The 572,669-nt window shown below is 48.1% G+C and overlaps 9 protein-coding genes, 5 long non-coding RNA genes and 2 pseudogenes across 41 annotated transcripts; 7 read left to right on the top strand and 9 right to left on the bottom strand.

Annotated features, from left to right (window-relative positions):
- Window positions 1-26,187: 26,187 nt before the first annotated feature.
- Window positions 26,188-30,303, top strand: Rpl39l1 (ribosomal protein L39 like 1). Its single transcript, NM_001195471.1, has 3 exons — window positions 26,188-26,235; window positions 26,343-26,425; window positions 29,927-30,303. Exon 3 carries the CDS (start codon window positions 29,956-29,958, stop codon window positions 30,109-30,111), a length of 156 nt encoding a protein of 51 aa, NP_001182400.1. The 5' UTR covers window positions 26,188-26,235; window positions 26,343-26,425; window positions 29,927-29,955; the 3' UTR covers window positions 30,112-30,303.
- An 8,940-nt stretch (window positions 30,304-39,243) lies between these two features.
- On the bottom strand, window positions 39,244-40,351 carry LOC134480748 (uncharacterized). Its single transcript, XR_010055511.1, has 2 exons — window positions 39,937-40,351; window positions 39,244-39,786 (listed from the first exon to the last, which is right to left on the bottom strand). It is a non-coding gene; the product is annotated as an uncharacterized LOC134480748 (long non-coding RNA).
- On the top strand, window positions 39,965-82,911 carry Atf7ip2 (activating transcription factor 7 interacting protein 2). Of its 6 annotated transcripts, XR_005489903.2 has the most exons (12): window positions 39,975-40,133; window positions 47,918-48,105; window positions 51,547-51,665; window positions 53,561-53,695; window positions 55,249-55,347; window positions 55,605-55,759; window positions 63,346-63,416; window positions 65,071-65,132; window positions 66,162-66,228; window positions 70,985-71,070; window positions 71,284-71,483; window positions 72,023-72,153. XR_005489903.2 is itself a non-coding variant. In XM_006245728.5 (11 exons), exons 2-11 carry the CDS (start codon window positions 47,928-47,930, stop codon window positions 72,431-72,433), a joined length of 1,383 nt encoding a protein of 460 aa, XP_006245790.1. In that variant the 5' UTR covers window positions 39,965-40,133; window positions 47,918-47,927; the 3' UTR covers window positions 72,434-73,551. The 6 variants fall into 6 exon arrangements, 5 of the variants coding, with proteins under 5 accessions (XP_006245790.1, XP_006245794.1, XP_008765718.1 ...); XM_006245728.5 differs by lacking the exon at window positions 71,284-71,483 and having other exon boundaries at window positions 39,965-40,133; window positions 72,023-73,551; XM_006245732.5 differs by lacking the exon at window positions 71,284-71,483 and having other exon boundaries at window positions 39,967-40,133; window positions 47,918-48,072; window positions 72,023-73,551.
- An 8,364-nt stretch (window positions 82,912-91,275) lies between these two features.
- Emp2 (epithelial membrane protein 2) lies at window positions 91,276-125,940 on the bottom strand. Its single transcript, NM_001007721.1, has 5 exons — window positions 125,854-125,940; window positions 103,333-103,484; window positions 98,221-98,326; window positions 95,344-95,490; window positions 91,276-93,913 (listed from the first exon to the last, which is right to left on the bottom strand). Exons 2-5 carry the CDS (start codon window positions 103,408-103,410, stop codon window positions 93,726-93,728), a joined length of 519 nt encoding a protein of 172 aa, NP_001007722.1. The 5' UTR covers window positions 103,411-103,484; window positions 125,854-125,940; the 3' UTR covers window positions 91,276-93,725.
- Window positions 125,941-169,397: 43,457 nt separating this feature from the next.
- Tekt5 (tektin 5) lies at window positions 169,398-206,153 on the bottom strand. The gene is made up of 7 exons (NM_001014224.3): window positions 205,550-206,153; window positions 197,806-197,889; window positions 196,577-196,647; window positions 193,343-193,486; window positions 189,101-189,323; window positions 172,324-172,478; window positions 169,398-169,884 (listed from the first exon to the last, which is right to left on the bottom strand). Exons 1-7 carry the CDS (start codon window positions 206,114-206,116, stop codon window positions 169,452-169,454), a joined length of 1,677 nt encoding a protein of 558 aa, NP_001014246.1. The 5' UTR covers window positions 206,117-206,153; the 3' UTR covers window positions 169,398-169,451.
- A 2,139-nt stretch (window positions 206,154-208,292) lies between these two features.
- Window positions 208,293-215,030, bottom strand: LOC102553451 (uncharacterized). Of its 3 annotated transcripts, XR_010055290.1 has the most exons (6): window positions 214,774-214,909; window positions 213,774-213,921; window positions 212,521-212,563; window positions 211,378-211,411; window positions 210,384-210,583; window positions 208,293-209,639 (listed from the first exon to the last, which is right to left on the bottom strand). It is a non-coding gene; the product is annotated as an uncharacterized LOC102553451 (long non-coding RNA). The 3 variants fall into 3 exon arrangements; XR_010055289.1 differs by having other exon boundaries at window positions 208,293-210,583; window positions 214,892-215,030; XR_010055288.1 differs by having other exon boundaries at window positions 208,293-210,583.
- A 130-nt stretch (window positions 215,031-215,160) lies between these two features.
- Window positions 215,161-226,652, top strand: Nubp1 (NUBP iron-sulfur cluster assembly factor 1). The gene is made up of 11 exons (NM_001009619.2): window positions 215,161-215,217; window positions 215,294-215,398; window positions 217,179-217,312; window positions 220,126-220,194; window positions 221,998-222,030; window positions 222,505-222,595; window positions 223,232-223,386; window positions 223,486-223,596; window positions 223,854-223,956; window positions 225,114-225,197; window positions 225,453-226,652. The coding sequence occupies exons 1-11, from the start codon at window positions 215,199-215,201 to the stop codon at window positions 225,509-225,511; spliced, it is 963 nt and encodes a 320-aa protein (NP_001009619.1). The 5' UTR covers window positions 215,161-215,198; the 3' UTR covers window positions 225,512-226,652.
- Window positions 222,807-258,709, bottom strand: Tvp23a (trans-golgi network vesicle protein 23 homolog A). 2 transcript variants are annotated; one of them, NM_001393687.1, is given in 8 exon segments: window positions 222,807-225,177; window positions 226,378-226,444; window positions 227,706-227,834; window positions 228,909-229,037; window positions 229,286-229,375; window positions 230,571-230,715; window positions 258,245-258,324; window positions 258,577-258,709. In NM_001393687.1, coding segments are annotated over 7 exon segments (642 nt in total). In that variant the 5' UTR covers window positions 258,586-258,709; the 3' UTR covers window positions 222,807-225,177; window positions 226,378-226,384.
- On the top strand, window positions 244,725-255,124 carry LOC134480647 (uncharacterized). Its single transcript, XR_010055291.1, has 3 exons — window positions 244,725-245,746; window positions 246,006-246,258; window positions 246,860-255,124. It is a non-coding gene; the product is annotated as an uncharacterized LOC134480647 (long non-coding RNA).
- An 11,008-nt stretch (window positions 258,710-269,717) lies between the features above and the next one.
- Window positions 269,718-270,393, top strand: Cnbp-ps2 (CCHC-type zinc finger, nucleic acid binding protein, pseudogene 2; annotated as a pseudogene).
- An 8,604-nt stretch (window positions 270,394-278,997) lies between these two features.
- Window positions 278,998-287,349, bottom strand: Ywhaz-ps1 (tyrosine 3-monooxygenase/tryptophan 5-monooxygenase activation protein, zeta, pseudogene 1; annotated as a pseudogene).
- An 11,066-nt stretch (window positions 287,350-298,415) lies between these two features.
- On the top strand, window positions 298,416-345,955 carry Ciita (class II, major histocompatibility complex, transactivator). Of its 5 annotated transcripts, none has more exons than XM_006245738.5 (19): window positions 298,416-298,831; window positions 318,970-319,116; window positions 319,327-319,422; window positions 321,448-321,510; window positions 321,644-321,724; window positions 324,009-324,053; window positions 324,509-324,643; window positions 326,228-326,392; window positions 327,004-327,072; window positions 328,348-329,989; window positions 330,781-330,939; window positions 332,019-332,090; window positions 335,662-335,742; window positions 336,436-336,528; window positions 339,088-339,174; window positions 341,941-342,024; window positions 342,136-342,219; window positions 343,383-343,479; window positions 343,951-345,955. In XM_006245738.5, the coding sequence occupies exons 1-18, from the start codon at window positions 298,549-298,551 to the stop codon at window positions 343,456-343,458; spliced, it is 3,462 nt and encodes a 1,153-aa protein (XP_006245800.1). In that variant the 5' UTR covers window positions 298,416-298,548; the 3' UTR covers window positions 343,459-343,479; window positions 343,951-345,955. The 5 variants fall into 5 exon arrangements, with proteins under 5 accessions (XP_006245800.1, NP_445981.2, NP_001257732.1 ...); NM_053529.2 differs by having other exon boundaries at window positions 298,467-298,831; window positions 343,995-345,724; NM_001270803.1 differs by lacking the exon at window positions 298,416-298,831 and adding an exon at window positions 305,739-305,884 and having other exon boundaries at window positions 343,995-345,724.
- A 1,200-nt stretch (window positions 345,956-347,155) lies between these two features.
- Window positions 347,156-360,409, bottom strand: Dexi (Dexi homolog). Of its 3 annotated transcripts, none has more exons than XM_063269584.1 (3): window positions 359,044-360,409; window positions 356,072-356,162; window positions 347,156-347,751 (listed from the first exon to the last, which is right to left on the bottom strand). In XM_063269584.1, exon 1 carries the CDS (start codon window positions 359,460-359,462, stop codon window positions 359,175-359,177), a length of 288 nt encoding a protein of 95 aa, XP_063125654.1. In that variant the 5' UTR covers window positions 359,463-360,409; the 3' UTR covers window positions 347,156-347,751; window positions 356,072-356,162; window positions 359,044-359,174.
- A 1,153-nt stretch (window positions 360,410-361,562) lies between these two features.
- On the top strand, window positions 361,563-558,084 carry Clec16a (C-type lectin domain containing 16A). 14 transcript variants are annotated; one of them, XM_063268512.1, is made up of 24 exons: window positions 361,563-362,437; window positions 375,933-376,061; window positions 379,722-379,855; window positions 384,615-384,763; window positions 389,288-389,393; window positions 391,132-391,255; window positions 394,639-394,813; window positions 395,987-396,040; window positions 398,994-399,107; window positions 414,173-414,404; window positions 428,462-428,594; window positions 431,454-431,554; window positions 443,557-443,679; window positions 447,378-447,487; window positions 447,984-448,028; window positions 449,978-450,028; window positions 453,096-453,224; window positions 458,735-458,855; window positions 504,461-504,612; window positions 507,402-507,606; window positions 509,796-509,960; window positions 544,290-544,448; window positions 550,619-550,742; window positions 554,945-555,081. In XM_063268512.1, the coding sequence occupies exons 1-23, from the start codon at window positions 362,358-362,360 to the stop codon at window positions 550,693-550,695; spliced, it is 2,868 nt and encodes a 955-aa protein (XP_063124582.1). In that variant the 5' UTR covers window positions 361,563-362,357; the 3' UTR covers window positions 550,696-550,742; window positions 554,945-555,081. The 14 variants fall into 14 exon arrangements, with proteins under 14 accessions (XP_063124582.1, XP_008765728.1, XP_063124585.1 ...); XM_008767506.4 differs by lacking the exon at window positions 550,619-550,742 and having other exon boundaries at window positions 554,945-558,084; XM_063268515.1 differs by lacking the exons at window positions 544,290-544,448; window positions 550,619-550,742; window positions 554,945-555,081 and adding exons at window positions 534,878-534,986; window positions 535,328-539,584 and having other exon boundaries at window positions 414,173-414,356.
- On the bottom strand, window positions 370,575-382,969 carry LOC134480747 (uncharacterized). Its single transcript, XR_010055510.1, has 2 exons — window positions 379,535-382,969; window positions 370,575-377,506 (listed from the first exon to the last, which is right to left on the bottom strand). It is a non-coding gene; the product is annotated as an uncharacterized LOC134480747 (long non-coding RNA).
- On the bottom strand, window positions 459,288-475,932 carry LOC120095021 (uncharacterized). The gene is made up of 3 exons (XR_005489995.2): window positions 475,676-475,932; window positions 475,125-475,284; window positions 459,288-459,593 (listed from the first exon to the last, which is right to left on the bottom strand). It is a non-coding gene; the product is annotated as an uncharacterized LOC120095021 (long non-coding RNA).
- Window positions 558,085-572,669: the final 14,585 nt, after the last annotated feature.

Below are 572,669 nucleotides of genomic sequence, written 5' to 3'. Positions count from 1 at the left end.
TGGTCATGAAGAGCACTCTCATGAGTTGTTGGATATCATCCCAGGTGGGCTGATGAGTAAATAAAACAATCTGAGATTAATCAGCCCCTTGGGGTTATCTGAAAAGGCGGGTGTTGGACAAGAAAGAAGGCCAATATTGCATGGCCTGATTGCTATCCTCATCTATGGGCCTGCAGGCTCAGAGGAGGAGGGACACTGTTACATCAGGTGAAGGCCCTTTTGCTACAGGTTCCCATGGGCAGTCCTGGTTCAGAGGGTTCCTCCCCACCCTCCCCCCTTGCTGAGGCTGGATGAGGGCTCAAGGAAGATCCTTGAGGAGGGGCCCATGGGAACCGGGGCCATGGTATGGGGGTCAGGGGGTGGAGGATCCATCAGTATCAGATCCACTGTGGAAGGGTCCTGAAGGACGTTGTTCTTTACAGATTCTTTGGTCTCTACAGGGTTTTTATCCTTCATGGCCAGAACCTGTGAGAGTCTTGGAGACAAAAAAGCGCCACTAGACCCTTCCACTAGGGCACTTGGTCTGGAGCCTGAGGGATTCTGACCTAAAGACTCTCTCCTTACTGCTTTGATCACTTGTAAATCAAGGGTTCCTACAGGTGGACACCATATTCTGAAGGTGGGCCATTCGGAGGAGCAGAGAGTAACTAACCTGCCCTACTTTATTACTACTGACAAGTTTTCTCCTCTTTCTCCAACTTCCCTCCAGTGGTTAACTAGGATGTTTAATGGGGTAGATTCAGTCTGTCCTGTGTCCAAAAATAACATCATTCCAAGCCCAAGTCCAAGGACACAGAGAAAGACAATCAACACAGTTTGCCCCTGCAGTGGGTGCAGAGCAAGACTTATCAGCTCCTGCCAATAACTGAAGTCCAAGAACACAAAGACAATGGACACACAGACAGTTTGCCCCTGCCACTGGCACAGAAACCAGGTAATCCAGCTCCCACTGGTATCAAGTCTAACAGGTTCCAAAAGGAGCAGAGTCCTCCCTCACAACTCCTTCCTGGGGCCTGAATTGTCCTCCAGACTCCCTGAGGTCATGATGTTAAGGCCAGAGGCTAAGCCTTACAGATGCTCGAAGCAAGGTGAAAGCAAGACAGACAACAAGATACAGACAACATGGATACGACAACTGTAGTACCTGACAGCAAGCCTGAGCTGTTCCTCCAACTACCATTCCTCATTACCTCATGGGGGGCGGGGTCTGGCTTCCCGGCCAATGCACCAGATATAAGACTTGAAGTAAGTGTTAGTCTTAATTACTGGACAATGTACCAAATAAATTTAAGACTCAAAGTGTGTCTTAACTACCAGGAGACCTCCCCAAGTCCAACAGTACCTGGTACTAGCTTCTGTCTTAGTTTGGGTTTTATTGCTGTAAAGAGACACCATGACCACTGCAACTCTTGTAAAAGAAAGCATGTGGGGCTGGAGAGATGGCTCAGCGGTTAAGAGCACCAGATTGCTCTTCCAGAGGTCCTGAGTTCAATTCCCAGCAACCACATGGTGGCTCACAACCATCTGTAAGGAGATCCGATGCCCTCTTCTGGTGTGTCTGAAGACAGCTACAGTGTACTTATATATAATAAATGAATAAATCTTAAAAAAAAAAAAAGAAAAAAGAAAACATGTAATTGGACCTGGCTTACAATTTCAGAGGTTTAGTCCATTATCATTGTTGTGGGAAGCGTGGCAGTGTCCATGCAGACATGGTGCTAGAGAAAGACTGAGAGTTCTACATCTTGATTCAAAGCCTGTGAACTGAAGGGAGCTGTGTACCACGTTGGATATAGCTTGAGAACATATAAGACCTCAAAGTCTGCCTCCACAGTGACACACTTCTTCCAACAAAGCCATACCTCCTTATAGTGCCATTCCCTCTGGGCCAAGCATTCAAATATCACATGAATCTGAGGTGACCACACCTAGTCAAACCAGCAGAGGTGGTATCTGTATTTCAGTGTGTTGTGGCCTCCCTATCTGAGGTGATTGGACATGTGTATTACATGTCTCCAGGAGAAGTTTTATCACCCAGTAGGCATTCCCTCCCTTGTGCACAGGCTCCATTCCAGGGCATCAAGACCAGAGCTATCATACTTTCTTTAAGGGTCTGTTACTTTAAGTGTTTATCTATACACTGAAATATTATTGGAGACAGTGTCTCCTGTGTTGGGAGCGATGCCCTTGAAGCCCTCCATTATTGATGTTATTATTATGGTTAGAATTTTTTAAATTTTTTTTAAGATTTATTTATTTTATTTACAGATGGCTGTGAGCCACCATGTGGTTGCTGGGAATTGAACTCAGGACCTCTGGAAGAGCAGTCAGTGCTCTTAACCACTGAGTCAACTTTCCAGCCCCCTTATGGAATTAAGTATGACTGGGTTCATGGAAAATCCCCAGTCAGCTGCAGAAGACTAATACAAATCTGGTGGTCAGGATGAATAATGATATGATAAAGTTGTGACCTTGCTGAGAAACACATCTGACATCAGGATGCCCAATGTGATGACCTGGAAACTTTCTGAGAAACCAACATCCTGTTGACATCAGCTGGCCACACGACTACTGTGTCCTTGGCCTGTGTAAATGTTTCTTACATCCCCCCTCCCTCTCTTACCCCTGTTATGGTATAAATTCAGCCTTGGGGAAAAATAAAATTGTTGCCTTGATCAGACTCTTGTCTTGGTGTCCTTCTTCGTGTCTCTTGTCCCCCTTTCTCTTCCAGGTACCCTCAGGCCCACCCCCACCCCCATCTTTGACACTCCTGCAGGCCAGTCTGGAATTGAACTCACTACGTAAGCAGAGAATACTTGCACCCTTAATCACAATCCAGAGTTGACAGTGTAAGGGTCCAAAAATCACTGAAGAAAGACCTCAGACTCAGATAATGTGCAAGAAAAAGAGCTTTTATTCTGCAGAAACAGCCAGCATGCAGGGATCAACCAATTTTTAAAAATGGCAACCCCAAACAAAGGCAGGCAGGCCTCCTCATAGGGGACCCAGGGGAACTCTCTAGAAGGATTAAGTAATCTAAAATTTCATTGGTGGGTGCTAGAGGGTCAAGGGTGGTCAGTGTTCTACATTCCCATGTCATGAGCTTTCAATCATGTGATCAGAGCAGATGGCCCAATCTGAGATAAGATATTTCCCCATTTTTGTGCTTATCCCCAGGCTGCTCTTGGGGGAGGGGGGTTATAAGCTTGTTTCTGGATTTTATGGTCTGTTCCTGGAGTTGGTGCCTTATGGCCTTCTTTTCTAAATCAAGCCTGATCCTTAAATGGAGGCAAACAGGGCTTATGTTGTTCTTTATTCTTTCAACAAAAATGAAGATATTCTAAAGAAACAATTGTGTATCTTAACCTGACTTTAAGACTATTGAAACTGTTACCATCTACTGGTTTTGATTAGGTTTATTTTCTCTGCCAGTTAAAGGATTAAAAGTCACCCAAACCCTGCACACAGGGACAGACAAAATCAGCAGTTGGAGAGAGGATGGATTGGTGTGAGTAAGCACACACAGAAAACTTGCCCCAGAGAGCAGAAGGGGAACCTGGGAGGCTGAAAATTCCAGTCTCTTCTGGAGAACTAAGGTTAAAGTTTCTGAAGAGTTTCTCTCCCTAATTTAGGGTAGGCCAGTTTGAGGAAAGATAGGATGGCTGATTGGCCCTAAACTGTTGAGTCAGTCACTTGTCCCCCAGGCAGTCCACCAGCAGGAGTCCTGGTGGCAGTAGAAAATAAAGTCTTTGAGGCCTTTGTTGTAAGCTGCCAGGCTTCTGTCTTAAGTCAGAAGAGTGAAGAAGAAACCAGCCATCTTGGAAGTTGACAGTGACCTTTATTATTTTTAGCCAAAGGACTACTCCTAGTCCTTCAAAATAAGGGATCCCAAGGAAATGGAAATTTCTCCAGGAATTTCATGTTGGGAGAGAGAAAAGGTCCCAGCCCAGGGGAACTTAATTCCTGCACACATTCTAAGACCACCTTTCAGGATGAGACTGAAGCCTGGAAACTCAAACCAGACCACATCTTGACTGGTTCTGCTTAGATGTGCGTATCCTTCATCCTCTGTCTGAACTTTAATCTCATGGAAGGCTCCGGAAGACAAAGGGGCTGTCCACGGGGTCTCACTTTTGCCAGTGTGGCCCACCTAATAAATCTGTTGGCTGCTCTCCACTTTAATTTGGCTCTTTTAATTGACTAATTGAGTACAAGAAATTGTGGTAACAGGGCCCCATACCTCAGTACAACTAAGGTATGTTGGAGGCACCATTCTGACCTTAAAGCCCAGCACATAGGTCCCATCACCTGCCAAAATCGGAACAAAGGCCTAATCCAACGAAAGACTTAGCTCATACTTCCGGGACCCAGGACAGTCCTTTGCTTTTTGGCTTCTGTAGTTTTGTTCCTTTCTTTCTTTCTTTCTTTCTTTCTTTCTTTCTTTCTTTCTTTCTTTCTTTTTAAGATTTATGTATTATATATAAGTACACTGTAACTGTCTTTAGACACACCAGAAGAGAACATCAGATTTCATTAGAGATGATTGTGAGCCACTATGCAGTTGCTGGGATTTGAACTCAGGACCTTTAGAAGAGCAATCAATGCTCTTAACCACTGAGCCATCTCTCCAGCCCCCCTGTAGTTTTGTTTCTTGATAACTGCTCTTGCTAACTAAACTGTGTCAATCAGGATGTGGTTTTTGTGTCTAATACACAGGACACACACATACACATACACACACACACCAACACCAACATACACACACACACACACACACACACACACACACACACACACACAATAGTAAAGCTGAGGGCTACATGTACAACTTTTCCTTTCAGCTGCCAGTCAGCAATACAGACTTTCTATTCTGCTTTAAGAGTGTATCTGGATATTCTCTGGTGGGCTTAGCTCATAACAATATTAAGTGTGAGCCCTTTTCTATCAAATACTATAAGACTTGTATTCCAGAATGTGGTGATCTGAATAGGAATGACCCCCATAGATTCATGTTTGAATGTTTTGAAAGACCCTCAGATGGAGGAGACTCTCGCTCCAATCCTGAGGATGACGCCACCCCACAAACACAAGACTCACGTCTCCTGATGCAAAAGCAAGAGGTTTATTTGGGATACCAGTGCACTGGGGCTCAACACAGTCCTCATGCAGGAGGGATGTGAAGAGCCTCGAACAGCAGAAATGTACAGTTTATATAGTCACACAGCTTCATTAGCTCAGCTATTCCGGTGCCAAGGATATCTGACTAGGCAGGTGTTTCCCATCCTGGAGTTCCCAGGGCAAGGTCACAGCTATGGCAACACAGCTATTCCAGTACCAAGGACATCTGACTTGACAAATTTTTCCGTCCTGCGGCACAATCTATAGTGGTCGGGCAGCTTCTTGGAGATGTTTCCTGCCTTGCAATTGCCCTGCAGTTCTGAGAACAATACGCTCTATACCATTTGTTCTTGTGGTTGGGCAGCTTCCTGGAGAGGGGGTAGGAATGTGCTTTCTGTACTTTCTGGTCTATTGTCTAACGTGTAGGGGCTAAGCAGAGGCCAACTTAAATCTTTTTACTCTTAAGAAATGGCTGCACTGATGTCAAACGGGGATCTTTCAGTTTGGCCATAGAGAGTGGCACTATTAGCAGGCCTGGCCTTTTTGAAGGAAGCATGTCACTGTGGAGCTGGGCTTTGAGGTCTCATACATGCTCAAGCTACACCCAGTGTGGTGCATAGTCTCTTTGTGCTACTGTGGGATCCAGATGTAGATCTCTCAGTTCCTCTGTCACCGTGCCTGCCTGCACTCTGCCATCTTTCCTCACCACGAGGATAATGAACTCAGAAACCTTAAGCCAGCCTCAATTAAATACTCCCTATAAGAGTTGCTGTGGTCGGGTTGGGGATTTAGCTCAGTGGTAGAGCGCTTGCCTAGGAAGCGCAAGGCCCTGGGTTCTGTCCCAAGCTCCGGAAAAAAAAAAAGAACCAAAGAGTTGCTGTGGTCATGATATCTCTTTACAGCAATGAAACCCTAAATAAGACAAGGATACAACAAAGACAAAAACAAATGTTTTTATCTCTCCCAAATTGTAAGACTTATATGCAAGGGTTTAAACCCCCGATACCTGACAAAACCTGCGTCTACACAAATACCCACTATGGCATTCCAGGGATTTGGCGCCCTGGTGCAGTGATCCCCTCCTCTTCACCCTTCACTTCCTGTGTGTCCATTCTTTTCAGACCAATCAATCCAATAAACCCCAGCTAGTGGGGAAAGGATAGTCACCCACTAGTTACAGTAGAAACTGAAAGGAGAAAGAGAAATAAAAAGGAAAGTCCATGACCATCCCTAGACATCGAAGAGGAGAAAGTTTACTGTAGATAAAAGGGAGAATGTAGCCAGAGGCAGACACAACTGGAAGAGCCCAGAGGGTCATGACCCTGAGCTTTATGAAGAGATGGGGGAGGGGAAAGGAGAGGGAAGAACCAGGTGCCGCAGTCAGGAGGGCAGAGGTACAAAAAAGAGCAGGTAACCAAAATAGCTGGATAATATAAGAGAAGAGCCTCTGGGGAAAGCACAGCCCAGCCCCTGGGCTAGGGAGTTGCCTTAGAGGGCAGGGTACACTATCTACACCCTGTAACCCGTAGGGACTGAGAAATGCTGGGGTGACCTGGCAGCCAGGTCTGCATCTACGTTAAATACTCAAGACTCAATACTTAAGACCACCTCAGTCTTTTGTCCCAAGATTTGAGACTTAACAGAAAGCAAGCACACATCTGTCCCTGTGTTTGCTCTTTCAAGCGCGGTCTTGATCCCAGTGCGTTTGCCCTGTACTGACTCTTCAACTGAAGTCACAGTCTCTTTCTCTGACACCCCAGGCTTACTTTTAACATTGAAAACAGGTGGCTAGACTTGGCTTGGGGCACAAGAAGTTGTGACCCCAAAGTTCAATAATTATAAGTCCTAGGATTACAAACTTTAAAGAGGTTAGAACAGCCCATTTATTTCTTAGCCTGTTTAGTCTGACTTCCTGTTGTGCAACCCTGACTACTGAATTTGGACACTGTATCCTGTTGTGTAGCCACAAACCTACTCTCTATCCTCTGGAACATGTAATCAGATAAGCCAAATATGCTTAAGACCCTTACAAGGAAATGCTTAACTCCATTTCTGGGAAAACCCCGTCCAGGCATGGGGGCTCTAAAGGCTAATCTCTAGCTTCTGTAACACCTCACACCCAACCCCTCACTCCCTCCTTCACCACCCACTTCAATTTCTCTCAGCTTAGGAACCAATTTCCAACTAAAACTGCATTATAAAACACTCTCTCTGATAAGAGTCTGTGCACAGCCCAGCTATCCTGGTGCCTGGCATGTGTCATTGATCAGCTAAAACTCAAGGAACTACACTTTGATAACTGTTGTGTGGGATGGATTGACCATTGCTCAGGACCTCTTGACCCTTAGCAAACTGCCACCATGCCTGGCCCCTATCATTGATGTTTGCCCCTAACTGTAAAGGTCCATGATTCATTGAAGAATGATACCCTGGACTCAAATAGTATGTAAAAACAAAGAGTGTTTTATTCTGTGGAAGTCCAGCATGCTGGGGTCTCCCATTCCAACATGGAGACAACCAAGTGAGCTCACAGACCTGATTTAAAGCATGTTAGGGGAATTCTGGGGTAGGTGACCTCTATCCTTAGCTCTATTTCTAGGGGCATTCCAGAACCATTTCTGGGTATGTCTGGAAATTGTTGCTGAGGAAGTCTGGAAACTGCTGTTGACCCATTGTCCTAGTCTTGGGCTAGATGTCAGGGTAACTTCTGAAGCATGGACTTGCCTGGACTACCCAGTTCTTGGAAAAGAGATTTAGGCTCAGTCTCCAGAACCTCTTGTAAGCCCTGGGGAATTTAGGCTATTGAACCTCCGCTAAGAAGGCCCAATCTACCAACCACAAGTGGCCTTTCTTGGTTACATACTAAAAGGTCAGAGGCAGTGTGAGAACCCTGTCAGAAATAGCAGGCCACCACCCTGCCTGGAAGAAGGACAGATAAGAAAATGGCCTAAACAGGGAACTGCCCTGCTTAGGGTGAGGACAGAGAAGGAAGTGACTCAGAGAAGACAAACCCAGGAAATACCACAAATTCCACAAGATGGGCAGGACAGGGCCAAATGTAGGAGACAACCTTCCCATTCAAGTTGACCAATAATTTTAAATGTTGCTCAGGGTAACCAATTGCAGTCCTCCAACTCAGGCGACTGCTGAATTCCCCGCCAAAATGTTTATAAAATGTGTGTGCTTTGTGAGCTCAGGATCTCCTCTTGCCTGTGTGCTGGGGAACTCCAACGTTGGAACAATAAACCTCTTGCAGATTGCAGCTATTCCGGTCTCTGTGGCCTTATTGAGTGGAGGTCTTCTGACAGACTCTTACAGCAGCTCTCTGATGACAGAGAGGAAACTGTCCTGTGCCTCCCAACACCCAAGACTCCCTGCCAGATAAGGGAATTCTTGGGGTCCACTGGATTCTGAATAATCTGAACACCAGGCTTTTGCAGAAATCATTAGCCAAGTCATTATATGAGGCCACCAAAGGGCCTCCTGGAACTTTGTCTGGGTGGAGGGACATCAGAAAGCCTTCCATGCCTTAAAACAGCCTTAATTTCTGCACCAGCTTTGGGGTTGCCAGATGTGACTAAATCCTTCCATCTCTTCATGAATGAGAGATCTGGGATAACAGAAGGGTATTGCCTCAGACTCTCATGCCCTGGGGCTAACCACTAGTCTACCTGTCAAAGAAATTAGACCCAGTTGCCAGAGGCTGCCCCGCCCGCACCATATTTATGTCAACGAGGGTGCTGAGGGAACCTGGAAGAGAATGGGGGACAAGAGACACGAAGAAGGATGCCAAGACAAGAGTCTGATCAAGGCAACAATTTTATTTTTTCCCCAGGCTGAATTTATACCATAATAGGGGTAACAGAGAGATGGGGGGAGTGGGAAACATTTACACAGGCCAAGGACACAGTATTCTTGTGGTCAGCTGATGTCAACAGGATGTTGGTTTCTCAGAAAGTTTCCAGGTCATCACATTGGCATCCTGATGTCAGATGTGTTTCTCAGCAAGGTCACAACTTTGTCATATCATTATGCATCCTGACCACCAGATTTGTATTAGTCTTCTGCAGCTGACTGGGGATTTTCCATGAACCCAGTCATACTTAATTCTAACCACAATAATAACATCAATAATGGAGGGCTTCAAGGGCATCGCTCCCAACACATTTACACATCATCACTGCCAGGAGCATCCTCATTTAAAAATGCTGACAAACTGTCACTCGGCCAAAGCCTCATGCTATTGAAGGGGTACTCAAACAGCATCCCACCCAGTCACCAACACCAGAATGGCTCATTACCAGTCCCTCCTCTTAAATCCTTCTAGGATAATCTTTTAGGTTCCAACCACCCTGAACCCCGCTACACTGATACTTGATCCAGAACTTGATCAGGATGGCAGCTTGGATGTTTTGGCCTACATCTATGGGATGAGACCAGACTATCCCTTGATGGATACTGAGGTGATGTAGTTCACCAATGGCAGCAGCTTCATACAAAAGGACACAGACACACAGGCAGCGGTGGTATCAGAGACTGAGACTATGTGGGCTAAACCCCTGCCACGGAGGACATCAGCATAGAAGGCTGAATTAACAGCCTTAACAAAGGCCCTAGAACTAGGAACATGCAGAGAGAGTCAATACCCATTTGCCATACCCCATGTCCATGGGGCTGTCTACAGAGAGAGGAGCCCCTTGACAGCTGAAGAAAGACCATCAAAAACAAAGAAGAGATTGTCACTCTTCTACAAGCATTAAAGGGCCTAAAAATTTGGCTAACATCCACTGCTCCTCCGAGATCAGAAAGGAAAAAATCCAATATGGAAAATAACAGTCCTGTATGAAAATAACAGGGTTGATCTGATATCTTGCATGCTAAAAAAGATTCATGGTTCCTCCCACATGGGTTTCCAAAGGATGCAAGACCCAATATCAGATTAGAGATGTCAACTTAAAGATAGCTGATATTGTCAAGAACTATATAACCTATGGGGTTGCTAATAAAAAGACCCCAGTAATTGGTTCTGGGACACAAAGCCCAAAGCCTGTTGGGAAACAGACTCCATAGAGGTGAGACTGCTGAAATTTGCATATAGGTATTTACTGGTGTTTATAGATACCTTTTCAGTATGGTTGAGGCCCTTCCTACCAAACATGAGACTGCTCACACAGTGTTGAAGAAACTGTTAAAAGAAATTCCTTCAAGGTATGGTTTCCCTCAACTTATAGGGTCAGATAAGAGACCCACCTTTGTGTCCCAGGTAAGTCATCATGTAGCGAATACTCTGAGGACTGATAAAATCTTTGCTGTGCATCTAGGCCCCAGAGCTCAGGACAGCTAGAGAAAATGAACAGAACCTTAAAAGAGACCTTAACTAAATTGACCCTAGAGGCTGACAGTGACTGGGTAACTCTCCTCCCCTTTGCTTTCTACCAGGTATGAGACTCCCCTTACCAGACGGGACTCTCTCCCTTTGAAATAATGCTCAGGATACCATTCTCCATTATTCTGAATATACAGGTGAGGCCATTGTTGATGAGCCAGCTCTGTCAGTCAAGAGGTTCTCCAGGGCAGGAGTGAGGATTAAAAAGAAAAAAACCCCCACAGGGCTGGAGAGATGGAGAAAAAAACAATTAGACAATGCTGTACCATGACCCCAGCCAGTTCTGAGGCTGGGTACGAGTTTAATTTTTTCCAGTCTGCTTTTATATCATTCTGGGTACATACAAAGAATTTGGTCAGCCTTAAGGCATAAACAAAGTGGTCAAGGAACAAACAAAGCATAAATCAAGGCAATAAACAGTTTCATGGTCACCATGTTTAGGGTATATCTGGATCCAGATATAAGGGATACAATGCATTCCTCCACTGTTTTCACCTCGAGCCTACTTCATTGTCCCAGCCTGAAACCAAATTCCTGCCAAATTCCTAGAAGCAGCCCCCAAAGCTCTCCACACATCACTGAGTCCGAGACTCGCCAATTGCTAGCTGATCTGGAATGTATACAATGGACTCATAAACATGTTTAGCCTAAGCTTAATACCACCTCTCTTATCCCCACTGCCAACTCAGCCTCAGGGCTCCTTCCTGTCTCCCACAGATTGGGCCCCCACCCAAGCCCCAGGGACACTACAGGGACTGGGTGATGACAACCCTGACCCCTCTGAAGTATGCTGGTCCAGTCCTTTCAGGTCACCAACACATCCAGGCCTGAATAAACTGAGTCATACAGGTAATATCATGAGATGATGCTTCCCTATCCTGACACACGGCCCTAATTGGGAACTTCACTGAGACTGAGGACCCCAATGAGTGCAGGTGGCAACAAGGAGGGGCCAGGCTAATCTTACAACCAATCAAAGGCCTGGGCGCTTGTGTAGGGACAGTCCCTGAGATCTATGGCCACCTCTGTAATCAAACTTAAGAGATAAGGCATTCTGTGTACTTGTTCAGCTGTTACCAGGATCATCTACCACCGAAGACCAAGACCTAGGCTTCCTGGATGGAACATCAAACTTGGCCCCCACTAGAATCAAGCGAGAAGGGAATCTCAGCCCTGACATTAGCTGTTCTCATGGGATTAGGTCTAGCAAACACTAGAACCAGGATGGCCTCCCTGTCCTGGTAAAACAAGCATTATGATGGTCTAAAACAGGCCACAGACACTGATACAGGAAGATCAGAAAAAGGAATCTCCCACCATCAAGATTCTTTAGGCTCCCTGGCAGAAGTGGTATTCCAAAGCAGGAGGGGCTGAGATTCTGCTGTTCATCCAACAAGGAGGACTATGTGCAGCCCTCAAAGAAGAATGCTGTTTCTATGTTGACCATTCAGGGTTAGTCAGAGAATCAATGGTCAAAGTTAGGCAAGGCCAGAGAAAGAGAACAGGCACAGGGTTGGTTTGCATCATGGTTCAATAGCTCTCCGTGACTGGCCAACCTGATATCCACGACTGGGCCCTCTGTCATTTTGCTTCTGCTCCTCACCCTTGGCCCCTGCATTCTAAACAGATTGGTCCAGTTCATAAAAGAAAGACTTGAGACTATTCAGTTTATGGTCATTAGGAGTCACTATCAGTTCCCCCAAAACCTAGACAACGAAGCCTACACGCTCCAGGAAGCCCCATCATTGGGACTTCTAGTTACTAGAGAAAGGCAGGAATGAGAGACCAGACAACTCCATCTTGGGTTCAGGCTCCATCTCAGAGAACCTGACCTAAGGCTGAACTCAAGTTAATCAACAAGCGGCACCTAGCACTGGTCTCCAGGTCGTTCCCTAACAACCGCCAACCAGATGGAAAGCAGGAGTTACAGTTGCATCTAAAAATATTTACTTACGAAAGTTTAGGGTTTGGCTCCCACCACCAGCCAATCATTTTAAAGGACAGCAAATTCCATAATAGGTCCCCTCCCCCACCAATCAGATGTGTGCCAAGCTGGAAACATGCCCTACATGTGTGCCCTTGCATGTTTGCTTGCCTCTACAAATGCTTGCTTGAAACTGGAATCAGGCGTCACCCTCCAGTCCTCCTGTGTCAAGCTCGAGCTTGAATAGACCCCTGTGTGATTGCATCAGAATCAGCTCGTTGGTCTTTTTGGACTCCTGAAATGGGCACAACATTCTCAGGAGAGATCATGGGGCTAGAACTGCTGCCCCATACATGTTCCCAGATCCAAGGACATGACTTTCATGCCCCTGGGGACAAGGAGGAGCTTAAGCGCTCTTACCTGGGGCTCCTTGCAGTGGAAGGGGAAGCTACCCTTGAGACAAACTAACAAGAAAGAGGAAAAGCAAGGAAAGGGGAAAGTGTTGGACTCAGGTATCTTGTCCTCGATGGGGGACTTCCATGGTTCATTAGGCCATGGCCATATGCCCACACGGTATCTCCAATAGAAGAAGGTCGTCAGGAGGATGCCAGTCCTTGGTTCTGTCTCCTGGGTGGTCAGTCTTTATGTGGAGATGCCAAGAAAACCAAAAGTAAGACAGAATGTCGCTCCCTATCCAGACAAGCCTTGCAAAGGAGTAAGAGGAAGGCCTCCATGCTTATCTCTCATGGGAACAAGGCACATAGAGCATAAAGAGGCCAATTTACCCCTATGGGGGCACTAACCTTCCTGTGGTGAGGATAAAAGGAATTTAAAGATAACGACTGCAATTAAAAATAAATAAATAAAACCAGACCAAATCAAGCTCAATGCCCATACCCGCATGGATAGAGAGCCCCATGCTGGCTACCAGGTGTTGCTTATGGCCCCAACCAACCTTGGGAGCTGGGGTAAGAAGGTCCAGAGTGAAGAACAGACTCTGGGAGTCAGGCAAGAGGCAAAAGCAGACTTGTTTATTGCAGGAACTGGGCAAACTTTTATAGTCCCCTCCCAGCATCTGCTTGGCTCCCAGTAGCCAGATGTGATGCTGTCTTTTCCTCAGTGGCCCACCCCACTGCCGGATCCAGCATCAGTGGTCCCTAGCTGTGCTGGCAGGCACCAGGTTGGCCCAGGGAGGAAGAATCAGCAGCGCATGTGCCAGCATTGCGGCTGGGCTGTTGGGCTAAGTTCCTCCTCCAGAACGTGGGCTTTGGAGTCTCTGTAAAGCAGTAGTGCTTTAAGTGGAGCTTAATGGGCTTAGTAGAAGCATGGAAGGCATGATCCAGTGTGTTTTGAACTGTGGGGGCCTACCTCAAGAGATTTCAGAGGAGAATTTTAGTTTGTGGCCTACAAACTATTTTTGTGATATTTTGAAGAAGAATATGGCTGCTTCTTGCCATTGTCCATAGAGTCTGCCTGAGGCTAAGGTAAAGAGATTTAGATTAATTGGTTTGACAAAGTATCAAAAGAACCTGATATAAATTTTGTTGTATGGTTACTTAAAGATGTATTTATTTTACGTATATGAGTACACTGTAACTGTCCTCAGTACAACTTCTAAAGTCCCCGTGGTCTATAGCAGTCTCAACAATCTTAAAAGTCCAAAGTGCGAATCAGTTGAGGCTGGAGCATCAGCGAAACCCCAAGAATACACAGTGAATAATATGCACAGAAGGGATCAAAGTCCTAGCCTTGGGTGTTGAAGCAACAACAAACTTTTGACATAATGGAGTACGACTGGCCGTTCTTTGAGGTAAAACCTTCCAGTGAAATCGCTTCATGGTGTTTTTTAAGTTACAGGCAGGCACACATGATGCAAACCTTTTACAATCATCAGGATGCAAAGGAATAGCACAAAAACAATCTTTTAAATCTGTAATAGTTTCATACGTATTTTTTGAAATGGCAGCTGGGGTGGGTAAGCCAGGTTGCAATGCTCCCATAAGTTCCATAGTTTCCTTAACCTTTCGTAAAACCTGCAATAATCTTTACTTGCCTGATTTTTTTCCTAATTACAAATATAGGCGAGTTTCAGGGAGAATTAAAATCTTGAGCTTGTGATTGAATTGTAGACTGCCAATGTTCCTTTGCAACATCAGAGCATAACCACAATTTTGGAAGGCAAAACCAATCTGTAACAGTACAAACAATCCACTCTCTCTAAAATCTATACCAAGTTCATTCCTTTCATGTTAAACAGATTGGCTGCCAGTTCTTACATGTGAACGCATGATGGTGCCGCTTTTTTTTTTTAAAGGTTTATTTATTATATATAAGTACACCGTAGCTGTCTTCAGACACACGAGAAGAGGGCATCAGATCTCATTACAGATGGTTGTGAGCCACCATGTGGTTGCTGAGAATTGAACTCAGGACCTTTGGAAGAGCAGTCAGTGCTCTTAACCACTGAGCCAGATCTCCAGCCCGATGGTGCTGCTTTTAATACCCCATTAAAGAGGCATCGTTTTAAATCCTGATTTATTATAAATCTGATTTCTAGGACAAGAATTACATAAACTATTATCCCAACTTTGAGGTATCTTTAGAGACCTGTTTCCCTGGGTTGGCTCATGCCACGTGTTGTTGTTTAGAATGACTCCAACCCTGAGTTACCAATCTTAAGCTAGCTTGCTATGACTAATGTTACAGGTTCTTAACCATACCCAATAACTTATAAGCCAATACTCTATAACGAAGACATTAGGGCATATTTATTCACTGAAAACCAGTCAGAAACAAAAATGAAGTGGCTGCACCACACATTTGCTCATTTAGACAAAATTTCTTACGATTTTCTAGTTGTAATTTCAAGGGAGGTGCACCTTGTCTCCCACTGAACTCAATAAACAGTCACAGAGGTTTTTCTAAGGAAAACGGCCATTGGCTTCCTATCCAGAGGCACCTGGAAGCTGTTGGCCCCTTTAAGAGCAGTTTGTACAAACCATCATTCTCCGGCTGGGCCTCTCCAGCTGTGCTAGACTCTCAGCTACAGATGCGGGGACTCTTTAGGGGTAAATGACCAGCGACAAAGGTTTTCGGGGTTTTCTTTTTGTTTGTTTGTTTTTTCATTTTTCCTTTTGAACATGAAACACAGAGCAACAATCAAGAAATGAAATGAAAACACAGACATAAACGGACAGACATGGACAGATTGGTATGCCAAGGACAAGCAATAGACAGAGAGGGAAGAGAACTAGATGTGCCACCAAAGGACCCAGATACCTACCTAAGGGACCCAGAACCAGAACTAAGCATTCCTCTACCTGGAGCCAGAGAGGAGGGAGGGTGTCTCCCGGCCTCCTCCTGTCCCTAGGAAAGTTCCATAACAGCTTACTTTATTTCCTTCTCTTTTGCCAAAGTATCCAGACAGGGGAGAGGACTGATTTTCTGAAACCCATTCTCTCTCTCTCAAGTCCAGGGTTTAAACTATCTCTAATCAAGATCCAAAGACTAAAAGCATCTATGAGAATTGTCATCAATCTTCTAGATTTTAGCGTAACTCTAAACACATACACAAAAAGCATTCGGCCATTACCTTGTCCCATTTATAGGGTTTACTCAGTGCTGGCCCAAATTTTACTTTGGTCGTGTATCCTTTCCTGTGGTATTCTTCACTGTATCCTTTTTACTTGAGCTCCAAGGTTAACTCACCATCTGACCAAGCCAGTTAGTCAGCTAAACAGGGTCTCAAGGGAGGGAGGGAAGATTGAAAAGAAAAAAAACAACTAGACAACATTACTACACAACTCTAGCCAGTGCTGAGGCTGAAGTGGATTTACTCATTCTATGTACATACAAATACTATGGTCAGTCCTAAGGCATAAACAACATAGTTAAGGAACGAAGAGTAAACAGAGTTCCCATGATTACTGTATTCAGGGTCTTACCAAGACCCAAGATACAAAGAATGCATCCCTCAGTGGTATTCATTTTGAACCTACTTCCTTGTCTTAGCCCACTGTTAAATTCTTGCCAAATTTCTAGAAGCAGCCACAAGAGCTCTCCACAGAGATCTACTTGCCTTTGCCTCCCAAGGGCTGGGATTAAAGGCATGGACCAGCACCACCTAGCTGGGCCTTATTCTTTAACTAGGAGTTAACAAAAACTGGAACATCTTAATTACAAATAGAGACCTTAACTTGTAAGACTTTACCTAGGACACACGGGAACTTATTCCTAACTGTCTTTACTGCAAACAGAACCCTTAAACTGCAAGGCATATGGTTCCTGTCTTGGTCTCACAAAATGATCAACATTGTTAGAAAAGTGGCAGAATACAAAAACAATTTATCAAAATAAAAAAGAAACAAACAAAAACTAGTTATTCTGTACCTCAACAACAAACAGTCTAAGAAATGCACACAGTCCTATTCACAACAGCCTCAAGAAAAAAGTATCAAGGATAGTGGTGGTTTGAATATGCTTGGCCCATGGCAAGTGGCACTATTAGGAGGTGTGGCCTTATTGGATGAAATGTGTCACTGTGGATGTGGGTTTTGAGGTCCTATGTTTAAGCTCTGCCCCGTGTGGAAAAGAAAGCTTCCTCCTGGCTGCCTGTGGAAGAGTCTCCTCCTGGAAGCCTTTGAATCAAGATCAGTTCTGTTTCCAGCACCATGTCTTCTGCAGGGTGCCATGATGATAATGGACTGAACCTCTGGAACTGTAAGCCAGCTCCAACGAAATGTTGTCTGTTATAAGAATTGCCTGGGTCATGGTGTCTCTTCACAGCAATGGAAAATCTAAGACAAGAATTAAACCTAATTAAGGAAATGGAAAACCTCTCCACTTAAAACTTCCAAGTTTCTAAAGAAAAAAGGGTTGGGAACAAGGCTGACAGAAAGATTTCTTGGTGGTCATGATGAAAGGACAAAGAGGACAATAATTCTGTGTCCTTGCCGGGGCAAACTTGCCAAGGTCCAGACTAGGCTGCAGCAAAGGTATTGAAGGAGTTAAGGTTTCTGGGAACCTGACCTTTGCCCCAGTGAGAGCTCTGTCTGTGATGCACTTGAGGTACCCTGTGTTTCTTTTGTGTGCCATTGTTTGCTTAGCTTCCTTCTATCCTCCTCTCAATCGTGTGATGGCTTTCTGATGACTCTGTCCCCCCCCCCCCCAGAACACTATACAAGTTACTATAGTTCTCAATAAACTTGCTTGCAAGAGCCACCAGTTTGTGCAAGATCTCCTGCTGCCAAGATTCCTGATCTTTTTTTCTTTTTGTATCCCCTGGGCCTTCCTCTAATGAACATGTCACTGAAAAAGAACCTACTGGTCCAGATCAAAGAGGCTGAGAAAGAAACCAGAAGACGGGAAGCTCTCCTGTGCTCACGGACTGTTAGAGTTAACAGTGTGAAAATGGACTGGTAGAGTTAACGGTGTGAAAATGGCCGTCCTATCAAAAGCTACATGCACATTTGTTGCAGTCACAGAAATAAAAAGAACATCCTACAATTCACTTGGAACTACAAAGAGCGTCCGATAACCAAATCAACCCTTGAGGAGAATTCCTGAATGCTAGAGGGATTGCCGTCACCATTGCAGAACTCGGGATGTATTATGGAACTAGGAAAGGTGGCACCCATCTTTAATCCCAGCACTTGCATTCAGGAGACAGCAGTGGAACTGTGTAAGTTTGAGGCCAGCCTGGTCTACATAGTATGTTCCCGGGCAGCCATGCTATATAGATACCCCGTCTCTCAAACATGAATTAATTAATAATTAAATCATCACAGATCCATGGTAATAAAAACAGTAGTACTGGCACAAAAGCAGACGTGTAGACCAATGAAACAGTGGAAGATGCAAATATGAACACACACAACCTTAGTGATTTAATATTTGAAAGATATGCTAAAAACATAACTCGAAGAAAAGAGAATGTTGTGGATCATTCATATGACACCTGTCTGACTGGGAACATATTTAACAAAAGAGGCCTTTTTGATGATACAGACAACCAGGACTTTCAGGGACTGGGGAATCCCAAATGCAATGCCCAGCCACATTAGCTAGGAGCATACTGTTATATTCTGTTTATGTGAAAGCATGCATCCTGCAAGCACAAGGTTACATCCTGTTTTGCAAAACAGATGTCTTGTAGGTGTCCTGGTTATCTCCAGTAAAACAAGCTTTTGTTTACAGAAGCAGAAACAGCAGTTAACCTCGTGACCTTTTATCTTGCATACACTAGAGTTGCATAAATAAGACCAGATGAGTACTAAAAATAAATAAATAAACATTTAGCAGCTGCTTTGCTGCTCTCTTAAGCACAGCACCTTTTAAACTTTTAAACATAAAATTGGTCATCAACTTAATGTTAGCCATCACAAAAGCACCTCCCAACAATGATTCTGGGGAAACTGGATATCCACATGTAGGAGAATTAAACTAGATCCAAATCTATCGCTTTGCATAAAAGCTAACTCCAGATGGACCAAAATCTACTGTGAAACCTGTTAACACTGAAACTGCTAGAATAGAAGATGAACTAAGTGTAGGAGAGGACTTTTTCAAATAATACTTTTTGACTTTTAATGATTTTTTCCATTTGCCCAGGAATTAAGGCAACAATTGACAAGTTGGGCCCCATAAACCTAAAAAGCTTTTGCAGTGCTAAGGAAGCACACAAGTAAAGAGGAAGCCCAGAGATAGGGAGGGAATCTTTGTCTGCTACACATCTGCTAGATGATTAATGACTAAAATACGCTTATATTTTAATAGAACTTCAAAGAACAAAGCGCCAAGAAAACAATCCATTCAAAAACTGGGCTGAGTTGGGATTTCTGTTGCTGCTTTAGAGACCCTGAGCAGAGCACCTTGTAGAAGAAAGAGCTTGTTGCATTTTTCATTTCCAAGTAAGTCTATCATCGAGGGGTAAGTCCAGACAGAAAGAGGTGAAGGCAGGAACCTGGAGGCTGGATCTGACACAGAGGCCACGGAAGGGTGCTGCTCACTGCCTTGCTCCTCATGGTTTGCTCTGTCTGCTTCTTATACAGCTTAGGATCCCCTGCCCCGAGGGTTGGGGTGGGGATGGGGGGGGACTAGGCTGGGCAACCTCACACCAATCACAACCAAGAAAATGCTCCACAGTCCTGCCTACAGGCCAGTCTGATGGAAACATCTCCCACTTCCTAGATAACTCTAGCTTGTATTATTGACAAAATATTAACCAGAAGAACATCTGAATAGTCATCAAAAGAAGAAATAAATCAGATCATATGGTTCATGCCTTTAATCCTAGCACTCAAGGCTAGTAGATATCTAGATTTTGAGACCAGCCTGATCTACCCAGTGAGTTCCAGGCCACCCAGAACCACATAGAGACACTGTCTCAACAACAAACAGGCTAAAAAATTTTCAAGAATGTACATTACCCTTAGCAATTATGGAAATGCAAATCAAAACAACTTTGGATTTCAACCAACCCTAGTTAGAATAACTAAGACCAACAAACCAACTGAAGACAAATCCTGGAGCTGGTGTGGGAGAGGGCTAAGCCTCAGGGACCATTAGTCAGCTTGTAAACTGGTGCAGCCACTCTGGAAATCAGTGTAGCAAATTCTCAAAAACCAAAAATCAACATGCCATATAAAACAACTATATCACTCCCCGACATAACACCCAAAGGACTCCATATCCTATTTCACAGACCTGACTCAGCCATGTTCACTGCTCCTCTACTCACAATAGCAAGGGAATAGAAACAACCTGTTGGGTGACAAATCTTTTCCTGGTGTGATGGTTTGCATATGCTTGGCCCTGGGAGTGGCACTACTAGAAGGTGTGGCCTTGTTGGAGGAAGTGTGTCACTGTGAGGGTGGGCTTGGAGACCCTCCTCCTAGCTGCCTGGGGATGCTCAGTCTATTCTTGTCTTCCTTTGGGTGAAAATGTAGAACTCAGCTCCTCCTGCACCAGGTCTGCCTGGATGCTGCCATGCTCCTGCCTTGATGATAATGGACTGAACCTCTGCACCTGTAAGCCAGCCCCAATTACATGTTGTCCTTTATAAAACTTACATTGGTCATGGTGTCTGTTCACAGCAGTAAGACCGTGACTAAGACACCTGGGAAGATCAACGCACGTCTACTCATCCCAGATAGGGAGCATTAGCACACAGGTGATCCCACTGGCCTGCCCTCAGAAACCTAGCAACTTACATCATCACCTGTGGCTGCCACCAGGTATATCAGGTATGTGCTGAGGATGAAAAGAATCGCCAGCCATCCCTGACCTCTCTGTTCCCTGCATGCCATCCCCTCTGCATGCTCTCCCTCTCTCCCCCCATGGCTCTCTGTCTGTTCCCTGTCTGTCTGTCTAGGGTGTGTTTGCCTTTATCCCTTCCACAGGTTCTCACTCCCCCCCCTCCCCCATAGGCCTCTTCTATACCAGATCTGTTGGATAGAGTGATTTCTCAGTATGCGTTGGCTCTGGCTGCCAAAGGTAGCTCCTCACCGCATTATATTTCATAACATTGGTGTCATGTCCTCTGAGGAACTCTCCTAAGTGTCTGGCCACAGTGTGTGCCCATCTGCCTGCTCTACCTACAACAGATCCGTTTTCTGGTCCACTAGGCAAACACAAACAATTGGTGAGTTCTCTCTCTAACTCAGCTTAAATGCTTCTCTGAACCTGACCATTTCCCTGGATAAGACTTCACTTCTCCAGCATGGTTTCTCTTGAAAATCCTGCTACGAGGTACTGTGTCGCCTGTGCTTTTAGTACCAGCCCCTGTCACGTGGACGCTGATTGACTGGACAGCGTGTGCCTTCTTGGTTCAGTCCATCTCTGGGATGCCTCAGACCCAGGCCTGGGACTGCTCTCCTCGTCCATGGGAACAGCATCCTCCCAGCTCTACTTCTAGCTTCTGTACTTATGGAACCTGGCTTCAAAGTACCGCCCAAGCGATCAGGGGACCATGAAAATATTCTTTCCTTATTTCTTTTACCTTGCTCCAAGCCTGGTTTCTTTCTGTCTTGTCTCCCTCCCCACACTGCATAAATGTTTTGCCTGCAAGTGTGCAAGGACTGGAAGTTGGAGTCAGATAAGAGCAGAAACTGCAGTGCACACCACACACACACACTGCCTGCACTACAGCATCTGCTCTCAAAACAGTTCTGGAGGTACGTGGGGATCATTCGTCTGTGAATTTGATTCCTAACTCTAGAGTCTGGTTCTTTAGCCCTCTGTGTTCTCCAAAGCCTGCCCATGTGGACCACATGCCCTTCCCGCCTCCTGGCGTTCTGCAGTCAGCCTGTGCTAAGCTAAGCGCATGAATATTCTCTCTCTCTCTCTCTCTCTCTCTCTCTCTCTCTCTCTCTCTCTCTCTCTCTCTCTTCCTTCACAGACCCAGATTTCATTACAACTTGGCTTTATTCAAGAGCCTGGATAACAAGTGAAACAACCACCTTTCCAGGATTTGGCTAGCACCCTAATTTCCTTAGGGTCTCTAAAGATGTTGACACCCCCAGACAGCAGGAAGTAGTCTAAAGATCACAAAGCCCTCATTCTTGCCTCACTACCCCTTCCTAGTTCCTCATTTTTAATTAAACAAAAAGGGAGGAATGTTAGTGTACAGGTAATTCCACTAGTCTGCTCCTAGGGACCTAGCAACTGCTTACATCATCATCTGCCGCTCTCACCCCCACTACCACCAGGACTGCAGGAGTGCTGCAGACAAACAGGACATCCCTCCTTTTTCCCTCTCTCTGTTCCACGCAACTATCTCCCCCACCCCACCCCAGCATGTGCCCTCTCTCTGCCCTCATAGATCTCTCACTGCTCCCCATATATCTGTCTGTCCACTTGTCTGCCTCTACCCCTTCCGCACTCCTCTCCCTGCCCCGGTAAACCTCTTTTACACCAGATCTGTTGCACAGTATAGTTTCTCAGGGGTACACCTTGCTTGAGCTGCCAACGACACCCCCTCACTGCTTTATATTTCATAACAGGGATCCCATGCCAAAACAAAGTACAGACACCATCAAAGTCCAACTTGGTGCATCCACAAGTTTCATTGGGGTTACTTGCAGGAATACGGATGAGGGGCTTGATTACCTACAGGAGCAGAAAAAACTCAAAGACAGCTGTATCACCAAGGCCTGGTGACAGCTGGCAAAATCTTGGGAATCTGGAGTACACTGCATAGCCTGCAGGCAGCGCAACAGGTTGGATAGTGTCCTTTCCAAGAGACTATCTCTAGTCTGAACCTTTTCCAGGTAGGTTGGCCAGTTTCTGTTTCTCCCAGGCTATCCTCAGAGGGGTCTTTGCACCTTGCTTTCCTTTGTCTGCTAGGGATTCTCCACTTATGTTACTGGGAGGGAGGAACAAGAAAATCTGATCAGTTTCAGGGACTTCCTGAAGCTATTTTGGTTTACCTCCTGGCTTAAAGAACATTCCCTGCATGATGGAATATTTCACTCTCGGAGGAAATTTTTTCACAACATCTACCTATCCTTCAGCTGATGAGAGGATGATGAAACTGTGGTGCATATACACTCAGCTGTAAAGGAAAATAATATCTGCAGTTACATGGAACTAGAAAATAGTACATTGAGTGAGGTGACTGTAGGGACCAGGGTCAAGGAAAAATACCCTGCCCCTGGTTTCCTCCCCTGTGACTCAGCTTTGTTGGCCAAAGTAGCCATGCTGTACTTTTCCACTAGCTCACTATTGATGAACCAAGAACCCTAAAAAGACTCTCTTTTGCCCAACCCTCTTGTTCAGAGGTGGCTGCACTGTTTCTCCCCAGTAAATCTCTGTGTGAGATTTGTTACATAGTGTGACTTTGTGGTATTCCTTGACTCCTGATTGCCAAGATACCCAGGTGTCCAAAAAACCCTTATAGTAACCCAGATGCAGAAAGACAAATGATAAATGTTCTCTCTTCCGTGGTTCCCAACTCAGATGTGAGTATAGAATGTAGAGTGATGCTGAAACCAGGAGGAGCAGAACACAGAGATATGAAGAGGAAAATGAAACAAATGTGGGCGGGGGGCTGTCATCGCTCTTGGGGTTGGGGAGGTCAATACAGAGAGAAGAAAAGGAGGACAGTAATATGAAGGATGCTTAAAAAAAAAACTTAAGGGATCATATTGTTTATATTTTCCAAACATTATGTATGGTGTGCGTGCGTGCCTGCGTGCCTGCGTGCCTGCGTGTGTGTGTGTGTGTGTGTGTGTGTGTGTGTGTGTGGACAGTTTGATACTATCAGGAAAAGACCCTTCAAACTAAACTTAAAAGAATTAAGAAAAACCAAACCTTTATTTTTGGCAGTGCTTCGGTAACTCTCCTTTCCAGTCTAAGAGCTGTTACAAAAGGGGAAGACAAGGACTGGAATATTTAAAGGTATGGACCACAGTGGTCTGGACTCTGCACTGTGAGGCATTATGTTTTGCTGTTTGTTTTTCTGAACAGCAGTGGTTAAATATCTACTCCTACCCGCTGTGATGCCTATGAAGCACAACAATAACCAGTATGGCCAGACATCTCTAAAATGCAATGGACTCCTGTCTTGGCAGCACTGGACACCTGAGTTTAGGACTGACCGGCCTTTCCTTTGAGAGAGGAGTGCAGTAAAACCACTGAACCAAACCACTCTGTGAGTAGAAAGAAAAGTTTATTTGTATAATCAAACTGCTGGGCTGCCTTTAGGAGACAAAGAACACCGGGCAGTGGGGAAAGTCTTGTTAGTTTCAAGGGGACAGTTAACACCAGGAGAAGAAGTACAAGGCCAGAAAAACCTTGGAGTTAATGCAGACTGAGTTAATCGTGAACTAGATGCCCTTGCCCAAGATAGTTGACCACTGGGGTGGATGTGGTGGTTTGAATAGGTTTGGCCCCCATGGGCTCATGTGTTTGAATGCTTAGCCCACAGGGAGTGATACTATTAGGTAAGCCTTGTTGGAGGAAGTGTGTTACTGTGGTGGTGGGCTTTTAGAGTCTTCTCCTTGTTCCCCTTGGAAGAAGATGTAGAACTTTAAGCTCCTCCCCCAGCCCCATGCAGGCTAAGGTAATAGGCTAGAAAGTACATTAGTACAAAAAGGAGCTGTGACAGGCGCCCTGAACTTTGTAGGTCACCATACATTAGCACAACTGACTCCATGATAGAAGTACCATTTAGGCTGTGAAACTGTGCAGGTAGACAGTACCACCCTCCGAAACAAAAATAAACGTCTAACCCATCAAAGTCCATAGTTATGGGAGAGTCTCTAAATGTATGAGCTTGCTTTGTGGATTCTGTCGTTCTGCTTCTGGCTAACTGTTCTTGCTAACTAAAGCATTTCTGTGCTAAACCCCGAGAAAGACTTGGGGTTACACTGGGATCCTGAACACCCAGCATAATCACCAGCTAGCTAATAAAGATTAATAAAAATTGGCTTAGATCGATCGGTCTGAGCAGTATAGTGGGAAAAGGCCAAAGGGGGGGGGGGGGAAATCACCCTGATACAAGGTACAAGGGCCAAGAAACAAAATCCTACTAATCCCCAAGCTTGCCAAAGAAACCCTCCAATCACTGAGCTGGACCCAAGCTCAGAACTTGAAATCCCACCAATTCTCACCCTGGAAATTACCTACCAAGAAACCCTGAGATCATGTGACAAAGAAACATGAGCATAATTCCAATTCACAGAAGCAGACTGTTCTCTAATAGACAAGCTGTCCAAGAGAATGAGGATTGTGCACTGAGGCACTGCTGGGTGAGGCTCTGTGGGCTTTGAAAGCAAAAATGACTATCAGGATGGCATCCAGTGGAAAACCTACTGGCTTTGTTCTACCCCAGTCTCAGATACGGAACACTTATGCTGAAATCTACCTTTGAGTCATGGTTTCAGACAGGAACTACCTGTGCTATCAGGTCCCGTTGAGTGTGGGAAGCTTCCATGTCAGATGGAGATATTTTTCCCTTTAATAGGGTCCAGTTTATCTTTAGACAACATGGTGTGAGTCAGAGACACTGGACACAGGAGCTATAACTTAGCACAAAGTGCCTATATTACATTACATAGAGCCCCCAAATCAACGGACTGAATCTACTGTAGAACCTATGATTCTTGGCAGAACGCCACTTTTTGTGGTTATTTGTAAGTATGGGTTTGAGGTCAGAAGCCTTTGCTGGACTCTTCACCAGCTTTGTCAATCTTCGTTCCCGGCCTTAGTTACGGGCATGGATCGTACACGTGGCTTTAACATGTGGTTTAGCTTTTTGAGGCAGGGTCTTATGTAGCCCAGGCTGACTCGGCATTTGCTATGTGTGGCCAAGAGTGACCTTGGACTTTTTTTCTCTTTTACCTCTCATATATCAGGATTATGAACAAGAGCCACTACGGCACATAACATGTTATTTTCTATCTCCTTTCATGCCTGCAGCCCTTTTATCCGCAGATAACCCACAACTAGTAAACATTTTGAGTCTTGGGGGTGGAGAGCAGTATTCCTGCTATACTAGTGAATTAGGCACTTCCGTCCTGCACAATAATATGTGGTAGTTTCAGGATCCCAAGCTCCTAAAGCATTAACAGTTCTAACGGTCATCCTGGGAAGGTTAACAAGCTCAAGGCACCAAGGCTCAGCCCCAGAAGTCTTCTTACCCGGAAGCTAGCCCTACAGACGTTACGTAATCTGCGCCTGCGTACTTACAACACCCACTTAGCCACGAGGCTTTACCGGATTTCCGGTGGCGGCCATTCTTTTAACTGCCAGGCCGTCCCGCTATCCTGGTGTGTGGTCCTGGGCTCCGGCTGTGCAGCGCTCACAGGTGGGTGAGCGGGCGGCATTTCGGCCTGGGCCAGGGCCACCACCTCAGCTTTGGGGCTCAAGGCCTGCGCCTCATTGCTAAGGAAACTCTTGTTTTTTTTCTTCTAGGGAACCTGGCAGAGTCAGGCACTCAACTCTGTCCTGCCTTTCCAAGCTATTCTAATCCACTGGCTTAGACTCACCGGGAGGAGGTAAGAGGAAACACTATATGGCAATTAGTTGTTTTTAAAAAGCCCAGTAATTTCGTTTTAGGTCTTTGTAGTGGTTTTTCTCCTGTGTTCAGGTTGTGGTCCCTTCCCACCTCTCTTCCTCAGCCCTTTTATTTACCTTACAAACAATTCCAGTGATGATTTTGCCCTCTTTCTTGATCCACTTCTACTTTGACTATGTAGAGGAGATTTCCTGTCCGCTACACAACTACCACCCCAACTACATCCTCAGCCATGCAGCCCCATTCGGATTGATTTTACAGAAGGAACTAACGATGGCCCCTTGTGTATTAGACAATCTCTGACAGTTTTAACACGTGGGACTTGGAATAGGATTTAGATATTTAGTTAGAACCGTCTACACAATTCAGGTTGCCATGTCTTCCTGTGATTTAGGTCCTGATCCTGTGACTAGTATTTAAAGAGTACTTCAGTTTCAGTCCTTGGTTTTTCCTTGGTTTTATACAAGGTTGATCACATGTCCAGTGTCCTCCGAAGTGTGTTAAAGCCTAACTAGTCGTCATCACCAGTTTTGAGAGATGTGATACAAGAAAAAGGAGTGATTACCATGCATTTGGGAATCAAGCAGGAGTCTGAACTGAAGTAAAACAGAAAATGAAGGCTGAGATGACAACTTTTCATACTTTTTGATACATAGTAGAATCACTCCAATGGCTGATAAACATGCAGTGAGTCATTGCAGTTGGTCAAGTAAAATATTAAGGAACACATTTGGAGAACTGCTGGAGGCTTACAGAATAAGCCACAGAGGCATGGGACTTTTTAGGTGAGATGGAGGGCCAGACCTGGTTGGTTAGTACACAGGGCAGGAAGGCCTTGTCTGATCTGATGACACATCAGTGGTCCTGTCACCATGGCAGGCTTTTTAGATGGGGTCCAGTTGAAGGTGCTAAGGCTTGCGTTTGTTGGTAAGTTCAGTAAGTGTGGGGCCTTTTGTTTTGAGACAGTTTTGTTATGCTTTGTGTCCATATAGTCTTCGTGTACTGCTGTCTTTTATAGTTTTATCACTTTGAGCCTTACAGTGGTTGGTATCTTTGTGTTCAAAGGAGCTGCCACACTAGGCAAGGGACAGGCTGAAAGTCACCATCTTATACACAAACGGAAACAGGAGGATCCATAGTTAAAGGCATCTTTCGTACTTAGAATTTGAGGTCATACCAGCTACATTAGACCCTCTCACAAGCAATTTTTTTTTTTGGTTCTTTTTTTCGGAGCTGGGGACCGAACCCAGGGCCTTGCGCTTCCTAGGCAAGCGCTCTACCACTGAGCTAAATCCCCAACCCCCTCTCACAAGCAATTTAAACAATAACAGTGCTACAGTGATAAATTTATGTTGGTTTCAAAATATACCCATAAGCCAGGTAGCATGTGTCTTTAATCCCACCTGTCAATCAGAAGGCAAGGGATAGGTAGACCTCTGGGATCAATGAAAGGTGAAATTTAATTCCATTCTTCCTTGTTTGAGTATGAGAAAAGAAAAACTCATATTGTACAGCTAGACTTACTGATCCTCTGGCCTCTACCTCCCAAGAGCTATATGATTACATATAGATATTAATATGCCAAACTAAGCTCTTAATTCCACTTAATTTAATCCTATTAGTTTTTCCCTATGCCAAGGCTTATATAGCTCATCCTGACCTGTGTCCCTGACCTTCCTGACTTTACAAATGTGAAGAGATCCCCAAACTAGTATAAAAATGGGGGCTTGCATATATTTTCAGAGACTTAGTTCATTATCGCCATGACCAGGAGCATGGTGGTATGTAGGAAGGTGCTAGAAGAGTAGCTAAGTAAGAGCTACAACTTAATCTGTCAGCAGAGACAGACACTGGGTCTGCTGTGGGCTTAGAACATTCAAAGCTCACCTACAGTGACACACTTCCTTCAATGAGGCCACCCCTCCTAATTGCTTTCAAAATAGTGCTACTCCCTGATGACTAAACATTCAAATATATGAGGCTGTGAGGGTGGGTGGGGTGAAGTCTTAGTGAAGCCACCGCAAATGGCACATTAGGGGAGCCCGTGCTTAGTCTATCAGTCATTTTTCTTTTCCATTGGAAAAGGCTAGGCAATGAATATAAAATCTCAGAAGAGAAAATAGATCTTGATTTCAGTGTGGGGAAAGTTACTTACTTGAAGGTACCTTTGTGGTAAAGGAGAATTTCAGCACTCTGTCTCCTTTAATTCTTGTTTTACATGTATTTTAATGTGTATGAGTGCTTGCATGTATGTATGTGCCCTGTGTGCCTGGTCCCACAGAGGTTAGAAGAAGTGTTAGATCACTTGGAACTGGAGTTACAGATGTTTGTCAGCTGCCATGTGGGTGCTGGGAACTGAACTGGGGTCTTCTGGAAGAACAAGTACTTTTTAACTCCAGCCTTCTCTGTCTCTATTTTTCCTCCCCCCCCCCCCCCCTTTTTTTAATTTGGAGCTGGGAACCGAACCCAGGGCCTTGTGCTTGCTAGGCAAGCATTCCACCACTGGGCCAAATCCTCAACCCCCTGTCTCTATTTTTCAACTATACACCATCAAATTATTATTTTGATAACAAAAGAAAAATGATCCTTTTTTTCCTCCCAAGACAGGCTCTAACTTTATAGCCGTCACTGGCAAGATGGCTGGAATCTTGCTATGTAGATAAATCAGGTTGGTCTTGAACTCAGTAGAGATCTTTACTGGCTTACTGAATACTGGTATTAATCATAGACTATCACGCCTGGCTCATCTTTTTGTTTTGTAGCACACTTGAATTACTCAAATAAAAATGAATCATTGCATTTATCAAAATTAGGTGGTTTGTTTGACAGTTTTAAAACTAAATTTGGTATAGTAAAGTTAAAAAAATAGTTGATCATTTTAGCACTCAAAGATTTTTTTAAAGATTTATTTATTTTATTTATTTATTTACTTAATATATATAAGCACACTGTAGCTGTCTTCAGACACACCCAACCCCATTACAGGTGGTTGTGAGCCACCATGTGGTTGCTGGGATTTGAACTCAGGACCTCTGGAAGAGCAGTCGGTGCTCTTAACCACTGAGCCATCTCTCCATTTATACATACACATGCAGGTTTAAAATTCTTTAACTTACAAAGCATAGGACAAATTTCCTAGGTCATTCTTAGATATACATTTCTGCAAATTCCTTAATTCATGAAGAAAATTAATTACTTAGTACAAACCTTTTTCTGATTATCAAAATCTTTGCCTGACTGAATTGACTAATTGAGAAACTTCTTTTCCTCCCTACTCCCTGTTTCTGGTTTTTTTTTTAGGCTGGGTCTCATATTGCACAGGACAACCTTGAGGACTGTGTGTTCATTATTGGATTCTTAGTGGAGTTTTTGGTGTGTGACCACCATTTCTGGATCAAGTGTTCTGGGTGCTTCACTTGTTCTTTTGATTGTCTCTTTCATTGTTTTAATGACTAAGTTCTTGCCCATCTCTTTTACACAGTGTGTGCCTGTCTGACTTTGTTCTTCGCCATGGCTTCTCACAAGACCTTCAGAATCAAGCGCTTCCTGGCTAAGAAACAAAAGCAAAATCGTCCGATTCCACAATGGATTCAGATGAAAACCGGCAATAAAATCATGTACAACTCCAAGCGGAGACACTGGAGACGAACCAAATTGGGTCTATAAGGAACCACACACCACACGTACTTACTAAGCTGTCTGAGGGTTATCATTAACATACTGTACCAGGATCACAGCATTACCATTGTCTGGACAGCTGAGTATGTTCATTAGGAATGTTTTCTTTCTTTCTGTGCTCTTGTGGGTTCATTCAGTAGTTGAATAATAAATATGGGAAACCTTTTGTTTAGAAGAAAATCACTTGTGTGTTACAACTTATTTGTTTTGTGGTTCAGGAACATGTGCATAATATTCAAGTATTCTACCAATGAGTTATATTATAGCCTGGATCTTGTTGGGGTAGTTTGGGGTTGAGATATGTCCAGATTGTCCAAACTCATGATCCTCCTTCCTCAGCCTTCAGAATGCTTGGAAGACTCCAAACCTGAGTGACAGAAGTAAAAAGAAACTGATTTGTCAAGACTCATTTTCTCTATCATTTCATGTGACTACTGAAATGAGATTATTCCTTTTTCAATCAATAATTGCTCTCTGGTCCTTGATCTGTGTCTTATTTAACAGATGCTAAAAAGTGGCTATTGCCTCAGGAGGCAGAGGCAGATGTATCTCAGTGACTTTAAGGATAGCCTGGCCTACAAACAGGGCTATAATGAAGACGGTCTCCAAAAGAAGTGACATCAAGTCTCATAGCACTTTTCTAACTTCTGCTGCTCTTTAATCCTTTTTTTTTTTTTTTTTTTTTTTTTTTTTTTTGTGAGAGCCAAGGCTCTGTTTTAAGTTTTAATTACTGTGCCTGAGGGATCCAAGTGGGGAGGTAGCCGTTAAGCATCAGGCTTAAGGAATAACCTTGAGGTCAGGGACACATTGTATAGAAATTTATAACTGGTGGTTGTGACCAGTGACCAGTTTAATCAAGATAACTTTAGCACTTAAAATGTTTTCTAAAGAATGCTTTGACAACATGACGGAACTATAGTTTAGAGACCTAGTACACTACAAAACCACAAGATCCCTCTTCTCCCATTGAGTGACTGCAGCTCTTCAGTTCTGATTAAAATTCTGCTTTTGGGGATGTTTGCTTTTATTTCCACGTTGCATCCATCAATCCTGATCTAACATGTATGATCAGTTAAGATGCATGCTCTGTTATAACAAAACTTTATTTGCCAAAGCTCTGTAGTGTTCCTTACCTTACATAGAAATCCTCACTAACTTTTTTTGCCTTCCTGTCAGTGCTTTCTAAAGTATGTCCTTTGGTGTAATGTGTTATGTGCTTTTTCTGAAGAGATGTAAACAAAAGTCTATTGATTCACTCCACTTATGGCACCAACAATGAAAACAAACACTTTCACCCAGCTGCCACTTGGTGAATAAATCAGTTCAATTGGAGTTACTTACAGAAGTATATGTGACTTTTGGGCATCTATATCACTAAAGAAAAACAACTCTCCTGGCAACTGTTAACTGTTAAAAGATCCTTAGAGTGGAGTAGAGCCTGGTAAGTTCTCCCTGCTCCCACTCCCACAACTGTTAAATTAACTGCCATTTCTCTTCAGAGAAGGGAGCAACCTCATGAATCCCTCTTCCCTAGCAACTGTTAACTGTACCTATGTGGAGGAGTATGACCTTAGGAACTTAACCCCACTAAATGATGTAATATTAGCAGGTCTGATCTTGTGCAGATTTTCTTCAGGGCCACAGCCGTGTCATTCCTGGAGGACATACAATATAGTATAGTAAAAAACAAATCATTACACTACATTCCAGTGATCCATTGTGGCAAGATAGTATAAAGCTTTATATTTCCAGATATCCTGCAAGGGTTCTGATCATTTCTATCCCTCTATCTCCAATAGTCATAAAATGACAGTTTTATTTACATTTAGAGTTTTAGAATTCTATCAGGATATTCCCCCAGAAAGTATTAGTGACATAGTTCAGTGAGTAACCGTACGCACTTCAAAAGCCTGGTAACCTGAATTTGATATGTAGAATTTATTCCACAAAATTCTCTGACTTCTGAACACGTATCATGACACATATACCCACCTTATCCTACCACCACACAAAAGTAAAATTCCCCACAGAAACAGAACCAATAGGACATTTATATACACTAGTATAGTAAATACATGTACATATAAAAGAGATTTACAAATATTAGCTCATGTAGCTGTGGGAGGACTGTCAAATTTAAAATGTTGAGAGAAATCTACAAATTGAAACAAATTGATGCTGTGAGCCAGGCAAAGGACTGTACATCTTTATTTCCAGTGCTTGGGAGGCAGAGAAAGACAGCCTAGCAACCTGGAAACTCAGCAAAATGTGGAGGTAGAAGTCCTGGTAATCTGGCAAATCTCTTTCTGTTATTAAGGCCTTGAGTTAATTAGTTGAGATTTACCCACATTAATGAGGATATCTCCTTGAATCAGAAGAGATGGATGACCAGAGATAGTCTACATAATACTGATTCATAGTAATACCTGGAACCATAATCTTGTTAAAATAACCATAATAATCATGCTTTATATTAATCATAATAATCATTTAATATATTATTCACACAGACCATTGTAAGCCAGTAACGGTGCTGGAACACAAAATCATAATCATACTTTATCTTCGGTATTGTTCTGTTCTGTAGGCTTATATTTTTAAAACCTTAGTTTAATAAGTGTACTTAAATGCTTTAACCTCCCTTTTAGCGTACCACCCACCAGAGTGGAAAGGGAAGGTTAATAGGGCAAAGAAGGATGTGGACCTGTTTAGAAATAGCAAATCCAATCTGTGGTGTCAGTAGTTCAGTTCATGAGATTTAGCAGCAGCAGCTTGATCCACTCACAAGAACCGTTTATGAATCGGCAACAGCAGTTTGATCAAGAAGAAACCCCAAGGTTCTACAGATTAGCCCGAGTCCATGGAAGCCACAAGAGGCTGCCAAAATATGAGAAGTTCTGCATACAACAAATGATGAGCAGCAGAGTAGAAAGGTGAACCAATACCACATAGCATCGTCCACTCTCTGCTGGGTGATATTTATACCCCTTCCAACTGTGTTCTCAAGTATCTGCTCTAGCAAAACCTCACATGCCCCTTTTCTAGGCTGCTTCCAGAAAAAAAGTCACCATGTGTCTGTTCTCAGTAAAACAACCTCTTATACATAAGATGGCTTCCAGATAAATATGACGTAACTGAGTCTCAAAAAAAATAACAAAAAAAACAAAACTCCATTTCATATTGCTGTGAAGAAGGAATTCTAGGCAGCCCAATCGCGGCAAACATGGCCCCAGCAGGTCTTGCCCTTCTCCCCCATTCCCTCTTCCTTGTTAAAATCCCTCAGATTGCACTTAGATTCCCTTATTTGGTCCATTCCTCCTCTCCCCCCTCCTAAGACTGATTACTCAGGTCTAGTTATCAAAGTACTGAAGTCCAGCAATTTTGCCCCCTTTGGGGTTGGGGGTTTAGCTCAGTGCTAGAGCACTTGCCTAGCAAGCATAAGGTCCTCGGCTCCACAAACAAAACAAAAAAGAGCAAAAGGCCCCTTTGGCTCACTTAAATAACATGCCCAATTAAAATTAAACACCTCATCCTAACATAGGGGTTCACCCTTTACCTTTATAAGCCACCATCTGCCTATGGGCCACATCTGTCTTCACTCTATCCAGAGGCAGTCCTGTGTTGCCTTTCCCAAACCCCTCACCAGGATAGATATCCCTTCCCCCTCTCCCTCATCCTCTATCTCCTGTCTTTGTCTCTTATACCCTTTCTTTTATCATCCTGGGGCAAATAAATCTCCTTTGTCTTGAAGTGTCTTGGGCTGATACCAATCCCTTCAGACACCATGACCAAGGCAACTCTTAGAAAAGGAAGCTTTTTTGGTTATGTTTCTCAAGACAAGGTTTCTCTGTGTAGTTGCCCTAGCTGCCCTGGGCTCACTTTGTAGACCAGGCTGGCCTCAAACTTGCAGAGATCTGCCTGCCTCTGCCTCCCAAGTGGCTGGGACTAAAGGTATGCATCACCACACCCAGCATGGAGCCATTTAACTGGGGCCTTGTTTAGAGTTTCAGAGAGTTAGTCTATGAGCACAATGTCAGAAAGAAGATAGGCATATTGCTAGGGCAGTAGCTGAGAGCTTTATAGGCAGACAGAGAACCTGGGTCTGGCATGGGTGTTTGAAACCCCAAAGTGTACCTCCAGTGATATGCTTCCTTCAACAAGGTCATACCTCCTGATCTTTTTAATGCTATCAAAGAGTTCCACTCCCTGGTGACTAAGCATTTAACTAAATGTGCCCACAAGGGTCATTCATACTTAAACCACCCCATTTTATTCGTGTTATGTCATTTAATGTTGAATTCATTATAGATTGTAAGCCAGTAACATATATTGAGAATTGAACTCAGGTCCTCTGGAAAAGCAATAGAACTTTTATTGGGAATCAGTTATGTTGGGGATATTAGAAACAGCTTTTTGAGTCTTCTTTAAAGGTCTGTTCAGCTAGTCTCAGAGGGACCCTCAACTTTTAATGCTTATTTTAGCAGGGAGGGGCCTAGTAAATCTAGTCAGTTTCAGGGACTTCCTGAAACTATTTTGATTTGCTTAACTTCTGTTTGATAAGCTTCTCAACATAACGGAATGTTTCAGTCTTGGAAAAAACTGTTACACAACTGCAGGGCAGCAGGCCATAAGGGCAGTCTTCCCCAAGAAGATATTATTAAGCATCAGGCTTCACTAAATCTGACTCAGTCTAGGAGCCTGTCTCCTGCAACTTTCTGACTTGCAGCCTTATGGCTTTCTCATATATTGGTTGAGAGTTTCTCCCAGTCAGTCAATTTCTTGCCTGCTCCACAGAACAAACTGAGCTAACACAGCTGCATCCCCATTATACCCTGAAGACTGACCTAGGGGAGTCTAGGGATCTCTTTGTCCCTCTTCCCACTGTGACCATATTGAATAAATATTTTCTTCTTTTCTAAATGTATTTGGCTCCCTTAGTTGGCTTCCTGAGGATGAGTAGCCAAATCTGGCATGTAGCACACACATACAGTGAACCTTGGTTCTAGATAACAAGACCATGTTTTTAAATTTTTTTTTATAAATGGGAGTGTCCTTTCATGAATTTATTTGTATCAAATGCATACAAGTTTCCTCAGAAGCCAGAGGGTTTTGGATCCCCTGGAATTGAAATTACAGGCAGTTGTGAACTGCCTGATGTGGAGTGCTGGAAACTGAATTCTCTGCATGAGGACAAGTGTTCTAAAACACTGAACCATCTCTTCTGCCCACAGGGCCACGTGGCATAGAAGACTTTAAGCAGCTGACACCCGAAAATTCAGTAATGAGGATTGTCTTAGTTAGGGTTTTACTTCTGTGAACAGACACAAAGATCAATGCAAGTCTTATAAAAGACAGCATTTAATTGGGGCTGGCTTACAGGTTCAGAGGTCCAGTCCATTATCCTCAAGGCAGGAGCATGGCAGCGTCCAGGCAGGCATGGTGCAGGAGGACCTGAGAGCTCTACATCTTCATCTGAAGATGCTAGAATACTGGCTTCCAGGCAGCTAGGAGGAGGGACTTAAAGCCCACACCCACAGTGACACACCTACTCCAACAGGGCCACACCTTCTACTAGTGTCACTCCCTCGGCTGACTATATATAAACCATCACATTCCACTCCCTGGCTCCCATATGCCTGTTCAAACATATGTGAGTTTATGGAGGTCATACCTAAACATAGCATAATGCAAAATACATTTAGTCCAACTTCAAAGGTCCCCACAGTCTATGGCAATCTCAACAATGTTAAAAGTGCAAAATTCAAAGTTCATCTGATCACTTAACTGTAATCCCCAAAGCAAGACAGGAACCAGCTGGGCAAAGTGCAAACTCTGCACCTCCACGTCTGATGTCAAGGAAGTCTTCATGTCTCCAGCTCCTGTCAAGGAAGTCTTCATGTCTCCAGCTCCTGTCAAGGAAGTCTTCATGTCTCCAGCTCCTTTCTCATCTTTGTTAACTGCAACAAACTTCTTTCCCCCAGGTTGGTTAGCAGCTTTCCTCAGCAGATGGCCTATAGCTCTGGCATCTTGAACATCTTGGGATCAATGTTATAGCTTCTTGTTTCAATGTCTGTGATCCACACATGATCTTCTGGGCTCCTCCAAAGGGCTGGTGTCCTTCTCCAGCTCTGCCCTCTGCAGCACTCTAAGCTCAGGTTGATCCACTCCACTGCTGCTGCTGCTCTTGGTGATCATCCTATGGTGCTGGCATCTCCAATACACTGGGGTCTTCAACTGCAACCAGGCTTCACCAATAGCCTCTCATAGACTCTCTTCATGGTGCCAAGCCTCAAATCCTTTGCATGCTCCTTCATGCTGTCAAGTACAACTGAGGCTGCACCTTCACCGATGGCCTTCCATGGCTTTTCACAGTGTCAGGTCTTAGGTGCCCTTCGTGCTTCAAAACCAGTACTATCTGGGTGACTCTTACACATTACCAAGTACAGCTGCAGCACAAGGTACAAGCTTGGCTCAACGGAACACAGCTTCTTTGTCTTCATAGAAGACACTTCCCAGAAGAGTTTGAAAGACCCTCAGATAGAGGAGACTCTCGCTCCAGTCCTGAGAACACCCACCACCCCACCAACACATGGGACCCAGTCTTGATGTAAAGACAAGAGGTGCCCCGTCCTGGGGCACAATCTATAGTGGTCAGTCAGCTTCCCGGAGATGTTTCCTGCCTTGTAATTGCCCTGCAGTAAATATGATCTATACCATCTGTTCTTATGGTCCGGCAGCTTCCTAGAGAGTGGGTGAGAATGTGCTTTCTGTACTTTCTGGTCTATTGTCTAATGTCTAGGGGATAAGCAAGGGCCAGCTTAAAGGATTCTTATTCTTAAGAAATAGCTATACTAACATCGAACGGGGATCTTTCACGTTCACCTCAGTGATGCTGGTCTCTTCTTAATCACCACTAATTTCTTTTTTTTTTTTTTGATTTATTCATTTATTATACATAAGTACACTGCAGCTGTCTTCAGATACACCAGAAGAGGGCATCGGATCTCTTTACAGATGGTTGTGAGCCACCATGTGGTTGCTGGGAATTGAACTCATGACCTCTGGAAGAGCAGTTGGGTGCTCTTAACCACTGAGCCATCTCTCCAGCCCTCACCACTAATTTCTTAACTCCAGTTAACCAGCATTAATTGTCCCAGTAGTCCCTTCTATTCTGAACTCTAAATCCAGAGCCATGTGGCCAAAGCTGCCAAGTTTTGCTGCTTGCTGGGGCTGGAACATGGTCCCCACCCCACTTCCTTATTCTATTACAGTATCACCAGCTTTCTGTTTTCTAACTCCTTCACTGCCTAAGCTTGGCTGTCCTGAACTTGCTCTGTGGACTGACTTTGAACTCAGAGATCTGCATGCCTGTCTCCTAAACACTGGGATTAAGGTGTGGTCCAACAAGCTGGACTTAAGCTTTTCTTTACCTAGAAAAGCTTAAGTTTCTTGACCCTAACCAAGCAGGGACCTGAATTTAGCTGGGTGGAATCTGCCCTAATGCTACCACTCCCTTATTTCAATTTAATATCTTTGAACACAGGATTCAGCTCCATTTCACTTCCTGGTGTCTTTTTAATACTCAAACCATACATTTTATATTTTTCCTTTCTAAGCTTGCTATGCTTATTCAAAATGTTCTTCATGAGACTTAACCAGAGAACAAAGTCTCTGCTAAGCCTTTTTTTTTTTTTTGAGACTTCCTTTGTCAGTGTAATTAGTATAAATCTCTTATCTTAGCCTCAGCTAGATTCTTCATACAAGGGCAAAAAGCAGACACATTCTTCACCAAAATTCCACATAAACAGTCTCTAGGCCACATACTGAAATTCTCAACTGAACCCTCTTGGGCCAGGTCTGCAAAGTTCAAATCAATCTCTGCAACAAAGTCTTCTATATTCCTACTAGGATAGACCATTAAGCCCCACTTAAAGCATTCCACTGCTTTCTAACTCCAAAATCCCCAAATCCACATTCTTCCAAACAAAAGCATGGTCAGGCTTATCACAGCAATACTGAAGTCCCTAGTACCAACTTCTGTCTTAAGAGTTTTACTGGTGTGAACAGACACCATGACCAAGGCAACTCTTATAAAGGACAACATTTAACTGGGGCTGGCTTACAGTTTCGGAGGTTCAGTCCATTATTCTCAAAGCAGGAGCATGGCAACATTCAGGCAGGCATGGTGCAGGCAGAGCTGGGAGAGTTCTACATCTTCATCTGAAGGCTGCTAGCAGAATACTGGCTTCCAGGCAGCTAGGAGGAGGAACTTAAAGCCTACACCCACAGTGACACTCCTACTCCAACAGGGCCACATCTAACAGTGCCACTCTATGCACTGAGCATATACAAACCATCACAAGGACATATGTCACTGCAATGTGTGTTGTAAAAATAATTTAAAAAAATTAAAATGCTGTGTTTTATCCCCCACTAGGTCGGACACTGTGGTGCCCCAAGATATCTGCTGGATATCTTAATTCTCAGTCAGCAAAGTGTCTCACCCACTTTGCTCCATCCCATATCACACTGCTGAAGGCCTCTCTCTCTCTCTCTCTCTCTCTCTCTCTCTCTCTCTCTCTCTCTCTCTCTCTCTCTCTACCTATCTAGTTCCCAAGGCAGGTTTCCATGCCAGAAACACACATCTCAACTCCGTGGTGATCCAGACCAGCCGCCCCACACTCCCTTACACTTAAATCTACACATGAAAGAACATACAACACAATAACCTTTGACCCAATTGATAAGATATAATTGCCCACCTAAACATACAAAGCCCAGTACACATCCATCCCTTTAAGAACATCAAATACACAGAGTAGAATCTTAACATCACCTTCCATGTTGTCTATGGGCTACTCTCCCTGTCCCTTCTGTCTCTCCCTCTTTCCCTTCCAGTCGCCTCCTCTTCCTTCAAACTTTTCTCCCGGCCATCGTCCATCCTTCCTTTTCATCCAATGACAGGCCTCCTCCAATCCTGTACCTGCCCTCACCTGTATTTTACAATTAAATGGGGAGAAGTTTCTGGTGAAGTCATGTGAGTCCTGAGTATGTGACTAGGCAAAAGTCCTTGAGGCAGTGGAATTAGCATCAAAATACAGATAACTCCAGAGCAAACCACAAGGGTAATGACATTTTTATTCATTTATTTTGAGATTTGTGGGCCTGGAGTTCACCTAGAGTGGCCTGCAACCTTCCCAGATCAGCCATTCCCTGCCTCCCACTTGCTGAGATTAAGGAAGTGGACCATCTAGGCATAGCATGTAAATAATGGACTTTCCCATATGTCCTGCGTTGGGTTGTGTGTGAAAGAATACTGTCACACCAGGTAAACTGATTCCTCCCGCACCTCAGCAATGCAGCTTAGCCAGTCAAGGACATTTTGCAAACAGCCCCAATTTGGCTATGAAACTTTCTGTCTCCACTGAACATCTGGCTCTGATGAGAAACAGTGTTCTTTATGGTTCCTTAGTTCCTTCTCTGAACTGAGCTATGGATATAAAGGCTCCACAGAATGTCAGTGAAGGCTCCCTGAAGCAGCAGTCTTGAGTCCCCTGTGGTACCTGGAATTCACAGGTCACTGGCCAATCGCCATCCCGGGGTTCCAAGCCAGCGGAATTGTCACAGTTGGAATCCACAACCCTTTTCCTCCGAGGCTTGTTTCTGTGGAAAAGGTTTCATTAGTAATAATTTCCCAAACACCATTGAAATCTTCGCGCCACGCTTCCCTCGCCCGCTTGCCTCACAGGCCCCGCTGAGTGCGCTGCCAGAAGCTCCGGTCAGGCGAAGGAGGCGCTCCTTCAGTCAGTTTACCTTTCCCTCAGCCGCGCTGCTCCCCGCCCAGCACCGCTGTGATTGGCTGGGCTCTCTTATATTCGCGCTGTCATTGGCTGGCAGGCGGCCCGAGGGCGGAGGGAGGGAGATTTAGTCTATCTCCGGCCCAACCGGGGGTCATTTTGTCTGGGGTCTCAGCTCTCGCTGAGGGCTTCTGAGGACCGGCGGCGCTCTAGGTACGTTGGGGGCGGCCGGCCCAGGATGGCTCAGAGGCAGTTGGCGTAGCGGCCGGCTTCTTGGCGGCGCTCGGCCCGCGGAGACCGGTTGAGGTGTGCACCCAGGTGCCCAGCCGGACCTGGAGGGTACTGGCCTTGTGGAGCGCAGAGGTAGCCGGGGGCGGGGAAGCCGGAAGCGTAGGCGGGCCTCATCCTGAGGCAGAGGATGCGGGTGGGGGTGGGGAACTGGCTAGTGCTTTTTGCGCGTGCTCTCCCAGGTACTACAGGTGAACTGATGAGGTGCAGCCCATTCCCTTTGTCTGTGTCAGGTGAGCAGGTACCGTGATGGGGTCGTTTTGCTCTGGGGGAAAAAAAATGCAGCTTACGGTCCTGAGTTGTGTTAGGCAGACAGACAGAGGGAGAGTAGAACGTTTGGACCAGTTTGCTAATAAAGACTGGCTCCCGGAGCTTGGTAGGTGGCCTTCTGGAGTACCTGATGAAAGACACGCCGCCCCCACCTCATCAAGTCTGAATTAGTCCCATTTTGTGGAACTTTTATTCACCACCCCTAGGACTACCCCAGGAAGAGGAGCGGAGGAGCAACCAGACCATCAGTTTGTTTTAAGGTTTTAAAGGCAAAAAGGAGCTCAGAAAGGCAGCTATGGGCGTTGGCAGGGAGCAAGCAAGCATCGTTTACAGAAGCGGACAGACAGCAGTCATGCTGTCAGGCAGTTCGCATAGCGTTATGGTCATAGACACATGGTATAGAAATTTATGGCTGGTCTACAGTGACCCCATCACTGTACCTGCCCACCTGACACAGACAATGGGAATGGGCTGCACCTCATCAGTTCACCTGTAGTTCCTGGGAGAGCATGCAGCAAACACCACTAACCAGTTTACCCAGTATATTTCTAGCAAAGTTTTTGTTTTTATTAGTACATTCACTAGGTGCTATAACTATAGTTCTGTAGCCCACTATAATGGGACATAGGGAATTGATGCTGAACTCCTTTCAGGTAGAGGTTGATTTTTAAGGTGTCTAAAAACAGGGGGGGAAAAAAGCAATTTCTTATTCGTCTTATCTTTTTCCAATTTTGGCAAACAAGTTAAAGAATGTGTCTCAACCAAGGAAACAACAAAAGTCTCTGCTTAAAAAACTGACTTCCATCAGACACAATTTAAAATCCCAGCACTTGGAAAGCAGAGGCAATCAATCAATCAAACGTGAAAAGCAATGAGCTGGAAGATTAATTGCATGCATTGAATTTAAGTCTTGTGACTGTTGCCTTTTATCTTTTTTCATCGCTCAATATTTTTTTAAAAAGATGAATCTAACCTTAAGTTTGTCTCCCGAACAGTACAGATCTAGATAGCTATATTCAAAGATTAACTCCTACCTCAGCAGAAATATGTAAGCAGTGCATTTTTAAAATATATTTAACAACTAATGCACTTTAGGTAACTCTTGGATATTTTGGCTTACTTTATTTACCCTGTACTTGATGTCAGTCTTCAATTCCATTATATTTCCTTGCGAATGTTTTAGATTTGGTAAAGTTAATAGCCCCTTCATCTCTGCATGCATCTATACTGTAGTTCTCTGATAATAACGAAAATACTGTGTTTGTGTGGGCATATATATGTCCCTCCTCATGTGTGGAGATCAGAGGGAGACTTTTGGGTTTGCTGCTTCTAAATTCTAGGGATCAGGCTTGCATGGCAAGGTCTTTTACTTTCTGAGAAATAAACCAGGACCTATCCTATAACACACATAAAAAAAAATTGGATCGTTTTTTCTCATCTTTATAAGTATAGTTAAGCCGTTCTGTACTTATGCAGTATCTAAAGAGAAAACCATGAGTTTTTAGGAGCTAAGGAGTTTTTATCCAGCCACTTCAGGGTAAACTGGTAGGATCATAATTGAAAGACCTACCTGAACACTACAGAGTTTGTTCAAGGTCAACTTGGGCATCATAGTGAGGACTTGTCTCAATAGAAAAAGCTGAGGACATAGCTTAGTGGTAGGGTAGAAGCCTAGCATAAATGAAACTGAATTCGATCCCCAATATACAAACACTCCCACCAAATTTGAGGGGGGAGGATGATTAGATACGATTTTAAGTTTTGACTGTGTGTAATTATAGGTGTGAGTAAGGTTTGTGGTTCTAAATCTAGTCACCAGCTGAATAGAGCACTCACTTCTAAATGTAGTATCCATTAATGTACCTCTGAGGCAGCACTGTCTTTAGTACTGTTGTGATAAATTGATACAGCCATGGTAAAAGTTGCTGTTCTAGTACTCCATTTCTTTTTGCTCTAATCATACAAAGGTAGAAAAAAATTTAATTGGGAGCCCTTTGTTGTTAATTCTAGCACTTGGGAGATACAGGCAGATCTCTTTGAGTTCCTAACAGGCCTAGTCTACATATCAAGTTCCAGGCCAGCTGGGGATACATAATGAGACCCTGTCTTAAAAAGAAAAGAAAACAACCAAACCCCAATGCCCCATAAGTGGTGATTCATGCTGTAAAACCAGGGCTTAATAGGGAGTTGTAGCAGGTCTGCTGCAAGTTCTAGGGTAGTCTGGCATACATGAAGTCTTGTCTCAAAAATAGAAGGTACAGGAACAAAACAAATTGAGTTCCTCCATGCTACTCAGAAGTAGCTACTCTCCTGCCTCTGTTTCCTGAGTAGTGTGATTGCAAATCAGCTTTTCTTTGGAGGTACAGTCTTATATATACCCCAAACTCTTTATTAGGAAAGATATGGATGTGAAACCTACAGGGCCAACTGGACGAAAAATGAAGAGATAGAGCTGAAATTGAAACTGAAAAATTGTGATGTGCTTTAAATTCCAGATTTATTGACCAGATGTAATAACATTTATCTTTAATCATAGCACCTAGGAAGTAGAGGATGTCAGATCTCTGAATTCAAGGCCATTCTGTATTGCAGGATTTTAGATCACGATGTGAACCCTGAGATTGTGTTATTTACTGGAAAAAAAAATATTTCTGGTTGTGCTGTGGCTCAGTCCTTAGCACACACCTTTACTCTCTCTGACTGAAGTACATACAAGTTTTTAGTATACACTCTTTTTTTTTTTTTTTTTTTTTTTGGTTCTTTTTTTTCGGAGCTGGGGACCGAACCCAGGGCCTTGCGCTTCCTAGGTAAGCACTCTAACCACTGAGCTAAATCCCCAGCCCCTAGTATACACTCTTAATCCCTAACAATAAAGGTAAACTTAGTTTGTAGAAGGAAGCAGCCGAGGTTTGAAAGTGATGTCTAATTGAGTGGCAGACATAGTGATGAGTCAGAGAAAGATTTGACAGAATGAGTCAGAGACAGAATATGGTCAACTCTGATAAGAAAAACCAAGAAAAAAAGAAAGAGAAAAGAGGTAATTTTACCAGGATAGTTTTACAGAAGCAGGTTGAAGAAAGAACAAGTTAGACATAGGTGAAGACAGAATGAGCCAGAGACTAAGAAGGAGCCAGAAGGTTAGAGCAGATTGTCAGTGTTACTCTATAAGGGCAATATAAACCTTGGGATTGGGTAGGCGTCTTGAGGGTGAGTGTACATCATTGGCTGGGACTGAAATGCTGGGAATGCTTCATTTGCATGAAGAGTAATTCTGGATGCTTGCTGGATGGTCATGTCCTTATAGGGAGAGAGAAAGTTTAACTTGTAATTTGGCAATTATGCTACAGGACTACCTCAAGGGTGGCAGAGGTGGGGTTGTAAGACTTACATGTGGTGGGATATGCAGGCCCAGAGCAAGGAGGAAACAGTCCTATTTCTGCCAATCTCAGGATTAGATTTTCAGGGTTTGGATGTCTTGACCTCACTCTTGCTCCCAACTGACTCCCCAAGTCACACAGCTTTCTGACCTTACAGTATACATATATATATATATATATATATATATATATATATATATATATACTCAGATACACACATAAAAATATTTAAATTGTAATATAAAATTTAAAATAGGTACAGAAATCTAGAATCTTGGCATTTTACTTTATTGATAGCTAGAAGTTCATGAATAGCACAGTTAAATAAATTAATTTCATTGGGCCATATATGTACATTTACCACATAATATATGTCAAAAGCTTTCCTGGGGAGACAAAACACTCAGGCCTACTCAACACAGGTAGGGAACCCATCACAGACCAAAATATGAATACCACCAAGGTCCAATTTGGTGAACCACTGAGTTTTATTGGGGTTACTTACAGGAATATGGGTTCAGGGTTACTTATAGAAATGACTCAAAGATGGCTAAATCATCAAAGGCCACTCCAACATGCCTTACAAATTGCGTTTAAATGGAGAGAGTTTAATTTGAATGCTGTTGAAGAGGCTCCATGCTTGAAAACAACCTACTGTGAAAGTATTTCCTCAGATTGTGACACCAAAGAATACGGAGGCCACTAAAGATTTGGCAAAACACTCATATATGTAAAAGTAAAAAAAAAATTTAAAAATATTCCAAAGAAATAGCTACAGTTGTATGCTGTGCTGTTATATGAAACAGAAAAATTCCCAAAGAGACAAAAATTATTAAAACTGACTGAAAAAAGAAAACTTGCATAGGGCTCTAACAATAGATAAGATTGAGTTAGGAAGGACCCAAGTCAAATTATTGCATTGTTCACTTTATCTTTTTCTTTTTTTTAAATAAGGGGAATGGTTGTATATGAGGTCAGTAGATTATGTAGACTTTAGGTCAGTTTGGTGTTTGATATTTATTTGCAAGGTGTCTCAGTTACATACACACTTCTCTCTGTTGAGCAGGTTCTACTCCTTTTGTGAAGCTTTCCTTGGCAGATAGCTCATGGCTTTAGCACCTTAATATCCTGGAGTCTCAGTGCAATTCAGAGTTTTCTTTCATAGCTGCAGGAAATGGCCCCTTAAGGCCTCCATGTAGGGACTCCTTTGCCAAATGTCTGACCTCAGTGATTCTCCTTAGCAGCAGAGGAAGATTCCCACCCTCTACCCCTATCTCCTGTTTCCTTCATGATTCTAAATACAGAATCCCATGGCCAGAACTACCAAGTTCAGCTGCCTGCTTGAGATGAATCATTGCTCCATTACTGTACATAATATTTGGTTTGTTGTTTCTTTTAGGAACAACGCCCCCCCCCACCCCCGAATCAGGACTGTTTCTTTTACAAGTTGCAGGATTAGCTGTATAGGGTCTTGTCCGGAAAGAGGGCACACTCCCCTTATTCCTTTCACAGCAGGTCTTAATCTCTTTCAGCATAAATCTTGGCTCCAAAATTGAATTCCCTGGCACTCTTTTTTTTTGTTTTGGTTCTTTTTTTTTTCGGAGCTGGGGACTGAACCCAGGGCCTTGCGCTTGCTAGGCAAGCGCTCTACCACTGAGCTAAATCCCCAACCCCACTCTTTTTGATTCATGGGGTACATTTTGTATTTCCTTTTTTATTCAAACAGTACACTTTTAAATTTCTTCTTGCCTGTCTTGTGCCTTTTCATTGTAAACCTGCCTAAGAATGATGACAAATAACCACTCAATAGTTGTTATTATTAGACTGTCTTGAAATTTCCTCTGCCAAGGAAACTAGTCCATAGCTTTTTAATTTGGCCTCAGGAAGATTCTTAGGATATGGACAAAAAGCAGCTACATTCTTTGCCAAAGTATCATAAGCATAGTTTCTGGCCCAGTTGCTAATTTGTTCCCCTCAGAAACCTCATATGAACCTCCAGTAGTCCACATTGCTCTCAGCACTACTATCTTCCAAGTTCCTACTAGAATAGTCTATTAAGCCCCTTGAGTTCTTTGTCCAAAGTCCTCCAAAGAACAGCATGATCAGGCCTGTGTCATCAATACCCCACTCCTGGTAACTTTTCTTAGTTTTCTATTGCTATGATAAGACACCATAATCAAGGCAATTTATAAAATATGTGTTTATTTGGAGCTATAGTTACAGAGGTTTGAGTTGATGATCACTGGAGAGCATGGGAGCATGCAAGCAGACATTACACTGGAAGAGGACTTGGAATGTCTTGGATTTTTGAAACCTCAAAGCCCACTTCCAGTGGTATTCCTCCTCCAATAAGGCTACTCAATCTATCCAAAACTTTCTGTCAACTGGGGACCAGGTATTCAAATGTGAGCCTATGGGAGCCATTCTTATTCAAACTACCATATCAGTATTTTTGCTGGTGGTTCATGTTTGTAACCCCAGTACTAGAGAAAGGAGATAGGAAGATCCCAAAATTCTTTCAGCCAGTGTAACCTGTTAGTTTCTCCTGTAGCTAAGATGCCTGTTAGTCTGTGTGTTTCCATGTCTCATTCTGCCGCTAGAGTGTGGAAACACCACTGGGCAGCTGAAATTGCAGAGACACTAGGCTACATTTACCCTGCGCAGCAGAGGTAGGGTGTTGGGCTTTAGAGAAGCGCTGATAGACCACTCGGAGAGGGAAAACACAGCCTAAGATGTGGGAGACCTAAGCTGAGGTTTCCTTACTCCAGGAAATCCAGTTGCCACTGAAAAATCACATAGAGGAGTCAGGAGGTGGGGGGGTGCCTGGGCCGGTGATGAGGAGCCTGGGCCAGGGGCTCCCAAACTCCTGGCCATCCAGACACAGCAAGGTCTAGGAGATCTGGAAATGGAATTAGGCCCTTAGACAAGGACAAGCTGGGCTAGGGGTATTGGGACTCTGGCTTAGCTCATTTGCAATTTCCCTTAGCTTAGCAGCAGTTGTCTACAAGTGCAGAGGGGCCTTCTGTGGGAGGCTTAGACAGCTTGGCTCTGTAGACCAAAGCCTTCTCCCTGCTGTCCATGGTAGTTCTTTATGAAAGAGACAGTCCTTAGTTCCAACCTGTTTATTGATTGTTCATTGTGGAAAATGGGTACATACCACCTCCTCAGAGTTATGGACCAGAGATTAAATACCTTTTACCGGAAGAATGTCCGGGAAGGGAAGCTTATTGGCTAAACCCTCAGGGCTTCTAGATATCTCATTAGCATAGAGAACTCTTATTAGAGTTCATAAAGAACATAGCCTATGTGGGAAGTTTGGCACTTGTTACAGGCCAAGAATTGGTAGGTAGCAAGAAGCTCTGCCTACTGTCTCAGGTAGGTGGCTGGGTGCTGGGGACTCTGAACCTGTTCAACATTACCAACTTTCCTGGCACAGTCCGCTGTCCCACAAGTCTGGTATCACCATGTCAACCTGTTCTTACCTACTGGGGAGCTAGGTTAGACAGGTACACTGTTTCCTACTTTCTTCTTTATCAGCTTACTCCATATACTTGATTTTTAGTGAATATATGGACACACTTTTTTTTTTAAAAAAAATTTATGTAGTGAATACACTGTCACTCTTCAGAGACACCAGAAGAGGGCATCAGATCCCATTACAGATGGTTGTGAACCACCATATGGTTGCTGGGAATTGAACTCAGGACCTCGGGAAGAACAGTCAGTGCTCGTAAAGTAGGTTTTTTCCCCTTAATAATATTACTCCTTTTGTCCTTTGTCCAGATGACACTTCTGAAACAAGTCAAATGATTGTATGTGAGGTTTTTTTTTTTCTGGTTTTGTTCCTGTCCTCTTGGTAACACTGTCTTCGTCATAGTATGACCTATTTAAAATCTTAGATCTAATTATTTTTGTCTAGACTATAACTTTCAAATAGAAATAAATATGGAGAGATAGTCTCAGTATTAATATTATAATTATTTCACTGGGAAAATGCATTTAAATCTTGTTTTGTGTTTTTGTTTTTGAGACAAAGTATATTATATATACCTTAAATTCTAGGATATGAAATATGGAAAGTCCAGACAGAAAAAGACGGAAGGTTTTAAAGGCCAAGAAGACAATGCCTACAAGTTGCCGGAAGCAGATGGAGATCCTGAACCAGTCAAAGAATGTTGAAGCTCCAAAAACAACAGTTGTGACTAATATTCCAAATGGTAACCAGAGTTTAGGTACTGGGTTTATAGCTAGTAAGTGTACTCCTTCTGAACATGTCGATTCCTCACTTTACTCTTTGATAATTCAATATTTTCACAGAAAAGTATAACATTTTCCCATAATTTAATTAAAACAGGAGAAGTTGTTTCAGAAACAATCAGGAAACACTGACGAACAGGTTGTGTGTCCTTACACAAAGCCAAGGACAACTATTGACTCCTCCAGCAAATACTCCACACAAGAGGCAGCAGAGTTGCAGAACACATCTGAAACTCATTTTATTTTTTTAAGATTTATTTATTTATTTATTTATTATATGTGAGTACAGTGTACCTGTCTTCAGACACACCAGAAGAGGGCATCAGATCTCATTACAGATAGTTGTGGGCCATCATGTGGTTGCTGAGATTTGAACTCAGGACCTCTGGAAGAGCAGTCAATGCTCTTAGCCTCTGAGCCTTATCTCCAGCCTCTGAAACTCATTTTAACCAGGAGTTGAATGTATCAAGATCTTTTTCTGGACATGAAGAGAAATAAAATTTTACACTAAAAAGTTGGTGACCATCTGTTAAATTGAGTACTGTAACTCAGAATACTTTGGATAACAAGAAAATCAACAAAATGGTTTCCAGTTTAGAAGTGAATGCTACTTCAGAATCTCATGATAAAAATAAAAGTTATGTTTTAAGTTCAGACTCTTGAGAAAGCACCTAACTTGAAGAATTCAGTCTGCTCTAGTAATTGTGCTGGTGCCAGTTTGAAAACTGAAGAGTATAGTGGAAGCTGTCACTGGTGTTTAAATTGTAAAATATGCATACTCAGTGGCAGTTATGACTTGGCCTTGATAGGAGCAACAGTAAGTGTGTGCCTCTGTGTCTTTTGGAGAAATTCAAATAGTCACTTTCCTTAAGGGGATTTTAAAGTCTCAAACATACAAAAAAAAAAGGGACTATAGATAGGACAAAAGCTAAATGATGGCTGTTTTCACACTGTTTTGCCTGTGAACTGTTCTTGATTCTGATATGAAAAGATATTGATGCTAAAGGAGAAAGTTATAGCTAGTCACTGTAATTATTAGCTTTATTCCCAATGCTAGAGTGGACAGCAGGCAGGACCAAATGCTGTTGAAAAGAGCTCTTCGGAGTCTGGGGTTGTGTGTAGCTCAGTTGATACGGTGCTTGCTTATTGGATATGAAACTCTGGATTCAGTCCCAGCACCACAAATTGAGCATTGCGGCACATGCCTGTAATCCAGAGCACTAAGGAGGTAGAGACAGAAGGATCAGAAGTTTAAGGTCATCCTCTGCTACATAGCAAATTCAAGGCCAGATAGGGCCACATGAAACGACAACAAACCTTCCTATCGTGTGGGCAGGTTAAAATTAAAGCCGAAGAAAAAGAAGTGGGAGAGATACAGAGGAGGGCAGCCTGGTCGGTCAGTGTGTCTCTGCTGTATAATCGTTCAGTCACCTCTGAGTTTTGAAACAGCTTATTTCCATGTAAGTAGGTTGCACAAGCTAGAGACCTGACTTCGTGATGAAAGCACGGCTGCTCTTGTGGAGGATGCAGGTGTGATTCGAGCACTCTGAGGATGGCTTACAACCATTTGTAACTCTAATGCCAGGGAGTCTAATGCCCGTTCAGGTGCTTTTCAGGCACACACATGATTCACTGATGATACATACAGTCAGCACCCTCTCTCCCCAAAAGTCAGTCATAGTCTGTTTACACATCAAGTTAAATTATGATTTAGGCAAACTTGATTCAGTTAAATAATATCCACTATATCTAAAGGAAAGTGAAATGTTACCCCTTCAAAAAAGGTTTAATCACTTTTTCCGTGAAAGTATAATCTCAAAAGGTAGTCTAGGGGTTGGGGATTTAGCTCAGTGGTAGAGCGCTTGCCTAGCAAGTGCAAGGCCCTGGGTTCAGTCCTCAACTTCAGGAAAAAAAAAAAAAAAAAGGTAGTCTATGTCAGGTGGTTCATTTTAACTGTGTTTCTTGTTATTTTAAGGCTTTGTTTATTAGATCATAGGTTTTTATTAAGTTATTGTGCATAACAGGTTTCACTATGACATTTTTATACATAAAGTATTTTGATCATATTTGCTCACAACCTTACTACCTTCTTTATTTCTCTTTTTGATGATTCCCTTCCTCTTCAGACTGAGAAGATAGTTTAATGGTAGATCTCTTATCTACCCTGACCTTGATTTCTAACACAGCAAAAGAGGAAGAGGATTGAAACTAAATAATCTCTTATACCTTCATAGGTGTCTGTTGTGATCTAATGAGCTTAATTACTGTTGCTTACAGTAGCATGGGTATATTACTAGTGGATATACTACTAAATCAAGTGTTTTCCCCTCTTTCTGCAAACATTAACTGCCAATAGCTTCTTGGGAGCTTTGTAAGTCCCCTAGAGAACAGGTACATTAAGTTGTTGATGAATCTGTTTCTTTCCATAGAATTGATTTACAGATCATATGCCGAATAAGAGATATTAGACACAGTTAATTCATATGTGTCTGTGTATGTGCCCAGCTACAAAGAGCTACCAGGAGAGAAACCAAGGAATTAAAAAGGAAGTTCTGGAGTTACAAAATACCAAAATAAATTTTATTAGAAGTAGAATACTTACGTTAATTGATTAAAATTCTGATTAGGGCCAGCAAGGTGGATAAGCAGATAAAAGTGCACATTCAAAGCCTTGTGACCTGAGTTGTGGGTTCCAGGAACTCACGAAAAGGTGGAAGGAGAGGTGACTTCACAAAGATGTGACCTTTGCACTTAATGTGATTGCATGTTCACAAACATGTATTATGTACGATGTACACATGCACACACTATATAGAGTGTTTTGTTTATGTTTAGAGTACAGAATAATTATTTTTAACAAGATAATTTAAATTTCCTGAATAACTTCATCAAAGTAATGGATTCCTTAAGTGCCCATATATAGACAGGTTTAAATTACACAGTTCCTTTAGGGTTTTGTTTTGGGGTTTTAATTTGGTTTTTAATATTTTGATTATGTATTTGGCAGGGTTCCTTTTTTTCTCATGTGTTTTGTTTGGTGAAACAAGGCTTCATATAGCTCAGTCTGGCCTTGATTCTTGATCCTCTTACTATCTCTCAAATGTAATTTGAACTGTGTGACCAGAATCCTATCAAAGATTTCTTTGTTAAAGAACATTTTTATGGAAAACTTTTTAAGCCGTTTTTTTTTTTTTTTTTTTTTTTTTTTTAAAGGTAGAGTCTCATTATGGTAGCACTGTCTGGCCATGAACCCACAGGGATCTACCTGCCTCTACCTCTTGAATGCTGGGATTGAAGTCATGTACCACAATGCCCGGCTAAAGTATAATTTTAAAAAATTTTAAGTACTGCTGTTGAAACATTTTAGTTTTTCCATTTGACTCCTCCTTCTTCGGAAGGAATATTTTTATCTATAATCTTTCTCTCTCTCCAAGGCCATAATCAGAAGATGTTTTCAGAAAACAAAGAAAATGTTAAGGTCATGAAAACTTCAGAGCAAATTAATGAAAATGCTTGTGAGGCTCTGGAAAGGCATACAGCACTGCTAGAACAGGTAATGTTTGACTTAAAATATTTGCCTTAGGAACATATGATTAGTAAAAAATGTTGAAAGGGCTGGAGAGATAGCAGAAGTTAGGAGAAGACCTGAGATCAGCTCATAACCTGTAACTCCAGCTCTAGAGGATCTGGTGCCTTTTCCTTCATGTGTACATACCTACACATATACACATATACATACTCACCCCCCCTCCCTCCCTTCCCCTCCCCCTCCCCCTCCCCCCCCCTCTCTCTCTCATGTAAAACAGTGTGTCTTAGGTGATTGGTTTGTGATAAAACGCCATGAACAAAAGCAGCATGAGGGGAAAGTATTTATTTTACTTACACTTCAGTATCACAGTAAGTCACTGGGAAAAGTGGTCAGAGCAGGGACCAGGAACTGATTTAGAGGCCATGGAGGAATGCTACTTACTGGCTTGCTTCTGATGGCTTGGTCAGCCTGCTCTCTTATAGAACCTAAAACCACTAGTCCAGGAATGGTACCACCCACAATGGACCAGGCCCTCCCCCATCAATCACCAATTAAGAAAATCCCACACTGGCTTCTACAGACCAATCTCATGGAGGCATTTTCTCAATTGTGGTTTCCTCCTCAGATGATTCTAGTTAGCTCTATCAAGTTGACATAAAACTAGCTAGGACATAATTCAGACAAAAGCATAAGAGTTAAATGATTTAGATTACCAATATATTCAGGAATGTTTCTAGACCAAGTAAGTATTCTACTGAATTACATGTCTGTAAAGGTCTTGTAAAAAGAGATGGAGTTTTTAATTAATAGGCTGCCAAATGTGTAAGTCAAACATGGGATAACTTTAAGCTTTACTTACAGCCCAGCGTTTCGTATTGGTCATGGGCTTTTGTGATCAGCAGCAATAGCTCTTTATTGCTTGCCTTACAGTTGTTCACTATTTCATAGATGCAGACAACCTAGTAGTCTCTGTTGGAGTCTTGATACATTGAAGTTACACACCTCCTCTTCCAAACTAACCCAGGCAAACTGCTTTTTAACACTGTTAAGTATACTTCTTATTTTCATTTTTGCCCAATGATGTGTTTCTATGTGGCCTATCTGATCAACTGTGAAATGAAATATAGTTTCAGACTATGCACAGTGGTACATTCCTTTAATCCTCAGCACTCAAGAGAGACAAAGGTAGGTAAGCTCTTGGAGTTTGAGGCCAGACATGTCTCTAAAGTGACTTCCAGGACAGCTAGGCTATACAGAGAAACCCTGCCTCAAAGAAATAAGACAAGACAAAAACAAGCAACAAAAGGCCGGGGTGGTATGATGGAATATAATGGAATAGCTGCATCTGGATATGTCTTGATGAGCCTGGGTGTTATTGGTGTTATTAATATATTATTGGAAACAGTAGTCAACTGGAACTATATGAAGTCAACATTGTGAAGATGAATTTAATTTTTTACGTGTTTATGTGCTAAACATTAGATGTGCTGTGTAAAATTTAATATCAATGTTTATAAAACTTACTGGTATAGTAGTTTTTCATTATAAAACATCAGGAAAGAGTAAGGCAGTTCTTAAGCAGTAGACAATAAGCTGTGGTGCAGGTGTCTTTGAGGCTGAGGCTAGTCTGGTCTACTACAGCCTGACTGGGTCTGTGTAGTGAAAAAGTCTTGTCTCAAAAAAGTAGGAGTGAACTGGAGAGGTGGCTCAGAAGTTAAAAACACTGGCTTTTCTTCTAGAAAGTTCCAGCACCCGCATGCCACTTTACAGTTCTGTTATTCCTACTCCAGGGGAATCTGATGCCCTCTTCTGGCCTCTGCAACCTTGCACATGCACACAAAACATAAAAATAAAAAGTAGGAAATGAAATTGTTTTAAAAATTTAAACTTGTGTGTTTTGGCTTTTATTTAAATTCTAGGTTAAACATTGGATTCGACAGGAAATCTGCACGATAAACTGTAATTTATTTGATAAAAAACTGAATGAATTGAATGAACGCATTGGGAAGACCCAGTGCAGAAGTAAGCATGAAGCAATAGCTGGTGAACTCTTTGTAAGTTTCTAATTTCATTTTCTCCCTTTTAATATGTGTAGAATGTGGTTATATGCTGTATATTGGGAGAGGGAGGCAATGAAACAGTAGTTCTCAATCTTCCTAATGCTGCCGCCCTTCAGTACAGTTCCTCATATTGTGGTGACCCCCATCCATAAAGTTACTTTTGTTGCTACTTCATAATTGTAACTTTTTTACTGTTATAATGTTGCAACCCACAGATTTGAGAACCACTGCAATAAAAGAAGACCAACCATTTTAATTTAAGGTTTGAGAAATAGTCTTAGTTCTACTAGGCATTCTGTATTCATTGAAGGTTATCTGTGATATGTAAGCATTTTCTTTCCATTTGATATGTGCCTTATTAGAACTTATGTAATTTGTTTTAAGATCTTTCAAACTCTGCCTTTTTAAAAAGATTTCTAGGATTACTGTCTGATATTTTTGACGAACATCAATTTTATTGCAGACAAATTGAGTTTCCACTTTTGTTTTATTGAGGTTTGATCTGTCTATATGTGGTCTAGGATGACTTTGAACCCTTATTTTTCTGCTTTAGTCCCCTTCATTCTGGAATTACAACCATGTACCCTTAGAACAAGCCCCTTCCGTTCTTAACTATCTTACGTAGCCGATTGTCACTTATCAGTTGTCTACATTTTGGATTCTGTGTCTATACTTACTAACTGCACACGTATTTTCCTTCTAGTGTGGTGGGGTATCATTACATAGCCCAGCTACCCCACTACCCTAGAATTCACTGTGTAGATTAGGCTGACATCTCAGTCACAGAGACCTGCCTGTCACTGCCTCCTTAGTGCAGAGAGTAAAGGCCTACCCCATTATAGACAGACGGGAAATACACAGGGAAAAAGTGTATTGAACAGAAACCGTCTTTTTGTCTGGTCAGTGCTCCCTGAGCAGTACAGTATAACAACTCTAGTAACATTCTGTTGTATTCAACACTGTAAGTAAAGGTAATTTAAAGTGCACAGGGGGATATGTGTATGGTCTTAACATCTGCAGATTTTTGTATCTGTAGGACCTGGAACTATCCCTGCATGGATAGCAAGTGATGACACTGGGGCTGCTGATAGAGCTAAATCGTAGTGCTTACAGCTAGTAGTAAGTCCGAGTTTGGTCCCCAACATACATAAACAGAGAATACTGATGTATAACTCTACTACCCAGAAATAGAGGCAGGAAAACTAGAATTCAAAGACATCTTTGGCTTCATAAGGACCACCCTATCAAGGCCACCATGAAATACATAAGACCATACCTACAAATAAGTAATAAATTAATAAATGCATTTAAAGAGTAAAGATGCTAGCTGAGAGGATGGAAGAATGGGGGGCATTCCCTGCTGGGGTGGGGCTGGAGGGTGGGGTCATCAGCTTCTAGAATCATGAAAAGTAATGAAGTAAAAGAAGACCTTTTCATTTATTTGTGTAGGTGCCTGCATTTTACAAGACGACTTGTTCAAGTAGTTTTCATTCCTTTGTAGTATTTGGTACACTGGTTTGGTATTCATTTAGTTTTCTTTCTTCTAGATAAAAATAAGAAGACTTCAAAAACGTATCAAAACCGTATTATCATCTCAAGGAAATTGTTTGGAACCAAACACATTACCCAGTAACACAGTTTGTAAGGTTCGTATAAACACATAGTCTGCTTGACTTGTTGGATTATAAGATGTGAATATATGTCCAACAAGGACAGAAAGCTTGGATACAATATTGGCTTCTTGTTTTTTAAACTTAAATGTGAAAAAAAATACAGAAGTGATACTTTATTGCCATCAGCCACTGAATTACATACCATTTAATATTTTAACATATATATTCAAGACTCTTCCATGTGAAATTTTACCTTCCACTCACCTGCTTTTTCCTCATCCATTTAACAGGTTACAGATTCTGTGAATTTGAGTGTGACCCAAAGGTCAGTTAAAAGTCAAAGTAAAAGAATGTCTTCTGTGAACCATACGCCTTTTAACTCTTCAGAAAAAGCAAGTAGAAAGATTAATTTGCCATCAGCTTGTGTTGAGTTTGTTTCTGAAAGGTAGGCATTTCTATAAAAATGCATAGTTATTTATCTAAATATATGTTTATAGTTACATTAATTAAATATAAAATAGTTTAAAACATCACATTCACATCAATATTCTGAAGGAATTCAGTTGATTCTCTGAGCTTCTGTTTTGTTTTAATCCCACTTGGGTCTTAAACTGGTTGGGTGATGGGTGAGATGTTTTATTGTGATTTTGGACTTCATGCCAGTCCACTATAATTACTAAGCACCTTCTGCTTAGCATAGGCAGTCAGGAAATAGAGGCAGGCAGAATTCTGTGAGCTTGAAGCCAGCCAGGGCTACATCTCTTTGTAGCCCTATCTCTAAAACCCAATACTGCTTATTTAGGGGTCAGTGAAATGGCCCAGTAAGTAAAAACAAACTTGCCTTAAAGCCTGATGCTTTGAGTTCAATTTTTGGAGCCCACATAAAGGTTTCCGAAGAAGAGCTCCATTTTACAGAGTTGGCCATCTGATCTTTATCTTTACGCCATGACGTGTGTCATATGTGAATACTCACATATACTTACATGATAAAGTTTAGGGCTAGAGATATGGTTCTACCAGTAAGAGCATTTACTGTTCTTTAGAGAATCTGAATTCAGTTTTCAGTTGCCTACATTGTATATTAGAACCATCTGCAACTCCAATTTCAGGGGATTCAGCGCCCTCTTCTGGCATTCAAAGTATCAGACATACACAGTATGTATACATATATGCAGGTAAAACACGCAGTGAGAGACACAGCCAGAATACAGCAAATACAGAGGCAAATGCCAGCAGAAAACCACTGAACTGAGAACGGGACCCCCGTTGAAGGAATCAGAGAAAGGACTGGAAGAGCTTGAAGGGGCTCGAGACCCCATATGTACAACAATGCCAAGCAACCAGAGCTTCCAGGGACTAAGCCACTACCTAAAGACTATACATGGACTGACCCTGGGCTCCAACCTCATAGGTAGCAATGAATAGCCTAGTAAGAGCACCAGTGGAAGGGGAAGCCCTTGGTCCTGCCAAGACTGAACCCCCAGTGAACGTGATTGTTGGGGGGAGGGTGGTAATGGGGGGAGGATAGGGAGGGGAACAACCTAGAGAAGGGGAGTGGGAGGGGTTAGGGGTATGTTGGCCCAGAAACCGGGAAGGGGAACAACATTTGAAATGTAAATAAGAAATACTCAAGTTAATAAAGAAAAAAAGAAAAAAAAATAAAGTAATAAAGCTTAAAAACCACTATTTTTAAATTCAGTTCTCTTTCTCTTCTATCCCTTTCCTTCTTCACATCTTGCTAGGGGTAGAACCAAGGGCCTAGCATATGCCAAAGTGCTCTACTGTTGAATTAAAAAATGGGTAGTGGGTTTGCTACCCATTTCAATAGTTTAGGTTCTGAATGAAAGGCTCACACTCAGCCTTTATATTTGAACATGCCTTTGGTGGCTCAGTAGCCGCTTTATTACTTACTAAGTCCATGTTTTAGCTTGGCTACTCTGGACCCAGGGGGCTGCCCAACTAGGCCATGCTCTGCTGGCTCCTTATATCTGAACTGTTAAACCTTGACTTTTTTTTAGCTATTTACTGTTTGAATAATACTGAAAATTCTTTATAGAATTAAATAAATCCTGGTGACAAGTTCCTATCATCTCAGCATCCTTGAGGATGAATCTTGTCAGATCTGCATCGTGTTTCATTCTGCAATATATGAATCTTACAACCAGTTTTTAGTTCTATAAAGATATTTGTATGGGATGTGCAAGGTGCACAGATAAGTTAAGGGGGGATTTTTTCTTGTTTGAACAGGTAAAAGACAGCTGTCTTGATGAGTCCGTTAGATCAATAACCAATTGTAATAAATCTTTCATGCCATGTGAAGAATGGCATGATCGATTTTAAGTATTTTGTAACCATCAAGATTTATTGGCAAATTTAGCTGTAGTTTTGGCTAGAGACATTCTTTTTTTTTCCCCATCTTTATTAACTTGAGTATTTTTTTTTTTTTTTTGGTTCTTTTTTTCGGAGCTGGGGACCGAACCCGGGGGCCTTGTGCTTCCTAGGTAAGCGTTCTACCGCTGAGCTAAATCCCCAGCCCCAACTTGAGTATTTCTTATTTACATTTCTATTGTTATTCCCCTTCCCAGTTTCCAGGCTAATATCCCCTAATCCCTCTCCCTCCCCTTCTATGTGGGTGTTCCCCTGGCTAGAGACATTCTTATGTCTCAGCCAATTTCAGGATTGTTCCCCTGTGGAAGGATCAGCAATTATGTTACCTGTCCTGTTTAGTCGTCCTGAATTTTTCTTTCCTGTCTGTAGGGAAGATCTTCAGGGGGTCTTCTCCTATCGAATCTGATACATATTACTTTAGAGTGGGCCAAGCCTTTTCTCCTTTCCTGTTAATACAATACAGAGTCTCTCTCCCAAAATAACATATCCTTGGTCCAGTAACCCAAAATTGTTTGGTTCACTTTTGTAGCCTCCCTTTTCTTAGGGCCTGCTCTGCTTTGACCTTTCTCCCAGAGGATTAGTAATGTCATTAATACCATGAAACTTATAACCACCTTCATTTTGATAATTAAAACAACTCAAAGTAATTAAAACAATTTTAAACAATTATCATTATCAGTTGAGATAGGGTTTTCCTCTATCTCTATACCTTTGTTTCCTACTTTGTGATCAAATGCCTGGCTTTGTTTTTCCAGGTATAAACAACTACCACTATTTCTCCCTTTTATCCTTAAGACAATAAAATTTTCCTTTATTCCTCCCTTCTAAGGAGATTAGTATCTGTAGATATATAATTATATCCCTTTTCTCTTATATAACTTTAACAATTAAGACAGTATAATTTTCCTTTATTTCTCCCTTCTATGGAGATTAATATTTGTTGAGATAGGGTTTCTCTCTATCTCCATGCATTTTTTTTCCCTACATTTAAAATCAAAGGCCTGAATTTCTTTATTTTAAAAACACTTAAAGCAATTACCACTATTTATCCCTTCCATTCTTAAAACAATGTCATTTTCCTTTACTTCTTCCTTCTAAAGAGATTAGTAGCTATGAGTATATAATTATATCCCCTTTCTCTTTAAATAACTTGGATTAACATCCATTCCTAAGTATTTGACTTCAATTAAATTCCCTTCTATTTTCTGTATGAACCTATTTTCAGGATAATTTATGAATGAATGCCACGCTAAGCTATCCCAGAATTCCCAAGAATTGCTTGTGAAACTTTGACTTAATTTTCCATCAACTTCTCCATTTCCATCTTGTTCAAGCTCTCTGCAGCCTGCCTTTCTCCCAGCAGGAGCCGTTAGTATCCCTGACTTAAGCTCTCACAGCAGCCCAGAACCTGGAAGAGTGTCCCATTGAATCACTAGCCTGCTGCCCATGTCCCTGGGTCAGCCTGGATGTGTCCTAGCTTTAAGCCACAAACCAAGAGTCATGCATTCCAAACTAGTATGAACTTCTTCCCTAGTTCCAAACCTGCCTGGCTTAAGGAGAAACTACATGGCTTGCCTTGGCTTGGCTGAGAAACCCAATTATTCCCCGCCTCTTAATTTTAAAGGGAAGGCATGCGTGTTCCATTTGGGAATTTCCAAAATTGTGTTCTTGCCAGACATGTTGGACACCATCTGTTGCATTAAATATTTTTTTAAAAAAATTCCCAGCAATAGGTTTATTCCCCGTAGTTTAAGTTCCCAAATGAAACACACATTCATCCTTTATATTTTAAGCACCTCAGTAGGTGGGCCACTGCCTAACCATGAGGTTACTCCCAAGTTACTCTGTGTTCTATCTTGGATGCTGTGGACCCAAGGGCTGCACAACTGGGCCATGCTCTCGTGGCTCCTTCACATGGTGGCCATGCCCCTCTGTCCTGCACTCTTCTCAGGCATGGTGTCTCTCCTCTCTTCCACATTCTCTTGGGTTTCCTTCCTGTCCCAAGCCCGAGAATCCTAAACCCCACCTATATCTCTTCTCTTCAGCTATTGGCTACTGGCTATTTACTAATCAGAATTAACTGGGGGCACTGTCCTTCAGTGCTTATGTGCAGACTCTCTCCTGCAAACAATTTTGGGGACCCAATTAACATTAAAATTCAAGCAGCATTAGGCCAAAAGCCCACTACACTCTACCACTTAGCTACATCTCCAACCCTATACAATTTATACGTTTTATAAACAGGGAAACAAAAGCACACTAATAATTAGCAAGTCAAAATCCAGAGATTTAGTCTCTGGAAGCAATGTTCTTATCTACCATATGATAACATTTCATGGAAAAATTATTAATTCTATATATATTATCATAATGGTAGGAAATATGACTGGAGAGATGGCTCAGAGGTTAAGAGCACTAGCCGCTCTTCCTGAAGTCCTGAGTTCAAGTCCCAGCAACCTCATGGTGACTCATAATCATCTATAATGAGGTCTGGAGCCCTCTTCTGGCATGTAGGCATTCATGCAGGCAGAGTGCTGTATATATAATGAATAGCTAAATCTTAAAAAAGAAAAGAAGGGCTGGAGAGATGTCTCAGTGGTTAAGAGCACTGACTGCTCTACCAGAGGTCCTGAGTTCAAATCCCAGCGACCACATGGTGGCTCACAACCATCTGTAATGAGATCTGATGTCCTCTTCTGGTGTGTCTGAAGACAGTGACAGTGTACTCACATATATAAATAAATAAATCTTTAAAAAAAAAAAAAAAGAAAAGAAAAGAAAAAAATCCATGAATGGTGGGAAATTTGGTGGCATGCAGGTAGACCTGGTGCTGGAGAAATAGCTGAGTGTTCTAAACCCGTATGGAAAGGCAGCATGCAGAGAGAGTAAGCCACTAGGCCTGGGCTTGAACTTCTAAAACCTCAAAAGGGGTGGCCCTTAGTGACATACTTCCTCCAACAAGGCCATACCCTCAATAATGCCATTCCTTACGAGTTTTGGGGGATCATTTTTATTCAATCCATGACAGTATGCATGCTCTCACATGTATGAAGCTAAGAGGACAGCTTTCAGGAGTTAGTTTTATCCTTTCTTCATGTGTGTCTCAGGATACATCAGCCCTGATGACAAGTGCCTTTTACCTTCAGATCATCTCATTGGCCCAAGGTACATATATCATTAATTGAATTCTAGCAAAATGTAACAAAAATATTGAATTTTCACAAAATAAACCATTGAGAAATACTAGGAGTTGCTGAGCATAGGACTACGTACACATCTGCAGTGCTGTGAGGAAATGGAGGGAGGAAAGGGCACAGCACCTCCAAGCCAGCAGGGCTACCTCGTCTGTCATAGACGGAAGCATCCGTGATGCCCTGCCTACTGTATGCCTCGTGTACCAATCACTAGTCTGACTATTGCCACCATTACTCTACCGCTGGTGGGATCCAGCACCATGGATTGGTTTTGCTTGTTTCTTGACTTTGTACACATGGGATCACAGTCATGAATAATGTATCTCTTGATTTCTTTTACTCAACATTGCGGTGTAAAATCCATGGATGCTGTTGCTTAACTGCAGTGGTTATCCCTGGTTGCTAAATTATTTCTTTATCAATAGACCATGATCAATCCACAGTAATGTGGGTCAGTTGCAGGTTGGAGAAAATGTTTGGATATATGAAGAATAATAAAGACTTCCAGAGTTAGACAAGTGTGGGTAAATATGAAGTACTTTTTGTTTGTGGAAACTTTTTTTTTAGACTCGGTTTCACTGTATAGCTGTTTGGGCTGGAACTTGTTATATAGACCATGCTGACCTCTGAAATTATCTGCTGCACCATCATGTCTGGCCTGAAAAAGCCTATTGGAATTGAAACATTGCTATTTGCTGTATTAGTAAACCAAAATATGTGTAAACCCTAATTAGACCACAAAGTATTGCCAAATTATAGGAGACCCAAATAAAGGATAGAATGTGTCACGCTCATGACTTAGCATGCTGACCGTTGTTACGATGTTGCTTGATACTAATTGTCATCTATGTTTAATGTAATATCAAGATCCATGCTATCAAACTGAGTAAAACTTAGGGAAATAAAAAGACCCGAATGATAAATAATGCCCAAAAACAGAAACAAGGTTGGTAGACTCCCTTCATTCAGGACCTACTAGAGCAGTAGTAATTAAGGCAGTGGTTGCATGGAGAAGCATGTAGATCAATGTGTACGTTAATGTGACCCATGGACTCCCTTAATTTGTAAGGAAGATGTCATGGTAATTTATAAAGAAAATATTTTCTTTTTTTAAAAAAAATATTCCTTGGGATAACTGGAAGGGAAAAGTGTCATTCTTAGCTACATAATGAGTGAGACCAGTTAGACTCTATAACATGCTGGCTCAAAAAAAAATTAATAATATTTATGAATAATACTTATAAACTTCAGCTCATTTTGGTTTTGGTTTATTTGTTTGTTGGTTGGTTTGGTTTGGTTTGGTTTGGTTTGGTTTGGTTTGGTTTGGTTTGAGACAAAGTTTCTCTACATAGCCCTGACTATCTTGGAACTCGCTCTGTAGACTATGCTAGCCTTGACCTCAGAGATCCACTTATCTCTGCCTCCTGTACCACCACACCTGGCCCTCAGCTCTTTATATATAAAATTTGAATCAAAGTGAATCCTGAATATAAATACTAAAAATGACATAAGATTTTTTTCGAGTTATGGAAAATTAATCTAGCATTTTAACAATGTAGTTACTATATTTTAACAAAATTCATAATAAAAATTCTTTGTCATAAAAGTATGGGTTGAAATGGTAGCAAGAATTTCAGGCTTAGAATTAGTGGTAAAGTAGTGGTAGCTATGGTCTTGTAATTTTTGTTTCTTCAGTCTAGCCTCCTGAGTGCTGGGACCACTGATAAATGGAATGCACAGCCTCAGTCATGTGTCCTTTAAGAGTCTGTGTCTTTATGGGTCTTAATATTTTTTTTGGTTGTAAATATTTTTATGAACAGAACTCTGCATTAAAGTGATATTTCATATACTTATGCATCTGGTATATTAATATATTGTAAGTACTGTGACTGTATTCCTACCAAGTTTTATGTATCTATTACTGAATTTTCTTGTACTTCAAAAGAACATATGGGTATGGGTCTGTGCTATGTCACTTGTGGGTGTCAGAGGACAAAGCACATTGGAGTTAGTTCATTCTTTCTACTCTAGGGGTTGCTGAGACTGAATTTATTCAGGCCATCAAGTTTGACATCAAGGGCCCTAACCTGTAGAGCCATCTTGCCAGCACTCCACGTGCTGCAGATCATATAAATGAATTGATAGTACATGAGCTTTGTTAAGTATTTAATTTTATGTCCTCACACAGTAGTTCAGGTAAATCAGGTAGGGCTGGTTCTACAACTCACTCAGCAAGTTAAGGTAATTATTGCCAAGGCTAATTAATCACCTGAAATCCACGTGATCTCCACAGAGAGAACTGATTCTTACATGTCGTCCTGAACTCAAAGATAAATTAATTAATAAATTTGGTAAATAGCATTATTAAATAAGAAATTAGAGGAGTTCTGACCATTAACTGCAGATTAAGCCTGATAATGCATGCTTTTTTTTTTTTTAATCTTTTTAGTAACGATGATGTTATGTTGATTTCTGTGGAAAATCCTAATTTGACAACTCCAATTGCATCAGATCCAACAGGTACGACCTATCAAATTAGAAAGCTTAAAAATGAAGAATGAACAATGGCTTTTTAAAAGATTTTTTTTATTATTATTTTTTTAAAATTTTTTTTGGAGCCGAGGACTGAACCCAGGACCTTGCGCTTTCTAGGCAAGCGCCCTACCACTGAGCTAAATCCCCAGGCCTTTTAAAAGATTTTTATTTTTATTTATGTGTATGTGTGTTTGTCTGAGTGTATACCTCATGTGTGTGGATGCCTGGGAGGCCAGAAAGGACAGTGACTCCTCTGGCTGGAGTTGTGGGCAGTTATGAGCCACCTTTTGTGGGTGCTAGGAACTGAACTCTGATCCTCTGGAAGAGCAGCAAGTGCCCTTAACCTCTAAGCCATCTCTCTAGACCCATTACCTTTTTTTTTTTTTTTTTTTTAAAGATTTATTTATTTATGTGAGTACACTGTAGCTGTCTTCAGACACACCAGAGGAGGGCATCAGATCCCATTATAGGTGGTTATGAGCCACCATGTGGTTGCTGGGAATTGAACTCAGTAGCTCTGGAAGAACAGTCAGTGCCCTTCTGAGCTATCGCTCCAGCCCAACCCCATTATCTTTTAATAAGGTATAAAATTGTCAACTCAAATCTTTTAGTTTATATCTGTGATTACAGATTTTAATACCTTATTAAAATCAGTGATTCATTAATAAAATTGACTTTTGTATTCTTGTATCTATCGGCTTCAAGCCTTTTGCTTGCTTCATTACTGTGTTGATCTAATGGTACATCTTCATCTAATGCTTATACAACTTGTATGCGTATCTGCTTTGTTTGCCTTTTATTGGTGGTGGTGTAATTTGTCTGTCGATCATTTAACAGCCTAGTTTAGATTGAAAGTTTATTCTTTAGTAACAATTTTGAACTTTTTTTAAAAATTTCTTTTGGTTTTAAAGATTGTCCTTTTGTTTAAAAATCTTTTTAAATGACATAGGTTACCTTTGTAGAACTCTGCTTAAAATGTATCTGCATGATGTATGTGTATGTAACATTTCATTCACAAGATATAAAAACTGTAGGTAAGGAAGCACTGAATTTCTGATCTTCCTGCTTCCACTTTCCAGGGGCTAGGGTTATAAGCATTTGCCAAAATACCTCGTTTTGTAGAAAAATTTCTAGCTTTCCTAACTTTAAAACAGCATATTGCTTGCCCACCATTTCTTATTCAGAATTTCCTATGTTCATGTCAGGTTTTGCTGTGTTGGAATGTTTATATCTTAATATCAGATGCTCCCCTACCCCACGTATAAAACTATTTATCTCAACAGTTTGTAAATTAAAGCGCTCTAGAGAAACGGGGAAGTGCACATTGTAGGAAGGTGCTCCTCAAGCGCTCAGAGCCCTCAGACACAGTTGCAGGTGCTAAGGTGAATACCGTCTAGAGAGAAGTGAGCCGCTAGACAGGTGGAAAGCTGCAGGCACAAGTGGGCTGCATTCCATCCACGTCAAAGTTTTAAACTTGTTTATCAGTTTTCGGGATAAATTTAGTTCTTTTATTATATAGTAAATCAGTATCCCTGTCGTTGTTTGTGTTTGGGTGTTTGTATTTGTATTGCAAAGTCCATATTTAATAGTTTAATACATTTAACTGGATGTATTCGTGTTTTCTATTCTTTTCTTCCAGAAATTAGAAAAAATACATCAAGAAATGTCAGCAGTTCTCCTAATGCCAGGAGTGAAGTTGTGGTGAGTGAGTGCTGCTCTCTGAATGTCCTCTGGGTGTTCATGCTGTGGGAACTGCAGTGTTGCAGCATGTTGTAGGGAGTGAGTTTTGTTATCCACCTTTAGTCTGGGTGAACTGTCCCTTCACTGCCCCATCCAGTGACACAAAGTAATGTAAGAGTAGTTTGTGAATCCAGATTCTAGGCCAACTTGTACACGGAAAAACAAGCAGCTACATAGATTTCAGAAAGACACACATCTACCAATCCATTGAGATTCTTTTTTTTTTCTTTTTTCTTTTTTTCGGAGCTGGGGACCAAACCCAGGGCCTTGCGCTTGCTAGGCAAGCGCTCTACCACTGAGCTAAATCCCCAACCCCCATTGAGATTCTTAACCATATTTTCAGACACTGGAGTATTTTATCAGTGTCTCTGTAGTAGGACTATCTTGGACCCACCAATGATATAATAACACAGAGGCTTTTTAATATTTTAAAGCTTAGGCATTTTACTGGACAATTCACAAGTACAATGCCTGATACTGGTACATGTCCCACCACATGGCCAGCTCTCTCTTTGTCCCATCAATTCACCTCTGTGTTCCTAAGGATTCCCTGGTAAATCTCCTGTGTCTGTTCCTTTTCCCACTGTCCCTCTCTCTACCTAGAAGTTCCACCGTCCACTTCTTGCCCTGGCTATTGGCTGTCAGATCATTATTACAGCCAATCAGATAAATTTCTAAGTTGCCTTAGGCAGGTGAGGAAGAATGAATATTTGCAAAGAGACTGGTATGGGCCATGGAATTAACAAGATTCCTATCAGTGTTTAGCAGTTGTTCATACAGAGCTGCACCACCATCACACAGTGAGCCCCAACAAGGGAGAGAACATTGGGGACCCACATCTGATCAGGTGGAGCTGGGGTTAATTTTGGAGTGACAAGCTTGAACAGGCCAAGGTTCAGTCCTTAGCACTGAAAAATAAAAATGTGTTTTCATATTTTAAAAAACGTTTTTCTGCTGTTAAACTTAATTCTTTTTACAAAATCTTTTCAGCCTGTAGAGAAGAAATTTGACTTTGTTATTGACCTGACAAGAGAAGGCCTGTCCAGCTACAGCATAGGTATGGGTGCCTTTACAGCCTTCTTTCTAAGAAAATGCATGTGAGTTTATGAGATTGCCAGAAATTACAGAATTGTCCTGCCACCAGTGCTCCCTCAGGCTACCTCCTTAAAGGCATACATACCATCTACCCCATGTCCTTAGTCCTGGCAACCATTGATCTGCTTTCTTTTTTATAATGAGATCATTTCAGCGTGATTATGCAACACCTCTCATGAGATTGGCTTTTTTCTCTGTGGTTCCTTGGCAGGTTATTTATGTTGTTCTGAATTAATAATAAGTTCCTTTTATGGTCAAGTAATAGCCCAGGTATAATCTTTTTATCTGTTCGCCCTTTAACGGATACCTAGGTTGTTAGAATATTGTAAGTCTCTTCTCCCCATGTCACACACTTTTCTTCATAATAACAGTGCCAGAGAGGATGTGCGTAGAATCAGGAATAGAGGAATGTTATTCATATATCATATGAAAATGAAGATTTGTGACAACACTCTTCTGTACCTCCAATTTGAATCAAAAGATACATTTTTCTAGGATTGGAAATCAATCATATAGTCTCATTCTGAGTGCTGAGAAGAATAATCCACACAGTCAAGAAATTCAGTCAACTTCAAGCAGAATCAAAACTGAGAATACCATATCAACACACATGCTCATTTTCTTAAAAACCAGCAAGAAAATTACATATGTTAGCATTGAACCAATACAAAGGTGATTAGCATGACCTCGGTACAAGGCTGGCGGACAAATAAATGCCTGATGCTTCCACACTGTGAAAAAAGAAAAAGATGCAATCGAAGTTGAAACAAAGGCCTCACAGATTTGTCAGCTAGAGCTGTGTAAGCCAAAAGAAAATTGAATGTATCATTAACAGGCAGGAGGGGGGTCACCCCCATCATGAATCTGCATCATCAGGAAGTTCACGACAACCATCTACATAGAGCAAGCAAATGTCTTTCACTCTAGAGAGGCACCAGCCTGAAAACAGAAGAGTAGCCAAAATGTCCACAGCCACACCAGATGGTATCTTTCTATTTGTTTTTATTCAGAACTCATTTTGGAGGCCACAAGACTATTGGCTTCAGTGTGATTTATGATTCTTTGGATTATGCAAAGAAAAACAAACCCAAATACAAATTTTAAAGACATGGCCTATGTGAGGGGGGAAAAGGCCTCAAAAACAAACAAACAAACAAACAGCAAAAGAGATACAAGATCTGAATGAAAGGGGGATGGAAAGGGCTGTGGCTACAAAGGCCAACACTGTTGCTGCCAAAAGCAAGACAGGCAAAGATGTTTCAGTGACTTGATCAGTCAAGGCTTAGGAGTTAAGGCCATCTGGGCAATGTGAGATCCTATCTCAAGGACAAAAATATAAGCAATATTAAGGCTTTTTCAGATAAGCAAAATTTGTTGCCAGCCGATCTTCACTGTCATAAATAAAGGTAGGGATGTGTGTGCATATGCACCTGTGAATACTGTGGAGGGCCAGACGTTTATGTCAGGAAGTTTGTAATATAGTCTCTCTGAGTCTGGAGCTCAGCGTTTTAGCTGGGCTTGTCCAGCAAGCCCTGTGGATCTTCTTCCTATCTTCACATCCCCAACACTGGGATTACGGATGGTTGTGCCCAGCTTTAATGTGAGTGCTAGGAACTCAGGTCCTCGTGTTTACATAGCAAACACCGTAGCCACTGAGCCATCTCCTGGGCTCTAAAGGAAGTTCATTAAAGGAAATAAGATAACCAAAAAGTGAACTCATATTAAAGAGTGCTAGCCAGATTGTGGTAAAGTAAGGATGGATATGGTAACACTTCAAGTAGAAGAAGAATAAACCTGTTATGGCAACTCCACAACAAAACAAAACAGAATCCAAAGCAGGAAAACAGTTACATTGATATAAATAAGGAAATAAGTGAGCAAACAAGATATCCTAAGTAGTGTTATCATAAGGGGAAGTAAAGCCATAATGAAATATAGGGCACATCCAACAGAACAGCCAGAATGAACGGAAGGTGTTATGTTGGTGCAGGCATGTAGCAACTTGGGGGTCTTTGTAACTAAGAATGGCTAAACAATTTAGTTTGGCAGTTTCTTAAAACATTATTTACAGTCTTGTATGACTAGCCTTGTCTGTCCATATATTTCTCCAAGAGAAAAGAAAACCTACATCTAAACAGACTTGATTTGACAGGGTCTCATTAAGTAGCTAATCTGGTCCTTAGAATTTTACCTCAATACAAATGCTGGGATTATAGCTATATATAATAAAAACATAAATTCTCATCACAGCTTTATTTATAATAGGTCAGGACTACAAACAGCTCTGTGCTACACCAACGGATGAATGTATGTGTGCGCGTGCGTGCGTGTGTGTGTGTGTGTGTGTGTGTGTGTGTGTGTGTGTATCTTATCTGTATAACTTAACAATCAAGAAATAATTCCTATATTTGAAATTCTTGAAAAGGCAAATCTTTTTTCAGTGCTAGATATTGATCTCTTGGCTATGCATGGTATTTCAGTGCTCTGTCACTGAGATACATCTAATCAATCCGTGTGTGTGTGTGTGTGTGTGTGTGTGTGTGTGTGTGTGTGTGTGTATCCTAGAACTTACTCCATAGACCAGGCTTGCCTCGAACCCACAGGCTGCCTCCCAAGAGCTGGGATTAAAGGCATGTGCCACCATACCCAGCTTATATATAACCTTTAGTGACAATAAACTAACTGATTTTTGTGGGGTCAGAAGTGAGATAGATTGAAAGGAATATCAAAGAACTTGTGTTGATAAACTGGACATAATATTACATGCCCATAATTCTAGTACTTAAGAAGCAGAACAACAGGATCAGGAGTTCAAGGCCAGCTTGAATTATATTAGACCTTGTCTCAAAAAACAAGCACAGACAAGAGAAAGAACTTTGAGGTGGATAGATAAAGTATTCTATACCTTGTTTTGGTGATGGTTTCAGGTTTCAAAAGTATATATATATCAAAATTTAGGAAGGGTGTATCTTGTTGGGTGTGAATTCCATCTCTGAGTAGATCATTTCAAAAATACAACATTAAAAGGTTAAGTTGAAACTAGAGGCCACAATTTTCACCTTAAAGTAACATGGTTCTGGGTGCTGTTACTTTGGGAACACAAAACAGTAATGCTGCTTTTGCTTATCTCATGTGTGTATGCGTGTGTGTGAGTGAGCTGAAAGTATTCTAAGACATTGTCATCATAATGACAACAAATGACACCACCACAAGTTTGAGCTTCTCTAGGCCTGTGTGGCTTTGTCCAGGGCTTGTTGATTATTACTTGGAAATAAGTAGTGTTACTCCTGTGAAATGTTTGTTAGGATTTTTTTTTTATTAAACTATTCACGGTTGTTTTATCATTTTGTATGATGATTTATTTGAAGACTTCGATCTTAGCAAACTCAGCATTGATTAATTAAAGCATCATTAAAAACTACACACATTCTCAAAATTAAGATTAAAAAGACAGGGGGTTGGGGATTTAGCTCAGTGGTAGAGCGCTTGCCTAGCAACCGCAAGGCCCTGGGTTCGGTCCCCAGCTCTAAAAAAAGAGAAAAGAAAAAAAAGATTAAAAAGACAGTTTCTTGCCCTGGGTTCGGTCCCCAGCTCCGAAAAAAAGAACCAAAAAAAAAAAAAAAAAAAAAAGACAGTTTCTTAATACCTGTAAAATAGTTGGCCATGGTTGCATGCATATTTAATCCCAATACTTAGAGGCGAAGGCAGGTGGATGGTAGATCGAAGAGTTCTAGGGCAGCCAGAGGTACATAGTGAGACTTTATCTCAAATACAGACATACACCTCCCTCTCTCTCTCTCTCTCTCTCTCTCCCTCTCTCTCTCTGTGTGTGTGTGTGTGTGTGTGTGTGTGTGTGTGTGTGTGTGTGTGTGTAAAAATAACTGACAAGTGTAAAATCTTAATAATCTTTATATATCAAAAGTAAAGTACAAACAAATCGTTGAGGGATTGTGGTGATGGGGCAGGGGTGGTCATCAAGCTAGACAAACCTCACGTGGTAATTACTGACCTAGCCCTTGTACTTTACAGTGTTGTCTAAGGATTTTAGTCCTCCCCGTAGGTTCTCCACCTACCTGTTTAAAACTGTCCACAAACCTTGCTACATCTTTCCCTCTGTTCCACCAAAGCTTCTCCATCCTCCCCACCTCTTCTTTTTCTTCCTTTCCTGTTATATCTGTTTTTCCTTTCCTCTTCCCTTTTCCACAATCAACTTCTTATATTTTATTCCCTCCATAAGAATACATGTCTCAGGAGAGAGTACCCTAGCTTGTGAGATTTTCATTTGGGGATTCTTGTTTGAATTCCTATGCTTGTGTATGTTACATATTCATATATGTTTGTAAATAGCTTTGTGTTGTAGACCTGATTGATCTAACAGAACATCCTACCTCTTTTGTCACTTACTGTAGATCCCTTTCCCACATGTAAACACCTATTTCCTAGTTGCATAATGAGGGATTTACCCTTAGAGGAAATTTTTATCATCTTATGGAAAATTTTGTGAATTTTCTATCCAAAGTATATATTCATATGAATTTTGTGCTTGTAATTATATCTACTGCCCAAGGTGTACAACTGTTTAAACACTGGAATTTGTTCCAGGTAAATCTTATTTATTTCCATTTTCTTGTAGTGCTGGGGCTTCCTCACTAGTGGTAGACAAGTGCTTGCTCACTGAGATACACCCCCAGCTCTAAATTATACTGTCTTCTTCACAGAAAGCCCATCCTTCACCCTGAAGTCAACTTCGAAAGCTGTTTTAAGATCAAAAGAAATAATCCCAGTGGCAGAAAATGGAAATGAGGTACTAACCTGAAATGCTGGGTAACGATGTTCACTCTAGCAGAGTGGGGTCTATCTGTTTACTCTGGAAACATCTGAGCCACATTTCAGCTTAGGATACACTGGAATGGCTTTTCATAAAGTGTTTTTGTGAATCTACTTATCTAATAAGAAGAATTCAGTTACAGCTTTCAGAAACTACAGAAATGAAAACACAGTTTTTCATTTATTTTAGGAGTAATAACCATTGTTGATGAGGCTGTTGGAGAATTACTGCAGTATTTGGAAGCAGAATGTTGAAATGAGATGGTTTGTTCTCCAGAATGCCTAAGACATCCTTCATTATGTTTTAGTAATATTCCACAATGTAGAAATCATTCTTGTAGCTGCTTGGAATGTGGCTCAGAGGTAGAACATTTACCCAGCATGTGCAAGGTACTGTGTCCAGTTCCTAGGATCATTCAAAGCAAAACAAATCTCAACCACAAAAGAACCTTCTGTTTTGAAAATATTTGGTCTAGAGGCCAGGAGGTGGCTCAGTCATTAAGGAAGACCGGAGTTTGATCCTACAACCCATGTTTAAAAACTAGAGAAGCCAAACTAGGTGGCGCTCGTTTGTAATCCCAGAGCTGGGAAGGCAGAAACAAGTGGATTGCGGGAATTTGCTTTCCAGTCAGAGTAGCTTAATGCAGGAGACCCAGGACCCAGCGAGAGTTCCTATCTCACAAAAGCCATATGGATGGTTCCTGAGGAGTAGATTATGTGAGGTTGTCCTCTCTGTAGTGTGAATACACTGACCAGCATGCACATACACACACATACCACAAAACATGAGTCTAGCCTCGTTGTTTGAAATTTTATTGCTTTGTTGAAGATTTGAAGAATTAGAAGTAGATTTGTAGGCCTAAGCTTGACCACTTTTGTCTGTACTCACCAAGTGATCTCAATGAACTTTCTTAAAAATGTGTTTGTAGGGTTTTGGTTCATTTGAACACCTTCCACCTCTCCCAGAGCCACCAGCACCACTCCCTGAGATGGCAGACAAAATCCAAGACACACTTCCTCCCCAAAAGCCTGAGCTGAAAGTGAAGCAAGTCCTGAGGCCCTCAAGCATTGCCCTGACATGGAACATTCCCAAGGTCAACCCCAAGTGCGCTCCTGTGGAGAGTTACCACCTCTTCCTGTACTATGAGGGCTCCAATCATTTGACTTGGAAGAAAGTTGCAGAAATTAAAGCTTTACCACTCCCAATGGCTTGCACTTTATCTCAAATGTTAGCTTCTACCAAATATTATTTTGCTGTCCAATCAAAAGACATTTTTGGACGATATGGACCATTTTGTAATATCAAGTGTATTCCTGGGTTTTCTGAAAACCTTACCTAAAAGTCCTCAGTGATTTTGTGTTGTCTACATACTATGTTTTCATATATGAATGTTTTGTTTGCAGTGCCTAACCCTGTGCATTGTAATATCTATCCTGTGTTGCAGTTGTGAACCCTTTGGGGACAGCCTTAAATGTGTTATAATCGTCTTGGAACTGTGTGTGTTTCTAGTGTGCATTCAGTATGTACTTCTGTGGTGTCCAGGTTGCCACTGTCTATTTCTATGGTGGTTATGGAATTGCTGCTGTGTCTGAAACCCTCAGGTACAAGCAGCCACTTTTCCCATCCTTGACAATCAGCTAAAAGCAAAACCAACCATTCGCAAAGGTAGGTGACCCTGGATGCATCCCTGCCGCATGTAGTATACAGAAATTCTTTCTGTTGGTGTCTAATGCAGCTATTGGTTTGTACCCTTCGTTTTTGTCTTTATTTGGCTGGCAGTCATTTGAGAGAAATAGCTTGGAGGTTTTGCCTAAACAGTACACTTTGTTAGATCAGGCAATGTGGGACAGCTTCTAATGTCAGCACTTGGAAGGCAAAGGCAGATAGATCTCTTGAGTTCAGGACCAGCTTGGTCTACAGAGAAAGTTCCAGTCCAGCCAGAGCTAAACTGTTTAAAAAAAAATCCCAATAAAGCTTCAATCCCAATAAAGCTAACAATGGTTTTGTTAGACTTTGTTCTAACTTTTTTATTAGAACATGGAAACGCACAGTGCTTCCTTTAAAAAAAAATCATTCAACCAGCTATTTCAGTCATAGAGTTCATTTAGATTTGAGGCTTTAATTTGCTGATTCTTAATTTCTCTAAATACCTCCCTTTGCCAATTTCCTGGTTTCTGTTAGAACTTGGAGAATATAACACTAAAGGCTCTAATAGAAGAGCCCTATTCACGCCTTGCACTGAAGCCGTTCAGGAGAGACCTGAGATGCTTACGTCACTACCCAAAAGAAACAGACTAGATCGCTAAAAACTGGGGTGTTAAAAGGCAACACTGTAGCATGGTTTTCAAGTGGGGTACTCATCTGGTATACAGTGGAGTTCTGAGATATGATCAGGAAACGGTTGCACTTAGTATTTGAGATGACTCCATCTTCACCAATAAACCTGTTACTTTTTAAGGTTTTCCTGTCTTTTATGAGGCATGTGTGAATCAGGTGTAGTGGCATATACAAATCTTAGTTCTTGGGAGGCTGATGCAGGGTTGTGAGTTAAAGGGCAGCCTGGTCTGTATAGCTTGTGAAAGAAGCAGGTTTGAGAATAACATGGTGGTGCATGCCTTCAATCCCAAAACTCAGGAGGCAGAAGCAGGTGGATTTTTATCAGTTTGAGGCTAGACTGGTTTACATAGCAGGTTCCAGGACAGCCAAGGCCACATATGAAGTACCTGTCTCAAAGAACTGAAGGAGAAAAGTATTTCCAGATGTGGTGACCTGCTCGTTGTCAGGCATTTTGTAGTGGATGGCGAGACTTGAGGTAATGATGTGTGTTATTCAGATATCAGCAGGTTACCTGGGAAGCTGACAGGATCACAGGACACCCCAGAGGAAGGCTGCCATCTGACCTTTTAACCATTGCGATTTTTTGTCCTTTGAAGGAACCCAGAGTGGAGGTCCCAACAGTTAACATTTCAGTGACACCAGAATAAAAGCAACTTAGGAATGGGAGCATTTCTGCCACACAGCACAGAAACCTCATAAAAGTTGCCTATAGGGCTGGAGAGATGGCTCAGTGGTTAAGAGCACTGATTGCTCTTTCAGAGGGCCCAGCAATCACATCATGGCTTTCAACCATCTGTAATGAGGTCTGATACCTCTTCTGGTGTGTCTGAAGATAGCTACAGTGTACTTATATATGATAAATCTTTTTTTTTTTTTAAGTTGCCTGTACTTGTAGTTTAGAAGAAAGTGCTTTTTCCTCCAATAAGCAGCAGCCAAACTTGCCAAAAAGCCAACAGTGAGACGGTTGAGTAATGACAGCTGGTGTTCAGAATCCCAGACCATGCCTGGACAACAGATAACAGAAGAAAATGGCATATTGCAACATCCTATATAGTTTTAGATGTGTGATGGTTTATAAGAATTATGTTTTGACACACCTTTTTTAGATGAGGAAATTATATCAGACTTCATAGAAGTCAGTCACTAACCCCACAAAAATCTGGAGCCACGATTCAAAGCCAAGGGCCTGGATTCTAGGTCCACAGTGTATATGCCATACTGGTATGAATGGATCACATCATCTTTGCTGCCTTAGAGTCCCATGTTAAAGCCCAGCTATAGATGGAATGCAAGTCTAGTCTGTGCTGGGTTCTGTCTTTCATGGGGGTTACCTAAGAGCATTGGAAGGCAAAATGAAGATGGTGGACACCACTGGCACCTGCTATGGAGCTCCAAGGAGTCAGAGACCCATGGAGTTGCTGAAGGAGTTCACAGCAGTGAAATGGGTCTACAGGGCCTGCAATAGCAGTGGAATAACTAAGCAGGGTGAGGCTAGTCTTATAGGAAGATGCTTTTTAAAAAGTGGGCTCACGAAGTCAGAAAGAAAGCTGCACATAGCAGAGAATGACAAATCTGTACCTTTCCTAATGTCTCAGGGCAGGGAGGTCTGTGGCAGCCATGAGCTTTCACTGAACCTGCCCCTGGATGCCTTGTCTAACTGCGATATCATCCTGACTCTGGGCAACAGCAAGAAGTCAGAGACAAGTCTCAGCAATGGTGTATTTACAGTGCTTCAGAAACCTTGAACCAGACCAACGACTTACAATGAATATTTGTATGTAAAGCTGTTTCATCAAAAAAACATACTGTGTGACATGCTGTAGTTTCCAATCCCACTATAACAGATGACTGTGCATTAGGTGGGAAGAAATTGAGAAACAGAGCACTAAGTGTACAATGAAGAGAGGCAGAACTAGAAATGTGACAGCAGTGACAGGTGTGAAAGAAGGCTGCAGTGGGGTGGGGCTGTCCTTGCTGAGTTTGGCCACCAGGTTGTTGGGCAGCAGCCTGTGTAGACTCAGCCCCTAAATACACTGTAGAGCCATACAATTGTCCTGGTTCTGAAAAACAACAGAATGTCCAAGAAGTGGTTCGTTTTCTGGATTGGATCTCCTGGAAGGACCTTCTTGGACTCCTGCCCCAAGAGGCCATGTTGGTATTCCAGGCCATCTCAAAACCCAAGGTTCATGTGGATGTCCTTGATCCTAATGTAGCTGGGGTCTGTGTTGATGTCTCTGGCCTGTGCCTGGTGCCTGAAGCCATGTTGAAGTCAGTGGTCTATGCTGTCACTAGGTGCCATGTTGATGTCCTTGGTTTCAGCTGCTGCCAAGAGCCATGATGGTGGTACCATGGGTACCATGTTGATGCCCTTGATTTGAGCTGATGCCAAGGCTGTTCATGGTCAGTGCTGCATCAGAAAGCCATGTCTGAGGTCTAACTGCCACCGGAGACCATGCCGCGGCATGGACTGACAACAGAGACCACATGGATGGATGCCTGTAATCCATGCTGTCACCGGAAACCATGTAGAAGTCCATGATCCATGTTCCTGCTGACTGTAAAGGACAAGGAAACTACTTGTGCATTGGTTTCAATGTCTGCAGACTCACAGTTGAGAAAGAGGAACATAGAAGGCTTCTGTGACAACCCCTAATCCCCCTCCCTGCAAAAAAATTAAAAGCCTAAACAGAAAGTCACCAAAGAGAACTCTTGAAAGTTGTGACATTGTGACAAGGATGCAGCAGTGCAGCTTTCCACAGTCGATCGCTTTGGTGGGTGTGGGGGGAGGATTTGGTCTTTTTAAGGAGCTGCCCACCATGCTCCAGTGAATATGTGGGCAACACACATTGGACTCTGACTCCGACTTCTTCCTCCTTTGTTTTCTTGTGCAAGGGTTGAGGAGTACCTGGGAGGACTGGGAAGTGAATGTGATCCGGTTTCATGATGTGAAATTCCCAAATAATAAAAATATTATGCGAAAAAAGACCATCAGAAAACATTTGCTTTATGATTCATAACAGTAGCAAGATTACAATTATGAAGTAGCAACAAAAATAATTTTATGGTAGAGGATCATCACATCATGAACTGTGTTAACGGATCACAGCATTAGTAAGGTTGAGAACCACACTGCTCTAGAAGAACTGGTTGAACGTGGGTGACAAAGTGATTTACTAGGTTGACTTACATGGGACAGACTAGCTAACACACGAGCCATGAAGAAGCTAGTGTAGTCTCCAGCAGCTCTATACAGATTGCCTTGTTCTAGTGACCCCGGTGGGTTCCCGTAATCTTAGTATTTGGGAGGCTGCAGGATTCTGTGTTCCTGGGTTATATAGACCAAATCTCAACCTATTTTTTAGCTCTGTAGCCTCAGTTCACTCCCTGCTGAGTGAGGGACTCTCAAGATGACTACTGTTATAAGGAGCTGACTGGGATGGCAGGGTACCAGACCACCCTTAGAAAGATTAAATCAATTAATTAAAGCCAGTCAAACACTTATCTCGGTGTTTGAACAACTTGATTCATCTTTCTGTGTCTCCTTTCTCTCTGTTAAACTAAAGGCATTGCTACTGGGTTTTGGGTTTTTTTGTTTTGTTTTGTTTTTTTTTTGTTTGTTTGGTTAGTTAGGTTTTGTTTTTGTTTTGGGGTATTTTGGTTTGGTTTGGTTTCTGTTTTGGTTTGTTTTAGTTTTGGCCTAGCTTTCTTTCCTTCTGTCTTGCTTTCTCCCTTTCTCTTTTCTTAAATTAATAGGTTCTACCAAATGAGACTTGGAACATTGACTGGATACACAGTTTCTGTAAGTTGTAACTTAATGCCCTCCCAGCATCCATTTTAAATGTGGTTTGAATTTCTCATACCAGAAACAGACTATAGTCACCCTTAAAGTCACCCTTAAAGCGGTTATGACTCCCCATTTACTCATAATGCCTCAGTATGATCTATATGACTGTCTCCTGTGACCTCTGTTCATACAAGATGACAAGATTCACCTGTACTGACAGGCCCTACACCTGTATGAACTGTGTAGGTGCTCATGGCAGTCAGTCTCCAGGTATGACCTGTAGAGTTTGAAAGCCACTTAACAGAACCCCTTCAGAGAACCTGCTAGGTAATGTCCTAGACACCACTGAAAGCTTTAGTCCCTCTGAATTTACATGCCTTGCCACCCACTGCCTGGGCACCCTGCTGTCTCCTGACTTCCCATCAAGTCCTATGATTACCCCTCTTCTCTCACAAACCTATGAATAAAAAACGTTTCTGTTTTGTGTGCTTTGCTGTGCCACTTCCTCTTGTGTCCACAGTTGAACCTAATTTGTTCTAATCAAAGCATGGCTCTCTTGGTAAGAAACTGGTTGTAGGGTTGGGGATTTAGCTCAGTGGTAGAGCGCTTGCCTAGCAAGCGCAAGGCCCTGGGTTCGATCCCCAGCTCCGTGGGGGAGGGGGACTGGTTGTAGTACAGAGCCACAAGAGTGTCTGGCCACCTGCACAAGCTTCCTGTTAAAGGGACATCTGGACACTGTTGTTCATCTTTCAGTTGCCATGACAAAACACCTTAATTAGCCTTAAAAAGAGATTGATTTGGATGTTTCAGTCTGTAGACCTTTGTATGGTTGCTTTTTGACCTGTAATCAAATGTGATGGAAGAGGAGGCCAGGGTCCCAGCATCCCTTTCAAGAGCGTGCCCCAGTAATTTCCCTTTTTTCTAACAGGCCCTCCTTCATCAAGATTACACCATCTCCGAATAGCACCATCAGCTGAGGACCAAGCCTTCAACACAGGGGCCTTTGGGGACCATTCCAATTCCAGAGTGCAACAGATAGGGACCAAGCCCTCCACCAGGAGAAAGAAGATTCCTGTGAAAGGTACAAGCATAAAGTTCTATGACTGTCACTCCTTGGCCCCTTCAGGCCAGGGCTGGAGTTTATAGCCTTTCCAGGGAAACTTCAAGAATGGATTAGAGGAGAGTGACAGTGGGGTGATCTGTTAAGGAAAAGCAAGCTCTGGCTAGTTAGAAGCAAAAGTGGGGTGCAGGAATTAAGGAGTAGGAATGCCATGTTTACTATTAACAGTGTTATGGGACAAGGAGGGCACAGGAGTTGGCCATCTGCGTAGAAAACTATTATTGTTGTTTGTTTTTTCAAGACCCAGTTTCTCTGTGTAGCTTTGACTGTCCTGGAACTTACTCTGTAGGCCAGAGCCTCTGTCTGCCTCCTGAGTGCTGGGATTAAAGGTGTGCAGCACTACACCTGGCTTAGAAAGCATTTTTTTAAACAAAAATAATGCATCATACATGAGCATTGTCCTAATGGGAACTGCAGACAAAGCCCTGGAAGTCTTTTAACACCCCCGCTCCATACTCAGTCTGTGGAAGTGGCATTGCTTTAGCAGTTTATGAGGTTCAGAACCTCATGGCACTTGTTCCTATAGAATGCCATACCTCTAGCTGAGCATGGCAAGTGTAGTCCCCAATACTGATCTCTTATTCCTGAGATGAGGCAAGATCTTAATTCTGATGAAACTTGAATCATCTCATAATTTTAATTGACATGTAATTGCATGTCTTTATGGAATGCAGTGTGATGGTTTGACATATGTATGCAGTGTACATAAGTAGTCAGCATCACCATCTCCTTAAACATTCATAAAAATATACAGTAAATTGTCACAGACTCCAGTCACCCTATTGTAATGCATACCACTAGAACAGATTGTTCTGTTGTTTTCCTACTTCTTAACTCAGCTCTCCCTATTTTTCCTGACCTCCAGTGACTGCCATCCTCTCTGCTTCTGTGAAATCTACGTGTTTACTCTTCTGGCTGGCCTTGAACTCAAAGATCCACTTACCTCTGCCTTCCAAGTGCTAGGATTAAAGGAATCTGTCACTACACCCAGATCCCTAGACTAATCTTAATGTGTACTGTTGAGAAAACAGGTATCTTAGAGGTAGGGAAGGGGTTTTTGACTTCAGGTATTCCTAGTAATTGGCTGATTGATTGATAAGTCGGCTGATTGTATTTGGCAGTATTGGTGTTTGAACCTAGAGCTTCACACATTCCAGACAAATACCTAACACTGATCTCTATTCTTGGCCCTTTGGTTTCATTCAAAATGCATCCTAGGATAAGTGACTTTACCTTTTAAATGTGTTTCCTCAGTAATGAGTATACTTCATCAGACCTCCAAAGTCTCTTAGTTCAGATCCCCAAAGTTCCAAAGCACCTGTGTCAGAAGAAGCTGAGCATTCTGGGATCTTCGAAGCATCTGAGCTGGCTGATACTGCTCTACGCCGATAGATTCCTCAAGTGCCATTCCTGGTGGCTGCTGATGTGTAGACACTCAACTGTAACATGTCACTTGGTATTTTCCCTGGGCGTTATTCTTTTTTGTTTGCTTCCTTATTTTTCTCCTCCCTTGTGGAATTCTGCTTGTCTGACAGTACTTTTTTTTCTTTGTTTGTTTATTTATTTTTAGTGACTTTCCTCAAATATCAAATTATATTTAACTTTAGTCGTGGAGTTACTAAAAATCAAAGGGAAAAAGATTAACATAATAAAATTCCTCATGTCTGATAAAAAACCAATGTGGCCTTAGGAAAGGAGAGAATCCATTCAAAAGGACTTCTGGATCCATGCCACCGATTGGCCTCTGGGCTGTAGGTCAGAGGACAACCCCCAGGTGTCAGTTTTCTTGAGGTTGGGCTCTGCCCATTAGTCTTGCATGTTTTCTGCTCGGCCATCTTGTTGACCTTGGAGGTCTTGTAGAGAGAGAATTAAATTATTGGGAGTAAAGATGAGTCTAGAAGGAAATTGTGTTGAAAAACATTTTAAGAGTAGAACCAGGGAGGTTCAAGAGTCAGGAATCATGTACATGCACATACCCTGGCCATGTGAACTATTGAACAGTGGCTTGGGGTGAGGGGTTTAAGTTTGGAGGTTTGGTATAGGGATATGTTTGGCAAGGCGAGAGACTTAACAATGAAGGATGTGGCTGCACGTACTCTGAGCCTTTTATCTCAGCATGAAGCCTGTCATCGTCCATGAAGCCATTGTATTAAAACTATAACTGCTGAGAACAAAGTGTACCTGGAATCCTAGCAGTTCATCACGTGCAGCCAAGTGTCAAGGCAGCTTACCTGAAACTGTCACTTTCCTTTCCTTGAAACTGGTAGGGTCTCCTCTGTCTTCTCTTTCCTTGCTTCTTACAATCCAATCCTTTGGGGAACACTTAGTCAGTCTGTTTGCAATTTCCAAGACCCACATACATTTCTTCTTCACTCTTGCAGCTTCTGAGCTGGAATAGTCAATGCCAGGCAAAGTTCAGTATTACAGCATCCCTTACTCGTTTAGACTCAGTATTACGACATCCCTTACTTGTTTAGATTCAGTAGTACGGCATTCCTTACTCGTTTAGATTCAGTATTACAGCATTCCCTTTCTCATTTAGACAGGTCTCAAGCTGATGAGGCAGCCCACTGGGTACAGTGCTCGCCTAGCATCCCAAGACCCAGGGTCTGCACACCAGCCCTGCAGGAAATGAGTGTGGAATTCCAGCACAGTGGGGGGTGGAAGCAGGAAGACCAGAAATCCAAGACCAGCCTAGTCTACGTGCCCATCCCCTCCCCTTCCCTCTCCCACAGATTCCAAATCATGCCCGCCTTATTTCTTCTAAATCCCAGGTAGCTCCCCAGGTCCTCTGCGAGCCACACAGTCACTGTTTTATGGAACTGTGACTTTATTTTATTCACAATATTGTTTCTAACAGTCTGGGAATTTTCTTTCATCATATTTCCAAATAAGAAAAGGCTCTTAATGTGTCTTAACCGCAACTCCTCTACCAGATACATGTCTTTTTTAATTGAGAGTTTTGTATCTATATTGTCCTTTAAAAAAAAAAAGGGAAAGCTAATTATTATTTTCTTGGTTACTGCTCTATTGCTGTGGAGAGTCCATGACCAAGGCAGCTCTTATTTTAAAAAGCATTTAACTGGGGGCTTGCTTACAGTTGTAAAAGGTTAGTCCCCAATCATCATGACAGAAAGAAGACAGACACGGCACTGGAACTGAGCGCTTTACATCCCGACCCACAGGCAGAAGGCAGAGAGGGAGAGGGACACTGGGCCTGGCATGGGCTTTTGTTAATGGACACATTTCTGTTAACAAAGGCTACACCTGCTCCAAGACTGCACTTCCTAATTGTTCTCATGCTCCACTCCCTGGTGACTAAGCATGCAAATATATTTGCCTGTGATGAACATGTTCAGTCAGACCAGCACAGGGATTTCCATATGTTTATGAGAACATTAATGACCGTGGCCCTGACTTCGGCTCCAATAGCCACAGATTACCTCGCACTAACAGGCTCTGGTCAGAAGACAGGAGTAGGGGAAGTTAGAGCAGTCGTAACAGATCTTAGGAGCTGTTTACTGAGATGTACTGACTTCCCCTTGGGGAGCACAGCACCTCTGCCTCCACCTCGTCTGTCTCCTGTATAGTAACTGAGAGCAGAGAGCAGTTGTTCTAAACAGTGGCTTTGAATTCCAGAAAAAGAAAATCTTCAGCAAGAGAACACCACTAGAAGAGGAGATGGAGGAGGCTACAGCAGGGTACAGAAGTCAGAGCTTACAGGAACCCGACCTCCAGGAATGAGTTCCTCCAGCAGTGACAACAGGAAAGGTTTCAACACCTCCTTTCTGAATCAGAACCGGACCTTACCTTGACCAAGGCTGCTTAACTACGTTATGTCCATGTCAAAGCCTTTAAAAGAAGAGCACTTAGTGATTAAACCTGCTCCAGTGACTCTAGGACAGTGAAGTCCTGTACAGCTATGACTGGAACTGGGTAGAGTTAATACTATACAGAAGCTGGAGAGGTAGCGGCATTCTTGTTGGGTGTGTGCAAAGCAGTCAGTGGGCGCTCTTTCTGTGATCACCGTTTGAGACAGTGCCTGGTGTGCTCAGGTTAGTCTTAACCCACTGTGGACTCAAGATAACCAGCACACGTTTTGATGTTTCTGGGGTCCGTGTAACCATTCTGATGGACCCCACCACCATCAGCCAGCCTGATAGCTCGGCTCGCTCTCCCCTGGCTGCCATCTGTCTGTTGGCATTGACTCATTGCGTGTCTCGTGGGTAGCTAAGGAACACTTGACATCAAGAACCAAATCTGGATAGCTTGTGCTGTTCCTTGCGCTTGGAGATTTGAACATTAACATGTCCTTGACAAATTATGTCTTCCCTTAACCTGAAACAAGAATGTAAATGGGTGGCTGGGAAGAAAATGAGGACAACTGGGAGAGCTAGCATAAAGCTGTCAATCAACCATTTTCTTCAAGTGTCAAATGCAGTGGAAAGAACTGTTTATCTGCAAGACTAGCCATGACAGTCTTAAGTCTTCGTCATCTGAAGTTTTGATCCTTGTTTTACAATTAAATTCATGAAAAATTGGCTTGAATGGCTATTTTTCAAACTAGCTCTTTAAATATCTGTTCTCCTGGTGTTTTATGAAAAACTTCCCGACTGTCATCTACTGACATTCTGTAGAAGTTCACCTCCTAACAAATGTAATCTGAACAGGATTTAACATTTTGTATCTTACATGTATGAATGTTTAGCCTCTGTGGTACGGGTAGTGGTGGGGGGTGTTGGCAGAAGGGTGACAGATCTTCTGGAACTCTAGTCACAGATGGCTGTTAGCCCCCACATATAGGCTAGGAATAGAAAGGTCCTCTGCAAGAATAGAAGAGGCACTGAACCGCCGAGCTATTTCCCAGCCTGGGAGCACTATTTTTAAGATGTTAAGACATCACTTACACAACAAACAAAATGAACTGTGAGAATGAGCCCCAGGGAAGCCAGGCCTAAGGACCATTCTTTTTGTATCAGTTACCTGCTTGAATCCTGTCCCTCCCAAAAAGGTTGATTAGCATCAATTCCTTGGCATCTGTCCTCTCCTCACCCACTTCCCTCCCCACATAGCAAAACGCAGCTAGGACCATCCAGACCAGATTACAAGACAGTTAACCAGGGGTCAGTCACAGGGAAGTACTAGTCAGAGTCAAGTGAATCCATGCTGGGTATGGTGCCACACACAGTGACTATATACACAGGAGGCTGGGAATCATGAGTTTGAGGACAGCCTAAACTACACTAAGACCCTGTCTCAAAGGTAGCAGCAGCAACAACAAGAAAAAATAAACGAAGTCGTCCGTGCTTCATTCAGAGCAAGGATGGCTCCGGGAGCACTTGTCTAATTGCACGCCCGTTGACCCCGGCTTCTTACTGTACTCTGTTCTAGGTGGGACTTCGGCTTTAGGTCTCAGCAGCTGGCTCTTTCACATGTATGCCTGTCACTGTCACCTGTCCAGTTCTCCTGTACTACTTTATCACTGGGCCAAAAAGCCTGCAGAGCCAGACAGGCCAGCACCTGAGTCCCCCTCAAAACCGATGATTTCTAACACAAGGGGAGAGTTGAAGGTGCTTTTGCTAAAAAGCATAGATTCTTGTATTTGGGTTCTAATTGCAGAATAAAGGCTTGCCACCGTGCCCTCACCCCCAAGCCCTCACGCTCCCATGCCCTCGTTCCCTCACCACTGTGCCCTCTTGCCCCCCATGCCCTCTTGCCCCCCATGCCCTCATGCCCCCATGCCCCCATGCCCTCTTGCCCCCCATGCCCTCATGCCCCCCATGCCCTCATGCCCTCATTCCCTCACACCTCCATGTGATCATGCCCCCATACCCTCAATCCCTCATGCCCCTGCCCTCACGCCCTCCATGCCCTCACGCCCTCCATGCCCTCATGCCCTCCATGCCCTCATGCCTCCATCTTGCTTCATAGTCATCTTGGATTCTGGGACGTAAAAAACATTGCAGAATGGACACCCCCTAGGTAAGTCACTTAGTGATGAAGGGAGACAGCACCCTGGAGAAGGAACAACATCCTCCACCCCAGGTACCCCATCCCTCCAAATACTCCCGACTTCTCCAGACTGTCTTGCAGGCTGGGAGCTGGAAGGGTGGGCAGAAAGGGCACACTTGACCCGGACAATTCTGCACATCTCTTACCCCTCTATTTGACCAAAGCTTATGTCAGTACGTAAAGGATAGCTTGCGGCTATGAGAGTATGCTATCTGTGCCTCTTCCCACTGTGGCCACATGGATTAACCTCCCCCTTGCTTTTCCCCATTAGTTTTAATTGGCATATTGGGATGGGTGGCGAGTCTAGCCTGTTGTAGTTACCAGTGCTGTGGCTTTTGCCGTAGAACTAGTCACACTGCCACTGTAGGAGGTACACATGGCAGTAATGATGTGGGATCATGGAACATTGTATTTCATAGTTGAGATTACATGGGCCATTGTAAACTTCCGGCCCAATGATTTCCCAACCATGTCTCCTGTCTTTAACCAGAAGCAGTTTTTTCAGGACATACATCCTGGGATGGCCCCACAGATGCCAGCTTCCCTCAACGCTGGCCACCTTCACATTCGAAAATGCTCTGACCACCAAAGCCTTCCTGGGTGATGATAGCCAGCTCACCTGTCTTAGAAGGGACATGCAAGAGACTTCTGTCCCCAGTCTCCCATGAGAGTCAGGCATTTAAAATCTCTGTGGAATACAGAGGGTTAAACGAGACCGAGTGAGCAAACCTGATCTGGGCAGTTTCTCTCCAGTGCTCAACCTTCCATTCTCAACCTTTCTGCTTTTCTTTGGAAGTCTACCCGGACCTCGGACCTTGATTTCCTGCTGCTTGGCACCTGTGTCCTCCTTTCAAATGTTTTGTTTTTCTGTAGTTTATTCATGTGATCTAAAAGAATTTAGAATCCCATTTGAACGGTAAGGGGGAAAGACTGGGGAGAGAGGTCTGTGTCTGATCACATCGCAGGACAAAGTAGACAAAAGGAGCCGGGCCATCTCTCTGAGAAGGCAGCATTTAGACAACTTCCTGACTAAATGTAGGTGTGAGTCAGAGAGAATGTGAGGGGTTGGAGTTGGGAAAGGAGTCTGAATGAAGCCCCTCAGGAGCTGAGAGAAAGACCCCAGCACAACAAACTTATGCTAGAAAGGCCGCAGACATGGAATGTTCCTCTTACACATAGATGTTTATACTCAAAGGGCAATGACCCAGCCTCAGGACGGATGCTTATGACTTTGGATAAAGGCTTCATTTCTTTCCCCAAAGAAAACTTTATAGTAAAGATCTTGCCTACCTTCCTGTGTCCTACACCGTATCAGGTGTTATCTCTCAGAATCCACCCAATGATCATAACTTCAAATTGCACAAGGATCCTAAACGACTGAGCTAAATAACATGAGCTGGCCAAGAACTGTGACAAATACCATTGGCCCCAGCATTCAGGAGGCAGAGGCAAGGAGGGCTTCTGTGAGTTCACTGTTAGCCAGCCATGGCTGCATAGAGAGATCTAGAAAGAAAAAAGAAAGAACCCTAGCTTTCTATTTTCATGTGCGTGGCAGTGGGGAGACTCCCAAGATGCTGTAGGTGGCGCTGTGGAGCCGGTTTCGGTTCCAGCCTACAGCAGGATCTGGGCTGAATCATAATATCATCCAGCACCCCAGCTTTGGACAATTCGTACTTACCTTACACATGAGGAAATAAAATGTACCATCAGCCAGGGACACTCACAGGTGTTGTTTGCAGCCTGGCATGTACTTGTGGCAAGCACAGAGGCATTTGTGGCAGTTAGCAGGACCAAGGGTCCAGTCTTCTGCCCTCTCTGAGTCTGACTTGGTAAATTTACTTCTCTGGGCAATGCGGAGTTCAGGCTTGGGTGAGTTGGATTATAGTCCCAGACAAAGGATAGATAATTAGCAGCTGAGATGAGAGAATTAGATTTTAAATGATTTTTACATTGATTGGTTGACTGATTTTATGTGCATATGTATGAGTGTTTGGGTGCCACTCAGAAGTCTGCAGACACATGCAGGACTCAGTTCCTTTCATGGTGTGAGTCCCAGGGATCAAACGCAGGTTGCCTGGCTTGTCAGTAGATACCTTCAGCCGGTGAGTCCTTTTGCCAGCCTTGCCTGAAAGAATTATGGCATGCTAAAGGACACACCCACGAGTGCAGGTGCGTGCTCACACACACACACACACACACACACACACACACACACACACACACACACACCTCCAGGCAACTTGATCTGTATTATCATCCATTTGTTAAATTTCCAGAGAGATATCTATGGATTCATTCATTAAAGGATTGTGGGATATCTTTTGCCAGATACTGCAGCAGGCCCTAATGTGGAGAAAAACACGGGGCAGAAATTCTTTATTTAAGGGAACAATTCTATCACATGACCACCAGGCGGCAGCAATCTCTCATTTCTACAGCTGAGATGAGAGCCTTTTTTTTCCTTCTGTACTAATTGCAGTAACTGTTAACCAATCCCATCACATGAGGAGCATGTCTGTCAGCTGAAGTCCCTATCCAGCCTTATTCTTCCCCAAAGCTCCACATAGATGTCTGTTGCTTTGTCCTTTGCACCCTGAATCTCGCCTAGAATGACCTTGTTGCCTGTCAGTAGACACCATGACCAAGGTAAGTCTTATAAAGGACAACATATATTTGGGGCCGGCTCACAGGTTCAGAGGTTCAGTCCATTATCATCAAGATGGGAACATGGCAGCATCTAGGTGGGCATGGTGCAGGCAGAGCTGAGAATTCTACATCTTCATCGGAAGCTGCTAGTGGAAGACTGACTTCCAGGCATTTAGGGTGAGGGTCTTAAGCCCACACTGGCACACTTAACTCCAACAAGGCCACACACTCTAATAGCGCCACTGCCTAGGCCAAGCATATACAAACCATCACACGGGGTTACTCTGCCAAGGTGATAAAGCAACATGGCTACTTTTTTTCCATGGTGAGTTCAGGTCCAAGATAAAATGAGCCCATCCCCAACCAGGGCATGAGTGCATGGAGATAGGAAATGGCAGATATGGTCTAGGCATGTGGGCAAAAAAACAGATGAAGGAGAAAGTGACCTTGGTGCCATTTTGTCCCACCCAAGAACGACATAGGCTGAGATCAGATGGATCTGGGAATATTGAATGGGGTCTGGGAGCCTCTGGGCCAGCCAGGGGAGTTGTCTCCCTTAACTTGGGGAATCTGTTTCATTAGAGTTTTTCCCCCTAAATTATCTCCCTCTCTGGAATAGAGATACCTGATGCCCAGGAATTGAAGAATATAGCATATAGAAAAGGAAGGAGGAAGCAGACCCTTCCCAGAGGCAGGACAATCTCGTCAGGAGGGAAGGACAGATGTGCACACTGTAGAGAACCAGGCCAGGAAGAACGACTGTGCCAAGAGACGTAAAAGGGGAGAATCAAAGGTGTTGGAGATAAAAGAACCAAGTGACTGAGGGTGCCAGGGCTCACACTCCCTCCATGAGCCCTGGGTAAGCATAAAGGTGGAGGGGAAGCCAATGGATTTCCTGGTAGATACTGACAACATTCAATCCTGAAACAACACATGGGACCCCGTCCAATAAAACATCATGGATCCAAGGAACTACTGGGATCGATCAATAATCATGGACTACCTGAAGAAAAGTAGACCTAGGAACAGGATGTGTAACTCACTCTTATGGTGACCCCAGGCTGCCCATATCCTCTCTTAGGCTGAGACCTCCTAACCAAAATGGAGGCACAGATCCATTTCGGCCCCGAGGGAGTACAGGTCCTAAACAAAAGTGATCCTATACGTGTCCTGACTGTGGCATTCGAAGAATATAAATTGTTGCCTATAATTATTAAAAAACAATCCACTTTATCTCTGGCTCCAGCCAAGGCAGTCTCGCCGCCCCATGGCTATCCCAAGCGCTGGTCTGCCCAATTTCCTGTGGTTTGCTTGCCACCCTAACTGCTCACATCCCCAGCCCTGCATCCCCTGGGGCTAGTCTGCCTAGACTGGCTCTAAATCCTGAGCCCCATATAAAGAAAACCCCAGAGGCTTGTAATTTATCAGTCAGACTTATAAATTCTCAATCTCTAAAATGCCCACACAAAGAGCTCAAATCTCAGTTGATATTGATACAAGCTGCCCACGTAGATTAGACAAATTTCCCTACACTTACTCTATTGCTCTTCTATGATATCCATAGCTACCTGTGGCTATTTCATGTCACATAGATCCAGTTCATCTTCCTCTCCTATAGGTCCCATCTTGTCCCCTAGTCTCCGTTTTCCTCTGTGTCTCTCTGGCTCTCCTCTCCCCTTTCTAAAACTCTAAGCCCACCTTCTTTTTTCACTGTCCAACCACAGGCTCAAGACTTATTTTTCACCTGCTCTCACCTTCATACAACAATCTACAATAAACTGTCATACCTCCTCCAGACATTAATGAGGACCCATATCTAGAGAGGTTATGGGAAGAAATCCCAGGGGTATGGGCTAAGAAAAATCCCATGGGGCTGGCCGGACATCGTTCCCTGATCCTGGTGCAGCTAAAGGACAATGCCAGCCTGGCCAGAGTCCACCAATATTTCATGTGAGGGAGGCAAGATTGGGAATAGTGCCACACATAACTTGATTATGAGAGCAGGGAATATTGGGTGTGTCCCTTGCCAATTGGCCTGGAACACACCTATTAGACAGTAAGAAAAACCCCACTCCAATGACTACCAGCCCGTGCAAGACTTAAGGGAAGCCAATGAAAGGGTGGAAGATATTCATCCCATGGTGCCCAACCCCTAACACTCTACTAAGCAGTCTGCCTCTCGAACAAGACATCCATACCGTGTTGTACCTTAAGGATGCCTTCTTGAGTTTGCCACTAGCCCCAGCTAGTCAGCCTTCATTCACTTTCAAATGGAGTGAACCAGGGAGCCAATAGGCAGCAAACATGGACCAGGGCGCCACAGGGATTCAAGAACTCTCCTACCATCCTTGATGAGGCATTGCAAGAAGACCTGGGTGAGTACAGGCAAGCCCACCCCCAAATAACTCTCTTGCCATGAATTGATGACTTCTTCATAGCTGCCCCAGATGAAGATACTTGCTGTTTCACAACTGATGCCTTGGTCAGAGAGCTAGACCGGATAGGATATTGAGTGTTTGCAAAGGAGGCACAGCTCTGCCAAAAAGAGGTAACACAAATATACACACCCTGTACCTTGGGTACAGACTCAAGGGAAACAAAGTAACTCAAGGGAACTGTCTGCTCTCCTAGGCTAGAAAAGAAACAATTCTCAACGTTCCCATCCCCAAGACCTGGCGTCAAATTCATGAGTTCCTGGGTTCAGCAGGATTATGCAGACTTTGGGTACCAGGATTTACGGACATTGCAAAACCTCTCTATGAGGCCACTAGGGGGCAGGAGAGGACCCTAAACTGGACTCCTGAGATGGACAAAGCTTTTCAAAGGCTCAAGGAAGCACTGCTTGAGGCCCCAGCACTTGCCCTGCCAGACAGCTATAAGCCTTTCCATTTGTATGCAGATGAAAACAAATGCATAGTCAAAGAGGTGCTGATTCAGACCCTGGGTCCTTGGAAGAGGCCAGTGGTCTCTAAGAATTTGGACCCTGTTGCATGACGGTGGCCAGCTTGCCTACATGGCAGCTGCTGCTTTGCTGGTCAAGAACACAGTTAAGGTCACCATGAGACAAGAATTGATCGTAGCTGTCCCTCATGTCATCAAGGGAGTACTCAACCACCCTCCATCCCCCATCCCCAGACCCGGCTGGTACATTACCAGTCCCTGATCCTGAACCCACCCCTCATTAAATACCACCCCCCTCCACCTTAAATCCGGCTACTCTGCTCCCGAACCCATACCTGTCCCCAAACAAGAGTCATTTAGCACTTGCCTGTCACCACTGCTTTTGGGAAGCAAAAGTCTGCCTTGCTATGTGGTAAATGACAATTTTGGAAATTTGGTGTCTTTGAAAAACACAGAAAAATTACGTTTCTGCTTTAATCCCAGGTGTGGGCTGTGGGGCCGCTTCAGACTGTCCACAGCAGCTTACTGTGATTTGCCTCATGCTCTAACAGTTTCCCTTGAGTCTGTACCCAAGGTACATTACCTCTTTTTGGCAGAGCCACGCCTCCTTTGCAAACACTCAATATCCCATCCGATCTAGCTCTCTGACCAAGGCGTCAGTTGTGAAATGGCAAGAATCTTCATCTGGGGCAGCTATGAGGAAGTCGTCAATTCACGGCGAGAGAGTTATTTGGGGGTGGGCTTGCCTATACTCAGCCAGGTCTGCTTGCAATGCCTCCTCGAGGATGGTAGGAGCTTCTAGTCTCTGTGACTGTGCAGTGTTCGGAGTTCTGGAGACTTTGCAGAGGGAATAGAAATGTCGGGGCCCTGAGAGGCAGCGTGAGTTGCTGTCAGTCACCGTTTGTTAAGCAAAGAAGAAGAAATTAGATATTCTTACAGGGAAGATTAAAGCTCCCCGCAAATAACTTGAAGGCCCTAATCAACAGGAAGTAGTCCAGTGATAGCATTCCTTTTTTCTCTCTTCTCTAGTGTTAGGGGGTTGAGAGGGTGGAAGAAAAGGGGTGGAGAAGGGTGGAAGAAAGAAGAACCCACAACATAGCCACCAAACACTGCCAGCCACCAATAACCCCACGTGGGTAGGTTTCCTGATGCAGCTCCTCAGAAGGTGGGTGGTTGTGTGTAGTGAGTCTATATTTGGGCATAGTAGGTCCACATTCAGACTATCCATATCCAGTTTTAGTTCCCAGGGAACACCCTAGAATGTCAGCCCATTTGCTTGGGTATGCCAGGCTCATAGCCCTTAGCAGAGGGTAGGAAGGGACAAGAAGAATCTTGCTTCCCCTGCATCCAGGACCACAAAGAAACAACACCAAACATTATCTGAATTCTTTAAACAGAGACCCAAAATAATTTTTATTCAAATGACAAACACGGGTTAGTCTGTCTCTGTCACATGCCCCACCCCCCTGAATTACAGTACTTTATAAAAATGTAAGATATGCAAACTAAAGTTCCTTTAAATACGGTGACAGGTTTGGTCCTAATACTTGCTTCTTGGATATCGCAGCTGACTGCCATGTTCTTTGATGACTAGTGATAAGCACCATTGAGAGCTGATCCTACCTAGGAGAAGGGTGGATCTCTTCTTCCTCACATCCTTACCTCTTCTTAGCATCCCAAATGCAGGGCATAGAGCAGGAGAGAAGCACTTCTCATGCCACCGGTGGCTGTAGGCACTGAGCTGGTCACAGCAGCAAGCAGAGACAACCCACAGGGCCATCCCCATTGCATTAGACAAGGGCACTTCTGTAGAAACCCTGGGGGTTTCTGAGGTGGGAATTTGTGCGGGCTCAGACTTTCGTGCCTCTGTTTCTGAGGTGGTCTGTTTCCATCATGATCATCAGAACAATTGTTAATCAGCTATTACAGAAAAGGCCACAAGGGGAAAGTAGAGAGGACTCCTTCCTTGGGACTCACAAGACATGAAGCCAACTCTACAATCAAGTCAACAGTAAGCGGTAGAAAGTACATTAAGACAACAGGTGATCATTTGTCCTGTCACTGCCCCATGTCACCTTGGCAGTCCCTCTAAGGAAGGAAGGAAAGGAAGATAGAAGAAAGGGAGGAAGGGAGGGAAGTCAGTCTTGTACTGAAGAAGTGGCCAATGATGACCCTAAAAGCCACTCAGATCCCAACATCCCCCAGCTCCACTGGGACTGAGCTATTGGCAAATATCCCCTCCCTTGAGCAACTCACATGCAAATGTGTCTAAACACAGATACACACCTGTCCCAGAGTCACCTCTCCAACTCATGCTCAAAAATGGAAAGGGTATCGGAGGGAGAAGGCTGCCATCATAGATTTCCTGAGTCTCGGGTGTGGCACATCCCTCCTCCAGCTCTACTGAAAACCTCCCCGTGGCCTCCGGTTTCAGAGCACACTCGGAAATGACTGGATTTTTCTTTGAGGACCATCTTAAGAGCCACAGCTTGGGGGAATCCTTTCCTGTCTCCCTGTGGGGAGTAAAGGATGCTCTGTAGAAGTATTCTCTGGTGGAACCCAGTGGGCACTACCCAATGAATGGCACTGGAACAAGGGAACCTCTGTTCAGAGCAATCAAGATCTCTCAAGGTACTTAAAAGCAGACACAGAAAGTGGCCCCCCTCACCCTGGAGGGTTCAAATCCCTGCTGTTTCATTATGGTTGGCAGTTTCTCCATTTGTCTTCTGGTGTGTGTTTTCACTAGACTGAGTCTCGTGAGGGATTGTTTTGAAAGGGTATCCCTTGCACTTAGACTCATTCATGTTGAATGATGGGTGGATGAATGAATGGAAGATGGCTCTTCTGAGGCTACAGAAATAGGGGCCAAATGGAAGCATCCACATTAGAAAGGGCAGGGAGAAAAAGAGAGACCCTCTAGTGTAGTCGGGGAGGAGACTGACCAGCCCGCCTTCCAAGTGTCCCAGATATAAGCAGCTGTGGAAGCCAAGATGTGGCTGGCAGTGGGGCCCCCTCGTTGTGATGAGAGTGGTGACGTTCTCAGGGTGGCTTTGCTCCCCCAGCTCTAGGGCTGACCCCTGGCTTTAGTGCATTTAGCATATTGCAGGGAGCTCATCAGAAATTCGGACACCCAGGCCCACCACCCCCTTGATAAAGGATTCTGAGGGTCTTGGAAGTAGACTTGTGAGCCTACATGTGATAGATGCCCTGAGGAACTACCTATGGACCTTCAGTGCCTAAACATGACAACTGGGTTAAGGGGTCACTATCCTTAAGGCAAACATGAGCAAACCTCAACAAATTTGTGTGATGACCTAATTCACGGCAGCGGGGTTGGGAAACTCTGGGTTCCTTACAGACAAACCAGGGCTAGTCTTTGCCCACTTCTTACATGAACTTAGGTTTAATATCTGAGCATAGATATCCCAAATTTGGACCTTATCATCCCACTGTGGCTGTCGGAATGGAGTGGGCAGGGGAAGAGGGCAGGGCAGACACCTACAAAGAGTCTGCTCCCAAAGACTGGCTTTCCCCACCGTTGGCCACACCCACAGCGCAGAGCCACCCGTGAGAGGCATCCTGTAGATTTCTACATTGCTGATCTTGCTGAGACTTTCGGTAGGCAAGCATTCTGAATGCCAGCCTCCATGGTCTGCTCTGTGATCCCAAGTATGCAGAAACTCCTCTTCTCTGCCTCTGTCTTCTCTTCTTCTTCTATAAAAGCTTTTAAAGGAAACAATGTTTGCTAGAAAAACCACAAAAAAAATGATTATATACAAAATGGTTATGTGACTGGACGCCATAGTGTGGGAGTGGCCGGGCTTCCGACACCTATTTGCGCTTCCTCAGGATCATGTACATGAGGCCGCTGATGAAAGTGAAGGCGAAAGCCACCCAGGCCAGGATGAAGGAGTAACCGTAGCTGCCTTCTTGCAGTAGGTAATAGAGCTGGCTGTTCTGATGGTGAAGGTCTTGCCGCCGGTCTGTATAGACGGAAGCCCCGATCATGACACACAGACCTGACAGGAACAAAGCCCGGGTACAGAAATATTGCAGACTGTGCTATAATCTGGACCTAGCCTAGCGTTGGTTAATGGCTTCCCACCAGCTTAGGATACGGACCTCAAGTCCCTTCCATGGCTTACGAGAGCCCATTTGGTCTAGTCCTCCTCAGTGCGGCTCTCACAGCTCTGGCTTCTTCATCCCAGCCTGGCATATTGTTTCTTCTACTCCACACCCAGACACCACCTGGTATGCTGCAGTTGCTATCCTCACAGACCCAAGCTCAGGCTTCAAGCTTTGGGGACACCTTCCCTTTCCCCCTAAATCCAAACCCCTCCATAATGAGTGTTCTCTGGCTTCTCCTTTCTGGGTGTTCCCCCACGTCCCCGTCCCAGTGATTTTGGTGGGGTACGATGCAGAGGCTCTGCGCAAGCTACAGGAGGAGAGCTTCATTTTGCCAGAAAGCGGCTGTGTGTGCACCTAATGGTCTGTTTGTTCTGAGTTAACCTTAAATTTACATGTCATCCAAAGTGGTGACTGAGAAGGAACACAAGGCCTTAGTTCGTGACCTTAGTGTGTGCAAGAGAGATGAGCAGGAATAGTGGATCTCAAGAGACTAGCACTACCTGGCCAGGCCTGAACTTGGAATTTATTGTTTGCCCTAGCTCTCCACTAGAGGGAGCCCAGGAAAAGGGTGAGGAAGGCAGGCTTTGATCGGGCAGACTATTGAATAGTGTATGCTCTAAAGAGTCACTTCCTGGCCTGTGTGGGGGCAGGGTGGGGTGGAGGGGGTGGTCTCATGTGTGTACAGGCTGTCTCATGTGTGTAGAGGCAGCACAGGCTGTCTCATGTGTGTACAGGCTGTCTCATGTGTGTACAGGCTGTCTCATGTGTGTACAGGCAGCACAGGCAGTCTCATGTGTGTACAGGCAGCACAGGCTGTCTCATGTGTGTACAGGCAGCACAGGCAGTCTCATGTGTGTACAGGCAGCACAGGCAGTCTCATGTGTGTACAGGCAGCACAGGCAGTCTCATGTGTGTACAGGCAGCACAAGATGTCTCATGTGTGTACAGGCAACATAGGCAGTCTCATGTGTGTACAGGCAGCACAGGCAGTCTCATGTGTGTACAGGCAGCACAGGCAGTCTCATGTGTGTACAGGCAGCACAGGCAGTCTCATGTGTGTACAGGCAGCACAGGCTGTCTCATTTGTGTACAGGCAGCACAAGATGTCTCGTGTGTGTACAGGCTGTCTCATGTGTGTAGAGGCAGCACAGGCTGTCTCATGTGTGTACAGGCAGCACAGGCAGTCTCATGTGTACAGGCAGCACAAGATGGCAGTCTCATGTGTGTACAGGCTGTCTCATGTGTGTACAGGCTGTCTCATGTGTGTACAGGCTGTTTCATGTGTGTACAGGCAGTACATGCCGTTTCCAGGTTCACTTACAGGACATGAGCTGGATGATGGCCGTCAGGACGAACCTCTCTCCCTGCTTGAGGCGGAAGAGCTGGAGCAGAAAGATGAGGAAGGAGATGCAGGAGAGGATGGTGGAGAGGATCATGGTGGCCTGCACCGCCTGCATCACAGAGTAACCTGTGGGCAGAAGATGAAGGCTTCAGACAGAGGGTCATAGGTCTGTCTGCAGCCAAGCGTGTCCATCCATACTGAGGCCTGCACAGCCAAGGTAAGCTCATGTCTTAAGTGACTCCACTGCATGGTGTTGGACCCCCATTCCTAGTCACTGTGCTCTGTGGGCCACAGACGGGATACACCTGAGCAGTGGGAATGCTGGTGCTGCCTGGCGGTGTTCCTGCCCACCTCCCTCTCCTCCATCTAGACAGTTGACCAGAGACCAACCTGAACAGAAGATGGTGCTAGAACTCTGGCTTCTCCCTGCTCTGGACTGCAGCTCCTACCCATTTGGCTCGGGAAAAGGAGACAACAGAAAAAGAGCAACAGCCGGGGCTCAACCTCTTAGTTTGCCTGAAACTGGCTGGAGGGAGCTTAGATTGCAAAGGCTCCACGAGGCATTGACAGCAACAGATCTTACTGTGATTCAGCTGCACGCCGTGGTCCCACAGAAAACACCTGGTCCTGCGTCCTATTTCCTTATGTCAGACACACACACTCTCCAGCACAAACACATCGCCTGCCCCTGCCCCTCAATGTCCAAGATCAGGGGGAAATAAGCTAGCAGGAAGAGGGAGTGTTCCCTGGGTAGGAATGGAGGGGAATGGGCCAAAGGAACTAACTTGTGTGGTGTTAGGAATGCCCTCTGCTTTGCTTTCAATGGTGGCCTGCTAGGATTATAAACAACTGTCAAAACCCATTGCACGAGGAGCCCTGAAGAAGCATTCATTTTCATGTTGGTAAATGATAGCTCTATTCTAAAAAAATATTACCAGATTTCCCTGAGACAAAATGAACCGGAACAGCAGGCACTGAGAACACTTCTAAAGTCTCCTAGGGAATTTCAAAGTGGGCCTGTGACCCCGTGACTTTGAACATTACTTATTAAATTTTCCAAGGAGCCATCTAGGATGGCTTATTTAAAATGCAGGTTCCTCGTTCAGCCGCCATTACTCTGGGGTGGGTGCCAAGAGGATACAGTTTTAGCAAGTAGCCCAGGTGATTCATATCCTGTGACGAAGCAAATTGTTTTGTGAGGAAAACTGGCTCTGTGCTTTTAGAAGAGAGTTCCTTGGTGATGAGCTGAGGAGTAGGACCCTGGTAGCCCATGATGTGGGTGAAGCCCAGCAAGGGCACCTAAAGCAGAAAGTCAGTCAGGAGGAGGGCTATGACCCTGCTGTGGTTTCATCGTCCCTGGAGGCCTCAGGAATGGTCTCCTTGCAGTGTTAGCGCCTCATAATCCCCGCTAAGATAGTCAGGCCTCCATAGCAGCAGCCTCTGTGTTCTTGGACTCAACAACCATTTTTGAGGGGTGTCAGTTGAAGGGAGAGCCCAGAAAGTTCCAGAAATCAAAATCTAAATTTGCCATGTATCGTACCGGATCCACACAGTGAAACACGGCGTGGAGATTGTATTTGGCGTCGTAAGTCATGTAGAAACTACAGTATGGAGGAGGCATGCGAGGTTCCAAGCGCATTTGCCCCATCCCACACATCCTTTTGGACCCTCGTGGGGTTTCAGGACTAGTCCATGCCCAGCTACAGGAACAGCAACTGCACTTGGGTTTTATTTAGAACAAAAGAGGGTAGGGAGAGGGTGGGCTGGAGAGAGCTCACTGGCTAAGGCGTCCGCCACCGCGCTGGACAACCTGAGTTGGAGCCACGGAGAACTGACTCCCACAGGCTTTCTCTGGTGGCCTCGTTAGTGCCATGGCCTCTAATGAAGAGAGACAGAGGGAGTCAGTTGGGCCAGACTTCACTGAGGGTCTCTGGTTTTTAGTTAGCATTTCCTCCTGTTTCCAGGGCTCATGACACCAGTTTACCACTGATGATACAGTACAGCTCAGATACATTCGTTTAACATAGGAAATACGTTTACATGTGGAAGAAGTCAGAGCTGGCACGATTAATTTTTTTCCACAAAAGAGCCAGGCTATAAATTGCTTCAGGCTTCTGGTCACATTACTCTTCCTCTTCCTCTTCCTCCTCCCCCTTCCTCCTCCTCCTCTTCCTTCTTCATTTTGGGGATTTTGTTCTTTTTATATCTCTTTTATTTTTTAAATTTTATTCTTGGATATTTCATGTATTTACATTTCAAATGTTATCCCGTTCCCCCAACTCACATACCCCCTTCCCCTCCCCCTTCATCTATGAGGATGCTCCCATTCCTACCCACCCACTCCAACCTCAATGCCCTGGCATTACCCTGGGGAAAGGAGCCTTCATGGGACCCAGGGCTTTTCCTCCTATTGATGCTGGACAATGCCATCCTCTGCTACATATGCGGCTGGAGCCATGGGTCCCTCCATGTGTACTCATTGGTTGGTGGTTTAGTCCCTGGGAGCTCTGGTGGGGTCTGGTTGGTTTACATCTCTTTTAAAATGTCAAAGCCATTCTTAGCCCATGGGCCACACCAAAGCAGGTCTTGGGCTGCATTTGGTCGTTCACTGACCCCTGATTTGAAAAGCAATAATACAGAAATTCCCACACGGAGGCACACCAAAAACAGAGGCTCTAAAACACAGCTTCTGGGCACAGTTTACAACCATAGCTGCTGTTGCTGGGGCTCAGCAGGCCTACAGGGACAGCAGCAAGTGGGTAGGCCAGATCTGCTGACTTGGGCCTGACTGGGTCTCCTCTAAGTCAGGTGGGGAGGGGAGATAGGGATGGTGAAGCCCCAGCCACCCACACTTACCTGAAAACTCCTCGGTACTGCTCAGGTCATTGATCTCTGTACAGTTTGTGCTGTTGGTGCACACTCTCCAGATGTCAGCTGAGAAGCCATCTCCTACCCACCAGGCCTGCAAAGCGAATGGAAGCTGCTGGTTAAGGAAACAGATCCCGAGTCCCGCTGGGCCAAGAAGTAAATGTGGGCCCACCTCAGGACTCACTGCTTCCCAAAGGGCAGAGCATGAGTGAGTCCCCTGGGGACTTTGTTCAAATGCACACTGGTGAGTCAAGAAGCCTCAGATCGGTTCTGGGTCTCTGCTGAGTCCCATGGGATGCCCAGCTGCAGGTCTTCACAGCTGCAGGTCTTCACAGCTGCAGGTCTTCACAGCTGCAGGTCTTCACAGCTGCAGGTCTTCACAGCTGCAGTCTTCAGAAGGATCTGAGGTGGCTCGTGTTCTCATGGCCCAGGGGAAAATACACCGAGGATAAATGGAGGCCAGTTCTACCAGAGTGGCCAGGAGAATGTGGAGAAGAAAGGGTAACATCAAGGGGCCAGGAGACGAACCAGCCTAGACGGCTGTCTGATGGGTAGATAAGAAAACATGGCATGTGTACACATAAGAAAAAATAAAATCATAATGTTTGGAGGAAAGTGGGTGAGCACAGCAGGCTCAGGGAGACAAACACTTGAGTTTCTCTTACATGAAGAACTGATTCAGGGCTCTGTGTGTGTGTGTGTGTGTGTGTGTGTGTGTGTGTGTGTGTGTGTGTGTGTACTCATGTGTGTGGTTATAGGCCATGGGACTAGGGCTGGATCAGAACCCAGAAGAGGTGGGAAATAGAATGTAACTGAATTCACATGATGAGCAGAAGTGGAGTGCTAACTGTGAAAGGAGAAGGACCCGCCTGGAGGGGAGGGGAGAAGGAAGGGCAGAGGGAGGGGAGAAGGAAGGGCAGAGGGAGGGGAGAAGGAAGGGCAGAGGGAGGGGAGAAGGAAGGGGAGAAGGAAGGGCAGAGGGAGGGAGAACCATGAGAACAAAGTCCAACATCACACAGGTATGAAGATGCCACGATTAAACCCACTACTCTGTAAACCTAAAAATTAATTCCAAAAATGTTTCCCTGGGCTGGTGAGGTGGCTGAGGAATGAAGAGAGGTCCTCCACGCTGAGCACAGTGACCTGAATTTGGTCCCAGGAGTCACATGGTGGAAGGAAAGAACCAACTTCAGAAAGTTTTCCCCTGGCCTCCACCCATGTGCCACAGCTCGTGCCCCCCTCAAGAGGGATGAAAAATATAAACAAATGCTTAAATGTTAAAGTATTCAAACAAAAAAGAATTAAAATGAGAACTAAAAGTGGAACATCCGGTGTCCAGCGGAGAGATTCTCTCTACCTTAGCCCAGCCCTCTCCTTTCCCTCCCTTAAAGGCTGGGCACTGGGTCCACAGGGTCCACAGGGCAAGCACAATTCCAAGACTGACGTCGGTCGGGCTGTCTCATGGCTGTCACACTTCCACCCGTCCTCTCAGTTAACATATGTCATGCTAAGATAAACACCTGGGTGTGGGAGCACATTCCTGCCCCAAGACCTGTCCAGCCCTTTCACTAAACCTGGGACCTTGCTGGAATCCCAAAGGACTTGATGCAGGAAACAAACAAAAACAAAAATTCTAGAACAAAAAATTCAGTACCATTTTTCCTACACTGTGGACCCTTTCCTTGGCAGCTCCAAGACAACACATCTACGTGACCACAGCATGGGCCAGTCAGCAGTTCGGAAAGACCTTCCAACAGACTCACTGTGTTCATATGCCCTGGCAGTGTCCCGAACCAGGAGTCTCTGGGATGGTTTGAGTCCTGGCTCTACCGCCTACTACAGTGTCACAAGGGCCAGGACCGACTGGGGGTTCTCTGGGAACCATCAGAGACAAGTCCCTACCTCCCAGACAACCCAGGATGATGCACTTAAGGGGGCTGAGTGCTGCCAAGGGTGTCATCGGATGGACAGGTGTAATGATTAATGTTGCCGCTGTTAGGATTACATGGGGTGGATATGTGGGCGGCACTGGGAGTCATATGCACAGTGCACTTTAACCCCTGGGATGTATAACTATGGCTGTCCACTTGGTTAAACAAAGAGATACTAGGAGAGTCTAAACACACTTCTATGTAGCTATGAAGGTTTTTCCAAAGAAGGCTGGCACGGGAGGGTAACACAAGAAAATAAGGCTTTCCCTGCATATGGGCAGAGCTATCCACCCAGTGAGCTGGTGGCCTAAATGGGAGGAAGCTGAAGGAAAGCAGTGTGTGTGTGTGTGTGTGTGTGTGTGTGTGTGTGTGTGTGTGTGTGTGTGTGTGTGAGAGAGAGAGTGTTTGTGTGTAAGTGTATAAGTGTGTATGAGTGTGTCCATGTGTATGGATGTATGTGAGTATGTGTTGTGAGTGTATTTGAGTGTGTGAGTGTATGTGAGTGTGTGTGAGTGAATGTGAGAATGAGAGTTTGTGTATAAGTATGTAAGTATGTGTGAGTATGTGCACGTGTAGGATGTGTGAATGTGTGTGAGTGTGTGAGAGTATGAGTGTGTGAGAGTGTGTGAGAGAGTGTGCGTGTGTGCATGTGTGTGAGAGAGTGTGCGTGTGTGCATGTGTGTGAGTGTGTGCATGTGTATGGATGTGTGTGTGTGTGAGTGTGTGTGTGCATGTGTATGGATGTGTGTTGTGTGAGTGTGTGCATGTGTATAGGTGCACACACATGTGCAAGCCCTTTTCTTCCTGAGTGCTGGTGTCTACCACTGCTACCACCCTTTGCTGACATGGGAATGCTGTGTGTGGCCATCCACCAGGGACTGAATACCAACAGCTCTCCAGGAGTCCTCTGAACTTCATTGTTAGACTGGGGCTGCTGAGGCATCCAGCCTTGTGGTCTGAGCAACTATGAGGCCCTTAACCTCTCCAGTGTAAGACAGCTGCTGTTGGCCCACTCAACTCATGTCAGCCAATCTAAATTTTACACACTCAACACTCACGCACACATGTACATACACTCACACACATGACACATACACATACCACACAAATACACATGCATATTTATCGTACATAAACACCACAAACACATACACACACACAAATATCAGATAATCACACACACACACACTCCTAGAGATCCCAACTGACTTGGCCTTCTGCAGTTTTCTTCCCTTAAACAGTCTGTGCTGTTTGAAATGGTGAGATGAAGCCCGACCTTCGGGACAGGACCAGGTCTGTGAGAAGCATCACTTCCTGCCAGGGGCCAAGAGGGTATCAAATACTCTCTTGCTATTATAATACAGCTGCCAGGCGGACTCTGAAGGAACAAGATACATGTGAGGGGCCTATGGGGAGTCTAGAAAGTTCCACTCATGAGATCTACTGGGGAGTCCGTAAGGACTGCCTGGGGGATGACCTGTGTAGGTCATACAGGCGGATTTTGCTCCCTGTAAGACAGCTATCAACATCTAGAGAAAGCCTTCCTTTAACTCTGAGTGGAAGGGAGACTGACACCCAGTGATAAAAGCCAGGGGTGTTGCTAGGCCTTCACATGAATACAACAGCAATAAGCACGGTGTGTGGGCATCTCCATGGTAGGGTCCAGGGCCTTTGGGAATTCACCCTCCTGGGTGTATAGCGTAGCTGGGCTCGTGGCAGTTCTATTTTTACCTTACTTAAAAAATAATCAAGACACACAGTATTAGGTTTCACTCGGCCACTTGTCAAAGTAAATCTGTCCTGATTGCTTCTGCTCCTCTCTTCCCTCCTCCTAACCTGCCCTTGACCGTCCCCTACACCGTACCTCCCCCTACATCCACCTCACATGTGTCCTAGCATCCTTCCTCCTTCCCCCACCCCTCCTCAAATCCTTAGGAGGTGTTGTTGTTTTCTATAACTTCTGTGACTACTTCATACATACATGATGCCCTCTCCTCCCTCTCAGCCCTCCTCCCTCCTCCCTACAGAACCCCTCCTCTTTCCATCAAACCATTTCTTCTTACTTTCAGGTCTTGCCTGGTGGTTGTGTGACTGATGGAGTTTAATTGGGCGAGTCTGCATAAGTGTGGGTGGGGTTATTCACTGGAACATGGGCAACTTACCAGTGGCTACACCACTGAACAGAACGTTGTCATTTGTTTTCCTGAGGAGAGAGAGACATTCTGACAAGGGTGAGGTAGAATCTCACAGTTGTTTTGATTTGCATTACCCTGATGGCTAAGGATGTTGAACACTTTAAAAAAGATTTATTTGCTACATGTATTTATTTTGAGAACTATCTGTTCAGTTTGTTGGTCCACTTATTATCTCTCTCTCTCTCTCTGTGAGTGTGTGTGTGTGTGTGTGTGTGTGTGTGTGTGTGTGTGTGTGTGTGCGTGTGCGTGTGTAGGCTGAGGACCACAGGAGAGCTGAATTTGCTGAATTCACCCTTGTGTGTAAGTGTATGTGTCTGTGTGGTGTGTACACCTGAGAGTGTGTGTGTGTGTGTGTGTGTGTAAGTTTTACAGTTCTGTATGTATTTTAGATATTAGCTCTTCATCTGAAGTATAACAGGCGAAGCTTTGAAGACCTTATTTTGTATTCTAATTTAAAAAGTAAAATAGGAGCTGGAGAGATGGTTCAGAGATGGTCCAGCCAAGAGCACTGGCTGCTCTTGTAGAGGACCCGAGTTCAATTTCCAGCATGGTGGCTCACAAGCACCTGTAACTTCATTTCCAGAGCCTCAAGAGCCTTTTTGGAGCTCTCTGAGCACCAAGCAAGCAGAGGTGGTGTACACAAAGTGCACAGGGAAAATGCCCATAAACATAAAATAAAATAAATAAATTTAAAGAATATATAAAACATTCAATAGAAAAACAGAAGAGTTAACGAAGTCCACATGACAATGGTATGGGGACTGAGAACTGCAGGAGAGCTGTGCCCACCCTCAGGGGCTTCTGGGAGCCAAGCATCTCATCAACTACGCCATCAGGATCTCATCCAGACCTGAGCACGGATGCCCAGGGCAAGATGCCTTGGCAGAGAAGACAGCCCAGATCCCAGTCACTCGCTCCCTGATATCCACCCTGATCTATGGACTCCTCAGTGGCAGGCGGGAACAGGAACTTACATTGTCAATGGTTGAAATGAACAAGAGTGCCGTAGACACGATGTGGAAGACGATGATGAAGGCAAGAATCACCAACATGTTCACAGGGCAGCGAAGGCAGCAGGAAGTTCAGAGAGGAATGAGGAGACAAAGATGGCGAGACAATTCCAAATCTGTCAACAAGACAAAACTCAAATCAACAACTGTTAACAGGAGCTTTTACGACAGCTCTTCCCACCTTCCCGCTTGGAGCCTCTGCAGTGCTGGATCCAGGTGGAGCCCAGGCCTGAAGGGCCATTCAAATCTCTAATTCAGAGATGAGACTGGTAGAGTTCTTGCTTTGCATGCAGGAGGCCCAGGATTTGATTCCCCACCACTGCACGAGCTTGAGGCGCATGCCTATAATCCCGGCATTTGGGAAGTGGGGGAGGGAGGGTTATATTTTCAAATCCTTACAATACAGTGAGTTTGTGGCCAAGAGGCCAGCCTAAGTTGCACAAGGCCCTATCTCAAAGGCAACAGAGGCCAGATGCATGGATCTACAAAAACTTGTCACATCAACAATGGAAACCTGACGACCTGAATTCAATCCTGAACCCTACTTCCAAGTGGGCAGAGAGAACCAACTCCACAAAGTTGTCCTCTGACCACCACATGTGTGCTATGGAACATGTACACACATACCACACACCATACATGCACATATATACATTTTGGGGGGACTTTTTGCTTCTTGTTCTTTGAGACAGGCCTTACTATGTAGTCCTGGCTGGTCTAGAACTCACCAAGTAGACCAGGCTATCCTGGAACTCACAAAGATCCACCTACGTGTCTTCCAAGTGTTGGAATTAAAGGTATGTGCCACTGAGTTCAGCTCACATATACATTTGAACAATGTTGGCTCCTGAAATCTACTTATAATGTATGGTATGATTTCATTTTCCTCTCTGATCCCATAGGAAAACGACACTTCCCAGAATCCCTTGCACTTAGGGCGGGCCAGTACAGGGAAGTGACATTCAAGCCACACACCTTGGACTGAGATTATGATTGACAAGACTAGATATTCAGCCCCTGAGATTTCAGGGTAATTTTTTTAAAACTCTGATAGGACAATCTGAATAATACAGAACAGGAAGCAACCGTGAAGTCAGGACCTATACCATGCTCAGGAAAGACGGTCCTGCTCAACGGCATGGAAGGCACTCAATGTGTGAGGAAAGAAGCAGAAAGGAATGGATGTCTGTGGTCAGCTCTTCTTTTTGTGCAGCGAAGAATCCATCTTAGGGAATGGTGCCACCCAGAGTGGATGTGTCTTCCCACCTCAAGTAACCTAGAGAAGATAATCTCCACAGGCACAGCCACAGATCTGTCTCCCCAGTGACTCTAGATCTCATTGAGTTGATAACTAAGGCTCACCACACCCATGCTTCAGTGCAGGCTGTTTCCTAAGCAGGAATGCTCCCTAAGGAATGTGGCTTCAGTACATCCCACCCGCAGTCAGAGTGTCCGCCTGTCACATGGTTGGTGGGGCCGGCTGGTCAGCTGGTGATGGTCTGCCTATTTACTTACGTTTCCTTTATAATCACAAAGCACTCTGGAGGCTGGATGGAGGTCTAGCTCAGTGGCAGAGGGCTGGCCTAGATGTGCCAGATCCTGGAGCCTGAGCCTAGAACTGTGTGTGTGTGTGTGTGTGTGTGTGTGTGTGTGTGTGTGTGTGTGTGTGTGTGAGAGAGAGAGAGAGAGAGAGAGAGACAGAGAGAGAGACAGAGACAGAGAGAAAGAGATATAGAGGAGCAGAAAGAAACTAGAGAGATAAGAAGAAAAGGGAACCATTCCCAGAGTCATCTGTAGGCCGGGAGCTGCATAGCAGGACAACCTGAGTCTAGATCCCCATGAAAAGTGACATGGTGTAGCTGTTAACTCTCACCCCGCTCCACACAGAAGAGAGGAGGTGGCCAGAGGCTGGGGTTCCTGGCCAGTCAGTCTAGCAAAAATGATGAACTCTAGGTTCATGAGAAATTCTGTCTTGAAAAATAAGGTGGAGACAGATGGGGAAAGACAACGGACACTGACCTCTGGCCATATACAAGTGCCCAAGGACCAGTGAGGGGGTCCACACACGGATACACACACACACACACACACACACACACACACACACACACCAGTGGGGGGGCCCACACATGGACGTGCACAGATGCAGTGAGGGAGTCCATACACACACACACACACACACACACACACACACACACCAGTGAGGGGGTCCACACATGGATACACACACACACACACACACACACACCAGTGAGGGCATCCACACACAGACATGCACACATGCATAACACACACAGGAAAAGATGTGTCATTAAATGCATAACATTTTCAGGGAAAGATGCTTTATTGTGGTAAAATATGAGTAAAATAAAATTCGCCCCTTGTGGTACTATGCTCAAATACTGTATTCTATTACCACTCCCCAGTTCTAGAACCTGTCACCCTAATACGAAACAAGTAACCACTATGCTGTCATTCCTCCCCGTCTAACTGAGTAGTCCAGAGATTGGTCTACTCAGGCACCCGACAATGGACTGAAACAGTTTGTGAACTTTTGTGTCTGGCTTCTCCACTCAGCTTCATACTTTCCACATTATAACACAGTCACGGGGACATTCCCAGGTAAAGACCCAGCTTGCATGAAGCTCCCACCTCAATAGTTTGAGTGCCCACAGGTATGAAACAGAATTGCCCAAGGCTGAACGTTTCTGGTACCAACCGTCCTGCCACCTCTGACGGACTCGCCCTGGACACAGACTCTACCCCTCTGCCAGATCCCTCTCCTAGATGTGCTTCCTGTCCCTCCATTTTTCCCTCTAGAACTGACTGAGGCTTGGGGGCTCACACAGGGACTAGTCTCTGAGGCTAGAAATCATCACACAACCCAGGAGATGTGAAGCTACAGAAGATATTCAGGGAGGTCCGGGCAGCCATTCCTGAAGCAGCTGGCTCACCAACTCAGAGATTCCTCCAATTCTCCACTAAGGGACAAGTTCCCCTTTGTTGATACTGCATTACGCCCAGTGCCACCACGCACTGCCTCCAAATAACTGGACTCCTGACCTTCCAGTAAAAGCTTGCCAGCCAGCCAGGCCGAATGCCACAGCACTGCCTAAAGGCCCAGTCACCAGGACAAACTCCAGAGCTGTAACGGTGTTCTTCAGAGTCCTGCTCACACAACACAAACACGCACACGTACAAGACTGCAAACCCCCAGAAGACGAATAGAAGCTTTAACCACTGTTCCAGAGGATGGTATTCAGACAAAACCGGGTTTCTTTATTATTTTGGATGTGTGTGTGTGTGTGAATTAGTGGGAAGGCCCACATACCACACAATGCGTTTAGAAATCAGATGTCAACCCTTGGGAGTTGGTTCTCTTCTTCAGCTGTGGGCTTAGCGGTCATCCCCAGGTCATTAGGCTTGGTAGCTTTTACTCAGTGAACTATCCTGCCAGCCCAAGGCCTGATTTTGGATGTGCACCAACATGGCGTTAGCTAACACTAATTCCTCACGGTGTGGAAGAGCACATTCTAACCCTTCTGAATACCCCATGGAAAATGACATAGCTGGCTGTCAACCTCGTCTCCATTGCTGTCTCCCTGTTCCCGCCTGCCCTACTTATATCTAGAATTTAATAGCATCTTAATACCACTTAATAGTGATACACAGCATCCTTTCAAACAAACCCATTCAAGTTTTAAAGCAATTAATTGGAGGAAATTACTGTTAAGCTTTGTGTTCAGGTAGATGTGAGAAGACCAGGAGCTCAAAACCAGCTTTGGTGGCATAGATAGTGAGTCTGGGGCCAGTCTGGACTACAGGAAGGCCTGTCCCCCAAAAAAGAAAAGGAGGACTGGGGAAGTAAAGAGACAAGAGAGGAAATGAGGGAGGGGGGTATAGAAGAGGATAGAGGGGCGGGGAGGGGAGAGGGAGGGAGGGGAGGAAGAGTGGGGGAGGAGAGGGGGGAGGGAAAGTGGGGGAGAGGAGGGAAGGGGAGGAGAGGGGAAGGAGAGAGGAGGGGAGGGGAGGGGAGGTAGATGTTGAATACTGTGATTACCGTTCCTGACTGCTTTTCACATGAATCCCAGGGATCTGAACTCTGGTCCTCTTGCTTGCAAGGCAAGCACTTTACCACTGAGCTGTCTCCTCAGTCCCTTATTAACTTCCTTTTAAAATGCTTACTACATTTATTTATGTTATGTGTGACCGTGGGCATGGGCACACCACTGCATGCTTGTGGCGATCAGAGGCTAGCTGCAGAGCTGGTTCTCTCTCTCTTTCCAGAAGTCCAACAAGGGCAGTCAGGCCAGAGGTAGTCACCTTTACCGGCTGAGCCGTCTTGGCCGCCTGTTAACTTCTTTGTTTATTTAGTGTGCTAGGGCGCACTGCGCTGAGGAGGACAACTTTCAGGAGTTTCTCTCCCTCACTAGGCTGAGGTAGCTCTGCTTCATTCCTGCACTCAAAGTTCCTCCTCTTACACAAAACGCCCTCCCTCCCTCCTGTTACCGGTGTAGCTAACCACCATCCCTGTCTGGTCATCAGGCAAACGTTTTGCCTTCTTTTCTCTCCTGCCGCCCCATCTCTCTTTGTTCCTTCTATCTCCACACTTCTTTGTGCTCTCCTGCCACCTTTCCTTTTTAATAACCCAAGCCGGTTGTAGAGCCCTAGATACAAGTCCGCCTCTCGCTGAGGGCATTCCCACTCTCCCTGTCCCTCTCCTTGCTCTGCCCTTCCCATGTGCAGCCTCAGCAGCTGCTGCTGCCCCAGGCTGAGCCATCTACACATGGCATTCCTCAGGGATGACCAGCAAATCCCACTGTGGGCAGCTAGAACGCCAAGCCCTGTAGGAGCTAGGATGGACCCAGGAGGTGGGTGCCAGAGGATCCCCCAGACTGGCCGTGTGAAGGGCAGAGTTGGGTTAATACAGCCTTAGTGTCAAGCCCCAAGAAGCTGAGCAAGGGCTCATTAGCCCCACTCCATACACGGCAAACTGAGGCTTCTGAAGGCTTCAGAGCAGGCCCTAACCCCTTGTCCTTCTCTCTCCTGCTCCTTCACAGATTCAGAGACTAAGGGAAGCACAGAAAGGCTGCTGACTCACTAGCTCTCCAATGAAACCACACTCTCCAGACACCACTCTCACCTTGCTAAGAATTGTGGGGCACTGTTAGCAGGGTGCTGTTGATGGAAAGGGCTCAGGACGGGCCTACAGGCAGTCCGGGGTCCCCTCCTGTCCTTCCTTCACATAATCTCCAAGGCAGGAGCCTGGGACCTCAACTTTTGCCAAGAGGAAGTAGCTTTGGCACAAGCCACATCTGCGTGTAGAGGAACCAAGCGTCTAGGGAGGATCTACTGTTTGGATGGCTGCTCTGTCCCTCCAGCTCCTTCCGCCACATCTCCTTATAACTGACCCGAGGCCTGAGCTAGAACAGTCCCAGAAGGACAGACACAAGGGCAGGCTGGGGTTGCGGGGCTTTCCAAGGCAGACTTAAGTTAGTTGGTGAGATCTGGGCAGTCTCTAGTCCAACCCCTCCGCCCACAGCCTTGTTCCCTGGGTACTGGCCTAGCACTGGGACGGGTGAGCCAGGGAAATGCTGGGCCATACTGACTGAGGAAATCTGGTACCCACCCTGGAGCTGGTGCCTCCACCCCAGGCGCCTAGAGTCCAGGCTTTCCCACTCCCTTAGCATTGCCAGCCAAACGTGGCTCTGGCCTCTGATTTCAGGAAGACAGAGGCCAATACAACCTGCTGGGCTGGTGTCTGGACACCAGCCAGATGGGAATATCGAGGCTTCTGGGAGGCTTGGGGACAGTGGAAGCCCACAGGCCCTGGACGGTCCAGCTTCATGCTCACTTCAGGCTTCACTCTGGGGCTCTGGGCTAAAGGCCAGCACTTGGCTCTGTCCGGAAATGGCCAAAGGCGGGACACGGAATTTGGCAGAGCCCTAGTGCAGAAGCCACAGAGAATGAATGACTTGTCTGCACCCCTGTAGGTCTTCCAACCCAGTGGCATAATAACCATGACATCAGCAATAAGGGCAGCGATGCGTATTGTGGGAGTATACCAGACTCTCCCAAATGAGCCATTATTCATGACATGAACACTGATTGAGCACCTGCTGTATACCAGGTACCCCGGTGACATGGGGATACCTGATGTCAGGTTGTATACACCCTAGGAGCTTTTGGGCTCGGGAAGTCCAAAGGTAAACAGAGGTGGCTTGCCAGTGTGTATAGTGGTACGGTAGGTCCTGGGTGAAGCAAATAATACCCAAGCTTGGTTTCCAGGGTGGGCGCCAGAGAGGATGATGCGAAGATGTGTCCATGCGAGGGGAGCACGTGCCCAACAGGAGCTGAACCTCCTGCTGTCAGAAGCTTGATAGACCTGAAGAGCTGTGGGGCAGCCATGGGGAAAAAGCTCCAGGCCCAGACAGACTCACTGGTTAATGCAGCCAAACATTTAAAGGGAATTCCAGAGAACCAAAGAGAGGTCAACAACCATCCCTACCACTGGTCAGTCTGCGAGGCCAACATGACTGGACAACATTACACGAATGGCCAGCCCTGAAAACACATATAAGTAAAACCACAGGGGCTGAACAGGTTATATTTAGGAATAAATATGTGTACGCATGCAGTAACAATCAGTGGGAAAAGAGGCCATGGAGAGCAAGGAGAGGTACGTGGGAGGCTCTAGAGGGAGAAAGGGAAGCGAAAAGATTGTAATTCAATTATAATCTCAAAAAAAAAAAAAAAAAAGAAAGAAAGAAAAGTGACAGACCAGAGTCCCTGATGTGCATGAAGGAAAAAGGTTAACAGTTTCAGCAAATTAGAGCTAGTAACATTGTTGAGGTAAGCTGTGGAGGGGAGGGGATAGGGGTGAGGGTGCAAGGATAACTTTTGAGAGTGAGTTCTCTCTTTAAAGCTGGTGTTTTTTTTGGTTCTTTTTTTTTTTTTTTTTTTTTTTTTCCGGAGCTGGGGACCGAACCCAGGGCCTTGCGCTTCCTAGGTAAGCGCTCTACCACTGAGCTAAATCCCCAGCCCCGAGTTCTCTCTTTAAATTGTGTGAGAGGCCTGAGGCTCAAACTCAGGTCATCGGACTTGGAGGGGTGGGCCTTTGAAGATAAGAGCCTGCCTCCCAGTCCATTAAACCTGAGGAGTCTGGGTCACACACTCCTACTGCCACACCCTCCCCATCCCCACAGGTTGAAATCCCTCTAACATCGTAAGCCACACAGACCTTTTTCCCCTTCAATTGTTTCTGTTAGGGATGTAAAAGCAACAGCGACTGAATCCCAGCTGACCTCACTACTTGTTTTATCTACAAAAGGTGGCAGAAAGGAAGCTGCCCAGATTCTGAATGACAGCTTCAGAGGTGCCCTCTGTCCTGAGGGCATGGACAAGGCCAGACTGGCTAGCCACATGGTTCACAGACAGGCTATTGTGGAAAAGACATCCCCACCCTAGCTGAACAGAGAGACTCAGACCTCACCCCTGACTTTTCTCTCCTTCTCAGAGCCCAACTGAACACAGCCCAAAGTGCCCACCTGGGGAGTCATAAACCAAAGACGTGTTTTCTGTTGAAGCTGTCACCTTCTAGGAAGACTTGTATATAGCGTGAGCGGACTAATACCCGGAGATAACACTGCTAAATCGTAGAGTTCTTCAAGGACAGAAACCACTGCACATCTCCCCCAGTGGCAAGGCTGCTCAGCAAATACTTGTTGAGCTCACGTGGAGTTTCTAGCTAGGAGCAGGGCTATTCTAAACCCTTGAGTGTGGAGGTCAGCCCTCCTCTAGCATAGAAAAATACCCTATCTAATGCTCATGGCACGGAGCATGAGGGGCCCTCAACAATCCAGAATGACAAGTATCACAGCCAGATGACCTCACACGCAACACTTGTTGAATGTTGAGTAATTACTGTTATTCCACCAGTGACTGCTTCCTGCCCAGACAATGACAGTGCTCACCCCTGGCTGTCATCATCCAAGGGGTTCCCTGTAATTAACACTATCCAGTACACCCAACAGGCATCCCAGAGAGGGTGCTTACAGCACAAGCGTGTGTGTGTGTGTGTGTGTGTGTGTGTGTGTGTGTGTGTGGTGGGAGCTGGTTTGGAAGGTGTTACTAGGGGTGAGGAGGGTTCCAGATTCAGGGTGCTCCCAGTCCACACACCCATTATCAACAGTCTCTTCATCCTAGAGCACTCTGTATTAGTGACTTGGAAGTAATCCCAGATGAAGTCCTTTTCATAGCCACTTCCTCTTTCCTAAGGGACAGAGCTGTCACTTCTAGAGATGGATTTTGCAGGCAGCTCCTCTAGGAAACCAGCTATCCATCTGATTAACTAGGAAGTCAACAGAGGAAGAAGCCATAAATCAGTCCAGGGGCAGGAAGTAATTCCTGCGAAAGGAGGCACAGACACACGCTGGGCTGGAGATGTGGCTGGGGTGGTAGAGTGCTTGCCTAGCACATGCAGAGCTCTGGGTTTGACCCCAAACACCACATAAGACTGAACACGGTGGCACATGTCCGAGAACCCAATACATGGAAAGTCGAGGTAGGAAGATCAATAATTCAATGTCATTCTTGGCTATATAACAAGATTGACACCAGCTGAGGTTTATGAAGATTTGTCTTAAGAAGAAGAAGGAGGAGGAGGAGGAGGAGGAGGAGGGGGAGGGGGAGGAGGAGGGGGAGGGGGGGGGAGGAGGAGGAGGAGGAGGAGGAGGAGGAGGAGGAGAAGGAGGAGGAAAGGGCAGCCACAGACTGGAGCCAGGTAGACTGGATGGGTCTATACTGTAACTGCTGTGCCTTGGTTTCTCCATCCAAAAAAAGTGTGGGTGACGTGTACCCACCTCTGGGGTTGCTGGGATAGTTAAATGAAAGTGCTTTTTACCAGACCTGGCACACGGCAGATGCTATGGGCCTGCGGTCATCGCCAGTCGGGAAGTAGACCCTTGTGAACAGAGGTACCCAAAACGAGGCCACGCCTATGGTGCACATCCTACCAGCCTGGCCAAGAGCACCTTGGTTGTAGAGAGTTGGAATGGGGCGAGTCCAGATTACCCTGCTTTATCTTAAGTCCTCCTAAGAGCAATTCACTGATGGTAGACCTGACATCTTGTGACCGTCACATGAATCCTTTTGCTACACTCAAGCTTACCAGAGCAGCAACCACGTAAGCGAGAATGTCAGCAGACAGCATCTGAGTCCTCTAGCAGAGATCGCCTCCAATACCTGCCTGCTGCCTTCACCAGTGTATCTGGGAAATGCCTTGATTTGTGACCTTCTGTTGTTCTGTGACTATGAAGAGCTCATGTAACCACTTCCCCTGGGACATTCAGGACTTAGGCCCCATGGGCCACCACTCTCACTCACTTTGGAACTAGAGTTGTGTTTTGCATAAACTCCTTGGAATCCCTTCCCCCATCTGTCTTTCCCCACTGCCAATTTTCTCTCCCCAACATCCTTGCAGGGCAGGCACCAAGAGACATAAACCACCTGGGCTGTCTTTCCAGGGACAACAGGGATGCTTAGGAATTACCACAGGGCATCTTGTCCCTAATGTCCGAGTACCCTGAAATGAGCAGGCAGTCATTTGCTCACATTTGAAGCCTGTAACTTTATAAGAGGGAGCATCCGCTCACTAAGGAAAGCCCTCAACGGTGCGCTGGGAGAGTCGCATGGAAGCAAGGTCACCTATGGGCATCCCAACCCCTCACGGCTGAAGGTCCAAGTGCCAGGCCAGCTAGTTCTCTGCTAAAACAGGATGCCACATGTGGATGGGACATTCTCAAATGTGTCAGCACAAAGCCAAGATTGCCTCTCGAAGGGTCAGAGGGGAATTAAAAACGGATTTTGCTTTATTTAATGCCATGTGTCTGGTCCCACTAAAGGACTGGGGGCAGGGAAGTGGTGAAATGGCTGGGCAGTAAAGACATTTGCTCCATCTCTGACCATTCTGGTTCAATCCTCAGAACCCATACAGGAGAAGGAAAAAACTGACTCTTACAAGTAGCCTCTGTCCTTTATACATGTGCTTTGGCAAACACCCTACCGCTGAGCCACACCCCCAGCTTCCCTGCCTTCTGCTTTAAAAAACAAGTGCTGAGATTGGGCCTTACGCAGCTACCCATGCTAGTCTTGAACAAAACTAGTGTTGCTCCCACTTCAGCCTCCTGAGTAGGAGAATGTCAGGCCAGACCTACCAGCTCCAGTGGGAGTTGTGTTATGGGTCAGTTTATCTGGTGTTGCTAGGAAGGTACTTGGGATAAGATCCACATTTGAACCCCTGGGCTTCAGAGCAAACAGATAGGCTTTCCAGATGTGGATGGGTCTTGTCTGATCCGCTGAAGGCCCGAGTAGCTCAAAAGGCTGATCTCCTCCAAAGAATCAGGACTCTGCAGGCAAAGATGGCAAACACACAGGCCTGGAGATGGAGTTTGATCCCTAGGACCCACGTGATGAAGGAGAAAACTGACCCCTGAAGACTGTCCTCTGACCATCCTTAAGAATGTTTCTTACGCTGTCTCCTCCAGCCAAGCAAGATGCCCAAAGGAAAGAAGGCCAAGGGGAAGAAGGTGATCCCGGACCCCGCCGTCGTCAAGAAACAGGAGGCCAAAAAGGTGGTCAATCCTTTGAGAGAAGACCCAAGAACTTCGGCACTGGGCAGGACATCCAGCCCAAAAGAGATCTCACACGCTTCGTCAAATGGCCCCGCTACATCAGGCTGCAGCGGCAAAGAGCCATCCTCTCTAAGCGGCTCAAAGTACCTCCTGCCATCAACCAGTTCACCCAGGCCCTGGACAGACAAACATCGACTCAGCTGCTTAAGCTTGCCCACAAGTATAGGCCAGAGACAAAGCAGGAGAAGAAGCAAAGGCTGCTGGCCTGTGCTGAGAAGAAAGCTGCTGGCAAAGGGGACGTCCCAACTAAGAGGCTACCTGTCCTCCAAGCAGGGGTGACCTTGGTGGAGAACCAGAAGGCTCAGCTAGTGGTGACTGCCCATGATGTAGACCCCATTGAGCTGGTGGTTTTCCTGCCTGCCCTGTGTCGAAAGATGGGGGTGCCCTACTGCATCATCAAGGGAAAGGCCAGGCTGGGCGCCTGGTCCACAGGAAGACGTGCACCACTGTTGCCTTCACACAGGTCAACTCGGAAGACAAGGGTGCTCTGGCTAAGCTGGTGGAAGCTATTAGGACCAATTACAATGACAGATATGACGAGATCCGCCGCCACTGGGGAGGCAACGTCCTGGGTCCTAAGTCTGTGGCTCGCATTGCCAAGCTGGAAAAGGCAAAGGCTAAAGAACTCGCCACTAAACTGGGTTAAATGTACACTAAGTTTTCTATACATAAATATAATGACAAAATTAAAAAAAGAATTTTATTATATCAATTAATGTGTGTGTGTGTGTGTTGTGTGTGTGTGTGTGTGTAAGCACCACACAGCACACATGTGGAGGTCAGAGGTCAACTGTATGGGGTCTGCTCACTCCTTCCACCTTTATGTGGGTTCCAGGGATTGGACTCAGTTCACCAGGTTTGCTCAGCAGGTGTCTTGACCCACTGGTCCTTAAGTAATAATATTTTACATTTTTTGACATTGTGACTTGGGGTTAATATTCATACCATCCACAAACAGTTTTTATTTTTATATACTATATATAAAAAGAAATCGAACCCCGCAGGCACAGTGTTCTTTTTGAGACTCAGGAAGGAATGCTGCCTTCTGGGAGATTTTTTTCATTGCAGTGGATAGAATTCCAGGCCTTCCTATGCCAGGCGGGTCCTTGCCTGCTGCCCCCATGCCGGGCCGGTCTTTGCCCACTGCCCTACATGCATCTGCAGCTTTATTCTTGCTGTCTTACTACATCATCCAGGCTGACCAGGAATTTTCTCTGTAGCCCAGACTGGCCTTGAACAGTGGGAATTACAAGTCTGTACCCCCAAGCTCGGCTTGGTTTATGTTTCTAATACCAAGAGCCCATTGGTGTACACCGGACCATTAACATTGTCAAGGAAGGCAAGCTCTTTCTCTCCAACAAACTCTCCAGGCATCCTGGGGCAGGCAAGCATCTGCTAAGCTAAGTGGGCCTGGACTCCTCAGCAGACTGAAGGACTGGAAGCAGACGGTATGTCTACATGTCCATCCCTGAGTGATGACAAAGACTGGGGGCAGCCTGTGAGATTCTTCTGGTAACAGGAAGTGAGGGAAGCAGGCTGGGCTTGCTGAAGACCTGCCTTTGCCAACTCTGCAGAGGGTTCCAGAAGGTAAGCAGTGCCACAGGTTTGCCCAACCCTGAGACCCAGTTCCCCGGCCCTGACTCCTCTGTCCAGCACCATGTGTGGAGGATAGACCTGGGACAGGAGGTGACAGCACAGCTTCCCAGAGGATGGATGGTGGGAAGACAGGTCCTCCTCAACCAGTGATGGACCTAGGGTAGACACTGTAAGTGTCAAACCTACCCCTATACCACTTACTGCTCAGATTTCCCTTTAAAACCGATTAAGTTTACAGGTGTTCTTTTTTTCCCTTCCCCGGGAGAATCCCACATAGCCCAGGCTAGCCTCGAACTGGCTATATATATTCAAAAATCCCTTGAACTGGCTTTCACTGGTGTACCCCTCTACTGTACCAGTCTCATGGCATTTAAGAAACATTCAAGAGGGGTTGGGGATTTAGCTCAGTGGTAGAGCGTTTGCCTAGCAAGCGCAAGGCCCTGGGTTCGGTCCCCAGCTCCGGAGAAGGAGGAGGAAGAGGAGGAGGAGGAGGAGGAGGAGGAGGAGGAGGAGGAGGAGGAGGAGGGGGAGAAGGAGAAGGAGGAGGAGGAGGAGAAGGAGAAGAAGAAGGAGGAGGAGGAGGAGGAGGAGGAGGAGGAGGAGGAGGAGGAAACATTCAAGAGTAAATATGACAGGCCACTTTTGTTTGTTTTCGAACATTTCTTATATACTACAGAAATCATCTCTAAGTGGCTTCAGGCACTTGGACCTCACCATTCTTTCCCCACGGTTAAGCCCCTGTAGGCCCTAGCTTGGCAGAGTGACAACATGTCTCCAGAATAAATAGGTATCACTTGGTCTGCTGTGATCTCAGCAGAGCCAAGTGTGTATATGAGGTGGGGGCGGTTAACAACCCTGATCCTAGCTGTCATCTTTGGTATCTTCCATGCCCTGTCCTGTTCCCCCTCCCCTCTCATCCCTGTCTCCCCCTCCCCTCTTACCAGTTCCCCCTCCACTCTCACCCCTGTCCCCCCCTCCACTCTTACCTCTGTTCCCTGCTCCCATCTCACCCCTATTCCCCACCCCCACCCCTCTCCCCTCAGACCCATCCCCCCATCCCCCCACCCCCTCTTCCACCCCCCCATTTCCCCCCATCTCACCCCTGTTCTCCCCTCCCCTTTCACCCCTGCAGCTTCCACCTCACCTTCACCTGGCTCACAGACCCTCCCTTCTAAGACTCCTCCCCAGGGGCCCTGGAAAGCTGAAGTACCTGTGGAATGCAACCATGAACTCTGTGGACACAGAAGCAAGGTCCCTGTGCCTGCCATCCCTAGCCACTGTTAACACAATGCCACTGAAGTGACCAGGAAGAAAATGTGCCTTAAGGAATGTGCTCCTGGGAAAGGAAGGAGCACACACTGCTCCCTGGGAAGGAAAGGAAAGCTAACAGCAGTGCAAACAGCTGTAAAGCGGGATTAAGAGTTGGCACCTGCTGCTGGTGCACACCTTTAGTCCTCAGGAGGCAGACAGGTGGATCCTTGAGGCCAGCCTGGTCTACAGCGTGAGTTCAGGACAGCAAGGATGACACAGTGAAACCCTGTCTCAAAAGAAAACAATACAAAAACAAAAAACAAACAGGTAAACAACTCCTAACAGAATGGGAGTTGGATTCTGCAGCGACCTGTAGGGCCTGGGGGTGTGGCTCAGTGGTAGACTGCTTGCCTGCTTAGCATATCCCAGTATGGTGGTTTATGCTTGTAATCTTACTGCTCCAGAGGTGGAGACAGAAAGATGACCAGTTCAAGGCCATATTCCCTCTACATTAGAATTGAGGTCAGTCTGCTCTCCAGCTGAGTTCCAGGATACCACAGGCTACATGACACCCTAAGAGGAGCCCATAATCTCAGCTTTGGAGGCTGAGGCAGGAGACCATCAGTTCAATGCCAGCCTGGGCAATTTAGATCCAGTGTCAATTTTTTTAAAAGAAGAAAGAGGGCTGGGATGTAGTTCAGCGACAGAGCTCTTGTGTAGGAGCACTGAGTTCAATCCACAGTACCACCAAAGAGTCAGAGGAACTAAGTAAAACACCATGAGCAGAGCAGAAGGGGGCCAAGGGCTGAATATCACCAGAAGCAGATGAGTTCAGGGAAGGAGGCAGTCTGTGCCCAGCAGTCTTGGGGGACCTGAAAAACCACCTGTGAATGGCCCCACCCTCCCAAGGGGCTGATGTCACTCCCACCAGTGGGGACTGGGAATTGCATTTTATCACAGCTCCCTGGGTGGTTTCTGATGGGCAGCCAGCCAAAGACCTTGGAGCCAGATCATGCAAAGTCTCAGTTCTTTGTGTGTGTGTGTGTGTGTGTGTGTGTGTGTGTGTTTGGGGTGGGGTGGGGTGGGGTGGGGAGTTTTACTTTAGGAGCAATCGAAACCACTGAAGCCTCTCAGGAGGGTGAGTGAGAGCCTCTTTCTGATCCTTCTGGGCGAGTATGAAAGGTGGATCTCAGGCCCAGGCCGGTTGAGGGGACAATCAGCTGTGCTTACTGTGAAGATAAGACAAAGAGGAGAAAGGATTCAAAAGTTTGGATAGTCTATCAATGAGAAAGACGATGGTGGTCTACGCCAAGATGGTGGCTCTGGTAAGTGAGAGGGGGAGGGGTCAGAAATAAATAGGCCTTGCCTGGAAAAGTGGGTGGGTCCCAGCAGCCGTAGCAAGTTGTTGATGTGTTTGTGGGTTCATTAAGGGACTAGGAAACTCATTCTCAGTCTCCTCTAGGCGCTTGGGCTCATGGTCATCCGGCTGGGCTTTGGGACACAGTCTATAATGTTAACAGGATTCCCTGCCACCTTTGGACTTAAAGAGTGTATCACTGAGTGACATCAACTGTACGCACCTGAAGCGGCTGGGTGGCCACTCAGCTGGTACAGCGGTTGTCTTGCGTGGGAAGACCTGAGCTCAAGCCCCAGGATTTTTGTTTTAAAGAAAGGTTTGAATGCTGGTGCCTGCTTATGATCCGAGTGTTGAGGATGGCCCCCTGGCCATCCAGTCAGGCTCCTTGTCAGGTTACAAACTAGTGAGAGACCCTGCCTCAAACACCAAGGTGGACAACACCTGAGGAGCAACAGCAGAGGTTGCCTTTTTGGCCTTGTGTGTTCACACACGCACACACACACACACACACACACACACACACATACACACATCAATATAAACACACACACACACCAATATAAACACACACACACACACACACACACACACACACCAATATAAACACACATTCTCATGCAGAGTATACTAAGGAACAAAGGAAAGAGGTGACCTGTCATCTTGTCATAGAGAGCCCAGGAGGATTGAGATCACCTGTATTGACATCCAGGATGCCCATTAGGACTTCTAGACCAAAACAACATTCTGGGCCCAAAAGACCAGATTCAAGAGGAGAAAGTATACATTTCGAGTTTTGACAGGAAGAATCACAGGGGGATTGGTGTGTCTGATGGCGCCCAGGAGCCCCAGCAGCAGATCCTAACTTGCAAGCTGTGAGATTGGAGCATGTTCCTTAACAGGTTCATTCATGAGAACAGAGATAATAACAGTTTCTACCTTTAAATGAGAGCAGGGAGGTTCCGCACGTGGCTGTAAAGGCAGCAGTGGTAATTACTGTCATTACTGCTGATAACACTGCTAAGTAGGGGCCATTTTCTCCTGCTCTAAATAATGCCAAGCTAATGCCTAGTGTGAGACTCAGGTCTTCACCCATCTGCTTGAGTTCTTGGCCCAGCCCTGGACACCCAGTCCCGATGCAGTCACTTGCTTGAATGACTGACGGCCACAAGCATATACTTGGTGTTTCTTCTCCAAACCATGGCTGGTCATTCACAGCAGCCAGAGCAGAACTAATCTTCTTCATTGGGCGTCCACTGTGTGCCATCCCACAGAGATGCCCACGGGGCTGGATGACGGCTCAACTCACCATCTCGTTCTTGGATGACCATGACCGCCTGTGGTCCAGCTAGAGGCCCCAGAGTCATGAAACCCTGTGTAGCCCCCCACATTCGCAACTGTGAGACCCCACTGCTCCCCCAGTGCAGGAAGGACCAACTCATTGTAACTAAGATTCAGACACAGATTCCCTGTTACAGATGAGACAGGAAGCCTTTCACTCATTCATGCTATACCAGTTCCTTGGCCTCCCCTTTCCTTAGTGGCTAATCTAGCTGATGTTGGCTTCTGGGCTTTATCCCTTAAATAAACACAATTCATATGAGGGCACAGAGCATGTGATGGGAGTTTTGGTTATCTTTATAGAAATAGTACATGTTGTGATATGTAGCTTTTTTGGTTATTGTTCTTCGTGTGTGTGTGTGTGTGTGTGTGTGTGTGTGTGTGTGTGTGTGTGTGTGGTGCGTGTGGGCACACATGTGCTGCAGCATATATGTGTGAACGTCAGAGGTCAACTTCCAGGGTTGGTTGTTTCTTTCCACCATGGATTCTGAGAGTCCAATTCAGGCTGTCAGGCTTCCACAGCAAGGACTGTTTACCCAGTCAGCCATTTTACTGCCCCTCACCTAATGTTTTCATCATTTGTATATGTGTATTCATGTATGTTCATGTGTGTGCACATGCAAGTGGCTCATGTATGTGTGAGGCCAGGGGACCTCAGCACCTTTTACTTCTTTCTTTTCCTTCCTTCCTTCCTTCCTTCCTTCCTTCCTTCCTTCCTTCCTTCCTTCCTTTCGGGGCACAGTCTCTCACTAGTCTGGACTCAGCAATAGGCTAGGTTGGCCAACCAGCAAGCCCTATGGATCCCCTATCTCTGCTGGCCAGTGCTAGGAAGGCAAAGCAAGGGCGTTCAGCCTTTTTGTTTGTTTGTTTGGTTGTTGTTGTTGTTGTTGTTGGTGTGAATCTTGGGAGTCAAACTCAAGCCTGCTTTGGTTCTGTTTTCTGGTGGAGCTATCACCACATTCCAATAATTTTATTTAAAAAAATCCAATAACGCACTGGGCAATGGTGATGCGTGCCTTTAGTCCCAGCACTCAGGAGGCACAGGCAGCGAATCTCTGTGAGTTCGAGGCCAGCCTGGTCTACAGAGTTCGTTTCAGGACAGTCAGGGCTACACAGAGAGATGCTGTCTCTGAAGATAAAACAAGGCCAGTGATGCAGCCTCAAGGTAGAGCACCTTCCCTGAGTCATCTTGCAGCCAGAACCTGTTCTTCTTAATGCTATAAAATATTCTGTAAAATGCCTGACAGATATTGCAGTTACTGTCCCCAGAAGCATGGCTATTAGAATGCTAACTATGTCCAGCCCCATAGGCTGACACACATCATATTATAAGCTCCTGGAATGGACAGGTACACCTTGACTCAGCACCCCCTGACTAGATCATAGTCACCTTGGAAGACAGGGGATTTCCCTGCCAGCTTGCTCATAGAAATCATCTGCTTAGTAATATCCACATGGTAGCAGGACAGTACCAACTCCAAAAGTTTTCCTCTGCTACATGTGCATGATGACCTGTATGTGACACACACACACACACACACACACACACACACATACACACACACAAACACACACACAGACACACACAGACACACACAGACACACACAGACACACACACATACACACACATACACACACATACACACACACAAACACACACACATACACACACACAGACACACACACAGACACACACACAGACACACACATACACACATACACACACATACACACACACTAATAATATATTAAAGCATGAATGATGATCAAAATACATTGTATGAATGTATGAAATTTTCATAAAATTATTTAAAATGTTATACTATGTGTGAGATGTGTCCATTCCAGTCCCCTTAGACCTTCTGAAAAAGCAGTCAACGGGCACTAAGGATCGGATACTATGGGTTTTGCGGAACTTGAAGATCACCTGTGCTTGCTAACTACTTTAATTTAAAAACCGTCTAGAGTTTTAGGAACCAACTTTCATCTGTGAAGCTATAGATTCATGCGCCTCTTACGATTGTTTTCAGATGCCAACCAAGGAGGATATATAAGTAGTCTTCCCTCTTTCTATGCCAGGCCATAGACCGTTTATTTTACAATTACCCTGGGCACCATCAGAAATACATCCACCTGGAGGAAAGTGGTCTCACGCCACATTCACCCAGTGAAATATTTAAAAATACTTTCCCTTCTAAAGAAAGATAGGGGGCTGGAGAGATGGCTCAGCGGTTAAGAGCACCTGACTGCTCTTCCAGAGGTCATGAGTTCAATTCCCAGCAACCACATGGTGGCTCACAACCATCTGTAAAGAGATCCGATGCCCTCTTCTGGTGTGTCTGAAGACAGCTACAGTGTACTTATATATAATAAATAAATAAATCTTAAAAAAAAAAAGAAAGAAAGATAGGGTGACAAGGTGGGTTGGTGACAGCACATCAGGAAGGAATGTCCAGGGCCAACGAGATGGCTCAGTGGGTAAAGGTGCTTGCCACCAAGCCACACCGAAAAACCTGAGTCCAATTCCCAGGGCCCACAGGGTGCGAGGAGAGAACCAACTTCTGCAAGCCGTCCTCTGGCCTCCACACATGTGTGCCATGAGATGTGTACATGCTGACACATACATATACATACAAGATAAGGGTAATAACGTTTTTAAAATAGAAGGAAAATCTTACACGAGGACTCGGTTACTGAGGAACCAGTCTTAGTGTGGGAGCGGTTGTAATGATGTCTAAGCGGCCCTTCTGTAGCCTACGTCATAACTGCTATTTTGCATCTCAGATTTCTGAGAGTGGTATTAATACCAAATACCACACTGATGACCTCTCACTCAGCTCTGGACCCTAAGTCCTAGGAAGCTTCTGGAAGCTGGTCCACTCAGTCCTGGCCAGAAAGGAGTAGCTCTCTGGAGGCTTCTGTCCCCATGGAAGCTTGGCTGCTAAGGTGCAGGCTCAGGAGCTCACTCCGAATCCGACAAGAACTTACTAAGCGAAGACAGTATCTCAGCTGGGAAGAGGAAGGACCATCTACTTGGTTTCTTTCCAGCCTCCCTCCTCCCTACATCCTGCCCCAAGACGAGCCAGTTTCTCCAGAGCCCAGCAGCTGAGGCTGAAAATCCCCAGATGCTCTAGGGAAAGTGACCCAGTCCTTGAGTGTTTTCTCTAACATTCCTCCACCGGAATACTAGACAAATGACTTCTGCCACAGAGGCCCTCACGGTGGGATGCTGTGATTCCACTGAGCCCTTCCTAGTCACTGAACTCCTCCCTCAGCTGGGGGTCTATGCCCGGAGAGAAGCCTAGGTCTGCCATCAACACATACCATGTGACTTGCTGTCAAAAATGGAGCGTTCTAAATTCCTGAAGTCCTGAAATTCTTCACTGTTTTGCCTGCACCAGGGAATGCAGAGATGCACCCCTTTTGCTGATATCTGTTCCCAGGTCAGCTAGCCTGGAGCGGTTCAAGTGTCTCTAGAATCCAGAGGTCCTATGTTGTCACCACTATCTGTCACAGCCACCAGCCTTACTTGGGGTGTCAGGTTACCAGGGAGCACTCTGGCTGGGTGGCAGCCCTGCCTCTGATATTTTTAGAACTCTCCTGGGCCTGGCCCTAACAAGAGTCAGATGTGTTCAATCCCTGATTCTGACAAAAGCTGTCTGCATCCCACCTAAATCATGGTCTTAGGATAACATCAAGGCAATGAGACAATACCTTGCTGGTGATGGGGTAAGGTAGGGCTATCTTCTCCTCCCATCCTCTCACAAGGTACCCCACCTTTCCCCAGGCTCAGACTCTGAGTCCTCGTAGCACCACGGAGCACACTCCGGCTCTGACCTCTCTCTGCTAACCTTTAATTTACTCTTCTAAGAGAGTTCTGCTCCCCAATTCCAGAACAGGGACCCAAGCCCACCTTTGGGCTTCAGTTGACCTACCAATGACTTTTTTTTTTCTTTTCTTTTTTTTCGGAGCTGGGGACCGAACCCAGGGCTCTACCACTGAGCTAAATCCCCAACCCCCTACCAATGGCTTTTGAAGGAGCTGCCCACCTCTGCTTTTGAAAGCTGTGTCAGAACCCCCACCTGACCACAGACATGGGACATCAGTCACACATTGCAACATGTTTGTATACAATTAGCTGCCCCCTAAGAGGTGGCTGGACTCCTGACTCCTGGCCAGCCTCAAGGTCCCAAGCCATTTCATACACCCTGGAAAAGTATTTATATAGTTCCTGTGGTGTCCCCTTGAGTAGGTTCACTGTGACAAAGAACGGCCTTTCATTGCACCTCACTGATGAGCAGGGAGGCTCTGGGAAGAGGGAAGGTAGCCACAGGCAGTAGAGTGTCAATATGTACCTGGGCATAAATAAGGAACACTGGCAAACTGGCCCTCCATGTGGTTAGTGCCTACAGTGGAGATAAGACAAAAGAAAGGGATCTAGATGTCACTATCTGTAAGGAGGGTGTGTGTGTGTGTGTGTGTGTGTGTGTGTGTGTGTGTGTGTGTGTCTGTGTGTTTGGGAACTGCTAAATAGATATGCTCTGTATTTACAATTAAATTCTCCCTTGGGGCAGAGTGAGCTTGAGAGGGGGCCTCCCTTGTTGGTGGGGCAGCACCTCCCTGCCCTGCCCTCCTCTCTCCCTCCCTACTGGCTCCCTCCCCAGCTTCCCACACAAACACCCTTGCCCAGATTGCAGGCCAATCTCGGCTTCTGCATTTGAGGGACAGAGAAGGCTCCAGGCTGTGTGACCGGCTCTCTCTGACTCTCCATTCTTGTGGGGGTGGAGGTGGTAAAGATCCAAAACCCCTTGGAGGAAAAACAGGTTCTGCACCTTCTGGCCACCCCTAGTGCCTCCCTAGGCTGTGGGCTGGGTATCTATCTCTGCCCAAAACCTTGTAGGGGACCCACACCCCTTAAAATGTCTCTCCTCATTTCCTGCAGCCCACTGAGGTATCTCCTGGTGGGAATAAGTGTTGGGGGGGGGCACGGGGAAGATGGGGAGAGGATGTGGTTCGAGAGCCTTGAGCAGCTAACTCTGCCAGGTCTCTAGGCCTGGTTTCTCTACCTTCAACAGGAGGGTGTGCTGTGCTGGGGACAGCCCAGAATAAGGCTCTCTGGGAGGAGGCGGGACAGGAGGCCAATGCATACACCCCCATTGTCCTTCCACATCCTCTTCCCTTGGGTCTCCCTGTAACCTGCATGGATCCGTCCTACAGAACATCTACCCTTATTTGAAAGTGACTTTCCAGGGGGAGGTGGGCAGCCTCCGTGCCTGGATTTTGGGGTTTCTTTGATTCAGAATGCCCAAGCAGGGGCAGCTAAGAGGTGTCTCTAGTGCCTCTCGTCGTGGTAAAATACACATAGCATTTATGATGTAAATCATTTGTAATTCTACAAGCACATGGCCAGGAATGAACCGGCAATGTTGAGTAACACCCACCACTATCTAAACTCAAAACTTCCCATCATCCCCAATCAAATCTGTACCTGTTAAATAATCCAAAATCCCAGCTATCTCCGTCAGCTGGCAAAGACCGCCTCCCACCAGATCGTCTTTGAACTTGCAGGTTCTAGGTGCCTCACAGTAGTGGGGCCCTCTTGAACCGAGCCTAGAAGCTTCAGTCCTTCTCCAAGTTTGGCATGCACTCTCAGTTATACCTCCTTTTCCCGTGGAATCATGGGTGCCATCCCGCCTTCCCTTTAAAGCCCACAGATCTGCCACTGTAGTCAAGAGCAGGTGGGAGGCCATTTTTGGAGCTTTTCCCCAGGCTTGGACACCGTTAAGACCCAAGGAAGCTGCCCCTTGCTGCTGTGCGCCACGGAGCACAGACCCGGAGGAGCTCTCAGGGAACCGCAGACCAGGTCCTATCTGATTGGTACTGCTTGGGAATCAGATGCCGAGTACCACAGGAGACAAGTGGGCTACTCTGGACTTCCAGAGCTTTGGGCCAGCGGTGGCGGAGAGGGGATCCGCCCTGACTCTTTCCCAAACTTTTCCCACCCGCTTGGGCGCAAAAGGCGGCGAATGCCACCCAGGGGTGGCACGGTGGCCTTGGGGGCACCAAAGGGGAGGCCTGCGTCCCAGAGGTCTGGAGAAGGAGCACAGGGCTGCTGCATGGACTGCACCCTAACCCCTCCCTGTCAGCCACGGATCCCCCGGCCTGTCCCGACTCCTAAAGAGGGCAGACCGCTCCCCTGTCATCCCCGAACCCCGCCATCACCGCAGTCCCTGGGCGCGCCCCCAACTCACCGAGCGCGGGCGTCTGGACACAGTGGCGGGCTGCGCGTGAGGCGAGGCGCCGGCTGTTTTGAAGCTCCGGGCTGGCACTGCGCGGCGTCCTCCGCCCTCCGGGCTGCCGAGCCTCCTCCCCGCCGCCCTCTCCCGAGCCCGCCTCCCTGCCCATGAGTCAAAAGCCGCTGATCCAGGGGGCGGGACCTCGGGAGGCCGCCGGGAACCCCCGCTTCCCCTGCCTGGCGGTCCAGTTCACTTCGCAAAGTTCAAGGGAGCTGAAAGTCTCCTGCTGGGAGCATCGCTGCCTTCTCATCTTTGTCACCCCTCTTCTCTTGACTGCAGGGTCAGGACCCCGAGATTTCCCCTTCTTTCCTAGTAGCCCTCTCCGCCTCTTACTAATTTAGTTGGTTGTTAATCTCTCCTGCCTCAGTTTCCTATGATAGACACGGAAGGCATGGTGGGACCTTGCCCTGAGACCTAAAGGCCACACTCACACGGTACCTGGCTACTGGAGAGGCTGAGTATATATATATGAGCCAAGCCATAACTGAAAAATCAGAGTTTCTTCCGAGGTAAGGCCATCATCAGGACCAGTCTTAAGATTCTTCCAAGCCTGGTCAGGCCTGTGATCGATCTTAACTATTGAGAAGTCTGAGGTAGAGGATCCAGGTCGTGGTCTCAATTGGGCATTGTATTCTTGCGTTCTCCTTTTCTCTTCTTTTCTGAAGCCTTTTTAAGCCCCCCTTTTCTCTCTCTCTCTCTCTCTCTCTCTCTCTCTCTCTCTCTCTCTCTCTCTCTCTCTCGTGTGTGTGTGTGTGTGTGTGTGTGTGTGTGTGTGTGCACTTTGCAGAGTTGATTTTCTCCTTTCTCCTTTGCGTTACTCCTGGGAATCACCAAGCTTGCACAGCAAGTGCCTTCTCCTGTGGAGCCATCTTGCTGCTTCAATTATTTCTGTTTTCAGTATTTTTATTACATTTGTTTATTTACTTATTCGTGTGTGTGTGTGTGTGTGTGTGTGTGTGTGTGTGTAGAGCACACAAGGTGATCAGAGAGAACCTTCTACGTGTAGATCCTGGGGACAGAACTCAGGTCCTCACATCTAGTGGCAAGTGTGTTTATCGTCCTCTGTTCCTGTTGCTGTGATCAACATCAGGCCCAAAAACAACGTAGAAAAGGATTATTTTCACCTTACATACATTTCAGGGAAGTTCATCACTGAGGAAAGCAGGAGCTCAGGTGGAAACCTAGGGGCAGGACCTGGTGCAGACTATGGAGGAAGGCTGATTACTGGATTGCTTCCCTTAGCTTGCTCAACTACCTTATATAGTCCAGGCCAACCTGGACCTGAGAAAGGACCCAGGAATGGCATTGCCCACAGTGGTGGTCGAGAAAATACACCGCCAACATCCCACAGACCAGTGTGAAGGAGGCAATTGTTCAATCTCTGTTTCCTTGTCCCAGGTGTCTCTGGGTTTGTGTCAAGTTGACAGCTGAGCTAACTATGGCAGCCATCTTGCCAGCCCTTGATTTGTTTTATTTATTTACTTATTATTTTTTGAGACAAGGTCTTTTATGTAACCCAGGCTGCCCTTAAACTCTCAACCCTCCAAGTGCTAGGGTAACAGGTACACACGGCAAATACCACTACCCCTATCACCCCAAGCCAGGTGCTGTGTCAGTGTTCACTTGCATCATTTTAAAATCCAGTTGCAGAGCTCTCTAGAGGGAAGCTCTCACTGGGTCTAAGTTAGAGATTCCTTGGGGGACATGGCACTCCCAAATCCAAAGGGTCGCTCCCCCAGGCCTCCAGTTGATGGAATTGGTCTAGGATCTCACTTGCATGGTGAAGGCAAATGAAGACTCATTCCGCAAGCACAGGGCACAGGAGACATTACTTGGAGCTAAGGCCTGTCTGTCTCATGGTCATCTGGAAAACAAAAAACCCAAAGGCTTTGCAAGAAGGGAGAGTTCAGTGGCTATGATTACTTACTAACCATTAGCCACAGTCTAACACCTGACCAGCCTTAGCTTGTTATTGTTGCTAATGAGACAAGGTTCCATATAGCCTAAGCTGGCCACCAGCTTCTTACTAAGTAAACAAGGATGACCTTGAACTTCTGATCCCTCTGCCTTTACCTCAAAGTGCACTAATGGCAGGCATGTACCCCATGCTGATTTTGTGGTGCTGGGGATGGAACCCAGGGCTTAGGGATACTAGTCAAGTTGCTTGCTTGACAAACGTTAGCTGTAATGTAACACAACAGCCCTGAAAAAGGCCGCATTTTATCAGAAAAGAAGCGGAGGTGTGAACCTATGAAAGGACCCTGCACAAAGGCCTGATAAGAATGGCATTGGGAATTTAAACCCAGACCGATTGCATCAACCCCTTTTTACTCATTCTCAACCAAATAACACACCCTGTTTATTTGAATATATTTATTTGAAAGGAAGCCCCGTGCTGCAAACAGGAAGCCAGTGCCATCCTCCAAAAATAGAAGACAAACTTACAAATATAAACACCACCAAAATAAAAGTGTTAGCAAGCTGAAGCCAGACGGGGTTGACTGAAGGGGCTACAAGTCCAAGGATTAAGGTCTATGGCAAGGGTCGACCGAAGCAGTGACCACAGGCGGGCCTAGCGAAGAGGGCTCTCAGAGCTCAGGCAGAATGGCTGCCAATGGACCAAGACCTCTCGCCGAGCGAGTTAGTGTTGCCTTCTCCTGTACCTTTCCTGGGGCCTCCTGCTTATGGGCGTGTCCTGAATTGGGCCGAACAGGACTGAAGAGTGGAGTGGGCAGATTGAGCCTCACCCTTTTCCAGACCCTCCGAAGAGCCTCACCTGCCTTGCTGGTTATTTTCCCTTATACCGCTCTCTCCGGGGGAAAGTGGTGGGGGAGGCCGAAGCCTGCCCTATATGTGCAATAAACTTACTCCTGGCACTCAGTAATGAACTTGAGACCCCAACATGGTGTGGGGGGGAAAGGGAAGGTGTGTTCCATGGAGTTCTCACTCCCAAAACTTTGATGAGGCACTAGGTGGGCGAGGCACATTCGCTCACAAGCTGGAGCTCGGGCTGGACCACGTGATTTACTTCAGCCAATGAGTAATTAACAAAAAGGCACTTTGGGCTCCCGTCACATTTTTGCCATTTGGAATCGGTAAAATAGCATCCTGGTACCCGAGTGAGCCCAGATAAATGAAAGCTGCTTGGATCAGAGCTACTCTAGGTAAGATGCAGGATTTCCCGCCCTGAGGCCCCAGAACTGCAGCCAGGTGGGTGAGATACACACGACCATTTCTGTATACCACTGTGGCTTCTTGGCCATTTGTAAAGAGCTAGTTAAGAGACAGGGCATCTGAAGCCATGGAAAGCCATGGAGAAAGACTATATGAGGCTTGGCTCAGGGTTGGGAAAGAGAGAGCCTATAAACATAGTTCAAAGGTTAAGGGCAGGGGTTGGGGATTTAGCTCAGTGGTAGAGCGCTTGCCTAGGAAGCGCAAGGCCCAGGGTCCGGTCCCCAGCTCCAAAAAAAAAAAAAAAAAAAAGGTTAAGGGCACTTCATCCACAATTATGAGGATTGGCGTTTAGGTGCCAGCACCCATGTTACAAACTGGGTATCCCTGGAAACACCTATAACTGCAGCTCAGGTGGGGACAGAGACAGGAGGGTTGCTGGGGAGTGCTCACTTCTAACCTAGCAAAAGCCCCAAGCTCAGGGAGAGACCTTGCCTCAAAGGAATAAGAAGAGTGATGGGGGGACAGGCATCTGATACCCTCTTCTGACTTCCATTATGTGTGCACATACATAGAATCACACACACACACACACACACACACACACACACACACACACACACCATATTTTCTTCTTAGAGAGAGAGACCAGTTGGGCTTGATGGTTCATGCCTTATATCCCAGCCTTTGAGAGACAGAGGTAGACAGATCTCCATGACTTTGAGTCCAGCCTGATTGACATAACACACTCCAGGCCGGGCAGGGATAGATGTAGTAAGATCCTATCTCAGTGGAAAGAAAGAGACAGAGCTGGAGAATGCAATTGTCCCTCGCTGGCCGAGGTCCAGCAGATGCGTGCAGATTCTGTTTCTTGTCAATGTTTCTGTTGATTCCTCTTTGTTCTCCAAAGAAATGCACAGTTAGCTAAGCCTGGGGCAAATCTGGTCACAGGGTTAAGCAGCCTGTGTTTGTTACTTATATGCGGCTGTGATAATACCTGACAAAACAACTTAAGGAAGGAAGGGGTTATTTTGATACCAGTGTGAGGGTAAATCCATCATGGAGGGGTAGTCATGGCAACTGGAGTGTGCAGCGGCTGGTCACACTGGGAGGTGCTGTCTACAGTCAAGTGTGAGTTTTCCCACCTCAGTTGATTCAGTCTGGAAAGCCCGTGCAGACATGCCCAGAGGCTTTCACCCTCCATGATTCTAGATGGGTAATCTATAGGAATCATCACACACACAGCCTAGCAGAGTGGATCTTGAAGACAGCATAGATTCCTGTCCAAATGGATGGAGATTTTAAAGCAATTGTGATTTAGGATCAGAGTGTCATTAGGGACTAATCAAAGTTGAGAGTGGTTCAAGCAGCATGGTTGGGAGTCCTCACAAACACCATGGGGTTCATTGATGTCCATTCCAGGACCGTTTCTTTGGAGAACAGTTGGGCATCTAGGCTGCTGTGCTGACCTCTAATGCCCGAGCTGCCTGGTATTCATCATCTGTCCTCCCCAACAGCAGACTGGATATTGTGACTTTACTTCTAGGGAGCATACTACATGTAATGCGTGTCACTTGGCTAAGTTGCAAAACACCGTAACCACCAGCCAACTCCCCCTGCTGCCTTCTAGGCTTGCACCTTTCTGTGCAGTGAGCCGGCTTATTAGTGCTCCCACTTGGTAAAGACGGGCTTCGGCCAACACCTAAGCAAGAAGTGAAAACTTCAACCTGCCCCACACCAGGCCCCTTTTGGGTTTGTTTTTCAAGACAGGATTTCTCTGTGTGGCCCTGGCTGTCCTAGAACTTGCTGTAGACCTGGCTGGCCTCAAACTCAGAGATCCTTCTGCCTCTCCCTCTGCCTCTGCCTAAGTGCTGGGTTTAAAAGTGTGTGGCACCGCCACCCAGCCTCTCATTGGCCATGGTCCAGCAGGTGCATTTCAGATTCCTGTCAGTTTCTTGTCAATGTTTCTGTTGGCTCTTCTTTGTTCTCAGAAGGAACTCATTGAGTTAGCTAAGCCTGGGACAAATCTGGCCACAGATCCCCAACATTCACATGAGCTTTGAAGTGAATCCTTCCCCAGCCGAAACTCCAGAGAAGGCCCCAGCTGTGGCCAACGTCTTGATGGAACCCTCATGAGGAACCGAGGATAGAGGGGTTAGCTAAGCCCTGCTCACACCCAAGATCCACTCAAACTGTGAAGTAATGAACACGTGCTGCTTGGAGCTGCTAAGTTGTGGGGCAGCTTGTCACACAGCAGTAGATCACACGAAGAATGGAGAAAACTTTGGACCACTCAGATCTGAAGGCTGAGTTCCAGTTGTTGCCGTTGCACCCATTAGCATCTCAGATCCCAATCCCAGTGGCTTACAAGTCTCCATACCTCTTACATGTGTCAGGAGTCCATCATGGATTGACTGACAGACATGGTCCCTGGCATCTGGACTCGGAAACAAAGGCTGGTTGTATCCATTACTTTCCAGTTTGCTGTAACAAGGCATCTGGCAGAGCAACTTAAGGGAGGAAGGGTTTATTTGGCTCGAAGCTTGAGGCCAGAGTCCACCATGGCTGGAACACGAGCTGGCTGCCCTGCCGGTCACCCTGACCCCACAGTCAGGACCAAGAGAAATGACGCTGGTGCTCAGTTCCCTTTCTCCTTTTTAATCACCCTTGGGACAGTGCCACCTACTTTCGGGTGACTCTTTCCACTTCAATTAACTCAATCCAGAAAGTTCCTCACAGACACCTCCAGAGATTTGTTGTAGATGATTCTAGAGGCTGTCAAGTTGACAACTGATATCAATTATCGCCTCCCTCTGAAAGCCACCCAGTCTCAGGGAAGAGCAGGACTGAGCTGGGGAGCCACCTTCTGCAGACTAGCATTTACTCAGCCACGCTGCACAAATCTCCCGCTAGCCGCGGCACCATGGCACCTTGCTTTATGTAACATTAGCTTTATGTCGGCTTACAGCTTTCTGTGCCTACAGGAGGAGAGCAATGGCCTTCCACGTTCCCTATGCAGTCCCACCTCTTGGCTACTCTCTCAGAGATGGAGAAGGATCCTCAGGTGAGGAGTTCACAGAAAAATCCGGAGTGGGATCGACACTTAGGTGGAGATAGGTGGATCAGAAACTCAAAGTTATCTTTGTCTATGTAATAAGTCTGAGGTTAGCCTGGGCTACATGAGACACTACTTCAAAACAGCATAAAACACCAAGGCCCAGTCTTGTCAGTGTGGTTCGTCTAGCTGCCCTTGGCACATGAAAGACTGTTAGGCAGGACCATAGGCTCCCCCAGGTCCTGATGTACAGAGACTTGAGACCTCTGCTACGTTGTCTTTATCACCCTCCACCGCCTATGAGGGGCAGGTTGCAGACAGACAGTGGCTTTCAGCAGACACAAGCCCTTCAAGGCCTTGGCTTCAAGCTGTGAGCTCTGAGTCTCGTGGATTCTGCCTGTGAGTTGCAAGATGTGATTTTTCTGTCTGTAATAGAATGGCAGAGATACCTGTACCCCATCTCCATGAACCTTCCTGCAGATAAGTGAACTAATTCAGCAGATGGGTGCCACCCTTCCACTCCGGCCCCATTCCACCTGCTCATTATAGAATTCTATGCCAGAAGATCCTAAAGAAAATGCCTTCCTCTGACCCCTTCAGAACACAGCACCCTTGGTCATCAGGACTTTGCTTTTTGTTTGCTTGGTTTTGTCGTTGGTATTGTTTGTTTTGTTTTGTTTGGGTAGGGACCCATGTAGCTCCGGCTGGCTTCTAGCTCCCTGAATAACTGAGGTCGATGCTAAGCTTCTGGTCATCGTGCCTCTACCCACTGAGTGCTGGAGATGCAGGCGTTCACCATTGTCCCCACTGTCTGTGGTGCTGGTTATGGAGCCAGTCTCGTCCATGCTAGGAAAGCACCGTACCAATCATCAGCACTTCAATAACCATGTTGGGATGGATTCTAGAGCTGTAATTGGGACGAGGGGGGGCGGTCAATGGTTATGCTGTGACTGTTCAGGTGCGGTTCTGACGGGCTGTCTTGTGATATTTTATCCCATAAAGTTCAGAAGTCAAACTAGAAAGATTAATCTTATGGTGTTGTCCACTTGCTTATGACAAAGAGGTCTGATAATTTTCAAAGATAATGACCTCAGAATTCCCCATCCCCTGGAGTCATAGCCTTAAAGCTTGCTGCCTTGGGCTGGCTTGTGTGTACTAAAGCTACAACAGTAACAAATCCAGGACCCACATCTAAAGTGAAATGCAAAAGGTGTATCCAGGGCTTTCCCCTGTCATTCCTTGTGCCCAAAATGGAGTTGCTCTGACTCCAGCTGCCATGTCTATCAGGATCTTTGGCACCATAGGACCAGAGCTTAGCTCTCTGACTTCGAGTTCTCTGAAGTAGAGAAGAGAAAAGCAGGGATGAAGGAGGGGCCTCTGGGATCCGATCCTCCACCACCAACCCCACCATGCCCCAAGTATCTGGAGACCAGGGTGGCTTAGAGAAGAGAGCCTGTGAAAGAGCAGGGTGCAGTGTGGTACTGAAAGGCCAAGAAAAAGAGAAGGGGAAAAAAGCCTATGGGGTGTGGATCATTAGCAGAGTCTTCGACAAGGACAAAACCGTGGTTTGAGCCCTGCATCCCATTAGCTGTGTGTGGTGGTGCATGCCTTAGGGCACAGAAATGGAGGCGGTAGGATCAGAAATCCATGAACGTTTTAAGTTACATAGTTAGCTTGAATCCAGTCTAGGATCTGGGATACATGAGACCCTGTCAGAGAGAGAGAGGGAGGGAGGGAGGGAGGGAGGGAGGGAGGGAGGGAGGGAGAGAGAGAGAGAGAGAGAGAGAGAGAGAGAGAGAGAGAGAGAGGAAAGAAAAATGAAAGAAAGAAGAAAGAAAGAAGAGAGAGAAAGAAAGAGAGAAGAAAGAAGAAAGAAAGAAAGAAAGAAAGAAAGAAAGAAAGAGAGAAAGAAAGAAAGAAAGAAAGGAGAGAAAAAGCCCTTGTTTGTCACTACTGTTCACTAATGTCTCAGGGGTGGGCAGTTCCATGTAGACATCTTTGGAACCATCATGAATGTACTTCCTACAGCCCGTGAAAGCATCCTTGTGTTCTCTAAATATTTCCAATTTTTCAAAACAAAATCCTTTCCTTCTGTCAAACAATGTCTCAAAGAAACAATATTTCCTCCCAGTCATTCACTAAACTTATCTTTGCTTTGACTCCTCCGTGTGCCCGACCGACACTGAGGCACTGAGGCTACAGCAGTGAACAAATGTGTCCTCACATCTCTTACAGGATTCAGTAACTGATGCCGGAGAGCTCCATTTGTTACCCTTTTTCTCGCCACACGTGTTTTCTTTCCAAGATCCCTGGAGAGCTTTGTGTGAACATTATCTCTCAGACTGCAAGACCATGGAAGCATCCATCAAATGACTGACCTCAGGACCCCACTGGACACATCTAACTGTGAGATCTGGGCTGGAGTCATGAATCCTCATGAAGCTCTAGGTATGGGCAGTGTCCTGGTGGGGTTTTCCTTGTCAACTTGACACAGACTAGAGTCATTTGGGAAGAGGGGACCTCAACTGAAGGATTGTCACAATCAGCTTGGCCCAGGGGCACATCTGTGAGAGATTGTCTTACTGGTGATTGCTGTGGGTGGGTCAGCCCATGCTGCTGCCCTAGGAAGGTGGGCCTGAGATTTATAAGACAGCTAACTGAGCATGAGCTGAGAGCTCGGTGAGCAGCCTGTCTCTATACTTCCTGCTCCTACCCTGAGTTCACACTCTAACTTCCCTTAACGATGGTCTGTGACCTGGAAGCGTAAACCGAAATAACCCTTCCCCATCAGCTGCTTGTATCACAGCATTCATACATCTAACTAAAACAGGCCAGAAGGGAAGCCCCTCCCTTTTAACAGGAGTCACTCTCCCAACCCAGTCAAGAGGTCAAAGGTCACAGCTTTTCGGGGGCTGGATGAGCCCGACACTGTCAGTGAAGCTGTTCCTATCCTCTAGGCAGACAGCTACTGAAACCTTATGGCAAACTAAACCCTCGATCTGCAAAGCCTTATGCCCAGGCAGCCTGGTACGCCATTCCTCGACTTCTGTTTATAGTCTGTGTCTCTTCCCCAGTCCCACCCAGAGGTTAGATAGCCAGGATTAGGTAGCCTTGGTCTCCAGACTCAGGCTTCTATCTCCAGCAGCCAGAACATGCAGTGTGCCCATTCTAAAGACTTCTTTCATAGCAAGTGTATCCCTTCACTTTTCACAACAGTAGCAAAATGCCTGAGGTTGGGCAACACACACACACACACACACACACACACACACACACACACACACATATATACATATATATGTATTTACGTATATATTGTATATATTATCACATATATTATATATAATATATATTATAGGTTTATTTTTCTTGATGTTCCATCAACAACATTTGCATTCATGACTTCATGACATATCTGAGGTTGGGTAATGTCTTAGTTTGGGTTTTACTGCTGCGAAGAGACACCATGACCACAGCAGCTCTTACATAGGAACAGTTAACTGGGGCTGGCTTACAGCTTCAGAGGTTTAGTCCATTACCATCATGGTGGAGAGCATGGCAGTGTGAAAGTGCTGGAGAAGGAGCTGAGAGCTCTGCATCTTGATTCAGGGCCAGCAGAAGGAGACTGTCTTAATGCTTGGGCATATACTATCCAAAGCCCACTACCACAATGGCACACTTCCTCCAACAAGGCCACACCTCCTAATAGTGCCACTCCCTGTGGGCCTATAGGGGATAATGACATTCAAATCACCACAGGTAACTTGGTAAAGAGGTGGTTTTTTTTAGCTCACAGTTCTGGAAGCTCATGTAGGTATCACCCAAGCTCTGGTGAAGTCTTCTAGGCTGATGGCATTACAATATGGGAGCCTGTGCAAGAGGGTGAGACATGTGAAAGGGAGTCTGGCAAGAGGGGAGGAGCCAGGAGAGGAGAGGAGCCAGGGAGAGGGGAGGAGCCAGGGAGAGGGGAGGAGCCAGGGAGAGGGGAGGAGCCAGGTATATTCCCAGTCAGAGTTCCCAGGAGAAAAAAACCAATTTCTGCTAAAGGCAGAGCCCCAAAGACATTTTCTAAGCCCTGCCTCTTAAAGGTCCCAACAACTTCTCACAATGCCACACTGGGGTTAGAACATATAATGTTTTTTTCCCTTGAGGGGACATCTGAACCTGAGGGGACAGATTTGCATCTGAACCTATAATCATGGCAATACTGTTCACGACCTGTAATTATGTATATGATCTTTTACAGACATATACACATACACACACATACTCACACACACACTAACTCACACAACACTCACACATACTCATACACATACATATATACACACATAAACATACTCATACACTCACACACACACTCACTTATACACATACACACAGACATGCATACATTCAGTCACACACATATACAAACACACTCACACGCACACACACACACACACACACACACTCACTTTCGTGTGTATCATCTTCACTCCCAACAGGAATACACTTCTTGAGAGCAGAGGCCTTCCTTATCTCTCACCCCTTAGTCACCTATTGATGCAGAGTACTAATCAAGGTCCCATTCTGCTTTGGGTAGAAGGATGATGGATGGATAGACAGACAGTCAGATACATTGAGAATCAATATTAACTGTCAATCTCCAGCCCCACAAGATATCAGCGAGGGGCTTCCTCAAGGATGTTGGGTCAGAAGTTAGGTCTGACATCTGAATGGTAAGTGGGAGTTAGCTCAGTAGACTCTGTGGGTGCAAAGGCCCATGGGAAGGGGTGTGGTCGAGGTCAGAGAGGGCAAAGCCAAAATGGTGCCAGAGAGATGATCAAGAGAAAGGAAGGTGGGCAGCTTGTGCCGAGGAGGCGGGGAGGAGTCACATCCGGTTCCCTGGACACTTCCACACACACCTGCCATCCAATGAAGGGTCCAGCTATGGAGGCAGGAGAGGGACCCCTGTCTGAGTCCCAGGCCTGCCTTGGTATCAGAAGGTAGGTGCCCAGTAAGCAGTCCTCCAGAGAACCAGAGTGGCCTGCGTCACCTCCTGTGATTCAGTCCCGGAGAGCCCTATGGTCACAACCATCATATTCTATTGGTGGCGCGGATGCCAACTGATGGCATGTCTCTCAAAAGGCCGAGTGTCGGGGAACGAGGCAAGGGAGCCTGGGCTCAGATGGGACCACGCGAGCGCATGAGCAACCCAAGCCAGATTAAGCAGTTCATTCATAGGTTACTCAGCTTACTTTAGGTTTGGCTTGGCTAGGCTTGGTCTGGCTCGTTTTGTTTAAGGTTGACTGGTTTCCTTTGGTTAGGTTAGGTTTAAGTCAGAGTATCATCATGTATTCCAGGCTGGCCTCACTAAGTAGCTGACGACAACATTGAACTTCCGATCTTGCTGTCTCTATCCAGTTGCTGGGGTTATAGAAAACACCACCACGCCAGGTTTATGTGGTACTAGGGATTGAACCCAGGGCCTCCTGCATAGAAAGTAAACACTGTAGCAGCTGAGATAGGCCGCTAGCCTCCATTCACACTTGGGCATGATTCTGGGTCTGGGAAATGAATAACACAAAGAGACTCACAGTTTCCAATGATGGGAGGTCTAGAGAAAAATCATACTATTTACAGGGGCAGACGCAATGGACACTTCTCTGGGACCAAATGTGAAGGCCTGGCCCTCCACTGGGCATGTCTGATAGGGTGGGATGCTTCCTGGATGCATGTCTGGATCCTGGCTGAGGCTGTACGGATAGATCCTCTGGACTTTCATAGTGGGTTAGACGGCAAGAGTATCCAGGGTGCAGGGTGTATCCCTTCACACCTGATCATGTGAGAAGCTCATGTATTCACTCCTCCAACCTATATCCCAAAGGGAAGCTTAAGGCAGCTTGTGCTCCAAATCACTGATACAATAGGGTGGACACAAAGAGAACACACCCTGAACAGAAGGAACCGGAGGGAAGGACAGAAGCCATCTACACCCACAAATGCTCCTGAGTCATTGGCCATGCGAATTCTCCACGCCGTTTCCAGGGACGCGGGCGGAACTTCCAAGAGTCTGGGCAGAGCTCTGGAGTCTGCATCTCTAACAGCTGTGCAGAGAGACTGTGATGTTGTGATGGACGGAATGTGTGTGTGTGTGTGGCCGTGGGTGAACAAGTGTGCATGTGAAGGCCAGGCGTAAAGATCTGGTGTCTCCCTCGGTCACTCTCCACCCTACGTTTTGAAACAGGGTCTCTTGCTTAACCTGCGCTCACTGATTGAGCTGGACTGGCTAGAAAGCAACCCAGGGACCCTCCTGTCTCTCTGTACCAGCACCTGGATTGCAGCTACATGACACCTCCCGGCTTTTTCTGGGGTGCTGGCTCATGCACTCACTCCTCCTACATGGACTTCAAAGGGAAGCTTAAGGCAGATCCAAACGCCAGTTCTTACGCTTCCAAACCAAGCATTTTACCCACCGAGCCATCTTCCCAACCCCTCGGAACCACATTTGGAGAAATCTTGGCTTTAGTCCTTCAATCAAATATGGGCACGGTGACTGAGCATCCAAGGGGACATGAAGGGGTTACTGCTGGAGCTAGAATTCTGTGCAGAAGGGGTTTCTTGGGGGAAGAGGAGCATCATTTGCTCAATCCAGCTAACTTTGACTTCAGTTGGATTTCATAGCTGCTGTATGTATATGGCAGGGGGAGAGGGAGGGAGGAAGAAAAAAAGGACGAAGGGAGAGAAGGCAGCAGGGTGGACGGGAGGAAGAGACAGAGAGATAGACAGACAGAGACAGAGAGACAGACGGGGGTACTGTATAAAGCAGCTGCTGGACTGTGCACAGTGAACCTGGCACAGGAATAACGATGAACTGCTAACTGAGAGAAACGCAGACTTTCCAGCCCTGAGAACAGCTCATTCTCCTCCAGGAGAGGTTCTGAATGCACACAGTGGGACCATCTGAACACACACAGTGGGACCATCTTTCGTCAACTCCTGGAACCAGACAAACTGGGGCATGCGGGACCAGGACAGCTCTGGAAGGTTTTTGGGCTTTGTGTGCTGCAGCCTTGGTTGCCACTTGGCTAACTCCACTGGGGTTTCAGTAGCCCACCCCTCACTTCTGGAAATCCCAAACCTTCTCCTGAGCTATGAGAAGGGAGAAAGGAGGTGGTGAGATGGAGAGCCAGCTAAGAGAAACTTCACGCAGGTCACTGCCACATGTCCTGCCTCCGCAGGACTCACAGTGGGAGCAGCAGCAGTGTTCCCAGCCCCGTTATGTTCAATTAGAACCTGCATCTTACTAAGATCTTCTGGTGACTAGTGTGCACGCAAAGGCTTGAGACGCGCTGCAAGCATTCCAGCAGAGATTCTAACCCTCTGAGAAGGCCCATCCTAGGGACCTGCTCCCAGCGGGCCCCACAGTCTGGAAACCAATCACGAGCCTGTGGGGGATACTCCATACTCAAACAATAATACAGGGCACCTGCCACAGAGGGGATCAACCCCATCTCCACTTACTTCAAATTCCCCTGCCCCGAGTGTCAAGGCATCGGGTAGAGGTGAGGCTCCTCCTCCTCTGAGAGGAGGCGGTGAGGCTGGAGGAGTGACGGAGAGATTCATCTGGGTAAGGTCTAGAACAGGAGTGGTCAACAGTTCACCCCTCACACAATCGCTAAAGTCAGGCACCACTACTTGCCATGTTTTACAACCAGCGCGTGGAGCCCCTGGGGACCCTGGGACCAAGTGAACTGGATAAATATTAAGGTGGAGGGATGAAGCCCAAGGAGAGACAGAGCTTTACTTGCCCAAGGTTGCAGGGCAGGGGTGGCTGAGAGGCAAGCGCTCCCGGCATGCCCTGGCCACGTTGTGGGGTTTTCTCTGAGGACCCACCAGCCTCGGCTGTGAAGCTGGCTGGCTAGCAGCCTCCGTTCAGAATCGCAGCTCATTGTTTAGCTCTGGCTGTATTTACTTTTCCCATTTCCTCCCATTCAGGCTGGACTTGTATTGGAACCGTGAGGAAGGGTTCCCATTGGGCTGGCAAGACTCAGCACCTTCTCTAAAGAACAGAAAACAGTTCACTTTAGAGTAAAGTGGGTTTTATTTTTTCTTTGTTTTTTGCTTTTGGTTTTTTGGTTGTTGTTGTTGTTGTTGTTTTTCATTAAAAACATAACCTGGGCTGGAGAGAGGGCTCTGTGGTTAGGAGCCCTTGCTGCTCTTCTATCTGTGGGCACTGCACACGATACAAGTGCGTAAGATAAAAGTACACACACACACACACACACACACACACTCACACACACACACACTCACACACACACAAACACACACACATACACACCCACACACACACACAAACACACACACATACACACACCCCCACACACAGACACACACACACAAACACACACACATACACACACTCACACACACACAAACACACACAGAAACACACACAGAAACACACACAGAAACACACACACATACACACACTCACAAACACACACACAAACACACACACACACACAACTAAAAACAAAATACTTTTAAAATTATATAAATTCTACCTCAGGGAAAGGGCTGCTTTGCTTTGGTTCTCCTTGGTTCAGGGTGATATTCTGAGAGTTCATCTTATGTAGTCCAGGCTGGCCCTGAAGTTGTGTCTCAGGATGACCTTGACTCCTGATTATTCTGCCTCCACCTCCCTACCTACCTTGTTTTGTTTTGAGACAAGGGCTGGCTATGTAGTCCAGGCTGTCTTTGAACTCTCAGCCTCCTGAGTTTGGGGATTACAGAGGTAGCTTTGTTTTGTTGATGAAGTGAAAACAAGAATCAGCTTTTTTTTTTTTTTTCCTGTAAAGGGCCAGAGAGCTAAACCCTTGCTTGGAGGAAGGATGTGCAGCTGCAACCACAGCAAGCCATGCAGGAGCGGGTGTTTGTGGTCTAGCAAAGCTACAGGGCCTCAGGAGAGTTCATTTGGCGGAGAGTCGCAGGTTCAATCCTCAGCCCTGTGTAAAGCACGTCTGACAGCGCCATGTCTTAGTCGTTTCCCTATTGCTGGGACACCATCACAAGGCAATTTATAAAAGAAAGAATTCAATTGTGGTCATAGTCCCAGAGGTTTAGAATCCATGATGGTTGAGTGAAATCCTGGCAGCAGGAAGAACTGAGAACTCACATCTTGATCTATGAGCAGGAGGCAGAGAGCACACTGGGAATGGTTCAAATCTTTTGAAACCTGCCTGACCCCAGATCAGAGCCCAAAGCAGGCAACCAGAGAGAGAGAAAGGTCTCCCACGTCCCAAGCAGCTGGTAGTTCAGCCAGTCAGAGAGACCTAGGTTCAGCTGAAAGCTCATCTCAATATACAGGATAGAAAGTGGTCAGGTCTAGCCTCCGGACATATGAGTGCACACATGTACATGCACCTGCACACACACACATATGGGCTCACACACATGCACATGAGCCCTCCACACAGATGCATAGACAGTGACCTTGAAGATGATTCCAAAATGGGCATATTCAATGGTCTTTAGAAAAGTAAGACCCAAGGCGAAAACCACAAAGGAATGAGTAGGGAACCATGGGACCTCTTCCCATGCAGAGCCTCTCTTGACCCTGTTCTTCTGCAGAAGTCAAGGAGGTGGGGAGTCTAAGGATCTCCAAGGGATGTTAGGGCTTTAATTCCCACCTCCCCTCTTTCAGGGTGTGTCTCATAGTGGTCCATCTAATATAACCAAGGCTGAGTGGAATGGTCATTGGGAGACATAGGGGAGTCAGGAGACCCCCAAAGCTCAAACTTCCTTCCCATACTGTACCCCTTTCCCCTTTTACACTTTACAAAGAATGTTCCTTTGGCTTCTCAGGCTGTTGACTGTTCTGTTAGCTGTTAGGCAGCCATTAATACCTTAGAAACATTCTTACAACTTGACTTACTTATTTTGAAACAGGACCTCACTATGTAGCCCTGGCTGGCCTGGAACACACTATGTAGATGAGGCTGGCCTTAAGCTCACAGGTGGCCTCTGCTTCCCAGGTGCAGGTTTGGAAGCTCGGGCCATCACACTTGGCCTACTAAGGTCATTCATTCTCAATCAGGTTTTAAAGTAACAAACCATTGGTCTAGAGACCAGCCCAGCTGCGATTTCCCCTTTAGTCTTTTTCTTTTCTTCTCTTATTTTACTGGATTTGCTTATGAGGGAGGTCAGAGAACAACTTGAAGAACTAGGTTCAGTCCTCCACCACCCTGTGGGGTCCTGGGAATTGAACTCAGGTCTTCAGGCTTGTTGGCAAATGCTTTTATCCGCTGAGGCATCTTGCCGCTCCACCATTTTGTGGATTTTCTAGGAAAGTGAAACTTGACAAGCACACGAGGAAGCGAGGCAGTCCTCACACTGCCCCTAAGCTCTTTCCCCTCATGAAGAAATTCTGAACACCTACTAGATACTAAGTACCTACAGGCCCAGGTTCTTGCATCCTCATAATAGCACTAGGAAGTAGATCACCATGATCTAAGGGGACCAGACCTCTTACAGGCTAATCAAATGGACAGGAAGAGCCAGGGCAAAGACAGTGATCCCCACTCTCCTAAGGACCATACCCAGCTCTCATCGCCTGCTGAGGATGGTCTCCTCATCAGCTCCAGGCCCATTTCTCTTGACCAAGCTACCCAGAGCACAACATTGTTGGGATATCATCAAGGAGTGACCCTGTTCCTGGCACCTCCTGGGGGCTTGGAAGGATGCCGGGGTTCTGTGGGGGCCCGGGAGTGGATGATCCCAATCCCAGAGTCAGCACTGACAAGAACAGAGACAGGGCAGGAGGCAGTGTCAGCACTGAGCCCCACCCCCACTCCCCCACCCCAGTGTGCAGAGTGTGAGTGTCACAGATCACTGGCTTCTACTCTCACTGGCCACACCCTACACTCACCCAACCAGTCAAGCCACACCACCCACATGTCAGCCTGATCCATTTAGAGGAGCACAAGGCATGACCCAGCTTGTCGGATACCTGGGCTGGTTGCCACTCCCTGCCCTCCTCCTCCCAGGGCCTCCAGATTCAGAACTGCAATGAAGGGCTCATTTGCCCACTCATGAGGATCCACTCACGCAAGTTCCACTCACGGGGTTGCTCTGTGAAGCTCAGAAAGACAAGCACAGGCTCCATTCTGAAAGCACTGGGCTGGACAAAGTGTGGCTTGATCAGGGGTTTCCCTGGCTCAGAACTGAGGGAAGTCACCCCAGAGCCCAAGCACACTTGGGGCATCAGTGAAGAGTCCCAGAAAGAAGGCAGATTGCCAGGCCGGTCTCTCCACTACAGAGTAGGACAGTGAGCTCCCTTGCTGTCACTATGACAAACTCTATTGAAAGATTCTCTACACACTCCACAGTCCCTTCATTCACTCACTAATACAAATGCCCTGCCCCTATCAGCCAAATGCCAGGAACTCCGCCCAGCCCTAGGGGGCAACAGAAGGCAAGACTCTCACAGAAGGACTCTCAGGGGTCTGTGTCCGTGCTGGACAACTTTATGTCAACTTGACGAAGCTGTCATCTGAGAAGAGGGAGCGTCAGCTGAGGAAGTGCCTATGTGATGGAACTGTAGGAGCTTGTAGGGCATTTTCTTTATTAGTGACTGAAGGGCAGAGCCCAGCCCACTGTGGGTGGGGCCATCCCTGGGTTGGTGGTCCTGGGTTCTGTATGAGAGCAGGCTGAGCCAGGCAGAGCAAGCCAGTGAGCAGCTCTCCACGGCTTCTGCCTCGGCTCCTGCTTCCGGGTTCCTGTCCTGCTTAATTTGAGTTCTTGTCCTGACTTCCTTGTTGATGAACAGTGATACAGGCCAAATAAAGCCTTTCTTCCCCAGGTTACTTCGGTCATGGAGTTTCACCACAGCAACAGTAACCCTAACTAGGACAATGTCAAACAAGAGGGGTCAGTGGGTAAAGGTTCTTGTCACCAAGCCTGACACCCCGAATTTGATCCCCCCAGGACCCACATGGTGGAAAGAGAGAACTGAGTCCTATAAATTGTCCTCTGACCTTCACCTAGGCCATTACGTACACATCTACAACATACAGGAGACAGGATCTCACTGTGTAGACTAGACTGGCTTAGTGCTCACAGAAATCCTCCTGCCTCTATCCCCTGTGTGTGCTACCACACCCAGCCCGGCAGCAAAGTTTGAAATCAGTCAACAACATAAGCTAAGCTGACTTAAATGAGATGCAGCCAAGGCTGTGGTTGTCCTGATTACAGGGGCATTCTAGGTCACCTTCAATCTGCAAGGTCAAAAAGCAACCACAGCACAGGACTTCTGCCTGCTCCCACTGGTCAGAGCAGCATGTGCACATGTCCTGGGGTAAGAAATGTTCTACCTTGTACAGAACAAAACCGGAGAATGGCAGAAAAGGTTAGTAATGGGGAGGAAGGAGAAACAGCCCAGAAGGAACACCCTCCATAGTCAGTCACACAGCACAGTGAGCTCCCAGCTGTGCCAGCTACAGTGCCTTGCAGGCCTCGGGTGAGGTGAGGGTGGGGAGCAGGGGGTGGGGGTGGGGGTGGGGGTGGCAGAGGTCAAGATACGTTCTTCCCTCTCTGTTAGTAGCTTGGGACTGTTTGGAGACCCCCATCTGTTTTGGAGAGAAGTTGAGAGATAACAGAGCCCACTGGATGGACTCCCAGATCTTCAAAGGGTAGTAGTGCCCAAATGAAACTGGGCCCCAGAGAAAGAAGGGCTGGACAGGAGGACGGCAAGTCCACAGACGGTTTCGATGCACCACGGTCTCCTGGGTCCAGTCTCCATTCGAACTCCATCCTGATGTCAGAGCCCACTCTCGGCCATTGCCCCTCCTCCACACCACAAACTTCTGGGACATTTGTTAATGCTACTCATTGTCCCTCGGAAGAATCACAACCCATTCCTATTACACTAGGACATGGGGAAACTGAAATGGGTTAGGAACCTACAATTCCTGAGGGATACTTTGTCTCTCCCCAGCCTCACTGGCTCATATGGGTGTGGCCACACTTAACGAAACATCCTTCATTTTCTCTTCCCACTAAACTAAACAGTGAGCCTAAGACCCCCATGGACAGCTGTGGATGGAATGTGCGCCCTCGCACCAGTGGTTTAACCTCTCTGTGCCTTCATTTGCTCACCTGTAAAATGGGAATGCTCCTAACTAGCTCACCATTAGGTCCACAGCCATGAAGCATTAGAATAGAATAGAAGCATTTAGAAGAAACTAGAATTGTCAAATAGCATGTTCAGAACAGTGACACATAATTTCAGAAACCCTGCAGTTCATGCATTTCTGTTGTTAAAGTGATCTGTCCGTTTCATTTGTTCATTCGTTCATTCAATCATTCATTCATTTAACAAATGCTACTAAGCTTAGCCAGATTCAGATGAGGAAAGACTGGGGTACCCAGGGAGCATGTAGGCAAGATAACCCAGTAACCTAAGTGGCAGAGCACTGCTCACCGGCCAGCAGTAGCTCAGGAGCTCCTCAAAACGCTATGGTTCTGGGAAGATAACTGCAGCCCAAGCTGCCCCACCCGGAACTCCAGGCCAAGACCATCAGGGTTCTGCCAGCCCTGCCAGAGCCCTGCCTCAACCCCACGGGCGGATCCCCACCCCACCTCCGGGGAGGACCGAGGACAGAAATCCGGCCCTGCCCACCTGGCTGTGACCTGATAACCTCTGTGAAGGGGAAGCTGTTTGGAAGGAAGCTGTGCAGAGTGAGCGCAGCTAAGCGTCAAATGGGCTGTGCTGGGGGCACAATGCCCGGCCCTGGCCTGAGATGCTAAGGAACTTTCAGGGTCCACACAGGTCTGCTTTCTGCCCCAGACACTCAGGTGCTGGATGCTTCCCTCCTGGGTCCCGCAGAGCTTCGGGTGGGTGTGGGCACAGATACTCAGTGCGCCAGACCGCACGAGGAGGAAAGCATGGGCATGTAAACCTGTAACCTCAGGAGTGTCGGGGCGATGGTGGTGGTGGAAGTGAAGGAAACCCATCAACAGCAGGCAGGTCCCCAGAGCTGGAGAGACAGCCGGTCTCAGCCGGTCTCGCTAAAATGTCCAGATCTCAAACAAGTAAGATGAAGTAATCCAGGAGGCACCCAAATGTCAATCTCTGGCCGCTACTCCTACATATACAGGTAAGGGCACCTTCACACTTGTGTGGCCGTGTGTGCGTGTGATTACACACACACACACACACACACACACACACACACACACACACACACACATCTCATGTAGCTCAGACTGGCCTTGAACTCACTCTATAACAAGGATTATCTTGAATTAATAATCCTCCTGCCTCCTTCTCTCAAGTGGTCAGATTACAGGTGTGGGTAACTACCCTCCTCCTCCCCCTCCCTCCCCTCCCCTTCCCCTTCCTCTTTCTTCTTCTTCTTCTTCTTCTTCTTCTTCTTCTTCTTCTTCTTCTTCTTCTTCTTCTTCTTCTTCTTCTTCTTCCTCCTCCTCCTCCTCCTCCTCCTCCTCCTCCTCCTCCTCCTCCCCCTCCTCTTCTTCCCCCTCTTCTTCCTCCTCTTCCTCCTCCTCCTCTTTCTCCTCTTCCTCCTCTTCCTCCTCCTCTTCCCCTCTTCTTCCTCCTCCTCTTCCCCCTCTTTCCCCTCTTCTTCCTCCTCTTCCTCCTCTTCCTCCTCTTCTTCCTCCTCCTCCTTTTTTCTTTTTTTTTCACCATGTATGGTAGCCCAGATCCACAGGAATTCTTATGCCTTCCATGTGGTAGAATTACAAACATGCATCAACATGCCTGGCTTCCTCCTGGCACTTTCTTGTCCCCAATGTACAAGTGTTGGGAATGTTAACTTTCTGGCTGCACACTGCTAGCACTTGGGTTGGGAGATGTTGAAAAAAAAAATGCATCTGCTGAAGTGTCACCTCTGGCCATTCCATCAGGCCCTGGGGAGAAGAACTGGGTCAGGACCTTAGAGATGATCTCCCCTGATGGTCTTAATGGCTGCTGCGGTCTCGCCTAGGCCAAGAAGTTTCCAGATTCAAAGGTGTCCGACACCTGAATGGCTCTGTGGTAGACCCTGCCCAGGCCCCACCCTACAGTACTGCAGCCGGGGCTTCTAAGGCTCCATTTTCCTGAAGCCTCCCAGGTGATTCCTACAGGTGACCACAGTAGAGAAGCTCCCAATACTCCAATCTCCTAGGTGCGCAAATAGGGAAACTGAGACCCAGAATAAAGGAGGGTAATTTTGTCTAGGGTCTTGAGGCCAGTGACTGGAGGTGCAGAGTTCAAAGTTATGATCTTAGATTCCCAGGCTAGCTCATCCCTGATGGGGAGGTGTCAGACAGGGCACACCCACTGACACTCTGTATTATCCCTGGAGTGGGTGGAGCTTGCAGGTAGGGTGAAGGTGCGACCCTAGCAGAAGGCAGAGAGCAGGAACCAGAGGTGGTTAGAGGGGAGGATGTTTGGGGATCTGTTGGTCATGAGTACATGTAGATAGGAAAAGTAAGGTTGAGAGGCCTGGGAATGGGCCTCAGTTGGTAAAGTGCTGGCCTAGCATGTACAAAATCCTGGAATCCATCCCCAGCACTGCAGAAACTGCATGGGGCACACATTTGTGAACCCCGCACTGTGGAGGTAGAGGCAGGAGAATCAGAAGTTCAAGGCCAGCCTTGGTTAGCACATCCATATCGAGCCCAAGGGCAGCCTGGGCTATATCAGCCACTGTCTTAAAAACAAGTCTGAGAGCAGTGGCACAGAAGAGCGACCAGTTAGTGCAAACGCATGGTTCACCCTCTCCACTCTTCCTTAGTGCTGAGATTGAGCCTAGGGCTTAGCATACTGCCAGAGCTCTTCTCACCCTCACCTGGGGGCGGGGGGGAGTGGGCCTTGATTTTTCCAAAGTTACTTTAATGAGGGTTCTTTTTTTTTTTTTTTTTTCTTTTTTTCGGAGCTGGGGACTGAACCCAGGGCCTTGCGCTTGCTAGGCAAGCGCTCTACCACTGAGCTAAATCCCCAACCTTAATGAGGGTTCTTAAATGCTTCGACTCCCTTCTTGTCCGCCACCCACCGGAGGCAGTAGAAAAGAAAGGTTAATAGGAAACGTGGTTTGTGGACCTGTTTAGAAATAGTTCTTTGGGGCCGTTCACTACACAGTCACTCCTCACGAATCGGCAACAGCAATTCAGTCCAAAAGAAACCACAAGTCTCTGACAAGCGGCCCGAATCCTCGGGAGCAGCAAGAAGCCGCTGGAGTATAACGTTCTTCGGTGAGTTACAGCAAAGGTCAGCGAGGCAGAGCAAGGCGAACCAACGCCAGAGCCTCCCCCACTGTCTGTGGGTCATAGTTATATCCTTCCTAAACACGAGTCCTCTCGAGTGTCTGCTTCAGTAAGACATGCTCTCTCTGTCTGTCCCAACAAAGCATGCAACATAACTGAGTTTCCAAAGAAGTCAGAGTTCCCCACTTCATTCCTTCTGTAGTCCAGGCGAGCACAGACCTTCCGATCTTTTTGTCTCAGGCCTGAAACACAGCCCTGCTTCAGTAGAGTCCTGTCATGTGCTGAGGTAGTAAAGGTAACCATTTCCACAAAAGCCAGTGACTGCGAAGTTCACAGCTAGATTTTGCTATTCTAATATATACATGCAATTCAAAATAAAGGATAAAATGTGAACTATTTTCCGTATCCATTGAATCAATGCATTTGGGACTAGGGGAAGGTAATGTCTTCTCTGGCTGGAGCACAGGGAATGGTTAGGCATGGTGGCTGTGTAATGCTGAGGTATTGTACAATATTACTGAGACTGAGGTAAGAGAACTGAGAGCTGGAGGCTAGCCTGGGCTACATATGAACATATACGTAGAGAGGAAGGAAGGGAGAAGGGGAGAGAGGAAGAAAGGTATGGAGGGAGAGAGAAAAGGAGGGAAAGAGAATATGCGAATGGAGGACTCTATGAAGATGGCAGGTTCGCAAGAGAAGGAATTCTAGAACGTTCCAGGAGCAGAGAGTGGCTCCCACTGAGAGCGAGTGAATGGGGAATCTTCCCTCAGCTGTCCCACGTCTTAGTAGTTCATCTCTGTGAGTCTCTAGCAGCTCAACTGGGCTCATTGCTATCTTTAACCATTCAGTGACTCTTTTTAAAACGTTTTGATTTGATTTCTTTTTCTTTTTAAAGACAGGGTCTTGTGTAGTCCATGATGACCTCAAACACAGTTTAAATGGAAGGATAGCATTGAACTTATGCTCTTTTTGCCTCCACTTCCTGGCTACTGGGATTACAGATGTGTGCTACTACATCCAGTCTGTGCACCACTAGGGATGGAGCCCAGAGCGTCATCACACTAGGCGAGCACTTTACCAGTGAGTCATAGCCCGAGCCCTGCAGTGACACTCTCACCTGCAGGGACTCCTGTCTCTGCTTCCATTCAATACTCTCCACCACTGTGGAAAGACACAGATCTGTCTGTCTGCAGTGTGGAGCACTCTGGGTAGGGTCACTGGAAAAGAGACACTCAGTTCTCTACTGGGACATCCCCTCTACGTTCCAGTCCAGGATCCTTGGCTTCACTGAAGCATGCTTGGGATTCCCGGGACTTCAAAAGGGACACACCCACACCATGACCCTAGGGGAAGCTCTGGTTAAGTCCCCAGTGCTTGTCAAGGTCGTCAGGGAGACAAAAAGAGGCAAGGCCGGTGGCCGGGTCTGCTCCATACAGCTCTGGAAACGGCTTCCTACTGTAACGTTCTGCCGTGCAGTTTGTTAGACAATTTGAAGGGGAGGGCTAGAGATCATCTGTCTGGGTTTAATTTCACATCTTCACGAAGTAGTACTTCCCTACTAGGTAACAGCAATCACGGCTCCTGCACCGTCAGTTCAACAGCCAATCCCAACGAAGGATTTTACTACAACAGCCAATCCCAACGAAGGATTTTACTACAACAGCCAATCCCAACGAAGGTGCCCCACTACCACAGCCAACCACAAGGAGAGAGATTCTCTCTCCCTCCCTCCCTCCCTCCCTCCCTCCCTCCCTCCCTCCCTCCCTCCCTCCCTCCCTCCCTCCCTCCCTCCCTCCCTCCCTCCCTCCCTCCCTCCCTCCCTCCCTCCCTCCCTCGCTCTCCTTTTCCTTTCTTTTGAGCCAGAATTTTACGCTGGCCTGGAACTCACAATCCCTCTGCCTCCACCTCCTAAATGCTGGGAAGACAGCTCCCATGAAGGTTCTGAAGTGGTGCTCTCTGGGTCTACTTGGCTGTCGGTGAAGAACGAGGAGATAGACAAAGTCACAGATGGGTACATGAGTGTTGGCTGCTACAAGACTCAGCTGCCGGCCCACAGGCCACCTGTTGGAGTAGAGATCGCAGGGGGCACCAAGGCAAAGGCTGCCCCTCGATAGTAAAGTGCCAAGGCCTGGAATCAGGAACGGAAGGGCCCTTGAACCACAAAGCCACTGAGGGAGGCAGGCCCTGTTCCTGGGCCCTGGGCCTCCTCTTGCTCAGAATCACCTCACTGGGGAGGGGAAATTTGCTTGACTCAAGGCCACTCCTGTCACCGCCATGCCACTTTGGCCTACTCTTCTCTGGAGATGTTTGTCTTCTTCATGGTGCAAATTCCAGACAGAGAGGAATGTACTCTTAAGAGCAAGGGGCAGCGTCAAGGGCCCCAAGTCCGTGGACCCAGCCTGGGGACAGCTGGCCTCAGAAGGCCAGGCATGAAGTGATGACAGGGGTGGGGTGGTGATACTGTCCCAGCCCAGCATTCAAGAGATAGCAGCTCAGGTTGCTTGGCCCTACCCCTCCCAGGTCCCAAGGAGCCCAAAAGGAAGGGAGGGGAGAGGTCGGGGTGGGGATGGGGGTGGGGAGGGTAAAAGCACCTCCACTTCTTAAAGAGTGGGCCCACCTAGTGCCACAGGGCTTTGAAGCTAGATTCAGGAATGCCTCAGCTCCAAGTCTTGCACACAGTAGGGTGTCCCACACACAGTAGGCACTGAAAATATTTGCTGAGGACCTGTACAGTCTCCAGCAGGTTTTGGCTAGACTTCCGATGCTGCCCACTCCCCAGCCTCATCTCTGGCTTACATTGTTACCATTCCTCCAGGTTTGGAATGCGTCTGTTTGCTGTCAAAGTCAGCTGGTTCTGAGAACAGCCAGACCCAGAGCTCGGCTGGGGTCTCATGAAGAACAGGGCATAGCCAGGGAGCAGATTACACATAGACCTGCTAGGCCCTTCTGCGTCTGCCAGGAGAGAACCCCCAATCCAGGCCTGTTTTATTCTGAACCCTGGAACCCCATAATTAGATGCACAGAAGAGTGCTAGGGCCTGCAACCCTTTTGCCTGATTTTGCAGCCCCTGCCTTCCCCTTCGAGGGCCCCTGCCTTCTTCCTGTGTCTACTTAGGCAGATCCTGCTCAGCAACATCTCGGCTTTGCGTGAAGGTGATGTGTTTAGTCTTTCCTCTGTTTCAGGCTGTGCTGCATTTGCTGGAGTCACTAAACTTCTCTGTGCTTTTGTTTCCTCATGCATAGATTGGAAAGTCAGGAGCATGTCCCGTACTATAGCCACTCACTTTGGAAGCATCTTTCTGTCTCTGAGGTTTTCCCAAGGGGACTGTCATGTGCTCTTGTACTTGCCAATATAGAAGAATTCAGAACTCAGCATCTCAGACGACAGCTCATGCTGTCTTGTCCTTTGGCATACATGGTACCAGAGGCAGCTTGTTGGGAATAGTGACAGCTGAGCTCACTTATCTGCAGGGACAGTAGCTTGTATTCTATCCCCTAAGAATAGCCAGTGTCATTTCGAGCTATCTCCCATGTGTGTCCTTGTCTCTACACCTCAAATTCAGTGGTGTGTGTGTGTGTGTGTGTGTGTGTGTGTGTGTGTACGCGCTTATGTGTGTGTTTATGTGTAGGTGTGTGTGTGTGTGTATAGTTGTGGGTGTGTGTGGAGGTGTGTGTGTGTATAGTTGTGGGGGGTGTGGTTGTATGTGGGTGTATAGTTGTGGGGGGTGTGGTTTTGCGTGTGTGTATGTGTGTGTGTGTGTGTGTGTGTGTGTGTGTGTGTAGTTGTGGGTGTGCATCCGAATGCAGAACAACAGCCACCTGGGGAGATAGCTCAGTGGGTAGTACTCTCTGTGTAAACATGAGGGCCTGAGTTTGAATCCAGGTAAGAGGTGGTATATGGTGATACACAACTGTAGTCTCAGCACTGAGAGGGGAGGGGACAGGAGCCTCTGGGTTCCAAGCCAGTCAGTGGAGTGGAACTGTTTGGGAAGGACTAGAAGGTGTGGCCTCATTGGAGGAGTTCTGTCACTGAAGGAGGGCTTTAAGGTTTCAAAAGTCCATACCACCCTCCCTCTCCCTCCCCCCCCTCTCTGTGCCTCTGCCCACTGCCTACAAATCAAGAAGAAGCTTCTCCAATACCCTGCCTGCCTGCCACCATGCTTCCAGCCATCATGATAACCCTGTGAAGCTGTCAACAAGCCCCAATTAAATGTTTTCTTCTATAAGTTGCCTTGGTTATAGTTTCTCTTCACAGCAATAGACCAGTGACTAGGACAACATGCATACACACAGACACTCACACACATAAATTCTTTTATAAACATAAAATCTAAGAGAGGAAGACACACAGGGTCCTCTTCTTGCCTTCATAGATGCATGTCTGAGCAAACATCCACATATTAACATGTGTGCACATGCATACACCACGCACACACATCTAGTATATAGATACTCCTACGTGCATCTGTGTATATGTATGGGTTTGTGGATATATCAGACAGCAGTGAGATCAATCATGGCCCCGGGGAGTCGGAGGGGCTGGCTGGGAGGGAGTAAGGAAAACCGCAGCTGCACCTTGGCAGCTGTCTGCCGGAGGTCAAAGTGCCCCTCTGTGGCTAAACACCCTTGAGGCTGCAAACTAGTCGTCCCCACCATGTCAGAAACTAAGGTGCCAGGACATTGGCTCACACTCATGCTCTAGTGAACGGTCTGTATCCTCACAGGCCCAGCTTCGTCACCGTGTCGTTTGCTTGGAGGTTTTGACCCTCCTAGCTAGCTTTCCTAGAGGATCATGGGAAGAAAGACTCTGAGGGTGATCCAGTCCACCGTGATTTGGGAAGGAAAGAGTCACTTTCCCTCATGAATATGCCACCCACCCAATAAATATTCATAAAAATCTTTCTAATGCACAGACTCACAGCACAGAACCCACCCTGCTGCCCACTCTAGCGGCACAGCCCACTCCAGTCTCTCTAAAGAAACGCCTTAAACTTTGCCTCTGGGCTGAATTCTTTCTTGTGAAGCGACAAGAACTGAGAATTTTCTACGAGGCCAGGACTGAGTTGGTTGGCAGTCACTCAGAAGCTTCTCACAGTGGCTGAGTCCCTGTTTTCTTGTGTCACACACACTAGGCAAGCACTCTAGCACTGGCCCAAAGCCCCAGCCCTGTTCCCTGCTCATTAAGTGATGGCCAAAGACAACGTCGGTGTTGTCCCTCTAACCTGGACTCTGTGTGCCAAGGAAGATGAGTCACCTGTCCCTCACTCCCATGCTGTATGTCACTTTGAGGCAATCGGGGTTATAGTTAGGAAATTTTCCATACAGAGCTCCAGGGCCACAGCACAAAGGAACAACTAAGATGTCCCCATGACATCACAAATGTCAATTTATATTTTCTCATAGTCACAGTAAATAAGCAAATGGGTAAGCTGTCTTCAATCCCTGCACTTGGGAGCCTAAGGCTGGAGGATTGAGGGTTCAGGGCCAGCCTGAGCTATACAGAAAGTTCAAGGTCAACCTGGGCTATATACCAAGATTCAAAATTAATTTTAGTGTGTTTTCTGTAGCTCATATCCCACGTGTTATCATTATAGCAAGTAAAGTACAGAAATGTTTTCCTTTTTATCTGAAGAATAACACTTGAAAACCTGGTGTTTATTTAACACTCAGAGTCATGGCTTCCAAATGCATACCTGTGTGTGCTGAGTGTCCCATATTGGATAACCAAGCCTTCTTCCTTAGGGCCAAAAGCTTTCCAAATGAATTGGGACACACCCAGTTGTTTGACCAAGGTTAGGTGTCAAGAAAACCAGGATCCTCTGAAGCAAAGCTCTCTAGGACATAAAAGAGTCTGCATTAAAAACCTAGCTGCCTCCCTTAGGTACCCTGTCTCCTCATCCTTGAGATGGGGGTGGTTCCAATACCCTCCCCCCACCCAAGGCGGGTTTTTTGTTTGTTTGTTTTTGAGATCATGTGAACCCTAAATGTTAGAAGTCCTAAATGTAGGCTCAGAAAGGAGCTGACACAAACATAGCCTTCAGAATAATCACTGTTAGGAGAGAGAGCCTCACAGCCCAAGGGAGGGGGAAGAGGATCAGGAGGGGGAGCCCAGTGACGCATCATGTTCAGGTGGCATGATGGGGTTGGAAGGGAAAATGAACCTTCCCTTCAATAAGATGCTGCGTTGAGAGAGACGGCTGCCATGCACAGCAAGACAGGGATGGAGCAGGTAAAGGAAAGGCTCTCTGACATGTTTTCAGGAGACAGGGAAAAGTTCCACAGCCTGCGACTCGGCCTGACTTAGCCATGTGCCAAGGGCTGAGGCAGGGACCGGGAAGGACCATAACTGTGCAGCTGCAAGGGAGAAGAGCCAGACTCGCTTTTCCCTGGAGCCTGAATACTCTAGCCTGTGCCTGTCCTTTTGTTGTTCTAAGGACACACTGCAGAGGGCGGTGGCCTGATTTTTCCCAGGCTGTCACTGCGGTCCCTTAGTGGCAGGTTCCCTGCTCTTAGTGTGAGGAAGCGGGGCTGGAGAGACGGGATCTTCACTTCTACCTAGGCATGGTGGCTCAGAACTGCAATCGTGTCACTCAGGAGGGTTTCCAGTCTGAGGCTAGCCTAGGCTACATAGCAAGATATTGTCTCAAAAACAATGAGCCTTTAAGTTCTCTTCTGTACTTAGGGGCCAAATCCTGTGCCCAGATGCCAGCTCCTCCTCCGGCAGCTTTATCTGTGAGCCATGGTGATGATCACAGGAAAATAATATAAAACAATACCAAGGGTGTGGCCCTGTGAGTCCTGCTCCACCGCTCTCAGAGTTTGAGATTGGATCTCCAGCTCACACACCCAATGATTCCCCTGCTATTCCGTGTATTTTGTGCAGTGACAGACAAGCTAATTCCTTTCCTTTGCTGCCTATGAATTCACGAAGCCACAGAAAGACCTTGAACATCTCTACAAAGCTTCACAAAGTAACCGTTTGTGTTGTGTGGGAGTTCTGGAGTGCTGGGGTAAGCTGTGGCCTGCTGGGTTTTCAGGAAGAATGAATGTTAATTTCTCCTCTCTGATACCAAGCCCAGCCCAAGCCATTCATTCAACTTTTTGTGACACCAGGGAGGGAGACCGGTTTCAGTCAGGCCTGGCACTTTCAGCTGCGGGGAGAGGCTGGATCCTCCCTTAAAGTTGCTAGGACAGAAGCCCAGATGTTTGAGCCTTGGCTGAACCCTCCAGAGAGAGAGACAGAATCTCGCTGTGCAGCTTAGGCTAGCCTGGAGCTCATGGACAATCTTCTGCCTCAGCTTCCCGAATGCCAGGAATTCAGGTATGAACCACCGGGCCCAGCTGCAAGATTCTGAAATTAGGTGTATTTGGTCAGATTTGGCTGTGGTCAGTAGGAATCGTGGACATGACCTGGGCATTGAATTTCAGATTAGCATCACCTGCGAGGGTACCATTCTTATTCTGAGTGTCCAAGGACAAACATAACTTTTCCCAAAGCGTGGTTCAGGAGGTGACTAACCGCATGGCACAGATCATTTGCTTCTAGGGAAAGAATCCCAGAAAACAGGGACTACCTTGGAACATTGGGACACAGATTCCTGGCCCTCAGGGACGATCCCTCTGGACCCTCTGAAGAAAGGGCCTAAGAGGCTACACATTAGCTAGCTCCCAAGTGACAGTCAGACACAATGACACATATAGATTTTCTGTAAGTAATTTACTATGTGACCATGGGTGGATCCTTTCTGGGAATTAGTGTCCACATAAGTTTAAAAGAATCTGTTAAAATCCATTTCTACAGGGCTTTCTAATCACATTCTCCCCTTCTTTTCTTCTTTAACATTCATTCATTCAGTCAGTCAGTCAGCCAGTCAGTTAGTCAGTGTGTGTGCATGTGCTATGGCACACTGTGGAGGTCAGAGTACAGCCTGTGGGGTTGGTTCCCTCCTTCCACCGTGTAAGCCACAACGATCAAACTCAAGTAGGTCATCAGGCTCGTTACCCACCGGGCAGATCAGCAGCCTAGCTAACCCTGTTCCATTGTCTGTGTCTATGGAACAAGTATTCTCCGTGAGTGTGACCCAGGGGTGTGTATCCAGCAGGATGTGGCTGCGACAGCCAGTAGTGAGACATCTGCCGCTTCCCTGGACAGGCGCTGCCTTAGGGAGACCCAAGACGTGTGTGTTCAATATATTTGAATTTGCAGGTGTGTGTCTGTGCACGTGAGTTTAGCTGACCAGAGAGGCCAGAAGAAGCATCAGATCCCCAGGAGCCACAGTTATAAATGGTTGTGAGCTGCCGGAAGTGGGTGCTGGAAACAAAACTGGAAGAATGCCACGCACCCTAAACACCACTCCAGCCTCACCTCTCCAACTCTTATGGTGTTATCATCTCAAATCTGACAGAAGTACCATCTCTAGGCTACGGGGAGATGTCCTTTGCCTGAGTTCAGACTACCAGCACCACCTTTAAAAAGCATACATGATTACATATATCTATAATCCCGGCACTGGTGGGTGGAGACAGGTAGATTCCTGGGGCTCTTTAGCTGGCCAGCCTAGCTGAACCAACGAGTTCAGAGAGAGACCCTGTCTCACAAAGACCAAGTGAAGAGGGACTGAAGAAGACACCTAACATTGACCTCTGACCTCTACATGCCTGTGCATACCCATACGCAATCATGCAAGTGCTCTATACAAATTAAAAGCTCACAGAGTACCTGGTGAATGTTAACCCAGTCTTAGTTGCTGTCATTTGCCCGGGCAGCTTAAAGGGGAATGTTCCCTGTCACAGGAGATCTTCAGTGTGGTTCCTTTGGAGTCTCCTGGAGCACCTTTCTGTGTAGCTGGGTCCATCCTCCCTCTGCAGGCTCAGCCAGGAGAAACTTTAGTCTTTGCTCAGCCCTCCAGCAAATGGGTTCATCCAGGTTTCACCCTTCACTGCTCAGCCAGATCCTCAGCCCTGCTGCCCTCGGTGTGGTCAGGATGCAGCCTTCCTGATACTATGCTGCAAACCATGTGAGCTCCAGACAATTGCCCCAGCCATTGTTCAAAGCTAAGACTTGGGAGGACAAAGGGTTCAGGGTCTCTCTGAACAATAGGTGGGGGGAGGGGCAGGCTTCCCAGAGGAAGAGGAAGAATGGGTCTGTGGGCGAGTTGGAAGTGTGGCAGAGACTGAGAGCAAACTGGCTGGACATGGCCTTTCAGTGGTCTGCCCTCCCATATGTCAGCTCTCCTTCCAGTAAAATCCTAGGGCTCTTTTTGTCTGAGCTCCCCTCACTTACTTGGGTGAAAGAAAGACACCCTGACCTTCCTGAGTGCCCAGGAACCAAACCGCCCAAACCGCCCCTTTCCCAAGCTTCAGCTTCTCAGTACCTGGACCTGCCTTCTGGAGAAACATCCTCTTCTTATAGCTGTCTAGCCTGTACCCCTTATTCCCTCTGCATGGGACCCTCTTGCTCATCTTGGGGCTGTGGCGATCCCTCAGTTGGAGAAGTGCTTGTCAAATATAAGGACTTTGGTCAGATTCCCCTGCCCTGTGCTCCAGAGCATCTCCTCCTCAAAGACCAGCTAGTGTGTGTATCTGAAAAGGCAGCTCAGCAGATCTGAGGGGCCGCCCTGCTTCTAGGTTCTCGGGACCCTTGCCCAGGTTGTTTCATTCTGCCAAAGAGGGCAGAATCCAAGAGGATGGGATGAAGGAAGCCTGCCAGCAGTGAGGGGACACTGTTTATAGACAGAGGTGGTTCCCTTGGACCAGTGTTGTCTTGTGGTGCTCCCGCCAGGAGGGTGCTCTGTCTAGACTCCTGTCAAAGGTCCAAGGCCAAGCTCTGGGCCAAAGGAACATGTAACAATGCAGAGTGTCCAATATACAGGCCAACTGCAGTCCACAGAAAGCTGGCCTTGGAGAGCAGCCCGGGAAGCCCTGCCCTTGGCGTGCCAAACCACTAGGTGGGCATTGTGAGTCTCCCTCCCACGCCCTGAGCCCTCCTGGGGAGTGGAGAATGAATCAAGGAGGAGCCAGTGGATAAGTTCAAAACCCCAACACCGTTTCGTGGTGCACCTCATCTTTATCTGCCAACATGAAGCACCCCACCATCACCACACATGCACACATACACAACACACACATACACAACGCACACATACACATCACACACATATGCAATATACACATAACACATACGTAGCAAATAAAAGCACCAAATATAATGGGACTAAGTCAGGCGTGGTGGCCCATACATGTAATCCCAGTGCTTAGGAGGCTGAGGACCTCTATGAATTCAAAGCCAGACTGGGCTATACATTTGAGGCCCTGTCTCAAAGTACTAAAAACGAAGGGCTGGGAATGTAACTTGGTTGGTAGAGTGCTTGCCTAGCATGTACCACAAAGCTCTGATCTTATCTGCAGAACACTTAAACCAGAATGATTGTTCACACCTGTAACCCATCATGGTGGGGCACACCTGTAACCCATCATGGTGGGGCACACCTGTAATCTCAGCACTCAGATGGTGCAGGCAGGAAAATCAGAAGTTCAAGGCTGGGCCAGTGAGAAAGATCAGCTGTGAAAGCTGAATTTGATCCCTGGAACATGCACAGGGGAAGAGAACAAGGGTCTCCTATGAGTTGTCCTCAGACCTCCATGTGTGACACACACACATACCACACACACAGAGAGAGAGAGAGAGAGAGAGAGAGAGAGAGAGAGAGAGAGAGAGAGAGAGAGACAGAGAGAGAGAGAGAGAGAGAGAGACAAGAAAGAAATATATGTAAAACATAGAAGAGTTCATTGGCACAGGAGAGATGGCTCAGTAATTAAGAGCCTTTTTACTATGTTTTTAAACATGTGAAGGTTTTAACTGCATGCATGTCTATATGCCGCACGTGTGCAGTGCACACAGAGGCCAGAAGAGGGCATTCTCCTGGACTGGAGTCCCACATTGTTGCGAGATGCAATGTGGGTTCTGGGAATTGAACCTGGGTGCCCTGGAAGATCGATCGGTGTTCCAATCACTTAGTCATCTCTCCAGCCCCACATCCATTGTTCTTGCAGAAGACACGGGTTCAGTTCACAGCACCTGCATGGTGGCTCACAACCACCTGTGACTCCAGTTCCAGGGTATCTGACACCCTTTTCTGACCGCCTCAGGCACCAGGCACACGCACGGCACACACACATAATGTAGGCCAAACCCTCATGTACATAAAATAAACTTTAATAAAAGATTAGAAATCCAAGGTCTAATACAGAGTTTGAGGCCGTCCCAGGAACCCTGAGACTTGCTCAGTTTCCAGGCTCACCCGAGGCCCTCAAGTCTGGCACATCACCCTGTACAACGTGGCTGAGAGCAGTTCCAGCTCTCAGAACCCTGAACACTGTGGAAGTGAATGGTTGCAATGAGCAGACACTATTGGTAACAGTGCGGTGCTCTCCTCTGGCAGCACCAGGCTGAGAGACAAGCTCAGCAGCATGGGAGAGCCGCACCTGCTAAGTGTGGCCCGACACCTGCTTTCCATTGGTCTTGGAGTACGTTTTCCAGAATTTCGGTAGAGCAGAATGGACTAAGAATTTCTGCACTCAGACCTGCTCTGGGGAACCGGCAAGGATATTTTTGGACCTCCCATATTCCTTTCCCCTCCCCCACTGCCACCTCAAATCACCCACTTGGCCAGCACCCTGCTTCCAGGGGATGGGGTTGGTGGAGCCTCAGCCTTCTCTGCCTCCAAGGCACTCTGTTTACCAGGTCTGGTAACGTCCAGAGGTTGTAGGTCACACTGGTTTCCCACTGTGCCCTAAATGTCACTACCCAGGGATCCTTGCCCTTTGGGGCATGCTCACAGTGGCCACGGGGATGTGAGGGAAGGTTCCTGGCATAGGCATTTGTGCAAGGGAGTAGCCTCAGGATGCTCAGCGGGCAGGCCTGCGGGTGTCAGGCAAACAACCCTTCAGTGTCCAGCACAGCCCACCCAGCCCTTCTGCCCCATGTGGGTGGAGCCTAACAGTAACTCTGGGGTAATAGGGGCAAGGGTTTCATGGCCATCACCCCCTCCTCCCACTTTGGCCCTCTTTTGTAAACCCACCCCCACACACCGTAGGATGAGGAACCGTGGTGGCTCCACATGCCTGAGTGTAGGCTGGGTGGCTTTCGACAGAAGGCAAAGACACTATCCACTCAGTCAGTCAAGGCACCGGGGAAACCCTTGGTCCTTCCCTCCCTCTCTGTCCATTCCTGACCCCTGCATAGTAAACTTCAGGCAAGCAGGCAGGCAGGCAGGCAGGCGTGCAGCCAAGTTCAAGATCCAAGGAGTCAAGCAGCACTCTCGTGGGTGCCAAGCCTGGGGTGTGGGGTGTCAAGGGCGAGGAAGCCTTCGTTCCCTCTGTTGCCCCTCCCCTTGCTCGTGCCGGCTATAGCAGAGGAGCCTCTGTTGTCCACCCCTGTCCTCTGGGGTGTTTGCAATGTTTGCAGAAGTCTAGTTTTCGGGAAGGGCCGCTGTGGAGAGGTGAGCTGTTTGAAACAGGCTGGTAGGAGCGCCGCAGCACATACATGGGGCAGCTGTGGGAGGGGAGGGTACAGGTGGGAGGCTGTGCAGGAAGGAAGTGCTCAGGGCTACTGTTTGCTGCACTGTGTGTTCAGGGCTTCAGGGGGCACCTAGCCTGACAGGATGCTGAAAGTGTCCATCACTGTGGTCACTATGGAGATGAGAGAGGCTCACTCTACTCTCTGTGAACTGAGTTCCCCGGAGTGTAAGTAGTTCCTCAGCCTCCACAGGATTGGAGGGCGTATGCCTTTCCAGAGGAGGCGGCCCATTTGGCTCCAATACCACCTCAGGAGAGCCACCAGCCAGCCTCCCCTTCAGCTCGAGCCTTAGCTTGGATTTTATTCATGTCCTGGTTCCTCTCCCAGCTCCAATTCCCAGAGACTCCCCCTCTCCACCCTACATTCTCTTGGGATGCTTGTCTCAGGTGGGCAAAGTAATAAATCTGCCTAGAACTGCTGTAAAATTACCTAGTCCATGCTGCCACTCACACTGGGACATCTATTCATCTAATGAGAATGTCCTGGGGCACACGGCTGTAAGGCCAGCATATGGAACTTGGGGCAGGCAGATTGCTACAAGTTCAAGGCCATCCCGAGCTATATAGTGGGTTCAAGTGTTGCCTGAGTTACGGAATGAGTCCAGGACAGCCTGGACCAGTTTGGGCACAGATGCGTCTCATTTTCCCGCCTCCAGATCCTCACCCTATACCAGAAGTTGGTACTGGAAATAAGATTGCAAAGTGAAAGAAAAAGATGTCCCAGTCTCCAGGCACCCAGGGCAGATTAACCACACCTAGGCTCTGTCCTGGAGTTCCTGACTGTACAGATGGGGAAGACTCAGGAAATTTGCTGGGAACTAAGCAGGCAGCTGCAGACAGGACCAGTGCTGCTGGTGGAGAGAAGAGCTCGCACAGAGGTGTCATGACCAAGTAAAGCCCAGAGGGACTGGAGCTGGAGGAGCAAGCCAAAATTAAAGGCCTGTGAGTCCTCCCCAAGAGGCTGCTATGATTGCTTTGTGAAAGGTCTTACACTAAGCAGACACAAGCTTTGAGTCTCAGGCTCCTTGCCAGGTTTGGGCCTCTCTCCCAACTTCTGCTCTGGGCCCAGGCAGTTGGGAGGGGAATTTGGAGAAAGGCTTGAGTCTGCCCAGCTTCAACAACCAGGCGGCTCCATCATGCCTAGGACCCCCTACCTGCTAGGCAGCGTGTGACTTCCCTTCACTCCTAGAGGTCAGTGAGAACCTGTTATCGGTGCCAGGCCGAGATGCCAGTGCCTTCTTGCCCCTAGAAGGCAGGATCAGAACCTTACCCACCCTCTGCCCACCTCCTCCTCCTCTGGTGTTATCTACCAAGATGCTGACAGAGAAAGACATCAGGCCCTCTACCCACCTGCAGCCAGGATCCCCACCACCTCACACATCCTTCAGCTCCCCTCCTCCTGGAGGAATCCATGGCCGTGCCAGTGGGGCTGGGTTTGGTTGGCACGGAGCTGGCAAGTGCTTACTTCTACTCAAGGACATGTGAGGGGGCGCTGCAGGGCCAGCGGGAGAGGGTTAGTGTGTGCTTCACTTGATACAGTGAGGAGGGCTAGAGGCCTAGCTACTGATGTCATTCTTTGCTGATTAAGGAGGTGTGTGTGTGTGTGTGTGTGTGTGTGTGTGTGTGTGTGTGTGTGTGTATGCACGTGCACGTGTGCATGCATCCATGTGCGTGTGTCTCAGAAAGAACCATTTTGATGGTCAGAGGATTTTGGGGTGGATGTTCTTATTCCAGGGGTTTGAATTTACTTCACCAGATTTGTTCATCAAGCACCTTTATCAGCTGAGCCATTTCACTGGCCCAAACTGAACCATTTCAAAGTGTGCCACTGGGTCATGTGAGCCTCACCTCTAGTTAGCAGCAAACCATACTCATCGCCCAAATAAGGCCCCACGCCTGTGCCTGTTGGGCAGCTGCTGCAGATCCTTAGGAACCAAATGATGGTTGGCCCAGCCAGCCAAAGTGTTTGTTACACAAGCCCAAGTCTATGAGTTCAATTCCCAGAGCCCATGTAAAGGAAGAGGAGCCAACTCTTCAGATTTGGCCTCTGGTGTTCACAAAGAAGCCACGGCCTAGTGCCCCCCCATTAGTAAATAAATATAAACACTAAAAAGCGAACTGGGTGAGTCTGACCCTGAGGGCAGCAGGGTATATTGTGTGAACAAGATATCTGATCTCCCTACTTGATTGTGCCAGGTATGTCCCTCCATGGTTTGTAAGGACAACCCCAAATGTGGGAGAGAGACAACCACCACCCATATCCTCAGCTAATGGGTCTCCTTCATTGGACATCACCAAACCTGAGCCCAGCACGACAGCTGGGACACCCCTGTCAGGACACACATGCTGTGAGGCTCTGAAGAGATGGGGCCAGCAGTCCCTCACATGCCCATCTCAGTTGTCCTGGGCTCTGTCTGCATGGGTGCCCACACCCAAGCTTGCCCTCGGTGGAGTGCCAAGAATGCTAAGTAGTATTACTGGGCGGGGAGGAGGGAGAGCTGCCCGTATCTCGGGGACACAGAGAATTCCATCCATGGGCACGTCTGAGGTCACATGATACCAAAGAAGGTGCAACCAGAGCCTGGAAGCCCAGCCCCCACCCCATATCAGAGCAGGAATGTTCTGTATGTCTTCAGGGGAGAAACGGACAGACGAATCTGCAGCAGCCCTTAGGAATTTCAATTGTCTTCTGACCCCTCCACCCGGCCTGCATGAGGGGGGCACTTGTCTAGAGCACAGGAGTGAACAGCTGAGACTTTGTGTGATGGTGACGCACTGACATTTCAGGGCCGGGCTAAACGACGTGGGCACTTTACTCTCTAAGCCTGTACCCTCAGGAGCTGTGAAGGGGGGAGGATGTTTGGAGTACCCAAGGGGAGCTGGGACCAGTTCATCCTTACTGTGTTGCAGTGGGCAAGCGTCCTCACCTCTCTGTGCCTCTGTTTTCTCAACTGTAAACTGAGGTGGGCTATGCCCATTTCATGGGGTGAGTGTGGGGTTACCTGACTAGTGTAGCCCTTGGCATCCTCCTCACTGTCTGGCTGTTATCACCAGAGGTTGGAGAAACACCAACAGCCAGCGGATAGGGCTATGGTGTCCTGCTCCCTCACACAGCCTGTGGGGCTCACGTTTGTCAGTGTCCTTGCAAACAATAGCTTTCTTTTATTTGGGAAGCTGAGTCCAGCCATTCTGGACTTGAGTATCTGAGTTGAAATCTTATCTCTCTCACTTATTTACTGCCAGAATCGGTGCGTTCCTGCTGTACTTAAATCTGTGTAGTTTTGTTTCTTAGTCACATTTATCGGTCTATGTGTGTGTACCAGAGTAGACGTGTGTGGTGGTCAGAGCACAACTGCAACCATGTGGGTCCAGGTCTTGGACTTGGGTCATCAGACCTGGCAGCAGGCACCTCCACCACCTTAACCAGCTTGCTGGCCTTCATTTCTTTCTGCTTTACCAAGTCTAACCAGTGTTCACTGATTGTTTATCAATGCCCATGGCTACTGAGAGCTCAGCTCTTCCTCAAGAATGCATGACTTTGGGGTTGGGGATTTAGCTCAGTGGTAGAGCGCTTGCCTAGGAAGTGCAGGGTCCTGGGTTCGGTCCCCAGCTCCAGAAAAAAAAAAAAAGAAAAAAAAAAAAAAGAATGCATGACTTTAAGGACACAGGCTCCTTCTGTCTGTGAAAGCCTCGCCCACTGGCTTTCCCTCTTAACAGTTCAAGAGTGGTAAGAACTTGTTATTTTTTAGACTTCAGGTTCTTCAGCTGGCTGTTATGAAGTACTGAAGTTCTGCCCTACTAATCTGTCCTTGGCCGTTGTCTTCGTCAGTCTTGCATGTGGCATCTCAGACGACACCTGTCATGCACACAGGTCCACATAGGTACACCTTGTAAGTGTGCTGGAGGCCATTCACACTTGGCTTGCCCTTCCCTTCACACCCATTGACCCAAATGAGAGAGGAGAGGCATTTGTGTTCACGGGCGATAGGAGAGGGCTACAGTGGTCGAATTCAGGAGAGACGAGAAGAGTGACCTAGTGGGACTTCTCATCCTGTGCAGGGTGTGAGACAGAACCACAGACAGAGTAACTAGGCTGTGGTAAGCTATTAGTCACTGCTGTGATAGTTTAAGTCTGAAGTGTCCCCTCCAGACACATGTTTTGAATGGTTGGTTCCCCGGTTGGTTACCGTGTCTTGGGAGGCTCTAGAACCGTGGGAGGTGGCAGCTGGTTGGCAGAAGTACATTATTAGCATGAGTCCTTCTCCTAATTTGGCTGGTTCTCCATTCCCGGCCCACCGTGCTGTGAACAGCAGCTCGCTGTGCTCACACTGCCGCAGACAGGCACTTTGCCATCTCTCCCTTGACGTGACAGACATTTTCTGCCTTGAGTCATCTGCAGGGATTTTAGCTACAAAAGGTGTAGAAGTAACCGATGCCCAGTACACAGGAGGGGCCTTTGGCTCAGTGATCAGACGTGAAGGCAGCTGCCTGGGTTTACATCGGGTCTGGTGAAGCCTCCCAGAAACAGAGCAGACTGATGCACAGCATGGTGGAGTTTCACATCTGAGGTCTCTCCTCTACTCAGCCATTGGTAGCAGAAAATTCACATCACTGGGAGGTGTGTGTGTGTGTGTGTGTGTGTGTGTGTGTGTAGAACCCCAAGGCTTCATGAGCCTCCACCACACACACACACACACACACACACACACACACACACACACACGCACAGAGGGGAGAGAGAGAGAGAGAGAGAGAGAGAGAGAGAGAGAGAGAGAGAGAAATTAAAAATGTTTTTGTCAAAGAGCCACTGGACTCCTCAGCTAGGCAAAGCTGCTTTCTTGGGGTGCCCAGGAGGGAAGGCCTACAAGAGCACAGCCACCCCGTTTGGAGTCTTGAACAGATGTACACTGATTGTGAACAGGTCACACAGGAAAGCTGACCAAGTCTGTTCTCCATTCCCAATCTTGAGGGTGCCATGCAAGTCTTTAAAAATAAAAAGGGTTATTTTACATATCTGAGTGTTTTCCCTGCATGCACATATGTACAGGACAGGAGTGCCTGGTGCTCATGTGCTCAGAACAGGGCATCAGTTCCCTTAGAACTGGAGATATAAATGGTTGTCAATTACCATGTGGGTGCTGGGAATCAAGCCCAGGTCCCTTGGGGAAAAAGTGCTCTTAACTGCCATGCTCTCCAGCCCATTAAAGTGCCTTCCAGTCTCCACCCTGGGGCTTTGACTTTCCAGAGGGACCAGGTTATTTCTATATCTTCTCCATGCTGGCTCTTTGAGACAGAATCTCATATAAACTAGGCTGGTGTCAGCTTCAAGGGTAGCTGATGACTCTGAACTCCTGATCAGTCTGCTCTTACCTCCAGAGTGCTGGGAGTAAAGACACACTCCATCACACCAGGCCACTTGTGGGGTGTGTGTGTGTGTGTGTGTGTGTGTGTGTGTGTGTGTGTGTGTATTTGTGCTTGTGTGGATTCATGTGCACCATATGCCCTCAGAGGCAGAAGAGGAGGACACTGACTCCCTTGGAACTGGAGTTCACAGACGCTTGAGCCTTGATGTGGGTTCAGGGAGCCAAACCCCTGTACTCTGCACGAGCAGTATGCTCTTTTAACTGCCAAGCCATCTCTTCAGATCCACCACACCCAGTTTTATGCAGTGCTGAAGGTTGGAACCCAGGGCTTCATGCATGCTAGACAAGGTCACCAAGTCCCCCGTATCCCCAGACTTAAGGAGTTCAGAGTTCTTACCAAATCCTAGCAAGAAGGGCTTATGTGATATCAGTGGTGACATCTTTGAGGCAGGACAAGTGGGAATCAGTAAGACGTGGGGAAGACTCTGTCAAACTCTGTATCAGCCACACCAAAGGACATAGATGGAAGGTAACGTATAAGCTTTTTTTCTCCCCCCCCCCCGGCCCCGAGGTAAGGTTGTATAGCCCTGGAAAGCCAGAAATTTGCTATATAAACCAAGCCTACTTCAAAAACTTGCCTGCCTCTGCCTCTTGAATACTGGGCTGAAAAGCATGGGCCACCACAAACAATTCCATAAAAAAAGCCAAATGCATATATATATATATATATATATATATATATATATATGCAGCCTTCATTATTTAAATGCCAGCTATGGATGTTATGGGTTATAAAAATCCTCTAGAGATCAGGGTCAGCCTCCTCAATCCCCACACCATGAACTTCACTTTTCTCTCTCGCCAAAATCTCCTAGAGTTCTAGCACCAGCTCTGGTCTTCAGGAAAATGCTCACACACAGACACACACACACACACACACACACACACACACACTCCTTAAAGACTGTTGTTTCTTGGAGCCAGCTAACTGGACAGCATCCCTCCTGAGCCAACTTGGAAAATAGGTCATCTGGGGATTCCTCTGTAACCTCTTGGCCGGTTCTTGGGCCTGAATTGGGGCCAGCCTTGGGGCTGTCTCTGAGATTTCCTGCCTTGGGCCCGGTCTGCTGCAGAGACCCTACCCTGTCTAACTGTGGTTAGCAGCACACTGACTTCTGAGAATCGTGTGTGTGTGTGTGTGTGTGTGTGTGTGTGTGTGTGTGTGCGCGCGCGCGCGCGCTGGGGTGGTCCACCATCATCTGATGTATTTGGAGGCGTGTCTGGGGCTCACTCTTCCTGCCCTCAATATAACCACATCTGTCACCCTCAGGTGTTAGCTGCCTACCAAATGCAGGACTGAGTCAATCCTATACATCTGTATACGCTGATGCAGGCTCTCGCTCTTAGTATACTGAGTGAAGTGTCTCTGACACACCACTGTACAGGGGCTGAGATCCAGATGTGACTGAAGTCTCAGGTACCCTGATTTCTTCTTCTTTTTTTTTTCAAGTTTATCCAAAACCTCCTAAACATAGGTTTCTCAAAATCGTCACACAGGGGCATGCATGCTGCTGTTTCCACTCCACAAAGCAGTGGTTCTCAACCTTTCTAATGCTCCAACCCTCTAATACAGTTCCTCATGCTGCGGTTGCATCCAGCCATAACATTTTGTTGCTACTTTATAACTGTATTTTTGCTACTGTTATGAGTCATAATGTAAATTTATTTTGGAGATAAAGGTTTGCCAAAAGGGTCTTGATCCACGGATTGAGAACCACTGCACTAAAGGACTCTTTAGAGCAATAGTCTGTAGGACACAGCATCAGACTGGAACTCAAGGCATAAGCTAAACCCATGTCCATAACGCTATGCTAAATTTCTGAAAGAATTCATTAGGGGAGCTGAAAGGAGGAAGTTCTCCTCCAGATGGACTGTAAGTATATGCAGAAACTGGAGCTAGCCAGATGGCCCAAAGGGTAAAGCACTTGCCAGGCAAGTCTGGTGACCTGAGTTCTATCTCCAGGGCCTACAAAGTCACCCTCTATTCTACACACACACACACACACCCCAACACTCAGAGTCTAGTAAGGTCCAGATATCAAGACCCCTCTCAAAGAAGAAAACAAACAAAAAGATGAGAGTTTATTCTAACTAATGGAATGTGGATTCTGGACTGGAATGAGCAAGTGGATGGAAAAAAAATGGCGGGATCTAATGAACTGTGGGGTTTAGTTGACAGAAATGTGTGGATATTAACCTCTTAGTTTTGGTAAATTCTCTATAACATGTACGATGCCAGTACTCTGAGAGCAGACTGTGGTGGTACAGCCTGTAGACTCCACACCTGGGAGGCAGAGGCAAGAGAATCTGTGAGTTCAAGATTAGCCCAGGCTACACAATGAGATTCTGTCTCAAGAAAAAGAAAGAAAATTCAGGTACACTGGGAGAACAGCAGCATGAGGATTTATGGAGAGTTGTGACATAACATGTGGATGTTGGGAATCAAACTTGAGTCCTCTAAATGAACAATAAGTGTTCTTAGCTGCTGAACACTTCTCCAGTCCTGAGAGTCTTATCGTTGCCCAGAACAGCTTCCTCCAGGCTAACTGCCCTGTGAACTTCACTGGCAATCCTGTTTCTGGCTCTCTTCTAGCTGCTGGAGGGCTGGTTATAGAGATCTGCACCACCTCATGTAGCATTTTAATACAGGTCCTGCCTATGACGCTCACGGAGTCAGCAAAGCCTTATCAGCTGCCTAACTCTGTTACTTTTGCGCTAGTCTGTAAATCTGAAACTATTGGGAAATTAACCCAGTATCTTTTAAGCATCCTAGACAAGTAAGTCACCACCGAGACAGAACTCTAGCTCACATATTGAATTCTTAAATAGTGAGGAGAGGAAAGGTAAGGAAACAGGAGAGAAGAGAGAGGAGAAAGGAACCCTACTGTGTACCTGAGGTGTCCTTGTGGAATCCTGTCCTATCTCCCAGGACCTCCCACCGAGCTATCCATCCCTGGAACTAACTCAGAGAGCTCTGATTTACTTCCGTTCTGTATCTTTACACTTTCCTGAAAACAGAAAGGGGAGAAAACGACTCTTTTATTTTCTTTTCAGCCTTTTCCAGCATTATGCCATTTAACACACCGGTGCAAAGCAGGAACCAGGGCAGGAACCAGACACAGGGTGGGAACAGAGCGCAGAGCCGCCACAAGGGGCAGAACCCCCGCAAGAGGCCCCGCCTCCGCAAGCGACTCCGCCTCCGCAAGAGAGTCCACCTCCACAAGAGGCCCCGCCCCCGCAAGAGCTGACACGAGGGACTTGGTTGGTATAAGGGCCTGAGCCTATGCCAGAGCAGGTGTAGCCAGTCAGGCGGGGCGTGCTGGGGAAGGATTTGCGCATGCGCATGCACTTCTCCTTGTCAATACACAAGGTGTTGGCTTTGATGGCCAGCTCGTGCTCCAACCGAGACTTGGTCATCACCAGCAGCTGCAACGCATCTTGCGTCTCCCGAAGCCTCAGTTTGAGCGTCTGTAGAGTGTCGTCTATGGTGAAGACCTCATTCACGAGCCTGGGGCAGGGCAGAGAGAAACCTCCGTGACTCTCCTTTCAGCACAGCTAGCCCCTGTATGGCTGGTAAAATGCCTGGGGGTGGCCACTGCGGTATAGTCTTCAGCCCTAGAGGGGAGCACAGGTGGACGAGCACCTCTGAGAGGGTCACCGAGGCTGATAAAACATGACGGAGGAGACGGATGGTACAGAGAGCAGAATCTGCATGCCCCCAGGGGGTATGAGATCAGGTTATGGTGACTTTTGCTCAGGTCTCTCCCATCAGGAACATGAATCCAGGCATGCTGGGTAAGCCCCTCTTGGCTCATAGGTTCACTCCTCAGAGAATTATGGCTCCCCACCAATGGGAGCCACCTGGCTTGGAAGAGCGCTCCTCCCAGCAACCCACAGCCATTGGCCAACTGCCTAGAGGTACTGAAGACTGCAGCACAGTGGAAGGACCCCTGGGGAAGGCAAGTCTGAGACCAGTCCCCATATTTCCCCACCTTACCTGCCTCTGCAGAGTTTCCCAAAACCCTGGAAAGTCTCTGAGGGGGAACTTTGGTGTAGAGAAAACCAGATGAGGATAAGAGGGCCATGTGGGGACCAAGGAGGAGAAGCTGTACAGAAGCAGTGCCAAGAGGGACTCTGGATGCTGTCTGCAAGTGACAAACCTGGGAGCTACATGAGGCTGAAGAGCTCGTGAAATGTGGCCTCTTGATTCAGAAACTGAATATATATATTTAAAAAAGATTTATTTATCTATTATGTATACAGTGTTCAGCCTGTGTCTATGCCTGCGGGCCAGAAGAGGGCATCAGATCCCACTATAGATGGTTGTGAGCCACGATGTGGTTGCTGGGAATTGAGCTCAGGACCTCTGGAAGAGCACTGACTGCTCTTAACCACGGAGCCATCTCTCCAGCCCTGATATATATATTTTTAAAAAGCCCCTGTTCGGGGTTGGGGATTTAGCTCAACGGTAGAGCGCTTGCCTAGAGAGCGCAAGGCCCTGGGTTTGGTCCCCAGTTCCGAAAAAAAGGAAAAAAAAAGCCCCCTGTTCATTCAATTTATAGTCTACCTTTTTAATTAATTTTTAAATACTTTTAAAAGACAAAGTCTCCTGTAGCCAAGGATGGCCCTGAACTCCCCTCCCCTCCCTTCCTCTATCTGCTGTGTGCTTCTGTGCAGTTTCTGTGCTTCTGCACAGTTTCTGTGGTGCTGGGAACCAACTCAGTTCCTCGCTCATGCTAGGCTAGCACTTTACCAATAGAGCTGCCTCTCCGGCACCACTTAATTTAAGTTATATTTAAGAGGATGAGCATGTGGGTCAGTTGGCAGTGTTTGCCTCCAATGTGTGGGGCCCTGTGTTCGATCCTCAGTTCTACATGAAAAGAAAAGCCAAGAATAGAATTACGGTCAACGAGGTGGTGGGCTCCAGGGTTGTGGCAGCCATTAGATGCCAGAGAAAAGCCCTCTCCCTGTCTGAACCCCCTTTTTTGGAGCTGCATAAGCTTTCTATCCACTCTCTTGTCATCAACAGAAGCAAGTACACCTAGCCAGCAGGGTAGGCAGGATCTAGCCAGCCAGGAATGACTTGGGCTCCTTGCAAGGAGAGAGGTAGGAGATGAACAGGGATGTAAGCAGGCTCCTCTTCTTCCATCAGATCCTGTGGCAAAAGATGCTAAAGAAATGGAGGGGCCAGGACTGTGGTCTATCCCTACCGCTAAGGTCTCCTTGGCCTTCTGGAGGAAGCAGGAGGGTTTCCTGAGCAGAGATGTGGTCTTGAGGGATGGGGAAGCTTTAGAGAGAGACAGGGTGGAACCCAGAGCTCTAGACTTCCAATCCAGCTCACAGCTGAGCTTTGAGCCCGGGTGTCCTGAATTATGGTTCTCAGACAGTGTTCCTGCTGCAGCCATCCAGGCAGGACTGGAAATATTCTGAAGAGACACCATGCCCCTCATGTTGGCTACCACATGATTGAAACTATAGTTCCCAAGAAACTGAAGTTCTCTCTCATCCCTGCCCACAGGGGTCTCATGATGAAAAGGAATGGTCTGGAGACAGGGTCTCACCAAGTTCTAATGATCAGAGCACCTTGCAGGAAAGACAGGAGCCTAGGAAATGATGGCTGAGACTACACTGTGAGACCAGGGCTGCTGTGTAGTCCTTTGTCCTCTGTTTAAACTTCATGTGAGGACCTGAAGATGCACTGGGGGAGTGTTGGAGCTGGGCCTCTGTATGTGTTCCTTTCCCCAGTGTGGCCACACTGCATAAATTTCCTGCCCATGCCTTCAGATGCTCATCTAATTGGCCTTGTTAAGGGTGAGTAGACAAACCTACCTTGTTAGAACTGCCAGGAAGAGCCCAGGCTCCGAAACCTACAACTCCAGTAACAGTGGAGCTTCTGAGGCCCACCTTTCTCTTCCTAACCCCAGTAGTTCACTCTACCCCAACTCACCTGAACTGTGACACATCCCTGCAGAGCTCCACGTTGGGCCGTCGGGTCCTGCATGCTAGCCTGGTCTGAGCCACCTTCAGTGGGCATTCCTTGGCCACAATGGCCCTCTCCAGCAACATGATGGTATTCTCTGCCTGGAAGATCTCCTGCAGTATCTGTGGGAACGAGAAGACTGTCACAGCCTGGCAGAATTCTCTCACTTCCTCCTCTTGGGGGAGGCAGGGAACTGAAGTCACCTCAGGAGCCACTGCTGCCACTCCTGCTTGTCACCATGACACTGACTGCTGTGGCTGGGCCAGCATCAAGACTAATTCTGGGTTTTGAAACTCAGCTGAAGGAAGCCAATCATTGTTCAATGGAAAGAGCAGAAGGAAGAAAAGGAGGGATGGAGGGGAAAGAGAAAGGAAAAAGAAAAGGAAGAAAGGAGAGAAGAGGGAAGGGAGAAAAGGTGTGTGTGTTTTGTGTGTATGTCTATGTGTGGTGAGTGTGTGTGTGCATGAGTGTGTCTCTGTGTGTAAGTGTATCTCTGTGGTTGTGATGAGTGTGTGTTTGGTGTGTGTGTGTGTCTGTGTGAGTTTGTGTGCACGTGTGTGGTGTGTGTATGTACATGTGTGAATGTGTGTATGAATGTGTGTGTGTGTGTGTCCATGTGGTTGTGTGAGTATGTGTGTGTGGGGGGGTGTTTGTGCATTATCTAACATCTATTCATATAAACAATGTTCCCCATATAATGCTGCCTGCTGTTGTTCCACTCCATGGAAATGTGAGTCCCAGCAGAGGCAGGAGCGAGCCTGCTAGGATGAGAAGTGGTCCATGTCTCCATGTGGGAAGAGGTTGCAGAGGTGTGAGGCTGGGAAAATCTCGTTCATTGGGCTGTATGCACTTTTTATTATCAGACTGGTACATGTTTATATATCAGTAGAAAAGCAGATGAAAGACTGGGTGGTAGAGTGCTTGCCCCCCATGCACGAAAAAGTGAGAAAAAGGTCAAATGGGAACAGATCAGTGAGGAGTTGACATTTGTCCTGGGGACATGGAAGTCACTATGTGTCTTTCTATACTTTTATGTGTTTGAAATTTTCCATAATAAGAAAATGGAGAACATGAATGGAAATGTATGTGCAGAGCCCTGGCTTCCATCCCCAGTAAGCACACTCCTGTACTCCTACTCGGGAGATGGAGGCAAGGGGGTCAGAAGCTCAAAGACATCCTTAACTATGAAGTAAATCTGAGACTAGCCTAGGCTGCATGAGACCTTGTCTCAAAAATTAATACACAAATGAAAATGCTATAACAAGGGCGACAGTAAAATAATAGCCACACTGGGCTGATCTGTTGTTATTAAAGGGGCCAGGCCTTGCCCCTGGCCATCCCTGGCCTTGCCTAAGGTTGGGCAGATGGTAGTACCTGGAATCTCCACACAGAGCAATAACAGCTCTCCACCCCCAGGCATGCAGCAGCCTGGCTTTGAGAGCTGTTCTCTCCTGTGAGAAGGCTCTTTGTAGATGGTTGTGCTGATACCTGCTCCAGCCCTGGAATTACCCAGTACCAAAGATGCACGTTTTATTCCTGCCAAGCCTAAAACTAATGCTCTCCACGATCACTTTATTGCCAGAATCTTCTGCAATTATCCATCACCACATAGAGTTCGATTTCGTATAGCCCAAGAGTCAATAATGCTTGAAGAAAAAAAATGCACCACTAAGCTCAACCACGACATTGTTTGACCCTGCTTGATCCAGTTTTACTGTAAATAGATGTTGGTTTTGTGTGCCGCCATCATGCTGAAATTAGACCCAACTCGTAACAGGGCTGTTTATTATTCCTCCTCTGCCAGTCGAATGGGTGTGGAGCTTAAAAACCAGAGAAATCGCTAGTACAGTACTGCTGGGAATGTCTCATCACCCAGACTGGGGATTAGGGGACAGAGGGAGCCAAGAGTAGGAGCCAACTTTGTCAGAAGAGTGGTCAGCTAAATCCCAGGACACCTGGTCACATCTGAAATCCAGAGTCACCAAGTGCTACCACTCTCCAGTGTGTGCGTGTATGCGTGCGTGGGTGTGTGTGTGTATGGGAATCCTCACTCAGTATGCTGGCTGCCGAAGGTGGGACATTTGGGAATTGAATAGGTCATGACATGGGACCTTTCCTTCATGCAAGAAACAACAAGAAATCAACTGTTTTCTAATCGGGGGTCTTTCTGATACTGGAAACTTCCATTCTCCCAAACTTGACTTTCATTGTTTGGGTGTGATTTTGTTTGTCTGTTTTTTGAAAGTGTCTTAGTGTGTACCCTGAGCTAGCCTGGAGACATAGCCCTCCGGTTTTAGCCTCCAAAAGCCTAGGAATACAAGCACGTGCCACTACACCTAAGTAAAATCCACTGTTTGTAAAGTATCCAGTCCACACTTTATAACAGCTCAAACACTCCAAGACAGGCTGGACACAGGCATACGCACACCACTACAGAGGTCTTTCTCACTTTTTTTTTTTTTTTTACCCAGGCTTCCCTCAAACTCAAGACAATCCTCCTGTTCCAGCCTTCAGAGAGCTGCGATAACAAGGCATGTGCTAGTTCACCTGATCCATAAGCTGTCACTTTTAAATAAATAATTAAAGATTGAGGTGACTCTTTTTAAACTGAGGTGCACGGCACTTGACTGGGCAGATGGTTATGGTAAAGTGGCCAGGGCAAACAGGTCTGAGACTCCTTTTCATGTGTACATAAACAAGGCAGGGATGGAGCCTTGCATCAGTGGTGACATAGGGACACGCGGGTGAGGACAGGAGAATATGTGGGGTCACTTTCTTCCTTCCCCAGGCTCCAGGCTGGAGCCCTCGGTTGCTTCTTATCTCACACCCCTTTGCCCCTCCTTGCTGTACATCTTGATCAGACCTGTCTGTGGGTTTTCCAGAACACTGGGGTTTTCCAGAACCTTCTGCTATGGCCCACTGATGATTCACACCCAGGGCACATCTGCCCAGGCCCAGGTGTGTGTTCCTGTTGCCAAAAGAATGTCCCCACAGCCTCTTATCTAGCCTGTCACTGTGAGCCAGGGTTGCCTCCATCCGAAACATTCCATCAGTTTCATCTCAGCTCTGGAAGCCCGGGAAGCCCTGGAAGCACGTGGTGCGCATGCGCGCGCCTCTCCAGGCTCCCCAGTGGGAGATCCAGCCTCTGAAAGATTGGACTGTGGTCCCGATAGGCTGCAGGACAAGCAACAGTTTGAGCTGGCCAGGGCCTGGGCCTCCCTGAGCCATCAGGGCCATCACCCTGAGCAGGAGAGCATCCTAGATTGTCACAACACAGAGAAAAGTAACAAAGGACAACAGCCCAATCCCCTGTGAGAACGCTATTTACCGAAGCATGTAGATATCACGTATGTTTGTAATGGCACATGAAATGAAGAGCCACATAGCAGCAATCAAAGTGGGTGTCCAGGGATGCAGAGCGCGCTGCTAGCAGTACCACAGAGCCCCTAAAGACTGGAGCCAGGGACGTCACATGAGCAATGTGTGCCAAGAGCTCACCCAAAGGACAAACTCATCCCCTTCGTCAGGACCAAAAGAGAAAGCAGAAAGCTCCCAGTCCCAAGAGTTTCTTTCAGTTGGGTGTTGTGGCTTGTTCCCGTCATCCCAGCCTTCGGGAGATGGACGTAGGGGAATAGTTCACGGTTCTCCTCAGTGAGGCCAACCTGGGCTACACAAGACCCCGACTCAAAATTAATATTAAGTGACTTTGAGGTAAAAGTGCTTGCCACTGTGCCTGATGATTGGCTTCAGTTCTAGTCTTTAGACTAGACAGAACTCGCTGTCTCTTCTGATCTCTACACATGGGCCATGCCATGCGCGCGCGCGCACGCATTCCCTCGCCCCCACCCCACTAAAGTACATGTAAATGAAAGTTTCCCTTTAAAAAGAGTCTACAGTTCAAGGGGGAAATTACCGTCTAAACAGTAAAGTTTCCTGGCTTTCCTAGCTGAACACTGTAGTGTTCCAGAGACTTCAGAATGGCTGTTCGGCTCTGCCCCACTGAGGTTCTGACTCTGTGGGTGGGAGGCTTCTCGGAATCCTTGGAGACTTGGTCACAGAAACCCGTTTCACTTAGAAGTGTAGAACCACGAGAAGGGAGAAGGCGAGGGGTGGCAACAGGGAGGTAGGTAAACTGATAGGGTCCTCAGCAGGAAGGGGCTGGGTTAATTACTTTGCTGCAAGTGGGGATGTGGAGCTAAGCCCAGGCTGTCTATGCCAGCAAGGAGGTGCAAGCAGGGCAGGGTTAGGATCTGTGCATGGGGGACCCACAGGCGCTTCCCACAGAGGAACTGGCAGAGGGAGCTGGCTCCATCCCGAGCTTCTGGGAGAAATGTACAATTTTGAAACTGGACCCAGTGCTGTGCTCTTTCTCCTGTGGCCCAGACTCTCCAGAAACCCCAGGCAGGAAGCAGGGAACCCCGGAGGCCTCTAGAGGAGAGAGCCTGGGCAAGCCTGCACATGCTCCTGAGTGCAGCGCCTCAAGTTCCAAGTTCTTACTAAAGGTAGGTAACGTGTACCCGGGCCCACAAACACTCTGCCTCCTTTGAAGCCCCCCCGACCTGTCCCCAGAGCTGTGACAGTCCCACATTTATATCAGGTGCAGCAGGTCTGCAACCTCAGCCCTCCAGGGGACCACAAGTCCAGGTCCTGACTGGACTTAGCTCTGAAAGCTGTTCTCAACGAGAACAAAGAAGAAAACTCAAGCAGGGTCTCTCTCTCTCTCTCTCTCTCTCTCTCTCTCTCTCTCTCTCTCTCTCACACACACACACACACACACACACACACACACACACACACACACACACACACGGCCTTCACGGGAGCTGTCCCCTCTGTTTAAGGGACTCCTTCTCAGATACAGGGAGGCTCCCTTCAGCCACCTCCTCAGGCTGTGGCTAATATGCTTAAGGCGGCTTCGGTTTAACCCATTAAAACAACGCTTCAAAACTTCAGCCGATGTGTGTGTCCCTTCTTTGAGACACAGATGTGGCAAAGCCCAGTCAAGTTTGCAGCCACTCAGAGCAGAGGTGGATGCCCTCTGGAGAGAGCCATTCCCTCTCCAGGCTTAAGCTCTGCCTTGCCTTGTTATACTACATACTCAAGCAAGGGCACACACACACACACACACACACACACACACACACACACACACACACACACACACGGCTGCCTGGCATCTTGGCCCAGGCTCTGAGGGGTTCCCCTGGAATGTTCATCTTTCTGTTCCCACAAAGCTAGGGAAATAGGCTGGAGGGCACAGCTTGGCTCATCCCAGAGGCTGGGCGGGACCTCTGGGGATTGGGCCCAGGGGGTCACCCCATGGGAGGAGTCTGGATACACTAGATCAGGCAGCTGCTAGGCTTTCCCTGCCCTGGCTGGGAGTGGCAGTTCAGTTGGGAAAGGGTGGCATGAAAGAGAATTCCTTCTTCACTCCTCTGCATCCCCATGAGGCAGGGCGCCTGCCACTCAAAATAAGGAGTCCCGGAAGGGTGTGTCTGAAGCCTCCGGTGCTGCACATCAGAGGACAGATCACTCCGTCTCCCTAAAACCACAGTGTTGGGAGTCACACACGCTTCATGGCTCAGCTACTGTCCTTATTTGCTGTGTGACCTTGTGAGTTTTCCAGCCTGTCTGAGCCTAATACCTGTACTCCACATCTGCAGAGCCCTCCCTGGCTGCCAGCTGTGCTTTCGTTCTTTTGCTGGACTGGCAGAATTATAACAACCCATTAAGGTGTGGCTGTAAGGACTGAATGAGATGGTTAAGTCTTACATTGGTGGGTCTGAACTGAGGGTTCAGAGAGCCGGTGAAGACATTACAGGATATGTCTGTGAATCTCAGAAGAGCTCCATCGGGATTGCTGGTCCCAGTGGGCATGCCCAGTGTGAGTGACCCTCATCTCATCCATCAAAACCCAGATTGCATCAAAGTACAGGGAAAGGGTGGGTTCTTTTCCCCTCCTGAGCTATGATGCACACGCCTGCCTTCCCCACAGCTCCTTGCTCTGAGATTCAAGTGGGGATTTTCACTGGTGGCACAAGCCTAGTACTTGCTTGTGGGGAATAAGATATGGTTGACTCTGAACTAAATGTTAAGTGACCATGGGCTGGGAACTGTGAGTTTAAGTGGCACTGTGAGTTCACAGTCAGTCACAGGATAAAACAGCCACAAGTGCTTTACCTATGCCAAACTCACTGCTGAGAGTGCCAGGTTGGCAGGTCAGAGCAGGGTGGGAAACCTCCCTGTAGGTTGCAGCCTGAGGACCACTGTAGCCACAGGGCCAGTAGAAGCTAGAGGGTTGCTTTGCTGGACCATTCCAAAGGTTCTACCTGCCGGCTGCAGGGATGTTACATCAGACAAAAGGGGATTAATGATAGTCCAAGATAATTTGTCCCTGGGTCTGCGGCTTTACAAAGTTCTCATCAGCCATCAGCCTGGAGGAATCCCAACGCCGTGCTCCGGGACTCCAGGTCAAGTGTCTTCATCCTGGGGCTAAGCTAACCAGCAGTGTTCTTGGTGTTTTCTCTTTTCTTCTTCTTCTTTCCTTTTAAATGTTATTTACAGGGACTGGGGCGGCACGGGTGAGAACCATGGCACAAATCCACAGGGAGGTCAGAAGACAACTTCAGGGAACCGGTTCTCTCCTTCTATCATGAGATCCTGGAATTGACCTCAGCCTGTTGGGCTTACCCAGCAGTGTTTTACCCACCGAGTCATCTCTCCAGCCTTTCTTTTTTGAGACAGCATTTCAACTCTGTAGCCTAGGCTGGCCTAGAGCTCAGGGTGATCCTCCTGACTCAGCCTTCCAAGTACAGATGCATACTGTATGCATCAGCAGATCTGCTGTACTTTGCAAGTCTTCAAGTTGACCTCTTCCAGGTGACTCAACTTGGTGTTTGTACTATGAGGGCTGCCAGACCACGTGGAGATGGGTGTGGCTGTGTTTTAATAAAACTTTACTTATACAACCAGGTTTAGCCCTAGGCCTGTTAGTTTGTAACTCACTACAAACCATCATAACCGAGTCATGACCCCTCAATGCTGCAAAGCCGTTGCTCCTCAGGCTTCTGGGACTCAGAACTGTATAGAGCCTCGGGTTCTCAACCTAATGACAAGACCCTTTAATACAGTCCTTCACATGCTGGGATGACCCCATCCATACAATCATTTTGGTTGCTACTTCATAACTGTAATTTTGCTACTGTTATGAATCATAATGTAAATATTTTTGGAGATAGAGATTTGCAAAGGGGTCATGACCCAGAGGTTGCAAACCATTGCTGAAGCACTGGGGACACTGACTGGCACTGTACCGTGTAGAAGACAGTAATTCTGGCAGCCTCAGACAAAAGGACTTTACTGGGTAGAAAAGTGGGCTGCTCTTCCCAGCTGGAACACAGACTGGGGCAACGACTTGGAGGGGGAGGGGGTACATGTGGCAGAGCTGTTTGCCTCATAAAGCTCTCTGCCTGCATCTTGTCTTATGACAGCCGAACAAGCCTCCAAGGCCAGAAGGTTTACTGTGGAGAGAGGAGTGGCTGCAGCTCCAGCTGGCGATCACCCCCTCCAGCTTTGTGCAACCTTGCAAATTTATTGTTTTCTGATTTGCACAAACCCGGGGGTTTCCAAGGAGATGCCTGGCTCTCCAGCTTCAGAAAGGGGCAAGAAGTCTGGAGTACTGGGGCAGGGGTGGGGGCGGGGGTCAAATAGTGGGATATTTTTCAACTTCACCCAAGCCCAAGAGCAAAAAGTAGAGAGAGAAGGGCTTAGGAACCCTGCCAGGCACTCAGGACATGGAAGGTCCTATACCAGGGTCCTCCTATTGAGCCCTTAAATGTGGGCATTGAGGTGTAAGGGAGGGAGGTGGCTCAGTGGTTGAGAGCACTTGATGCAAATGAAAAAGGACCTGAGCTCAAATCCTCAAGGCCCACAGGAAAAGCTGGGTGTGGCCCTGGGACCCTGGGACCCTGGGACCCTGGGACCCTGAGACCCTGGGACCCTGGGACCCTGTGCCGAGAGGAGCAGAGACAGGGGGATGTCTGGGACTTGTTGGCTGTCATCCCAGGACTATAGTCAGAGAGAGACCCTGTCTCAGGGGAAAACAGTAAGGATGATAAGGCAGGACACCCTCAGCAGTTGTGACAAGACAAAATGTCTCCAAACTTTGACAGACATGTCACAAATAGATTTGGGTTATAAATGATTGCTCTAATGCTGATGCCAAGCAATCCCTGAGCACAGCGATGGCAGAGGAGCGTAAATGTCAGTGGTTAACAGTCTCTAGCAGGGGTCCTGAAATCCCTGCTAGGCTTTGGGAGTGATTTGGGGTGGGGACCTACAGGATGATTTAGCCGGTAAAGGTGCTTGCAGCCAAGCCTGAGGACCAACCGGCATCGTGGAAGGAGAGAACGGACTCCCATAGGTTTTTCTCTGACTTTCACAAATAACTACGGTGCCTCCTCCAACAAATAAATGTAAAAAAACAAAGCCAAAATGGAGTAGGGGATTTTATAGTGCTCTGGAGTAAATGCTTGGAAACCCACTATCTGAAGGCTTCAAGGGGATTTTCTCAACACATTTTTCTTTTCTTACATCTCCCTCCTTCCTCTCTCCTCTCTCTCTCCTCTCTCTCCTCTCTCTCCTCTCTCTCCTCTCCCCCTCTCCCCTCTCTCCAGGGTCAAGATGGTCTCAAACTCATTAAACATAGCAGAGGATAACTTTAAATTTCTGATCCTCCCAAGTGCTAGGATTACAGGTATGGAACACACACACACACACACACGCACACACACACACACACACACACACACACACACACACACACACACACTTTGCCTAAGGTTTCTCTAGCACTGGGGATCAAACCCAAGGCTTCTTGCACCCCAGGCACGCACTGTACCAACTGAGTTGCATCCCTGGAAATGTTTGAAAGGCTTATAGCAGGCCATAGCTGTCCAACTGTGGTAGCTTGAAGAAGAGTGGCCTCCATAGGCTTGTATTTGAAGGTTTGGTTTCCAGTTGGTAGGTTATTTAGGAAGGAGAAGCTGTGGCCTTGTTGGAGGAGGCGTACCACTAGGAGTGGGCTTTGAGTTTCCAAAAGCCCTCCCTTGCCAGACCCATTCTCTCTCCTCTCTCTCTCTCTCTCTCTCTCTCTGCCTCCATCTTGTGGATCAGGATGTAAGCTCCTGCTTCAGAGCCACACCTGCCTCCATGCTCCCCAACCCTCTGAAGCTATAAGTGAGCCCTTAGTTAAGTGTTTTCTTTCATACATGGCCTTGATTATGATGTCTCCTCAGAGCAATAGGAAAGTAAACAGTACAGCAACTCAGAGAGAACCCTGGAGGTGGAGCTGACCGGCATTATCCTCCAACACAAAGCTAAGAGGACACAGGCCCCTGCCACCTACCTACTGAGTCCTCTCTTGCTGAATCTCCTCTTCCACATAGCTGTTAAGATTATTCACTCCTTCTCATCGTCATGGCCTCCTCCTCCTCCTCTTTGGTATGTCTATGTGCATGTGGTGTGTGCTAACACGTGTGAGTGCTCATTCACACATGTGTGAGGCATGTGGGTGTGGGGATGCATGTGGCAGCCTGAAGTGGATGCTAGATGTCTTCCTTGACGGCTCTCCATGTTTTTATTAAGGCGGCGTCCGTCACAGAAGCCAGAGTTCTCCAGCTCTAGCTAGTCTGTAGCCATTTTAGTTGGGAGATCCTGTCTCTGCTTCCCAGGTGCTGGGATTACAGGCGGGCCACATGCCTTCACCACTGTGCGGTGCTGAAGATCGAATCCTGATCTTCAAGCCTGCACAGTGTTTACCCACACAGCCATCTCCTTGACCCTTTTCTTATGGACCACGATCCTGCAGTTCACAGGAACGAATCTCCAAACCCCCTCGGCCAGATTCAAGCTCAGTCACTCTGCTTGTCCACACACGGGTTTGCCTTTCCACATTTTTATGTTTTTTAAAAACTTTGTGTGTATGGGTGTTTTGCCTGAATGTATGCCTCATATATATGCAGTGTCTAAAGGGGCCAGAAGACCAGAGTCACAAGTGTTTGTGAACTACCAATGTGGGTGCTGGGACTTGAACCCAAGTTCTCTGGAAGAGCAGCTCATGCTCTAAACCACTGAGCCATCTCTCCACCCATTTCTACGGTGTTTAGAGCTAAGGATCTTTCGTCTCACACTGAGTGTGGTGTGCAGGGCCAGGCAGGGCTGGGCCAGCAGTACTGCATCCCAGGACTTGGCCAGATTAGAAGCCAGCCGTCAGCAGCTTGGTCCTTCACCCCAGTACTGGAAGGGCTCTGGCTGCTTGGAAAGCACGAAGGCATTTCCCATCCACGGAAACCTCACATCAAACAGAGGCCAGCAGCCAGAGCCAGGACCTTGGCTCCTCACTGACTGTCAACCCTCAGACTCTTCACTTTCCTGCCCAGTTCCCAAGCGAAGAGGTAGTTTTGCTGATTCTAACGGCCAGAAAGTCAAAATGCTGAGGACTTCAGCAGAAAAGAAAGCCTTGTAGGCTTTAAGACTCACAGCCTTCTGTGGTCTTGTTAAACTCTTTCCATGACAAGTAACTTTCTTTCTCCATCCATTCTTCCCTTCCTGCATTCCTGCCTCTGGTCTTCCCTCTTCTCCTTCCTCCCTTCCTCCTCCTTTTCTTTTTTCTTTTTTTTTTTTTTTTTTTTTTTTTTTTTTTGATAAGGTTTCATGTGTCCCAGGCTGGCCTCAAAGCCACTATACAGCTGAGGAGGAATCTCCTGAGTGCTAGAAGTGCAGGCAGGTACCCCTGTGCCCAGTCTACACAGCACTGGTGAGTAAACCCAGAATGTCGTGCATGGTGGGCAGGCATTCTGCCAACTGAGCCTTCCCCAGCCCTCCTTCAGGTTTCTGAAGAATGTAACGCAGCTCAACACGTTCTCTCTGCTGTACGGTTACCTACTCAAGGCGTCGAGGCCCTCCAAACTAGTGGCAATTAACCAGTGACACTAGGGTTTGAAATAACAAAGGGCATGATCTCAGGAGGTGTGAGGCCTAGCAGCAAGCCAGGCAAAACAGGCAGGTGAGCACTTGTTGAGGCCCCAGGAAACCCTTGTAATCACCTTGAAGTTAGAGCCACTACATTGAGATGGGGAAGACTCTCGGTGGAATAAGCAAGAGGGTGAAACCTTAGAGAAGGGGGTTCAGCCTGTTAAGAGGAGGCCTCTTAGAAATCCAAGTCTAGGCCTGAAGTGACTCAATGGGTAAAGTGCTTGTCCGCAAGCATGAAGACCTGAGTTCAGATCCCCAGCAACCAAGGAATGGCTGTAATTCTAGTTTTGGGAAATGAGAGGCAAGCCCTGGAGCTTGCTGGGTACCTAGTCTAGCTGAACAGGGGAGCTCCAGGTTTGATGACAGACCCTGCCTCAAAAACGTAGGGCAGAGAGAGTAACAGAGGAAGATACCTGATGATGACCTCTGTCTTACACACACATCTGTGTATGCCCATCTGTTTGTGTGCACGTACACACACTCACTTCACACACACACATGCACGCACATCACACACACACACACACACACACACACACACACAAACACGCACATAGGAAAAAAGACATCCAAGCACAGGTGTGGGTGCGCAGCTGGGTGTGGGACCAGAGCGAGGCCTGGCTGGAGCAGGTATGACTCAGCAATCAGGGCTATGGAAAACAATTGCCTGGGGGTGGAGGTGGGGAGAGAATGATGGAAATATAGAACTTATATTGACATTCTCAAAAATAATAAAGGAAAAGAGAAAAGAATCACACAAGCCCACCTGTGGTACATGCCCCAAAAGTCTAGCATTTGGGAAACTAAGGCAGTAAGATGATAGTTTGAGGCTAGCCTGGGCTATATTGAAAGTTCTAGGCAGCCTAGGTTACACTATGTATCTCAAAGAGGAAGAAAATCATTTGTCATTTCCCTGGCCATCACACACAGCCCCCTCAGTGATGGTCACACCTATCTGTCTCGTGTCTGCTCCGTGTCCCCTGACTACAGGCAGTCCACAGCCTCGTTGCCTTTGAGAGCCAGCAGAGAAACAGCTTGTTTCTCTGCTTCTGGCTTCTGGCTTGTCTGGTTCACCTTGATGCCAGTCTCCTGATGCCACACCCCTGACCACAGCAAGAAGGAAGTGATATTTGGATCCACACACTGCAACACTTTACCTGGCAGTCACAAGGGCATTTCACATCTCTGCACAAATCTGGTTAGGTCTACATAACAGGAAAGCCTGGCTTTGTCCCTCAAGGAAAAGAAAGAGGAAAGTGAAGCAAGGGAAGGACGCAGCTGCTTGCCCAGATGTTCATCCAGGCCAACACACACTGCTTTTGATCTTCCCAGCGAGATCCATGGCATCAGCAGCCGTGGGCTACAGCGCAGGAGCTCATCCGGACGCAGATTCCCAGGCCCCGCCCACTGGCTCAGTCGGACCTGCATAGGGAATACACAGTGCGCAAGTGTCTACTGCGGCCACAGGTCCGCACGGCCAGGTTCTTACTTCTTCCACCTCGTTTACTGCACACTTCTGCCTTACTGTGTACAAGTTATAGCAGGGTTAGCTTGATCTTTCTTTAAATCCAGTCACTTTGTTTTATATGTCATTACTGTTGGGCTTTGGGGGGTGGAGGGTGGGGGCTCTTACTATATTTTTAATTGCATTTACTTGTGGTACGCGTGAGGGTGGGGGGTAACAAATACCCGTGCCGCAGTCCGCTCCTGTGGAGCTCAGAAGGCAGCTTCTAGGGTCAGTTCTCTTTTTTTCCACCACGTGGGCCCTGGAGATAGAACTCCAGTCAGCAGGCTAGTTGACTGTTACCCACTGGCCATCTCCTTACCCTAAGTGTTTTGTGTTTGCGGCTTAATGCTGTTGTTTTGAAAAAGGGTCTCCCACTCTGTACACCAAGAACTAGCAGCAAGCCTCGTGTGCACTGCAGTTACAGGTGTGAGTCTCCACACACGGCTCAATCAATTTAGAAGCAAAAAGAGCGTTTAATGGAAGCTTCCTGTCGCTACCATTGGTCTAGATCAAACCACAATGCTGTGTGGGGAAAGAGCATGAGCAACGCATAAACTAAGAAAGGCAAGTGTGTGCGTTGGGACTAGCCAGGCTCTGAGGCGCCTGCACCTGGAGAAGGCGGATCATGGACGGAAGGGGCTATGATCTTACTATCCAGTTCAGGGGTACTAATGGTCCTGTAGCAGAACACATCAAATGTCCCCTTGCCTGCCAGGATCTGCCTCCATCAACCTTAGAATAAACACTTTTTTGCGCTTTCCACAGCTTGCCCCCAAACGTCCTTCTCCTTGGCACATCAGTGGGTCCTGTTCCCCTGTCCGGCACTGAGTTTCACCCTAACACACTCCAGTGGATAACTGGATGTTGGAGAGGGAACACAGGATCCCAGGCTTTTGGCTGACAGAGAACTCAGACCACCTACGAACTATCCTCTCCTGCTCTGGGGCCAGCAACTGCTTCCCTCCAGAGTGGTCCAGAAGATGGCTTAAAGCCCCAGTGTTTTCTCAGACCCCAGGGCAGGTTACAGATTTGGGACAAGGCAGCTTATCAAATAGAGGCACTGTTACAAAAGCCGCAAAAGGTGATGTGAGCTCAATCCTCAGCTCCTACAGTGGAGACCGTCCCCAAACGCATGTGTGCAAACAAGCACACCTATGCACACATGCACACAAACACACACAAAGAGGAGAGGGAGATACACGAAATAATTTTTTTTAAAAAAGAAGGAATATAGCCCAAGGTTATAAGAAATTTGTACCCAACCAGTCAGGGTCAGAGCTCACACACTGCACAGCACAGCTAGAAGCAATGGGTGGCAGCCTCTATTGCATCTTGCTTTGTAATTGTGTTTTATCATAATTGATAAATCAAGTCACTTGGCTTCCGTGACTTTAGGGCAAATTAAAAAACCCTAAATTCCTGGGTTCAGTCCCCAGCTCCGAAAAAAAAGAACCAAAAAAAAAAAAAAACCCTAAATTCTGATGTCAAATTAAAAAGAATTCCAGAATTCTGTAGCAACTCAAAGACAAGTGGCTCTAAGAGGTCAGGAAGGAGGAACTGCTGACTGAACTCAATTCCAGGGCACAAACTTGGTCCACTGTCTAACCTTGTAAACAAAGTAGGTTGGTTGGTTGGTGGTTGGTTGGCTGGCTGGTTGATTGGTTGGTTGGCTGGTTGGCTGGTTGGCTGGTTGGTTGGTTGGTTGGTTGGTTGGTTGGTTAGTTGGTTGGTTGGTTGGTTGGCTGTTGGTTAGTTGGTTGGCTGGTTGGTTAGTTGGTTGGCTGGTTGGTTAGTTGGTTGGTTGGTTGGCTGGTTAGTTGGTTGGCTGGTTGGTTAGTTGGTTGGTTGGTTGGTTGGCTGGTTGGTTGGTTGGCTGGTTGGTTAGTTGGTTGGCTGGTTGGTTGGTTGGCTGGTTGGTTAGTTGGTTGGCTGGTTGGTTAGTTGGCTGGCTGGTTGATTGGTTGGTTGGCTGGTTGGCTGGTTGGCTGGTTGGTTAGTTGGTTGGTTGGTTGGCTGGTTGGTTGATTAGCTGGCTGGATTTTCAAGACAGGGTTTCTCTGTGTCACCCTGACTGTCCTAGAACTCACTCTGTAAACCAGGCTGGTCTCACACGCAGAGTTTCACCTGCCTCTGCCTCCCGAGTGCTGGCATTGAAGGTGTGCAGCACACCCAGCACAAGTACAGTCTTATTAGACATAGCCATGTTCATTTGTGTACAAGTTCTCCACAGCTGCCTTCTTACACACCCTCAGGGTGGAGTAGCTGTGACAGCAGCCACATGGCCCACAGAGCTAAAGCTAGTCAGTATTTGGCTCCTTACAGGAAAACTCTGTGACTGCGTCGGAAGACTCCTAGGGAGATGTCCTGTGAGACTGGAGGGTGGCTGTGCTGGCTCTCTCTCTCTCTCTCTCTCTCTCTCTCTCTCTCTCTCTCTCTCTCTCTTTCTGTGTGTATGTGGGTGTGTGTGTGTATGGTGTATTTGCACATGTGTGCAGGCAAGTGTGGAGGCCACGGAAGGTCACTGGGTACCCTGATCTCACTCTCCATTCCCCGAGACAGTCTCCCACTAAACCTGGCCCTGGGGGAGGGGGTGACAGAAGACCCTCCTGTGTCTGCCCCCTCAGCACAGGGCTACAGCAGAGATCTGTATGACAGGGATATTCAGAGTAGGTTTTGATGATAAGTGATATTTGAAGCAAGAGTTAAAAGACATTTCAAGAGGTTGGTCACAAGGACACCTGGGGAAGAGTGCTCCTGGCAGAGGAGAGAACATGCAAAGGTCCTGGGGCAGGCAGTAAGCAGGTGTCTGGGGAAGAATGGGGGCATGAAAGGGGCTGCAGCAGACATGGGAAGAGCTGTAGTAGTAACAGCAGGGAAACAACAGGCAGAGAGATAATGGGAGCCAGATGGCAGGCCTTGGGGGACAGCGCACAAGCGAGCACACACACACACACGCACACACGCACACACACATGCGCGCACGCGCACACACACACACACACACACACACACACACACACACACACACACCCTTCTTCCCATTGACACAGGGAGCCAATAGCAGTGGAGGGCCTAGATTATTCCTGAGAGAGTACAAAACCCTACAGGAATGTGCCCTTTTTGCAACATTCTGATGAATTCAGCCACATGTAAAGGCCAGAGTTTGATGACAGGTGCCCTCCTCAATCACTCCCTACCCTAACTTTTGAGGCAGGGTTTTCCACTGAATCCAGAACTCAGCAATTCGGCCATTTGAACTGGCCTGTGACCCAGCAGATCCTCCTGTCTCTGCTTCCCTAGTGTTGGGACTGCAGGCTCACACTGTAGAGTCTGACTCTTTCCATGGGCGCTGGAGACTGAATTCAGGCCTTCACTTGGAGGGTAAGTGCTTTGCCAATTGAGCCACCCCTTCGCCCCTTCCCTCGCCCCTCCCCTCCCCCTCGCCCCTCGCCCCTCCCCTCCCCCTCGCCCCTCCCCTCCCCCTCGCCCCTCCGGCTGGCTTGTCTGTAAATACCCCTGTCTGTCTCTCTGTTGCACCCATGGAAGCCCCCTTCTGACTCACTCCCCACTGCTCCCCTCATTACAGTCTTGCAATTATTTTCTAGAAACTCATCTTGTCTGCACACCTGGGCAGATGCCAGTTCAGACGCGAGTGGGCGTAAATTGCTCCAGCAACTTTCCATCAAGGTCTGCCTGTCTGTCTGTGGCCCTCTACACCATGGACAGAGAGGTATACAGCAAAAGGGCTGCTTTCACACAGGTTTGGGGCTAGTCCCTCCAACTTCAGCAAGACCCTGCAGCAAGACCAACACCCCGAAGTCACTGTGTAAATTTCACACCTACCACTGCTCTCAAACCGACTGTTAGCTGCCTATAGACAGGCATCCTGTTTGGGACGCTCCTCCCTTCCTTTATTCCTAGTGCCCAGCATAGCTTCCGGTAGCCAGAATGCAGTCTACGTTTGTGATGAGCAGGGGAAATCAAGTCTATGCAGGAAGGATACCCCAGAGGTGTGAACTGACATGTTGTACCCCAGTTACAGAGTAAATAGAGGATACCAAGAGCCACAGCAGTGCCCTGGGTGCCATAGCCCCAAACTCCAGTCTCCATCATCAATGATCAGGGATGCCCTGCTCACCTGGGGAGCTCACAGCCCTCTCTTAGACTGGACCGATTCAGCACCTGAGTGTCCCGCCGGCTCACCTTAGCCAGCTGTGTCTGCAGCTTGTTCTTCACATCTGTCTCCTCAGAGATGCGAGCGTTGAAGGCCAGGTTGGTGTTGGTGAACTGTCTCCACAGCTGGTCCGACAAGGTCTCAAACAGGTGCTCCGCCTCCTCCCGCAGCCGGATGGAGTTGGCCCGCATGTTCTGAGTGTGTCTGATGTTGTCATTGCTGAACTTGGCCCAGGTTTCGGGAATAGAGACTCTGCAAACAATGGAGGGCAAGCAGGAGTCAGGTGGGGAGCTGGGGGAGCTGCTGAAAGTCTCGGGGACCTCCGTATTCAGGCGATCCTCAACCTTGGCGTGTGGTTTTTTTGATTTTCCTGCGCACCCAAGGGTAAACCCGACCTCCCCACTTTCCAGGAGCTCCCAGCACAGCCTTGATGACCACAAACGGCCCTGCTGAGGGCAACTGCCCTAATCCATCCCTCTTTTTACAGGGTACGAATGCAGTCAGAAGGGCTTGGTGATTGTTGATAAGGCACTCGGGAGTGGATGGGACAGGTGGTGGTCCTTCAAGGAGCTCTGCCCTCCCACCTCCAAATTCACAACCAAGCTAAGAAGCCCAGAGTGGCTCAAGTGCCCAACTCAGTGACGAGCCTGAGGCTGCACCTGACTAACCTGTTTGCTCAACAAGTAAGGCTTCAGCTGGTGGGTGTTGTGGTTTGTTTGTTTGTTTGTTTGCTTGTTTTTGCAGTACCAGAACAGAGCCCAGAGTATCACACAGGCTATGCAAGTGCAGTGCTCTGAGACACACACACACACACACACACACACACACACACACACACGCCATGTCCTAATCGTTATGTTTTGAAGGTCCACCACAGCCAAGCTTTACTCTAAGCTCCAGCAGCAGAGCTGTGAGTAAGAATGATGGCACCCAGGTCCCTGGGGCAACTCACATCCAGAGGAGGAGAGGCCTAGTAAATAGAGAATGCGGCTGCTCTCATACTCCCATGTGCCTGGAAGGAGTTTGAAAGCAGGTGATGGGGACGCTGAGTCAGGCCTGCATTTTGGCTGAGGAATGAAAACAACACATGGAGACTTCCAGAAATAAAACCATTTATATGTTTTTAAATTTTTTAAGACTTATTTATTGTATATGAGTACACTGTAGCTGTCTTCAGACACACCAGAGGAGGGCATCAGATCCCATTACAGATGGTTGTGAGCCACCATGTGGTTGCTGAGATTTGAACTCAGGACCTCTGGAAGAGCAGTCAGTGCTCTTAACCACTGAGCCATCTCTCCAGCCCAATTTATACATTTTCTTTTATCTACGTCAGCATTTTATAATGACATTACATTTATGTTGTGTGCATGTGCAGCCAGAGGACAGCCTGCAGACACTAAGTCCCTCCTTCCACAGGGTGGCTCCGGGGGATTAAACTCAGGTCATCAGGCCTGCTAGCAGGAGGCTAGCCCCTTATGCCGTCTCGCTGGCCCACTTCAAAAGCTTTAAATATTTTCCACTATGATATGTTGCTGTGATCATTGTGTCTATCAGGGTGATGGTTAACCTTTGTCTGAGCCAATCCTTGTCATAAGTTTATATAAATGTATTGAAGAGAAAGAACAGATGTTGTAGTGGAACACATCTGGAATCCTAGGAGACTGAGGTGGGAGAACCATGCATTGTCTCGAAAAGACCAAAATCAAAAACTGAGCAGGAACCTATAATATTACAGTGTTTGGTCTTCCTACGTTTCCAGTCACAGGAAGAGTATGCGTGAAAATATAACCTATGAATCTTCAAGGGCTGACCCGGGAGACCCTGTGTCAAAAAAATAAAAGACAACCCCCCCAAAAAAAACCATTACGCTAAGACAATGTGCTCCCACAATGAGACACCGTTGTCAGTAGATACCATGCCATACCCCTGCCTGCCCCTGGAGCAGGCAGCTTCGAGATCCCCAGAGACAATTTCCTGCTCCCTGGGGAAAGTCACCAAAGGTAGCTTGTCTCCTCATACATGGTACACCTCAGTGGCAAGACTGCACTTCCCGGAGCCCAAGTCTTCTAAAGACAGAAGGGAGTGCAGGCTTCGACATAGAGGCAAGGAGTCAGCGCCGGCAAAACCCAGACATGGTGTCCCATGTGGACTTAAAGCTCAGTTCTGCCAGCTGCTGCCAGTTTAGGTCAGCCATTTCATCTCTCTGTGACCTGGTTTCACCAAATGGGGATAATGACAGTGCCTATGCCCTGGACGAAATTCCGATTATAGAACCAGATGCACGGTAAGCGCTTGTCACTTAGTTATTAATTCATTCCATGCTGTGTGTCAAGCTCTCAACACAGCCAATGTCACCATCACCGCCACCGTCTGTCAGCACTAGTGGCCCTGTGGTTATCACCACCTTCATAGTCATCATCACGACCATTGCCAACATCGTGACTCCTCCCAGGCTGCTGAGAACTGCGCTGGTTAGAGGCACTGCAATCCAGTCAGTCACCCGACCTCCTCAACCTGCCTCAAACCTGCAGAGTCCCGAGCTAGCACATCCGGTCCAGGGAGCAATTAGTGGCCACAAAGGCAACTCTGAGAGTCCAGTTGCTTGAGGGCCAAAGCAGTCTCCTAGCTGAGATGGCTTGGTGCTAGGTTTAGGGGAAGGCATGCACAGGTAGAGGGGCCATTGGTCTCCCTGTGCAGATGGGCGGTTGTGGCAACAGGAGCTTCAAGCTCTGCCTTACGATTCCAGGACCTCGACTTTGTTGGAAAGAACTCACACAGCAGGAAGCGACACCAACCAGAAATCAAAGAAAGGCACCTTACTACTTGGCTAAAATCCAGACGATAACTCTGGACTTGGTCCAGAGAGCCTAGCCAGGGACTTCTTCCCTTCCTCTCTTTCTTCTCTCTTCCTTCCCTCCCTCCCTTCCGTCCATTCCTTTATTCTTTCACTCTATAAATGCCTACTGTGTATCTAACTAATCCCCAGTACAATTCTATCTGCTAGACTTAAAAAGTAGTGCGTGATAGACCGCACCCTCTTGCCTATACCCAGAGCACCTCTCTCCAGCCCTCTTCTCCTCAGACTGCGCCTGTGGATAGAAAAGCCTGTCTTATTCTTCTTCATGACCCTCCATGCTATGGTGACATGCCCTCAATAATGTGCTATGCATTCAAGAGGCACTTATGTCACTCAGAGTCACAAGGTGGGTACAGAGCAGGGCTGCAGGGCGAGTGCAGAGACCCCCAGGACACAGATCAGTAGCTCCCACTGCTTGAGGGAAAGAGTTATGCTGCACACCCAGCATCCAGCCAGTGTCCGATGTTCTATCAAACACTGAGCTTTGTGCTCCCCACATCCTGTATTCACCTGTTGTCCTCACAGCGACCCAGGGAAGTAGGCACTCTTTTGCCCCCGTGGTGTTGATACATAAATATAGCCCAAGTGTTTAATTTGCTTTAACTTATCCACAGTGTGCACATGGAGACCTGAACACAGTAAACCATGTCAGCCTGGCTGCAGAATTGGTATGTGTGTGGTTTCTCTGTGTACACACGCACGCACGCATGCACGCACGCACTAAGCAAGCACTGAGCCGCCTTATTCCTAGTTCCTAAAAATCTACTCTCTCCCCCACAAATCACAGTGCTGGTGGACACTACTGACTGGAATTTCTGCTTCTATTGGTGACAGCCCTTATGTTTTATGCTGTGGTGTAACTGGCAATGGGGTTATTCCCAGCACACCCTGACGCAGTGGCTAAGCCAGTCACATAATTTGGATCTTGGAGAGGGTGAGCAAGAATGGAAGGATGGGGGTTGGGGATTTAGCTCAGTGGTAGAGCGCTTGCCTAGGAAGCGCAAGGCCCTGGGTTTGGTCCCCAGCTCCGAAAAAAAGAAAAAAAAAAAAAAGAATGGAAGGATGGTACTGTGAACATGTTCCTAGTGCCTCCCACCCGAGGTCACAATGTGGGTACAGAGCAGGGCTGCAGGGCGAGTGCAGAGACCCCCAGGACACAGATCAGTAGCTCCCACTGCTTGACTCCAGACGGCTTCCAGAACCTTCCCCGCAGCCTTCTGCTTGGTTCTGATGCTCCCCTCCAGACTTCTGGTGAACTTTCATTTTAACCTGTTGGTCAAACTGAAACCCTGCCCCTTGCAACAGAAGATCCCATTCAAAGGCTATTTGATTGGCACACACTACTCTACACCTCTCGCCTTTACTCCCACTGGACCTGGCCAGAGACGAGGAGACAGAGCTTGGTACTTACGTTCCGTCAAACTTCTCCATGCCGTGGAAGAAGCTAATGGAGTCGGATGTGTTTCTCAGGTTAAAACAACTCTCATCAATATACTGTGAGGAGCTCTTGTCCTCGATGTCCCGCTCTAGGGCATGTTGAGCGTCCCGATTATCTCTGCAGGGAGAAGCAACGTGTGGTCACCCTGCGTCCTCCACCAATGGTCATCACCATGCAACAGGCGGAGGCCAAGCCCAGGCTGCAAGCCCAGGCCTCAGTCTCCAGGGAAAGTGCTCTATGGCACACCCAGAGGCTTCTCAGCTCTATTCCCACCTGGTGTCAACACCTCACGGCCATAGCCACTAGGGCTAGCTCCAGGACAAACTCATCCGTTATCAGGAAAACAGAAGTGAACCAGGCCAACAACATGATTCAGGACATAAAAGAGCTTGCTACTCATGCTTGATGACTTGAATAAGGAGAGAACTGACTCCTGACCGTTATCCTCTGGTCTCTGAATGACATGGGAGTGTGTGCCAGCACACACACACACACACACACACAATGCAAGTTGGAAAAAAAGAGGATGGGCCAGCATTTGCTATAAAAAGCCAAGTAGTCAATATCTCAGGCTCTAAGTAACACAGCATCTCAGTAGCATTCACCCAACCAGTCACCCCCACATGGTAGCTCACAACCATCTGTGACCTCAGGTCCACAGGATCTGGCCTCTCCAGATACCAGGTACACATCTAGTACACATATGTGCTTGTAGGCAAACACTCATACAAACAAAGTAAAAATAAGGCTCTTTTTAAATCCCTGTATTTCCGGGCAGTGGAGGCACACACCTTTAATCCCAGTACCTGGGAGGCAGAAGCAGGTGGATCTCTGAGTTCAAGGCCAACCTGGTCTAGAGTGAGTTTCAGGACAGCCAGGGCTCCACAGAGAAACCTGGCCTCAAAAACAAATAAACAACAACAAAAACCTGTATTTATAAGAACAGAAGGCAGGCAAGATTTAGACAGTCCCAAGCATTTCTAGACGAAAGTCTGGAGTCATGTCCATCACAAACAAGTCACTGTGAAGTGAGGCTATTTGACCAGAAGAGTTAAAGTGTAGTTAAAACCCACTCACTGCCTTCAGGTCGCTCAGATTTATATAAACAAATACAGCAAAAGTAAATATAATGACCATGGTAAAGGGAAACATGGGGGCCTTAAAAAGACAGGATGTAATACAGTGGAGGGAACCGTTAAAGCGGCCAGAGAGTTAACGTGGAGGACTTCCCGGGGTTGAGCCCGTGTCTGAGCTGGGTGCTCATGTCAAGTAGGAATAAGCATTCTGGACAAAGCTGCACAGGAGACAGAATTCCAAGCTAACACAGAAGCAGAAAAGCTGGAAGTGGCCAGCTTTCTGGGGACCAGGAAGCAGCTCAGAGTCAGGAAGTGGATGGAGTAAGGGTCTGGGTGGAGTCGGAGGCAGGGCCTGGATAGAGGCAGGGACTGAACAGGGTCAGGGAGTGGTGCCCGGAGTCAGAGACTGAGTGGGGTTGGAGATGGGTCAGGTGAAGAGGAAAGGAGGGGTGGGGGCAGGGAGATTCCTGGGATCAGAGCTAAGAAGCTTGGCCCAGGCAAACCATCTTTGCGATCCTCGCCAGATACCAAGTACCTGCTTCTTCTTCATTTCCGGTGTTTCAAATGACATCTAACACCAGAATGAATGAATTCCGAAAGAAGGATTCAGAGTCTGGTCTTAAAAGGAAAACAGTAACTCTTGGCTATTAATAGAAGGTCATTTTAGACCTAAATGTAATTCCTAGCTAGGATCTAGCAACTCTAGGAGCCTGAACCCCTTTCTGTTTATTTCTGTTGGTTGAAGGTGAGTTCTTGTTAATAATGGCAGGGTCTTGAAGTAGGAAGGCGATGGCAAGGCATTAACAAGGGTTCGGCCAGGCACCAGCCTCTCCTCCCTCCCCCTGTGTCTCCCTCCTCTCAATCTCTGGCTCCTCCCGTGTCTCCATCGAAAACCCTTCTGTGTCCTCCTTTCTCCTTTGTCTCCCCCCTTCTTCTCCTCTCCCCTCTCCTGTGGATATGGTTGCTATTGAAAAGTGCCTAATCACTCAGATGAACGTCCCCATGGTGATGCTACCGTGTGACACCTCGGAAATCCTGTCAGGACACCTCGCCAGGACCCACCCAGGGTCACGTTAAGTCAGGATAGAGAACTCAGACTGTGTCTTGGCTCATGAACATGGGCTTTAATGAAAGCCAGAAGAGAGCTGGGAGCGCAGCAGGCATCACTGCTGCGTGCTGGTGAGGCCAGGAGGAGGAGAGACCTCTGAGTCCTCTTTTCCGGCATACTCTCACCCTGCTGTCAGTCTACCAGGAAGGGCCCAAGCTTGGCCCTTCCCCAGACAGGAGGAATCTTTTCTGTCCTTTGTGGATGAGTGTACCCATTAGAATGCCCCGCTTCCTGGATGTAAGTCTCAGTCCTGGCCCAAAAACCCTTGAGCCAAGAGTCCTCACCCATGACCACCTGGGCAAGTCGGCCTCCCAGCAAACTAGGTCTGAGCATTCATTCCCACACTACAGACCACCCTGCTGGCCGCATCAGGAAGGGCAGCCTGGGCCGTGCCCTCTGCGACAAGAGCCAGCAAACGAGAAAAGCCAGCAGAGCAGCGTGTCTAGGAAAGGTAAACACCAAACTCCGGTGCCACTGGGAGAAGCCGTCTCCTGAGAGCCGAGAGGCCCAGGGGCTTAGCTAGGGGCCCCAAGCCCAGCAAAGCACGGGCCTCCCTTTAATTATGCTAGGGGGCCCCGGCTTGGCATGATACCAGTTTACATCATGGTCTAAGAACAGAAGCTGGTGCCTTTTGAAGACTCCCTGCTGAAGCGTCTGCCAGCACCCTTCTGGAGATGTCCCAGGTCGCTGGCTTATTGCCTAATGTCACTGGGTGCCGCCCTTCCCAACGTCAGACCTGGCCTGGGGAAGCCATAGCTAAGGTGGGTCTAGGGAGGCTGGTGCCTTCTGTCAGTGACAATGGCACCTGGGATGGGCTAGCTCTGGAGAGCAGACAACATCCCTCAGTGGTCCCATCCATTGAGAGGAGCATTGGCAAATCAAGACACACTACCACCCTTCCCACCCCCACAGAGCTAGTGTTAAACATCTAACAGCACATCATGAATCTCAAGAGTTGCCCAGAGACAAGTTTCCCAGAAAGCTGGAAACCCACAAACAACCCTGAAGGAGAAGGCTCCTTACCTAATCTGGAAATCAATTCTTTTAGCTAATTTTCTCATCTGATCCTGGCAACATTTTAGTAAATCTACTTCCTGAAATGAAAAAAGAAAGTCAGAAAGAGCTGATGCAGGTGGACATTCACAGGTCAGAGCCCTCTTGCAGGAACCCCATGTAGGGAAACACCAGAGTGGGGATCCCAGGACCATGGAAGCTGAGAGTGGATGGTAGAGGCCTGGAACTCAGCACAGCATCCTCCTGCCTCAAACTCTCTAGTGCTGGAATTGTAGGCGTGTGCTGCCACACCTAGGTTTCTTTTTTCCTTCTCTTCCTCTTTTCTCCTTTCTTTCTTCCCCCTCTCTTCCCTCCTTCCCTTCCTTGTTTCTTCCTCCTGCTTCTCTCCTCCCTCTCCTCCCCTCTCTCCTTTCCTCTCTCTCCTCTCTCTCTCTCTCTTCTCTCTCTCTCTCTCTCTGAATTGAACTTGAACTCAGGGCAGGCAATTCTACCACTCAGCTATCCCCTACCCCTCTTTTTATTTTGAAATAGGAGCTCACTGCTTTGCCCAGACTAGCCTTGAACTCATTTTATAGCCCATACAGGCCTTGGCTTAGTGATGCTCTGGCCTCAGCCCCCTGTGTAGCTAGTATTACAGGCATGGGGCACTATATTTGGCTTCTTTTATGTATTTAAAAATTAAAACTTAACAACCACCTATGTGCAGAGTGATCACTGATTATCACTAAATAAAACCATGCACATGAAGCGGTTTACAGTGTGTAGTACACACTTAATAAACACTATGCTTAGCATCAGGCATAGTGCTTGCCTAGCATACATGAAGCCTTTGCTTGGGTTCCCAGCACTGTATAAACCGGATGTCATAGTGTATATCTGTAATCCTAGTGCTCAGAAGGATCAAGAGTTCAAGGTCATCCTCAACTACACAGTAAATTTGAGGATAGCCTGGGCTACACAGGACCCTGCATAAATGAACAAAAATAAATACATGAGCTTATACTATTATCATGGCGCCATTCTTATGGCCATTTTTAAAATAACATAAGGAGATAAAATAATCCTGTTCTATTTTGGTTTCTCCCCATTTCTACTTGGGGCTCTACTCATGTTCTCTCAGCCCTAACTCCACAGGGCATCCTGTCTGCTCCAGACATGCTCCTGTCTGCTCCAGACACTTCACTCAGAACCTTTGATCAGCCAGCTGTTCTCTCTCCCACTCCCAGGGGGTGCCTTACCCGAATAAGGTTTTTCTCCACGTTGTCATGGACCAGGTCAATCCCAATCCTTTTCTCACGATTGTACAGACACTCCAGGGCCACCTATTGGAAAAAATGGGAAAGAGGGTATCCTGTGTAGGCCTAGGTAGACCCTAAGTGTAGGTGACATACAGCCTTTGCCTCATGGACTCTGTTTTGTGAGAAACTTGGTGTTCCATGGGCCTTGTCACTATGCTTTTGTGCCAGGGGCACTGACAAGCCCTGTATTCAAGGCAGGACAAGGACATGTCCCAAGAAGCAGAATAATTGGGAGGGAGCCCATGATGGTTCACCTTGAAATCACCTTGATAGGGCTTAGAAACACCTAGAAACCAGACAGAGTGTCACATGCCTTTGGTCCCAATACTCAGAAGACAGGAGCAGGTAGATTTCTGTGAGTTCCTGGTGAGCCACAGTGTGTTCCAGAACAGTCAGGGCTATACAGTGAGCCTTGTCTCCAAAGAAAAGAGAAAGAAACAAAGAAAGATGGACAGATGGAGAGATGACAGATAGATAGATAGATAGATAGATAGATAGATAGATAGATAGGAAGATGGATGGATGGATAGATAGATGATAGATAGATGATAGATGAAGATAGATAAATGGATGGATAGATAGATAGATAGATAGATAGATAGATAGATAGATAGATAGATAGATAGATGATAGATCCATCAAAGAGATCACCAAAGCACACCTCTGGATGTGTCCATGAGGATGATTCCAGGATAATCTATTGATGATTTCGGACCTCATCAATAGATTAAGGTCAGAGGTTAAGTCTAGGGGAAAGTAGGTCACAGGAGTATATCTCACAGACCTCTTCCTGTGTTTTCTCTTTGCTTCTTATCTTCCAGGAAGTAAACAGTCTCTGTCACACATTTCCACGGCCATGATATTTTGGCCAATCGATTATGGATGAAACATTCTGACACTGTGAGCTGTCATCAACAGGTATTGATCACAGGGTCACACCCCTCCTATACTCTCCTAAGCTTCCCCAAACCATGATGACAATAAAGCCAAGCTCTGCTGTCACTTCAGATGTGATGTGTCAGCAGCTATCCTACTTCTAGGGTTCAAACTCAGGCTCAGCCATTTCTTACTGTGTGCACTTGGACACGCTGGGTAACCTCTCAGGCCCCCTGTGCCTTCATGTCTATGTGGCCTTGGGATTGGTGCATTATCTCACCAGTCAGGCTTGTTAACAGACCATGCTCACCACCAAGTGTCAAACCCTCATGCAGAACCCTGTCTGTGGTGGAGGTCTTCACTGTCAGCTCCACCCATTTCCCTGAGCTGGGGTCTCACTGAAGAAAAGGGAGGGGACAAGCTGAGCACCAGCGTCCCTCTCTCTGCTTCCTGACTGTGGACAGACATGGACAGATGCCTCCCGCTCCTTCCACCGTGATGACTGCTCCCTCAAACTGCAAGTCAAAATAAACCCTATCCCTCAGCTACTCTTACAAGGAGTTTTGCCATGGCATGAGAAAAGTAATTTGCCGATGGTCCCTCTTGGGGTTTCAATGACAATGTTTGCCCTGCCCTGTAAGCCTGATATTTGCATGCTTACTCTCCAGGTGGCGAACTGTTCAGGGGAGATTAGATGTGGCCTTGTTGCAGAGTCACTGGGGGGGTGGTCAAAAGCCCACACACCAGGCTGACTCCCTCCCTCCCTCTGCCTGTAGATCAGGATGCAAAGCTCTCAGCAACTGCTCCAGCCAGCACCATGCCTGTCTGCTTCCCACCATGGTGATCACAAGTTAACCCTCTGAAACTGTAGGCACACTCCCAACTAAACTCTTTTGTAAGAGTTGCCTTGGTCGGGGCTGGGGATTTAGCTCAGTGGTAGAGCGCTTACCTAGGAAGCGCAAAGCCCTGGGTTCGGTCCCCAGCTCAAAAAAAAAAAAAAAAAAAAAAAAAAGAGTTGCCTTGGTCATGGTGTCTCTACACACAGTGGAACAGTAAATAAGACAGTCCCTATGACTGTCATGACAATGTTGTCACAGTCCCTGGACTTCATTCCAGCTGTCTTGGGGACCTGAGCACAAGAGAAGGCAGGAGAATGAGATGTTTGGTTACAATTGTTCTTATAGGGATAAGGAAGAGACCATCTACCAGCCGGCCTGTGACATCATAAAGGCCAACAGGCTTAAGAAGTGAGCAGAGGGTTCTTGAAGTCCAGGCATGGAGCAACTCAAAGAGGAGAGGCGCCCAGTGCCTTGTTGTTTAGGAGCTTTGGGGGCCCTCCTCTGAGGTCTGTTTGGCTGAGGTGTGGGAGTGAAGCCCATTGAGCGCACAGAGAGCCCTGCCACAATGCAGTCTGCATTCCAAAGAGCAAAGAGAAACATACCTAAAGAAATTAAAGATGGTTCAGTGGGTGAAGACACTTACTGCCAAGCCTGATGTCCTGAGTTTGACCCCTAGTGCCCACATGCTAGGGGAGAAGCAACACTTACAAGTTTTCCTTTGACCTCCACATACATATCATGGTGCACATGCATGTGCAAATACACACTTGTACAATAAAAAATAAATTTTAATAAGGGATGCAACAAAAATAAGGTGACCTTGGTGGGTGGGGAGTACCCAGTGGCTGGCCAGGGAGGAAAAGACAAGTGGTGATTAGTTATAGGATATTCGAACCAGTTTCTAGTTAGGTTGTGGCTCAACCCTTAGCACACACCTTTAATCCCTTTAGCTGGAATACAGACATGGCCTTAGTACGCACCTCTAATCTCAAACTAAGAAGGTAAAGTTAGTTTGTAGAAGGAAGCACCCATGTTTGAACGTGATGTCCGAGTGGCAGAAAAAGTGACGAATCAGAGAAAGATTTCACAGAATAGAATATGCCCAATTCTCATGAGAAGATAGAAGGGAAGCTACTTAAGGGAGAGACAGACAGTACAGGAGGAGAGTACAGTGCAGGAACAGAGTAGAGATTGTGGAGAGCAGGGCAATAGGGTTGAGAGGGAGAGCAGAGCAGCAGAGAGGGAGAAGGAGGCAGTGTTACCGAGAGAGTTTTACAGAGACAGACTGAAGAGAGAACGAGCTAGACACAGGGAAAGACAGAGCAAGCAAGAGAACGAGAAGGAGCCAGAAGATTAGAAAAGATTGCTAGTTAACTTGAAGCTGAGGAGAGCAATTCAGAGGCCGAGAGAGAAGCCAGATCGAATCAGTCAACTTGGAGAGAGGAGTTTGGGCCAGAACAGCTGAGTTGAACCAGCCAGCCAGAGTTTAGAAAGAACAAGAAAGGGCGAGCTTATTCAGCAGTAAATCTCAGAGGGTGAAAGCATTCTAGGCCTAGGTCAGCAGATGGAGGTGGTAAACCTCAGAGAAGGATTTACATCAGGAGACATGAAACATGAGACAGAAAGGCAAAGACAGCAGGGATGAAGAAGAAGTTCCTGCAGTGCAAAGGTTAGAGAAACAAGAAGAAAGCCACTGGGACTGGCAAGGAGAGAGGAAGGCCAGAACCTTAGTACTGGTTATGGAGGAAGGGAATTCAGGAGTTAAGAGTTTAAAATGGGTCTGGGGATAGAGCTAAGAGTGCGTGCTTTGCAGTTCCCAAGTATAACATAAACTGGGGAATGTCTGTAATCCCAGCACTTGAGAGGTGAAGGCCAGAGAAGCAAGAACTTAAGTCATCCTGGGCTACATAGTGATTCTGAGGCCAGCTCAGGCTACATGAAACAGCATCCTACAACATACCCCCAAAAGATGTTAAATGTAAGGAGGCCATCTGGGAGCCCATAGGAGAAGGATGCCATCTAGTTTGCTATTTGGACCACGCTTTCCCTCGGCTGCTGAGGGTAGGGAGCCTGGGAGAGAATGGCCATTCCTGTCGCTGAGAAGCATCTGGACTGGGGTAGCCCAGGAGACATGGAGTAGAGAGAACTTGGGTGTGTCTGGTGCCCGAGTCATGTGTGCACAGGCAGAGCTGGGTTTCCAGCCAAGCCGAGGGAGTGAAAAGAGTGCGAGTGAGAACAAGACTTCCCATGATGCTGTGGTCCCTGTCCAGCCTGGGGCTGGGGGTGGGGGAGCAGCGCTCTCCCCAGATGGACGTGGGAGTTCCAGAGTGATAAGAACCAATGCCACGACCTTTCCTGTCAATGTCTAACTCTGGGGTAGATACAGCTGACAGGTGTCTCAGCCTTCCACAGTCGGGAGTCCCAAACCGAGCCCCTGTGTGATCCTCTGAGACCCAGAGCTAATTCCCACAGCAGGAGGTACACACAGACACCCCCACCCCCACAGCACCCAGCTTCTCTACCCAATAACCAAAACCTTCTCCAGGGCGCAGAGAAAAACATTCTTTTACCCAGACCCTTCTGCAGCCAGGAGGCCCCTGTGAGCTCGGGCAAATAGGCTAAAAAGGGGAAAATGGAATTCTGGATTACTGCTATTCCCGGCCAGCATGAGATAGAGCTGACATTTTGTCTTTTGCCCTGAACTCACTTCCTGCCTCAATGAGAATATCAAATGCTCTGGGAGTCTGTCACTTGAAATAGGATCCTTCCTTTTAGCATTAGGACAAGAACCACCTGCTCTGGGTGACTGAGAGGGAGAGTGGGGAGGGGAAGTGGGGAGGGAGGAAAGGGGAGGGGGCTGGTCCCAGGCATGGAGTTGGGTCTGCATTTGTCTCTGGAATCCTCATCCTGACAGAAAAACTGTTTGGCTAGGCTACAGCTGCTAAGCATCCATTACGTGCAAGCCAGAGACATTTTAATGTGAAAAGCTAGGAGGCTAGAAGACCAAGGAAGTGTCAGGAACATGACAGACACATGAAGATGGGTGTTCACTTACTCAAAAGTGTCCATTGATCCCTGAATCCACTAAGAAAAGCTGGATGGAGGTACACACGCATGCATGTGCGCGAGCGCACACACACACACATACATATGCACACATGTGTACACACGTGCATCTATACAATGCACATATGCACATATATACACTCACACATGTGCACATGCATACACTCACATGCATGAGTACACGTGCACACACACACACACACACACACATGCACACACACCAAAAAATAAAACCTAAAAATGGAGCTACCATGTGACCCGCTATACCACATTTTGTTTGTGCTTGAAGAACTAAGTTAGCATCCCATAGAGACACTTGCACTATTTACAACAGCTAAGAAGTAGAACCAGTCTCGATAAAGAAAATGATGGGATTTATTCAGCCTAAAGAAAAATGAAATTATAACACTTGTGGGAAGGTAAATGAAATTGGAAATCATGAGAAGCAAGATATGTCAGACTTGGAGAGACAAATAGATGTTCTCTGTTCTGTGCTAGATCTTCAGCTGTGTGAGTGCACACATGTGTGCATGTGCATGTGCATGCACGTGTGTATATGTGTGTGTGTGTGCATGCACATGTGTGTGCCTATGATCTATATTTCTATGTGCTGAGACTTGAGCTAAGGTGTAAAGGGACCGTGAGAGGTCAAGAGGAAATCCTAGAGATAGGAAACAAGGGGCAACGTTATATTTGATAATGAAGCAGAGTGGGGAGGATTGTCAGGGAGAGCCGGAGCACAGAGGGGATAGGCATGGAGGAGGTATGAGAGGACAGGTACAGTGGTTTAGGGTTAGGAAGTGTGTCCTTGTTGGAGGAGGTAGGTCAGTCCCGAGGGGTGGGCTTTGAAGTTTCAAAAGCCTACACCAGGCCCAGTGTCACTCTCTCTGTATGCGCCCTGCAGATCAGGATGTAAAGCTCTCAGCTACTGCACCACTGCTAGGCCTGTCTGCTTCCCCCATGATGATTATGGGCTCACCCCCTAACTAAGCAAGCCCCAGATAAGAGTCCCTTAATCAGTGTCTCTTCACACACTAGAACACTGAGTAACTAAGACAACTCGGGACCTTACATCGGCATGTGTCTTAGGGTCTCCATTACTGTGAAGAGACGCCATGACCAAAGCTACTCTTATAAAGGAGAACAGTTCATTGGGGCTGGCTTACAGGTTCAGAAGTCAGTCCATTATCAGCATGGCAGCATCCAGGCAAGTATGGTGCTGAGAGTTCTACATTTTCATCGAAAGGAAGCCAGGAGCAGACTGATTTCCAGACAGCTAGGAGGAGGTTCTCAAAGCCCCCCCCTCCCCATGACACACTTCCTCCAACAAGATCACACCTCCTAAAAGTGCCACTTCCTGGACCAAGCACATTCAAACCACCACAATATGTGTGTGCTCACGCACACAAACACATACGAGCGCTGGCTACCACACTCCACTTTAGACTGGGAATGTATCCAAAAGCATTGGCTAGACAGTAGTCAATCAGTACACAGGTCGATAAGGACATAAACAGCCACCAGGGCAAGCAGCAAGCAGGGGACACTCCTGAACATGTCAGTGAGAAGGCAGAGAGGTTCTCTGTCCCAGCAGAGCCTAATCCCAGTCAGTATACACAGAAGACTAAGCCATAGAGGCTGGAAAGACAGCTTAGTCACGGGGTTGCTGTGCAGGCTGGAGGAGCAGAGTTCCCATCAGCCAGGCACAGAAGCATGAAGTATAATCTCAGTGCTGGGGAGGCAAAGGTAAGGATACCCAGAGGCCAGTAAGTGGGCTTCTAGTTCAGTAAGAGACGCTGTCTCAGAAAATAAGCTGGAGAGAGATTGAAGACGTCCACCTCTCATCTCCATGTGTTGTACACATAACTAAGTCATACATGTACACAAACAGACACTCAAAGTCAGTTGTGTCTGTTAGAAGATGTTGTCTCCAAAGTCCTAATGGCCCCAGCATGTGTGCGCACACTTGCATAAGCAGGTACACGATGTCTTCATGGGGCCCTTATGTAATGACTGATATTAGCTGTCAACTCGATTGGCTGCGATCAACTGATAGGCTCTGGGAAGGTGTGTAAGAATATTTAATGAGAGGGAACCCTCCCCAGCAGTGGACAGCAGCCGCATGTGGCGAGGGTTTGAGGAAATCAGCGCAGCTTTTGCCTGCCTGCCTTCATTCCTTGCTAGTGAGACCATCTACTCTGCTGCAGCTGCTATTGCTGCTCTCCTTCAGAACTCAGCTTCTTCAGCTTTCCAACATGGACGGAAGGCCTGTAACTCTTCAGGTCCTCCCTGGGCCTCCATCACTGACTGGGATACTGAGACACTCAGACTCCTGCACTGAGCAGCTACAGGTTCTCAGTCCCTTCAGAAGGCTGTCATTTCACTACCCAGTATGAAATGTGTGCACCAATCCAATAACCCTCTCCCCCCCGGCTGTCTATATTCATTCTACTGGCTCTGCTCCACTAGGGAACCCTGACTAGCATATCTAAGGAGAATTAAAATTGATCCAGTCTGAAAACTTGCACCTGATTGAAGCTATTCTGAGTTGACTGAGATTATTATTATTAATTTTTTTATTATATGTGTATGAGTACTTTGCTCCCTTCCATGTCTATATGCCACAAATATGCCGTCCCCTCGGAGACTAGAAGAGTGTTTCTGAGCCCGTGAAATTAGAGTTCCTGGCCAGTGTGAGCTAATGCCATATGGTCGCTAGGAGCCCGAATCCAGGTCCTGTGCAAGAACTACTGCTCTTAACCCTGAGCTATCCCTCCAGGATCCATTCAATTTCACCTTAAACTTCTGATATCGAAAGACGATGCAGTTCAACCCACCTGCAAGGCGCCTGTCACCTTGACTCAGTGACAGCAGGTGCAGTGGTGTCTCCTTCCCCCACTCACCTGCAGGGGATTGTTCATCTCCTCAGCGGCGCACTCCAAGCGCCTCTTGAGGGTGTCCATGCTGTTGCTCTCCGTCAGAAGCCTGTCCAGCTCATAGCACAACTCGGACTTCCAGAAGCCGATGTCGCATACCCTCTGGTTCAGGTTCCGGGAGGTTCCCTCCTGCATCTGGTGTATCAGCTGGTCCTTATCCTGCATGATTCGCAGGGAGTCGCCTGTCAGTCGGCCGGCCCATAGCCGCGAGGCCTCTGCACCTCTGAGCTGCAGATCATTGGAGCGGTCCCAGTCGCGTTGGGTGTAGCGACAGAAGAGCGCGGAGCGGAGCGAGGGCAGGATGGTAGGCGGCCGTCGGCTGCTTGAGCATTCCTCTGGGCATGTCTGCTGGGTGGTGATCTTGTAGAAGACGCTCGGTCTCCACGCGTTCAGGTAGCGATATCCAGGCAGGTGAAAGGGTTGGTAGCACTCCTGTACCACAGGGTCCTGCCCAGCAGGGGGCAGCGCCTGCAAGCCACAGACTTTCTTGGGACCACAGTAACTCGCTGTCTGAGTGGTTCCAAGAAATTCCATCTTTCCCCATCAGCCCCACGTGGGCAAAACTTTGCCCAAGGGGCCAGGGCATCCCAGGAGCTAGGAGCCGCGGGGCCTCTGTGACTCAGTGCTGGTGTCATAAAGCAGGTTAGGGTCTTTGTGCCAGGTCCTGGTTCTCCAGGCGTTTGAAGACTCTATGATCCAAATAAAAGCAGTCAACAAAGAGAAGTGTGTTTGGAGCCTGAAGAGACAGTTTGGTGGCTAAGAGCACATAGTGCCCTTCCAAAGGAGCTGAGTTCCTAGCAACCGCGTCACAACCGCCTGTAATTCTAGCTCAAGGAGAGCTAATTCCTCTGTCCTCTACAAGCACCCACGCACACAGACAAATGCAAAAACACATCATCAAAAGGAAAAGAAGGTTGGTTTTTTTTTTTAAAGATAGGGCGTGGCCCTGGCTATCGGTGAGCTTGCTTTGTAGACCAGGTTAGCCTCGAATTCTCAGAAATCCTCTGCCTCAGCCTTCTGAGTACGGTGATTAAAGGCTTGCAGCACTGCTCCTGGCGGCTTTTTTTCCCCCGATTTTTTTTTTTAAGTGAGTGGAGTCTTTCGACCCCTCAGGTTTGGGGTTGAAAGAAATGGCAGGTGTCCATCATTCTGGAACAAAGTCTGCCTTTCTAAAGTCAGTCTGGGGAGGGTAGCAAATCTAATGCGGTCCATACTTCTCTCCCTGTGGGATCAGCTGGGCCAACATTAGCCATCTTTGTTTGTTTGTTTGTTTGTTTGTTTGTTTTATTCCCAAGATAACATCTTAACAGCTCAATCTTGCCTGCAGCCTCAAGGGTTTGGGAGATGGAGGCAGAAAGTGGGGATTAGGTCATCCTCAGCTCTCTGTGTTTTGTTTTGTGTTTTGTCTTGTTTTGTTTTGTTTTGTTTTGTTTTGTTTTGTTTTGTTTTGAGACAAGGCTCCAGGTACCCAGGCTGGCCTTACACTTGATATGTGGCTAAGAAGAACCTTGAACTTCTGATTCTCTTTTTCAGCTCTCCTAAATGTTGGGATTACAGGCCTCTGCCACTACATAGTTTGTGCTAAAGTTTGAAGCCCATGGTTTCAACGCATGCTAGGCAAGCATGCTATCAGGTATATCCCAAGCCCTTGGCTCATGAATTTGAGGATATCCTGGGCTACATGTGACTGAGTCAAAGCATCCAAGGTTTTAAAATGGTCCATGCACTGCAGACTGATACTCAGCTGTAGTGTTCTCGCCAGCAGGAAGAGTGAGTCGGTACAGGACTGAGCGCGGACAGTTAGATCACAAGGACTAAATGTGGAGTGATTGCCACGGAGAATCATGACACTCTAGGCAGGTAAAAGGGGGCAACAGAGACAAGCAAGTTCCACAACTGACAGTTTTGAGAGTGCAAAAATGGTCTCATCAGTCTTCCTGGAACATCGAATGGGAGGAGGGGAGAAGCTGGAGCTGGAATGGGATGATCAAAGCGCTGTGTGGCGGTTTGAATAGGTTCCGTCCCCATAGACTCAAGTGTTTGAATGTGTGGCCCACAGGGAGTGACACTGTTAGATGTGTCCTTGATAGAATAGGTGTGGCCTTGGTGGAAATGTGTCACCGTGGCAGTGGGCTTTGAGGGCTCCTAGCGCTCAAGCCCCGCCCAGTGAGCAGAAGACAGTCTCTCCTGGTTGCCTTCAGATCCAAACTCTCGGCTCCTTCTCCAGCACGACGTCAGCCTGCACACTGACATGCTTCCTGCCATGAGGATAATGGACTGAACCTCTGAACTGTAAGCCAGCTCCAACCAAATGTTGTCCCAAGAGTTGCCTTGGCTGTAGTGTCTCTTTACAAAATGGAAACCCAAACTAAGACACTCTGCTCTGATCGTGGAGGAGACTGTACAGTTACTCATGGTTGTCAAGAACATTTTAGTAAAACTGGATGAATCAGGGCCAATGAGATGGCTCGGTGGATAAAGACACTTGCCACCAAGCCTGATGACCCAAGTTCAGTTCCTAGGATTTACATGACAGAAAGAGGGAAACAACTCCTGCAAGCTATTGTCTGACCCTTGACCTCTACACAAGTTTTGTGGCATATGTATGCACCCCCTACACACACACACACACACACACACACACACACACACACACACACATGCCTTAGTTAGGGTTTTACTGCTGTGAACAGATACCATGACCAAGGTAACTCTTACAAGGACAACATTTAATTGGGGCTGGCTTACAGGTTCAGAGGTTCAGTCCATTATCATCAAGGGGGGAGCATGGCAGCATCCAGGCAGGCATAGAGCTGAGAGTTCTGCATCTTCATCTGAAGGCTGCTAACAGAAGACTGGCTTCCAGGCAGCTAGGGTGAGGGTCTTACAGCCCACACCCACAGTGACACACTTACTCCAACAAGGCCACATCTTCTAATAGTGCCACTCCCTGGGCCAAGCATATACAGACCATCACAATATGTGTGTATGTGATTTTAAAATTTTAAGTGAATTTTTCATAAATTATACTTCAACATGCTTGAATTTTAAAACATGGAGGGAAGATTTTGAGCTCCAGGAAGCTGACACCATACTTGTTTTTCATTATAATTAAATCCCCAGCATCCTGCACAGTATCAAACATCTGGAATGAAACCCTTACTTCTCTGGGATGTGTTTAATGACAAACTGTCCCACTGAGAAACTCCCTCCACTCTTAATTAGTGAGTGTTACAACACGGTGTTGAGTGTGAAGGACGCTACCATGTTGGGCCTTACCCTCTTTGGGAATGGAGAAGAGAAACCTGACCCTCTGTGGCTCTGGTTAACAGGTGTATCAACCAGCTTCCAAAATACCCGAGACTGTTAATGGATCAGAAAAAGGTTTATTTTGGCTCATAGTTCTGTAGCTTCCGGTCTGTGATTAAGTAGCTCATTGCTTTGGGCCCCTGACAAGCTGTGCCCTGAGAAGGCCACACGTCATGACCAGAGTGTGGTAGAGGAATGGTACTAAACCATGAACAGGGAATCAAAGAGAGGAGAGGAAGCAGGAGCCTGTAACCCTTTTCCAGTAGAGCTCCTCCCCATCCCGAGATACCTTTCACTAGGCTCCACCATCTCTAACAGTGGCTCCTTTGGAACCAAGCCTTCGACAAAGGCTTTTGGGGACACTCAATGTCTGAAGTACACACAGGTTGAGACTTAATGGTGATTTTTCTCCCTAGTTCCCTATAAGGTCAGGTGAGCAGTCAGAATGTAGAGAAATGACATTTATTAGCCACATGGTGTGGAGTGCTGTTTTACATATTCCAGTATGTCCTTTCCATGGGATGGGGTAAGAAAAGCACTAGGCTCTAGTCTGCTCCGGTCTGCAGACTTACAGCACGGCGTCCTCTCAGTGTGATGTCACCCCTAAGAAGTGTCTCTCGAGAGTCAGGGGCCAATGAATGCACTCAGGCATTGAGCGAGCAGCTGGGGCGGATTCCAGAGGTGGAGTTGCCTATCGCCCTGGGCTGCCACCATTAGCTGATATTGGTGTGGAGGTATTTCCAGGGACCTGAGCAGAACAGGAAATGACAGAGCAATGGCTGTAGCTCAACCTTGGTGACCCTTTCCTAGAAACACCGAGTAGATAATATGAAATGAAAGAGAGGGGAAGGACGGCAGCCACAGCCGACAAGGACACAGGAAAGGCTGCCACAACTGTGTGCCATGTCCTAGACAGTGGAAACATTCACACACCGAGAGCATGAGTCTGTTGTTGTCGTTTTCAAAATCCCAAAGGAATCAATTCGATTCTATTTCCTGAACACTTCTATGATAGACAGGGAGCATCTCCACCTACTGGCTGATTCTAGGATTAAGCCTGCATTAGTGGATGGTGACAGGGTATGCAGGTGCCACAGTGCACACGTGGAGGTCAAGGACCAACCTGCTGGAGTCGTTCTCTCCTCCCACTTGGGGTACGGGGATTTGAACTCCATTCTCAAACTGGATGGCAAGGCCCTTTACCTGTTGGGCTGTCTTACCAGCAGCACCCTTTCCTTCCTTTAAATTTCTTTCTTTGTAAAAAACATGGTTGAACCCTGAATCCTTGAATTAGTGGCTGATCTAACCTTTCTCCTCTTTCTTTCCTTCCTTTTTTAAAGATCTATATATTTTCATTTTATGTGTCTGTCTGTCTGCTTGTCTGTGTACCATGCATTTCTGGTGCCCTTGGAAACCAGAAGACAGTGTTGGCTCTCTTCAAACTGGGGTCATAGAATGTTGTGGCCTGCCACATGGGTGCTGGGAATTGAACCTGGGTCCTCTGCAGGGGCAGTCAGAGATCGTGGCAGTTGAGCCATCTCTCGAGGCTGACGGTGAGCAAGCCTTAACCAGACCTGTCCAGCTGAACCAGCAGCTGATCTCGTCCTTTCTGCCTCGACTTCTGGTCTTGCTTGATCCAGACTTTCGCAGTGTGATTGGTGCAGCTTTCCCGACATTGCCTCAGTTTCCCCTCTGTAAACAAAAGTGCAGGACTTGACCTCCACAGCTTTCACTACAACCCTAAATTCACTTAACTACAACTTGCTCCTTGCAATTCTGGCTTCATGTCTTTTTTAACTCAAAATAACAAATATTACAAATAAAAATTTTATTTATTTAATGTCTGGGGACACAGATGTGCCATAGTGGGTATGTGGCAGTCAGAGACGACTTGTGTCGTTCTTCTTCCACCACGTGTGTCCCAGGTCATCAAGCCAGGTGGCAAGCACCTCAACCTATTGAACTAACTTGCCGATGCCTACGTTTGATGACGCCCAGCTGCCTTCTAAAACAAAAGACAAACAAAAAACAAACAAAAAAACAAACGAACAAAAAAAAAAAACCCCTCTATCCTCCCCACTTTGCAGATGGGAAAACTGAGTCTTAGAGCCGAGAAGTAGTTTATGTTAATCGGTTCAAAGATGTGACAGTCAGCCTCACATACATGTCTGACACCAGACACGAGCCTGCAACCACCTCATTCCCTTGACCTCTCTTCCCCCAAAGCCTTCGATGCCACTGCCCCAAACCCACGGCCAGGGCAGGGCTAAAGCAACACGAGGCATGAACTAAGTTTCAGGAGTCTGAACTGATAAGGTACTGAACTTAAAAAAACAATAAAAAGCTAAATATAAAAAATTATTTAATTTAAATATAAAAATAAAGTCCTTGAAGATTTTTAATTAAAAATCTATTTTTTAAATTTGGGGTGGAGGGGAGCACAAAACATACTGCGTCTGGATCCCGTCTGATCTTGCTTCACTTACCAGCATATTACTAATCACAGTTTTGGACGTCCTCCTTAGGAAAGATCAAAATAAAACAGGCTTTTAAAAAGAGACTAAAGAATTAAATACTAGCTTAGAGACCAAAAAAACCCCCAGAGGTTAAAAAATTTTTTTTAAATCAAAATAAAAAACCCTCAAAAATTCAATGTAAAACTTATAATAATATCAAAAACATTTTCAGACAAAGTTTCCACAAGGGCTTAAAAAATTAAAATGGCAGACCATAGAGATACAATACATTAAATTAAAAAGCCAAATTTTGCTTAATAATGCTAACTTAAAATAATGCCACACAATAAGTTCTATGTTTCATTTTATCAAATTTCAAAAATTGAGACATACACTTATGTTACTACATCATACAACTAACACGCATTCAAAATTCCAACGGACTTCCGCCTTCCGTTCTGAGGCGGTGTTCTGACAGTTCACTCAAAGACGGCGAGCATCGGTTACCTCCACGTGGGGTTGCTTCAGTTGTGAAATGCCCTAACTTTATCTTCAGACAAAAGGCTGTCTGAAAAGGACAGATGGACGTAGGATAGTCACTGCTGGGCTCTGCCAATACAGACTAAGCTAGTCCTTCGTAATTCCTGCTTCACTTAAAGTCTGTGATGTTCTGGGCCAGAAGGCTAAAGATAGAGGCTCCAACATTATGTGAAATATTAGAGACCGTCCACTGGCAAGCTATATCTGTCATTTCTATGATTTTAAACGCTGCAACCATGTGCTTCCTGCATACTCAAATAATATTTACTCCTCAAACCTCTGATAGGGTTAAAGACTAGACAGTTCTATTCTTACAGTTAAACGTGTTTAGGATTTAAGATGATCTTAGGATCTGGCATAGGCTGTTTACACAAGTGCTCAGCCACTGCTGGATCTTAGTTTCACCATTAACTCTGTCTCTTCTCTTTCCTTTCCTCCTATCCTTTCTTTCCTTTCCTTTCCTTTTTTTTTCTTTTCTTCTTTTTTCTTTGTTTGAGACAGGGCCTCCTTATTACCCTTGGCTGGCCTGGAACTCCCTGTGCTTATCAGGCTGGCTTCAAATTCATAAAGATCCACCTGCCCCTGCTTTCAATGCCGGGATTAAATGTGTATGCCCCCCACAAGTTTATTTACCTTAAACGACAGTTTCCTCATCCAAAAGCAGAGGCAATGGGAACTGGGAAAATAGGATTGCCAAAAGATGCACATTAGGAAATTCACATAAAACATACATACATCAGCCAGCAAATCTATCATCAATAAAATGCTGGTAATGGCAGAGATGGACTATTGATTAATTTGTTTTTTTACATCCATAGTGCAGGGACAGGCAGAACCTGTGCTTTTATTAAAACTTGTGCCAACTCATGCCTTGGCGGTAACCAACCGCTCTCTAACTGAAATTAAGGCTCACTTAAATGGCCTTGTTAGTTAATCAAGAACTAGCCTTATTTTGAACCATGTGCTCCTTCACCCCCTCCCCCACCTTCAGTTATCATCACTAAGGCCAATGTGACATGTCATCGCTAAAAGTCAATGCAAGTGTGTCCACAGCCACCACTGTTGCACGTTTTCCCTATGTCTGTGCTCCATACCCTATAAAGCTGGCATGACCACAATCTGCTCGCTCGCTCGCTCACTCTCTCTCTCTCTCCCCCCTTCCCTCCCTCCCTTTCTTCTCCTTCTTCTTTTTTCCTCTTTCTCTCCCTCTCTCCATCCCTGTTCTGATATGGCCTTTCATGACCCCTTCCCCAGTAATCTTTTGTATGAGGTCTGTTGTGTATTTTTATTTTTTCAGCATGACTTGGCCCCATTTACCAGCATGCCCCTTCGATGCAAAGACTTTTCAAGTCTGTTACCCTACAGTGTCTCCTACTAATGTCAGATCCACACTCATAAAGTCTCACCCACATGACTGCCCACACAAGAACTGAACAAGGACCGCTGCCAATGCACATGCCAACGTGGACGGGGTCATGGCTCAACCTTACACCTTCTACAGGAATGCTGAGAAGGGGAGAACTGATTATCCAAAACCGAATGGTCATATAAGTATATATTATAGAGAGCCAACAGGTTGTATTTATACATGTATATATAATATATAACATGTATTTATATATGTATATATAATATATGTTTAAATGTAATATGTAGCATATTTAATAATGTCGTGGGGTATTCATATGACATGAATGACAAGAGTTTAAGCCAATAGGAATATTTTGTCATTCAGAATCCCAGTGTAGCACTGAGCCTTTCTTAGAATGAGTTTTTAGGCACAAAGACCATGTTCTGGGTTGACCTACTTCAGTTAACAAGAACAATCAGTCAGAATCGGCACTACAGAAGCTAAAAAGCAAAGGTTAGAACATTTAGAGTCTTACCCAGAGCCATGGACTTTGGTGGAGTAAGTCTTTGTTTTCATTTTAGCAGGTGGTGCTGCTATGGGCAAGCTGAGTTTTACAGCCTGAATGGCACTCCATCATGGAGTCAGTTGTGCTAAGGTCTCGGGGCCGACTAAGGTTTGGAGCCCTGTTACAATAACAATAAAGGAGTCCATGAATTTGAAAAACAGCAAGGAGAGGTATATGGGAAGGAAAAGGAAGGGAGAATTATGTAATTATAATCTCAAAAGTGAAAAATCTTTAGAATCTTTCAATGAAAACAATAACAATCACCACCACCATCCTGTGCCAAAGTTGCATACAGCCATGCTCCCACGGCTGACTATGGACAGGATGTCTTCATGGTGTCTAAAACACTGCTCCACAGACACAGCCAGATTTTCAGAGAAATGGTAGCAGCAAGGACAGTGGGGACCTGGAGAAGTGAGAGAAAGCTAGGAAAAGCTCCCAGTGGGGACACAGGAGTGTGTTTGAAGAGGTTACATCAAACAAATCTGAGGGGAAAGCAACAAAACAAAGTATTATTCTCAAAAGCATAGCGATCTTAAGAGTGTTTGGGGCGCTTGTTGTTTTGTTTTTTAAGTCCAGGAGCTGGGAGTGGTGGTGCACATTGCAATCCCAGCGGCTGAAAGATGGAGGCAGGAGGATCAAATGAGACCTTTTACTTCTGGGGACCGAATTTACGGCTTTTCACTTGTTAGACAGGTACTCTACCACTGAGTTACGCCCATTTATAAAGTTTCACCTCTCCGCCAAGTATGGCAAGAAAATCATTAATTCAGGATCAGCCTGGGCAGAAGAGAGGAGAGAAGAGAGCAGGAGAAGTGTTTTATTGGTTGTCTTGTTTTGTTTCAGTGCTGGGAACTAAATATAGGCTCTCGTGCATGATAGATGAAGCACTCTCCCAACTGCGCCACAATCCCAGCCTGTTACAGAATATAAGGAAAGGCAGATTATTTGAAACTGAATAAATACTGACATGGATTGTACTTTTACTAGTAGTATTGCATCGTCACCGAGGTCATGGAGAATAACGTTCTTTGACGACAAAAGCTATACTTTAAAAACAAAACCCAAAACCGTATTACTGTGCATACGTGCATGGAGAATCTATCCTCTCTTTCCATCCATATGAGTTCTGGGATTTGAACGCAAGCTGGCTCAACAGCGCCTTTAATCGTTGGAGCCACTTCATCTGTTCAGATGCCATAAATGTTTAAGAGTCTCTCTCACTTTTAGCGGGAACAGACATAGGAGCCCCACCCACTGCACACACACGGGTTTGCGCGTGCGTAGTGCTGGTCGGGCGAGACAGTTCACGCGGCTAGAGTGTCAGATTGGACCCGCAAGGCGGAAGCACGCCCCTGAGATTCCGGTGAGCGCAGCCCGGGCAAGAGCTGCAGCATGGAGGGGGCGCCCCACGGTGAGCTAGCGCAGGAGGCGTGGGTGGTCCTGCTGGGACCGAGCCGCTCTGACCGTGTACCCTTGTCTCCGCGCAGGCTGCCCCGGGGCCGATAGCGCCCAGGCGGGCCGAGGAGCTTCTTGCCAGGGATGCCCCAACCAGAAGTTGTGCGCATCCGGAGCCGGCGCCGCACCGGACCCGGGTGAGGAAGCGGCGGGCTGGTCAGGAAGTGGAAGGGGCGGGACTCGAGGGGATGAATGACAGCGGGCAGTGGGCAATGGGCAGTATTTTCATTGGTTGAGAGGGTTTGGCGTTGAAGGCGGAGCTTAGAGAGCGAGAGGGAGGTTTTAAAAGTCAAATAGCTGGAGACCAGTGTTGGAAAGGAAGGTTCAGTCTTATCTGTGATAGACCGGGAACCGAGAGGGACATTAAAATAAGCTGGTGGCACAGGCTATCCCCCGCCAGAAATTCTAGGGGCAGAATCAGGAGGATGACTGCAAGTTAAAAGCTGGCCTGGGCTACAGGATGGCTGCAAGGTAGAAGCCAGGCTGGGCTACAGGATGAGACCCTTTATGAAAGAATGAGTGAATGAACGAACATTGGGTCGAATGTGTTGGCACATGCTTGTAATCTCAGCCCTTAAGACTTTTTTTTTTAAAAAGATTTATTTCATGTATATGGGTACACTGTCGCAGTCTTCAGACCAATCAAAAGAGGGCATCAGATGCCCATTCCACCTGGTTGTGACCCACCGTGTGGTTGCTGGGAATTGAACTCAGGACTTCTGGAAGAGCAATCAATGCTCTTAACCGCTGAACCATCATTCCAGCTCCCTTAAGACTTTTAGAAGAAGATCAGGAGTTCAAAGTCATTCTTCATTACATAGTGATTAGAGGCCAGTCTGGGCTTAGACGAGACCCTGTCTTCTTCTTCTTCTTTTTTTTTTTTTTTAAATCAGTAAATAGGACCTTAAAGAAGGATAGAATAGAAAAAAAGTGATGTGGGGCAGGTACAGGGCTCAACTGAAAACCACTGACCTCAGTATACACAAGGCCAAGCACAGAGGGCAAAATGAATAAATACTGAGGTCTTTCAGGCCTAAGTCCTGTCACATGTCCATCTCAGGTCACAGAGGCCCCATCTGTGGCAGAGAGAAGAATCCTTCTGTTAAGGAGTCTCTCAGCAGACATGAATATTCATGATCTCAGTGGAGAGACAGAAGGGAGACTGAGACCAAAGTGTGAGAGAAAGCAGACAACAGACATGTTAAACCCATCAGGGAGAAGCTATGAAGGGCCAGCTCCAGGGTGAGGAGGACTGAAAGCCTGCCTGGAAGGGTCTTGGGAAACAGGAAGCTGAGAGAAGGCTCTTGGAGGGATTCAGAGAGAGGCTGGGTTTGGTTGTTGGGTCACTTGCAGATTGACCTTGAGCAAGACTTCTGAATGCCCTCATCATGAAGAAAGTCACCCCCAGTGTAATTTGTAAGGATTTGAAACAAGATGAGACATTGGAAACACAGTGAATTGCTGGATGGTTACTTGCTGAGAGCTCTGGTGACATTTGCCACTGATCATCCCTTTTTTGCTGGGGCTGTCCTGTGCTTAAGAAACTGAACATCCATCGTCCTCAGTTCCAGTAGCAGTTCCTCCTTGTGACATCCAAAAATTTCTGCAGATGTTAACAGATTCCTGCTGGGTTGTAAAATTTTACTCTCTGCACACTTCTGTCCAGGAACTGGGACTTTGAACATCCCACTTTCCTGGGAGCCTATGTTCTAGTAGATAAGGCAGGGCATAACTAAGACAGTGTTTTCAGGCTGGTAGTGGCCATATTTTCTTCCTAGCATTTGTTACTATTCCTGAAGTGCCATCTCACAAAGAGCCTTAGAAACAGCTTAGAGAGTGTGACTCTTCCTAGCACTTTGGAAGAGGGACAGGCGGGACTGAGGCAGGGACGTCATCGTCTCCTCTACTCCTTTGCAGCTGTGGAGGAAATCAGAGAGAAGATGAAGACGGTGAGACACAGGATCTTGGTGCTGTCTGGGAAAGGCGGCGTTGGGAAAAGCACATTCAGTGCCCACCTCGCCCACGGCCTGGCAGAGGATGGAGACACACAGGTGAGCGCCTGGGCCAGCTGGAAGGTGTTCCTTGCGTCAGAGGCTGCCGATGGCTTTAGTCTCCAGGGAACCAGCCTCTCTGGCTGCCTTGACCCTGCAGGGAATGAGCTGCCAGGCCGCTGGCTGAGCTTGTTTGCTGAGTTCTCCATCCAAGATGGCAGTGTGCCTCTTCACATTCTGGGACCTTTTACACTTGCCCCTCATGAAGCTCTTTCTGTTGTCTCGAAGTCCAGATCCTGCAGCTGTTCATTGGTCCATCTCCTGTGAGCTAAGAATGCTATTTACATATTCCTGGTCCCTTCTCCAGTTAGACAAGCACCTATATAGTATTATTGGTTTTGTCCATAAAGAGGAAGACATTTTCTGTTTGCCTCTTAACAGAAGTGATCCTCGTGCTCGGTCCTTCATCTCTAGAGTACAGACAAGCATGAGACTAGAATCACCTCACCAGGCCATGGTGTAAGCCTAGCGTTTTTGGAGCAGGAGGCTTCTGAATTCAAGGCCAGCCATGGCTAGCTCCAAAGTGAGACCCTGTCTCAAAACAGACAAACTAACTCAAATTTCCAGTACCGTGCCCTGGGTGCAGCCTTGGTAAAGGTTTGCTAGCCACAAGCAGTGCAGGCTCATGCCTCAGCTCTGTCCACACCACTGCTGATGCCCAGGCTGCTTACCAGGCTCTCTCTCTCTGCCTTCATTTTCTCATCTCTAAAATGGAGCCCAGAGGCCTTTGTGAGAGGCTGCAGGTACGGTGCAAGCACAGTGCCTGCCACACAGTCAGTGTCCTGGGAATGCCCTGGGCAGCATCTTCTTCACCACTGCAGTATCAGTTCAGTTGAGGCAGCCCAGCGGGTGGCACCTAAACCCTCAAGCTCTCATTTTACAGGCCGGAAGCTCAGATAGACAAGACTGAGGGAGAAGCCACCGGGTGAAGTGACCTCTTGAAAGGCTCAGAGTGAAAACCAAGACCTTTAGAGAAGAAACTTGACATTTTAAGGGGGGCAGAGTTGAGAGCCCCATAGTACCCCACTCCCAATTTACTGTGAGAAGGACTCCCGGCCCTCAGCAACTGAGAGGTTCTGGGGACATGTAAGTACAGGCTTGGTTCTCAGCAGACACCCACTACTCTGACCTAGGCACAAGAGAAGCAGTTGGTTATTGGGGTGCCGAGTCAGACAGGCTGCCCATAGAGAGCGCCCAGGAAGATCCTGGGCACAGGTGACGGTCACTCTGCGTATTGCGTCCTGCTGTCACTTGGCTCTGCTCCTTCTCTGGCTTGTGGGAAGAATCGTTGCTCAAAAGGAACTGTTAAGGTGGCTGGAGCCCTGCTGAGCTGCTCCCACAGACAAGCCTAGGTCCCTGCCTCAGGTGGCAGATGTCCCTCTGCTGCACTTTCGGGCCAGGCCAGCAGAGGACGCAGGAGGCAAACAGGATCTTAGTGAAGTCCCCTGTGTCACTCTCAGTCACAAGCACTGCAGTCAGCCATCGTGTAGAGGAAGTAGGACCAAGAAGGAAGACAGAGAGCATGGGGCAAGTTCCAAAGTCCTCCAGAGGCGCTGCACTCTGGGTCCCCACTACAGTTCTCAAGATGAATGGCCGCCCTTCGAGAGGGCAGGGCATCCTGCTGCAGGCCTTGATGGTCGGTTTGGTGGAAGTCTTCCGAGACGTCCTAAGTCCCCACAAGAACTTGCCAGATTCCTTTCATGTTTTTAAAGTCTATTTTTCTTTGTGTGTCTGTGAGCACCATGTATGTGCAGCGCCTGATAAGCCAGAAGGTGTTGGATGCCCTGGAACTGGTGTTACAAGGAGTTGTGAGCTGCCAATATGGCAGAAAAAGGTTCCCCAACCCCCTTGGGTATTCTGGAAGAACGGCCAGCAAGTATTCTTACCTCCGAGCCATCCCTCCAGCTCCTCTCTCCCTCCTCTTCCTCCTTCTCATTCTTCTAGGGTTTTGTTTGTTTGTTTGTTTAGAAAAATATGTGAGGGCTGGAGAGATGGCTCAGTGGTTAAGAACACTGCCTGCCTTTTTAAGAGGTTCAATTCTCAGCACCCACATGACAACTCACAACTGTCTGTAACTCCAGTTCCAGGGGATCTGACACTCTTTTATGGCCTACGTGAACACCAGACATGTATGAGTTGCACAGACATACATACACACAGGCAAAACACCATATACATAAGATTAAAAAGGTGGGGGGGGTTGGGGGGTCATGTGCTCAAGTGCAGTTCCTGTGGCAGCCAGGAGGGGATACTAGATCCCCTGAAACAAGTTACAAAGGGTCTTGAGCTGCCCAACATGGGTGCTGTGAATCCACATGAAGCATGTTCTCTTAGTATCCGAGTTGTCTGGCTGGCGTCTCCTTTCTTATTTAAAGGCTCCTTTGAAAGCTCATTGTTAGCTTGGTCCCAGGAACCTCTATGGTTTCCTAGAGGTCAGCCATAATTTCTGCTCAGGCCTTCTGTGTGGCCCTGACCGTGAGAAGAGTGCTGGCACTGGAGATGTTGACTTTTGTCCCATCTCTGTTCCTTGCTTATTGAACAAGTCCCCGGGCCTCTCTGAACCTCAACTTCATCTTCTGTGATGCAGAACTCATGGTACACTCCCAGGCTGAGTTAACTAACCTCTTCAGTGTCCCACACCCAGGGCTGTGTGCATGCCTAGGAGTTCCTGGAAGGTCCACGCTGCATCCTTCTCATGAGAAAGTGGAAGCTCAACCATTCATTTTCGTGTGCTAGCCATGCCCCATCCCGCTGTGCATATCTTGGAAGTCCAGTGGTCAGTGACGGTACCACCTGTCTCTTCTCATTCCCAGGTTGCTCTTCTGGACATCGACATCTGTGGGCCATCGATCCCCAAGATCATGGGCTTAGAAGGAGAGCAGGTGAACTGAGAGAGAACGTGGCTGGTTCTCTTTGGGCAAGCATGTACAGTAGCCCCTCTGCCTCCTTTCTCAATGGCTGAGGATTTAGGGGTTCAGGATTAGGTATAAAGTACATCCACATCTGTGAGAAACATTGGAGTTTTTTTGAGCCTTTTATGGGTGGGAGAGGGAAACAGCAAGTGGAATGCAGAAGTGAGAGGCGGAAATTCAGCTCTGAGCAGTTACTCAGGGCCAGGGTTAGCTTGGGTCTGCACTGGAAGCAAGGGAATCTCTCAGAGCTGTGGTCTCTGCTAGGGAACTGAGACCCTGAGGTGGCACTGCTGAGTGGCACAGTGGGGTTGTCTGCTGCTGGCCTCATCCTGGATGGACCTCTGGTATGCAGTCAGGGTTGGGCTCGGACGCCATGGGCGATGCTGTCTCCTTCACTCTGGGTCCTCTTCTAGGCACATAACGTCAAACAAGGCCGATGAGCCTCATGGGAGAGAACCGAGGACAGGAGGCCAAGGCAGGGAGCAGACAGGAACAGGGGCCTTTAGCCTCAGCAAACAGGAAGTTCACACAGGCACTGCCAAGGCCTGGGTGTGCCTATGAGGATGCTGGTATGCATGCTGGTACCCATGTTGAAGTAAAAAAGCAGGATTGTGCCCCAGTCAGTGAGCCTTTGCACCACACACACGCCAGCTGGGTATACTTGTAGCACAGAGTTGTCTTACGAAGTAGAAATTTAGCCAGGCATGGTGGTATAAGCTGTAGTCCCTGCTACTTGGGAGGGTGAGTCAGGAGGATCACTTAATTTTGAGGGTGGAGGCTGGCGTCAAGGATTCTGTCTAGAAAACTGAAAGAGAAGGCTAGTCTGGTGTGTAGGCGGGAGTTGCCTGAGTTCTATTTCGTAATAAACAGAACAGAGCCCAGCCCTGGGGGGTCCAGGCCCAGAAGTAGGCTCATGGGGCTTCCTGGTGACTCTGGGTCCTTACTCCTGTAGGTAGCATTCTGGAGTCAGGGCTCAGGCTACTGACTGACTGGGACAGTTTTGGGGTTTGTTTGTTTGATTGATGGACAAGCTCTCCCTGGGTGGCTCTGGCTGGCCTGGAATTCACAGGGATTCATTTGCCACAGCCTCCAGAGTGTTGGGATTAAAGGTGTGCAAACACTATGCCCAGCCCAAGGGTAGCTTATAAAAGTTTATTTTATGTGTAAGGGTGTTTTCCTGCGTGTGTGTCTGTCAATCATGCACTCAGTTCGAAGAGGCCAGAGAAGGTGTCAGATCCCAGACAGATGTGGGCATCTTTCATCAGGTGCTGGGAACTGAACCCAGGTCCCATAAGCACCGGGCAGTCAGTCTCTGCCACCTGCTCAGGGCAGCCTTGAATCATCGGTGGCACTGAGTCCCCCTCTGCTCCTGTGCATGGTGGCCTGGCTGACTTCACATGCTTGCATTTTCTCAGCAGCTGACAGCACTCTCCTTTGTAAATACCTCAGAGTTATGCCGGAACTTGAATAAGTTTGGTTCCTTGGCAAGGGCCAGGATAGAATCTTCATCCCTCCACCCTCCATTAAGAACTGAGTGGCCAGCAGGTAGAGGTACTTGCTGCCAAACCTGGTGACCTGGGTTCTGGGATCACACGGTGAAGGAGAGCCCTGAAGGTTGTCCTCTGACCTTTGCATGTTCAGTCAGGAAACAAACAGGCACACACGTACCACTAAATAAAAGTAACTAAGGGACTTCTTCATTGAGTACGGGACAGTGAATCATCCTCCATGGGCATTTTGTCAATGACAAGAATGATTTTCATGTTCCCACAGGTTCACCAGAGTGGCTCCGGCTGGTCTCCAGTGGTGAGTGAGCCCTACTGGGGAGGCAGTGTGTGGGATTAGTTGTATCTGATGGGCTGTTGGAGGCAGGGGTTGAATGTTCACTGAGACTTGTTTCCCAGACCAAGGATGAGCAGGCCCTGTCTCAGTGGGACTCGTGTGGTACCATGCAACGGAGTGACCACAGTGTGCCCAGTCAAGCCTCACCTACAAGCCTGGGTTATGGGTCTCTGCTGACCCAATTTGGACACCCGAGGAGACCGGTTATTTTAGTGTCATTGACTTGTTGCTGAGGGACAAGCCACACATGGTCACCTGTTTCTCAACAATGTTTTGAGGCTGCAGAGAGCAAGCACGGTGCCCTTATCCTTATGTTTTATTTATTTCTTTATTATTGATTCCTCGGGAAACGCCCACTTGTGGTTTTGTGCAGGCGTGTCATGCCTTTGTCCCCCGTAAGCAAACGTGTTTCTCCCCCTTCTTCCCATTCCGGTGCAGTATGTGGAGGACAACCTGGGGGTGATGTCTGTGGGCTTCCTGCTCAGCAGCCCGGATGATGCTGTCATCTGGAGGGGACCAAAGAAAAACGGTTTGTCACTGCCCCCCTGGGTCTGCCTACATCCAGGCTGGGGGTGGGGGATGCTGTGGGCACCCAATGTCTTTGTGCTGTGTTAATGCTGTTGCTTTGGTACTGGGGTGGAGCCCAGGACTTCATGCCTACTAGTGCCCTCACCTTGGCCTGCAGCGTGTTCTGCTTCAGCATCCCCCTCCCCGATAAAGAAGACCATGAGAAATACTAGTTTTCAGTGTAGACATTTTATTACCTTCGGGGAGCCTTTCTACTCTTGAGACTTGCAGGATCCCAAAGTGATCTGTAGTGTGGCGTCCGTCACATGGCTGGTTTGTGTCAAGGAGGGAAGTGTGGAGTGAAGACCCCTTTCTGGGGAAAGATATGATGATGCAGGCAGCACGGCTGGGCAAGCACCTTCTCGCCCTTGACACTTAAGCCACGCGACTGCTGGAACAACACGTGTGTGCCACACATAATGACTGTAGCGCCCCTGACTTCATCATGGCCACCCAACATGTCTACAGATCTCACCTCCTGCCCCCTGGGGACAGCAGTGTCACTGAGTTGAGGCTGAGAATGCTCACGCACACTGAAAGATGCTTCCGGGGATGTATGCCGGAAGGAAGGCACACATTCAGCCTTGCCCACTCCCAGGTATGATCAAGCAGTTCCTCCGAGACGTAGACTGGGGAGACGTGGACTACCTCGTCATAGACACCCCACCCGGCACGTCCGATGAGCACCTCTCGGTGGTCCAGTATCTGGCTGCCGCACACATTGATGGGGCGGTGATCCTCACCACCCCTCAGGTGAGTGAGCTCTCTGAGGACTGTCCGGGCACCTCCTGGATCACACGTGGCTTTCACTGCCCTTTGGCTGAGGGATAACCGCTCTGTCAACTCTGCCAGGAGGTGGCCCTCCAGGATGTTCGGAAAGAGATCAGTTTCTGTCACAAGGTGAAGCTGCCCATCATTGGTGTGGTAGAGAACATGAGTGGTTTCATCTGCCCCAAGTGCAAGGTGAGGGTCCCCGGGGCAGGCCTAAGCACACCCTGGTCCTAGCGGGGAAACAGCAGGGACGGTTCTCTAGGGACCTGTTTCTGCTTTCCCCCCCGCTGTGTTGGGAAGGGAGGGTCCCCACCAAGCTCTCCACCACTGCCCAGGTGAAGATGCTTCAGTCTCACATGCAAACAAGACACTGTTTCAAAATGTCTGAAAACTAGTGTGTCCTAGGGTGCAGAAGCAAAATAAAGCTTCCTCCTCTTTCCGCCCCACAGAGAGAGTCTCAGATCTTCCCTCCCACCACTGGGGGTGCAGAGGCCATGTGCCAGGCCCTGAAGATCCCTCTTCTGGGCAAAGTGCCGCTGGATCCACACATAGGTGAGTCTGAACACGGTCCCGAGGGGCCTTTGCTCATGCATGGCCGTCTTAGCCGCTCGGGGCTTGTTTCAGGAGCAGCAGTGGTGGGTCAGAGCTGGGCCCACAGAGCTCCATAGAGGCCGCAGCCATGGGAGAGAAGCAGTGAGACCTGGGGCAGGCGCTTGGTCACTGGTGCCAAGACAGCTCACCCCGCTCCTGTGCTGCACTTTGACATACTACTGGGGACCGAAATGTCCTAGGATCCTGACATTTCTGCTCTGAATGGTCTTCAGAACTGAGGGAGGGGTTTGCGTCTGTCTCTCTCCCAGGCTCATCCAGGTATTGGTTTGCTGTGAGGCCTCAGGGGCTCTGCTGCCCTGCAGACTTCACCTTCCCCACAGTAAGAGTGGAGCTTGCCTGAGTGGTAGATGCCTGTGATGGGAGCAGGAGCTGGAGCAGTGCCAGTTGCCTGGGGCTCAGGAAGAGCCTGAGGCAGATTGGGTCCAGCTGCAGATGACTGTGTACCCAAATGGGGGAGCTGGCCTTTTCCTGTCAGGGAGGAAGGGAACAGGGCATGGGGACTGGGGCCTGAGGAAGGTTTACAGGCAAAGCTGTGTCTCCCCTGGGTTACATATGGTCCTCAGGATGGAGAGAGACATAGACACTGTGGAGCAGGGAAGGACCATAAAGATGACACGATGGGGGCGTAGGCGGAGGACAGGGTGTGTGCACTGAGGCTTCTGCTCACCTCAGAGGTAGTGCATATTCCACATTCACATGTGTGTTTCCTCAGAGATGCAGAAGCTCACCCCATCTGCATTTCCTTTCTTAGTCCTTGATGTTTTGCCACACTCCCTGTCTGCTGAGAGTCCTAGCTGGTTCCCTTCCTTATATTATCATCTTCCAGGGCTGCGGGTTAGCGGATCTCATGCAGCTTCCTGGGCCCTTTCCGAGTGGAGGAAACAGTTCTTTGGGCCTAGAATCTGCCTTGGCCACATGCCACCCTACTGACTTGTGCCCTCAGCAAATAAAATCATCGGTTGCTGAGGAGGGACACAGCCCATGTAGTGTCTCTCCACCTTTGCTGTCCTTGAGTGGGGAGCCCCAGGCAGCCACACTGCAGCAGGCACAAAAGAGCACCGCTTCTACAAGGGTCTCCTTTTCTCTGTCTCTTTAAGGCAAGAGCTGTGACAAAGGCCAGTCTTTTTTTGTTGAAGCCCCAGATTCACCAGCCACAGCAGCCTACAAAAGTATAATTCAGAGTAAGTATCTGAGACGTTGCCTGCAGGAAGTCACCTAGAGGAGCGGAGTGTGCAGAAGCAGTAGGGTGGTCTGCCAGCTTCAGCTGGAGACAGGGGTGCTTTCTGAGTCTGAGAAACGAGGGCGGGTGAAGTTCACAGCATGGGAAATACGTGCTGTCAAGGCCAGTAAAACCAATGGGAATCCTCACTGGTAAACCAAAGCAAGCCATGGGCAGAGGTGCTAGGCGAGAACTCACCCCTCGACTTGTCTTTTAGGGATCCGAGAGTTTTGTAATTCTCGTCAGTCACATGATGAGAACCTCATCAGCCCCTGAAGTGGGACAGAGCCAAGTGCCACCTCCTAACCACAGCGCCAGCGGGTCACGTGTCCAGCCACACCTGGTCAGCAGGAGACAGGTGGTGCCACAGCCACCAGATGCTGACAGGATTTGAAGTCACTTATTAAGACTCTATAATCACCTATCTGCATATTTCCTTAAGATCAAAGGTACAGGCACTCTGCATCCAGGTGCCATTCATCAGAAAATAAAAATGTCTCCTTGAACCTGTCCCCTAGGGCCTGTTTTCTGGAACCCAAGGGACTATGAAGCTTCTGAGTCACAGGACTGTTTCTGCCTCAGGTGATAAGCCTAGGGAGAGACGAGGGAGGATTGTGGCCTCAGGAGGGAGAATTGACACCAACCTCTGCCCACACTGGGGTCTCCAGCTCTGGGAGGTCTCCAGTCATGCTGGGGTCAGTGTGAGTGCTTTCGCTGGGGTCCACCAAACCCCTGAAAAAGCTTTTAAGTCACCCACGAGGTGATGGGTACCTTCAAGACATCTGGTAATTCCCGGTAAAAACCACTACCTGGCACTTCTGAGAGACAGGTGTAATTGTCCCCATGGTCTGAGAGCTGCTGAGAGTCATTCCAGACTTCACTGCACTGTGGCTTGACACTGGAAGGTGGGGAGCCCCTCCCCTTACCGTATACATGCGAACTCTTGAGTGTGCTGGAGTCCCTGTGGAGCAGGTGCAACCTTTCCAAAAAGCTCGACTAGGTCCTGAGCAGGCCCTAAACATCGGGGTTCTAGCTTAGACTTGCTTTGGGTCAACTTGGAGGACTGGGGGAGCCCACCTAGACCTGTGCACAGGTCAAGAGCTGCTTTCCCACGAGTTCTCAGGCCTCTGGCCTGCACCTACCTCTCACCTAATGCTGGTGGATGTCCAGTCCTTCCAGCCTGGGCTTCTCAAAGTCACCTGGGGCATCCTGCAAGGCAAGAAGATCCATGACTCTCCCAACAAAGAGTGGGCTCCACTGCACAGACTCAGCCACAAGTATTGTCGTTCGGAACACTGCACTACAAGCCAAAGAGACTCCCCTCACTGCTGACAACTGACAATTGACAATTACTGAGACAGTTATCCCAGAAATATTTCCTGGCTTCAAAACAAAAGGCTTTGCCATTCTTTCCTTAGTTCTGTGGTGTACGTGTGCCTGTGCATGTACATGTGCAGGTATGTGCATCCCATGATGCACCTGTGGGGGTCAGAGGACAGCTGTTGGGGACTTAGTTCTGTCTCTCCACCTTGTCTTTGAGGCAGGATCTCTCATCTGTCTGCGCCCTGTGTACTCCAAGCTATTTGGTCCGTGAACTAACTTCTCTACCTTCCTCCTCTGGAGTGCTGTGGCTACAGATGCCTGCCACATTTGTGTCGGTTCTTGGGATTGAATTTAGGTTGTCAGGTTTACACATCCAGTGCTTTTATCCACTGAGCCCTCTCCTCCCTGGCCAGTTCTGTAGGTTTTGCTTTAATTATTTAATTTTATGTGTGCGATGTATGGTGCCTGTGGACGTCAGAAGAGGGTGTCAGAATCCCCTGGAACTGGAGTTACAGATAAATGACTGACTGCTGTACGGTGCTGGGAAACCCATGCGGGTCCTCTGCGGGAGCAGCAAGTTTTCTTAACTTTAGCCCCAGTCTTACATATCACTTAAAACAAAACGTCAGACACTGTATTGATAGGAGCTGTCACTTCATTACAGACAGGATGGTGGGTGCCAGGAGCAAGGGACCAATGGGGAGCTAGTGTCTCTAGGCCCACGCTCTTGTTGGAAGTGAGAAGGTTCTAGATCTAGACTGTATGGCTTCTGCACAAAGCTGTCTCCAGAACTAATTGACCTATCGCGGGTTTTTTTTTTAACTTGTTTGTTTATTAAAATAGGGTCTCACTAAGTAGCCCTGGCTGGGCTGGGTGGGAATTCATTCTGTAGACCAGGCTGACCTCAACCTCAGAGACCCACCCACCTGCTCCTGCCTCCAGAGTACTGATATCAAAGGTATTATACCGCCACACCCAGCCAGAACTTTACATCAGAAATAGTCGGCCCGGTGGAGTGAACATTTATTTATACACAGTAAGAACAATGCTGAGCTGGCTGCTAGAGAGACGGTTAAGAACTGCAGCTGCCTGTGGCCCTTCACTGAGCACCTGGAAGGAAAGCCCCACGGAAGGACTCGTCACTTACCGTCTGAAACACTGTCTGGGGCAGAAAGCTGGCCGCAACTGTGCTCATGTCTCCGTCGCCCCCCATCTTACAGAGGACGTAGCCGTAGAGGTTCGCAGCTTGGAGGGAAATGCCAGCAATCACGAGAGCCTGCATTGGGCAAAACAGGGAAGCCTGCTGAGGGTGCAGACTCAGGGAAGGGCTGGCAGGGCTACTCTGTCCCAGGCAAACACTCGTGGCACCAGCGTAAGCAACCAAGAGGCAGGGACCACCGTGGTTCAGGTGAAGGAGACAAGTTGGGAAGCGGAAGCTGCCCAAAGCCATGGAGCTGGTCCTGGGGGAGGCAGAACCACAGGAGGCTGTTTGCCATGACGGTGCTCCTGCTGCCATGCCCTGTGTTCTGTGTCCTCGTTGAAGGGACAGCTCTCCCAAAGAAAATGGGCACTGTCAGCCTTCCTACCCAAGAAAGGCTGGCGGCCAACAATAGGTACTGCACATTTTAATTAAAACTCCTTCCTGGAGGCTGAAGACAGAGCTTAGTGGGAGCATGGGAGCACGTGCCTTGCTTGCACAAGCTCAGGGCCCTTGGGTTCCCTCCCCAGCACTTCAGAAACAAAACACAATTTCACATCAGCATCATTTGTCCTTATCCACTAGGGAGTGAAACAATGTGCTATATACCCATGCCGTGGAATATTCTTTAACCCTACAAAGAAAGTGTAGTTTGGACGGGCCTGCACATGTGCTAAATGAAAGAAGCCACTTAGAAAAGAGCACATATTGTGGGCTTCCATTTATGTAACATCCTGTAAGTCTACCTAGGAAGGAGAGCGCCAGGAGCCAGGGGAATGGCACGAGGGCAATACCTACAGAGTACAGATTTTCTTTGTAGTGGTGAAAATAATTTTTAAATGGGCCGGAGAGTTCTCACAGAGGATGTGAGGTTGGCGCCCAACACTTCTGTCGGCAGCTGATAACTGCCTGTAGTTCCAGCTCCAGGGGAGCTCAGGCCCTCTGCCCCCTGAGGGCACATGTACTTACTGCACACATCACACACAGACACCCACATAGTTACAATAAGATCTGGGTTTTTAAGTCCTGAGATGGTGATATGGCTCCACGAAACTGACCGGGTCACAGAGTATAGTGGTGAATGGACTATGGGGCCGTCTCCATCAAATGAGTGACCACTTCCAGCCCCCGCTCTGTCAGAGAGCGTCTTACCAACCACTTGAGCTTCAGGGAGAACAAGGTACTGAAGAAGAACATGATCCAGATCACCGGGCAGATGATGAGACCCAGCCAGAAGATGCGTGCCTCTGCTTCAGTGGCAGCCATATGGTTTGCAGAGACCTGCTGGGGGACAGCCATCATAGCTTTTGTTCATTTATTTCTCTGCACAACATCCCTGGCTGTCCTGAAACTGGCTCTGTAGACCAGGCTGGCTTTGGACTCACAGAGATCCACCTGCCTCTGTCTCCCAAGTGCTGGGATTAAAAGCATGGCCGCCACCACCCAACTGGCACACACACAACTTGGGAACCTGTATAAACGTCACACGGCCTCTCCCCAGTCCTTGTTTGTCTTGTCTCAGAGCGTACCTTTCTGGCTTCAAATATCCAGTGGCTTTTCCCGTCCTCATCTATCTGGTTCCACCATCGAAGACCCACCATGAGTCTTCCAGTTACATTCTGAGGAAAGTGAGCAAAAGGGCTGTGAGCACACAAGGAACAAAATGGCTGATTGTTTCTGTACTGGTCTTCCTATGTAGCCCGGGGTAGCCTTGAACTCTCAAGCCTCTTGAGTGGTATTAGGTTCGTGCCAATGCACACAGCTAATGTTCACTGTGAACCCCACAGAATGCATTAAGAGGGGGTGTTGAGCTACTAGGATGACGGTGAGTGACAACGCTTCCCCACAACTGTATGGGGAGAGAATTGACTTCTGCAAGTCGTCCTCAGACCACAATTGCCTTATGTCACAGATGTGTATGCACACACAAAAGGAAAGGAGGTAAAGACGTGGAACTATAATTGTTTCTTGAGTGAACTTTCCAAGCTTCTCCTCTTTAAGTTTGTTTGTTTGTTCGTTTATTGTTTTGCTTTGTTGTATTTTTTTTGGGGGGGGGGATAGGGTCTCACTCAATTGGCCTAGAACTTGCTATGTAGACCAGGCTGGACTCAAACTCAGAGAGCCACCTGCCTCTGCCCACCTTCTCCCACCCTGAGTCTGAGTTTAAAGATGTGTGTTACCATGCCAGGCCCTATTTACTTTGAAAAGGGAGGTTCTAGCCAGGAATGCTGGTGCATCCCAGTCCTCAGGAGGCAAAGGCAGACAGATCTCTGTGAGTTGGGGTTCAACCAGGGTTATATACACTGCCTCAAAAACCAAAGACTGCTTCAAAATAAAACATACATTCACATTATATGTCTATATATGTGCATATATATCATGAAGATTGTACAAAGTCCAAAGCCATATGGGCTCATTGCTCCCATGATGCACTTGTGCACCTTTGACAACTGATCCTGGAGGCCACTTACTGAAGCACTTTTGCCCTCTAATTATAAGTGACATGGGCTCAGTAATCCTTAAAATTTAAACATTTTGTGTGGAGGGGAGTGGCCGTGTGCCATAGCACACTTGTGGAGGACAAAGGACAACTTGGGAGGATCAGTCGGCTCTCTCCTTACACTGAGTGGATTCCAAGGATCTTGCTCTGCTCCGGGCTTGACTACAGCACCCCTTACCCCCCATATTATCGGCCCCTCAGTGTTCTTTAATAGGTAGCAGCAATGTAAACCAAAGCACCCCTGTATCCCACATGCACAGAGGCTATCACCACCTGGGAGCCAAGGCTAAGTGTCCCTAGAGAGGGAACCTTACCTTCACAGACCAGAAGTCAAAGGACAGGAGGAGGAGCACAGTGACAAAGCAGCCCACAAAGCTCCTGCTGAACCAGTCACAGCACACGTAGGTGACAATGGCACTCACTCGGAAGAACAGGTGGAAGAAGGTAGCCAGGGGGTGCCTAGGGAGAACCCGGAATTCAGACCCAAGAACAGGGGGTGCCTAGGGAGAACCTGGAACTCAGACCCAAGAACAGGGGGTGCCTAGGGAGAACCCGGAATTCAGACCCAAGAACTGGTGTGCCTAGGGAGAACCTGGAACTCAGACCCAAGAACAGGGGGTGCCTAGGGAGAACCCGGAATTCAGACCCAAGAACTGGGGTGCCTAGGGAGAACCTGGAACTCAGACCCAAGAACAGGGGGTGCCTAGGGAGAACCCGGAATTCAGACCCAAGAACAGGGGGTGCCTAGGGAGAACCTGGAACTCAGACCCAAGAACAGGGGGTGCCTAGGGAGAACCCGGAATTCAGACCCAAGAACTGGTGTGCCTAGGGAGAACCTGGAACTCAGACCCAAGAACAGGGGGTGCCTAGGGAGAACCCGGAATTCAGACCCAAGAACTGGGGTGCCTAGGGAGAACCTGGAACTCAGGCCCAAGAACAGGGGGTGCCTAGGGAGAACCCGGAATTCAGACCCAAGAACTGGGGTGCCTAGGGAGAACCCGGAATTCAGACCCAAGAACAGGGGGTGCCTAGGGAGAACGCAGAATTCAGACCCAAGAACTGGGGTGCCTAGGGAGAACCCGGAATTCAGACCCAAGAACTAGGGTGCCTAGGGAGAACCTGGAACTCAGACCCAAGAACAGGGGGTGCCTAGAGAGAACCCTGGAATTCAGACCCAAGAACTGGGGTGCCCAGGGAGAACCTGGAACTCAGACCCAAGAACAGGGGGTGCCTAGGGAGAACCCGGAATTCAGACCCAAGAACAGGGGGTGCCTAGGGAGAACCTGGAACTCAGACCCAAGAACAGGGGGTGCCTAGGGAGAACCCGGAATTCAGACCCAAGAACTGGTGTGCCTAGGGAGAACCTGGAACTCAGACCCAAGAACAGGGGGTGCCTAGGGAGAACCCGGAATTCAGACCCAAGAACTGGGGTGCCTAGGGAGAACCTGGAACTCAGGCCCAAGAACAGGGGGTGCCTAGGGAGAACCCGGAATTCAGACCCAAGAACTGGGGTGCCTAGGGAGAACCCGGAATTCAGACCCAAGAACAGGGGGTGCCTAGGGAGAACGCAGAATTCAGACCCAAGAACTGGGGTGCCTAGGGAGAACCCGGAATTCAGACCCAAGAACTAGGGTGCCTAGGGAGAACCTGGAACTCAGACCCAAGAACAGGGGGTGCCTAGAGAGAACCCTGGAATTCAGACCCAAGAACTGGGGTGCCCAGGGAGAACCTGGAACTCAGACCCAAGAACAGGGGGTGCCTAGGGAGAACCCGGAATTCAGACCCAAGAACTGGGGTGCCTAGGGAGAACCTGGAACTCAGACCCAAGAACAGGGGGTGCCTAGGGAGAACCCAGAATTCAGACCCAAGAACTGGGGTGCCTAGGGAGAACCCGGAATTCAGACCCAAGAACTGGGGTGCCTAGGGAGAACCCTGGAACTCAGACCCAAGAACAGGGGGTGCCTAGGGAGAACCTGGAATTCAGACCCAAGAACTGGGGTGCCTAGGGAGAACCCGGAATTCAGACCCAAGAACTGGGGTGCCTAGGGAGAACCTGGAACTCAGACCCAAGAACTGGGGTGCCTAGAGAGAACCCAGAATTCAGACCCAAGAACAGAGGGTGCCTAGGGAGAACCCTGGAACTCAGACCCAAGAACAGGGGGTGCCTAGAGAGAACCCTGGAACTCAGACCCAAGAACTGGGGTTCCTAGGGAGAACCCGGAATTCAGACCCAAGAACTGGAGTGCCCAGGGAGAACCTGGAACTCAGACCCAAGAACTGGGGTGCCTAGGGAGAACCTGGAACTCAGACCCAAGAACTGGGGTGCCTAGAGAGAACCCAGAATTCAGACCCAAGAACAGGGGGTGCCTAGGGAGAACCTGGAACTCAGACCCAAGAACAGGGGGTGCCTAGGGAGAACCTGGAACTCAGACCCAAGAACTGGGGTGCCTAGAGAGAACCCAGAATTCAGACCCAAGAACAGAGGGTGCCTAGGGAGAACCCTGGAACTCAGATTTAAGAACAAGGTCAGTGAACTCACTTGGACATCAGCAGTGGGGCATTCTTCCCTGGGTGGTTCATCTCAAAGCTCAGTACTGTGCACACACATTAGCACTACTCAAAGTGACAGTTGCATGTACCCCAGGCTGGCCTCAAGCGTAATGTGTAGCCAGTGATGGCTTCGGAACATGTGCTTTTCCTCCCTCCAGATGTTAGATTGCAGGTATACACTACTCCATCTGGACTGTGTGGCACTGGGGATCAAACTCAGAGCACCCTGCACCTGACCCAGCCCCCAAAACATGTTACGACATTTGTCGTTTTCTCCCTCGAAGTACCCAGGACTTTCCCCTAATCTGACTCCAAGTATCATTTGCCCTCTTTGAAACGAGGTCACTTCTGAAGTGAAGTGAGACCAGGGTTTCTAGCCTCCCTCCCTCCCCCCAGTGGTGACAGCAGTCAGTTCCCTAAAGGTAAAGTTTGGGTCATTCCATAAGCACAGATGCAGCTCACAGGGTTGAGCTCTCGGCTCACAGGCAAGGCGTACGACTCGCTCCTGGAGAGTGGAACTAGTGATGGCGCCAATGGAAAAAGCACCTCCGAGCCATCTAGAACAGACAGTAATGGCCGCAGGGGACACATGGATGGCAGTGGCAAGGACCCGGCTTCTTGGAGGTTAAGAGCACTTGCGGGGGTTGGGGATTTAGCTCAGTGGTAGAGCGCTTGCCTAGCAAGCACAAGGCCCTGGGTTCGGTCCCCAGCTCCGAAAAAAAGAAAAAAAAAAAAAAAAGCACTTGCGTTCCTCCAAAGGCCCAGAACCTATGTCTCATGTTCACACCACCTCTAGCTACAGCTACCAGACTCTAATACCTTTTTCTGGCCTCTATGTGTGCATTCGTGCAAGTGCACTCTGTCTCTGTCTCTCCCACTCACACACCCACTGTCTCTGTCTCTGTCTCTCTCTCTTCCATTCACACACCCACCACACCAAAAATGTATTTTTTGAAAATGGTAGGTAGAAGGGGGCGATGAAAAAGGCTACAGGGATCTGCAGGGAGGCCTGCTCACCCTAGGAATGCAGACGGAGCCGACAGAAGGTGCTTGTAAAATCGAGTCCTCCCTTGCTCACAGTGGGATGGGCCATGAGGTCCCAGATCAGAACTGCATCACCTATGCCTCGTGTTCTGCAAGGAGGAGAGGCTGTTGCTTAGGAACAGGAATTTGCCGGAACGCTGTCCTCCGCTCTTCAGGGGAGGGCTTATTCTGTTCCCAGGAAGTGTCCTCACCATTTCGTGTTAGACATGATCACGTGCCACTTCAAAACTTCCTAGAGTATTCCAGATACCTGTGGGCTCTCACGCTCTTCCACCTTGAACCTTGTGAGTGATTTTTTTTTTCAGCTACCTGTAGCAACACAGCTTCACACAGGTAATACTAGAGATAAACTCACCCTTGGCAGCTCTTCCAGGGCAAGGTCACATCCAAGACATTTTAAATAGAGCTGGAAAGATGTCTCCGTGGAGAACTTCCCATGCAAGCTTAAGTGCTGGGATTTAGATCCCTAGATGGCCACAGAACGGGTGGGTGTGGTGGCACATGCACATGCACAGACCTGCACACATTTCCCCACACAAGTGAATACAGCACACAGATACGCTCATACTCGTGCAAAAAAAAAAAAAAAGTTGTTGGAGATTTAGCTCAGCAGTAGAGCACTTGCCTAGCAAGTGCAAGGCCCTGGGTTCGGTCCCCAGCTCCAAAAAAAAAAAAAAAAAAAAAAGTTTTAGTAGTCCCTGAAAATAATTCCTGAAACTTAATATATTTGTTGTGTTAAATGCTGTGATTGAGTCTAATAAGATAATTAGGAAGGGGCAGTAGGAATGACTCAGTAGTTAGAGCTCAAGCTGCTCTTCCAGAGGACCTAGCTTTGATTCCCAGCGCCTCCACGGCAGCTCATAAAACAGTGCCCCCTCTGGTTCCTTCAGGTATGTATGTATTCTACTCTGTAGTATCAGCCCTTTCCTTCCACCATGGGTTCTGGGCTTAAGACTCAGGCTTATGCTTTGACCTCTTGCCCACCCTGCTTCTTTAATTGTTAGCAGAAGGTGTCATGATGATGACAATGATGACGATGATTCAAGCAGAGCCTGATACTGATTAAACTGTCTCAAGTCCAGTTTCCTGCAGGCTGCTCTCTCCACTTCTCCAGTCCCTCACGCAGTCGACATCTAAGAGTCGGCCCAGCCTGTCATTGCCAGGTTAACACGTAGGTGGCTTGAGACTAACTTCTAACATTTGCTGGCTGTGGCACAAGCCCTGCACGTATGTAAGTTGCTCTGGGCAGCAGGCTTCTGGCTCTGTCCCTTGAGAGGCAAATGACAGGATGACTTTTGGCTGTTTGGGGGTGAGCCTTCCGGGTACTAATTCTCTTTGTAGCTCTGTTGTCTTTCTGACGCTGTACAACCCAAGGCCTCAGGCTTGGGCAGGGGAGATGTTCACTGAGAAACAGTACTTGCAGTGCAAGGGTTAAAGCCCTGAGTTCTATTCCCTAGAATCCAAGTAGGACACATAGCAGGAATGTCTGGGGTCCAGTCATTCTTATGGAGAAAGGGGAGGCAGACGCACAGGAAGCCCAAAAAGCTCTTGGCCCCGCTTAGATGAGCTGGTATAGAGGGGAAATAACGTAGACTCTCAAAATAGGAGGGGCGCTGAGCACCAGCACCCAAGGGTGCTCTGTGACCGCACACACTCTGTCTGATGCAGGAGCACTCATTCACACAGGAGTGAGAGCACTGGGAGGGCCTTGTTCTTCCTCTGTGTAAAACAGGTACAGCATGCCTTCCCAGGATCCTGAAGACATGGCATGGTGGCAGTGTATGTGGCATTCTGGAACACACACTGCCCTGTCATTGGGAACAGCTGTTACCTCAGGCCAGTGTCACTCGAACCCGTCCCACTACCAAGGTGCCACAGTGAAATTCCTCTCTGACCACAGCTTTCTCTGTGTCGTGCTATGTGTATGGGAGGGTGGATTTTGAGGGAATCTTCCAGGACTCCTAACTCCCTCCACCTGAGGGGTCCCTCCTTAGGCTCCACAGACAGTATTTCCTTCTCAAGATCCAACCCTCCTCCTTGAAGACCTCAGTGAGGAAAGGGACAAACCCCTGTGAGGGTTTGTTCAGTTCCTTTATTCATAAGCCATTTTTACAAGCCTTGGAGTGAATACCCATCCTCCCGGAGTGGGGGCACGTCCATGCAGTGTGTGTAGGCCTCACTGGAGGGCCTACCCTGTGCCTCCTAAAGGAAGGCACAGGCAGTATGGTACAGCAGACAGTAGGATGTCAGTCACACCAAAGAAATGTACTGTTCCAGGAGACAGGAGGCGTTTGAGTGGAGTCAGCTGTGTGAGGTGGCTCTGTCCACTGATCACAGAATGGCAATGCTCTAAAAGACAAAACTACAGAGATGGAAAAAAAGGCCACTCTGCCAGGGGCTCTGAGAGGTGAGGAAGGGACACAGGACATGGGAGACTTTGGGTCATCGAAGCTATTCTTTGCAATACTCTAATGGAGGGTACAAGTCACCACAGATTTAACAGAGCTCGCAGAATGTGTGACTGGAAGAGAGAAAGAAGCCCTTTGGAAAGGCTGGCCTTTGGTTAGTAAGGTATTGTAAGGTTCAGCAGCTGTAACAAGTGTACCAGAGTTGGGGGATGGGAATCGGGGTGGGGGGAACAGTGGGAACTGCAGCTTCTGCTCCTTTTTTCTGAGACAGTGTCGCAGATCCCAGTCTGGCTTCCATCCATTATGTAGCCAAGGATAACCTTGAGCTTCTGACCCTCCTGTCTCCACATCCTGCATTTTAAGATTGCTGGGACCCACCCTTATTCCCGGTTTATGGTGGGCTGGGGATCAAACCCAGGGCTTTGCACATGCTTGGCAAGTACTGGACCAACTGGGCCACACACACAGCCCTCTTGGGTTTCCTGTAAACCTAAAGTCAGTCTAGAGAATAGGGGCACGGGTTATATGAGAAGGGGGATGGTCATGAGCTGGAAGTTGCCAGTAAACAGGGCTGAGCAGTGGCCTGAACGCTGCCCCCAGAACAGCCACAAAGGTGGCCTGTGCAGAAGGCAGCCGGACCATTGTCAGCTTGGCACACGAGCCCCTTCTCACTGCTCTCACAGCAGCTCTGACCAGAGGTAAGGCCACCACCCTACATGCAGCAGGAATCAGATATGTGTCTCTAAAAACTGTCCTTTAGCTGTCGAGGTTGCTCAGGGGAAGGCGCTTGCTGCCAAGCCTGACAAACCTGAGCTCCATCCCTTAAACCTACACGGTAGAACCGCAGTGAACCAACTCTTGCAAGTTGTTTTTACACCTGCACACGTGTGCATCCTCCCTTGTACATCTAAAGGATGAAAGGGAGGGAGGGGGAGAGAGGGAGGAGGAGAGGGGAGGGAAGGAGGGAGGGGGAGAGAGGGAGGGGGAGAGGGGAGAGAGGGAGGGGGGAAGGAGGGAGGGAGGAGGAGAAGGGGAAGGGGGAGGGGAAAAGGGAAGGGAGGGAGGGGAGGGGGAGGGAAGGAGGGTGACGGGGGGAGGGAGGGCTCATCTTCATTTGCTTACTTTCAAAACTGTACTCAGGATTTATGCATGTGCGTGTGTTTGTGTGTATGTGTGTGCATGCGCACACTCGTGTGTGCACCAAAGGTCAATGTTAAGTTCCTTCTTCAATCACTCGCTACCTCTTTTTTTACTACTTTTAAAAATATTAAGGGGTTGGGGATTTAGCTCAGTGGTAGAGTGCTTGCCTAGCAAGCACAAGGCCCTGGGTTCGGTCCCCAGCTCCGAAAAAAAAGAAAAAAAAAAGAGAGAGAGAGAGAAAAATATTTATTTATTTATAGACAAGTTCTTACTCTATAGCCTGGCCTGGAATTGATGAAACCTCTGCCTCCTGAGCGCTGGGACTCAGGCGTTTGCCACCAGGCTCAGCCTCTCCCTTACTTTGGTGACAAGGTCCACCTGTCTCTGTGCCTCAGCACTGGAGGTCCAGGCGTGGGCCGTCATGCCTGTCTTTTCCAAGGGAGCTGGGGATCAGAGCTCAGTAACTCATGCTCACACCACAGTCATTTTATCCGCTGAGCCATCTCCTCGCTCTAGTAAATCCTCTTCCCTAAGAGGCCGCCCTGAGCACAGCTCCTCTCTTTCTTGTCTTTTAGTTGGCGTGTGGGGACAGGTGGACCCACTCAGCTGCCTGAGACTGCTGGGTCCCATTATCTTCCTTTTTTGGTCACCTTCCTACTAATAGTAGCCTTTGAGAAGATGGCAGGAATCTGTCTCAATCAGCCCAGAAGCCAGGGCTGAGGACAAGATTGGCCAGACACATTGGCAAGGACCTCAGAAAGCAGCCACACCCGCTGCTTTCTGTCCTTCTGTGTAAATTTGATCAAACAGTAGAACAAGGAAGACCGTAGGAACCCGGTCTGGATTATGCACAGAGACACCAGTGTCTTCCAGGATAGTCCAACTCATAGGGTGGTATCCTGGTGCCTTCGTGGCCCATCTGCGGGAAAAAGAAAAAAAAAAAAAAAACCACACACACTTAAAAATCCCCGACTGGGTAGTTGGTCATTGCAGCTGGATGCCAGAGGAAAAGTCCAGAACACAAGTCCTTTTTTCTGGGTTTACCAGTTCCTCTTTAAAAGGGGAGGGGGTTGGATGGGGTTGTGATATCGCTGCATGGCACAAATGTCAGCCACCCAAAGATACTGAAACAGTAACAGTCAGAGTCCAGATGCTCAAGTTTGCCCTGGAAAAGATACTCTGTGTGTGTGTGGTGTGTGTATGTGTGTATATATATCTATGTGTGTGTGTGTGTATGTGTGTGGTGTGTGTGTGTATATATGTGTGTGTGTGTATGTATGTGGTGTGTGTGTGTAGATGGATGTGTGTGTGTATGTGTATGTATATGTGTGTATGTGTATGTAGATGGATGTGTGAGTTTATGTGTGTGTGTGTGTGGTGTGTGTGTGTGTGGTGTGTGTGTATGTGTATGTATGTATGTGTATGTATGTGTGTGTGGTCTGTGTGTGTGGTGTGTGTGTGTATATGTGTATGTATGTATGTGTATGTGTGTGTGTGGTGTGTGTGTGATGTGTGTGTGTGGTGTGTGTGGTATGTGTGTGTGTGTGGTGTGTGTGTGTGTGGTGTGTGTGGTGTGTGTGTGTGGTGTGTGTGTGGTGTGTGTGGTGTGTGTGTGTGTGGTGTGTGTGGTGTGTGTGTGTGTGGTGTGTGTGTGTGTGTGGTGTGTGTGTGTGTGTGGGTGGTGTGTGTGGTGTGTGTGTGTGTGGTGTGTGTGTGTGTGGTGTGTGTGGTATGTGTGTGTGTATGGTGTGTGTGTGATGTGTGTGGTGTGTGTGGTGTGTGTGTGTGGTGTGTGTGGTGTGTGTGTGTGGTGTGTGTGTGGTGTGTGTGTGTGTGTGTGTGGTGTGTGTGGTGTGTGTGTGTGGTGTGTGTGTGGTGTGTGTGTGTGGTGTGTGTGTGGTGTGTGTGTATATGTGTATGTATGTATGTGTATGTGTGTGTGTGGTGTGTGTGTGATGTGTGTGTGTGTGGTGTGTGTGGTATGTGTGTGTGTGGTGTGTGTGGTGTGTGTGTGTGGTGTGTGTGTGGTGTGTGTGGTATGTGTGTGTGTGTGGTGTGTGTGTGTGGTGTGTGTGTGGTGTGTGTGTGTGTGTGGTGTGTGTGTGTGTGGTGTGTGTGGTATGTGTGTGTGTGTGGTGTGTGTGTGTGTGTGGTGTGTGTGGTATGTGTGTGTGTGTGGTGTGTGTGTGATGTGTGTGTGTGTGGTGTGTGTGTGTGGTGTGTGTGTGTGGTGTGTGTGGTGTGTGTGTGTGGTGTGTGTGTGATGTGTGTGTGTGTGGTGTGTGTGGTGTGTGTGTGTGTGGTGTGTGTGTGTGGTGTGTGTGGTGTGTGTGTGTGGTGTGTGTGTGGTGTGTGTGTGTGTGGTGTGTGTGTGTGTGGTGTGTGTGGTGTGTGTGTGTGTGGTGTGTGTGTGTGTGTGGTGTGTGTGGTATGTGTGTGTGTGTGTGTGTGGTGTGTGTGTGTGTGGTGTGTGTGGTATGTGTGTGTGTGTGGTGTGTGTGTGATGTGTGTGTGTGTGGTGTGTGTGGTATGTGTGTGTGTGGTGTGTGTGTGTGTGGTGTGTGTGGTGTGTGTGTGTGGTGTGTGTGTGGTGTGTGTGGTGTGTGTGTGTGTGGTGTGTGTGTGTGTGGTGTGTGTGGTGTGTGTGGTGTGTGTGTGGTGTGTGTGTGGTGTGTGTGGTGTGTGTGTGTGGTGTGTGTGTGTGTGTGGTGTGTGGTGTGTGTGTGTGTGTGTGTGTGTGTGTGTTCAGAGACAAAGAACAACCTCAGCTGTCATTCTCCAGAAGCCATGCACCTTATTTTTGTGAGACAAGGTCTCTCTCTGGAACCTGGGCTCACCCAGAAAGCTGGCTGGACAGCCAGTGAGCCTCCAGGACCCATCTCTCTCCTGAGTGCTGGGTTTATATGAGAGCGCCATAGACGTGTGCACCACCGTGCCCAGGTTTTTCAATGGGCTCTGGGGACTGAACTTAGTTGTTAGGCAACTTGCAAGCCAATCACATTGTAGATGGGGTCTCTCTCTGGTCTTGAGCTCTCCACCTGCTCACTCCTTCTGGCCTCCTGGGAGCCCCTGTGATTGTGGCACCTGTGCTACCTCAGCTTGTCACCATGCCCCTCTTCTATTTCATTTCCAATATCAACTCAGGGCTGAGAATAAAGCAGTGGTATTGGGGGGAGGGCGAAAGGCACCCATGTCTGAGGAAGCAGAATGTCTCATCCTCCAGGAGTGTGGGGTCTGTGCACACTCAGGGAATTCCACCAAGGCTCCTACATCTCATTCTTTTCTAAAATAATCCAGGTGTAGTGCCATCGTCATCATAACGGATGACAGCATGGCCTCCTCCTCTTGACAGAGTCTGATGGTCCGACACTGGGGCATCAGGATGCTGGAGTAGGTGCTGCTTACCAAGCCCTCACAGTTCCTACTCAAGTCTGCACAGCCGAGGTTTGTATGTGGAAGTGACACACAGGAGGAGACTTCCCTCTGGCCACCACACAGTTCTCCCCTTGTTTCTGTTCTTTATTTTTTCTTAAAGAGACGGACCAGCCTTAGAGATCGGTTGGCTCGGAATCCAACAGAGGGAGGCTTGTGAGGATGACTTGGCCCTGTTTGCTCAGCCCAGGCTGGACCTGACTGCAGGTCCTTATCTCTCAGCACAGGCTCTAAGGGCTCCATTTGGCACTAACGCAATCTGAGTGAGGCCTGAACTGCTGGTCCTTGGTGCCATCTTTTAGCCAAGGCTCTGGAGTTTTCTAAAAATACAGAGGTGGGCTGGGGTAGGAGCAGTGGGGACTGTTCTCTGAGTACAGATGAGAGAATTCCTGGAGATGGTGGTAGTGTCCACACAAAATGAATGAGGTTAATACCATAGAACTGTGTGTGTGAAAGGAATTAAAATCACCAGGCAGAGCATTCAGCAGGAAAAGGGGCCCGCTGTCAAGTCTGACAACTTGTATCCAATCTCTGGGCTCCACAGCAGAAGGAAAGAACTGACTGTTCACACTCATCGTGTGTGTGTGTGTGTGTGTGTGTGAGTGTGTGAGTGAGTGTGTGTGAGTGTGTGAGAGTGTGTGAGTGTGAGTGTGTGTGCGTGTGCGTGTGTGTGTGTGTGTGTGTGCCTACGTGCCACAGCACACATAGAGTTCAGAGGACAACTTTTGAGAGCTGTCCTTCTAACATGTGGGCCCCAGGGATTTAACTCAGGTTTCCAGGCTCGGTAGCAGGTGCCTTAACCCACTAAGCCAGCTATCTCACCAGCCCAGCAAATACTGTTTGAAAAAAAAAATCTTTAATAAGAGGAAATGGTTAAAATGGCCAATTTAATCATAATGAAAACGTGAATTAAAAACAATGAAGTACCTTCGCCTAAGTTCTGTGTCCACTGTAAGCAAACTCATTCAAGCTTGAGGACCCGGCCCCAGTCAGGACCCCCAGAATCCAAACGTAAGCTGAGCATGGCGTATGCACCTGGAATCCCAGTGCTAGGGGAGGGACGTCTCTCAGGGTTAGGTGGCCGGCTCAGCCAGCAAGCTCCAGGCTCTCAGGAAGACGAAATAAGGTGGAGGGTGACCACCCACTTCTGACCTAATGTCCACAGCAAACCTCCATGAGAATATTCACCCCCGCCACCATCTTGCCCCAAACTTACATACACAAATAGTTAAGGGGAAAAAAACTGCTATTACATTGACCGTGTAAAGACTTTTAAGATCATCATCCCCTAAGCAACACAGCCTAACAGCTGTGTAGGAGCCACTGTTGCTGAATTGGATTCTGCAAGTCCTCTAGATGTGGTTGGTGTCACACGGGAAGGTGTTTATAAGATGCGTGTAAGGCTATGTCATTTTATATGGGGATATGAGCATCCTCAGATTTCGGCCCAAGGAGCTCTGGAGCCAGGCTGCCCAGGTGCTGAAGGACAACTATCCAACTATGTGGATGAGCCCTGAAAACACCATGTCAAGTAAAGGAGCTGGACAAGAGAGGTCACATGTGATGATCTCATGTCTGTGGGCCATCCAGAATGGGCAGATGGCACTAACGTTCACTGGTGTCAGTGGCTGCCACTGGTTATGAGGAAGGAGACTTGTAGTCTCTATGGTGAGGTTTCCCCCGGGGTGATGAAAATGTTCTGGAATTAGTGGGGAAGGGTGCATGGTCCTCTGCATGTACTCAATACTGCTGAAAGGAAGGAGGGAGGAATGGAGGAAGGAGGGAGGGAGGGCCCTGATGTTATTGATTCTCCTTCTGAAAGAAGGTAACAAACAGGCAGTCATGACAGATCCTCAGTACAGACTCAGACCTCAAACTTGGCAGTCGCCCTGGTTCAAGTCCCAGCTCTTCCACTGAGGACCTGCATGATCTCGGACATGTGGATGACCTTATGTGACAGGTCTCCTGTCTGTGAAATGGGAGGAGTCAGAGCTGCCGCGACGCCCGTCTCCAGGGGTCACCGTTCAGCTGTGGCCTGTAAGAGGTGCACTCCTGGGAGTAGTGGAGGGTGTGTAAGTGTAGCCACAGCAGCGCGAACTTCATGGAGGTGCTGGGACAATCACAGGACACACGAGAGGGCCAGGTTACTGCAGGGCTGGCAGTGGCCAGGGGTAACGATGTGTTGGTTTTGGTGAGCAATCATCCCGCATCTTCCCTTTGTTGAGTCCAGTGCTTCTCCAGGTAGGAACAACCAGGGTCGTGGTTGTGGCTTGTGGGTGTGTGCCAGGGACACGGTTCCACTTCAGCAGCCGGAGGAGCTCTGAAACTCTGACCCGCCCACCTATCTCCCAAGTTCACGGACTGTAGGCATGGTGGGGCCTTTGAGCATGCTAGGCCAGCGCCGCACCACCGAGCGCCACCCAGCACCACAGCTAATGTCTCTTAAGAAGAGACTTTTAACATAAACTGAAGACTGAACGGCATTTGGGGGGCTCTGGAAAAGATGGTTCATACTCACGTGTAGGTGTGGGCCCCAAGATAAAGCCACACCCTCAGGTCCTAGCAGGAGAAGCCAGGTATACAATTTGGGGATCCTCTGAAGGAACACGGTAAAACGTCTGTAAAGTCCTCCTTCCCGATTTTGCATCTGGTAAAGGAATGTGTTCCCACCCACTTACTCTTTAAGCATGGCATCGCTGTTTTAGCATACACTCCGTGTGTGTGTGTGTGTGTGTGTGTGTGTGTGTGTGTGTGTAGGTGTGTATGTATGTATGTGTGTATAGGTAGGTGTGTGTGTCTGAGTGTGTGTGTGTATGTATGTGTGTGTATGTGTGTATGTATGTATGTGTATGTATGTGTGTGTATGTATGTGTGTGTATGTGTGTATGTGTGTATGTGTGTATGTATGTATGTATGTGTGTATAGGTAGGTGTGTGTGTGTCTGAGTGCGTGTGTGTGTAGGTGTGTATGTATGTATGTGTGTGTATGTATGTGTGTGTATGTGTGTATGTGTGTATGTGTGTATGTATGTGTGTGTATGTGTGTATGTGTGTATGTATGTGTGTATAGGTAGGTGTGTGTGTGTCTGAGTGTGTGTGTATGTATGTGTGTGTATGTGTGTATGTGTGTATGTATGTATGTATGTGTGTATAGGTAGGTGTGTGTGTGTCTGAGTGCGTGTGTGTGTGTATGTATGTATGTGTGTGTATGTATGTGTGTGTATGTGTGTATGTGTGTATGTGTGTATGTGTGTATGTATGTATGTATGTGTGTATAGGTAGGTGTGTGTGTGTCTGAGTGTGTGTGTGTATGTATGTGTGTAGGCCAGAGGTCAACATCTGCACCTTGTTTTTGAGATAAGACTTCTCACTAAACCTGAAATGTTCTACTTTCACTAGACTAGCTATCAAGGGAGCCCCTGGGATCCTCTTGTCTCCCCACTCCCTGCACCTCTCACCATACCCTTCTTCCTGCCTAGCACTGGGATCACAGAAGTGGGCCACCATGCCTGGCTTTCATGTGGGTGCTGGGCATCTGAAGTCAAGTCCACTGAGTTTACTGCTGACTGAGCTGTCCCCAACCCTCTCAACATAACTTGAATTTCTCTATATAGAAGGAAGACTATACTGTTTAGGCACCTTTCACAATATGTTTTGTTAACTATGCTGTAATTCCTGGGTCTCAGCTGCCAAGATACTTCAGGTAGACTCTGGGGTAAAGGACTCCCAACATTTCCTTTGGTACAGATATCATTCAACCCACAACACTTGAATCTAAAGAAAATATGTGAAGAGTGGACAATGGCACTTTTCATGCTGGTGCTGAGGGGACATGAGGGTGACCTGCTGTGAGGGCCCTGGGTGGGGGTGGGGTAGAGCCACAGTACTAAATCCATTGCCCAGTTCCACACTGGGTAGGCCTCCTGGACTTCTGAAAAGCTTCTGCCCTTTTTGGTTCATTGACAGATGGTGCCACAGGCCAGCAGCTACCTGAAGCTGGAGGGACAATGGCCCAATGAGACAGCCATAAACATTGCAGCTGCCTCGAGTTCCTCAGAGCATCAGGCTTAACCAAAAAGCCAGAGCTAACTGCACAAGTGGGCACCTGCATGTCCTCTGAAGTCCCAGGAAGGGGCAGAGACAAGGTTCTGATGAGCTTGGGCATTTGGGATATTCTAGAGAATAGAGACCTGCTACATTGTAAGAATCACCTCGTGGAGACAGAAAGGCATGTCGGCTAGCACTGGCCAAGGTGGGCCTAGGTGGCTGAGGAGATAAGGGAGCCTGTTGTCAAGCCCGACTACCTGAGTTCAATCCCTGAGTCCTCAAGATAGAACAGAGAGCTGATGGCCACTGGTTGTTATCTGACCTCTGTGAGCCAGCTGTGGCATCTGTGTGCTGCACCAACCAACCAATCAAAAACTAGATCAAAGATAGAATCATGTCTTCGCCTGTGACTTCAGGGTATATTTTAAAACCAGTCACTGGTCACTGGTTTGTATTTCTTCTGCGAAGCATACCTTCCAGGAACTAAATGTCTGAGGGAGACTGGGGGAATCTCGGAGATGAAGGCCATCTCTGGGCAGGGCAGCCTTGTAGGTTACACAGAGAGAAAACTGAGTAACACCCCATTCACTCAGCCAGCATGGAGTCCCTGCCACTCCTAAGTGTGGAGTCCCCACAGGTTGGCTTACGTTCTACAACCATGTGACAGCTTTCGAAGTATCCCTACTTCCTGGCAATGAAAGCTCTTCGAGATCCAGTCTGATTGCTTTCTGACGTGAGTTTTGAAATCCTCCTAGACAAGCCGCCAAGAAGCAGACCTGGAGCCTCACAGAGACCAAAGCCGAAAACTCAAAAGTTCAAGGCTTTCCTTCTTAAGTTACAGATCGAGTCCGAGGCCATCTGGACAACTTAGTGAGTCTGTGTCTGAAAGTAAATAGTAGGAAAAGAGAGCGGGGGATAGTTTAGCTGGCATGCACAGGATCCAGGGCAGGCCCCAGATCTGAGATGAAATGTAATGATTTGCAAACCACTTCCTCTCTTGAAAGAATTGTGGGTCCTTTGAGTGGCAGAGATAATTAGGAGTCCAAATCTGGGAGGTTGAGGCAGGGGGATTGTGCATTCCAGACCAGCCTGGGTGACGTAGCAAGACTTGTTTTCACTGGGATTGCAGATAATCTGGAGCAGAGGGACGAGCGGACCGTCTGTGGTTGAGACTGGGTTCAAAAACAGAAGTGCACTTCTAGAGACACAACATGGAGCGGTGTGTGTTCCAGGCAGCGCTGCCAGAACTGGCCCCCGAGGAGCAAAGCTGTGCAGTGCCCGTGGATCCGCACTGTAGATTAAAGGGTGCCTGGGGCTCTAGCCCTGACTTCTGCTTCTAGAAGAATTTCCTGTTCTTAACCTACAGTGAAGAACTTCGGGATGTATGTTGGCTGTTTGGGCCATTCTTTTGTTGATGTGCTGATCTGTTTACTTTGAGACAGGTTTCATGCAGCCCAGGCTAACCTTGAACTCCCTATATAGATGAGATGACCTTGAACTTCTGGTCCTCCTGACTCTACCTCGAATGTACAGGGGTCACTGGAGTGCACTTTGGGGCCTGGCCTCATAGTGCTAGTCTTAAAACACACCTTCAAAATCCTTTTATGGGGCTGCAGAGTGGCTCATTAGGAAGAGCACTTGTTCTCCAGGGGACCCGGGTTCACTTCCCAGCACACACCTGGCAGCTCGCAACAGGGAATCTGATTCCCTTTCTGACCTCCATAAGCACCAGGCGCACACGTGGTGCACGTGTGCAGCCAAGATGCTTTACAAGTACCTTTTTAATTTCTAAAAGAAAATCTGTTAAGAAGATATTTTAAATACTTTTATGCATATTTATCTAAAAATTACTTTTCAAGTTAACATATCCAGTAGCCATAATTTACAGTTCCTTTGTTTGGAGTTTCACTGAGCATTAAAATGTCCCACCATCCTGAAATAGTACATTCTGTACCCAGTGTCTATGTGTATTTTTGTTTGCAGGTTAATTTGGCATTCAAAGTAACCACAGACAAGCCAGCAATGAGCAGTAATGACGTCTATGGCTAAGCCCGATGACCTGATGACCTGATAACCTGGGATCTACATGATGGAAAGATTCCTGTAAGACCTCCACAGATGCCATGACACATGACACCCACCTCAACACACACACACACACACACACACACACACATACACACAAACATACACACACACAGAGACACACAGACACACACACAGACACACCACACACACACACACACACATACACACACAGACACACACACACAGACAAACACACACACATACACATACACACATACACACACACATACACACACACACACAGAGACACACAGACACACACACAAACACACACACAGACACACACACACACATACACTTTTTTAAAATGCAAAACAATCGCTGAAACTAATTGTTTAAATTTCCCAAGTACACAGAATTAATTTTATAATAAAATATTTCTCAATTGATCTTAAATACTTTCAGAACAACCGCTAAATAAATTGAGCTTTAAACAACAGCCCATCGATTGGGTGCCTACCATTTGCCGGGCTCAGACTGGGCCAGAGTGCACCAAACAAAATGGAGTGCTGTTCCTTCTACTGTGAACCACATGGGTGTCACTGTGGAGTTTCTACATAACGTGGACAGGGTCGCTTTAATAAATGTAGGGGCCCAAGATGTGGGCACAGCTTCTGACCAAGGAACCTGGATTTCAACCAGAAGTTCCTAAATTCGTCTTTACTAAGACTAGCATCCAAGGCTGGCATGTATGACTGAACTTTGTACCAATATTTCAACATCTATCTCCCTGTCCCAGATCTAGAACGAAGCCCCATGGACCCTGACCCGTTCCCATCCCTTGTTCCCAAACACTCTGCAAACATGGGGGTCAAGGTCCAGTGGCCTTACTGCTGACTCAGCCCGCACAAACAACTTCGTGTGAACAAGCACACACACGTAAGGGGAAGTGGGGCTGTTAGAGATGCGAGGACTTAATTTCAAAATAAGTAATGATGTGCATGATCAAAGAGAACTGAAATCTCACTAGTTCCCTGATTTTGAGGTTATTTTCCTTGGTATTCCGGAAACTTCCTTAAAATTAAACAACCCACTCTTGATGGGACTTGCTTATGTCTGACTTTTTTGTTTGATTTTTGTTCGGATTTGCTTGGTTTTGTTTTTTGAGGTGGTTGATAGGGTCGTTAGCTGAGGCTGACTTCAAACTTGCCAACCTGCTCTGCTGCCCAGGTTGGCCTCAACTCACAGAGATCCCTCTCCCTGACTCCCGAGTGCTGGGGTGGAAGGTGTGCTCCACCATACCAGGTTTCAGACCTTTTTATTTCTGTATTTTTCAGAATTGATTTGAGAGAGCTGAAGACAATGGGTCTTGCTCTCCAAAGGTTCCTGGGAGTCTTGGTGAGGGACCTCATCAACAGAAAGAACAGACATTTTGGTTAATAAGACAATCAAAATTATTATTTCCTGTTATCCCAGAAGCAAGGGGTGTGTGTGTGTGTGTGTGTGTGTGTGTGTGTGTGTGTGTGTGTGAAATAGAGGTGTGTTTGTCATTTGCCACCAAGCTACCCCAAGCACTGGCAACTGCTCCCCTGGCCTTCTTGCCCTACCTCCAGCTTTCTTCCTTTGGATCAACAGAAGTAACGAAACAGTTTGTGCCCCCTTAAATAGCAGTTTTCACTTATCTCAACCCAGACCTGAGAGAGAAGCTGGGCAGCATGAAGGTGCTGTTGAAGGGGATCAGGAATACAAACCCACCTTTGGCTAACTAGAGAACCGAGGTCAGTCCAGAAACTGGCCTCAGAAAAACGGACAGACTAACTGAAGAACAAGACCCTGAACTCCCAAAAGAGAATATTCCTGATTCCAGTTCTCAGATTACTGATTTTGTCTACAGGGGCCATGTACAGTATCTGAAGACATATTTTTGGTTTCCACCAAGCAACAGTTTGGATGCTCCTGGTGCTCAGTGGGCAGAGGGCAGGGATGTGCTAATGACCCACAGTGCACGGGTCCCTCCACCACAGATAGGAATATGACCCTGGCAATGACAATGCATACTTGTAATCTCATGGGAGAAATAGAAATCAGAGGGTCAGGACTTCAACATCATCCTTGGCTGCCATGGAGTCCCAGGCCACGCCTCCAATAATAACAGAACGATTCCACGGTATCTCTTTTTCTACACAACATAGACGTCTTCCCCAGGGAATAAAGATAGGCGTTCTTAATCCAGTGTCTCCCAGCCAAACTCAGCTCCATGTGCGGATACTACAGAGTATGATGTAACATAAAACGTGGGCTCGAGGGCTGGCTGAGTTCAGACCCTTGAACTTAAATATCATTGTGATATTGAGCAACACACTCAACTTTCTGCCTCGGTTTCCTTAACCTTGATCCTACAATATAATAGTCCCCATAGCACAGGCCGACCATGCAGAGGCAATGAATCTTCATGCATAGGCTACAGAGTGGTGCTGTGTGGGGAAAGTGCTGGATAACCTGTGCCTGGTTGCTGGGCATTTGCTTTTCTTCACTCTGAAAGCATCTAATCCTATCCAAGCCTCCCCGTGAAAACAGTTTCTGTATGCAACACGGGGAACTCAGTGTTCTATGGACAGTTTTCGTTCCATGAGATGCCTGCCTGCATATCTGCAAGCCACTGACATGTGACTTCCTGCAGTGTCTGAGAGCAGGGGACCGAGTTCTCAATTTTATATTCATGAGATGGGCGTGTCTCTCGGTCTACAGACGCTTCCCTAGCATGCAAGAAACCCTGAGATTGATCCCAACACAACATAAACTGGGCGTGGTGGCACACACCTGTAACGCCAGCACTCAAGAGGGCAAGAGGATTAGAATTTCAAGGCTATTACTGACTACATAATAAGTTAAGGCCAGCCTGGGCTACATAAAAAAATGATCCCATTGAGCTGGAGAGATGGCTCTGGGGTTAAAACACTGATTGCTCTTGCAGAGGACCTGGGTTTGATTCTCAGCACCAACATGGCTACTCACAACCATCTGTAATTCAAGAGGAGCTGGGCTGGCTCTCCTGGTGGTGCTTGGCCTCTGTCCTGTGTCCTTCCTGAAGCTCAGGAGCTCAACCCTACTCAAAAGCCCACACATGCCTCCACAGGCATCCATGACTTGAATCTTGGGTGCAGGAGCTTGGCTGGGGGATGTTGGATTGAGGTCAGATTAGTCTGACCCCATGCATTCCTGAAGGTGGCTAAAAGTCCCCTCGCTGGCTAAAACATGGTCTGCTACACAGTCCAGCTGAGTTACCGCAGCCCTCTGGGATTTCACTTCTAGGTGAGTGCCTCCGAGAACTGAAACATATGCCACATCCCCAAACATGGACACAATGCTCACAGTGACATTCGGAATGAGAACTGAAAAGCAAAGATAACCAAAGAACTTATGAATGGGTAACAAAGTACGATACACCCATATGCTTGTCATAAAAAGGAAATAAACGTGGCTAAATACCCAGAGAGAAAAACTTGGAATCCACGTGGTGTAAGTTGTAAAGTGCTGGCTGTGTGAGCATACGGACCCTAATTCAACCATCAGCAACCATGTAGAAAGCAAGTGTGGTAGTTCCTGCTTGTAATCAGTGCAGACGGACAGGCAGGCACGTCTCTGCGTCTTACTGGCCAGCTGGCCAGGGCAGGTCCCAGTGGGAGACCTTGTCTCAGAAAACAAGGTGAATGGGTCCCAAGGAATGACGGCTAAGTTTGTCTGGCCTCCATACGTATTCACACACATGTGCTTCTGTATCTGAGCACTGTGTCTCTCTGTCTCTCTGTCTCTCTGTCTCTGTCTATCTGTCTTTCTCTCTCACACACAGGTCACACGTTGTATAATTTCAAATGTCAATTTACTGAGATAAGGGGTGCCTAGCTGGACACAAAACACTCTTTCCAGAAAAGATTGGAATTTGAATGGGAGAGCCCCTCCCGCAAAGCAGGTAGAGCTCAGACCTCTACCAGGGCCTCAAGCATAGTGGGAGGAAGAGGGCTCCCCTCTCAGACAGAGCTGGGACACTAATCTCCTCCTCCCTCAGACATAAGTATAACCAGCCCCAGACCTTGGACCCAGACTGAGCTGTTGGGGATTGGTTCTAATGCTTAGAATTAATCTAGTCCCCCAAATCAGGAATCTATGTGTACAAACGCTGAAGGACCTTGTCCCCAAATGGTTTTTGATCAGTCAATAAAGAGCCAACAGCCAATAGTTGAGCAGGTAGACTGAGCCAGGACATTTAAATTTGCATGGGCAAGGGACTGTGAGAGAGAAAAGGGAGGGACTGCCATGTCTTCAAGGGATTTCAAATCAGATTTAGAGCTGCAGAAGAAAATTCATCCAAAATGTAGGTGGAAGGGAAAGGGCCCTGTGGGAAGGGCTGCCCAGAAGGTAACAGGGAAGCAAAGTCAAAACACAGATTTAGGAGCCGTTGAGCCGGGAGTACTGGAGGGAAATGTATGCTAGCCAGGTGGAGGCTTAGAACCGCCTAACCTTTGAGCTAGTCAAGGCATATTTAAAATTAACTGGGGCTGGAGAGATGGCTCAGTGGTTAAGAGCACTGACTGCTCTTCCAGAGGTCCTGAGTTCAAATCCCAGCAACCACATGGTGGCTCACAACCATCTGTAATAGGATCTGATGGCCTCTTCTGGTGTGTCTGAAGACAGCTACAGTGTACTTATATATAGTAAATAAATCTTTTTAAAAAATTAACTGGTGTGCATGCGTGCGTGTGTGTCTTTCATTCACAAATTCAGATAGCTTTTGGGTGGGTATGCGCGTGTGACCCATCCGGCACACAAAGTGGGATAGCCAAACTACCGCTACACTTCCTAATTCAGACTGAGCCTCAGGTCACTGGCCTGAACTCTCCAAGACTGGAGCTCACAAACTTCACAGAACTCCAGCTTGCTGATAGATCCTGGGGTTTCTCAGGCTCCAAAATCATGTCAGTCAAGTTCTCATAATAAATATCCATGTCTGGATGGATATATATGTATATGTATATGTGTGTAATGCAATTATTGATTCCATATGAATACACCCATGCACACAAACATGCAAATAAACATAATACATCTATACAAACACATACATATATACACATACACTTGCTTGCACACACACACACCCATAACATTCCTACATATATACATAGACACACATACATGTGCACACTTACACATGTATATATATATTTTTTTCTCTCTGTTTCTGGAAAATTCTGACACAGATTTCATTTCTATTAAATGTTTGGAATAAACACTTCTGAGTACTTTGGTGGCCCGTTGGGGGTTGGGGAAGAAGTGTTGGGGAGTGATTGTCTCATAGTACAGGGTTTCCGTCTGGGGTGGTGAAATAAATATGGAAGGAGGTCATGGTGCTGGTTGCACTCCGTGAGTATACCCAAAGCCACATTGAGCTTCAGACTGTCAGTGAGTTAATGGTACACAATTGCATTTTAACTGAACATATGCACGATACGGTCTCCTTGATACATGATCTTGAGGCCCATGTAGTCTATTATGAGACCCTGCTCAAAAGAAGAAAGCATCTCGTGGGCTGGAGATGCAGCTCAGCTTGGAGAGTGCTGGCCTAGCATGAAATCTTAGGCTCAGTGCCAGCACTCTAGACTGGGGATGGAGGCACGGTCCTTGAGTCCCAGTACTAGGCAGGAAAGCCAGAAGTCCAATGGGACTACATAGGGAACTTGAGGCCAGTCTAGACTACACAACACCCTACCTCAAAAATTAAAACATCAACAACAAAACCAACCCTCAAACAAACAAAAAATGCCGAGTTAGCAAGGGCGTGGAACATTGGAAGCTTCTGCTGTCTGTCTGTCTGTAAAATGTTGGCTGCTCTGGGAAACAATTCATAAGTTCCTCAAAACACAAAAAGAGAACTTTATCCAGCCCACAGCCCCACTGCTGGGAATATATGTAAGAGAATTGAAGGCAGGGTCTCAAAGGTGGGGTGTACAAACCCGTTTTCCAGGTAGTGTTAGTCACCAGGCTCAAGAGGTGGAAGTCACCCAGTTGTCCATACGTGAGTGTGACAGACTCATAAAATGGGCTAATACTCAGTCTTAAAAGAGGAGAACATTTGACAGAGGCAGGGGCAGGCAGACCTCTGAGTTTGAGGCCAGCCTGGTCTACAGAGTGAGTTCCAGGACAACACAGGGCTACACAGAGAAACCCTGTCTTGAAAAACCATAATAAAGAAATGAATGAGAGAGAGAGAGAGAGAGAGAGAGAGAGAGAGAGAGAGAGAGAGAACATTATAGTCAGTAAAGGAAGCTGCTGTGATGGGCAAATGCTTTGACTCCACTTTCATGAAGTGGAGACAGGAAGCAGAATGGTGGCTAACAGGTGGTTAATAAGAATGAAGAAAGGTTTGATGGGCACGGAGTTTCACTCTCGCAGAATTAAGAAGTTCTAATTTACAGAAAAGCAAACTTACCCAACACTATTGCCCTGCATATTGGGAATAACAGAGGTCAGACGTTGTCTCCTAAAAATAGCATAAAATAAAATAAAAAACAGACTGGGTGTGGTAGCATCGCCCTGTGAGTCCACACTCAGAGGCTGAGGCCCAAAGACAGGTTAAGGTCAGCCAGGGCTACATAGGGACCCGGCCTCAAGAGAATAACTACAAAGAAAAAGAAATGCTAAGCTAGCTGGGAAACACACACACACACACACACACACACACACACCCCACACCCTCACATATACACTCCATCTCACACACAAATTCACACACAGACACACTGATACACACAACTGACACTGACACACACACACACACACACACTGACATGCTCAACTCAAAAACATTCTTCCTCACATACCCTCATAAACACCACTCACACCCACAGTGACACACACAAACTCACACACTCAATGACATACACACTGACACACACAACTCACATACATACACCCTTACTATCCTCAAACACTCACTCATATACATACCCTCACACACACCCTCACCTCACACACTAATACACACAACTTACATACACTCATACAAACACACTCTCACACACTCCCATGCACACACAAGATGGCAGGTATGTGTTCTTCAACTGTGCTGTGGAATTACACCCTCCACTGGTGTCCAAGGAACCATAGCCACACACTGAACCTCCCTGAACTGGAACAGGTACAATAATGACAGGACACATATCAGGCACCCAGTAGATGAATGGTTACTGAGTGACCTCCTTAGCAGCTACACACTGAGGCTAAGCAGGTCCAACCTCTGCATGTTACAGATAGGCCGGTGGAGGCAAGGCATGGTAAGTGACCTACCTGTCCACAATCCCAAAGCCACTGAGCAATAACAGAAGGGGACTCTGGCTATAACCCTTTCTATGATAGCATCTGACTTCAAAGTCAACATGCAATCAACACAGGATTAGGAATTTCCTACTGCAAAGTAGAGAAGAAAGTTTCTCGCAACGATCTTCATGCTATACTACTGATTCAGAGCTTTGGGGGATCTTGGCCTCCTTGATAATGGAATTCAATTTTGATTGTGTTTCACATATTTCATAGAATGACCTATGTGAAGGATAAGAGTTTTCAAAGATTCCCAGACACCTCAGTTAAGAATCCCCTTAAATGCTTGCCTAAGTGCTGAGTTCAAGCCCTATGTGGTCAGTTTGATGTCAACGGACACAAGCTAGAGTTGTTTGGGAAGAGGACTCTCAACTGAGAAAGTGCTTCCATAAGATTGACCTATAATACGTAGTGCATTTTTGTTGACTGATGATTGATGTGGGGGTAGGGTGGAAGTCACTGGGGATGGCACCACTCTTGGGCAGGTGGTCCTGGTTGTTATAAGAAGCGGGCTGAGCAAGCCATGGAGAGTAAGCCAGTAAGCAGCACCCTCCATGGTCTCTGCTTCAGCTCCTGTCCTGAGTTCCCTCAGTGATGAAGTGTGACCTGAGAGTTTAAGCCAAGTACGCCCTTTGCTCCCAAGTTGCTTTTGGTCATGGTGTTTTTATCACAGCAAAAGAAACTCCAACTCAGACATTCTAGAACCACATAAACCACGTGTGGTTGCTCACACCTGTAACCTCAGCACTCGGGAAGAAAAGGCAAGAGGATCAGAACTTCAAGGTCATCCTTGGCTATACACTGAGTTTAAGGCTAGCCTAGGCTACATAAGACCCTGTCCCCAGCTCCCTCAAAATAAGTAAGTAAATAGAATAATTTTTATGCCAGGTGTGTGGGTGACATCTATAATCACAGCACTTGGGAGGTGGAGACAGGAGGATCTTGCAGTTGGGTTATATAGTGAGACCCTATATAGTGTCTCAACAAATGACACTAAAACCAAAACAAAATAAAGAACCCAATTCTCCACAATGCTGAGTGAATATTCACAGGACTGCCTACCAGCAGAGCCCTTGGGGATCCCATTAAGTTCCCAGGCAGGCTGGGGAGCACATCAAAGGATTCTGGGATTGGCAGCTCTCAGATGGGTGAGAAGTTGCCACCTGTGGTAAATGTAATTCCTCTAGCTCCCAGGGTCTCCTCTCTGCTGCCCACTGAAACTGGCTACCAAAATGTGTGTGTGTGTGTGTGTGTGTGTGTGTGTGTGTGTGTGTGTGTGTGCTGGGAGGCAGGCAAGAAGAAGAAGGTCTTGAGACAGGGTATCTCACTGAACCTGGACCTCACCTCATTTTGTCTCCCCTCCTTGGCTAAGCTAGTGGCCAAAAACCTCCAGTAATCTTTCTGTGGCCGGTATCGAAGCTTTGGGGTTATAGGCACACATGGCCACGTTCAGCTTTTTATGTGAGAGCTGGGGATCCTCATGCTTAACCCAGGTCCTCATGCTTACATCACAAGTGCTCTTACCCAATAACCCATCTCTCCAGTTCCCTCTCCATCATCCACAATTTAAGCACCATACAGTAAAGGGAGATCATACCTCCTAGGTGTCCTAGGCCACCCTCCCAGCCTCTGCTTTCTTCTGTCCCTAAACCAGTCTGTGATGGGTAATCTCAATGGGCCAAGTACAGAAGATCTAGAATTACCTGGGACACAGAACTCTCAGTATGCCCAGTGTGAGTTACTTTGAATAATCTGATGGAAGAGGAACTACCCACTGTGGGCAGTGCCATTCCCTAGGCTGTGATCCTAGACCCTATAAAAAGGAAAATGGAGCTGAGCACAAGCATTCCACTATACTTTCTGACACACTGTGACAAGCTGCACCAAGCTCCTGCCATGGTGACTCCCACAATGTGATGCACCTGGCTGATAAACTGTGAGCCAATATAAATCTTCCTTCCTTAAGCTGCTTCCTTTTCTAAGTTGTCAGGCATCTTATCACAGCAACAGGAAAGAGACTAGGACACTGTCTTCATCCTGCAGTCCTGACCCTACAGGGTCCACTACTACAGCCAAATCCTTCCACTGAAAAATACCTCTTACATGTGGGTGTTTACATTTACATCAAAATTAAACAGAACCAAATTCCATAACTCTAGGCACAGTGCAATGCTCAATAGCCACAGGTAGCTAGTGACCACATTATAGCTGATGACCACATCTGGGCTCACTGATTTTAGCTGTCAACTTGATACAACCTAGAATCACTTGAGAAGAGTCTAATGTGGAATAATCCAAGCAGGTTGGGGGAATTGCTTTGATTGTTAACTAAGGGAGGAGGAAGATCTAGTCCATTGTGGGTGGTACCATTCCCTACGCAGGGACTCCCAAGCAGCATAAGGGAGGAGAAAGCCAGCTGAAATCAAGCAAGCAAGGGTTGTACAGGGCAGTCACACAACAAAGCAGGGCCTAACCTTTATCTGGCAGAAGGGCACTAGCCTGGGCAACTCCATAGGCAGGGGCTGGTCCTGTATTCCACAAAGCCCCAGCTGCCAGCTTAGGGTCAGGCTTACAGGTGATATTTACCAGGCAGTAAACATGTAATTGTTTAGGTGCTCTATAAACTCCTCCGCTTAGGATTCCAATCACTACAGCATGAATGATGAATAACGGGCCTCCAATATCTAGGTTCCAATCTCTGGAACTTGTGGATGTTACATTAGATGGAAAAGGAGATCTTCCTTTAGTAAAGGATCTGAGAGAGATTGACAGAGACTGACAGAAATAGATAGGCAGAGACAGAGAGGCTTAAGTAGTGTAAGTTGGTTCTGAACTCACTGAGTAGCTGAGGGTGACCAGGGACTTCTGATACCCCTGCCTCCACTTCCTTGGCGCTAAGATTACAGTTGTGTGCTACTAGGCCCAGTTTATTTAGTGTTAGGAATGGACTGTAACCCAGGGCTTCATGCATACCGGGCAAGCACTCTACCAACGGAACTACACACCCAGACCTCGCATAGTAAAGGATTCAGAGGTGTAAATCGCCCTAGGTTGCTGAGTAGGCTTGAGATATTGTTACAAACGCCCTTATTCTTGAGAGGCACAAGGAGCGCTGTGCTCACACACACCTCCATGCTTTGTTGATGCTGTGGTTAGGATGGAACCCACAGGTCTGTCCGTGCTAGGCCGGAGCTCCACCAACTGAACTACAGGAAGCCAGGATGTTTATGATAATTCGTTACAGTGATCGTGGAGAGCCATGTACTTACTCTGTTCTCAGAGTCTGTTGTATTTGGATCCAATGGTCTGATGGGAGGGGAAAATAAAGTAAATGGCTGAGGGTGTAGCTGAGAGGTAGCGCTTTTGCCTAGCATGTGCAAGGCCCTAGGTTCCATTCCCAGTACCAGAAAAAACAAAGGGAAGGCAGTAGGTACCAAACCTCTAAGTATGCTAGAGATGGGCAGGATGGACAAGTGGGCATGGCAGAGCTGTGAATGTTTCTAAAAGGATCAGGGGTTTAGGCCACTGGCAAGCGTACTGCCAAGTCACTTCTCCATCTTGGACCTGCTGCCTTCTGATGCTGAAGTGCCAAGCAGGTATGTGATCTGACCAAGGATAAATATGGCTGACTCGAGCATCAAGCACTTTCTGGCTGGCTCCCCCGCTGCCCCGATGCATTTGCACTTGCTGTTCCTTTAGCTAGAACTCTCTCCCTCCAGAGCCTCCTATGGCTGCCTGCTTCTCAGCATCTAGTCGCAGCTTAATAGTCACCGCCTCAAAACCACCCGCCCCCTCAACCGTGGGGTTGTGCTAAAGCATGAGAACCCTTGGCCCTGCCCCGAAACTCTAGGTTCAAAGGCGGCTGGGTCTGTTTAACTCATGCACACAGTAGTTGCTCCGTGTATTTCGAACGAAGGAGTTGGCGAATGAATGAATATGCAGCTTGGGACCAATGAGTCAACATACCTGATCTTGGCTTTCCTAAAGGCCAGCTCCTCTTCATTGCCGAAGTCCAGGGACACATCCTCAGTATCATCCACTAGGCCCTGGGGAACACCAGGAACAGATAGGTGGCAGGCCATCTCGAAGTGCACAGGTAGCCTTCATGCACGAGCACCCTTTCTTCCCGGATATATCTCTGTGCTCCTCCTAGCGTTATTCCCTTAGTAACCTAGGCTTTCCCCACCCTCCTTACTACTAGGGGCCCTGTTCAGTCTAAGCTGATGCCAGTGCATCTACCTCCGTGAAGATCTTTTTCATCATTATCCTGCCAGTGCGGCATACCCCTGCAGCCCTACCTGCTTCATTCTCTCGGGTACCACTTGACCCTACAGCACAGCCTCCAGCTCCGCCCTTTACCGCCCAAGGTTTAGGATGCTCAGCTAGCAGCTGGCTTGAGCTCCAGCTGGGAATCTCAGCTCGGTTGTCTATGGGGGAGGGGCTCGGTAGTGCGCAGTCGCGGGCTGGGGCGGAGCCAGAGAGGATTCCCAGGGAAGCTGGGGCATCCGTATAACACTCAGAGCAGGGTTCAACATGCAGGATGCAGGACTGAGCAAGGTGCGGGACCCAGGACAGTGAGGGATGATGGCAGTGTGTGTGTGTGTGTGTGTGTGTGTGTGTGTGTGTGTGTGTGAGAGAGAGAGAGAGAGAGAGAGAGAGAGAGAGAGAGCAGGACCCAGGACAGCGAGGGATGATGGCAGTGTGTGTGTGTGTGTGTGTGTGTGTGTGTGTGTGTGTTGTTTGAAAGCATGAATGTACATTGGTATCCAGAAGCTGAGCTCAGGTTGGAAGCAGAGTTTGCTGGCTCTATAAAAAATGAATTCTTCTGTACCAGGCATAGATAGTAGTACAAGCCTGTGACATGCACTCCTGGAAATTTGAAGCAGAAGATTGCCTGGCTGCATAGAAAAACAAAACTAAACCAAACAAAAACCAGGTGTGATCAGCATCTAGTTGCTTGGCTTGGGAACTGCGGTATTGACACAGAAATGGGCACACTGAGAAGAAGAGCTATAGCCATGCGAAGGCCTTACTGGCCTTCAGAGTCACTGTGTCTCCCCTATGCCTGCCCTGCCATTTCCCAATTCCCACCCCACCATCTACACAATCTTCCTTAGCCCCCATATCCTTGCTTCATAGTTCCCCTTTCTTCCTGCCCACAAGCAGTTGTTAGCCTGACTCCTGGTGACCCCTTATTGGGCCACAAACTTCAAGCTTCAGTTTCTCCCTTCCAGGCCCTGCTGGAGTGCAGTAAGGAGCCACCTCGCCTTGGATCCTCTGGCTGTGCCAGAGCTGCCAGCTGCATACTCCATTCTTTAGGCCACAGAGATTCTGTCTCGAGGGAAGGAGGAGGGGACGCACTACTTCTAGGACAGAAGACCGTCTTAAAGGCCAAACCTTTTGAAGTGTTTTCCAAACCGTGCCTGACATGGTAATGTTGGCCTATAATCACAGAACTTAGGAAGGCTCAGGCAGGAGGATCATAAATTTTAGGCTAGCCTGAGATACAAAACAAGTTCAAGGCCATCCGGGGCAAATTAGCAAGATCTTATCTCAAAAAGTTTATTTAAAAAAATGAGATAGGAAGGGCGGGGTGGGAGTGTATGCACAAGCAAATGATTTGGGTGAGTGCTGGAGTGTTTGCCTTGCATAAAAGAGGCTCCTGGTTCAATTCCCAGTCTCACACACACACACACACACACACACACACACACACACACACACACGTACATGCACACGCACGCTCACGCACACACATTTGCCTGTGTATTCATATGCAAATGTATAATTTCCAAACCCAGTATCAGTTCTACCAGTTTCTGAAATCTCTGCTGCTCAGCTGACAAGATGGTCCACTCACAGCCCAGCAGACTGCCAGTGCTCCCAGGGTCAGACCCAGGGCCTTCTCTCCAGCTTCCTACCTGGCAGTGTTGGAGGAAGGGCCTGGGTGTCTGCTGGAATGGAGTCTGGTTCCACTATTTGGGCAGCAGAGAGTTCAGTTCTCAAGGCCTCAATTATCCCGGAAGCATTAGCATCTAAGCCCACAAAGGCAGGTTTTTCTGGAAAGTGCTGTGGACTCTCCCCAACCCAACAACATTACTCCATTGCTGGCTCCAGGCCCAGATACGACACCGAGAAACCACAGCCACCAGGAGTGCCGTGGGCAGAGTATCTACCGTGGAGGCCAGGTTGGGGTAAGAGGGCATTGTAGTACATTTAGGGGCTTTTCCTCTGACCTGAAAGACTAGCAGCTGCTGGTGTCCGTTGAGTTGGGGCCAGGGGGTGGGAAAACCCCTAGGAAGCCCCGTCAGGGCTAACTGACATTCTCAGGGTGGGAAAGCTCTGGACTGACCACTCCATCAGCCATGAAGGTCACTGTATGAACATGAGGTTACCCTGTTCTCCACCTGCCCTGGGCTGCCCACACAGAGCAGAGGACAGGAGGGCAAAGGTCAAGAACCGTGCAGGGAGTTTATCATTGGCTCTGAAGCCGGCTCCAGTCACACTGTAGGTAGGGTTTTACGTCTGAAGCCAGGGCAGCATCTGGCAGCCTGAGTAAGCTAGGCTCAGCTGCCTGTCCCATACACATACAGAAAAGTGGGTGAGAATGAAAACAAGAGATTTAATCAACACACCGGGGAGAAGCAGGTGAAGGGGCCCAGTGACCCCAAGTTTACCTTCAGGGTACAAGGGATACAAGCCTTAGGTTCAGTAGAGGGAGAGCTAAGTCAGGAGCCAGAAGCATCCGGACCAAGCAGTCCTGGCTGAGTCCCTCACTGTTCAGCGTGTGCCAATCGGTCTGAACACTGTTACTCCCAACACGGATGTCAACAGGGAGGCTAACCTGGTTATTCCGAGGTGGGACCTCACTATCACAGGCTGACTTCATCTGCAGTTGGTCGGCCTGAGAGATTTGCAGTTCTGGAGTCCTGGCGACTGCAGATTTAGCATGCTGTCTTCAGTCTTGAGGGGGATGAAGAGAGACAGACAGGCCTAAACACAAGGAGACAAACACAAAGTGGAGGAAGAGGTGCCAGGCTTTCCTCTGCTCTTAGGGAGAGGGGCTTGTGATGAGTCACCTGTTACTAGGTAGATTTGAGAGTCTATTCTAGCTCTTTGGGGAATTACCTTTCATAAGGGAAATAGTATGAGTATTTGGAATGTAGGGATACTTAGAGCAGAGACTTGTGGGAAACACTAACCTTTTCTCCCATGCTCTTTGTTCCTCCACCTGCATGAGGAAGGGAGCAGAGCCCCAAGGCTCAGTCTTATTTCTGGTCCTGGAGCTGAGTCTTGGATCCCCAGCAGTCCCTGGAGGGTCTTCAGACTTGTACAGCCATTGAGTTCTGGAGACCCTTGAAGTTCAATGTCTGATTTTCAACAGGTCTGGATGGGACATCTGTGCAGGAGACACCATCTGTCTGGCCTCAGTGCCTGCATCTATAAAGTGGGACCACACTTCTGCCATCCAGGACTGCAAGCAACTAGACACAGTGCATATAAAGAGCCCTTCTCTGAGTAGAGGCTCAGCAAACTATCCCCTGGTGACTGATTTAATGGCCTTTACAGAGGAGCTGGGACCTGAGGAACCCCTGTGAGCACAATGGCATGAGTCTATGTCTAACCTTCCATGAGGTATCTGTCTCTGCCGCAGAACCAGTGAATAATACGCTTCAAAGGAGCGAATTTAAGAAATATAAGTTAGAGTTTGTTTGTTTGTTTGTTGTTTGTTTTGAGATGCAGTCTCATGGAATCCAGGCTGACCTCAAACTCATTCTGTAACTGAGAATATCCTTCTACCTGACCCTCCCAGCTCTGCACCCCAGTGTCTGATTTTATGTAGGTCTGAAGCCCGGTCCTAAAAATAGCAAAGGACCACTAGGTTGTAAGTTACCTTGCCCCAGCATTTCAGGGGCGAAGGAAGGTCTCCTTTGTTTGAAGAGATAAACCTGCTGGAGCCTGCTGGAGCCTGCTGGTCCCTGCTGCAGCCTGCTGGTCCCTGCTGGTCCCTGCTGGTCCCTGCTGGTCCCTGCTGGAGCCTGCTGGAGCCTGCTGGAGTTTGCCCTTCTGGGACCTGTGCAAATTCCGCCTCCTGTGCAATGCTCTTTCCTTCTATCTTTTCTTAATTTAAGATTTTAGCCAGGGCGTTGGTGTCTTATACAGCCTAGGCTGGCATCACACTTTTGGTTTGGATAGCCATGAACTTCTGATCCCTTGGCCTGCCTTGTGGGTGCAGATCTCTGGGATTATGAGTGTGTGACACCACACTTGGCTACTAATTTAGTTGTGGTTTTATTTTCGTTTTTGTTTTGTTTTGTTTTGAGACAGAGTCTCATATAGCCCAGGCTAACCTTGAACTCAAATCCAAGAGTGATGTTGAATTTCCAACTCTCCTACCTCCACCTCCTGAACTCTGAGATGTGTACTACCAACCCCGGCTTATGCTGTGCTGGGGGCGAACCCCATGATTTGTGTATTTTGGGCAGCACTTTACCAACCAGGCTATATTCTTTCTCAGCATCCTGAGCTCCCCTTTCTTGTTTTATTCTATCTTGTTGTAGTTTCATGTAAGGTTTCTCTGTAGCCTCGGCCGACCAAACATTTGTCATCTCCCTGGCTCCTTCTCTTCAGTGCTGGGGTGACAGTGTGTATCAGCCGATGCTTAGTTCCAAGGTCAGTTTAGTGAAGGTAAAACTCTGTGCAAAACGAATAATCCTTCGTGTGGCCTGGATTCCTTGCTTCAAATCAGTAAGATGCAGCCCTACCTGGGGATAAATGGAAGAGTCATTCCAGGTGATGGGGCAAGAGGGATCTTGGGGAATGTTGCCATGGACATGGAGTGCTCAGGGTAAACAGCTACTACTACAGATGGCTTCATCTGGCTGAAGCTCCCCTAGGGCTGGGGGTGGGGCTTCCCTGTCTGATCTCAGTCCAGCCTACTTCTAACTTGGCTTTGACCTTCAGGGCCACATGGCCTTACCATCAGGATAGAGCACCTGTGTGCAAGCTAAGTCCCTCTCAAGTTTTAGGATCTAAATGCCAACTGGACTTGTTTCTGTTCTAGCAGTTTTGGTGATCACTAATCCTCTTGTTTGAACTTTCAGCTCCCCTAGGACTTACCTCCAGAACAGGGGCTCATAACCTGCAGATCGTGACCCCTTTGCGGTTCAAACCATCATTGGAAAACACGGATATTCATATCACAATTCATAACAGTAGCAAACCTGCAATAGTGAAGTAGCAATGAAATAGCTTTATAGTTGGGGGTCACCATAGCATGAGGAACTATATTAGAGGCTCACAGTGTTAGGAAGGTGAGAGCCACTTCTCCAGAAGAATGAATGCAACTTTTCACTGACGATGGAAGCTTCCAGAACATTCTGGGCACTTAGTGCTGTGTGGTTAGTGAGGGAAAGGTATACAACTCTATGAAGTACACCCATCAGTGTCTGCCCAGCGTAGAGAGCATGGTGATATTATAGAACCGGGGAGCAAAGAGAGGTCCAGATACCCATCCAGGTCCTGTCTGAATCTCCAATCCCAACCCCCCACATTGCTCGAGTGCACACATGCGTGTGCACACACACACACACGCGCGCACACACACACACACGCACTCCTAGTCCAGGGCCCATTCTTCCCGGCCAGCCCCAGCTCTCAAACATCTGTTCTGTATATATCCAGGACACATTTAAATCAGGAGATTCTAGACCTGAAGCAGTGGGGGGCTTGGCTAGCCTGGGCTGGACAAAGTCCAGTTCTGAGGACTTTCTCAAGATTGCTGTTACTATTTGGAAGAAGTTCAAAGGTCCTGACCGGCAGACAGTAGGGCTATGCTGTCTTTGACCAAAAGGGCTGGCAGGACTCAGAGGGAGCAGTCAAAAGTCACCATTTACGGGAAATGCACCCGCTGACAAGAAAGAGCGGTGGGCTGTTTGCCCAGCCCTGGCACCTATCCAAACTGGATGAGGAAGCCACATGAGTCACAGCAGCTCTCCTTGGGCAGCATGACAGAACTCCATGGAGTGGCCCGGGGCACGCACCCTGGCCAAACACAAAACGATACAGAAACACTACTGGTGGTTGGTGAACAAGGCTGCACTTAGCTAGTTTAGGTTTGAAGTTAGGTTTGACTCTGGGATATCTCTGGCAAGTCACTAGCCCTTCTGGGCCTCAGGTTTGTCACAAAATGAGATTGATGGTGCTGGGGGCAGCTAGAACAAGCAGCCCTCTTGCCATCTGTTAAGAAGATAGATTTTATATACCCTCAGGAGTAGCCTGCAGACCAGACCTGCGGTCATCATCTGAGATTCCTTCTTCCCAGATAACTCTAACTTCTGCCAAGTTGATAACAACAGCAGCAGCAACTACCTAACTAGGACAGTAAGCAAATGTCAGCAGACTGATTTTGCTGCCATTTCAGAAGGTAGACTGTGGCTTTGAGAACCCTTTGTGCAAGCCACTTAAGTCAGGAGGTTAAGAAGTCAGAGAAACCACTGGACAAAACGGGTCTTGGGTCTCTTGCCTTCTGCTCCTGGCTCTTTTTGTCACAGAATGTAGAGAAGAGGTCTCTATCAAAAGTGACTTGTGCAGTTGACAGCCCAAAGCCACGTCTGAACTTCAGGTATGTTTGAACTGAACTAGAAAATCCAAAGCGCCCAATTAATGATTAAACAAGTGGAATTTCTGGCCAAGGTCACTTAGATGTCACCATGGTGAGATTCCCCATTCAGTGATTTCTTTCAGGACTGGACGTTGAACCTGTCCCTCAGAGCAAGTGACCAAGACTTTTGTCTCCCAGTTCCAGGGGCCGGGAGTCTGAGGTCAAGGTGTCAGTGGAGTCTGCTCCCCTTCAGCTTGTCATAGGCCTCTGTCTTCAATGGCCCTGTCTCCAAAAAGGATCCCATCCCAGGGGACTGGAGTTTAGGACTTCGATGTACAAATAGGAATGTGTTAATTTATTGGTTACAACAATCTCACAGAAACATCTCCAGAGAGGGAAGATTTCTTTTGGTTTGTGCATGTTCATGTGTAGGTTCAATCTGGGGTCACTTCATCCCATGCAGGAACCTAAGGCAGATCTAGTACAGCCATTCACCCTCTGACAGCAAAACCAGAAGAACGGTCAAAGACTGTCTTACTGTGACAATCCCGATTCACAGCGACTTGAGAAGAAGGGATTATTTGGCCTACATTTCTAAGTCTAGCCCCCTGAGGGATTCAGAGAGCAAACTCAAGCAGGAACTGAAGCAGAGACCGGGGAGTGATGCTGCAGCTGAGGGGGTCTCTGTAGGTGTCAGGAAAGGGAGTGAACTGTCAAGAGGTGAGAATGGAATTTGGATCAGACTGGCTTTGTCAACCCAAATCAAGACTTCAGGAATCTTGTATGAGATGGTTTATTCCCAACAATGTAAGCACAGTAGGATTCGGAAAAAGATTTCCTTGATAACACAATCCCCAGTATATTCAGAAGTAGAATTATACCAAAATTTGACTTGGGGTACAAGTCGTTTCCTCCAAGAAGATAGGTTCCAGAGATAGGCTGCGTGTGCTAGCTTAAGGGCCAAGGGAAGACTCTGGCTTGACTCAGACATACAGACGGTCTATTAGCCATCTCTGTCCTGGTTTGGAAGCTTGGGGAGCCCCCAACTGGAAGGGCCTTTTAGATTACTAGCCACCTCTCGCCCTGGTCCTGATTGCAGGCACTTGATGTGGCCTGGCCCATAATGCAGTTCACCAGGCCAATTCCCACATCCCAGCTCCTGAATGGAAGAGCGGGTTTGTTATTTGTTTGTTTTACAGCTTTCCCATTGGAAAGACAATCCCACACAGTTAACATGCCAGATTTCTCTAGAGATCCAAGGCCACGAGGACCGTCACGCTGTGCTCCCAACACTCAGCTGCTTCAGACAGTCCAGGACCACCTGTCTAATCCAGCAGGAGAAGACCAAAGACTCAATCCACATCACAGCTAAATGAACGTATTATTGCCACTAGCAGCACAGCAGCCTGCAGTCAACTGGTGGCTGCACAGCTCACTCTGTCAGCCGCATGAGAAATGACTTTCTCTCTCATCAGCTTTTCTTGCTCCCAGTCACATAGCAATAAAGACAATGGTGTCAGTGCCCCCCATGTTGTCCCCCACCAGGAGCTTATAAGAATTTCAGGGCAAAGACCAATGGCTATAAAGGGGGCCGCCCCTATAAAGGGGTACAGAGGAGTCACATTACACAAACCAGGCCACTCTGGAAAAAGAGTGTCACTAGTGACTGGGAGAGAGTGGGGTCTCCCTGCCAAGCAATAACAGTGTCACCAGCTTAGGGCTCATGGTGAGCTGAGCACTCCTACAGCAGTCTTGTGTCAAGATAATGTTTTACAGACCTGCCCACAAGCCTTTCCGGTCTGAGAAGTTCCCTACTGAGACTCTCTCTGCCCAGGTCATGTCAAACTGACAATAAAAGTTAACTGAAGCAGATGAAGAGGCATTTTCAGGGCAGTGAGATCAGAGCCCTGGGGACAAAGTGAGGACAGGGAAAGAAAAAAAAATGACAGACAGACAGACAGACAGACATGAGGGAAGCCAGACTTTGAAGAGGACTTCCGGAAAACAGGGAGATGCCTGGCTGGAGAAAAATCACAACTTTTTGCTTGGTAATGTGAAGATTGTAAGACAAGACTCTGGGTCTTCATCCCTCCCTGGGCTGTGACTTGTGACCCAGCTAGCTTTTCATTCCTGGCAAAACTCCCCAAGGATCACACTAAAGCCGGACGATCTTACTTACTCCAAATATACAGGAGCCCCAGCGTGGGGCGCTTGGCTCTTCAAGGTGTCTGGGAGAGGTTTAAGTGTGACCGACAACCTGCTATGAAAGCACAGGTCACATGCAGAGAAAGCAGTGCTCGTGTTCGGCTGTTTTCCTGGGCCAAGCTCTCCCAGCGTTCTCCTCTTCTGCAGACACTGCTGTAAAATGGGGAATTTAGGAGCGAGCTGACCAAAAATGGATATACACATTTGGAAAAAATTCTCACTGGTGACAAAAGACTTGCTGTAATTTTCTCTAAATGGAGGTTATTTTATTTTTTCAGTACCGGGGGCATGTTATTGCTTGTGCTCTTAAAGACATGGTTTCATGTAACCCAGACCAGCCTCCGTCTCCACATGCAGCTGAGTTAGGTCTCAAACCCCCCACCCCTGCCTCCACTTCTCAATGCTGGGAAACTCATGTAAGTCAAATTGCAGGAGGCACTCAGGAGGCTTCCAGATTTCCACCTACCAATGCGCTGTTAAGTTTCTCCAGATCTCCTCCACCGTGTGGATCCAGCCGACACGTGTGGATCTACTTGAGGTGATGGCAGGAACCTTTAAGATTTGTGGTGGCTCTTTCACCTTAAAGATTATTTCTTTGTGTTGAGAAGCAGATGTGCATATTATGAAAATGTCTTTCAACGTCTAGAGACTGGAACCCTTTCTGGACCTCACAGCTGGGATGATAATACACCCTGAGGTCACCAAAGACTACTATCCTGGCCAGACATAGTGGCACACACTTACAGTCCCCAGTATTTGGGAGGCAGAGGCAGGAGGTTCTCGGTTTGTGGTCAGCCTGGTCTACACAGCAAGTTTGTTCAGCCTGGCTTTAAGAGAACATTGTCACAGCAATCTTGCCTGCCTTGGGTTCTCCATGTAATCGACTTTTACAACCTAGCTAATGCAGAGCTGTGACTTTAAGTTATGGACTCCTCTGTATTCCTGGCCCAGGTTAATGCATGTGTGTATGTGTGCATGTATGTGTGTATGTATGCATGTATGTGTGTATGTGTGTATGTATGTGTGTATGTATATATGTGTGTATGTATGCACATATATATGTACGTTATGATAATAATTTGCTGAAATCAGTAAATATAGGCTGAAAGCAGTCTTATAAAGTGAACATCTATCATGAATGTTGGACACAACATACAGACACGGCCTGACAAACACCGGTGTTTGTAGCACTGTTAGCCATCTGGGACAGCTGCAGTTGGTGACTCAGTCCCCTGTAAGATTCTGCTTACGATTTCTGTGAAGTCTCCCTCACCCCTCCCCCCTGCGATGCTTTCTGTGTTGTGCAATAAGAACAGGGCAAAGCCCTTTGTTAGGGACAGACACCTTCAGACAAACAGACGCACGGGGACACAGTCACACGGCAGCCTTCAGGCAGACACAGATTCAGACTCATACAACAGACAGACAAGAGGACAGAAGACACAGGGAGACTGAAGTGGAGAGTTCTAATCTGGGCTCACTCTTGGTTCAGTGACCCCAAGGGGAGGCTTTGATTTCTTCATGCGACATCCATGCATCGTTGTGAACTAAAGTTTATTAACGTGCTCAAAGCGACTGTGGGGAACCTGCATCTCCGCCCTTCAGGCTACCTTGAGATACAGAACAGATTATTGAAAGCAATATATTGAGATTTACTGAAAACAAGCACTTGTTCTTCCTAACGATATGTTGACACCTGTCAACCCAGATCTCTTAGTCCCTCCTCCCGCTGGCCTCCCTTACCACTTACAGGTTTTTACACTTTATTTATGTATGCATTTTTCTCTTTATTCTTTGCAGGTGAATCATGTGGTGCCCAGAGAACAACTTTGGAAATTTGCCTCCTTCTTTCCGTCCTGTGGGGCCTGGGAAATCAGACTCAGGTCATCAGCCTTGGCAGCGAGCACCTTACCTACCGAGCCCTGTCACCACATACGAGTGACACATTTTGTTGTAGCTGACAGGAATTTGTTTGTTTGTTTGAGACAGGGTCTCCCGTAGCCTGTATTGTCCTCAAATATGATATGTAACTGAAGATGTCCTCAAACTTCTTTTTAAAATAAATATTTTAATTAATTCTTTGATAACTTAATAAAAGCACACAATGTATTTTGATCGTATTTATCCCCTCCTTCCCTAACTCTTCCCAGAGCCTCTTTCCTCTCCTCCCAACTTCATGCCATCTGTCTGTCTGTCTATCTATCTATCTATCTATCTATCTATCTATCTATCTACCTACCTATCCCCCACCAAGTCAACTTTGTGTTGTCACCCATTCATGGGGTTGTGGGGTCATCCTCTGGAGCATGGTCAATCTTAAAGAAAACTGACTCTGTGTCCTAGAAACCATCACTAGCTCCTCGCCTAGGGACTTTTTTAAAGTTGAAAATATATTCTCACTTACAGTTCATTCTGACCAGTTTTCCCACACTCTACTCTTCTCGGCCCCCCATCACCTCCCCTCTCCCCTAGATCCACTACCCCTCGATTTCCCTTAAGAAAAGAGCAGGCTGGACGCGGGGCGAAGCAGAGGAGAGCGGTGTGCTGCGGCGAGAGTGGGGCCGTGTGCAAAACCACGTGCGGCTCAGGCAGGGACCCTGAAAATAAACAGCCGTAGCTTTTCCGGTCGCCTTCTTGGGGCTACATCCGAGTCTCCTCTGCTGTGGGCAGCTCAGACGCCGAAGCTCTAACTGCAGCTATGAGCAGCAATGAATGCTTCAAGTGTGGACGATCTCGCCATTGGGCCAGGGAATGCCCTACTGGTGGAGGTCGGGGTCGTGGAATGAGAAGCCGCGGCAGAGGGTTCCACCTTGTTTCCTCATCGCTTTTCTGACATCCCTTACCGCTATGATGAGTCTGGTCGTCTTGCCAAGGATTGTGATCTTCAGGAGGATGCCTGCTATAACTGTGATAGAGGCAGCCACATTGCCAAGCACTGCAAGGAGCCCGAGAGAGGTGAGAGGCATGCAACTGCAACTATGGCAAGCCAGGCCATCTGGCTCAGAGTGTGACCACGCCGATGAGCAGAAGTGTTATTCTTGTGATGAACTTGGACATATTCAAAAAGACTGCACCAAGGTGAAGTGCTATAGGTGTGGTGAAACTGGTCATGTAGCCATCCGTTGCAGCAAGACAAGTGACGTCAGCTGTTAGCGCTGTGGTGAGTCAGGGCATCTCTCACGGGAATGCACGATTGAGGGTACAGTCTAATTATTTTCCTTTGTTGCCCCTCCTTTTTCTGATTGATGGTTGTATTATTTTTTCTCTGAATCCTCTTCACTGGCCAAAGGTTGGCAGATAGAGGGTGTTCCCAGGCCAGTGAGCTTTACGTGCAGTGTAAAAGAAGGAAAGGGATGGCAAAAAATGAATTTCTGCATTTAACTACAAAAAAAGGCTTACGTTTAGTTTGGAAGAGGTGTTATATATAATGTCTTGTTAAAGAACCCCCTTTCCGTGCCACTGGTGAATAGGGATTAATGAATGGGAAGGCTTCAGTCAGACCAGTAAGCCCTTCTGGGTTTGAGTGTGTTCCCGTGTAGGAGGTAAAACCAATTCAGGATTCATCTAAGCTTCCATAAATCCCTTTACTTCTTAGCATAATGACGGCCTTGGATTGTCTGACCTCAGTAGCTATTAAATAACATCAGGTAACATCTGCATCAGGCCCTCATAGAACGTACAGTGGAGTTGGGCGTAGACTGAAAAGACAAACGCGTTAAAGGCTAGGCCAGGGAATCTGGCTAAAGCCTAACACAGGAGCAGCTGCATCCCAGTGTGGATGCTGGACGTACAGAAGGTGATGGCAAGGTGTAGAGCACATATTTTTCAAAGACTAAATCTAAAACCCAGAGTAAACGTCTGACGCTCAGAGTTAGCATAAACTGGAGCTATCCAGGAATTGTGGTGAAATGCACTCTCACAGAAATCAAGATGTTATTTCTGTATACTGTATCACTGTGTTTCATTGACTGTAATCAGTTTTTAAAAGTCAGACGAAAAAAGCAACTGAAGTCCTAAAAAACGGAAAGTGTAATTTTAAATTATTCCAATAAAGCTGGAAGAGGAAGGGGGAAAAAAGGAAGAAAAGAGCAGGCCTACAAGAGACAGCAACCGAACACAAGAAAACAAAATATAAGACAAGGCATGAGCCCTCGTAATGAGGCTGATCAAGGCAACTCAAGAGGAGGAAAAGAATCCCAAGAGCAGGTAAAAGTCAGGGACCCACCCACTCCCACTGCTAGGAGTCCCACAAAAAACCCCAAGCTAACAGTCACAGCGTATGAGCACAGGACCTGGTGCAGACCCATGCAGGCTCCATGATTCCCTCTCCAGTGTCTGTGAGCCCACAGAGTCCTGCTTGGTTGATTCATTCTCCCCTGGTGTCCCATCCCCTCTGATGCCTGCAATCTTTCCTCCCTGTCTTCTCTGGGGTTCCCTGAGGTCTAAGAGGAGAGACGCAATGGAGACCTCCCCCTGCCAGAGGAAGCCTCTGATGATGACTGGACAGGGCATCGATATATAAATAGCCCAATGTCATTAGGAATCTCTTGTTGTTTTCGCCAGTTGTGTTTGGTTCTAACCTAGGTTTCCAGGCTATCCAGTCTCTGGGTTCTGGTCACCCAGGCATGAGATTCCTTTCCTGGTGTGAGCCTCAAGTTAAGCCAGACAATGACTGGCCACTCTCATAAGTTCTGTGCCAGCATTCCCTAGCACACTTTGCAGGCAAAACGGATTATAAATGGAGGGCTGTGGCTGGGCTGATGTCCAGGCTTCTCAGAGTGCCTTCCCACCCTCAAGAGAGTATAACTTAGGGTTGAAGGCTCCACGTGGGCACCGTTTGACCACTCTGCATTTAATGATCTCCGTGGATGTTGTCCTCAGCAATGGGACCCTACTGCCAGTTTTTTGGAGAACAACTCTCTGTCCTAGAATCAGCCTGGGTTGTTTAGGGATCTCCACAGGGCCCCTTAGTCAACAACTCAACCAAACGCAATCCACCCACCACCGGAAGCCTGACCTGCCTACAGAAGATGGCCAGGCAATTCAGACTCCGAATTCTCCACTACCAGGAGTCCTCAGTAGGCTCACCCTCATAGAGTCCAGGAGGTTTCCACTGTACTAGCTTTCCATGGTACCCCCAAATGCTCCTCAATTCCAGCTGTCTCTCCCTTCATCCTCCTCCACCCGATCCCTCTTGCTTCCATCTCTATCTGCTTCCTCTTCCCAGGGAGATCCATGTGCCAAGTAATTGTTACTACTTAACAGCTAATAACACAGCATGTTTGTCTCTCTGGGACTGAGTTCCCTCACTCAGGATAATCTTTACTAGTTACATCCATGTGCCTGCAAATTTTGTGATATCTTTTTTTTAATAGTTGGGTGACATCCCATTGTGTAAATGTACCACATTTTCTTTATCCATTCCTCAGTTGAAGGACGTCCGGGCTGTTTTTGGTCTCTGGCTATCATGAATGAAGCTGCAAGGGACATAGTTGAATAAGTGTCCTTGGAGTAAAGATGAAATGTCCCTCCTGTACATTTCCAAGAATGGTACCGCTGGGTCTTGAGGTAGGTCAATCTCCAGTTTTCTGAGGAACGGCCATATTGATTGCCATAGTGTCTCTATAAGTTTGTACTTTGCTCCTTCCATCAGTGGAGGAGTGTCCCCTTTGCTCTACATCCTCACCCGAATGGGCTGCCACTTGTTATGATTGACAGGTGTAAGATAGAATTCGAAAGTAGTTTTGACTTGCGTTTCCCTGTAGCTAAGGGTGTTGAACATTTCTTTAGGTGTTTCCCAGCCAGCTGAGACTCCTCTATTGAGAACTCTCTTTTTAGATCTATACTCCATTTTGAAATTAAATTATTTGGGTTTTTTGGTATCTAGTTTCTTGAGTTCGTTATATATTTTGGAAATTAGACCTCTGTGTGGAGTTGGTAAAGATCTTTTCCTGTTCTGTAGGCTACCACTTTGATCAGGTGATGGTGTCCTTTGCCTCATAGAAGCTTTCCAGTTTCATGAGGTGTCATTTACGAATTGTTGATCTCAGTGTCTGAGCTGCAGGTGCCCTGTCCTGTAGGAGGAGCCATAGGAAGTCGCCTCCTGTGCCAGTGCATTCCAGTCTACTCCTGCTTTCTCTTTATCAGGTTCAGTGTGTCCAGTTTATTTTGAGGTCTTTGATCCACTTGGATTTGAGTTTTGTGTAGGACGATCCATATGGATCTGTCTGGAATATTTAGGGTCACTTATGTGTACTATGATATCATTTTCAAATAAAAATACTTTTACCCTTTTTTTTCCCAGTTTGCACCCCCTTGACCTCCTTCGCTTGTCTTTAATGCTCTAGCCAAGACTTCCAGTACTAACCAATACGCACGGAGAGAGTGGACAACCTGTCTGTTACTGATTGTAGTGGAATTGCTTTGAGTTTCTTTCCATTTGATATGACATGGGCTATAGGCCTACTGTAATTGCCTTTATTATGTATGGGTATGTATGTGCCTTGTACCCCTAATCTCCCCAGGACGTTCATCTTGAAGGGGTGTTGCATCTTGTCAAAGGCTTCTTTTTTGGCATCTAATGAGATAACCATGTGGGGTTTTTTGTTTTTGTTTTTCAGTTTATTTATGTGGTGCACTACAGTTACTGATTTTCGTATGCTGAACCATCCCTGCATCTCTGGGATGAAGCCTTCTTGGTCATGGTGGGTGATATTTTCGGTGTGTTCTTGGGTTCAGTTTGCAAGTATTTTACTGAGTATTTTTATATCTATGTTCATAAGGGAAATTGGTTGAGTCTTCGTGTGGTTTGGGTATCAGGGTAACTGTGCCCTTATGAAATGAACTGTGTAATGTTTCCTTCTGTTTCTCTTTTTGTGGAGTAGCTGGAGGTGTATTGGGGGATAGTCTATTGTAGCCCTAGGGGAACTCTGAAGACTGGGCCTGGGAAAACAGGAAGAGTGGAGAAGGCCCAGGAGCTGCTTACCTGGTCTTCTGGCAGGTGTGGCCTGTGGTTGAGCTGGGGGCTGGAACACGGTGATAAGGCAGGAAGGGAGGGGTTACCTGTGGAACCCACAGGAAGCATAGGCAAGGAAGAGGGTACGGTACAGCCGCAGTTCAGTTGTAACTCTAGGGGCAACCATGAGGATTGCTGTGGGGAAACAGAGAGAGGATTTTTAATTTGTTTGTTTGTTTGTTTGTTGTTGAGACAGGATAGCCTGGAGCTCGTGATGTAGACCAGGCTGGCCTGAACTCACAGAGACCTACCTAAAGTACTGGAATTAAAGATGTGTCCCAGAGTGCCCAGCTGCTGGGGGAATAGGCATGCGTCACTGTCCCCACTTTTATTTGGTGCTAGGGATCAAATCTGGACTTTCTGGATGTTAAGCAAACATGCTACCAATTCAGTCACATCCCAAACGCAGAACCTCATTCATTTTTTATAGCTGAGTAATGTTCCATTAAGTGTGTGTGTGTGTGAGTGTGTGTGTCTATTTGCATATACCGTATTTTCTTCATCCATTCACTTATTGATGGACACCTTGGTTTATTTATCTCGGCTGAAGAGCCCTAGTTAATTTTTTAAAAACTTTTGCACACGTGTGCATACTCATATGCATGTGGGTCCATGTGCTCATGCAAATGTGAATGCACATATGAGAACATGCATCTGGAGCCCAGAGTAGTGTCAGGCGTACACTTCCATCACCTCCACCTTCTGTTTTCAGGCAGGATCTCTCTGGCAACCCAGAGCTCTCTGACTTGGTTATTCTAACCTGCTGGCTTTCTCCAGGGATTCCCTAGCGCTGGCTCATGTGTGCTGGGATTGAAGACAGGCTGCTGTGCCCATTTAGAATTAATAAAGTCTGGGGACTTGATCTCATTCTTACAGCACAAATGCTTCTCTACCGAGCATCTCCCCAGCCCAAGTTCTATTTTTCATTGAGGACGGAGACCATGGGTCTCAGTGGCTTCCTGTGAGCATCGTCCACAGGGTGTCATATCTCGGAGGCTGGACTCTGCAGCCCTCAGATGGGAATGCTGCCAGACCGTGAGAGCACTGAGCACAGAGTGTGGCAGATAGCAGGTCCCTGATAAGCTTGTCGTTGGATCTCTGTGTTGTCCCCGAGGCTTGGGGTGTGTTTAGGGAAGGGACGCGTGAACAAGGCTGGGCAGGGCACATTGAGATATGGGTCCAAACTTTGATCTCACCATGGGAAACCCAGGCATCTTCAGTTACATAACTTCCTCAGAATCCAGATCAACCTTGCTTCAGTGCAAAAGCCGATCCAGTACCATGATGCCAACCACAGAGACTAAGTGGCTATTCCACCTGTTCCCAAGGCTCTCATTCAGATGGTCATCCAAAGCCCGGGGCTTGATGGCTTGGGGCCAGGTACCTCAAGGCTGAGTTTTCATTTCTCAGAGTCATCTCCAAACCACGGTAAACCAGGATTCTTCATTTTAATTCATTTGGGAAAACCCCAACCACATAATGAAACATGGAGAGAGGCCCCACTCTGAACCTGATGGGTTCAGGCATAGCCACTTCTAAATGCCACATCCAGGAGGATCTGTACTCTGGGGACTTCCATTCACGGGAGCCCAGTAGGCACCAAGTGTCCTTTAGAAGCCTGTGAGGCAGAGCACACCAGACCATACAGGAAGTTGCAGTGCAACAGAAGGGAAGGAGAGATTTGAAGGAAACTCATGCTTCCTTCCCAGCTGCCCATCCCCAGTTCACACCTGAGGTGAGGTGACTGTTCACACCTGAGGTGAGGTGACTGTTCACACCTGAGGTGAGGTGACTGTTCACACCTGAGGTGAGGTGACTGTTCACACCTGAGGTGAGGTGACTGTTCACACCTGAGGTGAGGTGACTGTTCACACCTGAGGTGAGGTGACTGTTCACACCTGAGGTGAGGTGACTGTTCACACCTGAGGTGAGGTGACTGTTCACACCTGAGGTGAGGTGACTCTTTTAGCCACTACCAACATCCTTGAGTACCCACTCTCCAGGACTCAGCCCTGGACTCTCTTCCTCTAACTCCAGCCTCGCTGTGTGACCCCCACACACACAGAGGCCCAAGCGTTATTCCCAGTGTGATGCCATCTTAGGAAGCAATGGAATCTTTAGGAAGTGGGGATCCCCTCGTAGAAACCGATAACTGTGGGCCCCACTTCCTGTCTCACTCTGTGCTCCATGATCTACCCGGAAGCGAACAGCCTCCTTCATTCGTTCCCATTGCTGGGAGCTGAGCTTCTCTGCATGTTCTCACCATGATGGACTGAGACCCTCTAAAATTGAGTCAGAATAAATTCTTCTTCCCTTTAAGTTGTTGCCATCAGATATTGTCATAGCAACACAAAAGTAACCAGTACAGTCCCCCTACACGATCAACTCCAGTCACAATCTATTCTTATCAGCTGTCCTTGGGACTTACCAAGCCTATAGATTTTGCCTGGTGTGCCTGTCACATGCCCTGAAGGTTCATTCATACCCTTCGGATGGTGGCTATGATGTCATTTCTAGGGTTGGTGACCTTCCAGGAGTTCTTAGCACTCAAGACTCTCATGGCCACAGGGCCTTACTCTCAGATAGAGATGCAACTAGGCCCAGCAGCAGTGTCTAGAGGGACGAATATATTATGGCCCCAGGAGCTTCCCACCAATTCTCAACTCCTAGGAGCTGGTGTTCACATTTTGGGTCCCCTCAACTCACAGCATGTGGGGAACGAACACTGTGTCCCCACCACTGACATGCTCAATGGTACGTCCCAGTGCTGCCTTCCCTGCCCCACATCCCTTCTCCCCCCCAGAGCTTCCCATTATCTTCCCACACCTGGCCAAAGAGTTGGTTTTCCCAGGGAGTTTCTTCTTCCTCATCTTCTCTTCCTCCTCCGTCTTCTTCCTCTTCCTCCTCCCACTCCTCTTCCTCCTTCTCCTTCTCCTCCTTCTTCCCCCCCCCCATCAATAACTATTGAGTGTTTACAGTATATTAGGTACAAGAGAACACACAGAAAACATTGTCCTTGTTACGTTCTAAAAGAAGAAACATACCTCTTTAAAAATGACATTTGTGTTTGGGGTTTTCTGTTAAGTACTGAAGAAATACTTGGTCGGATGTGAGCTTTGGGCATGACTTAGCACCATCATTATTTTCAGAAAGGAACAGAAAGGATTTTAAAGGGAACCAACCAGTGGCAGACCATCCGGGACAGGACAGCTATCTCCAGGAATAAACAAAAGCTCAGCGGAGGAGAGCTGGACTGGAGGAGAAAGGGTGAGGAGAGCTGGACTGGAGGAGAAAGGGTGAGGAGAGCTGGACTGGAGGAGAAAGGGTGAGGAGAGCTGGACTGGAGGAGAAAGGGTGAGGAGAGCTGGACTGGAGGAGAAAGGGTGAGGAGAGCTGGACTGGAGGAGAAAGGGTGAGGGGAGCTGGACTGGTGGAGAAAGGGTGAGGGGAGCTGGACTGGAGGAGAAAGGGTGAGGGGAGCTGGACTGGAGGAGAAAGGGTGAGGGGAGCTGGACTGGAGGAGAAAGGGTGAGGGGAGACTGGGATGCGAGCGGAGGAAGCGGGTATCTTAGGTACTGAGCACAGCCAGAAAGACCATGTGGCCTGATTCCAGACACAAGGCCTACAAGTCAGAAAGGTCGATGACAGGATGATAAAGAAGAAGTTATCCTGTGCCCCTGATGTTGAAATGAAGGGCCGGAACCCCCAGGCAGCTGTGAAAGCATCAAGGGAGTCCCTGACACCAACAGCGGTTTGCAACAGTCAGTGCTGCCCTGCGTCATCGTGGATCCAGAACATTGTGCTTTCCTAAGTTAGAAAACTTGGTAAACCGAAGTTTTAAATGGAGCACCTTACCTTTTGCCGACAAAATTTCCCCTCACCCAGGAAAATAGAAGTCCATTTCAAGTCTTGAGAGGGTCAAGAAGGGGAAGACTATGGGACATGGCTGGGAGTGGTATTACACTAGTGTTATTTTTTGTTGTTATGGTAAACTTTGCAATCGAAACTTGATAGAAGCCCATTAGCTGCAAAGAGGATAAAGAGACAATTCCCTCTAAAAAACAAAATCTACACAGAAACCTGTAAAGGAGATGAAAAGTCCATTCATAAAACTTTATTTATTCCACTTACATGTAGAATTACACTTAATACACGTGTTCTCAACAACCGTGCTTGGATTCTTCATGAAGATTTCATGAGACATTAAGACAAAGCCAGCTGCCACCTCAACTTATTTTCCTGTTAAATATTTGTACAGCACATATATATTAGACAATTGTCAAAAAAATATCACAAAAGCAAGTAACTAAAAAGGAAAAAAAGCTAAATGCATTGGCTATTGTTTACAGCTGTGCTTGACACGCACAAAGCCGGGAACACCAAGCAATTCACTTTTACTACTGCTTCACTTTTACATTTGACCTTAGATTGCTAAAACTTCACACAAGTAAAGTTGTAGCAAAAATAATGCAAAGAAACAGCCGGCCTGGGGGTGGCACACGCCTTGAATCCCAGCTCCGGACAGAGGCAGGTGGATCTGTGTGAGTTCCAGGCCAGCCTCTTTTACAAAGTGAACTCCAGGACAGCCAGGGCTACAACGTGAGACCCAGTCTTGAAAAACATAAATAAACAAATAAGCAAGCAAGCAAAAAAGTAAACATACATGCATATATGTATATATATATATGTACATACATACATACACACACACATTCATGTTAAAATAAAATGAAATGAAAGCAAGCAAGAAGTAGAGATCTTATAAGTAATGGTACGTGACCTGTGTCTGCCCTTATAGAGTAAATTGGGCCACAGATTTGTCTAGGGACCACTATACACACACACACACACACACACACACACACACACACACACACACACACACGCTCCCCATGTGCATCCAAAGGATGTTTGTACGAGTCTCACATAGAGCTCCAAATGTTAACGCATCATAATAAACACACTTGCAACAGAAAACAGTTACCAGTCTATTCCCCGCCAGCACACACCGATAAGGAGGCAGATTTCTTTGCTTAGACGTGGAAGCAGTTTGAACGCTGGCCCTTCTGAAAACACAATGTGCCCAAAGAGCATGCCAGATGTGTAAGTCATGTAAAAATTCCACATCCCATACTGGCCACCTCAAGATGAAAACAAGTAACTCCCTAAAGTCAAGTGGCTCTACTCCCCCAATATTAAAACAAAAAAACCACAGGGGAAATACAGAAATTAAAACAGATGTGATATAAGCTGTCATGAATGACAACAGAACTGTCTTGGAGACAGTATGAATGACAGATGGGCTACTGTGTAAACTTTAGAATGAGGCAAAGGGTGGAAGACTGGTTAGGCTCCTCCTTCCTGCTTTGCTTGTCTCCCTGGGCAACCAATGTCCACCACATCAGGTTGTCTCTCAGTAACTGTATGATCAGTGTGCTGTCTCTGTTCGACTCTGTGCTCAGTGTCCCAAGTTCAGCAGTGGCTTCATTAAACGCTGTTTTTGCAGGAGAGAAGCCTCTCTCTCTGGAGAGTTTGGAATCTCAGAACACAGAGGTTGTGTTGGTGGCATTTCCTTTTTGCTTCTTGGTATGCTGGCTGTGACTGGCCCGCAATTCGTTTCTTGTCTTCTCCAGCATCCACCTCGGCCAAGTAACAGCAGTCGTGGCCTTTCAGTTTCAGATAGAAGACTTTGCTTTCTGCTGGAAAGGTATCGAGGATCAAGAACCTTCGTAAAAGAGACAGTGCATCATTGCGATGTCTCAGTGCAGTCTCAACGTTCTCTGTTCTCAAGCCATCGGCTGCTTTTGCTGTACCTGCCATCTTCGGCTCGATGCTTGAGCTGATCCTAAGATGACTTACCAGCTTCTACAGTGTTTTATATAAGCAACACAGAGAGGATTCCTCTCCTTAGAAAACTCTGGCACCTTGCTCAGTTACAGACTCTAAGCAGGCTACCATGTCATCATAATGTCTCTTTGACCGTTTGGCTTTCAGTGCCAGCTCATTTTTATCCCCCCGCAGCCGTCTCAGGGGACTCACAGTGGTGGCAAGGCTGAGACTGTCCTCAATCTTCTACAATGATTTCAACAAGGCACACCTTTAGGGATCTGCCTGGCCCACCCCATTGGTGGCATGTTGAATTGTGGTCCATAAACAGTGTATGTCCACATGCCAAACAGGGCATTATGCAGCCTTACCTTGAAAAGGGAACTTTGCAGGTATGTTTTAAAATTGCAGATGTGCACACCTGGTAGCCTGAACCTGCGCGTAGGCTAGGGCACTATGAAATCGATTCAATGCATTTGTAGATCTCTGTTGCAATGCCAAAAGCCTTCCTGCCTATACGTGATGGTGCATCCTTGTGACCCTAGCACGTAGGAGGCAGAGGGGAGAGGATCGAAAGTTCAAGGCCATGACTTTTTAATTACCATTTCATCCAGGGCAGGACACTGGGTGGTTCCTACTGTGGGGCTGTTATAAATAATGACTGCTTGGAGCATTCCCGTCCAAAGGTCTTCATTCTCTTTTCAGAGAAGAGTGTTAAGACGGGGTCTCAGATAGCCCAGGATTGCCTTGGACTCATTATGTAGCTCAGGCTATCCTTAACCTCCTGATCTGCCATGGTCCCACATTAGCATGTGTGTAGGATGTGGTGGGTTGCACATGTGTCATGCTCCCTATAGAGGCCTGGGAACGAAGCCATGGAGTCACTCCTACCTTTATGTGAGTTCCAGGAGCTGAACTCAGGCTGTCAGGCTCGCAGCAGAGTTGTGATTACCTCGTGAGGAGTCTCACCAACCCTCTCTGTGCTTTTCTTTCTCAGTGCAGGGGGTTGAACTCAGGGCCTCACACACGATACGCAAATGCTCTGTCACTGAGCAATAGTTTTGCCTTTTTGTATATTTTGTATATTTGCCTTTTTGTATATTTTAAGGAACTACCAGGCTGTTTTCCAAAGCCTTCCTGAATTTTCTTCTCCAGCCTAGACTCATACTCCCTATGTTGCTGAGGGGGGCCTTGAACTCCTGATCGTCCTGCCTCTGCCTCCCAAGTGCTGAGATTAAAAGCATGTACCTCGTTAGGCCCTTCCCTTCCTTTCCCTTCTCTTCCTTTCCCTTCCCTTCCCTTCCCATCCCGAGTTTTGTTTATACGTAGTAACCACTCTACTGTTGAATTACATCTCATACCCTTACTAAATTAAGTGTATGTGTGTGTGTTATATGTGTATGTGTTATGTGTGTGTTATGTGTGTGCATGTGTGTGTTATGTGTGTGCATGTGTGTGTTATGTGTGTGTGTGTGTGTGTGTGTGGTCTCTTGCTACTTACATACTCAAGTATATTAACATATAAATATCTACCAATGAAGCTCAAAATCATGCTGGTGGAGGCTCCTGGCTGCTGCCCAGCACTGGGAAGATAGTAGCAGTTCAAGCCCAGCCTGGGGTATACATCAATCTCCCCTTGTCTCAGGGAAGAAATGCAAAATCATAGACCCAGTACCCAGAAATCAAATCAAGACACAGCTAGCCTCCAGAAGCTCCTGTGAGTGTCTGCCCCACACACCCCCCCCCCAACATAGTCATCTCTGTTCCAGGGGGACCATAGTTCCACCTACCAACAGCCTGGGCTCATTTTTCTGCTGGAAGTTGAGTTTCTCCCACGCCCACCCCACAGCTGCCTCTGCAGCCCTTCCAGTACTGGGTTCTATCGGTGGTTCAGAAAATGGCTGCCACAGTGTTTCCGGTTCTGTCCAAGTTGCATAGCAGGACTGGGCTAACCAGAGAAGCCTCCAAAAGGAAGCTAAACTCCTCCTGGTGTCTCAGAATCTTTTCCTGTCTCTTCCCTGTAAGAGGAAATCAATCACCGTGGGGCCTAGACTGGAGCAAGGAGCTACTGGGCAGCCCTGGGGCTTCTCGATAGCAGCTCCCTGATCCTTCCAACCTGCGGGGGGTTTCCCAGAGGTGGTAAAGCAGGAAAGGAGTATTTCCCAGTGTCTTTGGTTTCAGCTCTGGCTTCGAGTTCCTATCCTCAGTTTGAAATTGAAAGCTAGACTTCTCATCTGGGCAGTAACTTTCCTCACAGGAATCAGGCCAGGAGTCACAGAGAGACTACAGTCACATGACTACTGCCAGGCCTGCCCAGTGGAGGAATCCTAATGAGTTACTTCTAGAGTGCCTCTCTCAGGACTGTGGTAGGACACAGGGGAGCATGGATCAGCTTCCTGGCCCTACAGAGGGGATCGTTCTTCAAAAGCAGAAAGTCTGTAAGAGCATGGACTGCTGGGTACACCCATGCCGCCCATCCAGAGGAGACTAGTGGGTACACCTATGCCCCCATCTAGAGGGGCTGGTGGGTTGAGAAGAGTGGATGACAATGGGTACATCAATACTTCCTTCTGGCATCCCCATCAAAGAGGATGGATGACTAATAGTAGAAACCGATACCAATTCATTAATTACTGTTATCTGGAAAGAGGCTAGCGTGTCTCAGTTCGGCTCCTTTGAAGTCACCAGCTGAGCCTGAGCCAGAACTGGTGACCCATGTCTATAATCCAGGCTATTCACGGATCTGAGGAAGGAGTGTGATGGTCACGGTCTCTAGAGGAACAGAATCTATAGAATGGATCTCTCTCTGTGTCTCTCTCTCATTCACACACACACACACACACACACACACACACACACACAAAACGGATTGTGTGTGTGTGTGTGTGTGTGTGTGTGTGTCTGTGTCTGTGTCTGTGTCTGTGTCTGTGTGTACCCCTGGAACTGGAGTTACTTGGGAGTATCCATGTGGGTTCTGGGACCTGAATACAGGTCCTCTGCATCCTTAAGTCACAGTTCTCGACTCCTGAGCCATCTCCCCAACTCCCGCAGTTTTTATGATAACTCAGTTGCACACTTAGAGGACGACAGCATGTTAATGTCAAATGTCAAGTGTGCCTGGTCCATCTGGATTTGTTAATTGCCACAGACCTAAAGAGGGAGAGAGAAGTCCATTTGTTCAGGACAAGAGGCAGCAGTTCAAGCTGAAACAAGGTGACCATTTGCTGTCACGTGGCCTCGTAGTGACAGGTTTGGAGTTTCTGGTTTCTTTAAAAACACAGACATATTAGAAGAATATGTTTTCTTTCAATCCCAGGTGTGGGATATGGGGCTGCTTCGGACTGTTCAGAGCAGCTGACTGATTTGCCTCATGCTCTAGCAAGGGCGTGATTTTGCCAGCAGCAGGTAGTTTCTGCGATTGTGTGGTGTTTGAAATTTTGGGGACTTTTCAGAGGGCAGAGAAACAACAGGGTGGGTTGTTGGTCGGCTTCGGTTTGTTGAGTAGACCTGGGCAAAGAAGAAACAACAACAGGAAATTAGATATTCTGATGGCAGAGATCAAATGTGCCCCAAGGAACTGGACACCTTTAATCAGCGGGAAATAGTCTAACCATACGGCTACCTCCTTTCCCTCCGTCCTCTTTTCTCTCCTATCTAGTGTTAGGCATTGGCAGAGTGGGAAAGGAGTGGAGAAGGCTGGAAGAAAGAAGAACCCAAAGTACAAACGCAGGCTACCCCTCGGGGCCTGGGGCTCCGTGAGTTCTGTCTGAGTGTTTGCATCCCAGAGAGACGCTCTCAGGGCGGCCTGGAGGCAACCGTGTGAGTAGCAGATTCACACTTCAGTGGGAGAGAAGGGATTAGAATCTCAAGACTTTTCACCTTTCAGTGTGAGTGTGTCCAAACGTGTGGAGGCCAAAGATAAATTGGAGTATCGTTTATTCTTTAGCAGTCCTTTATGTTAAAAATAATTGTTACTTACTTGTCTTTCTCCCTCTGTCTCTCTCTGTCTCTCTATCTCTGCCCCTCTCTCCCCTCCCGTGTGTGTGTGTGTGTGTGTGTGTGTGTGTGTGTGTTGCCCTCGTAAGTGTGCAGACGTCAGGCTTTTCAGAAGTTGCTCCTTGCCTTCAACCATGTAGGTCCCACAGCAAACGCCTTTTCGTGTTGGCAGACCATCAAGGCCCAGGTGTCTTTCTGTCTCCCCCTCCTCAGTCAGTGACTATGTCACCATATCAGGCTTTTTCACAGGGGTCCTGGGGTTTGAACCTAGCTCCTTATGCTTGTCAGTTAAGTACTTTACTCACTGAGCCGTCTCACCAACCCTTGGCGGGGAGGTGCTGCAGGCCACGGTAAATGGCAGCAGTACTGAGACTTCTCAGGGTGGAACATGAGGATGTACCTGGAAGTTTGGAGAGGAACAGTTCTCAAATTTCCTAGTGCTGCAGCCCTTTAATACAGTTTCTCATGTGCTGGTGACCCTCAGCCATAATGGTCATCGCTACCTCATAACCGTGATGGAGATTTTATTTTTTTTAATCGAAAATAAAGTTATTTTCATGTGATATATTCTGGTCATGGTTTCTTCGCCCTTGTCTCCTCCCAGATCCTTTCCACCTCTCTACTCTTTTAACTCCACATCTTTCCCTCTTAAAAACGGGCAAATAAAAGAGACAGGCATACAAGGTTAAAGCAAGATGAACACACATAAACAAAAAATAAACTAAGAAAGAGCACAAGACATACAGACACAGGCACAGACACACAGAGACAGGCACATACAAACACACACAGACACCCACATAGACACACACACATGAACAGACGCAGACATATATCTGCATAGACATGCATGCTCATACACACACACACACACACACACACACACACACACACACACACTCAAAATCAGAAAACTAATACACAGGCAAAAGACCAGGAATGGGAAAAGTGCCCAAACAAAGAAATATGAGGCAAAAACTCTCCCACAATATTATTGTGTTTACTTGTGTTGACCATGTTCTCCTGGGCATGGGGCCTGCCCTTAATTGTGGTGTCCTTAGTACTCAGTAAGACACTCTTGGAGAAACTGACTTTTCCTTCGTAGCCATTGTTAGTTGGAGTTAGCTTTGGGTTAGGGATGAGAGCTTATGTTTTCTTCCCCCATCCCAGTACTGAGACCCATCTGGTTTGAACCTGCGCAGACCCTGTGCTGCTGCCACGGTCTGTGAGCTCAGACGTGCATCAGTCCTGTGGAGTGAGTCTGGGAGGCACCGTTGCCTTGGAGTCCTCCGTCCCCTCTGGCTTTTACCGTATTTCTACCTCCTCTGCATAGTTTTCTGAACCCTGAGGGGAGGGATTTGACTGAGACATACCGTTTAGGACTGAGTGTGCCAAGGTCTTTTACCCTCTGCACAATTTCCAGTCTTTGTGTCTCTGTATTAAGTCCCATCTACTAAAGAGGGAAGCTTCTCTGATGGTGGTTGGGCAAAGCACTGATCTACAGGCAGTGCGGAATGACATTAGGAATTGTTTTATTGCTTTGTTCCTTTAGCAGAACAGTAGTATTTAGTTTCCCCCTAGGTCGTGGCCTATCTAGCTTCATGTTCCTGGCCACCCAACCAGTGTGAGGCGTGGGCTCCACCTCATGCAGTGCCTTAAATCCGATCAGAGGGTGGTTGGTTACTCTCATGTTTGTGCCACCACGGTACCAGGGTATCACGCAGGAAGGTCACCATTGCGGATGAAAGGGTTTACTGCAGAGTTGGCGTTCACGTTTCTTCCTTGTTAGTGTGCCAGATACCTTACACGGGCACTGGTCATCAGGGGCGAAGGCTTTAGGTAGGCACCAGCCAGACTTTTCCATGTTCAGTGCGATGTGTGGGCAAGGGGGGTCTTCCCATTCGTTTATGGACGGCTGCCAGTAGCTGGAGTTGTTTGGAGGGTTCACTTGGAAGATTTCTAAGGATAAAAATGTGTTCGGGTCACTGCCCAATACTCCGGATGGTAACTTAATTGCTTTGAGGTGTGACTGCCGGATCCTACCAAATGAAAACACAGATGCGGTTCACTGGCGCAGGACACCCGTACTAGCTAACTCTCTCTGAAAGTCAAAATCAGCTAGAACTGGCCATCTTATTCCTGATCTGACCACCTCAATCCAGGCGTCCAGAGTATAAAGTCGGGGCAGGGGCCACTCAGCTGGGCCAACTTTCTTCCCAGTGTCCCCTTGAGGTTCCCTTTATAGTGACACACAAGTAATTAGCCCAGGCTGGCCGCAGGCCTTCGTGAAGCTTCCCAGAGCCCCTTCATGTGTAGACATCAGTCTACTTTAAGCTTTTGTATGTCCCCATGTCTGGGCCAAATGCTATCTCGTTGTAAGCAACATCTTTGTGCATCAAGGATGCTTAACAGCACCCTTTGCCTCACCGGCTGGAGCCGGCTCACTTTCGGTGGTGTTAACTGGAAATGTCTCCAGACAGTTTCTGTGTGTCCCCCCCCCGCCCCCCAGGACGCAGTCACCGTGACTGATCCACTACTCCAGTAGTACACTTGCCTAGAACGCACGGAACCCTGGCTTCTATCCCCAGTGTCACGTAAGCCAGGCGTGAGGAGTAGCCCCTGTAGTCCCAGCATTTGGGGACAAGCAAGACGATTGCTGTGAATTTGAGGCCAGCATAGGCTGCATGGTGAGTTCTAGGCTGGCTTGGGCTACAGTGTCTCAAAACAAAAAAGCAACAACAATAAAAAATTCCGCATCAGGAACTGAAGGATTGAGTAGATTTTCATGGTGTCGTGAATTTGAAGCCAGCTGTGCGTGATGAGAACCTACCTGCGTGATACGCAGTGACAGCCACATGTGCTCGCCACTCTGGAAACAAAGATGTCAGTAAGACTCTGATCCCCTCACCCCACAAACCCTGCAAAGGAGGACTTTCCCTGGCCTCTAAGCTGGGGCCTACAATCTGTTCCTTGCTGTGTAGCCACAGGACTCCCAACATGGTCTCTGCATTGCCTCCTCTTCTGTCCCCACTTGTCTGTGTCTTAAACCTCTCTCACTTTTAGAACGGCAGTCATTGGAGTTAGAGCCTAACAAGTTTCTGGGTGCTTAACTAAGTCTACACAGTTTAGTTGGGTGCAGTGACTATAGTCCCAGGACACTGGCTGCTGGGAGTTAAAATCTAGTTACATAGCAAGACCCCATCAATCATCAACCAATCAATCAATAACATAACAATTTGATTTCCCTGCCAATCACACTTGTTCCCCCCCAAAATCAAATTTCCAGGCTCTCTGTTCATTGGGAAAGCACTGCCAACACATAAAGCCAGTACCTAGCCGAGCTTCACAGATCTGCTCTGCTCAGATTTGGAGAAGCACATGAATGTGCTTATTTGGAAAGGAGAACTTACCCTGTGGTTTCTCCATCTTGGGAGGAAGTTCTGTGAAAAACAAAAAAAAAATTTTTCTTTGAAATACTTTTTCCCAAAATATTTTGGATACTTAGAATTACCCCCTATCTGATGTCCCAGTGGTGCCTGACATGGGAACACTGAGAGCTGAGTCAGCCTGAACCAACAGCTGGCCCTCGCCCGCTGGTCCTCCTCTGTGGGTCTGTAGATGACCATCAGAGTTGTTTGTCTTCAGTCTCTCCACACTTGGAAGCGCAGGTAAGCCCAAACTGAGTCCACTGAACGCACAATGCTTAGTTAGCTATGGGAAAGATTGGCCAGCAGGCTCCCAAGAGAGGCACAAAGAAAGATGAACGTGCCAGCCCCAGGCCCCGGAGCTGAATACACAGTGCGTCGTTGACTCTGGAGGAGCCAGTTCAGGGCCAGAAACAGATGTAAGGGACAAGGCAGGATAGTGGGCCTCACTAAGCCGTCACATTCCAGGTGCTCCAGGAGAGCATGCACCACGTGCAATCACCACCCTTTCCCTAAATGGTTTTCAACTCTAGAGCACTTACGCTTTAACCTATACATATCACGTCTTACTCCAGTAAAGTCAGAGCGGGGACAAAGGGAAGATGAGAAGTTCAAGACCAAGGTGGTGTCATTGCCTGGCCCACCCCCTCTTCTGAGGAATATATTTCTGCTGTTGTTGCTTGCCCTGACTGAACTCTTCACTGCTTATTTTACTGTTGTGTTTTTTCTGAAGTCTTCTCTTTCAGATGAGTAAGAGCCAAGATGCATCTGGGGTTACACTAGAGGAAGCTGAAGACTTCCCTGTCCTAGGACCTCCTTATGGTAGGAGGAAGGGGAGAAGGTCCTGGATTTGCAAGGGTGAATGCTGGGTTACATGGCTTGTTTTATTTTGAGACAGGGTCTCTCAGGATACAGCTACAGCCCAGGATAACCCCAGACTCACTAAGTTGACCTTGAATTTGTCATCCTCTTGCCCATTTCCATACTGCCGAATTACAGGCAGGAGCACCACACCCTGTTTAGCACAGGTACTCACATTGTGGCTTTTGCCTCTGCCTGCAGGGGGATCAGGAACAATGGATTTGTCATTAGAATTCTCAGTTCTCTCTGGGAAATGATTGGAAATGCCTGTGGCACACTGTGGGATAGCAAAGTAAAAATGCCCACAGGAACATACCTCCAGAAGCTGTGGTAGCTTAAGGGTCATTGTCACTGTGGGTGGGGCTGAGACCTCAGGACTCTGGACCCATTCATGAGACAAATGCCTTTGAAATAACCGACTTGAAATCCCTAAAGATGTAACTAGAAAGGAGGCGTGGGAAGGAAGTCGTTCCAAACTCCAAAGCAAGTTTCTGCTTGCTACAAACAGCTATGCAGATTGCTCCACCTTGGCCACGTGGCTGTGAATATAAGCAGCTCTGTACTTGGGAGAGGCTGAAGCGGAAGGATGGTGAGCTTGAGGCTAGCCTGCGGGGTGATACCCTGTCACAAAAAACAAACACCTTTGTCCTGTTCCCTGTCATCCTCATTGGTGAAAGTAGCTGTCACAGTAGCCTTGGAGACCATGAGGTTTTGAAGCCCATATCCTGTTTCTTTGGTAACCCTTGCTTTGCCTCCCTGTAGAGCTTAGCTGCCAGATAAGAGTGGAAACTGCGTGTCTTTGGTGAAAACCATTAAAACAAAGTTACTTCTGATCACAAGAACAGAATCTAAGTTCCACCTCCAGCCTGGATGGAGACCTGACTTGAGCTGCCCAAAACATCCTATAGTTGCCTCAGTCAGCTGGGGCTGTCTGTCGCCTACCTAGAAGCCCACCTGCCCCAGGAAGCCCGAGTATCTCCAAGACTGGAGAAAGGGAAGGGAAGGGAAGGCTAACCATCCCCTGATGAGATAATGAGTCTTCCTTCCCAGAAGTCCCTCCCTGGGGCAGCCACCAGCTTCCATCACACTGCGCTTCAGAGTACTAACGTTTCCTTTTCCTTCTTATCCTATCTGGATGCATGCCCCGTTAGCTACTTTTCTAACCCTGTGATAAGACAACATGCCCAAGGTAGTTTATAAGAACAAATATTTAAATGTATCACCATGATGGTGGAGCAAGGTCGTGGCAGCAGGGACAGCCGAGAGCTCACGGGTCACGCTGCACACAGGACTCAGAGAGCCCACGGGGAATGACAAGAGTCTTTTGAAACCTCAAAACCTGCCACTCCTCCAAGGCCACACCTCCCAGTCCTTCTCAAACCATCCAACCAACTGGGGACTGAGCATTCACACGTGTGAGTCTGTAGGGCTCGTTCTCACTCAAAATACCTCAGCTACTCACTGAAGCCTGGGTACACTGTCCCTAAAGCTCTGCACCTTCTCACACCCCCCTGAAACTCACCTCACTCCCTTGTCCTTCTGCCTCCATAGCTGGCTTCCCTTTCTCCTCCTCCCTATTCTGGGCCATTGCTGAGATGGACAGCTCTCTGCTCTGTCATTTTTCTCTCAAATGCTAACCAAGCTTTCCTCAGGCTTCCTTCCAAGTCTATTTCTAACTTGTTTTCTTATCGAGGCTAACAACCCAAGAAAGACAACCCCCATTTTCCCAGTAACAAAAACATGGGAAGATCTACTTGGGTTTGGAGGTGGGGCTCTGTTGATGGAATGCCTGAAACCCTAGCCCAGCTTTGAACCTGTAATCCTAACGTGTAGGAGGTGTTGACAGGAGGAGCTGTGGTTCAAGGTCATCCTCAGCTGCACAGTGATGTCAAGGCCAGTGTGGACGGACATGAGGAAATTTTTCACTCTATCGTAAGCTTACAATGTGTGTAATGTGGCACATAATTACCTCAGAGATCAGGCCCCAGAGGAGCATATCCTGTCCATGGGGGTGCATGAGGAGGTCTGCTTTTCTCAAACTTAGGGTTAGCTCTAGTGCTGTTGAAGAAACTCAAAGCAATAGAGTTGGCTTTAAAAAGAATTGGCTAACAGCTTTTCTTAGGAGTTACTGGACACACGAAGTAGAACCTAGCCAATGGGTCACTGCCTCCAAAGTACCCAGAGAGAAGTAGTCTGCTGGCCAGGCCTGTTAGAGATAAGCAAAGCTTGCATTGCTAGGTTCTCTAAGGTAAGTTTTGTTCTCTAAGCCTGACCAGACATTAGGCCCATCCCCAAAGAACACATCTCTAACAGCCAGCTCAAGGGACAGCACAAAGCCACAGCCACCTTTAAATTCTGTTCTACCTTTAAGTCCTAAGCCCTACCCCAGTGCCCAGCTCTTATCAGGAAGAGCCCGATGGGCAAGATGAACCTGGGTAACAACCAGTGCAGAAGAACAGCACCGGTGTGGTTAAAGTAATCATGTCAATGTGCAGTATATGTTTGCTGTGTCAATCTCCAACCTACCCAAGAGGCCAGACTTGCAGTCTCCTGTCTCAGTTAAATTTGTTCTAAGTGTAACCTGGGGTGAGAACCTAAAGAGATTTAAGACTGACAGCTTATGTGGGATTCATAAACCTATGGTGTATGTAAGTTAATAAAATCTTCTATGCAAAGCCATCTTCCTTGGACATTAGCCACAGCCTGCTGTTCCCCTCCCACCCCCCACATCTTTTTTTCTAATTAAGCCTTTGCTTTTCCTTAATTAACCTTTAAGTGTGCTGAGTTATCTCTCTCTAGGAAGGGCTATCTCTATGAGAGAAGGGGAAGGAAACCATTCTGGTTGTATCTGGAATTCACACTGCACATGTAGGCAAAGAAAACCTCATATGCGACATTTAAGGATGTCGCAGGTTGGAAGTAAGTACCCAAGGGTCCACTGAAGTGATATCAACTGCTCTCTGAAGTCTTGAAAACCAGAGACTGAGGCAGAAGGAAAGTTTAAGGTCAGCTTGGGTTTTATAATGAGATTGTCTCAAAAAAGTCTTTTTGGTCTCAAAGTGGTGACTGACACTTGTAATCCCAGCACTGGGGATATGGAGGCAGGAGGATTATTATAAGTTCAAAGTCAGACTGGCTTACCCCACCTCAAAAAAATAAAAAGAAAGAAAGAAAGACACAAAGAAAGAAAGGAGAAAAATGAACTTCAAATGAATTTAGTAGAGAGATATACCTGAGGATGACCTTGAACTCCTGATGCTCCTACCCCATTGCTGGATTATATAGAACTGAATCAAGTCCACAGCTTCACAAATGCTAGCAAATGCTCTACCAACCAAACCACAGCCCAGGGTGGTTCACTAACTAAAAATATGAAAGTCATGTTAAAATGTCTAGAAGAGTAGGTGTGACCACACACTCCTGAAACTGTGATGTGATATGATATGAATAATGTGATATGACATGACGTGGTGTGATATAATATGAAGTGATGTGATATGATATGACATGATGTGATACAATATGACATGGCACGATGCGGTGTGATATAATGTGGTATGATATGATAGGATATGACATAGCATGATATAGTGTGAAATGATGTGATGTGATATGACATGGTATGATATAATATGATGCAATGTGATATGACATGACATGGTGTGATATAATATATGATGTGATATGACATGACATGGTGTGATATAATATATGATGTGATATGACATGACATGGTGTGATATAATATATGATGTGATATGACATGACATGGTGTGATATAATATGTGATGTGATATGATGTGACATGACATGGTATGATATGAATAACATGATATGACATGACATGGTGTGATATAATATGATGTGATATGGTATGATATGACATGACATGTGATATGAAATGACATGTGAAGTTGCTCTCAGAGAATGACATTCATACACATTCAACACGTTTATCTCTCTAGATCAAGAAATAAAGGAACACCCCACGGGAAGGAAAACATGCCCTCTGGCCTGGAAACATTGACCTTCCCTTACTAAGGCCAAACTAGCTGCCTTGATTGTTTAATCAGGGCCTTATTAACATTCCTGAGCTGAGAGTCTCTGGGAGGTAGGTGTCAAGCGCCCTCACTGAGCTTCCTGGTTCGCCTTTATTTTTTGTCTTAGAGGCCACTTGTGCATGTTTCTGGTCTCCTGTATTCCCCCACCTCAAAGGACACACTTAGCTTGTTTGATTTGCCTCCAGTCGGAAGTCTTCAAAAGACTTCAGCTTTAGTTTTTGCTAACAACATACGTTCTGCATGGACGGGGATTTTGTCTTCTGTTTACGCGAACTTTCCTTCCTGCCCATGGCCAGCACATTTGAGTTGGACACTAAATAAATTAATAAATATCCCAATGCCTTCTATGTACTGAGTCTTGGGGACATGATGTGTGTGTGTGTGTGTGTGTGTGTGTGTGTGTGTGTGTGTATGTGTCTGTGTGTGTGTCTGTGTCTATGTGTATCTGTGTGATAGAGACAGAGGGTTTGTATATGTGTGTGGTGTATACAGGTATGTGTACCTGTACGGACACACGGAAGCTGTTTGGAACACAGGCGTCTGTCCTACTAGCATTCTCAACCTTACTCCTTTGAGACAGGGCCTCTCACTGAGCCTGGAACCAGGCTGGTGGCCAGCCCCAGTGACCCTCCTGTACCCACCCAGCAGCACTGGCTGTAGATATACACACCCACACCTCACTTTTTACATGGGTTCTGGGACTTGCACTCAAGTCCTCATGTGTGTCCAGCAAGCACTCTTATGACTGAGCTATCTTTCTGCCCCTGGTTGTTATTAAGCAAATCAACACCATTTCTCAGATGCAGATACTGAGGCCCAGAGGTGTTCAAAGCCAAACTTGTTCATGATTAACTCCATATTCATAAACAGAGTCCAGTGGCATAGACCTGTTATCCCACATCTTAGGAAGGCGGGTGGGTGGAAAGTTCAAGGCCTCCCTTGTTTGCAGAATGAATTCTAGACCAGTCTGGACTAGTAAGTGAAAGTCTGCCTCAAAACAGAAAGTAAACAGAGACTGGGGTTTGTGTGCTATGGTGGGGAAGGATGGGGAGTAGCTGCCTAACAGGTTCTATCTTCATTACCATAAGCAAGACAAGAAAGCAGACCAGGGTTAGGGCTCAGTTTTGCGGTCAAGGGCTTGTCTTGCAAGTGTGAGCGCCTGAGTTGGTTCTGCGGTATCAGTGTAAAGAGTCCCAGTGTGGGGGCACAGGTTTGACAGCCAGGGCTAGAGAGGTAGAGACAGGCAGATCCTTGAGGCTGAAACCCCCAGACCGGTGAGAACCAGAGTGGACAGGGGCTGGGGAAGACATTCAGACCTACACATACACAGACACACAGACACAGACACACACAGACACACACAGAGACACATACATAGACAGAGAGAGAGAGAGAGAGAGAGAGAGAGAGAGAGCCTCACAGATGATGTAGGAGTAAAGCCTATCTCTCTCCCTCATCATGGCTACTTTTTGGTGTGAGGAATTATACCACTGAAGTCCACTTACAGTAGTTTATAGCTGCAACAAGGCACCAGTGTGCTGTAGGATTATTCTGCTGACTGAAGAGTGTCTGAGAGAAGTCCATACTGCAGGCCGAGGGAAAACAGTTCCCTGGCTGTGGTATAAACGTACACCTTTGTATCATGTAAGAGCTTCCAGGAAGCAAATGCAAGTGTAGAACTGGGGTACCAGAGGCCCTCAAGTATGATGCCTCTAAAGGAAGACACTCAGGAGAGTGGGCAGGTCTGATAGAGGAAAGGAAGAAAGGAGGGGGCTTCTACAGGAAAAGCTCTCAGCTGGGCTGGCCACGCAGAGTGTCACACTGTTTAGTCAGGTCCAGATCTGTGTCATCGTACATCTCACTGCCCAAAGCAAGCTGAGTGCCCCTGCAGGAGGCTGGAGGCTGCCACAATGGTGGGTTCTCTCCAAGGGACCATTAAGCCACACCTCTGAGGCCATGTTTGGAAATGTGTGCATGTGTGTGTACTTGTTCCTGTGGGCACAGATGAAGGACACAGGTCAACTTCGGGTATCAGTCTTGGGGGGCCTTAGGGCATCAGAATTTTTACCTGGAGCTCACAGAGTTGGCTGGGTTAGCCAGCCAGCAAGCTCCAGAGATCTGTCTCTCTCTACCCCAACAGTGCTGTGATCTAAAGTCATTATACCAAGATTTTGTTTGTTTTAGCATAAATTCTGAGAGTCCAGCTCAGGCCCCCATTACCTGAAAAGCAAACATTTGCTAAGGAGCCATCTTCCCGGCCCCACACAGCCTTGATGTTTCATAAAGGACTTGAAGTCTAGCAGGCTTTGGCATCCATGCTCCATATGAATCCCAGCACTTGTGGGCTGTGTGGGCTTTTGTAGGTTACTTGACGTCTCTGAGCTTCAGGTTCCTGTAACGCCCAGGTTGCTTTCCTATGTTTTTTTGTAGAGAAAATGGATCAGCAAGCTCTGTGTCTCCAGACTTGAAAATCTCTCTCTCTCTCTCTCTCTCTCTCTCTCTCTCGCGCGCGCGCGCGCGCGCGCGCGCGCGCACACATTCTTTCACCACACACACTCACATATGCACTCACACACAATTACATACACAGTCTCACATGCACACTTGGCACACACTCTCACACACACCCAAATACACATATTCTCTCTCAGACACACTCGCACACACTCAATGCACACTCACAATACATTCTCTCACACACACTCACGTACACTCACACACACAATCACACTCTCATACGCACACTTGCACATAGTCACACTCACATATACAGCCACACACCCATGCATACTCTTATACATTCTCTCTCACACACTTGCATATATACTCACAACTCACTCATACACTCATACACACTCTCACTGTCACACGCACATGTGCACACACACATACTCTCGCACACTCACATACACATACTCACACTCATGTGGTAACAAGTGGCCCCCATACACCCATGTGTAGGGGGTCTAGAGGATACACACTGATACTTTATAACTTTGAGTCTTGTCTATCTTATATCACAGTGAGCATAGGACTACAAGATCCCTGCCATACTAAAGGTTGCCTCATAGAGGAATGTGGGGCTAGAAGCCACTGGAAGGCTTGCGGTGGGGTCAGTGTTGTCCATGATGGAGTTTGGAGCTAGGGAGGCCATGACCATCAAGAAGGCAGAAGGTGGTGGGGCAGATGACAGAGGGGGACATATTTTCTGGGGGGGAGAAAATATGGAGCCCAGAGGATGAGATCAGTGGCTTAGGGTGCAGATGGTGGAAGGGGCATGGGGTGATGGGCTAACAATGGCAGTGGAAGAGCAGCAGATGGTGGTGATGGAGATGGAGGGGAGGAAGGCAGAGGAAGGCAGAAGAAGGGGAAGTGGTCATGGCCATGGCATAGCGGTGAGGGAGATGGTGATGGTGACAATTACTGTGTGGCTGTGGAGATGGTGATGATGGTGGAAAGGAGGGGAATGGAGTGGTAAGATTGACTGATGCCCGTCGGAGTTCTGTCTCCCGATACCACACTTGCCTTTGCACGTGATCACAGGTCATGTATCTTTCTGGTCACTGCCAGTCCGTTCCTGCTCACTCTTCCTGTATCTCTTCAGTCACAAGGCAACGGTGCATCCCATGTGCTGTCGGGGGAAAGCAGAGGCAGCAGCACATATCCCTAGAGGGTGGCCAAGGTGACTCAGGCAGAGACGTAGCCAGGTATGGCCTGTGGGCAGGCATGCAGCAACCACAGGGACTTGCCCAGCCATCCCTGTAGACCTGGAGAGTTGGCTTCCTGGCCACTAAGAAGGAAACAGCCACCCTGGAGAAGGCTAAGTTCCTGTCCTTCTCCTTTACAAACCCAGGGCTGGCCCTTCCTTGGGTCTCTAGACCAGGTTCTGTGACTACAAGCTTCCGTGCAGGGTCTCGATGAATGTTATCCTTGAGTCACTGTAGGGATGACAGGTCCACAGAAGGAAACTCTCCAATCCCCTGATCTTCTCTCTGGGGGACTCATCTGGGCTTTTCATCATCTTCGAGCTCCAAGCTACAGCAGGAGGTAAAGGTGGACAGCCGACTCTCATTGGGCAGGTAGGTGACCTCAAAGACAGCCCTAGACCAGAAAGCTACAGCATGAGTGTGTGGTGGCCACATTGTCTGCACTGGAGTATCCCATCAGCATCACTTGATTCCCTAAGTCACTAAGCTCCTGCTCCCTAAGTCTCCCACAATTCTATCGATCAAGATCCAGGTCTCATTTTATGACAAAATCATGACTCTACAACAGTGTTTCTCCAGGCAGAGTTCTGGTGCTACCCTACTGCTAGTCAGATGACTGGGGTAAGAAGGAAGCACTCAAGGGCCTTAAATAGCCAAACAAGAAAGAGAGCCAGCCCCCTTTCCAACCACCACCGCCGCCACCACCACCACCAGCATCATCACCACCTCCACCACCACCAGCAGCAGCAGCAGCAGCACCAGCATCCGCACCAGCACCGCCACCATTTTGGGTTTCACAGTGTAGAAAGATAATTTTAAACAAATATTTATATTTTTATGTGTATGTGTGTATCTGTGGGTTTGTGCACATGAATGCAGGTGTCTGTAGAGGTCATAAGAAAACGTCAGGTCCCCAGAAGCTAGAATCACAGACATGTCCAGTGTGAACGCTGAGATCCAAGCTCAGGTCCTCCGTAAGAGCAGTGCACACTGTTAACTGCTGGGCCATCTCTCCAAGCCCTGGAAAGCTGTTTTTATAAACCAGGACAGATATCAGCAATGTCACGTGACTCAGCCAACCAGTACAGCTTTAGACATGTAAGAAGCCATGGGCAGTCATATAACTAGTCCTACAGTCTCAACTCAGCAGACGAAGTGAGCATGCACATTCCGTCCCATCCCAGGCCATTCACTGCACGAGGATCTTCTCGTGGAGTGTGCTATTCTATGTGCAGCTGTGAAAACCTTCCCCTCATCTGTGCACTTCGACAGGTTGGCTGTTATGGGTCTGCATTTGTTGCCTTTTTGTTGCAATCATAAAACACTTGACAAAAGCAATTTAAGGAAGGATGGGTCTCTTTTGGCTCAGAGTTTGAGGATACAGTCTGTCATGGTGGGAAAGGCGTGTCGGTGGGGGCTGGAGACAGCAGTTCCCATTGTATCCTGGGAAGAGGGAGAGGATGGAAAGAGGAGGCAGAGGAGGGGAGGGGGAGGGAGTGGATGGGAAGAGGAGGCAGAGAAGGAGGAGAGGGAGGGGAGGGAGGGAGGGAGAGAGAGAGAGAGAGAGAGAGAGAGAGAGAGAGAGAGAGAGGAGTGAGACTGGTGTTCAGCTACCCTTTCTTATTTATTCAGTACAGGTTCTGGCCCGTAGGAAGGGGCCATCCACATTCGGCATGGATCTTCCTGCCGCAGTTACTCCTCTCTGGAAGCCTTTTGACTGAGTTTCTGGAATGCCACTCTGCAATATACACATGGATCTGCCAATGTCTGAGAAGTTTATCTGCAAAATTCGGGGCCACTCATGTTCCATTCCCTATGTCCACTCTACCAGGCACTTTTTTGTAAGACAGTGTCCCAGGCTGAATGTGAGTTCAGCGGGTAGCTGAGGCTAGACTTGATTAGCCCATGTCCTTCTCCCCACTACTGGGATTAAGATGTGGCTCCAGCTTATATTTTTGTGTTCCATTTATTCAAAGCTTCAAAGCAATGAAATCCCCACCCTTTTTAAAATATTATTCTTTTGAGGCAGACACCTGTGTAGCTCAGGGTAAGCTTGAAGTCAACTGGGTAGCCAAAGATGACCTTGAATTCCCGATCTTCCTGTCTCTACCTCCGGAGTGTTGGAACTATGGGCTTGTACCACCACACCCAGTGTATGTGGCATTGGGGATTGAACCCAAGGCATTGTAGATGCAAAACCATCACTTCCCCAAGTGAGCTACAGTTTGCCTTTTTATTTTTATTTTTTTTTTTACAGAGAAACTAATCTGTAATAATCTGCCCATCTGTATTAGTCTTTTCCCACCATTCAGGAGCCTTCTTCTCTATCTATAAAAAAATAAAATAAAATTTTAAAGCAGAGAGGAAATCAGACATTCCCTTACTCTTATTGCTGTGCGAGTCACCCTGAAGCCATTTCCGCTCCTCAGGCACCCTGGCTTGCACACGAATGAGGAAACATTCCTAAGAAGGAAAAGGCTACACGAACAGCAGAGGTTCCTGGGTCTCACTTCATGTTTTGGATTCTGCGAGACTGGATGAGAGGCGGCTGGCCTGCCTCAGAGCACTGCCATGAACCACTTCCAGGCCATCCTGGCCCAGGTGCAGACACTGCTGTCCAGTCAGCAGCCCAGGCAGGTGCGGGCCCTCCTGGATGGCTTGCTGGAAGAAGAGCTGCTCTCACGGGAATACCATTGTGCCCTGCTTCATGAGCCTGATGGTGAGGCTCTGGCCCGGAAGATTTCCCTCACCTTGCTGGAGAAAGGGGACCTGGACTTGGCGTTTGTGAGCTGGGTTTGCAACAGGCTGCAGGTCCCTGAGGTAGAGAGGGGCCCCAACTGCAGGGACCATGGAGGTAAGCTGGCATCCCTTTGAGTCAAGCAGTGATGTGTGAGCAGCCCTAAGGTGTCCTCTCTCTGAAAGGAAAATCTGTGTAAAGGATACAGGGTGAGTTTTTGGAAAACTTAGGTGGCTGGGTGCTGCACGCATATAGCATGCTTCCCACACTGATCAGAGCATCCTCAGGGCATCCTTAGACAACCTGCTTAGTCCATGCCTAAAGTCCATCAAAATGGACTCCAAGGTGGACAGGGGAACTTCTGCTTCCAACAGAAACACTGTCTACTGGAAATCCAGGAAGAGATACAATTAGTCACTTCGTGTCAAAAATAGAGAAACTGTATCTGGGAACGTAGCACAGTTGGGATGTGCTTGTCTTGGATCACAGAGTGCTGGGTTTGATCTCAGCGTTGCTGAAATGGGAAGTGGTAGTTCAAATTCATAATCTCAGGACTTGGGGATGGAATCTGAGAATTACAAATTCAAGCTCATCCTTGACTGTATAGTGAGAACAGCCAGGGATACATGAAAGAAACCCTGTAAGGAAAAAAAATGTAGAGAAAGGAGGACTCATGGCAATGAGGGGCTAAAGAGCTGGAGATCAGAGGGCAGAGCGCGCGCGCGCGCACGCTCGAGTGTGTGTGTGTGTGTGAGAGAGAGGAGTGTGCAACTCTGTGTGTGAGTGTGTGTGAGAGAGTGTGTGTGAGAGACAAAGAGGAGTGTGCAATTCTGTGTGTGTGAGAGAGAGGAGTGTGCAATTCTGTGTGTGTGAGAGAGTATGAGAGAGAGAGGAGTGTGCAATTCTGTGTGTGAGTGTGTGTGTATGTGTATATGTGTGTGTGAGAGAGAGAGGAGTGTGCAACTCTGTGTGTGAGTATGTGTGTATGTATGTGTGTATGTGTGTGTGAGTGTGTGTGTGTGAGAGAGTGTGTGTGAGAGAGAGAAGAGTGCGCAATTCTGTGTGTGAGTGTGTGTGTGTATGTGTATATGTGTGTATGTGTGTGTGTGTGAGAGAGAGAGAGAGGGAGAGAGAGAGAGGAGTGTGCAACTCTGTGTGTGAGTGTGTGTGTATGTATGTGTGAGTGTGTGTGTTTGAGAGTGTGTGTGTGAGAGTATGTGTGTGTGTGTGAGAGAGAGAGAGAGAGAAAGAGAGAGAGAGAGAGAGAGAGAGAGAGAGAGAGAGAGAGAGAGACCAACAAAAAACCAGACATGCCAGGATAGAGGAAAAAAACCAGAGATGCCAGGTGAACCAAGAGGAAAGGAGAGAAGAAATATAAGAACCAGAAGGCAAAAGAATGAAAACAGACAGAAACAGACAGAGACAGAGACAGAGACAGAAACAGAAACAGAGACGTGGAGAAATAGACCCAGGCCCCAAGGCAAAAGAATGAGTGTCTTAATTTTTTATTGCATTTATTTCTTTGTGAGGGAGTTATAGCGTATGTGTGGAGGGACAACTTGGAGTTGGTTCTCCTTTCATGTGGGTTCCAGGTTTGAACACAGGTGGTCAGCAGCTTTACCCACTGGGTCACCTCACCTGTCCTGGTGTCTTGGTTTGAAGGGTACTACTGTTAACAATCGAATATGTTGTCTTGTTCACTCCCCTGAGTGCTGAGTATGGAAGCCAGGGCTTTGTGTGTGCCAAGCACGTGCTCACTGCTGAGCCTCCATCCCGGCCTGCTGTTTCTCAAGTCAGGAGAAAAGTCAGTGCTGACATCTCTGCTCCCACCTCTCCCTCCTCCAGCACAGCTGACTTCCTCCTCAGGGACAAAGAGATGCTCCCTGAAGTCAGAGGTTCTGTCTTCCATGTGTGCTGTTCTGGTACTGGGGTCACAGATTCCATCCCTGTTGGTGCAGTCAACGTGGAAACAGAAAGTACTCCCTACAGTCACACACAGCAGCACCCCCTGCCTGGTCTCCCACCCATCCCAGCCCTTTGAATGCATGTGTCCTTCACCTAATGCACAAAGTGGAGACTAGCTAGACGTCTCAGGGTAGGAAGTGGCAGAGACCAGTTTGGAAGGCAGACAAGCCAGGGGATGGTCAATCTCTTTTGATGGCCATGCACTAGACAATGCTGGACTCGCCCATGTTTCTGCTAAGACATATGCATTAATTACAGCAATGACTTGGCTGCTCTTGTGTATAAATTCTCAGATTGCTGGTATCTCTTCTCTCCTGAATACAGCTCTTATTGTCTCCCTCTTAACATGGGCACCATCTCACTGGATTTCCATCAGGGTGCAAGCAACCAGTGTGGTTCTACTGGGACATCAGTACACCTGGGGGAGCAGTGAGACGCTTCCTCTATATCTGGACATCCACCAGGGGAAGCTCCCTCCCTTAGCTGCTGCCTGAACCTCGGCCCCTCTTTGTTCTGACTACACTGGTTCCCCTTTTTATTATTATTCCATTTCCTCCCTTGGGGTGTAATATTTTGTTTTGGATCTCACGTGACTTCAGAAAGTGGAAGTAACTTCAGGGTGTGATCTTCTGGGGCTGGGAGACAGGAGCAGAATGCCTGTGCTCCCTCTTCTTGCCCTCCAGGTCAGCTCTGCCCCAGACTGTGGCTTGACTCCTACACACACGCACACACGCACACATGCATGTACACACACACACACTCACGCACACGTGCACACATGCATGCATGCACACACACACTCACACGCATGCACGTGCGCACACACATGCATGCACGCACACACGCGCACACCAAGCCTTTGTCTAGGCTGGCATTTTTTTCACTCTCCATATAATTTATTTGTGTGTGTTGTGTGTTGCTTATTGTTTGGGAAGATGCTTCACGCAGACGCAAGGTTGTTTTAATCATGATATGTCTCATATATAGATATAGATATAGATATAGATATAGATATAGATATAGATATAGATATAGATATAGATATAGATATAGATATAGATATAGATATAGATATAGATATAGATATAGATTCAGTATGCTACACAGAGTGCCAATAAAAGAAGTAGGTTGGACCATGACAGTGGTATACAAAATACTGTACAGGCACATCAGCAAATACCAACTTGTATGAGCATAAAGCTATTAATGTGTATTTGAAGTATCATTTTAAATTTTCCCCTGAACATCTTGACCTGTACATGTTTTTGCTTTTAGTCAGATAGAACTGAGGGGGAATTTTCTTGGTCAAAGAAATAAGTATTTTAGGCAATTAGCTGTTATAGCTAAGTATGGTGTTACTCCTGGTGCACCTGCCTCTGAAGGTTTCTGTGATGGCAGTATCTTCTTTGAACGGTTTTGTGTTCATACAAGTTGGTAATTTACAGACCGGCTCTGATCTACATAGAGCAGCTTGTGTGCACGTAGTGCCTTACGGCTCCAGTGAGTCTGGAGTTCATGACCCCATCCTGAGGGAAGTCAGTGGGCTCGATGATAAATCAGAGCAGACCCTGAGATGGAAGTCACCCGTCCAGAGATGACAGCCCCTGCAAGGGTGGTCACAGGCCAGGGAAGACAGAGCCCGGAAGGGTCCTGATGAAGAACTAACTGTAACTAACGGCAACGATAGTCGCCGAGTCACTGCTGTGTGGGTTTGGGAACAGCAGCATCCTGTGTGAGGCCTAAACATTCTGTCACATGAGGCTGCTTCCGACTCAGAGGCACCAAGGCTGGTGTTTTAGGTGACCATGGTCTGGTGTGAACAGGAGAGGGCGGCTCCAACCTCAGGTTTTGTCTGTGGGCTAGGTCTTTGATCTCCTTTCTCTGGGCTGTAGGACATCCCTTCCAAGCTCCTGATCCCAGGCTGCTTTCTGATTGTGCTCGACTCTGCTCTGAGTACTAGTACTGTGATACTACACTCTGTTTTGTGCCACTGGGGTTCCTTCATGTGAATTCTATTCTGTAGCCCACAGCATAAAGGCTCCCTCTAGGATGCCGTCTGATTTATTGGAAAGGGACATCACTACCAGCTTCCTTCCTCATTCGGATGAGGGAACTGTAGATCCTGGCTTCCTCCCTCCCCCAGACTCCTTCCTCTCCCTTGTGTCTATCCCAGTTCCTGCCCTGCTTCTAGCCTCCTGGAAATGGGTAGGCTTCAGAGAAGACTCAGCTCAGCCTGCCTCCCAGCAGTTAGCCTGTGGCCCTTTCACTTCCAGGAGTCCCAAAAGAAGTGCCTAGCACTTCACAGAGACTCTTCCCAGCCAGTCTGCCATGTATCCTCTTCCCCCAGAACTTGGCGCCTGTCTCAGCCAGGGACCATTTCTTATTCTGTTGCTATTGCCTTGAGTGGATGGGGCCCCTGGTGTCATATTTATCGTCCACACTTCTTTCTAGTCACCTCCTGGCCACTTTCTGTGTCCCTCCAGCACACCTTCCTCAGCCCCCCACCTACTATAATCTATTGCTCCACTAATCCATTTATGACCCATATTGCCTTGCCCCTCATCTGTTTTTCTGTCTGTTCACTCATCTGTGTATAGTTATATAGTGCCTTAGCTACCTACCTGTCCACCAGGGCACCCATGCACCCTCCACCTAGAGGCTACATTTTCACCTACCACTTATATCCTATCTAGTCACTTACCCTTCACTTTTTATCTCCTTTTCTTATCCCCCTTTCCTTGGTCACTTATTTAGCCTCCACTGGGAATTGTGTGCTTAGCAAAAACCATGATGCAAGCCACTTATAGCACCTGGGACTCAAGTCAGCCTTGATCACCAAAACACTGATGCCTAACATTTTTTCAGACAATTCCAGAATCGTGTGTGTGTGTGTGTGTGTGTGTGTGTGTGTGTGTGTGTGTCCTGGGGTGGTGGGTTGTACATGTTTGTACATCTGTACATGTTTGGGGTGGCATGTGTGCATGCACATGTGTATGTCTGTGTATAGAGACCACCCCGATGTCTTCCTTAATCTTTTTTTAACCTTTTGAGACAGAGATTCTCACCAGCCTTGGAGCTTGCTGACTGTTCAAGACTGAGGCCAACACGCCCAGGGATCCTCCAGCTCTAGATCACAGGTGCGGGACACCGTGACAGTTTTTCACATGCTGGGATCTGAGCGCAGGTCCTCATGTTTGCACAGCAAACACCTTGCCAGTGGAGCATCTTCCCAGCTCCCACATAGCTGCTTTAAGGGAGAGAGCCCAGCGTTAGCGTGACCTCCCTCCCACCCCTCATCTCCGTTCCCTTCATCCCAGGCAATAACTTTCTGCCTAAGCGATCCTGTATCCTTCCGCATATTTCCCACCTCCACCGGCCTCAGATGGGTCCATAGCCCGGCATCTCTGGCGTCGTCCTTCTGGGCTGCACTTGGTGCTTGCTGAGCACATAAGGCACCTATGACCGTCCTGTTTGGAAATCATCTGCACAGACCTGAGAACCTTCTACTTAGTTCTTGTGGAAATGGGTCTAGGGCTTTCAGAAAGGATGTGGGGAGACCAGGTAACATCACAGGTAAGAAGTGCTGTTGCCAGCCAGGTGTATTCAGGCTGAACCGCCATTGTAACACAGACCCTTCTCAGTGATGCGAGTCTAGGGCAGTTGGGTCCATCAGAACTGTCTGCCAGTAAAAACAAGAAGGAGTCTCCATGTGTCTCAGGAGAGCAGAGCAGTAGATGTCAGCATGTCACGGTGTCATGCTGTCATGAGGACAGGACTGGGGCAATCGTGTGATTTTTACTACTGTGTTTTCTCGCCAAACGGACTGTTTCAGATTGACTCCTAGCGTTTCTCGTTTGTCTACTTCCTTCTTGGGACTTTTGCAAGTGGTGATGATGACTTTAAAATGGTCACTGTACAGAGACAGTTACTACACATATTTTCCCCACAGGGAAGCAAAGACTCAGATGGGTCTATGCTATTGTACCTGCTGGGAGCAGCCAAACCACCCTTTATCTCCTGGGCTGGCCCCCAGAATCCACCTTCTTCACCATCAACCTCACAGTCCTCACTTATCTATATACCACCCACACTAGCATTTACTTGACCTGTCTTCCCAAACTCATGTGCAAATCATTTTCAAAGAAAGTTTTATTTCCCGCCACAAGGAGGGGAAAGTGCCCAAATAGTATCATTTGTTTGTTTCCACACAGCGTCTTAGGTAGTCAGGCTGGTCTCCGATTCTCTACAGCACTGAGGGGGACCCTAAAGTTTTGATTGAATTGCTTCCACATCCTGTTCGTGTGGTGCTGGAGATTAAACCCAGGGTCTTGTCAGGTTAGACATGGACTCTAACAACCAAGCTACAGCCGCAGCCCCAGCGCGTGATTTTCAAAGGTCTATTAGAGCTGTGTTATTCGGTTCAAGTCAGATACGGCTGGTCGTTAGAGAGGCATTAACAACAGATGAGCTCCAGCTAAAGCTTGCCCACTGATGTCACTGGAAGGACGGGCAGGGTGGAGAGGTACTCACTCTCTCCCTTAGTCAGTGTCGCCTATTACCACAGCTAGCCTAAACCAGCTAGCTCTTGGGTTACTGAATTAGCGTCATCACTCTGGGTGAGACTTGGGGTTTAGCACATCATGTTAGCATGAACGACCATGGTCTATCTAGAGAAGTTCAAAGCAGTGTGCTGTGGGCAGAAGCTAGAGCTAGTCCCGTCCTCAACAGTTCTTCGTTATCTTAGGGTCATCCATTGGAGTCTGGTGCGGGCCCTGTGCTGCAGAAGACTGTGTGTCCACTGCAATTACCATTTCAGTGTCTCAGCTGAGGTGCAGCATTCTGTGGTCACCCAATTTGGCCCACAAAAAGGAACCGAAATTACCATAAGAAGCTGTGGTAGCTAAGGGAGCATGGGCAAATTAGAGGGTACCCAAATACAGGATATGAGCTGTTTGGGCTCCATCGCTGTGGAGAATTTTCAGTTGGTCCCTTGCTTGCCTTCTTTGCATGCTAACTGGGCTTGGTAGGCTCCTAACTGGTATAGGAGGCATGTGAGGCATGAGGCTGCCTGCTTCCCACCTGGGCATCTGAGGACCGTCTTGGAGACATTTGGCACACCAGCTGGACCACAGACACTGCTGCATCACTCCTCTCTTTACATCATGCGCTGCCAGGTTCCCGGCCCTTCTGGGTCTTACCTGCAAGGTAAAGGGTTGACTGGAGACAATGGTTAAGACTGGAGCTTTCATAAGCATGCCGAGGTCTTGGGTGGTTCCGCCATTCCTAGCAGAGGTGGAATCTGCACTCAGACTTCCAGGGGCCCCTGCTGGCAGCTCTCAGCCACACCAAGGTTTTGGGGGTATCATCTCCTCCTCTTCTTCTTTCTCCTCTTCCCTAAAGGGATTGAACCTAGAACCTTGCGCATGCCCGACAAGCTCTCTGCCCTCGAGCTACACCTCAAGCCTAGATCTGTCTTTGGGTAAACTGAGGGGTACCTCTATAGGAGACCTCCATTCCATCCCTGGGAAGCTTGGCACTCCCAAACTGTAATCAAGCCTGCAGTGTATAAAGTAAGCAAAGAGTCTCTGCCAGATTCTCCTCTCTCTAGTCTCTGAATGGTTTTTAAGAGAGGGTACAGGCGGTGTTTGGTGTGGCACTTGCTTTGAAGACAGTGCGGTGGCCTTACCACCTAGCTACACTCCTGGCTGCATCTGTGTTGTGCCTTTGAACCACTACCAGCCTCTTGGTTTCAGTTTTCCTCAGCCAGCACATAGTGGGTTCAGGGGGGATGTGTAGTAGGGTAACGGAGAGAATCAAGGGTTCAACAACATCTGGTACTGTAAGTAACTCCTGTCATCTGAGATACCCAGTGGAATGTTGGTTAAAAGGGGCGGGATCCCTTTTCTCAGACTATCTGAAGTATGCCGCCTAAATCATGGTGACAAGTGTCCCAGCTCAGCTCCATGGCCGTGCAGCTGGAGGTCCTGGGTGGGAGAGAGAGAGGTCAGAGGCAAACTTGACTCAGTACCTCAGCTGCAGATAAGGAAATCTGGGCTTTAGAAAGGACCTATGTCCTGGGGAAGCAGGGCGTCTAAGAGCGTTGCTGGCAGATCTCAGGTCGAAATGCCTCAAGGGCAGGCAGCTTGCCTCTCTTTGTGGTTGGGCTGAGCTAGAGTGAAAAAGAGGGCCACGAGGGGTATAGATGGGGTGGCTTGCAAACCAAGCACCTGCCTTGGAAATCAGTTCTACTCAAATTCGCAGTCCTCTCCTCCTGAGCAGGGACTGGTCTAAGTGAGATAGATCTGCGTGGAGGGAGGGACCCTCTGGGAACACTCAGTCCAAGCAAACTTGGGTTGCATGTGGGTGGAAGCTTCCGAGAAAGCACGCGCGGTGGATATCACTTTTCTGGGAGGAGGGGTTCCTCCTTAGCTCTGTCTTTGGCCCAAAACTGAAGGTATAGATAGAAAGTGAAAGGGGGAAAAGGCGCCACCGATATTCCTGAAGGTATAGATAGAAAGTGAAAGGGGGAAAAGGCGCCACCGATACTCCCTATTTGTGAGGTAGCTGCCAGGAGACTGCCCGCCCCAAGCTCCTAGGAGCCACAGAGCTAGCGGCAGGGAGACTACCGGCAGCACTGAGGAGCGCGGGGACCCAGCCGCGGTAGGTGTCTCCAAGATCCCCTTTGCAGCCGCTAAAGTTAATCCGAGGCTCTGAGACTGGCGACTGTTTGCCGAGGTCAGACAGCGGGAGCTGGAAAAGGCTGGATGGGTGCACAGGAGGTAGAGAGGCTGCTTGGATCCTGGACTGACTGTATGCAGGACCTGGGAGCAGGTAGCTGGGAGCCAGAACTCCGAGGCTATGAGCAGAGCTAGTAGTGAAGGCAGGTAGCAGGGACAGCCTTGCAGTAGTGTCTGCTGTTCTGGGACTCAAACGGAGGATTGGGGGGAGGGAGGGGTTGGCAGGCGTGCACGCTATCAATCTGCAACATTTACTGAGAGCACAGGAACCTTGGACCAGGGGCCACCTTTACTAGAACTTCAATAGCGAGTTGGGACAGACCACCTCTGGAATCTGGGTACAGGGTTCTTCTTGTGAGGACTTGGCGGAGAGACAGCATAGGGTGCACTTATTTGACCATCTAGGGGGAGGCATCCACCTTACTTTGTCGCATCCTTTAAGGAGAGTTGCTGAGTGCTGAAAGCAGGTGGGTAGAGCTTTCCTGGGGACCCAGACACTGAGAGCTGTAGCCACTGTGCCTAGTGTTGAATGGTACCCTATGCGTGTACCCTCCTCCTCAGAGTCCTACAGCTTCTTTCTCCATCCCAGGCCTCACGCACCTATACCCCCACAGCGTGGCCCTCTTCCTCTCAATGTTTGGAGTTCCTCACTTCCGAACAAAGCCTTAACTCTGTGTTTCCAAATAAAATAAATACAACTTTTCGGGCAGATTAAGAAAATGGGGTTTTTTCCTCCTCTGTAGCCGGGTGTAGCCAAGGAGCGTCCCCTTCTGACTACCAAACCTGCTTTCCCTGTATGCGGGTGAAGAGGAGCCTCCAGAGGTGACTGAACAAGTTTTGGAAATCTGAGAGACTGTTGATGACAGGTCCCAGGGCCACAGGGTCCTCAGACCCACTCAAGGGGTCTGAGCTCCGCACAGGCCCTGTTCGCCAATACCAGGTCCCTCCCCCACGATCTCCGGAAGGCCTGGGTGCCAAGCCTCACTTCTCTGTCCTCCACATGCTCCCTGAGTGCAGAGTCCGGGAACCTGGTTAAACCACCACTCCCCTGTGATTCTTGTTAGCTTCAAGGAGAGGCACTAATGTATGCCACCTCTTTACTGATCTGCGGAAACTGAGAGAAGTGGTCTGCGTTACTGTTTCTAAAGGCTTGTTAATATATCCACATATGTCAATCTGCTTTATACGTACAATCAAGTATTATATAATATCTTATATTCACATAGCCTATAATGATATATAACACTTACCGATTAATATGTTTATGTTTGATTTTGTTTTGCCAAAGGCCATATAGCAAGCTGGTTGAGCTTAGTCAGGATTTGAACCCAGATCTCCAGAGAACCATGTCTGCTGCTTGGGTAGCTGATGTGAATTTCCATGAATGCTGGTGGGTTCTGAGCCAGCCGTTGAAAGGAAACTTGGCAGTACAGCAAAGATAGTCTAAGGGGACAGAGATATTATTTTGCTTTGTTGGCAGGCGGCGGCATCATTGTTCCCTGGCCATTCAAGGCAGTAATAGAGAGTGATCTCATAAAATCATGATGAAAATATGCAGCGTACATTTACTATTGAGCATGCTCATAGTGTTCTGGAACCATCGTGCATCTCTTTCTAGAACTTTCCACCTTCCAAGATGGAAACTCTGGACTCTGAACTTCCTGGTGACTTCCACTGTACTACCTAGTTCCCCGATTCTGACTGCTCTAAGTGGTTTGTAAGTGCAACTGTTCGGTGCTGGCCTCCTGTGTCTGGCTTCCTCTGTTAGCACAGTCCAGGGTTCATCCCTGCTGCACCCCCAGTCTGAACACACGGCAGGGAATGTTCTAACAGGGAGGCCATGTGTCGCGTTCCCAGGCACCGTTGCTGGCGCTCAGCTTGTTTCAGTCTGTGAACTGATTCTTGGTTTGTTGTTGTTGTGTTTGTAGTTGTTTGGGTTATAATTTTGAGACCTTGGGATATCAGGTTCCCCGTACCCCAAGCTGGCAATCTCCTGCCTCTGCCTCACCAAAGTGCCAACATTACAAGTGTACACCGCCATGCCCAGCAGTCTATGGATTATGTTGCTACCTTTAAATATCGTTGTCAAGTAATGTGTTCGGCTACTTGCTTTTGATTTAAAAAATGTATTCCTGAAAAGAAGAGGAAGAGGAGAAGGAGGAAGAAGAAGAGGAAAAAGAAGAAGAGGAAGAGGAGGAAGGGAAAAGAAAATAGCTATTTCTTTCTTTCGAACCACAAATGGCTTCGTGTCCACTGCCATCTTCTACCTCCACCTCTGGCGTGCTGGGGTTACGGGTGTGAGCCACCATACCCAGTTAGATTTCTTTCATTTATTTATTTTTACCTTTGCTGATTTGTTTGGTTGTGTAGGGTGAAGGGGGGGACTAAAACCATGGCATACCTGTGCAGTCACAGGACATCCTGTGGGAGTCAATTCTCTCCTTCCAGGGTGTGGGTTGTGGAGATCCCCTTTACTGACTGAGTCATCTCTGTCACCAAGTAGCTTTCTTGTAAAATCAGCACACTTGAGCCACACACATTTGTAACCCAGCACACAGGAGGCTCATTGAGACCCTTACTTAAACAAACTAATAAAGACCCCCCCCCAACAACCTGGTATAGTGAGTGGCTCATGCCTTTAATCCCATTGGGTAGCAGAGACAGGTGTATCGCTGAGAGCTCAAGGCTAGCCTGGTCTATCTAGTGAGTTCTAGGCCAGCCAAGATTAAATAGTGAAACCATATTTCAAAATACTACTACTACTACCATTACAACTACAATAATAATAAATATCCCAAACAAAAAAACCCACATTTCTGCTTCTTCAAAATATTAGTACACAGACTATACTGAGGTAATTAAATGAGGTCCAGGCAGACCAGGTGATAGAGGAAAGAAAGATGGAGCTGTAGAGAAATCCAGGAAAGGACAGGCCACACTTGGAGTCAACAGCCAAAGAAGGCTGCGGAGAAACTTTCAAGAAGGAACCCAGAAGAGTGGGAGAAGCGTCCGGTCTGCCTCTGAGGTTTCCAGCTGAGGAGAAGTATGGAAAACACAACAGAATGTGGGGAATGTTGCAGAATCAGAACTATGGAGGATCCAGGCAAGCTAAACAGTGCAGCCTGCTTGTCCAGGGGATAGACATGTGACCTTGGAAATAAAGACTTCCCCCTTTTAAAATTTAATAAGTTTTAATTATGTGTAGGTGTGTGTACATGTGGGCACGAGCATGTGACTGTAGGTGGCTGCAGAGGTCAGAGGCATTCCATGCTCTGCAGCTGGAGTTTCAGAGAGCTGTGAGCGATGTGGGTGCTGGGATCCGAACTTGCTCTCTGCAGGAGGAGAAAGTGCCCCTAACCACTCAGCAGTCTCTTCAGCCCCAGCCTCACTGTTACTCAGCATCAGTAGGGGGCAAGTGTGAGGTGAGGAGCACAGTGGGGGACGCTGGGTTCAAATGTGGAGCACTGCCAGGTGCAGTCAGTGCACTCTGATAGCCAGGGCTTGAGAGGTTGAAGCAAGGGGATCAAGTCCCAGGCCAGCCCGGGCAGCACGAGGAGACGCTATCTCAGAAGCAAAACGAAAGTACCCCCAAGGAAGTCAAACACGAAACCCAAAGCCTTAGGGACTTAGCTTAGTGATACAAGTCTTGTCTGGTGCGCACAGGACTCTAGATTCCCTAACCCCATCACAAGGGCAAGGGTTGGGGATTCAGTAATTATTGTGTTTTATAGAGAAGAAAAGGAAGCCAGGGATATGTTTGGTAGAGACAAGGTATGGTGAGGTGGAGGGGGTACCTCTGCAGGTCCTTGTTGAGGCATTCATTCCTTCCTCCTGAGCGACCAGCCAGATGGGTGTAGTATAGAATAGAGTGTATTTAGGGCATGGGGAGAGGGAACAGAGGAGGCGAGGCCAGCCATGAACACTTGGAGAGAGAAGGGAGGGAATGGGGAGAGAAGGGGCAGAGAGGGAAGAGGGTAAGAGACTGAGGAGGGGACAAGCAGCCCCTTTTATAGTGAGTCAGTCATACCTGGCTGTTGCCAGGCAACTGTGGGGCAGAGCCTAGAAGAAATGCTAACAGTAATTACACCCTGAGAGGGAGAGACGCATATTAAATGACAGGAAAGCAGTGACAAGTCTCTGGGATGATGCTCTCAGACTTGTCAGGCATCAAAGCCCAAAGAGGATTCCGCTAACCACCAGAGAAAGCACCACACCAGGTGCCAGGTATGTCAGGGCACACCAGTAATCTGGCACTCGGTAGGCTGAGGCAGGAGGATGACTGAATTCTAGACTAGACTGGCATAGAGCATAGCCTGACCCTGTCTTTTAAAACAAAACAAAACAAAACAAAAACTGTTAAATGACAAAAATCACAGAAAGTGAAGATCCTGGGCTCGGCTGCAGACCCTGTGCTAGGCATGTCCCATGCATGATCCCTGCACTCAGCACGAAGCAGACTTACATGCAGGGAGAGACAGGCAGTGGCAGCGGGGGAGGAGTCACTGTAGAAGTAGTTTTGAAGGAGAAAAAGGGGAAGTCTGTGTCGGCTAAGCCTTGGTTGGGTTTATTAGTCCATGTAACCAAATAATGCACTTTGATTGCTGGACCTTGGTGGTCAGCCAAGTTAGGCACAAGGAAGTGGTCAAATAAGGAGATGGACTTTGGTGGATCTCTTTAGGAATGTAATGGTTCAACAAGAAAGAGGGGATCAGGGAAGGCCAGACCTGCCGGCGCCATGTTAGCCATGCTCAGGCTTGTTAGAGCCCTTCCCCGACATCCTTGGGTCTCCACAAGCTCCCTGAAAGTAGGACCACTCCTAGTCCACATCCGACTTGAGAGCTTTGGACTCTGCTTTGCTACAGTGCTCAGCCTCTCTCTGCTCAGCATCTGGCTTGGGTTTCTTTCTAAGAAAAAGCAAGCTGCATTTTCTTTCCAAGCTGCTGACCAACCGCCTCAGGGATGCTTAGACTTGGGCTGCCTCGAGCTGGGAAAGGGCTCTTGTCACGACAAGGCACGGACGCTCTGCTCTGACTGCACCTCCTCCTCCTGTGCCAGACCCCAGACGCCCGCCATGGACCAGCACCCGTGAAGGCTGCATTTGTCCCATTTTTGGACCGAGATCTTCCAAGTTGTAGCTCAGTGGGTGTTTCCATTCAGGGCTCAGAGCACAGATGGAGGCTTCTAGAGTAGCCACGGTGGTGTCTTGTGGGATTCCATATGATTTGCAGATCATATTTGGAAAAAAATATTTAAAAAATTATCAGAGGTGAACCCAGCACTGAGCTCAGAGTGAGGTGTTCTGGAGGGGGGGGTGCTGAGCTTAGAGTGAGGTGCTATGGGGGGGGGTGAGCTCAGAGCAAGGTGCTCTGGAGGGGGACTGAGCTCAGAGCAAGGTGCTCTGGAGGGGGACTGAGCTCAGAGCAAGGTGCTCTGGAGGGGGGCTGAGCTCAGAGCAAGGTGCTCTGGAGGGGGGCTGAGCTCAGAGCAAGGTGCTCTGGAGGGGGGCTGAGCTCAGAGCAAGGTGCTCTGGAGGGGGGCTGAGCTCAGAGCAAGGTGCTCTGGAGGGGGGCTGAGCTCAGAGCAAGGTGCTCTGGAGGGGGGCTGAGCTCAGAGCAAGGTGCTCTGGAGGGGGGCTGAGCTCAGAGCAAGGTGCTCTGGAGGGGGACTGAGCTCAGAGCAAGGTGCTCTGGGGGACAGAGGCAGACCTGGATGGATGGAGAGCTCAGCTGTAGTGAGGTCACCATGTAGATCATAGCCAATCCCCAAGGAGCCTTAGAGCTGACTCTCAGCACCATCTCACGTTAGAGATAACAGGACCTTTGTGCCCTGTGTGGGCTCTGCACAGGTCAGCCACTCCTGGTGTCACAGTTGGGTGGAGCTAAGTTAACCTTAAAGTCTGAACGCTGGGAAGGTGGAGTAGGATTGGAAATCTGTCAGGGGTCTTCCTGGTGCATTTTAGCGCGACAGCGTGTCATGTGGCAAGATGGAGTCTGTGTACCGCTCAGGGCAGTTCCTCTTTTGAGAAATCTGCTAACCCGGCTCAAAGACACCACCCTAGTGACCTCTTCTAACCTTACTTTCTCCACCTCTGAGTGCCAGCAAGCTAAGTTTGGGCGATCGGCACATGAATTCTGAAAGACATCATCTGAAGTGGTGTGGCTTTAGTTATTCCCAGAGAGAACTATAGGGAACCACATGCTGCTGGTCGGCCAGTCCTGTCCTGTAGGGTGACATCCACACAGGCTGACTACATCAAGTCAGAGCACACTGGGCTGCACTTCAGCTGCTGTGTGAATTGGTGGTGGTGTGTATTTGTGTGTTTATTTACTGTCTGTCTATCCGTCCGTCCATCCATCATCTATCTATCTATCTATCTATCTATCTATCTATCTATCTATCTATTATCTATCCTCTATCTATCTATCATCTATCTGTTTATTCTGTCTCTCCTCTTTCTCTTCTTCCTTCTTCCTTTTTCTTTCTCTCCTTTTCTTCCTTCTCCTTTCATTCTTTCTTCTTTCCTCCTTCTCTTCTTTTTTCTTTTCACTTTTCTTTTTAAAAAATGTGTGTACACATGTGCTCGTACGTGTGGCAGAGATCAATCTTGAGTGTCACTCCTCAGGTGCTATCAACCTTCATTTTTGCAATAGTGTCTCTTGCTAGAATCTTGGTCTCACTGATAAGGCTAGGTAGCTGCCAGTAGGTTCCAGGGACTGTCTGTCTATCTCTGTCTCCCCAAGGGCTGGGACTATAGGCTCTTAACCATGTTGTTGTAGTTGTTATTGTTGTTGTTGTTGTTGTTGATGATGATGATGATGATGATGATGATTTCTGTGTGTGTGTGTATGTGTGTGTGTTGTGGTGACTATGTGTACACATGTGCATGCAAATGGGAGAGTAGCATGTGTATATCTTACTATTTTAGCAAGGTCTCTCACTGAATCTGGAGGTCATTTATTAGCTATACTGATTGACCTGTGAGTTCTGAGGACCCGCCTGCATCCCTGCCTGCATCCCTGCCCAAATACTGTGAATAACACACACATAGCCATGCTTTGTATGTGGGTCCTGGGGATCCAAACTCAGGCCTCAGCTCTTACAAGGCACATTACTGACTGAGCCATCATACCAGCCTTGGTCTTCTTTAGCTTGCTTGCTTGCTTGTTTTTTTTTAAGAAATATTTTTAGGGTTGCAACAATATTTAACAGAAGCTTCAGATTTTTTTCCCTCGTTCACTATGTCCATGAAGGCTTCGTCTCCTCAGCTGCTGCCCTTCAGTCTGCAGTAACCCCTTGTAATCACTTGAAGTTCAAAGTCCAAAGTTTGGGCCCTGTCTTGGTGGGACGCATCCCATGAGTTTGGACAAGTTGTAGTGATGTGTATCCATAGCAGCAGTGGTTTCACTGCCCTGTTAACTGCAGCTCTACACCGGTTCATTCTGGTCTCTACCAGCCTCTGGCAGCCATCAGCCTCCTCTTGCTTTTCCTAAACGATGTGACCTTGGAACCCTGTGAGCCGGGCTGGTGTCTTTTGTGCAGAGGAGTTGTGGGGAGTAGTTCCATTTGCTTTTGTCTTGCAGTCCCAGGGACAGAACTCAGGGCCTCCCTCAGGTTGAGCAACTGCTCTGTGTATCCTAACCCAACTCCAGACTGGCCTTGAACCTCAGTCTTCCTGCTGCCACTCTAGCCAACATTGCAGGATTCTTCTGCCAGGCTGGAATCTCAGTTTTGCGGCTGCTGCTCCGTGCGTTTGAGACAGGGTCTCACTACAAAGCCTAGGTTGCCCTCAAATTCGTGATCCTCCTGCTCTGGGATCTTGAGCAACTGTGATTTCAGATTTGTATGACCACACCCAGCTACAATTGTGTGATTAGACTGCCCTGTGAAGCCCCTCTTAGGGAGAAAGAGGTTCTGGGCTCCTCCATGCCCTTTCAGCCAACAACTTTTTCTCACTCGTTAAAGGATCTGGAATTCTTGTAAAATGTCACTTGAAAGTTCTACTACAACTCTCTTATTTAACAGATGACAGCCCTAGGAAGTGGAGACAGAAAGGGGCTTTCCCAGAGTCACACACCCTGCTGGATTAATCCTATGATACCGGACTTTTGTAAACTCAGCTGCCCCCCATGTCTGGACTACCCTGGCTTCTTCTGCCCCACCTCCATGAGGGGAAAACCCTGTGCCTTGCTGCCAGGGACCAAAGCCAAATCTATTTCCAGTTTACCTAAGTATTGCGTCTTCCCATAGACTGGCTAGCTGCTCTGAGCCCAGGGGAGCTAAGGAGTGGGGATGGAAATGGTTGAGGGTACTGTGACACTGAGAACAAAAATGGTGGCACGTGGGGCTGCTGCAGCCCACCCCCCAGTAGTAGGCTGTGGACAACCGTGAGGTGATTGCATCTCAGATCTCTTAACCCCCTTCCCCCAGTGAGCTGGGGTGGGAACCCCGCATCACACAGCTGTAGTCCTGCTGTTCCCTGTGCCATCCCTGTGTCTCAGGACAGTTGTGGTCCTCAGGCTAGTCCCCTCCCAGCTTCAAGCATCTTACTCCTGTTGCACCCAGTGACTCTATGTTCTGAGCCATCTCCTGAAGCAGGCCAGGCCAGAAGGACCTCAGATAGCCTTCAAGGCAGGAGGTGGAAACCAGGAGCTGAAGTCAGCCATGATTATGAGACAGTCAGGAACTGGAGATATTGTATAGAAACATTGTGATGGTCACGTGCGCAAACATGTGCACACACACTCTAATACACTCATTAGCTTGGGAAACAAAACCTCTGACATCATGGATCTGATTCAAGCCCCAGTTTTGAAGCTTCAACCAGCCATTCACAGAGGTAACCTGGGGCCTAACAGAAGTATTTCCAGATGGTCCTGATGTGAAGCTTCTCATACACAGGTCTCCCAACCTTCCTGCTTTCAAAGGAAATGCTCAGACTTTCCATCGTCTTCCAGATTCCAAAAACCCTCAGCACTGCTTTCGGGGGCGTGTGCGTGCGTGCGTGCGTGCGTGCGTGTGTGCGTGTGTGTGCGCGCGCGCGCGCACTGGGGATGAAACCGAAGCTCTCTCACACGCTAGGCAAGCTCGCTACCATTGAGCTACACCCCAGCCCGGTGTCTCAATATTGCTTACACGGCTCAGTTCCCTCTGTCTTGTGATCACCTGAAGCCCCTGAAGGAAGTGAAAGTCTTCACTGAGACTAACAGTTTCTGCCAGCCTCCTGTGTGCATCTTCCTGAGCTGCCTACTCTGAAGAGACACAGCCTGAGAATCACTTCCTCCTTTGTCTGTGGCACTTGCCTTTTCCTGGCCAGGCTGAATTCTTATCTCCTTCCAGGAGCTAAGGGGATAGATCTTCTCCTTCTGGGAGTGGAACCAGAACCTCCCTCCCTGCTGTTGTATTTTATAAAAAGAGAAAGACCCAGGGATATGTTTGATAGAGACAGGTATGGTGGGATGGGAGAGGTGCCTCTGAGGACCCATGCTGAGGCATCCCCTCCCACTGAAGTACCAGCCACTTGACAGATACAGCATGGGATAGAGTTTATTTAGGACATGGGGAGGGGAGTTGGGAAGGGAGTAGAGAAAGACAGGGGCGGGGGAGGGAGGGAGAGAGAGAAGAGCCAGAAACATATGGAGAGAGGGAGGATGAGGAGAGGGGAGAGAGGAAGAAAGGGGTAGGGAGAGAAGGGGCAGAGTAAGAGAGTAATAGAGTGAGGAGGGGGGAACAACCCCTTTTATAGTAAGCCAGGCATACCTGGCTGTTGCTAGGTAACTGTGGGGTGGAGCCTAGAAGGAATGCTAACACCCCAGCTTTGACAACTTACAACCCTGGCAAAAGCATCAGATTGTTTTGTTTTGTTTAAAAAAAAACACAACAAACGGGGGCTAGAAAGATGTCTCAGGTGTTAATGGTGCTTGTGGCTGTTCCAGAGCATAGCGTCCACATCAAGCTGCTCACAGCTGCCGGTAGCTCCAGCCACAGGGGTTACCACACCCTCTTCTGACATGTGTGGACATTTTGCTCACGTGCACAGACACAAACACATTCACATAAAATATCATTATCTTCATATGTTGAAACACAGCAGCAGCTAGGGGAGCTGCCTGCCAACACTTTGACTTTTATGCTGTCATTTTGTGGACATCTTGGAACCATTGAGCACTTCAGGTCACAACCTAATCATTAACCCAATCAAAACAAAAGGAACCTCACAAAACCCAAACCCCCTACTGTAGTGTAGTGGGGACAGAAATGTCCCCAAAGGGCTAATGGTAGAAAGCACCAGAGACGTCTTCTCAAATGGGTGTGGAAGCCTGGGGAAGGGCAGTTTGCAGAAGGCCTTCTAGAAACACTGCCCATTCACCAAAAGGCACCCCCTCAATGCACACAGACTTTTCCTCAGGAGAGGAAATTGCCTTGTCACGTGCATCTTCATTCCTCAAATGGCAGTAGCAGAGGATGCGGCCTGCTACCCTAACCTGGACCTTCATCTGAGAGACAGTAACATAGTTATCTAAGGGAAGCCTGAGGGTGACACGTGTGAAGCTTGACACCCACTTCCAGGAACTCAGGCTGTCTGGGAGTTCTGACTACACACAGTCCCAGTGTGTAAGGAGGGCCTGGTTTGTGTTGCAGGCTTGGGGTGGGACACCATGTGAGTTGTTTATCTCACTGCTGTGAGAAAGTACTTGACAAAAGCAGCTTAAGGAAGCATTGGCTTTGGCTCACCGTTTGAAAATCCAGGCCATTGTGTAAGAAAGGTGTGATGACAGGGGTGTGACACAGATAGTCACACTGCATCTGCACGCAGGAAGCAGAGAGAGATGAATGCTGGTGCTTAGCTCATATTTAGCATGGGTCTTCCCTCCTTAATCAAAGCAATCTAGAAACTCCCTCATTGGCATGGCTACAGGGTGGGGAGGCTCAGTGGACAGCGCCTTTCCTCATCCCCATATGGCTTGAGTCCCATGGGCTTGGGCAGCTGAAGAGAACACTTCTTCACACGGGGTGAGCAAGGTTGTCTCTGCCTCCCTTTTGGAACTGCTGGCAGAGGAGAAAGTCTATTTGAGAGATTTGTGAAGCAATATCAGAGCAAGTGGAAACACAGAAAGCATAGTCCTGGAGGCATCAGGAAGTCCTGAGGAGATCTGGGCATGAGTGAAAGTGGGTGCATTCCGGTGAGAGGATCTAGCCTGGGAGCAAAGAGACCCTTCTCTGATGTCTCGCCAGTGTGGTGAGCGTTCTCTGACTGGAGGCTGCCGTGTAGCTGTCACATGACACAGAGCCACCCTTGGCCTTTCAAGGTTCCACAGGAACATACCCTCCCCATGCTCTAGAAAACACACACTTAGAGAAGGTCAGTCCTTCTCCGTGGACCCTGTCCACAGAGCCTAAGGCCTTGCTGATGAACTCAAACTCTTCTCTAGTGTCTGGAGCCCTTTGGTTCCTATCCTCGGGCTCCTCCCACCCCAGCCCTCAGCAGCAGTGGAAGTTCATTCTCTGCCTTTCCCTACCATCCAATGACATGTCTGAGCTTCTCTCTCCTCCCAGGCCATACTCTGTGTGCCACCATGGAGCTGGGGTCTCCAGAGGGCAGCTACCTGGAGCTCCTTAACAGTGATGCTGACCCCCTACACCTCTACCACCTCTATGACCAGATGGACCTTGCTGGGGAGGAAGAGATCGAACTCAACTCAGGTGGGCCTTGTTCCTTGGGGCCTCTCCTGGCCTTCTCCATCCTTCTGGCGGGCACAAGACAGTTAGCAAGCTGGAGAAAAGCACTGGCTGCTCGTCAGAACCATGGACAGCTCCCTGCCCTTGCTAAGTGCACTGACCCTCAACCGGAGATGGGTCACCCTCCACCCAGACACCGGGTTTCATCCCACCCTATGGGCTTTCCCCTTGCAGAGACAGACATGGACACCATCAACTGTGACCAGTTCAGCAAGCTGTTGCAGGATATGGAAATGGATGAAGAGACCCGGGAGGCCTATGCCAATATCGGTAAGGAGGCAGCGGAGGCCAGGGAAAGGACTGAGAAGAAGAGTTCTTTTCTGCTAATCTCACTAGATCCTTCACACCAAAATCACAGCTAGAGTCAGCAACCAGGGCTGGAAGAGAGGGGACTTGGAGGAGGAGGGGGGGAGGGGAAAGACTAAAGGGACGAAGGCCCCTTCCTGTTGGCTACCCAGCCAACCATGTCCTTTTACAGCACTTTCCTTGCTTCCTTTCCATTTCTTTATGCTTTTTGCTAGTTAGGTTTGTTTTATTTTGTTTTCCAGACAAGGTCTTTTGTAGCCCAGGCTGTCCTGGAACTATGTATCCCAGGCCAGTCTCAAACTCATGGCAATCCTCCAGCCTCAGCCTTCCAAGTGTAGGTTCACAGGCATGCACTCCATCCAGCTCTACACTTCCATTTGCATTTTCTGCTCCTCTTTTCCACAAAGCACACACCACATACCCTTCCCCAGCACTAAGCCAATGAGCTGCCATTGTAGCATCCGACACCAGCAACGCGTTAGTTGCTACACCTGTAGGACCACGCTGATACCTTGGGGCAGCCGATAAAGTCTGTGATGTGAGAACCTTCTGTTCACAGAGGAGGAAGTTGAGGTGGAGAGAGATGAAGTGGCCTCAAGGCTGTCAGATGGCCTCTAAAACCCAATGCCAAGACTTCTGCACTTCCAAGCCCTGACTTAAACACGAAAAAGAAATGCTTGAAATTGAGCAGTTTGGCAAGGCATGTCCAGCCTTAAAAAGAGATTCAGGGCCAGCAGTATGGCTCCATGGGGCAACAGCATTTGCCATCGAGCCTGGTGAACTGAATTTAAGTCCTAGGAATCAGGTAGTGGAAAGAGAGAACTGACTCCTGCCAGTGGTCCTCTGACCTCAACACACATTCCATGGCACAGGCGCATGGAAGTGTGTACACACACACACACACACACACACACACACACACACACTCATACATACTCTCATACTCTCACACACATGCGTATACATATACTCACACATAAACACTTACGTTCATACCTATAAGTACACACACACTCACACAGACATACAGACACTGACACACACATGAGTGTACACACACTCAAACATGAATATACACACAGACTCACACACTCATACACATATGACAACACACACATGACTACACTCAACACCCACACACACAAGTACACACATGAGTATACACACACAAATATGAGCATACACACCCACACACATGAAAACACACACATACACACATATGACTACACACACGAGTACACACACACTCACACAGACACACACACGCTCACACATATGAGCACACACATACACAAGTCATACATACATAACTACATACACACTCACACAGACACACACACTCACACACTGATACATAGTGGGTTCCAGGCCATGCAAATGTCTTCCCACTAGCTCCAGACCCATGTACCACTTCATTTAATTTACCTTCATTTATGGATGCCTACGGGGGTCAAATGCTTTAAATATACAGCCAACCATTTCAGACCTCTGGATAGTACCCACTCTTTGTTCTCTTCATTCAGACGAGGAAACCAGAACTAGAAACATTAAGTAACCAGCCTGAGGCTGTCAGCAGCAGGAGCTAGTGGAGAATAAAGGCAGAATTTGAACTCAGCCCCAGTGGCAGCAGCATTACTGCTCTGCTTTGCACTACTCTATGAGGACAGACATTTTCATGGGCACACACTTTACCCATCTAATAGGACAGAAAAGCACAGGAAAGGCTTGTTTGTTCATTCATTCAAAGTACACTCAGCAACCTTTATAGAGACCCATCTGTTACTGGCCTGAGGCCAGACACCCAGCAAGACTTCAGGGAGCCCTTTGTTTGGTTTTAAGACAGGATCTCTCTACATAGCCCTGGCTGTCCTAGAACTCTGTAGACCAGGCTGGCCTCGAACTAAGAGATCTGCCTGCCTCGGTGGCGTGCACCACCACCGCCCTCCTCGGGAACCCTTTTGACTGACTGTGTTCTTCCTCCTCTGGCAGCGGAACTGGATCAGTACGTGTTCCAGGATACCCAGCTGGAGGGCCTGAGCAAGGACCTCTTCAGTAAGTCGGGGGAAGTTGACCTAAACTCAGCCTTAATTCCTTCCTGATCTGAAGACATGGCTGACAGCCACACTCCTCACAGCAAGGACAGCTTTCTGTGATTGTGATGTGGGTCTCTGGTGTTTCTCCAAAGTACAGCACATTGGACCAGAGGAAGGCTTTGGTGAGAACGTAGAGGGCCCTGCAGAATCAGGAGAGAAGCCTCAGAAGAGACGTGAGTAAGCCCCTCCCTGCCCTTTCTCAGATCTGGTCCATCTTCCTTCCTTTTTGTCTGCCGCCTGCTGTGTCCCAGCTGTCTCCATTAAGTCCCATCTGCGTCCCCACCACACCCCCATGCCACAGCTCCTTTAGGGAGGAAGCACACAGCTCTAGAGCCCTGGAGGATTTATGTGGGATGCTTTGATTCCTCTTCCTCAGTGACTGAACCCTGCTTCCCTTTGGGTCTCTGAGGAATATCTCTTTAAGCAGTGGGTAAGGCCTCAGGCAGGACTGGGCTGGAATCCTGAATCTGCTGTTTATAGGCTATGTTACTTCAACAAGGTACCTACACCCCTCCGAGCCACCTACCCTGTCTCCTGCCTCCTTAGTCTGTCCTCTTCAGATGCTTCATACATGCTTTCTCATGCAGATTAGGGCATCCCTGCCTTGCTGGCCGTCTGGTTGTCATAAGGTACACTCCGAGAGGCCTGTGTGGCCTGTCACCTTCCTCTTCTGGCTCATCACAGAAGGATACTACTTTGTCAGCCTACCTCACTGTTCCTGAAACGCCTTCCTCTCACCCTTCCCACAGTTGGGTCCTTCAAAGCCATTAGCTCACTTCTTCCAGGAAGCCCTCCCTGACCAGACATCCACCTAAAGTCACTGTCTTATTTATGCTTATTTCTCTGTTTTAAATGTATTTATTTTACGTCTATGGGTGTTTTGCCTGTCTGTGTGTCTGTGTAACACATGAGTGTTTGGTGCCCGCAGAAGCTGGAAGAGGCCATCAGATTCCTCGAAACAAGAGTTACAGATTGTGAGCCGTCATGTGGGTCCTGGGAGTCGAATTCGGTTCTTGTGGGAGAGCAGGTGGTGCTCTTCTTAACCACTGAGCCATCTTTCCTGTTCTTATATGTTTGTGTGTGTGTGTGTGTGTGTGTGTGTGTGTGTGTGTGTGTGTGTGTGTGTGTGTGTTCTCCAGGCCTTTTGCATGCCCGGCAAACATTCTACATTAAACTGCACCCTCAGTTTTTTGTTTACTGGTGGGCATGGGACTCTGGCATGTGCTGTAAACATCTGAAGTCCTAAGAATAGACAATGGCAGAGTTTGCGTCCACTGCCCTTCTGGCCTTAGCGTCTGTCCCTGAAGGCAGTTTGTGTCCACCACTCTCTTTGAGCTTTGTTGGAATACTCCACTCACATACACACATCAACATACGTATGGACACACACTTACACATAAACACATGCATAGACATGTGCACATATGCAGATACACGCAAACATATGCACATATATACAAATACACACATATACACACATTATTTCACTCTTTGCCCTCTGCTGTGTGTGGGAGGGCATTTCTAGGTTGCTGCTGGAGAACACAAGGGTCTGTCTGCAAATCCCCACCCCCACCCCGTCTTCTCCTCTCTCCCTTCTTCGATTCCTCCGCTTTGCAGGTTTCTTTCTTTCTATTGTGTGTATGAGCACACATACTATGGTGAGTGTGTCAGTGTCAGACAGCTTCCTGGATCAGTTGCTTTCTTTCTATTGTGTGTATGAGCACACATACTATGGTGAGTGTGTCAGTGTCAGACAGCTTCCTGGATCATTCTCTCCCATCTTTACTTGGTTCTGGGAGTTGGCCTTTCCCCTTCTCTCCTTCTCCCCTTCTTCCTTCTCTTCTTTCCTTCCCTGCACCCATACCAGCATCCATGCCTCCTTCCCTCCCTCCCTCCCTCCCTCCCTCCCTCCCTCCCTCTACACCGAGCAAAGGGAAGAGTTCCTCTGTGAGAATACCCGCTGCTTGGATTCCATGGTTGATATTGGGATCTGTTGGCTTGAGTTGCTCCACCCATCGGTAGATTCCTTGGTCCATCTACCCATCCTTTTTGGGTGCCTTGCCAGTAAATTACAGTCTATGATTACCTCTGTTGTATGTCCCTCTCCAGCATCCTGGGTCTTTCACATCTGACTCAGGCTGCTGAAGTACTAAGGCTCTCTGGCAGGCTATGGGAGCAACCTGGGCAGAGCCCAAAGCAGTTGGCTCCAGTAGTTTTGTAGCTCTAGCCTCACCTGATCTGTGACTCTGCCTCTCCCCTACTCTCACCTGCCTGTCAAGATGCTTTATTAAAAAGACTTGGGCTCTAGCACCGGAACTACCCCGAGGCATAGGGGAGAAGTGGGACACTGTTTCTCAATTCCTCAGGCAATGTCACATAGCCTGCAGGGACCCAAGCAATCTCCATGGTTGGGGACATCCCAACCCAGGGACACTGATCTCAGGGTTCTCTTTGCAGGCTTCCCAGAAGAGCATGCTATGGACTCAAAGCACAGGAAACTAGGTGAGATGGGTAGGTGGTTCAGAGGGTCCCGTTTAGGGAAGCATGGGCCATCCTCAGATGCAGCATAAGCCAGCACCGAACACCAGCGATCAGGGTTGGGAGCCGTTCGGAGGTAGAGTGTGTGACTACTGTGAACAAAGCCCTGATTGGATTCTAGCATCCTGGAGAAGGAGGAAAGGAGGGAGGAAGGAAGGGGGAAGAGAGAAAAGAGGACGAAACATCCCCACTGGGGGAATTCTACTGCTGTCTCTGCCCACTTGCCGGCCTCCAAGTCTCTGCCAGCCACACTGCTAGGTGCTAGGGACACCACTATAGACAAGGCAGGCTTGGCTGCTGCTCCTGAAGAAATGAGTGCTCCTTGAGAGGGAGTTGGTCTGTCACCCCCACATCACTAAACAGAAGTAGGAAGATGGGTGCTGTGGGCAATTCCACCTCACTGCCTCTGTCTCCTTCAGTGCCTCCCTCTAGGACCTCACTGAACTATTTGGATCTCCCCGCTGGGCATATCCAGATCTTCACCACTCTGCCCCAGGGACTCTGGCAAATCTCAGGGGTTGGCACAGGGCTCTCCAGTGTCCTAGTCTACCACGGTGAGTGTGGGAGCCCAGCATTGAAACTGCCTGCCTCTCCTTCCTCTTTAATCCCTGACTTTGTCCTTCCCCATTACAGACCCTGGCAATTGTGACATAGCACCTAGTCATAAATTCTCTCTCCCCAAAACTTTATCTTCGTTTCTCAAAAAAAAAATAATAAAATAAAATAAAAAATTAAAAAAAAACAAAAACAAAAACCAAACAAAGAACGGGAGTGTCTGTAAGGTGGTCTCTGCCTGTGCGGCCAGTCCTGTTGTTACTTCCTCTTCCCTCAGTTTTCCTTCACTAAAAAAACTATTTTATTTGTATTTGTGCACGCACACATCAGAGTGTATGGCTGTAATGCTTGAAGGAGCCAGAGGTGACAGAGCTCTCTGGAGTGGGAGTCCCAGGTTCGAGTGAGCATCCTGACATGGACGCTGGGAGCCAAATCAGGATCACTGGGAAAGTAGTAGATGCTCTTAGGCACTGCATCATCCTCCAACCCTTAAAAACAAAACAAAACAAAACAAACAAACCCCTCATTTTTATTAACTCTGACATTCGTAATACTCATTATTCAGTCGAACAGTAACAGACCGGAGACCTGGCTATCTCCTCCCCTCTTTCCAGCGTGCTAGGATGAAGTTTGCTGTGCGTCCGTGCACAGCTCTCTCTAATTCGCCCTGTCTTCTGGTCAGTTCAATGGCGCTCCACTGTAGAGAGGCTGCCAATAAGCACCAGAAAGGCATGGATGGACTTTGAGGGACGAGGTGGGGATGCCTCCACTCAAGCCCATAGCCCCCTTTGACAAGGGTTTCCCAGAAGCAAGGGGGCAACTTCTAATGTGTAGGGACATGAGCACTGGCCACACTGTGGAGGTGCCAGGGAGCAGCTGCTCTGAGCACCCTGTGAGCCACTGTGTCCACTTCACAAGGGGACAGGATGCAGCTCAGACTTCCCTCCCCAGCTTCACCCTGGAGGCCTTCAATGGGAGGTTCCCTCTCTCCCCAAACTCAGTAAACCGAGAGCAATGAGATCATTTATTGCCAAGCCAAATATGAGTGACCACGGCTGAGAACACAGACAGACTCAGGGTGCCTCAAATGCCGCATTCCAACATGGAAACAGTTAAATGAATGTCTTATATGACAGAGCAGAGACTTGTCAGTCAGGTATCTTGCAAATACATTTGGAGTAAACATCATTACAGCAAAGAGGGGGGCCTCAGCTAGCGTCCACACCTGCGGCCTGACGGCATTCTTAGCCTTTGGGTTGGTGGAAATAGCATCTGGTGCAGCCCCAAAAGGATTTTTACCTTAAGTTCTAAGGATGCTAGTTTAAACACGGAGGTGGGCAATTAATGTTTGTGGGGTGGGCGCTAAAGACTCCCCCAGATAATTCGGCTCTGGACCTGAAACCTTCCAGCTCTCCCCAGGTACAAAAGTCCTAACTAGTCAGTCAGCATTTCACACAGATGTAGTGCTCTCCCACCCCAGGAAAAAGTCAGTTCCCACTCTAAAGTGTGATTGAGGCAGAGATGACCCCAGTGCGTTTCTGGACGTGTTCCTAATGGTTATATCCTCCTTATCTTTGTTGTAGGTGAGATGCCCCAGGTCAACCAATTACTCTCTTCAAGCAGCCCCACTGTCCCCAGTCTCCCCGAGTCCCCAGACCGGCCTGGCTCCACCAGCCCCTTCGCGCCATCCACAGCTGACCTGCCCGGCATGCCTGAACCTGCTCTGACCTCCCGTGTAAATGAGACAGGTGAGGGCTGGGGTCCTGAAAGAGGCGTTGGAAACGGGCCTTGGGGAAGGATATTTCTCAGACAGTCAGAGCTGCCTGAGGAGATTGGGCAAGTCACGCCCATGGATGACTGATCATGGGGGAGGGCAGGGGAGGACTGGAGCAGAGAGTGTGACTGAGGGTACATCCATCCGTGCAAGCAGAACCTCAAGCCACAAGCCTCCTGTTGATCCTTAGGGCGTGAAAGCGGACCCTTCTGACCCAGGCGTTACTTACATAGCATGTTTTTGAATTTTGCCTTTATTTGTTTGGAGACAGGGTCTCACTATGTATCCCTAACCGACCTGCAATCCAATCTATGCCTATTAGGTTGACTATAAATTTGCGGAAATTCTCCTATCTAACCACCTGAGAGCTGGGGGTTATACTTACTGCAATGTCTGGCTTGCCATAATCTTTCAAGCATTGGTTTTAAAAAATTTTTTTAAAGTACAGCTGGCTAAACTGGAGATATTAGACACAGTCTTGGGCAACCTTGTATCCTGATCTTTGCTCTCAGCATGCCCTACTACTGGGAGGAGTCCATGGGCACTCCCCAGACTCTAATTTGACACTTACTTCTCCATCCTCAGAGGACACAACACCCCCCTCCCCATGCCAAGAGGATCCCGAGCCTTCCATCAAGCTTCCAAAATGGCCAGGTGAGTGGCAGTCGGCCCCTCTGTCCTGACATGAAAGTTGAAAAGGCATTTCATTCATGCAGTGCCTGGCTAGCCCCTTGTCGGGGGCTCTCCTGCTCATTCTTTCACTGTTTAATCCATCCCCGTATCACCCAGTTGACTTCCCCATTGTTTAACATCTGTTCCGCCATCAGCCTGTAGTACTAGAAGGAAGGGACCTTGCTTTTGGTGAGGGAGTACATCCCTAGGCTTTGTATTGTAGCCTCCCCAGGCCCAGCGTCACCTCCATTTCACAGACGACCTACCCTGAGGCAGAGCAGGGCATACAGGTGTTCACAGCCACACAAATGGAGGAGCCAAAATTTGAACTCAGACATTTGGGCTCCCAAGTCTCAACCTTTCGGGGTTTTGGTCGGTTGGTTTTTGGGTTTTGGCATTGCTGTTGACAGTGTTTGTTTGTTTGTTTGTTTGTTTGTTTGTTTGTTTTGAGACAGCCTCTCATTGTTTGGCTCACACCCTTGAGCTGACTGTAACTCGGGTTGGCCTCAAACTCACATCCCTATTGTCTCAGCCTCTTGAGTACTAAGATTATAGGTGTTCAACACTGTGCCTACTGCCTTCATCTTCCCTCCCTCCCTCCTTCCTTCATTTATTCCTTTCTTCTGTTTTCTTTCTTTCCAACTTGCTATGTAGCTGAGGAAAACTTTGAACTTCCAATCTTCCCGCCTCTACCTCCCAAGTCCTGGGATTACAGTCCTGTACCACCGCGTTCCTGATTATGAAATGACATTCGTGCTAGGCAAGCACTCTGTCAACAGCTACAATCTCACCAGCCCCACTGTCTTTTTTAAAGGCTGTAGATCATGTTTGTTTGGTGTGTGTGTGTGTGTGTGTGTGTGTGTGTGTGTGTGTGTGTGTGTGTTTCAGGCTCCACATATGAAAGGTAACATGTGATATGTTGAGCCTGGTTACTCTCACTTAACATGCTGAATCCACAAATAACCAGCTCCCCTCCCCAACCCCATAGGGATGAGCGGTCCAGCCTAGTGAGTAACCGAAGGGTTGCGGCAGGTCACAGAGGGGCTGGGAAGCAGTTTGGTGGCAGATCATGTGCCCTGGGTTTTGTCCTCAGTAAACATCCTCCATTCCTCTGGGACAGCGGGAGGGTATGGATGAATGAGTGAACTGGTAGTGGGCAGCAGGGAGCCATAGATGGAAAAACAAGTGAGGAGGACAGCTCTGGCCGCCTCCCAACCCCTCACTCGCTAACACTCTGACTCACCCTGGTCTTTGTAGAGTCCGTGGAGCGGTTCCAGCACTCCCTACAGGACAAGTACCAAGCACTGCCCGGGAGCCCAAGTGGTCCTCTGGTAGCCATGGAGCTGGTGCGGGCCAGGTTGGAAAGAGGTAGCAACAAGAGTCAGGAAAGGGAGCTGGCCACTCCTGACTGGACAGAGCGCCAGCTAGCCCATGGCGGTCTGGCCGAGGTACTTCGGGTTGTCGGCGACTCCAGGAGATCACGAGAGACACAGGTGGTCGCTGTGCTGGGCAAGGCTGGTCAGGGCAAGAGCCACTGGGCCAGGACAGTGAGCCACATTTGGGCACAAGGCCAGTTACCACAATATGACTTTGTCTTCTACGTCCCCTGTCAATGCTTGGATCGCCCTGGGGACACCTACCACCTGCGGGATCTGCTCTGTCCCCCGAACCTGCAGCCACTGGCCATGGATGACGAGGTCATTGATCATATTGTGAGGCAGCCGGACCGTGTTCTGCTCATCCTAGATGCTTTTGAGGAGCTAGAGGCCCAAGACAGCCTCCTGCATGGACCCTGTGGACCTCTGTCCCCAGAGCCCTGCTCCCTCCGGGGACTGCTGGCTGGGCTCTTCCAGCGTAAGCTGCTGCGAGGCTGCACCCTGCTCCTCACAGCCCGGCCCCGGGGCCGCCTGGCTCAGAGCCTGAGCAAGGCAGATGCCATCTTCGAGGTGCCCAGCTTCTCTACGAAACAGGCCCAGATCTATATGAGGCACTACTTTGAGAACTCAGGGACAGCAGGGAGTCACGACAAGGCCCTGGGCCTCCTGGAGGGCCAGCCTTTTCTCCTCACCCACAGTCACAGCCCTGTTCTGTGCAGTGCCGTGTGTCAGCTCTCCAAGGCCCTGCTGGATCAGGGCGCAGAGGCCCAGCTACCTTGCACACTCACAGGACTCTATGTTGGCCTGCTAGGCCCTGCAGCTCAGAACAGTCCTCCTGGAGCCTTAGTTGAGTTGGCCAAGCTAGCCTGGGAGCTGGGACGGAGGCACCAAAGCACCTTGCAGGAAACCCAGTTTCCATCCGTGGAAGTGAAGACCTGGGCTGTGGCCCAAGGCTTGATGCAGCAGACCACAGAGGCCCAACTGGCTTTCTCCAGTTTTCTGCTACAGTGCTTCCTGGGTGCTGTGTGGCTGGCACAGTGCAATGAGATGAAAGACAAGGAGCTGCCACAGTACCTGGCCTTGACCCCGAGGAAGAAGCGACCCTATGACAACTGGCTGGAGGGCGTACCACGCTTTCTGGCTGGCTTAGTTTTCCAGCCTCGAGCCCACTGCCTGGGAGCTCTGGTGGAGCCTGCAATGGCTGCAGTGGCAGATAGGAAACGGAAGGTTCTTACCAGGTACCTGAAGCGCTTGAAGCTGGGGACACTTCGGGCCGGGAGGTTGCTGGAGCTGCTACACTGTGCCCACGAAACACAGGAACCTGGTATTTGGAAGCATGTTTCACACCAGCTCCCAGGGCACCTCTCCTTCCTGGGCACACGGCTCACAGCCCCAGATGTGTATGTTCTGGGCAGGGCCTTGGAGACAGCCAGCCAGGACTTCTCCTTGGACCTTCGTCAGACTGGCATCGAGCCCTCCAGACTGGGAGACCTCGTGGGACTCAGCTGTGTCACCAGTTTCAGGTGTGGGCAGGACACAGGGCAGACCTGGACTGTAACTCTGGGAAGCCCCATTCCGTGGGTATAGCATTAGATGGTACAGCATAGTCCCCTCCAATAATAGGATGACAGTCTGAGGGTCAGAGAAAGGTAACCATTGCCACTAGCCTTGCGGAGGGGGTGTGTGTGTCGTTCTTCTAACCGATATTTGAATACCTGCTGTATGCCAGGCACTGGAATATATCTAGAATCTCAGCCTAGCCTGAATTCAGATTGGTTTCGTTCTTCAGTCCAGCATGTGCCACCATTTTCTCAGGCTCAGAGACACAGCCCTGCCCCCAACCCCTGCCCCCCAGCTTCTCTGCATTCAGTCTTCTCTGTTTCGCTGCTCTTTGAATTCAGGCAGCAGAGCAAGCGTCCCAGAACATGAATCTGGTCAGAATCCAGTGCTGCTTACGGCCCTGCAAGGACTCCCCTCTCAGGATGAGGGTCTAATTTCTTTCATTCAGCTCAAGTACATTTTACAGTATGCTTGAGCACGTCAGGGTAATCTCCAGAAAAATTCCTCCCACATCCGTGATAAACCCATTTTACTCAAGTTGCCACAGTTGTGCCCAGCGTTTAGCATCGAGTATCCTGGCAGCCAAAGTAAAGTGTCCCTTTTTAAGAAAGGTGAACCAGCAAAGGCCACCATGGAAGGAGGAGATCAAGCTAAGGAAAGGATCTCACAGGAGGTGGGACGTCCCCTTGTAGAGCCCCACTCCTTGTGATCTCACCCTGGTGCTGCGCCTGGGTCTGAGGCCTTCCCTCCACAGGGCCTCCTTGAGTGACACAATGGCATTATGGGAGTCCCTACAGCATCAGGGAGAAACCCAGCTACTCCAGGCGGCAGAGGAGAAGTTCACCATTGAGCCATTTAAGGCCAAATCCCCAAAGGATGTGGAAGACCTGGACAGCCTTGTGCAGACCCAGAGGTAAGGAGGCAAGGAAGGGGTCAGAGGTAGGTCCGGACTGTACAGGCAAACTCCATCTGTCACATGCATGTCCTGACTACAGAGCTGCCCAGGGCCCTGACCTGGCCACCCAGCCCCTCCACTTGCAGTCCCACCCAAGCAGGGACCCTGGCTTTGCCCTTTGCCCATTCTAAACCTGACACCCCCGTGTACCTTCACAGCTGAAGCCATGAGGAGATTACCTACCTGCTGGGTGCTAACAAGGAGACCTTTTGCACCTACTAACTAGTGGGATCCCCCTCCCCAGCCCCTCAGGCAGACATAGTGCCAGCATGATTTCAGCCATAACAGAGCCAAGGTGCAGAGGATAGGGCACAAGGACAAGGACGGCATTGTCTAAGACCTAAGTGCTGCTGAGCTCTTTCTCCAAGTCTCTCCATGAGCCAGACACAGATACAGCCCTGAGATATTCATATTCTGTCTGTCTGTCTCTGTCTGTCTCTGTCTGTCTCTGTCTCTCTGTCTCTCTGTCTCTCTGTCTCTCTCTCTCTCTCTCTCTCTCACACACACACACACAACACACACACACACACACACACACACGCTATGTAAATACTCTAACACCAAGCTACATCCTCAGCCCATTTAATTTTCTATATAGAGACAGGATCTTACTAAGTGGTTCAGGCTTGCGGTGAATTGGATATGTAGTTGAAGCTGGCCTTCAAAAGGCTGGTAATGTAGGTCTACGCCACCCTGCCTGGCTCTGAGGATCTTCCTTTTTAAAATATTGTGTTTTTTATTATGCAGGTGTGCGTATGCGTGTGTGTGTGTGTGTGTGTGCGTGCGCGCGTGCGTGCGTGTGGGGGGGTCCAGAAAAGGGTCAGATTCCAAGACTGGAGTTACAGGCAGTTAGGAGTCAAACTCTGTTTCTCTGCAAGAACAGTGTGAACTTAACCCCTGAGCTATCTCTTCAGCCCCTGAGGTTGTTCGTCTCAGTTTAGGATCAACAATAGCCCCCAAGGAAGGCAGTCCCGGGGGCAGGATGTGGACACTGGGACACACCAGTAGGGTTACACCTACTTACCCTTTCTCTGCAGGCTGAGAAACCCCTCAGCGGATGCAGCCAAGGATCTTCCTGCCATCCGGGACCTTAAGAAGCTAGAGTTTGCGTAAGTGAAGGGGAAAATTACCTCAGTGCCCCAAGGTTGTTACTTCCATTTTTGCTGATCTTGGGGCAGAGACATGGTGAGCAGGAGGGGAGAGCTCGGACGATCTCTGCCCTCTCACTTAACAACTGGGAAAGAAGCCTCCACCTCCGGAGTGTGGCTTATTTGGGGAAGTGCAGGGGATGCTCAAATCAACAGAGTTGGCCATTACAGGGTAATGCACATGCACACACACATGCACACACATATAACACACTCACACACATATGCATACATGCATGCCTTATACAGACATATAGCACACACATCCACTTGTACACATTCAGACACATATGCATGTGCATATATCATTCTCACACATGCACACATATACACACATACACATGCACACACACATGCACATATGCAAGAGCTCACGCTATTCGCTCATCACAAAGCTCGTTGAGGATCAGAGGCTGCTGTCCACGATGAACCTATTCCAGCAAGTTCCTTTGCAGGGTGGGCTGGGGGAGCTTCCTGGAAGAGGTGGCATCTTCACAGAAGTTTGAGAGATTGGGAATAAGCCTACGGGGGCTGGAGAGGAAGCCTTGGAGGAATACATACGGAGTCAAGAGCCCAGCGTGTCCCAGACCATGGTCTCACACAGAAGGGTATTCTCTCACCTCAGTTTGAGTTCTTTCTCTGCTGAGCTAGGAACTGCACCCTGTCTTGTTTCTGGGCTGGTCACTCCCCTGGCCACATGTATTCCTCAGGGGAAATGCATGTATGAACTTGGGTGTCTTTACCACAGGCTAGCCTTGGCCCAGCCTGGCTGCTGAGTAGACAGACTTACTAGGGTTCCCAGTTGTGTGCACGCTCAGACCCCATCTGCCTCTTGCTTACCTGGGTCTTTCCTTGACAGGAAGGATCCTTCCTAAGAAATCTGAGTGTGTAGCTCCAGTGGGCTAGGCCAGCTTGCCCTTGTGATCTGCTTGGGCACTGAGAGTCTTGCATGCTGTGGAAGCACTCCATCCCAGCAAACTGTGTAGCCAGGCCAGGGGTCTACCATCCTGGGCGGTGCCGCCAGGGCAGTGGGAATAGAGATGGGATAAAGAAAGTTCTAGAGAGAAGAGGGCTCCTGGGCTCTAACGGAGCTGCTGCACTCTAGTACACTGGCCCTGAAGAGCCCCAAGAGTTATGTTTAAGTCTGGCTGCCTGAACGTTTTCCCCCAGGGCTGAGGGTTGAGCTGAGGGTTGGGCCTTGTACATACCTGTCAAGCACTCTACCTCTGAGGTGCATCCCTACCCGTGTGTTTGCTTGTTTGCTTATACTCCAGGCTGGCTTCAGACTTGCTATATAAACAGGGCCAAGCTATATAACCTTGAACTTCTAACTTCCTGCCTCTACTTCCCAATGCTAGGGTGATAAGCATAGTCTGCTGTGCCCGGCTTATGCAGTGCAAGGGATAGAGCCCAAAGCTTTGTGCATGCTAGGCAGACACTCTGCAATTCAGCTACGTTCCCAGCCCATATATATAATTTTGAAGGGGGGTTTTAATATTTAGTCTAGCCTTGGACTTGCTCCTCCTTGCCTCAGCCTGGCTGAGTACCTCTCCAGGATTGCACACCCGCTCCACCGCCCAGCTTTAACACAGCTCACAGACTGTAAATCATTTCACTTCATATCTTAGACAGTCATGGGCACAGTGAGACCGAGAGAATGGTTTCTTCGGTGTTGCAAATATCAGGTTAGCTTGCCTGGTTGACTAACAAAGTGTCAGTGTTTGGTCCTGTTAGAGACAAGATCACTCCAGCCAGGTAAACCCTGTGTCAAAACAAAGAGAGCCACCGCTAGATCCTCAGGGTATTTTACATAAAGTCCCCTCCATGAGAAGAGATGCCCTGGAAGACATATTTGGAAACTGAGGCTTGCCAATACTGGTGATTTGCCTGCAGTCCCATCTGGTCACACACTTGCCACCAGCTTCCCAGCATCTCCCCCACCCCCCCACCCCCCCACACACATAGATAACCAAGTTTCTGTTGTTTTCAACAGGACATAAGATGCCAGATATGTACAGAGGTAAAAATATTGCTGAAAGAGGAAATGTCTGAAGACAGCCACAGGGTGTTTTCTGGTGTTGAATTATTTTCAGCTTAAAAAGCCCCTCCCCGGTGATCGGAACTGCACTCTGGGTACCAGAGGCTGCAGAGTGGAACAGGCTAGAGCCAGGCCAACAACCACCTACACACTGGAAGCTTGAGACAGTTCTGAGGAAGAAAGGAAGGAAACAAAGGGCTATTCTGGGGTGTCTATTGCAGCCACCCCCATGTTCCCCACCCTGAAGGCCTCTTTGACTGTCTGATGAGTCCACTTAAAAAACTCTCACGTGTGTAGGTGAGGTGTGTACATGTGGCTCAGCTGGCAGAATGCGTCCTGATATCCGTAAAGCCCTGGTTCGGTTCTCAGCTCTACCTACACTGGGCACGGGGCACACATCTTCTGTCCCAGCATCTAGTGGTAGAGGCAGGAGATCTGGTTCGAAGTCAGTTTATACATGGGTTGGGGTCCTAGGCTCGAGGGCTTCCCTATGCTCCCACTTCTGGCTTTTTCCTGAATCAAGACCCAGCCCCAGGCCTCTGCATGGCAGTGCCCCTGCCCTGAATGCCACCCTGGCCCTCAGTTTCCTCTGTTTGTCTGTCTGTTTGTTTGTTGCTCATTTATTTGCCTCTATGTGTGTGGGTGTGCCGTGCTGTGGAGGTTAGAGCACAATTTGCAAGAGTTGGTTTTTTCTACCATGCCAGTCTCAGGGACAAAATTCAGGTCCCCAGGATGGGTGCAGGCACTTTGACCCTACTGACCTCAGTGTTCCAAGACCCTCCCTGAACCTCCCCACAGTGAGTCTGTCTGTAGCATTTCTCATCTTTCATAAGCAGTGACTGAGTGGGAAAGCTCATGGATGATCCAGAACGGGGTTGGGTCCCATCTTGGGTCTCCAGGCTTTCCCCACACTGATGAAGATCCTAGACTTCTTCCCTGCCTGGAGTGTGCCTCCTGGACACATTGTGGTCTAGACCAGGAGCCACTTTCTTTGGCTGGCTTTATGCAAGGGGTGTCCTAGCACTGGGGGAGAGATGAGATTTTCCCAGTGTACTGAACTAGTGAGTTGCAGGTTCAGTGGCCTCTGGATCTGTGTGCTCGCGCGCGCGCACACGCACACACACACACACACACACACACACACACACACACACACACACACACGAGGAGGAGGGGGAGGGGAGGGGGAAAGGGGGAGAGGGAAAGGGAAAGGGGGAGAAGGGGGGGGTAGATATTTAAAAATGCAGGGGCAGGTGATCTGGTGTGACCCTAGGTATAGTCCTTGGCCGGTGTGGGGGGGCCTCTTCACTGGGCAAGGGTGAGCACGTGTGGGTGGGTATCAGCAGCAGTGAGGACAGATTTACTGCTGAAAGCAGAAAGTGAAGTGGGAGTCTCCCAGGGATAAGAAGCCGGGGAGTCAGAGAAGGAGCCTCAGATTGTTCTTCCTATTTGCACTCCACTGTCTGACCTCTGCCATCGTCGATTGCTTCCTAGATTGGGCCCCGTCTTGGGCCCGCAGGCTTTCCCCACACTGGCCAAGATCCTTCCAGCATTCTCTTCCCTGCAGCACCTGGAGTAAGTTACAGACCCTGAAAGTTTCCACCCTGCACCCTGACGAGCCCTGGGGGCCTCCTCTACCCTCTGCCTGATGCCCCCAGGGTGCATGGGGAGTCTTTCTCCTTTTCCTTCCCTTCTCATCCCTTCCCCACAGTTTCCTCAGTGGAGAGACTGTGTGGGAGCCAGATGACTCCACCATGGGGACTTATGACCCCTAGTACAGGGAAGGGACAGAGAATGGGACTCCCCAGATTAAAAAAAAAAAGTTTGGTGGGGCTGGGGATTTAGCTCAGTGGTAGAGCGCTTGCCTAGGAAGCGCAAGGCCCTGGGTTCGGTCCCCAGCTCCGAAAAAAAAAAAAAAAAAAAAAAAAAAAAAAGAACCAAAAAAAAAAAGTTTGGAGTTTTGCAAGCTTTGAAATTCTTTTTCCCACACAACCCCCTCCTTCGCTGCTCTTAGAAAGCACAAAAGTCGGACGAGTGGGAGCAGGGAGCTGCGCTGTAGCTGAGGTTCCAAGAGGTTAGGGGAGCCCACCAGCTCAGTAGGCTCCTAGGAAGCCAAGCAGGGCTAGTCCATGGTGTGTGGCCAGCTGAATGGCGCCCCCAGGTGGCTCGTTCAGGCCAGCTCCCATAAGCTCAGAGAGGAGGGCCAGGGCTGGAGGATGCCGACCTGGGCTCACAAGATAAATGGCTGCTCCCTGATCCCACCTGCAGCCTGGACTCACTTAGCGAGAACAAGATCGGGGACAAGGGTGTGTCGAAGCTCTCAGCCACCTTCCCTCAGCTGAAGGCCCTGGAGACGCTCAAGTGAGTACGCTGGCCCTGCCTCCTGGTATAGCGCCTTTCTCCAGCCCACCCTGCGTCCCGTCGTCTCTCCATCCTCCACTCACTCATTCTGTTCTAGGTCATGCGCTGTTCTGTTCAGTCACTGCTTATCTCTTCTGTGTTCTCCTAGTGTTTGTACGGTGCAGGGGGCCACCTCAGGGATACTGGCTGCCTCTTTAAGACATGGTCTCTCTCTGGCTTGGAACTTTCCAGTTATGCCAGGTTATCCAGCCAGTGAGTCCCCGGGTTCCACATGTCTCCACCTCACCAGTGCTGGGAGTACAGGCATGACCAACATGCCTGGCTTTCTGTGTGGGTTCTAGGGATCGAACTAGACTGGGAGACAAGCACTCTATTGAGCGATCTCTCCAGACCTCATTTATTGGTTTAGTGAACAAAGACGTAAGGAAGCCTTGCTATCCTGGGCAACAGTGGAGACCCCAAAGATCCTGCTCCCAGACCTCAGGCCTCTTCACATTTATAAACCAGAAGCAAGCAAATAAATAAGCCATAGTAGCTCGGGGGAGGCTGAGACAGTGGGATAACTACAAGTTTAAGGCCATCCTGTGACTAAGTCTCAAAAACCAGATGGTAGGGGAGGGGCCGGCAGGTCGGTTTAGTCAGTGGAGGTGGTTGCTGCTAAGCTTGAATATTCGAGTTCCATCCTCGGGACCTACATGGTGGAAAGAGAGAACCAAGCAACCCCTGCACACTGTTCCTCTGTGTTTGTGACCACAAAAAGAGAAAGAGGAAAAAGTATCAAAATAAGACGCACTGTAATAAAAGTTGAATGCATGAAAACTCTTCCGGGATATTGGAAGAGGGGGGACAGGTTGGGGTTTAGCGGTGAAGCACGTGCGGTGGGAGCTGTCTTTAATCATTCTAAGCTTTGGGGAGTTGAGGTGGAATAGGTGTGCAGGAGGTGGGCATGGCATCCCAACGAACACAGGTGCATACACCTGTGATCCCAGCCCTGGAGAGACTGGAGCAGGAAGATCTTTGAGTTCAAGGCCAGCCTGGGCTACATAATGACACCTTGTCTCAGAATAAAAACGAAAATGTAGAAGGGGCCAAGAAGACGCCTCAGAGGGTGAAGACTTGCTGCACACATAGGGAGATCTGAGTTCAGTCTCCAGAGTTCATGTAAAAGTGTGTCAATGCAGAAACATGGCTCTCATCCTGAAAGTGGTTAAGCCTTTACTTGAGAGCAGTTTTGAGTGACCATGGTTCAGAAACACAAATCTAGGTCACCCCAGACTCCACGTTCCAACATGGAGACAGTTTCATGAAGTTTCATAGTTTTACAGAACAAAGTCAGTCATAAATTCAGCAAGTTTAAAATACATTGGCAGGGCCAGGCAACGGTAGTGCATGCCTTTAATCTCAGCACTTGGGAGACAGGCAGGTGGATTTCTGTGAGTTTGAGGACAGCCTGGTCTACAGAGAAAGCCTGTCTGGGAAAAACAAAACAAAACAAAATGAACATATATTGGTAGGAACATTGGAGAAGCAAGTACATCAAGCAGGGGAAGCTTTTCTACAGGTCCAAGACGTCATCTGATGACATTCTTAGCTTTTGGACTGGTGGAAGCCAGCGGTCAGCTAAGTTAACAGATCCAAGAGGTTTTTATCCACCAGCCACAGGATACTAGTTCTGACACGGAGGTGGGCAAGGACTGGCTGTTTTCGGGCCTCTTCCAACCTCTCCACAATCCGTCAGTCTCTGCAGACAGTCTTTCCAGGAGTTCTAATTCACAACTCCACAATAATAATAATAATAATAATAATAATAATAATAATAATATATAAAAGCACTGAGAACATACCAATGGTAAAGCAAACTATCTAGCACATGGAAGGCCCTGGGTTCAATTCCTACAACAAAACAAACAAACAAAACATTTAAAAATATCTGTCGGGGTTGGGGATTTAGCTCAGTGGTAGAGTGCTTGCCTAGCAAGTGCAAGGCCCTGGGTTCGGTCCCCAGCTCCGAAAAAAAAAATATCTGTCAACACTCCATGTTATGCACAAGGTTTAGAAGCCTGAAGATATCCAAGGGTTCCTGTGTAAATTTCCTTGATGTACAGTGTAGACATACAGTGTAGACGCCTCTATAAGTTTCAACAGTCTACTTCTGGCCTTTCTCTGTTTTTTCATAAATTCATTTATTCATTCACTTTACATTCTGGTCGCACCCTCCCCTCCTCTCAGCCCTCCCTCACACAGCCCCTCCCTCCACCCCCCTTCCGTTCTATTCCTGGACATAAGAGCATTTATTAAGTACCTACAGTGCGTAGTGCTGGAAAGCCGCCCTAGGGGAAAAGGGCACTATCAAATTAGACAGCCGGTGGAAGCAGAGGCGCTCTCTTTCCCTGTCATCCACCTCTCACCCCCAAACCCACTCTCCCATGATCCTTCCCTAGGCTGGCTATCGCAGGGGCGTGGCTACAGACCACCTGTGAGGTGGTGCATTTCCAGCCAGTGGGAAAGGGAGAGCCTCACACTTGGGTCCTGAACAGTTTCCTCCCTGTGTCTCCCTAGCCTGTCCCAGAATAGCATCACCGATGTGGGAGCTTGCAAGCTTGCAGAAGCCCTGCCGGCCCTGGCCAAGTCCCTCCTAAGGCTGAGGTGAGTGAGGTGCCCTGCTGAGTGGTTTGGGGAAGCAGGGATGGGGAGGTAGGGGGTGAGTGTGTATGTGTTTGGGGTGTGTAGGATCCCCTTTTGCTGGCTTGCAAGGTCTTTGTGGAACATCACACAGCATTGGGGCAAGTTGCTTCCAAGCTTTCATGTCTTCATCTGTAAAATGAGCCATGTCAACGATCGTGTGTCATACCCCAGTGCTGTCCCTAGTGGGCAGTAGATTGTTGCCTCTTACCGGAGGAAGAGCCCACAGGAAAGCCCTTTAGTGCTGGCTTCTGGGCTGTCCACCATCATCCCAGCCAGTGTTTATGCTGCCACCTTCTGGAAGACCTTGGTGTAGCATCTCCAACTTCAAAACTCCTTTCAGCGAGTCTTTGGTACTAGGGGACTGTGAGGGGAACTGAGTTTGAACCGGAGCCCCAGGAGCCCCAGTCATTCAGTGCAGTACTACCAGTTCTCGACTAACTGGGAAAGGGTTTTCTTCCCCAAGTCATGTTCTAGGAAAGATGTCTTCTATCCAGCTCTACTGAGGCAGCTGCTCCTCTATCCTTCCAACCAAGTCCTTTGTGCCATGAATGAGTTGTGCCCTGCATGACTCATAATGTATGTACTTGGTACCCATCTAACACCCTCATTTTGTGCTAAGTGTACAATATTCCCTAACGTGGGTATCCTTGGGGTGGGGGTGGAGGTCAAGAAAGTCTAGGTCAGACAGGCAGGTGCCTGTGAACCATGAAGGCATACTAACTACTATTGTTGCTGGGACCAAATAAAGACAACTTAAGGAAGGAAAGAAGGAAGGAAGGAAGAAGGAAGAAAAGAAGGAAGAAAAGAAGGAAGGAAGGAGGGAGTTCTTTAGACTCAGTGTGAGGTACAGCCCATGATGGTAGGAGGGCCTGTGGCAGGAATGTGAAGGTGAAGGTGACCTCTCCCTCCCTCCCTCCCTCCTTCCCTCCCTCCCTCTCCGCCTCCTTCCCTCCTCCTCCTCTCTCTCTCTCTCTCTCTCTCTCTCTCTCTCTCTCTCTCTCTCTCTCTCTCTCTCGTGTGTGATCTACATATACACCCATATGGCAAACATACAGTGCCTGCAGAGGCCAGAAGATGATAGGAGGTCCCCTGGGACTGGACTTACAAATGCCCATGGCTATCTCATAATACAGAATACATAAACTTCAAAGTCCCCAGAGTTTCTGGGTTTTCTTCTTCCCGAGGCCAACATAACTCACCTTCTGCGATATCTCATATGGCCCTCAGTGGTTTCTGTGTGTCACGCTCTGAGACCTGGCTAACATGTAGCGTACAGCATAAACCAGCAAGAAGCCATCTGCTCTCCCTACAGTGACCCCTCCCTACCCATTCTACAAATGAGCAATGGTGTGTGTAGGAAATCAAGTGGCTGGAAAGAGACGTGTTTTTGAACCTGGGAAGTTGTTCCCCTTATTGTCTCCATACTTTGGGCTGAGAAACACCTCTCTCCCTCTCCCTCTCCCTCTCCGTCTCCCTCTCCCTCTCCGTCTCCCTCTCCCTCTCCCTCTCCCTCTCCCTCTCCCTCTCCCTCTCCGTCTCCCTCTCCCTCTCTGTCTCCTTCTTTCCCCTTCCCCCTGTCTTTCCTCTTTCTCCCCTTTCTCCTTCTCTCCTCTCTACTATTTTTCCTCTTTCATCTCCCCCTGTCTTTCTCTCTCCTCTCCTCTCCTCTCCTTCCTTTCTCTCCCTCCCTCCATGTGTGTATGTGTGTGTATGTCTCTCTGTGTGTACGTCTGTGTGTGTGTATATATAGTATATGTGTGTATAGTGTGTGTGCCTGTGCATGCATGCATGCGTGCGTGCGTGCGGTGTGTGTGTGTGTGTGTGTGTGTGTGTGTGTGTGTGTGTGTGTGTGTGTTGCTGAGTGTGGAGCCCTGAACTGCTTCATGTATACTGGACAAGCATCCTACTACTGAGCTATAACCCCAGCCTTCTTAACTTTCTATTTTTGAGGGGCTGTGGAGATGGCCCCACAGTTAAGAACACTGGCTGCTCTTGCAGAGAGAGAACCTAGATTCCATTTCTAACACCCACATGGTGGCTCACAACCATCTGTAAACTCCAGTCCCAGGGGATCCAATGCCCTCTTCCAGGCAAAACAACCATACATCCATATAATAATTTTTTTTAAAAAAAAGTTCTAATTTGTCACAGGGTCTCATGTATCCTAGATTGGCCTGAACTTGTAATCCCTCTGCCTCAGTTTCCCAAGTAGCTGAAATTGCAGGCCTGAGCCACGAAGCCCAGTATACAACTTAATACCCATGCTTGTTGTATCTTGTACTCACTGTGGAACCACAAATAAGTGGCTTCAACTCTCTGGGCCTCAATTAGTCCATCTGTAAAATGGGACAGTAGGGCTTGCCTGGGGGATGTAACTTGGTTGTTAGAGTGCTTGCTAATGTGTGAGGTCCTGGGTTCATTCCCTCCCCAGCACTGCATAACTGGATGTGGTGCACTGTAACACTAGTAGTCAGGAGGGGAGGCAGCATCAGAAGTTAAAGGTCATCTTTGACCACATACCAAGTTCCAGACCAGTATGGGGGATACATGAAATGAATGGATGGATGGATGGATGGATGGATGGATGAATACACACACACACACACACACACACACACACACACACACACACACACAGAATGGAGCAGTAATCTCACTGGAAAGTGGCTGTCCCCTGGCCTGAGCTGCCCCAGCACCCAACCGTCTTCCTTCCTCTGTTGCCGGCAGCTTGTACAACAACTGCATCTGTGACGAAGGGGCCAAGAGCCTGGCACGAGTGCTTCCAGACATGGTGTCCCTCCGGGTGATGGAGTGAGTGTTGGGTCTGGGTGGTATTTGGGGAAGGCAGAGGATCTCCCATCTGCGTGGTGAGAAGGGTTGAGGTGGGAGTCACCATGCCTCAGGATCGGCCTCTCTCTTCAGTGTCCAGTTCAACAAGTTCACGGCTGTCGGGGCCCAGCAGCTGACCTCCAGCCTTCAGAAGTGCCCTCAGGTGGAGACACTGGCGTAAGTCACCTTGCCCCCAGGGTTGGAGTTTGTGTCTCTAGACTCAAATCCCACCCCTGCCAACCAGTGCCTGATCCTGGGATGACAAGTGATTTGCCTGCTGGTCTCTGGTCGTGTTAGTCGAGATATAGAACACATTTTGTTGGTTGGGGGCGGGGTCTCATGAGGGTGACTGCCTCCCAAGTGCTGGAGTTGTAAGCATGCACTGCCCTGTCCAAATGCATGTGGCAATGGGGACCAAAGTCAGGACTTGGTGTGTCCTAGGCAAGCAGGCCACTACCTGAGCCATGTGCCTGCCCTAAACTTTTAGGACAACATTGCCACACAAAACACTCAATGAATATTTCATCAGGGGGAATCATATGAAATTGCCTAATCCAGTCATTCTTAGAAGATTAAAAAAAATAGCAAATTCATCTTTTGTTTGTTTTTGAGACAGAATTGCACTTGAGCTCCTGATCCCCCTGCCTCAGCCTCCCAAGTGTGGGCACTATAGAAGCATGTGCTGTGCCCAACTTAAAACTTACTAAGCCGCACTGATGTTTGATGTCCAGCACTGTCTGCTCTTCTGACGGCTTTGACCTGCACAGTTGTGCCTGCCCTCTCAGATGAGCAGCGGGATCTCTAGAGGCCTCTCCTGTTGTGACCCTAATACCTGACAGAGGCAAAAGAGGGCGGGGGCAGCGGCACTCACCATCACAAGGGTGCAGCTTGTCGTACCTGGCAGGAAGCAGTTAGCTGCCAGGGCTGCAGGCCATTACCTTCTAAGATCCACCCACAGTGACCTACTTCCGCCAGCCAGGTCCTACCTCTTAAGGATGCCACAGCCTTCAAACTAGTGTCTCAGTCTGGGGAGAATGCATTCAAAACGTGAGCCTGTGGAGGATGGACCGAACTGAAACCATAACAGGATCCGCTTTACAACTAAAGGGAATATGGCACAGAGTAGACGATTTCTAGGTCACACAGCAAATAGGGACTGAAGCGGGGGGGGGGGGTGGGCTCAAAATGTTCTGTTCTCCCCATGCTGGTCTGGACCCTGCCAGATGGGATGTGTTCAAGGCTCTGGACAGAGTGGGAGGTGGGGCTTGCGAGCAGCTTGTCCTTGGGTGTCCTGCTTCATTTCCTCTAACCTGGCCCCGGGCCCCATGTCCCCTCTGCAGAATGTGGACACCCACTATCCCCTTTGGGGTCCAGGAACACCTGCAGCAGCTGGATGCCCGGATTAGCCTGAGATGACCCTGCTGTACCCTGGACAAGGTAACCATGTTGGACACCAGACCAGGAGCGAAACCAGCAGGGACATCTGGGTCAGTGTCCTTGTAAAGGGGTGACTAAGGGCATTGAGTGAGGCTGGTTGGCTGTCCTGGATCCGTGTGTCATCTGGAGCTATCCTGTCTCCAAATTGGCAGGTGTTCTCCAGACTTGGGGGACTTGGGCCAAGGAACCTCCGTGAGGCCAAGCTTAAAGACCAGGGAAAAACAGGCCAAGCCAGTCACCCATAATCCCCACCCTTAGCATTGGGAAGTCCTTCCTTTGAAGCTTTATGTCTTTCTTGCTGCTGTTTTCATCTTCACGGGAAGATGAAACTTCATGTTCCTGCCAGCAACATGAAGACGATTGTCCCCTCGCCCTGTATCTGTCCACTCTCTCCTCTGGCCTGTGCTGTCATTGTCCTCCAGTCCCTCCTTCAGTCCCCCACATTGTGACAGCTCCTACTCTTTTGTCAAGGCTGCTCCTCTGGAAGCTCACCTGCCTCTCCTGATCTCCCACAGCCGTACTCTGGGACACTGACCATGCTGGACCTTGAACTGGATACTGTGGACTCAGCTCTTCTGCGGGCCATATCCCAGGAGAGTCAGCATCCGATCACCCTGCCCCTGCAGGCTCAGAGTTGGGCCCTGCCTACATGAGGACTGGATACATGTCTGGTTCCTCTGCAGGCTCCAAGACCAGCTGCAGGCTCTTCTGGCACCAGCTATCTTCATGGATACCTTCATAGATGCCCCGTTCTGCATCTGTGAGCACTGGCAGACAGGCCTGGGGCTCCTTCGTGTGGGTTCACCCAGGAGGCCGAAGGCCTTCTCTTCGACATTCCAGGCCAGTGAGGAACTGAAGCATCCAAGGGCCTGCCTTCCTTGTGAGAAATCATGTCTTCCCACTGCTCCCAGCGGCCTACTGGAGGCTCTGAAGATGCCAAGGGCGATGCTGTTCTGCGACCTCTAGAGGTGACAGGGAGCCTATGGCAGCTCTTTCTACTTGTGGCACTGTTCATAAACTTTAGGTCGAAGCTGAGTCAGGCCTGGCCCAGGCCCTGCATTGAAACAAGAGCCAGGGCACGGTCCACCTCAGGGCTGCAGCGGGCAGCTCTTCTGGCCTCTCCTTCGCACTCACTACACTTTAAATGCACCAAGTCCCATCTGGGGACACCTTCTGTCTCATCTAATGCAAAAACATGCAAATAAACAAAACAAGAGAAATCCCAAACCAGCCAAACCACAGTAACTTAAAACAGTCCACATCTGCCCACCAGGCAGGCTCAGCCGTCTGTCTCCACCAACCAGAAGTCAGGCTGGAGTCATCTTGAGTGTGGCATGTGACACAGGTTGCTGGCTGGGAGCCCCGAGTCTTTACTGGGACAGCTGGCTGGGGCTCGTATTTTAGCTGTGTTATAGGGGGACCACCCAGAGAGGAGAAAGTGAGGAGACACAAGCCAGCAGAGACAGTCTGTAGACTGTTCAGAACAGGCCTTAAGGCCACACAGTATGGCTTCTACCACCTTCCACCGCACCCTTGTGCATACCATACAGCCCACCACCGCTGAGGCCCTGTCTTCACTGCAAAGATCTTCGTAGCTTCCGAAGATGCAGTGAAAAGCTCTTACTCCCGGACCTGAGGACTGAAGCAGTGAGCACCAGACAGTGGAGTGTTCTCTCCTGCTGCCTTGCTGCATCCTGGGAGCATCTCTGTAGCCAAGGTGGCCAGCCTTGGCTGCAGCTAGCCCAAAGAGCTTGGCAGCACCTGCGCCATTGTTCCTGTTTTCTCTGGCCACCACCTTTGAGCTCAGGCACCATTGATCCCTCCATCTGGACGGTGACAGCTTGCTTTCATGTCTTGGCAGAGGGAGCTGTCTGTGTGACTCCAGCATGCCAGCCCTGATGCCAGCAGGACTGGCATGTCCCAGGAGGTGGGAACTGGGCTAGAGGGCCTGGGGTCGGGGGTCAGGGGTCATGGCCTCTCGGAGGTGATTCTTGAAGAGGATCCTGCTGCAGCTCTTTACATAAGACCTGATAGGGCATCAGGCTCAGCGGTGGCACATGGAAGTCCCATGTATGTGACCACAAGGGGACAGCACTGAGGCACTCTCCAAGGCAGGCACCTGCTGTACCTCTGCTTTGATCTGTCTGGAGATGCCAAAATGCCTCTCATTGCTGTGTTGATGCCTGTCATCTTAATGAGTTGATTAGGTGAAGGCAGGGACATAGTAAATGCTCAACAAACCTCACTGGTTCTTAATCTTGTGCACTGGGAAGCATCTTACCTTCAAAGGACTACACAACACCAACTCTCGACTGAGCTGTCTGGTTTCATGCTCCATTTTGCTGCATATGCAAGGCAAGTTTCCTCTGTGCCTTAGCTTCCTTATTTGTAAAATGGGAAGAGTCATGGATCTTCTCTTCTGGGTTACGTAAAGACTCCATGTGGAAACAATATTAATAAAATGAGTCAGAAAGTGGCTGAGGGGCTAGAGCAAGCCTGGTGGCCCGAGCCTGATCCCCAGGGCCACACGATGGGAGGGGGAACCAGTGATCACAAGTTCTCTGGAAGTTTCAGTGCACTGTGTGTGCACTGGAGCTACAGGTGGTGATGAGCCTCTGTGTTGGTGCCAGGAACAGAACTCGGGTCCCCTGCAAAGGCAGCAAGGACGCTTAATCACTGAGTCGTTTCTCTAGCCTGTTTAAACAGAAAAATTAAGAGCTGAAACCAGTGCCTGGCAGGGGTTCTGATGCCCTCTTATGGGCTCCATGGGCACTGTGTGCACTTGGTGCACACACACACAGGCAAAACACACATACATATACATAAATCTTGAAAAACACCAAGGTCATGGGTGGTAGCATACACCTTTAACCCCAGATCTCTGTGAACTCAAGGCCAGCCTGGTCTATGTTACACAGGGAGGCACTGTCCTAACAAATAAAAACCCAGCACACAGCTCAGTGCAGGAGCTCCCGGCCTTTCCTCCGCCCTGTTTTATTCCTGCCTCTGCCCGGAACATTCCTTCTCAGACTCCATGTGACCGACTTCCCACTGGACTCTACAGGAAGGACCCTCCTGCAGATCTGTGTCTCTTGTTCCTGCTGTACCCCACTCTCCAACTTCACTTCATTGTTTTCCTTCTTGAACTTTTGTTGTCTGCCTGTGTAGGATGTGAGCTCTAGGGAAACATGAGATTTAACTGCTCTGATCATCCCTGGGCTCTCTGCACCCAGTCAAGAGCCTTGTCCATAGTAGGTGCTCAGTAAATGTGAGAAGGATGGCTCATCCTCATGCTAGGCATTCTGTAACATGCACTGAGGACAAAATGCTCTAGGTTCCTGGGCTGGAAACCTTGCATCTCAGCAAATTGAAGATGCCTCATGGACAGAGCTGCTGGCTATGGCTGGTCATGACATGCACTGCATGAAGGCTCCTGGGCCATGGACGCTTGAGGGTTGCACCAGGGTGGGACCTGGGGTAGAACCGAAGCAGTTTAGAGAATCTTTTGGTAATTAGAATGGTGCCATCTCAAGAGATAGGTAAGTTGCGGGTCCCCTGTTAGAAAGTTGACATCCATAGGGAAGGAGTCAATTCAACACACACACACACACACACACACACACACACACACACACACACACACACACACACCAGCAACCAGACAAGGCAAAGGAGATTGGAATTGCTTACATTTTTTTTTTAATGAAATAAGTCAGCCTCTAGGTATTGCTTTTACAGGTTTATGGAAATTCAAGGATCTACACCATTCACACTTTACACACCACTCACACTTCCAAAAATAGATTTCTAGCCAGACACAGCATGGCCTTCCCCAGTGCAGTATCTCAGTTCTGTCAACCTGGAGAAGTTAAACCCTGTCCTGGGCCCTGGCATAGCCCTCCAGAGTGACACCCTGAAACTATGATCAACAGTCTTGGGTCTGAAGTCTTCCCAGGCTTAAGGTCAACCAGCATCAAACAATGCTGACGGGAAAAGCCTAAGCATGAGTCCGTTTGCCACCTCAGCTCTCCGTGTCCTTCCCGGAGGTTGAGTGGGGGAGGCAGGTGCGGCTGTGGGTGACGTCTGGTTGGGTTCCTGTAAACATCCATCACAAAGGTGGCAAGTCACAAGCCAGGTCCAGAGCAGCGGAGAGCTGGGTGGCAGGCGAGGCGTTCGGAGGATCTGGCAACTCCCCATCTCGGCACTGAGTCCTCACTTCTCCTGGCAGACGCCTGGGTTGGGGCAGGAACCTGGTTGTTGGCACGAGCAGGCCTAACCAAGAAGACAAAGGACAGTCATCAGCAGGGCCAGGGCACCTCTGCAGGGCCGTCTCCCTACAGTTCAGGCGGGGGCAGGGAAGCCTTGCTCTCCTCCTCATGTTCTAGACTCTCCGGAGTCCCTTGCTCAGGATGGGGCTCCTTCCTCCCTCTTTTAAAAATAATTTCTTAATTTCCTAAAGCTTATTTTTATGTGCACTTGTGTTTTGTCTGCAGGTATGCTTGTGTGAGGGTGTCAGATCTTGTAGGTACAGACAGATGTTGAGTTGCTGTTGGGTTGCTGGGAATTAAACCCAGGAAGAGCAGTCAGTACCCTCGGCTGTGGAGCCGTCTTTCCGGCCCCTTAAAAGTGATTTTAATTCTTTGACAAGTTCACATGTGTATATACTGTAGCAGGACATTTCCCCTCGTTTCTCTTTCATACTGGCTTTCCTCTCTCCTCTTGCTTTCCACTTTACCGCCTCTTTCATGATGACTGAGTTTAACTGGGGTTGCCCGCATGACCATGGTTGAGGAATTATTTGAGGGAACACAGGAAACTGACTAGAAGCTACACACGATGGAGAAAATAACTCCCACTCTGCCAGCAGCCATTAACCATTAACCACCAAGAGCACCTTAGCACAAGGTCCTCTTGAGCCTCCTCTCCCACCCTATTTCTGTCATTTCCTGCTGACTTTTTGTTTTTGAGGCAGGGTCTCAGGTTGGTAGCCCAGGATAGCCTTCAACTTCTGATTCGTCTGCCTCCACCTTCCAAGTGCTGGGCAATTAGGCACTGCTGGAAATGGAACTTGGAACTCAGGGTCGGGTGGAATACATGCTGAGGAAACCTTCTACCCACTGAGCTGCGTGCCCAGCTCCTGAGGGTGTTTGTCTCCAGTTCTTATTAAGGAATTTGCTTCACTTCTGTGGTTCTGGAGAACCCAGTAGTTTTCCATGGTAAAGGAGGGCTGGCCAGGTGTTCAGGTTGAGGAAAAAGATGCTAGTCAGAGACGGATCTCAGCCATAAGGGAGATCAAGTGGGGGCAGCTGAGTAAGCTCCAGAGAGTGGGCAGTGCCTCACATCTCCCTGGGAAAGTACTGTGCTTACAGGAAGGTAGCCAGTCAACTTTGTGTCCCCACTTGCCTCTTCTTTCCATGACACATCATCACTTGCAAGTCCTGGTCCCATGTCAGGTTATCTCCTCCAGTCCCCTCAATCCTGTGTTTAGCTGTCATCAGCATCTCTGAAAAGTGGGGTTCCCAGGTCCCCCTCCTTTCAGCCCACCTCAGACTCTTCCCTCTATAAACACCACGTGCATCCCGCGGGATAATCTCTGTGAAACATGCAGTGTACCCTGTGGAATGCTATTCAGGGGTATGTGAGAGCAACCATTGGCATCAGATTTAGCAGTAGCTCTAGCCCCCAACCAGCAAAAGCCGGTAGCACCTCCAGTCAACCTTGGCTGCCAAAACTGTCCCCCACCTATTTCCAAGAGCCACTAATCAGGCATAACCATTTCCACCAGGAACTGTGCCTCTCCCCATTTTACAGATTGCAAAACAGAGGCTTAAAGAAGCAGTTGCACAAGTAGTGCAGGCAGAGCTGGCACTGAACTGGTAACAAATGGAGACAATCACAAACAGGGTTGCCACTGCACCCGGCACTCTTGTCATGCAACATATCCCTTCCACCTACCTTCCCCAGCCCTGGGCACTCTGATCCCGAGACCTTTGTCCTATTTCCAGAGAATGACTGGGTCCCAGTTATAAGAACAAGAGAGTCAATGACCTCCACAGCAAACTGCTTTCCACTGTGACTACTAACACCCCAGCCCCTGGGGATTCTGGATCCTGGGGATTCTGAGCAGGACTGAGCCCCAGACTACAGTGGCAGTCTGCTCAGTGCCCACCTGGTCTGTCTTGCTGGCCTCACTTCCCACTTTCCACATGGAATTCCTGAGATCTCCTCCCAAATAAGCCCAAGGGCTCATGGGTATCTCCACCCTCCCTACCAGCCCATGAGTTGATGTTGCCTGTTGGACAGATAAAGACATCAAGGCTTAGAAAGCATAAGATGCTCAATGAAAGATGCTCAGCTCAGAAGTACTGAAATCTGCCTAGCTGTGGCGCCGTGGCTGTGTTTCCAGAACTAGGAAGCTAAGGTCAGGGAAAGGCACGTTGGAGGCCAGCCTGGGCTACAGGGTAAGACTGAGCTTGAGGCCAGGCTAGACCATCTAGTATAAGTGTGTTTCCACAAACAGAACAAGTGCTGTGCACCACCAGTTCCTGTTCCCATTTTGTATGCCAGTGTTTTTATGCTGGGCCCCAACTGGAAGACTGGAGCCAAGTACTATGCCAAGTTGTGAGCAACTTTAGCTTGGAGTCACCCTCCCAAAGATGGGACAAGGCTGTGAGCACCGCTGGAGGTCCACACAGGGCTGTGCTGCACTGGAAGGGCACCCCACAGGAAGACTAGTCCCCTGGAGTTCTGAACATAGCAGGGTGGGAGCTGTGTGCTGAAACGTTCTCCCATTCTCTACCAGACTTATCTGCTAGAGGTCAACTGGGAATCCACTCCACCATATCAGGAACCTTCTGTGGTTCCCACTGACCCCACCACAGACAAGGCCTCCACCTGTTGGTCCCCTCCCACCTGTCCACAGAGCCTATGGGAAGCAGGGGCTGTAGGTATATTGGGGCTTCTAGAAAGGCCTTTGGGAACTCTTGTCCCTTCATACCAGAGCCTACTTGGGGCTGCTCTTCCTTCCAACGAACCTTGGGGAGACATGCAAGTCTTGAAAGCCATGTTCAGAAGCCTGAAGCACAATAATTCACTGAGATTCCCCCTCTTGGGTATGTACTGCAGGGATGCCCCGGCCGGGGGCAGGGATAGGGTAGGAACTACCAAGGAGGTCTCACTTTCTGCCAGTCCTTGTGACTACAGCAGCTGCTGGTCTGACAGCCTTTTGTCCCAGGAGCTCTGTCCTTGTGCCCATGCCTTGACCTAGGTTTCAGTGGGTGCTGCCGATTTCCAGATCACTTGCTGAGTCTGCTAGTGATAGCCAATGAGGCCAGGGTCCTGTCGCTCAAGTTCCTCTCCTTTAAAGCTTTTTTGTTCCTCTTAAATGCTGCTTTAAGAACTGGAGAAATGGTTTGGTAGTTCAGAGCATCTTGCAGGGGATCCAGGTTCTGTTCCCAGTACCCACATGGTGGTTTAGAATTACCTATAACTCCAGTTCCAGAGAATCCAATGCTCTCTTATGACCTCCACTGTCCCCTACATGGACATGGACTCACATAGGAATAGATGCATAATAAATAATTTTAAAAAATTGATTTAAAGAAAACAACCATATACAATATAATTCAGGGGCCAGGAATGTAGCTTAGCTGATACAGGTAGTTGCTGCCAAGTCTGACTTCCTTAGTTTGATCCCAGGATGCACATGGTGGAAGGAAAACACCAACTTTTACAAGTTTCTCTCTGACATCCACATGTGCACCATGGCATACCCATGCCCACCCCTGAATACATGAATAAATGTTCAAAAAAAAGGGGGGGGTAAGGTGGTTGGGGGAAAGCAGAAACTACCTTCTCAGGGCCACAGACTTACATCTCACTTTCTCCACATACCCACAATGCACTGCTTGCCCAGCTCTGCATATATGTGGGATTGCTGTGCTAGAGGCAGACTGGTAGCAGGAGGCTACCTGGCCCACGGTCAAGGGTGTGGTAGCAATCTGGCCACCTCCCTGGCAGCTGCAAGGACAGAAGAGGAGAGATGCTTCCTATCTTCACACAGGCCAATCCTGGGTGAGAGCTGGCAGCTCAGGCCTGGACTCCACCCCCACAATGGCTGTGCATGCTCATTACTATGTGCCATCTAGTGTGTCTGCAGCCATCCCCATTGGCTGCATCTGCCTGCCCAGGAGCTCCTGCAGCTGTCACACACTACCTGGACACTACTCACTCAGGCAGGCTGAGTGTCCCTTCTCTAGAACCCCCAGACCAGACCACAGTGTTTTGGCTTCTACGATACTGGAGTACAGTAGTGAGATGCCTGGAGGAACTGAAGCAAGTCTAAAATAGATTCCATCTATGTGCCAGGGCATAGGTATGGAGGTCTGAGGACAGTGTTCATGAGACCGATCTCCTTCTCCCGGGTAGGTCCTGGGGCTCTAACTCAGGTCACTATGATTGGCAGCAGCCAGTGCCTTTGCCTGCTGAGCCACCTCACAAGCCCCAACAGTAGCTTTCTGCAACCTTTGTTTCCTCTCTGAGACAGTTTCACTGTGTAGCCTGGGCCGACTCGAGCTCTGGTGCCCCAGCCTCCCCAGTGCTGAAACCAGTGGTACTAGCCACTTCACCTGGGCCAATTCAAGAGTATTTATTATTGTTTTGATGTAGGGCCTTACTACGACTATTGGCTGACCTCAAATTAATGATCTTCATGCCTCTGTCATAACTATAAAAAACACCCAGCATTTGTAATTTGAGAAAGGTAATGAAGTAATGCCAAGGAGACAGTGAAGGGACACCTACAACCAGAGAAGACCAGGGCGCCGTGAGCCTACCTCCTCTGGTACCTCCCAGGGACTCCTCCAGTCTAGCACCTCACTTCAGAAATTGTGGATGGCTCATAGCTGGGCATCTAAGGTGAGTCACCAAACTGCCCCAAGCCTCAGTTTCCCTCAGTACCTAATGAAGCCTACCAAGTGACCATCCCAAAGTGACGCGGGGAAGCTCTGTGGGAGAGGCACCCCATTCTAACCTCTCAGCCAAGCTCCCTTCTACGCAGGAAGCCTGGGAAGGAGGCCTTTAGGGATGCGGAATGAGAGTTGCAGGGCATCAGCATCAGTGGACTCTCAGTGGGTACCAAGTATCGCCAACCCCAGTCTGCTTCACAGGCAGTCCACGGTGATGCTCTCCTCTGGTTACTGGCCCCAGAAGAGCAAGGAACCCCAATAAAGGGGAGGGGTTCCTGGGGTAGGGGCCTCTGGTCTAACACATCACATGGTGCTGTACACCATTAACAAATCACCTACCATCACTCACGAACCCACTCAATCACTGTAAGCCCCTAGGCACATTCCATTATTCCCAATTTACAGATAAGGAAACTGAGGCTTAGGGGAAGTGATGTCACTTATCCAAAGTACTGGTAGAACTGGGGTTTAAACCCCAACTTTGTGACTGCAAAACTCTAGGAAACAACTTTCTGGGTCACATGAGCGGCTGGAATAATCACACATCCATACCAAACATACAGATTGCTCTGCTGCTCTTGGTCACGTCTTACTACTTCTCAGAGAAGTTCTAAGTTGGTGCTAGGAAACTTCATCTAGTAGTACTAGCTCAACACATCAAGTAGGTCCCAGCCCTCGCCATTTTAGGCGAAGGCATCTGTTTCAGACTTGTTTCAGTTCCTCCAGGCATCTCACTATTGTACTCCAGTACCACAGAAGTCAACACTTTGACACTTACTTTCACCTATACTAAGAAAGGGTGGTTTCTTTCACCTGGTGACATAGCATTCATTTAAAAATAGACCAGAGCAGTCTGGGGTGCCCCCCCACTAATAGGGTGTGTGCTTAGGATGTGTGCAGCACTGGGCTGGATCCTCAGAAACACCTAAGGTAAAATACAGTCCAGAGGGCATGGGGCTGTAGTTCAGCGGTAGAGTGCTTTCCTAGTGCTCACAAAGTGCTGGTTCCCTCCCCTTACATGGGCACTGTAGTACACATCTACACCCATAAAGCGGATGCAGTGAGCCAAGAGCACAGCCCCAGCCTTTGGGAGGTGGAAGCAGCAAGAGAGGAAGCCCTCTCCCTTCGGTGGCTAGACAGTGAGTATGGGGCCGAAGTCCGCATGCGAAAGTAGACGTCTCTGTGCTGCTGGTCTTTAGTTGTTTGGATTTGTTGTTGTTGTTTTAAAGACAGCGTTTCAATGTGTAGCCCTGGCTGACCTGAAACTTGATTTGTACACCAGCCTGGCATTGAATTCAGAGATCTTACCTCTGCCTCCAGAGTGCTGGGGTTAAAGGTGTGCCCAACTTAAAAAAATTTTTTTATTCATTTTTTGAAACAAACGAAACACTAAAACTGGCATTATTCATCTTCAACTCTAAAAGGAAAAGCAGTGAAGAGACCTGGCTCACATCACCAAAGCTAATGGGACCAGCATGCCACAGGGGACACATGGTTCTCAGAATGCTGTACCACACTCTTCCTGCCATGATCATATCACCTGAATGGAATCCTAGCTCGGGTGGACCTGAGCTTCGCCAGGCAGAGACAACCCACAAATGCTACACCAGCCTCTTGCACAGGGCTAATGTCACACCAAGACATAGACAGGCTGAGCAAGTGGTCAGAATAAAGAAAGCAGTGACCTCGAATCCTGCACTTTTATCCTTAAAGGACATCCCCGGGACAGAGTGCCCAAGTCCTGTCCCTGTCCAGCCGCTGATCTCAGCCAGGCGTGCTGGCCCCAGCTCCAGGGCTTAGGAGATAGAGCAGGAGGGTCAGTTCTAGGCCAGTCTTGGTTATAACAGACCCCATCTCAAAAGACAAGGACCTTTTGCTGGCTTTGACAAGGACACTACAGATGTCAAGTACATCCTGATTTAGGAAAATACAGACCAAAAATTCAGGAACAAAGGAACATCATGTCTGTGGTACACTCTCGAATGGTTTAGAACATGACCATCCACATGTGTATGTGTGTGTTCATGTGCGTGCACAGGTATCTACAGGGGAGAATGTGAGCACATGAGCAGAAACACTGACATGCTGGCAGGTTCTGCTGAAGGGAGCACAAGGGAGCACTTTATATTTTTTTATAACTTTGCTGAGAAGTGTAGAATTCTAAAATTTCTCTGAGAGATTTTTTTTGGAGGAATTTGGGATAAAAGGAGCGATCGCGTAGATGAGATGGGCCTGGAGAGGTCATGACTTGTGCTGAAGTGGGCCCAGAAGGCTCTTCTGCTCCCTGGTGGCCACTTTGCTGTGCGGGAGACACAACCATCTTATTTGGTTTCAGTGTCTGGGCTTCTCACTTTCTAGTCTTCAGTTTCTTTACTGGCCATACTGAGTTAGCAGTCCGGAGGCAGGAGCAAGAAGATCCTGAACTTGAGGCTACTTAGAGCTACGCAGTGAGATTCTGTCTCAGAAATAAAAATAAAAGTCTGTCTTTCAATGTGATTTTGATTTCCCAATTGCAGCTGGTGTTCTCAGAGGTTCCAGGATGAACGCAGCAGTAATATCTGGCAGAAGCCCTCCTGTTTTTCGCTCAGCTAAATAGATCCCAGGGCTGAGAGGAGACTGTAATATGGCTACTTTTCTGGCTGGAACCTCCAGGCTGTGCTAACTCAGAGCCAGGGGCATGAGGTCATTGGCATCTCAGCTGGCCTGGAGACATGAGGTCATTGGCACCTCAGCTGGCCGGGAGACTTTTTCTTCCCAAAGGGATGGCTGGAGCATTGTGACCAGGGGCCCTTCTGTGTCTCGAGTCAGAGCAGGGCATGCGCCCATCCACCCCCATACCTCTAGACCCTCTGGCCTTAGCCTGTTATTCTGCATCTTCCCTCACCCTGATCCAGGCCCACAGGGTAGGTCTCCCACAGCTGGGATCTGAATACATGGGTGACCCATGGATGGGCATGGTTGGGCAGCAGCATGCTCAGCTGGGTATTCTGTTGACGGGAAAGGCTATAGTCTGGCAAGGAAGGCTGAGAAAGCAGCCACGGTCCCCAGGTGAGCCATCTGAGGCCTGAGAGTAAGCCAGATCAAAGAATTGGTTACCCTTATTCCACAGCCACACAGACCCTGGTGGCATCATTCCCCTTCCCAAGCCAGAGACAGTGTCTCTTCTACAGTACCTTATATGCCAAGGGAAGGGGGTCCAGTAGGTACCTGCTACCTGTTACATGACTCTAGATTAACCAGGTTAAGGTGCCTCTCTAACCTAGCAGATGGGCTGTCAGCAACCCCCACCCCAACTCCGATACACACACACACACCCTAAGGTTCCCACGCCACGCACAGTCCTCTCCCGCAGCAAGCAAGGAGACTATCTCCTACTGCCCTGGGCCACAGTGAACACTCTATAGAGACCACAGAGGCCACTTCCCAGAGATCTAAAAGTCTCTAGGGCCCAGATAGGCAGGAAGACAGGAATAGGTTGGTGTGTGTGTGTGTGTGTGTGTGTGTGTGTGTGTGTGTGTGTGTGTACACACCAATGGACATGTTCTCTGATCCCATTTTGTTAGTCATGAGACATGAATGTTAATGGACAAGGCAGGTGAGGGCAGATGATTCCAGACTGTACTTACCTGTCATAACAATGGTTGATGTTCATGGACCAGTCACCATGCAGGGAGGTCCAACACTTTGTTCTCTCAACAAGGCAGATTTTCATGAGCCCTGTTTTATAGAAGAGGTCACCAACATGTGGAGTTAAGTGGCATTCCCAAGACTGTGGCTAGGCCTGCAGTTTGAATCAAGAGCATCTGAGTTTGCAATCACTACTCTTAAGCTTGACTGCACACTGACTCCTCAAACAGGTGCTCAGTAAATAAGTGAGAAGCTGAGTTACACTGCTGGAGATGAGGAGCAAAAGTGGACGACCTTTTTCTTGCTGAGATTCACCCCAGACTCCACTGCCTGTGTGTCCTGTGTGCATGCCTTCTGTTGGTGTCCCCTGGTTTGGCTTGTTAGGACACGGGTGCATGTGAACATGAGTGGGAACAAGCATGCCTGGCCCAAGCCACCTCTGTCCATGGAAGGTGCCAGGAGGCAGGGTTGGATCACTTCACTCCACGTTGCTACCAGTCATCCTCCTGCATCTTCTGGGCCTTGCCTTTATAGCCCTGGACCAAGGTCTTCTAGTTTGGATTGGGGGACAGGTAGTATAGTGTGGGCTTCATTACTCTCCAGCCCTTGGTGAGGGGCTTGTTATATCCCTTATCTTCCCTAACCCAGGGTCAGCCAAGAGTGTCCCAAAGAAATGCTTCTTGCTGTTTCTGCTCACACAGCATTCCGCACAGCATGTCAAAGCATTTGGGCTCTGGCTTTGAGCTTAGAATATGCCAATGTTTTCAGTTGGAAGCAGGAATGTTTCTGTTGATATGGTAAGAAGATAAAATAAGACATTTTCACCAAGTTTACTGCCTGAGAATCTACTTGGCTCAAAGACAGACATGAAACTTGGGATCACAGGGCCAAGCCTAGACTCTGAGAGGAAAAGGAGGGCCAATGCTTTTTGAATGACTCCATGTGAGAACACACAGAAGGCCTAGAAGCAGAACTGGTCTGTAGTCTCTACTCGGGTTCTGAGTGGGTCCCAGGAATCCTATCTCTGTTAGGTGTTCCCGGTGTGGTTTTGCTTCCCCATTGACACTGATCTGGTCTTGTCCAGTCACCAGTCACCTCACCCGGCTCCCGGCTCCCTGCTCCTACACTTGCCCCTTTAGCCCATTCTACTCACAGTGCCAGTCATCTTACAGAACAGGAGCTGGCCTGTGTCATGCCCTGCCTAGGACCGTCACTGGATGCTAACTCTTCTTGGCCATGTCATCTATGGCCTACCACTTACCTCTTTTACAAGTCTGTATCTCCAGCCTCCCTTTGGCTGCTGAATGAGCCATGCCTTTCCCAACTCAAGGTAAGGGTACTAACGATCCCCTCTACTCAGACTGCATTGCTCCAGAGGCCTCTGTCTGGCTCCTGCTATCAAATCTGGCCTCAGCTCATAGTTGCCGTCCCTTCAGAGAGGCCTTCTTCCACCCCGCCCTCTCATTAAAGCAGCAGTTCCTATTCTCCCCCCCATGGTCCCCTCACACAGCATCTGCCAGAGGCCAGCTGCCGCACAGTCGAGAGCACAGCAACACAGCCTCTAAACTTCTCTCAACTCACTGGTTCTAGGTGCCCTCAGGTTCCATCTGCCTCTGCTCACCATGTACTCAACAAATAGGTATTTGTTCAAAGGAAGGAATAGATGTCAGGCTGGCAGGAACACAGGGCAGCTGGCGCATGCCACTGAACTTACTAAACAGTTCTTCAAAGATATCATGCCCTGTCCCCAAGTACTTCCCACTCACCATGCATTATTTATTTCTACAACTGACAGTGTATTCCCAAATGCCACTGCTGAAAGCCTGTTTCTGCAGTGATGGCGTTAGGGGTGAGTAGGTCGCGAGGATGGAGTCCTCCGGTGGGATTAGTGCCCTTTGGAAAAGTATGAGGATGAAACACTTGCTATTTGAGCCATGGTATTCTGGCACAGAACCCCAAACTAAGACACCCACTTATGGCAATGCTGGCAATGAGGTGACACAGGCAAGGAGAGGTAAATGCCTCCTTGGGGTGACATTGGTATGTTATCTAAAAGGAGCCCCTGCCCACCAGCTCCATATGCCTCTTCATTGCCAGTCAGGCTCTACAGCCTGCCAAATCCCAGCATTCCCCAGCTACAGGACTAGACCTGCTCCATGACACCTCACTGGACCAACAACTTGCTGTGCCCTTTCCCTAGTTAGGAAGCTTTGGCCAGTCTCACTCCTCCTTGGAGTCACAGTACCCTACTCTAACATATACAAAGCTTCTTGACAGATACAAAGCCCAAAGGCAGATCTTCAATCCCACCACCCTGTGGCTCCCTCTGCTGACCCGAGGGTCCTGAGAGGCCTCGCAAATACTGCAGACAAAGCCAGCACCAGTTCAGAACTGCCTGCCTGCTCCAGAGCGCCAGCCTAAGAAACTGACAGCCTCTGCGGATCTGAGCTGCGGCACTACCAACCCAGGATCTCTGAAACCTGACTCCAAATACAGCAGCAGAAACACTGCCAACAGGAAGTGCGGCGTTGTTTGTTGAAGGTTTCCATTCTCGAAGGCTTGGCTTGAAGCCCCTGAGTTTAACTAGTACCTCAAGAGGCCGCAGAACAAGTGACCAGTGCCTCTTATGACAGCAGTTTATCTTTTCAGGAAAAGAAAGCATTCCCCCAAACCCCAAGGTCACCAACAAGACAGGCTAAGACTTGGGGGAGGAGCTGATGGCTCCACCTCAAAAGGTTTGGGGTACAAAGCGTTTTGCACAAACCTTGAGGTAAACTGCATGATTGCTTCAAATGTTTGTGTAGACCCTGAGTCCCTTTCCTTGGGGAAAATCTCTCCAAACACTATTCCTAGCATCTGAGTTAGATCCAGAGGAGGTGGCCAGAGAAATTAGAAGCTTAGAGGAAGGATGTTAGTCTGCCCTGAGGACATCTCCCTCCTGGCAATACACCCCCACCTCAAGGGCACTTACGGGCCTCTTCCTGGGGTCCCATCCCTGTCCAGATGGTGCCCCCAGCCAGTGGCAGCGGCATGATACAGGCGGCTGGTCCAGGTCAAGAGTTGTGGATGGCGGAAGGCAAGTGGGGAACAGTAATCAAGACCTTATTCCAAATATCCATCGAAGACGTCGAGCTCTGAGTCTGCATCGTAAAGGCCAGAGCCAGGGTCTGAGAGTACACCAAGGTCCACCAGCGCCTGGTCCAAGTCCTCGGGCAGAAAGACGAGGCCCACATTGAGAACGATGTATTCCATGAGGAAGGCGTAGTAGAGGATCAGCACATTGACGAAGAACAGGCCCACGTAGAACATAGAGGGGAGCAGCGGTGGCTGCACGTAGGAGACCAGGGGGCCCAGAGCGTCCAGGTGGGCTGCGACCCGGGCGCCGGGCATGCAGGGGCCGGCGATGGGGGCGGCGGCCGGGCGATCCCAGCGACCTCAGCCGCTGCGGCGCCCGGGCGGCCGGCGAGGGGGCAGCTCGGCCATCCAGGGGGCGCCCCGGGGCTCGGTGGCGGCAGCGCTGGGCCCCGGGCGGCCTCGGAAGACGCTCCTTGACCCCCACGAGATGCTCAGGGCCGGGTCACGGAGCCCCGGGATCGGGATGCGGACCACACGGGCCGCTCGCCCCTCAAGAACTGGCCAGCAACTCGCTTGGTGCGCCGCGCTCGCGCGCCCCCTCCGCACTCAGAATTGAGGCCGGGTCCCCGCTGCCGTCTCCCCGAGGCGCTCCTTAGGCCCCGTCGGCTTCCCCACAGGCTCACTGCCCATCGCTGCGGCCGCCGTGTCGCTCTGCTGCTTCCCAGCACCGCCTACCCAGAGGCTCTTCGCTCATTGGTCAGTCGCACGTTTGCCCGCATTCATTGGCTAGCTCAGTGCTCTACGCTTATTGGTTCGAGCTGTTCGGGGCGGGTACTCCTTTGCTCCACCCCATGGGAGGTGCTCCGGTCTCTAAATTGCTCTTTTGCAGTTTAAACTCCCTAGACTTTGCATCTAGAACTTAGGTATGGTTCCTTTTTGGAACTTAATTTCCCAACTTTTAAATGATGCCAGGTGGAAAGCCGGAAATTCCACTGAAAATCCTAGTCCCAAAGCGCTTTTTTTTTCTTTTTCACGGTATGATAAGAACAATCAATCATTGAATGTCTTTGACAGCAGCATTATAGGTAGGGTTCCATGACACCTGGATGGAGAGCACCACAAGCAGGTCTAATCTGCCAATAAGGTTGCTTATTGTTTCCTTTTACTTTTCAGTCCATGTGAAAAAAAATACCAATAATGCTAAGTATATATCTGCTCAGGTTTCTCTGTTCACAGACCATCTCCTTGCTTCGTTAGAAGGATGAGCTTGCTAAAGGTGCCTTTCATCGGGGTTTAAACAGCTAGGATCAAAAACAAGGTCTTGGGTGTGCAAGATGTAGGCAAGACATAGCTCTATTTCTGTGCTACATTCTCAGCTTTAAAAAAAAAAAAATAACAAAAAACCCAGTCCTGCAAAACCAGGGTCTCACTATGAAGCCTCTGGCTACCCTGAAATTGGCTATAGACCAGGTTGTTCCAGAACTCATAGAGTTCCACTGCCTCTGTCTCCTGAATGCTGGGATTAAGGCCTATCCTCAACTCTTAAAAGGCCTTTAATCTATGGTCACACTTAGCTTTATAGGAACTGGACAAGGCAATGCCGCATGTTCTTTTTTCACAGATGTGGAAACCAAATCCCAGAGAAACAGATTCTTGAAGCTGCTGAGGCTGGGGCATTTTCTTTGGTGGTCAGAGCTGTTTCTGTCCTTTCATAATTTTTACATGAGAAACCATTAGCCTGATGCTGGCCTCCATTTCTCTAATTCTTGGAAGCAATGCAAGCCAAAATTTATTCACTCTATCAATATTCATTTAAGAACCTGCTATGTGAAAATCTTGTCCTGGGCCCTGGAGAGAACATTGGTCCCCGACTCAATTCTGTTCTTAGGACTGCCACAAGGATTAAATAGCTGTGAATGTAGAAATGAATAAATGAGTGGGTGTTAGGCACAGAGTCTTGCTTTCCACAGAGGTCCCCAGTTCCGATCCAGGAAAGAAATCCTCACATGGAGAGCTTGGAGTTCTCTTTCTTTCTTACTGAATTAGTCAGGAAGGGGCATGGATTTTGGATGGCAACCGGAGGAAACCTCTGAAAGTCCATTGTGGTTAGTTTCACATTGGCGTTTACATTAATGCTTGCATCCTTACAAAATGTTTTAAGACTAAAGTGCAAAAGAAAAAGGTTTTAAGGATAAACAGGGATGTTACTGGTTGGTCTTGTCGACAAAAGCAAATAAGGGTACCTAGGCTTGAATCCTGCCTCTGTCACGTGTTAAGTGCCTGACTTCTCTGTGACTCAGTCTCCTGGATTGTAAAATAAGGTTAATAGCAGCATCTACTTCATAGGGTTGTAAGAATTAAATAATAAATCACTTAGGATAGTGACAAATGATATGTACCACTCAATGCTTTTTTTTATTTTTAATTCTTATTATTGAGATATTGAAGGTTGAATCCGTCACACATAAACACATTCCCAGCCCTTTGAAATTTTTAAAGAGTTAGGCCCATCAAAATGGCTCAGCTGTTAAGCAAAGATACTGCCAAGACTGAGGATCTGACTTCGATTTTCAGAACCCAAATGGTAGAAGGTGAGAGCCTTCTTTCCAAAGTTATACTGACTCTACAAGTGCGCGCGCGCGCGCGCGCGCGCGCACACACACACACACACACACACACACACACACACACACACACACACACGTAATATTTTTTAAGAGAACTAAACCTCGCCAAATTGCCAAGGATGGTCTCCAATTTTAGCTGGGGTTTCAAGACACTCTTTTTCTTTTCTAATCACAAAACTAACATCAATAAGGTCAGAAAGTCATACTCCAATTTCAGCAAACCGTCCCCGCCCACCCTGACAGTGACCCGCCTTCTCCCTTCTTCTTGTCCCGCCTCCTCTCGACGGTCGCGCGAAACATGCCGGTCCTTGTAGTCCATTCGCAGAGTCCTGTCGTCAAGAGCCTCGCTCAAGAACTTCATTTCCCAGTGTTCCTCGCGGCGGCGGCCGTAAAGCGCGGCGGCCGAACGGCCGGTTCCGGCTGAATGTCAGTGCGGGGCTGTGGGCTGGGGATCAAGGTGCTTGGCGGTCTCTCCACCGCCCCCGCCGCTGCCGGCTGGGCTTGAGATGTCGCCACGAGCACCGGGCCGCTGAGCGGATCGGACATGAAACCGTGAGGCAGGCGACGGGGCTGGTCTGCGGACATGTTTGGCCGCTCACGGAGCTGGGTGGGCGGGGGCCACGGCAAGTCCTCCCGCAACATCCACTCCTTGGACCACCTGAAGTGAGTGTGCGGGGCGCGCGGCGGGGAGGCCGCGGGACCTGGCGCGGACGCCCAGACGCGGGCTTGACTTGCGGGGCGCGGAGGTGTGAGGAGGACTGGGGCGCCGCGGGAGGGTAGTATGTTGGTTATCCGCAAGGCTTTGGAGTCAGGGCACCTGGCTTCGAACCCTGACCCTGTCGTTTCTGGCCCTGTGACCTTGGACACGTCGCGTGATTTTTCAGTCTTTAGAAACCTAACCTGAAAAGGAAGGGCATCTTTGAGTTTTCGGTTTGTGGACTGGAGTTATCTTGATAGGGGACGGACAGTGGCCACTGGGCTTCTTGGGGTGGCACTTCTTGGGCTGCATAGTTTAGAGGCCAGAGGCCCGGGTATCGGCCAGATCTGGATTCGAATTTAGTTAACATTTAGGCTTTCGTTTCCTTCACTGTAAAATGAACAGAGTGACAGTACTACTTTTTGTAGTTATTTTTAGGATTGGTTGGATAAGAGAATGAACAAAACGCACAGAACATGTACAAGTACTCTAAAAAGAACAGTGATTAAAAGAACACAAGTATTTTCAGAAGGAAATCTAAAGGGATAGTCAGCAGTAGCACTTTGAGAGAGGGCAGGAGGCTTACAGAGTCCTGGGAACGCAGGAAAGTACACAGAAGAGGCTAGTTTTGGAGTTAGACCTGTGTTCAAATCCTGACTCAGCCACTTAATGACTGTGTAGCTTTGGTCATATTTTATCTCTCTGTCCTTCCAGTTTGCCATTACCAGCTGGGAACTAGGAACCGTACAAGAATTGGGTGATGTTGAGTGCGCCAAGTGATTGATCCAGTATCACTGTGCAGCAGCATCACTAACATAGGCATCGAAGCCTCCGCAGCCTGCTCCAAACCCTTTCTGTCTCTGAGTTCCGTTCCTTACACCCCTGCTGTCTTCTCTGGCTCTGCTTCTGTCCTTTTTAGTTTTTGTTAAACTCACACTTCCAAGACAGGAGAAGCTGCTTGGTTTCTTTGCAGTTGCATTTCCAGAGGATTGGAGGCAAAGAGAGAGTAGTAGAAGACAGAGACCTTAGAGAAAGGAGAGGCTCCAGGGAGAGAACTGGAGATGGAGGTGCCAAGGGGGTGAGGAGAACAGTTTTCAGAAGGGACCCCAGAAGCTTTGTCTAAGTACAGGGATGGAGATGAAGAATGGTGGGGTAAAAACAGAAAGGAAGACAGGGATCCGTAGAAAGGATTTCGGGCTAAAAATTAGATGGGACTTCCCCTTTGATGATGGGCTATAGAACCGCTTCAGTCATGGAGCAAGGATTTAGTAAATGTTTGTGAATTGCCTTGTGTGGAGAGGGAAGAGGTAGAGGGCAAGAATGGGGGTTGGTAGCAATTTAGAATTCTTAACTGGGATGGCAGATGGCCCGGAAAGGGAGTGGGGTGTGGATGAGTGGCTGAAGGATTTGAAGAATGTGTGGGCAGATTTGGCTGTGCAGGGGAGGGTGATTGTCCTGAGGGGCTGCGCCTCCTACCAGCCTAAGCACCTGCTGGCTCTCACCTAACTTGGGACTCTAGCCCCTTTAAATTCCCATTAATGTGTTACTTTGCCTTGTTAAGGATCATTGTTTGTTTCAGTCATCACAAGTCTCTGGGTTTGATTGTGTCCTGTATACATGGACTTGGCTAAGATTCAGGCAGCTTAAGGCAAGCCTCAACTCTTGTTTCTTTGTTATGTCTTTGTGGATAAAACTCAGTTTGAGGGAACTTTTGACTGGGCTGCATGTGATGAATAATGGGACATCTTTGCTGGCCAACAAGTGGACACCTGATAATGTAAGGGGCCTCAGGGTCCTTCCTGATATCTTGGGAATGTCTCAGGCTCATTGTCAAGGTCCTGGGAAAAAGAACTTGGCTGCCTTAATTCAGGCTGATCTGTTTAATCCCTTTCACAGCTTCGGGAACCTGGGTATTGATTAGCATGGGTCTTAGAAGATCCAAGGTGACTTGGAAAAGGGCTGCAGACATCTAGTGCCTACCCCAGTGCTTGTGCTGCCCTTCACCTGCATTCTGAGGACAAACTCCTGGAGAGTCTGCTAGCTGCTGCTAAGAGACCACAGTGTGTCAGGACTCTTCAGTGTGTCAAATACAGGGACAGTAGCAGTCCCAGGGGCCTGTAGATTCCCTTTATAGACGCTTTCTGGAGGAGGCAGCACTGGATCAGAGATCCCCTAAATGGGGCAGTGTCATATGGCACAGACAGGGGTACCATAGTCAGGTTTGTGGCCAGTCCAGGTGGGAGCTCATAGCTATGGGAAGCGAGGCTGTGAGAGAAAGAGGCTTTAGCTGACGTGTAGGACGATGAGCACTTAACATTCGTCCAGATCTGGGGTGAGGGTTTGGGGGAACAGAATATGGGATTTTCAGTGCTGAAACCAGGGAAGTCTTAAATAAACTAGAACAGATCACTTTCCTAGTTATTAAGTGACAGTCCCAAATCCTTTAAAACAAAACCAAGCCAAAGAATTAGGCTCCTTCTGCCTTGATCTCTCATGATCAGGGAGATTCCAGGATGCATCACCTTGCTGGCCTCCAATACATTCTTGTCCTGACGTACGTAGCACAGTCTTGGTGGAATAAGAGGTTAAGACTTTAAGAAAACTTAGAGTTGGGCTCTTTAGTTATTGGTTTTATATTTCTTTCTGCAGGTCCCAGAGGTATAGGGAGGAACTAGTCAGTCTCTCTTTGCTGAGGCTGGGGTTACACACAGACAGCACTGTCACCATGCCCAACCCCTATTTATACAATATTCTCCCTCCACAGCACGTCCACCTTCCAGACTGGAAAGAAACCTGCTATTGCACAGGCTTTTACTTTGCTGAATAGTGAAAAGCCGTGCTTGAATCGTTTACCCACCAAGTTCGGTTGTTCATTTAGTTGGGGACAGACGCAACAGTCAGGTTATTATTCGTGGCACATTGTTGATGGTTTACTGCCCAGACGAGTGACAAGGCTGTGACATTAACTGACAAATGTCTCCCCAACATTTTGTCTATAAGCAGAATCTCTATTCATAGAGTCCTTTGTTACTGAAATGTTATAAAGGGGGACCGTGAGCCCACAAACTGATAGAACCTTGGTTGTTGTGTCGTCGTCTCAATTCTAGTCACTATGGTGTCAAGATTCTTGGTCCAAGTGACAGATCCTGCTAAACTGCCTTAGGAGTTAGTGGAGTCTATTGAATAGCTCTTGTAACTGGTGTGTTCTAGCTACACCATAGCAGAGAGCAGGTGCTTAGTTAAAGGAAGCTGTCAGGAATCTGCCCTCCTTCCTTCTGGTCTCATTCTCAGCAGGTTCTGGGTCCTGCTTAGCCATGCAAATGGGAATGAAGCTCCTTTTAAATCTAAAGCTAGGGTTTCTCTCACCCATGCTGTGTCCTACTCAGCCTCCATTGCTTTTGCTCATCTCACCAGAGTTCCAGAAGGTCCCTTTCCACCCAGGGCTCCGGCCATCTCTGAACTAAGGCCCAGAATACATGTTCTCATTGTTCAAGCCCTCGCTCACTGGCTATGTCTGCTCACTCACTCCCTGGAGCCTTGGGTGAAACCAGAATGAGAGCAATGATGGTGTCCCTGCAGGAGCAGTGCCTCTCACCAGAGACTGGGAGCTGTGCAGGTGGCCAGCAGGCTCTCATCTGCTCCTGGGATACTCACTTTGGCCAAGACAGCACTGAGAGGTTACGGGTCTCAGCTGTCGGGTCAGCAGGTACCCTATATAAAGGCTAAATTCTTGTAGGTCTCCAAGTATTTCAGACTCTGCCCTGACCATTGAGCCTGGGAGCACTGGCACAGGACTGTTCCTAGTGAGCAAATGCAGACCTGCAGGATCTAAGAGATGAGTAGTCATGTTCAGGTTAGTAGGGTGGCAGGGATGGGTAAGAGTGGCAGGGATGTCTCAGGCTCAGGAGGCTGCCTTGAGAGAGCCTTCTGAAGGGTTGGGTGAATAGCTCATGCTGTCAGAGCTCCAGTTGTTGAGTGAGGTCTAGGTCCTGTATGAGCCACACTAGAGAACCGAGTCTTTATGCTGCAAAGAGTGGGGGCCCTTTATCATCAAGGAAGGTAAAGACTTGGAGAGGGTCCAGGAGGGCCAGCCTGGAAGGGGGCAGCCATTCACCACAGCAGCCATGCCTGGTGAATTACTGTGGCACCTACTAGAATCCAAGCTTCTTGTTGATGGCCCTTCTCTCAGTCTGCAGTACGTATCTACATGCTGTCTGTCTGTCTGTCTGTTTGTGTCATCTGTCTGTACTCTTGTTCTCTTCACGTCATTCTGCCCCTTTTATTCCCACCCATCCAAATAGCTACCTAGTTCTACCCTTAAATTACTGCCGCTTTTATGCAAATTGTGACCGAAAGGTTTTAACCAGTGAGACTCTCACACTTTTGTGTACTGTCTAATCCTTTCTGGGAGTAGGTTGGTGACCAGGTCTTGTAGATTCTCCAAGCTTCATTCTGATCATGAGTTAGATCCCCAGGGAGCTGGCCAGGTTTCCTCAGGCTTGTCCTTTGTCCTGAGACGGTGTCTTAGTTTGTATACATCTGCTTGTCTCTCCTCTGTGCGTATGTGCTTCATGAAGGCAGGGGTCTGTGCTTTATTCAGTGGGGATTGTCTAGTACTTGCGCAGAGCCAGACACATAGTAAGTGGTCAGCAAATACAAGTCACAAGGCGAACCAAGGAGGTGTTCCTACCCATTCTTTTCCAATAGAGCATATGCAAGAGCTATGCCTTTTTCTAGGGCAAATGGCCCTACCTGCACCCCTGCCTTGTGTCCTAGGCCCAGTCCCACTCTCTGGCCTGGTTCGATGTCTCCAGACGCACACTGTTTTTTTTTTTTTTTTTTTTTTGGTTCTTTTTTTCGGAGCTGGGGACCGAACCCAGGGCCTTGCGCTTCCTAGGCAAGTGCTCTACCACTGAGCTAAATCCCCAACCCCCAGACGCACACTGTTAACACGGTCTTCTAACCCTCCAGTCTGATCCACCTGGTTCTGTTGTTCAGAATACTGGACTGGCCATATGAATTCAGGGTTCAGAATAGGACTTTCTGGGGGTTGTCTTGAGGATCTCAGCTGCTCAGTAGGCCAAACAGACAATGTCCCTGACATCTTTATCATACCTAAGGCCTTATGATCTGGAAATGAGTGTGATTTGGGGGTGAATTTCCAGCTCTGTCAGGCTATGAACACCTTCCAGTCTAACTTGTGGACAAGTTTCTAGGGTTTCCAATGGTAACTTCTCAGGGGCATGCAAAGTACAAGTCATCAGACTGACAGCCAGCCTCAGAAACTGCCTACTGAAGAGAACTTGGGCCTTAGGTCTTGAGCTTCGTTCTCTAAAATGGACAGAAGATTGATTGTCAACACAGGCTTTCATTATCTGCTGTAGTTTGACTTGTGAAATAAGACTCCTGGGAAAGCCAGGTCTGGGGAGGAGGTGATTTGTTTGCATCTGTAGTTGTGGAGATGAACCTCTGGTGCACTGGTTACATGCTGGCAGAAGGCTGTAGGTTTTCAGTCTAGACATTGCGGCTTGCCAGTTTGTAGGAATCTGATACTGTAATTCCACATGTGCTGGACATTGATGACCTTCCTTCCCAGCTCTCAAATACTGTCTTCATGCTTCTTTTGTTTCTCCTATTGCTGGATATCTTTACTCTTTGGCAGTTGCATGCACGTATGCCATGCACTTGAGTATATCATGAGTTCCTCCTCCCACATCTTTCTTCCCAACACATCCCCTCCCACATCGGTGTTCTTTCCTATGTAACCTACTGAAGCCAGTTTGTACTGTCTGCTGGGATTGACCTATCTTGTGGATTAGTCCGCAGGTGACCAGAGAACATTTCATAGGACCTCCATCCTCCAGGATGTTCCCTGAGCATTGGAGGAAGTTCATGGTACATAGGTCTTTTTGTTTTGTTTTGTTTCTTCTGTATTTGGTTTCTTGTTGGGCCCTCATACGTCCATACAAATGCATTGCTTATAAAAATATTGTTTCTATTTATTTTGTTGACTGGGGTTTTTCTTTTTCTTGGTTTGTTTTGTTTTTGATAGGGTCTTATGTCCAGGCTGACATTAAACTTGTTATGTAGCTGAGGGTAGCCTTGAACTTCTGATCTTCCTATATCCATCTCCCTAGTGCTGGAATTGCAGGTGTGCAACATGGCTGTGTTTTATGTTTTATCCTGAGACTGAGCCGAAAGCTTTGTGCATAGTAGGCAGACACCCTGCCAACTGAGCTCTAGACCCAGCCATTACTTACATTTTTCTATAGCAGACTGGGATCCAGTTGCCTGGTTTTGATCATGGCTCCACCTGTGTAGTGTGGGGTCCCTGGGCTTTTCCCTCAGCTACCCAGAGGTCAGAGCTTGCAATAGTAAACATGCTTGTCTTTTGAATGATAAGATTCAAATGCATGTAGAATTCAGTGGGAAAACATCACTGTAGCTGTTGTTATCTTCGTAAGAGAGTGATCTTCATTTACTGTAGTTACAGCACAAAGTTTGGTTTGGTCTTCTAAGACTTATAGGGAGAGGGCTTAACTTGCACATGAAGTTTTGGCAACTCCCGTGTTTGTCTAAGAGTAGGGAATCGTGATGCTCCTGGGAGGTGCCAGAGGCACTGCTGTGGGCATCCTTTTTATTAGATACTCACAAGTCGTCATCAATAGTAAACATGGTTTTATCTCAGTGTCCAGTGGGCACAAAATGAACTTACCATGAACCCCCAACTATGTAAGTAGAAGAAAGTTCCAAGTAGTAGTCAGCTCTGGGCAGCAGAGTAGCCGACAGTCTCCTCTTTTCCCATTGTCAGAGTTTTCAGTCTCTACCGCGAGTCTTACGCGGTGGAATAGGAAGTTACTGAGCATGGTATCTCTAAAATACGTTAGTGCCCTTTCCTCTCAGAGCTCAGGAATGAGAGATCCAGCCAGTTTCCCCGATACTCACAGGTAAACATATTTTGGGGGTCTCTTCCTAAAACATTGCCCAAAGCAGAGTGTCAGGCCCTGCAGAAACAAAAAGATGGGTGAGGTACAGGTGTTGCCTCACAGAGCTTTAGCACTTGGAAGTCGGTGGGCATGTCTGTATCCACACTCACCTGTGGAATGTGGAGCTGCTGAGCAATACCGCATACCCCATGCCAGGTAGCCTCTGGAGCTCAGCTGTGTGGCTCAGTGGCAGGGTGTGTGAAGGTGTGTGTAACATCCTGGGTATGATTAAGGGCGAGAGGGTGGGGGGCGGGGAGGAAGGAGAAGCAACTATTTGGGTGTGACTAAAAGACATGTGAGGCAGTGCCCAGCTGTCGTGATGATGTCACCTCAGCTCTCCACATCTAGCTAGGATGTAGGGCAGTGTCTGGGGGAATCCTAGCAGCATTTTTGTATAAATTGGAGCTATTTTAAAATATTTGTGGAAATGAGAAACTTGAAAACGACCAATATGATATTGACAGAATGTTGGAGGGCTACACTGTACATAACATAATTTCTCATGAAGCTGCAGTCTTAGAGAGCATAGGATTGACACCGGGTAGGCAAATTGATAGGAGGTTAGAGCACCTGCAGACACTCACACATGTGGTCACCCGACTAATGAGAGTGGTGGCCCTGCAGTGAGCAGAGAAATGAAGACCTCGTAAGTGGCAGTGGCCAGCCAGGTTACACAGTAGCGTGGGCTGGTACTGTCAAGAAAACAGGACCCTTTATAACTTTACATAAGCAAGGATCTCTTTAGATCCTTATGACAAGAGCTGTCTGGAGGTCGGCAGTATGGCTCAGTGGGTTAGGAGCTTGCTGCCTAGCCTTATGACCTGTGTTTGAACCTTGGGACTCACATGGTGGAAAGAGAGAATCAACTCCCTAAAGTGTCCTCTGAGTTCTACACGTGTTATGGCACATGTTCACCCATGCACGTGCATACAAACACACAAATAAAGAAATAAGTAAACAAAATAATGTTTCAGTGTGCTCTCTGAAGGAAAGATTAGTAAATCTGACTCTAAAAAAATGAAGAGGGCTGGTGAGGTAGCCCAGTGGGAACAAGCACTTGCTGTGCAAGCCTGATGACCTGAATTCCATCCCTAAACCCAGTGTGGAAGGAGAGAACTGACCTTGCAAGGTATCCTCTGACCTCCTTATGTGCACTATGATATATGTATGCTTGTCCCCCAACCCCCATAACACGCGTGCTCACACGCACACACACACGCACACACACTTTATTAAAAACAATTTTAAAGGCTATTATAAAGATAAGGAAAAGACAGGCCAGTATGGGGATCAAGTGTATCCTGTACGAATGAGCATTTCCCACATAAGCATGGTCATGCCAAGGACCCTGGTGCCGCAAACCAGTGGAAAAGGAAGTTGTTCCCTGAGTCAAGCTTAGGAAAACAGCAAGGCTCAGATGCTGACAGCGTGTGCAGAAAGAAGCACTTACTATAGCCCTCTGCTCCCTGATAATTGTAGCCTGAGACTGCTGCCCTACAGAGATCCTCTACCAAGATTAGCTAACCTGCTTCCTCATTCAGCTCTATGATGCCTGGTTGCTGCTGGGGCTCCAGCATGCCCTGGCAACCTAATCCTGGCTTTGCTGTACATACATCTGTTGTTTTGTCATTCCTGGTTGCTCTAGTAAAGTCAGTCTCAAATCTGTGGTCACAGTACCACAGTTGGGGAAAACAAGCTATTAATAAGTAAAAGTCACCAAGAATAAATTGAACAAAGTCTTGTAATTGGCCCTGCCCTAAAGGGGAAATGCAAATTTTCCTTCACCAAGTGAGAGAAGACAACGTCTAACCTTGGTTTTCCTGAGGTAAAACCCCCATAGGACACCGTGAAAGCCCATAGAACTACACCACCAAAAAAGGCCTAGGACTAGTACTGGAGAGACTGAGCTCACATGGACTGAGTGCCTCCCAGCCACGGGGCTGGCAAGGACTGGGTGTACCTAAGCCCCATGTGCTGCCTTGGCCTGTGCAGTGCTAACACTGGGCACATCCTGTGGTTGGGTGAGTCTGAGAGTCACCAAGCCTTCACTTGGTGCCAGGCTCATGGGAGCTCTGAGGATCTTCTAACTAACCTGTTCTTCATATCTGAAAAAGCCTTCTAATAGGATGTTTTTCTTTTTCTTTTTGCTTTCTTTTAAGATTATACTTTAATTACAACATTTCTCCCTTCTCTTTCCTCCCGCCAAGTCCTTCCATATCCTCCTTCCCTTCAAATCCATGGCCTCTTTTCACTAATTGTTATGGATATATGTAGATGCATGTGTATTACTAAATATAATGTGTTCAGTGTGTGTAATGTTACTTGTATGTATGTTGTATGCTGTTTGACAGTAGATAATTGCCAAAGTGTGTTCTTCTCTGGAGGAAGACCACCTCTCCTGTTGCCTCATGGGCTTTTCTCCGTCCGGTACATTGGTGCCATCCTCGTTCAGAACGTGTTTGGGCAGTCATGTTGGTGAGACTCTGGGTGTAGCTTCTGATGTTGCTAAGAGACAGAGTTTCACAGCAATCACCCTGGTCCTCTTGGCCCTTATGTTCTTCCCACCCCATCTTTTGCAATGTTCACTGAGCCTTGGGTGTAGGAGTGTTTTGTTGATGGTCTGTTAGCACTGGGCTTTACGACTCTGCAGGTTTTGATTGGTTGTGAATTTCTGTAGTGGTCTCCTCTGTTGTAAAGAGACATTTCCTTGATGAGGGCACACTTATCTGTAGGTACAAGGAAAAATGTTTATAGGTTGTTGATAGGGATAATGCTGGTTTAATAAATTGGTGGGGGCTGGGGATGTAGCTCAGTGGTAGAGCGCTTACCTAGGAAGCGCAAGGCCCTGGGTTCGGTCCCCAGCTCCGAAAAAAAGAACCAAAAAAAAAAATAATAAATAAATTGGTGGCTGTAAATTCTCCATGACTTCACTAGCACTGACTAGTTAGCTGGGTTTCCAGAACCAAGCATGGCCTCCCTCTTGTTGAGCAGCCTTTGAGTCTAATTGGAGAACTGTTGGCTACCCCCAAGGTGTGTACTGTGACTGACTGTGCCCTCAGGGTTACCATGGCGTGCTGGTTGTTGATGCGGACTGTCGGCTGCCTTCCTCCTCCTTTGCCTTCTGATACCATGAAAGCTAGTTCTCCGGGAGAGGGTGCCCAGGTCAGTTCCAGCTGGGGGCTTGCACCCGTTTCTGAAGTGCATGGTGTCTTCAGCACAGGAACTTACCTCCTGCTCTGGGGGGTAACCTGGGGAAACAGCAATAGGCTGTGTTTTGGGTGTCTCTTAAACAGTCCTGGCCAACAACTCAAAAGAGGGCTTCACATGTCTGGAATTGGATTTTTTACTAGGTGGTCATTGGCTCACTGGGGGTGCACATTAGCCCAGATGAGAAAAGTTCTCTAATAGGACTTTTAAAAGCAATTGCATAATGAAGGAAGCCATCCTAACAACACTTTAGTGGCCCCTCCCCCTTGCTCCTCCTCCTCCTCCTTAGATAGGACAGGGTCTCATTATATAACCCTGGCTGGTCTGGAACTTACCACGTAGACCATGTCCTAGAACTGACAGAACTCTACCTGCCTCTGCTTCCCAAGTGCTGGGACTAAAGGTATGCACCACCACTGCTGTGACGGGGCTCTTATCATCGCTCTGTGCTGTTTCTTTAACCCTTACTTGTATAGTATACTCCAGTGCGTATTAGTAGGGGCTGCCCTCTGCTTCATTCCGCGTTTATATAGCTCTTGCTATGTACCAGTTATTGTGGAGTGGATTGGAGTGGATTAAGATGATTTTCCTGACCTGGAGGTTCCAGTCTAGTCAGAGAGACAGACAGACCATGGAGAACACAGAGCTCTGTGAAGTCCTTGCTACTTCCCAAAAGGGGACAACCAGGTCCTTATGGGAATTGGAGGATTGGAGTGAAAAAGCCTTCTCCGAAGAAAGGGTGGAGAGAGGCGGAGCCCTGAATGTGAGCAGCCGCTGCTGACTGATAAGGCAGCAAGGGCAGTTGTTTAGACAGCCCCCTCAGTTGAAGTCAGACCCTGTCCACTGTAGTTGGAGGCCCTCAGAGTAGATGAGCTCACTCATGTTGCTGCTTCCCAGAGAGCCAAGATGTGATGGGTGAGGTCAGTGCATGTATGCTGTCCTCCTGCACACGTGTGTCATATCTCCAGAGTGGGAAGACTGCCTCTCCCTTACCTGCACTGTCAGCATTACCTTGTCCCTGGGACAGTGTCCATTATCCTAGGGACTGTGTGGAAAGGCCATTGATGGGCACACTGGGAGAGGTGCAGCTGTCAGATTTTAAGGGAGAGGGCTGTAGCTAGAGCTCTGTTGTAAAGCGCAGTGTGGCATGTAAGGGGCCCTGGGTTTGATCCTCAATAATGCACACATATGTACTTGCACACCATTTTAACCCACTCACCCAATAATGCACACATATGTACATGCACACCATTTTAACCCATTCACCCAGTAGCCTAATTCAGTGGGGTTGCATGGGAGCTGCATAGGGAGCAACTTAAACAGGTAAAGCAGGTGCAGGAGGCTGTGAAGCACGGTTTAGGAAAGTGTTCCTTGGGTTTCTTGTAGGGTAGGCACTAGAATCACAGTGGACACATAGCTTTGTAATGAGGTCCCTACAATTTGTTCCAGGGTGGTTCAGATGATAAGTTACTTAATTGTAGAGGAAAGTAGGCCTTGTGTCCTCACGTGCAGCATTGTGGGAAGACCTTTACCTCGTTGCAGGTTACCAGTTGCATTTTAGGCTGGACATGACTGCCAAGGTGAGCAGATCACAAGTTCTAGGTTTCCCTGGCTACAGAGCTGGTTCAAAGCCAGTTGGGTCAAATTACTGACACCCTGTCTCGAAGTAAAATATAATAATGAAAAATGGAAGGTGAATATTGGATGGAGCTTAGAGGAAGGATTGAAGGCCCCGAAGAGGATAGGCACTCCACTGGAAGACCAGTAGAGTCAACTAACCTGGATTCCTGGGGAGGGGGCGGGGCTCTCAAACACTGAGCCACCAACCAAAGAACATTTGGGGACTGGACCTAGACCCCTGCACACATGTAGCAGATGTGCAGCTTGGTCTTCATGTAGGCCCAGAACAACTGGAGCAGGAGCTGTCACTAAGCTGTTGCCTGTCTGTAGAATCTGTTCTCTTCTCGTGGCTGTCTTGTCTGGCCTTTGTGGGAGAAGAAGCACCTAGCCCCTCAGAGACTTGATGTGCCAGGGTTTGGGGATACCCAGAGGGGACAGGGGATGGGGGGAGGGACAGATGAGGATGTAAATTAAATAAAAATAAATAAATAAAAGAGTCAAGCTACCCTTTGTTGATTAAACATCATTATAATAGAGGCTTGTTACAGGGAAAGTAAAAATATCTTCCTGTAAAATGATGATAGACTAATCTATAATGTTATTTTATTCTTTGTAATCCATGACTTACCAAATATTAAAATATTGTCTTGTAACATTGAAAAAAATAAAGAAAGAAAAAGAAATAAAAAAAAAGTGGGAGGTGAGGTTGTAGCTTGGTGGCCGAGCCTTATCTATCATGTCAGACAGCACAGCAAGAACAGCATAGAACACTAAACAATTTGGGCCTGTCTCTAAAATATAGACATAGCTGGGAGCACCTAAGTCTAATTATTCCCCCTCCAAGGCTCTGCCTCTTTGTTCCCTGCTCTTCTGGACTGTAGGGAATAGTCCCTCCACTCTTGCTCTCCCAGCCTCTGACAGGTATCTTGAGCCACCTCTTTTTTTTTTTTTTTTTTTGAGCCACCTCTTTTTGACCCAGCTTTTCCTTCCTAATTAAGTCTGTGGCCCAGACAGGTAAAGTCTCCTGGACTTTAGCCTCCTCAGCCATTTCACTCTAGATTCTGCAGATGAGACATTTCCTTTGGGAAGGAGTCACTCATCACGTCCCACCTTGAGTCCTGGTTTCCATGGTGTGCTGCTCTAGTGAGAACTGTAGACATTCTGAAAGCTGTGTTTAGTGTCCTAGGCTCTGACTTAGGAAGATGTGACCCTGAGCTCTGACCCCATCACCAGCTTTGCTATGAGTCTACCTGGCACCGACTACTGTTTCTTGACATCCATCACTGCAGCTAAGACAGGCCACGCTTGTCTTCCTTTAGCCTCACTGAGTTAGAGTCCCCATGTGTATTTCAGCAGCCTCTGATTTTGCCAGCTCTGTAATTTGTTTGCATCCTGAAGTTTTGGGGTGCTGGTTTCAGGGGCTTGGCAGTGCTCTTGCCTCAGTTTGGGCGGATGTGTCCCTGGCATTCAGTGCTTCAGAGAGCTCCTTCTGCCATTGGGCTGGGGGCTGGGAGTGACCTCTCTCTCCATTTGAATGGGAAACTGTGCTAACATAAACTTAACCACTGCTGTGCTGTATTGCCAGTGACCCTTGGGCCTCACTTTCACGTCAGTTTGTGTAAGCTCTTGTTTCTCCCCTTTTTTCTAGGTACCTGTACCATGTTTTAACCAAAAACACCACTGTCACAGAACAGAACCGGAACCTGCTTGTGGAGACCATCCGTTCCATCACTGAGATCCTGATTTGGGGCGATCAAAATGACAGCTCTGTGTTTGAGTATGGCTTACAGCGCTTTTGTGTCCTGGTCCTTGCACTTCCTTTTGGTGCCGTTCCAAGTGTACACCATGAGTCATTCCTGATGACGTCAGGAACTGATACTAATTCCATCTTGCCTGAATATCTCTATCAAGCGTCCTTGAGAGAATGTAGAGATGCAAGCCAAAAAGGGAAGAGCTGTGGAAATGAGTTTCTCTAGAAAAGCTGAAGATGTTGTCCATAACATTCCAACTTGTGCCCCATCATCTACTCCAGGGCGAGAAGAGTGTCCCAAATAGTTAGGTCCTAAATGAACAGGCCTTGCTCTGAGGGAGTTGCTGAAGGCCAGCATTTAGTGTGTTTAGTTTATTTATTGCTTTGCATATGTGTATATGTGGTGCCTATGCATGTTGGAACATATGTGGGCATATATTTAGGTGGATATGTATGCATGTGTGCACACATGTGCATGTTCATGGGGATCAAAGGTTGATGTCAGGTATCTTCTTCCACAACTCTCCACTTTTTTTTTTTACTAGAGTTAAGGTCTCTTGTTGGACCCAGGGCTTGTTCATTCAATCTGACCAGCGGTTCTCAACCCTTGTTATGGCCCTTTCACAGGGATTGCCTAAGACCATGGGGAAACACAGCTGTTTACATATGGTTCATAACAGTAGCGAAATTACAGTTATGAAGTATCAACAGAATAATTATGTGATCAGGAGTCATCACAACATGAGGAACTGTATTAAAGGATCATAGTGTTAGGAAGGTTGAGAACCAGTGACCTAGACTAACTGGCCATCTTGTGCTCAGGATCCCTGTCTCTGCTTCCTGAGAGCTTGCACTATAGGCAGACTGCATATGCACCCCACTTTTATATGGATTCTGGGCATCTGAACTCATGCTTCTGAGGCTAGCACTTTATCCACTGAGTCATCTCCCTAGCCCCTAGTGTGTCTGCTGAGGTTTGAGAGGACAGTCTATCAGATGTGCCCCTGGGCACACATGGGAGCACCATTGGTGTCCCCGTGTGTAACTGGTGGACTGAGGGAGCCTCTCACACCCAAGTGTGAGTCCCCAGAACCTATATAAAAGCTATGTATGGCAACACAACTTTTTAATCCCAGTGCTTGGATGGTGAGATGGGAGGCAAAAAATCCCTGAAAGGTGGGAGACGGGTCAGGCGGCTTGTGTATGCAGCAACAATGACACCTATCTCAAAAAGGGTAGAAGGTGAGAACGAATGTCCAAAGCCTTCCTCCGACTTCCACACTCCTGACACACACACACACACACACACACACACACACACACACACACAGATGCGAACATCTACCTTGAGAGCTTCACACTAAGTCAGCCCAGCAGCAAGATTCGGGCACAGATGTTTGACAGCTTCCTTCATTGGCCACCAGTGGTTTTGGGTGTGTTCATGATGCAGGAGAGCCACTGCTTTTTATAACCTGAAGCGGAAGCAGACAAAATAGGTCAGGTGCTTGAAATGCTCTAGGGTCAGTTGGAGCAGTGTGTAGGCAGGCAAGCTCCTAGAGTCAGAGCAAGGAAAGAACTGACAGTGTTTTAAAGTCATATTTTATCATTAACTTATTCACTTTGTGGATTCAAACAAAACTATGTAGCAGTGTCAGGCCACTGGTCCCTATGGAGCTAACAGTTGAGGAGAGAGGACCACCCAGCAGACTTACATGACTAAGTTTTCCGTTTTCCGTCTGTCTTTCTGTCCAACCTGGCTTCCCTCCCTCCTTCCCCCACCTTCCTTCCCTCCCTTCCTTCCTCTCTCTCTTTCTTTCTCAGAGACAGAGTTTCCTATATCCCAGGCTAGCTTTGAATTCACAGTGTAGCTAAGAGGATGACCTTGAACTTCTTGTTTCCCATCTCCTCTGCCCAAGTACTGGGATTACAGATGCGTGTTCCACACTGGCCTTGTGTTTTGCCAGGCAAGCACTCTACCGAGCCACATCCCAGCCTTGGGTTATTTCACACTGATCCTGTACAAATACACTAAACAAATAAGTAGAAACATCCTCTTCTTTTTTTTTTTTTTTTTTTGGTTCTTTTTTTCGGAGCTGGGGACCGAACCCAGGGCCTTGCGCTTCCTAGGCAAGCGCTCTACCACTGAGCTAAATCCCCAACCGCATCCTCTTCTTTCTTAAAGGAAGGTCTCACACACACACACACACACACACACACACACACACACACACACACACACACCCTCTGGCCAGTGCTCCTAGCTATGTGTCTTTCTAGCACAAGAAAGCAGGTCTGGGACTGTAGGGTGCCTCTACCACACTGGTGTCTTCACCTTTCTCCAGGTTCTTTGCCCAGAGATCGGGAAGCTCCACACTTGACAACAGAAGTGAAAAGCTCTGCTAACACTCAGCGTCCTCTGGCCCTGCAAGGAAGCCCAGTTCTTGTGTTTTCCTAACCTTGAATAGGGGAGCACAAGGGAAATAGGTTTCGTGGGGAGGCTAAGGATTCAGGTTGTATGTGTGCTGGGGAGTGACGCTTGTGTACAGACTGCTGTGTGGTCACTTAGCAGGAAAAGAACATGCCCATTCTGTCAGACCATTCTGTCAGACCATTCTGTCAGACCATTCTGTCAGACCATTCTGTCAGACCATTCTGTCAGACCATTCTGTCAGACCATTCTGTCAGCCCATTCTGTCAGCCCATTCTGTCTGTCAGACCATTCTGTCAGACCATTCTGTCAGACCATTCTGTCAGCCCACTCTGTCAGCCCATTCTGTCAGACCATTCTGTCAGACCATTCTGTCAGACCATTCTGTCAGACCATTCTGTCAGACCATTCTGTCAGACCATTCTGTCTGTCAGACCATTCTGTCAGACCATTCTGTCTGTCAGACCATTCTGTCAGACCATTCTGTCAGACCATTCTGTCAGACCATTCTGTCTGTCAGACCATTCTGTCAGACCATTCTGTCAGACCATTCTGTCAGACCATTCTGTCAGACCATTCTGTCAGACCATTCTGTCAGACCATTCTGTCAGACCATTCTGTCTGTCAGACCATTCTGTCAGACCATTCTGTCAGACCATTCTGTCAGACCATTCTGTCTGTCAGACCATTCTGTCAGACCATTCTGTCAGACCATTCTGTCAGACCATTCTGTCAGACCATTCTGTCAGACCATTCTGTCAGACCATTCTGTCAGACCATTCTGTCTGTCAGACCATTCTGTCAGACCATTCTGTCAGACCATTCTGTCAGACCATTCTGTCTGTCAGACCATTCTGTCAGACCATTCTGTCAGACCATTCTGTCAGACCATTCTGTCAGACCATTCTGTCAGACCATTCTGTCTGTCAGACCATTCTGTCTGTCAGACCATTCTGTCAGACCATTCTGTCAGACCATTCTGTCAGTCAGACCATTCTGTCAGTCAGACCATTCTGTCAGACCATTCTGTCTGTCAGAGTCTAGTTCACCGTTTCATGGAAGTAGCACTGACCTGCTCTGCTGAAACAGGAGGAGAAAGACCCAGAAGGCGTGTGTTGTCCTCATGGGCACGGAGACTGCCCAGGCAGGTGTCAGAGTTTAGTCTTGCCACAGGTGGTCTTCATAGGTCTTCATAGGTGAGCCCACTCCTAGGAGCTGTGAGTGTGTCACCCACTAACCCTTTTCTGTTCTTTTCCCAGCTTCTTCTTGGAGAAGAACATGTTTGTTTTCTTCTTGAACATTCTGCGGCAGAAATCAGGCCGTTATGTGTGTGTCCAGCTGCTACAGACCCTGAACATTCTCTTTGAGAACATCAGCCACGAGACATCACTCTGTAAGGACACTGTTTGCCATTTGCCTGTGTACTGCCCAGGGTCAGGTGGCTTCCCACCCATTTTATTCTGCTCAGGCTTTACCCCAGTAGGCTTAGCGCCTCAGACAATAGAAGTGTTTGCCCACTATTCTGGAAGATGGATATCCAGTTTGAAGCTGAGGGCAGGGCTGGTTTCTGGTGGAGATTTCTTCTTAGTTTGTAGACAGCTGCTTTCTGAGTCTGTTTTCTGTTACTGTAACACATTCTCTGAGACTAAGTAATTAAAAATATTTTTGGGGGGTTGGGGATTTAGCTCAGTGGTAGAGCGCTTGCCTAGCAAGCGCAAGGTCCCCAGCTCCGAAAAAAAGAAAAGAAAAAAATATTTTTTTATTTCTTATGTGTGTAGGTGTTTTGCCTGCACATAAGTCTATGCTATGTGAGTGGCTGATGCCTACTGAGGCCAGAAGAGGGTATTGGATACCCTGGAAATGGAGTTAAAGGTGGTTATGAGCCACAATGTGGGTTCTGGAAATCAAATCTAGGTCCTCTAGAAGAGCAGCTGGTGCTCTTAACCACCAACTCCAACTGTGAAAACCTAGGTCATTAAAGAAATGAGCATTAGTTTGGCTTAAGAATTTTGAAGGCCAAGAAGTTCAAAATTAGGTATCCACACATTGTGAGAGCCTTGTGAGCTTCAACTCACAGCCAAACAGTCTGTAAAAGACCATATATTTGCTCATTAAGCACATGATAACCCGGAGGAGGTTTGCAGTGCGGGTAATCTCCATTGCGAAGCTTCAATTCTCTTTAAAAGTTTTACTGCATTTACTTATTTGCATGCATAAACGCACCTCACATGAGTGTGTGCACGCATGCTCATACTGCGGAGTACATGTGGAAGTGAGTGGTAACCGTGGGAGTCAGTTCTCCTTCTGGCCTGTGGGTCTCAGGCTTGGTGGCAAGAACCTTTATTTTCTGAGCCATCTTGCCAGCCCATAGTAACTTGCTCTTAAGGTAACTAACTAGTGGAGAGCCAGGAGAGAAAAAAATTCAGTGAAGAAGACATTAGCCCACTCATGACAGTGTCACTCAATCACCTAAATACCACTACTTAAGCCATACCTCCTCACATGGCCTCGTTACAGGAACAGAGGCTATAACACACAAAACTGGGGCACATTAGACTGTAGCCACACTCTCATGGTGCCTAGCCCTGCCTATGAGAGAGTGAAGTCATAGAGCTCAACCTCTGGTCTCTCTGTCAGGGCTAGACCCTGACCCTGCAAGCTCATTTAACCTTAACTACTCCTGAAAGGCCTGTCATCACATGCAGTCACACTGGAAACAACATGTGCAGCTGTTGAGTGCGTTGAGGGTAGTGTGGGTAGAGGGTAGAGTCTATGAAGGACTGCAGGAGGGTTTCCTATGCATTGACTCAGCGGGGGAGGGAGCATTCCCTCTGCCTGGATCCATTTTAAGGATCTAACGGCTGAGTAGCACACAGGCCAGCACTTCTGAGAACAATGGAGGAGGCCAGAGAGGTCTTAGCCCCACCCCTCTCCTTCAGTTTTGTTGGCCAATGAGCAAGAGTTTGACTCAGTTCAACCCTCAGTAAGCCCTTTGTGTTCATCTGGGAGTCAAGGGCTACCGAGACTCTCATTATAACTCCAGGAAAGTTTGAGTCGTGGACCCAAAGTAGCCAACCCAGCAAGTCCAGACAGAGTACAAAGAAGGTTTCAGCACAGAAGAATAGCTCAGTGGTCTGGAGCAACTCTTAGTTGTCACAGTCCATCCAAGTAGAGGGAGGCTAAACACGCTGCAGTGCTCAGGACAGACCTTCAACAGCGCATTTCCTACACCCAGACCCCTATCCATGCTGGGACTGACCAGCCTGATGTCCTTCTGTGCTAGTTTACTTTCCCCAAATGCGGCACAGCCCAGGTCCTACTCTTGAGGACAAGAGAAAAATGGTGGAGTGCTCAGAGCAAAGGCAGGTACTGAGTTCTTGGGACAAGTCTCAAAGAGGGGTTGGTAGGTAAAAGGGATAGATGGCCCTTCTTTGGAGTCTGGAGAGTTGCTAGGTGGTGATCTTAGCAGTGGCCACTAGGTGGTGCTGCAGCCACAGAGCCCTCCTCCTCCTCCCCATGACGGCAGTCTGACAGATGGGGCTAATTCACATCTCCCTGCGTGGTTTCTCTTGTTATCAGCCTCTGTTTCGATGGATGTGGAGCAAGTGTGGTTTCTGAGCCCTGAGGGGAAGATCCAGCTCTGAGGTGCAGGTTCAGGACTCAACAGGAACTGAACACCCAGGGATGTTCTGAGGCCACTAGACCAATTCCAGAGGCTTAAGCTTTAGTATAGGGTCCCTGGAGTTTTATCTTGGTAACCCTTTTGAAATCCATCTAGGGCTAGGAATTAACAATACATCCTTTGAAAGTCTTAGTTTCATGGTGTAGTACCTTGAAGATCTGGTGTGAATCATTTGAAGTGGCCTCTACTGTAGCACAGTTGACATGTTCATCGACTTCCAGAACCTCCTTTCTGAGAATGTCAGACCTCTAGGTCGGGTCTGTTACCTGTCATCACCAGTCACCAATCTGAAATGGAGAACTTACCTTACAAGGCTAAGATCTTGTGACCTTCAGCCAGTCTCCCCCACTTCCTCCACACACAGCTCCTGATGACCGTTTCTGGCCTCTGTATTGGTGTTAACTCTTGTAGATTCTATTCAAAACTGACCCAACATGTGCCTGGCTCTAAAAGGAAGTGGGAGCAATGTGGGAGCCTGCCTGGGAAGCCTGACAGACACACACCCCGGTCTTGCTGGACAGTTTATTAGAAACAGCTTTTGAGACAGTTTTCTCTGTGGTCCAGTTTGGCCTCAAATCTCAATCCTCCTGCCTCAGCTTCCAAGTGCTGGGATTAAAGGCATGTGCCACAACACCCAGGTCTGCTTCAGCCTCTAAGTGCCACCGTCACAGTTATGCCATTGTGCCCCACTGCTTTTAGTTTTATTTTTCAGTTTTAGTGGAGGAGTCATTGTTAAATGGCCAAACATAGTCACAGAAGTGCAGTCAGGCACCTGAGGCCTCCCACCCTCAACTCAGCCATGCAGGCCACCCCACCCACTCAGCTCCTTCTTCACCCCACCCACCATCCGTCTTCTGTGGGTCCCACCTGTGACTCTCCCTGGTCTAGCTCACAGCAGCTTTGTTATTAAATGAACCTGACTGGGCCTCTAGGTGCTTTCCAGGCTTTCACTGTGATGCTATTACAGGGAGCCTTGCACAGAGGCCACTGTTGCCTGTTTGGTGACCTAAGTAACAGAGGCCCAAGAGACTAAGATTACTTACTGACTCCCAGGTTTATTATGACAATACCACAGAATGTCAGCCACAGTGAGGGGGTAGTAGAAAAATCCCAGCCACACACCGGGCCCCTTTACTGATCCCTAACCCCACAGAGCCTTGTGGAGAATTAGAAAAGTCCCTGTGGGGAGCAGATGTACCCTGTGGCTGTCCCAGGTGTAGAATGTAGCCAGAGACTTCCCTCACATACCTGAAGGTGCTAGCTTATGTGCCATTTGTGGCCCAGGGCTCACTGAGATGTCCTAATTTCCTTCTCCTATTCCCGTTGTCCATCCACGGCTGTCCCTAGCCAGATCAGAAGAGTTGCAGTTATCAGAAGCACCTAAGTTTTATGTTACGTGGTAAATCATAGGTGGATAAGTAAGTTGGGGACAGTTTTAAAAATGCATTAGATATCAACAGAGAGGGGGAGGTAGTGTGGCTATAACATTCAGATTCAGTGACAAGTGAGAGGCCGGACACTGACATCCTGCTTGACTCCTCTGTGTAAGGTTACACACAGGTGCACAAGTCTGTAGAGGGTTGGAGTGGTTCCGTGCCTTGAGAGAAGATGCTGACAGGGCAGGGGTGTGAACAAGCTTCCCGAGGAACTGCAAGGGCCTTAACCTAGTGGGGCTACTGAACACGCACCTGTATAACATCCCTCACACGACACCCGAGGCTCATGTGTGTGTGTGTAGGAACTTGAGGTTATGTACGGTTCCATTTCCACATACAGCAAGCTCACTGTAGCACTTGTGACCATGACTCACTTAACAATGTGTTCAAGATTTTTAGGGCCTGCTCCACCCTCAAGGCCTCTCTTAGAGCTGGCCCCAAGGGCTGCCTCAGGTATCAGAGGCACGAGAGCAGTCTGGCTGCATTATCTTTCTCCATGTTGATCACTGGGGTTGGTTTGGCTGATGTTGCTGGCGAGGTTAGTGGCATTGACACCTTCACTGCCTTGGGTGTATTCCTTCATAACGTGTATGCTCTGTTGACAGTAGCCTCCCCAACGGAGGCCAAGTTTGTAAGTAGTGCTGCTCTCCTTGGAACCAGGTAAGTGTTGGGGGATTAGGACCTGAGGTGGTTAGCCTGGTGCTGGACACATGGTGGGGATGCAGGGACTCTCAGGAGATTGTCAGTAGATAGAGGTTGGAGACACATGCAGCATTTTCTGGCATTCAGACATGACAGTGTCTTCTGATGGCCATGTGGGCTAGCAATTTACAGAAAACGTGCTTGAGTCTATCTCTTTTAGTTCGTAGAGAGGCCACAGGTGTGCTTGCTGATGGTCCTGCCTGGTGTATGGTTTTTGTGCCAGCTCAAGGTTAAGCTGCCTGTTGTGCTCAGCTAGTTGAGCTGTGCTCATTACCCAGAGGCCTTTCCTCCAGCATGACCTCACCTCTTTTCCTTTGTGTTCTCTCTCCTAGATTATTTGCTGTCTAATAACTATGTAAATTCGATCATTGTCCATAAATTTGACTTTTCCGACGAGGAGATCATGGCGTATTATATATCATTCCTGAAAACACTTTCATTAAAGCTCAACAACCACACTGTCCATTTCTTTTACAATGAGGTGAGTGGTAACAGACAGGTATGGGCTGTCAAGCTAACCCAAGCGTGGAGGCCTTTGCTCTACAAAGCACTTTCCTGAGCACAGACTTTGGCATACTTAAATATGAGTTCTGTTTTTAAATATGTGGTGTACGCATGTATGCATGTATAGCAAGTTTGTACATGTGTATTCTGGGCTTGTGGAGGCCAAGCAAGGGCTCTAAAATCCCCACTTTGCCACTCTTGTTTGTTCCTTTGGATCTCTTCCTGGGCCAGGAGCTTGCTTGTTTGTGTCTTTCAGGTAAGCTGGCAGTCACAGCCTCAGTGACCCTCCTGTCGCTGCTGTCTCCACAGTGATTAGAGGCATGTGAGGCTGTGTCAAGCTTGTTAGGTGGGTGCTGGGGCTGGGACTCTGGTTTTCAACTGCTGAACCCCACAAGCTTTTCTCTTTTTCTTTCTTTCTTTTTTTTTTTTCTTTTTGATTTTAGAGACAGGGTTTTGCTGTATAACCCCTGTGGCCTAGGCACTCACTCTGTAGACCAGGCTGGCCTCAAACTCAAGGGAACACCTGCCTCTGCTCCCAGGTGCTGGGCTCCACCACACCTGCCTCTGCTCCCAGGTGCTGGGCTCCACCACACCTGCCTCTGCTCCCAGGTGCTGGGCTCCACCACACCTGCCTCTGCTCCCAGGTGCTGGGCTCCACCACACCTGCCTCTGCTCCCAGGTGCTGGGCTCCACCACACCTGCCTCTGCTCCCAGGTGCTGGGCTCCACCACACCTGCCTCTGCTCCCAGGTGTTGGGCTCCACCACACCTGCCTCTGCTCCCAGGTGCTGGGCTCTACCACACCTGCCTCTGCTCCCGAGTGCTGGGCTCCACCACACCTGCCTCTGCTCCCAGGTGCTGGGCTCCACCACACCTGCCTCTCTCTGCTCCCAAGTGCTGGGCTCCACCACACCTGCCTCTGCTCCCAGGTGCTGGGCTCCACCACACCTGCCTCTGCCCCCAAGTGCTGGGCTCCACCACACCTGGCACAAACTTTTTTCTTTAATGGAACAAATTGATTCTATTTTAATGTTAAATTCAGCTTACTTGGCAGGGAGGGAACTGTCCAGAGGTTACCTTGTTGAAAACAGCAGAAACCCTGTTTAGGCATAGCTTTTCTGCTCTTGCAGTGTCATGAGAGAACTTCCAGGTCTCTCTGAGCCCCCGCCTTTGAGAAATGAGGTGAAACTAGATACCTGGTTTTGGGCTTCAGGGATGCACTAAATGAGATGAAGTCTTCAGAGTTGTGTGAAGTGATAAACTTGCTATTCTTGAGGGTTTGGTCCCTCACATTCCTTGGGAGAGCTAGTGACAGCTTACATAAATTAATCGCTTCTATTCTCACAGTGCCAAGGAGCTTGGGAATAAGGTCAGTTTAGCTCATATACTTATACGTACAAATGGCAGCTGTGTTCTGCCTCATTCATTCGTGTGCTGGCTCACTAGATCAAGGGCCCAGGATTTTCCAAAACTTCCTGCTCAGTAATTGCAACTGGCATCTGTTCAAGGCTTGGTTCCATGTGGTCATGTGACTGCTGTAGCTCCAGACATCACTCAGTCACATGCTGTTGTCAGAATTTCTGATATCATTTCCTTTCTTGTGTCCCTTTTGAGAACACTTTCTCAGAAAAGTTTGAGAAGTCTCCCTCAGACTTCTCCCTATGCCTCCCTGAGTAGAGTTGCACCACAGTCTTCTCAGTGGTCTGGACTTATTGGAGTGATCTTACACAGTGCCCAAGAAGCCAATGTCTTCTGGAGGCTGGCCTGTGGCTGGAGGGCCATTTCACTGCCATGGTTGCTAGCTGAAGCTGTGCATGGGAGACACATCTCTTTTCCAGGGGCTTCATCCCAGGGTTGACCACCATCCTTACAGCCAGCTTCCCTAGAGCAAGTCACACAGCAGACCAGGACAAGTTGTAGGTTGATGTCATTATGCAGGTGAAGGCAGGTACAGGATAGGACGAGGCCTGTCATTGGATAAAAGGAAGGATGGGCGGGTAGAGGAGGCCAGAGAGAGAGGAGGCAGCCGAGAGAACATGGCGGCAGATGTTAAGATTCCTCTCTGCACATATTACAAGTTGTTATAACTATTCTGAAGGGATGGATGTGTGCAGGATTTTGTGTTGTCTAGATGGGCAAATTATATCTTATCTAGGTGGATTATAAGTTCATTGTGTGGATGTATTGTGAATTGAGAATTTAACATATAAATCTGATTGTTGGGTTATAGTTTGTTGAGTCTTAATTTTAGCAGGTGGCTAGAACCAGAGAGTTCTTGGCTAGCAGAGAGCTGCTGGGAAAGATACTAATCTGAGATGAATTAGCACTAGTTCTAATGGCTCGTTGGAGCTGGAACTAACGACCACCGGGCACGCACAGGAACTGGTTCCTCCCATTTTTTATTTTTACCATAACAAGCAGTGATGCTGTCTGTGCTAGACTCATGTCTCACTCACACACAGTGCTGCTGTCCATGCCTCCTCTCTCTCTCTCTCTCTCTCTCTCTCTCTCTCTCTCTCTCTCTCTCACACACACACACACACACACACACACACACACACACACAGTGCTGCTGTCCATGCCTCATCTCTCTCTCTCTCTCTCTCTCTCTCTCTCTCTCTCACACACACACACACACACACACACACAGTGCTGCTGTCCATGCCTCATCTCTCTCTCTCTCTCTCTCTCTCTCTCTCTCACACACACACACACACACACACACACACACACACACACACAGTGCTGCTGTCCATGCCTCATCTCTCTCTCTCTCTCTCACACACACACACACACACACACACACAGTGCTGCTGTCCATGCCTCATCTCTCTCTCTCTCTCTCTCTCTCTCTCTCTCACACACACACACACACACACACACACACACACACACACACAGTGCTGCTGTCCATGCCTCATCTCTCTCTCTCTCTCTCTCTCACACACACACACACACACACACACACAGTGCTGCTGTCCATGCCTCATCTCTCTCTCTCTCTCTCTCTCTCTCTCTCTCTCTCTCTCTCTCTCTCTCTCACACACACACACACACACACACACACACACACACACACACACTGCTGCCGCTGTCCATGCCTTATGTCACACACTTGTAGCATACTCTTTGGTCACACAGGCATGAGCTGCCTCTGTGGGCGGGTCCAGCATGAGTGTGGCACAGGAGGTGAGCATGTTGGAAGCTAGCTGTCATACACCAGGTATCACCTGAGTGGTTGTCCCACATGTTCAAAGTCTGTGTTTGAACTCAGACCACAGTCCCAAACTTTTCTGAGTTTGGGCAAAAACCATCCAACTCTCACTGCTTTGGCAACAGTCTGAACCTTGATTTTCATGAGTCATTAGTATCTCTCAGAAGGAAATGGTAGCCAAGAGCCAAAAACATGGATGCACTTGAGAAATTAACATGATGAAATCCTGTCCTGGGCACATAGTAGGTGCTTGGTAAACATGTCCAGGGAACAGCTTTCACCCAAAGGCTCTCGCTGTGGAAGAAACTCAGACCAGAGTGAGGGCCAGAGTATTCTTTGCTTAGGTCCTCCGAGTCACAGTGGGAGGGCAGAAGTCATGGATCTGGAAGAGCTGGCCATCCTTAGGAGCCGTGTGTGTGTGTGTGTGTGTGTGTGTGTGTGTGTGTGTGTGTGTGTGTACGCTCACACATGCGCATGTGCTTGTGCATGTGCATGAGTGTGTCTGAACCAGGTTAGTAGTTTCCACTTTTTAGATTCATACTTGATTGCCAGTCCTCAAAATGGAACCACCCTTATAATTGCCCTTATAATATAGTTGTTATTTTGAGTCCCCTGCTCCATTCCAGGAAGGGCTGGCCTAGAGGACCTCTACCCTCCTGCCTCTCCTCAGCCACTCACAGAGTGGATCCCTGAATGATACAGAAACATTGGCCACAAGGGGGCAGCAAAGCACTCTGCAGGCCGTTTCTACTCTGTTCTCGCAGGCTAACCAGTGGGTCTTGTTCTGAATCATTTAATTGGTTCTCTTGTCCCCCTTTAACAGCTGGAGACTCCCAGGAACCTCTGGCTCCCAGATAATACTACACTCTCAGTGTTTTCAAATGGAGAATGGTATAACAGCCAAAAGATGCTGAACTTTGTCCAACATGGTCTTTACTCAAGCAGGTCTGACATAAATAACTCGCACTGTTCTCTGTGCACTGTAGGTACAAAGGCGGGGCTGAGCACTGGACCAGAAATGACCTCATTTCATCCTAGAGGCCAGAAAATGTGTGCTAGTACCCCAGTTCTATAGATGAAGAAATGGGTTCAGAAATACTCCCACAGCTAAACATGTAGGCCAGCTCAGACATTCTGTGCCTTCCTCAGCTCCCTTCACGGTGACATCTGGCTTATTTTGCTTTGTTTTCTTTTCTTTTGTTTTATCACAGTCGGGCACATTTCAGAAAGGTTTGGGAGCAGGTCTGTCTTGTGGATTTGTAACTTTTGGGACCATTTTCTGTTTTAGCACACCAATGACTTTGCCCTGTACACAGAAGCCATCAAGTTCTTCAATCATCCTGAAAGTATGGTTCGAATTGCTGTGAGAACCATCACCTTGAATGTCTACAAAGGTGAGTTTCCTCATGCACTTGGGCCTCAGGTGGTAGGCCAAGGACTGGCTCCCAAGCTCACGAGCACAGTTCCCAAGTTACTGGAGAGCTTGCCTAGTATGAGGCATGGCTGCTTGTCTGACAAAGGCTTGCAGACGTATCACTGTTCCTTGTGGAAACCTTTGTGCTCTAATATTGCTCCTTACTGCTGCCCCATTTTAGTCTATCCCAAGAAGTCTTTGAGTGATTTGGAATGGCTATAGTCTATTTAGATAAAGCAAAACTGTCTTGAAAATTGCAGTTTTCAATTTTTGTGTTTTGGCTTATAAAATATACTTACTGTTAGAGCTGCTTGTTTTATATTTTATCTTTAAATATGCACAAGAGCATTTCCCATCACAAACAGCAGGAGGCAGTAATGTCTTCCCAGCCAGCCACCAAGGCCAGTGTTAACAGATGTGTCTTTCTTTCCTCCTCTGAGATGTACTTAATGCTCCATACTGTGTCCAGTAGAGTCTTATCACAGGGCCTGCCCATGCTGGCATATAGGCTGCCTGCCTGCAAGGTTTTGAAGCTGGAACTGGCCCTCTTAAGACAATTCCTAAAGGCTGATTAATTTCCTTGTGGTAATGATGGTGAAGCTGGGCCTCTAGTTTCTTGGCCATTCAAGGGCTTTGACTTTCATGAGTTAAGGTGGTATTACTTGAGGGCCAGGGAAGCTCACCTTAAATCTAATTTAAGAGCTTTTCTCAGAGCGTAATTGGGTCCAGCCAGAGGTCGCAAACTGAGAGTCTGTAAACCCAAACCATCCCTCAAACACATTCTAGTTGACTCAGATGGTCTTGGAAAGAATATACAGAACATAGAGGAGATGCCTTGTCTTTAAAACAATGTGTGTCTGTACACACACACATTTATATATACAAGTATATATATAATAGCTTTAAAGTTTAAAAATTTGGAGATGTTTGCGCAGTGTGCATTTCTGACTTGAAGATGTGCATTTGGGTGTTCTGAGCACACACTCCCGTGGGGAGTTAAGTGGTCAAAGGCTGAGAAGCAACTGCTCCTTCTGGACTAGGGCTGCAACCCCCTACTTTGCTCTCCCAGCCTTCAGACTCGGCTCACTGTGTAGCCATTGACCTGGCAGGCCTCTGAGTTTGCGGCCTTGGTCATACGCAGTTGATCCCACTGCCTGCACTGTTTTCTCTCGCTCTCTTCTAACTGTGTCTTTTGGTTTAGATGCCTCCTGCCTAGACTCTGTCCCTCTGGGCCGCTGTCTCACCTTCCCAGTTCCTAACCCTGTTAACTGTTGTCTGTTTTTGCCTTTCCTCCAATGCCGATTCCTGTTCCTTATTCCAGTGTCATGTAAGTCATTAACCTCTGGTTTTCCTCTTTCTGAGCTTGCCTGACAAGTAAGCACAGGAGACTTGGTTTGAGAGAGCTGTGTTGTCAGTGTAGTCAGGCCTGCCCTGTGCTGGTGTATAGCCTCTCCATTGCACTGAGTGTCCCTCCCTCTTTCCCTCCCTCCCTCAGTTATAACCATAGCAACCAAGTGTATTAGTTGAGAGAATAGGACCAGCACGCCTTTGTTGATCACTAAGATACATATTTCCAAGTATTTTCAGGAAAGACAGAGTCTCAGAGGGTAGCAAGGTTTTTCATAGAGGTTTTTGGTTTGTTTGGGTGTTTTGCTTTTTAAAACTGTCCTTGAGTTATTTTGGTGGCTTACTATGTCTTCTTTTGTGCATCCTCTCAGTGGATAATCAGGCCATGCTGCACTACATCAGAGACAAAACCGCTGTCCCATACTTCTCCAATTTGGTCTGGTTCATTGGGAGCCACGTGATTGAACTTGACAACTGTGTACAGACAGATGAGGAGTAAGTAATGTTCCAGTTGTTTCAGAGGAGAACAGGGTGGTAAGGATGTGTTTCCACCAAGGAAAAGGAGAGAGGAGAGCAGCACTTGTGTGAACACAGGCAGTCAGGACTCCAGGCTGCCGAAGGCTCTGCTTGCCTGTTAGGGGTGATGGGGAGTTGGGATTTCCATGTGCCTCCATATGGACCCTGGGTCAGCACTTCCTCTACCTGGGGCTGTGAGGCTGCTGAGAGAAAGCAAGTGTGTCTGCATCACCAAAACGCAGAGCTGGGCACCTGCTTCCCTTGCTAAAGCACTTGCCTCACAAACCTGAGGACCTGAGTTCAATCCCCGTGGAAGTGCAGGGTCCATTAACAGAAAGGACAGGTCCCTGGAGCTTTTGGCCGGCTAACCTACTTGGTGAGTTCCACACCACTGAGATACCCTGCCTTTCACCAAAGGTAACTGGATACCACACACAAGCAAACACTTGCACATATACTCTACCCTCTTTCCACACCACACAAAATGGTCAAATGGGGTCTGTCCATGCAGTAGAATAGTACTTAGCCGTGACTGGTCTGCAGTGCTGACACATGCTCTGATACGGATAAACCTCTAAAACATTGCCTGAATGGAGGGAGCAGACACGAGCATCCCACAGCCCAGGCTGTCACTGAAGTGCCCAGAGGAGCAAATCTAAGGACACAGTAGACTAGTGGTCTCTTGGGCTGGGGTACAGGATGAGGGAAAATGTTATAAGACTGATATGACAGACATACGTGGCGCTTCATAGAAAGCACTTGTTGAAGCCTTAAGTTCAGTTGTTAGCATGCCAAGAGAAAACAAATGTAAGGAACCCATTCAACTATGAACACGAAATGAACGAGTTTTATTTATTAGTGAATCATTTCCCAAGAAAAACTTTAAAACACGGTTTAAGATGGTGGTGGTGACCGTGTCTTTAGAGTGAGGACTTGTTCCACAGTGGCTTTTTCTGTCTTGGCACTGTTGACCTTCTGAAGTGGGTACTTTGTTGCTCTAGTCCTGTCTTCGCCTTTCAGAATGTTGAACAGCCTGCGTGGCCTTGTATTCCATGGCTACTAATCCCTTTCCAAGTCAGGACAACTGAAAATGCCTCTTGGCATCACTTTGCCATCAGCTGAAAAACATGGCTCCAAAGACAGGCTTTGCTGAAGAAGTACAGTGTGATGGGGTCAGGACACTGGAAGGAGTCTGCTGGACAAGGGAGCTAGGCAGCCCTGGGAAAGAAGCCAGGCTAGGGAAATGGTGGGGTCGAGCTGACTGGACCTTCTGGAGAATAAGAACCACGTAGATCACAGCTTCCATGGAAGGAAGTGCGCTCATAGTCTTCTGTGGAGCTCGGCAGTGACAAGCTATGATAACGTCAACCTAGTTGCCCAGTAAATAATATGGGGGCAGTGAGGGGCGGGGTTCTGTGGTGAGGGGAGTCCAATGAGCAGCACCTACAAAGACTCAGCTGCAGAGTGGGAGCAGTACAGGTTCCACAGAGGGTGGAGGAGGGACTGTCTGCACGGAGGTCCAGTGATTAAGGCTTCCTCAGCCTGCTAGCTCAGACCTGTTTTCCCAGGTCCTCAGGATGTGTATGTATGCAAGAGGATCAAAAGCCAAGGCCTGTCTTGGCTACATAGCGGGATCCAGGCCAACAGCAACTTAGCAAGACTGTCTCAAAATAAAGTAAAAAAGAGGGCCAGGGGTGGAGCTCTGTGGTAGAACATGTGCCAAACCCACATGAGGCTCGAGGCTTAGTCCCCAGGATCAGACACACAATTCCTTCTCTGAATCGAGGCAGCTGGTTGGATATGACAGACGCTGTTAAGCCCACCAGAGCACTTTGGTAAAGCTTTTCTGAAGAAAGCTTTAAAAAGTGACGTATAGGGGCTGGGGATTTAGCTCAGTGGTAGAGCGCTTACCTAGGAAGCGCAAGGCCCTGGGTTCGGTCCCCAGCTCTGAAAAAAAAAAGAACCAAAAAAAAAAAAAAAAGTGACGTATATTAAAAACCTACTAAAGCTGATTTTTAATGGTATCTTAAGGGAGCAGTATGGAACATTGTGTGTGTGTGTGTGTGTCTGTGTGTCTGTGTCTGTGTGTGTGAGTGTGTGTCTGTGTGTGTGTGAGTGTGTGTCTGTGTGTCTGTATCTGTGTGTGTGTGAGTGTGTGTCTGTGTGTCTGTGTCTGTGTGTGTGTGAGTGTGTGTCTGTGTGTCTGTGTCTGTGTCTCTGTGTGTGTCTGTGTCTGTGTCTCTGTGTGTGTCTGTGTGTGTCTTTGTGTGTCTGTGTGTGTGAGTGTGTGTTTGTGTGTATGTGTCTGTGTGTGTGTGAGTGTGTGTCTCTGTGTGTGTGTCTGTGTGTGTATGTGTTCTAGGTCTCTGGTAAGGTGGGTTCATAGATTCTTGCTATATTTGGGCTTCGCTGTACGGACTTCTGATTGGTATCTTGTAAAGGTATGGAATAACGAGTATGGGATGACTGCACCAGATTAGGGAAAAGCAAATCTGAACCTATTACTTGTCTGATACACATTACTTCTAGAAGCATCTTAAACACATTTTAGATTGTCTAGGGCGGAGAGTAAAACATGAAAATCTAGCTGTCAGGTAGTAGGTCCCAAATGTCTGTAGCGGGTGTGCATTAGCGTGGGCCGCATGGGAACACTTTCTTTGCCATCTTTCCCCAGTCTCTGTCTTCTGAATGGCCATCTGTAACTTGTGTAGTAGTAATCCTGGTGCAAGTGCAGTGCCCACGCCCCAGCTGATTGCTCTTTGCCCACTTTGTGCCTTCGAGGTAGCGGAAGCTACTTCTGGCTGCTTTGACTCTGCCCTTCGACTGCACCCTGGGAACAGGCAGCATGGCTGTTGCTTGCTGCAAGGTCCTATCGCCTCCTCCAGCAGGGACTTGAGGAAGAACGTGTCTTGGTAGGCAGAGCTTGGAGAAGGCCTCCATTCTTCATGACTCCTTACCTCTGGAGTACTTGGCTTGCTGGGACTTCTGGCTCCATTAGTACTGCTCATACGGGAGCTGGGGATTCTTAGCATGTTGGCCAGTGACTAGACTGCCACTGTGCAATGGCTCCTCACAAAGGCTTCACTGTTTTTCTTTGCTTAGCTTATCCTGACTTATTTGCAGCTGCATTTGTAGGGTACCTGTGCCAAGGCCATCGGGGGAAAGAGCCCCAAGAGTTCTAAGATTTTTTTTTTCAGTGATTCTGTGTATTATTCTTTTTCTCCTGTCAGGGGCAGTGTGGATAACCAGCTCACCTAATTGACAAGCTTAGATGCTAGAGTGAATGCATCTCTACATGTGTCTTATGTTTATGCTGAAGGCCCCAAGCCTGGGCCTCTGGACTGAGAACGTCTCTCTCGCAGGCACCGGAATCGGGGGAAGCTGAGTGACCTAGTGGCTGAGCACCTGGACCACCTGCACTACCTCAATGACATCCTGATCATCAACTGTGAGTTCCTCAACGACGTGCTCACAGACCACCTGCTCAACAGGCTCTTCCTGCCTCTCTACGTCCACTCCCTGGAGAATCCCGACAAGGTGAGTCTGCAGCTGCCCTTGGCTGGAGCACCCTCTGGGAGTGAGGGTGGAAGTAGCAGGGCCTCACGCCCCAGGGAAGACCTTCCAAAGCTCACTGACCTGTTCTTGATGAGAAAGTGACCAAGAAATGGAACATTCCTGCTGTCAGAGGGAAGCAGGAGACCCTAGAGCTCAGCCTCTGTGCCGTGCACACTTCTATGGATGCTGCTCTCCCCAGCGCTTCTCTGCTGCTCACTAGAGCTGATTCTCAGAGAACCCAGTCAGCGTCAGAACTTCCATATGAGATGAACAGGAAGTGCTGGAGCATGCCCAGGGGAAGGGCTCCTGACTTGATACAAGTGGTCACCCTGAGTCCTCCATGCGGTAGGGATGGTGACTTCCTGGGATACCATCTCACTTCAGGGAGCTCACCTGGTTGAGCTGGCTTGGGTTAAAACAGGTCATCTGCATGAGTAACCTGTCACTAAGTGATGCCATGAGTGGTTGGTTCTGGGATCCCTAGGAGAAAAGCTGCTTCAGGAGAGAGGTCTTGGTTGTCCTTTCAGAGTTAAGGCGAGAAGAAGACAGGGCAAGGGAACACAAATATATCCAGCAGAAGCTGTCTCCCAGCAATGCACCTCATTAGATGAGTCCCAAAAGCATAGCATCTTCTTTTTGGACCTAGAACATAGCATTCTTTCAACTAGTCAGTAAATACAGCAAAAGGAGGCCACACTGGGGCAGCTCACACTCAGCATCACTGAGACCTAGGATTGGACAAGGCACAAAACCAAGGCCTAAATGTCCCTCTGTCACAGGACTGGTCTCACATGGGCCATTTTGAAGCTGAGGGCAAGCCACAGTTTGTTTTGTTTTGTTTTGTTTTCTATGCCAGAGGGTCCCAAGTCCTACCTTCCCCATTTAATGAAGGCCTCTTCCTGAAAAGAGGCCGAGGGCCTGTCCTCTGGGGAATGAGTATTGCTATAACTTTGGAAGTAAGGACGTCCATTGGAGCAGCTGCCAACACAGGACTGTGGTGGAGGGTTCTTAGGGGAAGGCTGGGCTCAGGGCAGGCTTTTGAGTAGCCCAGTAGGGAAGGGGATTCACTTCTTGTCTCAACTGAGGACTTGTGGTCTTCCATGCTCTGTTTGCCTTTTGTAACCAGAGCCACCTGTTTCTTCTGCCCTTCACTAGGGAGGAGAACGGCCGAAAATCAGCCTGCCTGTGTCCCTCTATCTTCTCTCCCAGGTACGTGTGTCCTGCCTCCGTGTCTCTTACACAAATGCATCCTGCACCGTATCCAAGTGCTTATCTAGTTCTGGAGCCCCTGTCCATAAAAGTCTCAACACAAGGGAAACTGCTATTCTCCATACAGCAAGGAGGTTTAGTCTAGGGAGAAGGTGCAGACTAAAGGCAGTGATTTCCAGGTGACACTGCCTGACAGCTGGCTCCTGCTGCTGCCCTCCATCTCTGGAGATGTAGGCTTGTGTGGCCTTTGTTCACAACGCTTAGAAATGAGAGAAATGCATTCCACATGCTGGAGAACTGCACACTCAGAGCTGTGGTGTAGCACACAGCCTTGCCAGGGCTGTATGCAGTGGGGCTGTAGTGGATCTGGTTCTAGATCACCCTCTAAGGGATATTAGAGCAGCCGCAGCCTGAGATTTGAATCCCAAGTCAGTTGCTTGCCTCTCTCCTTAAACAACTGTTTCCTCCTTCATGTCTTGTAACTATGTAATATTTATAAGAATGGGAAAAACTCCATGGTGACGCAGTTACATAACTGAGAAATATTTAGAAATATTTTTATTACTAGCAGTCCAGATTCAGGGGCCACTTCACCCTGCTGTCAAGTAGCCAGATGATTGCTCACAGCTCTGTTTCCGTGTAGCAGGGTTGCCTCCTTTTAGTGAGATTCCCTTCTACTTGGATCCCCTGCTATTTCAAGTTTGGGGTAATGCTGGCTCCTGCTGGCCCGAGAAGAGGTTTAGTTACCATCTTCCCACAGTGGGGACATTGATTAGATCCAGACGTAGCCTGACCACTTCTTACATCCTGGAGCCTTGTTCTTGGGACTCTGTTTGCCCAGAGCTCTGTCTGAGGCCTGCTCTTTCTCAGGCCCCTCTACTACCTCAGCACAGGACCTCTTCTCCTGGCAGCCCTGTGCACCCATTACAGACTTGTTACACACCTGACAGCATTGTCTGCTGGCAATTCCGGGAGTCCAGTAGGACCTAAGCAGGTCAGCTTCTCAGCTAAGCTACAGGAGTCCAACCAAGAATCTCATTGTCGTGACCCCTCAGCTGTTGGAGCGGCACTTGGACAGGCTTTCCTCTGAGGAGTGTGGTCACCAGCTCCTGCGGCTTCCCTTTCAGCCTCTTCTCTAGAGAGGGACTGGTAGCCCAAGCACCTCATTTCTCTGTATATCTCAAACCACATGACTTTACTTCGTTGTTCCTTAGTTTTCCGCAACCCTTACGAAGAGCTCTTCTAAATTAAAAATCCTGGGCTAGCAAAATGTCTCAGCAGGTAAAGGTCTTGAGGACAAGTCTGATGAACCAAGTTTGACACCCAGAAGCTACGTGGTAGAAGTTAAGAAGCTCCTGCCTCTGTCTGTTCTCCGAGGTCGACATGCTTACAGTAGTCCTCATATGCCCACATATATGCACACGAAGTTAAATAAATACATGTAAAGCAAAAATTCAGGTGAAAGTCTTGAGCCCTAGCTGGCCATTGTGCTCCTGTCTTTAATTCCAGTACTCATGAGGCAGGTGCAGGCAAGTTTTGTGAATTCCTGGCCAGCTGGTCTACATAGTGAGTTCCAGGTCAGTTAGGACTACATAGGATCCGAGAGAGAAGTGGGAGGGCAAGTCTTGAGGCCTTCTTCAGTCACCCTTTCATTAGTTTAGTTATAATATAGCCTAAGGGCATGAGAACGTAACAGTCTAGCTTGTGCCCTTAAAGCGTCTCCATCTGTATAACGTTGGCGCGAGCTTACAGGTATCTTCAGCGGAGAGAGCTTCTATGGAAACTCAGTGGCACCCATTTAGTGCGAAGGTGATGGCATCCCCTAAAAGTAAGCTGCCTCTCATCTCAAGAGCATGGTGAGATGGTCTGCCCTAGACACACTGTCACATCTCTCCTGTAGGCACCCTCCCCGCGCTCCTGGCTCAGACCCAGGAGGATGAGCACTATATGCTCACCTACAAGGATCCGTCCACTTGCAGGGATGAGCACTGTATGCTCACCTATGCTCTACTTGCAGGGATGAGCACTGTATGCTCACCTATGCTCTACTTGCAGGGATTCCTTTATCTACAGAGTCCACAGGCAAGGGCAGCACGTAGGCAGGGCTCTAATAACAGCAAATGTCTGCCCACAAGATCCCTCCACAGACAGGAACCCAAGCACAGGCAGCGAGCGATCTGTTGTTCATAGGCGGTGATCTGTCCATGGACAGGTGTTGGTCAGTCCCTAAGTAGAAATCTGTCTGCTAGCATGTATACACCTGCCAGGGACCCAGGTGTATGGTGGGTATACACACACCATACTGTGTCTATTGGCATCCATAGCCTTTACATTTCTAAATCGTATTATTAGTGTGCATGAGCTTGGAGTAGGAGTTAGCGCATGTGGAGATCAGAGGACAACTTTGTATAGTCAGTTCTCACCTACTGTGGGTTGTGGGTATTGAACTCAGGTTGTCAGGCATGCTGAGCTGTCTCACTGGCCCACCTTTACCTTTTAAAACACATTTGAACACCCTGATTCCTAAAGCCACTCTTCTGAACATAAGGCAGGAAGGTGGGTGACAACTGGAGCTTTCTGCTCTACATCCCAGCTTGACTGGACCTACCTCTGACTGCAATGGCTTCCACCTGCTACACTGCTGTGACCCCAGCATGGTAGAATCCATAGCAGGGTTTGGGACAGTTCCAGTGGTGGAATCTCGGCATCACACTCCCTCCCCAGTCCTTGCCCGTCTGTAGTGCTGGCTGGGCCGTCCATTCCTACTGGAGCAGCGATGATCTAGATGCACTCCCAAGGAAGAACAGCTAGCCAAACAGGCAGCAGGGTGGAGAAGAAGCCCTCCGGAGTTGAGGGCAGCTTTTTCCTTGATGGGATGGGAATTTTGGGTTGGGGAAGAGGAGACTGGAGGACTGAGCTTCTCAACGCATCTCCCATTTCCCCGTTTCACTAGGTCTTCCTCATTATACATCATGCCCCGCTGGTGAACTCTCTGGCTGAAGTCATTCTGAATGGCGATCTGTCTGAGACATATACGAAGCCTGCACAGGATGCTCCCAGAAGTTCTGTGAGTCACTCTGCGACCGCGTCTCCATTTGATAAGAAGCCGTACTTGCTTTGCTAATTCCTAGTTCTCTGAAGGAAAAAGAAAACAAACAAGAATACTACAACATTTTTATTATACATTAGTGAAGATGTGTAAGGTGCTCCGGGATACATGGAAACTAGCCAGAGTCCTTAGATGTGCACCTGGGGAGATCTGGAGTCAGGATAGACGTAGATTCGATTAATCAGGTATTGCTGAATGGATTGTATAACTCTTGGTCTTTAGATGTTATATATATAAGACACTGTCTCTGAGACAGAATGAGAGCTGAGAGAACAACCCGTCTAAGGCATATATGTCCAAGGAGGTTGGGTAGTGACCGTCAGTGACTGTCACTAGTCCAGTGTGAGAACAGTAGGGTGTGCTAACACAGCAATCTGGACAGCTTTTCCTTGTGCACAGCTGCTGTCCCACCCAGCCTGAAGTCATTCTGGGGAGTGTGGATGCCATATTCTCAAGTCATCATATGTTTCCATAGAAGTGGAAGTTCTTGGCTTTCAGGTTAATTACTAAATATTATGAACCTAGCATATCTAGCCATGTTGGGGTCTGCCCAGGTTAGAGTTGCACTTTGCACAACTCAACGTCTGTGCACACCTGGGGCCAGGACTGACTTCCTGGAGTCTCTTCTGCTCATCCTACTACATGGATGTCATCCCTCCTTCTATTCTGCTCAGGTGTCCTGAGCCCCATGTTGCCTTGGAACTTTCCCAACTTGCTCTTTTCGCCCAACTCACCTGTGTCCTTACCACACCCACTGTTGGAAAGGCCCTCACGCCACAGCTCCTCAGGGATCTCATCCCATTGAGTTCTTGTCATGTCTGCAATTGCATAGGCTGTGACGTGAGGCCCTATAAGAATCTGAGAGAAGGGGGTTGGGGATTTAGCTCAGTGGTAGAGCGCTTGCCTAGGAAGCGCAAGGCCCTGGGTTCGGTCCCCAGCTCCGAAAAAAAGAACCAAAAAAAAAAAAAAAAAAAAAAAGGAATCTGAGAGAAGCAGGGAGCATCAGTGCTGCTTCTGAGGTACAATCTTTATTACCCGTGCTCTGGCAGGAAGGCCACGCGAATATGTGGGGCACAGTAGAACCTGTGTTGTCATACCTGCATGCACGAGTGCAGTGCGAGCCTGCAGATGGAAGGCTTTTGTGTATGCACATGTATGTGTGTGTGTGTGTGCAGGAGCCTGTGGAGGCCAGAAGAGGGTGCTGAATCCCACAGAGATGGAGGTACATGTCGCTGTACCCACCCACAGTAAGTGCTGGGGACTGAACCCTGCTCCTTAATAGCTGAGCTGTCTCTCTAGACCATTGTGTACCTTCTTAAGTAGCTTTCACTAAACAGATGCAGCACAGGCAGCAGAACCCAGTAGGTGGTCTAGCCCCTACTAGCTGAGAGCCTAGGACAAGTTGTTTCATCCCACTAGGAAATGAAGGAAAGTAAGCAGGATGCAGGGGTGGTCAGTACGCATAGAAAGGAAACAGATCCCAAGTGCTAGGCAAGTGCCCAGCAGATTGCAGCCTGACCCTCGGCCTACTTGGTGTGCTCTTCACATGGTCAGGAGAAATCTTCTAAGGCGCCAGCACTGACGTGTGGAGGTTTCTTAGAAGCAGAGCTTTGGAGGCAATCTGACCCATTCTGCACATTTCTGCAGGAAGCCTCTTAGAGGCACCCTCAGGAGACATGCGTTTATTGTTTATTTTGCCTTTGTCTCCACCTCACCTGCTGATAATTTGACACTTCATTTATAGTAATAACAGTTTAAAATTCTGTGGTTCTTTGAACTCTTGTTTGACACCATTTCCAAGCCCCAGTGTAGTTGCCAGGCTCTTCCAGAATGTCTTCCATGAGCAGCGCTGAAGTCAGATTTGGGGTTGGGAGGTTTGAGACCAGAGTTCTTTGGGAAACTGGTTTTCACAGGTGGCAAGAACATGTAACCGTGTGTGTGTGTGTGTGTGTGTGTGTGTGTGTGTGTGTGTGTGTGAGAGAGAGAGAGAGAGAGAGAGAGAGAGAGAGAGAGAGAGAGAGGCGTGAGAGGCTCAAGCATATTCAAATATACATGCATATATATGCACATGCATGTTAAGGCCAGAGGCTGATGTCATATGTCTTCCTCAATTGCTTTGTACTTGATTTTCTTAGAGACAAGTCTCTGACTGAACCTAGAGTTCACCGATTCAGCTAGATTGGCTGAAAGACTCTGGGGACTGAACCCAGGGCCTTGCGCTCGCTAGGCAAGCGCTCTACCACTGAGCCAAATCCCCAACCCTGGCTGAAAGACTCTTAAGGAAGATTTCTATGCTTATGCCTTCCCAACTCTGGTAATACAGATACACACCATGATGCTTATTTCTAATGTACTACTGGGGACTCCAATTTAAGTCCTTGTGCCTGCATGGCAAACATGTTCCTGACTGTCTCAGCTCCTGACTGCATGTTTAATGCTTTATTGTTGCCAGCAGGCCAGCCAGTGTCTCACAGATCTCCTAAGCTCCTTCATTGTGCAGGCCTGCATGCTCTCTGTGTGCCCCAGAGCCATCAGCAAAACTGAAACTGCATTCCTCCTGAACCCTTCCTGCCTCCCTGTCCTCGCCAGCACTGTCCTACCCTCTGCTTCTATGATTTTAGATATCCCATGTAAGGAAGTAGATCATGTCAGGTAGTGTTTCTTTTATGTTATTGGTTTACTACATGTAGAATGGTGTCCTCAAGGTTTACCCATTCTGCTATTGCCAAATTTCTTTAAATTTTAAAGGCTAAATAATATATGTCTATACCCACTTTCTTTTCTAATTTTGTGTTTCTTCTTGGCATATATACGTAGCAGATTCCTTATGACATTTTCATGCATGCATATGAAATATTTTATCATATCCAATCCCACCTCACTCCTTATGATCTGCTTCACTTTCCCAAGTAGTTCCCCTTCTGCTTTTGTTTCCTTTTTCATTTTTCCTAGTGTTTCATTTTCATTTTGTTTCCTTTTTCATTTTTCCTAGAATTTCAGTATAGTTCTATACAGGGGCATGTAGGTCTCCCACCCTCAAGAATCATTGGCCATACAGTGGCCAATTGGCAGAGGGAGAGGAAATGGTAGGGTGGGGAATGGAAGCCCTGTGAGTACATGCAATGAATGGCCACACTGGGACCAGCTCTCAGGGGAGATCAACTCTACTTAGGGTGACTGAAGGTTTATAAAGGTTTTTGGGACTGAGGGTAAGGACAGCCAGGATGGGCAAGGGGTGCCTGGCGAGCCTCGTTAGCATGGGGAAGCATTGCAGGAATCCCAGGTGCTGGCTGGACAGGTGTTGTCAGGAGAAAGGAAATTGATCCTGTAACCAAGCTAAGGTTATCTAACATTCCTCAGAGAGAGGGTTTTGAATTTCCCAGACAAGGTTAGAGAAGACCCATTAATGAAGGGAGTCTTCCATAATACTCTGAGCCAGGGGCTATCCAGTCATGGTGAACTTCATCTTTAATTAGCAGTTTTCCCACAAGAGCATGGGCACCTTACCAGTAGCTACACCACTAAATGTTTCTCCCTTTCCCAGAAACTACTACTGCCAGTAAGTCCTCACAGAGGACAGAGCAGAGCCTGCGCCTCTCCTTCCAACTGCTGTTAACTGTCAATTTGTCATCAGGAGGGGTGGGACTTTGGGAGTCCCCTGACTCCATGGCACAGCATTGGTGGGTCAGGTCTCATGCACATCCTCACAGCAGTTCTGAGCTCACGAGTGCAGTAGCCCTGCCACGCGCCGGCCACAGTTTTCCACAGCTCCATCCTCCAGCTCTTGCATTTTCCATCCTTCTCCATGAGGCCCCTTGAACTTTGAAGAAGCCAGTGTAAATGCCCCATTATGACTGAGCACTCAGCAGCCGTGTGCTTATACCCATCTTCTTTGTTACTTCATCTGCTAGTGCGCAGACTTCTAAAGCAGTTTTTTACTGAGGTAGTTGTAGATTTGCAGGCCGTTGTAAGAAATAACACAGATTGTCCCTGGTTTTATCCATGTTGATGCCTACAGAACTACAGTAGCTGACCACAAGTAGGACACGACAGACAGGCTGTGGTTTGCAGCTTAAGCAAAAGCACAGAACAGATGGTAACTGGCCCCCTCTCAGATGGCTCTCAGGTCTGTCCTTTCTCCCCATGGTCTCCTCTTGGGCCAGAGGTCCAGCCTCCACTGTGGGAGACACACCTACTGGACGCATGAGTGGCTGAGCTGAAGGAGCTGGCACATGAGAGGCTGGTTTCTCTGTGGGTGTGAGATCAAAGCCCTGCCTTTTCATGCCTGTAGGTGGAAATCCTAGACTAGCTGGCAAGGTAACCGCCATTTGTGTCTTGTTCAGAAGTAGTCCTGTACAAGTTGCCCTCTTTCCCTGTGAGTGAGAGCAGTCTCCTGTTGTTTCCTGCCTGGCTCGGTTGTGGTTCATCAAACTTGTTTTAAATTTCTTGGTCTTTTTTACCCTACTTTTTACTTCCTGTAATTGGTAGATAAGTTACTGGTATTGCTTCATTTTTACCAGCAGACCTCTCACAAACCCAAACCAAAATTGGAGAGAAGCAGAGGAGAAGACAGAATTATTCTGAAGGGCTATAATTTAGGGTTAAATTTAACACAGATAGAATAGGCAGATAAATGTCTAATTGAAATGCCTGTGTGCATTACTGTCATATGGCTTCTGCTGGAGACTAGCTCTCTCTGGGATTCTAGTGCAGAACTAATAGTTCCTTTCAGACAATACATGCTCTTTTAGTCATTTCTATATCACTGTGAAGAGAAAGAATGACCAAGACAGCTTATAAAAGAAGGCTAATTGGAGGCTTGCTTACAGTTTCAGATGTTAGTCCATGAACATTGTAGTGGGGAGCAAGGTGGCAGGCAGGCATGGCGCTGGGGCAGGAGCTGAGAGCTTACGTCTTATCTGCGAGTTAGAGACAAAAAGAGTGAGGCCAGACCTGTTCTGAGCTTTGAAGCACAGTGCATACCTCCAACAAGACCACACCTGGGAACTAAGCATTCAAAAGTATAAGGCAGTGGGGGCCATTCTCATTCAAACTACCACACATACCCAAGGATAGCAACTCATACGGTAGTCTCTTAATGTGTGCAAACTGAATATGGGTTGAAATTGGGGATGTACTTCATTACCTGCAGGTGTTCCCTGCCACCCAATGACAGAGTGTCACTATATATAGAGACCTGTGCTGTCACAGGGACAGCAGTCATGGGGTACTTGTGACTTCATGTGAAGTCTCTCAGAGCATGCTGTTTCTTGTGTTGTTTACATGCTACATTCTACACCTGGCATCTGCAGCACCTCAAGTCCTAGGTGTCCCAGGTTGAGTTATCTGCATCTCCAAACCTCAGGCTCATGGCCTCTATAGCTAGAGTAACAAACATAGCTTTGTCTGTTATTCTAGCTATAGAGTGACAGCAAGGGCGCCTTGCTATGTCTAGTACTTGTTCTTAGGTCTAGCACCAGTTGGTGCAGGAATGTTAGATGAGGCTGTACTATAGCCTCATCCCTTATGTGTGGCCTACCTGCACGGTTGGCACACCGTTGTCATAGGTTGGCACACCGTTGTCACGGGTTGGCACACCGTTGTCATGGGGTGGCACACCGTTGTTGGAACTGAAGCATATGCAGCAGGTGCCTGGGGAAGCCCTTCAGAAGCAGGCAAAGGCAGAAAGGGAAGAAGCATCTGCAGTAACAACAGTGACAGAGGCTGCCAAGACTAGAGTAGACACTGCCATTGGTGACAATGAGCTAAACCCTCAGCTTGCACTCTGTGCTCTCCAACTTAACCACCAGGTTTCACCTTTAGATGGCACAAATATTTTACCACTCATATATGTTCCAGGGCTGGCTGGCTGGGAGTTCAGATATGAGCTAAAAGACAGAATAGGTTTTTCCCTCCAAATTAGTCATTGATTACCTCTATAGGTGTCAGGTGAGCCAGCTGGGAAGGTACCCAAATGGTTCCCTGAGATCCAGAGTGCACATGCACCTGCATATTAGCTACACTTCTCTTTGTGGCTCCTGCCATTCCTTTGCTTAGCAGAAAACTCTACAAGGATAAGGTGAATAGGGCCAGTATCTGAGACCACAGGAGCCTGGCTTCTCTGGGCTTCTTCCCATGTGTTTGCTGGCTCAGAGTATCAGTGACCATCCTGGGGACCCTTGGGTCTGTCACAGGGCTGCTCTGGGATTTGGGTGTTCTGCTGAAGCCTTGGGAGGAGTTTGCCTTCCCAGCTGGGATGGGAGCTCCAAGGCACATGTGTTTTGGGGAGAGGGCTATGAATACCAAAAGGAGCAAACAGATTCTAGAGTCAAGGACTGTCTCTAACTCAGTCATATGCATTCTCACAAGAGAATGGCTCTCAGAATAATCTTTTCTGTATAGCCACTGGATATCCTGTAGGAAGAGGATCTGAGTGCTGAAGGAAAAGCTGGAGTACCCTCATGCCCCATACGTCAGGAAAGACAGCAGTGCATTAGCTTTAGGGACTCGCCCTGGGATAAACTGGGCTGGTAGCTGAGAGGAATCCTATTGAATTGAGACTCTAGACAAGAAACTCTGCCAAGGCTGAAGGTGTCTTGGACTAAAGGCAAGCACCCTGTTCTTGGTCCAACAGGGAATTCCCAAGTGGCCAAAGTATATAAGGATAAGGTAGGGAACCCTAGAAACCTGGGGTGCAGCAGCCTGGGGATGCAGCATGGTTGGTGAGGTGCAGTCGGAGGTGGTGCCACATTCCCTACTAAACGGAGACTTTCCCAGGTCTGCACTGAACCACTGGTGATTTCTTCCATATAGCACCTCAAATAAGAGTGGGGTGGGGACAGACACCTCCCCTCTCCTCAAGACACTCATCATTTCTGGTGTTCATGTGCTGGGCCTTTTATGGATTTTGTAATCAGAGTGGCCTCTCTGGGTGCTTACAGTTTTTAACAAGATGTTTGAGTTACTTTAGTGTGGGTCAATGTATTTATCATTTTTTCAGAAGTTAACTGTAGATGTCTCCTCTGTGTCAGGTATCATTCTAGGCCCTGGAGATAGACCAGTAAATCTAAGACCCTGCCTCATAGGAAGAGAGAGAATCAGTGCTACTTATAGTAACCATCACAGCGAGTAGACACCAGAGACAATAGGAAAGCAGCAGCCAAGAGGAGACAGGATAAGTCACAGCATGTTCACAGTGGTGGGAAGAGGATATGTGAACTTAGACTTCAAGGATGGGGGAAGGGAACCATGGGATTACCTAGAGGAAGACCATTATGGTCAAACTGAATAGCTCGTGTAAAGGAGCCTGGTGAGGTGTGGGAAGTAGAGAGGAGGTTGTTGGGGGGGGGGGTGGCTTCTGGGTCACTGGAGGACTCCAGTGCCAATGCAGAGGGACATGAGGCCCTTTTCTTCTGCCAGTGTGTCCCCAGTGGCTGGCATGGTTCCTGAGATGAAGTGTGGCTGGCTTTGCTACTTTGTGGATTCTTTTTCCCACTCTATCTCCCCAGTTTCACCCCCTATCAGTACATAGGAGAGAAAGAAGAATAGAGGGGAGGGAAATAGAGATCCTCATACCTAAATTTCTGTCTTGTGTCTTCTTTGGGCTCTACTGAGAAACCACAGCCAACCCCTGAAGGACCGTCACCCATCAGCCCCGCCCCTCAGGGCCCTAGCATTTACACCCTTTGAAAAGTTGCCAGGATCCCAAATGTCACACAGGCACAGAAACGATCAGCAACTGGCAAAACCATACCTCTGTTAGAGCACGAGGCAAATCATAGTCTACTGCAAACATATTCTCATAATATTTGTTTTGTTTTTTTTTTAAGAAACCAAAATTTCAGAATTCTAACTACAGTGAAGTGTATTGAAATAACAGCTCCCAGGGAATGAATCTTTAACAAGCCACAGAAATCTTCTTTGTCAGTACCAGAGTTCTTGAACAAAGAAACCTTCTAGTCCTTGTTTGGGTGTTTCACCTGTTTGGGGACCATGGACAACCACTGGTGAGAGGGGTCACTGAGACCTTCCTAGAGACTCTGACCTTTTTGGGCACTCTACACACCGGTGGTTGTGGTGGCAGAGGGGCATCGTTTACTCCTCATGCCTGAGGGGGAGTGTAGCTCTCCTGGGAGGTGGAGCAAACCAGTTTCTAGAGCATTCTGATGGCACGTGATTAGCAGATCCTAACATGCCTAACTGCTGACCACTTACTGGGCTCTCAACACCTCTCCTTCCTTGTGGCCTCACTGATGATAAGAGATGTTCTTAATGATCTGTAGTTCCTTGCTTTCAGCTTTGCATGAGAGAACTTATTAAACACACACCAAACAACCAAAGAATCAGTAGTAAGCAGTAGATAAAGAAGCATCAGATGGAGCTCACCATCCGGTCAGGGACTGTAGACAACATTCAGCAGAGAACCACTGGGGCAAACAAAATCAACGTCAAATTGAGGACTTAGAACACTCAGCAGAGATGGACTGTAAAGGCCTCACTGAGGTGCCAGCAGTGGTTTTCCCACTAAGAGTTCTGGATGGAGCAGGCATCCCCTCAGGTGAGGCTTCCAAGTAAAAGAGAAATAGCAGCAGACAGTTATCATCTAATTAGGGGTGTACAGTTACTCACAGAAGTGACCGGGAAGCCTTGCTGAAGCAGACTAGAGTTTCCAACTGAGACGTCAGGAGCATTCATTAAGGAGCCCTAGCTTCCTGTTTCTTCTGTAGACATTTTTATATCCTGGGATAAGCAACAGTAACCTTGGTTGGAAATAGTTGACCTTTTTAGTTGTTCTCAGGGGCACAGTATTCTTACTCTTGGGCTGTTTTATTGTCTTTCCCTATCCCAAATACAGAGAAAAGAGGGCAGTTCATCCCAGAGAAGGGATTTTGGAGGACACTTGAAGTAAGCATACTGGAGTCTGGGTCAGGAGAGCCTTCCACACTCCCAGAACTTGCTTTCAGCAAACTTAAGCCCTATGTAACAATTTACCAACATAATGTAGAAGGAAAAAGGTCACATTAAACAGCTGAATTTCCTGGGATTGGTAGTGCAAACCCATAATCTTACCACTTCTAGATGCTGAGGCAGGAGGATCAAGTGTTCAAAGCCTGAATGGGCTGCAGAGTGAGACCTGGTCTCAAAATAAAAAGTAAAGAGAACAGAGAACATAGGACCGTGGTGAGCTTTATTCCCTCAAACTATTGGGAGGCTGGATAGTCGTGACTGACTTGGTGCCTTGAGTTCGCCCTACCATAAGAGGGCCCAGCTGCTGAGCATGGACAGCTAGCTAGTAGCTCATGCTGCTTCGTCCTCACTTTGAGCATTTACTGAGTACATACACATTATAGGCAGCTGCTGTGCTGGCCTTGGGGAACCCAGAATGAATAAGACACATGTCCCCATCCTAACTCTCTGGGATGACGGTCAGATAGCAAATGAACACACACTCGTAGATGTAAGACCTGTGTCTGAAGGACCAGAGACAGTTTCAGGAGGTGACTTGGGGAAGTCCTCCTGAAGGAGGTGGCCTTGGGCCTGCAAACTTAAGTCAGAGAACAGAGTCTTTGAGGAGCTGGTGGGAGGGACAGGGGAGGCTGGCTGTGGAGTTGGCTGTTTTTAGCTTCATAAAAGGCATCACATTCCTTGTCTCATGCTTCTTTTCTAGAGATCAAAGTAGTGCTTTCCCCCAGTCTCCCTACAAGGAGGTCCAGGGTGCTAGAGATTGAATGTTTGTCCCTCTGGGATTGCTAGTGTTGAGCCTGAACCTAGTACATTTTCTACCATGGTCCTTTCCTATTCTGTGATCGTCATGTCCACATGGATGAGATGTAAGAGCACAGAGTCCTGGACTGACAGAAGTAATGGCCAGCACTGTCCGAGACTTCATGATGCTTCCTTAGAGAGCATAATGGGTAAAGCACTTTCCTTAAAATGTCAACCAGCTGCTTAGCATATCATTCTTTAATGAGGGATATTGGATCTTTCCTTGGATTGATTGAAGAGGCTGGTTTGAAATTCATTAATCTTATGGACATTTATTTCCTCTTGTTTGAATGCCAGAGACCGTTGCTGGCAGGCGCTAGAGCTAGCCTGGGAATGGGAAGGAGAGGATGGCCTTGAGTGGAGTGAGCAAGAGATGTGCTAGTTCCCTGTAGCCCTGACCACAGGTCCTAGTCTCCTTCCCAGGAAGTACTATCATGGTGTGGCATGCTGCCTGTCTGAGAGCCCAGATGCTAAACATGGACCCTGGAGTCTCTGAGCTCTGCAAGTCCTCTCTGATTCCAGAGAAGTGTCGTTCCATCAAGTTAAATCCTTCCACTTTCAGTGCTGCACCCCTGCTGTTAACAGACATAGCTCCCATTAAACAAATCATCTGGCTCCATCACACATTCTGGGAGCATGATTGAGTTTGGGTTCAGTAGCTCATGTTGCCTGACTTCTTGGCATGGCACATGTGTGTCCATCATCACCCCAGTGTTTATGCCATTTAATGTCTGCTTGGTGGGCACCTTCTTTTGAAGTGAAAATAGTCTTGCCATGGCCTGTGGAAAGTCAGGTGCTGTGATGCCTTTGGTTATAGTAGGTATAAACCTCCATGGCCTCTGTGTGGTTTTAGTCTCTGTATATATTAGGTTCAAATGCAAAATAAGAACTAGAATGTTGTTAGCCCAATGATCACTTGTGTGGTGTGTATGAGGCCCTAAATTCAATCCCCAGTTCTACCAAAAAACCCAAAACCAAATTCACAAGCTTTTGTTTTACATAGTACTTGCTTTTCCTATTGGCTAGATATGCACTTGACTTACACTATTTATTGGCTTGTAGACCAGGTCTCTTCACTGGCTTTGAACTCACAGTCCTTCTACCTCAACCTCCCATGTGCTGGGATTATAAGTATGCATCACCACACACAGATTATGACTCAGTCTTTCCCTCAGTGCTTCTAGAGGCTGGCCTGTTGGGTAGCACAGCAAGTGCTATGGAAGCAGAGGTCTGGTGGGCACTGGATTCTATCCTGGCTACTCCTGTTACAGTGTGAGGTGGCCAGAGGCAAGCTCCTGCACAAATGTGCAAGGTCCTCCTAGCAATGTGGGGTTCTCAAGTGCTCACTAGCGTTAGGGAAAAAGGACTTTCAGGAAAGACTGACAGAAGGTGGCTCTCTCTTGTACTTCTCAGCAGCCTCAGGGAGAAGCTAATGGGATGGCCCTTGGGATGATGTGGAAGTTGAAGCCCATATGGAGGATAGAGCAGTACCCATGACTTGGCACTTCCCAGGGAGGTGGACCTGAACGTGGTTCCTTCCTGGCTTTGAGTTCTAGGTCCTGTCTATCTCAGCCTGAAGTGGGGGTTGCACAGGTCAGTCAACAGCTCAGTAGGTGTATTACTCATTGAGCCATGTCATAAATCTGGACTTCAGTCTTTGTCATCTACATGGATTCCCTCTGCAGCCACAGACTGACCAGAGTTTCATCACCCCTCCTCATCCATGACCTTTCCATGTTTCTAGCTATTGCTAGATGATTATATTTTTAGAGACATAAATTTCCTCATTCTCTGAACCCTACCCCTACCCAATACCTGGTTATACAGAAAAGCAGGTTCCCTGGAGTTTCCTTCCTTCCTTCCTTCCTTCCTTCCTTCCTTCCTTCCTTCCTTCCTTCCTTCCTTTCTTCCTTCCTTTCTTCCTCCTCCTCCTCTTCTTCTCCTCCCTCCTTCCTCCTTCCTCCTCCCTCCTTCCTTCTTTCTCTTCTTTTTAGAGACAGGGTCTGATCATGTAGTCCTGACTGACTTGGAACTCACTATGTAGACATGGCTAGCCTTGGACTCATAGAGATCTGTCTGCCTCTGCCTTCTGAGTACTGGGATTGAAGGTATGTACCATTATATCCATCTGAATTCATCTTTTAAAAATACTTTTGGGGGGGATTTTCCACAGTGAGCCCCACTCCTCCTCTTGGATTAATTCCTGCAGTTGATTTTCCTCTCTGTGTTTCTTTCATGGCTGGGAAGGGGAGGGTGACTGCTACACTGTGTGTGAACTGTTTGTTACTCTGAAGGAGCTTTTCTCTGCTTGCCTTTCTTTCTTTCTTTCTTCTGCTCCCTCATGGTAATCTTGCCAAGAGTGCTCACATATACTGGGCAAGGGTTCTACCACTGAACTGCAGGATCAAATTTAAAGGAACTTTATATCCATGATTTCATTTGATTCTGGAAGGCCAGAACTTCTCTGCATGCATTTCAGGCAAAAAGATGAAGCAGTTGTTCTGACCTTCAGACCACTGGCAGCCCCAGGCCCTTCTGTTACTTTCCTTTCTTCTGCCAGTTATTGTGAATATTAAAGCCACTTTGAGTTTAGGGAAGACTTGTCACAGCCCTCCATGTCCTTAATTTTTAGCACACGGGTGTTTGGTGTATGTTTGGTCTCAGTGTCTACATCTGTGTCTGGTAGCTCTCTCACCGTGTGGCATGCTCTAAAACTCACTGCAGGTAGGTAGTGGTGGGTGGAAACAAGGTGCTTCATCGTGGGATCATCTGCAGGAAAGTGTAAGCCCAGAGCTACACCTGCTCACACTGCATCCTCCTCCGACTCTGATGGATAGATGCTGTCTGTCCAACAGTACATGCTCAGAATGCCCAATCTCCAACTCTGCCATATATTATCTTGGTTTCCTGGATAGTAGAATCAAGTTTCAATTTATCTGTCCTTTTTGTGGTTGAATAATCCAAAATGGGCAAATAAAAATGAATGTTTGGATTTGGATGCTAATTTAGCTCTCAAATGGGTTTTGTCTCGGACATTATTGAGATTAATGTGTTTTCCTTGAACACATTCCACTTATTGGCAGGTACAGTGTCCCTCCCTCCAGAATATACTTGGTGGCTAGTAGGATAAATTCATAAGATAGATAATCTATACCAAGATAATGGAAATGTTTATTCTAAATCTTCCTTTAAATGACAAATTGATGTCTGAACATTCAGAGTCTGGAAAGATAAACACTTCAATCAAAATCCTGACCCAGACAAATCCATTTTCTTTTGTCTTTTCTCATTTTTGAGATGAATTTGTTTGCATGGATATACTACTTTTCCCCCTGAGATAGAATCTTGTTCTACCCAGGCTGGCTTTCCATTGCTTTGTTCAAGTGATTTTCATGCCTCAGTCTCCCCAAGTGTGTACTCCATGTGCTTAGCACCGTGCATATGCCCCATCCCCCACCTTTTCTGAGAAAGGGTCTCTTGTGTAGACTAGGCTGGCCTTGAACTTGGGTTTTGGCTGGGAATAACTCAAACTTCTGGTCCTCCTGCCTCTTTCTCTCAAGTGCTGGCATCATTACATGTGCCACCATCTCCAGATCATTCATATATGTTTTTAAAGAACTCCACATGTAAAGCTGAGGTGACATCCAGGTAGGGCATTGCTGTTTGCTGAAGCACTGGGACTGTGGTGCTGACAGAGCGTCTGCAGTTCCACAGCCTAGGCAGTTAAACAAATAAACCCTCCAAGCCCTGGTTTTCTCACCTGTGAAATGAATCCATAATTTCTGCATATCACAGTTATGGAGTTTATGGGAGTGTAGGACTTGAGCACTGGAAGCGAGGCCTTTCTTGCTCTCTGAGACCTCTGCCTTCCCTAGAGAAAACATTTTTTCTTTGGAACTGGTTTGGCTTTGGCTCATTGCTGACTGCCTTAGTTTGGGTCTCCATTGCTGTGAAGAGACCACAGTAGCTCTTATGAAGGACAGCATTTAGTTGGGGCTGGCTTGCTGGTTTAGACGTTCAATCCATTGTCATCATGATGGGAAGCATAGCAACATGCAGGCAAGCATGGTGCTGAGGAGGAGCAGAGAGGAGCTCTTGATCTGAAGGAGATTGGGAGGCTCTCATTTCACACCGGGGGAAGTCTTAACATCAGAGTCCTCAAAGCTCACCTACACAGTGACATACTTCCTCCAACAGAGCCACACCTCCTAATAGTACCACTTCCCATGGGCCAATCATATTCAAACCACCCCACTGACACCAAGTTCCCCTCCAAGGAGAGCGGGCACATGACCACATATGGGCCCTTTGCCCTTTCTGTCTAGTACTTGCCTCTGTAATAGCAAGCTGTGCTGCTATTGTAGTTGCTTGGCCATGGAGTATTTTACTGATTGTAAGTAAAAGGTAATAAGATGGCCATAACGATACAAGCCTGCAGTCCTATTACTTGAGAGGCAGAGGCAGAAAGGTCTTATACATAGCAAATGTATAATGGGCCATTTGAAGCCTGTCTCAATTCCTCCCCCTCAAAAAAATGTTAGTAACAGCACCAGGTTACTGTCGTGTGACTCCTACTTTGCAGGGAGTGTATGGATTTGAGGCTCTGCTGCCTCCTGGTTCAGTGACCTTGGGCAGATCATTCTTTACTTCCAAACTGTTTCCTCATCTGTGTAGTGAGGACAACAGCACTCTTGGGGTTGCTGGGGACTCTGAGTGAGATGCTACAGTCTCAGCTCTCGGGCATAGACAGAGCACACCAGAGATTTTGCTGTGTTGACAAGCTGATGTTTGAAGTGCATAAAGCTGGCATGGTAAAAGGCAGCATTTTTTTGTGCATGTGTATACATGCATGTTCTCAAATATGGCCTAGGGCCTCATCCATACCAGGCAAGCATCTACCATTGGCTACATTCCAGGCCTTCCTTCCTTTCTTCTTGAGGTAGGATCTCACTAAGTTATTGAGCTTGTTCTGAAGTTTATTTGTAGCCCGAGCAGACCTTGACCTTGAGATTATCTGTCTCAGCCTCTCAAGTGGCTGGAGTTCTAGGCCTTCCCCACAAGGCAGCCATAAATGTTAGCTAATGTTTTAGCCATTTGCTAATGAAAGGGAGAGTGTTGGTAATAGTCCTGCCACTAACTCAGGAATAGTGTTAGTTGTTTTAGAAGTAGCTTGCTGAGGCAGGACCTTTGGCAGCTAGTGGCATCCACTGAGAGTCTAGCATCCTGATTTATTGATTGCTTTTCTTGGGCTCACATAGGCCAAGCCCAGCATCCGTTGCTTCATTAAGCCCACTGAGACACTGGAGCGGTCCCTTGAGATGAACAAGCACAAGGGCAAGAAGCGGATGCAAAAGAGACCCAACTACAAAAACGTTGGGGAGGAGGAAGACGAGGAGAGAGGGTCTGCAGAAGATGCCCAGGAAGACGCTGAGAAGACTAAAGGTACAGAGGGTGGTTCAAAAAGCATGAAGACAAGTGGGGAGCGTGAAGGTGAGTGTACCCGGGAACGAACGGCCCCTCCACCCACGCCAACCCCTGCAGCCAGTGAGGCTTTGTGTCCTCTGTCTTTCTCCTGCTCCTCATGTGTCCCCTGGGTGCTTCTCCTCATCTCAGTACCCACCAGTGTACCTCATTCTGGACAGCCCAGCCATTCAGAGGCAGCTGTGGGCTGTGTCACAGCAGATCTAGTGCAAGTCACACCTTGTGTGACCTGGAGCAAGATTTCCTATCTGTAAAATGCTAGTCACACATCATAGCCACTGTATAGTGCATTACCAGAGTTAAACCACACAGCCATCTGGCCACCTCACAACAGCTCCAGACCCTTAGGAAGTGTCATGGCGGCATGTTGCTGCCTTTGTTAACACCTCCTTTCACCACTATGGCTGTTGTTCTATCCCTACTAACTTAGGGGTAGGATCTGTGTTCAGTACACTGTAGGAATCAAAGGAGATTCAGGTTTGCGAAGACAATATGTCTTTGATAACTGATAGATTTTTGCAATTATGCCATTAAATTTAGCCTCCCTCCAAGTTCTCTAGCTGGGTTTTACAGGTCCCATCTGTTCAGAGTGAGGCGCAATTGTGTGGTTGTATGCACTCAGTGAACAGAAACCTGCCTTCTTCTCTTATCCTGGCAGGATTATTCGCCTTCCTCACCTTCCCCTGTCTTCTATAGATGCTAAAACCCTCTGGAGAACATTTGGTCTGGGGTTCAAAACACTTTAAGTATCTGCATGTGTCAGAAACCAGGTCCATTCCACTCAGAGCCTCTAGCCTTGGGGTTGGGTGTTGGTGCTAACAGGACTCTGCTTGGTGGTCCTGGGGTCTACTGGATGGAAGGAAGATCCCATACCTCCTTGGACAACTGCAACCTCTTTGGAGCATCCCAGCTAAGAGTAGTCCAGCCTTATTGGCCCTGGGCTAGGACCTGCAGTCCAAAATGGCTGATGCAGTCATGCAGAGGTTTGCACTAGCCACTGACTAGAGCTTTGGTTCTTAACCGTCCTAATGCTGCACCCTTTAATATAGTTTCTCATGCTGTGGTGACCCTCAACCATAAAATTATTGTCATTGCTGCTTCAGAACTGTAATTGTGCTTCTTGTTATGACACACAATTAAAACTGTGTCTTAGGTGACCCCAAAGGGGTCATGCCCCACAGGTTGAGAACTGCTGGACTAGAGGCTTGTTTGCTTTTGAGAACTGTGTGCAGGTCTACAGCCAGCACATACCCTGTCATCCCAGCCTGTTGCCCCTGGAATGACTGCTGTCAGTGAGTCTAGCCAAAATGTCCACTGGTGGCCTCGTCTTCCTAAGGCTGAGGTCTCTAGCCTGTTTTTATTGGTGCACGTTGTGCTTTTGGGTTTACTTGGTACATTCAGTTCATTTGAGATCTGGAAACCTTCACCTATAAGTATCAGTTTGGCAGTAAAGTTAAGGGACAAACATGAGGCAAGTCACACTCTTGCTTATTTTTGGTTATGTTAAAGAATTCACTAGCTGGGAAGAAAGTTATTCAGCTCACACCCCAGGTCTAGCCATGGTGCAGGAGAATGGGGCAGGATGGGTAGATGGATATCTGTATCTTGTCTTGCACAATGTGTTCTAGTCAAGTTATCCTGGAAAGATGCTCTGCTTTTGTTCTGGGCCTTGAGAGATGCTTTCAGGCAGCCATAGCCGTGACTAACGGTGGTATGGTCAGGGCAGGCTTGGTCGCAGACCCTAACCTAATTGTCAGCCAGACAGCTCAGTCTCAGCACAAAGGGGCTATAGACCAGCTCATTGAGGCTGCTTTATCACTTAGGGCACTGGGCGTGGAGTGTGGCTTCTGGTGCTGAAACCTGCCCCTGCACAGGAAAGACACTCTGACCAGGTTCCCAATGTGGATTTCCCAAGCTACATGATAGGTTGTGAATCAGGACCCCAGGGGTTCCCCAGAGGCCAGCTTAAGCAGCTGACACAGAGTGCATAGCTCAGCCAGGCATAGCTCCCAGTGACCCCCATGGCCATTTTGCAGCCCTTGTAATTTCCCAAACACACTAATCATTCCAAGACATGATGGGCTGTCATCTTCCCACTTGGCTCACCATAACTATATAAAGCTCCCACAGGTTTGCTAGTGTACTTGTACTCTAAAGCTTTCCAAATATGTATGTGACCTTTTAGACTTAGATTTGAAAGTGCTGTTAATGAATGTTTTCTCCTTATCCTGCATCTGTGTTTGGGCAAAAGTGACAGCTGTTAAACCCTGGCCCTTGGTCTCAGTTCCCTTCATTCTTACTGCAAACCAGGTTTGTTCCAATGGAGTTTTGCAGGACCCATTGCCAGGTGTGGGTCACAGGGCTACAGCGGCTCTTTCCTAAGCTCTCAAGTATGTGTATCAGCAGCAGGGTGGGTGCTGGGTGCTGGGTGCTGGGTGCTGGGTGCTGGGTGCTGGGTTCTGGGTCCCAGATTTCCTCCTTTCCCTGCTCTGCCGAGGTGGCTGGGTGTTTGCTTCTTCTTCCCATCATCCCTCCTCCAAGTTCCTTTTATTGGGCCTGCATCGAGGGGGTGATTAACAGTGTGGCTGTGACAGACACAGGTGCCTCCTAATTAAGAGGTGTTGCATCTTGCCCCTCCCCCACATCTGCTGCCCTGTTCTAGTGGCAAAGAAGTCTCCACATAGAAAGGTAGGGTAAGACAGAAGAGTACGAAGGGTGTCTCAAGAGGAGCAGTGTGCCTCACCTGATGTGCGTGCAGTGACTGGGCTTCTGCTTTGCTTTGTTCTGCTCTTATAAAGTGGCACCCAGAATTCACACTTCCTCTGTGTTTTAAGCCCAGACACTTGAGGTATATGAAATGACTGTGTGCTTCTGACCCATCCTCACCCATCTCCAGCTTACAAAGAAATCTGCTGTCCCTCAGTTCTCAAGTCCTGGGTGACTCATTCCAAGGCCACAAGATTACAGCCTCCAATTTCTGCAGAAATGGACTGTTAAAAGAGAGACAAAGGACACCATCTCCCCTCAGCTGGAGAAGCTCTGCCCAAGAAGTCAGACAGCCCCCACACATGCTTGTTCCTTAGCTGGCCCTTATTTGAAGGGACATCCATCTGCTTTCGGACTTGCTTAGAGCAGTAACTTAATAATGAGACCTGGCAGAGAGATGGAGTAGCCCTTCCTCCTCCTGGGAACAACCGGGCTGGGCTGCTGGTTTTGCCTAAAGAACAAATAAGAATTAGTTGGCTAACAAACCTTCCCAGCTCTCTTCCTGGAATCTCATGTGGGCCTGTAGTGGTGGCAGAAGACAAGACTGACAGCCTAGTCAGCTAGGATTCAGGGGTCCCCAGGGCCTTTGTCCTCAGCTTTGTCCTCTTTAAAAGTCTCTGAGGGGGGGCTGGGGATTTAGCTCAGTGGTAGAGCGCTTACCTAGGAAGCGCAAGGCCCTGGGTTCGATCCCCAGCTCCGAAAAAAAGAACCAAAAAAAAAAAAAAATTCTCTGAGGGATAAAATGGAACCTGACTTTCTCTGGGATACCGAAATATGAGTCCAAGTTTTGTCTTGAGCCACATTGTAGTTCTGGGTAAATTGAGACTCTACTGCACACGTCCACCTATGCAGAGTCTTTCTGATGCTCAACCTGAGGCTGTTACAGTAAGATTTCCCATGTTGCAGCATTCTGCTTGTGACACATTAGCAGCCCAATCAAGATGGAGGACAGAGGCATAGAGGTACATTCTGGGCCTATGCTCTCAACAGTTTCTCTAAACCTTTCTTCTTTCCTTCTTTTCTCTGTTCCATGTATGTGTTCATGTTCATGTCTGTGTATATAGACCGCAACACACATGTAGAGAATGTTGAGTTCAGAGGACAAGGTTGGTGTCTGTCCTCGCCCTCCACTTCGTGAGACAGGCCTTGGTGTTTTGCCACTATGTATACCAAGACGGCTGGCTTGCTGGGGCTTCTGTCTCTGCCTCTGATTTCATGATGGGAGCATGGGGATTGCAGGGTATGCTACTGCCTCTGGCCTCACATACACATGAAGTGTGTGAGCCAGCAGTGCTAAGGGTGCCTGGCTTGTGTGTCTGTCACTGTCTCCAGAACTCTTTACTTCTTGCAGGGCTCATTTCTGAGTGGAAGCATGTAGGTGAGTGAGAAGGAGACTTGGTAATGCCCCTACCCCTACCCCCCAGGGGATACAGGGGATTTGCCTGTACCTTTCATACAGACTTAACAAGAGAAGCTTAGAGGTCAGTGAGGGCAAATTTTCTAAACATCATGGGCCCAGAAAACTGCCGTGTTCAGGAGAGGCACGGATTAGCAGAGGAGGGGAGGGACTCCGCCAGCCCTGCCATTCATTGCCCTGGCCAATTTCACCTTGAAACACTGTTCCAGAGTCAGCCAATCACAGCCCTCTGTGGTTACCTAGGTAACCAACAGCAAGTCTTTCTCCTTCACTTGACCTTCCTATAAAGGCCTGCTTTTCTCCCTCGCCCTCCACTGTCTGTCTGTCTATGTCTTCTGGAATAGAGAATTTGGATTGAAGAAATCCTTGAATCGTGAAGTCAAAGACTGCTGGGATGTGGTGCCTGCTGTTTCCCCAAAGAGCACTTCATCTACCAGATATGAATCCTTTTGAGCAAGTGAGGGAGTTAGTGCTGTCAGAGGCTGGGGGAGCGCAGGATATGGCCAGAGTTGTTATATCAAGAAATCCATGTCTTTGTGTCCTGACTTTCATGGTTCTCAGTACCATAATCACTTACATGGTACCTAGGAGATGAAGATGCCTGTCCTGCTTTTGGTTCCTGTCTGTCTGCCTGTCTGTCTGTCTGCCTGCCTGCCTGCCTGTCTGTCTGTCTGTCTTTTCTCTTCCTACTTCCTCCTCCTTTTCTTCTTTTGTTTCTTTTTTATTGTAAGATTCTGGCAAATGAAACCTCATTACCTTGAAGTGTTAGAGTCAGCAGTGCTAAGGGGTCCATCATGATCATCTCCAGAGCTCTGCCTCCTGCAGACCTGAGACTCTGCCTGTTAAACAGCTCTGTTCCCCCTGCCCCCACCCACTACAGCCATCGTTGTCTGCTGTCATGGCACAGCTACTCATCTGTGCGGACCCATGTAAGATCATACAGGAGCTAAGATAGCCTCAGCTAACTTTTGAAGTCTCAAAGCCCAGCTCAGTGATAGACTTCCTCTAAAAGGACACTTTACCTAAACAGCCCAAACAGCCAAACTAGAAAGATTTAAACTACCTTTTGTAAGTGTGGGAAGATTTCATCATAAATTCAAATAAAATAATAAATACCTGAAATGAAGAGATAAAGATAAAATGAACAATAACTATGGATTGAACCAAAATACCACACAGAGCCACAGTACAGAGTCAGAATGAGACTGGAAACCCTGCTCAAGCCGTTTGCTTAGGCCGCCCCCACCGTGCACACTCATATGCGCTCAGATACTTCTGGGAATAGAATGTAGTGTACCACTTTAAGGTTTAGATTTGGGAAGAATTTTAATTTTGACTTGTTGGGTTTTTTTGTACTAGAACACATTAGAAACTTGATACATCTTTAACTCTTAAATTTTCCATTAATTATTTTGTAACAAAACAAACAAACACAACTCTATTTCTTAAGGGTTCTTAGGCTAAAATTCTAAAAGTAATATTTAGTTCCCAACTGACTTCTAATTTACTTATTTTGTTGAGCATTTGTTTCCTGGTGATTCCAGGATAGACCCAGGACCTTGTATGCGTGGGCAACTGCCCACCCTGACATGTCCTTCCACGCCCAGCAGAGCTGTCGACTCTTAAATACACTTGTCTTAGTGGTGATCACAGGAGCATGGAGTTCATTGGAGTGTTCTTCTGCACCAGTGAGTTGTGTGCTCATCCTTCCCTGGGTTCTGGTGGAAAAGAACCCTGTGACAGGCTTCTTGTGTCTGTTAGGGCTTGCAGGAATGCCACGGCTGGCAGAAGCAGGTTCTCTCCATTCCAGCGTCCCCTCGTTCTGTGTCTCTTCCTTTGGCTGAGACTGTGTCTGAGCTTCCTGTCTTCACTGGCAGCGTCTTCCCTGCACAGTCAGGGATTTCTGGAGGCAGTTTCCTGAAGATGGGCTCTGCCGCTCTGCTTGTCGGTAGCAATACCTGTCTTACCTCTCTACCAAATAAATGTTGGTAATTTTCCTGGTGTACTTTTATGCAGTCTTTATCCCAAACACAGACAGATGTGCCCCCCTCAACCCTCCTGGGAGCTTTTCTTGCCTTGTGTAAGCTTTACAGCTTCCCTGCGCTTGAGGAACCCTCTGCTTGTCTAGTGCTCCAGAGACAGGGCTTGCTTACAGCTATGCCAGTACTGGTTCTAAAGGTGGCCTGAGAGACCAGGAGGCAGAGTCCCAGGTTCTCGGGGATCTCTCACAGGGCCCTCAGTGTCAGATAATGGCTGGCAGTGTCAGAGACGGTGGCAGTGTCTGTGCAGAGCTGACTTTGTGTGCAAGGCCTTCAAGACATCTCAGTACTTACTGAGTTCCCTTTGAAAATGCACGTTAATAGCTCTCCTCATTCGTCATGCATGTCTTTACAGAGACTTTGCATTCACACTGGTCTGAGTTTAGAGTAGTAATTTTTCAGATGTGTTACTTAAAAATAATTTCAAATTTAAGAAAAGTCGTAAAACAAAAATAGTATAAAGACTACTCATTTACCCTTTACCTAGTTTCCTATTTTGCTGTTTCTACCATTTGCATTTTTGTTTGTGTTTTCCCTACCTGCCCCTTCTTCCCACCCTGTACACACATGTACATGCACACACACACACACACACACACACACACACACACACACACACACTCAAATGCACAGTTGTTGGAGGGATGAGTCACATCTCATGTCCTTTCCTCCCAGGGCCTCCATGGTTTGCTGAGAACAAGGTGTTCTTAGACCCGGTCCCATCAACTCGTAGCTCTTCTGTTGTTGGAGTTTTAGCCATTTTATTGGATTCTTAGATCTACTTCTTTCCAACCCTTATTCCACCCTAATCCCTTCCAACCAGCCAACACTATGTAGGAAAGAAAGACGGCTAGAGGAAAAAGGAGGTGTAGATCTCTTTAGACTTTTCCCTGCTAATTATGGGTGTTGGGTTCCTAGGGGCAAGTCCAGTCTTGTCATCAGAATGTCCAGAAACCCAGAAATCCAACAAACGCCAACAGCGGGACCAGCAGGAGCTACCCCAGGTCCTCTGGGCTCATCCATTCATATCCTCTCTAGAGTTCCATATCTGCAGCTGGCAAAAATCACAGCCCTCCTAGAGTCTAAGACATGCATAATTAATGGCTGTGGGCAAACCAAAGCAGCCCCATATCCCACACCTGGGATTAAAACAACAACATGTTCACATAGCATAGCTGAGTTCTTAAAGAAACAAAAATGCTTACTACACTCTTTCCCATCTGTGTTCCTGTCGTCTCCGTTGGCCAAAAAATGTCCTTTATTGCACATTCTAAGTATTACTTCCTTTTTTTTTGAGACGGAATTTTGCTGGTATAGCACAAGATGGCTGCAAACTCTTGGTCTTCCTGCACGGGTTCCAGTATGACACCGTGCCGATGGGTACCCTTCAGCATGTTGACGTTTGGAAGAATGCGAATCTGCTCAACCTCTACTGCAGAGTCCTCATTTGGTCTCTGTCTGCTTCAGGGTCTTGGCTGATGTGAAGTAGGGACACCGTGTCCTTTTCAGGGTGCCATGCTGGCTGGCTGTCTTTCCCAGGTGGTATTTGTTTTGGCTGATTAAGAGCTGGCCTTCATCTCCACTGGAGAATTACTCTTTCCAAGTTCTACACAGTCCTGGGAAGACACTTGTAGGTCATGCACCTTTTCAGCATTCCCCTAGATTGAGCATTTGTTGATAATTCTTACCTTGGCCAGTGTTTGCCATGATCGTTATAAAACTGTGGCTTTTCAGCGCTGTCCACATTTAAGAGTCAGCCTTTGTCATTCCACTGTAATATGGTTCCTTCTTCCCAGACAGTGATTTATCTGTAATCAGCATGGACTCCATATTTTAATGGCTTATATTTCACTACTATATTTAATTACTCTAGTGCTCAAATTGTCCCAAACTTGACCCTTGGGAATCCTTCAAGCTGGCTGTGGTATGTTAGGTCCCTGTTGTCTTTTGGGTCAGTCTCTAGCATAGGAACATACTTATTCTGTGCACACCCACGTCTCAGCCCATCCCTGACATTTGTGTTCTCTGAAAAGCACTGCCTCTTCTCTTGGCAGATAGTTTGTTTGACTTGGATCTGGACCCTGGATGGTCTTATTGTTCCTAGATGGCTTTTCTCTTTTGTCTTTTCAGGGGGCAGAGCTAGGACTGTATGCATTGTTATTTTTACATGCATACACATACAAATATGTGTGGACGTGTTTTAAAGAATGTAAAGTTTGTACCGACTCTCAGTCCCAGCCTGTTCCACAGTTCCCTGTTGGGTTTTGTCCACAGCGAACCCCGCTGTCTTCTCTCCAACACAGCTATTCTCAGAGGTCTGTAACAAGCCAGAACAGCTTCAGAGTCCTGTCACTCAGGTACTGCGTGTTGTGTAAATAATCAGTGGAGCATTTGTTTGCATCTCTTCTCCAGCTGCTACCCTACCCCGGTATTTCATCTGTCCAAAACCTAGGGTGTCTAGTCGCTGTTCACCCACGTGCTTCTCGGGTTGGCCCGTTCCCGTTTCCACCTTCAGGGCAGGTGTGGCGTTTACTTTAAACAAAGTTTGACATTTTCCTTTTTGCTTAACTTGGTGTTCTTATTGATATAGTTTCATATATATGTTTTACAAGCTAATACATGTGTACAATGTATTCTGCTCATATCCAACCCAAGCCCACACACACAGAATTCCTTTATAGAATACATAGTGTTTTAACACTGAAAACTATATAGAAAAGTCCTTTGCTTCCACATGCCTTCTCTCCCTTTTTATCCCTCTACCTTTTTACTGAATTATCTTCTCTCCCTTCTCGCCTCCGTGTGTGTTGTAAAAAGAAGCAGATTTAGCCAGGTGTGGTGGCGCACACCTATAATCCCAACACTGGAAAGGCTGAAGCAGGAGGAACTCGGCAACTTAGGGCTGCATACTCTGTCTCAAAAAAAAAAAAAGGGGGACAAGTTTGTATTTGTTTTGTTTGTTTGTTTGTTTGTTTGTCCTTTTTGCTCACAAGGCAGTGTGATAGATGTAGTCTAGACACTTTTCTCTGTTGTCGAGATTCCAGAAGGATAAAAATCCATTGCCACCACAGTGGGGACATGTCACACAGGCAGGCATGGCAGCAGGAACAGCTGAGAGCTTGTATCTTGAACCCTAAGCAGCAAGCAGAGAGTGAACTAGAAGTGGCACCTGGCTTTTAAGCCTCAGAACCGGTCCCCAGTGACATACTTCCCCAGTAAGGCCACCCTGCCTAATCCCACCCAAACAGTACACACACACAAACACACACACACACACTCACACACACACACACACACACACACACACACACACACACTTCCTGTATAGCCTCAGTACCTAGTAAAAGCTGCAGAGCTCCAAGGACCTTATCAGGTTAAATGAAGGCACACGGGTTTTTTGGGTTTTTTTTTTTTTTTTTTTTTTTTTTTTTGGTTCTTTTTTTTGGAGCTGGGGACCGAACCCAGGGCCTTGCGCTTCCTAGGCAAGCGCTCTACCACTGAGCTAAATCCCCAACCCAGGCACACGGTTTTAAAATGAACCCATTAGGGTTGGGAAGCTTGTTCAACCAGTAAAGGTGCTTGTTGCATAAGCCTGGGGACATGAGTTCAAATCCCCAATAGTCAAGCAAAAAACCAGATGTGCTTTTTAGTGCCTCAGATAATTAAGGTGGAAAGCGATAGAGCATGACACCCAATAGCCTCTCCTGGGCTCTGCATTTGCTCACGGGCACACATGCCCTCCCCCATACACACAATTTACATTTTTTTTAAGTGCTAATCCCTTCAACATGCCATTCTCATTTAAACAGAAGCCTGGCTGGTGGGGCTGGGGATGACTGGAAGTATAATTGAGGTTCAGAGGGAGCCCTTGAGTTGCCATTAGCAGAATCTCTGACCATTTGGTAGTTCCCTAGTCACTGGAGCGTCCCGCCTGGCCCATTGGTGGGAGCTGGATGTCCTGGAATGAGTACAGCATCAGCAAGAGCAGGTCAGGGTGGGACTGGAAAGCAGTACAAGACTGCCATAGACACTCTGGATGGCAGAAAGAGGGGTTCACAGAAAAGACCACAGGCTCTTACAGGGCTGTGACATCCTGGGGGGGACCCTCTCTATTTCAGAAGGGACAGGGAGCTGGAGGAAGCAGGTAAGAAGTTCCACTGTCAAACTTAACTGGATACAATTGTTTGCAGAAGATGGAGACCCATCGTGACTTTGAAAGAACTAGTCTACACTCACCTAGGGATCAGTTGAGTCTGGGAAACTCAAGGTGCTAGGATTGGCTGAGCAGCTAGGAGCACAGGGTGACAGGGCCAGGACTTAAGGTGCTAGGATCAGCTACTGCTGCCTTCTACTACCACAGTGGGGGCTGGGCTAGGTTCTGCTGTGTGTTCTGACTGCATAGAGAACCATTGCACTTCTGGGTGGCTCTTTCCCAGAGTTGGTGGCCAAATTTGGAGCAAACAAGCAGATTTCAGGTATGTTGTCGTCGTCATCGTTGTTGTTGTCGTAGTCTTCTTCTTCTTTTTTTTTTTTTTTAAGATGCTAGATTTCCAGGAAGGGGCTCTATAGTACCTGAGTGACCATGGGGGCAGACAGTTGGTATTGGCTCCACTTTGACCTGGAGCAACCCTCTGCTCAACTGTCCACCATGTTGGCATGCCTTGGAAAGTCCCTTGGATGGCTAAGGGTGTGGCTCAGTGGCAGAGGACTTGCCCAGTATGCACAAGGTTCTGGGTTCTATCTCCAGCATTGCAGAAAACAAAGTTATTAAGTCACTTGAAATATTGCCTAAGTAGTAATGAGCTGGATTGTCTTAAACTCTTCTCTTGCTCCAGAGTCCTAATGGTGTCCAGGGACAGGAAAAGGCTGAAGAAGGGACTACTGTGATATGCTGGCTTGTCCACCACACTAGGCACTGGAACTTGGCTCTGTGACCTTGGGGAGTCCTGAGAAACAGTGTTCCCACCATGTCAGCCAAGCAGGGTAGAGCTCTGCTAGGGAAAGTGAGCTCATAGCATGCGCAAGTTGAACCTTGGACTACTAGGCAGGAGTCAGAGGCCGGAGCCAAGGGGAAGCCAGTGTCATAGCTTGGTAGACTCCAAATGTCTTCGGTGACATTCCTTATCAGTAAACACACAAGATACAAACAAAATAAAAGCCTGCACCTCTTAGGAAGACGCACATTTATTGTAAATTATACATATTCTCATCACCGTATTAAGTCATAGACAGTGTAAAGCAAACAAAATACTCTAAGGGTAAGAAAATAGATACTTTAAGGACAAGAAAAGACCTACCTAGCAAACGGTCTTGTAGCTCACTCTGGAGAAGCCTGAGATGCCTAGGAAGGAGTTAGGTATTGAAGAGAACTGCAGAACAACAAGGAAAGAAAAAATGGTGCCTAATACAGGGTTGGTGCCATCTCTCTGCACAGCCATGACTATGAATTGTGTTCTGTTGTTGGTGCGGTCTCCTGTACAGTGTGACTGAGGGCTGTGTGTTCTGTTGTCCACTCAGTAGGAACTGATGCACTTGTTTTTTAAATTTAGCCTCATTGTACTAAAGAATTGGCTCTTTATGCAGCTAGAATTGTCTGCCAAGGCCTATAAGACACATATAAAACAACCAGAGAGAACACTTGTCTACACACCCCTTGAAGATTACTTATTGGTGTATCACCTACCTATGTGATGGTGACCTCCCTATGGGAGACTTTCAGCTAGCATCTGACTTCAGATTAAGTAGGGAAGGCAGGGGGCCCAAAGTAAGCCTCCAGAGGTCTTGGTCCCAAGGGAACGTGTGACATGTGTGGTATTGCCTCCATGCCAAGGTCTGGCTACAAGTATATCACTCTAAGAGAGCCCAGAAAGAGAGTGTATATATGGGGGGCAGGAGGATGTGTGGCACAGGGGCGGTCAGACATCTCCCATGAAAGAACTTTGTGAACATATCAGGCTCTCAAGCACTCCACCCCTTACCACAGCTACTACAACCCCATTGCTGGTCCTGTCTGCACCCAAACTTCCCATATTGTACTAGACACAGAGAGTGATCCATTCACATATTCAAGAGGAACACTGTGTGCTGGGGAGGTAGCTATGCTTATGAAGCCCATACCAGTAGGTGATAGATAGCCAAGAGTAAGTAGGCAAAACAATAGAATGCCAATGCTAGTGGTCAGAGGTAATGCAGAGGGGAACAGAAACAAGGTGACAAGCAGAGGAGCTCTGAAGAATTCCAAACAATTTATACCAATAGTGTTGGGAGGTGTAGCTCAAAGGGCTTTGCAACTACCATGCCTGAGGCCCCAGATTTGAGCCCCTGCACTGCAAGCAATGATCGCAGCACCAACAACAGAATGTGGCATAAGAGGCAGACAGGAGCAGCTTGACCGTGGCAACACCTGATAGAAGCACGGGCAGTGGAGAACTGACACTGGGCTTAAGTCATGTGCCAGTGTGTGTACTGCCCATGATGTCACAAGGACACTTCCCATCTGCGGTTGTCTTCTTCAAATCAGCCCCAGCCTAATAACTGGGGTGGGAGGTGGCCAGTGTGGATCAGACAAACTCCAGTCCAGGGATTTCTTAAAATTTCTGGCCAGGACCCCATACATTACCAAGTTCTTCCAAATCCAGGAAAATCCTGAAAATCTCTCAGGGCCAAGAAGAGCCTCCACACAGTGGCTTGATCTCATGAGACACTAGAACCAGAAAGGACATGAAGAGGGAAAGGGGAAGGAGTAAAACTGGACACAGTGTACAGTCTAGTTGTTCTCACCTAAAAAGAGCTAAGGGAACAACAGGGAAGGACAGTGACCAAGGCATCTCCAAGGAGGTGACATTTATCTGAGCATTGGAAGAGGTAACTGAGAAACGCCCATGTCTGAGAAAGTGTGGGTCATTTGACAGCCAGCAAACAATACGTCTAACATGGCCAGAGTGGGGCCAGCAAGGCAGACAGGCCAGGGTATGAGATCAGAGGCAGACAGGCCAGGCGTAGGAGGAGTGAGGCCATGGTCTGCGCCCTTTGGATTTCATCCTGAGTGTGAGGAGAAGGCGTGGGGAGCTTGAAACACAAGAGGGACACGAGCTTGTTTCCACTTATTATCACTTGGGATAGTCCTCTAGTTGGAGTGGAGAGCAGATGAGGGTAATAGGACGCGGAGCCAGCTAGGGATCGGCATACACCAGTGGACACCCCAGGAGAAGGGCACTTGCCTGAGAATGGCCTCAGCACATGACAAGAACTCTTGATGGGGACACCAGGAAGCACAGGAGCGCTCTTGACTTCACTTTTGCTCAGTGGTGCTTAATGTTTGTGAAAAGAAAATATATACCACACTTTCAGTCAGTTGCTGTACGTTCTTCTCCCAGAGTTGGGAAAAATAAAATGAGGTTCCTAACGTGTCTACATTCCAGAGGTTATAATAGAAAGGCGGAAACATGGCCTCTGTCCTGCCAGAGCTGTTTCTAAAGTGTAAAGAGCTTCAGAGCAGTCCAGTGATCTTAGGTAAGGACGCACTAGCCTCATGTTCCATCCCCTGAGCTGCCTCCAACCCTTTGGAAAGGAAATGTGGCAATGACCGAGTTAAGTGTCTTAAGTCAGGAAGTAAAACAGGTAACTTCCTTGTGTGTTTGTCCAAGTCAGGGCTCACGTCTTGGTATTGCTCAGATGGATAGACAGAGGCCTGGCCTAGATAGTTTTCCCCCATATTGCTGGCGTCCACCTCCCCTGTTGAGGCTTGCTTGGCATGTCTGGGTGCTTTACACATGTTTGGTCTACAACTTGAGCGTCTGTTACTGATGCCGGCTGGGCTCACCCATCTCCATGTTTGCCTCCAGAGATTGAGATGGTGATCATGAAGCTTGGCAAGCTCTCAGAGGTGGCCACTGCCGGGGCCTCGGTGCAGGAGCAGAACACCACAGACGAGGAGAAGAGCGCTGCCACGAGCTCAGAGAACGCACAGTGGAGCAGGTAAGCGGCTAGGCACTGCTGGGAACTGCTGCACAGCCCCTCGCCTTGAGAAAGGGTAAACACCTCATCATGGCTTCTTCTGCCCACCAGCCTACCAGTTGGCTCTGCTTCTATTCATTTCCTCTGCTCTGGCCTCTAGCCACGCAGAGATACAAGCTCTTGGAGTACGTAAGGGAAGAGCTGGCCTTAGTCACAGCCTCATGCCCTTTTCTTTGACAAGGTGGCTAGTCCAGGACAGTTGGTAGCTAGGCTGGGTCTAAAGGATGGAGGCCATTCCCAGGAAGACCGTCTCCTGCGTCAGGCATGGGACCCCCATCTCAATCCCTGCTTACCATCTTGCCCATGTCTGTGAGGCCTTTGCCCATAGTCAGAGTGATTCAGTGCTGCCACCTGTCCTGGCCCTGTTACTCTGACCTGTTGTTGTCACCTCAGAGATGGCTTGCAACGCTGATGTATGTGCTTCCAGAACACTGCTCCTTTCTGTGACCCTGTGGTGATGTGCTCAGATTTGTAGGATCAAATATGGGGAATCATGTTTACCTGAAACAGTAACAGTGTAGCTTTGTGAAATGGAGGAGAGCATTTTGTCTGATTGGGACTGAATGACTTCTTTTTCCTGCATTTTAGGGAACAGGGGTTTCTAAGAGTTGATTGGGTTCTTTTTAAACCTTGGATGACTTAACTGGTAACTGTGACCACATAGCTTTCTAATTAGCAGACAATGACTCAAGTGGCTGAAGCTGGAATCCTACAGGTTTTCTGTGTGTCCCTGAGCCTGAGGCAGCATTCCTAACACCCACTTCTCAGCCTGAGAGCAAAGGAAAATGGCCATCTGTTTCCTAGAGCATCAGCTGAATCTTGATGTCTATTCCACCACAGAGAGAACTGGAACTGCTGGGGTTTCCCTTGTACAGAGTTTAGCCTACACTCGGGGTCTGGTTAGACCCAAAATAAAGTACAAAGATGCCCCCCCCCCAAATTTGTTGTTTTGTTTCGGGACTAGCTTAGTAAGTAGTTTTCTCTGGCTGGCCAGGAACCCCCAGAGTTCACTTGTCTTTGTCTCCTAAATGCAGGGATTAAAGATGTGCACCCTGCTCAGCAATCCTTAAAAGATAAATAAATGATGCACCTCCAGAAAAATGTGAAAACTCTTTAGGAGTACAAAAAAGAAAAGTCAGTGCTCCCAGATGTTCCGACTTCAGTGTCTCTTACCAACTTTTCACCCCTTGTCCCTAGTTCATTCCTGTCTTGTTTTATTTCTCCCTTTTGTTATCTAGTACTAACCTCCGTGTCTTTTTCACATCACAATCCTGTTAGTAAGTGGATGCTTCGTGGCTTCATAATCCTTCATCTCATGCGTAAAAGACAGCTCACCCACTAGCCTCCCTTGGTTATTGTACTTGGTCATGCGTACTATTTCCAAGTGCAAATGCAATCCAAATTGCAGCCAGCTAACTTAGAGAAATGTTTTACACTTTACCCCAGTCTCAGATTTGGCATAGTTATTGCCAGAAGCTTATAGAGCCCAAGTCTGCACATAGCAGAGCTGTGGACATGATTACATGGAGGAGCCACCTCCGCAGGGACCCTCTTAAGGGCACTGTCCCCTTAAGGTTTTCCTTTTAAGTTTTGTGTATCTAGCATTTATGTGAAACATGACAAATACATTTTTACTACTTCTTTATTTTCATTTTTCAGCTTAATATTCTGTGTTGATGCATTATGTAGCTGGGGACTCAGAGTGAGGAGGTAGGAATGTAACTCAGTAGCAGAACATTTGCCTACCATGCTCAAGGCCCTCCACTTCCATCTCCAGATCTGCCTCATCAAAAGCCTAAAATTCTCAAGATGATATGGAAGATTCTGCAGCAAATGGTCTCCTCTGAACAGTCCTATTTTCTATTTTCAGTCCTCATAGATAGTCCATACTGCTAATGCCCACGTGTCCTTCCCGGTGTGAATACAGCCTCGATCGCTCTCTGCAGAACTTGGCTTTCTTCACCTCAGCCTGGCATTCAGTGGCGCGGCCTCAGATGGGAGCGCGGCCTCCTGCCCCCAGGCCCGCCCTGTGCTACTGTGTTTACTGTTACTGAAGTCTTGTCAGGCTAGGCCCTACCTTGGGAAGGGTGGCATTTGGGCGGCATTGTATTTTCCAGGTTGTGGCTACTTTTTATATCAAAGAGTGAGAGACCTCACCATCAGTTCTTCTAGTCAAGGAGTATTAGCCCAAGAGGTTGCTAAGCCAGGACACAGTCAGAATTAATTCACGGAGAAGTGTCCTTGAAATAGCAAGTATAGTAATCGAGTGCAGGGCATGGCCCTATGCTGAGGCCCTCCAGTCAGCCTCCTGGGCTGTAGCACTTCTGAGCAGTTAAGGAACTCACCAGGGGGTTTGTAGCAGGAAAAAGCAAACTGGCATTTGAACCCAGGAAGTGTGACTCTAGCTGTACCTTTAAATGTTTCTAATGGTGCCTTGCCCCATGGTATAGGTCTGTTATACTGGTCCTCTTCTTATCTTGATTCCTCCCACCCTTCTTTAAAGTAATGATGCATGCCTGTGCTGTCTGCCAGCTGGCATGGGAGTACCTGCCGTCTCAGAGTCACCGTGACTGTTAAGTGTCTGAGTGGTCTATCCTTGGTCAGCCCCCAACTCTGCCCCCATAGCATCTTTCCAAGGTCAGAGTCCATCTCTCATTTGTATGGATGTGTTCCCAATGCCTGATTCTGGACCAGGCATACTCTGCATTTACCACAAGCTAGTGGCCTTAGACCATGAGAAGCAAAGACAGCTGATGTTGTCAGGTGAGAGAGGGAAATGCACACTGTGCCAGAGGCTCACAGAGCTTTCCTCTTGTGCAGACCCTTCCTGGATATGGTGTACCATGCCCTGGACAGCCCTGACGATGATTATCATGCCCTCTTCGTGCTCTGCCTCCTCTATGCCATGTCTCATAACAAAGGTATGTATGCTTCTTCTCACCTGCCTGGTGTTTGTGACCATGATGTGCTCTGTAGCAACCTTCCTCTTCATTGCTGCGGAGGGAGGAGGGACTTTAGAACGGAGTTTCCCCCCTGGTCTCTGAGGCTGACTCCTGCACTGCTCTCCTTTAGTCTCATTTCACTTCTCAGGTGTTTTCTGCAGACTGAAGCCACAAGCATTGGTGACTCAGGCCTGGTCAGGAAAAGTCAAGCGTGGCTGTCTAACCCAGTGAGGCGGCTTCCCCACTGTGGCTTTCTACAGACCCCTCTCTGCTTTACAACTAACCTAACCAACGACCACTTTCCTGACATCAGAGACAAACCAGTCAAATTGGAACCTTGGGTTTGCTATTTATAATACTTGATATTCTTGCCGTGGGCTCAGTGCTAAAATAGGCCTGTGTGGAAGCCTAGGTTTCCTTTCTGAAGAGAGCTGTGGTTCTCCAGCTTCCTTGTTCAGGCTGTGTGGCCAGGCCCCAGTTCCAATGGAGCTGACCGTTTACTGGCATGTACCAATCCCTCCCTCAGTGCCCAGTGCTGGAAGCTGATTCTAGTGTTGGCCCATCTTGCTCCCCACAGCCAAGTTTGGAGACTTTCCTCAAGAATATTCACAAGAACTAGAGTTGGCATAGATTGACACACATTGTCAAATAGCCTTCCAGGAAATTTATATTGGGAGTAGATAGAAGTGATGCTACTAAGAAGACAGCCTATGGCTGGAGCAGAACTGAATGTCCTTTTATTTATTCCTAAATCATTAGTCTTCAACATTAAGCCAGTCAGCAAGAACACCTAATGGCAAATGCCTCCCCGCTGCTGTGTCTCCAGCCTTCCTGTTGAAGGCAACTTCTCGGTCAGTTTCTCACACGTCCTCTATGAACTCAGTTAAGAGGACAGCCAACTGCACCATGGCTCCTATGTTGTCTGTATGGCCAGCTGCTGGGCCTACTCTTCTCTTGCCTTCAGGGTTAACACAGTGTTTGACATCTGTATGGAAATGCCTGTTGGGTGTCTGGGTGATACTTGTTCTGCATCTCCTTAGTAAATAGCACTAGGGTAAAGCACAAGGTTGCTGCTTTGTTGTCCAATGTCCATATCCCTCCCCCGCTTACAACTGTTCTTTGCAGTTCAGGAATCTTTAGCTTCTCCTTTAACCTCTACCCTTTTGTCCCTGTTCTGTGGAGTATCTAGAAAGGACCTGCTTTTCCACCTTGATTTGATTTCAAGGATTCCCTTCTCAGACCTTTAGCTGGAGGGTTTTCACCCTCAGGTACAGCAACAGACATCTGGTAGAGGTGAGCTTGAGGCAACTCTCCTCCATCATCTGTGGCCAAGCAGTGGAAACTGCCTCTCTTCCATGGAGGTGGAAAGGAGAGCCTATAAGAAGGCCTGGGGCACCTCACAGGAGCCTAGAGACTGATGAAAGAACCAGGGAAGGACCAGAAAGGACTGCTAGAGACCTCAGCAATGAATACTCATGAGCCTTCCCATGTGGTCCTAGTCAGTCCCAAGATGGTTAATGTTGGCTGGGGTGGGATCATAGCACACTCGATCCTGAGCTCAGCCCTGTGTCTGGGACTCTCCTTCAGAAGTGCAGTAGCCGCCACCACAGTGTGGACATGGCACCTGTACCCAGAGAGCCTTGCTTTCTTATGCAGTTGTGCTCTCTCTGGATGTTCTCTCTTCTCCAAGTCACTGCCTGTGCTTCCCTCTCAGCGTTCCACTAGAAATCACCTTCTCCAAAGCTGTCTCCAGTTCTCCCGGGTAACTCTGGGTTGGTTCTACCTGCTGTGAAATTTTGTGCACATTGCTGGATATGACCTGCTAAGTTTTTTTTTTTCTTAAGGTTGTTTTGTTTGTTTTGGTTTTTGAGGCAAGGTCTCATGCATCCCAGGCTAATCTGGGATCCACTCTGTAGCTGGGGATGAGCTGATTCTCCTGCCTCTCAGGGCTGCGATTAGGTGTGCACCATCATTCCTTCCTTTGACAGTGCTAAACCAGGTCTGAGCTGGGGTAATGCTCCACCAGCCGAGCTGGAGCCGCAGTCCCCACTGAGAAGGACGTTTGTATCTGCGTTCATAAGTGATGCTGCTGTCCGGACGCACTGCACTTATGTACTTAGTTTTTGAGGAAACTGTATTATTGCCGGGTGGTGCTGATGCACACCTTAAACCCAGCCTCAGGAGCAAAGGTAGGCAACAGAGTCAGAGACAGCTCCTGCTCCCACTGTTAGGAGCCCCACAGGAAGACCAAGCTACACAACTGTAACGTACCCAGAGGGCCGAGGGCAGTGCCATGCAGGCTCCCTGGTTAGTGGTTCATTCTCTGAGCTCCTATGGACCCAGGTTAGTTGATTCTGTGGGTTTTCTTATGGTGTCCTTGACCTTTCTGACTCCTACAATCCCTCCTCCCCTCTTCCGCATAATCCCCCGAGCTCTACCTAATATTTAGCTGTGGGTCTCTGCATCTGTTTCCATCAATTGCTGGGTAAAGCCTCTCTGATGATAATTGGGCTAGATGCCAATCTACGAGTATAGCAGAATATTATTAGAAACCATTTCATGGACTTTGTTTCTTCTGTTCATTTGCTTGTTTACCAGTCCTGTTTGGGTCTATCCTAGGTTTCTAGGCTATTCATTCAGCCTCTGGGATCTGGCTCTCCAGGCGGTGTCAGAGGTGGGCTTCCTCTTGTGACATGGGTATCAAGCTGGACCAGTTATTGGCTGGCCACCCCACCCCCCAACTTCTGGGCCACCTTTACCCCAGCACTTGCAGTTCGAAGGTTTTATGGCTGAGTTGGTGACCCAATCCCTCTACTGGAAGTCTTGCCTGGTTACAAGAGATGGCCAGTTTAGGCTCTGTGTCCCCCCATTGCTAAGAGTCTTAGCTGGGACCACCCTCATAGATTCTGGGAGTTTCCTTTGCATTGGTTTCTAGCTTGTCCCAGGAATGCCCCTGGTCCCAGGGCCTTACATTCCAAATACTGGGATTGCAGGAGAGCTCCAGCACACTCGACTAAAGGAAAGTTGTAACCACTGAGTTTCTTGTGGCAATGTTAGAATTTCCCTCTTGCGTGAGCTTTGCTGATTCACATCTGTCAAGGCATTTGGTCATTTCATCTAACCTGTCAGATGTGTTATTACAGTATGTCCAGGGCTCTCTTCTGTCATCTTGCGTTGTCTAGAAGATCTGAGACTGGGCTCTGTCTAGTTTGTGATATTGATAATTTGGGATCATCTCATCTTTTTCTGATCACTTTGCCTAGAGGATTATCAGTTTTACTGACATTCTTGATGGATTTCCTGTTTCACTGATTTCTATTCTTAAATTTATTTCATATATTCTGCTGCTTCCTACAGATTTACTTTCTTTCTGTGGTTTCTTAAAAGTTTAGATTATTGTGTGTGTGTGTGTGTGTGTGTGTGTGTGTGTGTGTGTGTGTGTGTGAAAGAGAGAGAGAGAGAGAGAGAGAGAGAGAGAGAGAGAGAGAGAGAGACTGACTGACTCATCATTGTTTCCAGAACATTGTAGCCAGACCAGACTTTTGGCTACCTTATAGGTTCCACCCTTCTCCACCTAATCCCTCCCAACCCTCCAACACTAGGTAGAAGAGAAGGAAGGCTAGAGAGGAAGGGTGTTACTATCATTAGGCTGTCTCCTGCTGATTAGGAGCACTGAGTTCTTTGGGGCAGTTTTGAGATTCATCATCAGGACATCTCCAACCAACAAATGCCAGCAGCCAGCAGAAGGAGGAGCAGCAGCAGCCGAAGCCCCTCTCGGAACTCTAGCGTTTTTATACTCTCAAGAGCCCCCAGAGTTCCAAACGTCACATGCTTGCAGATCATCAGGCATGCATGTGGTGCATATAGGCAAAACATTCATAGATATAAAGTAAAAAAAGTAAATTCCAAAACATTTTAAAGAAGTTCACAAACAGTTTTCTCAGTGTTACTAAAACCAGCATGTTAAAGAACATGTGTTTAGCCTGGAGTTGACTTGTTGTTGTGTGTACTTATTCTGGGGAGACCCTTAGCATCCCTGTTGGAAAACCACACAGGAGCCTCCCTGCAGGAGTCAGGAATGACTTCTGGACTGTTCTTAGACCATGTGTTTGAGGAAGAAGTACTCAAAACGAAAGTTGGCAAAGGATGGAGCCACAGGGTGCACAGTGCCGGGAATACATCTGCCAGTGCTCATATATACTAGGGCGGGAAGGTGATTCAAGAAGCCAGCAGGCTGGAGTCATCCTAGGAGGAAGTACAGTGGCCCAAGAGCTCTGTTCTTGTGAGCCATGGTAGCTATAGAGCCAGTTGAGCCTGGAAGTTTCATACCTACTTTGCATCCCTCAAGATGGACTCTAGTAGTCCAATCAGAAGACATAAGCCATGCGGGATGTGGACAATGTGAGTAAGGATTGAGGAAGCCTAGCACATGCCCTGTGCAGGGTACTGCTGAATGAACTGGGACCATTCTGGCCAGTCATATCCAAGTGAACAAGAAGAGAAATCAAGGCAATGGGAAAGGGAAGCAGGAAATGAGAGAGCAGAGTGGAGGTAAAGCCAGGTCCCTGTCAGAGCAGCCAGGGAATGCTTCTCCAAAGGACAGAACAACTTATAACAGAACTGGAAGAGTACCACGGAGTTAGCTCTGTAAGGATGAAGCAGACCGCTCCAGACAAAGGGCCTGCATAGGGAAGTACAGACATACTGTATAGGCCCAGTGAGACTGGCCAGGGAGGCATGTGAAGAGATTCGGGTTTATGCCAAGTATAGTAGGAAAATCCTAGAGAACTTAAAAGCAGGAAAACGCCCTCAGAGAGGCTGGAGAGATGGCTTGGCAGTTAAGAGCACTGACTGCTCTTCAAGAGGACCCAGGTTTGATTCCCAGCACCCACATGGTGGCTTACAACCATCAGTTAACTATGTATATGGTGCACAGACATATATGCAGGCAAGGTACATGTGCATATAAAATAAATAATGTAAAGGATAAGGAGGGGCTGGAGAGATGGCTCAGTGGTTAAGAGCACTGACTGCTCTTCCAGAGGTCCTGAGTTCAATTCCCAGCAACCACATGGTGGCTCACAACCATCCGTAATGAGATCTGATGCCCTCTTCTGGTGTGTCTGAAGACAGCTAGAGTGTACTCACATAAAATAAATAATTCTAATAAATACATAAATAAGGAAGGAAGGAAATTTTTTTAAAAGATAAGAAAAAAGGGAGGAGACTATCCTCAGATCCAGTTTCCAGAGGAGCCTCCAGCTCTGGGTTTCAGCTTGGGGGAGTGAGCTGCTGGAGCGAAGCTGCACATGTCTTGAGGAAGCAAGCAGTGGAGTGGTGTGGGCTATGGAGGTGGAAGGTCTGTGACAGACTTGGAAATCAGCAGGCTATGCAGGTAGGATAGACCTCGAACTGAGTGGGAAGGGTGAGGTCCAGCAAGAGAACAGGTCAGTGGGGACCCTACAACTGCTCAAGGGCCTTGTGCTAATGTGACAGGAGTGGCCACAGCTGAGGACCAAGCCTTCCTCCTGATGTGGATGGGAACAATCTGGGTGGTGACCAAATTCCTGACTCAAGTTTCTCTGTGACAAATAGTGTTTAGAGCTAGTAAAATTGGGCCATTTAAACAGGCAAATTAAAGAAAATGTTAAAAAAACAAAAACAAAAACAAAACTCAAGTTTGACAGCCAGAGACCCTGACACCCTGGGGAAGCTGCTGGTGGAGGGGCTGCTACACATGGTGTGCCAGCCTGGCCCCTGGGCACAGGGGCTGCCTTGAGTGACTTCGAGTGGTGGCTGTTTAGCTGGCTGGCTTTCTGGTTAGCTACATTTGATTCCAGCTTCTCTTTCCCATGCCCTTCCCCTGAAGCAGTCCCCAAATAAGATATTCTTTTCTCAGTAGATATTTCCCCCTTAGAAAACAATTTCAGCCTGAAAGCCTTGTTAATAGAAACCAAATGTGAGCTCAAGCCTTCCCGTAAATCTTAGTAGATGAGATCTGCTCTGAAACGAAGGCCCCACAGTGGGAAGGGTTGCCTGACTAAGGAAGGCGGTAGCATGATTCAGCTGGGCCACATAATAAATTCTGGTTAGTATCTGTAATAGAAAATGCAAGTCTGAGTAGAGACTGCGTATTGGGCGGCTCTGTAGTCCTAGTCTCTCCATTTCACTCCCTGTCCAATCCCGCCCCCACTGTTTACCTAGGAGGCACTTTGGGCTTTGGAATTTGTTTTGTTTTGCTAAGAAGTTCCTGGAACACCACCAAGAGGTATAGAAAAGCTGAAAAGTGGGTGACAAGATTCTGGGGATGAGAGCTGGCAGACACTACTTTGCAGATTGCAGCTGATGCAAGCTGAGAATGGGAAATACATTCCAGACTGACTTACAGTCCGCATAGCTCTCAGAACTGTTGGTCTAGAGATCGCCAGTGCTGCCAGTGCCTATGAGGCTACAGCTAGAATAACCTGAGGTCACAAGCAACAGAAAACTGAGTCGACATGTTTTCTTTCCTGTTCATGTCTACTCCTCGATCAGGTCTCCATCTGCTTCCTTTGCCAAAGGTGTCTCTTCCACCCCTGACCTGTGTGTGCACGGCAGCTAAGAAGAATCTAGAAGTCCAAGCTAGGAGGGAAGCCTGACTACAGTGTGGAGCCATGCCTTTCCTATCTCTTCTGGGTTCTTTGGATTTGTTAATTGAAAGTGACAATCTCTATACCTCTCTCCATCCTGATCGTTGGCAGGAAAGGAATGAGGGCGCACACGGCCGGCTGGGAGGCAGATCTCAGATCTCAGTGAGTCCTGTGCTGCATATAAAGGTCTCTGTGGAAGTTTTCTTGAGGCACTCGAGACTTGAGGCAACAGGCAAAACCTTATTTCAGAGGCTTATCTCAGACAGAGGGAAATGACTGGAAAGAGGCTGTCGCTCATTTGCCACCAAGCCTGCCTTTCTGTAACTGAAAACCATACCACATGTACGGATCATACCTGTGTGCCTTCTCACATTTTATATGCATGCCCTGTCATGTTTGGGCAATGACAAGAGTCGGGAAAGTGAAGGTTTGACTTTGGGTCATGTTTTAGAAGGGTGGTAGTCTGTCGGGGCTGAAGCATGAGACAGATTATTGTATCATGTCCTCAGTCAGAAAGCAGAGCGATATACTTGAAGTGGGTCGTCCCTCCTCTGCTAAACCTCTATGGAAATGCCCTCCCAGACATGCCTGTCTGTGTCTCCTCTGTCATTCCAGACGTAGTCAAGTGGCATGCGAAGGTTAAACCATCATGGACCTTGTTCCTTCAGCACCATCAGACAGTTTCTTTTAGTCAGGTAGTTCAAAATCCCAAATGAAATGCTTCCCCGCACACTGCTTCCCAAGGCTGTTCACAGTCATGATGCACTGCTTGTCACAGAGAACAAGACCGGATCCAGCCAGGCCTCCTGTCTCCTGGCCTGTGTTGAACTGTCCAGCTCAACTGACTGACTGCTCAGGATCTCCTTTCCACAGCTGCTTGTGTGGTAACCTTTCTCCTGTTCAAATTGGAGCACTCTTTTGTTTCTTTGGTTATTGTTGATTTGTTTTTGTTTTTGTTTTACTTGTTTGTTTTTTTGGTTTAGTTTTGCTTTATTTTGTTTACAGTGGGCCAGAGTTGATTTCAAATAATTAACTAACTAAAGTCTGGCGAGACAGTTTATCAAGTAAAGGTGCACTTGCTGCCCAGCTTAGCCACCCATGTTTGATCCCTGGGCCCCACACGGTAGACAGAGAGAGCCAACTTTCATCAGTTGTCCTCTGGCCACTACACTTACGCCACCATAAGTAGATATAATTAAAATCTTTAAATAATAAAATGAGTTAATTCAGTGAGTGGGTTGCCCATATCTATAATCCCTACCATTTTCAGGAAGGTGGAGAGCCGTTGGTCAGTCTGAGGCTACGTGTGAGACCTTCTTCAAAAATAAAAAAGTACCTCCATTAAGATCTGATCCAGTGGCCTTTGAATTGAGAGTAATAGCAAGACACACATACTTTGGGGCAGGTAGAGGGAAAAATGGACGAGCAGGATCTCATAATATGGGCAGAAAAGCAGAAAATGGAGTTGGCTCTGGGCTTTTTCCTACCTCTGCGGTCTTAGCAGGCTTCTTCTTTGAGCTCACTTTATGTAGACTTATTTTATTCATCTCTTTTTCCTAGGCTCGGGGGTGGAACCAGGGCCTTGCAGGTGCTAGGAAGAACCTTCACAGGAACTGTACCCTTCCTCTAGAAATACCTTGTCTGTATAGAACCTAAGCTTTTCGATTGGTTAGTTGTTTGGAGTTAGGTCTTGGCATATGATGAAACCTTCTTGAGAAGCACTTGATTGGTGTTTGAGGGCTCTAACTGCTTTCAGGGTGGTGGCAATGTGTGGTGTTGTGTATTGCTACACACACCTTGACAACTGGGGCCCAGGCAGAGGGGTGGATTCAAAGGAACAGAGGAGGTCTTAGAGGCTGCAGGAGAGACAGCAAGGTACCTGACACTGAAGGAACTTAGTGAAAAGAACCAAGATCTTATGAGGTTTTAGTGCTACCAGGGTAGAAAACAGAGCAGAACCTACTCTACTGTCTTTCCTTGCGGCCTGTGCTTTGCATTCAGATCTGGGAGTAGAACCAGACATGGAACTCACCTTGATTGGCTTGGAAGATGAAGGCGAGCTACCCAGAGCTAGCCAGAACACAATGAAGGCTACTACTTCTTCCTACTCCACTGGCTTCCCGCCGACCTCTGTGAAGGGCCCTACCTCAGCCCTCCCCAGATGTGTGTAGACTATAATTTTGGGGTGGAGTTTTTATCTGTTCCCATTCTGCTTCTCAAATAATGGACACAAAGGTCTCGTGAGTTTATTAGCAAACTGCAAGCTGGGGTGAGCAGGTTCTAAGCCACGCTAACCCTCTAAGCTATCGTATCTCACAGCCACGCGCCCTTCACCTTCAGTCTGAGTCTCTCCGTGGCTTACTCTGCTCCATGTGCGTCTTCCCGGCCAGTGTCTTGGTGATCTGCTCTTCATGCTCATCAGGATTCCCCCGGGACCTCTCCACATGGTCATCTCTTTTCTTCTTCCACGTGATCCTCTCTTCCTTTCTTTCTACCTGGGACCCCCTGACTTAGAAAGGAAGTGCTGCCCTATTATATTTTTTGCCCAGCCATAGGCTGGTCAGCTCTTTATTAACCAATCAGAGATAATTGGGGCACATTCTTTACACAACATTGATACAGGAGATGCTCAATGATCAGTGCACAAGACCACCCCCACAGCTGTGCCTCAAAGTTGACCTTCAGAAACATGAAGCAACAGAAGTTCAAAAGCTTCACCAGAAAAGTTCCGTCTTTGGTCTCCTGCAGCCTGACTTTCACTTTTCTTGAGTTTCTTGATTTTCTTCTACTTCTTCATCTCCCCTTTTGCAACCCGCACTAAACAGAAGCATATTACCCAGGATGCAACCACAGATTCCCGTAGGTACCCAGTAAGAGGTGACAGTGACTAACTACCCAGTGACAACAATCCCAGGCCTCCCCGTGTGGGTGGTCCCACCACCCCTCCCTAACTGGATCTCAGCCACCTTTGGAGTTATCTCCAAAAAAGAACTGAGTAAGCACAGAATCACTCTGAGCCTTAACTTCCTCACCAAAGGCATGTGGCCCAGAGTGCGGGGTTCAGGACTCTGGGAGCCTGGCAGATGGTCAAGAAAGAACACAATGAAAGTCTAAGGAAGGCTAGAGCAGTCCTAAGAAAGGGCCTCCCTATGAAACTCTAGGGGAATCTACCCCTGGCCTCTCACTGTCCTCTGTAATGGAGAAGCTGACTGCATAGTGAAAGTGTAGGTACCCTCGGGAGGAAGAGCAGCAGCTAGGGAGAGAGCTGTTGCCCAGAGCCACAGAGCAGCAGTCCTGCCCTGTGTCCACCCCTCATACTGGAAGGAAAGAGAAATGTGGGGACGAGATTGGCACCTCAAGGGGAGTGAAGGCCAAAAAGATTGGGTTGTGATTTGTGCCCTAGGAACCAGAGATCTTCCAAGTCAGACGCTTGGCATCAAGCTGCAGAACCCACAAGTTGAGCCTCAAAGCTGTACTGTGGGTGTGAGAGAGCCCTACACAACACCAGCCCTCAGGCCTTTCTTCTTAAGTCATTTCATAAAGCAGAAGACTGCTTTACAGCACCAGTACTGTGCACAAAGCAGGTTTCTCTGGGAACCCAGCAGTGCCACCACCACTGTCTTACCAAGGTTCTAGATGAAACTCATGGGTTCTGAGAAGTGCCACTTCCCCAACTGAAATAACAGGAAAAGCTATGCTTCAGGCATAAACAATCCACAGGGGTCTCGGCACCTAGGTCAAGCACTGTGTTTATTTCTGCAGTATTTCTCAAGCACCATGTCAGAGGGGAGGACAGGAGTTTGCAAAGGCCTGCCTCTCAGGCCATCATTGTTGAAGCCTTGGCAGGTCTTCCTGACATCCCAGCTCCTGGTACCTCTTCAGGAAAAATACTATCATGGCCTGAGTACAGACATGCCCATTCCTACCCTCCACCCCACTCTCTCTTTTGTCTTTTATTACATACTATTCATTTCCCCTGGTGGGGGAGGGGGAGATATTTCTTTGTTTCTTGGCAATAGATATGATTTATGAGTTTTACTTTTTGTACATCTGCCTGGGCCAAAGATTTCATTCAGCACCTCTTTGCTGTTCTACTCGTCAGGAGCGGGGCTGGCATCTGCCCCACTCAGCTCAGAGCCTGCAGCTAACGTGTTGGGCATCCCACTTAGCTGTTTCATTCATTAGTGGGAACTTAAAGCTATGGTCACTGGGCCTTGTATGTCTCATCTCTATTCCTGGGGTCTGTGTCTGCATGGAGTATAAAGGGCTGCCCTTACATGCACACAGACTCACAGAGAATGGCAATGAGTGGCTCTGGTGAAAGCTGTTCCTTTTCTACTTCTGCCTCATCTGTCAACGGTGCCACCATTGGGTCCAGGGGTATCCTCCTCACTGCCAAGGGCGAGTAGGCAGTCAACAGTGAGTCCAGTCAACAGTCATTGGCTAGAATGTGAGAACACATTCCATCTGGCTTTCATAGTTACTGTTAATTTTCGCACCAAGTTGATGTCCTGTTCACAAATAGCAATAGAAAGTAAATGTTTTGAATAGTGTATGTGTGTGTGTATTGTGTGTGTGTGTGTGTGTGTGTGTGTGCATGCACATGTGTGTATTTATGTGGGTTGAAGAGTGTGTGTGTGTGAGTGTGTGTATTCATGTGTTCATGTAGGTTTAGGTATGTGTGCATGTGCATGTGCCTGGAGGCCAGAAGCAAACCTTGGGTGTTCCATGGTACCATTCCCCTTATTTTTTGTGATGAGGTCTCACTGGCCTAGAGCTCACTGACTGGGCTAAGCGAGCCAGGATCTTCTCAGTGCAGAATTGCAGTATGTGCCACATATTGTACATGGCATCTGGGGATTGAACTTGGGCCCCAATACTTGTGCAGCAAGCATTTTACCAGCAGAAGCATCTCCTTACCCTCAAAAAATGTATGTTGTGATATATTTATGCATGTTCAGTGTACATGGAAGCTAGACAGAAAATGTATGTTGTGATATATTTATGCATGTTCAGTGTACATGGAACCTAGACAGAAAATATATGTTGTAATATATTTATGCATGTTCAGTGTACATGGAACCTAGACAGAAAATGTATGTTGTGATGTTATTTATGCATGTTCAGTGTACATGGAACCTAGACAGAAAATGTATGTTGTGATATTATTTATGCATGTTCAGTGTACATGGAACCTAGACAGAAGCTAAACCAAGGCAGTGACCAGGCCGACGTCTCTGAGAAGGAACGCGGTGGCTGCTGCTGCAGACTCCCCCTGCAAAGATCCTTTAGGAAGAAGATTCCCACTGAGCAGCTTTGCCAAGGGCCATTTTTCTTCTTTCTCCATTCCAGGCATGGATCCTGAAAAACTAAAACGAATCCAGCTCCCAGTGCCAAGTGAAGCTGAGAAAACCACCTACAACCATCTGCTGGCAGAGAGACTCATCAGGATCATGAACAATGCTGCCCAACCAGGTAGCCCTATCTTGGGGTATTGCGGGAACAGAGTCCTAGCCAGGCACATGAGCCATAGGTTCTAGATCCGCTCTTTTTGAGAAGCTGGAGAACTCTCAGCCATTCCTTTTCCCTAGCCACCAACATCTGCCTTCTCTTGCAGGCAGGGCTCAGTCTCTGGAACTGTGTACACCCTCAGGTGTAATCACACCTCTCTTCTCCCTCTACACCAGCCTTTCTTTTCTGCTTTCATCATGGCTGAGACCCTCTTCTCTGGGGATTCTGAGGCCATATTGTGGGGATGAACTAAGCTGAGAGTCTGAATGAATCAACAGGTTTAAAGGTTGTGTGAGGATACACTCTTGTGCCCAGTGTCTCCAGTGGTTTGACCCAGCATCCATCATTGCCAGCCACTAAGGCAATGATAGCAGTGGGATGGAGCTGTGGGCATCGGCTTTCCCAGCTGGGGTAAGAGGGATTTTTACTCCAGGAGACATGTGACTAGAAACACTTTGAACTGAATGACTGAGAATGTTCTTAGCCTAGTGCTGAACACCTCAAGTTGCACAGGACCTCTACAGCTCAGTTCTCTGGCCTGGAATGTCAGCAGTTGTGTGGCTGCTCTGCAAAGACAAGAGAAAGATCACTAAAAATGAGTGAATGCGCGGGAGATAATCTGGTCTCCTGCTTCACCAGGGAAGAGAAGTATAGTTAAGAGCAGCTTAGTGTGGTGAGCTTCAACCAGGTCAGCTAGAATTGGTCAAGCACTGACTGGAGCAACGTGTGTGGCTATGCTAACAAGTGGGAGAGGGACCTGGAGAGCCAGGTCATTGGCCTCAGGGGGCAGTAGGTATCATAACAGCCATGGGATAGATGCTTTCAGATTGCATCCTACCAACTAGCCAAGGGCCACAGCTGATGGTCTTCAAAGTCCCAAAAGCTGAAGACTATGGAGATGGGGGTCTTGTGCTCGGAGAAAAGGTCAGGACAAGGCCAGCACTGGAGACCCACATGCATGGTCTGTAAAGGCCTAGAAGTGACAAAGAAAAGACACCTTAGGACCCTGAGCCAGGAGAAAAAGGACACAGGTTGTGACTCAAGACATTGGGTACTTGTTGGGTCAGTTATTGCTGAGAAATTTATTTAAAGGAGGCAGAGCCTTTTCCTGGGACTGGGGTCAGGGGCGAGTTTTGGGGGGCAGGGGAAACAGTTGGCGCCACAGAGGTCAGGGCATTGAGGGAACTGTGTTGTAGTCAACTCTGGCTGGAACTTGTGAAGGCAGGAACTTGGTGGCCAGCAGAGGGAATAGAACTGCACATACCTGTCCAGAGTGGAGAGGGATGGAAGGTCTGGAGTGGATGGGTGGGGTGCCTAAGTGAGGGGAACCAACCTTCCCTTGGCTTTTATCATGCTAAACAAGGCCTGCTTTGCATGTATATAACTTTGGCCTTTGTAAGCACAAATTTTCTTCTCATCCGTTTCAACCTCACCTATGGGCATTAGCCAAAGAGCTGTTGTCAGGGGTGTGTCCCTGGGGTGCCGCTGCTTGAGCTTTGGTATCTTAGACCTCAGGCACAACACCCAAAGGCACTCTGCTCCCTCATTCTCCCCTACACTAACACCTTTCCTTAGAAATAAAGTGCAAAGACCCGTGGGGCAGTTTGCTTAGGTTAGGCAGTGGGTATCTTCTCTAGGAGGAAAGAGATGGCTTCCAGTAGCAAATAGTTACCTTTCCAATCCAGAAAGTAGCATAGAATCCCCAACGCATTATTAAGCCAGTGCCCACCCCATCCCCTTCTGCCCTAACAGATTTTGTAAGTCGACCATTGTGTTTGTGTTTGTTTATCGTTTCTGCTTATGGAGTTGAAGCTAGTCTGGGTCGGGTTTCTGTTAACTGTGACCAAATTGTGATGAGCTTCATGCTGTACCAGCCAGCACTCAAACCTGGAGCCGGGTACTCTGTAAACCCCCAGGAGGAAATCTCTACAGGTACTCAGTGTGCTCAACCCCAAGGGAAGGAATTTGGAGCCCCTTTCTAGACACCTTCCGAAGACTGGTGATGTTGAAAGATCCTAGCTCCAGTCTCAGGATGGTGCGCCCCAGGAAACACCAATCCCGGACGAACCCCCAAATGAAAGATCCCCGAAGAGAGACCCTTTCTAAAGTCGCAGGAAATCGCGGACCCCAGACACAGAGAGACCATTTTGGATGTAATAAGCAAAAGCGAGGTTTATTACGGAGATCTATTACGGGGATCTCCAGGTCGACACGTATCCTGCGCAGGAGACAGAGGTGCAGACCCCGAAGCTCAAAAGTCAGGGGTTTATATAGGGAAGGCTAGGGGGTTTGGCACGGTTACACACAATTGGCTAATTTCTGGCGCGGCTATAAGTGATTGGCTCATTTAAACATGGCAGTGAGATTACAGCACAGCAGGAGAGTACGTATTGACTGGAGCGTACAGGATTTTAGAAGCTAGGGGCGTATCAGGGTTTGAAGGACATCTGGTTAAGGTGTGACTCTGAGTAAGCTGGGGGAGGTGCCCTTCTGCCAGATGGTTTGAGTCAGTCCTGATAACTCGGGCTGGTTCCTGCATTCCTTTTCTTTATCTTTATGGTCTGTTAGTCCTAGCGGCAGGGCGGGCTGCCTGGACTTGCTTTTCACAGTGTTTAGCCCTGAGTCTGAATTTTGAAACTTACTCTTTTAACTTCATATTTTTAAACCTTAAATCTGTATAATTTTCCTTTCAATGTCAGCAGGGGTGGGGAGTAGCTAGTGCTAGCTGTCATGCCCACTCATTCAGGCCCACAGTTGTTCTAATTCTCACACCCAGCACGTGGAGAGCCTGGGCCCTTCTGTCATACTATAGAATTGAGCAGCACAAGCTTCCTGGGCCCCTCTTATCTGGTGTCATCTGATCAGGAACAAGGGTGGGACACCTAGGGCTCACAGCCTGGGTACTGAATGAAAATTGAAATGAGAGGAAGATCTGATGACTCCTGAAGAGTACACTGCAGAAACAAGGGAGAAGTAGGCAGAGGGGAGAGGCCAGGCTGAGCATGGCCAGCAGACTGAAGTGGACCATGAGAGGAGAAAGGGAGAGGGAGAGAGAGGGAGGGAGAGGGAAGGGGAGGGAGAAGGAGAGAGAGAGGAAGAGGGAGAGGGAGAAGGAGAAGGAGAAGAATGGCCAACCAAACTGGGCAAGAGATGGGTGTAGCCAAATGGTGGAGTCATATAGGGATCAGGCTGCGGAAAGGGGAATAGAAGCCCAGCCCCTGGTGGGTAGAGTGGGAACTACTGAGTGACACTTGTCCTGAGTTTGAGACCTAGCAGGTGAGAAGGCCCAATTCTACTAAGTCACATGACCCACAGTGGGTCATGTAGAGCATGCTGGTCTATATCCATACCTGGAAGAGGGAAACATGCTGGACAGGCACAGCTGTAGCACAGTGTCCCTCCCTCCTTCTCCCACCTACCCTTGCTCACACAAAGGCACTTTACCCGTTAACCTTCTGGGAAGGGATTGGTATGTGTTGGCTCTCATCCCCACCTCCACCCCCACCTGTACTTCCCTCCCCCACCCGCAGAGTGAGAGTCCTTGGATAATAGGCCACCACCTATCAGGTGGTGGGTAACCTCAAAGAAGGAAAACAAGAGCGTGTGTTTGGAGTGCACACTGGGCTTTGTGGGTACTGGGCTGACTCCGCTGTGCTCTGCAGATGGCAGGATCCGGCTGGCTACACTGGAGCTGAGCTGCCTGCTCCTGAAGCAGCAAGTACTGACCAGCTCTGGCTGTGTCATCAAGGATGTGCATCTGGCCTGCCTGGAGGTGAGGCCATGCCTTCCCCTTCCCTTCCTGTACTGTTGTCCATCAGTTGAGGGCACCAGTCATGAGGCTGCTGACACTGCCTGTTCATGACACCCCTAGTCTAGCTCAGAGAAGCTAGGCCCCAGGCACCTGTGACCCCTTCCCCCAAGGTCCTGCTGAAGCACACTTGTCCGGAGGTGCCGCCCCATGCAGACCACTGGAACATCCCAGTTTCTTGCATCTAGTGGCTTATTTTGGAGATTACCCCTGGGAGTTTTCAAATGTTCCTTCTGTATGGCAAAGCTTTTATACACGTAGAAACATATATCTACCTACAGTGTGTGTTTGTGTGTGTGTGTGTGTATGTGTGCACATACATGCATGCACTGGTGAAAGAATTTTGTGTTAAGGAGGAGACATTATAGCTTTATTCTCTAACTGACTCCCCTGTTTAACTGAATCACCTACTGTTTCCCCTCAGATCTGCTTCCCTCACACTTTCCTTCTTCTTCAACAGGGTGCAAGAGAAGAGAGTGTCCACCTTGTACGTCATTTCTATAAGGTACTTGGCAGCACAGGTGGACAGTAGCAGGGGGTATCTCTCATGGAGTAGAGGGTGGTGGAGTCTGGTCTTGTAGGCAGTGGTGTGGGAGTAGATATATGCACACATGGTTAAGTATGTTGCTTTCGGTGGTGTGCATGCAGAGATGAGAGGAGGACCTTGAGGAGTTGGTACACTCCTTCCATCATAGAACATGGGATCAAACCTGGGTCATCAGGTTGCACCAAACGCAAGCTCACCTGCCGAGCCCCTTGGTTGGCCCTTTGAAAACTTTTCATGCTTATGAATATTGGACACTAGCACTTAATCCCACAGTCTCTTACAAGAACAATAAAATTTTTGAGGACTTACTATTAGTTTATGGCAAATTGTTTATCAGTTACTCATAAATTTACTGTAATTTATGAGATATATGACAGTCAAATTCGTAAGTCATAGCTCTTAATACATAGGAAACTACTATGAATCACCCATGATTTTTATCAATTACATATTGTGTAATATCTGTAAGTATGCATGCTAAGAAAACTCAATGCCAGCATCTAAGGAACCATGTTGCATTTAGTGAGGTGACCTTTAGGATCTGAAGGATTTAGAGACATTTGCCTTCAGGTTCTTGCTTTAGGAGACCCAGTTAGACCAGTGTCATACAGTTTTGTTTGGCTCTGGTCATAAGGCATGTCTTAATATAGTTAGGGTGCTCTGAGAAGATGCTATCAGCAGCAGTTATTCCAGAGACCGAGAAGTTCTAGATTAAGGCAGATTTGGGGTCACTGAGGCCTCTTTTGCCCCATGTCTTCACATGCTGGATGAGTTTAGGGTGACCCAGAGGCTCAGCTGTAGCGGATTCATCCACATGGTGAGTCATCCTGGTGATCTCTTGTGATCTCTGAGGTCCTCCTGGTCCTGGTTCCCCTGAACAAGCTGCTGGGTGGGGAGGAGGCAGCAATGCCTCCCTGGCCCACTGTCTTTGCTTACACTGCTAGTGCTTTGCACTCTGCCTGCCACCATTGCTGGTTTTAACAGAGCTAAGCCCAGTCCTGTAATCTAAAACTCTACCTTGCCAGGACCATGGCCAGACAAAGGGGCAGGGCTGGGCCACCACCCCCTGAAGGAAATCTGTCTGCCCATTGAATGTGCTGATGCTGTAAACACAGAAAGGCACAGAGTAGCCATTTCCCAGAAGAGCCCAGGGAGACAGGATGGTTCTGTTCATGATGCAGGGCAGTGGCTGTACTGACTTCTCCCTAGCCCCAACTGTGAGGCAGGCTCTGAGGCTGTGCGTTTTCTGTGCATTATTTTGCCTTCACAGTGAGTGGCTTAGCAGACCTGGGCTCCAACCTATTTTTTTCCAGACACAAGTCCTTTTGTCATCCCATTCTTACAGTGAATCAGGCAGTGCTGGATTTTGCCCAAGGTGGAGTCCTGTGCAGTCATTGTCCTTAGCAACCAAGTGCAAGACTTTCCTCAAAAACAAAGGGAGCTAGTAGCCTTATAAGCTTAGTGCTAGTGCTGGCAATTGGTGCCTCCCCAGCAGCACGAGCCTCACATGTTTAACATAGTGACTTAATAGCACTTCCCACTTTCCAACCACTCTGGAGAAGTAAGTAATGCTAAGCACTTGAAATATTAGCCTTGTGTGTATTATAATTATATATTATGTATCATTACCTTCTTTTGTTGTTGTTGTTGTGCTCTAACTAACTGATATGACTGAAGAAACACTAGCTTTCAGAAGGTACTTTCAAAAGGAAGAACACGTTGAACAGTGCAATTTGATATTTGGCCCTTTATCTGTGTGCTCACATTCACATGCGTGTTTTGGTTTCTGGGATTTACAAGAACTTGTAATGAAAAACAGATGGCCTCTAAAGCCAAACACAGCCCTTGTAATGCTGTATTTATGGACGTAGGATAAGCTCCATTTTACTCCCTTCCTGTCTTTGCAGGGAGAAGAGATTTTTTTGGACATGTTTGAAGATGAATACAGGAGCATGACAGTAAGTACAGAGCCAGAACATACAGAGGCCAGCATGTAAGAACATACATACAGAGACCAGCATGCAAGAACATACAGAGGCCAGCATGTAAGAACATACAGAGGCCGGCACGTAAGAACATATATACAGAGGCCAGCATGTAAGAACTTACAGAGGCCGGCACGTACCTTCATACCCACTGAATTGCAGAGGGTTCTGTCTCATTTGGGACTTCCTGGTCGAGTGGCCAAGACTGTTAGTGAGGTAAATGTGATTGCCGCACCACTAAAGCATCAGAGTATATTCATCCCCATGCCTCTGAAGTATCTGCCTCTATTGCTTCCTAACTGTGTGCCCCTGGGCAGGCTACTTACTTTCTGAGCCTGACTGTCATCTGTCAGCAGGACCCATACCTCTCAGTTGTCCCACGAGGATATAAAATACCCAGCAGCAGGCCTCATGCTGTGCCAGTGTGGAAAGGTGTATATGTTCACTTCTCCCCTGCTCCCTGGTGTGTGCTGGTTTTACTCCAGTGTTTATGGTCTGTCCTGAACAATGGTTAGCACTCTCTAGAAGTACATAAGAGACATACTCTGACCCTGTAGCTGACATGAGTCCTCAGCTGGTCCTTAGGAAATCAGCCTCTCGCCAGCTGAGGTGGGATGGGCCTCACTTCGTGCTGCTCCTTTGCTGCATTGAGTGGTGGCACTGTCTGTATGGTGTCGGAGTCATCTGCATATCATTGAACACAGGTGTCCTTTATTGAGGATCGACTGCTTCCGAGGGTGAAAAGCACGTTGTGTATGTATGTATTGAGTCTGACACTAAACACAGTTCTCATCTTGAAAGAAAACAAGAGAGTTTATTATTTTAGAGCCAAATATAAGTGACCATGTCCAGTACTCAGATTACTCCATACATGTTCTGTTAAGGAACTTGTTTCATGGAGTCACAGAACAAAATACAATCATAAATATAAATTTAGACTCTTCAAACCCATCCATAAGAACATCAGGGATAGGGTTGTAGCAAAGTGAGGAGGTCGCTATCATAAGTCTCCGATGCTGTCTAATAACGTTCTTAGCTGTGAGGTTGGTGGAAGCCAGTGGGGTGTTAGATTAACACGTTCCAAAAAGTTTTATCTGACAGTCAGTCACAAGGATGCATGGTCAGACAGACAAGCAAGGAATGACTGTCAAGGAAGCTAAAGACAGAGGATGACAGTTTGGCTTCAAGCCTGCAACATTCCAGTTCTCCATAACCAAGAAGCCCTCAGGAATCTGCCTTGTAGAATCTTCAACATTAGGATTGCTTTTTTTTTTTCTGCCCTGGGAACCTCAATCCAGAGTCTTCACCTATGGAGAACTGTTGCCATTGTTTTCTTTATCCAATTAGGGGAGATGAGAGAAGCTGGGTAATGTCCCTAAGTCTGTCTAGCCTGCTAGTGTTAGAGCTGGGCTTCTATAGAGAGTGGTCCTCTCTGCTGCTTCTCATAGGTGCAGTGCCCCTGCAGTCCCTGCCTCTCCCTGGAGCAGAGGACACAATGGAAATGACAGCTTTCTATTTTGTTTGTCTCTCAGCCCCCAAGTAGTACTCAATAAATAGATGACAAGTGATCTTTTCCATGGACATAACTCACCAAAGCATAAAGCGATGGGGACATTTATAATGAACATAAGTGTTTAAAGTGTCAGAAAGAGAAAAGCAGACAGCATGGCTAAGTGGCTCCCTGGCTTCCAAGCCTGTCTGCAGGCCTCTGGCAGCCGAGTCTTCACCTCATCTTTGTCACTGCCCCCACCCCACCCCCATCCATGGATCGCCTTCAAGGTCATACCTCCTTGTGACGAATGGGTTGCCCTGACTGTGCCTGCACCTTATTGGCTCACATAGCCCCAGCCATGGCTAGGCAGGCAGCTAGTACCTTCCCCTTCAGACCATCAGTTACAGGGGAGCACAGGGAGCACTGCACAGGCTTCAACTTCTCCTTCTCTAGTGCACACTCCCCCTCTCAGAGTGTGCGCTCCCATGGTACCCTTTTCAGTTGGAAATGTAAACGCTACCGATTGTTGATGATTTGGAAAGGCTGTCCCAAGCCCCCTGAAGTGTCTGCCTTTATTGCTTCCTTATAACCTGAGCCTGGCTGTTTGTCATCTCTGCAGTGGAGACCTCAGGTTTGCCCCAGCCAGATGTGAAATACCCAGCAGCAGGTCTCATGCAAGGCCCTATCATAAGCCAAAATGTGTTCCCTCCCCTGACCCCACTCCACAGGAAGCTTCCTGGGTTTGCTTACTTTACTCCAGTGTTTATGGTGCGCTCTGCTGCACAATGCTTGACATTCTCCAGAAATACTTAGGTGACACACCCCAGTCCCTACAACTAAAGTCAGTCCTCCGCTGCCTCTAGGATATTGGCCTCTAAGCTAACTTAAGTGAGGCTGGCTGGAGTGCCCATCAAGCTGGTCAGTATTCCTTAACAACTCAGGTTTATTGCTAAAGGAATGATGGCCTCTGAGGCACACTGTTATTCCCCACCCTATGGAGGGAATAGAAGGAATTCCCAAGAGGAGGTTCTGGCTTTGTAGGATCATTATAGCCAGCCGATCTGTACTGTGAGAAGGCCCTACTGGAAAGCCAGTGCCAAGAACAGCCTGGAGGGCTGGAGAGATGGCTCAGTGGTTAAGAGCACTGACTGCTCTTCCTGAGACCTGAGTTCAATTCCCAGCAACCACATGATGGCTATAATGGGATCCGATGCCCTCTTCTGGCGTCTGAAGACAGTCACGGTGTACTCATATGCATAAAATAAATCTTTAAAAGAAAAAAGAACAGCCTAGAATGGGAACATGGCTCTGCCACTCTGCTCTGGGAAACAGTATTTAACATGTCCCACAGAGGAAGGCAGGCAGCCAGCACTAGGTGGTCGTGGCTTAAGTGAAGGGGAAAGCCGCAACTCTGAAAATAAAAAGCCTGCCACTCATCTGGCAAGCTAGGAGTACAGCCCCCGTCCAACCCGGAGCTGCCTCTCATTGGGGCCCAGGTACAGGAGGGCCTTTGCTGAGGCTTCCTGTGCCTCTTCCTGTCTCTCCTAGATAAAGCCCATGAATGTAGAGTATCTCATGATGGATGCTTCCATCCTCCTGCCCCCAACGGGCACTCCACTGACTGGCATCGACTTTGTGAAGCGGCTGCCATGTGGTGATGTGGAGAAGACACGGCGGGTGAGTACATGTGATCTGGCCTCTCCTGGACCATAAGGAAGGGGTCTCTAGATCAGTTAAAGCCTGCCTCCAATAGGTGTCTAGTCACCTGTAAAGGACACCCTCACACATGCACCTACTACCTCGAATGGCTTTCCAAAGCCTGTTGCCCTTGGTAATTGTAGGTTGAGAGTCTGTGGCAACTGGCACCTCTGTGGATTGCTGTCAGATCACCTGCACCAGGGCAGAGTACAGTCAAAACCCTGAATGGAAGCCAAGCCAAGCATGGGGGCAGAGCCTAGAAACACCTAGTATGGGGAGGTGGGTGTGAAGCTTGGTTCTAAGGTCTCAGAACCCCAGGCAGCACACTGGCAAGCTGTCCAATAGTGAGAGGATGGTGCTGGCTGGCCAAGAGGCAGGAGAGCATGTGTACAGAGCCTTGTTCTTAGAAACAGCAGAGGGTGATCCCCTTATCAACACTTTGTTCTGAGGCGGCCGCTCTAGGAAGCAGCCTCGGTCAGGCTCTTCACAGTATTTTATCTACTGCGTAAGATCTCGGTTTCTTTCTTAGAAAGTAACACTGCCTTTTCCTGGAAAATCATTCCCTGGAGACATGACTGTGAATGGATAATTTAGAGGCATTCATGACAGCTCCCAGACTGACTACCACATCTTCCTTGGTCTGCTTGTGGCTAGAGCGGCAGAGGGGTTTCACTTTGGGATTTCAGGAAGCAAGTGACATAGTTTGTGCCTCAGACAAGAGACCTCTGCGGCCTCCTCCACCCTGGTGGCACTTTTAACCATGTGCTCAGGGGCTACAGAGGAAGTGGAGACTTTGTATCTTCAAGCAACACACATTCCCAGCCCCCTGAGCAAACCACAGACTCCTGCAAGTTGTCCTCTGACCTCCACATGTGCACACAGCACAAATACTTTTTTTTAAAGTGTAAGATCAAAATACCAAAAGTGTCCCTGAGTCATGTGAGCCCATATGGGACATCCATGTTGAAATAAAAGTCATCAGAGTTTTGGGGGTCCAGGGAGAGACTGAAGGAAGCAGAACTTGGATTTGAGCTATCCCCACTTAGGTAGGGGCAGTTGGAAGAAGTGGTTAAGAAAGAACATGAGTTCATGAGTCAGGCCCATGGAGGTTAAGCCCCACTGGCTGTGTGACCTTGGAATCATTGTTTAACCTCCCTGAGCCTAAAGTTCCTCCTGTGCCCCCTCAGCTTTTGCCCACAGTAGATGACAGCATGGCTGTGACGTTCCTGACAGATAGTAAACACTGAAAGCATGTTGGTGGAACAGGAGTGGAGGGCACCAGTGTCTTAGGTGAGGAAGAGAGGTTTCACTCAAGGACTTTCTAAGCTTAGTGCAGAGGAGAGCCAGCAGGGGGCTCTGGCGAATGTTAAACTCAGAACTGAAGCATGAGCTATCTGGGAAGCCATTGGCCAACAGGTCCCTGTGCTAAGGTGCTGTGTTTGGTACTAGGGATGGGCCAGGGCATGCACATGCTCAGCAAGCGCCCAGCCTCTCTCAGTTTTGTTTGAGACAGCATCTCTCTCATTAAGCAGCCCAGGCTGGCTTCTTCCTCAGCCTCCCAGATATCTGGAATTACAGATGTGTGTCCCCACATTCTGATCTCGTTTCCACTAGGGACAGCAGGTTTTTGCGTTTGTCACTATTGACTTGAGATAGGATGTCTCAAGCGTATCTCAGCATGTGTAAAGGGAGGACATTTTCCTTCCGTAGTTCAGTACTTAGAGACATCTGCCTCTCCTCCCATCTTTGTCTGCAAACTCAACTCCCACGGTGGAGGGCACAGGAATCCCTGCCGTGCTCTCACTTGCATCTTCCTCTCTCTATTGTATTTTGTTTCCTGTTGTGAGAGTGGTTTTTGCAGCTCTGGTTATGCTTCCCAGTTCTTACATGCTACCAGTGACATCACCCCCAGCCTACAATGGAGGGGTGTTTGTTTGTTTCTTTGTTTCTTCGATTTGTAGACAAGGCTGGCCTTGAACTCACTATACAGCCAAGGCTGGCCATGAACTCCTGATCCTCCTTCCTCTGTCGCCTAAGGGCGGGGATCGTGGCCTGTTCCACCACACCTGTCTGATGGTTTCTAAGTGAGGTTTTAGAGCTGCATAAAGGCCGTCAGGAGTTCTCTCCACAGCTCCCGTAGGTTTCCATTAGTCAGAATTTGGGAGCTTCCACTGTAATCCACTCTTTTTCAGCTGGACCGTGAGAGCTACTTCATGAACACAGTGTTTTCTTTCTTTTGAATTATTTCTGTAGGAGAAGTTCCCAGAAGCAGAATTTCTGGTTCAAAGGGTATGGATTTTTTTTTTTTTTAAACGTCTCTAACATCACCACCTAGCTTTCTCTCTGGGCCAGGCTCACATCCAACTGCTTCAACCCTGTTTTCAGGATAACTTACTTTCACAGTGGTTTCCACAGCCGTGGTGGGCTTCTAACCTGAGTGACTGTCACCTAAATCCAGCAGCTTGAAAATATGGCAAGGAAGCTGGCAGAGGTGACCTGAGTACTTGATCCAGGGCCACCCTCATTTGCATGCACCCCACCCTGGAGCTGTAGACCAGACATCCAGGAGTTCCACTCTCTCTCAGCCCCAGCTGGAGCTGAGCTGCAGCCTCCAGACCTTCTCTTCCAAAGCCTCTGTACGACCGGGTTTCTAATACTGAATATGAGTGCGGTTTGCTTCCAAACTCATAGAAGCTATGAAATGGAAGTTTCTTCCTATTAGAGCACGTCACCTGTCTTCCCTTTGAAATTTGGTCTCCTAGGTTCCAAGATCTGAAACAGTCATTACTTCTTATTACTTTTGGCTGTGAATTTAAAATTTTGTGTCTTGAGTTAGCAAAGAAAAGAAGAGTGCTTGATAAAACCTTGGGTCCCAAGCCCTGACTCCTTTGGAGGTCAAGGGCTGTGGTCAGAAGAACCACATGCATGGAGAGCCAGCCTAACAGCCCTGGCTTCCGTCTCTCTGCTTGTCAGATGGGAACCATATAGGGTCATTAGAGGTCCAAATGGCAGGTGGCTGGGCATGGGGCTACACACCTTTATTCCCAGCACTCAGTGGAGGAGGGGGTGTGCAGACGTAGTCAAGTCTCTGAGTTTTAGGCCAGCCTGGTCTACTGAATGAGGCCCAAGACAGCTTGGGCTACACAAAGAATCCCTGGAAAGAGTGGGGATGGGAGGAAAGCCCATGGCTATGAGTGCTGAGAGGGGGCTGCTAATATCTTCAGGGTGGTGGCATGGAGTGACCATGGGGCAGGACATCATGCATGCCAGCCCCTCCCACTGCCTTGGGAACCTACTTTTGCCCTATGGGACTCACCTCTTTATGTTCTTAAACATGGTCTTCTTTTGTATGTGACTTTCCCACAAGAGTTGATATTTTAAATGGTACTATATACGGTTTATTTTCTATTTTATAGTTTAAATGACTTTATTTTTATTTGTATTCCTGGAAATATCTTCATTCAGCATTTGCAGAGCAAAAGCAGATGTTTTACCAAAAAGCCTACATTAAGAGCCAAATTCCAATTCATAGATTCCTTGGAAAGCCTCAGCCTTCCAAGGGATAGGCTATAGAAAGCAGCATGTGTTTCTGTTTTCTCCTCTCAGCCATGCCTCTGCTGGGGGTCTTTGCCTTCAGAACCCTGAGAGCAATACCGTCATACATCTTGCCCATGGCATGGCACCATGGGCTGACTGGGACATGGATGACTCCTTTTTCCTTCTCCTCATCCCTAAAGTTGAAATTACTAACTGAGAGCTCTGGCTGCCATATAGTCCTGTGACAGCTCTCCCCACCTCAGATCTTATTGCCGTCCTCTCTGGACTGGCACAGGGATTGCATTGTGTCAATGTGTGCCTGATGTCACAGAGGCTCGGCTCCTTAGCAGCTGTGCGGGCCAAGCTCACTCTGCCCCGTCAGCACCTCTAGCTATAGTCTTAAATCTACAATATGAACCCCTGAACCAGCCCACAATAGGTGCTCATGAGATAGGAGCTCTTCATTTGTTTTTGTTTTGTTTTAATAGAACCATTCCTCTGTTTCTTCTGGTTGGTGTAGTCTAGACTTTAACATCTGCTAAGGACATTCAGGTTGGGTCCTTATGCCTCCCCACCATTACTGTAGGAAAAGCTGCCTTTGTCCTGTAGTCCCTGTTTATTCAGAAGGCTGTTCCTTCAGATGAGGTCAGGGCAGTAGAGTACTTTCAAAGTCTCTGTATGATGAGTCTGCTCAAGGCAGGATCAGGGCTTTGTTAGCTAATCAGAGATACTCATTGCCTGAGCCACTCAGATGCAATGACCACCAGTCCTTTGAAGGCAGGCATTTGTTCCTTCTCTTTTCCTGAAAGTTCCTTACTAGATAAAGGGTTTCTTCCCTCTATGTAAGCTAAGACAGTCACCATCTTTGCCACAAACAGGAATTCACCTGTGTGAAGTCACAGCAGTTTGCCCTGGCATTCCTTATGTTGGTAGTGGTATCTATCAAGGACCTGTGTGACCACCCCTTACTGCAGACCTGTGCTGGCTGTGCCCTCTAGCCTTGTCTTGGGACTATGCATAACCAGAGAGCTCAGGATTACTATGCCTTGTTTACCATGCAGGGATTGAGGGGCAGTGCTAACCTTGTCTGTGTGCTCTGGAGCTGTGTTCCCCAATGTCAGAAGGAAGCCTAGGGTATCCTCACCTGTGGCTTGCACTGTGCTTCTGGGCTTTCTGTTGGTGGCAAGCTTGTTTCTGGAACTTAAGGGCTGCTTTTGCACAGATGTTTCTGGTAGTTGGTGTCCCTGGCCTTTTCTCTGTTCTCAGGACATGCCTGGTAGCCACACTGGATGCTGACAGACCTTTTTCATGGGTCAGGAATGTTTGCGCTGACAAGCTGTTTCTGCCCCTGAGATGAGCTGGAAGAGCCTGAGGAGCTCACAGGACATTGTTGTCCATTGGCTAAGCATCAGCTCACCTCTCTGTCACACTCCTCCTCCTAAGGCCCAGTCCAAGAGGCAGGAGTTGAGATGAGAGTTGGACCGAAAGCTGACATGCATGCTACTCTCCCGTCTTGTGCCCACATTTATTGGATAAGACTGGCACACAAGCTGGTGTTGATTGCTGTCTCCCAGCCCCACTAGCTCAGTCAGAGGGACAAGGAAGTTGTGGCCCTTCTGTTAGGCAGCACTCCTCACACCCCTGGCTATTTGCTGGCTGTGGAGTGGGCAAGCAAGCAGTCAGGAGATGTGGGTTAAAGGTCATATGACCCTTGAGGACAGGTCCTGGCAAATGGCAGGTACCCAGTGAAGTGACCCAGGCTTCAACCCTTTGGGGACTGAAGCAGGCCCCTGAAGTATCATGACAGCTCCAGGCCCCAGTGCTTCAAGGCTGGCCTGTTCTGTCCTCTCATTCCTTTCTATTTAACCAAGAATCACCATGCAATGCCTTCATGCAGGCACCTCTCCAACATCCCTAAAATGTCACTGTCCTCTGCTCTCTGCTCTATCCAGGCCATCCGGGTATTCTTCATGCTGCGATCCCTGTCACTGCAGCTGCGAGGGGAACCTGAGACCCAGTTGCCACTGACTCGAGAGGAGGACCTGATCAAAACAGACGATGTCTTGGATCTGAGTGAGTTGGCCATCTTGTCTCGTACCAGTGGGCCAGGGGATACAGGTTTTGCTCTGTCAAGTCAGTCACGTGCTGTGGTGTGGGAGTGTGCAGCCTGCAGTCTGCACTCGTTGACCCAGGATGGTGCAGAAGGGCAGTGCTGAGCAGCTGAAGGGCCAGTGAGGGTGGGCCTCACTGACATGAGAGTAGCATGGCCTTTCTGATGTTATGGATTAAAGGGTTTCTGTCTGAGTCCAGGGGAAAAAAAGATTCTCTTGATGCCAAAAGGAAGCCTGTGAAAAACAAGCCATCAAAATGAAAAGACACAACAAAACCAAAGCCAATCACCGGTGTTTAGGTAAGAATGAGGGCTTTGCAAATCAGAAAAGCACATGTTCAGCCTATAACCTTGAAATATGCATTGCCCATTGTCTAAGAGAGGGTTTCTATTGCTGTGATAAAACAAGACCAAAACCAACTTAGGTTTATTCAGCTTACACTTCCACATCACAGTCTGTCATCAGAAGTCAGGGCAGGAACGGAAGCCATGGAGGATGCTGTTGTTGTCTTATTCCTCGTGGCTGTGCAGTCTGCTTCTTTTGTACCCCAGAGTCACCTGCCACAGCACCACCACAGTGAGCTTGGCCTTCCCAATTGAGCCATTAATCAAAAGAGTGCCCAACAGGCAGGACCACAAGCCCATCTCATGAGTGAGGGCATTTTCTCAATTAAGGTTCTCTCTTCCCAAAAGACCATATCCTGTGTCAAGTTGATAAAAACAAACAAAACAAATAACGAGGACATCATCATTCATTGCTTCAAAATTCCCCTCTGCAACATAAGACAAAATAACATTTTTATTTTATTTTATTTTATTTTATTTTATTTTATTTTATTTTATGTTTGAGATAGGGTATCTCTGAACAGACCAGGCTGGCCTGGAACTTGAGATTGCCTTGCCTCATTTCCAAAGTGCTGGGATCACAAGTATGTGTCTCTGTGACAAGTTAATAACTGAGACTTGAAAGAGACTGGTACTCCCAGAGCTCTTCTCATACTTGTATGGCTTTGTCTTCCCTCCATGTACCATGCCCACTAAAGGACATGGGGTTTCTGTACGGTAGAGCATTCTGGTACATTAGGAGTCTGTTTTTTTAAAAAAAAAAAAATCTATGTTTGCTGGTGTTAATTATGTGTGTATGTCCAGGAAATGGGGTGGGGGTGATGAATGCAGGTGTCCTGGAGGCCAGAGGCTGATATCAGATCCCCTGGAGTTAGAGTCATGAGCCACCCTGTGGTGCTGACAACCAAAGCTAGGTCCTCTGTAAGAGCAGCTAGACACTTAACTGCTGAGCCATCTCCCCAGCTCCGTGTGGGAAGTCTTTTAAGAAACAGAAAGGCCAAAACAGCCTGATAGTGGGAAAAGAGAGGGGCTGGGTAATAGTTTGGGGGAGGCCAGGAGTCTTGAGACAAGTCTGGGTCTGGATGCTGTGCCAGTCAGAGGAAAGCTGTCACTGCCATCTCTTGACTCGGCTTCCCTGGCTCCCCATCTAGTAGGAAGATGGCCACCCTCAGCCCCAGCTGAGTAGCCCTCACAGAAATAACTATAAAACTGAAGAGTAGGCTTTCAGTATCCCAGATTGGACAACAGAGCTTTCCCTCAAACCATGCAGTTGTCAGAGGAACAGCAGGAACCTTTGCCAAGGACACAGGGTTAGCTTTAGACCTAAGTGTGAGGATGGAGAGAGACCCAAAGAGGAGGGATACGGGCAAGGCACACAGGAGCAGCAGGGACTGCTCTGTAGTCCTGCTGTTTGAAACCATCTTTCAGAGGCATGATTTACATATAATAAATAATTCCAGCCTTCAGAGAGTGTGTGTGTGTGTGTGTGTGTGTGTGTGTGTGTGTGTCCCTCTGTAAAATGGGGGTTGTTGCTATGAGGTAGTGGCACATGCCTTTAATCCCGACGCAACAGCACTCTTTTAATCCCAGGCAGAGGCAGGCAGATCTCTGTGAGTTCAAGGCCACTCTGATCTACAGATTGAGTTCTAAGACAGCCAGGGCTACACAAAAAAACCCCGACCCCACCCCATCTCAAAAAAAAAAAAAAAAGAAAATGTAGTTGCAGGTAGAGGACTCTGGAAAGCTTTTCTTAGCATATAAGGCTCTGGCCTCCACCTTACTATTAGAGGAGGAAAAGGCAGAGAGAGAAGCAGCCGTCTTGTTTGGTGACTGGATGAAAGATGGCAAGAAAGCCACAGCCACACACCTAGCCTGAGCAGCTCGTAGCTCACACACCAGAGAACCCTACCTGCTCGGCCGGTGGCCCAGCGTGGGGCCTCTCTCACCGAGGGACAAGAGGCAGGAGAGCACCTCGCTGACTCGTTCCTCTGCTGCCATTTCTCGTGTTTGTGCTTTCATCTCCCCTTGTGTTGGGGAAAGAAAGAAATTATGACCCTCTTTGCCTGTCTCCTTTGACCCTTCACCCTGAAAAGGAGCTGTAGTGATTTCTGTAAGGCTAGAATTGATCGAGTTGGCCAGAGAGAGTCAGGACCAGGCTTTCTCTGATTTGATCCATGCAGAGAGGGCGACAGCTCCCTTCAATTTTACATCCGTGAAATGGAATTAAATTTTATGCTGGGAATTCACATTCCTTCTCTCCTTCCCCTAGGAAGGGCCCCGCTGAAATAAAGGTTAAAAGTATTTCACTTATCAATTTTAATTGATTAGTTGCTAGTTGAGATCACTTAACTGAGCCTTATGGTAGTTGGCCATTAAGAAAGTAATGGCTGGCTGGCTTTACCCTGCCAGATTGCAAATTATGTCTTTTGCTAAAGAGCATGATATTCAGAAAACTCAGAACAGTAGGGATTTTAAAACCTGGCGCTACCATGTTGTCAGCTGCAGCTACTGCTGCTGCTGCTGTTGGTTTGGTTGGTTGTTTAAAATTATTTTGGTGATTGCAATGTTGAAGAAGATCATCACACTTGAAAGTACACAGATTTCTATAAAGCTGACCCTGGAATGAGTGGATGACAGCTGAGTGATTGGAAGCCTGGTGTCTTTCTGTCTTCATGCCAAGCTTAGACACTGATCTAAAGAGAGAGGTTTGGGATTGGTGCACTTTAATCTCCCATGATAAGGTCTGATAGGCTTAAAGAAATGCAGACTTTACATAGCAGGAAACATGACATAACAAGTATTTGTTGAGCTCATTGTACTGATAAGAAACACAGCCTTAGAGAGCACTAGCAGCCAGAGGAGAGTCGGCTGAACAGGACTGGGTCTTTGGTCCTGTATGGCGGGAATCACATTTGTTTTTTGGTTTTTTTTTTGTTGTTTGTTTTTTTTTTTTTTTTTTCGGAGCTGGGGACCGAACCCAGAGCCTTGCTCTTCCTAGGTAATCGCTCTACCACTGAGCTAAATCCCCAGCCCCCGGGAATCACATTAAGATGCCTACCACCCCAGTACACAAAGATGTGGTTACACTCTGGGTCTGTTCTGAAACCTGTCTTTGTTCTTCTGAATAGGAGGCTGGCATAGGGCAGAGGTCATGAGCTGTTCTCTGTGTCTGCTGAGTGAAGGAGGGAGAGAACAGAGGAGGAAAGAGACTTTCATTCAGGGAACAGCATTTTGGCTCACCAACCTCTAGGCCTCAGCCTCATCATTACTGGGTTTGTCTCGTCTGCCCACATCTTTGCTTTTGCAATATGCCTGCACCTAGCACACATTGTCATGACTTTTCCAACCCTCTCTAGCAAATAAGGACTCTTGTTAGTTGAATGAGTAGCCACTGTTCTGCAAACCCCAAGACTCTAGGGTACAGGTTGGTGTTTGGAGTTAGAGGTGGAACTGCATTCCTCTGCTCTCAGCTTGGCCTACTGATGTCCTAGGCAGCCCCTGGTAAAGCCAGAAGCCACCCGCTGTGACCTACAACCACAGTAGTATATGTGGTGCACCAACTTACAGTCCCGCTTTTTTGTTTATGCGAGACAGGGTCTCATTCAGGTCTCACTCGAGGTGGCCTGAAATCCACCCTGCAGTCACTGCTGGTATTTGAACTCCTGGCAGTTCCTCGGTCTTAGATACTTAAGTGCCAGGATGATAGGTTTGAGCCACTATACCCCATGTATTCTGACTTTCAGAATTCATCCATGAAGTCCATTCAGTGAAGATCTGGTTAATGAGGACATTCATCTTTTCAGGTGTTAACTAATACATGCTATATGTCAGGCAGAGAACTAGAAGCTGGAGTCTGATGCTGTCATAGTAGGACATGCTCAGAGCAATGCTGGCATAATGACAATGGTGGGGAGCCTATTTAGGAGGGAGACAGCTCCCAGACATGCCAGTAGCACAAGTGTCCTAGGCAACTCACGTTCAGGGTCAGTGTTTTGTGAGGGACTGGCAGAGATATAGATTGACTTGAGGATCTAGCTTCGGACAGTTCACATGGTGGGGTGACTCAGCAGGTCATCAGGATGGACAGGCCCTGTAGAGGGGCCAGGTCCCTACAGCAGGTGAGAGCCACAGTGAGAGAGCCCAGAGAGATGTGTGTGGCTATTGGGACCCCACCTCAGCCCTCCACAGCCACTATGGTTCTGTACATGGTTCATAGAATTCAGAGTGAGGGGATCAGAGCCTAGATCCTGTTCTGTGGGGCTTGGGCTGTACAGAACCACCCCCAGTCATGGGAAATTCCACCTTCACCTGGTGGAGCCCTGTGGCAGCTTGTTAGAGCCTCAGGAGACAGGCCTGAGCATGCAGACCTCAGCCTGGGAGCGCAGGGCTCCTGAGGTGAGGTGAAGGTGTGCTCCCCAGGCTGGGGCTGGAAAGTGTCATCCTCCTGCAGACTCTAGCGTTCCAGGACTCACGGCAGCATCAGCAAAACAGTACTAGACTACACTTCTCAGGACAGGATGGCAAACTTCTGGTTTTTAAGCCAAGACTCCCCCCCACCCCCCACCCGCCCGCAAAGCACTATGGCTGGGCACAGTAGTGTGCCCCTCATCCCAGCTGCTTGGAACGCTGAGGCAGAAAGACGGCTTAAACCGAGAAGTCAAAACCAGCCTGGGCAGTATGGGGAACCTCTGTCCTAGGGGAGGGTTGGTGTTGATTGTTTTAATTCAGAAGTACTTATGAAGTGTTATTTCACAAAGGGTACTGTAACTATCAGGAAGGTAGAGTGTGCTCACAGGAAAGGGAGTATCTAGGAAACACCCATCTGCTGTGCCTTGCCAGGTGGAGGAGCAGACATGTAAGCAGGAAGTAGGCTTTCCACGCTCCCAGGCTCAGGAGGAGGAGGTGCCCACCAGAGCATCGCAAAACACGAGCTAGATGGTGGCTCTGCCAAGTGCTTTGAGAGCAGGTACCAGCTGCTCTGGCTGGAGGCTGCACGTGGATGTGGGTGCAGGAAAGGGCCCTGCGGCCATAGAGAGAGAGGCTGGAGAGGAAGCCTCACAGGCCCTGTGGGCAGAGCAAGAGTAGAGTTTATCCTCGGGTAATACAGCAAGGCTTTATAAAGCTGGCTGACTTGATTGTGTCTCAGAAAGCCTCTCCAGCCTCAGGATGGAGAGTTGCTTTGTGGGTCAAAAGGTACAACAGGGAGGAGGCCCAGCCCGCAGAACTTTTCTAAAGAACCCAGAACTGAGATCTATAGGATGCTGTCCACTCATGGCTCACATGCTGGTGTGTGCCAGCAGAAGTATCCTTACACTCTGCTCCATCCCCTGTCTTGTCTGTGGTCTGGGTGCAGAGGTCCATTATTGCACAAATGCCAGTCTCATTGGGTCCCACACAGGGGGGGACTGTTTTATTTGCCCTCATGTCTTGGCCCAACAGGCTGCTTTGGCCCTTCCCCCTCCCTTCCTGACTGCTTGTTTGAGAGACTGACTGGCAGTATGGAAGAAGCTTCATGTCCCAGGACAATGCAGACAAGTCCTTCTCTGCTCCCTCCCAGCTATATGGCCTTAAAACAGATTGATTCTGCTGTCTGAGCCTCAGCTCCCTTGTAGGTAAAGTGAGAGCAGTGCTGCTCTCCTCGCAAGATTGTTAGAAGGGCGTTGCAGACACTGCTCTTTAGGCAGACAGTCCCACTAATACAGTCTGACAAATGGACAGATGTTAGCACGAAGATTTCCTGTTAGGTACCAAATTTCAAAGGCAGAAATTTCACTGTAGAAACCTAACTTCCTATTCCTTTGGAGTCTCAGAAATCTGGCCATGTGGAGTCTGTATCTTCCTACCAGAAAGCTGTTGCCACCCCTTTTTGTATGAGGACACCCTTGTCCCCAGCCATGAGCATCTCCTAGCCTGTGTGTTCCCAGCAGCAGCCCTACAGAGCACTGGATCCATCTTCCTACAGAGCCAGCCATTAGCCTTCTCATCTGAGTCGTTCATATGCCATCTGGCTGGCTGCTACTTTGCACTCCTCTCTGTCTCTCTGTCTCTGTCTCTGTCTCTGTCTCTGTCTCTCTCTCTCTCTCTCTCTCTCACTTCCCTCCTCCTCCCTCCCCTCCCCGCCTCTCTCATGATCCGTGTGCATTAGTCAGTGTCCCCAGCTCTTCCTGCCAGTGTCTGTGGTCACCTCAGAGCAGAAGGCTCCACTCCAGCACCTGGGTTTGTGCTGCTATTGTCTTTCACCTGGATTGCTTCAGTCCACCTCTTGTCAGTCATTTGCTTATCCCTTGGGGCCTGTAGTTTTCTGTGTGTAATGGCTGCCTGTCAAAACCAAAGTCAGATTCTGGCCTTCCATCCCACTCTGAACAACAAGCAGAGCCTCAGTGACCCTCAAAGCCCAGCACCTTTGGCACCAGCTGTCTCCTGCTCCTCTTTAGACAGAGCTGGTTCATTCCATCATCAGCACCCTACCCCAAGCCTAACTTGTTTCCCAGAACAACCATGCTACAACTCAGTAAAGACCCAGCGAAGTTGTGTGTCACACTGTCCTCAGTTTCTTGATCTGTGTTTGAGATCCAACCGAAGTCCCACTTTTTATTTTTTGTTTACTGGTGGATATGAATATAACAATGAAGGTTGTTATGTGTTTTAGTGATGCTGGGTTTTGAACCCTGGGCCTTGCACAGTAGAGGTTAGTGTTCATTTGACCACTGAGCTATGCCCCAGCCTTCTGTGAATGTCATGAGAGACCTTGCAGAGGGTCCTGTCCCGTGCCCCTCCACCCTGCCATGTTTCAGCAGTTCCCCCTCTGCTGTTTTCTCTAGTCCATTTGCAGAGAGCTCTTAAGCCCATTGAGCATGCCTGACTGGACTCGTCTGACTGCCTGGAGATTCATTTCCAGAAAAAGTATCAAGAAGCTCCCCAAGCAGGTTATGTGGTTTGATTATAAGTCTGAAAATGTGAACTCATTGATTTGTCTTGCAAAGCCAATGACCATTTTGCAATTCTGTCAGTTCTCGAAAATTCTCTATTTGCTTATTTTGCTGATGACCCAGGCATGATGATATGCTTTATACTGGTAAAAATGAAAAAAATAACACAAGCAACAAGCACAATGAAAGGCAGAGAGAGGGTGCGATGTCCTGGAAGGTAGCAGCCTGAGCTTTCAGCATGGTAAGTACCATGCTGGATTGAGCTCAGCAAAGAGCGTTTGCCGAGCGTGTAGAAGGTTCCCAAATTCATTCTCAAAACTGCAAAAAGTAATTAATATACAAAATAACCTTATTGAAAGTGAGAATGATCGTTAGCATGTGAGGCCCTAGATTCAATCCCCAGTACCACAAAGCAATGAATGAATGATAGTGAAAGCCAAGTGTGGTGCCATATGATCTCAGTGACTCAAGAAGCTAAGGCAGAATTGTTAATTCAAGGTCAGCCCTGGTCCACAAAATAAGTAATCAAAGTATCAAAGAAGATGATTCCACACAAGGGATACAAGGATACTAATCTGAGATTCCAGCAACTAAAGACACCTGGCAGCCATCACCATTCATACTTGATTAAGAAAATTTGAAAGTGGGTTCATCATACTACTCGTGGACCTAAGTTCCATTCTCCGTACTCAAACCAGGTGCCACCCAACTGTTTGTAACTCTGGCTCCAATGGTCATGTGTCTCAGCCTCAGAGGGCATCTGCACTCACAACCCCATGCAAAGGCACACACCTACATATAATTGGAAACAACTTTTAAAATCTTTAAATTGTTGCTTTAAATAAAGGATCCCTTTTTTTAAAAAAGATATATTTATGTGAATACACTGTAGCTGTCTTCAGACACAGCAGAAGAGGGTATCAGATCCCACTACAGATGGTTGCTGGGAATTGAACTCAGGACCTCTGGAAGAGCACTTGGTGCTCTTAACCACTGAGCCATCTCTCCAGCCCAAGGACCCCTTTTGACAAGTAGTTCATGAGAAGCTGTGATTGAATAAGGTGTTTCCTGGGTGTGATGATGTCTTGTGGCTGTGTGCGAGTGTGTCCTTGTTCTCAAAGAGGAAACCCCTTGTGTGTAGGAGTAAGTGGTGCTCTGGGGTGAGTCAGAAAACAGCAGTGTGTGCTGTTGAGAACATGAGGGCAGAGACATGAGGCACAGACAGCCAAGTGTTCCACCTGCCAAGGGAGCGACGGGCACACGTGTGCTTATTGTAGCCATCTTCACCTTCTTCTGTAAGGTCAAAAATGTTAAAATAAGAATGTAAGAGAGTGGGTTTGGGGATTTAGCTCAGTGGTAGAGCGCTTGCCTAGGAAGCACAAGGCCCTGGGTTCGGTCCCCAGCTCCGAAAAAAAGAACCAAAAAAAAAAAAAAAAAAAAAAAAGAATGTAAGAGAGTGGTGAGATGGCGATCCGCCCTTTAAATTGTACCATTTAATAAACGTGTGTGCTGTATTCAGAGCCCAGGGACTTGAGGCTTAGGAAAGCCTGGGGGATGTGTTCTGGCGTGTGATGCTGGGCTATTAGTTCCTACCTATAAACCTTTTCCTCCTTGGCAAACTGAGCTTAACAGTGCCCGCTTCTACATTCTGTAGGGTAAAAGAAAGATTTCGTTGGAAATCCTCAGCCTGGTATACAGTGGGCACAGACTTTGGGAATAGACACAGTAAGCATTCATGTCCTGCCTACGTGCTGTGCAGTGAAGATTCTGGAATTTTGGTTACTTTAAAAACCACAGAAATATTTTAAGAATATGGTTTCATTTTATCCCCAGGTGTAGGAATGTGGGGCTGCTTCAAACTGTCCTCAGCAGCTGAATATGATTTGCCTCATGCTCTCTCAGAAGCATGGTTTTGCCAGCTGTAGATAGTTTCTGTGATTGTGTGACATTTGGAATTGAGGAAACTTCTGAGAGGGTATAATAATGCCAGAGCCCCAAGACGGGATTGGTCTTTCTGGGGGGTTGGTTGTGGTTTCATAGTAGTTGTGCTCAAAGAAGAAACAAAAGGAAAGAAATTAGATTCTGGGATATCTCTCTCTCTCTCTCTCTCTCTCTCTCTCTCTCTCTCTCTCTCTCTCTCTCTCTCTCTCTCTCTCTCTCTCCTTCTTTCTCTCCTAGCTAGTAACGGGATAAAATCGGGCAGGGGTAAAAAGGGTAGGAAAATAGCAACCCACAAAGTAGCAAAGACCAGACACAATGCTAAGAGCTGAGCTAAGTCCCTTGCTCTCTAGAAGAGCCTTGAGAGATCTGAGAAAGCATGGAGTCATGAGTGTCTCTGTCAAAGGCACACACTGAACAATGACAGAAGCCACACAGGCTTATTAGCGAGGAACAAGGTGCCTGCTGGCTTGAATAGAATCACTGAGACCACAGTGGGAGCTCAGGTCAGTCCTCCAGGCTGCAGCCCTAGAGAAGTCATTTATTCAGTGTCAGATGAGAGTAGTGACATTGTTAACATGAAACCCAGGAGGCATGTATACCTAGTATCTAGGGGACTGTGGTTTGTGTACACAGCAGCTAGGGGACTGTGGTTTGTGTACACAGCAGCTAGGGCACTGTGGTTTGTGTATACAGCAGCTAGGAGACTGTGGTTTGTATACACAGCAGCTAGGGCACTGTGGTTTGGTGGCTCTTATGCCCACTCTCCTTGGCCTACTCTTGCTTGTTAAAGAAAGCACAGCCCACACAGGCTTTCTTGATAAAACACTCTAATGGGTATCCCTACCCAGCACCTGGTATGACAGATGGACTTGAGTTGTTCCTGAGCCTTCCCTTCCAGTCCCATGGTCAGAGGCTTACTACAGCCTTGCAGCTGTACCCTTCACCTCCCCAATCAAGCCTCTACACCTCTTCCCTACCCAAGTCTGTCATGTTACACTGGCCCCAAGATTTCCCTGTGCCTCCCCTGCCCATGTTGGGACATGTCTGTGTCTACCTGACCATATGCTGTGTGTGGGCTGACTGCCCATTTCTGTTCTGTTCCTGAATCAGCAGCATCTAGCCCCACTCCTTAAGCACACCTCAGATAAATTTGCACATCCCGCTGAGTTGGTGTTTCCTGGGGCCTTGCACAGCGCCTGTCACACAGTAGGTTCTCAGAAAGGCTTGCAGAATTGTGGCAGCTCAGGCTTTAGCAGCAGTTTATGTAGAGGCATGAGAGTTTTATTAACACAACAGTGGCATTTCCAAAGGTTGTCTCTCATTGGGAGCCAATGGATGGCAAGTTACAGACTGACATTTGGTCCTAGCTATATACAGTATAGAACAGTAAGTTTCCTATTGGCACACATCCTAATCTAGAGAAATACCTCAAGAATCTTATACCCTCCATGATAGTTTCTTTAAAATGTGGATTGTTTCTATTTTATCAGTTGAGTGGCCCCAAACCATTTTGCTTTTCTGTGGGCTAAAATCAGTATTTTTCTCTTTCCACTCTCTCTCTCTCTTTCATTCCTCTTTTAACTTTCCTTCCTCACTCCATTCTTCCCTCCCTTTTCCTTCGTTTTTATTGTGCTTTGAAACTGAGCCTCTGAACTGGGTAGATGAGGGGAAGGAAAACAGATTAGAATTAAACCCATGCTCTGAGGAAGTGGAGACCCAGGATTAGTGCCATTCCCCTCCTTATGAATTAGGCTTCTCCTCTTTATACTTGATGAATGATGTTGCTGGCCGCTTTTCAGAAATGAAGTCGAAATGTGGAGAAATGAATCTGTATCTTATAAACTGACTGGAAATGCGATTACAGTACAGCTGTCGGTTCTGTTCAAGTGGAAAATGTCTAAGTAAATCCAATCGCAGTGCTATTGGGCTCTTTTAAAACAGGGTGATGTAGCTGTTTCCTGCGTATTGATTATTTGATTGGTACCTGTCTGCTGGACCTTTTTTTTCTCCCAGTAGCACTCATTGATGTGGTTTAATGTATATTCCTGTAATCTTTCCCTGTTTTATAAACTTACAATCATAATTGAGCTACATTAGAGAGACATGTTCTGCTGAGATCACAAGGTCACCTAACGACTGTGCCCTCTTTCGTTGGCTACAGATTGAAGTGGGCCTAGGACAATTCTGACCAAGACAAAAGCAAGGAGGCTGCAGGCTTTCCAGACTACAGCCTGTGCATGGGAGGAGGCACTGCCTGAGGGAGGTTGGCTTCGAGGTTCTGCTCTTCTCTCTCTGTAAAATCACTGTATCTGCAGAAGACTGCAGCTTGAAGCTATTTTTCAGAACCTCATCTGTGCTGTACATTCAAACATGAGCTACAATGGGCTCTCAAACAGGAGGGAAGTTGACCATGGGAACTGAGGCCCATGGAGCTGTGTGGGTTCTGAACACCTGTACTGGCAGGGGCCAGATGCCTCTGTTTCTAATGCCTATCATATTCCATGACCTTTCTACCTCAGACTCCTGTGGCTCATCTCCTGTGCAGCTGCGCAGAGAGTAATATGTTATCTGTCAGAACTGAGCAGTCATGGCCTGGCTTCACTGAGCCTAGTCTATAGGTGTCAGCCAAGACGCCCTCAGATTTGACAGGCCAGAAAGCTGGCTTCAGGTCTTTCCCAAGTGCATCTCCCCATAAAGCCCTTTGCTGACGCTCCTTGTTTAGGCTGAATCCCCTGAGTAACCTTGCCTCCTCTGTCTCTCATCTCTGCCCAAAGTGCTCAGGAAATTGACCAGTTTAGCTATTCCATGGTATCCTAGTATCTGACCCTTCTTACTATCTGCAGCCCCTCCACATTTACTGTAACTCAGAGCACGGGCCTTTGAGGGAGCGAGCAGCTCCTTTTCATCCCCACAGCAGATATCAGAAGTTTTGTGGTCACCGGCTTTCTGTTTTGGAGTCTTTATCTGCACTTGCAGCACACTGTCCTTTATAATGCTGCCTAGACATCCACAGCTCTGTAATGCTGGCCCTTGAGCCACACTCTGCCTTGTGTTGCTGATCGCTGAAGCCAGCCTCCTTGACACCATCTGGCTCACAGGAGAAAGAGACAGCAGTGAGAGCTACCATAGGAAATAGGAATCTATAGGAAACCCGGGTTAAGGTTATCGGTGAGTTTCAAGATATCCCTGGTTCTAGTCTGCTCAGTGATGCTCTCTGGGGCTGTGCCCACACAGGACTCTAGACCCTGTGGCTGCCTCTGCCCACTATGTGGCCTACCTTCCCCGTCTGACCCAACAAGAGCGGAATCACACAAGGTCTAGTGACTACCACTAGAGGACTGGCTTCTGGCCCTGATATCTCATCAACCACAAAACACCCAAAATAAATCTCTAGGGATACTGAAGCAGCAGCATATACCATGACCTTTAAGTCAGGAGAGGGAGGGCCGCCTCCACATGTCTCGCTCTTCTGGGGAAGCCACCTGCCACTTTCCCCAGCATCTAGCTTGCTAACTGGTCCCAGTCTGCTTTTAGCTGTCTTCATTCTCCTAGCCACTCCAGCCCCATGGGGAAGAGTGGAGTGGAGGAGTCAGACTGCTCCTCTTCCTATATTCTTCTTGGCAGAGGGCTTCTGTTAAGAGTAGGCAAAGTACTTAGAAGTGTTGCCTGCCAGGACTCTAAATACATACCAAGTGGGGGAGACCATGGAATAGCTGCTAGAATCTGTCAAAGAGTAAAGAATGGGTGTCCTCACAAGACGTAAAGGTGAGGCTCTCTGACATCTCGGTGACCAGTGTAACAAGTAGCCAGCACAGTAGATGGTCTGGACCAAGTTTTCAAGAGAATGTCAAATGTTTCTTGCTCTACTAAGTGTTTAAGAAGTATCTACAGAGCTGGGACTCAGGTGGTAGGGTGCCTCGCATGAACAAAGCCTCCCCTGACCTCTACGGTCAGTCCCCATCCTCCTGCCTCTCCTGAGTGCCCCACTCAGAGCTCAGGGCTACTTTCAGAGAAACCAACCCACGATGTACCCAATAGCTTTCTCTGAGCATACCCTCAGACCTTGGGAAAGGGAGGCAGGACAGTCATGACATGAATCCATGTCTGAGACTTGAGACCAAGAGAAATATACAGAATACTGAGCTTGGAATACGTCAATGCTTAAATTGTCACTTCTACTTTTATTTGCCTGGGAATAGAAGTAACTATTGGTTTTCCACAGTGTCCTAGTGTGCAGAGCTGCTGTGGAGAATGGAGTCTACCCCTGACCTGTCAGCCAGGGTAGGGCAGGTGGAGGGAGGGAGGGACGGAGTGAGGGAGGAAGGAAGGGAGGTAGGGAGGCTGACTGTCGGTTCTGAGTTAGACAGAGCTGCAGAGGACCCTTAGCCAGAGCTGACTCTTACCATCACCTGTAACTTTAAAGCTCTGAGCCAAGCCTCTTTCACTTGCTCTGGAGCAAAGCCTGGCATCTGAATGCCTTCTAGAGCATTCCATCACATAACGAGTATTAGGAACCATGGTATTAGGCAGAGTGAGGAAGGTTCTAGAACCTAGCACTTAAGTCTTCACTTCCTCTATGAATCCTACTTCCCCCTGGAAGCTCTCCTTCCCTACTTGCCAATCAGCCAAATGTCAGCAAAGAAATGACAGGGCATGAAGCAGCAGCTATGTCTGTCTAGCTCCTGAAACTGGCTTCAGGGTGAGGAAGACACTCAGTATAACTCCTCATTGTGTGATGAAGCTCAGTGAGGTTGACATCCTAACCACAAGACTGCAGCAGTCCCTGTCCCTAAGCACTCCTCAGAGGAGGGGGCGGGCTTTCATGGTGGCTGCAGCATGACTTTCCCTTCCTGGAAGAAGCCCTGAGCACTGTGAGGGGACACTGAGGAGAGGTAGGAGACGGTATGCTTCTGCTGTCCAGCTGCTCTAACTGGGTATGGACAGCTGGCCAGCCCTGTAACAGTCAGCCGGTCCCTTTTCTCTCCCCATTGTGACGGCTTGTGTGCACTTGGGTTTATATAAAGTAACCACACAGCTTGCCTGTCATGTTCAAGTCCACTAGCCTCACCAAAGGCCTCAGGTGCCTTTTCTGACAGAGAAGAGTTATGGAGACATGTTCCTGCTCAGACCCCTGGTCCCATATGTGAGCCCTTAGCCAGTACTGAACCCAAAGAGCTCTGCAGCCCCATCCGTGAGTCCTCCCTCAGGCAAGCTGAGCTTTGCCTTGACTAAAATCTTTTGACCCGGTTCCTCAGGAGGTTCCTTCCACAGTTCACAGCTGTCTGCAGCATGGAAACCCCAGCCTGCCCCTAACTCATCTGCCTCCTGAGCCAGTACCAGGCCTGAAGACAGCCTGCTCAGTTTCAGACACAGTCGTGAGAATGCTCCAGGAGCTAACAGACTATCCAGGCCAGAGTCAGACAACCAGACCGGGGAGAGTCAACTACTGGAAGGCCTGAGCTGGCCTCTCCTGGTTCTCACAGCTTCTCCAAATCATTTGCTTATAATTAAAAATTAAAAGTTCCCTTCCCCTCCTTCAGTCTACCTCCCAGTCTCCACCATTTTGTATCCCAGCTTAGACAAACCTTTCTTTCCCTCCCTGCCAAATCTTCATGCCGAACACACATACCCACAATTCCCTGGATCTTAATACATCCAAGTTATCGCCTGCATTCGTCTTTTTTTTTTTTTCATTGCCCAGAGCCAGCCCTTTGCATTTTATAATATGCTTTGCATTTTTCTAAATGCAGCTGGGGTTTTCCAGAGCTTTGCAAAGCCAGGAAATAAAGCATGTCATTTAAATGACTCCTGTTAACCTTTAGCCTTTAGGTGGCTTCTCATAAAACTCAATTCTCTCCCAGCTCTGCTTTGCATTCTCCAATGTGGGAGCCTGGTGACGAGCCTTCAGCTTTCTCTATTTGCTTCCCTTGGTGTCTCCCTCCTCATTCCCTATACTAGACTCTCAGAGAAGTCAGAGGCAGAAATGTGAGCCTCAAGATGTACACAGCAGGAGATTTTGAGCTGGATTTATGTGGCCCTATTACTGGTATTTCCTGAGCTCTCCCAGGCCCCTGGCTCCAGCTGCTTCCTTTCCTATCATCTTGCTGTGTGAAACAGTAATGATCACAAATACCACCTAGTTACACTCTCCTAGGCCACTGCTAGCAGTGTTTCATTCAGCTTAACTCCTTGAGCCCTCACAGGCTGGCCGTGTAATCCCAGTTATCCTCCCCTTTTACAACTGAGTGTGCTAAAACAGAGCTCAGTGTTCAGCAGCCTGCTTAGTGGCATGCTGTGCTAGGAGAGGGGAGGCAGCACTCAACACAAATCAGCACAGCACTTGGACCCGGAGCTCTGGACTAGGACACCCTCGGCCCATCCTCTCTGCTCATGCACTAGTGAGCCACTCATCCATCATTGGCTAAGTAGTAGCTCAGCCCAACCCTCCTTTAGGCAGGTGGTGGTATCCAGCAAGGATACCTAAGATGGGTTTGGATGCTCCAATAAAGATGGGGAATGGTGCGTTGAGCCTTTGCCAGGGAAGAGAACAAGAACAGATTGAGAGCCTAAGCTGTTGAGTCCAGTATATTCTGATGATTGTTTACCAGGCAGGCAGCCCAGGTGAGGACCTACAAGCAGTGAGCCACCCAAAGTCAAGTCTCAAAGATACGGGGCTAGTGACACTTGTCCAGACCAGAATACCAGGTGGTGTGTATTGGATTCTGGTGGCTGCTCTTTCATGTATGCAAAATTGGGTGCCCTACAGCTCTGAGGTACCAAGAACAGTGTGAGCCTCACTAGGCTTAAATCCCACCATGGTTTCTTTCTGAGAGCATTAGGAGAGAACCTGACCTCTTTCCTTGCCTAGATCCTAGAGTCTACTCCTCCATCTTCAGAGCCAGCAATGGAGGCTTTTCTCTTTCTAAGACCTTCTGCCCTGATCTTCTTACTCTTTAAGGATTTCTTCTAATTATATTGGACTACTTGAGCAATCCCAAAAGTTTTTAATTTACTCACACTTGTGAAGTCCGATTTGAAGATTCCATATTCTCAAGTTCCACAAAATAGAACATGGGCATCTTTCCATTGCTCCATTCAGCTGGAGTATGGAAACTGACCGCTTTCCAGACTGGAGAGGATAGCAGAGGCTCTTGTTACATCCTCCACCAAGGAGCCCCTGAGAATGGACGGCAGATAAGCAAACAAGTATAATTAGCTGTGAGATGCTCAAGGGTTATGTGACTTTGACTTCAGCTCAACCAGGCCTTTGACAGATGAACCCTTACTGGACTGAGTCCTGTCAGCAGGCTCTCAGGTCTCGGAAACAGCCAGAGCCTTTAGTCTAGACTCCTCTGTTTTGAATTTGCAGTTACAAGTTTTCTCTTAGCTCCTTTCCACCACCGCATTCTCTTTGGGAGTCTTTGGCCTACCTTGGTCTTAGCCACGCAGCCCCACCTTGCCTTTTTGTCGTCTTTGTCACCCTGCCCGTGGTCCCTACTGCTCAGCTGCTTCCTGTGACCAGGGCTCTTTCAGGCAGCTCCTCTCACTTTTCCCAAAACCCCACTTACCTGTTTGCCCTAAAAGGCTAGAATCTTATCTCCATGGCCATCAGCCTCTCAGACCAGACAGCTCAGATCTTCCAGCTGCAGGGCTGGCCACCACTGTTTTTCCCATGCCCTCAGATCTAGTCCAGAATTCTTGAGGCAGAGCTCAGTGGGACTTTGCAAGCTGAAATGAGGCAGGAAGAATTTTAACCAAAGCCCAAGTTGGGTTTCAAAAGGGTCCTTTATCCAGGAAAGGATTAGAGTTCCAGTCATTCATGAGTCTGCTGCAAAATGTTAGTGTCTGACTCAAGTGGTCAGAATTTAAAATGAAATCAAACCTGGCAGAGCATTTTGGTTTTTGTTTCTCAAGAAATGAGAACATTGTTGACCATGATAACGCATTCTGATTTAGGCCTTAAGTGTATGTACACAAATAGAAAATTTACCAAGGTTTATAAACATGCTTCTCAATTTTGATAGCTCTTGTTTTAAAAAAAAAATCTGTGCTTACCTTAGACACTGGCCTTTGAGTGACTGTAAGCTTGCCAGCGCAGGTATGTGTGCACGTACATGCAGTGTGCACACTTCCAAGTGGGGAGTCAGAGTAATTTGCTTAGAAATTCGTATCTGGGGCTGGGAAGGAGCTCGGTTGGAACAGTGCTTGCCTCGCACCCATGAGATTCTGAGCAGCAGTCCCAGCACCAATGTAAAAACCTAACATCCCAGGTCTGCGGATGGGAGACAGGATAGTGCTTGGGGCTTACTGGTCAGCCAATTTAATCAAACTGGTAAATAGCAAGTTCAGTGAGCGACCTTATCTCAAAAGGTAAGGTAGAAAAGCAATTGAGGAATGTTTCTCTCTGCCTCACAGATTCACATGTGTCTACACACATGCACACAAACCCAGATTCACTTGCTAGTGGCTACTCTATTATGTGGGACAAGGCTAGAGCTCTTGGCAAGAAAACAAGTGCCAGCCTGCCCTCAACACTAGACCAGAATACATTTATGTTTAAAAGCTAAGAGTTAGGGTGGGAAGGAGTGGCAAAGTGTAGCTTGTAGCTCAGTGGTAGAATGCGTGCATACACTGTGCATACAGTGATAGAATGTGTGAGTCCTGGCTCAGCCTCTAGCACCAAAACAAATGGAGAAGTACTTGGGAATTAAAAGTGAGACTCAATGAGGTCCAGTCCCAGTAAGTGCGTTGCTGAACTTGGAATGAGGTGTGTGCAAGGGCAGCCAGGGACTTCGGGGATAGGGATGGGTAGGCCCACTTCTGCACCATCTCCCTATAGCCACTTCTCCCTATAGACAGAAAGAGGGGCTTTCTCCACACACCAGAGTCAGTCATGGCCAGAGTAGCAGTCTCTCCTGTCACAGCTATAAAAACCCAGGTGGCATATTGGTGAGTCCATATTCTAGGATAGCTTTTGGTTGTGGGTAGGCAGGATTATATTGAGCACTGCAGAGTGTCACAGGCAGACAGGTTGCTACTTATCCACGAGTCCCCTCCTGGTTAGAGACACTCGGGGACAGCCAGGCTGGAGCTTCTTCCTTCAGCAGCACACTTCACTGGGGCACCCGACCCGGTCCCTGTGAGAGCAAGCCCCTGTCAGAGGCTCAGGTGGTCAGTACATGAAGAGGGCAGTGAGAGTCGCCCTTCACCCACAGCACAGCTGATCCCAGGCCTCCCATCCCATCCCTGCCATTGTCCACTCTGGAGCATCCTCCCCAACACAAGTAGCTAAATGTCTTCTTAAAATGGGACTGCAGCCCTAGAGTAACCAGCCTATCCCCGTCCTTTCTCCTGAGCGCACCAACTACTCCTCCCAGGTTCCTGCCTGCCAGAGAGAGAGAGAGGGAGAGAGGGAGAGAGGGAGAGAGGGAGAGAGAGAGAGAGAGAGAGAGAGAGAGAGAGAGAGAGAGAGAGAGCACAAATTGTCAGGGCTGCCTTGTGGAGAGAGGATGGTGGGGACCAGGCACACAGCCCTGCCTCTTTGGCAATCACTGCCAACCTCAAACCTCCCTTGCTGTTGACCTGCACTTGTTAGTAAGGTAAAGGCCTACGCCGGCTGAGGGATCTGTGCAGAACTGACTCCCTGACCTCCAACTCTGGATAGGCAGGTCATTTCCCAGCAAGGCCTTTTCTGATTACACTCTAGTTCTCAGCATCCTCAGATGCATACACTTCTCTATTTTGCAGTCCTTATTTGGGTTACATAGGTGCTGACATACTTGGAGGCAGAAACCCTGACTCTTGTCCACAGCTGAATCCCTGCCAGTAGAGTGGGTAAATGAATAAAAATGAGAGAGGTCTGAGGCTGTAAAGTGAGACAACAGTCTTATTTCAGAAAAGGGACCCTAAGGACATGCCTGGGGACCTGGCCATTCTGACCCACATCTGACATAATAGCCACTTGGGCTGGCCTTGTTCTTCACTGAGCTCTTGGAATGACTCCAAGAATGGAGTTGAGGGCCCACATTACTCTTGTTCACTCACTGGCTGTGTGAGTCATCTCTGCAGTCACAGCAGGCAGTCTGCAACACTAAGGTCAGCCCTAGCTGCAGAACAGTGGCGTGGAGTAAATCACCCGCCCTCACCTGGTGCCTTCATTCCTTCAGCAAGTGTGCCCTCAGCTGGTACCCCAGTATATGCTGCTGAGGAAGAAATGGCTGAGCTGAGTCACAGTTACCTAACCGGGAGGAAAATTAATGCATTGTTATCAATCTGAAGGCAGAAAAGGCCCACAGCCAGATGCTGTGCATCTTCCAGAGTAAGTCATGATTCTGTTTGGGGGCCTCCCCTTGGCCTTGTGCATAAATCAGCAGGCTTCTTGCAGGGAGAGTAGGGGCCTTTGTCAGGGCTTGGGGAAGGAGCCAGCACCCAGACTCTACTTCCACAAAGGTCTGCCACCCTCTAAAGGACTGTACTAGATTTCTCAGACACCCTTCTCATCCAGGAACCATCTAGAAGTGGTGCCACAAACCATCTCCCAGGAGGATGATGAAAGGGGCTTTTAAAGCCAGAATGCAGAGTAGACTATGGCAGCCCCATTTTCTCTCCATGGGCCTTAATTGAATGACCAGGAAGATAGACACATCTGTGGCTTATCTAAACCAAGGTGGGATGGTTTTCCCGAGAACAAAGGAAGAAGCTAGGCTCAGGTAGGAGACACATCCTAGAAATCACAGACATCCCCAGCCAGCTCCTGGTCTTTCCAGTCACCCTGCCTCTCAGCCACCCTCATCTTTTTCAACAAGTGTGCAGTAACATAATAAAATGCCACCATACAGCAGAAAAACCTGTGAGGATTGGCAGCTGAGGCCTAGGGGATGGGGAGTATTTGGAGCAGTGTCACATTTGATAAGCACTTACTTGGAAGGGGTAGTCTACAGCCAAGAGCAGCTTCATTTGTTGGGTCAGAAGTTGCCTTGTCGGGGGCTGGAGAGATGGCTCAGTGGTTAAGAGCACTGACTGCTCTTCCAGAGGTCCTGAGTTCAATCCCCAGCAACCACATGGTGGCTCACAACCATCTGTAATGGGATCTGATGCCCTCTTCTGGTGTGTCTGAATTTACAGTGTACTCATATACATAAAATAAATAAATATATCTTTAAAAAAAAAAAAGTTGCCTTGTCACAAGGTGTATGGGACTCTGCTCTCAAGTGCCTTATGCCATGCTTGTGGGATCAGGCTAGGTCTGGCTCTCATGCCTGTTAGACCTTAAACTCTCCATGGCTTCACCCAGCAGATCTACTTCCTGCTTTCTATCATGTCCCGCATGCCAAGAAGGAACTTTGCCTATCCTGTCACTCAAGAATGTATCTGGAGAAGGCTCTCCTGCTGTGTCTGTGGCTACAGTGCCTGGCACATGCCCAGTTCCTCGGCCTCTACAGCAGGGAAAAGCAGAGAAGCTGGGCAGTGGACTTCAACTCTTGGTGCTTCGACTCCAGGACACATTTGCTGTCCCCGTCCCAGTGGCTTTACCACCTGTGAGACCTGGGCAAGTGCCTGGGTGGTGATTCTGAGCCTGTCTTCCAGGAGCCTCTTAGCTCTGCAGCCAGCCCCACCCCAAAGCATGAAGAAATCCAAGGAGCAGAGTTAAAAGGAAGGAGAGAATGCAGCAACGTGTGTCCTTGACTGGGTCAGGGCATCTCACAAATCCTGGCCAGGCCTGTTTGACTAGGGCAGAGGTTGATTTGCAAATGCTTTGTGTCCCTAAACCATCGCTGCTGCTGAGCATCAGAGGCAGAGCTCATAAATAAATAATTCTTGAGTTTTGGGATTGCTGGTCTCCCTGTCTCTACCTCACAGTTCCAGAAAAGTGAGAAGCTGCAGAAGCAGGGGCGTGGACTATAGACTATAGAGTCAGGTGGGGCGTGGAGCTCGCCCAGGGTGTTAGGTGTGGCACCACGGCAAGTAGCCTGCTGTATCTCAAGCTTCCAGTCCTCAGGAAGCAGGGAGCACCGTAAGTAACAGTTGCTTCCCGGGGAGCCTGTGAGGCTAGGCAGAGTGATAAAGTGAGACCCAAGGCAGAAAGTACAACACGAGGTATGGAGCGTGAGTTACTGCTGTTGCAGGGTTAGGATTGCCTTTGGGGATACTTACACCCCAGAAGCTTTGATGGCCTTTGGTTCTGGGATGTCCACATAAGCTCCAAAGCCAAGGACAAGGCCTGAAGAGCAGCCCCTTGTGCATGCTTAGATAGGATAAGCGCTTTCCACAACACAGGCAAGTGACCTAAGCTACTGTGGTGCTTTCTGCTAACTAGAGCATCATTGTGAAGATCCACCGAGACAGCCCATGGCCTGAGTTCCCCCACTGTAGTACAGACCTGGGATGTGAACTCATAGGTAGTTTCTCTTTAAAGACAGTGATCATGTGAAGGGAGGTCCAGTGGTGGTGGCTAGAGGCAGGCCTTCTCACTCACTATCCAGAAGAGGTCGTCCAGGCTCTGCCTTTTCCTGACTCACAGATTTCACACACCTGGGTACCAGGGAGCTCCACAAGAGACCTTAGAAACCAGCCTTTGATGTGTCAGTCATGTTTAATAGTTTTCCTCTTCCCTCAGGACAAGATAAGCAGGTTAGCCCATTCTAAACTATGCCCTTGACATTGTAGGATCCACAGCTCATAAAATCTGAGGTCACTCACAGTTGTGCCACCTTGCACCAGCATTGGTGCCAGGGGCACTCGAGGTGTGTGTACACACTAGGCCATCTCAGGGCCTGCCAGCCCACAGGGCCCAGCTGGAAGTCTTATCACCTGGCAGGAGGATGTTGAGATGGTCTTAAGAACATTTAATATTCAGTATTGTCACTTTGTTTTATGAAATGAGTTGATTCTTGTGGCCTGTAGATTTAAGTATGAACAGACTTGGCTTAGTGGGCCATGCATCTAGCAGATCCATTGTTTAAGCCCCATGTATGAGTAGTAGTAGGATTCACCCCACATGGTTTTGGACCAAGTAAGAAAGTTCTGTATTGTAGGGAAGAGTTGTGCATGCCTTTCATCTCAGCATTTAGGAGGCAGAGGCAAGTGGATCTCGGAGTTTAAGGCCAGCCTGGTGTACATAGGGAGTTCCAAGACAACAAGAGCTACACAGTGAGACCCTGTCTTGGAGGGAAAAAAGTTCTACACTTGTCCCATCAATGCTTGGCCCTGGGAGGCAGGAACCAGATAGAAACAAATATCACCATCCCATCCCTGCGGTGGAAGACTGAAAAAGCCAACTTCTCACTTATCTGTAACCAGATGACAGAGTCTGCTCTTGTTAACAAGCTTCCCTTTTGGTATGGGTACACTGAAGTTTAAGTCATATATGAGGTAAGAGTGCTATTGCTACTCGAAGTAGATGGTAGGAAAAGCTGAACAAGAATCATCCAAGAAGCTGGTCAGACAGAGCTCAATTCACTGAGGGAACCTTTGGGGAGACCCTGGTGACCTTTCAAGCCTTGAGCCCTTCTAGAACAGCCTGTGAGATTTTTCCTCCCAGCTCTGTGCTGTCTGCCATCGAAGGGAAGGAATCCCAATTGTGTAGCACATGGGCACTGTCCTGCTTTAAGTTTCAGACCAAAGGCACCATCTCTCAGAACCCTCCTGTACTTGAGAAGCAGCCAGTGGGTTAAACTAGGAGATCCAAGCTCTGAGAGGTTGCATGCACAGCTCAAAGGCACACAGCTAAAACAGGCAGAAGCTGGCAGAGAGCTCAAGATAACCTAGTTCCCCAATACCCCTGCCCTCCTTAGGACAAGACTGCGCTAGGTGCATCAGTCACCCCTTGGCCAGAAATGAAAGCCAGAGGGTTTCTGCTTCAGTACACAGGCCAATGTTCTGGGTCCAGACTCTAGCACCCACTTGTAGCTAAAGGGAGTGGCTTTCTGTTATGGAGGAGACACAGAACGCCTCTGCACCCAGAGAGTGCTGCCTGGAGAGGACCACAGCTTCTCCACTACACCTGCCCCCTGGAAGGGGGAGACTGAGGGAGCTCAGCATTCCCAGTATAATTGAATTTTTGTGTTCTGTTAGGTGTAGCCTCAGGCCTGAAAGTACCCATAACCCCGAGCCATGAGCCCCTCCACAGTGCCCTTTGGGCTGCTAGTCTGCCCTCTACACCCTGTTCTCAACGAGTAGAAATGACCCAGATCAATACTCACTGATGGTGGTTGGAAAACTGGCCCACTCCTAACACCATCTCTGCCCTTGTGTACACTAGAGTAGAAGCCGGTCCTGGTCCTGTGAGGTGGAACACTGTCCCATGGCTTCTCTTTGCTGTGTATATGTTTGGCTAGCAGATAAGAGTTGAACGTATTTGCTTTGTAGAAGACTAAAATTACGCACAGTCTGGTAAAAGGTGAATGTCCTCTTCCTTCCATGCCCAGTGCCTCACCAGGCTATCCTGGGGCATGCAGCCCGTGAGTCCCTGCCCCTTGTACCCGACACACTCACACCTGTCTATCTTCCCACAGAGGCCTGGCCTGCTTGTTGTCACCATTGTCACCCCAGCCCTGACATGGTCTTATTCTTATCTGCTACTCAGTAAATATTGGCCTGCTGACTGCTGCCATTTTTACACAGTTGGGACTGTATGCATCTTGTTCTGCAGTCTGGTCTGGCCCTTTGAAGTGGGCTTTCCTGTGTTGAGAACATAGGTGGGGCATATTGCACTTGACTGCATTCAGTGGAAGTGCCCGAGTCAGATGTCCAGTGTGCCAGTACCGTGGCCACGGGTGCTGTACTGTGTCTGCTCACTCTGCCTCCGAGAACCTGGAGTGTGAGCCCCGTTAGCAGTTCTCTTCCAGCATGGTGCTTTAGTGGGAGGGCCGAGTTAGAGCTAGGGGCCCTGATGATAGCGTGTATCATGGAAAACAGTGGCCATCTTTGTCACCTGTGTGACAGAAAAACAGCCCCCATCTAAATTTCCTCAACTTGAAGCCCTTGTTACTGGTCAGGAGCAGCCAGGGTGAATCTATCTTGCACAGCCCAGGTGGCCTGGAAAAGGCTCCTAATCCAGAGAATGGAATTGGTTAGTAGGCCAAGACTACTGTCAAGGGGCCTGATTCAGTCTGCCTCACTTCTGCCAGGTTCCCCTCCAAGCCAGTCAGCCCATCAAAGAGGTGCCAGGAAAGACTTCCTGCAGTTGGAATTTCTGTATCCATCACTCATGTGTCCAGGCCACACATCTGCAGTAACTCAGACGCAGCCATCCTTCACGCTCAGAATGGCTGTTTAGACATTCCCAGCCCTCCACCCTGTCAGTGTTTATTTTAAAATCATCCAGAAACATGCTTGCAACGTTAGTTAGCTCTCTGCCAAACGCTCCATTGCATCAGATAGTACTTCATGTGCATGAACCCAGTTCCTCAGAAGAGTCACTTGAGGAGGACCTGCCTCAGAGGACTATGCTTCAAAGCCCTCTGAAAGTCGTGGCTCAGGGAGGGTTAGGGAACAGTTCATTGCTTGCTGTGTTTGTGGGTTCTCTGAATCAGCCTCAGGGGCCACTCAGAGAAGCAATGACAGGCAGACAAACCACTATCTTCTGTGACAAACGTGATGTTGACAGGCACAGGTACTGCCATGGAGCTCCGTCTCCATGGTGGACCATTTATTGCTCCGTGTCTTCCAGTAATCCCTCTCCCCCAACCCCTGGAGAAACTGCAGCCCTGGTGCAATGTGCTTTTAAAGCACCCCACCTCCTCTCTCTGTAAAGACCTGAGGCAAGCAGTTTTCCCCTCTGTTTATATCTACCCCACACACACTGTGAGCTGCTTCTATTAAAAGCAGTCAGAGATTGATAACGGGTGTTGAGAAGGATGTCACTTATTTCACAGGCTGAAGGGGAAGTTGCTGTGGCTTTCAGTAAAAGCTCACAGACTTAGGCAGTGGCAGCATGCTGACCACTGGGGGGCAGTGGAGCTGTGTGCCCCCAGCAGCTTCCTTCACTCACTCTCCCTGAGTCTTAGGACTCCCCACCTTAAAAGACAGGGAAGGGCACTGGGAAGGAGGCAGATAGACGGGTAGAGATGAGGGTTCTCTCTGTAATGTGACCACTAGCTCAAGGATGTGGGAACACATCCTTAACCTGACCTTAGTTAGGGTCCCCTCCATTGGCAAATGGGAAAGCTTCGCGCACTATAGCACTATGGCTGAGGCACAGCAGGCCTCTGAGAGGTGTTGTCAGCCGAGAGTGGATGGAGGTCTGAGTTCTCCTTCCGAATCACCCCACTTTTCTTTACAGGCCAGGGGTGCTCACTAACTGAGCTGGGCAGAGGTCTCCAACACCAGCTACCATGGGTTTATTTCAGCTTGGGCTTCCCTACTAGCTGGCACTCCCTCTCTCAGGGTCTGCTGGGGCCTAACAAACAGGAGCTCTCCATTCCAAATCCAGGGAACATCAGCTCTTTGAAAGCATGTTCCTCCCACGCCCTGGCGTGCAGGCATCCCAAGGTTCTCCTCAAGTCATCCTGTGAATGCAGACTTGAGCATAGTTGACTTAGTTCCTGTCCCCAAACCCTTCATGCTCTCCCTCCTGCCTTCTCTCTTGGTCCTCAGCATCACAGTGAGAATAGGAGCTTGGAGCTGGCGTTCTTAGAGTATGAATACCAAGGCTCTGGGTCTCTCTGAAACTCTGTGGGCCTCAGTTGCTTTATCTACAAAACAAGGTGCTTGTAGAAATAAAATTACCTTATGCTAAAGGTCCACAATATAACCCCGGTACATGACGGCTCTCATGCCAACTGCTGTCATCATGGGGTCCTCAAGTTAGCAGGGGAAGAGTAGGGGTATTGGAGGTTGCCCACCTTGCCCTGTCTGCACTGAGGTCCTATGAACCATCTTCAGTTGGGCCTTCCCTTTGGTCCCATCCTTGAGTTCCCTGCCGAGCATCAGTCTCCTTCTCTTCATCCCTTCACAGCCTTTGCCAGCCCAGCAGTGAGGAGAAGAGAACAGAGGGGAGGATGGGATAGGGACCAGGAGTAGGGAGAGACCCCACTTGAGTTGAACCAAGTTACATAGACACACTTGTCTGCTGCCATCTTGTCAGCGAGGCAGGGGACACAGCTCACACAGTAGTGCACCAGCAGCCTGAGGAACTCTGCTCAGGAAAACCAAACCCTTGACTGTGCCATTAAAAACAACTTGAGGGCCAGTGTAAAGTAAAGCAGAGTTATTACGACAAGGGAACGGCATACTTAAATACCATGGAGGAAGGGAGTTTCAGGAAAATCACGGTACATGTCCAGGACATAAGCACAAGCGTTCTGAGAGTCATACTTGGATGTATTTACAATGGGCACAAAAGGACATGGCTTTTTAGGTTACTTATTCAAGGGGTGTAATTTACAACAGTGTTTCAAGAGAAAGCTGAAAAGTAAACCTTTAAAATTATGTAAAGGTCACATACAAGCCAGCCATTGTCTTAGCGTAAAGATTCCTCTGGAAGTGAGATGTGTGAGGGGTTAGCACTGCAAGCACAGTTAAACTAAGGGCACAAGCATCCTGCCGTACGTAAGTGAGCAGAGCTGGGTGTCACGAATGCCCTCCTGGCAGTGTCTTTAGGAAGACAGCACCTTCTCTGTAGGCTTTTGAATGAACTCTGGAGTAGGGGCTCCTTTCCCTTCCCAGTTCCCCTGAATTCCCCATCTTTCTCTACTGCCTCCCCGTGAGCCTGGCTAACATATTCTGGCAGGCTAGAAGGCAGGCCTAGCAACAACAGTGCTTTGGGTGTGGCTCTGTTATCCTTGTTTTGTTTGTTAATTAGTTTGTTTGTTTGTTTACACAAAATACCACTGTGTATCCAGGTTGGCCTTCAATTCTCCGCCTTTTTGCTAGGTAGTGGGTGTGCAGGTCTGCGTGGCTGTGCCGGATTTGCATGTGTACCTACCAGTGTCTTTCTCCCTTGCTTCCTTTTTGTATGTGAACAATGACAAACTCCTTCCCTTCATATCTAAATGTCTTTTGAAATAAAGTGAATTTTGCTTTGAACATAGTGGCTAGGGCAGGGCTACAGGTACATGCCAGGCTAAAGGGAAAGTCAATACTTTTGTGCCAGGGCAGGACACATATCTACACAAAGAGCGAAAAGAACATGGCAGTATAGAGTGGAGACCCTCTAAAGGCAAAAAACCCGGTGCTTCCAGTTGCTCCAGAAAGGCCACTGCCACAGCCAGACTGGGTAATGGGTAAGACTGGAAGCAGTGGCTTGTGGGATACACTTTTTTTTTTTTTTTTTTTTTTTTGCTGGACCTGGATCAGAGACACAGTGCCCCAACCCCAGTAGGGTGCTGGGATCCGACAGTGACGGTGACAGGAGGAGTGGTGAGAGCCTTTGGGTGACAGCTGTTCCCACTGTGCCCCCCTGGGGAATGTGGCAGTTCACTTCTGTGTGTGTAATAGCCTCTGTAGTGAATAGGACTACCCACTGTGGGCAGTCCCCCATCTCGGCTTTTCTGTGGGCCCTTGCTAGCTCTGCAGGGCTTGCAGCCACATCCTATCTTAATGACCCACCTTGCTGTGTCACTTTGGGGTGCCAGAAGATGCAAGCTCGGGCTCAGAGGGAAACAGAAAGGTGGCATGAGTCAGGGGTTCCAGAGGCCAGACCCAGAACCCTCTTACCAGTGGCAGGGAGGCCCAGCCTGTGAAGTTTCCAGGCCTAAAATGTGATTACAGTAAGCAGTCTGGAGGCAGTGTCTGCTCCAGCCCCAGGTGCACAGCTGTGGGAGGAGACAGCTGGGCTCTGTGGCCTAACGGGCCTTTGGCACCAGCTGCTCTGACGGGGGCAGCTGAGAGGCCTAGGAGGCCTCACTCTCTGAAGTAGAGGCCTTGCAGCCTGTCTCGCCCACACCAGGCAGGTTCCTTCTTAAGAACTGACCTCATGTGGCCCTTTTGCATGTGTGTTCTTTAGAAAAGAAACGATTCTATTTTTTTTTCCTTAGGGGCATTGTATGCCTGCTGGGCAGTCTCTTTCCAAACTGTACACACACACACACACACACACACACACACACACACACACACTCACTCACACACACACACCCTACCCCTCTCCTTTCTCTCCTATTTCTGCTATACAGTTAATACTGTAACTCTAATGTGAAAAATAAGCTTTGCATGGTGGCCATGAATTTTACATGAATCACATTGAAATCAATAAAGTCTGTAGAATGAATCAAGTTATCGTTACAAGGAAGAAGTGGGAGCTGACTTAAAGGAGCCATGGCCCTCAAAGTACATAATGGAAAAAGGTGTCCAGCAGTGGCGAGCCTAGCAAAGCATTTAACCTTCAATAGTTCTTGGCTCCCTCAGAACTGGGGATGTCTTTGAAGATATCTACTTTCTTCTGGGGAGGTGTGAGGAAGCAGAAAGTCACATTTTCCATGACTTGTTTCTTCTTTGAACACTTGCTAATCTTTTTGAAATGGCATTCTGTTTCAAGTGTATAGGCTTGGGATCTTTGCTGTAAGTTGCAGGAAAAGGTGGGCGGTAATGTTATGGAAGGTGGAAAGCCTGCCTTTTCTAGGTCATGTTTCAAGTACAGAGAAGTCAGACAGCAAAGGTTACCCAAGAAGAAGGAACAAGAAGCAAGACAGGGCTAGAGCTGGCCTGGCATGCTTGGAGCCCTGGCTCCTCTCAAACCAAGCATGTCAGCAATCCCTGTAAGCCCAGTCCACCGAGAGGTGAGGCAGGAACATCAGTTCAAGGCCGTCTTCTGGGATGCAGGACATTCAAGGGCAGCCTTGGCTCTAGGAGACCCTGTCTCAGAAATGGGGTTGGGGATCAGGCTTTTAAGGCTTTAACCCCAGACTAGCCACATGGCGCATGTCTTGTCTCTAACTCCACCCTAGACTCTCTAATGAGCCCACCTTGGTATTTCTGTCAAGGCCAGCTTGTTCCTCTCAGACAGCCCAGCATAAGCTGTCCGAGGGAGGCAGAGGCTGAACAATTAGCACAGCTTATAGCTCTGTCACAGCTTTCTGAGCAGCTGAAAGAAGAGCTACAAGCAGACCAGTGGTGTGACTGTCACTCCCATGTGTGCTGTGGGAGTCACTCATGCAAATACCGTGCTCATACCTTATCCTCCCGCACCCCTCACCATGATTACAGTTGGCTTGTTTTCTCCCAAACCCCTAGACCAAGAAGCACAGTGTCCTATGGGAGTAATCAGGACCACTGACATTTTTCTAAATGAAAGTATTGATCAGTTCACTATAGAAAAACAAGAAGAGACCAGTATTTTTGAAGATATATATATATATATAGCCATGCTGTGACCTAAAGACTGCCAGCAGCTTGTGTTCCCTGGGTGCTTGCTGTTCTCTAACCTCCAATGGTGCCCTCAGCTCTGTGCACACCCACTCTGACACTGGCCACCTGCCCTGCTGTACTTTACACGGCATGGAACCTGAGACAGGTTTTGTTGGCACATTTATGAAACATTTTGCTTCTGCCAAGTTAAGTCTTCTGTTGACAGGTGATGATGATGACCATGATGATGATAATGATGATGATGATTTTACATTTATGTAAATAGTACTAATGTCCTTTTACAATGATTCAAATCAACTGGAGAGATGGCTCAGGCATTAATAGCATATGCTGCTCTTCCCGAGGACTTGAGTTCAGTTCCCAGCACCCAAATCAGGCTGTTCACAATCACATATAGCTCTGTCTCCAAGGGATCCAACCTTCTGTTGTGTCCTCCATGGGTACCTGCACTCACAATGATGCAAATAAATGGTACGACTATAGCAGTACTGCTTCAATGTGTCTTTTGTTTTCTTTATGGACAGCATCTCACTTTATAGCCCATTCTGGCCTGGAACTCCCCATGAAGCCCAGGCTGGCCTTGAACTCACAGAGTACACCTAAGTACTGAGACATAAAGGTGTATATTACCACACCCAGCATTTATTTGCTTTGTGTATATATGTGTATTCTTGGATGGATGGATGGATGGATGGATGGATGGATGGATGGATGGATGGATTGATGGATGGATGGATGTGCACCATGTGTGCAATGCCTACAGAGGGTGTCAGATCCCTGGAACTAGAGTTACAAGCAATTGTGAGTAATCCGATGTCTGTACTAGGAATCAGACTCGTGCCATCTGACTCTTAATTGCTGAGCTATTGCTTCTGCAGTCCCTTCATTTTTCAAAAACAGACTATAAAGTTAAGGGTGTGGCTCAGTAGTGGAGCTTGCCAGCATTTGGGAGGACTTGGGTTCAGTCCCCTAATAAAAGCAAAGCAAACAAACAAAACTCAGCTCTGTAGTATTCTGATGAGAGGCTCTGGTATGCTTGCCCCTTTATCTGTAAGTTTTCCTCATTGAACTCCCTTCCTGAGCAGGGTCCTCTCTGTGCCCACGGGCAAGTATGTCTCTAGCATGGGATTCTGCAGTGAGCTGAGGGGTCAAGAACAAGCAGCTGGAAGGTTTTCCTTACTGTGGGCAGTGACTGTTCCCAGTAGCTGGGAGTCACTCATCTGTGACAGATTCCACATGATCTCTCCCTCTGTTCTGAGGGCCTCTGTAAGTGCCTTTTAATATTTCCATTGTGTGTATTGACCTTTCATTTTAATTTGATGTATCCGAAATATTTTTAAAGGCCTAGCTTAATTAATTTCTTTCCCTGACTTGTTATTTTATATCCTCCTTTACCTAAAGCATTAATGCCAAAGAGGCGCTGACTTGTAGGACTAAATTCAGGACTGTTATAATTAACTTCCAGGATGAGGTCCAGCAGGCCCAGCATGGGGCACTACTTCCCTGTTTACTCACTGGTGTTGTCAGTGAACTCCTCCAAAGTCACATTCTGGCTGTTCTGTGTCCTAGGACAAGAGAGAGAAACAGATCCTGTTACTAAAACTTAAATTAGTGAAAATGCAGAATTAAAATTCTGTTCCTCAGTTGTGTTAGCCACATTCAAGTCCTTATATAGTCATTTGTGGCTACCCAATAGTGGGAAAGCAGTTCTTAGTTTTCGCATACACTTTATCTAGAGTGTGTATGAGTGCATGTATGCATGCAGTGTGTGTGTGTGTGTGTGTGTGTGTGTAGCTCTGATGACAACTTGTGAGAACCAGTTCCTTCTTAGGTTGTCAGGCTAGGCAGCAAGCATCCTTACCTACTGAACCATCTTGCTGGCCCTTGGAAGTGCATTTTAAACGTAATGTAAATTCGTTTCAATTGAAAAAGCCACACAGACTAGGACCTTTCAGACTAGTCAGCACAGTTGTTGGGCATTTCTGTCTGCACAGAAAGCCTAAAAACAAGTTTTGACTGGGAAAACACCTGGTTGGGAACACAGGACCAAGAGACACATGGTTGGGAATCAGGCTGGATCCCAGCTCCTACTTCAATGAAGGGTGAGCCCTGTGTCCGCCCCTGGCACCAGGACAAGGATGGACCCATTGTGAGTGGGTGAAGTGACAGCTGCAGAGCTGTCCACTGGGCATTGGCCTTCTGCCAAGTTATTCCTCCCTGTGCCTGAGTGCTAGGTGGCCGGTAAGGGCCCAGAGCTGCACTCTGTTTAAGCCTCCAGCCTGTGGCAGGAAGCCCAGACCTTGGAGACTTGATTCTTATGTAGCCTAGGGTTCAATTAGGGAGGACTTCCCTAAGCTAAGCTAACAGATCCTGCGCCCCTGCCAAGCGTACCCCTTCCCAGGGGTCCGTCACTGTCTAGCTTAGATTGACTGACTGGGGATTACTTGACTGGCTCTTTTCATCGCCTAACATATCCAAGTGTGTGACATCCTAACTCCATATGCCTGCTTCTAGGCAGCAAGCTGGAAAATCTCTCAGGGACAGCTGTGGGGTGAGGCTCAGGGCCATTGCCAACATGGAGGCCAAGCTTGTAATCCATTATTCCTTCCCACTGTCGTGCTCAGATTTTTTGCTTATCTTTAGCCTATCTTTTCTCTCCCTAGTGGATATTTCCACTGCCAAGAACTTAGCAAAAGTAAGATTCATGCAGCCTGGCCAAATCGACATGACCCAGCTCTTCCTTTGTGAGCAGCTGATCTTAGTACAGTCCCATGTCCTTTTCCAGGCTCTTCCAGAGTCTACTGTCTCAGTGTGACCCACACAGTCTTTCAGGCTCAAGGTTTGACAGTTTGATTAGGTATATGTGGAGGAGCTTGACCTCAACTCACTTTCCAGCTGGGGTCCTGGAGCCGTGCCTTCTGAAAGGTCCGGGTGTCAGCAGCTGCCTGAGCGGCTGGGCGGGCCTGTCACTGCTCTGCTGTCTCCTACAGGAGGTTCAGATGACTGCACTCCTGCTTCAGATGCTTAGCGCAGAGCCAGGGCCTGTTAAACACCCTTATGCCCATAGCATTCGAAATGAATGGCTCTACCTCTGCAGATGAAGAGGACTTTTGGAAGAGGTCTATTTGAGGGGTTAGCAGGGGCCTTTTAAAGAATCTAAGCAGGCTAAGCCAAGTGCTATGTCTCGTTCTGTTTACCCTGATTTACTCCACTCCCTGCTGTGTGGACCGTCTGTTCCCAGCAGACAGTGGGCTCGAGAGGGCAGGAATTCATTTTAACACTGCACCCCCAATGCCAGGTCCATAGCAGACAATCAGTAAATATTTGATTGATCAACTGGTTGATTGATTGATTGACTGATTGAAAGTAGAATGGGTGAGAAATCCTGGGTTTTTTTTTAGTTGTTTTTTCTCTTTTTTAACCTTAAGTAAACCTCTTTTTCACATGTGAGTTCTAGTCTGGGTCTTAATTAAAAACTTCAGTTCAAGGCCAGAAGGCCTAAATGCCTGTAGGTCCTGTAATGACGTTTCCTAGTCTCTACTTCCTGGGCATCTGCATGTGTGCTGGAGAGGACACCCATGGAGGAAGGTGCTCTCCTCCCGCCTTAAGTCTTTTGTTGTTCACCACTGGGTACCATCCACCAGATGAGCTGGCCTGGGATCTTCCAGGGATTCTCTGTGTAGGAGTAGCAGGATTACAGACATAGGCTACAGCATCTGATGTTTATACTTGCATGGCAAGTGCCTTTCCCACTCACTAAGCCCTATCTTTTGTTTTCTTTTTGGTGTTTCAAAATAGGGTTTCTCTGTTCTCTGTATAGCCCTGGCTTTCCCAGAACTCAATCTGTAAACCAGGCTAGCTTTGAACTCACAGAGATCTCTGCCTCTGCCTCTTAAGTGCAGAAATTAAAGGCATCCCCCACCTCTAAGCTGTACTTGCTTCTAACGTGTATTTGTCTACATATGTAAGAGAGAGAAGTATGAGAGTCAAGGGGCAACAATTTAAAACCGGTTCTCACCAGTTCTCAGCTCCAGCACGTTGAGATAGCCTCTCTTGTTTACTGCCACTACAGTGGACTCTGGCACACTCTCCTGCCCCTGCCTCCCACCTCCCTCTAGGTGTCCTGGGGCTACAGAAGCGTGCCACCATGTCTTGCTTTCTGTATAGGTTCCTGAGGTTGGACTCAGGTTATCAGGGTCTCACAGCAAACACTTTGAACCATTTTCTTATCCCCTATTTATCTAGTTATATTTGAGACGTGGTCTTGCTAGGTAGTCCAGGGTGGCCTCCAACTTTCAGTCCTCCTGCCTCAGTCTCCTGAATGTTGGGATTACATGTCTGTGTCCCCAATTCAGCTAAGAGACAAGTCTACCAAATGGCTAAGTAAAATAAATGAATGAACAAAGTTCCCTTTCTTGTTCAATTCTTTTTTTAAAGTATATTTATCTTTATGTTATGTGTGTAGGTGTTTCCCATGAATATACATCTACACATCATATGTGTGCCTTGGCTGTGGAAGCCAGAAGAGGGTACTGCCTCCCCTGGAATGGAGTTACAGATAATTATTAGCCACCACATGGGTGCTGGGAAGTGAACCTGGGTCCTCCGTGCTCTTAGCTGCTCCAGCCCAGCGAGTTCATTTTTAAAAGAAGGACAAAATAGTTGAGTGTGTCCGTGTTGATTATGTTGATTATGTCGCTGGCCAGGTTTAATGATTGACAGGTCATGTGACTGGGTATAGTATTGTACTGAGGAATGCTGATTGGGTTGGGTTTATATTAACCATACCAGTCTGTATCACATACTTTGAAAGTGCCGCTCTGGTGCCAGAAACTTACTGGTAGTCATTGTGAACACCAGCAAATGAAAATACAAAGCAGGAAATTTGGTTTGTGGAGTCTATAGCTTTTGTTTAAGTCCAAAGGTGTGGCCTATCTCCACCAGAGGTCTCCCATATTTTACTGTTAATGTTTGAAGTATGCTGAATTCCCACAAGCTAATTAAAAAGCAGCCTGCTATGCCGGTAAGCATTCAGTCTGAGAACTAATTTCTGCCAAACAGCCATAAATGTGTCCCCTGGTATGAAATTTAGACGTTCTTTCCCATCAGAAAATAGGCATGTGGTTTAGTCTAAACCTCTTAATTTGAGAAACAGGGAGACTAACCGAAGCCCACCTAGAGAGGTCGTGAAGCCCACCTAGAGAGGCCGTGCCTTGATGGACGCTGCAGAGCCTCAGAGGCAGCACACTGGGCTGCTGGCCCAGACCCCTCTGTAGTCCCTTGCCAGACCTTCACGTTCCTGCTGGCTAAGTTCACTGTGAGCCCCTGTGCCAGGCCCTGTCTAATTCCTTCTGTACTTCCCTGAGACCCCATTGCAGTTCACAGGCAGAACCTATGACTGTGTCTCCATCCATTCCACAAACCCTTTTCCTGTGTAATATCTGCAAGAGGAAATTCGAGAAAGACTGTCTTCAAGAACCTTCCACCCAGGACAAAAGGAAGGTGTGTCTCCATGTGTGCCTTTAGGAATCTGAGGCTCAGACAGGTTACCCAGAGCTAGGAAGCACCTTCCTCATCTAGAAAATGGAGAGTGGACAGACCCTGACCACATCCTTAGGAAGGCTCAGAGCTGAGATCTCAGTCAAAGCCCTGTGAAAGGCTGTTGGATCACCAAGCGTGACAGCACAGCTCGGGCATTCAGATCTTTTCTTGGAAATCTGCAGTCTTCTCTTCACTACAGAGTTAGGTAACTTTATTTACTCATGCTAAAAGGGGCTGTTTCAAAGAGGAAATTATGCAATGTGCTATGCAAATATGCCATTGTTAGATCAGAGCAGAAATAAGTGTGGTCAGAACTGGAGAAGAAGATGAGGTCTGTGCCCCTGGTGGCAGGCTGCATGCTACCCGATAAGACATGCCATTTGGACCTCGTTTCTGATCATTGCATTTTCAGCAAGCCTTCTGTGTGTGAAATTGGTGCTGCTCTGGTGGGAAAAACAAGGAATGACAATTGATTCCACGAGCACCCTGCTCTGTTAGACCAGGGCACTTGGCAGTTCAAGGGATACTGCCCTGCCTGAGTTTCTGGAAATGTGGGAAAGAAAACGGTAAAGTTTTCATTCTGTCCTCTTGAAAAAATTCTTTGGCAATTTTCCTTGGGGAAAACAAACACAGATGGGTTTCTCAGGAACTTTGAGAAACCTATTTGCATATTTGAGTAGACAAGGCATGCTAAGAAAAGAGGAAGCCCCGCCTCTGGAGGAAGGTGGAGCTGTGCCAGTCCCAAACCTGGACGCTGGGACAGCTGCCTGACATCCTGCCCCAGCCTTGGGCTCCAGTGTTTCTTCTTTCATTGCTCCTGGGATGTCATAGGTACCCATCCAGGGTAGCTGCCCAGGGAGCAAACAACACATTCCCATTTGTATCTGCAGGCTGTGTGCTCACTCAGTGTTCTCGGTGGCCCTGGAGCACTTGGCATAACAAGTTCCTGGAGTGCTAAGAGGCGCCTCCTACGACTCCTTAGGGCATCAAATGGGTGTTGGTGATATGGGCATGTTATAGTCATCAGGCAAAGTGACATAAAGGCTCTTACAGTAGAGCACTTGCCTAGCATACCTGCAGCCTAAAGTCCATTGCCAGCATTGGGGAAAATGATAGAAGTGCTGGTTAAAAGTGAGCTCTGCTCTTCCAGAGAACCTGAGTTCAACTCCTAGCACCCACTGCTGGCAACTCACAGCTGCCTTTGACTCCAGCTCCAGGGACTGCAACACTTCTGACCTCTCCAGGCAGCTGCACTCATGTATACACACATTCAATTAAATAAATCTTCAAAATAAAGAGGAGAAACATAATTAACAATCATACGGCACAGGCACTGTGTGTTGAGCACCTTCATGGGTCAGACATGCTGCTGTGGCTTGTTTGCAGATTATCTAGGAAGTCGACTTTAATCCAATGGGCCATTTGGAAATCATTCAAGCATGCAACCAAGTTGAACGAAGGCTACAGTGACCAGCACCTATGCACCAACTCCCTGCCACCACTGACGTCCCACCATTCTTTTAACCATCTGTCTCCTTCTTTACTCCCCTTCAGTGCCTGCATCCTAGTTTTATGTATTTGGAGGAACTGGGAATACCATTCACACATGTTAGACAAGCATTCTGCCACTAAACTAAATCCCCAAACAATCCTTGTTTTATAAAACTTATTTCAAAGCAAGTTTGAGACTAACATACTCTTCTCCTTAAATACTCTAGCTTGTATATCATGAAGGGTAGCTCTAAGTAACCGGGCTACCCCAGTTTCATCTGAGGTCAGCAAGATGACGGAGCCTAACACACACCCTCACTCAGGCTGTGGGCCGGAAGGGAGCACACAGGCTTGTGCTTCTGCAGGGCTGTTCTCCCAGGAGACAGAGGAGTGGTCATGTGCCCAGTAACAGAGCTCTCACAACAGTACCTGGGCCAGCTACTCTACTGTGAACAGAAGTGAGTCAGAAGTGAGCCCAAGGCTAGGCGAAGGGTGGTGAGGCAGCTGAAGCAGTAGCAGCAACAGCCCAAGGGGTTGCTATTGAAACCTTGAAGCCAAGCCCAAGCTCAGTTTCCCTTGGTTGACGGTGCTGCTTCGGCACATGGCCCTCTCCCCTTTACAGCCTAAGGCACACTCGCAGCACATGGTCCCCTTACTCACAAAGAGAGGTCTGTAGACCCTTCCCTCCATCACAGAGCAGGGGAGTGACTTGCTGCATGGTTGCCCTGTGCTGGGAAGGAATACTTTAGGGAGCTTCAAAGAAGACAGAGTAATTGATTGCCACTTGCAGCAAATATCCCTTAAGCTGCTGCTGGACTGATGGAGAAATGGTTACTTAATTTTCTTCAAAGGATTGATTAGACTGTCAGGGGAAGTTCTGGGCCTAATTGAATGTGTCCATTCACACCTCACTGCTACCTAACCATCTGGGTGTCAGGAGCTATGCTCTCCCCAAACCTACTGCCAGTGCCCCCAACTCACACAGACACCCTGGTAGCAATCCTTGGGACTTAACAGGTCTAGTTCCTACAAGACTGTCCACTATTGACATACAGACTTGCTGGGACCTTCCATTAGAACCAGCCAGGCTTCCTGTAAGGTACTCACTGACTCCACAGAAACACAGTGGGAGCAACTTCTGTCTGCCTTTTTCATTGTGGAGTGGATTTTTCTGTGCTACGCAATACCAGCTCCCTCTTACTGAGGCAGATCCCCAAAGTGTTGGACAAAAGATCCACGGTGCTACCCCCCCCCCCGCCCCAGAGGCGGTCTTGGAACCCCAGATGCCTGCACACAAGAATCAGGGAACCCCTACCTCAGTCCCTCCTGACCTCTCACTAATGATGTGTTCCTAAACTGCATCCAAGTTCCTACAACTTGGAGATGCACACTGTATTGCTACTCTGAACCCATCTTGGCCTGCAACTCAGGGTATCAGATTGCAGAATTCCAGAGTGTCCTGGAATCCCACTAGCCTAGAAATCCTGCTGAAAAGGACTTCCTCAATTCTAAATGTAGCAAGAGCCACCAATGCCAAGAATTAAATTATCTACTGGCATCCATATTTTATTAGGAAAGGATCATTTAAATACAGCTAAAGTCAATCAGCCCCATTTACCATTTACTACTCAGTAACAAGCTACAGCCTGTCAGAGGAGCTGTGGAAGAAGGCAGCAACCCAGGAGCCGGAAAGAGCAGTGGGTTGAGAAGTCCAGGTCTCCAGTGGGAGTACTGGTAGACGTGATTGTCCCTCCATCCCATCTCCAAATGCCTTTTCAATCACTGCCTCAGTTCATGGTCTCCTGGAGGGGCACCAGAGAGTGCAGCAAGCAAGGGCCTGCATCCTTGGAGAACATGGAGACTTTCAGAACAAAGGTCGTGGGGTTGGTTAAGATGTGCCTGGGGATGGGTGCAGAAAAGACCAAGAGTCTCTATAGGCTTTGTGCCTATACAGTCGCTGCCCTCAGACACACCAGAAGAGGGCACCGCATCCCATTACAGATGGTTGTGAGCCCCCATGTTAGTGCTGGGAATTGAACTCAGGACCTCTGGAAGAGTGCCAGTGAGCCATCTCCCCACTGGCTGAACTCTTAAATGAGGATGGTCCTCCTGCCAAAATGCTAAGATTCTAAGTGTACACCACTGCACCAAGTTTGATGCAGTGCTGGAGATTGAACTAGGACTTCCTACATGCTAGGCAAGCAGTCTTTCAATGGACCCACATCTCCAGGCCCTTAAGTCTGTTTTTCTTGGTGAGAAACCTAAGACTCAGTAGGAAGCAACTTGCCAGGAGTCTGTGTTCCTGGACAGTGGTGAGGTTTAAACCCAGTCTTTATGGAGCTGGACCCCAGTCTCTTTCTAGTAGGTCAAGTGGCCCCGGTTCTGTACTTCCTATGATGGCTCCTATGCTTTCCCCCCTTCCTACTTGCCGTATCTTAAACTTCTATTGGGAAATAGCCGTGCTTTTCCTGCATCCTGCTTAAAACCATAAGACCTGGGCATCTGCTCAGTGGAAGAGTGTTTGTTTACCTAGTATGTGTGAGACCCTGGGTTTGATCACTTCTTTTAGAATTTTAAGTAGGACTAGATATAGCACAAAATTAAAATAAATCACTTCCAGTTCTCTTGTTGAGTAATGAATCTTCTTGTAGCTTAATAGTTTAACACAATGACTGTCATTAATTCTGTCCATAGCTATTTAGTCTGCCCAGGGTATAATGGGAACTGCTTACCTCTAGTCTACATGGCATCAACTAGATGTCTTGAGGTGGCATTAGCGGGTCAAATGAGGGGCAGGGATGGCTGACAGTGGGTCTGAACCTTGACGGAGAGCCTGCCAGAGCATTCTGATGGCCTTATACCAGTAACTTGATAGCATCCTTTTTACTGGCGCCTCTGCTGGCACTCAGGTTTGAGGAAGAAAAAGTAGATTTTGATAGGAGAATCAAGTCACATTGTAAGAAGAGCGGGCAAGGTGACCGTTTTGGGGAATATAGCCCATGGGGAAAATCTGTGTCAGGCTCCGTTAGTCCATTCTAGCACACTAGGAAGAATGTGTCAGGCTGACACCAGTGTTTCCCTTGGTTTGGGCTTTCTTGTTTTCGTAGCACTGAGGATGGAAACTAAGGCCGAGGGGTGCTAGGCAGGAGCTCCACAACTGAGCCACATCCCCACAGACGGGCAGAGTTTGAGTTAAAACTCCTGACTTTCTCTATTTCCTCTTGATAAAGAGCAAGCTTGGCAGAGAGCGTGATAGGGCATACCCGTAACCCCAGCGCCTAAGATGCTGAGGCAGGAGGAATTAGAGTTCAAGGTCAGTCAGAGCTATAAAATGCTGTCTCAAAAATCAAAAACAGGCACCCGGGGAGATGGCTCATCAAGTGACGTGCTCTCTCTGCAAGTCTGAGATCTGTGTGCGGGTCCCCAGCAGTCACATCAAATGCAGGGCCTGTAGCTCAGTGCTGGGGTGCTGTGCGGGGACGGGAGGGTCAGAGAGACCTCCTCTCATGAAAAGGTGGAAGGTAACTGAGGAAGACATTTAGCATCAACCTGTGACCTACATATACACACGGGTGCACACATGTACACATACACAATACACGTGAGGACTCCTCAGCCACAGTCTCCTTCCTTTCTCCTTCTCTCCTTTCTCTTCCTGCCTTTCTTATTCCCTCATCTTTCTTCCTTTCTTTTCTTTTTCTCCCTTTCTTCCTTTCTTTTGACAGTATGGTTACCTAGCCCAGGCTGACTCTGAACTCTCAACTCTCCCGCTGCACCCCAACCTCCATCAGTGTGTGGATTGCAGGCACCAGCCAGAAGCCAGTCAGTCACTTTTTAGTCTGTGGTAAACGCTGTTTCCCACTAGACAGTTAAACGCTGCGTGTAAGCTAAGTCATCCCCCCAGTGGCTCTTCCCCGTGCCAGTGTGATCTCGAGATTTTCACACTGAGTAAAAAGGAGCCTCTTTTACTTGAACATCTGGGTCCTCACAAACCTAGAGGTGGCCCTTGGCATCCCTGGGCACAGCTCTTGGCCCACGCAGCTGATTGTTTTTCTTGGGAACATAGCAATTTCTGGGTCATAGGATGTGAAACTTTCGGTTTTAATGACGAATGCTAATTTGCCCTTCAAAGCGGTCTTGCTCATTTGCTCTCCTCCCAGCAGCCTCTGAGAATGCCAGCGTCTGTGCGTCCTCAGCAACATCTGATACTATCAGACTCTCTTCCTACTGCCAGCCCAAGGGTGAAGATGGTATCTTGTTTTGCATTTGTTCTGACTCCCGGTGAGGGTGGGCACCCTCCTCCCATCTCCTCACCTGTGGCCCTCGCTGCTGTTACATGGTTTGTCTTGTCCACTTAGATCACATGGGTAATCTTGTATATTGTTTTCTGTAGTAGCTTCGTGGTTGACTTTTTGTTGTTGTTGTTGTTGTTGTTGTTGTTGTTGTTGTTGTTGTTGTTGTTTAGTGGTGTGACCCCAGCCCTTTATCACACACACAAAGTCACCCAGCATAACTTGGCCTTGCGGTCCTCCTGCTTTAGCTTCCCAAGGGGCTGGGGACACAGGTACAAGCATGCTGCCATGCGTAGCTACTTCAGTGTTTTGTACTTATATTGTTTACAGTTATCGGTGTGTGTGTGTGTGTGTGTGTGTGTGTGTGTGTGTGTGTGTGTGTGTGTGGTCATACATATGTCACAGCATGTGAGGGGAGGTCAAAGGGCAATGTATAGAATGATTCTCTTCTTCCACTATGTCAGTGCTAGGGGTTGAATTCAGGCCATCAGCACCTTTACCCCTGAGCCACCTCACCAATGTGAGGGAGGTCTAGGTCCAACCCTTCTGTAGTACAGTCAGAGAAGGGTCCAGGGCAGTGAGACAGATAGGTACTGAGATCTGAAACAGGGCATGCCGAAGTGACTGGAAGACTTTGAGTTAGCTGCACTGGGCACTCTAGAGAGCCACACAGGGAAGCTCCTGAGGCTGCCATACCATAGAGCAGGGAGGGCTACCTGCCACTGAATCCCTCCTACACACCTATCCATCACAACACCTCTACACACTGGTGCCCTGTCTTCTGACTCCCAGAAGAGTCCAAACCCACTCTCTTAAAAGATTCAGACTCTGGGCAAACTAAGGTTCCACTCCTCAGCTCTCCAGGCTCCTCCCAAATCTGAGACCTCCACATGGGAATGCTCATAGTCCACACTTAGGGCAGCCTAGCTGGACAAGGCTTTCAAAAGTGACACCTGAGAGAGAGACCCATGTGCAAACCAATCCAAGTCACTGCTTGCTTTCCTCCCATCATTAGGTCTCTAGACAACACTTCCTCCCTCCCTCCTTCCCTCCCTCTCTCTCTCCCTCCCTCCTTCTTTCCCTTCCTTCCTTCCTCACCTGCACAGTGCACCCTATCTCTTATGAACCCCTACTGTCTTCCTGGGACTCTGATGTCTCAGTGACATCTCTGAGAGCTGCTCCACTTTGGGATTTGTCCTTCCTTTTGTCTTGTTGTTCTTTGTTGTGACAGTGGTAGTTCCTTTTCCCTGAAGCCCCTAAGATAGCTCAGCTCTATGGGGCAGTCGGGCCCCACCATCCCCAAAAAGCCCCAAGTCACCATCCTTTGTGATAGCTCTGACCTTTGGACCGGTTCTTCCATGAGTGCAAGGGTAGAAAAAGATGCAGGGTCCTGAAGGTGGAGGAAGGAGAAAGGAGAAGGGGGAGGGAAGAAGAGGGCAGAGTTTGGGGTCTGTGGTGGTGTTTGCTTGCTTGCTAGCTTACTTGCTTGTTTCTTTGTTTGGGGTTTTGAATGTTGTGATTTGGTTGGGGGATTGTTTGGTATTGCTTTGTTTTGTTTGGCTTTTTGAGACAGGGTTTCTCTGTGTATCCCTAGCTGTCCTGGAACTCACTTTGTAGACCAGACTGGCCTTGAACCCATAGATCCACCTGCCCCTGCCCCTGCCCCTGCCCCTGCCCCTGCCCCTGCCCCTGCCCCTGCCCCTGCCCCTGCCCCTGCCCTGGCCTCCCAAGTGCCAGAATTAAAGGCATGCTCCACAGTGCCTGGCCTTGTTCACAGTTTTAAAAGTAGAAAATTCTCACTGAGGAAATACTTTAAATATTGAATAAAGGAAATAAACTCCACCTCTTGATAATTAAAACGAGAAATTCCATGCAATATGGAATTAAAAATCCAAGATCTTGGGGAAAGTGGTAAAGTGTCTGCCCTGAAAACATTAGGACAAGTGTTCAATTCCCTGGGTGTGGGTGGCATATACACAAGGCCTGAGGAGGCAGATGGATCCCTGGAACTTGCTGGCCAGACAGACAGACAGCTATACTTCTGAGCTTCAGATTCCAATGAGAGACTCTGACTACAGAAACAAGGTGGGTATCTCTTAAAGAATGATACCCAAGCCGTCCACATGCACAGAGAGAGAGAGAGACAGAGAGACAGAGAGACAGAGACAGACAGAGACATACCACCAAAAAATAAATAAAATAAAATCAGGGTCAAATATAAGCCAGACCTGGAGGCTCAGGCCTTGACCCCAGCACTTGGGAGGCAGGAAGGTCACCTTGAGTTGGAGGACAGGCTAGGGTACACAGTGAGTTTGAGGGTGGCCTAGCATATAGCAAGACTCTATCTAAAAGTTACATATCCTTGACCAGAAAGCTGGGATGAAAATAGAGACTCTTGCCATAAGTAACAAGTCTAGGCAGTCGCATCCGTTTGGGCTGACGGCTGCTTGAGGGACTGTGACTATCCTGGGTGCCTTATTCCACAGAGGAGATGGAAGCATAAAACCTGTTTAAAACAAACAAACAAAGCAGGGCTGGAGAGATGGCTCAGTGGTTAAGAGCACTGACTGCTCTTCCAGAGGACCTGAGTTCAAGTCCCAGCAACCACATGGTGGCTCACAACCATCTGTAGTGGGATCCATTGCCCCCTTCTGGTGTGTCTGAAGACAGCTACAGTGTACTTATATATAATAAATAAATAAATCTTAAAAAAAAACAAACAAAAAACAAAAAAACCAGGGAGAATATTCTGGAAACATTCACACAGAAGCTACATTTTCAGGCAACATATACCTCAAAGAACCCACAGAAACTTTATCCTATGGTGGCCTAAAGAGAGAGAAGGGGGAGACCCCCTCTTGTCCTCAGGCCAGTTGGAAAGTGGCAAAGGTGTGTATGAGGTTTGGTGCCCTTTAGACAATACCCAGTCCAAGTTTGTTGCCATTTGTGTTTGAAGCTAGAATGGATCCCCTTTGTTACTTTCCCTGGATGAATAACCTGTAATTCTCTCACATCTCAAAATCATGAAACCAAATGCCCTACCCTCTTTTTTATTTAAAATTGTAATGTTTCCCACTGCCATAGCTTGTAAATAGTTTTGGTCCCCACCCAAGGGGTGGTAATCAAACCCAAACCTGGATAGAACCTCATAGGCAAACTCTGCTGTGGAACTACAGCCTTACCTGACCTCACGTGAGCATAGTTTATGTGCATGTGTCCTAACAGGAGTCAAAGCTACCGCCTTGTGCTTGCCAGGCAAGTGCTCTACCACTGAGCTCCAGACTCAATGTGACTTTTACCTTAGGTTCGTGTTGTTGCTGCTGCAGCTGCTTTTCAAAAGCACGTGGTAAATGCTTTCTCCTTTGAAAGCCGTGAATGCTTTCTCATTTGAAAGCACTTTCAAGCACTACTGTAGTACATGCAACGAAAACATGCTCAGGCATGGTAGCCCATGCCTTTAACCTCAGCTTTCGGGAGGCAAAGGCTGATGGATCTCATGGGTTTGGGGCCAGCCTAGTCTACAAAGCAAATTCCAGGGTAGTGATTGCTAAATAGTTTCTCAAAAATAAACAGGGGTCTGGCAAAATGGCTGAGTGAGTAAAAGCACTTGCAGCCAAGCCCTGAGGACCTGTGATCAATTCTCAGAATCCACACAGTGGAAGGAAAGAACTAACTCCTTCAGGTCATCCTCTGGACTTAACTAACACCATGGTGAGGTGAGTGTATGTGCACACACATAGCTAAATAAATATAAGAAACACAATGATTTTTAAGTGAAATGCTCCCATTGATTTTAGTCTTCCCTTCCAGCCCACCCCCCCCCACTTCATTCCTATTCCCTCCTCACAGACAGCCATTGTTCAGAGCTTAGTTCAGTCTAGTGTTTTTTATAGATTTATAATTTTACATCTGATGGGAAAAGTCAGAGTCAAATGTTTCCCGCATTTTGGGACGTTTGTGGGTTTTCTTGGTTTGGCTGTCTATTGAAAACATAAATGAAGGAAGGTTTCCCTGGCGGAACCCAGACTGGACTGCAGGTGTGACTGATGGCTCGTGTGGTCAGCTGACTTCGGAGTCATGGGGTGGGTGCCAAGTAAAGCAGGTTTGGGTGTAAATGTCATCAGGAGAAGGGACCTGGGATGTGCTCAGGAGCCCTGTGTGTACTGTTTTCATACTGAGTACCGTCCCAGCAGCTGTTGTTTTCTGTACCCAATATCCTGAGATAAGGGATCTTCTCATCCTGCAGGTAGAGAGCCATGACTCAGAGGGCTCAGTGCTGGGCCCTGAGTTGCCAGGCACTGAATTGAGGACTTGTGGTGCTGTTATAGGGAACGGGGATCTTGTTTTCCGGTCTTCACATGAGCAAAAACCATCATCATATCTGTAAACTACCGTTGGTCCAGAATAAACACTGAAATGCTCTGGGATTAGCTTCTGGGTGGTGGCAGCGGGTCTGGTGTCAGGAATAGAGCCCCAGCTTCATGCACCCCAGCTGCTTTTACCCCGACTCGGTTGTTAGCTATCGTAGCATATGTACAGCATCTAATGGTTTGTGTGCTTTGTATCAGTCCCAAAGCAATCATACTGCTGTGAGTGAGGCCCAAGGAGGTAAAGAAACTCGCCTTGCAGAAGTGGCTGAAGAGGCATCCAAACCCAGTTCTGTATGTGAAGGGAGCTGGACAGCTGAGCCAGGCCTTATTCTGCTCTCTGCTCTCTCCCTAGATAACAGTGACTTGATTGCATGCACAGTCATCACCAAGGATGGCGGTATGGTCCAGAGGTTCCTGGCTGTGGACATTTACCAGATGAGCCTGGTGGAGCCTGACGTGTCCAGACTCGGCTGGGGAGTGGTTAAGTTTGCTGGCCTTCTGCAGGTGAGAGTTTAAGAACCCCAGTCCCTTCTCACTCTGCACACATGCCAAAATGACAGCTTTATATTCACTGTAACGGCACAAGAAGTGTGTGCACAAAGCCCGAGCACTGCACAGACAGCAGCCAAGTAACTTTCACCAAAACCATAATCTTAACACCTCTCCTCCCCTACAGGAGAAAACCCACTGTCAGTCTGGTCCTACCAGATCTGCTTCACTGCCAAGTGCAACTACTATGTGTACTCTTTTGTTTTGTAATTGTGTATTCATGGACATGGCAGTCAAACTCAGTGGGGAAGGACCACGTGGTTGTACGTGCCTATGATCTCAGTATTCAGGCACTCGAATCAGGATGACATCCACAAATTCAAAGACAGACAAGTCTATTTAATAGACTCCAGACCAGTCAGGTAGGTTCATGTAGCAAGACCTGGTCTCAAAATAAAAGGGGGTTGGGAATGAGGACAGCGTGCTGGGGTTGTAGCTTAGTTGATATGGAGTGCGTACCCAGCATGCAATGGGCCCTTGATTTCTTTCCCAGAAGCACATGTGACTGGGTATAATCATACATGCCTATAACCCTAGAAGTTAGGAGGTAGAGGCAAGATGATCAGACATTTAAGGGAAGCCATGGCTACCTAAGGAGTCAGAGGCTAGCCTGAGCCTCAAAAAAACAAAACAGATCAGGTCCTAGTACTGTGGAGGCAGAGATGAGCAGGTCCCTGTGAGTCTAAGGCAGATGTGGTCCCAGGCCAGCCAAGGTTACATAGTGACACATCTCAAAACAAACAAAACTTCACCAAGAAATATGTCTGCCGTAAACTTCTTTTTACACTTTAGTCCCTAAACAGCTATTTATATAGCTTATATATGGTACGAAGTCTTACCCATCATCTAGAGTGGATTCAGAGTCTACAGGAAGATATAGTATGTTATATGCAGATACTGTGTGTGTGTGTATATATATATATATTAAGGGACTTGAGCATCTACAGATTTTGGTTCCCAGTTTGGTAGGGAGTGCCCAAGGGATGTGTTTGAGGGTATACGTGTTTGAGGGTGTGTATAGATTCTTATAGGGTCACATGGCCATGTTGTAGCCTCTCTTGGAGTGTGTCAAGCAGCTTTAGCACATGCATGCCTGCTGGGGGTTCTTTTAACTGCTGCGTGGCTGTAGCAGGGCATGCTCAGACAAAGCCCTCTTGACAATCCCCACTTTTCAAGCTGCTGCTGCAGCCTGGTGTTCCACTTCCTCATGCCCCGGGGCATGCCTCATTTCCCTAGGCCGATACCCAAGAAGTTGGAATTGGCTATTTTAAGAATTCATAGCTTCTGCCAGCTTCCTCTAGCACCGATGCTACCACAGGAGTTCATGAGCACTTCTTCCTTGGACCTCTGAAGCACAACAGGCTCTCCAGCACCACATATCAGGTGGGGCTCTGTCTCACAGTTTCCTAACTGTGATGGGTGACTAGCGTCTAACTGCAGAGGCAGTGAAACAAAGATCCCAGAGTGAAGAGCAGACTCTACTCCCTATCCCTACTGTGCCCTGTCCCTGAATTCCCAAGAACCTGTCTCAGCCTGGGGCTCTCCTCCTCCACTTCCAGGAAGTCCATTTCCATGCTGCACTGTCTGGTTCCCAGAAGACCTCGCTGAGGCTGATTTCACTCCTCACCATAGCAGTGCCAACCAAATTGTTGCCTGCTCTTCATGGGGAGCCCCTGTACATGAGGCCATGCTCCTGTCTCCTCTCCTTCCCAGACTCCTCTCTTTCCAGACCCTCTTGTCTCTCAGTGAAGCTGTAGGAGGATCTTTTTTCCCCTAAAAGGGACTCCAGCATGAAACATGCCCAGTAGATGACCTGTGCATCTTATTATCAAGGTACACCAATTTCTTTCGAGCATAAGGTCAGGAAAGTGTTTTTCTCTCTCAGAGGCTTCATGTGTGTCCTGTCAAACAATGGAAACCACACGCCCCGCCCCACCTCCTCTTTTGGTTCTCTTCCAGTGACTACTATTGGTCAGACTGTCACTGTGCACCAACTCCCTGCTTTAAATTCAAATGGCTCATCTTACCTGCTGCTGCCCTGTAATGCAGCCATTCTTTCCAAAGGGAGAGCCAAGTATGGGGCCCTCCAAGCACAGCAGCCCCCTTCCTTCTGAGCCTTTTTCATTGGTTCCCGCCTCCTCTCGGATGGCTGGCCTTTGAGTCCATCTTCTGTCTGGTACGCTTTTATCTCATGTGCCCTTGAACCTTTGTGGGCCCAGACTTGCCACAGGCTTCCTGGGAACCAGTCCTTACACACTTACCCCTTGTCAGTGTCTGTTCCTTTCACACATAGCTTGCCTGAAGTCTCTGTCAAACAGTCCTGGTGGCCTTTTCTCAGGGACCGTCCTCAAGGAAGTACCAAAGGACACCAACAATGCCCCCTTTTGAAGAGAAACAAGGAGGGTGTGTTTAACATGATACCGAGCGATAACAAGGCCTCTGGCTTTCCAGACAGAAGGACTACCTGAGTGTTCCTGTTGTGACAATGGTGGCCTTGCAGAGGCTGGTGTACCTCTCCTGGTTCAGCATCTCAAGTCCTCATGGAAAGGGGTCAGCCACAGCCCAGCAGCCCTGACTCCTCACCCGTCAGGCCTGGACTGGCCTGCATCCCCCTTAAGTCTCTGAGAGTTAGCCTCCTTCAGAACAAACGCAGGTTAAAGTGTTGCTGTCTTCCTACATGAGCCCCTCGACCTATCAAACCCTGGGCCTGACGCACGTTTCGCCTTTGCCTTCTCACTGTGCAGGACATGCAGGTGACAGGAGTGGAGGATGACAGCCGCGCCCTGAACATCACCATCCACAAGCCTGCCTCCAGCCCGCACTCTAAGCCCTTCCCTATCCTGCAGGCCACCTTTGTGTTCTCTGACCACATCCGCTGCATTATTGCCAAGCAGCGCCTAGCCAAGGGCCGCATCCAGGCCAGGCGCATGAAGATGCAGAGGATAGCCGGTGAGTGACCTCAGGAGCAGGGACTCACCGCTACAGGGCTGTCACCAGGTCACGTTGACCCAGAAAAGTCCCAAGGCTCCTTCCTGTAGATGGGGACACGAGTGGGTCAGGGTTCAACATGCTTCAACAAATGGGACTTTCTCTGCTTCCCAGGTGCTTGAAATGGAGAAAGTTTCCAGGGTTGCATGGAAGAGAAGGGGCCCTCTGTAATTGGAAAGAGACTAGAAACAGGCAGGCAGGCAGTGGGAGACAGCTGGAACCCCTTCAAGATGTAACCCCTAAGGGTCCAGTCACAAAGTACTCTGACTGCCCTCTGCCATCTGAGGTATGCAGACAGCTCTGAGAGCAGTTGGGCCTTAACTTCCCAATGTACAGGGGAAATTTTTAGTCACACAGAGAACAAGGCTGCAGAGCTTCCTACTCGGATTTTTTGGTTTGTTTGTTTCAGTTCTAGGGATGAAGCCTCACACAAGCTAGCCAAGGGCTGCCTCTGGGCTGCCCCAGCCTAGCAGAATTTTCCTCAACCTCTCTCTATTCCCTTATTATCTCTTGGTGAGCAGCCAGCACCCAACACTAAATTCCGGGGTCATTCACAACTCACAGGGATGGTGGGGTTTGCATTGCCCAGGCTTTCTTGGTAAAAGTCCTGAAATTAGGTTGTTTCCTCAAGTCATGAAATGGAAGTCAAGGCATCATCCTGGGGCAGGGTAAGGCAGAGTCTCTTTAAGACTCCCAGGTTAGAGCTGTTGGTAGAATGGTTGCCTAGCATGTACAAAGTCTTGGGTTTGATCTTCAATGCTGTCATACCAGTTATAGTGACATGTGCCTATAATGCTAGCACTTGGGAGATAGAGGCAAAAGACTTATAAGTTTAAGGGCATCGCCTACTAAGTAGTAAGTTCAATATCAGCCTGGGCTACGTGAGATCCTATCTCACAAAAGATGCAGATGAATGAGCGAATGAAGAACGAACAATCAATAAATAAAATCATTAGTGCCTTCAGCTCAGGCCCAAACAGTTCCTCTATTGTGGCTGCCAAGGAGATGTCTAGCCCACTGTAAAGAGGGCCATTCTCTCAAGGAACAAAGGAAGAATAAGCTTCACTTCTGGATCCATAGTTACTTGCTCTGTGTGCCACCGTGGTATGCACCAGAGTTGTTCGCCTTCTTGTCTCTCTGTTAGCTGAGGCCCGGCCTGCAGAGTCATTACAGGGGTGTGTTGTAATGTGTGAAGTCACTTGAACCATTCAAGCCCTTCCCTTCAAGATTTATTTCCAGACTTTTCCCCTGTAATGGGAAGCAGTTTCTCACTGCTGGCATGAAGGCCAGATATTTCACTTGAAAATTGAGGATTGCCCTGTAAAGTGGCTGCTAGCATGAACGCCTCGGATATTTCTTAAATTGATTTTGAAAAGCCACTTTGAACTAATATATCACAAGAGTTATTTAAGGGAAGGTGACAGCTATGGCATGTAAACACACACTCATAAATACAAACATATGCTTCCTTGTACACATATTCTTATAAGCATCTATAGCAAGATTCAACTGCCCAGATATTCAAAAGTCGGAACTGGGGCTGGGGCAGCGGCTCAGTCAGTAAAATGCTTTTTCTCTGAGATTACTCCCTATAAGAATTTGATCATATTAAATGTTAGTCATCTAGAGATGACTAACAGTAGACAGGATATGTATGTGTCATGTACAGATAGAATGCTATTCTTTATAAAGGACTTAATTACAGATTTTGGTGTCTTTGGTAAGGAGTCCTGCAGATACTGACAGATCGCTCATTTGTATGTTTTGTCTGTCTGTCTGTCCATGTATGCCTGTGCACAAACTTTGGGGACAGAATTGGCCTCACTGCTCTAGGACCTGAAAGTACAAGCCAAGCCTTTGGGAAGGGTCTGTAGATTTCAGGTACAAATTGGCCGAGCACTTGTTCTAGCCAAAGAGCCAGACTTAGAACCCTGCCTTCTTGGCCTGACTCCCCTACTCATATTTGTGTTTTGAACTTCTTTAGGGACTCTGGCATCCTGCCAGTCTCACACCTCACGCTGTCTGTTTGGCTTTCCCAAGGGACATTACTGTCCAGGCGGGTATCCCTCTAGCCTGTTGCCCAAGTAGTATCAAACCTCCTGTCCCCATTACGTGGACTAAGAACAAACTATGGTGATGTTTGCTCACAGCCCTTCTGGACCTCCCAATCCAGCCGACAACGGAAGTCCTGGGATTTGGACTCTGCTCCACCTCCTCCCAGCACCTGCCCTTCCGTTTCTATGAGCAGTGCCGCCGAGGCAGCAGTGACCCCACAGTGCAACGCTCTGTGTTTGCGTCGGTAGACAAGGTGCCAGGTAAGCCAGACCTCCTGCTAAGGGCTCAGGCTGCTTTTCTGCTGAGCCTGCTGGAGGCTTTTCTCTCCTGGCTTCATAGACCATATGAAGCACACACCCAACACACCCAGCACGCAGTCTTGGCTTTCCCTTCTTTGTTCTGTCACTTGGGTTTGGTTTTCCAGACATCTCCTAGGTTTGTGAAGAAACTTCTCAGAATCAAGATTAAAATGTTTCTTGGAAATTTCTTGGAAGTACTTGACTAATTAGTGATGAGAGTTGAGGGAGAGGGATTTCTTCCTTCATTTAAGATGACCAGGAGATAGTGATGTGGTTCCTGGTCCCTGACAAGGAAGATGTGAGGAAGTCCCAGTGCCCACAGACCTCCTGCTTCTTCCCTGTGGGAGCAGCTCCTCCCACTTCTGCAGCACCACATCCAGCCCTCCTGCCCTTCCCCCAAAAGGGTGGTTCAGTAGGAAGTTCAAGGGTTGAGAGAGCTGCTTCTTAGGAAGAGCAGCTTCCTTCCTGCTCTAAAGAGATCTAAGTACAGCCGTACGTAGAAGATCCCACGGTTGGGGCGGGGTAAATGCATCTCTTTCCCTGGTTATAAAACCTAGAGAACTGGCCCGGCTCTCTGCTCTTAGCACTTCCACATTCAGGGCTCGAACTCAACCTAAAATTGTTATGAGGTTGGGGATTTAGCTCAGTGGTAGAGCGCTTGCCTAGCAAGCGCAAGGCCCTGGGTTCGGTCCTCAGCTCCAGAAAAAAAAAAAAAAACTATTATGAAATATTCTCAAAACTGATGTTGGGCCAACAAAAAGCCATGTCAGCCTGCCTAAATCCAACATCTTGTCTACCTCTGATTTACTCTGCTTGCACCCATGATTTGATTTTTTTTTATTTCATGTATACTATAAATATATAATTTTCTAATCCAACAAGATTTGATAGAATGTAAAGAACTCCCTTTTGCTCCAGAATGTGACCAGTCTCTTGTCCTTCTAGAAATGTTTGCTTATATGTATGTGTATATATATATGTTTATATATGTCTTTGCATATATCACATGAAGAGTTCTATGCCATGTACATACGTGATTCTACATGTGATTCTCATCCCACTCTTGATACTTAACCTATCACAGATAGATACTTAACATAACATCAACATCATAGCTGTCTGTGAATATTAACTGTTTTTTAAAAAGGGAATATGGCTTTACATTTTTGAGATCTTACTGCTTGGCACACAGTCAGGCCTGCCTGGTACTTCTGCACTAGTCTGCTTAAAGGGTAGCCTTCCCTCGACCTGTGAGCTCACCGGTCACCGTGGAGAGAAGAATACAGAGAGAAGGGGTGTCTTACTGCTCTCGGGCTCCAGTGTATACCTGGAGAACCAGTGCTGGGCCAGAGTCCTGCCCTGCCTCAGCCTTCACACTGGCTGCTTTATCTAGTAGGTCTTGGTGCTCACCTCACCTCCCAGGGATGGCCCAACCCCAGTGTGTGGGCTCCAGAGACTTTTTGTTATCCTGCTGCCAGGGCCACACCCTTCCGTTATCATATCCATAGGATTCAGTTCCTTTTCAATTTGTGTGCTTGAGTCTGGCTCCTTTGCCCCGTGGAGAATGTCACTATGTGGAACTGTTCTGTTCACCAGTCTGGTTCAGTGCCAGCAGTGGCTTCATTCAGTGTTTGTCAAGTGAAGCCTGCACTTGGTTCTGTCTGAACACCAAGAAGACAAGGATATCCTGTCTAGGACCCTGGTGTCTGAGCGTCAGTTTGCCTAGGGAGCACCAGAGTCCCAGGACCCAGCCCCAGATCTTCAGCAGCACCACCTCCTAACTTCAGTTGCCAAACTAACAGGTGTCTCCCAGGCAGGAGTACCCTGGCCATAGATAGTTACAGAACATGCCCCCCAAACCCCACTGTGGGCATCAGCTGTCCAGAAACCAGAATAAGAGCCAGGCAGAGGCCATTAGCCTCCACTCTTCAGTATTCACAGCTGCCTTCTGGGGCCTGGGTTCCATGTGTTACCCTTATCACCTTCTGAAGTGCCAGGCTGTTGACTATGGGGATTCTCACCAATTCAGGCAGGTATAGGTAACTCTCAGAGCTCCCTTGATTGGGACACTTCTTTCCTTCTGTCTGCATCCCAGGGGATGCACAGGCAAGTGTGACTGAATTGGATTATATTTGATGGACGTGTGCCTCACTCTTCTTGGAGGAAATAGTAGAATGGGATGTAAGCCAGGCTAAGGGGCTAGCGACTAGCCACTTGGAAGTGGCTGGTGTTTTGTTTCTTTGGGTTTGTCTGTTTGGCTAAGAAGTTAGGAATTCTGTGACTTCTGCTCTGCATCGATGGCTCCTACCACCCCATGGGCAGCTTTCTGGGGCAGAGCTTGGGCCGCCTGGCCAGAGAGGGAACAGCAGAGGTAGCCAGTAAGAGGCAGCAGTTACTCGAGGAGTGCCCCAGCCCCTCATGGTAGTAGCCCCTTCCAGACTGTGCCATAGCCAGCAGGGGTGCACAGCAGCCCTTGAACTGGTATCTGCATTAACTCCCAGTGAAGAGCCCAGAGCAGAACCTCTTCCCAACAGAACTTTCTCCTTAAGCCTGGGTTATGTTCTTTCCATAGATACATTACATCTTGCTAATTCATCCCCACCCTGCCCCCAGCCCCCTACTCCACCCCCACCCCACACTGTTGTAACTTCAAAGCATATGCCTAGCAGTGGCCAAGCGGTCATTTAATGTTTTGAGAATTGCCAGGCCATTTTCCCTCGGTCTTTTCAACCCTTACTTTTGCCTGAAATTGCGGCTTATTTTCCCATTTGCACCATGGCCCTGCGTTGGAATCAAACGTACTTGGAAGGGACTGTTTCTCTAGGCCGTGCTCAGGTCTGCCTGTCCCCCAGTTGGTTATGCATAGCTCAGAGTGCCAGCAGTCACACAGTCCTCGGCGTTCCTTGATTCCTACCCTAGCTTCCTACCAGGGTGAGCAGATGTATGCTTTGGGGCAGGCATTTAAATCTCGGAAGAGGGGTCAGTGAGATAGCTCAGTTGGTGACTACATAAGTGGTGAGGGCATGGGGCTGTATAGACCCTTGAGGCTCCCTGCCTGGGTAGCCTGGTCTATTCAGTAAGATTGATGCCAGGGAGCTCCTGTCTCAAAAGAAAAAACCATGATGGATGGTGTCTGAGGAACAAAACTCGACATTGTTCCCTGGCCTCCACAGACATGCACACAGGAGCATACACTTGCATACACATCCTCAGAACCTGTGGAGGCTGCTGGCCCAGGTGCTACCAAGGCAGACAACCCAGCCTTAGCTGTTGCCTGGCCCAGAACACTCAATAGACAGTTCTCTGGAAGAACGCGCCGTTCCAGGGCACCAATGGCAGCTGAGTAGCCCAGGAAGAATGTAAGGGAACAGGCTGGAAGGTGCCAATGCTGAGGCCTGGCACTGAGCTCCAGAGGAGAGAAGCTAACGAGCAGTGATTAACAGGTGGGCATTAGCCCTGACTTTCAGCCTGGGGACAATATTCGAGTGCTAATGTCCTTTTGGGGATGGGGGTTGTTTTTCTTGTTTCTGATTATAAAACAAAGCCAGCTCTCTTCTTCCAGCTTCCCAAGACAAAATACTCTTTCTAGAGTCACAGAGGAAGGAGGCCTGCGACCTCTTGGCCTCTCCAGCTGCACCTCAGCTCCTGTGCAGACCGGTCTGTGATTCCTACCCTGCTTTTTATAGTAGCTTCTTAAAAAGCAAAGTTCACTGAGCTGCTGAGCAACTGACAAATTATTTCTCTGATATTCCCAATATTTCTGTTTCCCTCTCTGCATGTGTACAAATACCCTGCCCAAGGTCACATGACCTAAGCACCACAGAGGCTAAAGCAAGTTCCTTCTAATCTCAGTGACACACTGGAAATGAGCCACCCCAGCCTGCTTTTAGAAATGAAGGCCTGGCTGCTGCTACCTGAGGCTCCCTGCGCCCAGGCAAGCCCACGCCGCCAGGGTGTAGTACATGCTGGTAATCCCAGCACACCAGACACTTGGGCATAAGGATTGAGAAGTCAAGACCAGCCTGGAGCTACATGGAAACAAAGAATTGCAGAAATCCTGTCTATTTCTAGAAGTATGAGCTATGTTGGGGAAAATTGACTGTATCAGGCATTTTCTATAGGTTAATTCTCACTTCCAGACAGCTCTCAAGCTGAGTCCCTGCCCTACTCCACACATTGAAAATTGATCCAGACTGAGATCTCACAGCTCACAGGAAACAGACTAAGCCTGTCTTCAGTTTGCTTCAAGACTGCCTTTGGTGAAGACTGCACCAGCTCGCATGGTTTTGCTACCGGTCTCAGCATGACAGAGGTTAGAGGATAAACTGTTTTTAGAGAGCAGCCTCACGGGTGGTTGTGGCCTAGATAGGGTATACCTGTTCCCATAATCTGCACCTTTCCCTTGTAAGTCTTTGTGCTTTGAGACCTGTCTCCAAAGGATCAAGTGTCTAAACAATGACACTGTTCAGAAAAATGCTCTCCCAGACCACTTCTAGAGCAGACTAGAGGGCAAGCCTGCTTGCACAATAGTTCTTGGTCTGCAGTGAGAAAGAACAGAAATGATGCTGGAATCGACTTCAGCAAACCAGCAGCAGTTGAGTTCTGACATTCATCTCTAAGAGGCTGACCTTCAAGAGCTAGGCTGGGAGCCAGGAAGATGCTCAGTAGAGGAGAGCACTTTCTCTGTGAGCAGGAGGACCTGAGCCCAGACCTCAAGCCAGGCTTGGCTGTGTGTATCAACAGCCCAGCATTATGGGCAGACACACAAGTGAATCCCAAGAGTTCCTTAGCCAGTCCCCCTGTCAAAATGATGAGCTTCTACTTTAGTGAGAAATCCCTTCTCAAAGTAATAAGACAAAGTGATAGGAGGAACAAGTGTCCTGCCCTTGCCTCTATATTTACATGGCATCTATCACACACAGAGGAGATCAAGTCAAAGTGGGTGTGACTACCACCAAGAAGTCAGCTGCTGGTTCCTGCTTGCCAGGCCTCTTTTCAAGGTGCTAGGGCAGCCATAAACAGAAAGTTTCAGAGACTTTACTCCTGGGAGCCCAGGAAGGAGCTACCTTATCAACGCAGGACCTGCAAGGTCCCCCCACATGGAACATGGCCCCCTAAGTGTCTGAGCAGACACAGGAGCAGTTGATCTATATAGGGCCCTATAAAGACAGAGCCCAGCCACCCAGCAGAGTAGCCCCAGGCCTATGCCTTTCCTCAGAGATAGAGGGAGGAAGAGAGGAGCTGAGTTCTCAAGAATTGAATGTTGCTACATTGCTCAAGGGCTTGACCTACTGCACAGCTCTGGGATGACTGTCCTGGAACTCTCTCCAATTGAACCCATGCAGTCGGTATGGGAAGAGACCAAAGCCCTGTACCCTCACATCTGATCTTGGCTCTGCCTGGGAATGTTTAGGAAGTAAGCCTGTCTCTGACAGGGCAGACCAGACAGGCTCATGGCAGCACTGTGGCACAGCAGTGGCTCTGCTACTCCTGTGTATGGCCCAGGAGCCAGAGGACGACTGGGTTCTAGTCCAACCTCCTGGTTCACCATACACTTGCTACATAGCCTTAGGGGTGTTGGTTGCTTAACACTGCTGAGCTGTCACTTCGAAACAGGTAGTAAGGAAATTTGTGTATGTGTGTCCCCATAATTGAAAACATAAAAACATAGTGGCACATGGCTTTAGTCTCAGCAGGGGGAAATGGACCCCTGAGTTCCAGGCCAACTAGAGGTACCAAGTAAGTAAAAGACAAAACCAGGAGAGGCAGATGGCACCTGCCTCGGTAGGTTCTCGTGTGTATACCATCCATCTACCTGCCCAAAACACATCGATTCCATCAACCCAGACCTGCTCCTGTGGCCTCTTCATCTGCTCATGAGACAACTCAATGAGCAAAGTGCTTGACGCACAAAAGCACCCAAGTGTGATTCCCAGGAGGTTCAACTGTAGGGCGTAACCTAGTGGGTGGAATTCTATACCCTGAAGAGGTCTTCATAAGAGCCCATGGCTTGTAGAGGAGGCCAGGCCAGGGCCAGAGAGAAGCAGGGAGTCACTATCTAAGGCCACTCACAAGCTCCAGAAATAATTAAAGTCTGCCAGTGGGAAATTCGAAGTGGGGAAGAGGGACACTGTGCTCAAGGTCACCCACCTGCTGGGTGGCCATCCTGGGATTTGAACTGGGGCTGTCTGCTTCCCACACCCACAAAGCACTGTGACTTCAGTTCTGAGGACGTCAGGTGGCAGAACAGCAAGGAGCCATTGTGCTCCAGGTCCCCTGAGCTATCTGTGCTGCATTCCACCCCACTCCACTCCTAGTGAACCAAGAGCAGAAGAGGACATGGCTTGTGTGGAGACAGGGCTACATCTGAAAGAAAAGACTTGTGTGTTCACTTATGAGGTGGGGAGTGTTCTATGACTCTGATAAACACCAAACCAAAAAACAGCGTGGGTATGAAATGGTTTATTTCATCTTGAGTCCATCACTGGGGGAAGCCAAGTCATGGTCCTGGAGTGGAAGTGAAGCAGAGACCATGGAGGACGCCTGCTTACTGCCTTGCTTTCGTTCACTTTTCCTAGACCTGGGGATGGTACCAACCACAGTGCTCCCCGCCCCCATGTCAATTAGCAATCAAGAAAAGGACCGAAGGCCAATCTGATAGAAGCAATTCCCTAATTGAGGTTCCCTCTTCCCGGTTTGTCAAGTTGACAGCCAAGATAAGCCATCACTTGAGTAGTACAGGCAGTGGTAACGATGTGAGGTCAGAGGTCAGCCTTGAATGCCATTCCTCTGGAAGCATCCACCTTGTTGTTTTGAGAAAGAATCTCTCACTAGGACTTAACTTGCTAATTAGGCCAGGTCAGTGGCCAATAAGCTTCAAGGATCTGCCATCCTCCCAGACTCTGGGATCAACAGTGTCTGCTGCCACACCCAGTTTTTTAAAATGTCGGTTCTGGGGATTAGACTCAGATTCTTTGCTAATCAAGCTATCTTATCCCTAAGAAAATGATTAATTCTCTTTCTTTTGATGTTCACTTTTTGTTTCTGAGTCATCTTATCAATTGCTGGTTATCATTAGCAGATAATTGATAACAAAGACAAAGAAATAAAAGTGTTTGCAGCAGTAGACTGGTGGCGCCCTTGCTTTTACATGTGAGTAGATGAAAGTCCACCAGGATTCAATATTTTGCCTCAGATGTTCTCTGACTAGCTTACGGTTGCCTTCTGAAACAGGAGAAAGCACTTTACAATTTCCCAAGAATTAGCCACTGGTCCCACCTTTGCGATCTGAGAGACTGAATCGCTGAGTAAGTAGGATTGCCGAGGCTCAGACAGCTGGGAGGAAAGTTAGGTGATTCACAGGAACTCATTAAGAAGAAAAGAGAAAAAGCAGACAGATGTGGCAATACAGTGCCAAAGGTCAGGCGTGGGGGGAGGGGAGAGAGACCTTGACTCTGATGTCCCTTTCTGTCTTAGCCTGCCATGGGGAGGAGACTAGCAGGTTTAAAAGGAATGTTTTAAATTCTAAAGAAGACCTGTGGTGAATTCACTTACTGTCTGGGTCTGGGAAGGGAAGAGCCAAGCCTCTAGGCCAATGCTGAGCTGGGCCTAAAGACGCAGGTGCCCAGATCAGATCAGGGAGGATCAGATCAGGGAGGCATCCCTGGGGAGCAGGAGGGGGTGTTGCTCTGCCAGGGCCTCATCAGGCACAGGATGGTGCCTGCCAGGAAAGAGCGAAAAAAAGACTGGTTGAGAGCTAGGTAGGGTCAGATGGCAAGGACTTCGGGGGCCTGCTGAAGGATCAGGGCACCCTGGCCTCAGCCTTGATTTGGCTACAGCTGGGAAAGGCTTGGAGGAGGACAGGTAAAGAAGAGCATGCACTTGGGCCCCATTGGTGCTTGTTCACACCTGCACATAAAAGCCTGTGCACACCCTAGTGATGCAGAAAAGCCTCTGGTGGGAGCCTTTCCTGGGTGGGTGTGTGTTCCTTCGTCCTGCAGCTTCCCTGTGCTACCCATGCACTTACACTCTAGGATGACTTTGATTTTTAAAAAAACAGCTACTTGATAACCATGGTTAGCTTTGGGCTCACAGAACTCCCATATATTGCGTTTTAAAAGAAATTTAAGTGCCCTCTGTTCTCACCAACCATATAGCATAGAGGTTTTCTTTCTATCAGTCCATAAGAGCTCCCTCATTCATCCAGACATTCACAGCCCACCACCAATGCCCTTTGGTAGGTCCAGAGCTGTGGCCAGCCTTTTGCTTTTTAACAGATAATGGGCATCTCTGAAGACTCCTGCACAAAGCTTTCCCTAGGCAGTGACGCTGAAGTGGACCCAGGAATAGCTGGGCCGTACACCCAGCGAGATTGAGAGTCCAGTGAAGTCTGTGGTTAAGGCTAGCGAGAAGCCACAACAGCGACCTGAATAAAACGACAGAGAGCCTCTGTTCCTGCTTCTCTGAGTATGTGTGCCGTGTGCAGTTAGCCAGCCAGCTCGAGCTTGCTGAGGCCAGAATCTGACTCGAGTGCTTCTTTCTTGTGGGATTGCTCCATCTGGGCCTTCGGGAGCTTCGATGCCTGTAAAGGCCCCAGAGACTGGCCTGTCTACAGTTGGGCTTGTCCATCCAGGAGACTTGAAATTTCTTTGATCCTTCCGCCAAGATTTGTAGCTTCTTGGGCTTTTTCTCTTCTGGACTGTGATGGAACCCAGAACCTAACGTGACGCTCCGCACTGAACCACAGCCCTCACCCCAGTCTAAAGTCTTTCACTCTGAGGCAAGGTTTTGAGGAATTGGCCAGGCTGCTCTTAAACTTGCAGTTCTCTTGCCTCAGCCTTCCAAGTCTCTGGGAGTTCAGGTGAGCTTCACCTTGCTGAGCGTCCCTGGGTCTCTTTCCTCTGCTGCCAGCATCTTACTGAAATACAACCGCTTCCATTTGTATAAATGTGCTTTTCTTCAAATAACACACGGGATGCCTGTGTGTGTGTGTGTGTGTGTGTGTGTGTGTGTGTGTGTGTAAGTTTTGTTTGTTTGGGTTTGTTTTGTTATATAGAGGTAGGGATTGAATCCAGCCTCTTGTGTGTCACAGACAGCTATCCACTCTACCACTGACTTATATCCCCAGCCACCAGGGTTTTCTTTAACAACTCAGACCCTCAATGGATTGATAGTATTATCCAAGTATGACAAGAAGAGCTGTTTCACAGCTTTTCTTCACACTTAAAATGCCTTCTTCAGCTCAGAGTGAGAAACACCCCCAAATGCATCAGTCTCTGTGAGCCCTGCTGGAGCCCAGGCCCCATACAGCCGCCTGTTGAGGGTTCCACCTCAGGAGTAACGAGATAAAAGTGCAGCCTGCATGGTGGTGCACATCTGCAAGACTAGCCGTCGGAGGTGGACAAGTGTGTGCTGGACACTAGGCTACCTGTACAAAATAAGGAGGGAGGCCGAGGCGTGGGGGGATGGGCTGAAGAAAGGAGAAAGCCAGCTCAGGTCCAGCATTCCTCTTTCTTTGCTCCCTGACTGTGAATCCTTACACTCTTGCCATCATGGTTTGCAGGCCATGGTGGACTGGAAACTGAGCCAGAGTTTGCCCTTTCTTCTTCCGGTTGCCTTCATCGGGCTATTTTTCACAGCAGCTAGAAACAGAGCTACACACATACTTCATGAATCGCTCTCCTATAGCTGGTTGAGCGCTTACCTCCTGCTCTTTGTTCTCTTTCCTGCTAAGTCGGCCAGAGGGTTCTGCAGAACTTCTGAGGTAAAGGATCCTTTTGTTGTGGCATTCTCAACATGGCAACCCCACAAGTAGCAATTAGGCCTCAGATGCCAGGTTCCACATACACTTCAGCCTCTTGGATTGACAGGATCCTCAGAAACCTTGGGGACAGTCAAGTGATGGGAAGAGTTGTTGTTCCTGGAATGAGCCTTCCCTAAACAACCCTGAGCTTCATGGGAATAAACATATTTTCTCCCCTTTCTCCCAGTTCCAAGCTATCCTTGGCCTGAGGCCTTATGCAGGGTCAGCCAAGCTTTATCATTATCATGTGTGCACAGCGTGTGTGAGTACAGTGTGCTCATGCCATAGCATGCATGTAGTCAGAAGGCAACTTCCAGGAGCCAGCTCCCCTCTCCCTTGGCATGGGCACAGCAAGAGCTTTAACCTGCTGAACATCTGCCAGTCTGAGCCCCTTTACACTTGTGAGGAAAAATCAAGAAGAGCCGTGAGGGAGCACCCCCACTGGGCTGGAGGCCTCTAGGTTCTGCTGACCGTCTGTGCTCCAGAGCTGATAGAGACAGGTTTCCGAGTGTCCTGCATGTGGCTTCACAAGAGTACTCCAGATAACCATTTCAGTGACTATATACTGCACCGGCCTGCCGCCCTAGCACCACCTGCCCTGGAGAGAGCAGTGTGTGACTGAATTTCCTCCTCCCACGGAGCTAGCAGAGCTACTTTGTCTGATGGCTGCCCTTCTGTACAGGACTGTACTCTCACATGTTTCAGGAGTGGCCAGTTCAGTGGTGATTAGCAAACTCACCATGGGCATAATTCTTTTTTTTTTTTTTCTTTTTCATTTTTTTTTATTTAGAGAATACTTTATTAGTTTTTGTAATCAAACCCACGTATATAAGACCTTACATATTTAATACAGTGTGTTACCCCTGTACAAATGGAAAAAACTTAAGTTCAACATTTCTAGACCAATATGGCTGTTAATTTCTGTACAGTGCCAACTCAACACAGTAAACGGGGATACTTTTTTCGAAAGTTGACAGCACAGGTAAAGTTTCAAAAAATTCAAATTATATATCTGTATATATATATTTATATTTATATAAAAAGACCAATAATAGCAGTGTGTTATGCATCAACAGCAGCAACAGCTTTTCCAGGTTCTGCAGTCATCTGAACAAAACTGTAGAGACATCCAGCACACTCCATTAAAAAAAAAAAAGTAAAAAAACAAAACCCGAGAAAACAGCACAGTTCTGTTACTCTTGTGGTACCTGGCACCATTTTTTTTTTTAAATTAGCTTCTCAATCATCATCTGGAAAGAAAACATTCTGAGCAACATCATTAAAAACAGCTCTGATAAAGCACGGTCACTACTACGTATCATAAAGCAGGTACAAGCTATTTTACATCCACAGAGGTATGATACAGTACTGTCCTACATCTATAATACTAGAGGATACAATTTAAAAGGCATTATTTGAGACTTGATTCTACTTTTCCAGCAGAGGGCCCAAAGGATGGTGTGACACAGCTTTGTAAAGAAACATACTCTAGACAGGATTTCCTTTCACTAGTGGCACACTTCTAAGGACTCATTCTCTCCATGAATGTCAGCTAAAACCGTTATTAAAAAAATGAAATATCCCTAGAACAAAACCGTATAACCACCGGATTCACATGAAGATGACCTAGTGGAGACAAGCTGGACCTCACCTTACCAACAAGCTATCAAATCTGTTATTTTTAAACAGTGAGACCTCCAAGGAAGGAAATGCCAAGTAGTGCTTCAAAGCTTCGGACCACAATCAAACACAGCATCCTTTTCAACAGAAGCAGAAGCTCATCTGAATATGCTCAAGGATGCTGACATCAACATTTAATCATCTCCTCACTCATCCAGGAAGAAGGGGAGATCAGTTACTACTGTACTTTATTGTGTTCAACCAAATCACCATGTTACAAAAATAGCAAGCTGCCATAATAAAAAATAAGGCTCCTCTATCCAGCACCAGATAGCATCATTTTACTTTCAAGCCTAGAAATTGCACACTTGTATATAAACCAACCGAAGATGAGGATTGAGAGTTCATCCTGGTGGATTTTTCCTTTGATGAATATGAAGTGTCCTTCCTTATCTTTTTTGATGACTTTTAATTGAAAATTGATTTTATTTGATATTAGAATGGCTACTCCAGCTTGCTTCTTCTGACCATTTGCTTGGAAAGTTGTTTTCCAGCCTTTCACTCTGAGGTAGTGTCTGTCTTTGTCTCTGAGGTGTGTTTCCTGTAGGCAGCAGAATGCAGGGTCCTCGTTGCGTATCCAGTTTGTTAATCTATGTCTTTTTATTGGGGAGTTGAGGCCATTGATGTTGAGAGATGTTAAGGAATAGTGATTATTGCTTCCTGTTATATTCATATTTGGACGAGAGGTTATGTTTGTGTGCTTTTCTTCTCTTTGTTTTGTTGCCAAGATGATTAGTTTCTTGCTTCTTCTAGGGTATAGCTTGCCTCCTTATGTTGGGCTTTACCCTTTATTATCCTTTGTAGTGCTGGATTTGTAGAAAGATATTGTGTAAATTTGGTTTTGTCATGGAATATCTTGGTTTCTCCATCTATGTTAATTGAGAGTTTTGCAGGATACAGTAACCTGGGCTGGCATTTGTGTTCTCTTAGGGTCTGTATGACATCTGTCCAGGAACTTCTGGCCTTCATAGTTTCTGGCGAAAAGTCTGGTGTGATTCTGATAGGTCTGCCTTTATATGTTACTTGACCTTTTTCCCTTACTGCTTTTAATATTCTTTCTTTATTTTGTGCGTTTGGTGTTTTGACAATTATGTGACGGGAGGTGTTTCTTTTCTGGTCCAATCTATTTGGAGTTCTGTAGGCTTCTTGTATGCCTATGGGTATCTCTTTTTTTAGGTTAGGGAAGTTTTCTTCTATGATTTTGTTGAAGATATTTACTGGTCCTTTGAGCTGGGAGTCTTCACTCTCTTCTATACCTATTATCCTTAGGTTTGATCTTCTCATTGAGTCCTGGATTTCCTGTATGTTTTGGACCAGTAGCTTTTTCCGCTTTACATTATCTTTGACAGTTGAGTCAATGATTTCTATGGAATCTTCTGCTCCCGAGATTCTCTCTTCCATCTCTTGAATTCTGTTGGTGAAGCTTGTATCTACAGCTCCTTGTCTTTTCTTTTGATTTTCTATGTCCAGGGTTATTTCCATGTGTTCTTTCTTGATTGCTTCTATTTCCATTTTTAATTCCTTCAACTGTTTGATTGTGTTTTCCTGGAATTCTTTCAGGGATTTTTGCGATTCCTCTCTGTAGGCTTCTACTTGTTCTCTAAGGGAGTTCTTTATGTCTTTCTTGAAGTCCTCCAGCATCATGATCAAATATGATTTTGAAACTAGATCTTGCTTTTCTGGTGTGTTTGGATATTCAGTGTTTGCTTTGGTGGGAGAATTGGGCTCCGATGATGCCATGTAGTCTTGGTTTCTGTTGCTTGGGTTCCTGCGCTTGCCTCTCGCCATCAGATTATCTCTAGTGTTACTTTGTTCTGCTATTTCTGACCGTGGCTAGACTGTCCTATAAGCCTGTGTGTCAGGAGTGCTGTAGACCTGTTTTCCTGTTTTCTTTCAGCCAGTTATGGGGACAGAGTGTTCTGCTTTCGGGCGTGTAGTTTTTCCTCTCTACAGGTCTTCAGCTGTTCCTGTGGGCCTGTGTCTTGAGTTCACCAGGCAGGTTTCTTGCAGGGGAAAAGTTGGTCCTACCTGTGGTTCCAAGGCTCAAGTTTGCTCGTGGGGTACTGCCTAAGTCCTCTCCGCGGCGGCAGCAACCGGGAAGATCTGCGCCGCTCTTTCCGGGAGCCTCCGTGCACCAGGGTTCCAGATGGCGTTTGGTGTTTTCCTCTGGCATCTGGATGTGCACAGAGTGCAGTCTCTTCTGGTTTCCCAGGCGTGTCCGCCTCTCTGAAGGTTTAGCTCTCCCTCCCACGGGATTTGGGTGCAGAGAACTGTTTATCCGGTCTGTTTCCTTCAGGTTCTGGCGGTGTCTCAGGCGCAGGGATCCTGCCGCTCCTGGGCCCTCCCCTACGGGAACCCAGAGGCCTTATACAGTTGCCTCTTGGGCCAGGGATGTGGGCAGGGGTGGGCAGTGTTGGTGGTCTCCTCCGCTCTGCAGCCTCAGGAGTGCCCACCTGATCAGGCGGTGAGGTCTCTCTCCCACGGGGTTTGGGAGCAGAGAGCTGCTGCGGGCCGGCGGGCATAATTCTATATCACTCTCTGTTCCAAAATCTGGGAAGCGGAAGATTCTAGACCAGTGGCTTTCAACCTTCTTAAAGCTGCAACCCTTTAACGCAGCCCCAACCATAAAATTATTTTCATTGCTACTTCACAACAGTAATCTTGCTGCTGTTATGAATCACAGTTTTGGAGATAGAGGTTTGCCAAGGGGGTCGCAACCCACAGGTTGAAACCTGCTGAAGCAGAAGATGCTTCCCTCAGGAGCTCATGGTGTTCTGAGAAGGGAACTTCTAAACTGCAGCAGCAGTAGCAGCAGCAGCAGCAGCAGCAGCAGCAGCAGCAGCAGCAGCCCAATCTGCACTGAGATGCTGGGGCACCCAGGGCAGGAAGGCTCTAGGAAGAGGTCTTAAAGAATGGGCAAGGTCAACCCAGTGTGTCCAGAAAGGTGGCATAGCCACGTGCTTATGAGTCCTCAGAAGGTAGCAGGTTGAAGCTTCACAGGAATGATGGCAACTTTCCTGAATCTGAGAGCTTTAACCTGCTGAACCATCTTGCCAGTGAACCACAGGAACTGTCAAAAGCCAGGCTGACAGTGCACAGCTTTTGGAGCAGGAAAACAATGGGCTACTAGGGCCAGTCCAGGTCAAGCTGTCCGTGATACCTTAGCCCATACTTAACTGTAAAGAGCAGGCAGCCGAGAGAACATGTCCCTGCCCAGACCAGCTGGTGTCTGGCCCCACTGACTGACATGGGCTCAAAGCTGGCCAGCACCCTTGGCATACCCACCTGTACTTGTCTCTTAGGCAAGGGCCGAGTTTTCTTTCTTGTTGTGTTTGCTTATGGGGGGCAGGGAGTGGGGTTCTGTTGTTGTTTAGTTTGGTTTTTTTATTTTGAGTTTTTTGAGACAAAGTCTCACTGTTAGCCCTGGCTGGCCTAAAATTCAGTATGTAGACCAGGCTGACCTCGACTTGCCTCTGCTCTTCAGTGCTGGGGTTAAAGACATGTATTGCCATTGCAAGGGGGTTGCACTGGGTAGCCTTTATGCAGCATGGGTAATGGCTCCCTCATAGCCACACAGATAGAAGCCTCTCACCTAGGCTTCCCACAGCCTGTATATTCCAGCCCCTCCTCAGACCCCCATGCCGTAAGCAATAAAGGCAGCACTCCGTACACATGGCTCGCTGTGGCCAGACTCTCAGGCAAGGGTCCACTGACCCTCCCCTGCCCTGTCTTTTCAGAAGGGAAATGCAACAATCTGTAGGCCAGGGAAGCCCCCTGCCTACTCAGCACTCTCCATGTTGTTTCCTCATCGTCTCCCCTCTACATCCTGCCCAAACCATTACTCAACTGTGAACTGTGGAAGGCAGATCTAGGCTTTGGCTAGTGCTAAATTCCAGGTCCTAGAGTCTGGGACCTGGGCTCTATCCCAGGTGGTACTTGATAAAAATTTGATGGATATATGGATACATACACTCACATAGAGGAAGATGGGAAGGAGATGGATGGATGGATGGATGGATGGATGGATGGATGGATATATAAAGGAGATGGGTGGATGGATGAGTGAATAAGGAGGGAAGGATCCAGCAAAGCTTTAATACTCCATTGTATGTTCCCTTGTATGTGTCAGACATTGTTCACTGGGGACTCAGGGGTAAGCCAAACAGATCAGTCCCTTTGGATCATGGAGACTGCAGAACGCCTGTCATAATCGGTGCCCTGAGGTGCTGTTCCAAGAGCTGGAATAATATTCAAGACAGCACTGCTACCTGGAGTTAGGACTCAGAAAAGCTTCTCTAAGAAGGAGAAGGACCAAATCCAGGCAACATGTGTCCAAGACAAGGAGAGCTTGGCCACAGGCTACCTGGAACCCCAGAAGTGAGGTGCTCACTCACTGCTTATGCTGGATTCCAACTCCAGGAGAGTAGGACCCCAGACTGTGATGCGCCACAGCTATTTAGACTGATCAGAGAGCCCCTCTGCCACCGCTGCTGTGGCCAGAGACGCTGACCTGAGGTGATTGTCAGTCTGCCCTCAACCAAGAGCCTGTCAGCACTGGGATACTGTTGTGTTGGATCCTGTTGGGAGGAATGTTCCTGGGCTGGGCCGGACTAGAAGAGCGATACCCACCTTCATCCCAGGACAAATCACATCAACAGTGCATGAGTGAAGGCCCCTGGATGGGCTGCAGTGGAGAACACAGTATCAGTTGGATATAGTGGCATGTGCTGGCTATTCCAGAACTCAGGAGAAACGCCGAGAACTTGAAGCTAGCCCGGGCTACATAGCACACCCCTTTCTCTGAAACCCATTGTGTTAAAACTACCATTACAGCTAGCTGGGCTGTCACGAAGCCACCACCAGGCAGCACACAAGGAGTGGATTACCTCATCTGTGTCCCATTTAGGCCATATTTTCCTTAAAGACATCCAAATAGGAAAAAATAACTTGGAACATACTGCACATTCCAGAACAATCTGGAAACCCTGATGCAGTCCAGACTCACCTGGCACTCTTCCTCTTCTAAATTTGCCTTTTTCCCATTTCTTTTTGGCTCTGAAGAAAAATCCTCTGTTCTTACTGGTAAAAGGGCCTCCTGTTCCCTTTTCTTTCCTGTAAGTCATGGTAAGCTTGTATTTCATACCTTTCCAGAAGTCAGTTGGTTGTGGTCTAACCTCAGAAGCATGGCTTCTGGGAATGGCATTAGCTCCACTTCTGTGAGCTTCAGTGAGACCTCAGAAGCATGGCCAAAGCTCATGCTGTGGGTGTGGGACAGAAGACAGCGGCTGTGGTACCTGCTCACTGCTCCGGAAGCAACTTCCAGATACTGAGAGACAGTATGCCAGCAGCTCTGGCCGGTTCACACCGGTGGTTTTTAAAAGATGGCCCTGATGCCATTGGGACAGTTTGGATTGGGTGTGTGGTAGAGGCCAAGGCTCAGAGCCTTCAGGGTACCGTGCCATGCTCCATGACTATTTTCTGAGAGGTTCCTGCATATAACTGCCATCCTCATCTGCACAGTGAAGTCTGACATGAGTAACTTCACAGGGGTAGGCTTTTCTCCAGTGCTTTCAGGGGATTTGGTCCATCATGGGAGAAGGGCAGCTACCACATGGCTTCCAAGGAATAGAGAAGGACCAGGTATGCACCAATAAGTCACTTAGTGAGTAAAAGCCACCAAGTCTGACGATCTGAGTGGATGTAGGATATCGACCCCCTCCCTCCTGCTGTGGCACGTGTGTGTGCATGCACATGCACATGCACACACACACAAATACACAAATATAAATTTGCAGTGAGAGAGAGTGCACCTGCCTGTGTGGATACTCCCAGCCTATGGGATAGTGAGTGCCGATTCAGGGCGCATCTCACCATTACCTGGTCGTCCTATAAACGTCATCACAGACACACCCAGAGTATACCTTACTAATCTCTTAGGGACTTCTCATCCCAGTCAGGATGAACCTTCAATGAACCTTCAAGTCTCAAGGATCCAGCCCCTATCCTGTGTCAGCATCAGTGATAGATAAGCTTAGACCCCATGTCCGTCTGTCCTCATTGTGGCACAGTGTTCCAGGTATAGATAGCAGAGCTGTTCACCTTGAGGTCACAGGATGCTGGTCACGAGACTTGCAGAAGAGGAACAGAGATGGGCTCTACCCATCAAAAGCACATCTCACTTCCTCCGTTCCCTTCTCACCCACTGTAGCCCAGTCAGATCACTAACAGATTAATCCAGTATGGAGTCCCTTATGGAGGCCTGCCTCTGACCATTGCTGCCCTGCAGACCAAGTTGTCCATACACAAGTCTGTGGAGATGCTTGATATCCATGCCTTAAACTCACCACTTGGACTCCCCGCAGTGCTGACCCCTCCCTGCGGGTGGCCGTGAAAACACATTTGCCTCCCAGGATACGGAGCAAAGAGCTGGCAACCACCCCAGTGTAACTAGCAATGGGGCTCTGTACTCTCCTTGTCTGACAGGTGATGTGCCCTGCACACAGGCCCCCAGGAGTCCCAGAAGAAGCCTCTGCTGCTTGCCGGAGGCAGGATGTGCTTCTGTCCAAAGAAGTGCTTTGACGATTATTTATTAATCGAGAGAGGGAAGAAAAAAATAATAGGGTTTCCTGGAAAGGGATAAAAGTTCAATATGATAAACTCCCGAAAAGCAATCAAAGGCCAGAGAGGGCAGAAAAATAAAGGACAGGGAGAGTCGGAGAGACGATGAATCAGAGCGGGGCACGATAGCTGTCAGGGAAGGGGCTGTACTTCATAGCCATGGGTGCGGGGCAGCACTACGGAGCAGCCAGTGGGAGCATGCCAGGGCTGCAGGGCAGGAAGGCAGCTTGCCCCACAGAGCTCCCCAAGCCCTGCTGACATGAGGGAACAGATGGACCATTCTGCTGTCTCATGTGCCTACAGGCACCCTCACCGTAATTTTTGTGCTTTAGTGAGTGAACACAGAAAATTACCTATGAAACCGCGGCTACTGTCAGTTCATACACAAGCACCCAGCACTCATTACAAGAGAGGGTTGCAATTCTCCCTCTCCTTCCCCCTTCTCCTCCCCTCCCCCTCCTCTTCTCTCTCCCTCCCCTCCTCTTCCTCCCCCCCACAGTCCCTCCCCATTCCTCTCCTTCTCCCTCTCTCTGTATTTGTGTGTGTGTGTGTGAGTGTGTCTGTTTCTTTGTGTTTCTGTCTATGTGTAGGTTACCCTCGAGGCTCTTAAAAATATTATAACAGTCTGGCAAGACGGCTTGATGGGTAAAAAGCTTGCTGTGCAATCATGAGGACCTGAGTTCAGATCCCTAGCACCTGTGTAAAAGTTAGCATAGTTTAACACTTATCTTTGCACACAAACCTTGGCATTGGAGACAGCAGAAGCTATGTGTGAACAAGTGGATCACCAGAATTCACTGTCCAGCCACCTAGCCAATCCCTGACTGCCAGGTTCAGTAAGAAATCCTGTCTCAAAAAATAATGCAAGAGCCAGGCAATGGTGGTGCAGGCCTTAGTCCCAGCACTCAGGAGGCAGAAGCATGTGGATCTCTGAGCTCAAGACCAGCCCGGTCTACAGAGAAAATTATAGGGCAACCAGGGCCACACAGAGAAACCCCCATCTTAAAAAGCCAGACAAACATGCAAAAACAAACAAACAAACAAACAAACAAAAAAACCCAACAACAAAAATAAGACAAAAAATGAAAATCAACCTCTGACCTACATACATGCATACATACAAACAACACACAAATACACACATTCTAGTTCTACACACAAGCACTCACACACACCCAGATCAAGACACTACAGTCTTCTCTGACTATTCTCCCCAGTTGCTCTACCCCTCGGCACCCCTCTTTCCTGGTTTCACTGATCCTTTTCAGACCCTTCTCCATGCAGCTGCATTTCGTATGATACCTGCAACCCAGGGCCATAAGTCTTTCTCCACAGTTCTGAAATCTAAATAGCTTTGAAAACCATTTCCTAACTCATTCGGTAGCAAACCAGTCCTGAACTGTTGCTGAGCTGTAAGTAGAGTTAGTGTGAGTGCACACGCTCGTTTCTTATGGAAATTTAATGTTTGGTTTCAGCAGACCAAAGCCCAGCTGTGGGCAAGGCGTAATTTGTGTGTATGTACTGCCTGGCTTTTAATACCAAAGATGATGATTTCCAGACTCATCTGGCCCAGGGCTCAGGGTAAGGTGCTGTGGGCTGTAACTGCATGATGTTCCTGCTCTGCCTTGTAAGTTTGCTCACACTTTCCATGGCTCGCTTTCCTCAGACCCTGACAGGAATCAGGAATCAGGCTGTTATTTAATGCTGTGCATTCCTATCTGTGGCTGCATAGTATTCCACAGTGGATACGTGAATCTTCTACCCAAGTGTCTCAGCAGCCCCTGGCTTTCACTGCCCAGGGCCACACTGAGTACCACTGAGCACAATGCTGTGTATGTGTACTCTCCAGATTCTTATCATTGTAGCCTAGAACTCTATGTAGATTAGACCAGGCTAGCCTTGAACGCACTGAAGATTGCTGATGGTCCTTGGTGTCACCCAGCATCTGATGCAGCATGGGACATTCTCTCCCTGTCTGCTGGTGACACAGCTTTTCACTGTTGTGACAGAATGTTAGATACATTAAGAAGGAAAGCTCTATCATGACTCCACATTTTAGGGGTCTCATTCCATAGCCACCTTGCTCCGTGGCTTGTAGGCCTGTGGTAAGGCAAGAGCTGATGGCAGAAGGGCATGGTGGAAGACAGTTACTCACCTCATAGCAGCTGCCAAGCAGAGGGAGCAAGGCAGAGACAGGGACAAAGTGCTACCAAGCCATGCCCACAATGACCTATGTCCTTAAGCTAGGCTCCTCCTGTTAGCTTCTACCCAATCCCTACTGAAGCCATCCGTCATGACTTCATCAGTGGTCTCAGCCTTTGAAAAGTCAAAGTTCTCACAGTCTAGGCACTTCCAAAGCCCACATCTCCACAATGTTTTAAGGACTATGCCTGCTATACAGAAGTTCATCAGGGACATTTCAGATTAAAGCCATAATAGTGGATATCACTGTCCAAATCTCTGTTTTTCTTCCTTTTTGGGAGGCTGGGGGAGTGGGGACCTGGGTTTCTCTGTATGGCCTTCTCTGTGTAGCCCTGTCTGTCCTGGAACTTGCTTTGTAGACCCAGCTGGCCCTGAACTCAGAGATCTTGCTGCCTCTGCCTCTTGAATGCTCGGATTAAAAGCGTGTGCCACCACTGCCCTACCAGGTCTCTACTTTTCATAACACAATTGTACTGGATCCACACCCACCCTAATGACTTCATCTTAGCCTGATCCGTCTGCAGAGTGACCCTGTTTGCAAACCAGATCCCACTCTGAGGTGGGCCTCTGAGGCTTGTCTATATCAACCAAAGTATACCCAGTTTCCTCACTGGTACCAGGGTGGTTTCTGCTCCTCAACAAATCACGTCATAATGATTCATGCTTCTAGATACCCCACTAGAAGCCATTCCTTAGGGTTAAGTGGGTATGCCTAACCTGGGCCTAGGGTCTCGTGTAGCCAGCTCTTCAGAGGTGCCACCAAGACGAGGCCCCTTCACAAGTTTGTGCATATTTGCCAGCCTGGGCCCTGGAGAACTTTCTTTCTGTCTCATTTTCATTTTCCTTGTCTTTCCTGCCGAGAGAGAGAGTCCACAGGTTAATAGCAACATGGGGGCTGTAGATCAGAATGTCTGTGCGGGGCATGTTCTCTTGAAGACACGGAGACAAATAGAAACCTCAGAAATACAGGGGGCCTTTGTACACCAGACATTAAATCTATCCATGCAGTCTCACTCACAGGGCAGTGTGCCAGGACCAGGAGAAAGCATTTTCTGATTTAGTTGAGGCTGAAGGAGCCCATGTCAGAGAAAGGCAGCTAGAGATCGAGCTTCCAGGCACTTTTAGGCAGGGACTGTCTCCAGAACCCCTCAGGTTCTGAAGAGCTTTTTAACATAGGGGCTTTTAGGCTATATTCTAGGAGCTAGAATTGGAAAGGAACCTGGGAAGCTTAATCAAGGAGGACTTCAGAAATGGGGGCTTAAAGAAGCCTGTCAGCGAACGGGGGGGGGGGGTCATACAACTGAAAACAAAGGCCATGGTGGGGTGCTTGAGTCCTCAGCCTAGAATTAAGAGTTGACCTACAGACACTTAGCACAGGGAAGTTCACAGAAAAGACAGAACAGGATACAAGGACGGATAAGCTTAGCCCCTAGGCAGGGCAAACACAAACCTCAGATGCAGTACTGCAGTGAGAGCATCACCCTGGTCATCTGGGCCAAACCCTTGAATAGATAAAAGCCCAAGAAAAAGGAATCCTGCTCACCAGCCACCCTGCTAAGCCAGGTCCAGGAGGGGCTTTGCTCCCTGACCGTCTGTTGCCCCGGAAAGGTTTCTTTGTTCTACTGAGAGATGTCAGGTTTATGTTCCCACAGTTGCACCTTCAAGAAGAGTGGTCCAAATGATTCCTGGTGTCCCTGAAAGCTGTCCTGGGTCCCTGACATCTGTCCTCTCCTTCCCAGTTGTCTAGTAACCGGGCCAAAGGCAACTAGTGTCTCCATGCTCCTTTCTTTCAACCAAAATACTTGTTTTCATGTGACATCCTGATGTAACTTTCACTTGGACAAGGCTGGTGATCTGTACCTGTCACCATAACACTTCCTAGGCCAGGCTGGTCTGGTGATGGCAGCATCTTCCTCATGGCTTCCCTCTGCCACTGTTCCCTGTGGGGAAGGGGAGAGTGTACAGACTGTCAATATTTGGACCACTTATCACCTGTGTTCAGGCACTGAGGTCAGGGGACAATTCCAAGATCTAAGGCTCTAAAAATGTGGAGCTGACTAGAAAGGATTTCTGAGAAAGGGATGAAAGAAAGACCCCACATCTCCATTCTACCCCCTTCTCAGCCCCTGGGCACTGGCCACTGCATCTTGGATTCTTGGGAAGAAATGAAGTCAGTGCACCCAGCCATGCAGGTCCCAGTTAATAATGAATGTGGAGGAAGGAGAGAGGATGTTCAATATTTAAACAGTGCAGAACGCTAGCTGTTTTGTCAGTTACTGCCCTCCGCCTGCTTCCTGGATGGCTTCTGTACAACTGAGCACTGCCCCAGTTCCACTGCTGGCCCCTGCCACCTACTTATGTGAATAGGGAACAGTAGCCTTGAGGTGCTCCACCCAGAGGAGGAGAGAAGGAGAGGATGGCATGGAGCTGGGGTCTGTAGTGTGCAGCCTGTGTGTGCAGGGCTCATGTCCAGGCTGTCTGGATCCGTCACAGCCTCCTATGGGGCTGCCTGTGTCTCATCTGTGTTAGGCTTCAGTGACCTGACTGACAAGGAGGGCTTTGCAGGGCAACAGTAGACTTGCCTTAAGAACTTTCTCTTCAAGTCCACAAACTGGATAGCTGCCCTCAAAGTTGCATGTAATGCAGAATTCTGTAAATCAATTCCTCTTTTCTTCTTGACACATGTTATATCAAAGGCAAAAGCATCCTTCTGGGGGGGAGGAGAAAAGAAAACATTTGGCCCGAGACATAATAAAATCATGCTTAAGAATGCAACAAACTTGAAGTCTCTTAGTTAAAGGAAATCAATACTTTTATGATGAAATATTAATCATCCTTAAAAAAAATAAGTCAAAACTAGAGATGCACAAGAGCCAGAGTGATTTTAATGCCTCAGGCATTAGCTTGGCATTTGCAAGGGAGCAGAGGGAGTGGAGCCCACTGGAGCATCTCTGAGAAGCCCCTCCCCGGCCTCGTGAGCCACTTGTGGATTTTCATTCAGGAGCACACACATCTTTCCATGACACGCCAACGACACTTCCAAGCATTTCCAAAATGCTGATTGGGGGAAACGAGAAGCAAGGAGAGGAGGAGCCGACAGAGGTGTGCACACACGCATGTGCTGTGAGCAGGGCAGGGAGAAAGCTGCCTGTGTGCAGACCCCACCACCTGCCCTCCCTCCTTTAAACCAACAGTAATTGTTCTGAGTCCTCGTAGGAGATACTGCACCATGTTTAACTGTTTTGGAAACAGATCAAACTGGTTGAATTTTGAGTTTTTATATACATACAACTCTGTCAGACACACAGCACAGTCCTGGTGTGCTGAAAGCATGACACATGAGGGTCGAAAGAGCAAGAATTCCATTTTCTCACTGGTGGCTTTGCTGTAAATCCTTATGTCAAACTGGGCGTGGCGTACCCTCCTTCGAGCACCTGGGAAGCAGAGACAGGATCACTGTGAGTTTGAAGCTACCCTGTCTTTAAAAATAAAAATCCATTAGACAGTTAATGTTACTACAGGAGAACCTCAGGTCTCACTTTATTGACTGAAGCCTGCAGTCAGCCAGTCATACGGGTGACAGATGGATGGTCTCAGCTGTATGTAGTGTTGCATTCTCAAAAGATCCAGCTCCTTCTCCCACCACATGACCCACATGGAAGGCATTAACTGAGTGCAGCCTCACCAAGGCCAGCTTCCAGTTCAGCAGTCAAAATGCAAGTGCCTGGACACAGTCTCCAGTACATGCTCTCAGGGCAAGGGAATCTTCTCTGGTCACATTACCTAAGAGCAGCCAGGGCCTAGGAACACTCCTCTTCCCCTGTGTCCTTTTACCCGAGTTTCTGCTTTTCCCAGGACTTGTCCTTTGCACATGACAGATACTGGCCATCTGGTTGGCCAAGTGTCATGGGGTCGCAGGAACAGAAGCTAGCAAAGCCCTGCCCACTGAGCAGCAGCTGTAATCTTCTGAAGCGTGTTCTGGGCTGATGGCCATCTTGGCCTCCGTGTGACTCAGCACGCTCTCTGATCCCATCTACCGCCCACCATGCTGATAGCATCTTCGGTTCTTTCTGTAGTAATGTGTAAAGCAACATTGCATCTGTCAGTCTTGTCTGACCCCAATCAGTCAACACACAGGAGAGGCTTCAGTGACATAGCTCTGTAAGCCCGAGTCCTAGCAAACAAGTGGACGGACCGCCAGCCTATGGCTGTCTGCCCTGGGGGTAATAAGTGCAGGGAATTATCAGACATCTCTTGCAGAAGTTAACAATGAATTCCCTGGCCTCTTTGTATACGTCCACCTTGTGGAATCCTCAGGCTAGGCATCCACATTATGAGGCCTACCCTGCAGTGCTGTCTTGCTTCTGGCCTGAGAGGACAGTGCAGGGCTCATAGGAGACTTCTTAGCAAGCTAGGTACCCCTAGCCTACCACAGCTCTGGGGACATCCTTGTCAGGGGGGCTTCAGCTGCCCCACCTGCTCTGTTCCTGAGTTGGGAATTTCTCCCCGCCCCAACCCCCATGCCTACAAATCCCCCCACAGCTGTCTAACAGCCTCCTTCTCCCTGTTCTTTCAGCCTTGTCCACTGCCTCAAAACACAGGCAGCTAAGATGGCCGCTGGTGAGCTCTCTATTGCCTTGGCTGAGAGACGGTTGTGGAGCTCTGTGCTCTCTCATGTATACATGGTAATGCCATTTAAAGTGGGCAGGGACTGGGAGAGGCAAAAGCCCAGGCATCCTGGGGAGAAAGCCCGAGCCCTGGTGCCCTACAGTTTGAACATCTACAGAGTGCCTCTCCAGAACCAGCTCCCTAGGTCCACATGCCAGCCAGGCCTCCAAGGCAGGGAGGACCACCTATACTCCCACATAGCTCGGGTCCCCACTGCAGAAGGGACACTTGGCCTTAGGTGTCTCCCATGGGTGGTGGTCCACACAGCCAGGCCCTCACCTGACCAAAGGGCTAAGCCCTATCAAAATGGTGCAGGGAGAAAGCAGAATACTGAAAAAGCATTTTCTCTTTTCTGCAGGTTTTCACGTATAGCCATTAATAGCCGAGAGGATTTGTCCATGGATAAAGACCTATAGGCTATCAGATTCTGCAAGTTCCCAGATATTTTTGTATGTTATCCCTTTACAACCAACCAGAAATAAAAGTCTGTAAGTGTTTGGAGGCAGAGCCAGTCATCGGGTCACCTGCGGCCAGGGTCAGGAAGCAGAGAATGGTGGCTGCTGTAGTATCCCCTTCCCCTTGTTTACATATTTGCCACCCCACCATCCCTGATAACAGGACAAAAAGCAGCTTTTCCAGTAATGGTACATAGGCAACAAATCAAAAAGTGATACTCGAGTGTGAAACCCTTCGGATGATCCCAGGGTTCACAGCTCTGAAATGCTACACCATTAGACCCGCTGGAGAGTGGGAGTGGGGAGCAGGTGTGAGGTCTGTGCACAGAGCTCGACTGCCTGGGACCCGAGCCACAGGGTGCCCGCACGTCAGGAGACCCTCCATACTATGTGGCTCTCTGAGGTTCTGTCTCAGCATCCAGGTCCAAGCCTGGTCCTTGTTTGTTTATTATTATTTATGATGTGGAAGGAGGAATGTGTACCACATGTGTGTGTGCCCACAGAAGCCAATGTCAGATCCCCTAGAGTTGAAAATGCAGGCTATTGGGGGCCTCTAGCCCAGGGGCTGGGAACCAGACTCAGTCCCCTGGAAGAACATTACTCCCTTGTAGCCCTAGCTTTCTGTCTGCCTAGCCCCTTGTTTTGTTTATTTTTGCTTTCTGTTTGTTCGGCAGTAGATGACTGTGTGTTTGTGTCTGAAGACACATGCTCAGAGGCCAGAGGAGACGCCATCGGGGGTCCTGCTGAATCACTTACCACAGTATTTCCATGAAACAGGCTTTCTCGTTGAGGCTGGAGCTCGGCTATCCAGTCTCTGACCCCACAGCAGGAGAGCCCAGGGCAACATGCACCATGGGCAGCTTTTTTATGTAGGTGCTGGCGACTCAGGTTGTCATGCTGTGATGCTAGGCAGTAACCATGTGAGCCATCTCTGTCATTCATTCATTCATTCATTCACTCATTCAGCATGTTTGGGTGTTTTCCTGAATGGTTGTCTATGTGCATGCCTGGTGCCTGAGAAAGCCAAAGGTGTCAAATACTCTAGAAGTTGAGTTATATTTGTGAGCTACTCTGTGACTGCTGAAAAGCAAACCTAGGTCCTCTGGAAGAACAGCCAGCCAGTGGTCTTTAGCTGTTCAGCCGTCTCTCCAGCCCCACTGTGGGCTTTTTTAACAGTGCTGGTGGCGTCATATCTCCCTAAGGTGGCTTTGCTCACTGATTCCCTGCCTGGCTCCCCCAACCCCCCTCATCCTACCGAAGGATAAGCCCCAGAGACAGACTGGGTCGGACTCATGAGTCAGAAAGTCCCCTGTCGCTCCATACCTTGTCAGCAGCAGTACAGAGCCGCAGCAGACTCAAGGGTTAGACTCTGTCGTAGCTCTACCCGATTCACCAAGGGACCTGGCAGACTGCAGCAGAGGTGAAAGGGCAGAGTCAAGGAGAGAGGCAGGGAGGAAGGAGCAGGCCGTGCACACTGGCTGTCTTGGGTCTGTGCAGGAGGTCAGAGGACTGATTGATTTTTCTTTTTCTTTCTTTCTTTTTTCTTTTTTCTTTTTTTTTTTTTTTTCTGTTTCCCAGCATCTCAGTGTGTGGTGAGAAAATATGAACACTGTCTGGCTAGGAGCCTGAGCCCTGGCCTCGGAGTGAATCTGCTAATGAAAGACTGAGCTGGGAAGCCTGTGGCCCTTAGCTCCCTATTCCCAGTGAAGGCCTGGCAGCCCTGTGCCTCCTCATCTGGAGCCTCATGGAGAGATGGTTGGCTTTAGGGAAGGCAGGTCTTAGAGCCTATCCCTCCCAGAGGATTGGAGGAACACTTCTGTCCCAGGCTGAGCTCTTAGCTGTCACACCACTGGAGCTGTGCAGGAGCTTCCACAGGTGACATTTTAGGCTCAGCATGGGGCTGATGACAGCCCAGCACAGTACAGGGCTTATGCACACACAAGGGGCAAGCTGGCTTTGCCCCACCCCCTTAGATTAGCCACTCCTTGTTTTTCCAGAAGAGCATGAAGGCGGGGGCTGCTGTTGAGTAGATGCAGGAGCCTGGCATTCACAAAACCCAGCCTTCTGTCCACAGCGCTTCTTAAGCCTGCAGCCACCTCCCTCAAGGTCATCCTGGGCTACATAGCAAATTAAAGACCACCCTAGGAGAAATCCTGTTTCAAAGCGGGTCTGGGCGGGGGGATCATTGTGGAAATGATGATTTCCACATTTTAAAACTTCAGTAGGTAGTTTCCTTATCTGCAGGGCCAGGGTGGTAAGCTGCGTTTTCAAGAAAGCGTTCTTAGCCTCCAGGTCTCTGTGGGGTCAGGGAAGCCTCTTAGCTCTTACCACCTTCCCCTTCAGTCACTTGCTCTGCCGGCCAAATGTGTAGGATGTGTGATCTCTACCAGTGGGATCCACTGGAAAACCTGGAAAAGTCAGGGAAGCCACTCTCTGGCACCGCAGTGTAGAAATCACAGTGTCACTGCTTAGAGAAGAAGGTTTGATGAAGGCCACCATGCAGCTAATTCTTCCCTGCTACTGCCTTCAGGAATGTGCCAGGAGAGGTGTGAGGGATACAGACTCTCAGAGACTCTCAGGTCCCAAGAGCTCCTCTATGCTGTTTTTCCCCTGGGTTGGAACTCCTAGGAAGCTCAAACTAAATGTGCTGTGACCGAAGTCCTCCTGCTGTCACTTTGACTTGGCGTGCATCTGATACCGGTCTAGTACCAGCTGGTTTTGTTACACGGCTTCCGGGCTTGTCTCTGGTGGTGGGCTTCAAAGGGAAACCATACAGATGCATGCTGGGGTCAGCAAGCCCCTAGAAGTCTGTGGGTAAGGATAGAGTTACTCCTGACAGCAGTGAGCCCCTAGTGGTCCGCCAGGCGTAGTTACACAGAGTTCGAGCTCCTCGGAATGACCCCTGAGATGAGCAGACTCCTTGCACTTGACCTTCTAAGAGGCCCTGTGGAATCCCCTACATAGACTCGAGCCAGTTCCATAATTCCAAAAGGGAAAATGCTTTTTAACCCAGAACACTTATATTTTTAATCAAATACCCAGAAGGCACCAGTGGCCCTGCTTTCTTGGAAGATTAGAGTAGCTTCAGCTCATGGACCCCCAGGCTCTAGCACCCTATCTGCACACTGCCTCACAGCCCTCAGCTTCCAGGTCTTAGCCCTCTTTTAGAATCTCTTTCTGGTCTTAACTCAGAAAGAAACTCAGTCCATCCACTGGATTCTACCAAAAACTGCCCTTACATCATGGAAGGAAGTTGAATTCATAATCAGGATCACTTGCCCCTCCCCCGTTCCTCCATCCCACCATGTCCAGATCCCTAAACCAGAACTACAAGCCCTAAAAGCTGAGGGCAGTTTTCTCCCTTCTAGGTCAGAGCTAGCATATCAGTGTGACCAGGGGACTTGGCCCATATCCTGTATTAGCAAGGCATTTTCCCCACAACAACATCAGATAAGATTAGCTTCAACTGCATAGAAAATGCTAGAAGGGAGGTTAATGTTGCTCTCCAGTGAACATGGATATGGGTAAGCAGGGGCTCTTCCATAAGTCATCGGGGACCCAAGCTCCTCTCCACTCAGTGTTCTTCCTTTTGTTATACGGCAAAAGGCAGTTCCCCTCTTAGGCCAGGATGACTGCCGGACTTCTGGCTATCACATCCGTGTTCCAGGAAGCAGAATAGAGGATGTACCTACCCTCTTTCCTGTCGAAGAGGCTTCTTGGAAATCCCACATGCCACTTTGATGTCTGTCTCATGGCCACAACTCAGTTACAAGGCCATGCCTAGTGGCCTGGTTCTGGAACTGCAAGTGAAGGGAGAAAATGAGTAATAGAAACAGGTAGTGATCTCAGAGCACGTCCAAAGGGTGCTAGCTGCTCAAGTAGTGAAAGTTGTTACCCAGCACACCAGGCGTGCCTGCAGTCAGGCTTCTCACACACTGCCTGAGCAGGACAGAGTGTGTGGGGTATGGGGGGAAACCTTGGCCCAAGCTGGCAAACAGCACACAAGCCCTGAAGGACAGGAAGGGACTTGTGCAGAAAGAAAGAAAGAAAGAGAGAGAGAGAGAGAGAGAGAGAGAGAGAGAGAGAGAGAGAGAGGAGGAAGGAAGGAAGGGAGAGAGAGAGAAAGAGAAAGAAAGGAAGGAAGAAGGGAAGGAAGGAAAGAGAGAGAGGGGGAGGGAGGGAGGGAAGAAGAAGGGAGAGAGAGAGAGAGAGAGAGAGAGAGAGAGAGAGAGAGAGAGAGAGAGGCAAAAGGGAACTGCAGTCTGCACGAGTGGCCCAGGAAAGACCAAGGACTGCGGGGCCAGCCTGAGCTGCTGGAAGAAGGCAGTAAAAGCAGAGGCCAACAGAGGAAAGGACTCATCCCAGGTCTCAAAGCCAGAGTGGACAGATCTTAGACTTAAACCTGGGATTCTGACTCCATGTCCAGGATTCCCTCTGTCACTGGGCTTAAAACAGAAGGCTGGCCTTTCAGTAGTAATTTTGTTCTTGACAAAGGCCAGAGAGCTGTTCATTTGTTGAAGTTCCCCAAATCGTGGGACAGTGGAACAGAGGAAGACAGGAAGGCCCCAGGCTGCCCATGCAGCTCAGAGGTCCTGCAGAGCAAGGGGTGTCTTGCTGCTGTCATGGGTCCTCCTGCCTGGCTCTGCTCTGGGAAAGTTTGTCCAGGTCCCAGGAACTCAGAGGGAGCAGAGTGGCTCATAGTGAGTGGTACTGCCGGGCCTGAGTGTGCCCAGCCCCCTAGGATCCTGTTTCTCCTCTACCCATTTCTTTCCTGGTTTGAAATAATGTTCACAGGCTGGGGATATGCAGTGCTGGTCTAGGATGTTCAGAACCCTGGGTTTAATCTCAATTCCACATAAACTGAGCATAGTGGTGCCACAGGCCTGTAATCCAAGAGGATCAGGAGTCCCAGCTGTTTTCAGTGAAGTCAAGGCCAGTCTGAGATACAGCAGACCCTGTGTCAAAGCAATAGTGATTCATGGTAAGGAGCTTAGAAAATTCGTTCAAGCCCCTAAAAGACAATGAGCACCTACTCTAAACCTCCCATTCCTCATGGGCTCAGCCCGCAGCTGTTTACTCTGCTCTGGACAGAGGTGGAGGGAAACCTGGAATTTCCTTAGTACTTTTGCTAATATTTCCTCACTTGCCACATCTCAGGCACTTCCCTGGGCACTTAATCTTCCTTTCTGCTGGCATGTTTGTCAACTGCAGGCGTTCATCAATAGCCTGTGTCAGAATCCACTGGCTTTCCTCCAGCTCTGGAGAGATCCATGTCTTAACCGTCCCCCGTACTATACCCTTTCATCAGCATCCACACCCCACTCCCCGCCCTCATCCCCCACCACCATTTTCAGTGTCTCAAGTTCCTAGTCACAGACTGGGTCCAAAGGCTCACAAGTCCCACAGCCTTTGGTACACATCTAAGAGCTGTTCTTGAGACAGATGCAGGGCGACCCAAGCCTGTCATCAGCATAGAAGACCCGGGGGAGCCTGTGTGCCTATGTGTTTGGCAGTCCTTGTGGGTTGACACAGACCCAGAAGGCCCCTGGCATCCCTGTTGTAGTTAGCTCATCCAGAACTGCCTTGCTGGGATGAAGTAAGAAATCTGAGGTCCCGGGTTCAGCCTTGCCATTCACCTGCAGTTTTCTCCAGTGCCAGCCCAGTCCCCCAGTAGAGCAAGTTAGTGTGGGAGAGAGCCCCCTGAAACTACAATATACAGAAAGAATGAGAGGGAGGGGGGATTTAAGCAGCAACATGGGAGGGAAATACATGTTCAGTGCCTCTACTCAGTTAATCCCGCAAAATATGACAAGGTTGGAACCAACGAGCCGCTGATTCAGTGCCCAGGTCCTAGTGATAGAAGGAAAGAGCCATCTCCTGCAAGTTGTTATCCGACCTTTGTATGTTAGGCCATTCCTGGTAGGCATTACATGTGAACTTCCTTTTGTCTTCTTTTCAAAAGAGCAACCTACATATGCTAGGCAAGGGCTGTGCCACTAAGCTCCACCCACCCAGCAAAGAATGTTAGTGTCCTTGCTCATCCCCTCATGAACAGCACTTTAAATATGTCCCTGTATCTTTAGAGACAGACCCCCAGGGCCCCAGCTTTTCACTCGTCACTTTTGTTCAGGAGCACACCAAACTCAGTGGCAACACTGTTCCAGCACCGTTCCAGCTTGTTTGTACGTGTGAGACATCGGCGGCTTGGGAAAAGCCACCTGACATTTTGATTTGTTACAGGGCAATTCATTTTTGAGGCAAGCAAACAGCTTGTAAACTCAGGGGTTTACCACTGTATGTGATTAAGAAGTGAGCAGCCGTAAAGTTCACTGCAAAGCTGTGGCTGATTGTCCCTGTGGAATTCTCCAGAGCAATGCTAGGGTCTGTCAGGCATTCTGTGTTTCCTCTGCCGGCCTTTCCTGCCAGTCAATCAGCCTCTCAGTGCAGCCTCATGGGGTCTGGAGCCCGGTGATGCTGCCAATCCCTCTGTAACAGTCATCTGAGGTATACAGTAGGTGAGGGCAGCAAGCATTGACCACCAGGCCCCATCCACCTGCTGTTGCCATGGCACATGTCACCTGCCCCTAGGGCCTGGCCCTAGGTATCAGTGAGCTTGGTCAGTTGATAACAGTAGTTCTTCATGAGCTATATAAATAGCTCCTCCTTGGCCACATGCAAGGTACCACTGAGTTTCCAGGGAAGGGGTGTGGAGAGCAGGAGGTCCTATCTATAGATGGAGGGGAGGGAGGAAGGAGGTGCAGGGCCTTGCCTGGATCCCCCATGAACAGTAAGCTTCCCAGGGGCAAGAACCTGCCCCTGGTGTCTCTACCCTTTGTACTGCATGGGGCCAAGCACACTGCCCCCAGAGAAAACCAAAGCACAGCATTTTGTGCTTTTCAGGCAACATGGTCTCCATGGTAACGAACGACTCTCCTCTTTGTAGGCCAACTGCATTTAAACCGAGTTCCAAAACTTTGTCCTCCTAAAACTTTACTCCATGAGTTAGTTACTTCTTGTGCTGCTGTGGCCAGCAGCTTACGGAAAGTAGATGGAGGCTCATGGTTTAAGGGGATACTGACCATCATGGTGGAGAAGCCGGAAGACCAGAGGATCTGGTGGCCCGTCGTATTGCACCCAAGGCAGGAAACTGAGAGAGGAATGCTGGAGCTCCTCTTGACTTCTCCTCTTTATTCAGCCTCCGACCCCTGCCCATGGGTTGGTGCTGCCCATGTTCAGAGCAGATCTTCCCTCTCTGAGAACTCCCTCACAGATAGGCCCAGAGCTGTTCCCACAGTGATTCCAAATGTAGTCAGATCTGCCATCACACAGGCCAGCACCTTCCACCTTCCTGTGTTCTGTGAAAGAAGGGTAGTCCTGGAGAGCCTCCTGGAGGAAGTGTTAGTGGGAACTGGACCTGGAGGTTCTGGCAGTGCAGGAGAGGTAAGATAAGGCTAAGGCCAGCGAGGTTGACTGTGCTCACTGTGAGTAGCCAGTGATGTCAAGGTACCCCTTCTCTGAAGGACTTGTCCCTGACCTCAGAACAGCTTCTCGGTGGAGGGGCAGAGGCAGTGTGCTCTGCAGAGCACCAGCTCCTTCCTGGGGCTGAGGCAGAGCCCACAACTCTGCCTGGGCCGGCAGGATGATTGACGGATTTATTCCTTGGGAGTCTTCGTGTTTGTAGAGAATAAAGTCAGACGCATCAGCCCTTTGGGAGGGCGGAATGTAAGAGCTCAGAAGCTCCGGTGTGGAAAGCCTGAGGCAGGTGCAGCTCCCGGGACATCAGGGTGCAGCTCCTGGGACATGAGCTTTGTCATAGAGAGGCCCTTTGGGGTTCAGGTTATTTGTTTTTGTTGTTTGTTTCTCTTTGAAGACAAAAATCTCACTATGTAGACCAAACTGGCCTCAAATTCAGAGACCTGCTTGCCTCTGCCTTGTTAATGTGAGTGTCGGGATTAAAAGGCATCAGCACACTTTATTTATATGAGTTATTTTGCCTACATGACTGTATACCATGTGTGTGCCTGGTACCTGCAGAGGCCAGAAGAGGACCTGAGACCTCCTAGAACTGGAGCTCAAGTGGGGTTCTGAGCTGTCATGTGAGTCGTCTGCAAGAGCAGTCAAATGTCCATTATGGCTCAGTCGTCCTCCACTCAGCACTTCTAACGGGCAGTTGCCATGCACCCTGCCTGGGCCGGGGCTGCTGGGAAGTCTCACATCTCCCCATCTTCCCCATGGTTGAGGCTATGAGAGTGAACAACCAGAAACAGACTGAGAGGCCACTTACCTGCTGCTGAGAAGTGGGTTTCACCACGCAGAGCTAAGTATCTCTACGCCTGGGAGCCAGGCCCCTCCCCATATTGTGTGGCCACAAACCACAGAGCCTCCACATCTCTCAGTGACTCTGGGGTGGGCTGTTGGTGACTGTCGCTGAGCTCTTTAGCAGAGCCCTCATTACTCCTGAACCTGCCTGCCCTGCCAGGACTGCCAAGGCAGAGTGGGTTCTGGGAGGGGAGAATCAGGGCCCTCAGTTGCTGGTCTCTGTAATACCCTCACCTCAAAGCATATCTGGCCGCTGTGATGGGGGCAGCAGGCACCAGAGCCTGGCCTTGGCCTGGTCAGTGGCAGCTGTTTCTGGAAGCAGCTTCACACACACCCCTGACCAAAGAGACCAGCTCCTTCTGGCAAACATGCCAAGGCTCACACAGAGAAAAGCCTAGTACAGTTGTCTTGACATTAAAGCCCCCATGCTGCCTCTGAGGCAAAAACTGGCCTCCCAGTGCCTCAGCTCAGTACGGACGGAGGTGACCTTCCTGCAAAGCCGACCAGCACTCTTCTAATTGATGGTGTTGCATTGTTGTCTTGCAGGCTTTGCTGTGGCCCAGTGCATAAACCAGCATAGCTCTCCGTCCCTGTCATCGCCCTCACCACCATTTGCCAGCGGGAGCCCCGGTGGCAGCGGGAGCACCAGCCACTGTGACTCAGGAGGCTCCTCCTCTGCACCCTCAGCAACTCAGAGCCCGGCAGGTATTGGCCGTGGGACGTGGGGGCTCTGGGAGACCCTTTGGGACTCTGTGACCCCTTGCCTCAGCTATGACCTCTGACCCACAGCCCCTCCTCACGTGTCTGGAAGACACTGCCACTCAGGGGTGTTCTTTATGGTTGAGCAAGATGGCATTACCCACCAGCTGCATTAACACTTGTCTTGGCTGGTCTGCTCTACTGTGACCACAGAGCTACAAGGAATGGCACCAGCTAGGCCTAGCCTACGTGGCATGCCATCACTTCTGTGTGTGTCATCTGGAAGGTCTCTCAGAGATGACTGTGTGAAGCCTGGGAAAAGGAAGAATCGTCCCTTCTAGCTGGGCTCCAACATACACGTTTCTTCTTTCAGTGTTTGGTGCTATCTAGATGTCCCCAGGAGCATGCCCTACCACTTGTTAGGGAGTTCACTAGGACAGAGCAAGGTCACCTCTTGCGGTCCTTTAACATGCTCAGAGGCCATAGAAAGAGTCTGTTAAAGAAGAGTAGGACTATCACGCTTCAGCCCCTCCACCTGCCTCGTCCTGGGCTCTTGTGAGCAGCTTGTACACGTTTCGGTTCCGCATCAAGTCCCAGGGAACAGACATCAGGCTTGGCTCCTGATTAGCATGGCCCCCAACACAGCCCAAAGGGCAGGGCTGAAATAGGAGTAAGCCCAGTGTCCCCAGGCAGTACAGGGCTTCACACCCAGCAGCACTGTCCCATGATCTGCAGGGTCCCCATGTCTCTAGCCTGTCCCCTCTCTGTGCCCTTCTCTGTGCCTCCAAGGTCTGATTAGAGCCCTGCCCAGCACCTCTCACTGGGCACTCATTCATCCTCTTGTTTAATTATGGAGTGAAGAGCCATGGGGGGACATGTCAGGCAAAGGCCATGGTGCTGTGCCCACCCCAGGGGCCAGTGTCTTCCCTCCCTCGCTTTCAGTTTCCTTTCCTGGTAGTGGATTAAGTCACCTTGTACCCATGCCTGAGTGTGCTATCCCCACAAGGTACTTGTTCCCATCCTCTGTTGATGTCCCAAGGCAGGAGCAGGAAAGGTCACCTCCGAGCCCAGCTCACTGGAGCTCTTCCAGTGCACTGTCAGATCCTCTCCCTGCCCCCAGGCTAGCGGGAAGTGACCTCTGGACTCCCTCCCGTTGGAGGTTAGCGACAACAGGGAGAGGCAGAGGGAACATGCTTTAAGACCAGCTCTGGGGACTCCTGCTCTTGGTCTCCCCTTGCTCTAGGACAGGAGTGCAGGGCTGTATATCATGTGTCATGTTCATGCACTTGCTGATATGCACATTTCTGTATCTACGTATGAGCCCAGACTCCCCTGCTTGCCAGCACTCCTAGGACAGAAGGTCTTTTACACAGTATAGACATACCTTTCTTCCATTTTTTAAGGAGGCAGAGCCAACATTTAAGTGAACAGGTAGCCACACACTTCTCTGCCTAAAACTAAAACCAACAGAAGCCTTACATTGTCCAGATCATCCCTCGAGTGTATGTGCATTATTTCTGCCCTGGCCTCCTCAGCCCCCAATCCCTACCACTGCCAACAACATGTCTTTGAGTCTCACAAATCCAGGGCCATTAGCCTGGCTGTCAGAGGGCCAGGCAGTTCCCGTGAATAAGTGATGGTCAGGACCCTGTGGTGCCTGCTCCCTCTCACTGCATCCCGGCAGACACACCGGCCCGTTTTTATGTGACATGACAGTAAAAGCCTGACCCTGGCTACACATCCGCCTCTGTCCACTCCACAATCGCTCACCTCTTCTGGAAGAGCCGACCTGGCCAAGAGCTACGCTTCCTTCTCGGGGAGGGAATCAAATGCCCTGAGACATAGAGACTCCTGGAGCCCATGAGTATCTCCACCTCAGTGCTCCATGTAGGCTACGCCCTCGGTCCAGAGCCAGATGCATACTTTGTTCCTGCAGTCGGGCCGAGGCAGACTGTTCCCCTCACCTATCCCTACCACGCTGGGCTAAGGGACTGCTAAAGTTCCGGGGCATGGGGGACGGGGTCCCTCCACCACGTGTCAGAGTTTGACACTAGTTCTAAGTGGTAGCCCAGTATTTAGGACTCAGAGAATAGCCGACATGCCAAGGGCTGCCACCACCAACTAGAGGCACTGTCCTCTTGGGAAACTGGTCGTTGATGAACCTGAGGGGCCAGTTCCCACCTCATCCAGCACATCTGCTGCCGCTCAGCAGGAACAGCACGGCCTTGCCGAGAGTCCCTTTGTCTTCCTGGTAGTTTTGAGGGCATGGTACTAACTCAGCATTGCCGAACCTCCCAGGGCCAGTGAGCTGCGTAGTACAGAGCAACTGTCAAGCTCCTGGAAGCCAGGAAAGCAAACTCCAGAGACTCAGAGACACCAGTGCCCCACTGCAAGGTCAGCTATCTGTTGAGGAAGTAGTGATGAATGCCAGTGAGAGGCCAGTTTCCCACGGCTGCTCCAAGCTATGCTCAAAATTATACTCAAACCTATACAAGGGGCACATCACAAAAATACAGCTGGCTCAAGGCTGTAGTAATTTGATAGGGCAGCTCTGGGTCCCAATACTGTTCCGTCATTTTCAAAACAGCCAGAAGAGCAGATTGGAACATTCTTAAAAATGATGAAACACTTGGTGTCTGAAGTGATGGCATACAAGTGGCATATGAAACCGCACAGGTAACAGACACGCCCTGCACTAGTCTAAACGGTGTACAGAGCTCGTGAAGGCTCTCATCCTTTTCTGACATTTCTCATGGGCTGGACACCATGGTCAGTGTGGTTTCCTTCCCAGCCCACACATGGTCACCCCCATGTATACCCTGCATGGCATCCCAGTAGACATCCTCCTAGGTGTGGGCACCTTGCCTGGGTGCATTATGTACCTCCTACTCCCTGAGGCCTTCCCTACTCTCCTCCATTAGAAAACATAACAGTTCTGACAGATCACATGACTTCACTACCATGCAGCAGCCATCAGCAAGGGGGAGAGTCCAAATGTGAACCCTAGCCTTGGTGACCCTACAGCCATGTTCTGCCTTCTAAGACAACCCAGCAGAATATGGGACATGGCCCCTGAGCCTTTCTGGGTACCCCAGGGGTATACCATGGACCCAGGTCAGATGTTGCCTTATAGCGTCTTTTATTGGACACAGTTGCCTATGGGCCCAGCTTACCAAGCCTGGGACTCACTTAGTCCAGTTAGCAGATGACTAGGCCTTAAGGGTTCCAGTCAGAGGAAAGCACAGACCCCAGACAGCCACATTCCCCTCTGATTCAGGGCTATCCCAAACTGAGCAGGAGACAGGCAAAGGCCGGGAGGGTTACTTGTGCCTCTGCTTTGTCCTACTAATTGACCTCACTTCCTGTCTGGGTCTGAAAGAGACCCACATGTATCCCCAGGATGGGCATTCTCAGTTTCTTGTGGGGGGCTTTAGCCTGTGCTCCCGGGTATCATTGGTGCAGGTTTCCCATCTTGGTAGGTAGCCTTGAGACTTGACTAAGAAATTCCTCTGCTAGATGGGCCCTTTCCCTGGTTTCCTTCAGGCTTCTCCCTGGTTTCCTTCAGGCTTCTCCCTGGATCTTCCTCACTGTGCTGTCTTTTTCTAGGCAAACGTCTGAAACTCACACAGGTCTGCCTGTGTTCATCCCCCTATCTTGTTGGAAGCAAGTAGAACCCTTGTCCTCACCTCTCTAAAGCTTCCCTGTAACCCCGCCCTTCCGAGCGCAGAAGGGAAGTAGCCTGTCTTTGAGAAACAGCTCCTGTGCCTCATGGCCAAGGCCTCTGGCCAGAAGTGGCTTTAGAGCCTACAGGCCCAGCACAGATTGGGACCACAGCCAGGAGGAAGGATGCCCTTAGTAGTCAGTGTGCCATACCAACAGTGCCTGCTATATCCCCTTTCTGCCGTACAAGCATGTTCCAAGTGACTTTTTAACAAGGGCTCAAATTGGGAGCCCACAGATACCCCAAACTAAGAGAGAGCCCATACTGAATCCCAGACTGATTGGGAACCAGTCAGTGAGTTGTGTGTTCCTGGTCAGCTTTAGCTTATCAAAGCTACACTAAAAGGACTTGAGGTGGCCTGCTCCAGTACCCAGTCAGACTCTGTCTGTTTGCCCATTGCTCCTTCTTGTGTCTTATTTCTTACTTTTTGCGATTAATCTCGCCCTGTTACTCAGACTGGCCCAAGTGATCTTGTTGCCTCTGCCTCTGAGTTCTGAGACTGCGGCCTCTGCCTTGACCCCCTGCTCCACTGCACTTCAACAAAAGTGCTTCTGGGTGGCCAGCGTTCACTGCTTCTTTATCTGTTTACAGGGACCAAGTGGTTCACAGTACACTGAGCTAGATGGCCAGCCTCAGCCCCTGGTGAGAAAAGCAGCTGGGCAACACTGTACTTTTCAGAAGTTGAAATCAAAAGCAGCAGTGTGGGAAGGAGTCAGTGGGCTCCTTGTCAGAACAAAGTGTGGGCCCAGTGCCCTGTGCACCCCGAGGTGCTGCGTGCACATGTATGAGCATGCTCACTCAATGGCATGCCCAGTTGTATGCGCTTACACTCTGTGGAGTTGTATCTCTGAGACAGGCCTTACCATGTAAATCAGTGTAGCCTGGGACTGATGTCCCTACCTCAGCTGTCAGAGCACTGACATAACACTGGCCTGGATGCCTGTTTCCATGGAGCCCTGATGAGGAATTGTTCCTCAGACACTGACCCCATGGTGTACCTTCCATATCTGGCATCCACATGTGCCAGTTTTAGTTTCTTTGTGAGCCTCTTTGAGGCAGAAAACAGAAAGTGTTTGTTGGAAATGATGCCAGAGAGGTCAGGGTGCCCTTGGAAGTGTAAATATCACCCTGTGCACTGCAGCCACTACCCCAAGGGATGACAGGAAAAAGGAAGGGCTGGCTTCTAGCCAAGAATGAGGGCCTCCCTGACCTCCCTCCCCAGGCTCCCTTCCTCCCACATCCTTGATTTTTACACTGAGGTTCCGATAACCTACTCCATAGCCCTTTAAGGGCAGACACTCCAAGGAGGCAGTGTTATCTTTTCTCTGATTTTCTATGCGTGTGTGTGTGTGTGTGTGTGTGTGTGTGTGTGTGTGTGTGTGTGTGTGTGTTTGGTGGTGGTAAAACACACCCAGCATAAAATGGACCCCCCTTGGCATGGTGTTTCTGCATGCTCCCGCTATGCTCGCTCTGTGGCATTACTCTTAGCTCTCCTCTTAGAGTTTGTCTCTGAGACCACGACCCCAAGAACACCGTGAGTCCTTCCTGTTGTTCCTGATCCAGCTTGTGCATTCCCACTTATCTACCAGTGCCTAGTCTCCCCATTTCCTGCTCTGTGCCCTGGTCCTGGTTCCCAAGGTGGGACCTTCTAAGTCATCCCTCTCCCAGATATCACTGTGAGTCTAAGGCAGGTGTCAGCTCCAGCATACAGGATTTACTTAAAACGTGAAGCAGATCTCCACGTCACCCTCCCCAGGATCAGAAATGCTTCGTTCCCTCTGGCCGGGCTCTGAGCCTCTGACCACGCCCCTCCTTCCTGCAGGCATTTCCTCTGAGTTCTCCATCTTTCTGCAGGTCCCAGATAAAACTGAGAGGCAGTTTTGTCCTTTTGTCCCCTGGTTTCTCTGACAAGACCAGAAGTTATCAGTGACCCAAATCTTTGCAACAGGATTAAACTTTCTCTGTCTCTAAATTGCGAGAACGAGAGATTAGAGCCATGTGCTTGCCGGGCATGCACAAGGTCTGAATCCCACCCCCAGTGCCACATAAGCCAAGCCTCGTGGGACATGCCTGTAACCCCAGTGCTCAGGAGGTAGAGGTAGGAGGATCAGAAGTCTGAGGTTCTCCTTGACTACAGAGCAGAGTCTGAGGCCAGCCTTGACTGTGAGACCCTGTCTAAAGAAGAAAAGAAAGAGAGGTTGCATAAATGAACAACTTGTTTCTCAGATCTCCTGACCTTGGCTCGTCTGGGGGACAGCATGGACATGTCCTGTCTACATGGTGGGCTGGCAGTCTGGGTTCTAGCTGAGCGCTAGCCCACTGCAGCCACAGCCCTTCTTCCTTTGCTCTTGCTGATGCTGTGTCCGTCGCTGCTGTGTCCTTTTCTTTTCCACCTCACCTTCGCAGTTCCATTGTTACAGGCTTTCTATGATCTGTCGCTGTGTTTTCCCTCTAGTCAGGAGTGGCAGGAAAGGACGCCGGCGTGTGTTCAGCCTGTCGGAGGCCGACAGTCACGGCGGCCACTGGGTTTAGTGCTTCGACCAACAGCTGTCACGGCAACTCACGCACAATCAAATCAGGCATGTCTCCTTCAGGAGCCCCCACGGGCCCACAGTATTCCTGCCACGTGAAACAGGGTCGGCACGAGCAGGGCGGGCAAGCTGGGCCTAGAGCATGCAATCCAGTTCTCAGCTTCCTTTCCCTAATGTCCTCTGCCAGGCCAGTCCCTCCTGACTTGTACAGTCAGTCAGGCTCAGGAGAGCATCACACCTGTACAGTCAGTCAGTCAGGCTCAGGAGAGCACCACACCTGTACAATCAGGCAGGCAGGCTCAGGAGAACATCACACCTGTACAGTCAGTCAGTCAGGCTCAGGGGGAGCATCACACCTGTACAGTCAGGCAGGCAGGCTCAGGGGAGCATCACACCTGTACAGTCAGTCAGTCAGGCTCAGGAGAGCACCACACCTGTACAGTCAGGCAGGCAGGCTCAGGAGAGCATCACACCTGTACAGTCAGTCAGGCTCAGGGGGAGCATCACACATGTACAGTCAGTCAGTCAGGCTCAGGGGAGCATCACACCTGTACAATCAGTCAGTCAGGCTCAGGAGAGCATCACACATGTACAATCAGTCAGTCAGGCTCAGGGGAGCATCACACATGTACAGTCAGTAGGCTCAGGGGAGCATCACACCTGTATAGTCAGTCAGTCAGGCTCAGGAGAGCATCACACATGTACAGTCAGTCAGGCAGGCTCAGGGGAGCATCACACCTGTACAGTCAGGCAGGCTCAGGAGAGCATCACACATGTACAGTCAGGCTCAGGAGAGCATCACACCTGTACAGTCAGTCAGGCTCAGGAGAGCTTCACATGTACAGTCAGTCAGGCTCAGGAGAGAATCACACTTGTACAGTCAGTCAGGCAGGCTCAGGGGAGCATCACACATGTACAGTCAGTCAGTAGGCTCAGGGGAGCATCACACCTGTACAGTCAGTCAGGCTCAGGAGAGCTTCACATGTACAGTCAAGTCAGTCAGGCTCAGGAGAGCATCACACCTGTACAGTCAGTCAGGCTCCAGAGAGCATCACACCTGTACAGTCAGTCAGGCTCAGGGGAGCATCACACCTGTACAGTCAGTCAGGCTCAGGAGAGCTTCACATGTACAGTCAGTCAGGCTCAGGAGAGCTTCACATGTACAGTCAGTCAGTCAGGCTCAGGAGAGCATCACACATGTACAGTCAGTCAGGCTCAGGGGAGCATCACACCTGTACAGTCATTCAGGCTCGGGAGAGAGTCTCACTTGTACAGTCAGTCAGTCAGGCTCAGGGTAGCCTCTCCAGAGTCAGCCCTGAGCTGGAGGCCATGTCCCATGCGTCCACACAAATCCCTGCAGTTCCACTCACTATCGACTAGGGAATTGAAAGCTTGTAAACGGCAGCCTAGGATGCTTTTCCCAGGCCTTGGCCAAAGCCAAAGAGCAGATGCAGCTGGCATCCAGGCCCAAAGTTTGCTCCTTGGGAGGCGCCATCTTTCCAGTGCCCCCATCACTGTAAGCATCACCAGAAGAAGTAAGCCAGCTCTCCTTGTCAGACCCACTGCTGCTACCATCCTGGGACATTCCCTCATGCTTGCTGACATGTCCATGTGCTGACAGTGTGTTGGCAACAGCCCTCCCCTTGGCTTTCCGTTCCCAGCTGACCTTCGGAGCTTTACATCAGCTTGCTACATGGACCCCTTCCTTCCTTCCTTCCCACAGCTCCTGCCTGCCATTCCAGCCTGTATACAACCAGCCCACATCATTTCTGGTAGCCATCACTGACTTTACACAGACCAGAGAGGTCCTGCCCTAAAGCTGCAGATCACATCTGAGGGGCTCAGCTTCCCAGTATTCTCATAGGCAGAGGCTGGAGGCTCTGGAACCTTCCTGGGTTCACAAGCTCACTATAGCTGCCATTCTTGCTGAGGCCCCCTCTCCCTCCCCGTGCCCAAGTATGCAGCCTTCAGGTCTGGAGGCCTCAGCAGAGCAGAGTTGCCAAAGTCCAGCAAGTCACCTTTAGCAGAGCATGGCCTTTCTGGGCTTTCCCTGCGGCTCCTTTTTTTTTTTTTTTTTCTTTGGTTCTTTTTTTTCCGGAGCTGGGGACTGGACCCTGGGCCTTGCGCTTCCTAGGCAAGCGCTCTACCACTGAGCTAAATCCCCAACCCCTAGGGGTATTTTTTAAAGTGGAAAAAACAGCGCTTTTAACAAAAAGTTGCCACTTTTTTTTTTTTTTTTTGGTTCTTTTTTTTCGGAGCTGGGGACCGAACCCAGGGCCTTGCGCTTCCTAGGTAAGCGCTCTACCACTGAGCTAAATCCCCAGCCCCTAAGTTGCCACTTTTCTAAAGGCAGCCATTCCTGTGTGCGGGGCTGTTGGTTGTTTTGCTTTTGTGATGGATTTGATGGTGGGTTTGACCATGGTCTTCTCACCTTCATAATAATTCTCATCTGCAAAAGCCCCACTAGTGAACCAGGAAAGAGGTAAGAATCCAGGAAGGCAATGTTTCTGCTCTTCAACACCAATGGCAAGACAATGCAGCATGAGTCGTTTCCAAGTTGCCTCGCCGTAACCCCTCATGGAGGAGTTCCCAGGTAGGGTAGGCTCAGACCTGTTCCAGAACTTTGATAGAAGTCACTGTGCTGCTCAGTGCCGCTTGGACACGGAGGTCACGCAAGGTCACAACAGGGGCCTGAGCAGAAGGCCACCCAGCTCCCAAGCATCACTCGTAGATGAGACAAGTCAGGAAGGGGGCAACAGCAGCGTGAGCACAGCAGTCCAGCTCAGCTCACACCTCTGTCCCTTTTTGCACCAATTCTCATTGACACCCACAGCGCCCAAGCAAGGATGGGCTTAGAGCCGCTCCCTGTGGCTTTCTCTACACTGCTTGCTCTCTCCCTCCTCTTTGTAAAGAAAGGACAGCTGGGGAAAGGAGCTCCGTGGTAAACATTTGGCTGGCATTAAGCCTCAGGCCCTGGATTCCATCTCCAGCAGAACAAAAAACAAAATGAAAGCTCTTAGAAGGAACTGACTGGGCCCTTCCATCTTCTCAGAGCCCAGAAGAAAAGAAGGCCCCATGTGCTGGGCGAGCCGCGGGCTCTCCTTCCCCTGTGGCTCCTCCCCTCTCACCATCCCATTCCTCATGTTGCTTGGTATTATTCTGTTCTTCATTCTTCCATCCTCTGGCTCTATGTTTGGTTTGCTTTTCTGTTTTATTTTGGCTTAATTGAGAACACAAAATGAAGTCAACCAGAATAACATTGAACTAAAACTATATCCCATCTGCCCCAAGTCCCTCATACAGCTGAATGATGGCCATCTTCTGCTGAGGCCCCTTAACCCTAGAATCCACACAGATGTGAACGTCCCGCCAAGCTACATTCCTAGCACCTCCTCTCAGGGTCTTAAAGTGCCCAGCCTCTGTAGTGCTAAATGGCTTTTCCCCCACCCCGAGCGCCACGCCACACGTTCCTGACTGACAGCTTTGAAAAGCAAGTGGAGGGGCTGGGGATTTAGCTCAGTGGTAGAGCCCTTACCTAGGAAGCGCAAGGCCCTGGGTTCGGTCCCCAGCTCCGAAAAAAAAGAACCAAAAAAAAAAAAAAAAAGAAAAGCAAGTGGCCTGCACCTATCCACAGTCTAACCAAAGGTCTAATAAAGTACAAAACAAACAAACAACAACAAAATTCTATATCTGTGGAGGCTAGCTCAGTAGTGGCCCTGGGCAAGCCCGTCTGCTTAGTGTGTGCTAGCTTAGTGCCTGCAGAAGGCAGAGGCTCACAGCAGTACAGGATTTTAGAAACTAGAAAGCCCTACCCCCTTTAAAAAAAAACAAATCTGTTGCACTGGATTCCTTGGCAAGTATCCCAGATGCACATCTGGGATAGCCAGGAATTGTGGGTACCCCAACCTGTTTGCTTTCAGTTTCAAGTTCACCATTAGGCGATTGGTCCAGACTCACAAAGCCCGCCCAGGCCAGGTTTCACTTTCAGTATTCACATGTTGATTTCAGACAAGGCCTGAGTTTTTCCCCTGCTGTCACAAGTCAGGCATCCAAGGCCCTGACGCACTACCCCTAGGCCTAAGTTAGATGAGTCTTCTGGGTTCCAACAAGGAGTAGGTGGAACAGGCATACCCCTAATACCAGCAGTCTCCCCACAGGGTTTTCCACCTCGGTACAGTGCAGGAGTGGCAGGAGCCAGATGAGTACATTGTCACTGTAGCTGAGAGCATCTCTCTTTCCTTCCCACCCAGATGCCCCCACAACTCCAGAACAGCCTCAGCCTCACCTAGACCAGTCAGTGATTGGGAATGAAGTAGATGTCAACTCCAAGCCCAGCAAGAACTCGTCAGCCAGGAGCTCTGAAGGGGAGACCATGCACCTGTCCCCCAGCCTCCTCCCCGCCCAGCAGCCCACCATCTCCTTGCTCTACGAGGACACTGCTGACACACTGAGTGTTGAGTCGCTGACCCTTGTCCCCCCCGTCGATCCCCACAGCCTTCGAGCCCTCTCTGGCATCTCCCAGCTCCCCGCAATGGCTGCAGCAGATTCGGAGACCCCAGCTGAGGGTGCTGTAAGCCCAGAGCCTGCGGGCCCCACAGAGCACTGAGTGGGCACCAGAAATCTCCTTTTGTGTGTGTGGCCCGCTGGCAGGGACCCCTGTGCAGTTTGTGACAGCAAGACACACTGGGAACACCCACAATTCTCCACACCCCTGAAAACTGTCCTTTATACCTCTCCCTACAAGACACCAAGCAAGCACTCGTTTGCTCTGACCTCTTGCTGAGCGGACTGGGATCCTAGCGACAGCCTCCTGTGACAGACATGGCATTGGCCACCTCAGAGGGGTCTGGGGCCCTGACCCAAGGGGCAGGACCCACTGGCTCCCTCCTTCAGGCAGCTCCTCTGTTTTCTCTCCCAGTCTGCACAGAAGCGGACAAGGTTACTTTGGATAGAAATCTGTGGAGATGCAAACCTAGGTAAACATCTCTTTGGGCTATTTATTTCTGTTTTGGGAAACAGATGAAGAGATTTATTTTAAAAGAATCTATTTTGGGGGAGGGGCAAAAAAAAAAAAGTCCTCAACCATAAGGCTCGGAGTCACATTAGTGTCAGCTGTGAAGATTCCCATCCTTAGAACTTCTCCATGTTTTTATTCTGAAGTTGTGGGTGTCGCATCCTCCGTCTTCCTGAGTGATTCTTCTTTCTCTCTCCCCAACTCTGCAAGCCTCTGAGATGATGAAGCCTCTCCCTGAAACACGGAGGCACTTTCAAACCAAGTGAGAGACCTGGATATGCTCAGGTTGCATGGGGTGAGGAGGCCAGAAGCCTCTGCTCCCACGTGACCTGATGATTCTGCTCCCTGCTCAGGATGCCACCTTCTCTTCCTTCTCTCTTCCTCCAAGAAAGATCCATTGACAGGAATCAAAGGATTTAAGGCACAGAAAGTCATGCTCAGATGTAATCAGCTTCCCAAGATGCAAGTGGATGCCCAGCTAGGGGCCCAGCTGCAAAACAGGTGACCAAAAGCAGAATCCCACCCTTTCCCACACAATCCTTTCCCTTGCTGCCACCACACAGCTTATTTATGAAAACTCCATATTTCTAGGCATGTGCCAGCAAGGACCAGATCTGTCCCATGTGGCCCCAGCCTTCCTCTGTGTTCACCAGCCAGGTCACCACCCCAGGCTCCATGGCAATGCCCTCTATGGCTCTCCTGTAGATTTGGCCTCACAGTTTCAGTATCCATCAAAGGAGAGATACACGGGTACCCCTCAGACATGTGTCACTGTCTACTCCTCGTTAGACCTTGACACTCTGTTAGCTGATGTCACTGCAAGCCCCAATGCTCAGTCTTCCAAGGGGCCCTGGGAAGGTAGTGATGCCCATGTGTACTGGCTTCTCTGGTCTTTAAAAGCACTCCTGAAACAGAAGGCTGGGTCAGGAAGTGAACCACCCTTGCCACCCCAAAGGCCCTGGCAAAGAAGGGCTGTAGGACACTTAGCCCCTGGGAAGAGAGGAGAGTGATGGCCACGGAGAACTAGAGCTCTCTGGACCCCACAGCCAACCTTGGTTGTTTCTTGCTCATTTGCAGGGAGGGGTAGACAAAGGAGCAGGCTATCCCTGTCTCTAGGACAACTGTACACTACGGGTTTTGAAATGACAGTTGCTAGGGCAGCGTAAACGTTATACAATTCAAGTGACTCTCCCCCCTACAGTGTGGTCTTCAGAGAAAAGCCCATACTGTACAGGTCGCCCCATCCTTCTGTGACTAGCTTCTTTCTTGCCATCCAGAGGTTTCAAGGAAGGGAAAAGATTGCATCCAAGGTGGTCAGCAAACCCTGAGAGGGTAGCTGCTATGTAAAATTCACCAATAACAAGCCTGTCCCCACAGCTGGCTCCCAAAGGGTTCTTGCAGCCAGGAGCCTAAGACATACCTCCAGGTGAGCAAAGATGGACTTCCTATGACCAGAGTTATGACCCATTGCTGATGAAGGGTGGGGTCCTGGAAGAAGCAACAGGACCTCGGGACCCAGAAGGAGGACACTTTCTCACCTAAATCTTGGTGGCAATGGATACAACCCAGTCTTCAGGAGCACTCTGCTAACTTGGCAGCTGTGCTCTCCAGACAGACCTAGCCAGTGAGAACCCACTGAGTCTCAGTAGGACTAAGGGATACCAGGTCCAGTAGTCCCACAGCTCCTGACCTGGAGGTCCCAGAGTCAGCCTCCAAAATCATTGTCCCATCTCCCAGGCCATGCATTCTATGTCTGCCCTGGTCACCCTCCAGTCTGCAACTGCCCCAGGGCAGACTAGCAGAGCTGGCCTCTAAATCCCTCACCCTAGCTTTGATGGTCACCATGGAGACGTACAGTACTGCCTCCTCCTTTTTGGAGTCTTAGGCATGTGGGACACTTCCCACAGGTCAGACTCAGTGTAGCAGTGAGCTCCTTATTTGGTGGAAGTGGTGGAAGAGGCTTCCAGAGCTGACCCCTCTCTGCTGCTCTACCCACCCAGACAGTTGCATTGCCAGAAGCTGGCTGGCTGCATCCTAAGGATGGTACTGGCTTTCTCTGTGGCCTCTGAAATGCTGTTGTACATAAGGCGTGGGTAAACCAAGTCTGATCTTTTGTAGATGCAATAAATATATTTCACACAGTCACAATGGGCAGAAGGTTAAATGTTTCTTCCCTCCCTCAGAGCTGAAGCTGTGAGGAAAAAGGGGGGAGAGGGGGGCAAGGAGGCTGAGCTGGGAGGGTCCGGCCAGGGAAGTGCCTGCGCCTGCCAGCAGGACTCATACTCTGTGGGGACTGAACCTGAGGGGAGGAATGAAAGCTAGAACTTTCTTGTAATTTGAAACTTGGCAATAAAAAGCAAAACCAATGGCCCAGGAGTGAGGCCTGCTGTTCCTTGGCACCATGGTGGAGGCTATGCTACAGGGAGGGTCATCAAATGCCTTGACCTGTCAACATTGCTCAGCTGGGATACAGAGCTAGAGACCCCACTGACGTCCTCAGCTCTGCTGTGGCAGTTCCGGGAGCAGCCCTATTTGGGAAGGGCCTCCTCATGAAGGGGGACAGGATCTTGGGTTGCTCTGCCTCAACTCCTTCAAGCCTGGTGCTCTACACATATGCTATGGGCTGGTGTGCCCCTGCCTGTCAGGATAAGGGCAGGAAGCCACTGTATTGTGGCTTCAGAGACCCAGGGACCAGGATAGGCTTCCCACCAGTGATCACAGTGCCTGCACACACCAATGTGGAAATCCCCAGGCCTAGAATCACAGGGTTCTTTATAACTTCTGCTCCAGCTTGAACCTATCCCAGAAATGCCTAGGGCCCTAAGAGTCTTGAGAGCAAAGCCAGAAGCTGGGCACTCTCGACCTCATACTTAGTCTCTGCAGGAGAAATAAGCCCAGCCCTGTGACTGATGGCCAGCAGAGCCTACTTCCCCTTCTGGACTGTGGTTGTTTTAATTCCTTGGAAGTCCAGCCATGATGTCTGGGCCTGGGAAGGCACTGAGGTTCTTTGAGGGGGTTGGAGTCTGCTCACCACTGGCCATCAGCCTCTTTCCCCCACAGCAGCTCCGCTTGGCTCTGTGGACATGTAGCCTCAATCTGTAGGAAGAACTTGCTGGAAGGATGTCGGGGAGAGGGGGGAAGGAGTACAGGGGGTCCTGGGGGAGCCAGTGGTGGCCTCGGGATGGCAGAGGCCAGAAACAATAGTTGCCGGGGGAGGGGGGGGCTCTCAGCTATCTCCCTGCCTATCCTGGATCTCCAAGTCCAGCACCAAGGCCTCTAGTATAGAGACCCAGAGGAGGGTCCGGGAGCCCTACCTCGTGCCATCCCCTATTATGAATGAGAAGAGAGGGGGATCTGAAATCTGCATGGCAGATATGCTCAGGTCCTCAGGCTAGGACAGGAAGGAAAGGCTGAAGCAGCACTTCCCAGACTTAATGCATGTTAGAATCATCTGGAACTCAAGTCCTAAACTAGACGCACACACCCCAGTCCTAGTCATCAGTATGCAGTAGCCACACTGAGAGCCCTTAGCACTGGCTGGGCCCAGAGGTAGCCTAGAACCCACCTTACATGGGGGTGTGGCTGGCACTGGTTGTTTCCTGCTACCAGCACCACCCAGTCTCCCAGCCTCCCTCAGACCCACAGCAGCCCTGCTTTGGGCATGTGGGCACTTGTATGTCTTGGTAGCTTCAGTCTAGAAAGGGAATTTACTATAAGTAAATGCAGGAAGGTAGCCTCAAAGTTGGAGGACTTAGGTGACTCCTAGTCAGTCATGAAAGCTCTGTGTGTGTGTGTGTGTGTGTGTGTGTGAGAGAGAGAGAGAGAGAGAGAGAGAGAGAGAGAGAGAGAGAGGGAGGGAGGGAGAGAGAGAGAGAGAGAGAGAGGGAGGGAGAGAGGGAGAGAGAGAGAGAGAGGGAGAGAGAACTAACATGCATTTATGTGAAAGGTGGAAGCCAGAGGTCAACCATGGTAATCATTCCTCAGGTCATTCTCCTGTTGTTGGTTTTGTTTGTTTGTTTGCTGTTTTGTTTTGAGACAAAACTCTGCCTCTTTGCCTAGCGTTCACTGGTTTGGCTAGATTGCATGGCTGGCAGCAAACTCCAGGAATCCTCTCTCTACCACTCCAGTGTCACCTTACCCTAATCACCTTTTTTTAAAATATAAAAATGTGGGTCCTGAGCACTGAGCCCAGGTTTTCATGTTTGCAAACCAAGCACTTATTCCCTGACCCTTTATGAATTGATCCTCTCTGGAATCTGTTACCATGGAAAATTGACTAATCTCAAGCAGCACTTCCCTGTGGCTGGTGTAGTGGCTGGGGGCCAGGCACTTTCCATTCTTCTGTTGTGTCCCCACAGTGTGACAGATCTGCCCACTACAGACAGGAGGGGCAGGTAAGGGCAGTTGGCAGCATCCCGACTGCCCAAAATCTAAGTCCTTCACTGGAGGGGAAGACCGAGTCCCAAACAGCTAGGTAAGGAAAGCCCCTTCTGCCTTTGTGTGCTTTTTCTCAGCTATTCAGGACACTAGGAAAAAACCCTCTGGGCCTAATGTGCTTTTCTCCAGAGGAAGGTGAGTTTGGCATCACATGACACTTGGGGTTTCCCAGGATTTCACTCAGGGGTACATGATGTCCGATAGGAAGCTTACATGCCTCATTCTCCCCCAGGCTGGCCATCATGTCCCAGCCTTGCCCTATTCGTGGTTCTCTTTCAGACTACCACTGACTTACCCACAGCTAGAGCCCATAACCATTAAAGCATTAGGTTACCAGGTTCTGCCCTCGGCCTAGCACCTGGGCCCTGTCCCCCCCTCTGATTGCCCCACCCTCGTTCTCAGCCTCCCTTCTGCTAGCAGCTGCACTCAGATACAGACACCAGTGTGCTAGACTCAGCTTCTCAACGTACTATATGGAAATTGGAGGTCAAACCTAGACTAGAGGACCCTGCACTGCCACGGCGCCAGGCTATGCTCACATGCTCCCAGCAGGATGCAGGGCCCACAAGTTCAGGCTCAGCTCAGCTGGCACCTTCTGGAAGGCCAGAGAGACCCTAGTCCATGCCTCTCCCAGATTCTCATGCTCTGCCAGCCTCAATGTCCTGATGGCTGACTCACCAGGCTCTCGCTCCATTGTCACATGGCCCTGGGTCTCCATGCCTCATCATCCTTCCTTTTCCTAAAGACATCAGTCATGGGATGAGGACCCACCCTGATCCAGGGTGACCTCACAAAATCCTCAGCCTGCTGACATCTGCAAAGACCACAGGTGCCAGAGACTAGAGCACAGACTCACTTCCTTAGACAGTCATGGTTAAATTTGCCGATGTGCCCGGAAATGAACAATACCACAGAAGCTCCAAGCAAACCCCGAGAACAAGCCGTTGGAGTGCCAGAGGTTGTGCTTGCATTGGGATTTTATTGGTTTTTGGTGGTATGTGGTGTGTGTGTGTGTGTGTGTGTGTGTGTGTGTGTGTGTTTGTGTGGTTTTGGGTATACTTGTGTAAGTGTATGCACATGTGTTTCTGCAAATGGAGACCACCAGATAACCTCAGGCACTATTCCTCAGTGTCTTAGTCAGGGTTACTCTTCCTGGAGAGGAAAGGGTTCATTCAGGTTACACTTCCACATCATAGTTTATCATCAAAGGAAGTCAGGACAGAAACTCAAGTGGGGCAGGAACCTGGAGAGAGGAGCTGACGAAGAGGCCCTGAGAGCCGCTCGATGGCTTGTTTATCATTGCTTGTTCAACCTGCTTTCTTATAGAACCCAGGGCCACCAGCCCAAGGACGGAGAGCACCACCCAAATAGGCTAGGCTGTACCCCTCTCCTTCAATCGCTAGTTAAGAGAATGACTGTAGCTTGTGTCAAGTTGACATTGAACAAGCCAGCACACTCAGATTCTGTCCACCGTGAGGGTTGTTCTGTTGGTTGGTTGGTTTTTCAAGACAGGGTCTCTCCATGTACTCTTGACTGTCCTGGAACGTACTCTGTAGACCAGGCTAGCCCTGAGAGATCCGTCTGCTTTTCCCTGTTGTGTGCTTGGATTAAAGGTGTGTGCCGCCATTGCCCAGCCCACCGCGATTCTTTGAGACAGAGACTCTCACTGGCCAAAGTCTCACCAATTAGATGAGACTGGCCAGCCAGCAAGCAGCAAGCCCCTGAAATTCTTGTTTCTCTGCTGCTCCACAGCTGAGGCTATAAGTGCACACTACTGTGTCCACATCAGTATGCCTAGGGTTTCTCTGTATAGCTCTGACTATCCGGGAACTCAGAGACCTGCCTGCCTCTTCCTTCCACGTGCTGGGACTAAAGTTGTGCACCACCACTGCCCAGCTCCCAGTTTTTTCCTTTTTATTTGTTTACTTGTGTTCCTAGAACTCAGATTCTCCTGTGTGTAAGGCAAGCACTTTACCAGCTGAGCCAGCCACCCCTGGCCCCCAGCCCTCATGTCTTTGTTTTTTATTTTTTGGGTTTTTTTTTATGTTTGGGGGGTTTTATTTGTTTTGTTTTGTTTTGGTTGTTTGGTTTTTGTTTGTTTGTTTTGTTTGGTTGTTGGGCTTTTTTGGTTCTTTGGGGGTTGTTTTTTTGTTTGTTTGTTGGAGTTTTCTTGGTTCTTTGGGGGGGTTGTTTTTTTGTTTTGGTTTGTTTTGGTTGGTTGGTTTTTTGGGGGGATTTAAGGTTGTTTTTTTTTTGTTTTGTTTTGTTTCGTTTTGAGAGGGTCTCACTGTCTGGCCCAGGCTGGTCTTGTACTCTAGATTATCTTTCCCCCCATCCTGTGACAAGATCACAGCTGTGCACCCTCCTCCAAACCCCACCTATTTAACTCAGATTTAACCAAGTTCTGTGACTTGTCCCCTCTGTTAAAGGGACTCCATGTTGAGACAGGCTGTGAGCACCTCACCAAGACTTTTCTCTTGGATGGGAACATCAGGGTGATAACAGAAAAGAACCAGGTCATATGGGACCCCACTAGATCTGTTTGTGGTCTAAGACGTTGGCTCAGGGCTGCAAGATACGAGACACTGCTGACATCGCACGCAGGTTCCAGGGTGACATGAGCTATGGATTTCTTGTCAGCGCTCCTCCAACAGAGCCCGCCAGTTCTGCTCGGCTGTGGGTGACCAGAGCCTGCTGTGTGGCACTCTGTACCTGGAAGATGAATGGACAAGGGCTTTGACTGGGTCCTAAGTTCTCAAGTGTCTTAATGCCCACAGCCCAGCTTTTGGTCTCACCCACTTAGATTAATAGTGGTGTTTTCTAGGCCTTCCCCTGCTCAGCCAACAACTGCTAGAAGAATTTTCTAGCGGTTTGCAGGGAAGGTGCACTGAAAAGCTTTCCTTAAAGACTGTTTGTTCCCCCAACCATACCCGATAAGGTAGCAGTACTAACTCCACATAACCAGTGCAGCTTTGCCCACACAGAAGTCTCCATGGCCCTGAGTAAGTGGCTAAGTCTCGAAGATCAGCTTCCTCGGCGGAGGGCAGGACCCTCCCTGACATGTCCTTTGGTGAAGTGGGGCTAGGTCAGTTCCCAGGCTAGCTAGCACCTTAACCTAGAACCAGCTAGAATCACATAGGGTTTGCAGGATTCCTGCTGCCACTCAGGCCTGTTATCCCAGGTCCTCGGGTGCCAAGACAAAGAATCACTGGTGCAAGGCCAGCCTGGGTAACTGAGCAGGACCCTGTCTCAGAAGAAAAGTAAAACAGGGCTGGAAATGCAGCTCGTGGGTAAAGCACTTGCCTAGCATGCCTTCCCTGAACTCCATTCCCAACACTGCAGAGGAAGAGCAGAAGGAGGAAGAGGAGCAGGGGGAGGAGGGGGAGGTACTCCTGTTGGGGTCACATTCAGATGAGCCCCAGAACTTTTAAATCTCTGAAAGAATCCTGTGGTCCAGGCAGACTCTCAAGCGTAACCACCCTTCCTCATCCCACCCCCACCTGCCGGGGTCACGAGCAGCAGCCGAGCTGGTGTCCTGTAGGTGTAACTAACTGGACTGGGTTACAAGCTGCTCGGATTTCTGCTCTGGTTTTACTTTACTGCGGGAGGACTCGAGAAGAGACGAACACTTGACGAGAGGATGAGCTAGGGGGTCACCCAAGTCCTCTAGGGCCAAAGTGAGTGCAGAGCAATAGGGACATCGGTGACCTCAGTCTCGGGCACTTTAGCTTGGATCTATGTTACCACAGCAGCTCTCCCGGGCATCCGGAGTACAGGCCCCACGGCCCTTCAGTCAGTAAGTGTCCTATCTGACTGCACATGTGTCAGCCTCTTGCTGGGAAACCACTCAGAGATGCAGCAGACAAGCAGAGGCCCCTGCCCACCTTAGCAGCCCCAGGGCCACCATCCTGGCCCCTCCCACCCCTCCCTGTGTCACCTGAGACCCCAGTCCGTGTCTACCCCAGTACCTTGCCACCTGCTTTCTTCCTCCTCATCCGTCTGCCCGCCTCCCTCTCTGGTCACAGATCTGTGTCACCTTCCAGCTGAACCCTGGAGGCCCTGTGGGGAGGCCCTGCTCTCCTCTGTCACAGGACACCTGTTTTACTTCCTGGCACAGCGTACCTCAAAGGGTTTTTGGGTTTGGGGGGTTTTGTTGTTGTTTGGGTTTTTTGGTTTTTGGGTTTTTTGTTTGTTTTGTTTTTTGGTTTGTTTGTTTGTTTGTTTGTTTGTTTGTTTGTTTTGGTTTTTTTTTTGACAGCATTTGGAGTCCCATTATTTTGTGACATAGGATCTCAAAAGACAGGGCACAGCCACTCTGGTTCATGAGGGAGATGGTCCCAGATATCAGGAGAGGAGTTCAAAGGGGAAGGACAGGATTCTGTAGTTGGGCTGCTCTCTGTGGGACACCTGGCGTCAGCCCTGCTAGAGACCTACAGTGGAACCATAGTTGAGCTTGAAACCCAGATGACGGACCTGTAGAGCTAGGTCCCAAAACCTGCTGTTGGGGGTTTTGGTATCCTTGTTCCAGCTGCCCCTGACTAGACTAAGTGAGCCCCTGAATGAATGCCTTGGATAAAGACTTGGGGGCACAGTAGGTAGGGCTGTCATGGCCTCGGAACATGAAATAGACATGGGAAGTACTCCAAGGCCCCAAACACACCCGTAGCACACACAAAGACACAGGCTGAAGACTGGTGGCCCCGCTCGGACACAGCTCCCGTGTGTTTGGTCTGGCCTACTCAGCTGGCACAGTGCTCACCTAACATGAGGGGCCCCTGTGACTACAAGTACTGCATAGATTACGTCTGGCGCACACACTGGTAATCTCAGCACTCAGGGCAGGGACAGGAGGAATTTGAGTTCAAAGGCTAGTGTGGGCTGTGTAGCAAAAGTCTGGGGGGCATGGGGACACAAAACAGTCCTACCGTGGATATGTCACAGCCACAACCCCTGTCTAGGTCCACAGCGTGTTTCTCGTGTTTCAAAAGGGGGTCCCTATCCATGAACTACTGGCTCCCTGCTCCCCACCCTGACAGGCTGCAGCCTCCCTGGCTTGCCGATGTGTGGTTCTGTGCATTTCCTGTGTGTGACATCTTGCACTGTGTGCTTATACCACACGTCTGACGTTTAGGTTTGTGTATGCTGTGGCATATACTAAACCTTGTTTCCTTTTCCATGGCTGAGTACTATTCCACCCTGCTTGTTCTGTCTGTTTACCTATTTACCTGCTCATCAGCCAGCCTTTGGCTTGTGTCCCTGATTTGGCAGTGATGACTAAGCCCTCTTGATTCAGTTCTGTTCAGCAAGCACAAGACCTAGGAGCCAGCCTTGACTGAGTTCAGGGACTCAGCTTCTGCCATCACAGATCTACTCACAGAGACAGACAGACCGCTGCTGTCCACCTGTACCACCTGTAGGACAAGACACCCTGGGGACCTTCTCAACTCTCCACATCCTCGTCTGGGAAGTGGGTCCAATGAGGGCAGACTGGCCCCTTACATCCTAGGTTCCTTTACAACACAAGACATATTTACACTGAGTTCCAGTCTGTAACTCGAGCTCCTATACTGGCTGGGCCTGGGTGAGCAGAAGAAATAGAGGGGTTCACACCTGTACCTGGGGAGGCGGTTAAACAGTTACCTGGTGCCTGCTTCCAAGAGCACAGGGTTCACTCAGGGTTCTAAGTTAAACGGCATGGCTGGATTCAGATGGCAAGCAGTGAGACCTTTGAGAGGCACCAGGGTGGCCCAAGGTCACATGGGAAGACAGCTCTCAGTTGATAAAGGAGTTCAGCACAAATTCAGGAAGTAACATCACAGGTATGGTGGACAGAGCTGTGAGACAGGTGACAGGGGTGTCACATCCATGGCCAGGTTCCAGTAAACTGTCCCTGTGTTCCATCCAGCAGTGGTCATCTCCCTCAGGTATAGTCAACCTTCCCCCTTCGACCCTCTCATTCCCACAGCCACTGAAGCATCTTGCATCATGGTGCCAAGTGGAAAAGTCTGGGAAATCCAGATTTCTGTGACCTACCACGGAGAGCTGCTCGGCCCTGGATGGCACCTGACCAATCTCCCTCCAGACTTTTCTTTGTGAATTTTGACAACTGAAATTGCATAACAGATGTCTGTTTGTGCCCTGCTTGGACACAGAGCCTCCTGGTCTCAGCGTGGCTCTATTATTCCTGGAGGAATAACATTGCTTCCTCAGAGCACGGCAAGTTCTAAGGCAATTGCATGTCCCATGGGTGAGCTGTTGCCTAAGAATGGGTGTAAATGTGGCCTTTGCTTCTTCATCCTAACTCAGCCTGCACCTTTCTGATACTGTGACAAAAGCCTGAAGCAGGCTAGCTTATGAAGCAAAAAGGTTTATCATGGTTGGGGGTTTTGAAATTCCAGCCCTGTCTCCTTCAGAGCACAACAGAAAGTTGTAAAGCAGAGCTGCTAATGTCACAGCTGGGAAATGAAGAAAAAAGAGAGACTGAGGTCACATAATCCCCTCAGCACACACACACTCAGTGGAAGACCTCCCATGCCACAGCCTAAGAGCTCGAGGGACTCTCAAGGACCAAAGTGTAAGTTACCTTGCCTCAGCTATGTCTCTGTCTGCAGATCTCTGCACAACGGAAGCTGATTGTGGAATTCCCAAACACCATTCGTAAGGTTATAGCTACAGATGGGCAGATTGCCTTCCAAAATGACCAGATCATGGACATTCCTGACAGGCTGTGGGCAAGTGGTCAGTCACCTTGTCAGCTTCCTGGCCCAAGTATATTCTCTCTCTCTCTCTCTCTCTCTCTCTCTCTCTCTCTCTCTCTCTCTCTCCCTCTGTGTGTGTGTGTGTGTGTGTGTGTGTGTGTGTGTGCGCGCGCGCGCATGTGTGTGTACAGTGGGCACATGTCTATACATGTATCTGCAGCTACAAGTATGTGTGTTCATGCGTGTGCACGTGTGTGAAGGGAGGAGAGGCCAGTTACAGTTGCCATTCCTCAGACATGATCTTTTGTTGAGATAAGGAACTTATCTTGCGGGCCTGGAACTCAAGTAAACTGGGCTGTCGTACGCCCCCCAAGGCCTAGGGCCCTCCCATGTCCGCCTTCCCATCACTGGGATTACAAGTGTGCATTGCCACGCCCTGGTGTTTTCTGCTCAAGTTCTGCATAGAGCTCAGCTCTCCTGCTTGTGAGGCAAGCACTTGTGCAGCTGAGAATCTCCCCAGACCATTAGATGCTATTTCAAGCCCTTCGGGTTCTCAACTCAAACCCCTCTTCTGTGAAGCCTAGCCTCCAGTCTCTCCTCTCCAACCCCCATGTGCCCATGCTCCCTTGCTACTCCAGCTGTAGGTCTGGTGTCTGAGACATAGAGAGCTCACCACTCCCCACCCCTGCAAGAGCTCACCACTGCCCCCCTGCTTTCTGGTCCCCACTGGACAAAATGTATCTCCCCTAGATGCTGGGAAGCTGCCTCAGCCACATAGGTCTGGTTTGGTTTGGTTTGGTTTGGTTTGGTTTGGTTTGGTTTTGAAACAGCCCTTGCCGGCCTGGAAATCGCTATGTAGACCAGGCTGACCTCAAAGTCATAGCCCATCAGCCTCTGCCTCCTGGGAGCTGGGATCAGAGTCATGTGGCATCACTCTCAGCTTTAGAAGCACATTCTTCCACACAGGAGAGGAAGAGCAGAGGCTCAGCTCAGAGGGTGACTTAGCCTAGATCACGCAGTTCCTGAGAAGCGCAAATGATTCTTGCTAATGGGTGTTTCCTTCGTGCCAGTGAGGGAGTCTCCATGCTACATTCAGCTACTTCCCGTCATCCCTGTGTCAGCACTGTTGGCAGTGGGCCCAGCCCCACGCTCAGCCACCTGCACTCTCACAAGTCTACCTACCCCATGCTCCTACCCCAGAGCCTGTCCTCTCAGAGTGAGACCTGGACAGTGCGGTGGAGGAGGGGAGCTCGTGGAGCCTAGTCAACAGCCCCAACACTCCTGCAGCACCACCCACCACACCCCAGATAGCCGGCCACTTCCTAGGAACTGCTTATAGTGTGTGCTGCACCTTATCTTTCCTTGAAGCGTTTACCTGGAACACCTGATTTTCCTCAGTCCTCCCGCAGTCACGTTCCTGCAGAGCCACTGTGGCGCTGCCTTGGAGCACTATGCTTTCTGCCTTGGCTTTAGTGACATTTGTCACCAAGAACAGGGGACTACATGGTGACCCTCATCCTGAGGGGCCAAGAGGAAAGGCCTGGTTCTCCCATCCATGCACACGGATGAACACCCACGTTGCTCCAGGCTCTGTTGAGAAGCCAGGAAGACTGTAAAAAATGCACCGACTCTGGCAGCAAGCCAGGAGTTCAGAGTGCAGGAGAAGCCTGGGAAAGGGGCGGGCAGACCAAGGAGGGCGGGATCCAAAAGAAATACTTCTCTAAGTCATTGTTCCTTGGTATTCTGTCACAGCACCTATTTAAGTGGCCAGTGCACCTCCATTTCTTCCCACCCCGTCCTCTTCTCTGCCACCTTCACCTCCATCTTTCCTCTGGTCAGCTCCTCCACTGCCGTCTTCAGCACCACCAACAGCATCTCTATGTCACATCCTTCTGAATGCCAGCCTCTGTGGAGTTTCCCTCTGCCTCCGCCCTGTGCTCTCGGGGTCTCTGAGTGGCACACTTACCCTCTTACCCACTCTGTGCTCACACACAGGCTTGCCTAAGGACTGGGTCTGACTCCCAGCCAAATGAGGCTGCACGGTCCTAAGCCCTGGACCTCAGAGTCAGCCTGTGGCCTGGCCAAGCTGGTCCCTTGCGCTGTCAGGTGGGCAGGGTGCCACTGCAGCTGCAATAACAGTGTGGTGTCTAGGTCCTCACATGTTCTACAGTTCTGAAGATAGGCAGCCTGGAAAGCTGGGGGACAGTGAAGTGATTCTCAGAGCAAAGAACTGCCCCAAGCCACACTCCACCCTCCCAAAGTCACCTGGTTTCCCAGGAAGAGAACAGACAGTAGGACCAGAGATATCTTACAAGAGCCACAGAGACACCTGTGATCACCTGTGTCCCTCCACCTGAGAGAGAAAATGCCCCCAGCTGGGTGCTAGACGCCTTTAATGATAGGGTCCATCGCTACCTGTTGGGTCTTCCTGGGCAGCCTGGAGCTAAAACTTAGCCCATTCATTTATTTTTCCTTTGTTGAGTTGATAGTGTCTTGTGAAGCCAAGGAATCTATGTAGACCATTCTTGTCTAAACTAATAGCAATCTTCCTGCCTCAGCCTCCCGGGTGCTGAGATGACAAGATCCCACACTGGCTTTCTGTTGGTTTCTGCTGTTTTCACTCAGTTGCCACCAAACACCACCAGAAGGGAGTTCTGCTGCAGCAAGGTCTCAGGACCTCATCTGCAGACCACACTTTGCAAAGCTTTGAGTTTCAAATAAACTAAGCAGGGCAGACAGAGGTGGCGGGTCTCTGTTCGGAGTTCCCAGGACAAACCTAGGCTGCATATAGTGAGAGCCTGTCTCCGAAACAAACAGAAGCATTGCTCAGCAGTTAAAAATATGCACCATTCTTCCCGAGGACTGGAGTTCAAGGTCCAGACCCCACATCAGGCGGCTGACACCAGCTCCAAGGTCTAAGCCACCATGGGCTCATGTGTGCCCACACATATACATGTATACACATATTCTAAATAAAATACACACTAAAATAGATAATGACTGTCTCGCTGGCCCATAGGGACAGCTCGGAAAAGCTTGAGCTCCAGGAGGGATGGTGTGTCATCCATCTTGCCTCTCAACCTGGCACCATAGTCTCTCGGCTGCCAACTCACTCCTCCAGTTATCCCAGCCTTCCTGGACTGTTCCCCTGGACCTACACTGCTGAGAATGTGGTGTACAGGCCCGAATGGTTATTTTAGGACCAGACAAAGGTATTAAAGTTCGAGGGGGCAGACAAGAGCCCTGGATGGACAGACGGCTGAGAGCCCAGAACTGGCATCAAGAGACTGCCTTGTCTGATCTTGCTCTCACACCAAGTCCTGTGGACCGGTCACAACTGTCACACAGCCTCCTTGTGTACAAGGAAATGCCCAGGGCCAGAGAGGGAGTGTGTGAGGCCCCACAGCTGCTCAAGATAAAGTGGCACTTGGGTCCCACTTCCCCTGACCTCAGAACCCAGGCTCTCACTCCGACAACCTAGATGCTAAGTGCCCTCTACTGAACTTCCCCAGCTCCCCAAGGGCTCCCAGACTTAGACTCCCATATTAGTCTCAGGCAGGGGCCAAGGGGTGAGTTCCTTTTCTCGGCCTGGAACATAGGCTGTGATGTGCTGTGCCCACTTCGGCAAAATAGATCTCTGGCGTGTTCCTAGAAGGAAGGGCAACAGCTAGCTGACCTCGTGGTACAGGGGGATCTCCAGCCACGTTCAGTTCTGAGAACAGAAAGCCATGGTTGGCCAGGGCACTGAAAGTCCCTGCCCTATTCTCACAGCTTCTGGCTTTGGGGTAGAGGGTGGACAGACCAGCCTGGACTCACCTCTTCACACGGCAGGCCTATCCTGGCGCTCTCGGACAGCATAGCCCACTCCGTGCCTCTGTTTCCTCATCTGTATTATGCACTATGTTCCTGCCTTCACAGACCGTGCAAATGAAATATAAGTCACAGACACAGAACGCGGGGCTCTCCCAGATCCTAAACCTCATCCAGATGAGGCTGTTAGCAGGTGACTCCCAGTAATCCGCTGGTTTAAGTATGGGATGCGACTCAGTGGATGGAGGGATTGCTTGGCATACATGAAGCTCTGGGTTCCATTCCCGCCTGGCACCTCATAAAACCTGGGAGAAGATGGAAGTTTGAGGTCATCCTCAGCCACATAGTGACTTGGAGGCCAACCCTGGCTCCTTGAGACCCTCCCTTACAAAGAGAGATAGGTCATCCCTAGATCCCACAGATTTCCCCCACCATAGGCTTAACCAACTGCCAATCAAAACAGAACCAATCAAAAGAAAGACTGCATCTGCAGTGAACGTGCTCTGAGCCCTTTCCTGCATTAGATCCTGTGTTCCCGATGTCTGAGTGGCTTTGGGTCTAAGCCAGCCAGATGACTAGAGTCTGCAGAGAGCACGTGTCACTTCCAAGTAGGTTTTGTGCTTTAAAGGAGGCTTTGGCATCCTTGGCTGTTGTTTGTCTTCTATGATCCTGGGGGTGGGTCCCTGGGCTCTAGCACTATAGGCAAGTGCTCTGTCGCTGAACTGCACTCCAACCTCAGCTTCCCTGGAGGAGAGTCCCAGAACCAAATCCCACCCCGTGCAGATAATGGGTGTGTCCTGCTGAGCTGTCACTGAGAGGGAAAATAGAAACCACAGAGGGAATTGAAGTAGGAGTTACCTCAAGCCATGACCTTCTGCCCACTGGGGCCTTGGACCAGAAGGTATTGGCACATGAGGAATGCAAGCACATTATGCAGTTGGGACACTAAGGGCTATCTGTCCAGGAAAGACACCTGCTGTGTCCATTCCAAGAGACCTTGTCTAACGTGTGGTAGAGCGTAGCACTGGGTAGATCGCAAGCCAAGAATCTAGCATGAAGCTAAGGCCACCATAAAGGTGTCACTCACGGAACCATCACCTGGGAACATACGGAATGTGTCACATTCAAGCCTGTGGAAACTGCAGGTTCACTGGCTTCATGAGTCTCCCCTCTGAGGAAGGTAGCATAGGGACCACCAGAGAAGTCTGGCTGCCTGAGTGACAATGGGACAACTGTGTCCACAGGACAGCAGGCATCCCAAAGGGTGTGTTTCCTGCTGGGTCTAGAGGCAGACCCTATATCACCTATGCACAGAGGTGGGAGGTGTACAGTGAGTTCTGCCTCTGAAGACCCAGGAGCTGCAACCTCCAGACACCCCCTGAGGCCAGAAGATGCCCCGTTCCGTAGTGGATGGAGGAACTTCTGTGGCGATCTTTGGGGGATCTCCTGAACCTCAAGAGAAAGCTGCCTTTCAGCACTGAGCAGAGGAACATGGGTGTCCTGCTGAGGTCGCTGTCCTCGTGAGTCACACTGGGAGCACTGCTGTCCTAGGTTCCACCTGGCATGTAAGAGCACAGCCTTCCTGGGAAGTAATGCTGCTTTCTAGAAGGAGGATCAGAAGAGGATTCCAACAGTGCCTGTGCAGAGCGCCTCAGTGTCCCCTCTGTGTAATAAGGTACTACCAACCCCTCCTCTAGGTCCCTGAAAGGCTAGTCTCGAGGATGCCAGGCAAATGGCCACCAGGCTGATTAGTAATGAATGAGGGGCTGGACCCACTGAGGACTCACAGGAATGAGCCACCAGTGATCGATCCCGGCAATGATGAATGGGCGGGTCCAGAAATGAATCAATGAATGAAGGTGATGCAGGGCCTGGAGGCTGCCAGAACTAACCAGGGTCTGAGTCAGCTCAGAAGGAGGCCAGAGGTCAGATGATGCTGACCCTAGGCACACGGGCACAGGCATGATGCCTCTCTGACTCATGCTAGCCAGGATTGTGCCACCAGGCCTGTCTGAA

This window comes from Rattus norvegicus, chromosome 10 (genome assembly GCF_036323735.1).
Source record: "Rattus norvegicus strain BN/NHsdMcwi chromosome 10, GRCr8, whole genome shotgun sequence".
Taxonomy (NCBI): Eukaryota; Metazoa; Chordata; class Mammalia; order Rodentia; family Muridae; genus Rattus; species Rattus norvegicus.
The sequence above is the reverse complement of the archived record's forward strand: the minus strand, read 5'-3'. Positions and strand labels throughout refer to the sequence as shown.

Bases quoted from the DNA above. Each gene is read 5' to 3' on its own strand.
- Emp2 (NM_001007721.1), bottom strand. From the start codon at position 103,410: ATGTTGGTGATTCTTGCCTTCATCATCGTCTTCCACATCGTGTCTACG. The intron at 95,491-98,220 runs GTAAGTGTGGGT...TTCTGCCCACAG, and splicing joins CAGTACCGAGGAGTTTTCAG to GTTACTCTGTGATGCAGGCG. The intron at 93,914-95,343 runs GTAAGTGAACCT...TGTTCCTGTCAG, and splicing joins CATCATCCAGCTCATGTCCT to GTCTGTGTGTCATGATCGGG.
- Clec16a (XM_008767506.4), top strand. From the start codon at position 362,358: ATGTTTGGCCGCTCACGGAGCTGGGTGGGCGGGGGCCACGGCAAGTCC. The intron at 399,108-414,172 runs GTGAGTCACTCT...GGGCTCACATAG, and splicing joins AGGATGCTCCCAGAAGTTCT to GCCAAGCCCAGCATCCGTTG. The intron at 504,613-507,401 runs GTGAGAGTTTAA...CTCACTGTGCAG, and splicing joins AGTTTGCTGGCCTTCTGCAG to GACATGCAGGTGACAGGAGT.
- Ciita (XM_006245738.5), top strand. From the start codon at position 298,549: ATGAACCACTTCCAGGCCATCCTGGCCCAGGTGCAGACACTGCTGTCC. The intron at 298,832-318,969 runs GTAAGCTGGCAT...CTCTCCTCCCAG, and splicing joins CAACTGCAGGGACCATGGAG to GCCATACTCTGTGTGCCACC. The intron at 324,054-324,508 runs GTGAGATGGGTA...TGTCTCCTTCAG, and splicing joins CTCAAAGCACAGGAAACTAG to TGCCTCCCTCTAGGACCTCA.
- Atf7ip2 (XM_006245728.5), top strand. From the start codon at position 47,928: ATGGAAAGTCCAGACAGAAAAAGACGGAAGGTTTTAAAGGCCAAGAAG. The intron at 53,696-55,248 runs GTAAGTTTCTAA...TCTTTCTTCTAG, and splicing joins CAATAGCTGGTGAACTCTTT to ATAAAAATAAGAAGACTTCA. The intron at 71,071-72,022 runs GTACTAACCTGA...ATGTGTTTGTAG, and splicing joins TGGCAGAAAATGGAAATGAG to GGTTTTGGTTCATTTGAACA.
- Rpl39l1 (NM_001195471.1), top strand. From the start codon at position 29,956: ATGGCTTCTCACAAGACCTTCAGAATCAAGCGCTTCCTGGCTAAGAAA.
- Nubp1 (NM_001009619.2), top strand. The intron at 220,195-221,997 runs GTGAACTGAGAG...ATGTTCCCACAG, and splicing joins TGGGCTTAGAAGGAGAGCAG to GTTCACCAGAGTGGCTCCGG. The intron at 225,198-225,452 runs GTAAGTATCTGA...CTTGTCTTTTAG, and splicing joins CTACAAAAGTATAATTCAGA to GGATCCGAGAGTTTTGTAAT.
- Tekt5 (NM_001014224.3), bottom strand. From the start codon at position 206,116: ATGGAATTTCTTGGAACCACTCAGACAGCGAGTTACTGTGGTCCCAAG. The intron at 197,890-205,549 runs GTGAGTGGGGGA...TTTTTCCAATAG, and splicing joins AGATGAACAATCCCCTGCAG to GTGGCCCTGGAGTGTCTGTA. The intron at 189,324-193,342 runs GTAAGTACCAAG...CATTGTTTGCAG, and splicing joins ATGGAGAAGTTTGACGGAAC to AGTCTCTATTCCCGAAACCT.
- Dexi (XM_017597443.3), bottom strand. From the start codon at position 359,104: ATGCCGCTGCCACTGGCTGGGGGCACCATCTGGACAGGGATGGGACCC. The intron at 356,163-359,043 runs GTAAGTGCCCTT...TCTATAAAACAG, and splicing joins GGGACCCCAGGAAGAGGCCC to GGCTCATGAAAATCTGCCTT. The intron at 347,752-356,071 runs GTAAGTACAGTC...CTTCTTGGTTAG, and splicing joins ATCAACCATTGTTATGACAG to GCCTGCTCGTGCCAACAACC.